This window comes from Tursiops truncatus, chromosome 15 (assembly GCF_011762595.2).
Source record: "Tursiops truncatus isolate mTurTru1 chromosome 15, mTurTru1.mat.Y, whole genome shotgun sequence".
NCBI classification, from domain to species: domain Eukaryota; kingdom Metazoa; phylum Chordata; class Mammalia; order Artiodactyla; family Delphinidae; genus Tursiops; species Tursiops truncatus.
The window spans coordinates 22,619,545-23,133,611 of record NC_047048.1 but is presented as its reverse complement, the minus strand read 5'-3'; the positions used below and the strand labels follow the sequence as shown (position 1 = coordinate 23,133,611).

At 44.0% G+C, this 514,067-nt stretch overlaps 7 protein-coding genes, 1 non-coding gene and 2 pseudogenes across 32 annotated transcripts; 5 read left to right on the top strand and 5 right to left on the bottom strand.

Annotated features, from left to right (window-relative positions):
• Positions 1-12,743: 12,743 nt before the first annotated feature.
• On the top strand, positions 12,744-53,734 carry TMC5 (transmembrane channel like 5). 2 transcript variants are annotated; one of them, XM_033840646.2, is made up of 20 exons: positions 12,744-13,549; positions 15,940-16,112; positions 19,207-19,296; positions 23,619-23,718; positions 25,855-25,942; positions 26,389-26,637; positions 28,805-28,956; positions 30,638-30,782; positions 31,674-31,829; positions 34,342-34,493; positions 38,598-38,676; positions 39,449-39,546; positions 40,953-41,048; positions 46,482-46,557; positions 46,735-46,868; positions 49,399-49,572; positions 50,003-50,081; positions 51,377-51,481; positions 52,859-52,901; positions 53,630-53,734. In XM_033840646.2, the coding sequence occupies exons 1-20, from the start codon at positions 12,765-12,767 to the stop codon at positions 53,674-53,676; spliced, it is 3,021 nt and encodes a 1,006-aa protein (XP_033696537.1). In that variant the 5' UTR covers positions 12,744-12,764; the 3' UTR covers positions 53,677-53,734. The 2 variants fall into 2 exon arrangements, with proteins under 2 accessions (XP_033696537.1, XP_033696540.1); XM_033840649.2 differs by lacking the exons at positions 12,744-13,549; positions 15,940-16,112; positions 19,207-19,296 and adding an exon at positions 21,755-22,064.
• Positions 53,735-54,318: 584 nt separating this feature from the next.
• Positions 54,319-79,143, bottom strand: GDE1 (glycerophosphodiester phosphodiesterase 1). Of its 3 annotated transcripts, XM_019921804.3 has the most exons (7): positions 78,738-79,143; positions 71,871-72,046; positions 69,929-70,034; positions 67,602-67,694; positions 62,050-62,261; positions 60,599-60,772; positions 54,319-55,483 (listed from the first exon to the last, which is right to left on the bottom strand). In XM_019921804.3, the coding sequence occupies exons 1-6, from the start codon at positions 78,996-78,998 to the stop codon at positions 60,625-60,627; spliced, it is 996 nt and encodes a 331-aa protein (XP_019777363.1). In that variant the 5' UTR covers positions 78,999-79,143; the 3' UTR covers positions 54,319-55,483; positions 60,599-60,624. The 3 variants fall into 3 exon arrangements, with proteins under 3 accessions (XP_019777363.1, XP_019777362.1, XP_019777365.1); XM_019921803.3 differs by lacking the exon at positions 54,319-55,483 and having other exon boundaries at positions 60,141-60,772; XM_019921806.3 differs by lacking the exon at positions 54,319-55,483 and having other exon boundaries at positions 60,141-60,772; positions 71,871-72,042; positions 78,738-78,876.
• Positions 79,144-81,049: 1,906 nt separating this feature from the next.
• Positions 81,050-107,969, top strand: CCP110 (centriolar coiled-coil protein 110). Of its 7 annotated transcripts, XM_073792250.1 has the most exons (17): positions 81,052-81,231; positions 82,225-82,281; positions 82,818-82,976; positions 85,340-85,495; positions 88,493-88,621; positions 91,772-93,422; positions 95,465-95,595; positions 96,604-96,781; positions 97,340-97,479; positions 97,728-97,844; positions 98,181-98,282; positions 98,467-98,583; positions 101,633-101,706; positions 102,265-102,327; positions 103,003-103,062; positions 103,549-103,634; positions 105,987-106,099. In XM_073792250.1, the coding sequence occupies exons 4-17, from the start codon at positions 85,355-85,357 to the stop codon at positions 106,037-106,039; spliced, it is 3,042 nt and encodes a 1,013-aa protein (XP_073648351.1). In that variant the 5' UTR covers positions 81,052-81,231; positions 82,225-82,281; positions 82,818-82,976; positions 85,340-85,354; the 3' UTR covers positions 106,040-106,099. The 7 variants fall into 7 exon arrangements, with proteins under 7 accessions (XP_033696534.1, XP_033696531.1, XP_073648351.1 ...); XM_033840640.2 differs by lacking the exon at positions 82,225-82,281 and having other exon boundaries at positions 81,051-81,231; positions 95,468-95,595; XM_019921793.3 differs by lacking the exon at positions 82,225-82,281.
• Positions 107,970-110,003: 2,034 nt separating this feature from the next.
• On the top strand, positions 110,004-244,008 carry VPS35L (VPS35 endosomal protein sorting factor like). 7 transcript variants are annotated; one of them, XM_073792255.1, is made up of 32 exons: positions 110,004-110,038; positions 118,458-118,557; positions 121,048-121,215; positions 123,340-123,462; positions 126,008-126,032; positions 128,671-128,747; positions 132,401-132,529; positions 138,466-138,550; positions 145,299-145,358; positions 145,953-146,075; positions 151,834-151,930; positions 152,635-152,682; positions 154,005-154,098; positions 157,853-157,930; positions 158,419-158,541; positions 167,342-167,388; positions 168,199-168,310; positions 168,841-168,957; positions 171,368-171,421; positions 174,627-174,707; positions 185,218-185,280; positions 189,579-189,664; positions 191,166-191,246; positions 193,204-193,267; positions 195,718-195,816; positions 197,341-197,418; positions 198,271-198,385; positions 214,988-215,127; positions 223,590-223,755; positions 231,690-231,808; positions 237,949-238,095; positions 238,807-239,364. In XM_073792255.1, the coding sequence occupies exons 3-32, from the start codon at positions 121,171-121,173 to the stop codon at positions 238,903-238,905; spliced, it is 2,775 nt and encodes a 924-aa protein (XP_073648356.1). In that variant the 5' UTR covers positions 110,004-110,038; positions 118,458-118,557; positions 121,048-121,170; the 3' UTR covers positions 238,906-239,364. The 7 variants fall into 7 exon arrangements, 6 of the variants coding, with proteins under 6 accessions (XP_073648356.1, XP_073648353.1, XP_073648355.1 ...); XM_073792254.1 differs by lacking the exon at positions 110,004-110,038 and adding an exon at positions 110,431-110,519; XM_073792252.1 differs by lacking the exons at positions 110,004-110,038; positions 237,949-238,095; positions 238,807-239,364 and adding exons at positions 110,427-110,519; positions 243,872-244,008.
• Positions 110,550-113,672, top strand: LOC117308257 (charged multivesicular body protein 4b pseudogene; annotated as a pseudogene).
• Positions 150,929-151,455, bottom strand: LOC117308258 (ubiquitin-ribosomal protein eS31 fusion protein-like; annotated as a pseudogene).
• TRNAG-ACC (transfer RNA glycine (anticodon ACC)) lies at positions 173,699-173,771 on the bottom strand. Its single transcript has one exon. It is a non-coding gene; the product is annotated as a tRNA-Gly (tRNA).
• On the bottom strand, positions 240,171-257,618 carry KNOP1 (lysine rich nucleolar protein 1). 3 transcript variants are annotated; one of them, XM_033840839.2, is made up of 5 exons: positions 257,468-257,618; positions 253,746-254,653; positions 251,584-251,652; positions 246,566-246,643; positions 240,171-244,258 (listed from the first exon to the last, which is right to left on the bottom strand). In XM_033840839.2, exons 1-5 carry the CDS (start codon positions 257,616-257,618, stop codon positions 243,947-243,949), a joined length of 1,518 nt encoding a protein of 505 aa, XP_033696730.2. In that variant the 3' UTR covers positions 240,171-243,946. The 3 variants fall into 3 exon arrangements, with proteins under 3 accessions (XP_033696730.2, XP_073648360.1, XP_073648359.1); XM_073792259.1 differs by lacking the exon at positions 257,468-257,618 and adding an exon at positions 255,138-255,394; XM_073792258.1 differs by lacking the exon at positions 251,584-251,652.
• Positions 257,617-383,854, top strand: IQCK (IQ motif containing K). 6 transcript variants are annotated; one of them, XM_073792256.1, is made up of 10 exons: positions 257,617-257,800; positions 267,033-267,097; positions 269,132-269,261; positions 270,178-270,275; positions 296,567-296,619; positions 296,757-296,834; positions 316,361-316,445; positions 318,440-318,637; positions 351,748-351,859; positions 383,012-383,854. In XM_073792256.1, exons 1-10 carry the CDS (start codon positions 257,617-257,619, stop codon positions 383,065-383,067), a joined length of 1,059 nt encoding a protein of 352 aa, XP_073648357.1. In that variant the 3' UTR covers positions 383,068-383,854. The 6 variants fall into 6 exon arrangements, with proteins under 6 accessions (XP_073648357.1, XP_073648358.1, XP_019777357.2 ...); XM_073792257.1 differs by lacking the exon at positions 383,012-383,854 and adding an exon at positions 382,736-383,004; XM_019921798.3 differs by lacking the exon at positions 318,440-318,637.
• GPRC5B (G protein-coupled receptor class C group 5 member B) lies at positions 369,585-405,726 on the bottom strand. Of its 3 annotated transcripts, none has more exons than XM_033840841.2 (4): positions 405,569-405,726; positions 395,545-396,558; positions 388,420-388,529; positions 369,585-369,794 (listed from the first exon to the last, which is right to left on the bottom strand). In XM_033840841.2, the coding sequence occupies exons 2-4, from the start codon at positions 396,548-396,550 to the stop codon at positions 369,771-369,773; spliced, it is 1,140 nt and encodes a 379-aa protein (XP_033696732.1). In that variant the 5' UTR covers positions 396,551-396,558; positions 405,569-405,726; the 3' UTR covers positions 369,585-369,770. The 3 variants fall into 3 exon arrangements, with proteins under 3 accessions (XP_033696732.1, XP_033696731.1, XP_073648361.1); XM_033840840.2 differs by lacking the exon at positions 369,585-369,794 and adding an exon at positions 385,461-387,056; XM_073792260.1 differs by lacking the exon at positions 369,585-369,794 and adding an exon at positions 385,461-386,128.
• Positions 405,727-514,067: the final 108,341 nt, after the last annotated feature.

Here is a 514,067-nt window from a genome sequence, read left to right as displayed (position 1 = left end):
TCCAGGAAGATGGTTTTCTTTGCCCCCAAAACTGTCACTCCTGGGGTGAGATGATGGTACCTGGCAGTATGTGACTCAAGGAACACCTAGATTTCGGGGTCCTGCCTGCCAGGCAGTATGGAGCTGAGCCAGACTGGAGCTAGAGGACAAGTTAGTAATCCCGACCTGTCTTTATTGAAAATGTTGATATTTGGTTCATCATGGATTTTTGCATTTTTACTTTAAAAAATATTGCATTAGGGCTTCCCTGGTGGCGCAGTGGTTGAGAGTCCGCCTGCCGATGCAGGGGACACGGGTTCGTGCCCCGGTCCGGGAAGGTCCCACATGCCGCGGAGCGGCTGGGCCCGTGAGCCATGGCCGCTGAGCCTGCGCGTCCGGAGCCTGTGCTCCGCAACGGGAGAGGCCACAACAGTTAGAGGCCCGCGTACCACCAAAAAAATAAATAATAAATAAAAAATATTGCATTAAAATATTATTGATCTAGGGACTTCCCTGGTGGCACAGTGGTTAAGAATCCGCCTGCCAATGCATTGGACATGGGTTGGAGCCCTGGCCCGGGAAGATCCCACATGCCGCAGAACAACTAAGCCCGTGTGCCACAACTACTGAGCCTGCGCTCTAGAGCCCGCGAGCCAAAACGACTGAGCCCGTGTGCCACAACCACTGAAACCCGCTTACCTAGAGCCCATGTTCCACAACAAAAGAAGCCACCGCAATGAGAACCCCAGGCACCACTATGAAGAGTAGCCCCCGCTCGCCGCAACTAGAGAAGGCCCGTGCGCAGCAACGAAGACCCAACTCAGCCAAAAAAAAAAAAAAAAAAAGTATATAAAAAAACTATTGATCTTGATTACTAGGATTTTTGGCACCCCTTAAGTTTGCATCCCGGGCCAGGACCCTACTGTTGGCCCTGCTGCAAATAGCACTGAATCTAGAAACTTCCCACACTTAAGTTCGTACTTACCCAGCATGGGCAAAAAGATGACTGTATTCAAGATGTGAATGTTGGACAAGCAAGCTGAAAAAGAGAGAATTCTCTTCCCTGAGAGGAAGGGGCATTTATGATACTGTACTCCACTCCTTATTGGCTGTGTATCCTGGCCAAGTTACTCAGCCTCTCTGTGCTTTCATGTCCTTCTCTGTAGAATAAGGGTAATAATAACACCTATTACTAAGGCTATGATAGGGATTTAATGGGTTAACACCTGTCAGGTTCTCATAACAGCGTCTGGAATATATATATTTGTTGTTTTGTTATCACTGGTTTCATTTCTCTTTTCCTGTCTGCAAATCTGGAATAATAATACTTAGATTGTGTTATATAATGTTTGTTTATATAGGCATTATAATAGGACTGTTATATTACAGGGATCTGAATTAGTCTGATGAAGAACTAAGCTTCTAGTCCCAAAGGTCGATCCAGAAAGGGGATTGTTTTTCTTCTAAACAAGGGAGGCTTGACACAGACCCAGAATCACAGAATGTGGATGAAGCTCAACCTGGCTTTCCTGGTCCCTCCTGCCTTTCTGAGACCCAGTGGTAAAGAAAGGGGAGGATCCCCAGCCCCGGGGGGTGGGGGGGGCACTAAGGTTTATCATTTTTCCCTGCTCTGGGCAGGATTCTGAGCACATTGACAGTGGGAAGGGAATGAGGAGGGATCTCCAGGAAGTGGGGTCCTTCCTTGGGTAGCAGAGTCACCCACTCCTCCCAGCAGGTCTCAGCAGGTACAGGAGCTGTGATGTGCACTTCGTGTTGGGTCCGGTTCTCCCAGAAAGGGGTCCTTGTTCTTCTGGGATGGGCTGGGGTGCTCCAGCTGGGCAGGAAGGCACAGAGCCACCAAGGCACAAGCAACCCTCACCGCTCCTCTTCTCCTCCCACCTCTCTGCCTGCCCCTTGCTGATCAGTTCCCTGGCTGATCCACAGTGATTCTCAAACCTTGGTGCACAGAAGAATCACCTGGGAAACCCGATAAAAAGGCAGATTCCCAGGTCCCACCCCAGACGCACTGAATCAAAACTTCTGGGGATGGGACCTGAGTTAGGGTGGTTTTCCTGGGACAGGCAGGTTCCCAGGACACGGAACTTCCAGTGTTAAAACTGAGAACATTCTGGGCAAACTGGGACAAGTTGGTCACCTGACAACCCACGGGTCCCCCATCTCCCTTAAGCTCCTGGGTGACTCTCCTGGACACCCAGCTTGATGCTCCCCGATACACACAGATCAGCGATGCTTTAAATGTTGGAGTTCCTTTACGCTCTATGCTTCACTCTCTTTTCCTTCCCTAGACTTGCACTTGGTAGCCCTATAGCCACTTATGGTTATTTACATTAAAGTTAATGAAAACTAAATAAAATTAAAAATTCAACTCTTCAGTTGCACTAGCCACATTTTAAGTGCTCAATAGATACATGTGGCTAGTGGTGGCTATATTTGACAGTATAGTGTAGAACAATTCCATCATCATAAAAAGTTCTACCTCATTTAATTGTGCTTCGCACATACTGCGTTTCTTACGAATTGAAGGTTTGTGGCAACCCTGTGTCGAGCAAGTCTATTGGCGCCATTTTTCCAACAGCGTTTGCTCACTTTGTGTCTCTGTGTCACATTTTGGTAATTCTTGCTGTATTTAAGGCTTTTTCATTGTTATTTTGTTATGGTGATCTGTGATCACTGATTTTTTCCAACAGCGTTTGCTCACTTTGTGTCTCTGTGTCACATTTTGGTAATTCTTGCTATATTTAAGGCTTTTTCATTGTTATTTGTTATGGTGGCCTGTGATCACTGATCTTTGATGTTACGATTTGCAAAAAGATTGAGACTTGCTGGAGGCTCAGATAACGGTTAGCATTTTTTTTTTTTTTTTTTTTTTTTTTTTTTTGCGATACGCGGGCCTCTCACTGCTGTGGCCTCTCCCGCTGCGGAGCACAGGCTCCGGACGCGCAGGCTCAGCGGCCATGGCTCACGGGCCCAGCCGCTCCGCGGCCTGTGGGATCCTCCCGGACCGGGGCACGAACCCGCGTCCCCTGCATCGGCAGGCAGACCCTCCACCACTGCACCACCAGGGAAGCCCACGGTTAGCATTTTTAGCAAAAAAGTATTTTTAAATTAAGGTACGTACATTTTTTTTTTAGACATAATACGATTGCACACTTAATAGACTACAGTATATGTAAACATAGCATTTGTATGCACTGGGAAACCAAAAAATTCACATGACTTACTTTATTGTGATATTCACTTGGTTGCAGTGGTCTGGAACCAAACTCACAGTATCTCCAATGTCTGCCTGTTTTGGACGACATTGCCCTAGATGATCTCCTCAAGGTCAGGGTTTCTCAACCCGGAAACTCCTGACATTTTGCGTCAGAAAGTTCTCTGCTGTGAGGGGCTATTCTGTACACTGTAGGATTTTTTTTTTTATTGGAGTATAATTGCTTTACAAAGTTGTGTTAGTTTCTGCTGTACAGTGAAGTGAATCAGCTATATGTATACATCTATCCCCTCCCTACTAGACCTCCCTCCCCCCATCCCACCCATCTAGGTCGTCACAGAACACCGAGCTGAGCTCCCTGTGCCATACAGCAGGTTCCCACTAGCTATCTGTTTTACACATGGTAGTGTATTTATGTCAAACCTATTCTCCCAGTTCATCCCACACTCCTCTCCCCCCACTGTGTCCACATATCCGTTCTCTACATCTGCCTTTCTATTCCTGTCCTGCAAATAGGTTCATCTGTACCATTTTTCTAGATCCCACATATATGTGTTAATATACGATAGTTGTTCTTCTCTTTCTGACTTACTTCACTCTGTATGACAGTCTCTAGGTCCATACAAGTCTCTACAAATACCCAATTTCATTCCTTTTTATGGCTGAGTAGTATTCCATTGTATATATGTAGCACATCTTCTTTATCCATTTGTCTGTCGATGGACAGTTAGGCTGTTTCCATGTCCTGGCTATTGTAAATAGTACTGCAGTGAACATTGGGGTGCATGACTCTTTTTGAATTATGGTTTTCTCAGGGTATATGCCCCGTAGTGGGATTGCTGGGTCATATGGTAGTTCTATTTCTAGGTTTTTTTTTTTTTTTTTTTTTTTTGCTGTACGCGGGCCTCTCACTGCTGTGGCCTCTCCCGCTGCGGAGCACAGGCTCCGGACGCGCCGGCTCAGCGGCCACGGCCCACGGGCCCAGCCGCTCCGCGGCATGTGGGATCTTCCCAGACCGGGGCACGAACGCGTATCCCCTGCATCGGCAGGCGGACTCTCAACCACTGCGCCACCAGGGAAGCCCTATTTCTAGGTTTTTAAGGAACCTCCATACTGTTCTCCACAGTGTCTGTATCAATTTACATTCCCACCAACAGTGCAAGTGGGTTCCCTTTTCTCCACACCCTCTCCAGCATTTATTGTTTGTAGATTTTTTTGATGATGGCCATTCTGACAGGTGTGAGGTGATACCTCATGGTAGTTTTGATTTGCATTTCGCTAATGATTAGTGATGTTGAGCATCTTTTCATGGGCCTCTTGGCCACCTGTATGCACTGTAGGATGTTTAGCAGCATCTCTGGCCTTTACCTAATAGATGCCAATATCGCACCCCTCGCCCCAAATTTGACAACCGAAAATGCCTCCAGACTTCGTGAAATGTGCTATGGGAGGGCAAAATTGCTGTGATTGACGATTTCTGCCCTAGACTGTGGCTTCCACTAACCTCTTTCTAAAGTAGAATAAAAGGCACTCACACCCTGCACTTCAAACAGAACATTGTCACCTGAATGCAGGCGCTATCTGTCAATTCAGTTGCATCAGCCAGCTTCACATCTAAGGCCTGTGGGTTTCATCTATTTTGGGGGCAATCTTATATACAAGAAAGAAAGTCTTGATATAAAGTGTCATTTGTGTGAGGAGGGGTTAGGGTTATAGTAAAGACGACTGTTGGGAAGGATTTTGTCCAGAGAATTCCCATCAAGAAAGGAGGGAAGTAAAAGAGGAGGTATCAGCTTAGTGTAATGAAATTTGAAGGGCTTCAAAACATCCATATAGGGGCTTCCTTGGTGGCGCAGTGGTTAAGAATCTGCCTGCCGATGCAGGGGACACGGGTTGGAGCCCTAGTATGCGAATATCCCACATGCCGCGGAACAACTAAGCCCGTGTGCCGCAACTACCGAGCCTGCGCTCTAGAGCCTACGTGCCGCAATTACTGAAGCCCGCGCGCCTAGAGCCCGTGCTCCGCAACAAGAGAAGCCACTGCAGTGAGAAGCCCACGCACTGCACGAAGAGTAGCCCCCGCTCACCGCAACTAGAGAAAGCCCGCGTGCAGCAACAAAAAACCAACGCAGCCAAAAATACATAAATAACTTTATTTTTAAAAGTATGTAAAATCATCCCACTCTTTTTCTTGAAATTTCCTCATGGAGATGAATTGGTGACATTTGCCAAATCTATCACCCCAAGTTTCCCAAGTCTTACTTTAAAAATATATTAGAACTCATCTTCACTTTGTGTTCTAAGAGGCATCGGCTGCCTCACTGCTAAATGCAGCCCATTAGACCGTTCTCTGGATAGATTTTCGCCACGTCAAGGTGATGCCCTTCGTAAGATTAAAATTCACGTTTATTTTCTAGCCTTTGACACTTTCTCATGTGCTTAACAAGCTAAAAATCTTATATTCTTTTGTCATTCATAAAATATGATGATGGTTCCTTGGACATTGTGTCTTGAAAATTTAGTAAATTCCTTGTTGAAGGGAAAACATGAAAAAAGACAAAATGTACCCATTTTGTTATATTTATATTTCCCCTTCTATTCATAGCAAACCAGACCTTATTTTCTGAGGGATCCAATGTGTGGCATTGAATGTGCCTGAGTCAAAGGCAGAAACGGCCTCTGAGAAGCCTCATGGGACGCGTGCTAACAAATGTTTTGTTCTGGGAAGATGTTGTTAAAGTGATTGAATGATTGAAGGTTTTGCCCTCACATGCTTTAAAGAGACTGATTTCCTTGTCTTTATTTCCTTGTTCTGAGCTTTCCCCGCAGAAAAAAGGATTCTAAAGCATTTGTTTACAGTGGCTTCCATGATGACAGCCAAAGTAATCGTTAAGCTAACATGACCAGCCCAGAAAGAACAGCAAAGCAATTGTGAGCAAATGAAATCTACGTCTCTGCTGAAACATGGATGTGTGTGAGCGCATGGCCTGATGCCTGGGCAACGGCTCCCAGACGTGTGGTGGCTTTGGTTGTTCGTGTGGGAATTGCCTTTCCAAGATCAGGTGCCTGAAAGGAATCAAAGCTTCTAGAACTGCAATTATGAGGGCTTGGCTCAAATGAGATGCCTGGGAATGAGTGCTGTCTTCTTTCTAAATTCCTTTTCCTTCCCTTTCAGGAATTCTTAGAATTACAACTGGTATTTCGTGCGTGTGTTGGGGGGACGGAGAGAGTATGTAATTATATTATTGTATAATGTCCATTGTTTCCCCAAATTTAGTCATTTGCATTCCACCTTCATAATTGTTGCCCTTTTTCTTACCGTGAATACTATTATTTATCTGTTCTTTTTAACCTAAAAGATTTATTTTAAAAGGAAACATTATTGTAAATGGAAAACTTCTATCACTTACTTATAGATATAGATAAACATTATTATAAGTGGAAAACTTCTATCACTTGCTTATAGTGACTATATATTTATAGACGTATATACATACAGGGAAAACCAAACCATGTTGTTAAATTCTAACTAGATTATGAAAGAAGCCAGTCTCAAAGGGCTACATTCTGTGTGATTCCATATATATGACATTTGGAAAAAGGCAAAACTAAAGAGATGGAGAACAGATCCTTGTTAGACTAAGGATGGGAGGAGGGGTGATTACAGGGAGGGGCACAGGGGAGTTTTGGGGGTGATGGAACTGTCTGTATCCTGATTGTGGTGGTGGTTATGCAAGTGTTCAAATTCATAGAGCTATATGCCCCAAATATTTTACTGTAAGTTAATTTTAAAATGAAATTGTTAAATTCTAGTCATAAGCTGTGGCCTCATGAAGGTTCTGAGCCTGGAGTGTTGCTCTCTCCTGGTTGAAAAAGAGACTGGCCAATTCAAAGAGGTGTTGAAGAACGATTAGCACTAATTGAGACGACATGGTTGTTAACTTGAATTACTGAACAGGAAATAAAAAGGAAGGAACTATCGCTGGGAGATTTCTTGTTATTTTCTACGAGGGAATTTATCTTTTCAAGAATCCCCGCGCTGGGACTTCCTTGGCGGTCCAGTGGTTAAGACTTCTCGCTTCCACCGCAGGGGGTGCTGGTTCCATCCCTGATCGGGGAACTAAGATCCCATGTGCTGTGCAGCACGGGCACCGCACCGCCCACCCCCCCCCACACACAAAAAGAATGCCTGCGCAGATCTGAAACCGTCAATTTCTAAATGGGATGTGTTTGGGCCCAAAATGATGGAGCTAGGCATCAGAAGTGCTGATCCGAGTGAAAGCTTCCCCACTCCCCACTCCCCCAGGGTGGCCCAGCGGATCACAGTTAGATTTGTTTCCTCTCCCACTGGCTGAGGGTAGCTACCACCAAGATAGGCTCCAGGCACTGTGTGAGATGAATGAGAACTTTGTGAGACAACATTCACTCATTCATTCAACAAATATTGAGTATCTCCTGTGTGCCAGGCATGGTACTAGATCCTGGGGATATAGTGAGAAAAACAGAACAACTCCTGCCCTCACAGAACTCTCAGTCTAGTGGAAGACACATTTTGAACAATAAGTGCATAAAATTAATATATAATTACAAATTGGTAAGTCCTGTGGGAAAAGGGGCAGGATGCTATGAGAGAGACTCAAGGAGAACTATATGGATGGGGTGAAATAAAGGGAGCCTCTCTGTGAAAGCAGCATTTAAGCTGACACCTTAAGAATGAGGAGTTAGCCAGGCCAAGAGTGGAGGGAAAAGCATTCTAGGCAGAGGGAACAGCATGTACAAAGGTCATGACCCAGGACAGGCCAGTGTGTTTAGTACAGGGCTTGGCAAAATTCGCTCCGCAGTTCAAATGCAACCCCTCCAACTGAGAATGGTTTTTATAGTTTTAAATTATAGAAAAAAATCAAAAGAAGAATAATAGTTCATGGCACATGAAACAATTCAGATTTTGGTGTCCATAAATTGGAACAATAATTTTGTGTTGTCTTGGGCTACTTTTGTGCCACAATGGCAGAGTTGAGTAGTTGCTACAGAGACCATATGGCCTGCAAAACTTAAAAAATTTACCATCTGGTTCTTCACAGAAGCAGGGTCAACAGGCTTCAGAGAATGATGGACAAGGGGAGAGGCAGGCAGGGACCAGTTCATGGAATACTTTTCAGACGGTTGGGATGGAGGTGGGGGAATTATTGAGTCTTTTTTTTAAACTGTGCCCTGTGGTCTAGTTTTTCTGGAGCCCCTGGGAGGTGCATTCCTCTGGATAAACGAGGGAATCATCTTCGATTTCTTTTACCCCGCTAGGTTTTGCTTCTCCTTTGCTCCTTGGCACCTGGTAGAGGAGGTAGATTGAAAGTATCACATTTGTCATTGTTCTTTGTCAAGTGCAGGTATGGTTGGAAGTGCATTTAGGGCTGTTGGTTTTCAATTTCCTTTTATTGCTTTGATGAATTTTATGTTGAACGTTTAATGATTTTATTGTGCTAGTTTTGAGGCTTTAAGTAAGTGGCACAGTTCAAAAATTCAATACACTTTTACTGTAGCTAATTTTGATTTGTTTTACAGCTGCTGTAGCTTACTTGGGGATTAGGAAGAAAAACATTCACACAGTCAGCTTATGCCAGCTTTTACTCTTCCCCTTGTCCCCAGACACAGTGCTTTAGTGTTTCACTCCTTTTAAAATCTGGTTTTCGTTTTGAAATGACTGTGATTTGGAAAAATTCTGTCTCCTTTCTTTGTTTGTTTTATTTACAATTCTTTTAAAAAATTGTGGTAAAATACGTGACATTAAATTTACCATCTTAACCACTTTTAAGTGTACAGTTCAGTAGCGTAAGTACATTCACGTTGTTATACAACCAGTCCTAGAACTTTTTCATCTTGCAAAACTGAAACTCTATACCCGTTAAGCAACAACTAACAAATCCCCGTTTCCGTCTCCCCTCGGCCCCTGGCAACCACCACTCCGCTTTCTGTTTGGCTGCTCTAGATGCCTCATATAACTGGAATAAATCATACAATATTTGTCTTTTTGTGACTCACCTATTTCACTTGGCATAATATTCTTAAGCTTCATCCGTGTTGTAGCAGGTGTCAGAATTTCTCTCCTTTTTAAGGCCGAATAATATTCCATTGTGTGGCTGTACCCCAGTTTATCCATTCATCTATTGATGGACACGGCTCGCTCCCACTTTCGGATCTTGTGCATAATGCTGCTATGAGTACGGGTGTACATATATCTCTTTGAGACCCTGCTTTAATTCTTTTGGGGATATACTCAGAAGTGGGACTGCTGAATCACATGGTAGTTCTATTTTTAATTTTTTGAGGAGCTGCCATACTGTTTTCCATGGCAGCTGCTCCATTTTACGTTCCTACCAACAGTGTGCAGGGTTGCAGTTTCTCCACGTCTTCACCAACACATGCTATTTTCTGCTTTTTCTGGATAGTGGCCGTCCTAATGGATATGAGGTGATATCTCATTGTGGTTTTGTATGATTAATGATGTTGAGCATCTTTTCATCTACTTGTTGGGTACCTGTATATCTCCTGGAGAAATGACTGTGCAAGTCCTTTACCTATTTTTAAATCTGGTTATTTGTATTTGTGTGCTGTTGAGTTGTAGTTCTTCATGTATTCTGGATATTAATTCCTAATCAGATATATGATTTGCAATGATTTACTCCCATTCCACAGGTTGTCTCCTCACTCTTCTGATTCTCCTTTGATGCACAGAAGTTTTAAATTTTGATGTAGTCAAAAAAAAATTTTTTTTGGATGTAGTCCAATTTGTCTATTTTAACTTTGGTTGCCTGTGCTTTTGGTGTTGAATCAAGAAATCATTGCCAATCCAAGGTCATGAATCTTTCCCCCTGTTTTCTTCTAAGAGTTTTATAGTTTTAGGTCTTAGCTTTGGGTCTTTTTGATCCATTTTGAGTTACTTTTTGTATATGGTACAAGGTAGGAGTCCAACTTCATTCTCTGGCATGTAGATACCCAGTTTTCCCAACACCATTTGTTGAAAAGGCTGTCCTTTCGTTGTAGAATGGTTTTGGCTTCCTTGTTGAAAATCATTTGACCCTATATGCAAGGGTTAATTTCTGGACTCTCTACTCTGTTCCGTTGGCCTGTTTGTCTGTCTTTATACCAAGTCTTGCCTCCTTTTATTCATCTTGTTTATTGTTTTTCTTTCTGCAAAGAAGGCTTCTTTTTACATGAATCAGAATTGTGTTGTTTTTATTTTCTATCTTAAGTAGGGGAAAAACCTCTGCCCCTATTTCCCTTTCTGCTTGAGCAATCTTCATTGATTGTTCAAGATATGTCAGTAGTTAAATAAGTAAATTAAAAGGTGAGGGAGGGCTTCCCTGGTGGCGCAGTGGTTGAGAGTCCACCTGCCGATGCAGGGGACACGGGTTCGTGCCCCGGTCCGGGAAGATCCCACGTGCCGCGGAGTGGCTGGGCCCGTGAGCCATGGCCTCTGAGCCTGTGCGTCCGGAGACTGTGCTCCGCAATGGAAGAGGCCACAACAGTGAGAGGCCCACGTACCGCAAAAAAAAAAAAAAAAAAAAAACCCTCAGCATATTAGTTGAAATTCTCTTTCATTTGTGTATGACAGAAAACCAACTCAAACCAATTTAAGTCAAAAAGGGAATGTAATGACTCAAGTATCCAGTGGCTGGCTGCCTTCAGGCATGGCTGGATTCAGGTGCTTAAACAGTGTCATAACATTTGATCCTTCTTTCTGTTTATCTCTTGGTTCTGTTCTGTTCCCTGTTGGTACCACTCTCAGGCAGGCCTTCTCCCCTGGTGACCTCTGGCTGCTTCAGGCTTATAACTTCCTAACTCCAAGTCCAGCCAAAAGAGAACTTCTCTCTTTCAACATTTCTGACAAAACTCCCAGAATTGAGTCTCACTGGCTCCGACCCAATCACTGTGGCCAAGAAGCAAATAATTCTGATTGGGTCACACGTCTACACCTGGCTGACATGGATTGAGAGGAAAATGTTGCCACAAAAGAGAGAAGTGGATGTTGGGTAGGGACAAAATAATGAAAAACTGACTTCTGCTATACTGAGAAGTATGGAAATGAGTTGGCAAATAAACATTCTAAGGCTATAAGGCACGGCAGAAGGTTAATTCTTTAGCTCCTCCGATTACTCAACAGAAAGTCTAACCCTTTTTGTTCACATAGAGATAAACCTGTAAACATTGGCTGAACTTTAAAAATGGTCTACTTCCTTCTTTCAAAAGCATCGCCATTTATCTAATCATGCTGGCTGAAACTGTGGAGCTATTTTTTATCTTTTCTTTTCCTTAGCTCTCACCCTTCCCATATCGGGTCAGTCCACTAATCCTATTAATTCTTTCTTTAAATTTCCTCCCCTACTTATTTTCTTTGCTGTTCTGACTGACACTGCACCGGAAGTTCCAGGCTTATATTCTATCTCCAGAGCAACTTAGTGAAATAAGAGCATATCTTTCCCAGTTAGTCCGTCAAGGTCCTGGAAGACTGACTTGGGTTATGTGCCCATTCCTGAACCAAACCCTGTGGCCAGGGGTATGGTGGACACTGATTGGCCAGACCTGGTCATGTGACCATCCTTGGAGTCAGGAATGCAATCAGTCTTTCCTGAATCTCCTGGACTGTGAGCAGATGCCCAGAGGAAAATCAGGGCATTGATGCCAAAAGAAGGCAAAATGGGTAAAAGGCAAGTAAAAACAACAGATAGTTCACTTAGAAATTAAAACCCTATCACTTCTGATTTGAAAGTATGCTGTGTCTATAGATTACAGCTCATAGAACTCATAAAACCATATTTTCAAACTGGAGGGGATGGTAGTGCTTGTCTCCTTACCCAAGCCCTCTAGTTACCATTAACCATTCTTCCTTTGTGCGCTCATAGTAATTTATGCTTTGAACCCAAGAACAAGTGCAATCAAAGTGCTCAATAAGTCCTTGTTTCTTCCAATCTTTTGGTTCATTGCTCCCCTCCCCAGCAGAAGGAATTGGTCAGGATATAAGTCTGGCCAGAAGTATCAGATCCAAAAAACTGTGGTTTACACAAGATAATGGTTTATTTCTTTCTTTACATAAAAGCCCAAGCTGATATTGGGCACTGATCTGTGAAATCATCAACAGCCCAGGCTGTTCTGCTGCTCTCCCTAGGGTGGGTGCTGCCCGTGTGCATGGCCAGGAAGCGCCCCATCATTTCCGCGGTCCAGTTCACGGGAAGTGAGAAGACTGAGAAAGGGAGGAATACCCCTTCCCTTTAACAGCACAACCTGGAAGTTGTGTATATCGCTTCTGCTCACATCTCGTTGACCACTCTCATGGCTGTACCTAGATGCACAGGAGGCTGGGAAACATAGTCTTTATTTTGGGCAGCTGTGTACCCAACTCTGAGAGAAAAAAGAACAGGTACTGGAAAATAACCATCAATCTTTACAGGGAAGAAAGGGAAAAAAATTCTGACCTTTCCTTCCTTTTTGTTTTTCAGATAAAGAAAGAGATCCCTGAATACCTGCAGAGGCAGGAACCTTTTAATACTCCAGGGTAAACATGTCTGCCTACAGGAATAATGCTTACGAGGAAGATCCAGCTTACCCTGACTATTACGGGTCTCGGAACCATACTCGGGGGTATTTGAAAACTCAGGATTATCCAGATTCGCCAGGTCCTCCGAACAACTCAGATGACCCCAGCACCAGGAGCAACCCATACTCTGCAGACTCCAGAACAAGTCCAGACTATCCTGGGTCTCTAGCAGAACCAGATTATCCTAGATCTCGGAGGAATCCTTACTACCCTGGCACCAGGAGCAATCCATACTCCACAGGTTCCGGAAGTCCAGACAATCCCAAATCTTTGGCAGAGCCAGAATATCCCGGATCTTGGAGCAATCCATATCGCCCAGGCTCCTCCAGGGAGCCAGACTCCTCTGAATCTCGACGGAATCCTGATTTGGCAGGTTCCAGAGGCAGTGGAAACTACACGGGCTCCAGAACAAATCCAGCTTATCTTGATTCCTTGGGAGAGCCAGACTACGCTGGAGCTCAGGGCAGCTCTAACTATGCTGGCCCCGGAGCCAATTCCAACCATCCAGACTCCAGAAGGAATCCAGAACATGCTGGTTCCAGGATCAGTCCGTACATAGACGCTCCGGGAGCGCCTGATTATCCAGATGCTGAGAATCAATCTAGCTATCCAGACTTTTTGGGGGAACCAGACTATCCCGGCGCTCAGGACTATCGGAGCTCTACAGAGTTCTGGGGGGAGCCCGATTACCCAGGTGCTGAGAATGCTCATGATTACAGCTCTTCCGAGAACCCGGAAATGACCAGGGAGTAAGTGCCGGTATCTCCCTCCCCTGGGGATGGAGGATGAAGGCTAGATCATTCAGTCAATTGAACTTGGTTGGCGATGTTTGGGATAAGGACACGTATGATTATTTCCATGACATGAATTTATGGTGAAACTTTCATGCCTAACTGTATACCGCACCTGGTCCTTGGACTCTCAGCCTGAGGCTTCAAGCCCTTATCTGAACATAATCTTTCATCACTTATTGCTCAAATAACATCCTTCCCAGTCTCCTGTTTCTTCCCGTCTAATCCCTGCAAGACATTTAGATCCCCACTGTTTTGACACTGCTACTTTGCCAATGAGGTTAGGATTAAGATGATGTTTATGAACCCAAACATTTTAACCAGAATTATATCAACAGGAAGGCTTTTTTTTTTTTTTTTTTTTTCGGTACGCGGGCCTCTCACTGTTGTGACCTCTCCCGTTGCGGAGCATAGGCTCCGGATGCGCAGGCTCAGCGGCCATGGCTCACGGGCCCAGCCGCTCCGCGGCATGTGGGATCTTCCCGGACCGGGGCACGAACCCGTGTCCCCTGCATCGGCAGGCGGACTCTCAACCACTGCGCCACCAGGGAAGCCCAGGAAGGCATTTTAATCAAGAAAGTCTTTTGAAGGTCTAACTCCATGAAATCCATTCAACTCCTCAGTTTTTTTATACAAGATGATTGAGCCACTCCTGATTTTTTTCCACTTTCATCTTTATTTTACTGAAATTATTGTCAGAATTGATCACTTTTCATGTTTAGAGTAGATTTGGCTCATTGATCTTCTGCATTGTTGTTTTCATCAAGTTTCATTAATTCATTTTCGCCTCTAAGGAGGTTTTTTTTTTTTTATTTTAAGTCCAATTTTTCCTGGTTCAGATTTGATAGATCTAAATTTTGTCAAAAAGATTTTAATCTTCCATCAATTTTGGTCATTGACAAATTTTACCAGGTACAGTTTGGGTCGCTGAGTGTCAGTCTTGGGTGACAGTTTTGCCAAACTGCGTTTTTCCTGGGTTAAATTCCTTAATGTTCACGTTGCCAACAAGATGTGATTCTTTATTTATTTTTCAGGTTATTCTTAACCTATAACAAATTTACCATGTGAAATTTCAACCAGTACAAGTTTTATTTTGTAGGTACTATTTCTACTAGTAATATTTATGAATTCAGCAAAGGCGAATGGCTTTTATTTACCTCTAGGAACAAGGATATGGGATTTGGCTGCACAGTGAGGTCAAATGCCTACAGGAGTAATGCTAAATACAACCTAAATAGGCGGATTACTAGGACCATGTCAAAGCGTCCTCCTTGGTCTTCTCCCCCACTGCCTGGCTCATCATTACAAACATACCTTTGACCTTGTCACTCCCTTGTTTCTCATCTTCCATTGTTCTTCATAACCTTTGGGAGAAAGACTACACCACTTCACTTGTGAGAACATCGAAGAATGAGGATGCACTGAGCTAATGTAAGACGCCAGCCAAAGCCCAGCCTGACTGACCTCCTCCCACCTCTGCTATCCTCTCCCTACCTGAACCCTGTACTCTAGGTCAGTGGTTCTTGACCTTGGCTGCTGATTAGAATTATCTGATTACCTGGGGAGACTTAAAAATCATACAAATGCCTGGGCCCAACTTTCAGAGATTCTATTTAGTTGTCTGGGGTGAGGCCTGGGAATAGGTACATATATAAAATTGAGAATCATTGCTCCAGGTTAATTGATTTTCATAGCATTCCTTTTATATATTCAACCCTTTCTGGTCTCACATGCTTATTTGTGCTGTTCTTCATCCTTGGAATGCCCTCCTCCTAACTATGTATTAATTTATCCTTCCAATCCCAGCTCAGATGTCTCTTTTCCATGTAGATTTCCCTTCAGACTCCCAGGCCAAATTCTCTTCTCTTTCCTCTGAACTCTAGGCCTGTCTTCTTATATTCATCCGTTGCTACTTGTATTATAATTGCTTATGGCTGTGGTTAATAAGCTCAGCCAGACTGTATTGAGAGTTCCTTGAGGGTAGACAACCCATGTCTTTAACTTTATCTTCTCACCCCATTGCCCATGCCTAATACATGGTTGGCATTCAGTCTTCTTATATTCATCCGTTGGGCCTGTCTTCTTATATTCATCCGTTGCTACTTGTATTATAATTGCTTATGGCTGTGGTTAATAAGCTCAGCCAGACTGTATTGAGAGTTCCTTGAGGGTAGACAACCCATGTCTTTAACTTTATCTTCTCACCCCATTGCCCATGCCTAATACATGGTTGGCATTCAGTCAGCGTTTGTGGGATGAATGAATGGATGGATGGATGGATGGATGGATGGATGACTATCTTTACTATGCTATTGGATGACTATTGATCCATCATTTTGGGATTTCAGAATGCTCAGCAGAGCATCTTCAGTCCAGCCCTCATTTCACCGTGAGGGTGACAGACCCTTCGGCATCCTGGGGAGAAAGGATGGAGATTATCCTGAAAGCATTGAAATGAAATCCAGGGAGACGGCAAATCCGTACAGCCCCTCTGTGCCAGGTGCTCCTGGCAATGGCTATGGTAAGCATTTGTTAAGAAGAGAATCATATCCTGGGAAGAAAGTAAAATTCAGTGGGCTTGGGACCAATCATTAAAGATCAGCAGGAGAAGAATTGGTTTATTCCTCCTCCTTCAAACACCCACCTTACAAGAGTTGAACATTCAGGGTCTAGAGGAGACAAGCAGTGTCATCAATTATCAAAGCAGGTTGGGCAGGGGTTGTGCCTGTGTGAGGCAATTGATGGTCAGGTTCAGCCCATCGCCATGATGTGGGAAGATGGACTTAGTGTGGCCAGATCCTCAGATTTTTCTAAAGAAGCCAGAAATCTGGGTTTTTACATGCTCCAAAATAATTTTTTGAATAAATAAATAAAATCCCTGAGCTGGACAAACAAAACCACTGGTGGACTAGATTCAGTATGTGTGGCTGCCAGTGTCCAGCTTTAGTTCAGCACATCCTGCAGGTGTTCAGATGGTCAGCACTTGTATCTTTGGAACCTACTGGGGGCACAGGGAGTTAGAAGTAGCTCTGTTCTCAGGGTTCGTAAAGCCTAAGTGAGTAGGTGACACCAACACATCAAGACTAAAGAAAATTAGCAAACAGACTGACAATATGTGAAAAATCACGTCGTTCTCAGAATCTGCTGTGTGTGAAGGTTTAGCTCTAGGAGGTAAAGGAGATTCTACCATTTCTCATCTTCCGGAAGAAAAAAGGGACTTGTTGTCTGATAGAAGAAGCCAGCTCATGGCACAAGTCAATGTTATAGGAATTCAGAGCCCGTGAGAGCTGGAAAAAGGAGTGTTCAGTCATGAACAGAGTGAGGGACCCAAGTGTTGGTTGGTGCACATGGAAGACTGCTCAGCCCTGAGGGAGTGGGTGGGGAAGGGATTGAAGAAGGCAGGGAGGAGGGGTGGGATGCATCGCCGTGCACTAAGGAAAAACGCAGACTCTTACACATTTGCATAGACAGCATTAACTTGGGCTATTCCGAACCTTTATGCCAGGCATTCTCAGTGGGGCATATCAATCCCAAAGGGTGAAAATTTATTGAAAGGCCACAAAAAACCTTCCTTTTTTATGTATAAAGCAGATATGCATACAGTATATGTATATAGTTATACGTATATCTGTGGCATTAAAATATCATGGGGAAGGGCAATAAGGAAGAAATGTCTAAAAAGGCTATTTAGGTGGCCAGTAATGAAAAAAAAAGATTGAGAAACACTGCCCCACCCCAATGCAAGCAGAGCTAATAACGCCTAGCGAGTTTTGAGTGTTTCCCATGTCCTGGAAACCCTGCCAAGCACTTTACTTTTACAGTCTTCTTTCATCTGCGGCCACCTTTCAGACAGACACTACAGCTATCCATGTTACAGAGGGGAAAACTGAGGCTCAGAGAGAAACGTGCCCAAGGTCACCCAGCTACTAAATCAAAAGAGCCAGTGTCAGAATCTAGTCTCTCTGACCCTGCACTACTTCTGGGTAGGATCAGGGCAAATGCGGATTCCTGACCACCGAGCCCCATAGAACACTGGAATTAGAAAGCTATTTTAAAAAGTGGTCACATAAAGTGTGGCTTCCTTCTCTGGGCTCCTTGTAGGACCAAGGTTGTTGTGCCGGCATTCACTTGTCCAGTGCTATGCCATCCTGTTAGACTATGCACTCCTTAAGGAGAACCCATTTCATCCATGTATCCTCCAAGGCTCTATGTGATTTTCCTAGTGCCTAGCATACAGCTGGTGCTTGAGCAATGCTAACTGAATTAATAGCAGCAACTGTAAGGGATGTATCAGTTGGCTATTGCCACAGGAATGCTTCATAACAAACAACTCCAAAACCCAATGTTGTAGATAAGCATCATTTATTTCTCACCCACACATCTGTGGGTTTGCTTGGAGTTTGACTGAACCAGGCTGGGTTTGGCTGTGCCTGATTTGAGGTCACAGATTCTATTTAGGTCTAGGGTCCTTCTTGACCCAGTGAGCTAACCTGGGCCATATTCTTCCCATGGCATAAGCTGGAAGCAGAAACAAACGATGCCTCTGAGTCCTTGACTTGGAACTAGCAAACTGTCACTTCCACCATGTTCCACTGGTTAAAGCAAGTCACATGAGCAAGCCCAACTTCAATGGAGGTTTCCAAGGTGGAGGAAGTGTAATATTTGCTGAAAAACAATTAATTTACCACAATAGTTAATATATATTAAGAATTTGCTATGTTCCAGGATTACTTTAAGCACTTTACGTGTATTAACTGATTCAATTTCCCCAACAATCCTATGCAAAGGTCTTATTATTATCCCTGATTTACAGACTCTGAAGCTCAGAGACGTTAAGTAACATGCCAGAGAGCACACAGCTAGTAAGCAGCAAAGCCAGGAACTGATCCTTGGCAAGAAGTTCCAGAACCTCCTGCAGTATAATTTTGTACATCTCCATCAACATGTGCTCCATTTTCTCTGTTGAGGAGTTTAGACTTCATTGTTTACCATGAGTTGAATAAAAATATACTGAAATGTGACACTGTCGTGTAGATGCTGAAAGTGGACTCTGTCCCTAAGAAAATCAGGCCAAATTTCAAATTTATTCACGTGTCATCATAAAATGCTAGAACTAGAAGGAAGCTTTGTAATCACCTAGAAAAGCTTTTTTTTTTTTACTCAATTTTTAGAAAACTTATTTTTTTACAGAAGTTTTAGGTTCACTGTAAAATTGAGGGAAAGGTAACAGAGATTTCCCACATATCCCTTGTCCCACATGTGCATGGCCTCCCCCGTTATCAGAGTCCCCCACCAGAGTGGGACATTTGTTACAATTGAACCTACATTAATAAATCATTATCACCCAAAATCCATAGTTTACAATGGGTTCACCTTGGGTTGTGCATTCCATGGGTTTGGACCAATATATAATGACATGTAGCTATCATTATGGTATCACACAGAGTATTTTCACCGTCCTAAAACCCTCTGAGCTCCGTCTATTCATCCCTCCCCCTCCAGACAAGTATTTTTCGAACTCTGATTTGTGACCCATTAGCAAGTCTTACTGACCACTGTGTGCTCAGTAACATCTAGTGTGGTAGGATTAATTGTCTCTTGTCTCTTCATTCCAGTGGACCCTGCTTATGTGGGTGACAATGGCCTCAGCCAAGCTTATGGAGACCCCCCCTTGTCTGGACATGATTGGCACAAGTCACCCCAAGGTAAGGCTTAAATGGACAGTGACCAAAAATGTCAACCCTAAAGAAGGAATGTGTTCAAGGCAATGCGGACATTGCCATTTCCTCTTGGCCTCTGGTGTGCTAACTGATGCAGTACTTCCTTAATTTATCATAACAGGGTTTTCTTTTATCTATTTATTTTTGGCTGCGTTGGGTCTTCGCTGCTGTGCGTGGGCCTTCTCTAGTTGCGGAGAGCGGGGGCTACTCCTCGTTGCAGTGTGCGGGCTTCTCATTGCAGTGGCCTCTCCTGCTGCTCTAGGCACGCAGGCTTCAGTAGCTGTGGCACGTGGGCTTCAGAGTTGTGGCACGTGGGCTTCAGAGTTGTGGCTCGCAGGCTCTAGAGCACAGGTTCAGTAGTTGTGGCGCACGGGCTTAGTTGCTCCGCGACACGTGGGATCTTCCCGGACCAGGGCTCGAACCCATGTCCCCTGCATTGGCAGGCAGATTCTTAACCACTGCGCCACCAGGGAAGCCCGGGTTTTCTTTTACACATGCAGTTTTTTCTCTTTTGGATATCAGGGTGTCTTCACTAGGACTCTTCTAGTTGCAAGTGACAGAAACCCAACCCACCCAGGCCCAAGGCTTGTGTGGTGGGAAGGATATGGAGAAACAAAGAATTGAAGGTAGAATTACCTTCCAGCACCTAGGACAGTGCCTGGCACATAGTAGGTGCTCAGAGATATTTGTTGTATGAGTCACAGGAACCAGGGCCTGAGTCTGAAGCCAGGGGCTCGGGGCCACCTGGACTCTTTTTCTCCGTCTATTTCGCATCTTTGCTTGATGCAGCTTCTCTTTAAGCTTCACCTCATACACCTCAACCAGTCAGGCTTTCCCTGCAGGCCAGGGAGCGTGACAGCAGCAGCCCTAGACACACACACAGCTCAGCAATGTCATGGAAAGTCTTCCTTTCTCTCTAGGCCTGTGAGTCAGTGCTGAGGAGACTCTCTCCAGCCCCATTTGGGACACATACCTACACATGAACCAATCATTTTTACATAGGAAAGAAGGCTGGGTCACATGTCCATCCCATGCCTAATACATGTGCTGGTGTGGTGGCAGTGCCTTGAGCCAAATTTTTCTGAATAATCATAGAATTATTACAACAGTGGAGGGTAGGAGTAATCAGATTGGAGAAGGCTTTTTTTTTTTTTTTTTTGGAGAAGGCTTTGAGATCAGTTAGGAAGCGCTATAAGGATCACTGTGTGCTGTGGTGAAGGTCTGAGCAGAGGCAGAGGCTGAGAAATAAAAAAGCATTAGAGGAGAGAGGCCAGGGAATACTGGAAGTTAAAGGCAAACCTGTGAAAAACGAGGAATAAACCGAAGACGTCCTCTAAGTAACAATGCAAGTTGCGGGGCCCCATGACTTAAAATCATCCCTCACCTTCTGACCCCCTAGGGTGGGTGATATCCTGTAGCCTCATTCTCTAAGAGCCTTCTCAAGGAGGCCTGTACCTTTCAAGGGGTAGGTGTTGCTACTTGGGAGAGAAAACCATGGGGATATAAACAGTCATGCTCTCCATTTGGTTCCCACGAGAACAGGGAATGGCTTTAACTACTGGGGAAAAAGAAATGCTTTTAAACCTCCTAAGATGCTCTCTCTGGCCAGCATGAAGTTTAGGGCCTCTGGGTGGAGTGCCCAGGAGGCAGAGAGAAGTAAAGAAATAGAGGACCCAGAGATGAACCTGGCTTTCTGCACCATTTTGCTTTGCACCAGTTCTGATTCTCAAATCATTTATAATTAATCGGTGGACAGTCTCCTGATAGAGTGTCACTCTGATGTATCATGCCCACATCTAGGAAGTGCCTGGCACCTAGCAGGTACTCATACACATTCATTCATTTATGAATGAATGAATGAGTGATACCTCAGCATCTTGTTACAGGAGAGGACCAGGGTGAAGTGATTAAAAGGCCCTGCTTTGGGACCAGACAGACCTGGGTTTGATCCCTAGCTCTGCTACTTGCTGGTTTTGTGACCTTAGGCAAATTACCTTTTGGGGCCTCAGTTTTCTTATAAAATGGGGTTTATTATAGTATTTATTTTGTAGGGTGAATGTGGAAATTAAATAATATACTCTAGGGCTTCCCTGGTGGCGCGGTGGTTGAGAGTCCACCTGCCAATGCAGGGGACACGGGTTCGTGCCCTGGTCCAGGAAGATCCCACATGCCATGGAGCGGCTGGGCCCGTGAGCCATGGCCGCTGAGCCTGCGCGTCCGGAGCCTGTGCTCCGCAACGGGAGAGGCCACAACAGTGAGAGGCCCGCGTACCACAAAAACAAACAAACAAACAAACAAACAAACAAAACCTGTGAATGGGGGGGGAGGCTCTCTGTGGTTGTCATCACTTTTCCTGGAGGTTCCTCACAATGCCAGTGTGACTGCTGTAGGAGGTCTTGGGAAGCCCACCCTGGTGGAGAGTAAGGCTTGGACGAAGCCAGAGATGCTGTCTGGTGACCAAGTGAATGAAATCATCGTTGAGGTTGAGAATGTCCCATCTGGGGTCCAAAGCCATCCATCTTCAAGTCAGATTGTTCCAGAACAGACACTGGCAAACTCAAGCTTTAGTTTGGTCTCCTCCATTTCTGACATTGATGTGACAGACTCTCAGATTTTCAGCAACTGGAATGACAAAAAGGGCAAGCAGTTCTTACGGTTTTCAGCACCTGTGAATGAATCGTTTTCCCAGACCCTTCATAGCTCAGACAGCATGGGCTTAGACACCCCTTGTACTTCACATGAGAACATCCAAGGTAGTGAGACCCTGGGGCAGAGGAGTTAGAACGGGAACGGCACCTTCCAAGTTGCCCACAGGGTTTTGGTTTTAAGACTTCGAGGAGGGTGAAGGTTTGGTGGGTGACCTGAGGATGCTCGAGACCGCGGAAGGGGTCACTTTGAGAACGTCTGATACCCGAGAAGGAGTTTACCTTGATCAAGCTCGTTTCATGTGCCCAGTGTTCTGTCTTTTTGTTACCCATCGAGTTTAGTTTTATTTACTTGCCACGTTCCACACCCGTGAGGCAGGCATGCCTGTCATTTCCATTTGCTTGATGAGGACCCTGAGGTTCAGGGATGTGGCAGATCTGGGATCACATGCAGGTCTGCCTGACTCCCAAGCCTGACACCTTAACCACCGTCCTGTCCTGCTTTGGTCCCATCGCTCTCCACTCTGGATTTGGCAACGAGGGGTGCCTCTTTTGTCAAGTCCGCCGTGAAACCGGGTTTTTTCCTCTTCCCTCCTTCGCCTTTCTTCCTTTCTGTCTACTCCCACTTCCCTCTCAGGAAACACTCAAATTCCTCGTCTTCAGCCGAGTGATTTGGTGACCCTCTTCTGGGCACTCTCCCTCCACCTCAGCTATGTCACTGAAATGAGGAGTTCCGAGCAGCTCCCTAATAGGGCCAGGAGCCAGCCTGCTCCCGGCCACCGTCCCAGCGGGCCCCCAGCTGCCCCTCCACTGCTACTGGAGTGGGGGCAGCAGTGCCAGGCATCACACGTGGACACAACACCACCCAGAGCGAGAAGGGTCTGCCTTTTCCATGTTTTCTGAGCCTTGCTTTTTTGAGAGGGAAGAAACCTTTTCCAAGAAACTCCTCAGCAGACCACCCCTCACAGAACATTGGCCAACGTGTCACATGCCTGGGCCTGAACAGGTCACCTGCAAGGGGGCTGGGACCATCAAGATAGGCTTGGATTCACTGGGATCTGTCTCCCGTGCCTGGAGATGGGTTCCACCCTGCAGAAGCCCAGGGCCGTGGGAGAGAGGGCTGTAGATTTCTGAACCAGATCGGGATTCTGTCAAAAAGGAGAGCTGACTGCAGGATAGATGACCAACAATATTTGCCACGCTGACGCAAAGTGGGAATTTGAGTTCTTGGGAGAGGAGGGGGGAGTCCTCATCTTCCAGTGGATGGAGGAACACAAGACAACGGTCCAGAAAAGTCAAGAAGATGCTTGGGCCTGGAGTGCAGGGGGCAAGAGGAAGCCATGCGGGAAATTACAGAGGGAGGAGAGCCAGGCCGACCGAACATGCTGGGTCTCATCAGCTTTGCTGACTGTTCCTTGTCATGCGAAAAAGGAAAGCACTGAATTAGAATTGCGTGCAAACCATCATATGCTTTGGCTTCGAGATTTCACACGTGTACGTGCTGTCTTCTTGTTTTTATTTGTGACTTTGGGGATCACTGAGTACATATATTCTTCTTTCTTTGTGATCTTATAAAAACATGCTCTATCTTCAGCACCATATTTCAAATGCTATTATTCTGTTAAAGGAGAAAAAAATTAAACTCCATTTTTTTTTCTGCAGGACAAAAGTTAATCGCATCTCTGATACCCATGACATTTAGAGACAGAATTAAAACCATCAGGAATCAACCAAGGACCATGGAAGAGAAAAGGAACCTTAGGTATGGACAAAACGCTTTTCTTCTTGCCCGGATTTCATGGAAACCTCAATCTTCTACTTTTGTCCCATGTTGGAAAGATAAGAAATAAATAAATGCAAGAGAAGAGACAATCTCCCTACCGAAGAATTCCACACAGTCTGTGTTGGTTGCCTGGAGTGTGGGCTGTGCTTAGTGACCTTCTTCCTGGGAGCAGAGCATGCAAAGGGGGAAGTAGCTTCCCAGGGGTGAAGTCAGGCTAATACTGCCAGGTGGTCAAGGTTAACATTCCCAGGGAAAGTCATGTGACCAGAAGGAGTTCCCCTCTGTGGTACCCTCTCCTAAAACCAGCAACCCTAGTCTAACCAGACAAAATAATCAGGCAAACCCCAATCGAGGGACATTCTTCAAAGTACCTGAGGAGTATTCCTCAAAACTGTCAAGGTCATCAAAAAGAAGGGAAGTCTGAGAGACGGTCACAGTCTGAAGTGTTCTGAAGAGACATGACAATTAATGCAATGTGGTTTCCTGCATGGGTCCTGGAAATGGCACCTGTGGAAAAACTAGTAAAATCGGAATAGTCTGGAGTTTAGGTAAAAGTTAGACACCAGTGTTGGTTTCTTAGTTGTGACAGACCTACCATGGAAATGTAAGATGTTAAAGGAGGGAAATGGTGAGTAGTAGATGGGAATTTTCTGTTCTCTTTTTGTAACTTCTCTGTAAATCTCAAACTACTGTTTAAAAAAAAAAAGGTGGGGGGTGGTGAGGGGAGGGAGTTCCCTGGTGGTCCAATGGTTAGGACTCGGGTGGTTTCACTGTTTCGACCCAGGTTCAGTCCCTGGTCAGGGAGCTAAGATCCTGCAAGCCACAAGGTGCTGGGGTCGGGGAGCACAAAACCCAAACAAACAAAACCTCAGAAGCTTTCCAAGCCCAGGAATTCAAAAACAAGAGCGAGGGCTGTTTAAGCCTTCAGCCCTTCTTACATTTTCCATTCCTCAGCCTTTTTCTTTTTCTTTTTGCCATTTGTAGCGTTTAGCAGAGACTAGTAGAGTGGATGCAACTGCTAATAAATGATTCAATGACGCAATTGTTCTGAGGTTCCGGGTCTGGCAGGGGTCATAGATTGGTCAACAAATAACTTATAAATGACAGAAAGAAAATCAGACCAAATCAAGGTGGAAGGAGTTTGCAGGGGGAGGATTAGAAGGAGAGAGATAGTTCCCTTGGGCAAAGCAGGGGGCATCTGTGAGCTGAGCCTTGGAAGATGGTGATGTGGTGATGGACCTCTGGGGTGGACAAAAGAGAGCCAGGAAGGGGGCAGAGCAAAGGAGATGACATGAGTTCATGGAGAAGTAAAGAGAAAACTGAGGCTGGATCTTTTTGAAAACACTCTTCCGTTTCAAACTCTGCATGGCCTCCTCCGTCACAGAGCATGGGCCTTGTATGGCCCGAGAGACTTTACAGCAGGATTTTCAACTTGACATTTGGGTCTGGATCATTCTCTGCTGTGGGAGGCTGTCCTGTTCACTGTAGGGTGTATAGCAGCATCCCAAGTCTCTACCCACTAGATGTCAGTGCCCCCTCCCTATCCCCAATTTGACAACCCCAAAAGTCTCCAGACTTACCCAAATGTCCCTTGGGGGCAAAATCTCCTAGGTTGAGAACCACTGACTTATAGGACCTCACCCACCTACCTACGGTTATCACTCACACCCTTCCCCCTTCCCCCACTCATTCCATTCCAGCTGTCCTGGACTCCTTGGGGCTTTGCACTGGCTGTTTCCTATATTCAGACACTCCCTTATCCATAGACTAACCCCTCTTCTCCTTCAAGACTTGGCGCAAACACTTTGTACTATTCAAATTGTACCACGGTCTTCACCCCAGCATTTCCCACCTCCTTACTCTGTTTTTCGATTTTCTTTCCCATAGTACAACTCACCTTCTATTATCCTATATCATTTACCCACTCTATTTCTATATTTATTGTTTATTTTCTTTCTCTTCCAACCAAGATGTCTGCTCCATGAGCTGGGGAAATCCGTCTCTACCTCACCCCCTGGGACCATGCCTGGCACATCTCAGGCGCTCAGGAAATATTTGGGGAATGAATGCAAAACAACGTTGATGTCTCTCACTTTCTTCTGCTCTTTCCCACAGGAAAATGGTTGACAAAGAGAAAAGTAAGCAGCCCCGTCGTATCCTGGAGTTCAACGGCTGTGCTCAGTGTCTGAATTCCATTTCATTGGTAAATCGGTCTTTACCGCGGTCTGTAAATGGGCACAGAGTAGGGTGAAACCAGGGAGGTGGGAGAGTAAGGATGAGAAGGGACCCACAGGGAGGAGGAGCCAAAGTTCACGGTTGTTTCCTTGAAAGACGTAGAAACTGGGTCAGTCTGGGTGTGGGGAAAACAGGCAGGCATGGGAAGGCCTAAGAGGTTGCTGAGTTATCTGGGCAACTTAGCCACTGTGAGTGTCACCCTCACTAGCAAACCTGGGAAGGTAATAAATAATAGCACTCACCTTAGGGGGTGGTCCTGCGGATTAAATGAGATACCGTTTGCAAACGCGTCGAGCGTGGCGCCTGGCACACCCTGCCGCTCTAGAAACAGTGGCCATTGTCGCTATTATGCAGCCTGCTCAGTAGATATTTGTTGAGGGACGGTCCAGCCGCCCACGTTGTGTCTACCCGCAGGCATACCGGAGATCCAAGAACAGTCTGTCGGAACTGTTCAATTCCATCAGCCTGTGGCAGAAGACGTTCAAGGTCATCGGAGGCAAGTTCGGCACCAGCGTCCTCTCCTATTTCAACTTTCTGCGGTGGCTTTTGAAATTCAACATTTTCTTGTTCATTGTGACCTTCAGCTTCATCATAATCCCTCAGTTAACCATGGCCAAGAAGAACCACCTCCAATTCACTGGACTGGAATTTTTAACTGGGGCTGTAAGTGCACCATCCCCTGCCCAGAGTTCACACCTTGGAGACACAGGCACAGGTCTGCCCGTCACCCTTCCAGGCCTCTCATTTTACCTGGGAGTCAACTGATGGGGAAAGAGGGTGTTTAAAATGATTTCTTTTTTTCCCCCAAAGTAACATATACACAGCCTAGTAGAATTTCTGTCTCCTGAGGTGAACATGTTAACAGTTTTTGTTGTCCAGAATCCTCTTCTCTGCACACAAATGGACACATTGTGCATGGACATACGCATCTTTTTTTTTTTAACAAAAGATGAATTATTCCTATAGACTGCCTACGACTTGCTTTCTTCCACCTAATATGTGGTGGACATCTCATACTGATGTTCACAGATCTACCTTTTCTTTCTTTTTTTTCTTTCTACAAAATACAGTCCTCCTTAAAAAAAAAATTCCTAGTACAGAAGAGAGCAAACTAAGAGAAAGTCTATCTTATCCTCCTTCTTTTGTCTAACTCTCCAGTTTGGAGTGTACCTCTGTCCACCATTTTTCTTTCTATACAGTCATAGATACATAGGTAGATAGATAGTTAAACTTTTTTTTTAAATAAAAGAAGATGAGATACTACAAATCTTGCTTTGCAACTTTTTTTTTTTTTTGCGTTACTATGAATCTTGAGCATGGATATACATCCGTATTATTCTTTTTATTAACAACCACGGTATATCTACCTAGCTGCCTACTGAAGCACATAGCCCCTGCCTTGTGAGTTTACCTTCTAGAAGCGATTTCTGCCACTGAGATTCTGTGGATAGACAAACTACAGCCCAAGAACCAAATCTGTATAGCCTGCAAAATAAGATTGGTTTCCATGTTTTTAAATGGTTGGAAAAAAATGAAAAGAAAGATAACATTTTGTGAAACATAAAATTTATATGAAATTCAAATTTCGGTGTCTTTTCGGTCAAGTTCTTTTGGAACACAGCCACAACCATTTGTTTCCGTGTCTGTGCTGCTTTCCTGCTACAATAGCAGAGGTGAGCAGTTATGGGCTGGCCAAGCCCAAGATATTTACTATCTAGCTCTTTACAGAAAGAGTTTGCCTACTCTTGTAGTAGAGCATTCACAGTAAGGTTCCTCCATTCATCTTTCTTTTTTCTTTTTCTATTAAAATTTTTTTTCCTAGGGATAGACACATTCAAATGGAATTATTGTGTCAATTTATCCTTCACTTTTTCCTCATTATTGTGTATATTTGTATATATGAAGCATTTTATTATGAAAAATTTCAAACATACAGGAAAATAAAGAGTAGTAAAATAAACACCCAAAGACCCACTACGTAGATTTTAAATTGCTACCATTCTCCCAAATTTGTTTTTTGAAGTATTTTACAGTAAATCACAGACATCAGCTGAATTTCTTCAACGTGCATCTCTGGACAATAAGGACATTTTCCTGCAGGCATATACATTATCACACCTAGCAATATTAAAAGTTAATATCATCTAAAATCCAGACCATATTCATATTTTCCCAGTTGTCCCCCAAATGTTTTTCATAGCTTTTTGTTCAGGCCAGGATCCAAGCAAAGACCACACTCTTTGCGTTCAGTTGTTTTTCTCTTAAGTCTTTATTAATCTAGAATGATATCCTCAGTCCCTTCCTCCTTTTTTCTTGACATGGGCTTATTGCAGAAACCAGGCCAGTTGTCATGCAGATTCCAATGTTCTACCTTCTGCAATTGTCAAATTGTTTCCTCCGGGTCTCTCTAATTTGTTCCTCTAATTAATACAGACTCCTTATTTCTTGTAAATTGAAATTTAGACCTAAAGGCTTGATTTGTTTCGTTTTAAACCTGTTTGACCATAATACTAGTTAGAGGACAGAGGCACATAATGGCTGGCTGGCCTGCTTTTAATCATGCTTGGCTTGGTCACTGGGTCTGGGTGGTGATCGCTGGGTCCCTCCATTGTAAAGTTATGTTGGTTTGAGATTCCTTTCCACCTCTGAGAGCCTAGTGATAAGACGTCTAGGTTCTCAGTGGCCTTGGGTGCCTCTTTCCTGGCAAACAAAATGTCTACACTGACCAGTGCAGGCTTCTTGCCTATGGAAGAGGTCAACTGTGCAGACCATAGTCATTCATTGTTTTCTTAAGAGATCCACCTGACCTGTGGTTTATTGTCCCTTTCAGGGTTATTTTAGTGACACAGTGATGTACTACGGTTTTTACACCAATACTGAAAACCAACATGGGAGTAGTGGGACCTCCTACAACATGCAGTTGGCCTACATCTTCACAGTCGGAGCATGCTTGGTTGTCTGCTTTTTCAGTTTGCTCTTCAGGTATAGAATGTCTGCATTTTCTGATTCTAAGCTGTTTTTAGATTTAGGCAAAATTCAAGAGACTCAAAAGTTACTGGAGAAACAGTTTCTCTGAAATTTCAACTTTCTATTGCTGTCTTATCATTCCTTGTCCTAGAACATAAAGTATAAGTTGGGATAGAGGAAGAGAAGTTTTCATGTGCTTTTAAAGAAATTGGTCAGTCTGAAAATAAGGATGCAATGACTCAAGTAGTTTTGACTGACTGTTGTCAACTGATAATTGTCAAAGAGGAGGTACAGATGTTCAATCTGTTAAACCTATTGTTTACTAGGTCTTTGAAACAAAGTACCACAGACCAGGGGGCTTAAACAACAAAAATTTTTCTTCTCAAATTCTGGAGGCTAGAAGTCCAAGTTCAAGGTGTCAGCAGGGTTGGTTTCTCCTGGGCCTCTCTCCTTGGCTTGCAGACAACTGCCTTCTCACTGTGTCCTCATGTGATCCGCCCTTGGTGCATATCTGAGTCCTAATATGCCCTTCTTATAAGGGCACTAGCCATACTGGATTAGGGCTCACCTAAATGATCTCACTTTAACTTAATTACCTCTGTAAAGACCCTATCTCCAAATACAGTCAATTTCTCAGGTACTAGGGGTTAGTACGTCAACATATTAATTTTTAGAGGATACAATTCATCCCATAACAACCTCACTGCCAGCACGATAATCCAAAATAAAATAAGATTGTTTTTGTCCTATCAAACTAGGAAATGTTTCTGTTTCTTAAGCTGTTAGTACTCAGTGGTGGCAAATTTTGGAAAGGTAATGTCCATTTTACTCAGCATTTTTTACATGCCAGGCTTAGTGCTAAGTGCTTCCTGGGCCGGATTTCACTGAATCCTACTGACATCTCCATGATAATAACAGCTGCCTTTATCGTGTGCGTACTGCCCTGAGGGTTACATTGACTTGTGGTGGGCTGAATAATGCTCCCCCTTTCAAAGATGTCCATGTCCTAATCCCCAGAACCTGTGAATATGTTACCTTATCTGGCAAAAGGCATTTTGATTGATGAAATTAAGGATCTTAAAATGGGCTAATGTAATCCCAAAGTCCTTGAAAGTGGGAGGCAGGAGGCTCAAAGTCAGAGAGAAAGTGGAATATGCTACTCTTCTGGCTTTGAAGATGAAGGCGCCACAAGCCAGGGAACGTAGGCAGCCTCTAGATGCTGGGAAAAGGCAGGGAAACATATTCTCCCTTAAAGTGTCCAGAAGGAATACAACTCTGCCAATACCTTGATTTTAGACCCATTTTCTGATTTCTGACCTCCAGTAAGAATAAATAAGTGCTGTTTTAAGCCAGTAAGTTTGGGGCAATTTGTTATAGCAGAAACTAATACAAACCCCATAATAACTCTGTGAGGTGTGAACTATTATTCTCCCCATTATATGGAGGTGGAAGCTGAGGGTCAGAACAGTTAATATGACAAAATCCCCCAGTTGGCAATCTAGGATTACAAAGTCAGATCCCAAAGCCAGCGCTCCTGACTACTCTGTTTGCTGTTGCCCTGTTCCAGAAGAACCTGGGGCGAACTCTTCCATGTTGCCTTTCACCATTAATGATGGGACTCTTCTTTGCTATACTCTCTGCACCCCCAATGCCTGTCCTAATAACCTCTGGGTATTTTGGTTCCTGCCTTCCCTAGCATGGCCAGGTATTTCCGGAACAACTTCATTAACCCACACATTTACTCCAGAGGGATTGCTAAACTCATCTTTTGCTGGGATTTCACTGTCACTCTTAAGAGCGCTGTGAAGCTGAAACAGAAGAATCTAAGCACTGAGATAAGGGTAAGGCAAGCTAGCTTTACACCCCTTCCCATGGCCAGTCATCTTTCCTCCTTCAATATGTCTGTAACTTTTCTTAAAGTACTAATGAATTATTTTTTATTCTCCATGATATTGGCAAAAAACCCCTAAAACTATTTAAAATGCCCAGGGCTGGTGACGGTGTAGGGAAATGGACATTTTCACACAACGTGGTGTCTTTGTTATTGATACAAGCTTGCGGGAGGGCAGTTTAACAATTTATAACAAAGGTCTAAATGTAAATACTTCTGGACCTCACAGTTCCGGGTTTAAAGTTTTATCCAGTGGTTTTCAACTCGGAGTGGTTTTGCCCTGGGGACACATGGCAATGTCTGGAGGCTCTTTTGGTTGTCGCAGCCAGGGAGTGTGTACTCCCGGCACCTCGTGAGTAGAGGCCAGGGACGCTGCTCAACATTCTGCAGTGCACAGGACAGGCTCCCTGTCACAGAATTATCAAACTCTGAATGACAGTAGTGCTAAGGTGGACAAACCCCGGTCCATAGAAAAAAATATCAAAAAAAAAAAAGAGCAAGCAGAATTCATAAACGAAGGGGCTTTGGCAAGAGGGTTCCCTGGTGCAGACACACAGCCTTATTCTTCAAGGAGGTTCTGTGGCCTCAATGTATTTTCCCAAGATCGTGGTCCCAATCTCTGTTTCTCTGAGATGGAAAATGTATTTAATGAAGTGATGGGGGTCTTGCCCATTCGAGATTTTCCCACAGGTCTCCTAATCCAAGTTCCTTGTGCACTTACCCCCTCTTTCCTGTGGATCTGGGGTGGATTTGTGTCACTAGGGGCAGCAAGACCTGGGGGGGAATCTTTGCTGACAGTGGAGGGGGTCTGCGGGTGAACTTGACGTCCTTGTGTTTACAGGAGAACCTGTCAGAAATCCGTCAGGAGAATGTCAAGTTAACACTCAATCAGCAGTTGATTCGCTTCTCTGCCCACCTGGCAGCCTGGGTTGTCTCTACTGGAGTGACCATTGCCTGCTGTGTAGCCGTTTATTACCTGGCTAAGAAGAACACAGAGGTAACCAGAGAGGCAGGAACTCCAGGGTCCAGAGCACAGAGAAGCGGGTGAAGGGATGGGATGCAGGAGGGGGAGGGGAGGGGAGAGCCCACCACTCAAACTGGGGTCGTGGCCAGCAGCATCCGCACCAGCGGGAAGTTTGCTAAAAAATGCAGAATCCTGGGTCCCTCCCTTGACCCATGATCTGCATCACAAGAACATCCCCAGGTGACGTGTGTGCACACCTCAGAGTGGGAAGCTGGGCTAGTGGAGAGATGGGAACTTTGGCCGCAGGCCTGGGGTCAGGTTCTGGTTTCCTCCTTTATTATTATATCCCTAATGTCTCTCATAGCCCCTGGCACCGAGTAGACACTCAATAAGTATTGTGAACCGACGGAATCTGGCAAGTGATTTACTCTTTCTAAGCCCCGGATTCCTTACCTGTAAACTGGGAATCCCTGCTGTGCAGGTGTGTGGTCAGAACCAGAGAAAAGTTACGGGGAGAGTCTCCTTAGTGCCTGGTACCCTGGGTGATTGAAGGAATGTTAGCTTTTTCTTTTTCTTTTTTTTTTTAATGATATGAACTCTGAGACTAATTGGCTGGGTGGACAAAGTACTGTTTTTCTGTAGATTTCAGTCTTCTGGGAAATGGGGCTAATTTTAGCCCATTTTGCCCACCCCTAGAATTGTGGTGCAGGTTGGTCTGATTGTGTCACTTTCTTTAATGGCTTCCCATTACTCTAAATATAAAATCTATCCTCCGTGGCATGATTGATAGATCTTTTGTGATGTGACCCCTGCCCACATCTCTAGCCTCAACACCTCACAGCCACCCATATCTCACACCAGCAACACTAAATGGTGTGTCCAGAGTTCCCTGAACACACCATGTTTTTCCTCATCTCTGGATGGGAAACATTCATCCTGCACTGCCCTCCCCCACTTCCCTTCATCTGGCAAACTCCTCCTTTTCTTCCTCTCGACCTCAGCGTGAGTGACACTTCCTCCAGGAAGTCTTTTCTCAGCATCACTACCTTTACTAGATTGAGTTAGGTGTGCCTGACTCTGCAGTCTTTCCCTGTGCGCTGGTCACATGCAGCATCGAAAATGCTTGTTTATGCAACTGTCTCTTCAAAAGAATAGCCAGGCACCTGGCCCAATACCTGGTACATAGTAGGTGCTCAACCCAATGGATGAAAAACCGAAGGAGGCAGCAGGAAAATGGGTGTGAGATTATATAAACCTAAGGCTTTGTCATCAACCATATTAAGGATTGCTCTGAAAGAGACAAAAGTGAATCACAGTCCTGTGGGTCTGGCACTGCCTACCTAGGGTGGAAGCTGTGACAGGGCAGTTGTAGGTATAAAGGAGACTTCTGAGTTTCTCCTTGACCTGGAAGGTTTGCTTCACACTCACCTGAAGTGAAGGAGGGCATCTAAGGAGGAGAGGAGGTAGAAGTGGAATCATTCCCATTGTTTGAACATCTTCCTGTGCCCGGCAGGATCAACCCTCTGCACAACTCCAGGAGTCGCATTCACTGGCAGCTACAGTTTCTCACAAATGGTGCCCCCAGCTGTGTCGTTTAGCAGCCCTGCGGCTAGACGTTCCCTTATTTGGTCTCACTTAATTCTTACAGTGTCTCTGTGGGTTACGTGATAATCTCCCTATCATGCAGACTGGCACAGAGGCTCAGAGAAGCTATGCATCTGGTTCGAAACCTTGCAGCTTATAAGCATGGGGAGCGGGCAGCATTTGACCCTAGGTTACTCTGGCTCCAAAGATACTGCCAGAATTACGTGTGGTGCTTTCAAAACCATCCAGAGGTAGATAGAGGCAGAGTCAGGCCTGGGGGTGGGGAATGGGAAACTGTCAGACATCAAATAAATCCACTGGAATCCCTTACCCCAAGGGCGTCTGGCAGAGGGGCAGCCCAGGCTTCCCTCCAGCCAAACACCTGAAGGCAGGGGCGCCCCTCTGACCCTCGTACAAATGTGCAGCAGGTGCTAGCAGAGGCTCCCCTTGCCCCTAATTCAGCATCTGAGGTGAAATGAACAAGGGCATGCAGGAGAGGGGAGGAGAAATTCCCTTGTGTGGTAGCTTCAGTGACTCAAGCTTTTGCTCCAAAGGCCAGGAGCACATTCTCATTCTTCCAAACCTCTTGGTAAGGAAAGTAAAGTCACAGAATGGCTGTTGGAGCTCAGGTCCCTGAGTCTGATAGACCAGGGTTCGAATCTGCCACTTCCTAGCTGGGTGACCCTGGGCAAGTATCTTCACCTCTCTGAGCCTCAGGTTGTCCATCAGTTAAGTCTATTAACACCCACCTGCTGGGCTGTAGTGGGAATTAAAGCATCATGTGGGTAATTCTCAGCCCAGGGTAAGTGCTGGATAAATGGTACCATAATAGCTAACCTCAGAGGATCTACTTCTGCGGTTTTCCCATCGTGACGATGGGAGTGGGAGGGTCTTCTGAGTCAGGCAGAGAGGGGTCCAGTGTACAGTTGGCATCTTGATTCTCTCCCTCCATCCCCTGTAGTTCCTGGCGAACCACAGTAACCCCGGGGAGGTACTGTTACTGCCTTTCGTTGTGTCCTGCATCAACCTGGTCATGCCTCGCTTCTACTCCATGTTCAGGCTGGTGGAGCGCTATGAGATGCCAAGGCACGAAGTCTACAGCCTCCTGATCCGGTAAGTGTGGCTATCACTCCCCACACCAGCTTCCATTTTTATGGAGGGAAATGGATGGAAGCTAGAAAGGGTTACACTCAAGTATCAAAGTTCTGTTTTCCAGAAAGAATTTCAAGAGTAAAGTGTGTTTTTATGGTATGGGTTAATAGCCATGAAGTCCAAAGGGCCCTGAGGAAATACAGTTATTGAGTACATCTGCCTTTTGCTCAGAGTAATAGCTTATCTTTCCTAATTGCTCCCAGCCTGAGGATTAACATAGTTCTCAGTTATGAGATGTACAGATGGGCAGGTTGTGCACTGCACAAATGTTCTTGGCTAAGGCGTTGTGCGGGGACTGATATCATCCAGTGTTCCGATGAGTCAAACGGTGAGGCTGAGTACCCACCCACTGAATCATCCGGGAGGAACAGGTGCATTTTTGTAGTTCATCCACCCAAATGGAAGTGGAGGGGTTGCTTTTTGGCAGTTCATTGGCTGGGAAGGGGTGGCTTGTTGTGATTCCCACAAAGGCACTGTATGTGCTAGAGGTGACCCCAGAGTTTTGATAAACAGAGTATAAAACTACCCAAATTGTGTCCTTATTGCTTCTTCCTGGCTAGTGCCCTGACCAGTTCCTGGTTACGGTGGTGTTTATAATGATAAGGCTGTACATGCAGACTGACTTTCCTTATTGATCAATTCCAGAGCCATTACCTTACCATGGCCTCTGAGATCTGGCTCCTGGCCAGCTCTCCAACTTCATTTTCTGCTTCCCCCCCTCCTTCCTCAGTGCCCCCAGCCTTACTCACCTTCTGATTGTTCACAAACATGCCAAACTGCCTACCCACCTCAGGACCTTTGTACTGGCCATTCCTTGCTCCTGGAATAGCATATCTATGCTTATGTCTACGTTTATAGTTTCTTCATACAGATCTTAAACATTTCTGTTACCCTTAAATTTGTAACAAGCATATTTTAACACACGCATACACATATATACACATATATGTTTTAGATCAACAGTTAGCAAACTACAGCCTGCAGGCCCAGCCTGCCTCCCATTTTCATAAATAAAGTCTTATTGGAGTGCAACCATGTCCACTATGGTTGCTTTCCTGCTACAACTGCAGAGTTGGGACACAGACTGTATGGCCTGCAAGGTCAAAAATATTTACTGTCTGGCCTTTCACAGAAAAAGTTGGCTGACTTCTAAGATTAATGTTTAGAGTTAATCTATATATGTATTATTCTCCTGAAGAAAAAAATCTGAGAAAGCCTTCACTTCTACCCACCCTACACGTCTGGGTGCCTCCTTTCAATGGTTAGAAACAATTGGGATTTTGCGTGTGTGGTTAAAGAAACCATTTTAAATGTTCAATTCAGGGGCATAAAACAATTTTTTTGGACATACACATTGTTTGACTGGCTTCTTTGCTCACCAGTGTTTGTTAAATGTATCCTACTTACAACTTCCTCGTTTTACAACAGACGATAAGACATCATTTTAGAGTAGATATCAGGATGGTCCGCCTTCGAAGTACTTCCACGTTCCCACATGTCTTTCATTTTGCCTTTCTACTTGAATGTGGGTTTGAGTGGACCAAAGACTCTGTATTCTAACTACCTCTTCTGAGGTCTGCAGGTGTTGCTTTGAGGTTTTCTGACATCTGGCATGGTCAAACAATCACCCAGTTGCCCTTTCCAGACACTTCGTATCTGCTGTCTCTAAGCTCCGGGCATCCTCAGAACTACCACAAGCTCTGAGGAAGTCCTCTGCCAAATTTGCTCATATTTTTATTTCTGCTTTCTATTTTCCATAAATTCCTCTGTGTTTCTGGTCTGTCCTTGGTGACGTGTTTTCCTCTCCTTTATGGGTCTTTTAGCTTTTAACTTTTCTAGCATTTCAATGGAATTTGGATAGAGAGGTGGTAGGCATGTATGCTCAGTGTGTCATTTTGATCTAATCCCTTTATCTAATTTGCATTTTTCTGATCCCAACAGAGATTCATTCTCTTTTAATATATATTAGCCCTACGTATTGCTTCATAAAATATTTAAGATCTTCTCTACACGCAGAGAAAATGAGAAAGCTCAGAAATAGACAATCATTCTGACCTATGATAAGCTTCTCCTGGCTTAGAAGAGTGTGTTTTCTAGTTTAACCTGGAGTTATACTGCAGTAAATGTATATAAAGTTCTGACACCCATTCTGATGTGTGGGGTTTTCCCACATCACTAAGCCATTCTCCACTATCAGTTGGTGTCCTATAATTTAATTCAACTCTGATACTATCTACCTGGAGATAGCGTCAGATCCCACAAGGTAAGGGCTCAGTTCCACAAGACTGCCCCCACCCCTACTTCAGATGCCAGTCGCAAATCCATGTGGTCACCCGGGCTTCTGACCGACTAGCTAGAGATCGTAGGTTCCAACGAACTTCTCCTCAGGTTTGATTAGTTTGCTAGAGCGGTCCACATAATTCAGAGAAACACTTTACCTACTAGATTACTGCTTTATTGTAAAAAGATATAACTCAGGGACAGCCAGGTAGAAGAGATATGTAGGGCAAGGTTTGGGGAAGGGGTGTGGAGATTCCTTGCCCTCTCAGAGATTTCCACTGTCTCCAAATATTGTCCTGTCACCAATCCGGAAGCTCTCTGAACCCCCTCCTTTTGGGTTTTTATGGAGGCTTCATTACATAGACGTGATTGATTAAATGATTGGCCACTGGTGGTTGAACTCAATCTCCAGCCCCTCTCCCCTCCCTGGAGTCTGAGATAGGCAAGCTGAGTTCAGAACTTCTAATCACAAGATTGGTTGTCATGGCAACCAGCCCCTAACCTTAATAGACCTCGGGGCTTCCCAACAGTCACTTCATTAATATAACAAAAGGCACCTTGATAGCTCTCCTCATTTAGAAAGTTCCAACGGCTTTAGGAGCTCAGTGCCAGAAAAGGGAAAGAAGACCAAACACATATTTCTTATTGTAAATCACAGTATCACTGTATACTAAGGTGTTAATCCAGTTGCTATTGAGGGTCTACTATAGGCTAAGCACTGGGTAAGAGGTTTGGGATCTGGAGTTGAAAAGACAGATCCTGTCCCTTTCTTCACAATGTTGTCTAGCGCAATGGTTCTCTACTTTTCGCATGCACCAGAATTACCTGGAGGGATTGCTGGGCCCCAACCCCAGAGTTTCTGATTCAGCAGATCCGGGTTGGGGCCAGAAAGTGTGCCTTTCTAACAAGTTTACAGATGCTACTGCTGGTCTGGGGACCACACTTTGAGAATCACTGGTCTAGTGGTGCATGATTCTTGACACACCAAGGCTGAAGACTTCTTAAAACCAGAAGGTATTGATTTAGGCAAAGTGACTGGGTTTAAGACCTCAGGCTGTTCAATCAGAGGGTCCTCGGTTTGAACCTTTGCCATCCCCCTAAACAGTGTGATCTCATACAAGTTATTTCATCTCTCTGCGTTTCAGTTTCCTCATCGGTAAGATAGGCATAAAATACCACCTACCTGATGATAGAGTTGTAAAGATGAAGAGGGATGGTTTGATAAAGTGCTTAGCACGTTTACTGTCCATGGTAGCACCTGATGAATAGTATGTGTATGTACTACTGTTACAGTGAGAAATGAAATCAGGCAGTTTGGAGATACCTAAAAGAAGGTGTATCAGTCAGAATAAATGAGGTGAAACTGTGGTAACAAATATCCCCCACCTCGAGCTCTCAGTGGTCTAGAATACAAATGTTTATTTCTTGTCCATGCTACATGCCCATCGTGGGTTGGCAGGGGATTTCTGCTCGTGTTAGTCACTCAGGGGTCCAGGCTGAGATTGCAGCAACCATCTCAAATACTTCTGATTGTCATTCCAGAGGGAAGACAGTGAGTCTTGAAGAGTCTCACTGGCATTTAAATGCTCTAGTCTAGAAGTGACACAAAATGACATACATCATTTCTGCTCACAACTCATTTGCCAGATCTAGCCATATAGCCCCACTCAACCACAGGGGGGCAGGAATTTCCATCCTACTGTACGCCCCAAAGGAAATATTGGCAAACAGCACTGATGACGGCTGTGGAGGGTAATGGTAGTTGTTTTCGTTTCTGTTTTTTAGAAACATCCTTCTGAAATTATCAATCGTTGGAATTCTTTGTTACTATTGGATCAACATTGTGGCCCTGGATGGTAAAGAGGTGAGATTTCCATGCTGTTTTGCCTTAAGCTTGCCTTTGACCGCCAGGGAGGAAGTGAGTTTCTCAAGAGCTTCTGCTTATGATATTAGAGCAGATATCATGTTATTTTTCCATCCATCTGTCCATCTACTTATCCATCTATTCATCTAATCATCCATCAATTCTTCCATCCATCCTTCCATCCATCCTTGGGCTGTACACCTGAAACTTTCCTCATTCAGCCAAATCTAAAAGCTCTCAATCCATCAGCTCATAGCACTGACTTCCTACAGAGGTATCTAACCACCAGTTTCATAAGCTGATTAATTCAACCTTCCCGTTTGTGCTGGTCTGCTAAACCTCTAGGCCACTTTCTTAATCAAGAAGATATTAATTGATTTTTCATAAGGTTAATAAGCAAAAGGAGTGGAGGCATTATTCGCCATTGACACCTCCTGCTCTCCTTGGTTAAGAAATGGGATCCAGAAGGCATAGAACAAAGAAGAAAAATGTTAAAGGGGAGAGCTAGTGAGAAGGGAAAGTTTGGGTACCTGAGGAGGGCAAGCCTTAATGGGGGAAGAAGGAGCACAGGAAGAGAATAAACATTCTTGAAAACAAATTCACCCTAAAGGTGCATTTCTGTTGAGAGTGGGTCTGCTTTTCTGGGCACACAAAAACTCGGTCAAACTAAGCCACCAGCCACATTCTTAGGAGCACAGGGGGCCAGGAACAGATGGGAACTAAGTGGAGACAGCAGCCTCCTCCCACATCCCAAATCTTGTTTGCCTTCCAGTGTTGGGAAACCCTCATTGGCCAAGAAATCTACCGGCTCCTTCTCATGGATTTTGTGTTCTCTTTAACTGATTCCCTCCTGGGGGAGTTCCTGAGGAGGTAAATATTTGTTTGTCTCCGAGTAATTATATCTGACGTTGTAACCAGAGCCATAGTCCTGGCTGAGCATGAAGTGTGGGTCCCTTCTGTACTCTAAGTGTATGTTGTTCTAAGTCTGCCTATTGTCCTTTGAAATATTGTTTTCTTCTGAATTAACTGAAATTTCATCTTGACCTGACAGTCCTGTTGTCAAAGTTCATTTAGTTCAATTGGCCCTATGCAATCTCCTGAGAAAGTTCTAGAAATTAAACACAGAAACAGAGAGTCATTTGAAATCTTATCCACAATAGACCATTTTAATATTCTAGTCTATGTATATTCCTCCAGATTTGTCTATGCACTGCTTTGTGTGTGTGTATACTATATAATTTTCAAAGACAAAAATGGGGTCACACTGCAAAATCGCCATGGAGTTTGCTCTTACTAATTCTGTCAGTATGCCTTGTCATCTTTCCATGCCTGTACCTATAGATTTATCTCATTGCTTTCGTTGAATTTAATTAATGCACGAATTTTTATTTTAGACTCCAGGTGTGCAGGATTAGGGCAATGTCATCATTGGCCCATGTGTGGTCCTCTTTTATTTATTCATTTATTTTATAATAATATTATGAGCATCTCATTCCTAACAGACATTTACTTATTTTTGCAAATTGCCCTAGTGATAAGATGGCATGGCATAATACTGATTCCTTCCTCAGTGGGTAGGTTGGAAGCCAAATTTCTTACTCAGTTTGCCCAAACTCGCTTTTAGTTCAGCCTCTGTCCAGGGTCTGGACATAAAGGGGAGAAGTTTTTTGTTGTTGTTGTTGTTTTGTTTATTTTTTACAACAGTTTTTTACTGGCAATTCCTCCGTAAGAAAAAAAATCAGAGTGGTCTCAAGTTTCTTCAGAATAAATGGGGACGTAGGGCTCCTCCTTGTGGACTTAGAAAACAGGGAAACACCATTAACTCAATAGCAGTAACTGAAAGCTGAAAAATTTCGTTTATTTGGGTTGAGAGTGCTGAGTTTGGTCCCTGAAAAATAAGGTTTAACAAGCAAAAGGTGGTATAAACAAGATAATAGTTGGGATAATTTAAATAATTATCTTATTTAAATAATACCTATTTTAAATTCATAATTAATTATCTGTTTAAATAGTAGTTGGGATAATTTAAATAATGTTCTCTAGAATTTTTTTGAACCACTTTAGCAGTACCTCCATTGGAATGCATTGTGTTAATTCCATTTTCCCTCAATTATTTCTTCAAAAACATGCTCATACTTGGAATTTTCAGAAATTTGCAAGGGAACTTATGACTTTATTCCAAACTGGTGAGGATTTGTCCTCCTTTTTCGATTGTGAGGAATCTTTTAAAAGAGGGAGTTGATGGTTTGGGCACTAAACTCATGACATTTTCACAGAATCATTGGACTACGGCTTATCACGAGTCTTGGCCGACAGGAGTTTGACATTGCCAGGAATGTCCTAGAACTGATCTACTCACAGACTCTGGTGTGGTAAGTTTTGACAATCTTTGGCTGGCCCCGTGGTTCCAGCCCGACTGTGGACTAGGCATTTTGGTGGCAATGCCCAGAATCTGTGGTTTTCCAAAGCTGCATAGGTGATACCAAATCCAGCCAGTCTGAGAACCATGAATTCATGTCCCAGACTGTTCTTTTCCTTTATGAGGACTTCAGCCAAGAATCAACATAGAGCAGGGATTCCTAACCTGGAGGGCCCCGGGCCATATCCAGCCTGCAAGTATGTTTTTCTTGTCCGATGCAGTGCTTTTTCTAAAAATTTGAATTAACCACCAGTATTTAAGAATCAGGGGATTTCACATAAAATTTAAAATTTCTGACTTCTCGCCAAAAAAGGAAAGATCTAGATCATCTCCCATTATGGTAACAATTGGCTGGGCCTTGAGCTGAGGTGAGTGGTTCCAGTTTGCTGCAGACCCACCTTGAGCTATTGTCTCCCCAGTATTGATTTGCCCTTGATTGTTGCCCTTATGCTGTCAGTTTTTTTATGGTAGAAAACTTTACTTTGTATTGATATCGCAACAGAACTGGGAAAATAAAGGCAGAGAAAGTTGCCTTACACTTGATCTGCTTCACTCCCTGGTCGTGGGGCCCTGGTAGACCTCTGGAGCCTTTGGGGTTTGCCACCTCAATTTTGGCAATTGTGTATGCGTGCATGTGAATGTGTGTGTGCACGTGTGTGTGTGAGCATGCATGTGTGTTTTGAGGATAGCCAGCTAGTTGCATCAAATTTTTGACAAGCTCACCTAGAAACTCAAACCAATAGCCAGTGACTATTTTTATTTATTTAATTTAACATGATGTAGCTAATGCCAGAATTCTGCATGGCATATTACATTGCCAGGTTCCATCTTTTGGGGGGTTGCTAATCTGAAAGTAGGGGATTTGGAGTTGAATAAACTTGGATTCTGGGGCTGGCTCTTCTACTCACTGAGGTCACTGAGCTTCTCTGAGCCTCAGTCTCATCTGTCAAACGCACATAATAACAGCTGCCTTTGAATTGTGTTGAGGATTAAATCAGATGATACAAGAAAACTGCTTTGCAATCTCCAACGTGCCATACAACTGTAAAGTGCTTTATTTTCCAGCTCTTTAAAGTTGCCCCGGGTGATTTGGCTATCTGCAAATAACTCACTAATGTCAGTGAATTTATTTTTGGAGGTGGTGAGGACTTTTTCTTTGTGTAGTTTAGCTGATGCATTTGCACACTGCCAGGTCACCCACTGGCAACTGGGCAGTTTACAAAGGCCTTTTACTCACATTATCTCAATGAACAGGATGCCGTTGGGCAAATAACATAAACTCTCTCTAAACCTTGGTTTTCTAATCTGTAAATGGGGGCGATGCTCGCACCTACTTCGCGGGGTTTTGGTAACGATTAAATGAGAAAATGTATGCATTAAGTGCTTAGCGAGTAACTGATTCAGAAATGTTTATAAGTAGGGATATTACATGGCTGTTGTTATCCTTAAGGGCTCTTTTTAAAAAATTGTTGTAAAAAACACATAACATAAAATTTACCATCTTAACCACTGGTAAGTGTACAATTCAGTAGTGTTGAGTACATTCACAGTGCTGCGTAACCAATCTCCAGAACTTTTTCACCTTGCAAAATTGAAACTCTGTACCCATTAATCAACAACTCCCCATTCCCTCTCCCCTCCAGCCCCTGGCAACCAGCATTCTACTTTCTGTTTCTTTGAGTTTGACTAGTCCAGATACTTCATATAAGTGGACTCACATAGAATTTATCTTTTTGTACTCGTTTATTTCACTTAGCATGATGTCCTCCAGATTCATCCATACAGCATGTGTTAGTTAGAATTTCCTTCCTTTTTAAGGTTGAATAATATTCCATTGCGTGTATGTACCACATTTTGTTAATCCATTCATCTGCCAGTGGACACCAGGGTTACTTATGCTTTTTAGCTATTGTGAATAATTCTACTATGAATATGGGTGTACAGATATATCTTTGAGACTCTGTTTTCAATCCTTTTTGATATATACACAGAAGTGGAATCGCTGGATTGTATGGTACTTATGAGCACTCAAATTTTTTGTTGTTTAGTAAGTAATGCGGGTAAGTCATCTGATTCAGTATCCAGGTTTTTGAATCCTAGAGGCTGAGCCCTCATACTATTGACCATTCGACAGAGATTCCCAGGGGAAGTGTTAGCTTCGAGGCGGGAAAGCTTACAATGAGATGCTCATTATTCTGGGCCTTTAAGGTTTTTGTTAATAAATCATAAATAAGCACAATCAGAAACACACATATCTTTTCCTTTCTCTGTGGCAATTATAGATTTAATCTCTGTGGGTTTTAGGAGAATATTGCCTTTGATGATGAGCTTTAAAAGAAGATAATAGAGTGACACAAATTGAGTGTATGTTAGGGATGATGGTAGAAAATGAGGTGAGGAAAATGTTTCCCAAACTTTAGTCTTTTGTACACCAGCCTGCCTATTTTTGGGGCATATCTATCTATCACCTGTACTGTTTTTGACTTAATATTATCTTTTAAATTGTTTGCCTTTTTAAAATTTAAATATATTTTTAATGAGTCTTTATCATCATCAATGGAAAATCATATCATTTGACAGAAATTGCAAGTAATTTGAAAAATAAAATCAATTCCATCACAAAAAGTCATTAAATTCTAGCTAGGGCTTCCCTGGTGGTGCAGTGGTTGAGAGTCCGCCTGCCGATGCAGGGGACACGGGTTTGTGCTCCGGTCCGGGAAGATCCCACATGCCATGGAGCAGCTGGGCCCGTGAGCCATGGCCGCTGAGCCTGCGCGTCTGGAGCCTGTGCTCCACAACGGGAGAGGCCACAACAGTGAGAGGCCCGCGTACCGCAAAAAAAAAAAAAAAAAAAAAAAAAATCTAGCTAGATGCTGCTGTCTGTCAAGGCTCTCAGTCTAAAGGCTGCTTCTTTTTTTAAAGAAATGGAGGTTGGAAAGCGTTAGAACTTAAGGACCTTCTAGCACCAAACTGAGATTTTTTTTTCTTTTGGCCTCAGAAGCACTGGGGAGAGCTGAGTAACTCGATGCAGTTTAATGCCTGTCCCTGCAGGATTTCAGGCCTTCTTGAATGCCAAAGGGGGAGGAGGAATTCATGTCCCACCTGTGGGACACCTGGATTAGGGCTGGCTGAAGGCCTCTGGTGGTTTAATTGATGGCTGTGTGGGTAGCGTTCTCTGCAAAATCTCTTTTTTTTTTTTTTTAAACATCTTTATTGGAGTATAATTGCTTTACAATGGTATGTTAGTTTCAGCTTCACAACAAAATGAATCAGTTATATATATACATATGTTCCCATATCTCTTCCCTCTTGCGTCTCCCTCCCTCCCACCCTCCCTATCCCACCCCTCCAGGCAGTCACAAAGCACCGAGCTGATCTCCCTGTGCTATGCGGCTGCTTCCCACTAGCTATCTACCTTACGTTTGGTAGTGTATATATGTCCATGCCTCTTTATCGCTTTGTCACCGTTTACCCTTCCCCCTCCCCATAGTCTCAAGTCCATTCTCTAGTAAGTCTGTGTCTTTATTCTTGTTTCACCCCTACGTTTTTCATGACATTTTTTTTTTTAAATTCCATATATATGTGTTAGCATACGGTATTTGTCTCTCTCTTTCTGACTTACTTCACTCTGTATGACAGACTCTAGGTCTATCCACCTCATTACAAATAGCTCAATTTCGTCTCTTTTTATGGCTGAGTAATATTCCATTGTATATATGTGCCACATCTTCTTTATCCATTCATCCGATGATGGACACTTAGGTTGTTTCCATCTCTGGGCTATTGTAAATAGAGCTGCAATGAACATTTTGGTACATGACTCTTTTTGAATTATGGTTTTCTCAGGGTATATGCCCAGTAGTGGGATTGCTGGGTCATATGGTAGTTCTATTTGTAGCTTTTTAAGGAACCTCCATACTGTTCTCCACAGTGGCTGTATCAATTTACATTCCCACCAACAGTGTAAGAGGGTTCCCTTTTCTCCACACCCTCTCCAGCATTTATTGTTTCTAGATTTTTTGATGATGGCCATTCTGACCGGTGTGAGATGATATCTCATTGTAGTTTTGATTTGCATTTCTCTAATGATTAATGATGTTGAGCATTGTTTCATGTGTTTGTTGGCAATCTGTATATCTTCTTTGGAGAAATGTCTATTTAGGTCTTCTGCCCATTTTTGGATTGGGTTGTTTGTTTTTCTGTTATTAAGCTGCATGAGCTGCTTATAAATTTTGGAGATTAATCCTTTGTCAGTTGCTTCATTTGCAAATATTTTCTCCCATTCTGAGGGTTGTCTTTTGGTCTTCTTTATGGTTTCCTTTGCTGCGCAAAAGCTTTTAAGTTTCATTAGGTCCCATTTGTTTACTTTTGTTTTTATTTCCATTTCTCTAGGAGGTGGGTCAAAAAGGACCTTGCTGTGATTTATGTCATAGAGTGTTCTGCCTATGTTTTCCTCTAAGAGTTTGATAGTTTCTGGCCTTACATTTAGGTCTTTAATCCATTTTGAGCTTATTTTTGTGTATGGTGTTAGGGAGTGATCTAATCTCATACTTTTACATGTAGCTGTCCAGTTTTCCCAGCACCACTTATTGAAGAGGCTGTCCTTTCTCCACTGTACATTTCTGCCTCCTTTGTCAAAGATAAGGTGACCATATGTGCGTGGGTTTATCTCTGGGCTTTCTATCCTGTTCCATTGATCTATCTTTCTGTTTTTGTGCCAGTACCATACCGTCTTGATAACTGTAGCTTTGTAGTATAGTCTGAAGTCAGGGAGCCTGATTCCTCCAGTTCCTTCTTTCGTTCTCAAGATTGCTTTGGCTATTCGGGGTCTTTTGTGTTTCCATACAAATTGTGAAATTTTTTGTTCTAGTTCTGTGAAAAATGCCAGTGTGCAAAATCTCTTTTCCAGAGCTGTGGATACTGTGTATGGTGGGACTTGCCTGCTTTGCTGTGTTGGAATCAGGCTCCCTCTGTATGAGTTTTCTAGGGTGGCTACAACAAAGTGCCACAGACCGGGTGGCTTAAACCACACACATTTATTTTCTCACAATTCTGTAGGCTCAAAATGCAAGATCAAGGTGTTGGCAGGGTTGGTTTCATCTGAGGCCTCTGTCCTTGGCCTGTAGATGGTGCCTTCTCCCTGTGTCCTCACCTGGTCTTCTTCCCTCTGTATGAGTCTGTTAGGTCAGTGGCCTCATTTTACCTTAATTATCTCCTTAAAGGCCTGATCTCCAAATACAGTAGCATTCTGAGGTACTGGGTTAGGACTTCAACATATGAGTTTCGGAGGGACAGAACTCAGCCCATAACACCCTCTTTCCCTGCCCTCCGCACAGATTCCCTGTGTCTCCCCTGATCTCTGACACTCATCCCCTTTCTCTCATAGGATTGGAATCTTCTTCTGCCCTCTGCTGCCCTTTATCCAAATGATGACTCTTTTCATCATGTTTTACGTCAAAAATGTGAGTCAGTCTGAAGGTGGAACCATTCGGCTTTTCTCAGTCCCATGTGACCCAGTGGTGGCTGGAATTGGGTGTGGGGGCTGCTGGGAAAGGTGTCAGGGAGCTGGTGTCTGGCTGGGGTCCCTCTGGCCTGCTTCTCCGGCTACAGAAGGGAAGTGACTGCTTCTCTTTCTTCAGATCAGCCTGATGATGAATTTCCAGCCTCTGAGCAAAGCCTGGCGGGCCTCACAGATGATGACTGTCTTCATCTTTTTGCTGTTTTTCCCATCCTTCACCGGGGCCCTGTGCACCCTGGCCATCACCATCTGGAGGTAGGAGATGGCAGACTTGGGGTGGGTGCGTGTTTTAACATATAGGTTTTATCATTCTTCAGGTATGGTGAGGCCAGCAGATCAGGAGACGACTACCACTGAAAAAATAATTTGTTATACTCACAGACCCCAAAGGGAGGGGGCACATCACACCATGGGTGGGTCACATGGGGAGGCACCAGGGTCCGTCAGAGGCAGAGGCAGAGAGCAGTCAACGTGGTCAAAAGTCTTTATTGTGGTTTCGGTGGGGAGGAAAGGGAAAGGCAGGGTTAGCGTGCTTAGGAGTGGTGAGTTTGAATAATCTCAGCAGGCTCTGGGGTATAGGGACCCTCTGGAGTTGGCTGGTATGTGACTCTGGGGTGATGGGGGCAGAGGAACAGGGCCCAGAGTGTGAGCGCTTGAGAGAGGAGCTGGAGGTGGGATGGGGGCTCAGGTTTGCATATGAAAGGCATGCTTTGTAGGCTAGCCCTGGGAAAGGCAGTCTCTGCAGGATCAGTAAGGCCCCAGATGCCACAGGTCAGAATAAAAAGACACGCTTCATTCAGTGTTTAACCCAAGTTGCCTTGGTAACCAACAGATGCTGCTACAACCAAGGGAGGCAATATATCCAAGTTGGGTCACCACCCGCCAGGTGCCCAGTCTTGACGGCACGCTTCCTTACTTCCTCCAAGTTCTGCAGCTTCCCAGCTGGGGAGAAGGCAGCTCTCCACATGCAGAACAGAACTTCCTCTAATGAACTGACAGGCCCTGTCTGGTCAGGCTCCCTCTTACCTCTCCAACCTCACCCCCATGGCTCCATCCTACTCCAGCCTCAAGGCTCTCAGTCTGTTCCTGGGACCCTGGGAGCCTCTCCTCACATGGGATGGGGTTACATCTTTGAAGTGCTCTCCCCAGTCCCTTTGCTTGGCGGCCTTCCTTCCACCCTCATCTCAAAAGTCCTCTTGAAGACCTGACTTTCACCACCATCCTCGTCTTCTGTCAGCAACCCCCTCCTCTCTCTCTCTCTCAGGGTGGTTTCCTTTGTTCGTTCCCTAGTTCGTGTCAGAAATGCCTTTGAATCTTTGTTTAATTACATACTCACTGCTTGACCATCTTTCCCACTAGAACCTGGGAGGGCAGGTATCATGTCTGTCTTGTTTACCGTGGACTCTCCAGGGTATGTAGCACAGAGCCTGGTACTGATCTCAAGGAGACAGCAGTGAGCGTTGGTTTGAAGCAGGATCTTAGTTCCCTGCCCAGGACTTGAACCTGGGTAGCCTGGCTGAAAACCAGGAATCCTAGCTGCTAGACCAGAGAGGGCTAGAGGCTAGAAGCAAAGTTCCCCTGGCTCTTGCCCCGTTTGAAAGCAAGAATATTTCAAGGAGGCAAAAACTGTAAAAACAGGTACAAAGCTGCTTATTAGAGACACAGCACAGCAAGTGGGAGAGCACACAGGGAAACAGTTTTTTTAATTTAAGACAGAAGCAAGGCAGAGATACACACCTGGAGAGAAAAGGGTGTGGGTGTCCTCCCTAATGAGGAGGAATGCAGTAAAGAGGCGGTTAGGTCATTTATATAGAGCAGTTCTTGCACAACTTTTAGCCAAGATGGATTCCAGCGCAGAGGCCTGTGGGAGGCTTGGCATCACCTATTATGGGGTGGAGCCCCCTCCTTTTTAACCCCAAGGAGTCTTTCTGTGCATATGTAGTCAGGGAAGTCTCCGTGACCTCAAGAATCAGAAATATGTGTTCTCTTTATCTGGGCAGGACTCAGCTCCTCTCTGCCCCTGCCATTACTGTTAAAGTGTCCACTGGAGACAAAGTCCAGCTATTCACCCTGCTCCTGTTGTTATTTCTATCTGGAAGTATAGAAAGGAAACTGGCTTGTAAATGTCTAACCTGGAGCCCATCTATCTCCTGCCTCAGTACAAGGGCGGTAAACTTTTGTAGAATGAATGAGCAACCGAACACACAACAAGGGAGTTGATTTTTAGGATACTCGTGGAACTGGAACCATGAGGGTCTCAGCGGCTTCAGGGCAGGCTCTTCTGTTCTGTGATGTCCTTGACTCTCTCGCCGTGTTTACTCTCTTTTCTCTCTTCCTGACCAGTTCCTTGTTGCCTTCTAGTTTCTGCTTGTTCACAACAACTGATTTCATGTGGCCATTATTACCACAACTCCAGCTTCCCTAGATTACAGCCTCCCATCTTTGTATTTCTTAGTTCAAGTTCCTAAGGAAGAGAGTCTGATCGTCCCAGTTCATTTCTTTGTGCCAGGATACCACTGAGACCCTTCTGCCTGGTCTTTGGATTGGTTACGGTTGGATCAGGTGATACCCCTGTCCAAGAGCTGGTCCTTGGAGTGCAGGTCATGAAAACAAAACACACCAGCTGGGGCTATGAGCGAGAGGGTTTCCTTTGCAGGGGGATGTGGGTGGAGCAGGTAAGAATTGCTGGTTCCATGTTCAGAGCCCAGAAACGACTGGGCTATTCTAGAATAAACTATACCTGAGTCTGGCACTAGACATGCTTCTCTGTCCCTTGTTTTATCAGATTGACACCTTCAGCTGACTGTGGCCCGTTTCGAGGTCTGCCCTTCTTCATTGAGTCCATCTACAGGTGGATTGACACCCTGAGTCAAAGTCGCAGATACCTGTGGGTCGTTTGGATCTACCAGAACCTTGTCAGCAGCGTGCACTTCTTCTTCATCCTCACCCTCATTGTATTGTAAGTGGGGGCCCTTGGAAAACTAGTGGGGGAAATACCTCATCTACACGTCATGTGGGCAGCCGAGGGCTGTTTGGTGGGAAGGCAAAGACTACAGTGGGGCTCAGTGTTCTGGGTCATCCCGACTCTGCCCTTGAATTTTTCTAGAAGTTATTTAATATCTTCTTATCATTTTGGGGGGGGGGGTCTGTTTTTGTTTTTTTTTTTTTTGCGGTACGCGGGCCTCTCACTGTTGTGGCCTCTCCCGTTGCAGAGCACAGGCTCCGGACGCGCAAGCTCAGTGGCCATGGCTTACGGGCCCAGCCACTCCGCGGCATGCGGGATCCCCCTGGATCGGGGCACGAACCCATGTCCCCCGCATCGGCAGGCGCACTCCCAACCACTGCGCCACCAGGGAAGCCCTGCCATTCTTTCTTTTCTTCTCTTCCAGAATCATCACTTACCTTTACTGGCAGATCACAGAGGGAAGGAAGATTATGATCAGACTGCTCCATGAACAGATCATTAACGTAAGTCCCATTGGATCCCTTTGTTATTCTCCCCTCCTTTTTAACATTTTGTAATGGAAATTTTCAAACACAGTCCAAAATAGAGAATAGTACAATGAACCTTCCCACCACCTAGCCCTGACAACCATTAACCTTTGCATACTCTTATGTCCTCTACACTACCTCTTTGCTGTAAATCTCGATTATTTTCAAGCAAAATCCTAGCCTTTATATCATTTTATCTGTAGACTCTTCTATATGCCTGAGAGATACACCCTTTTAAAAAACATAACCACGGTACCAATCATCACACGTAAAAGAAAATTTAGTAATTCCTTACTATCATCTTATAGTCAGTCAATGGTCAAATTTCCCCAACTGTCCCATTAAGTGTCTTTTTTTTTTTTTTTGCGGTACGCGGGCCTCTCACCGCTGTGGCCTCTCCCATTGCGGAGCACAGGTTCCGGACGCGCAGGCTCAGCGGCCATGGCTCACTGGCCCAGCCGCTCCGCGGCATGTGGGATCTTCCCGGACCGGGGCATGAACCCGTGTCCCCTGCATCGGCAGGCGGACTCAACCACTGCGCCACCAAGGGAAGCCCGCATTGCCTTTTTACAGCAGGATTACTCAAGTCAAAATCTGAAAAAGTGTCACACGTTGCATTTGGTTGATGTGTTGTTTACATTTCTTTCAATCTGTAGCTGTTCACACTTCCTGCTTCTCTTGCCATTTATTGTTGGAGAAACCAGGTCTTTTGTCTTGTAGTCGTTCCCACATTCTGGATATATCTGATTTGTAACCCTGCGGTGGTGTTTAGCACATTTATTTCTTTTTTCTTCTTTTTTAGCAAGTTTTAATTTATTTAATTTATTTATTTTTGGCTGCGTTGGGTCCTCATTGCTGCGAGTGGGTTTTTCTCTAATTGCGGCGAGCGGGGGCCACTCTTCATTGCGCACGGGCTTCTCATTGTGGTGGCTTCTCTTGCTGGGGAGCAAGGGCTGTAGGCGCGCAGGCTTCAGTAGTTGTGGCGCACGGGCTTAGTGGCTCCGCGGCATGTGGAATCTTCCCGGACCAGGGCTTGAACCCGTGTCCCTACATTGGCAGGCAGATTCTTAACCACTGCGCCACCAGGGAAGTCCTGAGCACATTTATTTCTTTAACCTCTATTTTAAAATTAAGGAAACTGGGCTTCCCTGGTGGCGAAGCCAATGTCCAGGACCCTACCTGCCTAAAAATCAACCTTTCCATCATTTACTTCCCAGCCCCACACCATCATTCATCCTCCATGTTTTTGTTTTTGTTTTCCTTCTTGGCAGGAGGGCAAAGACAAAATGTTCCTGATAGAAAAGCTGATCAAGCTGCAGGATATGGAGAAGAGAGCAAGCCCCACCTTGTTTACGCCAGACACGAGAGACGTGGAGGTGAGGCTGGAAGCCGCCTTGGGATCCCTGTGACACAGATTTGCCCTCCTGGGAAAAGTGCATTAGGAAACTAGAATCACATCAGGGCACTTCACTTTCTGTGTTTTAACATTTCTGTATTTTTTATTAAAAAAAATAATACGCGGGCTTCCCTGGTGGTGCGGTGGTTGAGAGTCCGCCTGCCGATGCAGGGGACAAGGGTTCGTGCCCCGGTCCAGGAAGATCCCACGTGCCGCGGAGCGGCTGGGCCCATGAGCCATGGCCGTTGAGCCTGCACGTCCGGAGCCTGTGCTCCGCAGTGGGAGAGGCCACAACAGTGAGAGGCCCGCGTACCACAAAATAAATAAATAAATAAATAATATGCATTCACCATGTTCTATGCCTGGCCCCATTCTAGGTTCTGGGGTTATCATGGTACCACAGTAGGGCTCTACCCTCGTGGGGCTTGCCTGCATCTTTTCCATAACCCAACCAAACAGAAATATATCCCACTGAGATGAAAAATGGCTTGAAATCTCACCCCACTAGGTTAATGCTTCAGTGTGTATTCTTCCAGATCTTTCCCCCAGGCTGCAAACAAGCATGCATCTACTAACATTCCTGTTTATTTATTACAAAAAAGGGGTTACATTTTACACAACGCTCCCCCTCTCCCCGCCTAATACTGTATCTCAGACACTGTTTCAGTCTGTACCTACTTGGACATTTGGGTTGTTTACAGTTTGTTTTTTTTTTAATACTAAAAGCGATGTGTAATGAAACATTTTTTATTGTAATTGTTTTATGTGAGTGTTTTATCTGCCACAGGCATGCACATGATAATGTTAACAGATATTGCCATGTCACGCTCTTAAAAAGATTTTTACCCATTTCATTCTTAACAAGAGATGCCTGGAATCCTGCTCTAATACCAAAGCCTGTGCTGGCTTCCTTGGTGTCCTAGAAAATGTGGATAAACAGTAAACCCACGTTAATTCAAATGCTACTAGTTTTAGAAGTTATGATCTTGTCAGAAGAGACTGCCATGTCGTTTACGGCCTGTTCAAATGAATACCATCAGCACAACATAGGTAAGGGATCTAGAGGCCCACCTTTGAAGGCAAGGATTATGAGTGTACCTTTGCAGGTCCTAATATATTACCTGGTGTACATTGTAAATGCTCAGTAAATATCTGTGAAATGAATGATTAAATGAATGGAATCACTGCCCATAAAAATTGAAACATGTTTGATATTTCTATGGCTGAATCTTGGTCTTAATCTGTCACCTGTTAATATTAAAATGGTGAGGTCTCACAAGTCTCACCACTGATGCAGCAGGATCTGAGGTGTACACTCTCTTCCAGTGATGAGATTTCTTGTTTTCTTCTTTTTTAGCAATCTGGTCCTCTGCGTGTCAGAGAGCATGATGCTGCTCGAGGTGAGTACCTGACTGGCACTGAGTAAGGCCTAATTCATCCAGATGATAGGTCCCAAGACAGAGGGTCAGAACTGCTCCTGTATCAGTCACTCATTCAATTGCAAGAACTGGCCCAAATTGGCTTTAGCCAAAACTCAACAATAATTCTTGCTTTAGGTGTGGCCAGAAGCAGGGTCTCACAGTATGTTGGCAGAACCTGGTTTCTTTCTGTTCAGTTCTTTTCCACGTTATCTCCTGATAATTACAAGACAGCTTTCTTAGCTTCTTGTATCTTCTCAGATTCAAGTCTAGTGTGAAAGAGATCCAGATTCTCATTGTGTTTCATTGGATCTGAAACAATTGCTGTGGCCAAGAGACTGTGATGATTTCATTGGCCAGATCTGAGTCGCAGACCTCATCTCTAGATACAGGTGGTACAAACATACAGACCACAGGGACTGAGAGAGTGGAGAAGGGTGGCTTTCCAAAGAAAACATGTGGCTGATGCCAGGAGGGGAATGAATGTTGGGGAGGAAACAAACAAATAAACCCATTCATCTTTTTGGAATAGCATTCACTGACAGCATCCAATGATGGGAGTTCAAGGGAGAGAATTGAAGAAACTTAAAAGGAGGAGGCAAGGAAGGCCTGAGAAGCTGCGGGATCTTGAAAGCTAATTTGGTTTTTCCCTTGGAGATATGGGGCAGTGTGCCTCTGTGCTAACTTCTCTTCTCCTGTATCAAACCCAGACCTGCGATTTAGGCGATCAGTTCAAGAAGATAATCCAAAGGCCTGATAATTACTGTGGTACCCAGACACCAACCAAATAAGGAGAGAAGATGAAGATGGAGCAGCTTCCTCCATGACGCCTGGGCCTTTAGGAGATTCCCAGATGGGAAATTCAAGCCTGTAGCCAGGAGTGGAAACTGACTACAATGTAAATACAGAAGTAAAATTGGGCACTCCCTGCTGTTGTCTTTACACCTGAATTGCTGATTTTTCCAGACAAAATATTTGAGATTTTCCAGTAAAGATTGTTGTAATATTTGAACTAGTTCACAAAAACCTGGGAAGAGTTGTAGTTTAAGAGAGACGCATATGAATGATTGATCCTTAGAAATCGCCGCTCCCAGAACTCCCAGACCTGGCAAAGGTTTGGAGACTGGTGCTCAGACAAATGGTCCAGTCTGAATAAAAATGTGACCCTCGATCAGGGATGTGAAGCCTCTGAATTTTGGAACGTGCATTTGTTCATGACTTTGCACTGAAAACATCCCCATTTTTCCCAAAGGTGAGAAACAACCAGAGGGCTCGTCTATGAATTTTACTGCACGTTGCGTACATGAGTCTTTTGGATTGGACTGGGGTGGGCATGTGTGGACTGGGACTCTACCCCTGTGAGGTTTTATACGTGATCATCAGAGTCTTACGTTGAACCAAACATGAAATCGGTGGTGATGTGTGGAATATATATATTGAATATGTATGTGTATGTGTATGTGTGTGTGTGTACATATGCACACATACATGTATAAAGCATTTTTTTGCAGATTTCCTAAATGATTCACAAGACACCTGACTCTACTTAAAACGGAAGAGTCCAGCAGAAAACTGCCATTACCAAATTACTCGGGAGGAGAAATCTCCTCTTGGGTAATCACTGTCATGAAATCTAATGGGAACTGAATTTAGAAAACATTTAAGACGAATTTAAAACACAAACATCCAGTCAGTGCTCAGTCATTGGTTCACTTCTTCATTGACTTATTTGCTCACTAAATCATTCATCAGCTGAATTCAGTTCTTTTGGTACCATCTTTGCTAGTGGTTGCTAGAAGTGCTTCTTCGTTCATCCCTTCGTTCAACAAATATGTACCACGTGGTGGGGAACAAGATGGTGCACAAGTCAAGACACAGCCTCCACTCTCATATACTGTCTAGCACATCACTTTTGGCAGGAACTTAATAATTAAACAGTAATTACTTATAGCAGGTGCCATGAAGGAGAAGCCCAAGGGACGACGGGAGACTTAACTTGCCTGTGGGGTCAGTGAAGGCAGTCTGTGGAATTGATGTTTGATGGGATTTTTTTCCCCTCTGTGTTATCCTAATGCTATCTGTGCTTCTGCACTGAAATGTGAACTCCCTCTGGAAGCATCGTTTTTGCTCACTTCCCATATGCTCAGGGCTTATATCCGGACTGCTTCTCCATTCACCTCTTATCTTTACTTCAGTGTAGCCCCTGCTTCTCCTGGAGGAGCAGACACAGTAGAAAGATCTAGTCTGTAGGTCTCACACACACATTTGGATGTGTGTAACATCCTCACATCCTTAGTCTTGAGATATAGGGGATATATTAGTTTGCTAGAGCTGCCATAACCCATAGCACAGACTGGAGGCTTAAACAACACAAATTCATTTTTTTCACAGTTCCAGAGGTGGGAAGTCTAAGATCAAGGTGTCCACAGTCGGTGTCCACAGTTTTGGTTTCATTCTGAGGCCTCTCTCCTTGGCCTGTAGATGGCCACCTTCTCGCTGTGTCCTCACATGGTCTCTCCTCAGTGCACACATCCTGGTGTACCTTTGTGTCCAAATTTCCTCATCTTATAGGGACACAAGACAGATTGGATTAGGACCCAACCTAATGGCTTCATTCTAACTAAGTCACATCTTTAAAGGACTTATCTCCAAATATGGTTACATTCTGAGGTACTGGAGGTCAGGACTTCACCATATGAATTTTGGGTCAATACAGTTCAGCCCGTAATAGGGGAAACTCACCCCCAGTCCCATCAGGACCTCTCATCAGGCAGCAGGGCTCTCATTGCTCGCTGCACCCAGGATCACACATGCAGCTGTTTGAACAGCCAGACCCAGGCCCTGCCCACTCTAGACCAACTAAATCAGGAATCCATAGTTTTCCCTGAAAGCTCTCAGATGGTTTCAGTGGGAAGCCAGGGCCGAGAACTGAGCTAGAATCTAGAGTAGTGCTTTCTGAACTTGCTTGACCATAGAAGTCACCTGAGGCACTTACTGAACATGCAAATAGTGAGCTAAGAATATTGCATCAAAAATTTCTAGGGGGGCTTCCCTGGTGGCACAGTGGTTGAGAGTCCGCCTGCCGATGCAGGGGACACGGGTTCGTGCCCCGGTCCGGGAAGATCCCACATGCCGCGGAGTGGCTGGGCCCGTGAACCATGGTCGCTGAGCCTGCGCGTCCGGAGCCTGTGCTCCGCAGCGGGAGAGGCCACGGCAGTGAGAGACCCGCGTACCGCAAAAAAAAACCCCCAAAGAACAAAAAACAAAAGGACAGCTTTTTACCCTTCTTTTTGGAGAGATTCCATGTGGGGGAAACAGAACACTTCTGACACTTCCGTGTGCCCCCATGCCTGGCCCCAAGCTCCGGGAGGACAGAAGCTCCTCTGCGTAGGACTTGCCCTCCGGAAGGACAGAAGCTCCTCTGCGTAGGACCTTGCCCTCCGGGAGGACAGAAGCTCCTCTGCGTAGGACCTTGCCCTCCGGGAGGACAGACGCTCCTCTGCATAGGACCTTGTCCTCCGGGAGGACAGACGCTCCTCTGCGTAGGACCTGCCCAATGCATGTCTTCATCTGGCTGTGGGTATGTAGCCTTTTAATAGCCTCCCATAATAAACCGGTGATCTAGTGAGTGAATGGGTTTTCCTGAGTTCTGTGAGCTGTTCTGGCAAATAATCAAACCTGAGGAGGGGACTGTGGGAATATCTGATTTATAGCCATTCAGTCACAATTGCGGGTAACACCCTGTGCTTGCAGCTGGCATCTGGAGGACGGTCGTCTGGGACTGAGCCCTTTACCCATGGAATCTGATTCTATCTCTGGGTAGATAGTGTCAGAACTGAACTGGATTCTGAAGGACCCTGCCTGCGACTGAGAATTGCTTGTTGTTGATGTGAGGAAGCCTCCACACACAGAACACACTAGAATTGGGCCCAGGAACCCCTTTCAGCCTCAAAGGACAACATTCTTTGAGAACCCTCTGCCCAGCTGATCTCCATCCTCTTCTTAACACTTGGTGTCCTGCTGTCAGATTTTGAGCGTAATTTAAAGTTTGACAAAGGAACACACAGGTCATTAATCTTCAGTATTTTTTTTTTTTTCCGCGGTACACGGGCCTCTCGCCGCTGTGGCCCCGTCCCGCTGCGGAGCACAGGCTCCAGACGCGCAGGCTCAGCGGCCATGGCTCACGGGCGCAGCCGCTCCACGGAATGTGGGATCCTCCCGGACCGGAGCACGAACCCGTGTCCCCCGCATCAGCAGGCAGACTCTCAACACCGTGCCACCAGGGAAGCCCTTCAGTATTTTTGATCAAAGAAATCAAGTAACTTTGCCCTACAGTAACCGTCACTCCATGCTAAGGTTTGAGTGGATGTCTGGAACACTTCATTAACTTCCACCTTGCCTTGTCCTCAAAGCTGTGGTTGACTGTCCTGTTGAAGCATTATTCCCACTTCAGGAAATGGTGTCATTTAGAGATTCTTGTCTAATAAAGAGTATTCATGTCTTAGTGAAATTCTTGTCAGGACAAGATTGCACGCTCATCTCCAAATAAGAAAATGAGTATCGTTTAATGAAGTAAGCAGTGGGTTTCTCAAGCCTTTTCAGGTAGCCCTTCCAGGTTATCTGTCTCCACCATTCTGAGAACACAGGGGCAGTCCAATGAACAGCAGAGGATGTGATTTTTATCCCTATTGACTTTCTTGGAAAGAATGCTATCTTTGGACGGCTCATTTGTTGATGCTACTGAATCATTACACTCCCAAATCTTTACCTCACTCTAGGTCTATATTCAGGTTCCTCAAGGAAATTTCCACTTGGCTATCCCACAACTCATTCTTACAACTTTTTTTTTTTGCGGTACGCGGGCCTCTCACTGCCGCGGAGCACAGGCTCCGGACACGCAGGCTCAGCAGCCATGGCTCACGGGCCCAGCCGCTCCGCGGCATGTGGGATCTTCCCGGACCGGGGCACAAACCCGTGTCCCCTGCATCAGCAGGCGGACTCTCAACCACTGCGCCACCAGGGAAGCCCTCTTACAACTTTTATTGTCTACTGTGACAGGCACTGCAAGGAGTGCTGGGAACGTTTCTCATGACTGAGCCCTTGCTAAGCGACAGAAAAAAGGATAAGCCTGGGTTTAGAGTGTGGGCTCTGGAATTACATAATCTGGGCCTGAATCCTTATCCTATTACTGTCTGTGACTTTAGGTAAGTTACTTAACTTCCTTGGGCTTTGGTTTTCTTCACTGTAAAATGGAATTATAATGGTACCTTGACCTCATGGTGTTGTAGCAGAGTAAACACATAGAAAGCATTTGAAACAGTGTCCAGTACATGGTAGGCAGTCCATAAATCTTAGTTATAAACAAGCATTTTACATGTACTCTTTCCTTTAATCACAACTACCCCTGCCGTGGTACTAATACTGCCCCTATTTTAGAGATGAATTCAAGACACTAGCTATATGACTTGCCCAAGGTCATAGAGCTAGAGATTAGGAATTCAGATTTAACTTTTTCTGATGTCAAATCCTGTTGTTGGGACTTCCCTGGTGGCACAGTGGTTAAGAATCCTCCTGCCAATGCAGGGGACATGGGTTCAAGCCCTGGTCCGGGAAGATCCCACATGCCGCGGAACAACTAAGCCCGTGCGCCACAACTACTGAGCCTGCACTCTAGAGCCCGTGAGCCACAACTACTGAGCCTGTGTGCTGCAACTACTGAAATCCATGCTCCACAACGAGAAGCTGCCACAATGAGAAGCCTGCGCACTGCAACGAAGAGTAGCCGAGTAGCCCCAGCTCACCACAACTAGAGAAAGCCCGCGCGCAGCAAAGAAGGCCCAATGCAGCCAAAAAAATAAAATCCTGTTTTTAACCCCTTTACTAAACCTTCCAAGTAAGTAATTAACACCTTCTTTCTTCATCTGAATTCTCCATTCTTCAAGGCCCACGACCACCTTAGCATAGGATCTCAATCCTTAATTGGGCCTGGCTGAGTCAAGTGCAATAGGGATTTGGGACAAAGGTCAAGAGACAGAGAACTTCTGGCTCTCAAAAGGTCTTCACACCACAGAAGGGATGTTGTGAACTCTGTGCTGCCCCCAAGAGAATTTCTTCCCTGTCAGTTGCTGTATAGCCTCTGCAGGTAAACCAAAGGGGGAATTCAGTCCTCAGATGTTTTCTTTGGTCCCTTTCTCTTCCTCTTGTCACTCTAGTCATAACGTGGCATGGAAGTCATGCAGTTTAGATATCTGTTCCATTCACTGAATCTCTGTTCTGCTGTTAATTTTAAAATTCAAGAAAATTCATTTGTAAACATCCCAAGCCTCATTTATTGTCCTCCTGCCAACACCAACTATAGCAAAAATCAGTCTGCTTCTCACCACCATCCAGCTGTGTAGGCTGGTGGCCGAGCTCAGTGACCCATGAGGATTCAGGAGGGAAGTCATGAATAAGCTGTGGGCCTGTGATCAAGGCCAGACAGGGCTGAATGGTGGGGGTGTGGGGCAGCTAGAGGAGAGAGCGAGCTTTGCAATTTTCTGAAGACTCAACTTCATTTTAAATGATGCCACTTAAGTTCACAATAAGACCCCTGGAAGCTCACATGGGAAAGAGCAGAGCTGGGAATCAAGGGCTCTACGTTATAAAGGCAGACAAAGTGAGTGGTTCTCTGAACCGACTGACCTGGACTTGAATACCAGTTACACCAAGGAATTTGAGACCTTGGGTAAGTGACTTTAACCTTGCAGTACCTCGGTTTCCTTATCAGTAAAAAGAGATTAATATCTCTGTAAGATTTTTGTGAGGGTTAATTAAAATAACACATGTTAAATCACTGAAGTTCCTGGTAAATAGTAAACAAGAAATTTTATCATGAGATCAGGCTCTATGTCACAGCTGTCATTTCTGGGAAGACCCTTCCCTTCCAGATTTTAGTTTTCTCATTTGTAAAATGAGGCTAAGCCTAGATGTTCCCAGAAGTTTCTTCTAGTTCTGTCTGTGATCATCTGCTGTAGAGCAGCTTGAAAGGGTACAACTCTGCCCCCTAGTGGTTTGTAGCTCTTATTTCTAGATACCATAAACAATCCCTCAGACTGATATTAAGACCTCCTTACCATTTTCTTTGCTTCACACCAATGTCTCACCAGGGGCCCTGGCCACTGGATTGGAAACAGCAGCTCCCTTAAATTCTTTACGTCTTAGGATATGACGCTTGGTACATGGTTTTCCCTTAGTGCTCCTTTTAATGATTTTATTAGTATGGTCACAAGTTTGATGTCTACAGTACATTGATAACATAGCTGGATACAAATATTTTAAATAAGTAAAGTTATGTAAGTGTGTCAAGTTTTAAAACGTCAACTCTGAGTGATCATGCATTTCCCATGCATTTGCATCTGCACCCCCAAATTGCACAATTCAATCTGTGCTTATCTTCATTGGGCTTCAGTGCGTGCCTCAGCTAGGTTGGGGCAAGAGTGTTGTGCCTTTTTGCAGACCCAGACTTTCAAGAGCATCGGTTTTGAACTCAGGCATTTCATGGAGCATGGTAGCAACACTGGGTTTTGCTTTGGTTCAGGTAAATACCCAGTTACCGACTACTGCTTGTGGGAGCCACCTGATCCCGCAAGGGCTTGGGTATATTGATATTCCTCCATGAGGCCAGCAGGCAGTTTCTGTACCTGTGTTTCCTCCCTGGGGGAAAAGTCTAGAAGTGAGGTGTGCAGTCTTCCAACATGCTGTCGGTGATATAGCTGGAACCAAGATGGGATTCATAGTAACTTTTTTCATCAAAAGTATTAACAGTCCAAGCAACAACCTGAATGCCTTTAGCTGACCACTTCTTCAAGTAGTCCCTGGAGAAAGAGGGAAAACCAACCTTGTTAGAATAATGCCAATTGTCTCAGGAATCTACAATGGTCACTAAATATGGTGTTCGCTGAGTACTAACAGCCCCCAGAAGGAGCCTCTTAACTGGCCTCCGCACTGCAGCCAGAGGGTGTTCCAAACCCAGCATGAGCACCTCCACCACGCCGCTGCGGCTTTCAACACTTCAGCCACTTGCTGAAGACCCCCCCACCCCAAACCCCTACCGGAGGCTGTACCTAGCCTAGTCCCACCTGTTTCTTTGGCCTCATCTTACACCACACTCCCCCGTTCTTTTCTGTGCTGTACTCTGTGTGCATACTGATTTTTCCTGCAGTTCCTTGAAAGAACCAGGCTCCTTCCTGCCACAGCACTTTTGCACGTGTCTTCCCCTCTGACTTGGACCTCCACCCCCAATCCCCTCATTTCCTTCAGAAATGAGGAATCTTCAGATCTTAGCTCAGCTGTTACTTCCTTGGGGATGTTTCCCCTGACTCCCTCGACTAGGACAAATTAATCAGCATATGTGCACTGTTCTCTCTGACACAGCATTTATCTTAGCTCTAATTTTATGTTTATTGGATCTTTATTTGATTAGCATTTATCTCTTCCACTTGACTATAAACTCCATGAGAGCAGACTGTGGCTTTCTTTCTTTACCACAGCATCTTCAGCTTCTTAACACAGTACCTTGCAATACTGCAGGCATACAACAAATATTTATTGAACTGAATGCACACATACCTGAAATAATATGAAACTTACGACTGTAACCACCTGAAATACACAGCTATAAAATTGCCAAAATAAAGATTCAGAGATTGCTAGCAGGTTAGGGAATGGAAAGTTTCCTGGGAGCAATGGAGTAGAGCCTGTAATATATAGGGGAGCAGAAGGAAAGTTGGGATGGATGAGGTAGGTGCCCACAAGACCTCTTCATTGTGGTTCTGCCCTAGATCCTATGTTGGTTTTTAAAGGGAGCCAATCACAAGGAAATACAATCTCTCTGTCTCTGACGTCATAGTTTGGCACGTTTATTTTTTCTTTAAAATGCACTAAAACCTAAGAATATTTGATCAACTTGTTTTGGAAACAGTGAAATATGCCTAAACTCTTCCCACCTGAGAAGCTAGTGGCATTTCAACTTGATAAAGGCATGGTGGGCTTCATGGGTGGGAACCAATCCAGGTGTCCACTGTTAATCCTCCCTTTTCAAGAAGAACATTCAGGAAATGTATCAGAAGATAAAAAAAATCTTCCAACTTACGGAGATACAAAATCCTTTTGTATGAGGAAAGCTGAAATTCCACACAAGTACCACAAGATATTATGCATACTCCAATCGAGCAAAATGTCCAATGCCACAAACATGGACTGTTTCCAGAAAGCAGCAAAGCGTGGTTTCCCATCTCCTGTATGGCTAAGGCTCCAAGGTCTGTGAATTAAAGCTGTTACTACATTCTGATCTGCTTGTCTCATCTGAAAGGAATTTTGGAAAATAAAGCAATTATCATATCTTAAGGCCAATACTTCTCATTTGTTCGTTAGATTTAGCCAATGTACTCAGTCTGTACAAGGGTATGCTGCCCCCCATGTCTACTAAATAAGTACTCCATCATAAACCCTTTGAGAAAATAATGTGTTGAATGTAAAGCATTTAATATATAGTATAAATGAGAACACTGCCTCCACAATCCTAAAAGAACTGCAATACTATCTTTAAAATGAGAACATTATAACCTCAGGGTCAAATTTTAATAATGTCACAAAGAGTAACTTTCAATTGGATATTGATTTAAATTATGGCCAGAGATAATTAGAACACAGTGAAGATGGAACCATGATCATTTCAAGATGCGCTGGTTAGTTTTTGATCCTTTTTAGAGAAGATGGCTGAAAAAAGTTGTGGGGGGCGGGGAAATGGGGTGAGAAGGGAGAGAAGTGGGGGCAGGGACAAGGACAGAGCAATGGACAAATGGGGGATATGGATGGAATTTTCTTAGTCTGTGCTCTATGGTCCTCTGGAAAAGGTATCACTCATTTTAAGGCCTCTGGTCAAGGAAGTTTGGGAAACACTGATCCAAATGTCTAGAAGCCCCAGGACACTATTCATCTCAATGACAGTTTATATCCCAGTAGGCTCCACCCTTACTGCAAAATTTTAAATACATGCTGTGTTGGTCACTGTTGAAGAACCAACTCATTATTTTGGAAACTGGTAAATAAAGGACAGGATTAAGCATTTATTTGCCTATTGGATAGCTAAACAGTAGATGAGATCCTCCTTATAGAAGTATTCCCTCTAGGTAATACATGAACAAGAAATGACAGACTTAAAATATTGACACTTTGAAACCCCTAGTAGGCACTTCCCTGGTGGTCCAGTGGCTAAGATTCCACATTCCCAATGCAGGGGGCCCGGGTTCGATCCCTGGTCAGGGAACTCAATCCCACATGCTGCAACTAAAGATCCCGTGTGCTGCAACTAAGACCCGGCACAGCCAAATAAATAAATGGATAAATAAATAAATAAATATTAAAAATAAAAATAAACCCCCTAGTAAACTGCCAGAGCCGGCCACTGGCATCAATAACAGCTGCTGACAACGTGACGAGACAACCCGGCATTATGCGCCCCCTGATGGAAGAAGACCCTTGCCTAAGAAATTACCTTGCCAAGAATAACTGAACCTAACCTGATCAAGCCTTCAGCTCTACCAATTCATAGGAAATATACAGAGGAGATGAATGTATTAAATTGTACCATGGCATAATTAGCAAAATCCAGACTTTGTTAAATAAACTCTACAAAACAACCTAATTTCTTCAATAAATACATGACAAGGGGGATTTATACACTGGATATTTGATGATCTTAAGGACTTCTTGTTAGTGGTTTTAGATGGGATAATGGTATTGTGGTTATGTTAAAAAAAAAGGAATCACTTTTTAAAGATACTTAATGTAATTTTCATGGATAAAATGATATGATATCTGGAATCTGCTTCAAAATAACCCTGGGGAGGAGGCGGAGTCAAGACAGCATTGTGGGAAGATGCGGAGTTAGCTTCTCCCCACAACGAGGGTGCCTGCCGGCTGCTGGTGGGGAACTCTGACGCCCAAGGAGACGGAAGGGACCCCAAAGTGAACCAGTAGGATGTAGGGGGACTGAGAGGGGAGGAGAAGTGGAGGACAGACAGGATCTGTGCCCCTGAGGCTGGGGAGATCAGGAGAGGTAGGCAGGAGGGGCCCTCCAGGAGGAGGGGAGAGGAGTGGAGGGTGATTGACCAGCCCACTCGGGCCTGAGGAGCCTGCTGGGCTCCCACGCTGATCCCCTGTCCTCCAAAGCCCCCTCCAGGCCGCATGGGTCCTTGGCGGCATAGGAGGGAGGTCAGGGAGATCAGGAGAGGCAGGTGGGAGGGGCCCTCCCAGACCAGAGGAGCAGGAGAGGAGAGGAGGGCCCCACCCACTTGAGCCCAGGAAGCCTGCTGGGTTTCCAGGTGAGATTCCCCCGCCCTCTGAGACCAGGGGTAGGGGACTCGCCTGGGCCCCTTCTGTTCCTTGAGCCTAAGCCCCACCCCCCACAGCCCCCAGGGCCTTTTCCAGCCCTGTGGGTCCTGAGCACAGGCCCTGCCCACCGCCCAAACCTCGCCCTTGCTTAGGCCCCGCCCCCCACAGCCAAGGCCTTCCCCCCAGCCCTTTTTTTTTAAATTTTCCCTCCTCCTCTTTTTTAGTATTGTGGTACTGATGTACCTTCCAGTTGTTGATTCATCTATATTTTAATTTTTATATTCTTTCTAACATATCTGGTAGTTTCCTAGTCTAATTTTATTTTTTACTTTGTTACTGTTCTCTTTTTTTTTTTGCCACCCCACGCGGCTCACGGGATCTTGGTTCACGAGCCCAGGGTTGGGCTGAAGCTCCTGCAGTGGGAGCTCCGAGTCCGAACCACCGGACTAACAGAGAACCTCAGACTCCAGGGAATACTCATCGGAGTGAGGTCTAACAGAGTTCCTCATCTCAGCACCAACACCCAACTCTACCCAATAGCCTACAAACTCCAGTGTTGGAAGCCTCAGGCCAAACAACCAGTAAGACAGGAACACAATCCCACTCATTAAAAAAAAAAAAATGAGATGTCAAAAAAATGTGTCATGAAGGAGCAAGGTAAAAAAAAACCTACGATACCAAATAAATGAAGAGAAAATAGGCAATCTACCAGAAAAAGAATTCAGAGTAATTTCAATGATAGTAAAGATGATCCAGAATCTCAGAATGAAGGCACAGATTGAGAAAATACAAGAAATGTTTCACAAATATCTAGAAGAACTAAAGAACAAACAAACAGAGATGAACAACACAATAACGGAAATGAAAAATACACTAGAAGGAATCAATAACTGAGGCAGAAGAACGAATAAGTGAGCTGGAAGACAGAATGGTGGCAATAACTGCCAAGGAGCAGAATAAAGAAAAAAGAATGAAAAGAATTGAAGACAGTCTCAGAGACCTCTGGGACAACACTAAACTCACCAAATTTGAATTACAGGAGTCCCAGAAGAAGAAGAGAAAAAGAAATGGTCTGAGAAAATATTTGAACAGATTATAGTCGAAAACTTCCCTAATATGGGAAAGGAAATAGTCACCCAAGTCCAGGAAGCACAGAGTCCCATACAGGATAAACCCTAGGAAAAGCACACCAAGACACATATTAATCAAACTAACAAAAATTAAATTCAAAGAAAAAATATAAAAAGCAGCAAGGGAAAAACAAAGAATAACATACAAAGGAATCCCCTTAAGGTTATCAGCTGATTTTTCAACAGAAACTCTGCAGGCCAGAAGGGAGTGGCAGGATATACTTAAAGTGATGAAAGAGAAAAACCTACAACCAAGGTTACTCTACCCAGCAAGGATCTCATTCAGATTCGATGGAGAAGTCAAAAGCTTTTCAGACAAGCAAAAGCTAAGAGAATTCAGCACCACCAAACCAGCTTTACAACAAATGCTAAAGAAACTTCTCTAGGCAGGAAACACAACAGAAGAAGAAGACCACAAAAACAAACCCAAAACAATTAAGAAAATGGTAATAGGAACATACATATCGATAACAACCTTGAATGTAAATGGATTAAATGCCCCAACCAAAAGACAAAGACTGGCTGAATGGATACAAAAACAAGATCCATATATATCCTGTCTACAAGAGATCCACTTCAGACCTAGGGACACATACAGACTGAAAGTGAAGGGATGGAAAAAGATATCCCATGCAGATGGAAATCAAAAGAAAGCTGGAGTAGCAATTCTCGTATCAGATAAAATAGACTTTAAGATAAAGACTGTTACAAGAGATAAGGAGGGACACCACATAATGATCAAGGGATCAATCCAAGAAGAAGATATAACAATTATAAATATTTATGCATAGGAGCACCTCAATATATAAGGCAAATGCTAACAACCATGAAAGGAGAAATCGAAAGTAACACAATAATAGTGGGGGTCTTTAACAGACCTAGAGTCTGTCGTACAGAGTGAATAAATCAGAAAGAGAAAAACAAATACTGTATGCCAATGCACATAAATGGAATTAAAAAAAAAGGTACTGATTAACCTAGTTGCAGGGCAGAAGTAAAGAGGTAGACGTAGAGAATGGACTTGAGGACATGGGGTGGGAGGGCAAAGCTGGGGTGAAGTGAGAGTAGCATTGACATATATACACTATTGAATGTAAAACAGTTGGGTGGTGGGCAGCAGCAGCATAGCACAGGGAGATTGCCTTGGTGTTTTGAGATGACCTAGAGGGGTGGGATAGGGAGGATGGGAGGGAGGCTCAAGAGGGAGGGGATATGGGGACATGTGTGTGCATATGGCTGAGTCGCTTTGTTGTGCAACAGAAACTAACATAGTATTGTGAAGCAATTATACTCCAATAAAGATCTATTAAAAAAAATAACTCTGGGGCTTCCCTGGTGGCGCAGTGGTTGAGAGTCCGCCTGCCAATGCAGGGGACACGGGTTCGTGCCCCGGTCCGGGAAGATCCCACATGCCGCGGAGCGGCTGGGCCCGTGAGCCATGGCCGCTGAGCCTGCGCGACCGGAGACTGTGCTCCGCAACGGGAGAGGCCACGACAGTGAGAGGCCTGCGTACCACAAAAAAAAAAAAAAAAAAAAAGAACGAAAAAAAAAAAAACTCTGGGGATAAATGGGGTTATGGATGAAACAAGCTGGATTATGGTTAAAGGAGGGCTTGCTGTGTAGTATCTATGTATTTGCATATTTCAAATTATGCATATTTTAAATTCTCTATAAGACTTATTTTTTAAAAAGGTATAGTCTGCTGTTACTTAGTGAGACACAGAAATATATAATTCATTCTGTTCTGAGAATGTTTCCAAAGTAATCTGAATGAGCCTATAAACAACATGAAAGAAGGAGCTAAAAAGGAATCATGGTATTTTAAAACGGCGTACGAGTACTTTCCCCTTCCTGCATTTTTGTTAATTTAAAAGAGGAGTCTCTTCACAGATGTAGAGAACAAACGTATGGACACCAAGGGGGGAAAGGGGGTGGGGTGGGGGGGGGTGGTGGTGGGATGAATTGGGAGACTGGGATTGACATCCATACACTAATATGTATAAAATAGATAACTAATAAGAACCAGCTGTATAAAAAATAATAATAAAATTCAAAAAAAAAGAGAAGTTTCTTAATTCAGTTCAGTTTAACGGGCATCTATCTTATGCTTATTTAGCCCACTGCTATTATTACCACCAACTAACATAATATTATATACAACAAAAATCCAGAATTTTACCTTATAGATAACTTCTGGCAAGAAAGAGCAGACAATACTATTATTGTATAGTTGAGGAAACTCCATATATATTTTCTTCAGAGCATCAGTAGCCTGTAAAAGAGATTCATGTATTTAAAGTCTATTAAAATGTAGTCCCAACCAGTAACTACTATATATAAGTACAACTCTATTAAGTAAATCAGAAATTTACTAATATATGGGGATGTGAAAAGGAGTTTTGGTAGGTTGCTTTATCCACTAGGATGCATTTTAAACTCACATCAGCAGATAAGGAAGAAGCTGGGGTACTGCTGCTTTACTATTTTGTTGAGAGGCTCACCTCCTTTTGTCATACTTTGGAAAAGTATGGCAGACTACAGGCCAGTGGAGGTTGGAAGCAAAATTTTAAAATCTTTTCCTTATATTCTAGTTTAGCCACTAGGATAGGTCCTTCTATACCCACAACTCTATCTCCCTCTGCCTTTCCTAGCTGAAGTGGGAGTCAACCAGTCTGCAAACTAGAGAGGGTAGATTTTCTCAGTCTAGGCGACTAAGAGGAAACGTCATCCATCATCAACAGGGAAGGAGAAGCAATGGGACAAGGGAGAAACTGGGAAGAGTCTCCCAACTCTTCCCAAGAAAAGCAGAAGTTTCTTTTTGCAGTAGACCAGCTACCAAATGAAGAAGAAGTGATAGAATTAAAATACTGATAGTTTGTAACCTCTAGTGAATTAACAGATTTGGCCACTGAGCAACAGTAGCAGCTAACAACAGAGATGACCAGACGTTAGGTGGAATGTAATGTTGCTACATCATAATTCTTGAAATACCCCTAATTTTTGGAAAGTCACACATAACCTATAACCAAATATAAGCAACTAAATGCATTCCCCAAAATAAAAAACATAGAAAACATAGAAATTATTCATCTCATGCTTCCCTTCACTAATATCACAGAGTGTGAGCTATAGAGCCGCAGTCGTTTTCTTGTTGTGAACTAACATGCACCATGTGTGATGCTTCACCTACATTCTTTATCTGATTCTCGCAACAACCCTATGTGATCATTTCTTACATTGTTCCCATTTTGCCCATAAGGGAACAGAAGCTTATCAAGGTTAAGGTTACACTGTAGTAGGTGAGAGTTTAATCACAATCTCCAAAGCCCGTGATCTTGGCTCCTGTTATCTACTGTCTCCAATTTAATGCCAACACTTGTTCCTTTATACTCCCATTTTTTAAATTAATTAATTAATTAATTAATTTTGGGGGCTGCGTTGGGTTTTCGTTGCTGTGTGCGGGCTTTCTCTAGTTGCGGCAAGTGGGAGCTACTCTTCATTGCAGTGCACGGGATTCTCATTGCGGTGGCTTCTCTTTGTTGCAGAGCATGGGCTCTAGGCGTGCGGGCTTCAGTAGTTGTGGCTCACAGGCTCTAGAGCGCAGGCTCAGTAGTTGTGGCACATGGGCTTAGCTGTCTCATGGAATGTGGGATCTTCTTAGACTAGAGCTCGAACCCGTGTCCCCTGCATTGATAGGTGGATTCCTAACCACTGTGCCACCAGTGAAGTCCCTATGCTCCCATTTTGGTGAATTAGATCACTATGTTCTGCCCAATGCTGCCCAAACCATCTGTGAGCACCCAACCAGAAAGCTCAAATAGCTGGGGAAAAAAAAAAAATTTCTTCTCCTCCCTCACCCCTCTTTATTCTAAGAAAATAATCATGAAGGTCAGTACACCATGGGTGAAATGTAGGACCTATCAGCGTTCCCAAACATGGGCCGTTATCATCAATAAAACCCGAGGTGCTCATTAAAAATCTTGTTCCTTGGGCTTCCCTGGTGGCGCAGTGGTTGAGAGTCCGCCTGCCGATGCAGGGTACACGGGTTCGTGCCCCGGTCTGGGAAGATCCCATGTGCCGCGGAGCGGCTGGGCCCGTGAGCCATGGCCGCTGAGCCTGCGCTCTGCCACGGGAGAGGTCACAACAGTGAGAGGCCCGCATACTGGAAAAAAAAAAAAAAAAGAAGTGCCTCTTTACTGTTCATTTAATATCTTTTGTAAATGTTTCATGCAAATAAAAGAAACCTGACTGTTCTATTTTGTGCTAGTTGTCGAATATTGGGGATTGTTAAATGGTTCCATCAAAGGTTAAAAGGTTAAAAAGGTTCCATAATTTACTGTTTCCTTGAAGATGTGGATTTTTGCACTGTAAACTTCCATTAAGCAAATATAATTTGTAAAAATAATTTAAGAATATAAAAAATAAAATATATAGTTAATTTTGGAACAAACTAGCACTTAAATAAAGCTGTCTTTTCCAAAGTGCAGTCTATGGTATAAACTGTACCATATTTGCATAGCCTTTGACATCAAAGAAGATTGTGAGGTTACGGTTTAGGCACTCTGCAACAGCTTCTCTCAGGGTAGGAATCTTTTCATCAGGGAAATCACTCCTATAAGAGAGGGAAAAGGAATAGTACATTGTAGGAACAAGGAAAAGATAAAAGTTTAGTGAAACAGACATTTGAAAAATGTCTCCCAACCAAAGGAGAAGAGTGTTTCCCCAACTTCCTTTCTCCAACCATACCAAAGTCCAAGGATAATATGTTTTTTTTTTGATAATATGTTTTTAAACCAAATTAAAGATATTCTTGGCCACAGAACAGCAACAACAAAAATCATTTATTTTTTAGGCAGTCACTGGATTTATAATATAATTAGTAACTCTACTCACTCAAGGGCAGAGTGTATGCCATCTTTGGAGAACTCAGAGACCCAAGACTGTACTTTCCCTAATAGAACCTTATGCAGGAGAAATTCCTAGCTATATATACATCTTTTAACTGTACAGTTGTGCATTTAAGTGAAACTGGTTAAAATAATTTTCTAATACATATGTTTCTGAAAAAGAAAAGGAAAGTTAAGTGCCTGACACATAAGAAATCAGCTTTTCTCAAATAACAAAATTTCACTCTACATGATTTAACTTATGCTAATTCAACGGTATTAATTCAACTGTAAGATATTGGTTTTAAAAAAGATAAAGATAAATAGTACAGCAAACTCTGCCAGCCACTCTATTCAGTGACTATTCCCTGGGAATCAGAGACATGAATTTGCTATTCCTCCGGCTAGTCTTAGTTGCCATGCTTCCCTCTCAGGATGAGCATTTTACCCCACTGACAGAAATTTTCCCTTCTTTTCCAACAACACAGTCTCTAAACACAAGCCAATTATTTGGTATTTAAGCAAAGAAAATGCAACCTTTCAACTATGGAACAAAGACTGCTTGGGTTAAAGACATTAAGATGGCATATTGGCTCCAATACCATGCCTTTTTAGAGTATTTTAAGGGTGACGCTGACCCTAAGCATTTTTTGCATTAAGTGCTGACTTTGAATTTGACATCTTATTAGCTACAGTGTCACTGTAATATTAAAACCAGCCTTCCCCTTGCCTACAGCTGAGCAATGAAATGTCTGTAACAGCAGAGAGCAATTCCAGCAGCTTGGACTCAGAACTTTCAAGTGTTATCAGTATTCTTTCTAAAGTATGACTTCCTTTGGCTGACTTTTAATTTCTTTCAGTTCCTAGGAAAATAAAGTCTGAATCACCTTTTAGGGAGGACTACAGTTTAATCACTGGGTCAAATAAATTGACCAGAGAATTGATATGACATGAATTACAGTAAGAACACATTTTTCGGTATTACAAAGACAAGAGGAGAGGGATTTAAATAACCACATTCCAAAGTATATTACCCAGATACCAATTCTGAGGTGTTTATAGTTGTTAATGGTGGGAAGGGCATGGGTTCTGTGGTCATATACATTTTAGAAACACTAAGTTAAAGGCAAGAATTGATTGACGTGAAATGTTTATCCCCAAGGGGAATATCTAAAGTATAGTGTTGGATCTTATTTGATCATAGAACCCTTTTCTTCTGGAACATCTCATACAATTAGCTCTGATATACATACACACACACACCACATATACATATATAAATTTATATGACAGTACAAAGTAATTGTCACGTTAGAGTACCGTCTTGAGAATAATTTCTGAAGCCAAATTTGGCCTCAGTGGGAAAAGCTGAAAAGCATTCATGCCATATTTCTGTTGTTCGTGGCACCTGCCCATTACTTGGGAAACCTGTATACAGCTGAAAACAAAACACAACAAAACAACTCTTCTGGAGCAGAAGATGTAATTAGAAGGTGCCAGTGTCTTTCTGTGATCTCCAACACAAGTTGAAAGATATGTTTAGCTGACAGTACACCACTTACCTTAATCTGTGATTTGCTGCAGGATTAAGCTTCCTAATTTGTTCAAATGTCAAATCACACAATCGACCGGTGCCGTCAGTTGTCCTATCTACTGTGCTATCGTGCATTAAGACAGGAATCCCATCAGAAGTAAACTCAAGGTCCAACTCCACGCCTGTTGCTCCATTCTTAGCTGCCTTAACAAAAACACCAACGATATCAATGTCAAGTGGCCACAGATGTCATTTTGCAATCTAAACACTAAAGATGACCAACAGGACTGGCTAAGTAGACAGTTTCTCTTACTGATTCTATTCCCTTCCTATACCAAAGAGCAACCCAACCTATTTCTCTTTTTCATGGATGTTAACCTTACTTCAGGGTCCACACTTATGGATTCCTTATAAACTTCAATTTCCCCACTTTTCTCACTCTCAGAGTGGCAGATGGGGAGACTTCTGGAATTTGTTTTCTCTGGTTGCTTTAACTATACAGACCATTAATGGCTTACAATTACAAATATTTCGTCACATTTCACTGTTTACCTACACTCTCTTTGGTGCAGTATCTCTGATGGTTCCCCTGTTTGTTGATTAGTTGGATATTGCACTACCTTGGCATAAACAGGACGAGTCAGGTTTTTGCTGGTTTAATTCCATCCTCTAGAGCAGAAACACCAAGACTGCTTCTAGAGGACGCTAGATTTTGTTTATGTGAGCAGCACTGGCTGTTGGCCAACAAGTTGGTAAGCCCGATAAGGTGCACAAGAATTTATCTAAAAAGAGAACATGAACATAAAGTTTGAGGGGCCATGCTCCTCTAAGACACACTATCCAACATTTGCTTCCTTGGCTTCTTTGTCACAATGAAGACGTGAAACACTCATTATGATCAAGACTTTAAAGACTTTAATTTTTTTTTAAATTATGCAAACATACATAGTAGTATACAGCAAAAAAAAGACTTAACAGATGTTAACATTTTGCCATATTTGCTTCAATCTCTTGCTGCCCTGAAACAATAATAGCTATATTCTTTATTGAGCCTTTATATTTGTCAGGCACTATTCTAACTGCTGTAAATGTATTAACTCATTTGATCCTCACAACCCTTCAGGAAGTACTATTAACATTCTCACTTTCAGATGAGGAAACTGAGAGAGATTAAGAAACTTGCTCTGGGTTACACAAACTAGGACGTGGTAGAGGCTACACTCTTCACCACATGACTTTGCCATCACACTACAGATACAGCTAAACTCCTCCCCACTTCTTCTCCAGAGGCAACTGCCAAGTGGACGTGCATAATTTCTATAATTCCCTTACAGGTCTTTATATATTTACTACACACTTAAGTACCCATAAACAACATACAGCACTGTACTAGTGCACAGTAAGCATTCAATAAACATTAGCCATTGTTATTGTGTTTTGTTAACATGTTTTTAACCGTAAAATAGTCAAATTTATTAATTATGTCCCTTATAGGTGGAGATTTGTCTATCTTATTTAAATCCTTTCTTACCCCCACTTATAAACAACTGTTTTCTTCTAGGCTTCAGTTTGATTTTCACATATATGACCAAGATTTCCCCCTCTAAAAATTCCAATTCCATCACTAACTGGCTATGTCATCTAATTACAAATATTACTCTTGCCTCCGTTTCATCACTTTTATGATGATACTTCTTTAATGATCTTAAGAGTTGTGAGGATTTAGAAATAATGTATGTAAATCACCAAGCTTGGTGCCTGGGTCAGAGGTGGCGCTCAACAGAAGCTATTACGACTAGAAAAACACTTCTGCCTCGGTGAAAAAGTCATTACATAAGATGTAATGCTTACATCTACACTGATTAAAAGGTACATCTTTTTATAAGATTAAAGGTATATCTTTTCTAAGTTTAATAATGCACTGGTAAATCCACATGGGTTATATATTGTATAACATAAAACAAGATCACATTTCCAGTATTCACAGTGCATCTCTCTCACTGTAATACAAATGTTACCCTTACTCCTTGATGCTAGTAATTCAGTTCAATTGTACTTTTATCCATTAGGGCCATTGTTACTTGGCTACAAAACAAAAAAAACAATGGTGAGACACTGTATTTTAGCAAGAATACTAAAGGTAATGAGTTCATTTATTTGTCTTTTCTGTGTAGTTTATTAAGGCCCAAAACAAAAGTTCTATAAAAGAATCACCATACTAGAGCTTCTTAGACCAGATCTTCTAATGACTGCATTCAACTTTCTTTCCCAATACTTTTATGTAGAGGCAAAAAGATAAACCCCTGAATCTGATTCACATATTAGTATATACTTCATACTCTTATTTCAAGCAGTTTCTTATAATAGTATTTTTCTTCTAAACATACACACGTCACATAAACTAGTCTACATAAATACTGTAATTTATTAAAATTTTACTTAAGATGTTAATTTGAAACTATACTAATAGTTTAGTAATAGAATAGTATAGTGTAGTATAGTTAGAGAAATCAGATCAATGATTGCCTTGCAGCAGAGGCAGGAGTAGGGGTTGACTCCAAAGAGAACACAAAGGAACATTCTAGGGTGATGGAAATGGATTGAGGTGGTGGCTACCCAGGTGTAAATATTTATCAAAACTCATCAAACTGTATACTGAAAATGTATCTTTTATTGTATGTAAATTATACTTTGACAAAGTTGATTTAAAAAGTGTCTGCTTTAATAAAGTCATTATACTTATACGGCTTTTGACATACTATTCACATACCATAAAATTCATCCATTTAAAGTGTACAATTCAATGGTTTTCAGCATATTTGCAGTTGTGCAACCATCACTACAATCGCTTTCTGAACATCTTCACCCCAAAAAGAAACCCCATATCCATTAGCAGTCAGTCCCCACTTCTCTCTCCAACCCTCCCAGTCCCTGGCAAATACTAATCTACTTCTTTCTCTATGGCTTTGCCTATTCGAGACATTTTATTTAACAGAATTATATAATATGCAGTCTTCTGTGACTAGCTTCTTTTACTTAGCATACTGTTTTCAAGGTTCATTCATGTTATAACATGTATGGGGACTTCATTCATTTTTCTTGCTAAATAATATTCCATTGTGTGGCTATATCACATTTTATTTATCCTTTCAACAGCTGATGGACATTTCTGTTGTTTCCACTTTTTGGCTATTATGAATAATGCTATGAACAACCCCGTTCAAGTTTCTGCATGATGCATGTTTTCAATTCTTTTGAGTATATACCTAGGAGTGAAATTGCTGCTTCAGATGGTAATTCTATCTTTAACCGCTTTCTAAAAAATTAATTAATTAATTAATTATTGGCTGTGTTGGGTCCTTATTGCTGCATGTGGGCTTTCTCTAGTTGCGGCGCACGGGCTTCTCATTGCGGTGGCTTCTCTTGTTGTGGAACACGAGCTCTAGACGGGTGGGCTTCAGTAGTTGTGGCTCGCGGGCTCTAGAGCACAGGCTCAGTAGTTGTGGCACATGGGCTTAGTTGCTCCGCAATCTTCCTGGACCAGGGCTCGAACCCGTGTCTCCTGCATTGGCAGGTGGATTCTTAACCACTGTGCCACCAGGGAAGTCCTTTAACCTTTTGAGGAACCGACAGACTAGTTTCCCACCATCAGTGCATGAAGGTTCCAACTGCTGCATAATCTTGCCAATACTTCTGTCTGCCTTTTTGATTACAGCTGTCCTAGTGGGTATTAAGTGTTATTTCACTGTGGTTTTGAACTGCATTTTTCTGATGGCTGATAATGTTGAGTATCTTTTCTGATGGGCTTATTGCTTATTTGTACATCACAATTCTTCCAACAAATATTTATTGAGTGTCTACTATGTATCAGGCACTGTTCTAAGCAGTGAGGAGAGAGTGGTGAGCAAGAAAGAAAAGGAACATGGATCTTACACTTTACTGGGGAGAAACAGACTATACACATGTTACATGTATTATGATAGTGATAAATGTTTGAAAAAGAAAATAGAGGGTAATGTGAAAGTTAAGGCAGGTGGGGGGTCACTAGACAAGGCAATCAGGGAAGGCCTCTTTAAGAATATGACATTTGAGCTGAGACCTTAGTGATAAAAGGGAGTCAACAATACAAAGATCCAGGGGAAGAGTTTTCTAAGTAGAAGAAATGGCAAATATAATACAGAGGCCACAAGGCAGGAAGGAGCCACAAAGTACTGATTGCCTACCCAGATCTATTTCCTTTCTTCTTCCCTGCTGTTCTTTCTCCAGTGTTCAGCTTTCTCCTCTGCTGTAAGTGGACTATTCCCAACCCCTCCGTGTGTGTCTGTCAGAGAGAGTAAGAGAGGCTGACTGACTTCTGGGCAAGACTTATGGAAGAGGGAGTAGAGCCTTTTCTTGAGGCTGGATGCTGATATGTAAGAATGTGAGTCCTGGGGCTGCAGTGGCCACCTGGCAACTACAATGAGGGCTAGTAAATATGCTACAGGTGGCAGAGCAGATAGATCAGTAGAAACGGTGTCCTCCACAATCACAAATTGAACAGCGGAATAAACCATCCTGGAAGTCACCTCTCCCACACACACCTCTTGCTATGTGAGATAGTCCCCTTATTGTCTGAAATATTTTAAGTTAGATTCTCTCTTACATGAAGCCAAAAGCATCATTAACAAACACCCAAGGTGGTTTAAACAGAGGGAGTTGGGGCTTTGAGAAAGGTCCAAAATGGAAAGGTGTTCTGATTTTACCTAACTGCAATAGAAAAAACACTGGAGGGTTTTAAATATGGGCATGATATAATCTGAATTATACTTTTAAAGCTGCACTGTGGCCCCTCTGTGGAGTGGACTGTGGGTTTGATTTCATGCTTCTGTCACTGTTTATAATCGTGACTCCGTTTTTGGAATGCATTCATTTCACCGCTCTCAAGTTTTTCCTTCTCTATCTATTCCATAATCTACCAGAAATTCTACCACTGTCAGAATGCCTTCCCTGACTTTTTACATAATAGAATGTTTAAGAATATAAATTATGAGCTGCAAACAAGCAAAGTGAAAAAGAACAGGACAAAAAACAAACTTTGAAGGAAGTAAACTACATATTTCTTTTGAAGTCAAGAGGGAGGACGTGACCTTGTCTTCTGCAGCTAAATTCTGTCACGGCTAAAACGTTCATTGATAATGACCTTGTATTTGAACAAGCTAAATTACATCTCATTTCCTCTTAAAACCAGGAATCAGCTTGGTGCAATGTTATTTATCATAATTACATATATTAAAGACATGTTCAGGGCTTCCCTAGTGGCGCAGTGGTTGAGAGTCCACCTGCCGATGCAGGGGACACGGGTTCGTGCCCCGGTCCGGGAAGATCCCACATGCCGTGGAACGACTGAGCCCGTGAGCCATGGCCGCTGAGCCTGCGCATCCGGAGCCTGTGCTCCGCAACGGGAGAGGCCACAACAGTGAGGCCCGCGTACCGCAAAAAAAAAAAGACATGTTCAACCTAAACATACAAGACATGAATGGAGTTTAGCTATAACTCCCTTGCAACACAACAGGATATGACACACTATGTATATGTGTATTTCGCATACATACTTTCTCATTTAATGTGAGGTATAGCCTATTTCATCGAATCACAACCGATTAGGTGGATATTAACATCATTCCCATTGTCCAGATGAGGAAACTTAAGGTCAGAGCTGGGACTAGAGTGAGGAGCGGTACCCTAGGGTGCCTTGCTTGCTACATCCTACCCCTGACTCTGACTGGGACACAGAGCGCTTAAGTAACTTGTTCATTACACAATACTGTCTGTCCCTAGCTGGACAAAGAAAGGACATTCAGTTCAAATTTTACATCCTGGAACATATTCTAATCTAGGACAAAGGGCACTGGGACTTGGAATCAGAAGGCTGAATTCGAAAAGGAGCTGTGTGTGTTTGAGCCAGTTTTCCTACCCACTTAATGTTAAAATAATGTTTCAGGGAAATGAGAGGATCAGATATATTTCCACATATGCAAAAGTGCCTAGACAACTGCAAAGCTCTCTTACTACGCAAGCTGTTATTATGATGAAGTCCGGAGACTGCCGAGAGCTCCCTGTGGAAAGGGGAGGCAGAAATTATCAGGAGTCCCCCTGCTAGTGTTGTCTTACCACGGGGAAAGGTGATAAGGAGATGATTTGGATAATTTGAAGGACAAGTAAAGACAGCCGCTGTGAAGGTGATCCGTTTAGAGTATGTTAGCTAACGACTGACCAAGGCTCTACTTAACCTGGCCACATTTCCTACTTCATTCACACACCAGCCTTTGTTTTGTCCCTTGAAGTCAGGCCATATACTGTCTATTCTGTTACATGAGGATTCCAACATCATTCCCACCTCAGGACCTTTGCACTTGCTGTTCCCTTTTCCTGGAGCACTTTTCCCCCAGATCCATGGCGGCTCCTCATAATCCCGGTCTCAGTTCAAAGGTCACTTCTTCGGACAGGATTTCTGTCTAAAATGACCCTCCCGACATTCCTTATTCGGTAACCCTATTTCTTCATTGCACTCATCGCTTTCTTAAAGTACCTTATGTACGTGTTTATTTATTTAAGACCTGTCTCCCCTACTCCAATGCAAGCTCTGTGAAAGCAGGTACCCTTTCTGTCTTGTTCATGACCATCCTCAGTACCTGGCACATAGCAAATACGTTAAGTATTTGCAGTGTTCTATAAACACTTGAAGTCTGGAGATTTTCCGTAATTCAGAGGGATCCAGGGCCACTTGAATGTATTCCTTGTGGACAAATGGGGAAGTGGTAAGGCTATCATGAAAAGGCTGGGGAACCTTCGGAAGGACAGGCACAAGTCCAAGCTCCCAGGGGGCGCGCAAGGGCGGGAGGAGTGTAGGACTCACCTGCCGAATGGCCGCCAGCGTGTTCTCGGGCGCGTCGTGGCCGCCGCCGCGGTGGGCGATGACGGAGACGCGGTCCCGGGGCTTGAGCACCTGCATGGCCCTGCGGGAGGGCACCGGCTCAAAGCTGAAGAGCCGCAGCAGAAGGTAGAGGCTGCCGGTGAAGAGGCAAGCATTGAAGGGACTGCGCGTCACCAGCAGCAGCAGCATCATCAGGAAGGAGAAGGGGCCCATGAGGCCCCCCTGTTCCTCCCATAGCCACATGCCGGCGCCCGCACCGGCACGGACGGGAGTCCCAGTCCCGCCGGGCTCCGCGGATAGGAAACCAAGAAACTACGACGACAGCCCAAAGCGCTGACCGCAGCTGACACCCTTCGACTGGACGAGCGCCGCACAATGGCGGCAGCGACTACTTCCGTAGAAGGAGCCCGAGGTCCAGCCAATCAGGGCCGAGGATCTCCAGAGCTCGGGGCGTAGCAGCTGCCAAGGCAACGGAGGCGAGTTCCAAAGTACGTTTTGCGTTATTCTGTGGTCCGGATTTCCTCAGGGGCTTTCAAACTCTAGAAGCAAGGCGAGGGAAATGACAGCAGTCTTAAGGTCGTAAGACTGGAAAGGATCTTAATGACTCCATTTTGCCGTCAAGGAAACTTTGGAGGGGCAGGACGCTTACACTATTGATTAATTCAATTGAAGGTATGCGAACAGCAGTCCGGATGCTCAGGACAACAGCAAGTGAACAGGACCGACAGGATCCCTGCTCTCATGGGGCTTACATTCTCGTGGGGCAAAATAATAGTGTTAGAGAGTACAGTTAACATTTATAGAGCACATAACCACGTTCCAGGTTCCATGACTGCGACTGCTTTGTGTGTTATTCTCACAACAGGCTCGGTTGCGTATTACCTCAGGAAACTGAATTCAGTCGACTTTAGAAGGATTTTTTCAGATTCTGAGGGAATGAAAGAACATAGCAAAGGAGGCATAATCGGATTATAAAGTTGGAAGGGATTTTAATAATGCCCTCATTTTATAGATGAATAAACTGAGGCCAGGAGAAGTCAAAGGACTTGAGCGGAGTCAATGAAATGGCAGATTCAGGGCTGACATCATGACACCCCAGTTTTATGCCATGAATTTTCCACTGCTACTCCTTCTAACCTTCTCCTCCTACTCAGGGCTAATGATGGGGCTTCTGTGCAAGGCACTGCAAGAATTATCTCAGTTGTTCCTCGCAACCGACCTTGTGATAGGCACTTTTGAAAATCTTATTTTACATATGAAAAAATAGGCACGGGAAAGAGGGTCAGTAAGAGAGGCAGAAAGTAAAGCCGATTTAGGAAATGGAAAGTGGCTAGCTGCTAAATCATATTTTGGAAATGCCCACAAAAAGCTGGCAGTTGCCATCTGCCTCTACAAGGATTAAGTTACTAGCCACTGCAGCCGCTGACCTTCCACACACCCCGAAAGGAGTTCAGGGAGATAGTTAGATATTCTCGGAAGATTTTATGAGCCCAATTCTTGCATCTCCTCATATCTAGGAAAGCACTAAAATCATTAACAGTGACATCTGCTCCTGTGACTAGCAGCAAGCCTTTGCCAAAATGTGTGCTTGATTGCACGGATCCCCCTTCACTAAAACCATATATAACACTGGCCTTCCCCCCTTCCTCTTCAGAGCAGTTTCTCAGAGCTATCCGAAATGCTGTCTCCTGGCCTATAGCCCTCATTTTGCCCCAAATAAAACTTAACTCACAACTCTTATGTTGTGCTTTTTTTTTTCCAGTTGACAAAAAGCTGGTAACATGTTTCGATAGAGAACTTTGGCAAAACATTCTGAGCTTTTCCTGCCATCTTGGACCTGTTAACTACCTTTCTTGGAGCTATTTTCCCACTGATTTGCAAGCGGGTATGGATGTGTTGAAGCTTAGAGTTGGCATCTAGGATTCAGTAATTTTTTATTGACAGAGAAAAAAATTTTGGTGACCGTTGTATGTATTAAAACGATTATACATAAAGAAGTTCCTCTATACCGGTAAGTGAAAAATGGCAGTTTCAAGGAATATTTCAGAGGGCTTCAGACCTGAGGAGCGTTCTTAATGAAATAAGATTTGCGAGCCTGCAGTGAAGACTACGCCTCCCAGCTTGCACCGCGCCTCCCTCAAGTACAACGCCCTCCATCGCTGGGCCTGGACGTGTACCCAGGCGCGCAAAGCACCTCGGGGATTGTAGTTTTATGGAGGCCCAACCAGTCCAACGGCCCGGAAGCAACCACCGGAAGTGCCGGCCCTAAGAGGTGGAGTCCGGACGGCGGCGGCAGCGGCGGCGGCGGCGGTTGCCAGGAGCCCGCGTTGCCGCCTGAGCACCGTAATATGGCGGGGAGGAGGAGGAGGAGGCGGCGGTGGATGGAGCTGCTCTCAGTCAGTACCAATTGAGCAGTTTGTTTCCTGCCAAGGCCCGGAGCGAGGGGAGGAAAGCTGCCGTGGCCGTGGGAGAACAGGTGTGTGCGTGAGAGGGGCCTTGACTCAGCGGGTCCGGCTGCGAGGCCGCAGGGCGGGCGGAATTGGCGCGCTATCTGAGGGCGGGCTCTGCACGGAACCCGAGCGAAGGTGCCGGGCTCTTGGGCCTCGAGCCTCTGGGAAGGCTCCGGGTGGGCGGAGGCGGATATCCCGGGGGCCGGCGGCACCGGGCGCGGAGGTGATGCTCAGATGCTGGCACCGTCTGGTGGGTGTTCGGGATGGAGCCTTATCAGAGGAGTTGGGGGAGGTGGGCTTGGGGCGCTAGGGTGAGGGCAGAGGGTCCACAGTAAATAAACTCGGGCCAGACCCGAGGAACCACCTCCTGTTGATAAAAGTGGTTGGGCCTTTTTTTTTTCTGGCTAGGGGAGCATCCCCAGGGTGTGCCCTGGCCATTTCTGAACGGCAGTTAGCACCAAGCAAAGACCCTAGGAGCGCTGTTTACTCTGCCTTTGCGATTCTCTGGGGGCAGAAGCATGAAGAAAAAAAGGAAATTCTCTTTATTACCCATGATGCTACTGGGTGTTTCCCACCCTTTGCTTCTATCTGGTTATAATCCCAGTTCCCTACCCCCCAGTTTAGGCAAATGGCAGGCGCCTAGAGATTGATTTAGTGGGGAGGGGTCTGGACACAGCAAAATGAGGAAGCTGTTGTCCCCCTTTCCACGTTTTTAAGTTAAATTGAATCTTACCAGGAACCAAGAACTGTCGCTACCCTCCAGGAGTTCATAAACTAGTGAAAAAAATCATAGTCATCATCATCCTCTTCGAAATAAAAGTCGCTCCCATTTATTGATGCTTTCTGCATATCCTACAGTATACTAATGAATCCTCACAGAATCTCTTTGAGATAGATACTCTTGATTATCCCTGTTTTACAAATGAGGAAACTGAGACAGAGATGGTAAGTGAATTGCCAAGAACATACAGCTAGTGTGTGTGCCTGAATAAGAACCTTCCCCTTTATTGCCTCTACAGGAAGTTTGTTTTTAGGATGACTGATGGGTAAACAACCAGCTAACAACTGACAACAAGGCAAGATGTGTTCTGTGTTACTTTTACCATTCCCTTCAGTGACATTTCTGATAGAGCACTGGTGAGGAGTAGGTAGCAGAATCATGAGTCTATGGAGTTTGCAAAGAGGCTTATTTGGGGAAGGATCATCGTCTAAATGGAGAAGACAGGGCATGTCTGAACTTGATGCAGCCAACAAATTATTAATTCAAGTGGACCAGTAATGCCTGCTGGTAAAGTATGGGGCAGCAGATTTGTGGTTGGAGTGGCCTTGTAGTCAAGGCTCCCTTAAAATAAAACCCTTCTCACAGGGGTAATTGTGGCATGAGAAGCGAAGTGCCCTCTTGCTTAATCATATAAGATACAGACACTCGCTTTTTAAATGGGTGCCTTTGCAGTTTAGAGGTACCAGTTTCTCTGAGAAAAGGGTCATCTATGAAACAGTCATTCTCAAAATTCCATTCTTCTTTGCTAGCTTCTTTGCTGTGTAGTCCACTGTCTTCTTTTTTCTGGTTTACATTATTGTTTGAGCTAATTATCCTAATTTATTTATTCAGTATTTTTATGAAGTGCCTACTGTGTACAGACACTGTCCTATGTAATGGGGATTCAGTGGTGAGCAAGACTGAGAAGGTACCTGTGCTTATGGAGCTTACATTTTGGTGGAGGAAGAAAGACAAAAACCAAGGAAATAAACAAGATAATTTCAGATAGTGGTAAGTGCTATGAAAATTGGGAAACAGCAGGGTAGTGTGATAGTGAATGACACAGGGTTAATTTAGTTGGGATAATCAGGGACGGCCTCAGAAGAGGAGACCTCCAAGCTGAGACTAAAGGATGAGAATGATCCAGTCATGCTGTAGGGTCACTTGGTAATTTCCATAATCATCATATTAGACTTGTATTTGGATGTTTAATACCTTATTATAGGCTATAAGTTATGCTGTAATAATAATATATTGCTGTATGTCTGCAATATATATGACAAACATATACTGTTTAAGGGATGTGAATTTAACTTTCTGAAGCAATGAGGCATATTTTTTATATGATGTTGTTGAAAGAAATATAAAACTTTTGCCATAAAGATATTTTATTTCCTTAAATTTCCTAGACCTTCCATTCTTTGCTTGTGTGTCCATTGGAAGTATATTACATTAATTGTATGAGTAATCTGTTTTGGTTTCTTGTAATGCTGGATGCATGGGTTGTGTTAAAAAATCTTTTGAAGTATTTTAGTAGAAATGGGGTCATTCGAATTTCTCATATCTTAGCTTATGCCTATTTTGATTGTTAAGATATCATAATGTGGGTTGAAGTCTAGATTAAAAAAGGAGGCCTTGCTATGGTTATCATGCAGTTAAGGTGTTATGTTTTGTTTTTTACTGTTGCTTGTCTTATGAATATAAGTTTGCAAAATAATCTCATTTACACTCTAGAGAACCATTTCTTTGAAATTAAACTCTCAGTTTGCATAAATGAATGTAGAAATAATTAGAATTGATGGGATGGTAGGAGGAAGTCTTGCTATTAATAAGACTACCAGTTGGTCAAAAGTAGCAATATATCTTTTTTCATAATCTAATCATAATTTTGAATATGATTTTTCTTCATTTCTAACTGTGATATTATTTGTCCCTGATACGTTAGCGTACTAAATTTTTAAGTATCTTGAGGCTTAGGGCAGTATCGTATTGTATCTTGTTTCATGTTTGCATATCCCACGTCATGAACTGAATTTCCCTTCCCTCTCTGTTTTTTTATTTGTTAATTAATTGTTTTAAAATGAACACTTAAAGAAGCATTATTGTATTATTTTTTCTGTTTTCACAGATCATATCGTTGTTGGTTATGTGTCCAGTGATATCCCTCTTTCCCTTTCCCTTTCCCTTGTTTATTTAAAGGAAACAATGCCAGACATAATGCTATGGAAACAGGCAATCAAATATTTAACACTTGCTACATGAATGAATTTGGTATCTAACCCTTCCTTTTACCTTGTATTTTCATAGCCACCATCACAGGTTCCCAGAAATTGTGAAATTACTGGACTGATTATTTTAAGTGGTTTGGTGATGGTTCCACTTTTTAACAGTAAAGTGAATTAATATGAGAGCCAGTAGATTCTGTTTTCCACTTCCGACTGATTTGCTCAGTTATCATGGAGTCAAATTATATTCTTTAGATATGCAAGTAATAGACTTTGGACTCCATGATAGAAAAAAGAACTTTTAAAAGTAAATATCAGTTTTTATTTAACTAGCCCTTTTGTCTCTTGTTTTGGCTACAAAAGCATTCCAACCTTTGTATTATTTAGGTTTTTTTTTTTTTTAAATAAACCGTGGTACACATTTTTGTGCTTAGATTTCTTTCTTATTTATTTATTTTGACTGCGTTGGGTCTTTGTCGCCGCATGCGGGCTTTCTCTAGCTGTGGCGAGCGGGGGCTACTCTTCGTTGGGTGCGCAGGCTTTTCATTGTGGTGGCTTCCTCTTGTTGCAGAGCGCAGGCTCTAGGCACGCGGGCTCAGTAGTTGTGGCTTGCGGGCTCTAGAGCACAGACTCAATAGTTGTGGTGTATGGGCTTAGTTGATCTGCGGCATGTGGGATCTTCCCGGACCAGGGCTCGAACCTGTGTCCCCTGCATTGGCAGACGGATTCTTAATCACTTCGCCACCAGGGAAGTCCTATTTAGTTTTCCTTGTGATGTGTAGATAAGTCCTCCTGAAGAAAAGATAATATTATGTTTTACAACTGAAGTTAGGTTGTATAGAACTTTGTTTCCTTTCAGAAGGTTTCATTGCTGAGTTCTTAGTACTTTTCTAAACTAATCACATTTAAAGATTGATTATGTACAAATCTTCAGAAATATTTAATATATGAAGCAAGGCTTGACTGGGCAGGGTCTTGAGGTGCTTTCCTATACCCAAGAATTAGCTCCTGATCAGTGAAACAATTCTGGGAAAGCCAGTTCTAGGAATTGTGAATTCTAGGAATATTTCAGTGCCCTACAAATTTGCCAAATAAATTAAGATCTATTTTTGTCAGCACATTAAAAATGGCTTTTTTTCTCTCTTGTAGTGTGATTGTGGGAAGATGGAAGAGTATGAAAAGTTCTGTGAGAAAATTCTTGCCAGAATCCAAGAAGCATCACTAGCCACAGAGAGCTTTCTACCTGTCCAGTCTGAAAGCATCTCACTTATTCGCTTCCATGGAGTGGCTGTGCTTTCTCCACTGGTAAATGTTTTTGATTTTAAATAATCTTTTTTTCCATAGTGAATCACTAAGATAGTTCACAGAAAAACAAAAGAAAGGCTGGCTTATAAATATCAAAAAGATGCCTGACCCTTTTCATAAGTAAAGAAATGCAAATGAGTTAGCGGTTGGTTTTTTTTGTTTGTTTTTTGCTTTTTTTTTTTTTAACATTTGATTGGCAACGATCTGATAGGACCTAGTATTTCTTAGCTTGTGGGGAGGAGGCACTTAAAATGCACTTTTGCTGAGAGAATCGGTTGATTTTATTTTTTGATGAGCAGTTTGGTAGTGTTTATCAGAATTTAAAAGTGTATATAACCTTTGACTCAGCAATTCCATTTTGGGGAATATCTTACAATTATACTCATCCATGTGCCTGAAGAAGTATGTGTAAGGTTATAGGAGCATTGTTTAAAAGAGCAAAAGATTGATAAACAACCTAAATGTCCATTAGTAATGGGCTAGTTTAACTAACTGGTCCACTTTATAGACTCATTAAAATGAGTACAGTAGATCTTAATGTGTGGGCATGGAAGGATCTTCACAAGCTGCTGTAAATCACTGGACAGCATGCTCTCAGAGGCAGTATAGAGTAGTAGTTAAAGCCTGGCTCTGGATCCTTCTGGCCTGGATTCAGATTATTGCTCTGCCACTTACCTGCTGTGTGAACTTGCAGGTCCATTTTCTTTATCTGTTAAATGAGGCTAAAAAATAGTGCCTATCTCATTGGGCTGTTTTGAGGAAAACGAACTAATACATTTAAAATGCTTAGAACACTACCTAGATCATAGTAGGTACTCAATATATGCTAACTATTTGGGTTTTTAAATAAGACTGTTATCTTCTTTCTCTGGGGAGGAGTGAGGGAATATCAGATGAGAGGGAAGACGCACTTTTCATCGTGTTTCCCTTTGATACTGATTGAATATTTTATAAATGTATGTGACGTTATTTCAAATCAGAAAATATTACTGAAAGAGAGTTTTAAATTTATTTCTTTTTTGTATAGCAGGATTTAAAAGGTCAATATTTTCTGTCAACTTTTTGTAATGAAATTTTCAACCATACAGAAAAGTTGAAAGGATAGTTCAGTGACTACCCACATATCTACCATTTAGATTCAACAATTTTTAACATTTTTGCTGTCTTCACTTTATTGCGTTATTTGCTTTATTTAAAACTTTTTTTGTTTTATTGCTGAGCCATTTGAAAATTACAGATACATGACACTTCTCCCCTAAATATTTTGGTATACAGTTTCTAAAAATAAGGATACTCTCCTACATAAAACTCCAATATCGTATCACACTTTACGAAAATTAATAATAATTTTAATAGCATCTAATATTCTGTTTATATTCAGATTTCTCTATTTGTGCTCAAAATGTCTTTTATAACTTTTTTATTGTCTGGATCCAGTCAGAGTTCACAAATAGCATTCACTTGTTATGTTTTTTTTTTTTTTTCACTTGTTATGTTTTTTAATGTCTTTGACGTAGAACAGTTCCTTAATTTCTTTAAAAAATTGTTCTTTATGATAGTAAATTTTTAAAGAGATCTTACAGAATGCCTTCTATTTCGGATTTGTCTAATTGTTTCCTCATGGTGACATTTAACTTACCCTCTAGTCCCTGTAGTTCCTATAAACTGGAAATTAGCCTAATAGTTTGGTTAGAGTCAGGTTAAACATTTTTAGCAAGAATTCTTTGGCGATGATGCCATGTACTTCATATTAAATTAAATCAGAAGTTACATAATGTGTAGTTGTTTGTCTATTAGTAATGTGTAGTTTGAACACTTGCTTCTACAGTGGTGACTGCCATATGACTCTAAAGGTATACATTTTCTTTTCTCTTTTCGATTAGCAAGTAAACTGGAATGATTCTTTGGTACCATGCAAATAAGAAAAGATTTTAAAACATTTTTATCAGCTACTTGATGACATATTGCTTGATTAGTTTAATATAGGCCAAAATGTCTGGGCCTTGTTGTGTAAGGTCTACGACTTCATCAGTTACTTATTTATAAACAAAATCTAATGCTTATGGACCTTAATCCATGATTTTAGGTTGTATTTGATAGTCAAATACTGCAACTTCGAAATAATTTTTTATGACATGTTTTCTATTTGCATAAATCTAAAATAAGTCTTGACTCCTTAACATAGTGACTGAACTTCCCAGGACTTAATAATAAAGACTTAAATCCACACACAAAAAAATAATGCTTGGACGCCTTCAATTTTTTCAATACATTACATTTTTATTGGAGGTTACAATGAAGTGGAACCAAATATGTGTTCTGATTTTGTAGGCAAATAAAACATTATCTGTTTCTTTTATCATTAAACCTTTGGACATTTTCTTGAGGTAGCAAAGAGGTGAATTGTATACTGATTAGAGGATTAGAAACTAAAGAATCTTAACTGAACCAGTGAAGTAAGACATTACCAAAGGAAAATCTCAACAGTAGCCAATAGGGTTAATTTTATCTTTCATTTCAGAGCATTTGATAAGTGAACAGTTTTTTTTTCTTTCAACTGAGAATAATTACTTACAGTAAAATGCACAGATCTTAAGTGTTAAAGTTCCATGAATGCTGGGGATTTCCCTGGTGGCCTAGTGGTTAAGACTCCGTGCTCCCAATTCACGGGGCATGGGTTCAATCCCTGGTCAGGGAACTAAGATCACATATGCCACACAGTGCGACCAAAAAAAAAAAAAAAGCAAAAAAAGCAGTCCCATGAGTTCTGATACATGGCATCCATTTATAACTCACACCCACACAACATATTCATTACCACAGAAAAATTTCATATGCTCCATTCCAGTCATCACCCCCAACCACTGTTCAGATTTCTTTCACTATAGTTAGTTTTACCTGTTGCACACATTTTTAATCATTCTGGTTCAAAACTACCTGATTTTATGATATTTTTACATTTATGAGAAATAATTACATATTTATGATGTTTTTCAGCTTAATATTGAGAAAAGAAAGGAAATGCAACAAGAAAAGCAGAAAGCACTTGATGTAGAAGGAAGAAAGCAGGTTAACAGGAATAGAGCTTTACTGACACGTGTCCAGGAGATTCTTGAAAATGTTCAGGTGTGTAATTTAAGCTCTTTTAAATTATAATTAAGAAATCATGAATTAAGCATTGATGATAATTTTTCAGAAATAAATTTGCCTTAGTAGTTAATTACCAATATACTGTTAAGCTTGAGAATCTTCATAATTTGTGATATTCCATTTCAGTTACTCCAAAGAAAATTCACTTGCTTGTTAGTGGTGCTCAGTACTTGAATCAGAGGGTACTTAGACAATGGACCCATACACTGAGTATAATTGCTTGTTGTCTATGTCTTATGACTCTAAAAACATTGAATTCTCAGTGACAAAATGATAGAATTGGCCATTGTAGTTTACCTCTGAACTAATCAGACTATTGACTCAATGACCTTATTCTCATTCTCTGCTAAAGTAAATAACTGTCCCCCATTTTTTTTTCTGGTGAAAATTCTGCTCTTAGATACACAAATGCAATTTAGATTAGATAATAGAATTGCCTAGATGCATCTTAGATACAAATTGAAACTTTTTAAACAACACATCTATACCTTTGCAATGATTTTTATTTAATTTAAATTTGTATAAACAATGTGTTTTAAGGTCTGGATCATTTCATACTAAAAACAGTGAATTAGATAAAACAAATAATTTCTGCCTTATATAACCCTGTTTCGCTGGTTACATCTTTTAATTTTTTTTATAATCCTAGGGGTTTGTGGTTTGTGTAATTCATACTAGATGATTTATGTACAATGACCCTTAGGATATTTCCCACTAACTACTACCTTCATTTCTCTGTGGGTAGTAGATTTTAATTTGTAAAGTATAATTACTGCTCATATTGAGTTTATAAAATGTAGTGAGTAGCACAATAAAGGTAGGTTTTTAATTTATTAGATATTTCCTATTATTGGAACAAAAATGGCATATCATTCTTGGTCCACTGAGGGAATATATCAAATATACTACTAATGAGTTTGTTGTTGAGTTTAAAGACTTTCTCTGCTTAATAGAACGTGTACAATGTTGAACTATAGAGTAATGAATTAATTATTCAGATAGAGAAATTTTATATAATACAAATAGATTTCTAAGGTCTGTTTTACCTGATGATTCTGATAGGTTTTGTTGTTGTTGTTATTTAAATTGTCTAACCAAAGGCTTTTTTAGTGATGTACAAAAAGCATGGCTGCTGAATATTACAAATATGAAATGTTTAGCTATTTTGAGGAAATAATTTATTTTACTTAAACCTGCGAACATGTGTCATGAGTATGTATCCCTTTTGTTTTATTTTGATCGTGAGGTTGTGACCAAGTAGATCTTGTTGTACTGTTTATTGTGTAGTACCTGGAAAGGTACTACATTACATGTCTTGGGATTTGTAAGGTAAAATAGGAGTGCCATATTGCCTAAGAAAAAAAACACATACAAAACAACCTAAAAATCTTTTAAAATTCAGGATTCTGGAGTGTATTCATATGATAATATGATAATGATTTCTGCCAGTTTCATATATGCTTGTATAATGTTTAGAAAACATCCTAGTTCACTTTTTGTTCTTTTGCAAAGTCGAATTACTTACATACAAAATGTAATTTTATTGTTTTCTGTTGGATCTTTTGTGTATACAATTGTTTTCATCTTTATTAAATTTTTAACTTATTTTGCTTGTTCAAAAACTCATTAACAGGTTGCTGTTTTATTTTATTTTTTATTTTTTATAAATTTATTTATTTATTTTTGGCTGTGTTGGGTCTTCGTTTCTGTGCGAGGGCTTTCTCTAGGTGCGGCGAGCGGGGGCCACTCTTCATCGCGGTGCGCGGGCCTCTCACTGTTGCGGCCTTTCCTGTTTCGGAGCTCCGCGGCATGTGGGATCCTCCCAGACCAGGGCTCGAACCCATGTCCCCTGCATTGGCAGGCAGATTCTCAACCACTGCGCCACCAGGGAAGCCCCCACGTTGCTGGTTTAAATGATCATCCAGCTAATCAAATTGAAACTTGCCTTAATCAGGTTTTAAGTTGAAGTTTTTCTTATTTTTTAAGTATTAAGCTAGATGGCTGACCTTTCATTTACCACAAATTTGTCTCATCATATAGAAGGATTTTAGTTAAAATTTGGAGTAAGCGTATGGGAGGCAGGATTCTTGGTACTGAATTATTTTTTTGCTTAATCAGTGTCCTGGGCAAGTTAGTCCTTGTTAAAGAGGAATCATCTATGTAAGAAATTTAATTACTTGCTATTTATCTTACACATTATTATCCCTAGATGACAGTTCTCATAGGAGGAGCAGTTGGTGATGTTATAACATATAACCAGAAGAAAGTTGAGGAAAATGCTTCTATTCCAAGATTAAATTGCACATGAGTATATGAATGTATATGTGTGTGTATATGTATGCACATATGTTCATATTTGTATCAGATTAGATAAGTGACTTTTTTCTTTTCTTTCTTTCTTTTTTTTTTTTTTTTGCGGTACGCGGGCCTCTCACTGTTGTGGCCTCTCCCATTGCAGAGCACAGGCTCCGGACGCGCAGGCTCAGCGGCCATGGCTCATGGGCCCAGCCGCTCCACGGCATGCGGGATCCCCCCGGACCGGGGCACAAACCCACGTCCCCTGCATCGGCAGGCTGACTCTTAACCACTGCGCCACCAGGGAATCTCCTCTTTCTTTCTTTCTTTTTGGCCGCACCTGGCGGCGTGTGGGATCTTAGTTCCCCGACCAGGGACTGAACCCGCACTCCCTGCAGTGGAAGTGTGGAGTCTTAACCACTGGACCGTGAGGGAATTCTCTTTTAATCTGTTAATAAATAGGCCAGGATGACCAGTAGATGCTTTTTATAGTAATTTGAGCTCCATGTGATATAGAATACCATTGAAAAGGTCATCTGAGTTTTTATTTGTGTTTTCAAATATTAGAACTCTGAATCTTCAGTTTCAGTTGCACTTTAGAAAACAATGAAATCAAAGGCTTTTTGTGTAGTCAGGAAATATTGCTTTTTATTTCTTAAATTTATTTTTATTTGTTTATTTATTTATTTATTGGCTGAGCCACACAGCATGTGAAATTAGTTCCCCAAGCAGGGATCGAACCTGTGCCCCGTGCAGTGGAAGTACGGAATCCTAACCAATGGACCACCAGGGAATTCCTGGGAATAATAATTTTTAAATTTCCTTTTTCAGGTTAGAAAAGCACCTAATGCCTGTGATTTTGATCAGTGGGAGACTGAAACAGTTTACTCTAATTCAGAAGTCAGAAACTTGAATGTTCCTGCTACACTTCCAAATATCTTGCCAAGCCCTACTGAACACTCTACTTTAGCAAAGTTTGAAAAGATACCTGGAATTTTGCCATTGAATACTGAGGACCAATTTAAATCTAATGGGGTAGACTTAGCTAGGGACTCAGAAGAATTCAATTGTCTGAAGCAATGTGATAGTTCAAATATTAGCCACGCAGAAAACGAAGCTTCTCTGAAGACCTCCTCAGCAGCTGCACAAGAGCTACTTATTTCTGGTGGTCTCTTTCCAACAAATGAAGAACAAGATCCGTCACTTGTGGGGGAAGTTACTCCCGATCCCTACATAATGAGTCTTCAGAAGCTGATGAAAAAGTCAAAGGAATATATAGAAAGAGAGCAATCTAGACACAGTCTGAGAAGTAGTGCAAAGAGGAGTGTTAGTGAGAGTTATTCAGACAAAGAAAATGATGCTGTTAAAGTGACTGACTGTGAAAAGGAGAAGGCCCAGTTGATGGGCAGGCACTGTGGTTCAGTTATTCCTGACAAACCAAGCCTTAATAAATCAAATGTTCTTCTCCAAGGTGCTTCCACTCAAGCAAGCAGCGTGAATACGTCCATTTCAGGTAGCTTTTCTAAAGTGGACATACCTATACCAACTGGCCATTCTACTGTTTTAGAGCCTGATTCTGATTTTAAACGCATTCCCACTTTTGTTACTGAAAATAATGTTATCAAAAGTCTTACTGGTTCATATGCCAAATTACCTAGCCCAGAGCCAAGCCTAAGTCCTAAAATGCATCGAAGGTGTTCTAGGCCATCATCAGCATGTCATATACTTATAAATAACCCAATAAATGCTTGTGAATTAAGTCCTAAAGGAAAAGAACAGGCAGTAGACTTAGTTGTTCAAGAAACTGATGAAAAAACAAATGTACCTGAAACTGTGCCAGAGTTACCAATTGATTTAGCAGGAGTTTGTTCAAGCAAGGTTTATGTCAGTAAAAATACATCTGAAGCCATACAGGAAATGGTTTTAGGTAAATCAAATCAGGTATGTCAGTCTTCAGGAAGTCAATTAGAAAATAAAGTTATTCATGGACTTGCTATCACGGAAGGTCAGTTAACATCTGATGGGAGAGGACCACAGAAAATGGACAGTACATGTACTGCAGTGGAAAGATTGCATGAGCCATATGCCACCAGTCAATGTATAGTGAGTCAAAACTTTGGAACTGTGAGTGGACTCAAGTCAGCCAATGTGTTAGAGAAAAACTCCTGCAATTTCCAAATGGGACTGAATAAGTCTTACGACGTAAAAAACCCATCTCCTTTACTGATGCAAAACCAGAATACCAGACAGCATATGGACACCCCTGCAGTGTCCTGTGGAAATGAACAATTTTTGGATAACAGTTTTGAGAAAGTTAAACGGAGACTTGATTTAGATATTGATAATTTGCAAAAAGAAAACTGGCCTTATGTCATAACAACTGGAATAGCTGAACAGGAAAGGCAACATTTGCCAGAAAAAAGATACTCTAAGGGGTCTGTCTACATCAACAAGAATAAAATGTTAGAAAGTAGTTCAAAAGGTAAGAAAGCTTCGAAGTGTTTAATATCTGCCAAGCAGGTGGCATCTCTATTTAATACCTTTAATTGATAATTAATAATTGTCATAATAATAATAATTGCAGAATAATTATAATTGTCTTCATCTGTTCATTTATCAGAGAGCAGTTTACTGCCATTTTGATAGGCTTTTGATAGCCAGTTTACTAGCTACAGTTTACTGCCATTTGATAGGCTTTCTTAAAGGATTTTCCTATTTAGATTATGAATCTTTCACAATCCACTTGGTATTATAGAGAATATTGTTAATGACTGGAGGAAAAAGTTCTTGCATGAAACATCACTCATAGTTTTAATCCAGTATATTGCTATGATGTCTTCCTTTTGGACTGTGGTTTCTAATATTTTCATCAGTTTGCCCTTTCATTTGTAATGAGATCTTCATGTAGTTGGCCCTTTAGTAAACACTTTAACACTAAATTATTAGAGAAGATATCACAAATAAGGCTCTGTGAGTAGTGTTTCAAGAGTGGTGTCTTTATTAATGAAAATTATTTCAAATTTCTGTTGCGTCTAGTGTTATATTAACAGTAACTTGTTAAAACATGTCTTCTTTATTACTCCTTACTTTGTTGTCATGGCTCACAGTTCTTCATTACTGATGTGGAAGACATATAAATCAAGTAAATTATGTTTTTAGACACAGACATTTCAACTCTAATGTGATATGCATCCTCCTGAAAAAAACTTCGTATTCTGTAAAATTGCACACTAAAAGTAACAAGGTTTATAGGAAAAATAGGGTTGGGTTGGGGCAGACTACGTAACACCTGTGCGACTTTATAAGCACTCTAATAAAAACAGTTGATGTCTGAGGAGCCAGCTTGGCTTCTCCAAGTAGATGACACAGCAGGCTGGAAGCTGTCTCGGTGAATACCTAAAGTACACAGACTGACCAAGTGGCAGTTCTGGCAGTGCTTTCACAAGAGGAAGGCCGGTGCCTGTGAGATGAGGCCAGGCATGGAGGCAGCCGGCTTGCTATCAGAGTGGGCAAGGGCGGCAGTGCATCGTGCCGAGAGCTGCCCGTAGCTTGGCTGCCTGCCTCGGGCACACCTCCCAGAGAGGGATCCCCTGGACAGGCACTCATTTATAAAGTTTTTAAGGTAGAGCTGAATGGACTCCAGTTGTTGGCTGAGTGGTCGAGTGGAGGGCCTTTTTCCTTTCTTGCTGAACGTTACAATTCAACTGCTTTTCCAGTCCCCCCTCCCCCGCCTATAAAAAAATTGCACGTGAACAACTGCATATTGTTGTAGCTGAATAAAATGTATTTAGGAACAAATTATCAGAATACCATGGCAGGTAGGACAACTATAATGCGCTTATCTTCAATGAAAATCATTGACTGTGTATTTGGAAAGAAGGATTCTTTGAATTTAGTTGAATTATAATGGATTCCTAAATATCTATGTGCTACATCTGTGTAATACTTGATATTTCAACATTTCAAAGTGTCACACCACTTTCTATTCAGTAAGTTGCATAGTCATACTGATTTAATAAATTTTTTAGTTAGTAATTAAAATATCTAGAATTTTAATATCCAGTCTTTTTTGGAGCCTCAAGCTGAGTAGCTTTATACTGTCAAAGCAACATTTATTTTAAAAAAGTAAAACAAAGCAAAAGTAGAAGCTACAATACCAGAGACCCTGGAGAAGGACAGGAGTGAAGAAAATAAATGGAGGTGAGATGCACATGAGAACCACATTGTGAAGTTAATTGGAGTAAAGAGAATTGGATGGAACACATAGTCTTGGCTTCATCAGTTCAGATCATGATGGGATCTGTCGAACGAGTGGGTTAGGGTGATGAGATACAGACCTTTAGTAGCATGAAATGAGAGGAGGGCAAAAGAGAATGTGATTCAAAGTGGGGACCTGGCTGTATCTTGATTGTACTGGGTCAGATCCAGGAATACTCTCTGGTCAGAAGTGTAATTTAAATTGATGTTATAAAACATCAGATATTACTAAATTTTCTAAATTTGAGGGGACATGTTTCTTTTCAGAAGGTGAGGAGATATTAAAAAGCAAGATGTTAGCTTTCGAAGAAATGCGGAAGAGACTAGAAGAGCAGCACGCCCAGCAGTTATCGCTACTCATAGCTGAGCAGGAAAGGGAACAGGAGAGACTGCAAAAGGTGAGGAATTAAAATGTAGGGATATAGGGCTGGTGAGTGGAGTTTTGGTCATGTATAGGACACTTATAATTGTTACCCTTGTGTATCTTAATCTAAGGGGGTTATTGATTTTCATACATGGAGAGGTTTTTTTTGTTTGGGTTTAAAAAAAGGTGACTTTGGAATTATCAGGTTTTTTTTAACATCTTTATTGGAGTATAATTGCTTTACAATGGTGTGTTAGTTTCTGCTTTATAACAAAGTGAATCAGCTATACATATACACATATCCCCATATCTCTTCCCTCTTGCATCTCCCTCCCTCCCACCCTCCTATCCCACCCCTCTAGGTGGTCACAAAGCACTGAGCTGATCTCCCTGTGCTATGCGGCTGCTTCCCACTAGCTATTGGTTTTACATTTGGTAGTGTACATATGTCCATGCCTCTCTCTCACTCTGTCCCAGCTTACCCTTCCCCCTCCCCATGTCATGGAGAGTATTTTTATTGCCAAAATGTGAATTAAAATATTTTGATCCTTATCTAAAAATAAATGCATAATTTATCAAAAGGATACTTAATTGAATCCTTGATTCAAAATTTGTAATATTTTTAAAAGGTATTTTGTAAGTAGATGCTGAAATATGCATTCTGTAAGAGTATATCATAAGAGGAAGGACACTTGTTTTAAGATTATCACATTTTAAAATCAATTAAATAAATTGTCAATTTTATTTGAGGGAGGAGAACCTGAAATAAATAATAATTTGCTGATAACCATACATACTTTTTTTTTTTTAAAGAGCATTTATTTATTTATTTATTTATTTTGGCCGCATAGCTCACGTGCCTCCGCGGCATGTGGGATCTTCCCAGACCGGGGCACAAACCCGTGTCCCCTGCATCGGCAGGCGGACTCTCAACCACTGCGCCACCAGGGAAGCCCCATACATACTTTTAGCTGAGCCTAAAATACTATTTGGAGATGTAATTAAAAGAGCTACCATATTATAATAAACTGTTAATCTACAGGAAATAGAAGAACGGGAGAAAATGTTAAAAGAGAAGAAGGTGATTACAGCGGAAGCCTCTGAATTGGACATTAGCAATGCTGTGGACTTAGAATGGAGAAAGATAAGTGACTCTGGTTTACTAGAAACAATGCTGTCTCAAGTGGACTCACTCCATTCTTCAAATTCAAATAGTTCTGGTAAATATTAAAAAAAAATCCATTTCCATTTGAAAAAATTATCCTATAGTAAGATATTTTATTTGGCACACTTTAAAATTGTACCTCCTTTCTATAAGTCATTCCACATCCAACCCATGCTATTTGCCAGCTCCTTAGAAACTGGTGAAAAATGAAGTGATAGCAGCAGATCAAAGACCAATGAGCAGGTTCACGAGAAAAGCCACCTTAGCAAGGAAAATATCAGGAAATTTGACTCAGAGCCTGGTCTTTGTTCATTCAAGTAGCAGGTGATATTCTTCAAGTGATAACACAGTTTGCTATCTCCTTAGTGATCTTGAATTACATCTAATTACCCAGTCCCAATAAGAGCTTATCTTCACATCTTCAATTATCCTGAGATGCTGTTTGTGTTGAAAAGATCCATCTGGTACATATGCTTAAAGTCCATAAATATTTTAAGTCTCCTATGGATCAGTTTCAGAGTTGTTATTCTTAATGAGTGTCATGTTTATTTGGATGTTCTGTGTATTCTAATTATTTGACATGAAGTATAATACTTTATGTATATTTCTCAAGGTTTCACAAGTTCTGCCCTACAACACAGCTTTGGTTCTGCAAGTGAAGTACCATTCTACCTCTGGGGATCATCAACTAGTGGCTTGACCAAACTCTCAGTAACAAGACCTTTTGGAAGGGCCAAAACTAAATGGTCTCAGGTGGGCAAACTTAAAGATATATGCATGCATGTCTGTCTATATCTTTTCTAAAGAGCTATGTTATCTTAGGTTATACAAATGAGGCATAAATATTTTGCAATACATCAAAAGCTTAACTTTTATTAAAGATTAAACTACAAAGAGTAAACACACATAGAAGAATTTAGTCATTGTAATAGATTAAGAAAAACAATCTTGAGTATAATGCTCAGATTATTAAAATGTTGTGTCTATCTTATTTCTTCTAGGTTTTCAGTGCAGAAGTACAAGCAAAATTTAACAAAGTAACTGCAGTAGCAAAAGGATTTCTTACTCGTAGGCTCATGCAGACAGATAAACTGAAACAACTTCGACAAACTGTAAAAGTAAGAGGATTGTGTAAATTGTATTACATTTCTGTCTCAGTTTCTATCAGTGTTGTGACAGCTGAGTTGACAAATTAGTTCAGAACTTAGGCAGATCAAACATTTTTTAGTCACATAGGCTGTTTTTGAAATTGATTAATCTCATTCAGATAATTTTTTAAAATATGTAAACGAAGTAATTTGTGCATTTTTTTGTCTCACTTTAAAGTGAGTGCTGTTTGACTTCTGATGTAATAGTTTTGTGTTCTTCATTTCGTTTTGACTGAGAAAAAGAACAAAAGGAAACTCCAGTGATCATGAAATCTTTCTAGAAAAATGAAGGAGCATTTCTTTCAGGATACTATGGAATTCATAAGAAGTTTTCAGTTGGAAGCACCATTAAAGAGAGGTGTTGTTTCAGCACAAGATGCTTCTCTTCAGGAAAGAGTGTTAGCTCAGGTAATGCATGTATCCTCAAGGCTCTTAGGGAATGGAAATGTTTTATTTCTCTACCTTCACTGAACCACTGAAAGTAGGTTTCAATGAAAACTTTAACCTTTTTCTCTAAATAAGAGCATACGTAATACTACTGACCTCTAACCTCATCTTTTTAAATGGGTATATTTTCTTCTTTTGAACTTAGTTGCGAGCTGCCCTGTATGGTATTCATGACATATTCTTTGTAATGGATGCAGCTGAAAGAATGTCTATTCTACATCATGATCGAGAAGTTCGCAAAGAGAAAATGCTCAGGCAAATGGTATGTTACATGACTTTTAAACTAGTGAGTGAAAAAACCCCTCTATTTCTTTTACACTCACAAATTATTTCTGTTACCAAATGTGTGGGTTTTCCCCCCACACCAGATCTCTGACACCAGCTGGGTGTCCTACAATTCAATTCAGTTCTGATACCATCTACCTGGAGTTAGTATCAGATCCTACATGTCAAGGAGGCAGTCTTATGAGACTGCCCCCACTTCAGATGCCAATCTCATTAAATAAACCTTTAGGAAAAAATAGGAAAGAATTTTTGTACTTGTTTAGATACATATTAATTATACATGTTAATTCAAGGGTTAAGTATATTTTATTAATAATTATGTTGCTTCTGACCAACTAGCTATAAAGTGGGGTTCCCATGACTCCCTCCTCGGGTTTGAAAATTTTTCTAGAATGGTTCACAGAACTCAGGGAAACATTTGCTTACATTTAATGGTTTATTATATAATAAAGGATACAGTAACAGATACAGATGAACAGCCAGATAGAGAGATGCATAGGGCGAGGTGTGGAAGGGTCCTGAGAGCAGGAGCTTCTGTCCTGTGGAGGGTGTGTGCCACCTTCCCAGCATGTGGATGTGTATTTTAGGGTTTTTATGGAGGCTTCATCACGTAGGCATGATTGATTATTGACTCAATCTCCAGCCTCTGTCCTGTCCCCAGAGGATAGGGGGTGAGGCTGAAAGTTTCAAGGTTGTAATCGTGCTTGGTCTTTCTGGTGACTAGCCCTCATTCAGAGCCCACCAAAAGTTGTCTTATTAGAACAAAAGATACTTTAGGGGATTTCCCTGGCTGTCCAGTGGTTAAGGCTCGGTGCTTTCACTGTCGGGGCCTGGGTTCAAAAAAATTGCTTCTATCTCCTGGGAAATTTCAAGGGATTTAGGAGCTCAGTGTCAGGAACCGAAGTCAAAGATCAAGCATTAGAACAAAAGATGCTCCTATCACTCAGGAGATTTGATTAAAAGGGTTTTAGGAGCTTTGTGTCAGGAACTGGGGTCAAAGACCAAATATTAATAGGAACCAGGGGCAGATCAATCGATTGATTGATCTATCTATAATTACTTCACATTGAGGTTCTTCTGGGTTTGGTGTAATTGATACTAAATATCATTCTTTATTGACTTTAGCACCCATCCTACTATTCTTTTTTTTTTTTTAATATTTAGTTATTTCTGGCTGAGTTGGGTCTTCATTGCTGTGCACAGGCTTTCTCTAGTTGCGGCGAGCAGGGGCTACTCTTTGTTGTGGTGCACGGGCTTCTCATTGTGGGGCTTCTCTTGTTGCGGAGCACAGGCTCTAGGTGTGTGGGCTTCAGTAGTTGTGGCTCGCGGACTCCAGAGCGCAGGCTCAACAGTTGCGGCGCACGGGCCTAGTTGCTCCGCACGGGCCTAGTTGCTCCGCGGCACATGGGATCCTCCCGGACTAGGGCCCAAACCTGCGTCCCCCGCATTGGCAGGCGGACTCCCAACCACTGCACCCCCAGGGAAGCCCCCATCCTACAATTCTTAAAACAGGTAGTTCCCAGGATTACCAATAATATTTAAATCTGTAGACAAATTTAAAAGAAATTGGCAAGAATTACATACTGTTTTTGGGATTAGATTTTTGAGTTAAGTGTTGAATATTACTTGGATGACTCATAAAAAACTGTCCGCTGCTCCTGATTGAATTTCCTTGAAACTGTCATGTACATTTTACCTCTTTTGGAAATCAGAGTTAGAAAAGAGGCTCCAAATTAATTTGAAAAACAGTTGATCCTTGAACAACGTGGAGGCTTAGGGGTGGCCCACAGTCAGAAATCTCAGTATAACTTCCGACTCCCCAACAACTTAACTACTAATAGTCTACTGTTGACCAGAAGTCTTACCAATAACATAAACAGTCAATTAACACATATGTTATATGTTATATGTATTATATACTGTATCCTTAAAATAAGTTAGAGAAAAGAAAATATTAAGAAAATCATAAAGAAAATACATTTATAGTACTGTACTGTATTTATCAATACCATAATTTATGTTGTCTGTTTATAAGATGAATCATGTCTGTTAAGTACCTACATCAATATTGTCTTATATGATACAAAACACTGTAGATGTTACATGTATTACTAACATTAGACATCAAAAATGAAAAGATAAAAAAAATGAAAAGATAATGTGAAAAACAAGTTCACATTTATTTACAGTTGTAACAATTCATGCATTGATAATGAGGAAGCAGCAATATGTTTGATTTGTGGGAACCTAGTGTAATCAATATGATTGCTTCACAGTAGCCTAGCCTGTACACTAAGGAATAAATTGTTATAATCATGGCATACAGTGTTGTCATATTCATAATACAGTATTGGAAACAGTGTTACATTAAAAAAAAACCCACATACCTGTGATGATAGGCTGTAGTTGAGAGAGAAGAGAGGGAGAGGGAGGCACAGAGAGAGAGATAGAGCGAGAGGCCTGCATACTGAATGGTAATGTAACTCTTTGAAAGCAGTTATAAAACAGTAAGAAAACTGACACATTAATTTTATATTAAATATCACTCACCTTATGCTTATGTAAGGATAGACTAGTATATACATATATTTTATGCATTCATGACATAAATTTTTTTTTCATATTTCTAGGTTATGTGGTTCATCTGTGAGTTTTTTAAAGTCATAAATCTCCAAAAAATTTTCCAATATATTTGTTGGAAAAAAACCTGCATGTAAGTCACCTGTGCAGTTCAAATCTGTGTTGTTCAAGGGTCAACTGTATATCAGAGTGTTGGAGATCTGTGGTTTGAATCAGTGATCTTAGTGTGGTTGGCAAAAGAAAAGCCAAATTTATACCATTTCATTGGGAAAAATAATTTTAATTATTTAATTTAAAAAATTAGACTGCTTCAATTGTAAAGACTAAATTAAAGTTCAAAATGCCAGTAAGAGAAGCTTTTCCATGCAATTTGAGATCATTCAATACTATACTTTAGTGGTATTACTGGTACCACTAGAGCTTTATGTTACTTTTGTATTTTAAAGGATAAAATGAAAAGTCCACGAGTGGCTCTTTCAGCTGCAACACAGAAGTCTCTTGATAGGAAGAAGTACATGAAGTAAGTTTTTTTCATGTCTTGTCATATTCTAATTTAATTATTATCAAGCCAATTAATTTTAAGCAACTGTTGGTTTGTATATTCAAATTAGAAATAAAGAATTGTTAACACTTCTGCAGCTGAGGTGATAGAAATCCCTTTATATAAATAGTTTTATTAAAATCAGGTGGTAAAATCTGATTTTATCTTTAGATAAATGTATTAACTAATAAATTGGTCAACATTCAACTTGTGTAATTGATAGCTAATCAAGTAATCTTAAAAATACTTAATCCTTATATTCAGTGTTAATTTTATATCTTTTAAATATATTCTTTTTCAAATATCCTAAAGACTTCATAGCAGGAAAAACTTAATGCAAATAATATTCTGAAACTATCCTATTAAAACTCTTCTTTCTTGAAATTTGTCTTTAGTATGCTTATTACAGCTCTTTCAGTAGTGCACCAACTTTGAAATGATGATTTGTTTCTGTCATCCTGTATCACATTTGTAATCATGTGTTTTCCCCCTTTCTAAATACATTATTTGTGTGTCCTTATTTTTATATTGTGTTAGAGCTGCAGAAATGGGAATGCCAAATAAGAAATTTTTGGTTAAGCAAAATCCTTCTGAAACAAGGTGAGAAAAATCACTTAGTCTCAGTAAGAGGCTATTTTTTAACTTTTAAGGAAAAGAAAATCTTATAAATCCCAAGCTTGTTTTTTGTTGGCTTTGTTCTACTTTACATCAGTAAATCTCTCCCTGTTGGGGTGGAGGGTCACAGAGTCAGAATCCGTAGTAACACCTGGTCATATACATGGTCATGTGCCAGACCAGATGTTCCTGGAGCTTTCTGTAGGACATGCTATCTCTGATGGAAATTTGAGCCCCGTATGTCCTGAGTTCAGTCTGCAGTCCAAGGGGTCTTTGATACTTACTTAAAAACCTTAGAAAGCTAGCTTAATGTTTCTGACGTGTTTTCTGCTCTTACAAGAGTGATGTTTTGTTTCTCAGATGTTTGAAAGGAAAAATTCCTTCTGTAAAGTACCTAAATAAATTATCTAAAAGCACAAGGATTAATACTTGTGTTAGACATCTCTTTCCTGATAAAAAAACCGAGGTTTGTTCTCTTGGTGAGCAAATAAGCACTATATTAATACACTTTAATCAATTTGTTTTGCATTGTGATAATGTATAGGCCAAATCGTTGCATCGTTGACTTCTGCCTCACTGTTTCTTTCATCTGTTGAAAGAAAGTGGGGGAAAAACTGAATTTATCCTATTGAATTAATTTTTTATTTACCTTGTCAACAGAGTCCTTCAGCCAAATCAAGGACAGAATGCACCTGTTCATAGGCTACTGAGTAGACAAGGGTAAGAATTCAACACACATGGGTATTTAAAAATATTCAAATCAAGATTAGCTTTGAGAGGGATTAGCTTTTTATATAAAGGATAACTATTTTCAAATGTGATCTTTTTATAGTATTAGGAAGAGCTTTTAACGTTTTGTTCAAAGATAACCCTTTGATGTACTGTTGTGTATTAAATTTTAATTATCATCTTATGTTGGCGTGTTTTTACTTTTCATTTCATACCATTTTGCTCATTAAATAATGTAAACATCCACATAGTAAGTTCAACATCACCAAAGTGTTTCTCCAACAAAGCATAAGTCATGGTTATAGTCTCCTGACGAAGGGAAAGGTATAGTTTCTTTACTGTGCACATGCATGAGACTTAATTCTTTTCAAGCTTATTTGTGCTTTGAACGGTTGATGCAGTATGGTTGCTTTTTTTGAATGTTGAACATTTAGAACTTAACGCAAGTGACTTATTAATTTTTTTATATTCAATTAGAACCCCTAAGACATCAGTGAAGGGGGTTGTGCAAAATAGACAGAAGTCTTCACAGAGCAGAGTGCCTAACAGAGCGCCTGTTTCAGGTGTGTAGCAAACGAATTCCTGAAACCCATTCAATAGAAAGACGTGCACAAGCTGCCCCATGACCCAGGCCATACCAGCGGGATAGACTGTCTTTCCTTGCCACCATAATTTTGGCATATTCACCGTCATTCCTACTAGTGATCATTTGTATTAGTATTTTGCGGCAGTCAGGAGATCTTAGTGAAACTGTGGTTGCAATCTTGATTTCTGTAAATTCCATGGAGACACTATGTATTTTTTAATCTGAAAACTTTGTAGAATTATACATGCTTAACTCAGAAAAGTTTTTATAAATGAGTAAAATATAATGATCTGATGTCTAAATCTGTGCATGTCTATTCAGCTTTGGGAAAGTGTATCACCCAGGAATATTTGTATCTGCACATAAGGGGAAGAATTTCTCTCTGACCACAAGGTCACATGTGAATATGCCAAATGGGAGGGGGTGAAGTCTTAATCTTTTGCTCAATAAGAAGCTTGAGCTAAATTTCTCTTTATGTTCATTATTTGAGAATTATTTAAGGGCTAAGCCAAAAAGTGTATTTTAAAATCCTATTTATGGTGGCAAAAAGACAAATTCAGTGTTGAGCTAATGCAAAACCCTTAAGCTAATGTTTTAATATTTTTTAGGTGTCTTTGTTAAGACACTGTGATAACTCACCAAAAATTATGTGATCCATTAAAAATACTTGCAGAATGCTTTGCTTTAACTAGACTGATTTCTAAACATTTAAAAGAAACCTAATCACCAGGCAATTAAAATTAAATCTTTAATCAATTCTAGTCTTCTCATTAATACACCATTAGTCATATTTTAGAGCTTTTACTACTAAGTAATTTTCTCCAAATTAGGAGGGAATAAGCAACATAAATTTTTTCATGTTATTCACATAAGTTCAAAGAGGGAACAAGATATTGATCACAACTTTGAATTGATTGCTCACCTTTTGCATGTATATATAGTGAGTTTAATTCATAATGTTGAATATATAGAGGATAATTTAAAAGGTCATCTTTTGGAATTCACTGTGAGTGACAGTCAATGGAGTTGTTTTAAAGGGGATTACAGAGCTGAAAATCCTGCTTATTCCAGAGGTAGAATCAGCTGGTTTGAAAGATAACCATTTGGAAGAACTCAGACCAAACATCAGACCTGTTGCTTGTGAAGTTACATGGAATTTTAAGACATTTTCCATTTTTCCTCGTTAGTGTTGTATATTGTAATAAATCCTAGCTAGTTGGCAAATCATTGAGGAATTAGTATTGCTTTGCCTAATGTTGTCTATTGCCCAAGTGACTACTCTCCATATTCTTTTCTCATGCATTTCATCTCCACTATTTGTCACCTGTGAATCTATAAGTAAAATAGCAACTACTGTTTCTATTCAGTAATACGCAACAGTATAAAGGATGAATAGGAAGTCATTGCAGTTAATGTGTACAATGAAGTTTAGTATCTAGAACTATTGTGGTTTAATTGCATTGCAACATAATTATTAATAAAAATGTACTTAACCCTTGAATTAACATGTATAATTAACATGTATCTAAACAAGTACAAAAATTCTTTCCTAATTTTTCCTAAAGATTTACTTATACGTGAGTGCATATTTAGACAATTGAAAAAGACTAAAGAATTTTATCCTTTTACATAAACTGAAAATTTGGCTTATGACTAAAATTCTACTATGAATCTCAACACAGGGATCCATAGTTGCTTTTGAAAAGATTATTCTTTCCTCCTTAAATTTTTTATGGCCTGGATTATGTTTCAAACAAATTTGAAATTATGCTTTGATATGACCTACATGGAGGACAAACCTTTTATTAAGCATTTTATAGAAAACTCATTTTTATGTTGATAGACTATCATATTCTTTAGACTGAAGTACAATTCTAAGGCGTTAAAGTTTGCTGCAAAGCAATTAAAGTTGTTTATAGTTTTTAGAAACTAAATTGCAGTCTCTGATCTCATATATGTTTTAAAACATTCATTTGATGTCTTGTGCTTAAGAGTTTATAGTGAAATTCAGAAATTGCTAATTAAAGCAGAGTAGGAGGTAGTAATGCAAAATGGTTAAGTAAAACAATGAATCAGGTAGAATTGGGTTCTCAGAGTTTCTGCTTCTAGCTCTGTTACTTACACAGGTGACTTACTCTCCTATGTCTCAGTTTTATTATTGTTAAAACAGTAGTAACAATTTTGACCTCGTGATTATTTTACATAAGGATTAAATATAATAATGTGTTTTGCTTAGCTCAGTGCTTGGTGCATAGTGAGCACTCATTAAATGGTATCATTACAGAAAAACTAACATTGAGAAATAATAATAGTTTTGCTCTATTTTTAGGAGTATATGCAGGAAAAATCCAAAGAAAGCAGCCAAATGTTGCGACAACTTAAGAAGACAACATTCATTAGGATAAAAAAGGGGGGAAGGGTTAGGATCCATATTATTTTCCCTGCTCACGACTTTTTATTTAACTCTGGACTCTGTTTACACAGGCAAAGTGATGCCAAAGGGCTGAAAAATCATCTGGATATTTTGGTCAGCCTGGCTAATCCCATCCCCCCCACCGAATTTTCCTCTTAATATCGGTTTCAGGTGAAGACAAATTAGTGTTTAGTAATTGGCTCATTTCTGTCCTTAACCTGCACAAACATAAGTTTGTTTTATTACTCAGGTGTCCGCTGAGAACCTTTTTGTAAACTTAAAGGACATTTGCGTTTATTTCTATAAAATATTGAAAAGGTGTGATAACTTATAAATAAGTTCTGAAATATAAATTTCATTAATCTCTGCACACTGATTGCTGAATTTGATAAACTAGATACTGTTCTGTTTGAGGGGAAATTATTGCAGAAGAATGTTTTTCCCCGGTTTTGTAACTTTGAAAACTCTGATTAATCTCTCATATTCTTGGACTTACAGTGTAACCACATAGGATAGAACACTTGCCTGTTGATTGTGGTCTACCTAAAATTCACCACAGGAGTAGCTGGGCATCACCATTTTGGTCATAGGTACACATTCCTCTCAGCAACTAGTTGTCTCACAGAAATGTTAGGCTTAATGTATGTTAATAATGTATGTTACCCTAGTACTATTAGAAACGTTTCTATTAAATTATAAAATCTTTCTGTGGAGGGTATAACAAATTTGGGGAAGATAGCACAATGTTCTTAAATGTAGTAGCGCTTAGGAATGAATGCATTATTACATCTATTTCTTTAAAATAGAATAACGTGTTGCATGCAGTTACATTTTCTATTTAGTCTGTTTATTTCTTCATAGTCTGCTTTTTTTAGCATGCTGGATTTAGGGGAGAATAAAGGGCTATACAATATGATAAATTCAGATTTTCAAATGGGATAATAATACTGTCTAGCTTAAAGTCTGCATTACATAAGAGGCACTAATGTTTAAGGTTTTTCATCACTTACATAATCATTTAAAATATAAACCAAAAAGTGTTACCAAGGGAACATGATTTTATGAAAAAGAATGTCACTGTTAATTTATCATGCCATCTCCAAAAGGGCTTTGTGCTTCTCACATAAAATTGGGAACATTTATGTGTACATTTAATCTTTCTAACTTAAATTTTAAAAAGATACTGGTATTTTGAAAATGCAGACTATATATATATATTCTTAATATTCTCTTAAGAATGTCGAGATAAAGATTGTTTTCTTCGATTTTCCATTCCATTTAAAATTTAACTTTTACATCTAGCTGTAGACAGAAAATAGTAATCTACTCTGGGTGTAAACTTGATTTTCTTTATTGAGATGTATCATTTATTTAATGAGTGAATCAGAAAATTAGAAATAGAACACAGTCAAAAATGTCTGAGTTACCAATTTATATTTGTGGGCAAAGTGTATCAAAATTATCTTAATATGATAAATTGTGCTTTATCATTCTGAAAACTCAGGATACAGCTTACTCAGATCTTGTGGGTCTTTCCAGTATGAAAGATAGATGCTAAAAGTTTTGTGTACAGTAATGCAAATTGGCTACAACAAATAGTATGTTTCAGAGATAAAACTAGTTTTAGATTAAGGATGCAAAACTTGAGTGTTTTTTTTAAGGATAAAAGCTTGTGTGTTTTATAAATTTTTTTAATGTTCACAGCTTTTTCTCATAAAAGTGCCAGACATTGTTTTGTGCTTTTAATGGATTTTTATTTATATATATTATTTTTGTTATTTTTTCTTTGAGTGGAATGTCCATGAATGTAAATTATATTTATTTTTATACTTTAATTTTAATTTTCACTAGTTTTGCTTCTAGGCAAAAGGCAAAATAAACTTTTCATCTTAAAAGAAATCTCATTTGATTTTTTATTTACCAAAGAAAGGACTTTTGAAAAGTATGTGGCCAAGACATTAATATTGTAATATGATAATTTTTTACAAGACCCATGAAAGGTATATCCCACTATTTAATATGTAACCTGTAACATTAGCCCCCTGGCATTTGATTTTGCATGAGTTGGACTTTTCAGAGGGCAAAAGTTCACTGGAGCTGGAAATGTCTTAGCTGGATCGAATGGGAGAGAATGCTCAGGTTGAAGCTCACACCAAGCTGCTGACTTGCACAGCGTTAAGAATCCAACCACTGCTGCTGCCTGGTCATCTAACGTGAGCATAGTCCAATGGTCCTCATTTTTACCTCTTATCGAGGAGATACTACATTTGATAATCTACAAGGCAGTGTGAGAACAGCCTCTCCCTTTTCCAGTGGCCACCCTTTGCTCTTGTTTATTATGTACATTGACTGGGAACTCTTTATTACTCATACTGAGCTGAAAACAAGGACCCATTCTGGAGATGAAGATCTTTTTTTCTGTCAGGTGTCACTGTCCCATGAACAACCACACACAATCCCCCTCCTACCCCCAAATGAAGAGTAATAGTTATAAAAAAAAAAAATAAGCAAGTGAAGTTGGAATGCTATCTGTAACAGACCATAGTGGGCATACATGTAGGTTATAAAAATTAAAAAAAAAAAAGACTTTCAGTCATGGAATGCAGCAAATCCGACTGGGGTATGGTGCAGTGGAGTCACATCGGTTAGGTTCTAAAGGACAGCTCTGAGAACAAATACCATGTCTAACCAAAATTATACTTGACAGTAAAATATTACCTTTTCACTTATTTATTTAATCTGTTCCCTTTTGGTCAGTTTCTCTATGGCTTTCAACGCAGTTTCCTGAGGTGGTTGACAAAGTTGCCACCAGAAGCGTGGTTTTGCTTCTCAGCCTATGGTGGGAAGACTCCCCTTTCACACTTTACATAACTTACAACAGCCTGTTTCAGGATTACCTCCATTATCTGTGTAACACACCTGACATGATTAAAGAGTTCAGAATCAGTGGGTGTGCCCGAATGTGCTGAGGAGCGCACGCTGTTGCTCTGCCGCTGCTTGTGTTCTATGCCCGTCCCCACCTTCACCACCCACAACGATCACAGCCCCTTCTGCATCCAGAGACCAGCAGCAGTGCCACCCAGGGACTTGTTAGAAATGCAGAAGCCCAGGCCCTGCCCCAGAGCTGAATCAGAACCTGCCTTTAAGATCCCCGGGTGAGTCTGTGCAATTCAAACGGGAGAAGCCCTGCTTTATGATACACTGCATCGTCTGTGGCCCTGGAAAGAAAAGCTCTGAAATCAGAAAGGTCACAGAAGTTACAATATGATATTTCAGCCTGCCAAGTGAGTGATGTACTGCTTCAACTGAGTGCTGACCATTTGCCGGGCATTTGATAATCATCTCCCTTCACCTCGGTCAGAATTATCCTAACTTCACAGCTGAAGAAACTAGGACTCAGCGTGCTAAATAAACTGCGTATTCCGTTAGAGGGTTAGGGTATGTTCTCCTGCCTTTTCCTGAGGAGATTTTTGAGAATGTGGTTTTCTGACCTCCTCCTGTCAGAAAAGACACTTCAAAGAAAAAGGGAAAAAAGTGAGGATCAGATGCCTTGTGATTAACCAACTGTTAACCAACAGTCACCCCCGTTAGATCTCCCCTGTTAAACTAGTAGTCAGGTCTGGAGTCAGGTCAAATCCCGGTTGCCGTAATTTCAGAGGTTTGCAGTGGGGAGTAAATGAAGAGTGAACGCAAAGTGCTCAGCACAGGGCGTGACACATGCTTACTATGGCAACCATTTAGTAAAATATCCTGTGTTTTTTTTTTTAATCAGAGAAAACTAGACTAGAGCACGGAAGTTCTGTAGTGGAAACGGACATCCACCTTCATAGAAACGTACGGCTTCGCCAAGTGGGGTGAAATGCTGACCCCGATTTCTCCAGTTAGTTTAGTTCCAGTCGAAAGCAGTCCCATTTGGATCTACGGCAGCCCTTAGAGACCCAGGTTGTTAGTCCTGGGAGGTGGGTACGGTAAGTGCCTAAATTCCCCGGTGCACGGAGGTGGGCGCAGTGTCTTGCAGAGGGGGCGTGGCTTACCCAGCCAAACTGCTAATTAGCCGCAAAAGCACGCGCAGGCTGGACGCTGTTCCCACCCCAGCCGCGGTTAGCGTCTTCTCTCCGCAGGTGTCTGGATTCTTCACCGCCTCCAGAGGGCGCCGGCTGGCCAGGCGGCCACCTGCCGCAAGTGCCAGCTCATCATGTCTGCGCTGCGGCACCAGCAGCCACAAGGCCTGCGGTGCCCTTCTTAATCATGGCCGCCCGAGCGGCAAGGCCCGTGCCTTGCGGGAGGGCGCCCCGCCCCTCACAAACATGGCGGCCCTGACCCTGCGGGGAGGGGCGTCCGCCCCTTACAAACATGGCCCCCTGGAGGGGCGTGGTCTGGAAGGGCGAATTGGGCTGGCGGTGCCAGAAGTAGCGGTCATGTGACTGGGAAGATGGCGGTCTTTCCTTGGTAAGAAGGAAGCGGCGGCTGGGCTTAAGGGAGGTGGTGTCCTTCGTGGTTTCTGGGATTCTGTCTCTGTCTCGGTGTGTGTCTCTGCGAGGGAGTGTGTGAACTGCTTTCTGTTGGGTTTGGTGGAGTCTCCCACCCCATCTCCTGGTGGTCTTGACCACAGATCCCCGGCCGCTACCCGGGTTCAGAGGACCTCCCTGAAGCCGGACGGGTGGGATCTTGGTCCCCTCCTCCGCTACCTCTCCCCGCGCCTTCCACGCCACCCTCTCCATTCATTCCCTAAAAAAAGCTCAAGTTCCCCGGCCTCCGCTTTCCCAGAAGTTGGCGCGGGTTCTGGGGGAGCTGGCTGCAGAAAATGGTGGGCTCAGCTCTGGTCTGGACGACTCGGAAGACCTGGCAGTTTTCTGAATGACTGGGCTCATCTAGAGGAGACTTGCTTTTCTCATCTGTGAAATGGCTGCCATTCATCCTACTCTGTGCAGGGCCCTGCACTGGGCATTCACGATACACAACCCTCAGACGTACTCCTTGGCATCAAGGAGCTGACAGTTTAGTGGAGCAGATAAGCTTCTGAATAGAAGGATATCCAAAGAAGGCATTGGGATTAGGCACACCTGGCGGCTTGGGGAAGGTTTGAGAGAGGAAGAGCCTTAAATTGGGTTTTGGAGGATGAATAGGAGGTCATCAAGAAGAAGCTAATGGCGCGTTCCAAGGCGGCTGGGCCTGTCGGCCTCTTGTGGCTGGAGTAGCTAGGAGTGATTGGCGCTTCAGGCTCCAGCTGCTTCTACGGGTGTGTGAAGAACCGGAGCAAGATGTGATGGTAGTAGTGGAATTATTTGGGCACGTGAGAAAGGGAGATTATTTTCTGATCTTTCTCTGCAAATGATGCAAAGTGGTTTACATTGAATGAGTGAGTGAGTGAGCAAATGAAAAAATATACAGCCCTGGACCTTAGAAATAATCAGATACATACTTCTGATTTTATGCTTGATAAACAGCGGTCTTTCTCTTGTTCCCTTCACATGTCTAACTCTTTAAGAGTCTTCCTTCAAAAGTCTCGGTATGCTAAATCAGGATTGGATGCCAGTGAGTTCTTATATGACCTGCCTTGAGTTTTCTTTGACCTAGTCATGCAAAACCCCTTTTAGGAAATCACTAAGGCTTATATACCAAAACATATAGCTTCAATGCACTTATCTGGCTGGAATTTTGTAATCAGAAGATCCAGGAAGATGCTGTTTAATCCCAGTGCATTTTTACCTTTGGTATACTTTACAGAGAGAGGTGCTGTTAGCCGTTTAGCATCTAGGGTCTCCACAGTTCCTAGTCTGACTGTGCTCTAAACACTTCTGTCTGTGGTAGCATGTGTTCATCTTTCAGTTTGCCCATAGACTTGATGCTTCTTAAGTTAAAGGGGCTGAGTTTTAACCATCATTGTATCTCCAGAGCCTGGCATGGAGCTTGGCAGATAGTAGGTGCTGAGTAATATTTATGGAATGAATGAGGAGACTGAGGAGGCCCTCAGAGGAGAAACGTGTTTCTGTCATTAAATTTGACATTTATCAAGCCTTTATCTTGTGCCAGTCACTGTGCTAAGTGCTGAACGTGCAACATCTCATCTCCTAAAAAACCCATTCTTCAGATAAGAAAGTGGAGACAGAAAGATGAAGCAGTTCATTTAGCCTTGTAGCCTGCAAGGAGTACTGAGGTTTGGAACTCAAACCTGTGATCTTTTTTTTTTTTGGCTGCGTTGGGTCTTTGCTGCTGCACGCGGGCTTCAGTAGTTGCAGTGCACGGGCTCAGTAGTTGTGGCTCATGGGCTCTAGAGCACAGGCTCAGTAGTTATGGTGCACAAGCTTAGTTATTCTGTGGTATGTGGGATCTTCCCAGACCAGGGATCGAACCCGTGTCCCCTGCATTGGCAAGCGGATTCTTAACCACTGAACCACCAGGGAAGTCCCAAACCTCTGATCTTAATCATTATTGTCATATGGCCCTACAGTCTAGGTCCTGGGCTGAGATTCCTGGGTAGCAGGGTTCCTGAGTCCTGCTGTGTTGTCATGGGTCTCCCCAGCATGCCTCTTCTCACCCACACATTTTGTTATTACTGACCTCACCTGTGAGATGTCCAGTGCACTGTGGATTACATTTCCTGTTCAGTCCTATGGTCATAGCACTGTTAAAAATACCATTCTTTGGAGTCAGAATTTCTACATCATTTTAAGACTCTATTGGGGAGGGGGAGTATATTGTGATTGGGGGATAAAAAACTGTGTGGCCAGATTATGTCATTAGTAATTAAAAAGTCACTTGAGGGCAAGGGCGGCCCGACCCCCCAGGCGGCCATCCAGAGGCTTCGGGACATGGAGGAGATGCTAAGTAAGAAACAGGAATTCCTGGAGAAGAAGATCGAGCAGGAGCTGACAGCCGCCAAGAAGCACGGCACCAAAAACAAGCGCGCTGCCCTCCAGGCACTGAAGCGCAAGAAGAGGTATGAAAAGCAGCTGGCACAGATCGACGGCACACTGTCAACCAGCGAGTTCCAGCGAGAGGCCCTGGAGAATGCTAACACGAACACCGAGGTGCTCAAGAACATGGGCTATGCCACCAAAGCCATGAAGGCTGCCCACGACAACATGGACATCGATAAAGTTGATGAGTTAATGCAGGACATTGCTGACCAGCAGGAACTTGCAGAAGAGATTTCAACAGCTATTTCAAAACCTGTAGGGTTTGGAGAAGAGTTTGACGAGGATGAGCTCATGGCAGAATTAGAAGAACTAGAACAGGAGGAACTAGACAAGAATTTGCTGGAAATCAGTGGACCGGAAACAGTCCCTCTACCAAATGTTCCTTCTATATCCCTACCATCAAAACCCACCAAGAAGAAGGAAGAGGAAGACGACGACATGAAGGAATTAGAGACCTGTGCTGGATCCATTTAACTGGTCCAGCGCGGGCTGGGCCCAGACAGACTCTGGTGGCCTGCAAGGCGGGCAGGCGCGTGCGTGTGTGGGGCAGGCAGGCCGTGGTGCAGGCAGGTTCCATCGCTCTCGAATCTCCCTCCAAAGCAGTAGGGCTGCATCACTGCTCACTCTGCATAGCATGGTCTGCACCCAGTGGTATGGGTTGGGGGGAGGGGGGTGGGGGGCTGGGAGGTGCCTGCTGTTTATAATGTTGAATTTCTGTAAAATAAACTGTATTTGCAAATCCAAAAAATAAAAAAAGTCACTTGAGAATTAAAAAGCAGTTATTGGATTTCGGTATTTCCAGTATAAGGAGATTAATTTGGTAACTGGTAGTAGGATTTCTACACATTCATGTTACCCAATGTAAATAATTTAAAAATAGGGCAGTGTCAACCTTTAATGTGCATATCAGTCACCTGGGGATTTTGGAGAAATGCAGACCCTGATTCTGTAGGGGTATTTCAGTACTCCCCAGGTGATGCTCTTGTTGGTGATCTATGACTCACACTTGGAGTAGCCAGAGGCCAGACCAAGCTAGGAGTGGAGGTATGAAATGTTGGCCTTTTTTCTGTGGCAGCTGCCAAGGAGCCAGACCACCCTTTCGCATTGCTGGGAGTTGGGGGTCTTTTTACCAGCTTATCAGCTATGTTCGCGGGAAGAAGAATAAGGCTTTTTGAGAAAATGCCCACTAGAGGTCACTGTTAGCCTTACCAAAGACCCAGGCATTGAAGAAAATGCTTTTAACATCTCAACCTATAGGAAACACTAGGGAACTGAGAGCAAATTTGAGGAAATAATGGAAGAAATGGTTGAAAAATCGAAATAGCAACTTGACATGGACTTACGGCAAGTGTAAATGTTTCCTTCCCTTTTGTTTTTTAAAGGTTTGTCCAGAACAAGTATTTTTTCCCCAAAGAATTCCCTCCCCTCACACTTAAAAAAAAAAATCATTTCAAAGCTCAGTCCTTAAAAAAAAAAGAAAAGACAATTGCTTTTTCAAATTCTCAAGTTGACCTATAGATGATCTGTAGAACTACTGAATCCTAGAGGCAGGCTGCCTCGGTTTGCATCTGTCTGTATCACTTGCTAACCTCTCACAAGTTACCAACAGCCTCAGCTTCTCCATCTGAGAAATGGGCATAATCATAGTACCTACCTCATAGGAAATAGAGGTAAAGGGCTTGTCCTGTATCCTGGTATATAGTGTCAGGGAGAGGAAATTCCCCCTCCTACTCTCTTGAGTTCTTGTGGCTGGACCAATAATAAAATTGACACAAGGTAAATTAATGGGAGAAAAAGAAACAAATTTTAATTTGTATGTTCTGGAGGTCTCATAGATACAGGACCTAAGAAGTGGCTGAAACAGGCAGCTTTTATACTTTTTAGACAAAATAAATTTGTGAGGAATTGACAGAACAAGGAAAGTTGGGCTTTGGGTGCTTAATTAGTGAAGAATCTAAACAGCAGGCTTGTGGTATTAAAGAAATAACAAGGTTCTTTTATATAGGCTTCTTGGCCCTGAGTCCCCATCTCTGGCGACAAGGGTGTCCTTCTACCTCCAGATGCAAGTGGGCACCTTTCACAGGGGAGACTTATTTCCTGCCTTCAGGGAGACAGAGAGGAGGGTCAGAGTGTCCCTCTACATCAGCTCTTCCTTAAGTTTCTTAAGTAACTTTAATTCAAGATAATCACTATGCCATATTTGGGGGTGGCCCGCTGTGGGCCCCAACAGTAATAAGCACATAACAAATGAGAACTGATACTCGGTTGTTGTGTATCAAGTCATACTGCTCTTTTGATACTATCCTTTTTTTAGCTGTTGATTCGTTAATAATTATTATGGCGACGAACAACACATTTGCAGTTGAATTTCAGGTCAGATTACATTTCTACTCATTCTATTAAATTAACTTTTCAAAATTCTATTGATAAAGTTAAGAGTGATCTGAAAGGAGGAAAAGTATAAGTTGATTTTTTAAACTCCATTATGGCTGTTGATGACTAGATTTCCAATTTATTCTTTGGGGTTTTGTTTGTTTTATAAATCAAGGATTGGCTGGTGGCATATTAAAAGGAGTTGGGAAGAATATTTCATAAATGAATTCAACTGAAATATTTTTGGAAGATGAAGACAGTATATATTTAGTAAATGTAACCCAAAGGGACTAGGCAGTGTATTGTGGTAGGGGTTTTCCTTTAAAAACAAAAAACAAGTAGAGGCCGGTCTATATTGTTCACTAGCTTTTCTCCTTTCCTACACTCGAAGCGAAATTTATTTAGAAAGGGATGGAAGCGAAATTACATGGGCTCTCAGTTCTTTTGTACTGTGTTAGATGTCTGAGTAGGTGGGGTTTATTGAGTAAAGCTGATTAATTGCAAGGCACAGTTAGATTTGGGGTTCATACACATATTAATGAAGTCAAGGAGCTGAGAATGGGGGTGGGAATGGGGGGGCGTGGAAGGGATGAATTCAAGGCATCTGGAGGCCAAGGAAACAAAGGGGCCAGCTTCCTGTGCTCTTTGAAACAGAGTTTTCCAGGTTTTTAGGCCTGTTTGCCGTTTGGTCAGCCATTTTGACTTTAAGTCATTCCTCTCTTCTTGAATTTTACTGTAAGCATTCAAGAGAAGCCAAGCTGCACCTTCAACACTTTGTTTAGAAATTTCTTCAGCCAAATATCCAAATTTCATGGCTCACAAGTTCTGCCTTCCACAAAACACCAGGACACGGACTAATTCAGCCAGGCTCTTCGCTACTTTATAACAAGGATTGCTTGCCTCCACTGTCCAAAAGCGTGTTCCTCCTTCTGTATGAGGCCTCATCAGAATGACCTTTACCTTCTGCGGTTCTACCAACATTCTGTTTACCCCCACTTAGGTGTTCTCTAAGGAGGTTGAGGCTTTCTCTGCAGCTTTCCTCTCTTCTTTCTGAGCCCTCACAATGATCACTGGATCATCAGTCCATCCACGGTAGTGGCTTTTTCTAGCACATCCTTCAGAACTTTTCCAGCCTCTACCCATTATCCAGTTCCAAAGCTGCTTCCATATTTGTTATACTAGCACTCCGCTCCGGGTACCAATTTTCTGTCTGAATTCGTTTGGGCTGCTGTAATGAAATACCACAGACTGGTTTTCCTTTTTTTTTTTTTTTTTTTTTGGTTGTGCTGTGTGGCATGTGGGATCTTAGTTCCCCAACCAGGGATCAAACCCATGCCCCCTGCATTGGGAGCACAGAGTCTTACCCACTGGACCACCAGGGAAGTCCCCCAGACTGGTTTACTTATCAACAACAAAATTTAATTTCTCACAGTTCTGGAGGCTGGAACTCCAGGATCATGGCAGCAGCATGGTCAGGCGAAGGCACTCTTCCTGGCTCTCAGCCAGCACCTTCTCACTGTGTCTTCACATGGTGGAAGGGGCTAGGGAGCTCTCTGGAGCCTCTTTTACAAGGGTACTAATCCCATTCATGAGGGCTGTACCCTCAAGATGTAAGCACCTCTCAAAGGCTCCACCTACTAATACCTTTCGTGGGTTAGGATTTCAACCTGTGAATTTTAGGGAGACACACATTCAGATCGTAGCACCTCTCCTGCCTTTTATGTTCTAGTTCTCATGCCTTTTAATTCTATATATATTTTAAACACCGTAAGAAGTCGATATTTAGTTTTACCTACACCTTTATCTTTGTATGTTCTTTAGTATATATCTAGTATATATGCATATGTACACATATATGCGCATATATATATGTATATATACATGTTAGCATGTATTTTTTGCTTTCCGCTGGGATCATTTTCCTTCTACTTTCAGCATTTAAAAAAAAATTAAGGTGTGGTTCTGCTGCTGCTGTTCTCCTTTTTCTTTGACTGGAAACTTCTTTCTTTTGCCCTAATGTTCACAGAGTGGTTTCACTAGGTCTAGAATTCTTGGTTGGGAATTATTTTCCTACAGTACTTTAAAGGTATCATTCCTTTGTCTTGTGGCTCTCATTTCTGTGCTGAGATAATAATCTTTACTGTTGTCCTTTGAAAATAACATATCTTTATTCCTTTTAAGAAATCCTCTCTTTTTCGTTTTCAGCCATTTTACTATGAAGGCCCTAAGTATGGTTGTTTTTTGTTTTGTTTTTGTACTGGTCTTGCTTGGGGCACAAGCGTTTCTTGAATCTGCGAATCAGTGTCTTTCTTTAGTTGGGGAAAATTTTTAGCTATTATCTCTTCAAATACTGCTCTGCCTGTTCCTCTTCTCTTCTTTGGAATTCAGATCGTATGTGTGTTAGACCTTTCTTCATGTCTCTTATGCACTCTTCTGTGCTTTTCATCTTTTTTCCTCTCCATGCTTCAATGTGGGTGATCTCTCCCCTTTTATGTTCCTTCTCACTAATCCCTTCACTTGTTAAGCCTCCGCAAGACTGATGAAAACTCTCTGCTCTTCATCTACTTGGCTTATTCCTCTTGCTCTTCCACAGCGTAATTGGAGAATACTTTGAGGGGAAACCAGGACCGAATCTCTCACTTCTCTGCACTGCCTTCTCTTCAGAATCTCTTCCTTCAAGCCCTGGCTGTCTCCATAGCCCTGAACCCTAGTTTATCTCTACAGCCCTGTGAGTTTTCCTTAAAGCTTCTTTGGCTACTCTGCACCCTAGCAGCTGCCCTCTGCCTGGCTCTTGTCCCATGCCAAGCATCAAAATGCTCTGTGAGAGATAGCTGGGCAAGAAAGTTGGCTTCACTTCAGTGAGCTTCCCTTTGTCCTGGCGTCTGTCCTCGCAGGTCTTGTTTGCCTCGGCAGCTCCTTATACCTTCAAACTGATTTAAAAAAAAATGTTTTTTTTAATTTACCACTTCTTATTGGTCTTGGTAAAAATACTGTTCCACTGTAAACTGTCTCATCGATGAGGAAGTCTCAGCAAGAAGTTGTTAGTGTGTATGCATCTCCAACTAATTGGTTTCTGGGTTTTGCTGTTTACCAGGCATTCCAGGAACAGGAACTACAAGGCTGAGTTTGCATCATGCCGGTTGGAGGCTGTACCACTGGAATTTGGGGACTATCACCCACTGAAACCCATAACTGTAAGTTTTGTCGAGGGTCCCTCTGTGACATTCTTATTCCATAAAATTATAGACAGTATTCCTGGGTCTTTCTCATTTTGCCAGTGGTAGGTGCTTTTGCATATTTAAATCAACCAGTTTGTTCTCTGCCCCATTTTTTTTGTGCTGTTGGTCTCACCCACCATCATTTTTATTCCCTTTCTCATATTAGTGAGGTGATCGTGCATATGGGATGCCTTTGTTCCTGATTTGGAGGTGTAAACAAAATACTTCTTAATTTGCTGATTTGGAATATTAAGATCACTCTAATTACTAATATAAGGTGCTGTCCTGAATAGCATCTTAGTCTATCTGTGAGCTTATTTAAAAAACAAAACAAAAGGCAAGCAAGAGTCATAGATTGTCTCATCTGAGTTAGCACTTTTTTATCAACAAGTAATAGAAGCTACGTGGTTGTCATCATGGGTGGGATGAGGTTGACAGATGCCACTAGACACTGAGGACGTGACGTTTCTGAATGGCAGAGAACCTGAGAACACACAGGTGATTACATAAAGCAGGAGGTCACAAGACCAAGCTTCAGTCTCCCAGGGCCCCTCAAATCCCCACGGGCTCGAGTGGCTGCGGCTGACCCACCAGTGAGTTGGTTCCAATCTCAGGAACTCAAACCCAACAGCAGGGAGAGTGTCTTCTCTGCATTTTCTGTTTGCTCAGTTGGGTTATGTGTCCTTCCCTGAATCAACCCTGGTGACTGGGGTGTAGAATATGCTGATTGGTTGGGTTGGGGCTCCTGCCCACCCTGGGAGCCAGGAGCAGAGTTCACTCGACCAGGCCTTTAAGAGCTGAAAGTCAGGCAAGGCTGCCTTCCCAAAGAAAATGTGGACTCTTGAGGCTGGGAGATGGAGGAATGGAGGCCAGGCAGACAGGAACAACAGACATGCACCAGTGGGAGGCACTTCAAGTTACCTAGGGTTAGTGTCAGACTCCACAGGTGTAGGGCATGGTCTTCAATAAAACTGCCCTAGCTTCAGACTCCAGCTGTAAACTTGGGGGTCCCCAGGCCACCTGCACTTCTGACCAACTGGCTACAAATCTAAGGGTTTCCGGCGACCTCCCTCAGGTTTGATAATTTACTAGAACAACTCACAAAACTCAGAAAAGTGAAATACTTATGCTGATATTTTTATTATAAAGGATGCACATGAGGACCAGCCAAATTAAGAGACATATAGGGCAAGGGGGAGGGTCCCAAATGCAGAGCTTCCTTGTCCTCTGCCTGTGGAGTCAGGGTGTGCATCACCTCCCAGCGCATCATGTGTTCAACTGGGAACCTCCACTGAGCTTTGGGGTCCAAACTTTTTATTGGGGTTTTATGACACACATGATGGATTGATTCCTTGGCCACATGATTGAATTTGATCTCCAGCTTCCCTCCCCTCTGCTGAAGTGAGATCTCTTTCATCTTTTGATAGGTTTATTGTCCATCTGTGGTGAATTAGCCTGAAAATTTTTTATCATAGTAAACCTTTAGACAGATCTGTTATATTCTACAGTGAGGGTTATCGCCTGGCTGAAAGTCCGAGCCCTCTAATCACATGTTTGGTCTTTCAGCATCCTCGCATCAGCATAAACTCAGGTGTGATCGAGGGGCTCATGAATGACTGATGCTCCAGGGACTTGGAGTGTCCTTTCCAGGAACCGGGGACAGAGGCCAAATTCTCTTTTATCCGACGCCCTCTCTCCTTCATGCTGTTACAGCCTCTCTCTCTCTGAAGAATTGTTCCGGGTTTTTATAGCCTGCTCATTTAAAAAGGAGTGGAGCCTAACTAGCCCTTCTGGATGTTGATCCTAAACCTTCAGCAGACAGACTCTGGGTCTGGTTGGATCCTCTCGGCTCAGGGGTTCACCACGGTCTGGTCCTCTGAAGTTGGGGAGGGTTGGGGGCAGTGGAACAAGAACATGGCTTCACACCCCAACACCCCCGCCTGCTTCTTAACACATACACAGTTCTCCCGAAAGGGAGGAGTTGGGCGCTCACTGTGATGATGAGCTGGCCGCGCAGAGCTACTGAGACCGTCTTCGAGAATGACGACTCTGGGATCTTCCGTATGCTGGTTCGTTACCCCACCTAGACCATTGCTGCAAGATGCAAATTCTGCTGCACTGGGTCCGGGGTGGGGCTCGGGGGTCTACAGATTTATGAGCTGGCAGGTGATGTGCACGCGGCTTGTCCAGAGACCACACTTTGAGTAAGAAGGCCCTGTAAGAATTCACTTATAGCATCACCTTCTAAATCTCAAAGACCCTGTCTCTCCCTTCCTAACCCCAATTTCTCACCTTCCCTTCCTCGACAGCTGGGATTCCGAGTCATGTCAGTTTGTCACAAAAATAAGTGTCCCTGCTGCAAAGGAATGGTCAGTTCGTAACGGAACAAGGGAAAACCCATTTGCGTGTTTCATTGGGAAAAGTCATAGGAGACTACCATTTTACCTCCACAGATTTTCCCCACAGGTCACAGAGTCAAAGACAAAGAAAGTGAGCCGGAAAGGAAGCACTTCTTCCACGTCCTCTTCATCCTCCAGCTCCGTGGTGGACCCACTGAGCAGCGTCCTGGATGGGACCGACCCCCTCTCCATGTTTGCGGCCTCTGCTGACCCTGCAGCCCTGGCGGCTACCACGGTAATGCTCCTAGCTATGGTCAGTCCTGTGGGTGCAGGGTTGGGGATTTTCATCGAACAAGTAATACGCAGTGCGCTCGGGTTGTAACAATTCAAATAATCCAGACTCAGTGACACTGCATAGCATGTAGATCCTGGAAACTGCTTCTTCTTCTTCTTTCGTTTTCAAGCATTTTAAAATTCTTTATTTTCATTTCACTCTTTTCATACCCTTTATTTTGGATTTATTTTTATGTAATCACATAACTAATTTACTAATTTTTCATGTAAAAGATCAAACATTACAGAGGAGTCCAGCTGACCAGCTCTCATTCTGTTCTGCACTCTGGAGGGCATTGGTGTTATCAGTGTAATGTATATTCTTCAGCTTTTTCTTTGTATTTTCATAGATATTTATGACAACAATTTCTGAACATTTACATACATACTCACATATAAGTAACAACAACAGCAGTCATAAGAGTATCAGCTAACTGCGTAGCAGGTATTTTCCAAGTGCATTCCAAGTGTAGTTCTCATACTGCCTAAGCTTCATTTAAAGAGGTCCACACAGAGGAGCAGAGATGTTAAGTGACATGCAAGCTGGAATTCAAGCCTGGGCAGTCTGACTTCAGAATCCACCATCATTCTTTGCTGGCATTGCACACAGCTATTTACTTTTTTTTTTTTTTTAACGTGTATACTTTTTTTTTTTTAACGTGACAATATGTCTTGGAGAACTTTCTATATTAGTACTTAGAGAACAACCTTCTTATTTTGAACAGCTGCATTGTATGGTAAGGAACAGGACATGATTTGGGGTTTTTTTTTTGGCTGCACTGCTCGGCTTGTGGGAATCTTAGTTCCCCGACCAGGGATTGAACTCGGGTCCTTGGCAGTGAAAGCCCAGAGTCCTAACCACTGGACCGCCAGGGAATTCCCAGGGACATGATTTAAATTGCCATGATGGACACATAGACCGTGTGTGGTGTTTGTTGGTATAGGCAGTGGCGCATTTGTCCTTGAACATACATAGATCTTGGTGCCTATGTGCAAGGATTTCTGCAGGGTAACTTCCTAGGAGTTCATTACTGGGTTAAGGTAACATATACATAAAGTTTTTTTTTTTATGTGGACCATTTTCAAAGTCTTTATTGAATTTGTTACAATATTGCTTCTGTTCTATGCTTTGGTGTTTTGGCCCTGAGGCGTGGGATCCTAGCTCCCCGACCAGGGATCAAACCCACACCCCCTGCATTGGAAGGCAAAGTCTCTTATCACTGGACCGCCAGGGAAGTCCCCATATACATAAGGTTTTGATGGTTACTGCCAGATTGTTCTCCAGAAAGGGTTCACCAATTTACACTCCCATCAGCATAGCAGTATTTTGGAGTGCCTGTGCCCTGCATCCTTGCCAACCTGGCTACTATCAGTCATTTTATTTTATTTTATATTATTTTATTTTTATTTATTTATTTTTCTTGCGGTACGCGGGCCTCTCACTGCTGTGGCCTCTCCTGTTGCGGAGCACAGGCTCCGGACGCGCAGGCTCAGCAGCCATGGCTCACGGGCCTAGCCGCTCCGCGGCATGTGGGATCTTCCCGGACCGGGGCACAGGCGGACTCTCAACCACTGCGCCACCAGGGAAGCCCTATCAGTCATTTTAAATCTTGCCATTCTGATTGTTGAAAAGTGATCTCTTTCAGTTTGCCTTTCCTTGATTCTTAATGAGTTTGAGCATCTTTTGATAGGTTTATTGTCCATCTGTGGTGAATTGGCGTGAAATTTTTTTATCATAGTAAACCTTTCGATAGATCTGTTACATTCTACAGCGAGGGATTGTCTGCCTTCTCATACTTTTTTTTTAAGCTTTACTGAGGTATAATTGACAAAATGGTAAGATATTTAAAGTGTGCAATGTGATGCTTTGATACACATATACATTGTGAAAGGATTCCCTCCATTGAGTTAACTCATACATTACCTTACATACTTACCCTTTTTCTGGTGAGAACATTTAAGTTGTACTGTCTTAGCAATTTCACTTATACAATACTGTGTTATCATCTGTCATCACCATGATTGCTTATACTTTTTTAAAAGATTTAAAAATTGCTGCTGAAGAGATTGTCTTGCCTTTTCTTAGGAAAACTCCAGAAAGAAACGTGACAGAGATGATAACTCCATTGTAGGATCAGATTTTGAGCCTTGGGCCAGCAAACGAGGAGAAATCCTTGCCCGGTATACTACCACGGAAAAGCTCTCTATTGTGAGTACCAGTATACTTTTTCCCAGTGTCTACTTCAGATTTCGTAGTTTTTTTTTGTTATTACGATTCTGCACCCGATTCCAGTGTGTAGGTTCGCTCCCCCCACACCAAGCAGTTCTTTGTCACCAGTGGGGTGTCCTATCAATCCACTCAATTCTGACATTGTCTCCCTGGAGAGAGCACCAGCTCCCACAGCTTAAGGGCTCAGGCCCCACATCAGATGCTAATCAGAGGTCCAGGTGGGCCTCCCTGGTGGCACAGTGGTTGAGAGTATGCCTGCCGATGCAGGGGACGCGGGTTCGTGCCCCGGTCCGGGAAGATCCCACATGCCGCGGAGCGGCTAGGCCCGTGAGCCATGGCCGCTGAGCCTGCGCGTCCGGAGCCTGTGCTCCACAGTGGGAGAGGCCACAACAGTGAGAGGCCCGCGTACCACACACACACACACAAAAAGTCCAGGTTGTTACCTGGCTTCTGACCAACTAGCTATAAATCAGCATTTCCCATGACCACCTCTTTGGGTTCAATTAATTTGCTAGAGTGGCTCACAGAACTGACTAGACTACTGGTTTATTGCAAAGGATATTAAAGGTTATAAACCAGTAACTAGATGAAGAGATACCTAGGATGAGGTCCTGAACAAAGGAGCGTCTGTTTCCATGGAGTTTGGGGTCCAGCACGGCAGCATGTGGATGTGTTCTGATTCACCAACCCGGAAGGTCCCTGAACCCCTTCCTTTCGGGTTTTTATGGAGGCTTCGTTACATAGATATGATTGATTAAATCATTGGCCACTGGTGATTGATTCAACCTCCAGCCCCTCTCTCCTCCCCAGAAATCAGGGAGGTGGGACTGAAAGTTCCCACCCTCTAATCATGTGGTTGGTTCCCCTGACAACCAGCCTCCATCCTTAGGTGCTTCCGAAAATCACAGGAGAGTGCTTCCTAAAAGGAACAGAAGACTCCTGGATTGTTCTCTCACCTGGGACATTCCAAGGGTTAGGAGCTTTGTGCCTGGAATTGGGACAAAGACTAAACATATATTTCTTCTTATAAATCACAGTATCACAGTTATGTTGCCCCAACGCCGACGTTCTGTGAGTTTCAGTTATTATGTCAATGTTAGTTGGGAGAAAACGTGCTAATGCGTTCCTCAAAAAATGTGTTAAGAATCGGGGATCAGGCACAGTTCAGACAGTGAACTGGAGCCGCAGAGTCGTGTCTCTGGGGGAGGAGAGAGTTACGAGGGGAAGAGAGTGCCACCCTGAAGAAGGTTAACTTCTTACCGTTGCTCAGGGAGTCCCACTGGTGGGTTTTCTGCCAGGGCTGGGAGTTCACTGCTTCTTTGGGTGGCACTCACTAGGGCAGGTTGTTGGCTAGTGCCCGGGGCTTACCTTGTACTCAGCAAGTTGCTCAGCCGGGGAAAGCAGGTTAATGCTTATGTCGTCAAGGTCTAGCTTGTGAATGAAGCCCTCCCTAAAGAAGAGAGATGTTCGTCTCTCTTCATACTGGAAAGAAGTCTAGAGGCAGATAGTCCAGGACTATGTGGCAGCTCCCAAGTCATCAGGGACCCAGCTCTTTCTGTCTTGCTGCTCTGTCATGTTCAGTGTGACCTCATGTCCAAGTTGTTAGAAGGCGGAAAGGGGAAAGTGGGATGCACCCTCTCTCATTCAAGAACACTTCCTTGGGCCTTCCCTGGTGGTCCAGTGGTTAAGATTCCACGCTTCCACTGCAGGGGGGGGCTCGGGTTTGATCCCTGGTCGGGAAACTAAGATCCCACATGACGAGTGGTGCGGCCAAAAAAAAGAACACTTCCTGGAGTCCCCTCAACATGTCCAGTTACATTTGTCTTGAAGATAGTCATGGGCTGTACACAGTGCACCCATCAAAAATCGGGGCTGTGAGCAGGGAGGAAGGGGTGAACTCAGTAGCGACTAGGAAGGTTCTGCTCCCTTCTCCCAGAGTCTATACTTGTTAAGCAGAATTGCTGGACGATTTAATTCTTTTTCTTACTGTTTTCTGATTGCCCTGATTTAATATAAAGCCGAGATTCTCAACCAGGAGTAATTTTACTCCCCAGGGGACATGTGGCAATGCCTGAAGACGGTTTTGGTTGTCACAACTGTGGGATGCTACTGGCATCTAGTGGGTAGAGGCCAGGGATGGTGCTAAACATCCTACAGTGCACAGGACAGCCGCTCACAACAGAATTTTCCAGCCCATAACGTCAATATTGCTGAGGTTGTGAAACTCTGATTTAGAGTAAGCTAAATGCTTTCACATTGCCACCATTGTCTCAAAATTTTGCTTTTTTTTGGCTCATTTTGAGAGTCCTGAAATGAGCAGAAATTTGAATCTCTAGTAGTTTCTAGTGAGCTGTGTTTTCCTCCTTTGAATAAATATTTCTGTTTTTCATTTAGATAAATAAGTGGCTTTGTTGGAAAATGATGGATCATGTTGTCTTAGTGCTGCTTGAACAATAAGTAAAGTTTTTGTCACAGGGTCCAGTAAGTTTTAAAAAATATTAACATATATTTTTTGCCTCTGCAGAATCTTTTTATGGGATCTGAAAAAGGTGAGTTTTTGCTGTTGTTACTGTTTTGATGGGGAATTCTCCCATTACCTTTAATATAATTTTCCAAAGGAAAAAAACATCCAATCCTGATGTTTAATTCAATTGAAGCTATTATTTCCTAGATTATGTATAGACTTAGTAGAATCAAAATACATATTAGATGACGAATGAAAAAAAAAAAGACCAAAGAGTTTACTAGGAGGAAAACAGAAACTCAGTGCTTGACTTTGGGATTACAGAGCAGTAGTCTCCCATCTATGTGCCTCCTCACTGGCTGGGAAATGGTTGAAATTCTCCTTTTTACAGATCCTTTCTTTTGCCTTAAGTCATTATCCCTTGTGAAAACACAGATGCACTGGTGAGGGGAGGCACACACTCAGTCTTATCAGCCACTGGTCCCTGAATACGGCAGTTCTCAATTTCTCGTGCCAAGACACAGTCTGGACCAAGGTGTCTCAAACTAGCTGTTCAGCAGAGTCACTTGAGGAATATATATATATGTGTGTATATATATATATATATATATATATATATATATATATTTCATAGAAATACAGACCACTGGGCCCCACTCCACTTATTGAATTAATCTTGAGGAAGGGGATGCAGGAATTCCATTTTTAAAGCTCCTGGGTGATTATGAAGCCACTGTCTTAGATGCTGTATCACTGGGGTGCAGAGGAGCACAGCCGTGGTTTATGTGCAAATCGCCGGTGTGGCAGCTGCAACTCTCCTCGTTCTCTGCAGGTTGGGGCAGCACACTAGAAATCAAGAGAGTCGGAGCACCTTTGTTATGGGCATAACTTTGACCCCAAACCGTAAAAAAGTAAATCACAGCATTGCCTATCTACCAGTTTGGAGAGGTCAGAAAGTGACAATACCGCTTGCTGGTGAGAATGTAGAGCAACAGGAACGCTCGTGTGCTGCTGGCGGGAGTGTAAAATGACACAACCGCTGTGTAAAGCACTTCTGCATTATCTGTGCAAATTGAAGATGGGCCAACCCTTTGACCTAGCAGTTCCACTATTAGGATATACCCTACATCAGAAATCGGCAAACTGTATCCTGGAGGCCGAATCTGGCCCACTGTTTGATTTTGTAAATAAATAGTCCTATTGGAACACAGCCGTGCCGTTTGTTTACGTATTGTCTGCGGCTGCTTTTGTGCTATAATGGCAGTTGAGTAGTTGTGACAGAGACTGTAGGACTCACAAAACCTAAAATACTTATATATGGCCTTTTATAGAATGCATTTTTTCAGCTCTGCCCAAATTCATGTTTCTTAAAGTGTGGTCCAAGGACCAGCAGCATTGACGTCACCGGGGGCTCATTAGAAATGCAGAGTCTCAGGCCCTGCCAGACCTAGTAAAAATCAGAATCTGCATGTTAACACATCCTTACGTGATTCCTGTAAAAGTTTGAGAAACTACCCTGAAGAAATGCATGCATATATGAACCAGGAGACATGCACAGAAATGTTTATAGCATATTGTTCATAGTAACCCCAAGCAGGATACAACCCAAGGATCCACTGACGGTAGAATAAGAAATAAACTGTGATGTAGTCACACAGTGGAAAATGCTAAACAGTGGTGAAAATGTGTGAGCTTTATGCAATGACAGGGGTAAACTTCATGAACTAAAGTCAGTGGTGAATGAAAGAAGCAAGACAGTGTACAGTCTGGGTGGTGGCTACAAAGGTTTTATAATTATCTGTTAAAATGTACATATATGCATGTTCTGTACTATATTTCAAAATGAAGGGAAAAGTAGAAGTAAGGTAAAAAAAAATCAGATTATTTGGAAACTCCTTAATTTTAGTAGTTGTTAGTAATTGAATAATTGTACCATGCTCTCAGCTGATCCCAGACAAATCTGTGAGTTAGCACCAGAGCTAAGAAAGCAATGCCTTAAAAGAGTAAACTTCAGCTCCTGAGAGCGAGTTCGGTAGGCAGGAGCAAGGAAACCTCCGGTCTAGAACAGAAACACCCTTAAGATGGAGAAAGAGTTCTGAAACAGGAGGCTCTAGAGGGCAGCAGCCAGCTGGCCAGAGAGCCCTGTCCTGTGACCGGCCTGTGGCCCGGAGTCCTTTCCTTCTCTCCCCGCCAGTCCCTGCTGATGGGAAGAGTTGTGCTGATGGATGATGGAAGGAGGCTCACTAGTCCTGTTTGCTTGAAGAGACAGCTTTGAAGCCCTAGTGTTTCCACCTCTGGACAGACAGTGGGATTGTTGTTTTGTTAGTTGTTAGTACCACAGTTCTGCACTGTGAATATGAGCCTGAGAGGGCCTTTTGTTTGTGGAAAACAATTAAATGACGGATTTTTGGCATCCTTATCTGGACCGCCTTTCTTTAGGAATAAACAAATGATTCAGTGAAAAGTTTGTAAATATCAGATGCCGCAGAACCTTTTTGAGGCAGGCCCACTGCACTCCCACGGGCAGCTCCTAAGCAGAAATGTTTCTGATGAAACTTTGGTTACGTAAGGAAGTTGCTTCCAAAATCTCAGGGAGTTTTCTGTAATGAAGTTGTTCCCCAGCCTCTTTATTCATGATGAAGTGTAGAGTGAAAGATGCCTTCCTTTGGGGGTATTGGTGACAGAGGAAAGCCACCTGTGTGACATGAATCCCTTCTGTTTAGGCAAAGCTGGGACTGCCATATCCGCAATGTCGGAGAAGGTTCGGACCAGGCTGGAGGAGCTGGATGATTTTGAGGAGGTGAGCAAGTCAGTTGTTGAATCCAGGGAGGGGCGGGGCTTCCCGTGTCTCTGCCAGGTGAGGTCGGTCTCGGTGGCTGGTCTCTGATTAATTCTCGAGCTGCTCATTGTGTTCAGTCCTCCTGAGGCACCAACCGATCGAGGGAGAGATGCCAGTGGCGCGGCTGGCCAAGCTCACAGGAGCCTTCCTTGGGCTGGTTTTCTGAAGGCGTTTTTCTCACCGTGATGCTTGAGCAAACCTCGGGTGTCTGGGGACAAGGTCTAACTGTGAAAGCCAACGGTAGCCATCTCCCGGGAAGCCGCCTCTTATAGTATAAAACGGTCATGCCTGCTGCAGAGGCCATGCATGGTCGCTCAGCTGCTGAACTCTTTCAATTAGCCTGCACGTGCTTTTAAAGAACATGAATCTTGCCAACTCATAAAAATTAGTAAATTTAACGTATAAATCCAGATTTCTGACTTCTCTTAAATTCCACCTAACTGTGGGCTCACGTTCTTGCATTTAACCTGGGTGTGTACTGTCCAGGTTGCATGGTCCTCCCTGGCCCAGTTCACCCATAAACATTACTAGCCTGGCCCCTGGAGGCGGTGAATTTGCATCCTCTGGAGTATCATTTAGAGAGGCAGCATACCATGGGGGTTCAGAGGGCAAACTCAGGAGCCAGACTGCCTGGGTTTGAATCCTGGCTCTACTGTTTGGTAATTCTGTAGTTTGGGACAAGGTGCTTAAGAGCTTGAGCTCTGTGCCTCAGTTTACTCATCTGTAAAGTGGGGGTGCTACCTAGTACCTGCCTCTTAGGGTGATTACAGGGGATTACATGAGTTAATGTATGTGAAGTGCTTAGACCAGCACCCAGCACATGGTACGTGCTTTGCAAATGTTAGCTGCTGTCACCATCACCATTATGAGTCTAGAGGCCTTAGCTTGACCGCTTATTAATGGGGTGCCCTTGGGCATTCATCTTCCTGTACCCATTTCCTCATCTGTAAAATGGGGATAAAGAATGCAGTTGTGTAGGCTGAATGGGAATGCTTTGAAATCCACAGAGGTCCCTATAATGGCAGTTGCCATTGCTCTGTCCTGCATCTTGCCCCAGTTTCAGGGTCCTTCCAGCTCTAAGACCAGAGTTGTTAGGTGCTCAGCAGAGTCTAATAGTCCAATATTTTATTTTCCAATTCAGAAATGACATATTTTGAATTGGGGCGCCCGAGAGCCTCAGTCTGCATGTCATCAGTCAACCTTGGCTGGTAGGAAGGGAATTGCTAAGGGTTTTTATCAAAGCTCTTTTGTCTGTTGAGTATCTGAAAGTCACTTGAGCTGGCTTACATGGAAAATAAGGACTGTATTGAAGGATACTGGGGCACTACCCTGAACCCAAAGGCACAGTGGCCTGGAACCAGGAACTGAAAAACCACGCAGAACCCCAGCAGCTGTCCTCTGTGTCTCTTGCTTCTGTGTAGCCTCCAGACTCTTTCTAGTTCTCCTTTTTTTTTTTTTTTTTTTTTCCTGCAGACTGGTTTCCTTGCTTCCCCTGCTCACAGGAGCACATGGCTGCCCCATGGCTTCCAGGTTAACATAGCATATTAGTCAGGATAAGACTAGGTTGTGCTGTGATAACAAATGAACCCCCGTATCTCAGTGGCTTAATATAACAGAGGTTTATTTCTTCCTCACATTACTCGTCCAGTGTAGGTGACAGACATACCACCGTCTTGTGGTGCTGCCATCTCAACATATGGCTCCAGGGTTGTCACAGCAGAGCTGAAGAAAGGGTCACTTTTCACTGCCTCAGCCCAAAGGGGACACATGCCACTCTATTTACCACCCATTTGCCCAAACTAGTCCCGTGGCTCTTCCTACAGCAGAGGGGCAGGGAGGATCCTGTCTCACAGTTCAAGTGACCAGTTGGGATCAGTTCAGATTTCCTGAACTTCCTACTTGTATTCCTTTAATAAAGAGTTCTTCCAGCAATCCCACTCCTGGGCATATATCCAGAGAAAACTCTAACTCGAAAAGATACATTCACCCCAGTGTTCACAGCAGCACTATTTACAAAAGCTAAGGCATGGAAGCAACTTAAATGTCCAACAGATGAATGGATAATGACAATGTGGTGTATTTATACAATGGCATATTACTCAGCCATAAAAAAGAATGAAATAATGCCATTTGCAGCAACATGGATGGACCTAGAGATTATCGTACTAAGTGAAGTAATTCAGAGAAAGACAAATATCATATGATATCACTTATATGTGGAATCTAAAATATGATACAAATGAACTTATTTACAAAATGGAAGCAGGCTCCAGACATAGAAAACAAACTTATGGTTACAAAAGGGGAAGAGGCAGGAGGATAAATTAGGAGTTTGGGGTTAACATATACACACTGCTATATATAAAATAGAAAAACAGCAAGGACCTACCGTATAGCACAGGAAACTATACTCAATATCTTGTAATAAACTATAGTGGAAAAGAATATGAAAAAGAGTATATATATATATATATATATATATGTATAACTGAATTACTTTGTTATACATCAGAAACTAACACAACATTGTAAATTAACTATACTTCAATTAAAAAAAAAAAGAGTTCTTTACTTTGGATTCCAGGCAACATTCATATAAAAAAGATTTGGTTCCTGATCTCCTCACGTGGGTTAGCATGACCCTCACTCCTGTGAGCTGTGCAGTCAGCATCTTAGCAGGAGGCAAGGATTAGTGAGCATGGACTGTGTGCCGGGTGGTGCCAGCTCTTTACATATGTTATAATATTTCATCCATGTGAGGGCCTTGCCCTCTTCTGCCGTGGGTTTTTGCTGGGTCTGCTCTCTGTCCTGCATGCTCTCTCCCTGGACTAGTTAACAACCCTCCATTGCCTAGTTAACGCCTGTACACCACCGAGAGTTTGTCTCAAGCACCACTTGCTCCAGGAAACCATTCTTGACCACCATTCTAGAGTCCATTCTGAGATGAACCTTTCCCCCAACATTTGAATATCCCTGAAATTGGACTGTGTCTCTCAATAGGTGCATGTCCGTGATCGGCACTTTTTCTTCCTTAGTGGTGCATAAAACAGTTGTGCTTCTTAAAACGGGCACCTCAGATTCAGAGAACTATGATATGTGTCTTTGTAGAATTGTTTCCCTGAGCATTTGTCTCAGTTTGTATTAATGTCCATCTTGTCCTCTGTACCTTAAACTCCATTAGTGCTGAAACAATGTCTTTTTGCTCACCTTTGTATCTGGGGCATCTGGTATACCATACTTGCCTGGCACACAATACCCCCCAATAACTATTTGTTGAATAAGGTGAGTCCTGTTATCACTGTTCGCAGAAGAGACTCAGGGAGGAAAGCAGCTCACCAAGAATCATATGGTTAGAATGTGGCTCAGCTGGGAATGGGCTCAGGTCTGACTTGTGTTCAAGGCCAGTTTTTCAATCACTGCCCTCTAGCCATCTTTGCAGAAAACTCAAAGAACCTCTTTGATTACAAGACAGAACTATCAATCCTGGTCAGGATATGAGGGGAACTTAAGAGACCAAAACTCAGCTAATACTCAGTATTGTCCATGGGGGCGAGGGGGGAGTCCAACAATGTTTTTTCTTCTGTGCCTGTATCTTTCTACTTTTCTGCCCACAGGGATCCCAAAAGGAGCTGTTGAATTTGACTCAACAGGATTATGTGAACCGCATAGAAGAGCTCAACCAGTCGCTGAAGGACGCCTGGGCCTCGGACCAGAAAGTGAAGGCTCTAAAAATAGTCATCCAGGTCAGGTCGAGTGATTTTTTTTTTTTTTTTCCCCAGAATTTCCTTTGTAAAACTCCTTTGTGGATAATTAAGGTCTTCAGAGGCCTGCCTTCAGGGTCTTACCCTAATTTTTTCATCTGTTCTATTTTCACGTACTTCCTGTGAAAGGCCATAATTATGAATCAGTGTTTTTATGAGATGGCTAATCCCAGGGCCACCATGTGCAGCTGCATAGGTTGTGCACTGTGCAGTTCCAGGAAATTCACCCTAGGTTACAGAATTACTGATGTCCCCCCTGGGTTGTGCAGTTCATTGGCCCTGTTACATCACCTGACACATTTATGATTTGTGTAGACTAAAGATTGATCAACTGTCTTTTGGGTTTCCTTGACCAAATTGCTTTGTATCTTTGGAACTAATGGTTGTGTGTCCCTGATATATGCATTTTGGGGTCATGTTCTGCATAATGATGTGACAAAGAAAATGTATATACAGTGTTAAGAGAGGTATGTTTGTTGAATCCTCTTTGTTGATGAATTTGTTAATCCATGACAGCTCTTGGATCTCAAGAGCAAGTTCCACAGGGAAAACAGCTTATTCTGTTTCTTGACTCTTAAGATCATCCCGTCTTGTCAAAACACGCTCAGAAGTACACGGTAAAAGGAATAACGTAAGCATTATGCTTTTCAGAGCAGAGTTAATAGAGAATTTCTGAACAGTCATTTTAGTTCAGAAGGACAAGATTTCATCCTTGTTTATTGTCATGGGAATGTGACGTTTGTTTTCTTGCTCTGGGAGTCTTTACACTGGGCACTTGAAGTCTTTTAAGATGACACTTTGTATGGCAGGTGCTATGTTTTTGGTGTTCATGACAGAGGCAAACCCAAGCCCTTTTCCCTTCCATCACTGTTGTTAGTTGACAAAGCAAATACTCTGAAGAAGATTTCTCTCATCCTGCAGGCATGTGATGGAGGCTGCTTGCTGAGTGGCTCAAGTGAGAGAATATCTAAACTAACAAGAGCTTCTTCAAAATATTTTTGTTGGCAACATCTCTCCATAGAGTATTGTGGTATAGAACTGTGACTTCTAAGAGTTTGACATCTGGAGGAGATTTGATTCATGTCTTCCCAAAGAAAATAATCATGAAACTGTTTAATTAACTCCACATCTAGCTAATAGTAACTGTTTGACTTGCAATACTTTAAAGACTGCCTTCTTTATCCAAAAAAGCTAGTCAAGGTACAGAATATGGAGAAATGAGCAGTTTCCCTTATTTGCTCTGCAGTAAGATTTTACTTTGTTTTTTCAGCTTTATTGAGGATATTTTACATATCCTAAAATCCACCATTGTAAATGTACAATTCAGTGATGTTTTTAGTAAGTTTACAGAGTTGCCCAGCGATTACACAATCCAGTTTTAGAACATTTTCATAGCCACTGCCCACCCCCCGCCCCCGCCCCACCCCCTGCCCAAATTTCCTCAAGCCTGTTAGCACTCAAACCCTGCTGCCACTTTCAGCCTTAGAAAAACCACCGATCTGCTTTCTGACTCTATGAATTTGCCGTTCCTGACGTCTCATGTACGTGGGGTCACTCATTATATACTCTTTCGCATCTGGCTTCTTTGACTTACCATGTTTTTGCGGTTCATCCATGTTGTGATATCAGTACTCTGTACCATTTTTCTGCTGCATAGTATACCACTGCATGCATAACCACATTTTACTTATCCATTAACAAGTTGATAGACATTTAAGTTGTTTCCACTCTGGCCATTATGAGTAATGCCGCTGTTCACAATTGCAAACAAGTCTTTGTATGGATGTATATTTTCATTTTTCTTGGATAGATTCCTAGAAGTGGAATTGCTAAGTCATATGGTAAGTTTATGTTTAACTTTTCGAGGAACGGCCAAATTGCTTTCCAAAATGGCTGCACCATTTGCATTCCCACCAGCAATGTATGAGGGTTCCAGTTCCTCTATATCTTTTCGATCACTTGTTTCGTTATTGACCATCTTTTTGATTATAGCCATCTGAGTGGGTGTGAAGTGGTACCTCATCGTGGTTTTAATTTGCATATCCCTACTGACTAATGATGTTGAGCATCTTTTCATATGTTTATTGGCCATTTTTATATCTTCTTTAGTGAACTGTCTATTCAAGACTTGCCCATTTAAAAAATCAGGTTGTTTGTCTTCTTGTTGAGTTGTAGTAATTCTTTATCCTTGATACGAGTTCTTTATCAAATACATGATCTACTTGTATTTTCTCCTAGTCTGTGGCTTGTCTTTTCATTTTCATAATGGTATCTTTGGAAGTGTAGGAGTTTAATTTTTTTTTTTTTTTTTTTTGTGGTACATGGGCCTCTCACTGTTGTGGCCTCTCCCGTTGCAGAGCACAGGCTCCAGACGCGCAGGCTCAGCGGCCATGGCTCACGGGCCCAGCCGCTCTGCGGCATGTGGGATCTTCCTGGACCGGGGCACGAACCCGTGTCCCCTGCATCGGCAGGCAGACTCTCAACCACTGCACCACCAGGGAAGCCCTAGGAGTTTTTAATTTTAATGAAGTCCAGTTTATCAGTTTTCTCCTTTTTGGCTCATGCTTTTGGAGTTGTATCTAGGAACTCTTTGCATAACTCAGGGTTGTGAGAATTTCTTCCTATGTTTTATTCTAGAAGCTTTATAGTTTTAGCTCTTACATCTAGGTTATATGGTCCATTTTGAATTATTTTTTTGTATGTATGGTGTGTCTAAGTTTATTTTTTTCCATATGGATATCCAGTTGTCTCAGCAGCATTTGCTGAAAAGACTTATTTTGACACCTTTGTCAGAAGTCAATTGGCCATAAAAGTAAGGGTTTATTTCTGAACTCTCAATTCTATTCCATAGATCTATAGGTATGTCCTTATGCCAGTACCACACTTGATTACTATAGCTTTATGGTAAGTTTTGAAACTAGGTAGTATAAGTCTTTTAACTTTGTTCTTCTTTTTCAGAATTGTTTTGGCTCTTCTGGGTCCTTTGCATTTCCATATGAATTTTAGGATCAGCTTGTCAATTTCTACCAAAAAAAAAAAAAAAAAACCTTTGGGATTTTGATAGGGATTGTACTGACCCTACAGATCAGTTGGAGAGATTTGCCATCTGAAGCAGAGTTAATCTACTGGTGCATAAATTATGTATCATTCATTCTGTTGATAGGCATTCTTTTCTTTTTCCTTCTTTCATTATTATGAACGATGTTGCTGTGAACGCTGGTCACGTCTGCTGGTGACCATATAAAGTGTTTCGCTAGATGAAGGCCCATACCTAAAAGTGGAATTGCTCGGTGTAGGATGTGTGCCTTGTCTGCTTTTCCAGACAGTGCCAAGTTATTTTCCGCAGTAGTTGTGCCAGCCTGCACTGTAGTAGCAGTGGGAGTGTGAGAGTCTGTGCCTTTCAGTGACCTACCAACATTTGGAATGAGCAGACTTTCTATTTTAATTTTTCCAATTTAGGAGGTAATAACATCATATTTTACTGTGGTTTTAATTTGCAATTCCCCGATTATAATAAGATTGAGCATCTTTTCATATGTTTATTGGCCATTGGGGTTTCCTTTTCTGTAAAATGCCTTTTGTTGATTCCTTTTGCTCATTTTTCCATTATGTTATTTGTACCTTTCTTACTGATTTTTAGGATTTAAAAAATATATATTGTGGGCAGTAATTGTCCTCTGATTAATTAGTCTGCTTCCCTCCTTTCCTGCCTTCCTTCTAGCCATCCATCTAGTCATACTTTCTTATACTGAACCATAGATTATCTTTTAATTTATCCATTTGCTTTGGTTCACATTTTTGGTTTTTAATGCCAACTTAATTTTAGGAACTGCTAGTTTCCTTCTAGAATCTTGCTAATTGGAAACAAATGAAAAGCATTCTTTTAGTATTTTTTCCGCAGTGTTAATAAATTCGATAGCAAGTATTTTAGGCAGAGTAATTCGTCAGTTAGTTGCTCAGGAAGTGTTTATAACAATGGTTCTCAACCTTGGCTCACATTAGAATCACTTGGGAGCTTTAAGAAATCCTGATGTCCAAGCTGCGCCCCAGACCAGCTTAATCAGAATCTCTGAGAGTGGGATCCAGGCACTGTTATTTTACAAAGCTTCCCAGATGATTCCGAAGCTGAGAACCCTTGGTTTGTAGAATGCTCATTTCATCCAGAATGTGGTACAGATTGCGGATCTCAGGAACCCAGTGTGTCCTGGGCTTGTTTCAGTGCAGCAGTCACCTGGGGCCCTTGTTGAAAATACTGATTTTGGAGCAGGGAATCTGTTTTTTTAACACATACCCTGGGGGTGCCTGATTTTTATTGGTTTAGGAAACTGCACCAAAGCTTTACAAAAAACTGTGGAATCTTCAAAATAGTGATTTAAAAGGTAACTTCAATTTATGACATTATTATGATTTTAACTTTGGATTAAAAATTTTTTTCTGCTTCCTATTGTCTTTATAAAATACATGTTCTGTGACACCAGCTTGGGAGACAAATCAATGCACAGGTGTTGGGAAACGCCAGCTGTGTTTAATTTGAAATCTTCTGTTTGAATTCTCTCTCCCTCTCACCTCACCAGTGGGCAGTAACCCATCTCTGAGGGGCTCTGGGTAGGAACTCAGGAGATGTCACATCCCTAGGAACCAAGAGCTGTGTATTGTAAACAGTCTCTAGGATTCAGAACTGTTTGTTTTTTCCAAGCCCTGAAATCTCATGGGGTAATTAATTGTTTAAGTTGGAGCTCTCATAAAGGGCATGTGAAAAACACAAAGCAAGGTGTCAGGAAGTGGAGTTCTGTGTACATCCAAATGCCACATTTGGTGTCATTGCCATTGTTTTAACAGCTTACATTCCCCTCACCTCCAATCCCCAAATAACATTCGGGCCATGAGAGGATGTTTTACAAATTAGACACATTGTTTACTTTTAGTTACATAATGCTAAGGAGAAACTTGATGAATGTAATAATTTAGATATTGTGTAACAAAGCCAAACTGAAAACACATGTCAGCCTACATCTTGATATGATGAACTTTCTAGCCATTCTGTGCACATCGGAAGCGCATACATATGAAAGGACCCTTTCTAAATGTCCAAATAGTTTTTTTTCTTTTAACGTGACATTTTTCCTGTCTGATATAATATGGCAAGGTTTTCTAGTTCCTTATCCAGACTTCTGAATTTACAAGATTTCAGGGCATTACTTCTAGTTCTTCGAAGGAGAGATAGATTTTTGTTTCTGATTATACAAGATGACTTCATCTGGGGTGTTCGGGGCCACGTTGTGTGGCTGCCATCTTCCGTTATGAGTCCTGAACACGTCGATGGCCCTCTGGCGTGAGTGATGGCCGAGGAATTGAGGAATTCCCGGCAAAGCCAAAATGTTCCTGGCTTGCAGAGCACAGTTCCAGAGAAACATGTAACTCTTTGAAGCTTGTCACGTTTCCTTTTAGAAGGAAATTTAAGCGTAAGTATAAATAATAGGTGCTAGTTTAAGACACCCTAGAGATTTGCCTATGGGGTCATTTCATAGAAAAGAACATTTAAGAATCAAGACCATTCTGAAATAGACCAGCGGAGGCAATGCTGAAAGGATGGCGTCACCTGCAGGGACGCTGGTTGACTTCTCTGGTGACCGAGTGCTGACCCTAGTTCAGACCCTCTGGATAAGATTCCTGAGTCGTGGCTTCCTGAGGGAGGTGATGGTGCCTTTCATGAAGAGGCTCTCTTGTGAGCAGAGTTGACTCCCTCTGTCAAAAGCATGGTGGTTTTGCTTGTCATTATACCTCCAGTGACTAGCACTAGGCCTGGCACGTGGTATACACCTCCACTTGTTTGTGGAGATCCTTAATTTTCCAGGCCTGGAGTGTTCCAACCCAGTCAGACATGACAGTGACTTTTCTTTTCTCTTCTCTTTTTCTAGTGTTCAAAGCTTCTTTCGGACACAAGTGTTATTCAGTTCTACCCAAGCAAATTTGTCCTTATCACCGACATACTTGATACATTTGGTAAGTACTAGTTTTATTCATCTCAAATCTAAGAAGTACGTTTGTTTTGCCAGAAGTTGGATGGTAGAGTTGCTTTAAATTGGGTTCTGCTGTGGTTTAAATTACTAGGTAAGTCACGAGGGAGACCCAAACTCCCACCCCTACCCTTGCTCCCCTGCTCTAATGAGGGGAGCAAGGGTGCGGGTGCTGTTTTTAAAAGAATTTTAAATTGTGTGTTTCTAACCTTCTGATAGGCTAGCGAGGCGAGTGAGTCAAGCAAGGCAGGCTGGGGAGCACACGTCTTACACAGACCAGCCTCGGTCCGTCGCCGGCCGGCTCATGGCATCTGGAACTCACTTTGTTCAGAACTGAACCTGGCATCTCCTCCCAGCCCTTCCCCACCCGCGCTGGGTTTCTGTCTCAGGGGATGGCGGCACCATGTACCCCCGTGCCCACGCTGGAAATCTGAGTCTTCTCCCCCGTGCCCCATGTCCAGCCCGTCACCAGGTTCTTCAATTCACCCTCCTCAGTCTCTCCCCCGTATGTCTGTTTTTCTGTCTTCTCTGTTAAAACCTTAGTCCAAGCCCCTGTTCTCTGCCCCATGGATGATGGCTGCAGCTCCTATGAGGTCTTCCTGTGTCACTGTGGCTGCCCCTCGTCCCACACTCCACCCCTCAAGCCGAATGATCTTCGGGAGTGCAGCAGAGAGGTTTAGACTGAAGAGATTAATGACCAGGAGCCCTTTGGAGAAACAGGAGGTCTCCATGCTGCTTGGGGATGGTCAGTGGCCAGAGCATCATGCCGTTAGCAGTTTGCCCAAACCGTGCAGCCTGTAGGCAGAGAGGTGCCCCGCAGGAACTAGGAGACAGTCATCTTCTGAGAACTGAACACACAGGGGGTCGGAACAGACCTTTGCTGTCTTGCCGAGGAAGGACCGACGGGCTCCCAACCTGACAAGTCTTGTCTGTGACCCATTGACAGGTCAAATGTGTCAGAAAATGAAATGTCATTCAGAGAGACCCATTTATTTCTGTGCAGGAGACCGGGGACCTGAGTGTATTAGCTAGAATAAGTGGTAGAAAACCTAACTCATTCATTTCCTCGTGGAAAAGGGGGGAGTATTTATTAGCTTATGGTGAAAAGGCCAGGGATAGTTTCTGGCTTCAGGTATCGCTGGATTCAGGAACTCAAACAGTATCTTCAGGACATTGGCTTTTTCTAGTACTTTTTCTTGTGTTGGCTTCATTCTTAAGCTCCACAAGGTGTCCTCAACTTTTATCAGTTTTGCTGCTACTAGTCCCAGGACAAGGAGGGAACTTTTATCCTCGCTTTCCAACAGAAGTCCCGGAATTCCATCTCATTGGCCTGGCTTGGATCACAGGTCAGACCCTGAGCCAGTTATGGGATCTGGGGGATGAAATGTGCAGGCTATCCAGAGCTGGTTGCCCCAAAGGAGAAAGGGTGATGCTGTTGCCAGAGGAAAGGGGAATGGGAGCCAACTGGGTTAAAGGAAGAGATGTCCCGGCCAAACGACGGGACGTTTGGGTTCAGATGATCCGGGAAGGTGGCATCGGGCACTCTGCTGGGTGCTGAGGTTGTGTCAGCAAATACGAAACAAAAATCCCTGCCTTCGTGGGCTTTGCCAGAAAGAGAGGATTCGCAGAACAAATAAGTAAACCTGATTGTGTGTTAGACAGGGATTGGTGCTGTGGATGAAGAAAACCCAAACCAGGGCAGGGTGAAGCGGGCAGCGCCTTTATGTAAATGGGGGTTCGGGGGAGGCCTCGCTGGGAAGTCGCTGTGTGGGCAAGTACTTGAAGGAGGTGAGAGATGAGCCGTATGCTGGCAACGTGGGGCCGGCTTATGACCAAGGAACAGCCAGTGCAAACACCCTGGGGTGGGAGCAGCCCTGGCAGGTCTGGAGAACTGAGAGGCCAGTGTGGCTGGAGGGGGGCGGGTGGGGTGGGGATGTGGCCAGAGAGCCTGGTGGGCCATGTAGGCCGTTGGAAGGACTTGGGCTTTGAGCCCGAGGGCATGAGGAGCCGCCCAGGGTGTTGAGCACGGGAGGCGCAAGTTCCAGTTTGGGTTTTAATGGGCTCCCTCTGGCTGCTGTGTTGAGACTAGACGGTAGGGCGAGGGTGGAACGGGGGGGCCCGGTTGGGAGGCCGGTGCAGCACTCCAGGTGAAAAATGAGGGTGGCATGGCCCCGGGGTGGCGGTGGGGATGGGGGAAGGTGATCCAGGACAGATGGGTGCATTAGGCTCTCAGAACAGATATCCATCGCACGCCCCTTGGGCCTTGACCTGTCCTCATACCCAGCTTGCCTTCCGGGAGCGAGGATGTTAGTCAGCGAGAGAGGCCAGTGGCTATGTCTGGTTCCCCTGACAGTTCTGTATCTCATGGTGAGTCAACACATTGGCCTTCTGGTTTCCCTCGCCAGCCTCCTGCAAGTTTCTTTTGCATGAGTCAGCATCCCCGGGTGAGACTAGCTCTGAGACCATTGCTTGAGCCTGCGAGCCTGGCCAGATCCAGACGTTAACCTTGTGAGAATATGGGGCGGCCGTTCTGTCAGCCTCTGTGGTGGCGGCCCAGTCCCATGCCTCGGCCGGCCGGGATGCGGTGTAGATGCCCGCCGTCCTTGCTGTGTCCCAGAAATTAGCTGGGCCAGGAGCGGAGAATAACGGTGATAAATCCTCAACAAATCAGGGTTTTCCTTGGGCCTGACTCTCTGTTCTAGGAGCTTTAGTGATCTTAAGTCATGCCGTCCTCATGACAGCTCTGTGAGGTAGGGTCTGTAATTATCCCCACTTCACAGACGAGGAGCCTGAGGCACAGGGAAGTAGCCCCCAGGCTAGTGAGGGGCAGAGCTGGGACCCAAATTGAGTTCTCTCTGCAGTCAGAGCACCTGCTTTATTTCTCTTACTTGGCTCACGGGGGAAATTCTCTCTACAAAACTACAAATGCGTGTACCTTTGACCCAGCAACTTTGCCTCTGGGAATTCATCCAACCCAAGTGACCGTCCATAGGAGACCAGTTAAACAAACGATGGCACGTCTGTATGCAGCAGTACAGGAGGCCTCTGAGAGTGAGGACGTGCTGTGTTCCAATGTGGAAAGATCCCCAGGGTACATTATCAGGTGAAAAACTCAAGATGCAGAACTGCTATGGGGTATGTTCCGTTTTGTTTAAGAAAGGAGGAAAACTTAGAGCGCTTGGTTGTTTTCACTTGCGTGTGCCTAAAGAAACATTGGAAGGATCCCCAAGGAGCTAACAAGAGCGGAGACCCTCAGAGGGTGGCTTGAGCAGTGAGCTGGACAGGACGGGCTGAGGGAGAACCTTCACTGAGTACCTCCTGCAGCCTTTTGAATTTTGAATGGTGGCCATGTTTTACCTCTTCAAAGCATTCCCAGAGGTGCCCTTGTCCAGATCTGTTGCGAATAGCTTTCCTCAGGAGCGCGAGGCAGCCTGCGTGTGCAGGTGCTCGAGACACTTTGTTATGCTTTGGGGCTAACGAGCAGCTTTCCCCTTTTAAAAAGGGGGCGGAACTGGCCTTGCTTGGGTAGCAGCTCCGAGTGCTGAGGTCCGTTGTGCATGTGTTGCTGGTGGTCAGTGGTTGTGAATGAGGCTGACCGAGGGTGGGAGCGTCTTGCTGGGCAAGGATGCGGGACACGGCCCCAGGCGTCTGCAACTGCAGCGCTTTAGCTGGGATTTCCCTGGAGGCAGTGAGCACAGAGCTGGGCTCTGGCGTCTCTGCCTGCATTCGTTGCCTCTCCTCCTACAGGGTTGTGTGAACTTGAGCCTTGGTTTCTTCACTTGTGAAATGGGCATGATAGGCCTTGCCTCTGGGGGTTTCTGGAGAGAATTAAATGAGAGAATGTGTAGGAAGCACGTGATGTCCTTCCTCTTCTAGGAGCTGGCAGGGTCAGTGTGAACAACTTAGAGCCGTGGCTGGCACGAAGTAAGGTGCTCAGAAACCGTTAACTGTCGTCACTGTTGTTAACGATCTATATTAGTGTCCTTGATTTATAAGAAAGTGAATCAAGAAAGAAAATCTAGGGTCAGGTATTATTTCTCAAAATAGTTGTCCACTAACTTAACAAAGGAAAACAAATATTCACCAAACTCTTTTGGCCAAAAATGGTTTTGTGGTTAAAGGCCTTAGGATATGAAGGTGAAATATAAAAGTTGTGCTTTCGTTTTTAAAAGAAAGCTAGTTTTGGAGAGATGGCAAGCTTTTTGTGGAGGAAGTAAAGGCATTGGGTTCTCTTAAGCCCGGTCCACGCACTCTAGGAGGTATGAGAAGTCACATGGTTGCCCAGCGTGGCTTGCTGTGCTGTGTGATGGCCAAGGTAAACTGCATGTAGTTCCAATGCCCGGGGTTCTGTGCTCATCTCAGAGGAGGCCTCTCTTGGCATCAGGTGTGGCTGCCTTGGGGAGCCCGTGACTGCAGGTTACTTCCTGCCAGGAGGACAAAGGCAGGTGGCTTTGAGAACTGGAGCCTGGTCCCTGAGGCTTCCTGGCAACTTCTAAATTGAATCCACGGTTTGGGGCAGTGATTCTCATCCTCGGCTGCATACCTGGGGAGCTTTAAAAACACTTCTTTCTGATGGTCACGCTGTGCCCCAGATCGTTTGCGTTAGCATCTCTGAGAACAGACGCAGGCATCAGCGCATTTTCAAGTGCCCCAGGTGCTCTGAGTGTTCAGCTAAGGTTGAGAACCCCTGGGTTAGAGGGAGGAGGGAGGCACCCACAGTGCCTGCCTGAATCAATGGTTCTCACACTTGAGTGTGTATAAGAATTTCCCGTTAAGGTTATTCAAAATTCATATTCCTAGTCTTCACCCCCCGGAATATTCTTTTTCACTGGCTCTGAGGTGGGCCCCAGGAATGGACATTTTTAACAAGTGTCTTTTGGTGATGGTAATGTAAGTAGTCCACACTGGGAGAGGCATCTAGGGCTCTTCTCAGCTTGGCTGGCTTCCTGCATGTTAACCTAGCATTCTGTCATTTCTTGGTGATGTCATTTGATTTCACGTTCTTTGACCAGAAATGATCCTGTAACTCTCCTGTCTTTTTCCGCGTATGGACAAGGGGTGTGGTTCTTTGTAGCCCTGAATGGTGGGGTTGTGCGGGGGAAAATAGGCATGGGAAAATACTTTCAACATCAAAGGTGATTTGGGAAGGTCCAGAAAATGAATAGAGCTGTAACTTTTATCCTTTGAATATTGATAGCATTTTCCATAATAACATTCGTACAGAATACATAAAACTTTTTGTGCTAGGCTGACCTGTAGACCAAGTCCAGACTGCACACTTGTATTTGTAAGTAAAGTTTTATTGGAAACAGCCACATCCATTTGTTTACCTATTGTCTATGGCTGCTTTTGAGCTACAGTAGCAGAGTTGAGTAGTTGCAATGGTGATCTCTGACCCACACAACCTAAAATATGTTCATCTATCCATCCAACAAAGATGAAGCACCCACTGTATGTCAGGCACTGATCTAGGTACTGGGAATATGTCAGTGAACAAAACAGGCACAAATCTCTGCCCTTGTAGAACTTGTATACCTAGATGAATCTCAAATTCCAGTGCTTCTAGGTACCAGGCAGATTACGTAAGTGCGTGAAGCAGGCTGTTGATGAAAGACAGTAGGGAGCAGTGGAGACTGTGGCAAACTGGGTAGTTTTCAGGGGGCAGCTACTAATCTATTCAAGCTCATTTTTATCCTAGAGGGATGTGGGTCATTTTTGGCGTGTAGTTTGTGAAGGAGCAGGAAATCTGGGGGTTTTTTCTTCCAGTTTAATTGAGATATAATTGATATACAACACTGTATAAGTTTAAGAAGTACAGCGTAATGACTTGACTTACATACAGCATGAACTGATTACCACAGTAAGTTCAGTGAAAATCCATTCTCTCATATAGACACAAAATTAAAGAAATGGAAAAAAATTGTTTTCATTATGATGAGAACTCTTAGGGTTTACTCTCTTTTAACTTTCATATATAGCATACAGCAGTGTTAATTATATGTATCATGTTGTACATTACATCCCTAGCACTTATTTATCTTATAACTGGAAGTTAGTACCTTTTGACTGCCTTCATCCAATTCCCCCTCCCCCAACCTTTGATAACCACAAATCTGATCTCTTTTGCTATGAGTTTGTTTGTTTCTTTTTGAAGTATAACTGACCTTTGTTAGTTCCTGTTACACAACAGTGATTTGATATTTCTGTACATTTCAAAATGATCACCATGATAAGTCTAGTTACTGTTTGTCATTTTACAAAGATCATACATAGTTATTGACTATATTCCCCGCACCATATATTTCACACCCATGACTCATTTATCTCTCTCACCTATTTCTCACCTTCCCCTCCCCACTGGCAACCACCTGTTTGTTCTCTGTATCTATGACTCTCTGTTTTGTTATATTTGTTCGTTTTTGTTTGTTTGTTTTTTAGTTTCCACATACAAGTGAAATTATACAGTATTTGTCTTTTTCTGTCTGACTTATTTTGCTTAGCATAAGTGAAGGATCACTTTTCTGCCTAGAGCAGAAAGTCCCCTCTTTTAATTAAAAATCTAAAATTAAAAAAGAATCATGGCTAAAAATTTGTCCCACTAGGTGGCAGCATACTATCACAAGTAGAAGCTCATATGGGAGACGCCACCGTCTCTGTCCCTAATTAACAAACATTAATTTATTGTTTGCTTCTGAAGGGCACAATGCTGACACCATATGTCCTTTTCTCCCCAGGAAAGCTGGTATACGAGCGCATCTTTTCCATGTGTGTGGATAACCACAGCATCTTACCAGGTAATGTCTTAGCTTTTCCGTGGGTTTCATGCTGCCCTCAAGTCAGGATTAGAAGGTTTATATCAAGTCAGGATTTGTTGAGACATGAAATAAAGGTTTTTGTGTTTGTTTGTTTTGGTGTGTTAAAAGTTAAAGAAACGCCTTTACGGATTTCTGATCATCTCAGTCTTCAAAAAACATTAGATTTTCCAACAGCCCAGCTAGGGATTTGGGCAAGTAATTTGAATCTGCAAGAATGAAGAGGTATTACAATTAGATTCAACTGAACTTTTATACCAACTTCAAGTTCTCTGCTGCTGGACATTTAAATATTTTTCCTATATGTTTTTCCTAAGAAGCAAATTACTTTATAAAATCAACTTTATATTAAGGAACAATGTCAAATAAATCAATAATAACAGATGCTTTGAATCTACATTCTGTGCCCAAGTGATGTTTGCATTAAATTTATTGCCACTCAGTTTTAAACTCTCAGGAGGTTATAATGGGACAGCTAGATCACAAATTTCTTTTGTCACATAAATGATGATGATGGGGCCAGCAGCACGGAACGCCCAGCAACAGCGTCCTTTCCCTCTTATTCCTCCTTTCAAGTTCCTAGCGCTGCTGAGAGGAAGCGCGCTTATCTGTACAAGTTAGAACAAGCTCACTCCACCTTCATCCCACCTCCTTCTGCTTCTAGCAGCGGCACTTCCCTGGAGGATGAAGAGATGGCATGTGAGAGTACCCGTAATTTGACCTCTTTTCTTTTTGTCTGTTTATCTGTCTTGCCTTTCTGTCTCTTTCTTTCCCCCTCCCTCCCTCCCTTCCTTCCTTCCTTCCTTCCTTTCTCTTTCTCTCTTTTGCTCTCTTTCACTGTGTCTCTTTTTTCCCTCCCTTTCTCTCTCTCTTTCCTTTTTTTTCCTTTCTTACTTTCCTTCCATCTATCTATATTGTTAAAAACTATTTAATATGTACATTTCTCAGAGAGAAAGACAGAGCTCTACAGACCTTTCGGGTTAGAAAAGCTCTTAGGAATCACCGTGTCTCATTGTAGGTGGGCAAACCCAGTGGGGAAGAGTCAGGGACTTGCCCACAGGCCTGCCACCAGCTAGCGAGAGCCTGGTTTTTAGCGCTGGGCCTGCGCCATCCAATATGGTGGCCATTGGTCACGTGGGGCTCTTGAACACTAGAGATGTGGCCAGTCCAAACTGAGATGTGCTGTGAGTATAAAAAAAAAAAATACCCTGGATTTCAGAGACTTTTTTTTTTCTTTTGGCTACACTGAGTGGCATGCGGGATCTTAGTTCCCCGACCAGGGATCAAACCCATGGCCCCTACAGTGGAAGTGCAGAGTCTTAACCACTGGACCACCAGGGAAGTCCCTCAGAGACTTATACAAATAAAAGACCATGAAGTATCTCACTAATTTTTAAGTTGATTACATGTTGAACTGATACTTTACATGAATTGGATTAAATGAAGTAAATTGTTAAAATTTCACCTGTTTTGTTTTAGCTTTTTGAATGCTGCTCACATGATATTTCCACTGGACACTGCTGCTCTAGACCCTCCCCTCCACCACATCATACCTGCAATGTTTTTTTTTTTTTTACATCTTTATTAGAGTATAATTGCTTTACAATGGTGTGTTAGTTTCTGCTTTATAACACAGCGAATCAGTTATACATATACATATGTTCCCATAGCTCTTCCCTCTTGCATCTCCCTCCCTCCCACCCTCCCTATCCCACCCCTCTAGGTGTTCACAAAGCACCGAGCTGATCTCCCTGTGCTATGCAGCTGCTTCCCACTAGCTACCTATTTTACATTTGGTAGTGTATATATGTCCAACAGCTCCTCCCACATTCTAGGCTTCTCAAGACTTGGAGGCAGGGACAAGCCTGATGGAAAGGCTTCTCTGTCAACTTAAGGATTTGGGAAACTCATTGGGTGCATTTATTTTACACTTGCCAACTTTTCTTCCATATGCTATACCAGCAGCAGTAAATTCTTAGCCTGCAGGCAGAAATAAACTCAGATAGGTGTTTTCTTTGGCTATAACAGTATTTTTTAAAATGCTTCTTCTTATAGGTTCTACTTCTTCCTATTGTTGTATACCTAACTGCTTAAAAATATTTATATTACCTGACTGGCCCCTAAGGGCATTTGTGTTTGCACCTATTGCAATAGTTTTCCTTCCTCTTAGTTTTCACTAACTATACAAACAACATTTTAGGGCTAGTTAAGGAAGCATTACTAATAACCTTCTCCCTACCTAAACTATAAAAATTCAGAATAAAAGGCTACTTTCATGTTCACTTTTAGTTCTTATCTAAATATACTAATTAGCACGTTTATCACTAAATTCTTCCCTCCCAAAATACCTTTTTTTTTTTTTTTTTACCTTGAATCGGGCTTTTGCTTTCTTGAAAATAATTTCATTTTCCCCCCTTTCAGTTAAAATCTTCATCTGCATGTGTTTTCTGCTTCCCAGAACCTGAAAGGGAGAGGGGCAAACTTTTCTCAAAAACATCAATAATGTTGGGGATGACTCTTAACAGTAATTATGAAGAAAGCTTTGAAACCTACTATGCAGAATTCTGCCCAAAGAAGTTATGTGGAGAGAGAAGTCCGGTGGCGTGTGTACTCATTCTTTCCATTTGAATCAAGTTCAGATTGTGAACTTAGTATTCGAGCCCTTTACCTTCAGGAGTTTTAACTAAGGCATAGCTCTTATGACCTCAGAAAGATACCAGTGTCCTTTGGGTTCACGGAAAGTATATGCTACTCGTTGCGTAGTTTTCCCCCAACATTTCTTAATCCAGCATATGACTGAAGAGGCAATGTACTCTAAGTGATAAAACAGTTCTATTTCCATGTTGGGAGAAATAACTTGGGATTATTGTGTTGTGGCTCTCCTCATCAACTGGGGGCATTCCTATCTTCAGTTTTTCTCCATGGCTGATGTAAGCTGCATCTGGATAAGCAATGTCCTTAACTGACCTGGCCTTTCAGGCACATATTAAGGTGACGTGGCACCCCTATAAGCCTTGTTATGTAAAGAGACCTCTCACTGCCAGGGTAGAAACTTGGCAAATGAAAGAGAACTAGAGTCGCTGGTGTCCTCCCTCCTCCTAAAATATCCACAGAAGTTAGGGTTGAAAAAAGAAACACCATAAAAGAAAAATAAGTGAGAACTAGAGGAAATTATCTTTGGTCTTTGTTACATCAAAGCCTCTTCTTAATTAATTTCCAAATTCTGAATTCATTCTCCACGTAGCAGCTCAAGCACTGAAGTATAAGTCACGTCATGCCATGCCATTCCTCTGCCCAGAACTCTTCAGGGAGTTTCCGTCATACTTAGAAAAACTCTCAGACTCCTCACCAAGGGTGCAACCCCGCATGACCTGGTTTGTGATGCCTGCTTCCCCCCTTCTTGCTCTCACCACTTTGGCTCCCTTTCCTGTTCTTTGACCACACCAGAGGTCATACCTACCACAGGGCCTTTGCACTTGCTGTTTCTTCCTCCTGGAATACATTGCCTCCACATCTAAGCATGGCTAGCTCCTTTTTATAATTCAGGACTCAGCTCAAATGCTCCATCTGCAGGAGACTTCTTTGACTGACACCCTGTCTAATGAATCCCCCCTGCCAGATTAACTCAGGTCACTCTCTAGTCCATACCTCGTTTTATATCTTTCATAGTGTTGACTGCTATTGCATGTTATCTTGTTTGCATGCTTATTCTTTTCTGTGTTTATTATGTTTCTTCCCCCACTGGAATGTAAGCTTCATTAGGGCAGGGTCTCTCTTATGTGCTGTTACCTGCCTGGAGCCTAGAATACCACTTCTAGTTGGTTCCTAAGACGTTTGTATTGAGCAAATGAAGTAATGTAATATTGAGTTTTCTGTAACATTTTTTTTCTTCCAGTTTTGTTTATTTACTTTTTTCTATAATATTTTAAAGTCCTGCATAACATAATCCTTTTCCTGAATTATTCCTTGAGCTGGAAGGAAAGCCTAAAGCCTTTATATTGCATATGAAGATTACTGTATAGCTTTCAGTCAATGTGTACACGCAGGGCAACTTGCCTTTTGTGTGATGTCCAGCTCTCTCTGGCAGACTGAATCCCTGTCATCCCACCCTTTGCTGCTGCATTCCATTCCCTCAACTGAAAAGCAAGAGTTTTTCTTAGATGACCTCAGAGACTTATTTTTGCTTTTGGGTCTCAAGTCACATGATTTGGTCATATGAAGGGAAATTAACCCCACCTCTCCCTTTTCCAAAAGGCAAGATTGACAAACGAATTTAAGAATAACCCTTATCTTTTCCTGTCTGGATCTCTTGGAACTCGAAAAAAAGTTACTTTGAAGTGCACGGGTTCAGGCCAGGAAAGGGAAAATGGTAATTTCCCTTCCCTTTGAAAATGGCAAGTGAAGAATTCTCGAATGAATGAAGCATGCCAGAACGTCCAAAAATAGACGAATCCTTGAGATTGCAATTCCAAAATATCTGCCGTTGTGATGAGTGACTGTTCTCAGCTCCTGAAGTACCTAGAGTTTTATCTTTTTGCTGATTCCCTAGATATTTTGATCACCTTAATGGTGTACCACCAAGTAGCAGAAAGTAGAGTCAGGGATGAACAATGAGCCACTGAACAGCAAGGTGAGACCAGCCCGCAAGCTAATGCTCATCCGTTACGTTCTGTAGTAATTAGTTTCTCTTGTTTTGATTGAATCCTGAAAGGGTAAAGCACACCCAGTGGTGGGATCGGGCTCCAATCTGTGTGGAAATCATTTAGGAGAAATCATTTTCATGTAAGAGTTCAACAATGGCCTTCTTGGAGTGGATGAGTTTTTTGTTGTTTGTTTTTGTTTTCATTTTTCCGTACTCTTCCATTCCTTATTAAGATGTGTGTCATGACTGGGCTTGGTTGTCAGTGCCAGAAAACTCCAAATCGCAGTAAGGAAGATGAGGGCTAGTGGGCAGCCAGCCCGTGGTGCCAACAGTCCTGACTTCGGTCTTGCTCTTGTGGTTCGAGATGGTTATGGAGGTCACAGCCATCGTATCTGCGTTCTAGCCGGCAGGAAGGAAGAAGGAACGAAGATCAAGCCCTTTCCCTTACAGCCAGTTCCCAGACCTTGCGCTTTTGTTTATATCCTGGGGCCAGAACTTGGTCACATGGCCACACTGAGCTGCAAGGATGGCCGTGTGCCCAGCAGAAAATGAGAGTTCTATTAAAGAGGAAGAGAGTAGATAAGCGGGGAAAGTGGCACTTTTGCCACAAAGTGACTCAAGTCTTAGTGCCATATTGAGCTGGCAGCCTAACTCTGGCAGGTTTCTCGCCTCAGAGTCTTGCTTTACCTTTCAAGTCTGGTCCATGTGATATTTAGAGCACAAACACTGATCGATCACATTTAATATTACAGTTGCAGCTTCCTCAAGCATCTGGAATTCTCAGTAGTATCACCATAATTACTGGTGGGTACACCAAGAACCTCTGGATTAAATTAGAGGCAGTGGCTAAGAATATAGGCTGCGGAGCCAGACTGCCTGAGTTGAATTCTAACTCTTACGTCTGTTTTTTTTTTTTCATTAGTTCATGTCTTTTATTAACCGATACACAATTACTTGTCTTCTGGTTTGTTGAAACAATAGGTCAGACAACATTTGCCACGATAATGTCTGTCAAAGTGGCTGACCATAAAAGCTCCAGCACATTTACCTGAAGGGCACTCCCGACGAAGGCGGCTGATTTTGCTGTTCTCCTCCACCTTATAGTGTTTCAGGACAGCCAGCTTAACCTTCTTTCTCTTATGCTTGTTCTGCCTGGGAGTGGTGTAAGACTTCTCCTTCCTTTTCTTAGCACCACCACGGAGTCTCAACACAAGATGAAGAGTGGACTCCTCTTGAGTGTTGTGGTCCAAGTACATCCATCTTCCAGTTGCTTGCCAGCAAAGATCAGTCTTTGCTGGTCAGGAGGAATTCCTTCCTTGTCCTGGATCTTGACCTTTACATTCTCTATCGTATCCGAGGGTTCGACCTCGAGAGTGACGGTCTTCCCCGTCAGGGTCTTCACAAAAATCTGCATGTTGGCGGCGGTACCACCGCAGATGGCAGGTCCAAAAGGAACTCTTACGTCGGTTTCCTGTGTGCCCTGGGCAAGTCCCTAAGCTTCTCTGTGCCTTGCCCTCTGTGTCTATGAAAGAGGACAATAAAAGTATGTAACTTGGAAGGTTCTTGTGGGGATTAGGTGAGCTGATGTCTAGACACTGTGGACGGCGCCTGGCACTTAGAAAGCCTTTGTGTGTCAGCTATCATTGCCACCAGTTGTTTCCTAATAATAATGATATTTGGAAGGAAAAACATGGAAGGACTGGGTGCCCCACCCCTTCTTCTGCTGCATTGTAACTTTTTTTTGTCCTAGGACTCATATCAGCTCTAACAGATCCCAAGAATTAGGGGCTGATAGATATTATTTTTGTTTTACAGATCACTTCTCTCCAGAGAATGTAAATGACACAGCCAAAGAAACATGCTTAAATTGGTTTTTCAAGATTGCTTCCATCAGGGAACTCATTCCGAGATTGTATCCTTTTTTTCTGTCTGATGGTTTTAAAGATAGGCTGCAAGAGTTGCACTGCTAATAGAAGCCATGTAATGGGCTGCCCTGAAATTCCTGTTGAAAATGCAGTTCTCTTACGGTTGCTAGCCTGGAAGTACAGGGCCAGCCACGTTGTCCACGAGGTCCTTGGACTCTGGCTCTCCCCAGTTTTCTGTTTTTTTACTTTGACTATAGTGCCATGTACCAGGCTTTTGTTTCCCTGAGGAACATTCCCACATTAATTTTCTCAATTAAAATGCTTCATCTTTTTGTGTTTTCTCTGGTTTCAAGAACTTGAAAGGAACAGGGTCAAGCTTCTCTGCACAAACACCAGTGTTGAAGGACAGAGAATTCAACTTACACACAAATGGAATCTTAGTTCTCTGTGTTTCATCCTTTTCCCCATAAAGCCTCAACTGGAAATGCTCAAAACCCAGTTTAAATTTCAGCATGCGACCATACATCAGCGTACAACGTTTTCCAGATTTTATTATAAATAAATATAAAACCTTGAAAACCAAGTATAGAAACCACAAGCCACTCACTAATTTAATTCTCTGGATTGCTGAGAGTCACTGTGGCCCCCTTTCCTGAAGACACACCAAGTTCTCTGCATGAATAGTTGAGGCTTTTCCCCATAGGGAACAGACCATCTGGAAAATGTCTTCCTTAACAGAATGTTTTCGTAGCTATGTGGAAGCATCCATCCTGAAGTGTAACAAGTTCCTCTCCAAAACGTAAGGCTCTTGTTAAAAGTCCGGGACCATACATTTCCAAAAACTTTCTCTCTCATGTATGCCTGTGCACACGCATACACACACATGCTAATGACGATGTCATAGCAGCTGTCGTTCTTTGAGTACTTAGTGTGTAGCAGATCTGGGGTTAAGCACCTTCCATCCATTTTCTCGTTCAATCCAAATGAAAACTTAAAGCAGAGATAGTTTTTTAATCTCCATTTTACAGAGAAGAAAACTCAAGCTGGGAGCGGTTGGTTGACTAACTCATGGAAGTTCAGCTCAACTGTATTTGAATCCTAGCTCTGCTATTACTAGCTGTGTGGTCTTGAGAAAGTTACTTAGCATCTCTGACCCCCAGTCTCCTCTGTGGACAAGGCCCTAAGAAGGGGTCTGTGAGGGTCTGGTGAGCTGGACACACCACACTGGGAGCGACACCCGTGGGCCCTCACTCATTGTCTTTGCGGCTGCTGTCCAAGATGATGTCAGAAGGAAAAAAAGCCTTTGCCCCTAAGCCCTTTGCTACTCTGGGTCACCTCGGGCGTTGTACTGAGAGTAGTTTTGCAGAGCCGGGAGAAACCAGATCTGCTTTCTGCAGAGCTGCTGAAAGACTGAGTGGTGTTGGATCCCGTCTAGATAATCAACTCCTCAAAGCCATGGGCTGACTCACAGAGCTCTGAGGAATAGTCGGGTTGGATTTAGAATGTGTACCAAATGTGTTTGATTGGGATCTGGGAATGCCTGGGGGAGTTTGTGGGGATAACGTGGTGCTGAAGAAAGAGTTATTTTGCCTCACCAGTTGGGGGAGAATAATGCCCAAGGCAGATGGAAGTCCCACGTGGCAGGAGGAATAAATAAGTCACAGTTCACACTGAGGGGGATGCGGATGTTAGCCTGAGGTGCTGGGTGTCAGGTGCTAGGAAGGGGCGGGGCACAGGGCGCAAATCAGTACCAAAGGAATATGGATACGACGAAAATATCAAGACGGTCAAGGAGTGAGCTGTCAATGGAAAATAATCGGGGGACAAAAATCGTTAAATTAGTAAAATAAATGTGACCTCAAGCAGGAAAAGAGTGAAGGTTAGACTCCAGCACTGAGCAAATGGTAAAGATAAAAGAAACCATTCAAAGTATGAATCGTGGCAAGAGAGAAAGACTTGTTACGTGGCCTTAGAAGACTCAGACTTTGACCTTGGTTTGGTTCCGAAGCTTGATTTTCCCCCCTGCGTTTAGGAAGTCTAGATTTTTTTATTAAAAAAAAAATGAAAGAACAGAGAGTTCTCCCACGGGGTGTAATGCTGCTGTCTTTTTGTCTCTAACAGGGGGATTTCAGAGTGTCTGCCCCGGCTGACTTGCATGGTCCGAGGGATCGGGGACCCTCTGGTGTCGGTGTACGCCAGGGCCTACCTGTGCAGGGTAAGCTGCGTCCCTGCACTCGCGCCTGTGGCCGTGTCCTGTCTCCTCTAATGTTCACGCTTCTCCCTCCCCGCCACCTCACCAGTCACTGGAAGAAGGACTTTATTAGCTGCTAATTTTAGAGCACAACTTGTTCGCAGAAAGCAGAACTGTAGGATTCCTTTTAAAAATTAATTTCAAAGTAGACCCACTTACCAGTAACTCTAATTAGGGGGTGTTTAAGGTCATCTTCTTAGAAACGAACTAAGTTTCAGAACTAATTGTTTCTCCCTTCTTGCTGGGAAGGAGGCTCCCAGAGCCTTTCGGCTGATAGGTTGCTTTGCATTGACTCGAAACATGCTTTCCCTTTGTCTTTGAATTCGATTGTTTTATTCGATTTTTGGTCTCTGTATTAAAGAGTTGGATTGGAGTGCGAGTTGGTGAGGGCTGTCTGGCAGGGCGAGGCGCCTGGTGACGGCGGGCATCAGGGTCTGTGCCGCCTGGCCTTGGAGGGCTGCTCTGCTGGTGAGGATTGTAAATCACTCAGCCTTTCTCTCCTTTAAAGCACCGTGAAGCTCCTACTTAAAACTAGTACGTTTTTCATTTATGAAAAATGCACCCTGCGGAGAGTTTACACTCATTTTTCTTCAACTCACATGGGGCCTTTGCCTCTGGTAGCTTTCTGTGGAGTCCCCCTTGCTAGTTCCGTTGGCATTGTTCACCTTTAGAGAGGGGTTATTGCCCCTGTTCTTTAGGGTCCTGATGAACCCCAGACTTCCAGTGCCAAGAAATCAGAAGGCGAGGACCGTAGCCTTTGATCCGCTTCTTTTATGTGACGTCTAACAAATGACAGAAGCCCTGTGGTCTCCAGTGTCACAAAGAAATCAAACAGTCATTGCCCTCAGAGTGAGGAGCAGACATCCTTAGGAAGGATACTTTTTATAGGTCCACTCCCTGATAAGGGAGAAAAGAAAAAAAGAAAGAAAGAAAAAGCTTTCCGTTAAAGGGCACTTGCTCCCTCGTAGTAACCGAGGCCGAAGCGTTTACGCGTTGCCATCTGCTTGAAACTTGGCGTGGATTTTTCCTACGGGAACATCAGATATGTTTCCTAGAGCTTCAGCTTTGGAATATCGGGAGCTTGAACGCTCCAGCCGTGTCAGCGTTTGCTGAGGGCCTATTCTGTGCAAAATGCTGCTGGATCCTGCGGTGGGATGAAAGGATACTATCACTTGTGTATTTGTGCTCTGCTGCCTTTCCCCTTGTAGGACACATCACATTCTTTGAACTCACCTTGACGTCAGTAACAGTAGAATAATAAGGATCTAGAATCTCAGTGTGTTTTATGACACACAGTTATTAAGCAGAAATCAGAACGTGGGTGGAAATATTCATTCCTTACAAACCTGTTCCAGTTTTAAAGTTTGAAGTAAGGTACACAGCCTAGTGAAAGATGATATTTGTTGCATATAACGTGCCTTTGCATGACAGATGCAACTTTAAAACTCAGTGGCAATGAGGAGATGCGCTATATCCGAAATCATTTGTGTCAATTTAGGCAGAGCACTGATTTCCCTGGTTGGGTAGTTACTGAAAATCTTCTGATATAAAAAGAAGGAGACAGTGGTGCATTAGTAAGGATTCTTTCAATTGCAAGTGGCAAAACCCCAATTCATAGTACTTTGAAGCAAAAGGGGGGAAATTGTTGGCCGTTGCGTCTGAAGAGCCTGAGGTAGTGCATGCATGGCAGACCCAGGGCCCCCAAACCATGTCAAGAATTGTCTCCTCCCTCATTGCTCAGCTCTACTCTCCTCTGTGTGACTGCACTCTGAGGCTTTCTTTTTCCATATGGTGGAAAGACCTCCATCCTCTTGACTTAGGAACTCCAGTGGCAAGAGTGCCTTTTCCGCAGTAGTTCCAGCCAGAGTTTCAGGGCAGAAACTCACTGCACCACCTTGGGTCCCTTGTCCATAGGTAGACCAGTCACTGTGGCCATGGGATGGGATATGCCTACGGACTGAGCCTGGGTCACGTGCCCACCCCTGCAGCTCAGGGTCGGCCGGGTCCAGCTCTGCCACAGACCTGGTCTGAGAGGGAAGTTTGATTTCCCGAAGACAAATCCACTTTACTGATTCCAGAAACAAAGGGAATGAATGCCAGGCAGGCAGAAACAGCAGATGGAAATCATGAGTAACTACCCTTGCTACTCTAGGTAGAAATCTTTTAGACCCACGCAGATTTCCAAGCTGCTCATTTGGCTTTATGGGAAGACATAAACAAAACACAAAGTCAGGGCTTCCCTGGTGGCGCAGTGGTTGACAGTCCGTCTGTTGATGCAGGGAACACGAGTTCGTGACACGGTCCGGGAAGATCCCACATGCCGCGGAGCGGCTGGGCCCGTGAGCCATGGCCGCTGGGCCTGCGTGTCCGGAGCCTGTGCTCCGCAACGGGAGAGGCCACAGCAGTGAGAGGCCCGCGTACCGCAAAAAAAACCCCACACAGGCACTGAGTAGGCAGGGCATGGGGGGACCTCAAAGCTGCTTATTAAAGGAAAGTATGATTAACTCCTAAGTCATGGCCCCTTCAGTTCCTCTCCACTGCTTGTCCACTGGGCTTTTTTTTTTTTGCTGTCGCCTAACAGGTAATTATTGCCTTTTCTACAAAATGATTAGTGGAAGGAAAGACAATAGAATCAGAACACAGTAGAAGTGGATCTGACATTTGTTGTTAGTATTTTTTTTTAATCTCTGTGCCTGTCCTTGGAAGCGTCCCCAACAGCCATAGAGATGCCCTTGGAATTTACCGCCCCAGTGGATCTTGCATAATTCTTCTCAAAGGAATTCTTTGCAGACATCTAAAAAACCTTGTTATCATGAATTTTCATGACCTCTGGGTAGGGGGGGAGGTGAGTGGCAGGAATCTGTCCCCCTTGGAAGGAACCAGGTCCCAGAAAGCAGCTCCCCTTACAAAGTTGTTTTGGTGCTAAAGCAGCAGTGTGGCATTGAGGTGTATTCTGAGGAGCTCAGTTTAAGGAACATCATGATGCTTTGTTTTGTTTTAAATACTTGCACTCCCTGCCATAGCTGAGACCTTCACTCTTCCATCCAGCCCTAGGGCTCTGGCCACCTTCTCTATGATTAGCAAATTTTTTTCAGCTGAAAGTGTTACCATCTTTTTAAAACAATGAACGAAGGAACCAGTGGATTACAGCATTGTTAGGCTTCATGCTTGTCTAATAAAAACCGGCTTAAAATACATCAAAATTTATGTCTGCTTCCATGACTGCCCAGCAAAGAATGAATCCATGTATTTTAACAATGCAACAGTGAAGTCCCAGCTGACTCTCTTACATACCAGAATCTTTTTGCTTCATTTAATAAGTACAGCCACATGTGTGTTTATCATTTTTTAGAGAGGAAGAGAATATCGTATACATGATCTTGAGAGTACATTTCTCCTTAGTGCTGTATTGATTTGTTCCCTTGGTCATCTGTTCAGTCATACTTTCATTACCTTTGGGAAATTGCTAAGATGATTACTGCAAATGTTGCCCTTTTTTCATTAAAAATAGCTTCTGCGGTTTTTCTTATAAAAGCAAGATATGCTTATTGAATAAGAAAACAGCTAAGCAAAAAGAATAAAAGTTAACTTGCTGGACCTCTCTGCCTATATCTGTCTATATGTATATTTTTAATTTACAAAAATGACATCACACTGTATATGTTATTTACAACCTGTTTCTCCATGGTCAAGGTAATTTCATTTTGATTGGCTACAGGTGGGCATGGAAGTGGCTCCACATCTCAAAGAAAGCCTAGATAAGAACTTCTTTGACTTCCTCCTCACATTCAAACAGGTAAGAGTACGCCATCAGTCAGCGCAGCTAATTGATGTAATAGCTACGTGATCACAAATTCATAAAACCCAGTTGGTTTTCCAAGCCGAGATTGCCTTAAAGTTCTTTGAATGTGTAAACCCTATAAAATTACACTCGAGTCTGTTACACACAGTTAAAACGTGCTGATTGTACTGAACAAGCAGAGAGGGTTAATATGCATGTGTTACCAGGAAGCATCTCCTGTTGATCAGCCTTTCTTCTTAGCATCTGCTGGCTCCAGTTTTATCAGGTTACTTCTCTGCACAGCACACATTCCCAGAACAGCTCAGCCTGGTGACATGGGAAACTTTGTGTGCTTTTTTCTAGTTTAAAAAAACCCTGAGAAACCAGGCTATTTCTCTCGGGGCCATCCAGATGCCTGCAGATATGCGCAGTCTGTGAGTTGCATGCTATTCGTTTATTATGTGACTTCCCCTTCTTTTGAGTGTTTATTTGGTCTCCCGTAGATTCACGGCGATACTGTCCAGAACCAGCTGGTGCTCCAGGGAGTGGAGCTTCCATCCTACCTCCCCTTGTACTCGCCTGCCATGGACTGGATCTTCCAGTGCATTTCCTACCATGCCCCCGAGGTAACTGCCAGGTGGCATCAGTGTGAAGCTCACCACCAAGGAGGGCTCCTCTCTTCTGTGTCGTAACAAGCCCTACACCTGTGTGCCCAGGGACGTAATCAGGGCCCTTTCATAACGGCTCACTGTTGTGACTGGTTCTGCGCTCAGCACTTTTCCTGCCTTGCCTTGTTTACCAACTCTGGGAGGGGGATGTAGGGGCCCAGAGAGGCCAAATAACTACACAAGGTCACACAGCTAGAAAGTGGCAGTGACTGGACACAAACCCATTGAATCCGACTCCAGGGCCAGCAGGCTTCATTGCCTCTTCACTAACCTTCATGCACTCCTTTTGTGTTGATAATAAGTTAATAAAGTCGTAAAGCAGATAATATTTTCTCCATTTTATGGAAGGAAAGTGAAACTCAAGATACGTAATTGCTCTTATAAATTTTTTTTTCTTTTCTTTTTTGTCTAATTGAAGCATTGTCAGGGATTAAAGTGAAGTCAGAATCATGGCAGAAATACTCTTTTTCTTCCCTAAGACGGAGAAGCAATTTCAGTGGAACACCAGTTTCAGATTGTCGCGATAACTGTGATAGATGAGGCTTCTGTTGTCTTCTCGTTGATGGTTGAGAATTTATTCTTTGTGAGGGAAAAAGAGACCTTGCTACAAAACAAGGATATTTGGAGTAAAGCAAAATTCAAATCCACCTGCCTTTTCCCTGTATCTGCAAACACATATTGACAGCTGTTAAGAAAAGAAAGATACGACTGTGACTAAGCAATCCACTTTTTAAAATATCCAGTAGAAATAACTTGATGAGTGCGTAAACACACACACACACACACGTGTAGCTGCGTTCACGCTAGTGAAACAGTGGAGACAGCCATCAGAAGGGGATTGGTTAAATTATGCTCTGTGTACTCAGTGGAATGTTGTGGGGCCATTTAAGATGATGGAGACCCACGATGGAGTACACACTGATGTGCTCAAGTGAAAAAAAGAAGTTACACCTGTTACTGCGTGTGTCCTAAGTGGTAGTGTGGCCTGGTGTTCAAGTGTGGGCCCTGGAGTTGGGGTGCCTAAATCTGAACCTCAGCTCTGTTGTTTACAGCTGTCAGACTAAAGCAGAGGCCAAGTCACTTGTCCCTAATCACTCAGCTTTTTTCTTTATCTGTGAAATGGGAGCAGTAATAATTCCTGTTTTCTAGTCTACTGCATGGATCAAACAAGGCAGTCCGTTTACAGCGCTTAGTGGAGAGTCCCACACACAGCGCTTGAATGCTGTGTCATCGGGATTGCAAACGTGATTTTCATATCTGCACAGGAGAATTGGGAGAGAGATATGACAGAATATCGCTGGAGGGCAAGATTTTGGATCATCTTAACTTATTTTTTTGCCCTGTTTTTAAACTTTTCAGCAAGTATAATGTCTTGCAAATATTAAAAATTTTCCAAATCCTAAGGTATGTGGAGAAAAATAGGGACATCTCATATTTCAGGTGAATTTTTTACCATTGAGTAAATTGATTTTAAATCAAGCCACTTTAACAGAAGGTGCTTTGAAAACTTGCAGGCCATTCTCTGTGATCTTCAGTGTAGTCTCAGCCACCACACGCTGGCCCAGGCTCCTGGGAAGACGTATCATGAACTTGACCAATTCAGCTGAATGACTGAAACCTATGAGCAAGACAGAATCATTTGAAAATGAGAACACTTATTTTTTTCTCCTTACTTTAATGAAAAGCAAAATTGGATTTAAAACAAAAAGTACATGTCATAAGGCATTCTTCCTTTTAAGTGCCAGTAATCTCAAAGGATGGCAGAAGCTGAGAGTAGAGCTTTCCTGGGGAGTAAAACTCTAGGAAATCATTATTGTACTAGAAGAAGTGATTAAAAAAATTAGGTCACCTGAATAATAATAAACTCTGATTCTTGGGGCATTTAAATAAGGAACTTGCAGTGTCTCATAAAAAAAGTCATTTTCAAAATGTGGAAGAATTAATGTCAGTGTGCAGGGTGGTGCTGCAGATGTGTGTGGCAATATGATACCTAAAAGCTCTTTGACAGTGGCTGGGGTGTGTCCACCGGGGAGTTGGAGCTGTGTGTGTCTGTAAGAGGCCATGCCTGCAGAATGTAGGAGTTTGTCTGCAGCAGCTGGCAATGCACATGACAGGTAGGTGTGCGAGAGGAAGGGAGAACTATCTAGATGAGAGAAGGGAGAAATGCCTTCAGCTGCAAATATCTGATGTTCGAAATTTCAGATCGAAATTGCAATATCAAATCCCTTCCCCCCAAAAAATCAAGGAGTGATTATTCAAAAAGGCTTTTTTGTTGTTGTTTAAAGACAGGATTTTTCCCCCTTATACAATTAAAATTAGAGTAAGTGAAAAACATTTATGCCCCCAATTTTAGGCACATTCTGCAGAGAAAAAAGCAACCGTTTCATAAAACCTGCTTTTGGGCAATGAAAACGAATCCCTTGATAAGCTTCTCATCATTTTCAGCAGCTTTTTATCTTGTCTGGTATGGAATCTCATGATCACTTGCTAAGCTGTGTGATGCAGGTTGTCACTGTTGAAGGAGGGAAGAGGAAAGTGGTAGAGGCTGGGCCAGGTAGTCGGGCAGACCTGGGTTCCAACTGTGGCTGTGTTGCCTTGGGCTGCTTTACCTCTTTGTGTTTCAGTATTACCAGCTGTAAAATGGGGCTAATAATAGAACCTTCCTCGAAGGGCTCTCACGAGATGACTGATAGTGCACGTCAAGCGCATGGCCAAGAGCTGGTGCATGGTAGGCAGCAGGCAGATGGGGCTGGTTACCATTGTTGTCTTTGACCTTAACAGCAGATGGGAGCCTGGACTGACTTGAAGGCCAGGAGATGAGCAGAGGGGCAGTAAGGAGGGGTTGAGGGACGGGACCTGTACAGACGGACATAATAAGGAGACAAGCATTACTGGAGAAGAGTGAGGGACTAGGCTGGCTGGGAGTGGCTCAGGCAGAGGTTGTTGAACGTCATGTCGTGGAGACCAGGCAGCGCTTGAATATTTTTGACCAGGGGGATAATATGAAAAAAGTGGTGCTTGAAGATCAAACTGGCAGAAGCATCTGAGATGGATTAGAGGAGAACTATTTGGTAGCCATGGAAAAACCAAGAGGCAGAATGGGTGGGAGAGTACATGTTCATTGGAAAGAACTTGGAAAAGACAGAAAGGCTAAAAGGAGGAAAGGAGCCGCCTAAAATTCGGTCATGAATAACTCGTCACTGTTAACGTCTTGGTGCATTTTCTTTTTAATATTTCTCTCTCCACTTTCATTCTTGCTCTGTAATTGTGGTTTTGTAGATGAGAAATATTTCCTGTATGATTTTATGATGCTTTTCCCTCGCTTAACATTATAACAAATACCTATTGTTAGGAAAATTTTGTGACCTTTCAGGAAGAGTTTAGAAGGCAGTGTTGGTTGGCTGTGAAGAATGGAGCGGGGAGATGGGTCTGAGATGCTGCTAAGCTTTGAGCCCTTAACCACCTCTTTCGAGGCTCCCTCTGCCATGCGCCCCACAGGCACCCCTCGTTTTGTTGTGCTGTGCTTTATGAGCACTTCGCAAATAGTGCATTTTCATAAATTGAAGGTTTGTGGCAACCCTGCGTCGAGCAAGTCTATTGGTGCCATTTTTCTAACAGCATTTTGCTCACTTTGTGTCTCTGTGTCACAGTTTGGTAATTCTTGCAATATTTCAAACTTTTTCATTGTTATTTGTTATGGTGACCTGTGATCAGTGATCTTTGATGTTACTATTGCAAAAAAAGTATGACTCACTGAAGGCTCAGATGACGGTTAGCATTTTTTAGCAATAAAATATTTTTAAATTAAGGTACGTACATTTTTTTAGACATAATGCCATCACACATATAATAGACTACGGTATAGTGTAAACATAACTTTTATTTGCACTGAGAAAGCAAAAAATTCGTGTGACTTGCTTTTTTGAAATATTCACTTTATTGCAGTGGTCTGGAGCAGAACCTGCAATATCTCTGAGGTCTGCCTGTATTAGTTACTTTACTTGGGCTATCTTAATTCACTCTCAGAGCTTCCCCAAGCTAGGTGTTGCTGTTATACCCATTTTACAGATGGGGTACCTGAGGCTTACAAACTTCTTATAGTCACACAGTTAGAAAGAGGTCATGTAGCCATTTTGGCAGTGACTGAAGCCAACAGATTTGTTCCCTTGACTGCTTTAGACTCTTTCTTTCTAGGTGTCTCCTGTTAACTGCTACATTTTAAGGTGGGACTTGAACGGATTGACCCATGGGACTGCTACTCCGATGGTCATACTATAAATTGCCCTTTAAACATTCTAACATACGATTAGGCTAGTAATGCAAATCTAAGACTAGTCTTGGTCGATGATAAATCCCTCTCAAGCATACAGGTGTGTTATTTTCATTCTTTCGAATTAGGCAAAAATCCCCAGAGAAAGATAAATAAAGGAAAAATTAAAAATTTCTCATTTTACTACCTGGGGTATAAAATTTCTTTTTATTCACACTGAAATATTTTATTTCTTTGAGACTTGAGCCATATTAACTCTGGATTGGAGGAAAGATACTAGCTTTTAAGATGAGTTTATGATTTTGCCTGCTGTTTTACATGTTTGTTTCATCTACAAAAATAATGTGTATCATTTAGTTCACATTTTTTATGGAGCAGTAATTGTAAATGCTGATTGGAAGGCTATTTAGTAAAAGCATAAGTACATATCTCCTGAGCACTCTGGGCTGCGTATGAGTTAATCTGTTTAGAAAACAGAAATGTGTTATTGACCCAACTTCTTTTTTCTTTTCCTATACTTTTGAAGTGGGCAGATAACCCTAATCTGGAGATAACCTTAAAAATCCAGTAGTTAAATGTGATGGTGGCTATACAAATCCAAATAAGTTAATGAAGTGTCACAAAGATATACCCTTTACCCCACAAAAAGAAAGGTGTATGAAAAACCTGGTGAAATAGTCTAGTTAATTATATTATACCAATGTCAGTTTCCTGATTTTGACAATGCACTATAGTTATGTAAGGTGTTACCACTGGGGGAAGCTGGGTGATGGTACCCAGCACCTATACTATTTCTGCAATTTCTCATGAGGCTATAATTGGTTAAAAATAAAACATTTAAAAAACTTCATCAATTTGGAGCAGTTTGAAAATAGTTACATACATGATGTGGATTCCTCAGGCATTAAAAAGAATGAGGTAGATTTGAGTGTACTGACACGGGAGGAGGGAGGCCCGCGTAGATTCTTGAGTGAAAAAGGCAAATTGTAGCTCAATGTGTATAAGTCTATCCATTTCTGTAAAACAGAACAAAGGTCTTCTACAACAAAAGCTACGTATTCATAGGGCATAGACAAAGGCCTAGAAGGATAAACACCAAATGTTGACACTGTTGATCCCTAGGAAGTGGGAGTTGGGAGGGAGGGCACTCATAATTTACTTGATACATGACAATATTATTTGAACTTCCGTCCATAAGCATTTCTTATTTTTATAAAAAACAAATATATAAACAAATGAAATGTAGGGGCCTAATGAATCTTCAAGTTCTGATGTGTCTGTGAACATATATTCAGAGTTGCAAGTTTTTCAATTGTTTATCTCAGCCAATAGGCTTTTTTCGATCTCAGTCTGCTTTGAACTGTTGTTCATCTTGTTCTTGCCAAAGGTAATCAATCCTGTCACTTCTCAGAAAAAAAAAATTAATAACCTCTAACAGACCTTCCTGGGATCTATATAGCATTTGGCTCCTGGACACTTAAGGGTAATGACAATGAGCCCTTTTTTTTTTTTTTTTAAGTTATATTCTTGGCTGCATTTTTAATGCGTTCATCTCCTGTGGAAAGAGAACTTTTAAAGCATTTGTCTTGTCTTAATGGCCAGAACACTTTGTCCATATGTTAGCATTTGCCCTATTTCGTCTTTTCAGAGGTGGTGGGCCAAGATAGCTCATTCATTTGTGCATGTGTGTGCACATGTGCACTTGCATGTGTGTGTATGAAAGAGAGAATAAGCATCTAAGATCATGGATTTCTGTCTGATTTCCTCACTGCTATTCCCAGTGCCTAAAATAGTGGCTAGTACATTAGAGTTGCTTCACAGGCAGGTGTTGAGTGAGTGATTATTTGTGCATGTTAAGGAGTATCAATGTGATGATCATTATAAGGATATCTCTTTCCCAGTCTTCCCAGAAACCACTTTGATATTGGTCTTCATGAATGACTTTTCAAATATTAAATCCCCATGAATGGGTTAGGGAAGCCATTTGTGACATTGTCAATTTTATCATCAATTGGGATGCTGGCTGCAAGGAACAAACACCTAACTGGCCCTTCAAAAATAATTCAGTGTGTTCTGTTGAATAACAGTGAAGGCTCTGGGCCAGGCAGGTTCCGTTCTTTTCTCTGCTCTGCCATCCCCAGATAGCAGCAAAGTGGCTGTAGCCATTCCACACATAATGTCCAGACATGGCAGCATCCGAAGGCAGAAAGATGGGGAGTCTTCGGTTCCTCTTTAAGGACAACTTTGGGAATTCCCTGGCGGTCCAGTGGTTGGGACTCGGTGCTTTCACTGCTGAGGGCCTGGGTTCAATCCCTGGTTGAGGAACTAGGATCCCACGGGCCGTGCAGTGTGGCCAAAAAAAAAAAAGGAAACTTTTCCTCTAAGCCCCCATCTAAGTAGCAAGAGATGGGTCATGTGCCCTGTCTAAACTCACCACTGGCAAGGGGAATGGGACCGCCGTGATTGGCTTGGGCCTGTATTACTTTGCTTAGTATGTTTGGGCTGCTCTAAGAAAACACCACAAACTGGGTGGCTTATAAACAAAAGATATCTATTTCTAATGGTTCTGGAGGTTGGGACGTCCAGGATCAAGATGCTGGCAGATACAGTGTCTGGTGAGGGCCTACTTCCTTGTTCATTGACAGCTGTCTTCATGCTGTGTCCTCACATGGCAGAAGGGACAAGGGAGCTTTCTTGGGCCACTTTTATAAGAGTACTAATTCCATTCATAAGGGCTCCACCCTTAAGACCTAATCACCTCCAAAAGACTCCACCTTCTAACACCATCAACTTGGGAATTAGGTGGCTATTCAGACCTTAGCAGGCTTCCATAATACACTGGGTAGCTTAAACAACAGAAGTTTATTTTCTCAAAGTTTTGAAGGCTGGAAAGTTCAAGATCAAGGTGCCTGCAAGGTTGGTTTCTGGTGAGGCCTTTCTCCTTGGCTTGCAGTCCACTGTCTTCTCACTGTGTCCTCTCCTGGTCTTCTCATCTGTGCATTGTGTGTCCCTAGTCTCTCTTCCTCTTCTTATAAGGACACCAGTCCTGTTGGATTAGGGCCGCACTCTTATGACCTCACTTAACATTAATTAACTCCTTAAAAGCGCCATCTCCAAACACAGTCACACTGCGGGTTAGAGCTTCAGCATATGAATTTGGACGGGACATAATTCACTCCATAACAGGACCCAACCTGTATTTTGTTGGCAGAGACAGAAATCTGAATAAAATCAGGGTTCTGGGGTAAGGGGTACTGACAGTATCTCCACAAGCAACTACCACCTTAATTATTCAGGCAGCACCCAGGATACAGAGGGCCACAGCTGGAAAGGGTAGAATTTCACTAAAGAAGACTGATTTTATCTTTTGCCTTCTGGGCCAGACTTAGGTACAAATCTCATTTCTACCACTTAGTAGGAAGTGGCTTAACCTAGCTGAGTTTTGGCTTCCTCGTCTGTAAAGTGCTGATAATTGACACGGGCCTCAAAGGCCATTGTGAAGAGTAAATGGGAAAAGGTATGTAAAGCGCTTAGCCCAGTGCCTAGTGCTGTGCGCCTGGTGAGTTCTCAGTGTCGATGCTGCTGTTACCAGCTCTTTTGTCTTGGGATTGACCTTGCCTGTGCCATTCAAAACCTTGCCCAAACCACTGCCCTATTGGAGACTTCTTCCATTGATTTTTTTTTAAAAATAGGAGCTCTTTTAAAGATACGTAATTGTCTTAAGATAGCTCTAAAGCCATTAATAGTATCCCAATGAGTAAAACATTTACTTCCTTTTGGGGAAAAAAAATGTCCTTCAAAATGCATGGAGAGGAAGTATAGTGAAGAGCATGGCCCTTGATGCCCGACTGCCCGGGTCACATCCAGCCCGCCGTAACTAGCCGTGTCACCTTGGCCCAAGCACATCACTGTTCAGTGGCTTGGTTTCTCATCTGTGAAATGGGAGAATAGAGAGCCTGCCTCATGGTGGTTGTGAGAAGTGACATCATGAGTGCCAAGTGCTGCTCACCGTGACTGGCCAGCACCAGGTACTGGCCCAGTGTTTGTTATTTGTTTTACTGAGAATTTCACAGACACCTCGTGAAATGGGGAGGAACAAGGGGGGTCTAGAGGAGGTGAGGAGTAAAGCAGATTTCATTCTTGGTGCCCTGGAGCATAGGAGGTACCACTCTCATCATCCTGCAGTAATCTGTAGGTGGGATGGTACCACAGGTCGGTATCATCTACCTAAGGATGAGGAAAAGTAGTTGGTGAGACTGGATTTGAACCCAAGTGTGCCTGAGGCCAGGGCCCCAGCTCTTATCCATTATACTAAATGCCACAAGAGTGAGCTTGTTTTCTCCTTCATCTTCCCCATCCCTGCCAGGCACTGAGATAGAAATGGGCATGTGGCTGTATTTATTTTAGAGTATTGCTTTGGAAATCTGTTCATGAGAAGTGTTGCTTTAGATCCTCCAACTTGATAGTTTTTATCATTTTTTTGATTAGGCTCTGCTAACCGAAATGATGGAGAGATGTAAGAAACTAGCAAACAAGTAAGTATTTTGAAATTCATAAGCCTGTGTTTGAAAATGGACTTGGTTGCTTTTTTTTGAGGTTGGCGTGTTTGCATGGACAAGAGGGCCAACAGAGAAGCAGGATAGCATGGAGGTCAGGAATGCTGGAGTCCAGGTGCCTGGCTTCAGAGCTTGGCTCCACTCTTTCTTAGCTTTCTGACCTTGGGTCACTTACTTTGACCCCTCTGTGCCTTGTTCTCCTCCTCTGTAAAATGGGTATAATAATAGTTCTTTCCCTACGGGGCTGTGTTAAGTGATAAGGTCAGGATAAACTCGAATTCCTGTCTACCAGGCATAAGAGGTTTCTCCTCTGCTCTCCTTTTGGTGGCAGATGTGTGAGCAGCCTGGAGTGGGTTTTGTTCACCACTGTGTCCCTAGGTCCTAGAACAGTGCTTTTCATAAGAGATGCGGATATACATTTGCAGCTTGGATCAATATTCTTACTTAATATTTAGTTTTATTTGTGCACTGAAGGCTCAGTTTTCTTCTGTTTAAATGGATTTGATTACTTTCTTATTTACCTGTCCATCCATTGATCCATCTACCCATTCACTCATCCATCCACCCATCCATCCATTCTTCCAGTCAGTTGAATATTAAGTTCTGAATATGCATAAAACACCGAGTTAGTCTCTAGAGGTTGCCTTTTTACTCCAGTCTTCTTATTTTTCCACCCTTACCATTAAAGGGCTGTCAGTCATCTTTCCCAACAACATACATCCTAAAATGAAAGCGACTTTCATTAAGGGGAAGCTCTGCTGACGTGGGGCATGTGTGTGTGTCTTTCAGTGCCTTGCTGTTGAATTCCGTAATGTCAGCTTTCCGGGCCGAGTTCATCGCCACAAGGTCCATGGATTTCATCGGCATGATTAAAGAGTGCGATGAGTCTGGTTTCCCCAAGGTAGGCTCTTGACTTAATGCTTAGCGGAGAACAAATAGGCAATGTTTGCCCAGTAGCTCCCCAGGGAGAGAGAGTTCGGAGTCAGGGGAAGCTCCAGCCAACAGGAAAACAAGCAAGGGCTCTGTTTCTGAAGAGTACGGTGGAGAATGAGTTAGCGACTGGGGTTGTGAGACACGTGTAATTGCCGCGAGTCAGGCCTCCTTGAGTCCTAAATCTGTCAAATTAGCTCACTATGAAATATTTAGGAAGAATTTTGGTCTTACATCCTTAAAACTGTATCTTCACTTATTATTTATGAAAAGCTTTGTCCAGGAGAATATTATGGCCCACAGGTTGGACCAGTACACAGAGCCAGCTCTCTGTTTTGAGCTTCTCAGTCTAACTTGCACAGGTCTGTGGTAGAACTTCAGAAAACGGTCGTTGGAAGATTAACCTCAAGACAGGCCAACTGTTACAGCCTTTTCCTTTATTGCCTCAAGTTACTCTGATTGTACATCTCCAGGATCGTAATGGTTTGCTGTATTTCTTAGCATCTTCTCTTTCGCTCACTGGGCTTAAACTTGGCCTTGGCTAATCCTCCTGAGAGTGATCGACTTCAGATTCTCAATGAAGCTTGGAAAGTTATCACTAAATTGAAGAATCCACAGGTGGGTGACCATTTAGACCTTGTATTGACTGCTTTTTGTCCAAGTTATGCAGTATACTCTTTCTTTTAAAAATTTTCTCTTTCAGTTAATCATCCTTATTTTTTTAAAGAAATCTACTTTTAATTGCATTATTTGTTAATCTGTAATGGAGAACTTATAGCTTTAAAGATGTATTTCTTTGATTTTTGTGTCCCTAGCATGTCTTATTCTTGAGGCCTTAAGATGCACCAAAAGTGTAAAATTATAAATACTTGAAACTTAAAAAGACCTGTAGCTTTGCAAAGAGCATTCGAAGTACAGCAGTCTGTAGCACAGTTGACCTTTGAACAGCATGGGTTTGAGCTGCGCAGATCCACTTATACATGGAATTTTTTTTCAATAGTAAATAGTATACAACCTATGGTTGGTTGAATCCACAGAAGTGGAATCGCAAATACGGAGGAATCGTGGATACAGAGGGCTGACTATAAGTTATATGTGGATTTTTGACTGCCTGGAGGATCAGTGTCCCTAAGCCCTGCGTTTTTTAAGGGTCAAGTTGTATTTGGATTTGAAAAAAACAATTTATTGGGATATTCCTAAATTGAAGATCAGTAGTCAAGCCAGTGATTAGCAAAAGGGAATTCCAGTTTCCTTCCCTTGAATGGACAGCTGAAGGCTCTCTCTCCCCATACTTCTGACACAGGAAGTCTTGGGAAGATGGACCAACTGATGTTAGTTTCTGTAATGCATGTAGTGCTGGTCATCATGTTGTAGGTTTGGGTTTTATGCCTCACTGTCCTTTCAGGCAATGTGCCAGCAATTTATGTGGCTGCCACTAGGGAAATGCTGTTGGCTGTCTTTGTGGCCAAACTTCACCACACCCTGCACTGTTCCTCTCCTACTAGCAGCATGTCCTTGTTCATTTAGTTTGTTGTAACAGAATATGACAGATCATGTGGCTTATGTACAATAGAAATTTATTTCTCACATTTCTGAAGGCTGGAAGTACAAGATCAGGTGACCAGCATGGTTTGGTTGGGTTCTGGTGAGGACCCTCTTCTAGGTTGCAGCCTGCCAGCTTCTCCTCCTCACATCTCAGAAAGAGGGAAAGAGACCTCTCTAGGGTCCCTTTTATAAGGGCACTAATTCCAATCGGGGGCTCCACCCTCATGACCTAACCACTGCCAAAGGCCTCACCTCCTAATACCATCACATCAAGGGCTAGGATTTCAACATATGCGTTTTGTGGGGGATACAAACATTCAGACCATAACACAGAGAATAAGTGAATATGTGGCATTTGATTTGATCATTTATTGAGAAGGAAATATTGAAGTGAGCCCAGTTATAAACCCCTTGCTAATCACCACATTTGTGATAGTGTATTAAGAACAATATAATTTAGAAAAATTGGAAACTTTTTTACAAAATCGTATACCTAGTTTAATTCAGCAAAATTCTCACTAAACTCTAGCCGTTGAAATTCTCTATTTAACTTTGATTGGCTAATGAAAACAGCTTATTTAGGATATTTAAGTCAAAAACCTCTGGGCCTCTGGTGCCTGTACTTCAGTGCTTCAAAGCAACCTTGCATCAAAAGCTCATAATAACAGTTTTCTCCAGTCTTTAACTTCACACTCTCCTCGTTAAGTCCACCTTAGCATTCCTGTTAGACTTTAGAATGTTCCTGGCTTTTCTTATGTGAATGAGATAACTGTTTTCTTCCCTCCCCATTTCTTCTTTCTTTTCCTGGAAGTGTCAGAACAGAAAAGGTATACTTGCAGACTCTGTTTTTCCTTGACAGTTTTTTCCCATGCGCATATTTTCTGGGGCAGACAACCTTACCAAATTGGTCATTGCCATTTCCGTAGCCATCTCATTGTCTCTTCTACTTGAATCTAACACATCCTTTCTTACCTAAAACCTTTGTGCTTTCTTAACCTTTTTACAACTTATATGCATCACCCTCTCTAGGACAAACGGTTTGTTTTTAAAGGCAGGGGCCCTGTTTTTTCTCAGAACATTCAAAAGTCACATCGTAAACACTACTTGAATTTTCAACCAGATCTGTGGTCATTGTGTCCACTGAGGTGTGATGAGGTCTCCCCACTGTTATCTCCGCTGCCCTTTGGTTCTTCCCATTCTCCAGACATAGCAGAGCTTCCCAGATTTCTGTCTTGGCCCAAGTAGCAATTCTGGAATGACAGTCTAATTAATTTCAGGCAACTTATGTTTTCTCACGTCACCTCTCAGGGTAAAATCTATCAGTGGGCCAGAGTGTTCTGTACATGAACCACTCTTGAAATCCCCATCACTTACCAACTCTTAGTTTTCAAAGCCCTTGAAGGGATTTGTACACGATGAGCTTTTGCCATAAGGTCAATCGTGGCATTCTTATTGTAAAGACATTTTTACTTTTTCTTCGTAGGACTACATTAATTGTGCCGAAGTATGGGTAGAGTACACCTGCAAACATTTCACGGTATGTGTGTTGTGGTATTGTTTTTGAAAGAATTACTGTATATTTTTTTCATGTTCGTAATTGTGAATAAGTCTAGCTTAGACATTTAGGTATTTTATGATGGTAATTATTCTTAATTTATGAAAATTGCATCCTTTATGGTATAGTGTGATGGAGCATTAATACGTGACCTATAACAAAAGTGTTCCACACTCACGTGTAAGCTTGGGAAATGCTGCATTATACAAAGTTAAGCAGGTTTTTTCACCATAATACACCTTAGATCCTTATTATTAAAGTATATTGGGACTTTCCATGGGAGTCTAGTCAGCAGCGTTTTCCAGACATATTTGATTTGCATGTAATTTAATTTTTTTCTAAGCAAACAAAGATACTTCTTTTCCTAGGCCCAAACTACAACCTCAGTTTGGGAAATACTGGTCTTGTCAATGAGCAGAGACTTTTTTTTTGAGCAGAGACTTTAGAAGCAGGTAGGAGTGGTTTCAAATCCTGTTGCCAGGTGTTTATTTTAATCAACTTAAAAAAATCCGAAGTTTAGCCTACGTGAAGAAAAGCATATATATCGTAAGTTTGCTGTATAATGAATCTTCACAAAATACACCCATGTAATCATGGTCCAGATCAAGAAACAGGAAATAACTCCCCACCCCACCCTGAAGCCCCCCATACTCTCCTCCCAGTCACAGCCTTGGAAGTTGAAGGTAGGCACCATCTGGTCTCTAACTCCAGAAATGGGTTTTGCCTCGTTTTGAGCATTTTGTAAATGTTGGTCTGTTAATTTTCTTTCTTTTGTCCAATTTTTGTTTTATTATGGAAACTTCAAACATATGATCCCCCTTGTACTTATCACCCAGAAATGATCAACTTATGACAGATCTTGTTTCGTGTCCTTCCCTTTTCTCCCCACCCTTGGATTATTTTGAAGCACAGCTCAGTCACCGTGTTTCACCTGTCAGTATCTCTGCACATATCTCTAAAATAGAATTCACTTTTCTGAAACAAAATCTCAATACATTATCGTAACTAATAAAATCAATAATGTTTTAATACCATTAAAAATCGATAAATTTTCAGATTTCCCCAATTGTCTCATAAGTTTTTTACAGTTTATTTGTTCAATCAGGATTAAAATAGGGTCTATACGTTGTAAAAACTTTAATTAGAGTTATTTTAATCTGTAAGTTCCCTCTCTCTTCCCCTCTCTTTCCCTCCCTCCCTCCCTGTTCCCTTCCCTTTTTTTTTTCTATTATTTATTTGTTGAAGAAATTGGGTCCTTTGTCCTGTAGAGTATCCCGGTCTCGATTGGCCAGATGTATGCCTGTGGTGGTGATTAAACATGCTCTTCTGCCTCCAGTATTTCCTATAAGTCGGCAGTTAGTTCTGGAGACAGGAGACTTCATCAGCTTCAGGTCTGACTTTTTGGCACCCTGGGTGCTGGCATGGTGCTTCTCCTGGGAGGCTCACGGTATCTGGTTGTCTCTCCGTGATGTGAGTGACCACTGAAGCGCATTCATCTTATGGTTTATCACGGGTTGCAAAGTGGTGATATTCGGAGTTATCATTTCTCCTTTATTTGTTAGCTAGAATACTTGAATGAAGAGAACCTTTTCGCTCCATGTATTTGGTTACCCTGAGGTAACAGTTTGTACAGAAAAGGCAAGATGCTCATTTTTGCCCCTGTTACTTACTAGTTTTTAGAGTAAAGAGTCAATTCCCCAGTATCCCCAAAGGTCACCAGTGAGCAGTAGTTGCTGTGGGTATCTGTAGGAGCTCACTAATTGAAACATATTTGATATGTATCAGTCATTGCGATTGTATTATTCTTACTGATGCTCAATTGTCCCATTTTTGTCCAGTGGGTGCTTTTTCAGGTTGGCTTCTGAGTCCTGACACATTCTTTGTAGTCTTTGATGCCTTCCTTGCTTTCTATTATAAGATGCTCCAGCCTCCCTTGTATTTTTCTTATCTTAGATTTGGAATCAGCTCTTTCTCCAAGAAGCTTTGGTTCCTTTTAGTGCCATTGTCAGATTTTTTTAGCTCTGTGACCCTGGCTAAGCCGCTTAGCCACTTAACTTTTCATGGGGATAATGATGTCCATGATGGGGAGGTGTTTTTTTTTTAATATTTATTTATTTATCATGGGGAGGTTTTTTAAAAAAATATTTATTTATTTATTTCTGTATGTATTTATTTATTTGGATGTGCCTGGTCTTAGTTGCGGCATGCGGGATCTTTGTTGTGGCACGTGGGCTCTTAGTTGTGGCATACGGGATCTAGTTCCCTGACCAGGGATTGAACCCAGGCCCTCTGCATTGGTAGCGCAGAGTCTTAACCACTGGACCACCAGGGAAGTCCGCGTGCTGTGGAGTTTAATGAACATTAAATGAGAGAGTACATAATGGCAACTATTTAGATAGCGTGCTATGTGCCAGGCACTTTACCTGTAAGCTGCACAGCTTCATAGTGACCTTGCCAGGAAGTTTCACTGTTCCAGTTATATAGACCAGGGCTCAGCACACTTTTTCTGTAGAAGTCCCCTTTTTTCTGTATTTGAGGCTTTGTGGACCATATGATCTCTGTTACAAGTACCCAACTCTGCCACTGTATCCTGAAAGCAGCCGTAGACCATACAGGAGTGAGCATGGCTGTGTAAATAGTAAACCTTATTTATGCATGCTGAAATTTGAATCTCATATAATTTTCGTTGTCACCAGATATTATTATTCTTTTGGTTTGAATGTAAAAATCATTCTTGGCGCCTGGACTGTATGAAAATAGGTGCTGGGCTGGTTGGCTGACCCCTGATACAGCTGACAAAAGTGAAGTGGTCATTGGGTCACCCAGCTTGTAAGGGTTCAGTCTGTGCTCTTCCCACAATGCTTCGCTGCTCTCTGCAGCACCTGGGGAGGGGCCCGGGACTGGCAGGCAGAAAGTGGCACGTTGGATTTCACCAGCACTCAGAGAAAGCTGGGACAGGAACCTTCGAGAACCGTGTTTTAGTCCTGACTTGGTGCAGACATGGCCATCTTTAGGGCTGTGGTATGGGTGGGATTTCCCCCCTTACATTATTTTCAGCAGAGTAGTTGAAACTGCTTCCTGGAAAGTGTGTGCTATATTCTGAAAACGTTAGTTCTTTCTATCAGAAAAATGGTCAATGACTACCATTCAGTGTCTAAATACAGGTTTGATTTTTTTCCCCACTTAGAAACGAGAGGTGAATACTGTTTTGGCCGATGTCATCAAGCACATGACTCCAGATCGTGCATTTGAAGACTCCTACCCTCAGGTGACAGATTTTCATTTCTCATTTCCACACTGTAAGGAATTTTATTCTGTTGAATTAAATAGGTATGTTTCATGGGTCAGGCTGTAAAGTCAGATAATCCTGGGTTTGAATCCTAGCTTTGCCATGTCTTAGCCTTGTGCCCTTTAATCAGTTACTTAGTCTTGTTGTGCCTCAGTTTTCTCACTGTAAAATGGGGATAATAATAGTCCTCCTCAGAATGGTTGTGAGGGTTCAGTGAGGTGTGATGTGGAAAGCCCTGTACAGTTGCTTGGCACCAGTAAGTAAGATGCCTATGTTTTTCAGTTAAGCTAACTTTTTATTTGGAAATAAATTCAAACTTTATTGGAAAGTTAAAAGAATAGCTCAGAGAACTTCCATTATTTTTTACCCAGATTCACCAGCTGTTGAGAGATTCCATGTTTACTTTATCATTGTGTGTGTACACACACACACACACACACACACACACACACACACACATATATTCATACATACGTATATAAATTTTTAAAAAAGCAGTTGAGGATAAATTGCATACATCATGCCACTTTTGCCCCTAAAGAGTTCAGTGAGTATTTCCTAAGAACAAGGACATTCTCCTTTATAACCACAGTTTAGTTACCAACATCAGGGAATTTAATGTTAATATATTACTTTTACCTTTTCCACAGTCCATATTCCAGTTTTGTCAGTGGACTCAATGTCCTTAGTAGCAGATTTTTTTCCCCTCTAGTACAGAATCCAGCTCAGGATCACTCACTATAAAGTAACTTCAGACCTAATTAAGATTTTATTTTTTATTTAATAACATGATGTTTTGGCACTTACTGCCTATGATCAAGTGATTTCTGGGCTCACTTAGTATAAGAAAATTAGTTACATATTCTTTTTTTAAAAATAAATAAATTTATTTATTTAGTTAGTTAGTTTTGGCTGTGTTGGGTCTTCGTTGCTGCGCGTGGGCTTTCTCTAGTTGTGGCAGGCGGGGGCTACTCTTCGTTGCGGTGCGCGGGCTTCTCATTGCGGTGGCTTCTCTTATTGTGGAACACGGGCTCTAGGTGCGCGGGTTTCAGTAGTTGTGGCACGTGGGTTTCAGTAGTTGTGGCACGTGGGCTCTGCGGCATGTGGGATCTTCCCGGACCAGGGCTCGAACCCGTGTCCCCTGCATTGGCAGGCGGATTCTCAACCACTGCACCACCTGGGAAGCCCTAGTTACATATTCTTGTATAAATTTTAGAATTCTTACATTTTACTCATTTAAGAAATTTTCACCATTTGCTAATTGAAATGGTTCATCATTACAGTTTATTGAGCAGCCACTAACTCTCTGACATTTTTCTAGATGGAATGAAAAGAACACAGTCACGCACAGCAGGCTCTTGGTCAATATTGCAGGGTAAATAAAATGTGTCGAGAAGATGGGTCATACCCTTGTGGGTGGTCCAGGTCTCGGCCTCATATGAAGACTGATGTGCAGAATTTTAGTTGGGGAATTTTCAGTAAGGCCTTGACTGCTAGTGACCCAATTAATTGAAAACTTCAAGTAACATAATAATTTTAATGCAGTCCATTCCTAAGTGACAAGGGAACTATACTATACTGTAATTCTGTCATATCTAAGAGCAACTTATAAAAGATGCCCCGGGGTCAGCCTGCATTCCAGACAGCCACCCATATCGGTTGTGAGCCCTTGGTCTTAAGTGAGGGCCACATCAAGAAAATAAAACTGTGGGGATCTGTGAAGAATTAGCTTTCTCCAGTTCTAGGATAGGGAAGGTATAAGGTGAGCCTGGAACATTTTCTTGTGCCAGGAAGTAAGGAAGTACTGCTGGGGGCACATGGAATGGGCACAGGAACAGCTTGCAAGGGGCTCTCACAGGTCCCCAGTTTGAGCATCAAATGAAATAAATACAGTGATGGATTATAATCCACTGAGTAAGAGTCGGCCCTTACGACGAATAGGTAAATAAATAAATAGATGAGGGGAAAGGTGGGCAGGGGTGCCATTTGAGCAATGTGGAAGAAATGGTAGAGTTGAAAAATCACCATTTGCAGCCGTCACAGTGAAGACAAGAATCATCGGTCTTCAGGCAAGAATCATCAATGGATGCTAAATCTGGGGGGGATGTTTGATGAGGAGCAGGACATTTTCGTATCTCCTCCCATAGAATGAGCATTAATCGCAAGGGGAAAAATAGTGACTCTGGAGTGGAGAATTTGGACAGTCATTGACAGGCTAATCAAAATCCTTATCACCATTGAGGAGCAAGTGGCTATCTTGTGCCTGCAGATATGGAACCCCGAAAAACAGGAAAGACACAGCATCATCTATGTAACATTCCAGTCGAGAATGCATGACTGAATCTAATCATGAGGTAACGTTAGTCATGCCCAAATTGAGGAGCATTCTATAAAGTAATTGGCTTGTAAAAAAAATCTTTGCCATCGTGACAAAGAAGGTTAAGGAACTGTTCCAAATTAACACAGACTGCACAGACGTGAAAACAAAATGCAATGCATGATCCTGAACTGAATCCTGTACTAAAGAGAGGAAAAAATAATGCTGTAAAGAATGTACTGAGGGCTTCCCTGGTGGCGCAGTGGTTGAGAGTCCGCCTGCCGATGCAGGGGACGCGGGTTCGTGCCCCGGTCCGGGAAGATCCCATGTGCCACAACTACTGAAACCCACATGCCACAACTACTGCAGAGCAGCTGGGCCCGTGAGCCATGGCCACTGAGCCTGCGCATCTGGAGCCTGTGATCTGCAACGGGAGAGGCCACGACAGTGAGAGGCCCACGTACCGCAAAAAAAAAAAAAAAAAAAAAAGAATGTACTGAGACAGTTGACAAGATTGGAATACAAATGATAGATTAAAGTATTAAAATTATACCAGTGTTAACTTTCCTGAATTTGATAAACAACAGAGTAGAAATGTCAGAGAATATGACTATTCTTAGGAAATACAAATGAAGTGGTAAGGGGTGAAGGACATGATACATTCAATCTACTTTCACATGGTTCAGAAAAAATATAGTATGTCTTTTTACAGAGAGAGGACAATGAAACAAATTTGGCAAAATACTAAAAATTGATGACTTTGTGTAAAGAGAATATGGGAGTTTTCTGTACTGTTTTTTCAATGTTTCTGCAAGTTTGAAATTATTTCACAGTAAAAAGGTTGGCAGCACACAGTCAACACATTTTTAAAAGTTCTGCCATTGGATCAATGGCTAGGTGAGGAGGTAAAGCAAATATAGCAAAATGTTAGCCCTTGTAGAATCTAAGTGGTGAGTAAATGGGTGTTTGTTATTATTCATTGAATTTTCTTACATTTCAGCATTTCATAATGAAACGTTGAAGGGAAAAAATACATCTTTTAAAACCAGGAAAGGCATTATTTGTAAGTGTACTTTAAATATTAAAAAAAAATTTCCTGTTCTACAGGAATTAGTTACTGTGGATAAGGTTTCAAGAACTATTTTAACCAGACAGTACTGCAGTATCTTTGAATGCTCTGCCTTGGAGCACTGTTTGTCATGACGTTTTGAAGTCCTTTTGCTTGCTGACCTAGTAAACTGCGTAATTATGAGATGGGGTGTGTACCTCTTAATATTCCATATTTTGGACCATGAGCCATTTCCGTTGCAGATGATTTAAACAGTGATGTTTTTAGTATAAACAAAGAACTTGTCAGTAAATTTTCCTTTCTTGACAGCAACCAGGGATAGGGGTTTATTTTTTTTTAACATCTTTATTGGAGTATAATTGATTTACAATGTTGTGGTAGTTTCTGCTGTATAACAAACTGAATCAGCTATACATATACATATATCTCCATATCCCCTCCCTCTTGTGTCTCCCTCCCACCCTCCCTATCCCACCCCTCTAGGTGGTCACAGAGCACAGAGCTGATCTCCCTGTGCTATACGGCTGCTTCCCACTAGCTATCTACTTTACATTTGGTAGTGTATATATGTCAGTGACACTCTCTCACTTCGTCCCAGCTTACCCTTCCCCCTCCCTGTGTCCTCAAGTCCATTCTCTACGTCTGCATCTTTATTTCTGTCCTGCCTCTATGTTCTTCAGAACCTTTTTTTTTTTTCGGTGTTTTTAGATTCCATATATATGTTAGCATACAGTATTTGTTTTTCTCTTTCTGACTTACTTCACTCTGTATGACAGACTCTGGGTCCATCCACCTCACTACAAATAACTCAATTTCATTTCTTTTTATGGCTGAGTAATATTCCATTGTATATATGTGCCACATCTTCTTTATCCATTCATCTGTCGATGGACACTTAGGTTGCTTCCATGTCCTGGCTATTGTAAATAGTGATGCAGTGAACATTGTGGTACATGACTCTTTTCGAATTGCAGTTTTCTTGGTATATGCCCAGTAGTGGGATTGCTGGGTCATATGGTAGTTCTGTTTTTAGTTTTTTAAGGAACCTCCATACTGTTCTCCATAGTGGCTGTATCAATTTACATTCCCACCAGCAGTGCAGGAGGGTTCCCTTTTCTCCACACCCTCTTCAGCATTTATTGTTTGTAGATCTTTTGATGATGGCCATTCTGACTGGTGTGAGGTGATACCTCATAGTAGTTTTGATTTGCATTTCTCTAATGATTAGTGATGTTGACCATCCTTTCATGTGTTTCTTGGCAATTTGTATATCTTCTTTGGAGAAATGTCTGCTTAGGTCTTCTGCCCATTTTTGGATTGGGTTTTTTTTTGATACTGAGCTACATGAGCTGCTTGCATATTTTGGAGATTAATCCTTTGTCAGTTGCTTTGTTTGCAAATATTTCCTCCCATTCTGAGGGTTGTCCTTTCGTCTTGTTTATGGTTTCTTTTGCTATGCAAATCTTTTAAGTTTCATTAGGTCCCATTTGTTTATTTTTGGTTTTATTTCCATTGCTCTAAGAAGTGGGTCAAAAAGGATCTTGCTCTGATTTATGTCATAGAGTGTTCTGCTTATGTTTTCTGCTAAAGGTTTTATAGTGTCTGGCCTTACATTTAGGTCTTTAATCCATTTTGAGTTCGTTTTTGTGTATGATGTTAGGAATTGTTCTAATTTCATTCTTTTACATGTAGCTGTGCAGTTTTCCCAGCACCACTTATTGAAGAGGCTCTCTTTTCTTCTTTGTATATTCTTGCCTCCTTTATCAAAGGTAAGGTGACCATATGTGCGTGGGTTTATCTCTGGGCTTTCTATCCTGTTCCATTGATCTGTCTTTCTGTTTTTGTGCCAGTACCATACTGTCTTGATTACTGTAGCTTTGTAGTATGGTCTAAAGTCAGGGAGCCTGATTCTTCCAGCTCCATTTTTCTTTCTCAAGATTGCTTTGGCTATTCGGGTCTTTTGTGTTTCCATACAAATTGTGAAATTTTTTTGTTCAAGTTCTGTGAAAAATGCCATTTGTCATTTGATAGGGATTGCATTGAATCTGTAGATTGCTTTGGGTAGTAGAGTCATTTTCACAATGTTGATTTTTCCAATCCAAGAACATGGTATATCTCTCCATCTATTTGTATCATCTTTAATTGCTTTCATCAGTGTCTTATAGTTTTCTGCATACAGGTCTTTAGCCTCCTTAGCTAGGTCAATTCCTAGGTATTTTATTCTTTTTGTTGCAGTGGTAAATGGGAGTGTTTCCTTAATTTCTCTTTCACATTTTTCATCATTAGTGTATAAGAATGCCAGAGATTTCTTTGCATTAATTTTGTATCCTGCTACTTTACCAAATTCATTGAATAGCTCTAGTAGATTCCGGTGGCATCTTTAGGATTCTCTGTGTATAGTATCATGTCATCTGTAAACAGTGACAGTTTTACTTCTTCTTTTCCGATTTGTATTCCTATTATTTCTTTTTCTTCTCTGATTGCTGTCGCTACAACTTCCAAAACTATGTTGAATAATAGTGGTAAGAGTGGGGAACCTTGTCTTGTTCCTGATCTTAGTGGAAATGGTTTCAGTTTTTCACCATCGAGAACGTTGTTGGCTGTGGGTTTGTCATATGTGGCCTTTATTATGTTGAGGTAAGTTCCCTTTATGCCTACTTTCTGGAGAGTTTTTATCATAAATGGGTGTTGAGTTTCGTCAAAAGCTTTTTCTGCATCTATTGAGATTATCATATGGTTTTTATCCTTCAATTTGTTAATACAGTGTATCACATTGATTAATTTGCATATATTGGAGAATCCTTGCATTCCTGGGATAAACCCCACTTGATCATGGTGTATGATCCTTTTAATGTGCTGTTGGATTCTGTTTCCTAGTATTCTGTTGAGGATTTCTGCATCTGTGTTCAACAGTGATATCAGTCCGTAGTTTTCTTTCTTTGTGACATCTTTGTCTGGTTTTGGTATCAGGGTGATGGTGGCCTCGTAGAATGAGTTTGGGAGTGTCCCTCCTCTGCTATATTTTGGAAGAGTTTGAGAAGGATAGCTGTTAGCTCTTCTCTAAATCTTTGATAGAATTTGCCTGTGAATCCATCTGGTCCTGGGCTTTTGTTTGGTGGGAGATTTTTAATCACAGTTTCAATTTCAGTGCTTGTGATTGGTCTGTTTGTATTTTCTGTTTCTTCGTGGTCCAGTCCTGGAAGGTTTTGCTTTTCTAAGAATTTGTCCATTTCTTCCAGGTTGTCCATTTTATTGGCATATAGTTGCTTGTAGTAATCTCTCATGATCCTTCGTATTTCTGCAGTGTCAGTTGTTACTTCTCCTTTTTCATTTCTAATTCTGTTGATTTGAGTCTTCTCCCTTTTTTCTTGATGAGTCTGGCTAATGGTTTATCAATTTTGTTTATCTTCTCAAAGAACCAGCTTTTAGTTTTATTGATCTTTGCTATTGTTTCCTTCATTTCTTTTCATTTATTTCTGATCTGATCTTTATGATTTCTTTCCTTCTGCTAACTTTGGGGCTTTTTTGTTCTTCTTTCTCTAATTGCTTTAGGTGTAAGGTTAGGTTGTTTACTTGAGATGTTTCTTGCTTCTTGAGGTAGGTTTGTATTGCCATAAGCTTCCCTCTTAGAACTGCTTTTGCTGCATCCCATAGGTTTTGGGTCATCGTGTTTTCATTTTCATTTGTTTCTAGATATTTTTTGATTTCCTCTTTGATTTCTTCAGTGATCTCTTGGTTATTTAGTAGTGTATTGTTTAGCCTCCATGTGTTTGTATTTTTTACGTTTTTTTTTCCTGTAATTGATATCTAGGCTCATAGCATTGTGGCTGAAAAAGATACTTGATACAATTTCAATTTTCTTAAATTTACCAAGGCTTGATTTGTGACCCAAGATATGATCTATCCTGGAGAATGTTCCATGAGCACTTGAGAAGAAAGTGTATTGTGTTGTTTTTGGATGGAATGTCCTATAAATATCAATTAAGCCCATCTTGTTTTTTTGTTTGTTTGTTTGTTTGTTTTGCGGTACACGGGCCTGTCACTTTGTGGCCTCTCCCATTGCGGAGCACAGGCTCCAGACGCGCAGGCTCAGCGGCCATGGCTCACGGGCCCAGCTGCCCTGTGGCATGTGGGATCTTCCCGGACCGGGGCATGAACTCGGGTCCCCTGCGTTGGCAGGTGGACTCTCAACCACTGCGCCACCAGGGAAGCCCAAGTCCATCTTGTTTAATGTGTCATTTAAAGCTTGTGTTTTCTTATTTATTTTCATTTTGGATGATCTGTCCATTGGTGAAAGTGAGGTGTTAAAGTCCCCTACTATTATTGTGTTACTGTTGATTTCCCCTTTTATGGCTGTTAGCATTTGCCTTATGTATTGAAGTGCTCCTATGCTGGGTGCATAAATATTTACAATTGTTACATCTTCTTCTTGGATTGGTCCCTTGATCATTATGTAGTGTCCTTCTTTGTCTCTTGTAATCATCTTTATTTTAAAGTCTATTTTGTCTGATATGAGAATTGGTACTCCAGTTTTCTTTTGATTTCCCTTTGCATGGAATATCTTTTGCCATCCCCTCACTTTCAGTCTGTATGTGTCCCTAGGTCTGAAGTGGGTCTCTTGTAGACAGCATATATACAGGTCTTGTTTTTGTATGCGTTCAGCCAGTCTATGTCTTTTGCTCAGAGCATTTAATCTATTTACATTTAAGGTAATTATCAATGTGTATGTTCCTTTTACCATTTTCTTAATTGTTTTGGGTTTGTTATTGTAGGTCTTTTCCTTCTCTTTTACTTCTCTCTTCCTGCCTAGAGAAGTTCCTTTAGCATTTGTTGTAAAGCTGGTTTGGTGGTGCTGAATGCTCTTAGCTTTTGCTTGTTTGTAAAGGTTTTAATTTCTGCGTCGAATCTGAATGAGATCCTTGCTGGGTAGAGTAATCTTGGTTGTAGGTTTTTCCCTTTCATCACTTTAAATATGTCCTGCCACTCCCTCTGGCTTGCAGAGTTTCTGCTGAAAGATCAGCTGTTAACCTTATGGGGATTCTGTTTTATATTATTTGTTGCTTTTCCCTTGCTGCTTTTAATATGCTTTCTTTGTATTTAATTTTTGACAGTTTGATTAATATGTGTCTTGGCGTATTTCTCCTTGGATTTATCCTGTATGGGACTCTCTGTGCTTCCTGGACTTGATTAACTATTTCCTTTTCCATATTAGGGAAGTTTTCAACTATAATCTCTTCAAATATTTTCTCAATCCCTTTCTTTTTCTTTTCTTCTTCTGTGACCCCTATAATTCGCATGTTGGTGCGTTTAATATTGTCCCAGAGTCTCTGAGACTGTCCTCAATTCTTTAAATTCTTTTCTCTTTACTCTGCTCTGTGGTAGTTATTTCCACTATTTTGTCTTCCAGGTTAGTTATCCGTTCTTCTGCCTCAGTTATTCTGCTATTGATTCCTTCTAGAGAATTTTTAATTTCATTTATTGTGTTTTCCATCATTGTTTGTTTGCTCTTTAGTTCTTCTAGGTCCTTGTTAAACCTTTCTTGTATTTGTCCATATTATTTCCAAGATTTTGGGTCACCTTTACTATCATTACTCTGAATTCTTTTTCAGGTAGACTGTCTATTTCCTCTTCATTTGTTTGGTCTGGTGGGTTTTTATCTTGCTCCTTCATCTGCTGTGTGTCTCTCTCTTCTCATTTTGCTTAGCTTACTGTGTTTGGGGTCTCCTTTTCACAGGCTGCAAGTTCATAGTTCCTGTTGTTTTTGGTGTCTGATCTCAGTGGATAAGGTTGGTTCAGTGGCTTGTGTAGGCCTCCTTGTGGAGGGGACTGGTGCCTGTGTTCTGGTGGATGAGGCTGGATCTTGTCTTTCTGGTGGGCAGGACCACGTTTGGTGGTGTGTTTTGGGGTGTCTATGAACTTACTGTGATTTTAGGCAGCGTCTCTGCTAATGGTGGGGTGTGTCCCTGTCTTGCTAGTTGTTTGGCACAGGGTGTCCAGCACTGGAACTTACTGGTCGTTGAGTGGAGCTGGGTCTTAGCGTTGAGATGGAGATCTCTGGGAGAGCTTTCGCCTTTTGATGTTACGTGGTGCCGGGAGGTCTCTGGTCGTCTAATGTCCCGAACTCGGCTCTCCCACCTCAGAGGTTCAGGCCGGACACCCAGCCAGAACACCAAGACCCTGTCAGACACATGGCTTTAGTCCTGGGTAGCTTCTCAATGGCAGTAGTTTTGCTGGTGATCCAAATAGGGCTGGTTTTCCTTGCAATGTCTGAAGCAAGGCCTAGAGTGACACCCCATTGTGTGTGGCTGTCGCAGGCAGGACGTGGGGGTAGGCATCGCTCCTGGCCGCGGTTTATATTTTATGTAGAGAAAGTGCCTCCTTGGTTCTCCCGTGCCAAGGCACTGTGAACAGGACTCTGCATGTCAGGGTGAGGGGTGGTGGACATCAGTACGTGGCCACCTAGGACAGACCTCACAGACTGTGCCGCCATCCTCGGGTAATGCATGGCCTTTGACCCCACTGACAAACTCAGTCCAGTGCCTCTCCACTGAAGCAGTCAAAAAACACAGGACCACCATGGGCTAGAATAGGGATCTGTAAACCACGGCCCATGTAGCCCACAACCTGTTGTGAATAAAGTTTTATCGGAACCCAGCCACACCCCTCTGTTTACACATTGTCAATGACTGCTTTCCAGCTGCAACAGCAGAGTTGAGTAGTTGTGGTGGCTGTATGGCCCTGTATAGAAAACGTTTGCCCACCTCTTGAATATTCATACCTGATTTGAATGGAGAGCTTTGAAGGGCAGGCATTGCTCTAAACACTGTAAGCAAACCACCCCGTTTAGTGCTCACAATGAGTGAGATACTGTTTTGCTCTCCAGTTTTACAGAAGAGAAGACTGAGGCCAAGGTGTTTCTTCAAGACTAGAGTAAGATGGGCAAACTCAGATTGAGACTAGGTTTAACATAACCCAGTAATTCCCTGTTCCTTGTGTAATTTAGGTTTCCCTTATTGTAACTGTGATTGCAAACTATGGGCAGGGTTGCCTTTTTAAAAATATCGAAGTTTTATTAAAGATGTGTTTTTCATTTTGCTTTACAGCTTCAGTCAATAATTAAGAAAGTAATTGCACACTTCCATGATTTCTCAGTTCTTTTTTCAGTGGTAAGTAACTTTCCTTAACTATCTTTGGAAATTTGTATCTGACTCAGAGGTTCCTTTAGTGTCTCAATAATTTTTTCATGGTGTCCTAGACCAAGAGAAATACTTAACAGTTCCGTTTTTTATTAAAAAACACTAGTAAGGTTTAAACAATTTAAATATTTATGTCATGACAACTTAAGCAGCACTTGAGAAAATAATACACATAGACTGATAGAAAAATATTGTCTTTATTTCATTCATTACTTACTATGGGATATGTGCACCTACTGGGTATCACACAACTTCTCAAACCTTGGAATCAAATTGGACATCCTCTTCCTCATTGATTTTTGCATGGTACCTGCTTTTTATCACACAATAATCTAATGTTGAAACTATGATATACATCAAGCTAATAGTTGTCTCAGTGTCTGACAGAGTTGAGATTTATTATATTTCCCTCAAAAATTTAAAATAGCCCGTGACACCCTTCTCATTTGCTGCAGTGCCCTGGTCACATACCAATCTAGGTGATTCTCTGTGTAGTAACACTCTCTGCCCTGGCCTCAACTTTCCTTTTCCCTCTTCCTGCTTCCATTTCCAGTACTCTCACAGACTGTAAGCTTTTGTTTATTTAATAATAAAGGCTGTTATTTATTGGACTTTTGCCACGCCCCAAGCACTGTGCTAGAACTTTTTTTTTCTTTAATTTTTATTGAAATATAGTTGATTTACAATGTTGTGTTAGTTTCGGGTATACAGTAAGGTGATTCAGTTATACGTATATATAAATATATATCCTTTTTTTACATTCTCTTCCATTATAGGTTATTACAAGATACTGAGTATAGTTCCCTGTGCTATACAGTAGGTCTTTGTTGGTTATGTATTTTATATATAGTAGTGTGTATATTTTAATCCCAAACTCCTAATTTATCCCTCTCACCTACTCTCCTTTGGTAACCATAAGTTTCTATGTCTGTGAGTCTATTTCTGTTTCGTAAATAAGTTCATTTGTATCCTTTTTTTAGATTTTACATACAAACAATATCCTATGATATTTGTCTTTCTCTGTCTGGCTTACTTCACTTAGTATGATAATCTCTAGGTCCATCCACGTTGTTGCAAATGGCATTATTTCATTCTTTTTTATGGCTGAGTAATATTCCAGTGTGTGTGTGTGTGTGTGTGTGTGTGTGTGTGTGTGTGTGTGTGTACTTATATACATACGCACCACATCTTATTTATCCATTCATCTGTCAATGGAGACTTAGGTTGCTTCCACATCTTGGCTGTTGTAGATAGTGCTGCTATTGGGGTACATGTATCTTTTCGAATTATGTTTTTCTCTGGATATATGCCCAGGAGTGGAATTGATGGATCATATGGTAGCTTTGTTTTTAGTTTTTTAAGGAACCCCCATACTCTTCTCCATAGTGTCTGTACCAATTTACATTCCCACCAGCACTGTAGGAGGGTTCCGTTTTCTCCACACCCTCTTCAGCGTTTATTATTTGTAGACTTTTTGATTATGGCCATTCTTTTGGGTGTGAGGTGATACATCATTGTAGTTTTGATTTCTAATTCTCTAATAATTAACAATGTTGAGCATCTTTTCATGTGCCTTTTGGCCATCTGTACATGTTCTTTGGAGAAATGTCATTTTAGATCTTCTGCTTACTTTTTGATTGGGTTGATTTTTTGATACTGAGCTGTATGAGCTGTTTTGTATATTTTGAAGATTAATTCCTTGTTAGTCACGTCATTTGCAAATATTTTCTCCCATTCTGTAGGTTGTCTTTTTGTTTTGTTTATTGTTTCCTTTGCTATGCAAAAGCTTTTTAAGTTTAATTAGGTTCCATTTGTTTATTTTTGTTTTTATTTCCATTACTCCAGGAGACAGATCCAAAAAGATATTGTTGCAATTTATGTCAAAGAGTGTCTTACCTACGTTTTCCTCTAGAAGTGTTACAGTATCTGGTCTTACGTTTAGGTCTTTAATCTGTTTTGAGTTTATTTTTGTGTATGGTGTTAGAGAATGTTCTAATTTCATTCTTTTGCATGTAGCTGTCCAGTTTTCCCAACACCACTTATTGAAGAGACTGTCTTTTTTCCATTGTATATCCTTGCCTCCTTTTTTGTAGATTAATTGACCATATGTGTGTGGGTTTATCTCTGGGATTTCTATCCTGTTCCATTGATCTGTATTTCGGTTTTTGTGCCAGTACCATACTGACTTGATTACTGTAGCTTTGTAGTGTAGTCTGAAGTCAGGGAGCCTGATTCCTCCACCTCCGTTTTTCTTTCTCAAGATTGCTTTGGATATTCGGGTCTTTTGTATTTCCATACAAATTAAAAATTTTTTTTCTAGTTCTGTGAAAAATGCAGTTGGTAATTTCATAGGGATTGCATTGACTCTGTAGGTTTCCTTGGGTAATATAGTTGTTTTGACAACATTGATTCTTCCAATCCAAGAACATGGTATATATCTTTCCATTTGTTTGTGTCTTTTTTATTTCTTTCATCAGCATCTTGAAGTTTTTGGAGTACAGGTCTTTTGCCTGCTTAGGTAAGTTTATTCCTAGGCATTTTATTCTTTTTGATGCAATGGTAAATGGGATTGTTGCCTTAGTTTCTCTTTCTGACCTTTCATTGTTAGTGTATAGAAATGCAACAGATCCCTATGTATTAATTTAGTATCCTGCAACTTTACCGAATTCATTGATGAGCAATCTCTAGTAGTTTTCCAGTAGTGACTTTGGGGTTTTCTATGTATAGTATCATGTCATCTGCAAACAGTGACAGTTTTACTTCTTCTTTTCCAATTTGGGTTCCTTTTGTTTCTTTTCCTTCTCTGATTGCTGTGGCTAGGACTTCCAAAACTATGTTGAGTAAAAGTGGTGAGAGTGGACATCCTTGTCTTGTTCCTGACCTTAGAGGAAATGCTTTCAGCTTTTCGCCATTGAGTATTGATGTGAGCTGTGGGTTTGTCATATATGGCATTTATTATGTTGAGGTAGGTCCCCTCTATATGCACTTTCTGGAGAGTTTTTATCATAAATGGATGTTGAATTTTATCAAAAGCTTTTTCTGCATCTATCGAGATGATCATAGTGGTTTTTATTCAATTTATTAATGTGGTGTATCACACTGATTGACTTGTGGATATTGAAAAATCCTTGCATCCTTGGGATAATGACCCCATTTGTTCATGGTGTATGATCTTTTTAATGTATTGTTGGATTCAGTTTGCTAGTATTCAGTATTTTGTTGGATTTTTGCATCTATGTTCATCAGTGATATTGGCCTGTAATTTTCTTTTTGATGGTATCTTTGTCTGATTTTGGTATCAGGGTGATGGTGGCCTCAGAGAATGAGTTAATTTTTTGGAATAGTCTATTAACTCCTCTCTAAATGTTTGATAGAATTTGCCTGTGAAGCCATCTGGTCCTGGACTTTTGTTTGTTGGGAGTTTCTTAATCACAGATCAGTTTTAGTACTTGTGATTGGTCTGTTTTATATTTTCTATTTCTTATTGGTTCACTCTTAGGAGAGCGTACCTTTCTAAGAATTTTTCCATTTCTTCTAGAGTGTCTGTTTTGTTGGCATATAGTTGCTTGTAGTAGTCTCTTACGGTTCTTTGTATTTCTGTGGTATCAGTTGTAACTTCTTTTTCATGTCTGCTTTTACTGATTTGGGCCCTCTCCCATTTTTTCTTGATGAGTCTGGCTAAAGGTTTATCAATTTTGTTTATCTTTTCAAAGAACCAGCTTTTAGTTTTGTTGATCTTTTCTATTGACTTTACATGGATTGCCTCAGATCATTTTCAGAACACCACTGGGAAGGCACGAGTAGTAATGAGTCCCACTTTACAGATGAGGAAACTGATGCTGGAAGAGGTGGAGTAACTTGCTTAAGGTCACACAGCCACTGAATGAGGAGTCAGGTTGCAGAAGCTGCTCTGAACAACTCTGACTCTTCTTTCTCTGTTCCTCTATACCTTCATTAAAAGATTGGAGCCTCCTTTGCCTTCTGCTACCAAGAAGAGCTTATTCTCATCTAAAGGTTGTCCAGATGATTTGCCAAAATGTTAACTGGTCCCAGCCCTGGTCCTTGGGCATGTGCAATTTGTTTTAATAGTAATAGTTTTAAAATCCTCAGAGTTCTGTACTTGCTTTCATGTGAGTCCTGATCAGAGCTGCCTCAGAAAGATGAACAACTCTTCCTCTGTTTTGCCCTTCAAAGAAAAAGTAACCCACAAATTCCTTCCAGTAACTTGTGTAAATTGCAGGTAGAGTGCTTTTATTATTTTTTTTTAGGAAAAATTTCTGCCATTTCTGGACATGTTCCAAAAAGAGAGTGTGCGGGTGGAGGTTTGCAAATGCATCATGGAAGTTTTTATCAAGTAAGTGTAACATGATGTAATCAGAAACTTCAATTCCAGCTGCCCTTGTGAAGCCTGTTGCTAAGAAATCAATTTATGCATTTTGAGGGCCTGTGATGTAGTGATGTATTTATACCTAAAATAACATTGAGAGAAAAACCACATTAAAAGGAGAAGTCATGATAAAAGTTTATAATTAGCTTAAGAAGACAAAGTAATAAATGTTAACAGAGCCTGACCATCACCCATATCTCACTCCTGTGATTTGGGAAGGAGCAATCTATTGATGTACTATTTAGGAAGTGTCATTTTAAAAGATAAAGTCATTCTTCTCAAGATACCGGAGCTAGAAAGGTTTCTATCGTTAATGTGTAGATTTGTGATCAGTTTTCAACTTAGTTCCTTTCATTTTATTGATTAAGTCTGTTTCCCCAAAACTGCCAACTGCTGATGGTACATGAAATACTTTCAGGTGGTACATGGAAGAGAGATTTTTATTTTTATTTTAAAACGTGTATTTATTTTAAAGTATGTTAGATAATATATAACTAGTTTAATCAGTGACTTCAAATGTATTATTCTTTAGGACAAGGTTAAGTTAAAAGTTCAAGTCCCTTTAAATATTAAGTATGTAGATGTGATTAAAAAAATATCTCAAGATGGAACTGAAGTAACCAGAGTTTGGAAAATTGAGTTAGAAGTTGCTGGAATGTATGTTTTAAGCTTTCCTTGTATTACCTTTCCAGAAGGTTAATTCCATATGCTTGAAACAAGTATACCTACTTTACTTACATAAAGATTTATTGGGACTTCCCTGATGGTCCAGTGGGTAAGATTCCACGCTTCCAATTTAGGGGACCCAGGTTCAATACCTGGTCAGGGAACTAGATCCTGCATGCTGCAACTAAAGATCCCGAATGCCGCAGTGAAGATCCTGCGTGCCACAACTAAGGCCCGATGCAGCCTAATAGATAGATAGATAGATAGATAGATAGATAAATAAATATTAAAAAGAGAGAGAGAGAGACTCCATGCTTCCACTGTAGGGGGTGTAGTTTCCATCCCTGCTTGGGGAACTAAGATCCCATATGGTGCGTGGTGCGGCCAGAAAAAAAAAAAGATTTGTTATAAGAGCGTGTCCTTTTATGTTATTTGAGAAACCAAATTAAGAATTTTGCCTGGCACTTAACACAGTTATGGACAGGTTGTTGGACAGCTTTAGAAGTTCAAGAAACACGGTAAGAAAACAGATTTGCCCTTTGTCTGACTTAGGAAATGTATCAGTTTTACCATGATTTTGTAGTTAGGAGAAGTTATGATATGTTAGAAGAGGAAACTTGTTATTTAAAGGAGAATTAAGAGAAAACTAGATCATTGCCCATTGCTGGTGATCTGGGTCATGTTAAATGCCAACCAGATAATTTACTGCTTCTCACATATGTATCGTAGATGAGAACTAAATCTGTGCTTTCTGTGGTCTCAGTGGACATGGCTTTTACTGTTATCTCTAAATGTCTTCTAGGCATCAGCAAGAGCCCACTAAGGACCCCGTCATTCTGAACGCCCTTTTGCACATTTGCAAGACCATGCATGACTCTGTGAAGTAAGCTATGTTTAAGGCTGAAACGAGCCTGGATTGGGTCTTAATGCCACATAATAGTACATTAGGGAATTACTGCTTCAAGCTGCCACTGTGAATAACATTATTTTATGGAGTCTATTAAGATACATGTTAACAAGGACATTCCAGTCCAGGGGAGAAGGGAGGCTGAGCTGAGGGTAACCTTCCTGAGAAAATGAGATGGCAAATGTTTTTACAAAGGGATTTCTATTGGGAGGAAAAGGCTGGTTTCATCCAAGTGAACTCATACTCCATGTCTCCTGGAGATTTCTGAGAGCAGCAGATAGTATTATAATGAGTTCACTCATCCAGTAACATAGCCTTTAAGTTTTTTTCTCAATATTAGCCAATTATTTAAAATTCAAATAAAATTGTGTATATTCCTTATATGAAGGACTTTAGTTTGTTGAGTATACTTGAGGGTCAGACCTACCCGTGGGCCTTACCTTTGGGTCAAAAGCCAAATTATCTCCTTTGCTTTCTAGCTTTATTTGTCTTATCTTTTTTTCTTTTTTATTACATGTTTCCATTTGACTGTGCTTGAGGCAGTTCCTGCTTATTTGTGGCAGAAAGTTTGGTCCCCAAAGAATTTTTAAACATAGCAGCTTGATTCACAGGAAAATGTTACAAGAAATGAGAAAATTGTTTTGGAACTTAACCATCAACAAAGATGAATTGTATTTCTTTTTTTTTTTCCCCCTGAATTTTAGAATCTTTATTTCATGACTTTGTGCTTTCAACTTCACAAGTAGTTTTCAAAATCAAAATATCCAGAGTTTTTATAATAAATGGACTGATAGACTTTAGTTGCACAAAAATAGAAATAAAGGCACAAAAAACATTTAGAAAGGTACTTGTATTAGTAGGCCATTGGCTTTTGGCCTAAGCGAAATAGAAGATGTATTTCTCTTATGAGAAGTGTGAAGCCAAAAGGTGGGGGTGGGGTAGCTCTGCTTTAGAACATCATCTAGGAGCCCAGGTTTCTTGTCTTACTGCTCTGCTCTCCCTCCGGGGTGTTGTCCTTGCTTCCTGGTGGAGGTGACTTACCTCAACCTTGTCCATGTTGCAGCTGGCAGGCATTGGAGGACAGCACCCTCCTTTTAGGGACACAACTTGGGAGGCTCGTACATCACTCGCATTCACATCCTATTGGCCAGAACTGTCATGTGACTACTCCTAGCTACAAAGGAGTTGGGGAAATGTAGTCTCAAATAATGAAGGGGACACTGCATATTGGAGGACAGTATGCAGTCTTTGCCAATACAGACTTGTTTTCCCTTAGAACAAACCAATAAACAGGAGCCTTGGTCTTTGGCTCTTAAAATTTTTTAAAATAAATTTGGAGAACTATTTATAAACCTTTACATGTATTATCAAAACTATAAGGACTTGACATTTTTTCATTTATATTCATACTAAATTTGCTATTAAACAGAAGCACCTGAGATCTGTGATTTACTTTAAGCTGTATCTCCAACATAAGGTAGATTGATGGATGGAGAGAGTAATGGAGAGTTGTATGATAAAGCAAATATTGTAAAATGATAGTAGTAGGGTGTATTGGTGTTCACTGTATAATTTCAACTTTGCTACATGTTTAAACTTTTTATAGTAAAACGTTGAATGAAATTTCTCTGAAATACAAAATTTGAAGTTGGACCTTGCTATCCAAATTCCAAAGAAGAGAGTTACCTTCTCTTTTGCTGTTAGTAAATATATCTTGAGAACAGCATCTTTGAGAGAAATTAGAAACACATTTAAATTATGTTAATTTAGATTACATATTTTCATCAAAAGAAACACATACATGGAAGTTTTTTAAATCTAGAAAATGCAAAATGTTCTTGCCTGTTAAGTTGCTTACTTCTAATACTTTTTTTTCCTTTGGAAACTTTAATTTATCACCTCAATGTTAATTACGTACAATTATTGATTTTAGTGCACTCACTCTTGAGGATGAGAAAAGAATGCTGGCATATTTGATTAATGGATTTATAAAAATGGTAAGTATTGGGGAAGAAGTTTCAGTGCACTTGGAAATGTGATGTAATTGTTTATCCTTCCTCTGGTGAAAGCAGTTAACATTATGTTCCCTGGTGCTTTTCATTTTTATTGAGATAAGATGAAATTAGAAAACAACTTAATATTAGCCAGCACTCCCCTGGGGGCAAGGAGAGCCAAGACAAACTGGCTTAAGGAAAAAATTAAAAGGGGAGGGTGGGCAGAGACTTGCTGGCTGATGGGACATAAAGTCCAGGAAGAGACCTCTCAGGAGGAGCAGCTGGACCTGGGGTCTCTGTGGTGTTGCTAGGACCTGCCATGTGTGTGTCCTTGGCTCGTGGCTCCTCTCTCTTGGCGTCCTTCCCAGGCAGGCTCACTCCCCGTAAGAGCTCCGGGTTTTCATTCCTTCCAGCTCTGCAGCCCAGCCGGAAGGGCTCCAGCAGAAGTCCTGGGGCTGAGTCTCCTTGGATTAATTTGGGTCACCAGCTCATCTCTGAGCAAATTGCTGCTGTGAGAAAGAATGAACACGCTGATCGGCCAGGCTAGGGAGACAGGCATACCTGGGCACCCAAATCACGTGGACCAGGAGTGGGAGAAGGGGCTGCCTTTTTTTTTTCTTTTTAATAAAGCCAGTTTAAATTTTTTCTTTTCTTTTTTTTTATTATTTTTTTTGGCCGTGCTGTGCGGCTTGTGGGATCTCAGTTCCCTGACCAGGGATGGAACCTGGGCCACGGCAGTGAAAGCGCAGGATCCTAAGGCCCAGGCCACCAGGGAACTCCCTGGAGAAGGGGCTTCCTGAAGCACCTGATATGCTGCTCATCAGATGCTGGTGAAAACAATTTAGGGGTCAGGTCGGGGGGGAGAAATGCCAAGTGTTCGCTCTCCATTCGTCCTAGTTACCCAGTGCTGTATAACAACTCAGCGCAAACTTAGTGGCTTAAAATAACAGTGTTTTATTAATTCTTACAATTCTGTGGGTTGGCTGGATAACCAGGCCGCTCTGTATGATGTCAGAGGTGTGGCAGAACTGGGGCTGGAGGATCCAGGACAGCCTTGAGCACGTGTCTGGGGTCTTGGTGGTGGCTGTTGGCTGGGGTGGCTTATTTCTCGGCCACGTGACCTCTTTCTGTCCATCATTCTCTCATCATTCACTCATCTCAGTGAGCTCTTGTGTGGTGAGGGCGAAATCAGAAGCTGCAGGGCCTTTGGAGGTTCAGAAATCACACAGTGATCTGTGCTGCTTCCTGCTTCATTCTGTTGGTCAAAGCAAGTCCCAGGGCCAGCCCTCTGGAAGCGGGGGAAAGCAGACTCCACCTTTGGATGGGAAGAGTCTACAGGGACACTGCGAAGGGACAAGCAGAGCAGGAGGCGTTGTTGCAGGCTTCTTTGGGAATAACCCACCAGTCCATCCCCGCCAGAACAACCTTTGCCTTAATTCTCAGGGCACAAATCTAAAACACCCACTGCTGCCAGTATCTGCTGTTGGAATAGAAGAGTCGAGACAAAAGCTGACTGAGATGAAAGTAACTAGATCGCTTTGAAAATCACCTTGAAAATGTGACTCATTCAACAACAGGGGTCAATTTAACTATGGGTAAAATACCGATTTTGATGAAAATTCAGGATTAGCCTTTTTATGTATTGAATACCTATGACTGTTACCAGGTGCCTCTCTTGTTCCCTTGAGTTATATGCTGATCACGTGGTATTTATCCTTTTATGGGTTTATCTGAAAGCCACCAAGTTATAATGGAAAAGAATATGAGGAAATAAGATGTGAAACCTGATAGCTATAATGGAAATTGTGACATTAAACCTCCTCCAGACAAAAATGATTGCTATAGCAGTAAAGTTTGTCCTATCAACCAGCTGTTCATAAATGTGAAGAAATAGGAGTAGAGGGGATTTTTAATGGTGGAAAAACATCCATCTATGGCTCTAGCAGCCACCAGTGAGCTGCCGAGGTTGGAATCCCCTTCAGGAAGCAGAAAGGTTTGGCCCTTATGAGGGAACCCCTCTGACAAATGGCTCCCAATCACCAAATCTGTGTTCTGTGAAAAGGCCACAGCTGACAAACAAAATTCCATCATTTCCTTTCCAGTGGTTTCCTTCTAGCCTGGGAAATCCTCTTTACATTATGAGATTCTGTTTTATACCCTTTGGTCTTTTTATGTCCTACAACAATGCCAATGTCATGAAGATGAGGTGGTAATAGTAACGTTTCCGCTCTCTGCTGGGTGAAGTAATGTGAAGTCTAGTTAGAGTATATTCCAGTGCACGGATGTGTGTGTTTGCTTACATACGACTGAGATAGCCACCATTTATGGCTGTGGGATTTCTGGTGACTTGTCATCACAGCGCCTCCCCTGCCCCCACAAGCTCAGGCAAAAGCTTTCCAATTGTGTGCTCACAATGGAGATAACATCGTTGGTGTCTTTCTCCTTGACTCTAGGTGTCCTTTGGCCGCGATTTTGAACAACAGCTGAGTTTTTACGTTGAGGCCAGGTCGATGTTTTGCAATCTGGAACCTGTTCTTGTGCAATTGATTCATGTAAGGATTTTCATTCATTCATTTGTTCTCTCAATACATAGTTGTTGATCACTGAGCCACGCACCAATTTTAATCTGGGATTCTTCTGGCCCCATATTGCTTCTGTTCCCAAGGCATGAAAGGTGTTTTCTCAAAGGTTAATAAAATCTGCAACTTTGCTTAAGCCTTTGAGTGGTTTTATTGGCCTCTTTTTCTCTGAAACTTGGATATTCTCATTCCTGCGTGCCAACAGCAAAGAGTTAAGTGAGTTGCATTGATTATTTAGTTATAGAAATACTAACCTCATTAGAATTCCTTGTTGCCTAATCAGAGTCCCAGCTTTCTTGGATCATGGTGCCTTTCAGTAACTTTTCATGGTGCCCTTAGGCCAAAAGGAAGAAATAACAGTTCTGTTTATTAAGAAATTAGGTTCAAACAACTGAAGAATTTGTGCCCTAACAACTTGACAGCCCTCTGAACCAACAGTATACATAAATTGAAAGAAAAATAATGTATTTTCATTCCATTCTTAACTCATCATAATTACTTACTAATAAAGTATATGCATCTGTTGAATACTGCACAACTTCTTAAACCTTGGAATCAGATGGGACACCACTACTTTATCTCTCATTCCAGATAGATTTTTTTTTCCCCACATTAATTTTTGCACAGTGCTTTTTATCAGAGCATCTGCTAAAAACCCAATTTTGCAAAGATATGAAATGACTGCAAGGAATGTACCATGGTCTGTGAGCTCCCTCACACTAGTGCTTTGCATAGTGTTCAACCACTGAACCTTGCTGTGGTTGTCCAAAAAATGTGGTGCCCCTGTGATTTTGCTGCAACACCCTGGGGTGTCATTGTACACAGTTTGGGAACCATAGGTCCAAACTTTTTATATTTGTGTAAAGATTCCCTAAGGTCCTTGAATTGCTTCGTGTAAATTCAAGGAAAGCAGCCTTTTTATGTATTTGTCTGCTGGTTATCAGATTTCGTAGCATTACTAAGCTTCAGACCTAAATATGAGGATTTATAAGGATTAAATATAAGACTTATGAGGATGAAATGAGCTAGGAATGTGCAGCTCCTAGAACAGCACCTGCTTTTCTATAAGTGATGATGCAGCTGCGGTTATACTGTTCTTACGGTTATCCTTAGTGTTGCAGAGCTACTTTGTATGGTCTGCGTCCGGTTTTAGAGGTTTCTGTTAAGATCTCTAAGATCTTAAGCTTAGTGTGGGGGATTTCTGGAAATGAAGTAAGCGAACCCTAGCTATTCATTAAGCCAGAAAATGGTCATTTATTACGCCGGTTGATAGGCATGACTTAACTCAGCGAGCGTCCCTTGGAGATGTTTGCTGAAGCCGAGATCGAATCTGGCCTGATGACCCCTTTGCCATTTCGGGGTTTGGTGCTAACTAGTCTTGGTTCTGGTTAGCTTGCTCTCATTGACTCATGCAGTTAATGTCCAGATCTCTCTGGAAGATGTTAATCTGAATCAGCCATCATTTCATTCCCATTTCTGTTTTACTGATTAATCTAGAGTGTGAACCGGTTGGCAATGGAAACAAGAAAAGTAATGAAAGGAAATCATTCCAGAAAGACGGCTGCATTTGTCCGGGTATGTTCTAAAGATAAGACTCACAGACTTTGAACTCCAGTGGGCTGTTTCTTTTGCAAGTTTCTGAATTGCTATTCCCAGAAAAAGATTAAGGCTGGTTTAGTATTGATTTTCCGGATTTTTCCTTGCATATCTCTGACTGACCCCTTTTCTTAATGTTTTCAAAAGAAATGATCAAAGGAGTCTGAATTTGATACATGTTATGGGGAGGGGGTTGAGAAATGGATTTGCAGTTTTGTGTGCCAGCTGAGCTATCTCTGGCTTGTGCCTGTAACTGGAAGGCCTAGTACCTTTTTTCCCTCTTGATAAATTCCCAACTTTGAAAGAAATTTGCTTCTTGAGTATGCTGCTCAAAATATTATCAAAGCGATGCATATCCATGCTTTAAAAATAAAATCATACTAAAAAGATTACAGTGAAAAATAAGCACCCTGGCCCTGCCCTTTCTCACCATGTACCTCTCTCCTCAGCGTCAACCACCTCAAATCTCCTCAGCGTCAACCACCTCAAGCTCTTTGTAGCAACTTCTTCTTCAAATTACCTATGTTTTTTTAACGAATTGGTTTTAACAGCTGCTTCTTTAACTTATCAATATTAGGTGTTATCTGTTTACTTCCTGCGACGATGGATGAGGATTTATTTTTCATACACCATTACTCTCCTTGGTTGCCCCTCCCCCTCCTCCCAAAGAGGCAAATACAGCAGAAGCAAGGGGGAGGAATGGGGGTTCCTAATGGGGAGATTAATTATTTTAGTGTGTTTACTTGAAAATATATGGTGGATGAAAACAGGAGTCTTAACCCATTGTGATGGCATTGCCATGTAACCTGCTGTTTCTCCCCTTCCTTCTAGGCCTGCGTTGCCTACTGCTTCATTACCATTCCCTCCCTGGTGGGAATCTTCACCCGCCTCAACCTCTACCTGCATTCTGGTCAGGTGGCCTTGGCCAACCAGTGCCTCTCCCAAGGTGAGCCCATCCCTCACTCTCTCCTCTCCTCTGCTCTCAGACAATTCCTGGCTCCTTAGGAAAGCGGACTCAGCAGTGCGTGGATATGTGTGTGAGTGTGTAGAGAGAATCCTTTAAGGAGGAAAGAAAGAAAGAAGTGATCAACAAGTGATGAGTTTTAAATCTGTTTCTTTAGTAGGAAGCACCTCGGACACACATTTATAGAGTCAGACAGATTACAGAGCATGGGTAATTTCCTGTAAGGACCTTCCTGAACTTGTATCAGGCAGGCCAGGTCAGGTGGCTCAGACATCCGTAGAGAGTGTTAGAAGTTAGGACTGCTTATTCACAGCAGATTCAAGTTTATTTGTTGTTTTCAATGTTCATTTGTTTAAAACCCCAGAGATACAGGAGTAGAGTCTAATCAGTAGAGAATGAAGACTCTCTACAGCTTGCTATTAGGTATAAAAATTCTGCCCAAGACCCGTTTCTGTACGAGGTACAGAGCTCTCCTGGAACCAGGATCGTGCGAGTGGTTTATTTAGGAGGCGATCCCAGTGAGTGTCCGTAGGGTGACGGGGAGGGGAGACTGGGAAGGGAAGGACGCCAGCAAAGGGTGCAATGGTGGGTGGGTTAGCGCTGTGGGAAGCTGCGGTCCTTCCCACTGAGGCCTCGGTGTCACCAAAGTCTTCAAACATGATTGCTATCCAGGAACCTTTTCAAACTCTGCTTGGTTTTGCTATAGACTCCTGGGCGCTCTAGTAGCCTCCCAGTGCATTTGGAATTAAACCAGACGCCTTGGCTGAAGTCCCTACGTGGTCTGGTGCCTTCCGGCCTTCTGTCCTCATCTTACACCACGCTTTAGCCACACCGGCTTTTTACTGTTCTTTGAAAATACTAAGCTGTCTTCCAGTTCAGAGCCTTTGCACTTGCTGTTCCCTTCTTCTAGAATGATCTCACCCCCAGATATTTGCATCTTTTTAAATTACTAGGCCAGAGATGAGAATCAAGCCTCACCTCCTGCAGGGTCCTTTCCTGTCCCCTCTAGCTAAAGTAGCCGTACCTCCCCAGTCACGCTGTGCCATCCTCCTCTTGTCCTCACTGCATTTACCTTGTTCTGATGCTTCCTTACTGTGTGTGTTTGTTTACTTACTGTCTGGACACCCTCTTTCCCCACGAGGACTGCAAGTCCCACAGGAGCAGATATGTCCTCATTATTTGTCAGTAAACATGGACCTTTCTCCTAGTGCCTGCTTTGGTAAGGATGATGGGTTTGCAGGAAACAAAACAAAAACTAACAGCCACTGCCAAAACCCCAGTGATGTGCAAACTGAAGATTAGATTCGCTTAATTAATTAGATTAAATTAATGTTAGGAAATTTTAAATCTTATAAACCGGTTCCCTCTTAAAAATGTCAGGAGTAGTAGACCCACATGGGGATCCCTGAGTTTGGCGTCACCTGTGACATTAGGAATGGGTTGTGAGCTGCAGATACCAGAGCTGTGAGCCGCACGTGGAGGCCCCGCAAGCCTAGATCTTTCTTCTCCCAACTTGCTTCATGCTATTTTATGTTTTCAAAAAAGAAAAACAAATTCTTAAGCTAAATAAAGATTTGCTGCTCCCAAGAACTGTTGGAGGAGAGCTGGGAATGACAGTTTCCCTGCTGGGATGCCCTCGGTCCACACCCAGAGATAAGTAGCATCAGAGCAGACTGGTACCCGGGTGTGGGCAGTCAGCTCCCCCTGTGTTAGAGCTCTGGACTCCTCCTCTACCTCCCCTGCACTTTAAGCTGCAGCAGGGCGGGCAGGAGTGTGGAGTCCACGTCATGCTTAATAATTTTTTTTTCATGCTTAATAATTTATCTGATGATTTTGCTCAAGTCTCTTAAGCGCTGTGGTGCTACACCGTAAAAGGCTGTTGTTGTTTTTCTGAAAGCCACATGCAGCAATTGCTGGCCAAAATAAATCATACATTCAATTACTGAGAACGGGAAGGCTAAATATAAATTAAATGAAGCTTGTGGAAGTGGGCCACTTTGGTTTGTTTGCCTCCTTAAACACCCCCCCTCAGCTGGTTATAAAACATCCCCTCCCCGCTATTCATCTTTTTTTTTTAGAAGATGTTGGGGGTAGGAGTTTATTAATTAATTAATTTACTTTTGCTGTGTTGGGTCTTCGTTTCTGTGCGAGAACTTTCTCTAGTTGTGGCAAGCGGGGGCCACTCTTCATTGCGGTGTGCGGGCCTCTCACTATCGCGGCCTCTCTTGTTGCAGAGCACAGGCTCCAGACGTGCAGGCTCAGTAGTTGTGGCTCACGGGCCCAGTTGCTCCGCGCCATATGGGATCCTCCCAGACCAGGGCTCGAACCCGTGTCCCCTGCACTAGCAGGCAGATTCTCAACCACTGCGCCACCAGGGAAGCCCTCCCGCTATTCATTTTCTAGCCTCCCTTGATCCAGCCTTGGCTGTATCTTCTTTATCAGGCTGTGGCTTTGCCAGGGCTGACTCAGCCCAACAAGTAAACTCCCATTGAACTCTCAGCCAGGCCACCATGGAATGCTGACGAAGGCTTATTATGGGGAGGCCCAGTTCTGGTCCTTTGGACACACTGGTTCAGCATGTAGACTGGATCATGCGGGGATTTGGTCTAGGGTCACCCATTGCCCCAGATATTTAGGAGAAACGAAGGACTTGCAAATCAGTTGTTTGATCAAGTGCTTCTGACCTAGATGTGGCCCAGAGATGCCTGTTCACTGTCACTGGATAGCTCCTTGCCCTTGTTTGTCAGTGGTTCTTTCTGGAAGGTTACCACCAGGTCACAGCAAGAGCAGATTCTTTCCCCTTTATTTTTATCTTGGTTCCTTTATCTTTACAGTTTCTAACCTCAGAAAGGAGGATGTTTTACAATGGAAGTAATGTTAAAGGTGGGTCTTGAAAGAAGAGCATTTGTTTATCAGGAAAGGGCTATGGGGAATGGGAGAAGGAATAGTTGGCCTTCCAGGTAGAGGAGATGGCCTGAGCAAAGGCATGGACGTGTGAGATTACATGATGTGTTAGGGATAAGGCCCTAATGAATGGTAAGTTTCAAGTCTTCTGAATGCAGTGGTCCCAATTCCGATTCTGCTACTTGTGAGTTGGATGCCCTTGGACAAATTGGCCATATGGTGCCTCAGTTTTTCCATCTCTAAAGTGGAGATGATGGCAATGGTTCCTATCTGTGGTGGATTAAATGAGATAACATACTTGGAGCACTCGGCCCACTGGCGCACAGTAGCGACTCAGTAAATATTAACTTAGTATAACCGTCTCTCAAAAGGTGAAAGTATGCCTTGGAGTTTAGGAGCTAACTGTAGACAGTGCAGCTCTGCAGTCTCAGTTCTGAAAGCCAATTCTCATATGCAGAACCTTGGAAAATCTGCAGGAAAGCTGATCTTCAGTTCAAGATAAACCTGCTGAATTATCCTGAAAATAACAGATCTGCAGTTCCTCCGAAGATGAAACAATAGTGAGAACAATTAAAGCAAAATAGTGGTAAAAAGAACGGTTTTTGTTCTTATCATTAATAATAGTGCTTTTCCCTCCTACAGAATTCTTTCCCCCTCCTTTTATTTGAAAATTTTTTCTTCTTCCAGTTTTATTGAGATATGACATAGTGCTGTATAAGTTTAAGGTGTACAGCATAATGATTTGACTTACATACAGCATGAACTGATTATCACAATAAGTTTAGGGAACGTCCATCATCTCATATAGGTACGAAGTTAAAGAAATTTTAAGAAATACCTTTTCCTTGTGATGAGAACTCTTACGATTTACTCTCAACTTTCATATACAACATACAGCAGTGTTCATTCTATTTATCACGTTGTACATTACATCCCTGGTACTTAGTTATCTTATAAGTGGAAGTTTACTCCTTTTGACTGCCTTCATCCAATTCCTCCTCCCCCTGTCCCTCACCTCTGGTAACCACAAATCTGACCTATTTTTCTAGGAGTTTGTTTGGTTTTTTTGAAGTATAATTGACCTATAACACAATATAGTGATTTGACATTTCTCTACATTTCAAAATGATCACCATCATAAGTCTAGTTATGATATGACACCATATAAAGATGTTACATCGTTATTGACTGTATTCCCTACACTGTGTATTTCATACCCGTGACTCATTTACTTTGCATCTGGGAGGTTGTACCTCTTAATCTCCCTCACCTACTTCCCTCCTTCCCCCTCCCTCTTCCTCTCTGGCAACCACCTGTTTCTCTTTTTTTTTTTTTTTTTACGGTACTCAGGCCTCTCACTATTGTGGCCTCTCCCATTGCGGAGCACATGCTCCAGACGCGCAGGCTCAGCGGCCATGGCTCACGGGCCCAGCCGCTCCGCGGCACGTGGGATCTTCTTGGACCGGGGCATGAACCCGTGTCCCCTGCATCGGCAGGCGGACTCTCAACCACTGCGCCACCAGGGAAGCCCACCTGTTTCTCTTTTATGTTTGATTTGAACTCTTTCTCTTTTATGTTTGCTCATTTGTTTTGTTTTTTAGATTCTACCTATTCCCCCCCCTTTTAAAATTAAATTAAAGTTTTTTATACAGCAGGTTCTTATTAGTCATTCATTTTATACACATCAGTGTATACATGTCAATCCCAGTCTCCCAATTCATCCCACCACCACCCCCAACCGCTTTCCACCCGTGGTTCCCCCCTTTTAAAAATGTACTTTCTTTTACTTATTTTTTGCATCTTCATCTTGGAGAGCTGTGCTCACAAGCCATGTCTTAAGTAAAAGCCCCAAACAAAAGTTAAGTCAGGTTCTCCTGGAAGACATCTTATCCTCACACTATGCACTTTTCCTTCATTGTACATATCACCATTGTTGTCTAACAAGTAAATGTGTAAAGAATTGTCTGCTTCTCTCCCCTGAAGAGTGTCAGCTCCATGAGGTCTCATCTGTCTTAGTCACTGTGCTGTGCCTGTCTCCTGGCACATTGCCTGACGCATGGGTGCTCAGTAAATGTTTAAGGAATGAATGGTACCACATGATAATAATGGTTGATAACTCTTTATAATATTGATGAATGTAAAATGGTACCAAACCTTTCATGGTAGGGACCTAACTCCTAAGCAACCTAAGTGTTCAGAAGAGTCTCATCAAAGTCCTCTTGGTAGGTTTTAAATAATTGATTTTCCTATTTATAGAAAACAGGAAACAAGGTAGGTTCAAATATATGCCGAGGCTCATAGACACGTTAACTGGAGCTGTAGTGCTGGCTTGATTTGTGAGGAACACGGGGACGCCCAGAAGAAAGGCTAAAGCCTGCGATTATGAAGTCCACTGGCTACTGTGAACTGTAACTGCTGATGGAGGAGGCCAGGGCAGTAGAATGGAGGAGAAAAATAATTCTGTATTTCCTCCTTTTGGAGAGTAAGGAGCAGCTTGTGATGGAGAAAAATGGTCTCTCTCCACTTACCAAGTCTTTGGGGTTTATGCTTAAGGTCATATTTACTTGTTCTGTTGACAAACCATCTTCTGAAGAATGTGATTGATGTGACTGTTTTCTCAAACCATGAGGCCTCTCTGGTGATTATGGCAAAGTATTGGGTTGGCCAAAAAGTTCCTTCGCTTTTTAAAGTAAAAATAAAAGACACATTTTTCATTTTTACCAAGAACTTTATTGAACAGTGTATTCACCGTTTTGTTTCACTACCTTCTGCCATCATTCAGGCAACTTCGTAATTCCATCTTCCCAAAACTTTTTATCTTTTTGAGCAAAGAACTCTTCCAGGTGCCTTTTACAGCCTTCCAGGGAATTGAAATTTTTTCCATTAAGAGAATTTTGTAAAGACCGAAGTAAATGGAAATCCAAAGGCGCAATGTCTGGTGAATGTGGCGGATGAATCAGAACTCCCCAGCCAAGCTGTAACAGTTTTTGTCTGGTCATCAAAGAAACATGCAGTCTTACGTTATCCTGATGGAAGATTATGCGTTTTCTGTTGACTAATTCCGGATGCTTTTCGTCGTGTGCTGCTTTCAGTTGGTCTAATTGGGAGCAGTACTTGTTTTAATTAATCATTTGGTTTTCCAGAAGGACCTCATAATAGAGGACTCCCGTCTAATCCCACTGTATAAACAACATCACCTTCTTTGGACGAAGACAGGCCTTTGGTGTGCTTGGTGGTGGTTCATTTCACTTGCCCCATGATGTCTTCTGTTCCACATTGTTGTACAGTATCCACTTTTCATCGCCCATCGCAGTTTGTTTTAAAAACGGAATGTTTTTGTAACATTTAAGTAGAGAATTGCATGTGGAAATATGGTTAAGAAGGTTTTCTTCGCTTAACTTATGTGGAAGCCAAATATCAAAGCGATTCACATAACCAAGCTGGTGCAAATGACTTTCAGTGCTTGATTTGGATATTTTGAGTATGTCGGCTATCTCCCGCGTAGTATAACGTTGATTGTTCTCAATTAATGTCTTGATTTGATCGCTGTCAACTTCAACTGGTCTACCTGACCGTGGAGCATCGTCCAGTGAGAAATCTGCAGTACGAAACTTTGCAAACCACTTTTGACACGTTCGATCAGTCACAGCACCTTCTCCATACACTGCACAAATCTTTTTTTGCGTTGCAGTTGCGTTTTTACCTTTCTTGAAATAATAAAGCATAATATGCCAAAAATATTGCTTTTTTTCTTCCATCTTTAATATTAAAATAGCTACATAAAAATTTACCAGTTTTGATAAGGTTTTTTTAAAATGCAAGCTGATATGAAAGCTGTCACAATACAATCTAAAAAAATTGTTTCAAATGAAGTTAAAGACAAGTAAGCGCTACTAGAGCCATCTTATGGAAAAAACCAAATGAACCTTTTGGCCAACCCAATAGGTTAATTTTGCTGTAACAGTTCACAGGTGGGCAGATGGCATGAAGCTTGTTGCCCATGTTCATGTCTGAACACAATGATCCATCCACCTTAGGGGAGGTAAGGGCAGGGATGGAGAACCCACAGAAAAGGAGCAGGGGTGAGTCTCCCCCTTAAGTTTACTCAACTCCTTATGATTGTAAACGCCTACGATTTGCTTCCTCCTGCCAGCAGTTCTTGGCCAGTTTTTACGTGCAAGCCACTGTGCCGAGCATTGTGCCGAAACAGGAATGCACTTACAGAGACTTCCTGCTAGCAAGGGGGAGTGGGTCTGTTTACAGTGATTCAAAGCAGCACATGATAAATGTCATGCAAGATGTTCATAAAATGTACCAGGGAATTTTAGAGAAGAGAGAAATGACCCTTGGCTTGGAAGAGGAAGAAAAAAAAGCTTCTTAAGAGAGATGGAATTGAAAAGTGTGGAAGGTAAAGGGGATCTATATATGCTGAAGTGAGGCAGAGGGCATTCTAGCCTAAGCAACGGCAAGAGTAAAGGCCTAGAGGCTGGAAAAATGGTGCATCTGGAAGGAATGAGTGGAAGATCAAGTTAGGAAGGTTGTTTGGGACTAATTGTTGAGAGAACTGAATTCCTGGCAAAGGAGTTTAGTTTTATTCAGTACATGTTATTTGCTGGGTGGCTGATCTTCTTGTTACAGAGGAGGAAACTGAAGCTCAGACGTGTGACATGACTTGCCCAGGAGCATCTAGCTAATAAGTGACTTCAAGTGCTCTCTCCACCGCTGTGCTTCTCTGTAGTTAGGTTAGTTCCTCTAAACGATAATCCAGTGTTTTATTTCTAACCCTCGGTGTGTGTGGTTGCTAGAGACCAGTTATTATAGATTGAACATTAGATAAACTTATTTAGGAGGCAATCAGAATTAAGATAAGGAATGCCTAATCCTTTCTGCTTAGGGAAATCTAAGCTTAATATCCACAGAAGAACTTCACAACCTCCTGTGAGCTACTGCAGGGATGGCAGGAAGGTGTGTCATCCCTGCAATATCCCAGAGATTTGAGTCAGGTGACACGTGGGCTGAGCATGCTTGGCTCAGAGAGAGGCCTTGCTGATCAGAGATAAAAGAGGGAGAGCGTACAGGCACCTCTTATGGTGCTGCTAAAACTGAGAAGTCGTCTGTATGTCTGAGTGGACTTTCCACATTAACTGTCGACATTCTGCATAAATCAGGTGGCAGAATCGAGGTTAGAGTAATGCTTAATTGTTATCGATGACAGCTTAATGAATGAGGTATTTAATTGTCCCTAGGCATTCATATTTCTTTAAATCTTGCTCTATACACAAATCACCAAAATAGTGGTCCTTAAATCCTCAAACTTAATTCCTATAATAACAGGCTCTGTTATAAAAACACAGTTTTGGTAGTAAAGAGTATTGAGTCTCTATGAAAACTTGCTTATGGATAATAACTTGGCCATTTAGACTATGAGGCTTTATCTTCATGGCAGACTGCCTCAGTCTCTTTGGGCTGCTATAACAAAAATACCATAGACTGGGTGGCTTAATCAACAGACATTTGTTGCTCACAGTTCTAAAGGCTGGAAGTCCAAGATCAAGCTACTGGCGGATTCAGTGTCTGGTGAGGACTTCTAGTTCACAGACTGTCTTCTTGCTATGTCCTTACATGGCAGAAGGGATAAGGAGCTCTCTGGGGTCCCTTTTATAAGGGCACTAATCTATTCAAGAGGGCTATACCCTCATGACCTAATCACCTGCCAAAGGCCCCACCTCCTAATACCATCACATTGGGGTTTAGGATTTTAACCTATGAATTGGTGGGGGGGGGGTAAACATTTAATCCACAACACAAAGTTTGAGAGAGTAGGCTATGCCCTGATGTTGCATTTTATACAGTAGTTTCCGCTATATAGATATAGAATCCAAACCTAATGGAAAATGTTGAAAACTGGTGAAGATGTTTAGCAATGGGGTTGATAGAACTTGAGAGAATGAATAGTACTCGTAGCCTGAACCCTGCTTTAATAAGGTATATTCAAGGGACGGGAGTCTTTCAACCACTCATGACATTTTGTTTTAAGAAATGTGATGTTTCCTTTCCTGGAGTTCCCTGGATTAGGACAGTTGTCCTTCTGAGTTGTCCAGGAGGACATATGATGACTGAAGTTCTGGGAATGGGGTGGAGTGGGTTACTGTGAGGTCTCGTTTAGCCTGGGAGTTTATGACTGACAAGTAGTAAAGGTTTCCATTAGCACTGACCTAAACGCTACCTCTGAAGGTGGTCTGGGTTATCACTTCTTGACCGTCTCTTATGATTCATGTACTGAATCATCTTCTATATCAACAAATGCCAAGGACACAGAAGGATGAACTTACTCTCAGAGATCACAGTTAAATCTGAGTTTTATCATGTATGGAGCGCATTTAAATCTTAATGATTTTTATTTTAATATTTCATGCTCATTTGAAAAAAATTCTAACAATACAGAAATGTAGATCTTAAATAAAAAGCCTCCAAGTAAAGTCACCAGTAATCCACTCTGTCTCCTCACCTCTAAAAAGTATCCACTGTTCAGTTAGTATATTTCTCTTGATTTTTTTCTTCTATGTATACATTAAAAAATACACTTCCATTCTCATATGCTGTCTGCCTCTTTCCTCTGCTCTTCTGTCCTACCCATCTGTCTATATTCTTATATAAATACGCACTGCCCCCCACCTCAGAAACGGGAATGTGTCTTCCCTAGTGTTTTCCATTTGCTTTTTTTGCTTATCTTGGCCTCTCTCCTCCTACCCCCTTCCTGCCACTCTATTCTTTGTAATGACTATTCAGTACCCTATTTCTTTTTTTTGGCGAGGGGATGGGGTATAAATTATTTCCCCAACCATCCCCCCCCATTTTTTCCCCAAACTCTTATTGAAAAATATTTGGACTCTTTCTAGTTTTTTGCTCCTACAGACAGTGAGCAACCGGCATCTTAATTCTGAGCATTTTGAAACTGACAGTTGTCCAATTGACTGATATTTTTGTCTCTTAGAACATGGAACCCTGTTGTTCAGAGACATATGCAGAGCTTCAGCCCACAACAGACAGCAGTGGGGCTCCTCAGGTGGGGGCATGTGTGTGGGAGGCCGCTGGCCCCTCAGTTTTCTATGGGAGCTGGGAAGAGACCTCAGAGCACAGGGTGAACAAAACCTTTTAAAGCCTTGAGAAGAAGGTTCCATGCAAGTGAAGCTGTCTAGAGAGCTATGTGTGACTCCATTTGTAGAGCAGATAATCAGAGAGGAACCTTCCTGGCACATTGTCTGTGGGTTGCAGTGCAGTCCCTGGGGCCCTGGAAGATGTGTGCCCCCCTCAGCTTAGTGCCTCGCTTTATGTACATGAGGAGGGTGGGCATCCCTGAGGGCAGCAGGAGTGCCACAGTCCACAGTAGCCCTTCCCCAGTCTCATTCCCCCCTTCCCTGCTCTGGTAAAGAAGGAAGGGGCTACTCCTCAGAAACGCCCTTTGACCATCCTGCCTATGTCTCCCACTACCCTTTCTGTTTTGTACATTTCTGTGATTGAAAATTTTAGAATAAACTTGTATTGACTTTGCTAAAGAAAAATTATTTGGGGAAATTTATAAATAAAAATTCCAAAATAGTAACCTAGCAGTACATGAAAGAACCTGGTTTCCTTCACTCTCAGCTACCACTCTGTAACACGCTTAATAGTTTGGCATTATATTGCCTCCCTTTCTTTATGCATCTACCTAAATATATATATTTTTTTTCTTGTAAAAATAGGATCATACTGTATGCAGCTGTATAACATTTTGTACTTAATATATCATAGATAATCTGTATTATACATCAAAACATATCAACGTACCTTATTTTCTTTATTAGCTATATCACTTCTATGGTGTGGCAGTACAATAATTTCTTTAACTGGTCTCTTATGGTCGGGTTGTTTGCCGTTTTTCTCCAATCGAGCTGAGTTGATACAAAATACCTTCATCTAAGGAGAACCGTTGGCCCAGTTGTTTACAGTAGCTAGGCAGCATGGGTAATCCCGATAATCCCAACATACCTAGTTTACTTAGTACCTTCAACTGATCCCTTATTTTCATTCTCTCCCAGGGTTTGCTAGTGACATATATCTTGGTGACCATTCTGTAGTTTTAGTGGCTTTGTGTTTTGGGTGTGTTTGATTTCTTCATGTCCTGAGGTTTCTAGAATATCATCCTCCTTTCATGTTCTGCAGACCCTTTGAAACTGCCCAGATTGGGAAACAGGAAAACCTGAAATCTCTGACAGAAAATTATCTAAAGTGCTGTGATAATTGTCTAACAGGCCTCCCTGGCCCTTACTCACTGTATATGTGAAATGATGGCAGCCTGACCTGGCTGAATTTCATTATTACTGACTACCTCTGTTTGCTTCTTGCTGAATGTCTCCAGATTAAACCTTTCAGAGTGTGCCATTTGCTGTTGGAAAGTCATATTCTGCATTTAGCTGAAGGATTCAGAACAATTTTTCTCAAACCTGTTGAATCATAAAATTCACCGGAGAAGCTTGTTTAAAAAAAAAATGGATCAGTTGATTAAGATGGTAAATTTTATGTTATATGCCTTTTACCTCTTTAAAAAAATTGGAAGAAAAAAGGAAATGGGCCAGATTCCACTTTGTAGCTATAAAAGAGAATGAAGTTGTACTTTATATGCATGATAGATTAATCTCCAAGACATGTTGTTGAGTGGTTGGGGAGGAGTTGCAAAATGGTGTCTACCATATATTAACTCTGCAGAAAGAGAAGCCAAGAAAGGGAAAATGTATTTGTTCCTGTACGCTTAGAAGCATACCCAAGCAGCAGGTAATCCTCTTTGCCTCTGGGAAGGGAAACTGGATGGCCAGGGACCGGAGTGAGAAGGAGTGTTACCTTTGGAATTTAAAATCATGTGACTCTGTTGCCTATTCAAAGGTAAATATAGTCTGGTTTAATACATTTAAGGTGGGGCCTGGGAACCCATATATATTTTTTAAATAACAGCTTTATTGAGACATAATTCATGTATCATAAAATCCCTCCTTTTAAAGAGTACAGTTCAGTGGTTTTTAGTATATTCAGAGTTGTGTGATCATCGTCACTAATTACAGAATATTTCCACCTCCCCAAAAGAAAACCCCGAATCCATTAGGCAGTCACACCCCGTTCCCCCTCCCACAGGCTTCCCCCAGCCACCAATCTCCGTTTGGTTTGATGGATTTGCCCATTCCAGTCATTTCACATAAATGGAATCTTACAATGCAGATCTTTTATGACTGGCTGCACTCACTTAGCATAGTGATTTCAAGGCTCGTCCACATTGTCGCGTGTATGTACGCATACATGCCACACGCATGTAGAGTTGGAGGAACTGCCAAATTAGTTTGCGAAGTGGCTTTACCATGTTCCATTCCCATCAGCAATGTTTGGGGGCCTGGGAATCTGTTTTCACAGGATCTCCATGATTGTTATGCTCAAGCTATTTTGGAAAACACCATCTCCAGTAGTAGCCCAGTCCCTCTTACTGTGGCTGTCTGTCTTCCACCCAGTGCCCAGAAGCACTGAAGGACGTGTTGATCACTGTGCAGAGAACAGCAGCAGAATGCCTCTCTGCAGAGCCGTCAGCACCCCAAGAAAAAGGATCTTAAACAGAACGAACTCTGGGGTGAGGTCAGCCAGGCTTGAGTGGGGTTTTTTGTTTGTTTTATTTTTTTTTAAGATGGAATATGGAAAGTAAATCTAGCCGTTCCTTGAAACCTCAGAAGATTCAGATGGAGGAATGCATAGCATGGGGAAGCCAGTGCATAGATTGATACATGCTTTTTCCTTCCCCCAGTGGAACAAGGATAATAGTCTTTATGAATTGGAATCTGATTTCTCCTTTTTCTAGAAGTCTTTTTTAGGAAAAACAATGTAACCCATTTTATCTGTAATTGTCTTCTGTGGCTTTTAATAGCCACAAATAAAGTGTTATGTGCTGTAGGGTATATAGAAATAGAAATATAATGTTGTACACGTGAAACATACAGTGTTATAAACCAACTTCAATTTTTAAAAAATGTTATATGATATTGGCATGATTATTCTGAACTCTATGAGGAAAAACTGTTTTCATACACAGTAGGATTTGAGTTCTAATTACTAAGACAAAATTGAAAGGTCTCCCAGACAAGATTTTATATATGGGGCAAGTCTTCCGAGGATAGAAATAAAAATCTGCTTTGAAACATTTCCTGCCTCAACGCTTAAATAACTGTTTCTTTTCGCTCCCTCCTTTGGAATGGGAACTGAGCAGGGTGGCTGGGAGGAGTAGGGCACCCGGCACAAAGTGGGTCCCTCTTTAATGAGCCATAATAACAGGCACCTTTCTCAGGGCCACTTGGTAACAAACACATAAATAGAACACATAAATGGTCTTTCAGGTTGTTCTGAGCAGAATTTTAATTTCCGCCGAGAAAGGCTCTTCACTTTGTTTGATGATGGACTTAAGGTCTTCACCGGAAAGCAGTGCCTATAGAGCCAGGAGGAAGACACCCGACCTGGTGGAGTCCAGGCCTGCCTGTGCTCTAGGGGGTGAGGTCAAGGGTAGGCTCAGCTCAGTTTCTTATTTTCGTATTGTGGTTAAGTTCACACAACATAAAATTTACCATGGTAGCCATTTTTGAGTGTACACTTCAGCGGCTTTAAGTACGTTCACAGTGCTGTGCAACCGTCACCACCATCCATTTCCAGACCTTTTTCATCATCCCAAAGAGAATGAAACTCTGTACCCATTAAGTAATGCCTCTGTTCCCGCCTTCCCATTCTACTTTATCTCTCTGAATTTGACCACTCTGACTACCTCATACCAGTGGAGTTAGACAGTGTTTGTCCTTTTGTCTGACCTATTTCATTTAGCATAACGTTTTCAAGGTTCGTTCATATTTATCGCACATGTCAGCATTTCCTTCCTTTTTAAGGCTGAGTAATACTCCTTCGTGTGTATGTACCATGTTTTGCTTATCTGTTCTTTGATGGACACTTGGGTTGTTTCCACCTTTTGGCTCTTGTGAATAATGCTGCTGTGAGCGTTCATGTACAAGCATCTGTTTGAGTCCCTGCTTTCATTGCTTTGCGGTATACACCTAGAAGTGGAATCGCTGGCAGATGGTAATTCTATGTTTAACTGAGGAACCACCAAGCTGTTTTCCACAGCAACTGCACCAGTTTAGATTCCCACCAGCAGGACACAGAGATTCCAGTTTCTTTACATCTTTGCCAATACTTGTTATTTACTCTTTTTTTTCATAGTGGCCATGCTCATGGGTGTGAGATGATATCTCATGGTGGTTTTTCTTTTTTAATAAATTTATTTATTTTATTTATTTTTGGCTGCGTTGGGTCTTCATTGCTGCATGCGGGCTTTCTCTAGTTGTGGCGAGCGGGGGCTACTCTTTGTTGTGGTGCGCGGGCTTCTCATTGCGGTGGCTTCTCTTGTTGCAGAGCACGGGCTCTAGGCGTGTGGGCTTCAGTACTTGTGGCATGAGAGCTCAGTAGTTGTGGTGCATGGGTTTAGTTGCTCCGTGGCCTGTGGGATCTTCCCAGACCAGGGCTGGAACCCGTGTCCCCTGCATTGGCAGGCGGATTCCTAACCACTGCGCCACCAGGGAAGCCCCTCTCCTGGTGATTTTGATTTGCATTTCTCTCATGATGAATGATGTTGAGCATCTTTCCATGTGCTTGATGTCCATTTGTGTATTTTCTGTGAAGAAATGTCTATTCAGGGTAACCTTTAGCCAGGTTACTTGTTTTTTCCACTGTTGTAGAATGTCTTTGTGTATTCTGGTTATAAACCCCTTATCATATCTGTCATTTGTAGACTTGTGTTTCTTTTAACAAACACACATCTGACTGTGTTGCTCAGTGCTGGTGATGGCCTTTAAACTCTGCTCAGCTCCGTCTTTTACCATCCCTGGGCTACTCTCACCTGGCCACTCAGCTTTTGAGCTTTGTTCATCATCTGGGCATGGAAATAATTGTACCTTCGCCACAGGACTGCTTGAGGACTGAGAATGTTAATTACCTTAAGATAGGGCCTAGGAGTTCCTCTGGTTTCCATGAATAGTGCCATTTACTACTGTCTGTAGGCCAAGACAGAAGACCCTGCAGCTTCTGACTCTTTCTGGGAGGTTTATCTACCAGAGCCCCTATATCAAGACAGGATCAGCTGCTTTGTGTCCCCCTTAGAGCAGAGCATACGACAGGCTCCCAGCAGATAGGTGTTAATTAGTGTGATCACGTTGGGCTCATCACCACACTTACGTTGTCAACTCTTGCCGCCTCCGTTTTCCCATGCATCCCACAGTGCCCGGGAGAGCGCCAGTTCACAGCTGGAGCTTAATAACTGTGCTTAGGTGAGTGCGGTATGGGTGAGTTCGGGGTCCTGGGAGGGAAGCTCCTGGGGCAGAGGTAACTTTACGTAGTAAACCCTGATATCAGTGTCTTTCCATACTGTGGTTTTTTCTTTTGAAGAAGGAAGAGAAGTCACTACCTCACTCTCCAGCTTCAGTCGCAGACTCTTCTCGTTAAGGGCCAGCCTCTGTTTCCGGCCGTGGGCGTTTGTTGTTGCATCTGCTCCTCTGCTGTGCTGGAGGGGCTTCTGGTTTTAACTCGGGGTGCTGCAGACCAGAGCACTGTTCTGTGTGCATCACTGCAAGCCGTTGCGGAGTGGAAGTGTATTTGAACCATGTAAACGTTTGATCTTGTCGGGTAGTTTAAAATTTTGTTTGTCAGGTCAGTGTTCTGTCTGTTCTGACCCTGAGGCTCTTTCTCATGGTTAGTACTTAGGCAGTTCTAGAAAGATCTCTCCATCTACGCTCCCACCAACACACTAGTTCCTCCCCCCACCGGCTGTGTCCTCCTGTTACTCCCTCTCTCTCGCCTCCCCCTTCCTCTCCATCCCTCCTCTCTCCCTCTTCCCCTTCTTTCCTCCCTCTCACCCATGGAGGTCTTCTTGTTTTATAGTCTGTTTCATAGTTCTTAAAGTGTCTTCATTTTCCAAATGATTCTCTGGAACTGTCACCTAATCAGAAGTCTTTAAAGCCGTGTGTGTGCGTGTGTGTGTGTGCGCGTGCGTGTGCGCGCACACACATTCCTTCAGGCATTTCCATTGTTATTTCTTTAACAAATACAGTGTGCGTTAGAGTATATTCAGACAAACCAGAGCTTGAGCCTGGGCTCCACCACCACGACTGGACCCTCCCGCATACACAGGCCCTGTGGTAGGACCAGGCACTTCTCATTCCACACCTCATTTCCCACCTGTGAAGTGGGCTGCGGACAGCACTTTCCTCCTGTGGTGAACCGGATGGTTCACTGAACCAGTTCAGGTGAAGCCTTCAGTACAGGCAACTGTGACTTCTATGACCTCTGTAACAATTTGCCACGTGCTTTTTTCACGTATTATCTGAAGTCAGTTTCAGGTTCTCTGAGCCAAATCGCTCAAAGGAGGAAGCGGGGGAAGAGGAGAGCTGGGAGGCGGCAGCACCCTCTCAAGCGAACGTTCCAACGAGTCGATCACGGTGCAGAAATCCTCTTCCAGGACCCGCCAGCTGTCTTGAGCCCTCGGTGTGGCCTGACTTCCAGGCCGTGTGAAGAAGAAAGCAGACCCTGAAGTCTTCAACATTCTCACACACGGACTTCTCTTCTGTCTTGCAGCTGATGCCTTTTTCAAAGCCGCTATAAGCCTCGTTCCAGAAGTTCCAAAGATGATTAATATTGATGGAAAGATGCGGCCCTCAGAATCATTCCTTCTGGAATTCCTCTGCAATTTCTTTTCTACTTTATTAATAGTTCCGGTACGTTTCCCCAGAAGACCTGTAGGTGATGTCTTTCTTTGACCTGTTTTACATACATTCTTAGTCCTAAAAGTGCAGGGATGTTCTGTCTATACCTGTATTGGTTTTCTAGTCAGATGTTTGAATTTTTCAATGTGTTTTCTATTCATTCTGTGTCCAGGGTATATAGTCTAGGCTCTCTGTATGGTCGAGGGGGTATCACTTAGTGGTGAGGGCTCAGGCCTCCAGACCAAGACACCTAAGGTAGAATCCCAGCTCCCCTTCCTTCCAGCTCTGAGTTTCAGGTGATTATGTACCATTACCAGGATGCAGTTTACTCATTTACAAAATGGAAATGATAAGAGTGTCTACATCTCTAGGTTGTTGTGATGATTAGGTGAGCAGATGTACGTATATGGTTAGAGCAGTGCCTTAGCGCATAATAAACACTTAAAAAGGTAATGGTGGTGGTATTTTGATGGCAAGTACCAGAAACCGCAACAAGATAGTAAAAGTCGAAGGGGATATTGTTGGAAGATGCTGGGGTTTCTCGTGGAATACAGGAGATGAGAAGTCAGGCTTGGGCTGGAAGGAATCAAGGCCACTCCCAGGATCCAGCATTAGGACCTTCACCCTAGTTGGGGTTCTTAACCTGGGGTCCACCTACCCCAGGGTTTCTGGCAGGGCAACCACGAATTTAGATGAGAAAAAAAAGGTTTTTGTGTTTTGTTTTGTTTTGTTGTTGTTTTTTTTCACAAACCTCAGTGAAGTTTAGCCTTTTGCTTCATTGTGAATCACAGGCAAAGAGCCACAGTACCAGTTGCAGTAGCTGGGACTTTGTCACGAAAATAATCAACACTATGTTTATATCACGTTGCAGGTGTGAAAGTTATTTCAGAAGATCGTCTACATGTTTCCTTCCTTTAAAAGTGCAGTAGTTATTAGGCCCATCATTACTTCACCAAGAAGTAATAGATTACAATATAACAAATACGTTGAAAAAATATTTTGACAACTATATTTTAGCATAATTGATTGCCTTTGTAGTCTTACATATTTTATTTTCTGCATTAAAAATAGTACTCTGAGTTGTGCATAGGTGTCACCAGGTTGTAACAAGGTCCAGGCACAAAACGGGTCGGCTCCTGATGAAGCCAGATGTACGTAGGAATCGGGGATGCTTTTTAAAATAGAGTCTTGCTTTGTCCCATCCCCGCCTCCCCACTGAGAGTCTCACTCAGTAGGTGGGATTGGCCTCTGAACCAGCATTTTTGAAAGCTCCCTCATCAAGTCAGGTGTAGGTGGTCTTAGGACCACACTTTAAGAAATGTCCCTCTGGACTCAGGCCATGAAAGCAGCCCAGCTCCCGTGGGTACAGGGTTCCTTTTTGGGGTGATGAAAATGTTCTAAAATTGACGGTGGTGACGACCGCACAACTCTGTGAATATACAACCAACCTATGAACTGTGCATTTTAAGTGGGTGCATTGTTGGGTGTATGAATTATATCTTAGTGAAGCTGAGAGAACAAAAAGTGAGTTGCTCCGAGGTTTCCGAGTTCAGATCCCAAGTTCTTTGAAGAGGGGCTGGGATATTCAGAGGCGGGCTTGGTGCTTGATTTCAGTGTTTTCAGATCTCCTTCTTAGTACTTTATAATCAATTTCTCTCTTTTTTGGATATTCTAGTTATTTGTCAGGTGACAAAATCAGGGTTTCTAATGAGGAAGTTGATCAGTGTCATTGTTCATTGATTAACTGGGATGCGTTTTCCTTCTGCATATGGGGTTTTCTCTGTTAAAAATCACTGGAGCCTTGAAGAAAAGCTTGTGTTCGGTCCTGACCCGATGACTCAATAGCCTTGTGGCCTTGAGAAAGTTTTGTAACTTTCAGAGCCTCAGTTGTCACCTTTCTAAAATGTCATCCAAATGCACACCTAGCAGGGCTGCTGTGAGGATTGACTGAACTGATAGCTATGAAAGTGCTTTGTGAACCAGAAGCTTGGTCCCTGGGGTCACAAACTGATGACCAGTGGGTGGAATCCAGCCCGGAGACATACTTGTTGGCCACATCATGATGGAAAATGTTTGGAACTAATTACCCACATTTAAAAATTGGTAGGGGCTTCCCTGGTGGCGCAGTGGTTGAGAGTCCGCCTGCCAACGCAGGGGACACGGGTTCGTGCCCCGGTCCGGGAAGATCCCACATGCCGTGGAGCGGCTGGGCCCATGAGCCGTGGCCGCTGAGCCTGTGCGTCCGGAGCCTCTGCTCCGCAACGGGAGAGGCCACAACAGTGAGAGGCCCGCGTACTGAAAAAATAAATAAATAAAAATAAAAATTGGTAGATCACAGGAAACCCCAGAAATTTAGTTCCTTGTGAAAAATCAGGTCCAGCCATGTGAGGCCCGCATTCCCCGCCTGGCCAGTTGACCTCAGCTGGAGAGCAGCTGCCCTTCCTGCGGGGCATGTGCACTCTCTCCAGGTCCCCGGGTGCCTCTGGGTCCATTAAATCCTTTTCTGTTGCCTACCGTTCCCCTAGGCATTCAGGGGAACCCCCCTGCCAGACTTTATTGGTTCCTGGTATCAGTGCTCAGGCTTTTGCCAGGATTTACTAAAGATGATGAGATGAAGAATAGCCACAGTTCGTGACTTCTTACTAGGTGCCCTGTGCAGTGCTAACTCCCTTCGTCAACATTCAGTCTCTAGGAAAATGCCCCCAAGCCTTGCAAGGTAGGAGTCATTGTACCTTTCCCACTTGAGGAGACCTGGAGCCCAAGAGGCTTGCCTGGGGTCGCGCGGCTGTTGAGCAGCAGAGCTGGGAGGTCTGTGCTGCCCCAGAGCCTGTCCTGCATGGTCTGCCTGAAACGTTTGCAGGGGGCTTTATTTGCTCAAGGTTGTTGAGACTTAACAACCCTATGTCCCTCCTGTGGGATGCAGCATAGTAACTACTGGCCGGCTCTCCGGGGTGCCGTGAGATGTTGAGCCTGAAGGGCTAAGGCCGGGCGCTAACCGAGCTCAGAAGCCAGAGGATGGGCCACACGTGAGCTCCGCCCGCCGTGAGTAGGTTTAGCAGGAGATGACTCCCATATCCCACCTTTACCTGGTTCGCATTTTTTTTTTTTTTTTTTTTTTTTTTTTTGCGGTACGCGGACCTCTCACTGCTGTGGCCTTTCCCGCTGCGGAGCGCAGGCTCCGGACGTGCAGGCCCAGCAGCCATGGCTCACGGGCCCAGCCGCTCCACGGCATGTGGGATCCTCCCGGACCGGGGCACGAACCCGTGTCCCCTGCATCGGCAGGCGGACTCTCAACCACTGCACAACCAGGGAAGCCCTACCTGGTTCGCATTTTTACCTTTCATGTCACAGCTTTATTTTTTAATTCTATTTTTTAAATTTAATTTTATTGTTGTAAGGACATTTAACATATCTATCCTCTTAACATATTTTTAAGTGGACAGTACAGCTTTGTTGACTCAAGGCACAATATTGTACAGCAGATCCCTACAGCTTATTCACCTTGCTTAATTGAAACTTTAAGCTCATTGATTAGTGACTCCCCATTTCCTCCTCCTCCCAGCCCTGGAATTCCACGCTTTGATTCTATGAACATGACTATTCTAGATGCCTTACATAAGTGGAATCATACAGTATTTGTCTTTTTGTGACTGCCATATTTCACTCAGCATAATATCCTCAATGTTCATCCAAGGTTATGATAGCATTTCCTTTCTTTTTTTTTTAAGGCTGAATAGTATTCCATTATATGTGTACCACATTTTATTTATCCATTTATCTGTCAATGAACATTTAGGTTGTTTCCATATCTTGGCTGTTGTGATAGTGCTACAGTGAACGTGAGAGCACTAGTATCTCTGTGAGATCCTGATTTCAATTATTCTGGATAAATACCCAGAGGAGGGATTGCTGGATCATATAGTAGTTCCATTTTTAATTCTTTGAGGTACCTGCATACAGTTTTCTATAGTGGCTGCACCATTTTGCATTCCCACCCCCAGAGCACAAGACTTTTAAAGAATGGGTTTGGACAGCTTTGATTCATTTTATTTGTTTAGAAAAAAATTGAAGCCATTTTAGACCAAATAAAATACGTGGCCACTCTATTCATACTTATAAATGCAGAAGTAAACATTCCCCCAGGACAGCCCTCTCTCCTCGGCAAGCAGTACCACCTTTGGAGCATTTTGAAGCATTCTTCTTTGGCGTTAGTAGCAGTCAGACTCCTGGTAGATTGCAGAACAGTCTTCTCCATGTTACTGAACTAATGCATTTCTTTTGACAACATTCGGTAGGATAAGCAAAGTAGAATTAATTGAACAAGTTCAGTGTTACCACTTCAGACGCCTAATTTTGATTCAGTTGAAATCTGTAGGCAATGGAAATGTTTCCCATCAGTTTTCTGGCACTGATCACCAGGACACAGCAGGGAAATGTCTTTTCTCTGTCTTATCTTTGAGAAAAAGTCCAGCCGTCAGCATAACATGGTATCCAGATGCTAAGATTCATTCATTCCGTCCACCCCGCAAATATTTGTTGATCTGGGAATGGAAGAGTGAACATGAGAAATGTGTGCTCCCACTCAAGGCGACAGATGCTAATAAGCAAATAAATACTTAACTACAGTTGTATAAAGTGTCATAAAGAACTACAGGGACCTCTGAGAGCCTCAGATTTGAAGGGAAGTGGGTCAGGGAAGTTCCCTGAGAATGTGTTACCTGAGCCGAGATCCAGAGGAAGACTAGTAGGTCCCTAAGTGCGGGGGGCGGGGAGGGGAGGGTGTTCCGGGCAGAGGGAGCAGTGTGGGTAAGGCCTTGAGGTGGGAAGCGTCACCCAGCAGCACTGGAGGGACTGGAAGAGAGCCGCAGTGACGAGCGAGGTGGTGAGAGGCTAGAGGGACACCAGGGTCTCGAGCTGGCAAGATGGGCAGGGGCTGGCTGCAGCAAGGCCGGGGAGCTCTGCAGACTCACCAAGGGCCTCGCATCTCCACGGTGATCTGTCTCCTGCCTGCCACGCCCTCCCAGTGCCCCTCTTTCCTTTCCTGCCCTTCCTCCCAGTCCCCTTGTGTTCTGGCTCCTTTTCTAAAGGACTTGAATATTTATTTAACACACTTACATACCTTTTACAGTGAGCCAGCCAGCAGTTCACAAATACTCACTGCAAACAAACCTGTTATTATCCTCATCTCACAGAAGCAGACCCTGGCACAGAGAGGTGAGGTGACTCACCCAGGGTAACCAGCTAGTAAGTGGCCAAGACAGAATTCAAAGCCAGGATGTGTGTACTCGGCGCTGTCTTTGCTGCCTCTCAGGTCTCCTGGGGAGTCAGTCGTTTTCAGGGTATTCCTTCCCTCAATCAGTCACATTTAATAGAAGGATTCCCACAGACCAAGGAGCCAGAGGGATATTCTGAGTGGTTGAACGCAGGCCCCCTTTCCGTGCAGCAGAGAGAGAGAGCGCGAGCGGTTTGAGTCCCTCCCAGGCGCCCCTTGGGAGCCGCCTCCTGAGCATTTGTTTGCTGCCGGGCAGCCTTGGCAGAGACCCCAGGGGAAACCTTTTCCCCTTCGGATTGCCAACTGAATCGGGATCTCTTTTTCTTCTTTAAAAAAAAATCTGTGTTCGCCTTTCTTTAGTTGCTGGCACTGGTACAATTTCTTTTGAAAATGTTACAACCACTGAAGCGTGGCTATCATGTGGAAAATGTTTTCCTTGTAGAGAAGGTTGGAAATAATCTCTTCGTCTCTTCGGTTTAAAGCTAGCAGAAATGGCTGGCTACAAACCTTCACGTCTCCGTGACCCCTTCTTCCACCTTTTTGCAGGTGTGTTGAATGCTCTCTCACAATAGTTACGGCAATTTGTATTGAAATTAAGTTACTGGAACATTCAGAGTGTCGTCTCTTTCCAGGGCAGATCCTGAAATAGAATATATTTTGAACATCCACATAGCAGAACGAAATAGCCTAGTTAGAAACAGCTGTTAGCAAAGCAAGGCAGTAGTGAGCTGCCATCTGAGACTGACGCTGGCAATGGAAGGCGGACCATGGCACGGGCAATTTTGCTGCATATAGTTTGAGGTACTCAGATTTTGGAGTATCGTGTGTCTTCTTTTGTGCCGATACCGTAACAGCAATTCCTGTAGATGTTAGCAGCTGTACAAATCATCTCTCTCTCCTCCGCCCTCGTTCTTGCCCATTGGAAGTATTACTGCTGTGTATCCACACATTGGATTACGTAGCTGTTAACTCCCGCCCCCCTCAGTTATCACACTTCTACTCCATGCCTGAATTCAAGACAGCCGACTACGTGTATGCCTTCCCCCAACCGGCCAGCTCCATAAAGTCTAGTTCGTCCCTAATTCATCTGTAGAGAGGCAGTATAAATAGAGTATTAGCAGCTAGGAATGTCCACTCTGGAGCCAGACTCCCGGGGCTCAAATCCTGGTTCCCCCATGCACCAGCAGTGTCGCTCATTTCCCATCTGTGAAATGGGGGGGAGAGGAAGTCATAAAAGTATCTTCCCGGAACGTAGAAAACCTATGGTAGCTACAATAGCTACCATAAAAGTTAGCTGTTGTTTTTGTAGCCACCTCAGTGCCTGGCACGTAGAAGGTGCTTGAAGAATGTTATCCATTCAACATTATTTACCTACCAAGTGCCTGCTCTGTGCCCAGCACTGTCCCAGGAAGCAGAGACAGGGATGGGGCACCATTTGCAGTCCTGGGCAGTCCTGGCAGTGTATTACTGGCAAACAGCAGATAAAGTACCTGCCGTCCTGGAGGTTATAGGCTAGGATGAAAAAAAAGATGAACCAAGAGGTATGTTTGGGTAGTTAGGAATAAATAAGATCACTTCAGATGCTGAGCACTGCTCTGAAAAAATGAGATGGATGACTTGACATGAAGAGAGATGAAGAGAGACGGGTAGGGGCTCTGGATTGCCGATCAGGGCAGGAGCTAACATGTAAGATGAGATCTGGAGGCTGTCAAGGAGCCAGTGCAGCCAAGTCTCACAGGTGAATATTCCAGTCGGGAACAGCAGGGCTGGGAGGCCAGACCCCCTTGGCATATGAGCTGCCCTGCAGAGCACCCTGTGCCCTTCAGTCCGGTCTGTGTGGGAGACAGGCCTCTGGGGATCGCGTCACCGGGGCTTCCTTCCTTCTGGCTTCCAGCTGGTTCAGCCAGCGCGAGTAGTGACATGGACTGCAGGGCAGGAGGAGAGCGAGGCTGGGGTATTTATCCCCCAACTCTCACTGGGCCGTGTTTGGCGATGGCTTTGTTCTTCCATCCAGGGCTGCAGCTGCTGCTGGGTGGCCTCCTCCCACTGCAAAAACTCGCTCCCCACCGCGTGCTTTCAGCCCGAGGATGGTAACAGTTTCCCTCTGTTGCCAGGCCCTGGGTGCCTTCTCGCTACTTCTCTTCATTCTGATAATCTTTCATTAACCCATCCTCGTTTAACCCTTGTGAGCGTGTCCTCTGTGTCCTGCCAGGACCCTGAGCGGTCCAGCTGGTCCCAGGAGCCGTAAAGGTGGCGGTGGACTGAGTGAGGGGCAAGATGGACCAGCCGGGTCAGCAGGGCGATGGCAGCAGGAGCTGGGGGTGGGGAGGGGTCTTTGGAGAGCATTCAGCAGGGGAGCCACTGCATTGCATAGTCCTTTTTTTTTTTTTTTTTTTTTTTTTTTGCGGTACGTGGGCCTCTCACTGTTGTGGCCTCTCCCGTCGCGGAGCACAGGCTTCGGACGCGCAGGCTCAGCGGCCACGGCTCACGGGCCCAGCCGCTCCGCGGCATGTGGGATCTTCCCGGACCGGGGCACGAACCCGTGTCCCCTGCATCGGCAGGCAGACTCTCAACCACTGCGCCACCAGGGAAGCCCTGCATATCCTTTTTGGAACTGAATTGAAGCTGCTGACTTTTTTGCATCCCAGCACTGGTTCAGTTTAGCATCTGAGAAACACTGTTATAAGCTCTGTGACTGACTGTTGGGTTTTTCCTCTCCCAAAAGAGGATCCTTAATTTAGCTGTTAATGTTGTTGAACGCCCTAAAGAGTGAGAATGTGTTTAAAGTCGGTGCCTTTGGTGGTGACAGTGATCATTTGGGGGTTTACCCGAGGAAGGTGGCTTCTGCTGCACTGTCTGCAACGAGACCTGCAATCTAGCTTTTGTAGTTGGAAGAACAGGGCTTTTTACTGTTATGGACATAAGAGCAAGGCTGTAATTTCGGAAACAGCCCATTAAACTGACAGGTAATTTTGCTTTCTTTCCTCAGACCCAGAGCTCTCAAAGCTTGTCTCCCCAGACTGGAGTGTGTTGTTTAGTGGAGTTAACGACGTTGTGTCACTTTTCTCTCTATTGTTTAACCATAGCTGGCACTTTAATTTCTCTACAGCTGCTAAAGGGAGGGACCTGGGTTTCTGTCTTGATTTTTTTTTCCTCCTGCTTCACATCTAGGTTTATTTTCCTTTTTTTGGTCCTCCACTAGGATCATCCGGAACACGGGGTTCTGTTTCTTGTTCGAGAGCTGCTCAACGTGATCCAGGACTACACCTGGGAGGACAACAGTGATGAGAAAATCCGCATCTATACCTGTGTCCTGCACCTGCTGTCCGCCATGAGCCAGGAGACCTATCTCTACCACGTAGACAAAGGTAGCTGGGTCCCTCCACCAGACTGCGCTGTGTTTGAACTTCTGAGCAGCAAGTGCAGGGTTTTCATTTTCTCTTTTATTTAATCCCCTTGTGTTTTACCTACCATGAACTTCTAGTCCAGGGTCTTGATAAATTTGCCCAGTGTAAGAATTACCTGGGGAGCTCTTAAGAATACAGGTTCCTGGGCCCCATGTGTCTCTTCTAAATTAGAATCCCCAGGAAGAGGCCTGAGAATTTGTATCTTTAACAAGCATCCAAGGTCATTTCGGCAAACAGACGAGTTCAGAGAAGCACTCTCTTGGATCAGTGATGTCTTGGGTGTGCCACAGAATAACCTAGAACGGGGACTACATAGGCACATGCATGACCTTCATCCCAGGCCTGTTCCTTACCAGTTTCATGTGGGTCCTGACCTGGACCCTTAGATCAGGTGCTTGGAAGAAGGAGATGGCCTTGCTCCCCAACATGCAACCAGCCGTCTTGAACTTGCTCCTACAGGTTCGGGAGCAGCCTCCTCATGTCCTTGACACAACATGGGACAGTCCCAATTCCAGACCTCTGTCCAGTGAGCCTAAGCATCTTTCTGCTTGTCAGAGCCTCAGTTCCGATTTTTGGTTTCCAAACAAATGGCCCTATTGTTAAAAGCAGTTTGGCCAATAAATGAATACTTCAGGGTTTAAGCAACTGTCTCTACACTTGGATATTTTAGGGAACAAATTTGCAGTGCTAAGGATGGCCTCCTGTTATGACTCTCAGAGGCTTCCTCTGGCTGGGATTTGGGGGCTGAGGTTACGTAAAGATGTAACTTGGGGAGGTTGGTTAATGTCAATGATGATAACTCCCACGATCTGAGCTCCTACTGTGTGCCAGGTACGGCACCAGACTCCATGGGCCTCTTTCTCCTTTAATCCTGACAGCATTATGAGGAGGACGGGCATATGTGTCCCCATTTTACACACAAGCAAGGGGAGACACCGAAAGACAAATGGTTTTACCAAGCTCAAGGCCAGTTAGTGCTCGGAGTGGAATTCACTGTGGTACACGCGTTATGCTGCCTCCTTAATTACAAAGTAACAGTATTTTGATTAAAGTATATCATAGTACATGCATACAATAAATCATAAGGCTCAGCAGGTCATCACAGGCTGAACACACCCAGTAACTAGCACCGAGACAGAGGAATCAAACATTACTAGCTCCCAGAAGTCCCCTGTATGCCCCCGTCCACTCAGCACCACCACCGTCCTCTGCAAAGGTACACTGCTCTCCTGACTTCTAACGTTACAGATTAGTTTGCCAATTTTTGACTTTTCCGTAAATGGACTCATTTAGCAAGCGTTCTTTGGCGTCTGGCTTCTTTCACTCAGTGTTACGTCTGTGAGATTCTTCCGTGTTGTGTGTAGCTGTTGTTCATCCTTTTGCATTGCTGCATGGTATTCCATCGTATGAATATACCAGAATTTCTTCATTCCCCTGTGGATGCAGTTCTGAGCTGCTGTGAGGAGTGCTGCTGTGAACATTCCTGAATATATAACTCTTGGGGTTCATGTCTGTCGGGTATATGCCCAGGGTGGAAATGCTGCCTGGTGGGATGTGCTTATGTTCAGCTCTGGTAGGTACTGTCTCACAGTTCTCCAAAATGGTTATACCAGTTTACACTCCCACCAGGCACGAATGAGATTTCCATTTGTTCCCTTGTTATGGTCAGTCTTGTTCATTTTGTCTCTTCTGATGAGTGTAATTTGCATTTCTCTGATGGCTAATGAGGGTGAGCTTTTCCCGTATCTGTTGGCATTTTTATTTCCTCTCTTGTGAAGGGCACGCGGAGGGCTCAGAACAACAGAGAAACTTTTGAGGACCAGATGCTGCCGCGGAAGTGGGTCTGGAAACCTGGGCCCTATGAGAGGGGCAAGCCCTCTCCTCGCTCTTCCCTTCCTTAAACAGACTCACTGAATCCCCTGTCTACACAGCACAGCAGGGCGGACTGTAGGAGCCAGAGCGCCAGCACAGGGAGCGTGGCTGTGTTTGACAGGTGGAGTCTAGTTCTCTAGCTTTTAGAGATGAAAACAGAACGGCGGGTTTTCTTTGCTGCCTTCTCGGCCCAGCTGTTTACTCTGGGTGCACAACTGTGACCTGACAGTTGTCTTCGTAGCAGAGAGTCCTGGGGCCCCGGGAGGCTTTGCAGGGGTGGGGGCTCCACTTTCCCACCTCCTTCTTAGTCGAGGCCGCTCTTTAGACAGCGCTGGCAAAGGTTCGAACTTTTGGAAAACTGGGGTCAGCTTTTTTCTTTGCATTTACGAAGGATGCCTTGGCTGTTTTCTTTCCAGATGAATAAGAAGACAATGTTCTGAAATGACCTGGAGCCGTAACTCCAGTGCTGTCATGCGAGCGTGCGAGAGAGTGTGCTTGCTGTGGAAGGGCAGGACACTTCTGACACTGAATGTCTATTTATTTAACACGCAGATGTCTAGTTGGAAGAGTACAGCTCAGGGGCCCGTGGGAAGTCGGCACAGCCCCTTCACTCCTCCGTGTCACCTGCCAGGCCCTTGAAGCATTTGGGGTTGTGACCCCAGGGCCAGACAGATGCAGAGATCCTGGGCTATTTTTAGTAGCCATTTGCCAGGGATCTCATTTCTCCCCGTTGTGAGCGCCAGTCTGGACTCTCAGGCCTGCCTTACACTCTGGCCAGGCCAAATTACTTCTGATTGTCAACTTCGCGCTTCTCTCCCCCGCTGTCACCACCGAGTGTTAGCATGGAAACACTTTTCCCCACTTCTGACCCCGTTTTTTACTTTCTCTGTGAATTTTCCACCTTCAGGGTTCAGCCTGGATCTCACTGATTCTATAATTCCATCCCAAGCCTAGATTTTAGGATCCTGGGACCCCCAGGCCACCCTCTCCTGCCATGCAGCCCATGCGGTTGTGATTGCCCGTTTGCTCGTCTGCACCTCCTGTGGACTGTGTGCTCTGTGAGGGCAGGACCACGTCAGCCCGTTCCCCACCCACCGGGTCTCCGGGTCCTGGAACCTGGCGCAGAGCAGGTCCTCACCTAGTCCGCGCTCTGCGTGTGTGAGTGGGCTGCTCTCAACACGCCTCTGGCCCCTCTGGGCAGGATGCCTGCAGCTTGGGTGGTTGACCACAGGTGGTCCTAGACCTTCTCACTTCTCCCCTGCTGCTGGGCTAATCCGAAGGAGAGCAGGTTACTCCATCTCGGAGTAAGACTGGGAATTTATGCCAGGAACTAGCCGCGTCCTCGGCAGCAGGTGCGAGAAATTCCTTTACTAGCTGCATTTTGCCAGCCTTCAAAATCAGATGGTGGCGAATGGCTGAATCAAATTCTTTCTCTTCTTACAAGAATAACTGCTGTCTTCCACGTCATGGACGGCAGTTGAAACACAGCAGCCAGAGCCAGAGCTGTCTCAGAAATCCTGGGACGGATGCCTGCAGCCCAGGGCAATTCACTACCAACCTGTGTCCTAGGAACAACTACGAAGCCAGCAGCCGACCCAGGAGAGCACTCCCAGAATATTCCCCACAAAGGGACAGTTCAGAACCGGAGTAGAGGTTTCAGGCGGACAGAGAAGCTGGGGAGCAAGGAGACCAGCTGTTCTCCTCGTTCTCAGGCAGTATGTCTGCAACCTGCTTACAAATGGTTTAGACAAAAAAAAATGATGTGTGTACGTGAGTGTGTGGAGAGAGCAAGTGAGAGAGCTTCACGGAAGTGGCAAAACGGCATCAGCTGGTGATGCTGGGTGAGAGAGGGGCAGCGCTTCACTGTAGTTATTCCCACTGTTCTACAGCCTTGACATTTGTTTAAGTAAAAAGCTGGGGATAAAAGAAGAAGGAGTTATTCTTTTTTTTTTTTTCCCACTTAGAAACTCAGTAGTAATTTATTTGGAAAAAAATAAGCAAAGAATGGCTCATTAAAAAATACATTTCATAGTGTCATTCTTCCTCCTTCATACTTTTCCCAAATGCCTAATTGGGAGTTAAATATAAATGTAAGAATTTTAAAAGAATATTATGTACAATTTTATTGAAGTAGAAGAAGGAGTTATTCTATTTTTCTTTTGGTATGTGGGCCTCTCACTGTTGCGGCCTCTCCCGTTGCGGAGCACAGGCTCCGGACGCGCAGGCTCAGCGGCCATGGCTCACGGGCCCAGCCGCTCTGCAGCATGTGGGATCTTCCCGGACCAGGGCACGAACCCGTGTCCCCTGCATCGGCAGGCAGACTCTCAACCACTGTGCCACCAGGGAAGCCCAGGAGTTATTCTTGAAATAGCAGCTAGAAATGTACATGAAGCATCCCTGAAATTATTTTGTCAATCAGTTAATTACTATATGCTTATACCTGTACCATTCCCCAAAAGATTCAAGACAGATTACAGGAAATATATAAAGTAATAAAATATAATTTTTTAATTGAAAAAATTGTTTCTTAGGAAGTTATAAATTAGGAAATATATGGCTATATATGTCTGTGTGTGGTATATAGGTATACTGGTTTGTCACTTTACTAACAGTATATTATAAATATCTTTCAGTAATAGTATATTGTAGCAATAGTATAGTATAGTGTAGTACATGGTAGGTAACAACTATAGATCATATACTTTTATTGTCTTCATAGTATTGTATTTAATGCTAATGCCACAGAGCATTTAATCAAAACTCTTGGTAGATATTTCCATTGCTTCTCCTCTCACCATTATACACAACATTTATAGTGAACACACATTGAACATACAATGAACATTGTCCTCTATGATGAAACAATATCACATATATGCATCTTTGTGCAACTGGGGGGATGATTTTCTTAGGATAAATCCCTTGGAGTGGGTTTTCCCAAGTCAAAGATCTGACCTTTTTCTGTACTAAGACTTTTTTTTTTGGAGTAAAATGTACAAAGTGATAAAATACATATAAAGTTTACCATTTTAACTATTTTTAATTCAGTTTTATCAAGTATAGTTGCAGTGTTGTGCAACCATCACCTTTATCCATTTCCAAAATTTTTTCATCCTCCCCAACAAACTCTGTACCCAATGAACAATAACTTCCCCCTTCCCCGCTCCCCCCAGCCTCTGGTGACCTCTATTTTACTTTCTGTCTTTATGAATTTGCGTCTTCTAGGTACCTCATATAAGTGGAGTCATACAATAGTTGTCCTTTTTTTTATTATTTATTTTTGGCTGTGTTGGGTCTTCGTTGCTGCACGCGGGCTTTCTCTAGTTGCAGCGAGTGGGGGCTACTCTTCGTTGCGGTGCTCGGGCTTCTCATTGCGGTGGCTTCTCTTGTTGTGGAGCGCGGGCTCTAGGCGTGCGGGCTCAGTAGTTGTGGCTCGCGGACTCTAGAGCACAGGCTCAGTATTTGTGGCGCACGGGCTTTGTTGCTCCACGGCATGTGGGATCTTCCTGGACCAGGGATCGAACCCGTGTCCCCTGCATTGGCAGGCGGATTCTTAACCACTGTGCCACCAGGGAAGCCCTAGTTGTCCTTTTGTGTCTGGCACATTTCTCTTATCATAATGCTTTCAAGGTTCATCCATGTTGTAACATGTAATAGAATTTCATTCCTTTTTGTGATTCAATAACGTGCCACTGTTTAGATAAACCACTAAACCACATTCTGCTTATCTATTGATCTGTCAGTGGATACTTGGGTTGTTTCCACCTTTCGGCTCTTGTGAATAATGCTGCTATGAACATTCATGTACGTGTATCTGTTTGAGCCTCTGCTTTCAAGTCCTTTGAGCATTGGAGTTGCTGGATCCTGGAGTCGCTTTCCCACAGCAGCTGCACCATTTTATATCCCCACCAGCGATGCACGAGGCTTCCAGTTTCTCCACATCTTCATCAATACTTCTTATTTTCCTCTTTGTTGTTGTTTTTAAATAACAGCCATCCTAATGGGTGTGAAGTGGTACTGGACATTTCTTAAGGCTTTTCTTACTGATTTCCAAACTATGGTACTCCCACCAGCAGTTTGCCCAGGCCTACATCAAAACCTGGTATTCTTTCTCACCTTTGTTAATCTGATAGGTGATGTTTTACTAAAAGTTCTTCTGTGGCTTTAGTTTTCTGTTCTTTGATCATTAGTGAAATTGAACTTTTTTTCCCCTAAAATTATAGGCCATTTAGATGTATTTCTGGTACATTGATGTATTTGCCAATTTTCCTATAAGTGACCCTAAGAGGGGTCTCTTTCTTAAAAGCTCAGAAGCCATCCCTGCACATTGTAGCTTGGCTTTTCTTGTCTTCATGGCCAATGCCTGTTTAACGTGATCCCCTGGTTCTGTAGCTCGTTGCCAGCAGTCCAGGGAATAGTTCTGTGCAGGCCCTGACAGACGGCTGGTGACTTTGACCATAATGGGGCTATCCATGGTGGCTCTGGCTCTCAGCCTCACCCATCTGCCAGCTAAACGGGTGCCCCGTGTCCCTCGCTTGTGGTGTCACCTTTTGTTTGCATCACACAACTTCATGGGCTTTACTGTGATCCCGTATGTATCATCCCTTTTGATTGTATATACCTAAGAGACAGGATCCTAGGGGTGGTGAGGAGCTGGGCCGAGAAGAGCACAGCAAACCGCATTCCCCCAGATGAGCTAAGCTGAACCGGTTTATTGACGTCTCTAAACCATGAACTGGGTTAGCACTGTGTGTACATGGCTGTATAAGCCCAGCCGTGCCCCCCAAAGGCACCTGCACGGCCTCTGCCTCATCAGATGTCACTGCACCTGGGACAGTGGCCCAAATTTTAGGCCTCCACCAGATCAGAAACATCTAAGAGCTGCCACTGCACTTTTCCTCTCCTTGACCACTTAGCGCTGCTCCAATGGTTTTGCACTGAGCTGAGCGCCGCTCATTCACACCGGAAATAACTGCTCAGCCACGTACCTACAAGTCGGCATTTGGGAGTTGGGGTGAAAGCAGTTAAAAAAGGATCTGGCGAGAAAAGGCATGGGGGGAAAGAATCGACTCTGCAAGGCAGAGGTGGTGGTTCCCTTACAGACTTTGCAGCAGCCTGGCCCTGACCCCTCACCGCTCCCCCCCCAAAAAAAAGAAAAGAAAGAGAACCGCTGAAGTGTCCGCAGGAGGGACCAACCAAAAAAATTCTGGTCCATCACACAATGGACTACTGCTCAGCTAGTACAGGCAAAGCAGCACATCCATATATGCTGATATGGAAATAACTCCAGGAATCATTACGTGAAAAAAAACCAAGCGCAAAACCGCACCCTGTAGAGTCCCTCTGCTTCCTTACCCAGAGGTCATGCTTTGTGCGAAGGTCGATAGGAAGGAGGGAGGGGGGAGGTCAAACCCAGGCTGTTCTTGCAGCTGCTCTTTCTCTAGACAGCGGCTGTCACAGGAGATGCCCAAGGAGAGAGGGGACTTTAGTGAAAGGATTCAGGTTTGCGAGAAGACATAGAGAACCTTCTGTTCGATCTGCAGAAGTTTGGAGGTGGAGTGACAGGGCAGGGGGCTGGGGGCGGTGCTTAACTGCGTAGGCTTTGACGGGAGCCTCCCAGTTTGGGATCCTGGCTGGGACAGGCTCGGAGCCTCCGTGTCCCCATCTGTCATCTCTTGCACATGCAGTTTTGAGGACTCCACAGTAACACCTGTGAAGCGCTGAGCCCAGCGCCTGGCACCCCGGTGCTCAGTATTGACAGCCATTCTGATGGCCACTGTGATGCTTGCTGTCCCCCTCCATGCCTGGGCCGGAGGGGACAGACTTCAGAGTCTGAGCTCTCTGGCTTAGACTGTCTGGAAGGCCAGGTGTTTTCTCCATGATTCCCAAGGGCCCAAGCCCATGGCAAACTCTGGCCATTTCCATTTGCCCTGCCGTGATTTCCTGCCACCCGCTGACACCACGGCTGCCTCTCCCTGGCCTTGGGCTTGGGAATGTCTCACTGCTCTGGTTTCTTCCATCAGTTGACTCCAATGACAGCCTCTACGGGGGAGACTCCAAGTTTCTGGCTGAGAACAACAAGCTGTGCGAGACGGTGATGGCTCAGATCCTGGAGCATCTGAAAACCCTGGCCAAGGACGAGGTAGGTGCCCCTGCCGCCCCCATCCCTGCCGCTTGCCCTGAAAGCACGCGTTCCCAGGGTGCTTGGACATTGGTTCGTCCAGGGAGTAACGCGCCTGTGTGAAGACTGTTCATCGAGGGCCCCGGGGCCTTTGCTCCTACCATTTTCTCTGCCTGCACTGTGCCTCCCCAGGGTTCCCCTGGCCACCCCTCTCATCATTCGGGTCTCAGCTCAAGTACCTCCTCAGAGTGGCCTTCCCTGAACCCTGTGTCAGGTAGCCACTACACTCCTCTACACTTCTGCGTCCCTCTGAACTGTCCCTGTGATGCTCGGGCATTCTCTGAAATGCTCTGTGTTCACTTCTCAGTCGCCTGCCTCCCCACCAGAATGTAAGCTCCATGTGGCCGGGACCTCGAGATGTGGGTCTCGGAGACCTGCCTGTGCCTGAGACAGGGTCTCTGGGATCCATCTGTCACTCACCCCGGCATCCTCACCTCGAACCTGGCATACAGCGGGCACTCGATCAGTGCATGTTGAGTGAGTAACAGCCTGCACTTCCCACACCTTAGCTCTTTGAGGCCCACAACAGCCCTGTGATGTAGGTGCTGCGTTCATTCTCCTTGGACAGAAAAGAAAACCGAGGCTCAGAGGTTTCCAGAGCTCCTGGTTTCCTCTGGTTGTGACAGAACAGGGATCACCCAGATCCTCAAGCGTGACTCCGTAGCCACTGCAGCACCCTCCTCGGTCAAGGCCTCACCACTTACTTTTTTTTTTTTTTTTTTTTTTGCGGTACGCAGGCCTCACTGTTGTGGCCTCTCCCGTTGCGGAGCACAGGCTCCGGACGTGCAGGCTCAGCGGCCATGGCTCACGGGCCCAGCCGCTCCGCGGCATGTGGGATCTTCCCGGACCGGGGCACGAACCCGTGTCCCCTGCATCGGCAGGCAGACTCTCAAACACTGCGCCACCAGGGAAGCCCACCACTTACTTTTTAACAAGTGGCATACGGTTGTTGTCCAACCATGATAGTAGGCTATGCTTGCCCAGCCTTTTTCTTTTCTTTTTTTTTTTGCTGCACCCCACAGCTTGCAGGATCTTAGTTCCCCGACCAGGGATTGAACCCGGGCCTTTGGCAGTGAAAGCTCGGAGTCCTAACCATTGGACAGCCAGGAAATTCCCATCCCAGCCTTTCTCATATGTAAGTGTAGTGTGGAGAACTTTGCGTGTGTGGTTTCATCTCACAACAGTCCCATGAGTGGGAATAGCTGTTATCCCTTTACACTTGCCAGATGAGGAAACTGAATCCTAGAGTGGTAGCTATGGAATGTGGTCAAGGCAATCTTCTAGAACCCATGCTCTGATCCACAGAATATATTCCTTTATCAGATGTTGCGTCGTTGCCTTTTCAGAGCAGTTTTCCCCATATTCTCCATATTATAGATAGATGGTTGACTGATTTCAAAATAATTTCCAAATTATAGTACGATCTGAATAACTACCTGGTACCCTTCCCCAGTTACTCCATTTTTGCAGCGTCAGCTCAAACATGTGGGTGACAGTTGGATCCCAGAAGCTCTGTCTCAGGCTTGGTGGACATTGCGTTAAGGCTGATTCCTGCTGTGTAATCAGGGTGGGGAGGTTGGCAGTGACCCTGGAGTCAAAGCCAGTGCCTGACCTTTCTCCGCGTCCTTCCCCTGGGGCAGCTCCTGTCAGGCTTCTGCCTCCGTGTCTGCCCCACACCCCCAGTCTTGCTCTTCGCTACTCCACATACTGACAGCTCATTCCTGATCTCATGTTGGCAGATTTCTGTCTTCTCTCACTGCCACTCACCCCCCACCCCCTCCAATTCCCTTCCCCAAACCCAGGACAGATTTCGGACTGCAGGGTTCCCAGTGGCTTTCCAGCCCTCCGCTTCCTGCCCACACGCTTCCCCAGCTCCCTCCTTCCCAAACCTCGTCTCACGTTTTTAGGATTTGCTTCTCTACTCCCCACCCCACTAAATCCTTTGAAGACAAAATAAGATCAAACTGGACTTTTAATTCTTACTCACTTCCAGGACTGTACAGAATGCCACCATTGCCCTTCCCCCCTTCCCCACCCCACCACAGAAACCATGAGAATATTCTATAGCTGTGGGTGCGCACGCGCGCGAGCGCGCGCACACACACACACACACACACACACACACGCAACATACATGTATGTCCCGCGTTCCCATTCTCCCCAGGGTATTCAAGCAGGTCCTGGAGAGAGCGGGATTTTTTCCAGACTCCATTCCCCAGTGGCCACTGCGGAGGTCAGGGGCACGGCACACAGGGCCAGCCTTAAGGTTAGCAGGCCAAAAGGCAGATGGAAGACACGGAACCACTGCTGCCCTGGGGGCCCCAAGTGCCTCCCAGCGCCCTCTCTAGGGAGGGAGGATTGTGGGGGGGTCCCACTGACCCTGGGGCCCCCTGGGTGCAGGGCTGTAGAATGCTGGGGAGTTAATGCTTGGAGGGCACTGGCTGTCAGTGGAGGGGGCAGCATCAGAACCCCAATTTCTTCAGGAACTGGTTTATCAAACCCGTTAGTGCTAGAAGAGATCACCCCTCCTCCAACTGAAAGGCCTTTTTCGAAAGCCTGTAAACTTCATCTCTGTGCGGTAGGCAGCCTTCAGGAGAGAGCCCTCATTACGCTGCAGGAGAAATGGAGTCCTTCACCTTCAGCTTGCACTGGTCACTCCCCTGCTGTGAAGGATTCTTAGCACCTTCCCTGATCCCTACAGCCAAGGGCTCTGGCTCTAGCTTCTTGCCAGAGCAGGGCTGTGTGTTTGACACGTCATGCCCAAGAAACATGTGCCCCGGGGCTTGAAAATGCATTTCTTCACTCTGACTGGACAGGCTGGGTCTAATCAGATGTGGCTGCTGACAGCATAAACGACCACAGTCTAGGACCTCCAGGCTCACAACAAAAATAGAGCCCAGAACCATATAATTTGGAACTGTTTTAACATTTGTCTCTTTCTCTTGGGGGAGGAGGCATTGACTGTGATAAGGACTCTGAAATAATTCTGAAAGAACAGCAGGGCTGGAAAGTTTCTGAAGTACATTTCAACTCACATAAATACCAGGGACTCTCACTGAAAATGTCTGCCCATATATGCACATTTATTAGAAAAAATATGGGTGGACTGAGCTAAGATGGAACGTGTCATCCTTCACTTTAACAGCATGCTGTGAGGTTCGGCACAGGCGGCCCTGGGAGGGGAGGCCTCTAGACCTGGAGCACTCAGACCTCTCTCCACCTGCTGTGGACCAAGCTGGGCGCTGTGAAAGCCCAACGCTGGTGCCCGAGCCGAGTGTCTCATCTCTCAGCGCTGGTGTCAGCCCTGCTTCCAAAACTGTCCTCTACATGCACGTGAAGGAGCCAGCCCTGCCCTAGTCACGAGCTTTATGAAGCTGTTTGTTTGGGTGTGGTGAGGCTGGGAACCATGCCAGACGGTTACAACTTCCTGCAAATGACAATTCCCCTAGGAAAAGAAACAAAAGCAGCTCTTCTATTTAAAACCTCTGTAGGGAGAGGAGGGGCTGGAGGCCCTGGTTTGGTCTCTCATGTGTTCGGTTTCCTGGGTCTCTGCACGGCCGCCGCCTGCTCCGGCCTGCTCGCCCCAGACCCGTCTCTAATGATCTCATTTTTAATGGGCTGTGCATTTAAAACACGTGCGAACTGGGCTTTTAGAGTAAAATGCTTGAGAAGATACAGAATAGAGAAGTAACCAGTAAGATACTGTCTTACTTGTTTGACTTTTAAAAATTCTCCCTTGCTTCAAAGAAATGTAGTTAAAGGGCCTCTCTTGGGAGACTCTTATAGTTGGATTTGAGAGTTTTCTGTTAGCTTGGTCCTCTAGGTCTGAGCAGAAACCAGGGCCCAGGCATCAGATGAGAGCCAGTTGAAAAGGCGAGCAGGATGGGCTGGAACCCACTGGATGGTCTCTGCCGCGTTCCCGACTGGGGCAGAGCTCACTGTCTGATTAAACAAAGGAACCCAAAGCAGGAAGTTGCCAGCCAGTTAGAGTCTACCAGCCTTCCCTCCTTGTGCCTGCAGGCTTGGGACCCGACAGCGTGACCCCGCTCCTTGACAGCAGTGCTGTTCGGTCGGCTCAGCTGCTTCTGTGACGGTCACCTGGTCCAGACCGTTGTCCAGGCAGGCTCAGTTTAGGGGGCTTGAGTCTCTTCACTGTCGTCACTCAGCCACTGTCACCCAACTGCATTCTTAGCTGCTCCTTGGCAGTTTTATTGCATTGTTTTTTTCTCCACTAGAAGACTTTAAATCCTCACTTGGGAGAGGGCAGCAGGAGGGGGTAACAAAGTTGGCTCCGCAGTTAGCGTAGTCTGCTGCTCTATGGGCTCCACACATGGAAGGATGCATGGACAGATGGACAGTTAGTAGGTTGTTTGAAAAAAGCAGGAAAAAAATATGTATTGGTCTAAACCACATCAAATCGTTCCTATTTCCCTGGATAAAACTGTGTAGTTGCACTGGGCAAATCTGTTAGCTTCTTCAGAATTTGGATGCCTAATGTGATGTTAACCATGGGTCTATGGGAACATCTTATAAACTGGGGCAGACATGGGAGGGTGTGGGTGCCAGCACAGGCTCCAGAACTGGACGAGCGGAGCTCAAATCCTCACTCTGCACTTGCTGGCTGTGGTCCTTGAGCAAGTTCCTGAAGCTTTCTGACCTCACCAGCAAAATGGGAGCGTACTGGTTTCCTATTACAGCTTTAAGTCACCACAAACTTAAAACAACCCCCATTTATAATCTCACCAGTTTGGTAAGTCAGAAGTTGGTGCTGGGCTGGGCCAGTTTCTCTGCTCCTGGTTTCACAAAGCCAATATCAAGGTGTTGAGTGGCTGGGCTCTTACCAGGAGGCACTGGGAAAAATCCACCTCCCAGCTTACTTGAGTTGGCCACTGCAGTTCCATACGGTGTAGGACTGAGGTCCTGTTTCCTTGCTGGCTGTTGGCTGAGGGCTGTTCTCAGATTCTAGAAGCCGCCTGCATTTCTTAGCTCTTGGCCCCCTTCTACCATCTTGAAAGCCAGCAGTGGTGGGTCGTGTCCTTCTCATGCTTCAAATCTTTCTGGTCTCCCCTTCTGCGTCACCTTTCCTTTGCTTTCCTCTTCTGCTACCTGTCTCTGACTCTAGCCTGAAAAATTTCTCTGCTTTTTAGAGCTCAAGTGATTAGATTGGGCCCACCCAGATAATCCAGGATTATCTCCCTAAGGTCCATAACCTTAATCACACCTGCAAAGTCCCTTCACAGTAGCACCTAGATTAGTGTTTGGATAACCATGAGTTGGGATCCAGCTCTAAAATCCTACCTACAGAGAGTTGTGAAGATTAAACAAGGTGAGCTGTGTAAGGCACAGAGCTCATACCTGTCACAGTGTAAGGACCCCATACCCCCTAGCTGCCAAGGAGCAAAGCAGACACTCAAGGCTCCTGGCAGCACTGACGTCTGCAGCGCCAGCCAAGAGCACCCAGCAAGGGTCCGGGCGTCAGCTCCCCAGGACCCACACAGATGTGCGATCTGACCTGGTCCCCTGCTCAGGCCCACCTGCTGCCTCGGGCCTTCCCAGGTGCCTTGTTTGCCTTGGGGAGCTGGTATCTCCTGGGCCTGTTGCATTTTGGAGATTTAGTTTCCCTTCCGTCTTTACCATTCAGAGCTGGGGTTCAGGTTTGGTCTACTCTGACGTTTTGGCTAGACTTTACTTGTTTGAGAGTACCTTTCACATCAGATCACTGAGCAAAAGAGGAATGATCTGGTGTGAAGAATACCTAATGGTTCCTATAAAAGCTGGGCATGGGCACCAGGCATTGGGGAGCATTATTCACGGGGAGCTGTCTTTGGTCTTTATTACCAGCACCCAGAGGGTGGGAATAGTGACTGAAACTTTGGGTGGCTTGAGGACACGTCTGTAAGAGACATATCTTACCGTTCAGTTTACTCCTGTACTAGCATTAATGCAAGACGGCCTATCAGTGCTGGGGTAACCCGGGGAGGTTAAGCAGCTCGCCCTCCAGAAGATCCGTGGTAGAGCTGGCCTTGGAACCCCTGGCAGCGTCAATACTGGGCCGGGCCTGAGCCCCAGTGCCAGATAGTAACCTCTTTTTTCTGTATCAGGCCCTAAAGCGCCAGAGCTCGTTGGGCCTTTCCTTCTTTAACAGCATCTTGGCCCATGGGGACCTGCGCAGTAACAGGCTCAACCAGCTGTCCGTCAACCTGTGGCACCTGGCACAGAGGCACGGCTGTGCGGACACCAGGACCATGGTGAGGCGAGGCAAGGCGAGGGGAGGGGTGGGGGGAGTGGAGGCCCTCACAACACCCACGAGGCACGGCTGTCCTGGCGAGTGACGCAAGCCCACTGGCCAGGCACAAGTGGCCTCAACACAACATCAGGGCCTGGACATCAAACAGCCCCAGTCTCCCCTTCCAGAAAGGTGCCAGGCCCTACAAAGTACAGATGGCTGTCCGTATCTGCAAGTTTGGCATCCTCAGATTCAACCAACCACAGATCAAAAATATTCGGGGGGGGGGGGGGAAATTCCAGAAACTTCCAAGAAGCAAAACCTGAATTTGCCACCTATCAGCAACTATTTACATAGCATTTACATTGTATTAGGTGTTATAAGTCATCTAGAGATGATTTAAATATACAGGGGGAGGTATGTAGGTGATATGCAAATACTACACCATTTTCTATAAGGGATTCAGTATCCTCAGTTTGGTCCTGGAACCAGGGGACCACAGAGTAGTATTAAGAATTAATTCCCTCTGAATAAAAACCACTTGTATGAAAACACCAGTCATTCCTGGTGATTTTAAGAGCAAGCTATAATCTAAGGAGTCTTATTTAAAAACTGCTGGTTTCTCCCCCTCCCTTCTCTGCTAAGAAAAAAGCCAGAGTGCCCGATATGGCTGACGTGTTGGAGCCCTGAGTTATGGACCAGAAAGGAGATGAGTCTTTCTCTTTCCTCCTAGGTGAAAACTCTGGAATACATCAAGAAGCGAAGCAAACACCCAGACATGGGGCATCTGACTGAGCTGGCCCTCAGGCTCCCTCTGCAGACGAGGACCTGACCCTAGGGGCTCTGGTGCCAAGTCCAGAAAGACCTGTTTTGCGTTTTTGTTTTTATTTTTACACACGTACAGATTGGCTTCTCTACTAGATTATTCTGCCAGTGAAGTGAACAAGCGGGAGCTGTCAGAGCATTCGAATCCACTCCTGCTCACTGAGCACAGCATCTTAGTGTTTCTTTGCACAGGTGGCCTTCAGATGGGCCTTTAGGGAAAAACTGAAGAATGCAAGTAACATCTTTCCTTTCTGGAAGGTGTTTTTTAATTGGAAAAAGAACCTTAAAAAGCAGTCCACTTTGACAGACCCACTGTGCCCTTTCCCTAATTTGCTTTATATCAAAATCAGCTCTTGATTGGATTTAGAATATGCTGGTGGATTAAAGGAGAAAGTGAGGTCAAATCTGAGATTCCCTGTGGCTTCGATGGAAAATATACTGTAACTGAATAAACCTCCGGAAGGAACACTTATGTTCATGACTGTTCATTTAATTACAGTTGACTCTCATCCGGAAGAGAACGTGTCTAAACATACCGCCTGGTTTTCTTGCAGCCATAACCCTAAACAGCATATGATTCTGTCTACTTTTTTATCAGTTTGGCAGAATCTCATTCTTGTATTACCACTAATGAGCTTCCACTGACATTCTGAATCAGTAAGAGCATTAATATTGGTGGTGGTGGTGGTGACTCACAGCCTAGAACCCCTTGTGCAGGAAAATGCATCCAAGCTGTGGATTAAAAGTGCCCCCAGGGGCTTCCCTGGTGGCGCAGTGGTTGAGAGTCCGCCTGCCGATGCAGGGGACACGGGTTCGTGCCCAGGTCCGGGAAGATCCCACATGCCGCGGAGCGGCTGGGCCCGTGAGCCATGGCCGCTGAGCCTGCGCGTCCGGAGCCTGAGCTCCGCGACGGGAGAGGCCACAACAGTGAGAGGCCCACGTACCGCAAAAAAAAATAAATAAAATAAAAGTGCCCCCAAACTAAACTACTGTACTTTTGGAAGGTATACACTGAATGTAGATAGACTACATTTTACCTCTACTCTGTGAAAAGCCTGATTACAGTTCACACAGTAAAAGTAGCTAAAATAATTTTTTTTTAATTTACATAAACTCATGTTTTAATTGAATAGCTTGGGACCAAGAATATGCTATGGATTTTCCGGCTGGCTTAATAGTGAACCCCACGAGAAAACGGCCTCCGTTAAGGAACAGCGTGTACTGAAGAATGGACCGCAACTGAACATAACAGACATTCAGAAAGCACAGTGGTATTGCTCAAATGTTCCCAAGTAGCCTTTATTTCACAAAATTATTTTCATTAAAATTACTTCCTATACCACTTTTACTATATGATACTATTCAAATGAAAATCAATCGGCAAATTTACAAATTATGCACTTTTAAGTCATCTACGTTGAGGCTGTACACATCAGACAGCATCAGCGCCCAAGCCTGAGTCAGTGAATTCCTAATGCTCTTCCATTAACCTGGACCTGGACTTTCACGTTCGGTCAGGTATCCGTTACACCAAAGCAGCCTCTGAACCATGTTACCTGGCCCAGGCGGAAGCTTAGATTTACTATGTTCTTGTGTGGTTTCCTCAGCCTGTTACTAAATCAATTAGCCAGTCTCTGAAGACCATGGCCTACACGAGGTGGAGTCTACTACTGCTACTACATGAAGGATGATGGACCAACAACACAAAAAAAATCAAAAAATTTTAGGATATAAGGTGAAAGTAGAAAAACTTCTGCATGAGGCCTGTATTAATTTTCTGTTGCTGCTTTAAATTACTACAAACTTAGTGGCTTAAAACGTCACAATTTTACTACCTTACAGCTCTACTGGTCTGAAGTCTAGTGGGCTTACCTTCAAAGTGAAGGTGTCAGCTGGGCTGTATTCCTTCTGGAGGCTCTAGGGGAGAATCAGTTTTCTTGCCTTTTCCAGCTTCTAGAGGCCACCTGCATTCCTTGGCTGGTGGTCCCTTCATCTTCAAACTAGTGACAGCTTGTTGAGTGTTTCTTGCAAGTCTCTTGACTCTTCTGTCCCCTCTTCTACTTCTAATCCTGGATTATCTGGGTAGGCCCAGTCTAATCATATTAAGGTCAGCCGATTAGCAAACTTAATTCCATCTGCTACCTTAAACTCCCTTTTGTTTTGTATCACAACATATTAACAGGTTCCAATATTAGGACTTGGATGGGGCGGGGGAGGCATAGGGGCATTATTCCAACCACAAACCTGAACAGTTCTAAGTTTGCAGAGCTGAACACACAATTTTTAAGGGGAGAACTGTGTCTATCTGGCAAATACTTTTGATGGGCCAGTCTAGTTACGGAAAGGTGGCCTCAGGGAGGGGCCTAGTGGGCTAAGGCAAAAGAGCAGGAATCACCCCAAGGAATAAAAAAGTGGTTAAGAATCACGAGGTCTGGGGAACGGCTGGATAAAGGCAGTTATAAGGAGGGAAGGACCTTGCCATAGGAGGAGGGTCAGTCGTTGAGCAACCCCCAAGGGAGAAACAGCCGACAAGTTCAAGAACAGGGTTGTTACATATTCAGCTAAGACCTTGGCTGTGCTTAAATACCAGACCTCCCACCCATCTCTCCCAGATTCTGAGTAAAAATCCAAAAACCGCCTTGTTCCAGTGGAGACAGGCTGTGTGCTACATGGAGTCAACAAATGAGGAACAACATGGGAAATCACACCACAGAAACTTGCAGACAGCTTGAGGAGGGCCCAGGACATGGGGAAAAAGGGAGATAGGTGACTCAAGACAATGTTGTTTAATTTACAAAAGGACGGAGGCCCAGCTAACTGCAGGGCAGGAGCTGTCACTAGAGCAACAGTGGTCTGCACCTATGAGAGCAGCCGAGACAAGGCTAAGTTCAATCTGAGGACACTTGGCATCTCGCCGTCTGGGCTGCCCAACCTTCTCTGCTTAGACCCTGCTTCAGGAACAGACTTCAATAAACCTTCCCAAGCCAAGTGGAACTCATTCAGCCACACTGAGCTAGAAAGTCAAATCCTATCACACACAGACTGAAGACACTGAACAGCAAGAGGGGAAAGGCCTGACCACCACACCCTAGTGAGAGCTACCACTGTGGGGATAGGTCAGGGACAATCGCTCAGCCACTCTCCGGAAGCACCCGGTAGATGGCTGAGCACAGTCCTTCCTGACAGCCGAGCAGGCCCAAACTGTAGTGTGATCTCTCAGCAAAATAAAAACGATTAGAGAAGCAGTGGTTGGTTCCCTTTACACTGGGCAAGTTCCTGTAGTGTGGATCAAGACTGGGAAAGATTTATTCCCCTGTCGGAATGGGATGTGCCCTGAAGAGCTAACTCAAATGTAGAATCTTACCGTGTAGGCCTCTTCCGTTACGCATCTCAAGGTGGAATCCATGAAAGGCCAAGTTCACCTTCCGAGGGAAGTGGCCCATCTGAATCACTGCTAACACAGACTTTGTAGGACTCTAGACCTGGCCGATGCTTGCTGGTCAGGGCCCAGGCAGGCCTGCCTCACCTCTGCCCCATGGGGCAGTAGTGGACCCATGTTCATCTCACCAGCACCCGAACCTCAGTCTTCCTGACTGGCCTGAGAGTCTCCCTCCACATGCCAGGGGCTGGCTCAAGAATGGGTATGTGACCCACTGCTGGGCAATGAGTTATGACAAAAGGGCTTCTGGAAGTTTCCTTGAACCACAAGAAGGTTTTTCTTCTTCCTCTGTAATGGTCTAGTGTCTTGATACGCTGCCTGGAACTGCTACAGCCATCTTTCCACCAGCCTGATGAAGCCAACACTGAGGATGATGGAGCAGAGAGGAAACATTCGTTTCCTTCACGGGAAGCTGAATCAACCCCCTACGACAGGACAGGACTCCCTGCCACGTCAGAGGCTGAACTTCCTGGCTGTCCAGGCCTGCCTGAGACAGGATGTCTGTAGCAGGAGTTCAAGCCAAGTGGTGTGAAAAAGGCCCAATTAGAACTGATATTTTGGGAAGCAAAATGCTAGGTGAATGCGGAGAAGGTGGTCACATGTCACTCGGGTGGCTATACCTGGAGCTTTGTGAGGCTGGCTGTAGCGTCAAGGCTTGGAAACACTGATCCCAGGCTGATGAGGCAACGCCCTGTCATCCCCACGTCTGTGCCTCCCGGCAGTCGACCTCCTCTAGGGAAGTTGCCTGGGATTCTCCTCCTCGTGATTGAAAAGAATCCAATAAACACATCCCTGGGAATTAATGTGCCTTCGGCTCACGTGGAGGACTAACCACCTGCTCTCTAAAGCGCCTGTTCAGAATGCAGTTAAAGCAGAAAGATGAAATGCAAGCTTGGCACTGGGGATGGAAGGAGACGCAAAAGGCAAGATGGGTTTAGAAGCACACTTCCCAGCAGCAGAGGAAGCTCAGCCGCATCTGCCTGGTGGCATCCAGACGCCTCTTTGCCTGTGGCTACTCTGAGAAGAGGGAGGGAAAATGAGCTTGCTTCTCCCTGTTTACATTAATCCTGCTTCCTGTTTGAGCTTCTGTTTCCTCAATGGAGACATTTTAATCCTCAATGAGTATTCTGGGTGAAATTCCCTAGAGGGGACATTCAGTGTGGTGAACAGTGACATCGGTCTTGGGGCACAAAAGTACACTTGGCACTTACTGGTTGGGTGACCCCAAGCAATGTTATTACTTCATTCCTGAACTTGTTTCCTCATCTATAAGATGGGGATAATAATAGCACCTGTTTCAGAATCATGAAGATTAAATACGTTAATGCAAGGGAGACACATATGTGCCTGGCACACAGTAAGCCCTAGACAAGTGTGAGCTACTGCTGTTGATACTCACTGTCTTCAACAGGGACGGAAGCTTCACACAGAAAACAGGTTTCAGCCACTCCCATGTTCTCCTGGTTCCTGAAACGAGCTGCCCTCACCCCAGTTTGTCCAAGCACATCAACATACTTGTCCTTTATCTCTGCAGGAGTTCGATTGGAGACAACTGTCCTATGGCTTTCATCTGCGTAAAAGAACCGTTTTGGGGACAAGACAGGAGAGTTTAATCTTCAAACTTGAATGACTTGGATGCATTCCTGTCAATATAAAAGATTCTGTCCGGAGCCGTGGAGAAGCCGAGGCCCGCCCTCCGGCTGTACTTCCAGCTCATGGCCCGGTCGTAGTCCTGCTGCAGATTCTGCTGCAGGGTGTCGGCCACCTTCTTGCTGAGGGCCATGTTGGGCCTGCCGACCGTGTTAGGGGGGCGACTGAATGAAGGGGACAGATTTTTAAAGCCACCCATGAGTTTGAGAAATTTCAGTTTCTGTTCCTCATTTTCAAAGCCAGCAGTATCCCATTGGCCAAACTGAGTTCCCTGTGGTAAGAGCAAACAGGTGGTTACTTTCCTGGCCTCCGAAGCATCTTCCCTTCCCCAGCCCCCAGCCTTGCCCGGGAGGACCCAGATGATCAAAGGCTTACTGCGCGCCAGGCACAGCACTCGCAGGCACAGCGCTGGATCATCTTAACTCCAACCAGAGCCCTGTGAGGATACTGTTGGTTCCCACTCTCCGGATGAAGAAATGGAGGTTTGCAGCTGGACCGGGGGCACAAGCCTACTCGGTAACCCTGCTGGAACTCCATCTTGGGTCTGGCCCACACCAGAGCCCACCCTTCACACTGAGTTGCCCGTCTGCCTTACTCCTTCTCCCCCAATTCACGGCAGACAGTACGACACACCTCACCAGCTGGCTACTCATCCATCAGCCTAAGGTTTCTGTCCTTTGGAGGGTGGAGAGGGCAAGCGGGAGTCTGAAATGCATTTCTCTTCGCAGAAGCGCTGCACTTCATAGCAGGAAAGGAGTGGAGGCCCCGGGAGGTGAAGGGTCACATGAGTCGGATGCTGAGCTAGCCCAGGAACTCAGGGGTCCCGATTCCTGCCCAGAGCACTCTACAACCCACGCACGAGTCGGCCATGTTTGAGAAAATACACGAGAGCCCCTCAGAGCAGTGGCCCAAGAGAAGACTCCCTTCCCTCCCGTGTCTGTGGCCGAGGCCAGAAACCCAGCTCCCCATGAAGACTGTGACTTCAAAGACTCAGGATCGAGTCCCGCCTGCGTCACCCGGGTAAAGTACCTTAACCCCTGAGCCTCAATGTCCTCATCTATAAAACGGGGGCGTAACAGCCCCCGACGGGGCTTCACTGAGGCTCAAATCAGGTTTTACACCAACAACTCAGAGCCCGACGCCTGGTTCGCTTTAAGTCCTCGAAAACTGCTCCTCTACCCACCCCACCCCACCAGGATTGCTGACCTCTGTGCTGCCTGGGAACTCGCCGCCTGTGAGCCAAATGCCAGCCTAGCACTTATTTCTAGGTCGGCTTTGGGCGAACAGTAAGAACCAGTCATTGCTACAGCTAGCTGCCCTGAGTGAACTGGTGACAAGCTCTCCGAGCTTCACAGTGCCCCCAGTACAGGCACTAACAACTGCTTCCCCAGCCTTCACTTTCTAGAAGGAGAGGGCACCTCTGACAGCCCCGCACTGGGTCTGAGGAGAGAGCTGCCAGAGGCTGCCCAGTCCTGTGAGCTGCCGACCCACTGGGAGGGGACCCGGTCTCAAATCCCCACCATGTGCCTCAGCAGCCAAGTGGCCCCAGGTCCCAGGAGGCAGGGCCACCTAAAGCATCCCCGGAAGATCCCAGCCCCTATGCCCCCGGACCACCCTCCTGCTGTCAGGTCCCTCCAGGTATAGCCTCTGGGCCACTGCTCTGGATGACGCTGCCTTGTTTCTGGCCTTCCTCACTCAATCATGGAATCTTATCAGCTCTGCCCAGTTCAAGAGGAGGGAGAGAAAGGAGACACTAGAGGAATGACATAACAAAGCCCCATTCCATACCCCTCTGGGCCAGAGCATGAGTCCCATTTTACAGGTGTGGAAACTGAAGCTCAAAGAAGGGAAGTTACTTGCTAAAGTCTCATAACTATAGATGGTGGCAGAGCCAGGAACTGATCTCAGGTCTTTTGAGCCAAAGCAACTGTTCTTTTCTGTGCTACACTAGGAAAGCTTAAGACAGCGTTACAAGGAAGCAAGTCCTTCCGTCATCTGGATCCTCTGTCCCCCTCTCCCAAATCCACGTCTATTAACAAGTTCTCTTCTCTCCCCTGTGCCCTCTCCTCTACCCCAGTCCCCGCTGCCCCACATAAATGCGCTCCAGCAGTTCCCACCGCCCTGCCCACCGCACCCTCCCGTCCCTCTCCAGCCTGACCTAGCGGTCCCCATGCCATACACTCTCCCGTGCCACCTCCTGGGGCCTGGTTTGGAAATTTCCCATTCCAACTGGACCAGAGGCCTGCCACCTCTGCCCCCGCCCCTGTCCCAGCAGCTTTCTCAGGGTACCACCCACTGCTGGAAGGAGCTCGCCATCACGTGTCCCCAGCGACTGATGACTGGGACACCCTGCCCGTCCAGAGCCAGAGACAAGGTCCACGCTGCTTAGCTCAAGCGGCCAGCTCTCCAGGAGGGAGGCAAGCACCCGCTTCCCAAGAAAGGAGAGTAGCTCAGGACGAGCTCTGTGGAGCAGGGAGCCGGCTGGCGGGCGGGAGCTGCTTTGGGGCCAGATGGACTTGGTCTCCCGCCCCTGCAAGGTGAGGAGGAGACCCCTCGCGGAGCCCAGCGTGAAACTTACCGTCTGCTTCCTGGTGTCAGAAGCTTCCGTCCTGCCCGACTCACGATCGATCTCTTCTTGCAAGGCCTTTCGCCTCACCTGAGCAAGGGAAAGGAAAGGAAAGAGGGCAATTAGACCGCCGGTTTTGAGCTTCAAACCCAGGACAGAGAGGAGGTGGGGTGGGGGGACTGGAGGGGGATGGGCAGCTTTGTTCTGCTGCAGGCCGGGGGAGGCATCTGTCAAAAATACCCTCTAATCATGTAAGGGGCAATCCCTTGGCCTAAAACATACAGGCCTCATTCACCCTTCTTTTCCATTCCTTAAGAATGAATCTTCCAGCGGACTGCCCTGGCGGTCCAGTGGTTAGGACTCGGCACTCTCACTGCCAGGGCCCGAGTGGGTCAATCCCTGGTCAGGGAACCCCGTGCGCTGAGTGGTGCGGCCAAATAAATAAATAAATTAATGACTCTTCCTAGACACTGAGGCTTTTCCACCTTTAGCATTAGAACCTCTTCTGTTTGTAAGAGCCACCTGGGTGGAAATTTTCTCAAAACACATGCCCAAAGCCCTGCCTGTACAGAAGATATTGTATTTAACTTTCTTGCTGACAGCATCGTCTTCTAGAAAGAACACAGGCTCTGGAGTCAGGCACAGGCTGGTTTGAATCCTACCACTGCCATTAACTAGTTGTGTGGAAGTCAATTAATCTTTCTGTACCGTGGTCTATTTATCTGCAAAGAGATGGAAATATCAGCTACCTTGGAGGATAAATGGGAGACAGAGAACTGCGATACTGTGGTTTATAGTAAGAAATATATGACAAGAAATATATATATATATAAACTCATCCCCATTCCTGGCACAGAGTTCCAAAATCCCTAGGAATTTCCTAAGTGATGGGAACAATCAAAGTGTCCTTTGTTATGTTAATTGGGTGACTTTCGTAAGCACCTGAAGATGGGGGCTGGTTGCCAAGAGAACCAACCACCGATGAGAGGGTTGGAACTTTCAGTCCTGACCTCTGGGGAGGGGACTGGAGGAGGAGATTGAGCTCAGCCACCAAATGGCCAATGATTTAATCAACTGTGCCTCTGTAATGAGGTCTCCACAAAAACCCAAAAGGTCAGGGTTCGGAGAGCTTCTGGGTTGGTGAACACTGGAGATTTGGGGAGTGGAGCTCTCGGAGAGGGCATGGAAGCTCCACGCTCCATCCCACACACCCTGCCCTGTGCCTCTCTTCCACCTGGCTGTCCCTGAGTTATATCCTTTCATAATAAACCAGTAATCTGGTGAGTAAAATGTTTCTGAGTTCTGTGAGCCACTCTAGCAAACTAATTGAAGCTGAGGAGGAGGTCTTTGGAACCTCTGATCTGTAGCTGGTTGGTCAGAAGCACAGGTGACAACCTGGCTTAAGACTGGCGTCTGAACGGGGGACAGGGGTGGGGAGCAGTCTGGCGGGACTGAGTCCTTCACCTGAGCGGTCTGACGGTATCTCCAGATAGACAGCGTCAGACTGAGTTGAACTGCAGGACACCGCGTGGTGTCAGGGAATTGCTGGTTGGTGTAAGAAAGCCCCCAGCCCCACGATGAATTGCGGTGCAGAACGTAAGACAAAGAGTCCCCGGCACACAGCAGGGACACCTCACACACTGTTACCAGAGAGGCTCAAGGCCACAGTCAGCGCACCAATGACCCTGTGGTTTGATACAGAAGCTTCTAGGGCCCAAGGGTTCAGGTGTGACTTTAGCTGCTCCCAGTTTGTGGCCCCTCCTCTTCTCTTCTAATCTACCACAGGCTGAAATGAGGTGACCATTCATATAGTTCAAAACTACATAAAACAGGACTTCCCTGGTGGCGCAGTGGTTAAGAATCTGCCTGCCAATGCAGGGGACATGGGTTCGAGCCCTGGTCCGGGAAGATCCCACATGCTGCGGAGCAACTAAGCCCGTGTGCCACAACTACTGAGCCTGCGCTCTAGAGCCTGCGAGCCACAACTACTGAGCCTGTGCTCTACAGCCTGCGAGCCACAGCTATTGAAGCCCACGTGCCACAACTACTGAAGCCCGCGCGCCTAGAGCCCATGCTCCGCAACAAGAGAAGCCACTGCAATGAGAAGCCCGCGCACCGCAACGCCGCAACTGGAGAAAGTCCGCGCGTAGCAACAAAGACCCAACGCAGCCATTAAAAAAAAAAAGAAACTGCATAAAACAAATCCAAAGGGCAGCTGTAGGGATGAGAGAAAATGATGGTATACTCCTATGTCAGAGTCATGCTGCTGACGGGGAACATGTGGATGTGCACTCACTGAAGCGGAAAGCAGCTCACCAGCTGAATGAAAAAAGTGAACAGAACGGTATACAGAGCATGACTGTACACTGCTTTAAAATCACACACACAGTTACAAAGGAAAGATCTAGAAGGATATAACAACCAAGGGTTAACAGTGATTATTAGGTGGTAGCAGGGGTCCCCAACATCTGGTCTGCGGGAGGTGAGCGGCGGCCAGTGAAGCTTCATCTGCTGCTCCCCGTCGCGAAACTGGTCCCTGGTGCCAAAAAAGTTGGAGACCGCTGGGTGGCAGGATTTCAGGTTGCTTTCCCCAAACTATTTTTTTTTTTTTAACACAATGAACTTTTTACCAGAAAAAGAAAGGGAGAGTTGGGGCAGAAAGCTTCACTTACATTGAGATCATCTGTCACCCAAAACAGAAGTTTTCTTTAAAACCGTGAGGTATTTAATAGGCACAAATTCATAAGAAGCAAAGAGGTGGCTGGTGGGCCTTGCCCCCGTGAGCGGCGGGACACCTGGGAGAGGCGCCCAGGGCAGGGGCTGGGCCTGGACGGGTCAGGGCCCCACCTCCATCCTCCCCACCAGCCACTGCAGCCCAGGCCCCCGTCCCCAAACGACAATGACCTGCAGGAGGCTGGGGAGCCCCTGGTTCTGGGGGGCCTGCACTCTGTGCCAGGCCCTGGACTGGGCCCTGTCAGCATCAACCTACTGAGCCTCTCCACCCCAACTACCTCAGCCCCTCCCCTCCAGGGAGAGAGGCCCCCAACACCCCAAAGGCATTAGGAACTTCCTCGCAGCATCTTGTAGGCCCCCCTCCTTGTAGTCGGCTGCCTTGCAAGCACTCCTCCGTTTCTCTCCTGGAGCGGCAGGCGGCAGGGCCATGACATGGGCCGTCCCCACATCACACCCTGTTGCTTCTGTCCAGCAATTACTGGCTGACACAGCGTGAGGATGCAGGTAGGTGAACGGCTGCCACTTACAAAGCACAGGTCTCGGGCTCGTTTGGTCTTCACGGCCACCTACATGGGGGTCCCGGGGTCAGTGACTGCCAAAGTAACCTCATTAGTAATGGCCCAAGGCTGTACCTATGCGGTTACTATGCTGTTCTGATAGGCCTTGGGGTCCAGGATCATAAAAATATCCCAATTCTAGAATGTCCAGCTCCCACACAGGATCTGGGCATGACAGAAGCAGAAGCTGGTCCACAAGAGAACAACTTCTCCTAATGCTCCTGTACAACAACTGCATTTCTATATACTAGCAATATATACAACAATAAAAACTGAACTGAAATACTATTTACAATAGCATCAAAAATATAAAATACTTAAGGAATATTTGACAAAAGACGTGCATGACCTGTACACTGAAAACTGCAAAACAATACTGAGAGAAACTAAAGACCTAAATAAATGGACAGAGATGCCATGTTTATGGATCAGAAGCCTGCATACTGTTAAGATGTCAATCCTCCCCAAATTTGTCTGTAGATTCAAGGCAATCCTAATCAAAATCCCAGCCGCATTTTTTGGTAGCAACCAACAAGGTAATTTTAAAATTTATACAGAAGTGCAAAGGACCTGAACTAGCCAAAGCAACTTAAAAAAGAACAAATGCTAGAGACTTATACTACCTAATTTAAGACATTATATAGTTACAACAATCTAGACAATGAAGTATTAGTGTAAAGATAGACATACAGATCAATGAAACTCAACAAGAGTCTAAAAATAGACCGACACCCCACACACACACACACACACACACACACACACACACACACACACACGGTCAACTGATTTTTTACAAAGGTGCCTAGGCAATTCAATTGAGAATTTAAAACTTTTTTTTTTTTTTTTTTTTGCGGTACACAGGCCTCTCACTGCTGTGGCCTCTCCCACTGCGGAGCACAGGCTCTGGACGCGCAGGCCCAGCGGCCATGGCTCACGGGCCCAGCCGCTCCGCGGCATGTGGGATCTTCCCGGATCGGGGCATGAACCCGTGTTCCCTGCATTGGCAGGCGGACTCTCAACCACTGCGCCACCAGGGAAGCCCCTAAAACGTTTTTAACATCAAAATAACGCTAGAAACATTGGACAGCCAATAACAAGGAACAAATTATTGACACATGCAACAGTACAGACAAATCTCAGAATGATCACGCTAGGCGAAAGAAGCCAGTTTAAAAAAGAGCACATACTGTATAATCCCAATTATACACAAATCCTAGAAAACGCAAGCTACGACAGAGAGTAGTGGTGGCTACCTGGGGATGGGAAAGGAAGGGATGGAATACAAAAGGGCACAAGGAAACTTTTGGAAATGACGGGTACGTTCATCATCTTAATTGTTTAGCTGGTTTCCTGGATGCATACATGTCAAAACTCATCGAATTGCACACCTTAAATATGTGCAGATTCTTGTATGTCAATTATATTTAAATAAAGTTGCAAAAGACAAAAAAAAAAAAAAAGCTCCTGAATGGAGGCCAGGAGGTGGTGACGCGTGGGCCGGGCAGAGCACGTGCCCACTGCCTGGCTGCAGGTCACAGGGACATGTCCCCTTTTCCCCCTGCAGTGGTTATGAGGAGGGGAGGCCACAGGCTCCCCGCCACTGGAGGGGCAGCAGAGGCTGGCCTCGTTGCCTTTGGAGTCCCTGATGCCTCCGAGATCAGGATTTCGTGGCCTGCCGGGAGGCGAGTGTGTGTCTGGGGAAGGGAAGACGCCTGGGAGGACGAGGACCGGTCGTACCTGGTCTATGTGCGCCTCGTCCATGTTGCCCTTCTTTTCTAACACCACCTCCAAGTCCGTGTCTGGCTCCTGCAAAGAGGGCAGAAGGAGTAAGGCTCAAGCGGACGATGGCCTCTGCCCTGGCAGCCCAGCCGGATGAGATCGCAACAGAGTCCAGAACAGACTCAAGACTGGAGCGCTACGCCCACCCCTATCGCCCACAGAACACCTGCCATCCTTTCTCTTCCACGATTCTCCCCAATTCTGTCCTGAAGACTGTGGCCCTGACCTATCTGACAGATGGACGCACTAAGGCTCAGAGAGATGAAGTGACTATCGTGAGGTTACCCCACAGCTCAGGGACAGGGCTGACACTAACCCAGGTCTCCCGACTCAGGCCTAGAGCACAACCTTTCCCGCCAGGCATCACCTCACTTCCCAGGGTGACACCAAACCAGCAAGAGGAGAAAGGCCAAGGCCCCCATTGACAGTTGGGGAGGAGGGGCTGGCGAGGGCCAGGGAATGCAGAGGTGGGGCTGAGGGCCTGCAGCAAACCCGAATCCCCCCGGTTCTCTCCCCCATACCCCGCCCCAGCCCCCCAGCTCCGGAGTTCTGGTCGGTACCTTCTCTCCTGCCTGGACGACCAGGACAGGCTCTAACTCTGCTTCCCCGCCCCCAGCACTGGTGCATTCCACACAGCAGCTCGGGTACACCCTCAATTTACATCATGTTATATGTCAACGCCATCTCAATTAAAAAATAATAATAATAATAATTAAAAAAAAAAAAAAAAAAAAATAATAAAACCACCTCAACTGGGCCACACCACCCGTTCCCCAGAACCCTCCAGGGGCCCCATCTCATTTACATGGAAATCCAGACCCCTGTGGCGTCCACAGGCTGCCGGGACCCCAGCTGGCCCAGAGCCCGTCACGCCAGCCTCTTTGCTCCTCCCAGGGCCTCTGCACCTGCCGCTCCCTCGGCACAGGCGGCCCCAGCCCCTCACACGTCTCAGCTCCCACACAGAAGCCTTGCTGGGCCTGCATGGGCCACGCTCTCCCGGGCCACCCTCTCTCAGTGGCCTCAGCCCCTGTGGGACCATCTGACAGTAAGATTCAGGTTGGCCACTTTCCCCTAGTCCCTCCGCAGTGACAACTGCCACGTCCTTGCTTCGGGTGTGCTCTGCCTGGTACCCCGCGTCACCTGTGATGAGCCCTGGGTGGCTCTGTTCGCTCACATCACCTGCCAGGTCCCAGTGCTCAGCCCGCCGCCTCCTCCCTCCCCTCCCCAGGCAAGGAAGCCTGTCAGGGTGGAGAGTACATCTCTGCCGTCTTCACCAGGCTGCCATCCCCTCCCTTCCTCCTGGTAACAGGGCCCCGGTATTCCTCTCAGAAACCAGCTCCCCCAGTTTCAGACAGTGGAGTTACAGTGGGACTGACACCCTCAGCCCCTGTCCACTGGCTTCAGATCTGGGCTTCTGGTTTGTGACCCAACTGAGATCTGGGAGAGCAGTGCTGGGACTTTCCCTGTAATCGTTTTGGAGGGGCCACCCCTCTCCTTTTGGGGGTGGCTTAACTACTATGAAGAAAGCCTGGAGTTGCTGGGACCATCTCACCACGGGGTTGGGGTGGGAAGGAACCTGATATTAAAACCAGCATGGAAAAATACAAAGTCCAGAGCTAGGGAAAGCCACACAGGCATAGCCTGCAATCTAAATCTATTTGATCCCTAAATTGTGTATCCTGAGTGCAGACAGCTATGGACATCATATTATCTCAAACTATTTGGTTCCTGAGCTTTAGATAGCAAGTGGCAAGAGTTCAGAAAGAGAGGGATTTATCTGAAAAGCTTATTCTAATTAATCCAGATCCTGAGTGCAGATAGTGAGAACTTGGGTAAAGTTTCGATAGCAAGGGATACCTGTATTATTGAGACTATTACACTAGCACCTGGATCCAGCTACACCTGAAGGTAGTAGCTCTCAAACCTTCTAGTTACATGTGTTGATAAATCCCCTTTTCTGACTAAAGGCAGTTTAATCAGGGCTCTGGCAGCTAAAACGCTGAGTGCCTGTGTGTGTGCACGCGCGCACGCACACGCACACGCACACACACACACACACACACACACTCCCAACTTCCACCCCTATTCTCCAAAACACTGTGCTTCTGAAGGAAGCCTACCTCCTCCCAAGGTTCTCCTGCTGCTCTGCTCTCCTGCCTCTTCTTCTTCCTCTTCAGAGCGGGCTCCTCAGTGTCTGTCTGCTCTGCCTTTTTCTTGGACTTCATTTTCTTCTTCACAGGGGCCTTGGGGTCATCTCCTATCGGGATGTAATCCGGAGCTTCAACTTTGACTGACTTCTTTTTACTTCCTTTCCTACGGCTGCTCTCCACAGACCTGGAGAGCTCAGGGTGCCCCAGGGGGGTATCTCCCTCCTGGTGGGTTTTCTTTTTCTTCTTCATCTTCACGTTGTGCTCCCTGGGGCTCCCCTGCTTCCGTTTCTGTCCCGAGGCTGCCTGCTCAGGGACGCCACCTTTCCCAGCTGAGCAAGTGTACAAAGCGTCCCCGGCCTCACAGAAACAAGGGTCCCTGGCTGAGAAGGCTGTAGCTCCCTGCGCCTTCTTCTCCTTCTTGTGTTTTCTGAGCTTCTTGCCAACTCTGGTCACCTCCTCGCCCTGCCTGGGGTCTGGGGAGGTCTTCACCCTTGAGCCAGGGGACACGGACTTTCTCTTCTTCTTCTTTTCCCTACCAAGGGACTCAGATGGACCAAGTGCCTGCTTCCTGGGGCTGGGAGATGGCTCAATCCGTCTGGCACGTAACATGGTCTCAGGTTCTAGGGGCTCCTCGCAGACGGTGCTGTGACCCTTCTTCTTCTTCTTTTTCTTCATTAGAGGCATTTCGGGTGCCTGCTCTTGGACCACATTCTTCGAGGGTGATGTGGCTCTTGTGGGACAAACCTCCGCAAAATAACTGTCACTGTTTAAAACCGAGTATTGAGTCTCTGGTTCTTTAACTACCTTCTTCTTCTTCTTCTTCTTTTTCTCTGGGAGCCCAAGGCCCAGGTCTCCTTTGTGAGTCTTAGTGATCATTCCTGAAAAAAGAAATGGTACAAGTTATCCCCATACCAAGCCACCCTGAGTACAATTCCACTAGGTATTACCAAAAGTCACGTTTCCTGGAGTGGATGGTCTGAAAGGTTAGGGGCTGGGAAAATGGGCATGATTCCTGTGGAGCAAAGGGAAATATGATCGAAGAAGCAGAATGGAGTTTAAATCCTGACAGCCCCGGGTTGAAACCCAAGCTGCTCCCTCACCTTAAGTCAATCACCTACCCTCGCTGGGCCTTAACTTCCCCAGCTGGAAATGGGTGGAGATAACACTTCCTTCCTCGAAGAGCTGTTGGGAAGAATAAACGATAATCCATGGAAAGTGCTTGGTACATCATTGACTCCCTTTCCTAACCCCCTTCCTCAAACCTCTTAAGCCTACTCTTCTCTCCAGAAACGTACCCTGTGCCAGCCACTGAGGGCACAACTGCACTCAAGCCACAGGCCAGGCACGGCCCCCAGGGCTTACCTTTTACAGGACGAAGGGGACAGAAATCCTGAGGTCAGCTCCTCTTGCTGACTGTCACCAGAGGCAGCAACTGTGACACAATTAATCCATTCCCTTGCTTCATCTAAAGAGCGCTTCAGCTTTGCGTCTGGAAATTAACTGCCCCCGCCTGCACCGAGGGTGACTTACTCTTCTAATTACCTTCCCATGTGGCTAGTAATGAGAGCAGCAGCAAGGTATGGTGAGGAGCCCCAGCTGGGGCTGAGGACGCCTGCATTCAAATGGTGACTCTCATACTCTTGCCACACAGCACTGGCTTCTCCGGGCCTGAGTTTTCCTATCCATAAAAGAGGCACTGAACCAGATCAGATCAGAGGCTAGTGGGGGAGGGGGGAGGGGAGGGAGGAGGGGGAGGGGAGGAGGGAGGAGGGGGAGGGGAGGGGGGAGGAGGGAGGAGGGGGAGGGGAGGGGGAGTGGGGCCACATCCAGCATACAAGCCTGTTTCACTGTTTTTAATTTTTCAAATAAACTGCCAACATTTAATGATTGGAGAAAACATAGAGCAACCTTGAACACTCAGCTTTTTTTTTTTTTTCTCCTTTGGCAGGGCTGAGTGGGGGTCAAGTACATTTCAGCTTCCATGAGAAGGGGTTGGGTCCTCAAGTACATTTCAGCTTCCAGTCGTACTACGTCTCTCACACCAGTCACCAGCCCAGTTCCTGCTCCCTGGACTAGATGATAGATGACATGGTGCCACTCAAGGAATCCAGAAACAAACGGCCTCTCACAGGAGCTTTGGACAGTGGGCAGGAAAGGCCAGGGAGCTTCTCCATCCTGCAGCTTTCTTCAGAGCCCAGAGGGTCCATACTGGACCTGCCTCTTAGCTGCTTCAAAATGCCAGGCTAGGCCAGAGCTGTAGCTCAAGTTCACTCACAATTGAAAGGAACACTCGCTCGCTTACTCCTGCCTGTCTGGTTTTCTGCTGTATTCCCAGGGCCCAGCTCTATACCTGGCACAGAGTGGGTGCTCAATAAATACTCACTGAACGAAGGAAGGAATGCTAGAGACACAGAGGTGAAAAAGAGATGACTCTGCCATCAAGAAGCAGGTAGGTGTGGGTGGGAAAGACGTGTGTTAATGATACAGGTGATAAAAGCAAGCACAGTGGTAAGGTCAGGGTAAGAGAGGTCATCTAATCTGGCCTAGCAGTTGTCAGGAAAGTTTCTGAAGGACAGAGGTTTCCAGCTTGGCAAGTGCAGGATGCCGGTGCTAGTCACTAAGACAAAGAAACTGAGGTGGGGTGGCAGCGGGGGAGGCGAGGGCGGCGAGGGCTGAAGGAGACAGGCTGGTTGGAACAGATGCCTTGAGATAGCCATGTGGAGATGTTGGTGGACAGGTGGATGAGGCTGAGGTGACTGGGCTGACATGGGTGACGTAAATTTAGGAATATATGGATGGTAAGTAAGCCTTGAACAGAACGAGCCTGAGACAGAACGTTAAGGAATACTAACGTTTAAATGGGTGGGCTGAGGAAGAGGGGCCTGCAAAAGAGAGGGACAAGGTGCAGACGTGGAGAGGGTGGAGTCAAGGGCGCCAAGGGTGCCTCAAATGGAGGAGTGGTCTAGAGATCGAACAAGAACAAAGAAGCCAAGGGAAGGCTGTCCCCAACTTAATCCCCTTCTCTCCCCATCTCCGCCGTTCAAATCACTGTAGCATCCTCCTCTTTAGCACTGAAGATCCTTCTCTTCAAACCTGAGACCCTAAATGTATTCATTCCTTCAAGGAAAAGGGAAAATGAACCTTACAGCTTCTCCTGCGAACGCAAATGCTTTCTCCAAAAGCGCTTTTTAAAGTCTCGCGGTAGCCTCGTGAGGCTCGGTGTGTGTAACCCATCTCAGAGACGTGAAAACTGAGACTTGGAAGCTTTTAATTTAATTGCCCTGTGTCCCAAAGCCAGCAAGGGGTAAAACAGGGATTCGAAACCAGCCCGCATAACTTCAGAGCCTGTGCTCTCCGCATAATGGCACCAACACCCCACTCCCACCGCAGGCTCACTAGCAGGAAGCAAGAGAGCCGGGAGGCGAAACTGCCTCCTCAAAGGCTCTACCGCGCCAAGGCTTCCGCACCAACACAGAAGGAGGGATTACGCCGGGTCCCGGGCCCAGCTCCAAAGCGGGAGAACTTGCTGGAGACTGCGGCCTCAGGCCGGGGCGAGCGCACACCGGCGACGGGGGGGAACTTGAATCTGAGGGTGCGGGTCGCCCTCCAGTCCCTCGGTTCTCCGCGCAAGTCCCCAGGCCCAGTCTCCAGCCCCAGCTCCGTCCTGCCTGGTAGGCGCCCTCCTCACTCACCCGAAGGCCAAACTTTCCCGCCTCCACGTGAGAGCCCACTCCGCCGTGACCCGGAAGTCAATCTCGACTCGCTGGCCCGCCCCCGCAAGATGCGTTTACTTCCGGGTCGAGGCCTAGCGGGGAGCGCGGTTGCCGTGGAAACTGCAGCCATGGCGGCTCCGGGACAGGTGAGCGGTGTCTCTCAGCGCTTGGAACGGGCGCTTTCAACTGAGTCGTGCATCACCGCCAGGACGCCAGGGCCCGTCGTGTCTCCCGTGTCCCTGGATCTGCGCGTCTCGCCGGGACAGGTTGCGGAGCTGCCCGGCAAGAACCTGTGGGAGCAGATCTGCGAAGGTAGGCAGCCCGGCCGGCCGAGAGGGGCGGGACTTGGGCGGCCAGGTGGGGCCGGCGCTTCCTGGGCGCCTAAGGTGCGTCCGGCGGCTGACGCGCGAGGCCTCCTGGCAGCCTCGCAGCGGGCCCGCCGGGCTCCCCATGTTACGTAGGGGAAACAGAGGCTCTGAGAGGCTTGCCCGAGGTTAGTCAGCGCAGCCTCCAGGCTGCATCCATAGTCAGGTCGAAGGCAGGGGAAGGCGGAATAAAGGGGACCAGCTGGTGTGGGCCAGTGGTGCTCAAATCTCATTTAGTGAACAGGAAAGAATCGCTGGGACGGAGATGGGGAGCTTGTTTAAAACATAGGTTTCCAGGCCCCGCCCACAGGGCTCCTAATGGGGTGTAGGGGATCTGCACTTTGAACGAGCACCCCAGGTAATTTTGATGTAGATAATCTGTGGCCCACGCGTTGAGCAAGCCTGGTCTAGACAGATTTGGCTTTAATCCTCTTCTTCTTAGCCTTCCTTAAAATTCGTAAGTGGAGTTTGTTTAGTTCACCTTCTTTTGTGGGCCTACAGGTACCCTTGATCATGAGGTCCCGCAGTACTCCTCACATACGTTGGACAGGTTAGGCATACCTCCGAGATGTTGCAGGTTGTGTTTCAGACCACAGCAATAAAGCGACTCACAGGAATTTTTTGGTTTCCTAGTGCATATAAAAGTTATGTTTACACAATACTGCAGTCTGTTAAGTGCACGATAGCATTATGTCTAAAAAACACTGTATATGCCTTAGCTTAAAGATACTTTATTGTTGGGGAATTCCTTGGCTGTCCAATGGTTAGGACTCCGTGCTTTCACTGCCCAGGGCCCTGAGGGCCCGGGTTTAATCCTGATTCCACAAGCCCTGCAGTGTGGTCAAAAATAAATAAATAAATAAATAAAAATACTTAATTGCTAAAAAATGCTAACCATCATCTGAGCATTCAGTGGGTTGTAGTCTTTTTGCAATACTAATGTCAAACAGCACAGTTCACCATGACAAGTGTAATAATAATGGAAAAGTTTGAAATATTTTGGGAATGTCCAAAATGTGACACAGACACAAAATGAGCAAATGCTGTTGGGAAAAGGGCACTAATAGACTTGCTTGATGCGGAGTTGCCACAAACCCTTCAATCTGTAAAAAACTCAATACCTTCTAAGTGCAATACAGTGACGCACAATAAAACAAGGTATACCCATATGTTACTTATCCTCGGTAAAGTGAGCATAATAATGGCACCTATTTCAAGGTGTTAGGAGGATGCAGCTAAAGGGGCACTTCAGAAAGGGCTTAGCAAATGCCCGATTTACACCAAGAGCTCAGTGTATGTTGCTCTTAATAATGCTGGGTGTTTTTTTTCCTCCCTAAGATTGTAAACTCCTTGAGGTCAGGAACTCGGATTTTTCATTCTTGTGCCTACCATCATTACTTCAACTGTCTGAAACAGCGCTGTCCAATAGAACTTTCAAATATGGTAGCCACTAGCCACATACGGGTATTGAGCACTTGAAATGTGATTAATGCAATTTTATAACTGAATTTTTTGTTTTACTTCTAATAAGTTCTAATAAACTTACACAGCTACATGTGACTAGTGACCACTGTATTGGACAGTGCAGGTCAGTAAATGTCTGTTGAATGGAGGAGAGACTGAATGTACCAGTATATGGGACTAGGTAGAGGGAGAGAGAGCCGTGAGTTGAGAGAAGTGGAAAATACAAAGGAAGAAGAGAATAATGGACTCAGAGTTGATAGATGCCCTGGAAGGCCATCTATTTCCACTTCTACCCAGTGCTTGAATTCCTTCTCCTGTATTGCATTATACCTAGAAAAACCTTTTTCATCTTGAATGTTCTCCTTGTAACTTCTACCCTTTGCTCCTTACCCTCCTGGTGCTATGATCCAAGTTGCTAGTCACTCTACCATTATGAAAACACCCAAATAGAAGGTTGTTATTGTGGCTGTCTTTTTCCCAGAGCTTTCACTTCTCCAGGCCAAACAGCTCTTCATAATACAATTGACTAGTAGTGTTTTGTCGAGGAAGCTGCTCAACCTCATCTCTAAGAGGGGATAATCCTTGTACCTACCTCACAGGGCTGTTGTGAGGCTGGAATAAGATAATGTATGCAAAGGTGCTTGCACAGAGCCTGGCATTTAGAAAGTGCTCAATAAATGTTCATTATTGTTGACAAAGAAACATGCTTTGCCTTTGTTTTAGAATCATGGAGTTTATTTTTCTCAAACAGGCCTGTAGGGAGAAAGCAAAGACAAAGGGTTTTGTTGCTCTGAAAAGCAAGTGAATTGATGCCACTTACAAAGTGATAGAGTTACAAAATGAAGTTAATGATGTCAGAGATGGTGAATTTATACACACAGGCGCTGTAATGATTATTATAACCTGGATGATAGACCCAGTTTCTTAAAACAAACATTCTAACAAATGCAGTTTTCTATAACAAACGTAGTAAATTCAGTTTCTCACAGAAACATGAAAAATAGGCTTTGTAATAATCCTGTGTTTGAGGTTAAGTATTATATTCTTTTAGGATATTTCCATTTAAAAAGCAAATTATCACAGCAAACAGACCTATCAGAAACTCAATTTCAGGAAAATGAGATACAGAATAGATATTATTAAGACCTTTATTCTGCCTGGCTAGTGCTCTGTGTGTGTGTGTGTGTGTGTGTGTGTGTGTGTGCGCGCGCGCGCGCACGCGTATGATGACTTACTTGTGAATGTTCTTCAGTTTTCTCATCTTTCCAGTGATAACTAACCTAGGGCTTTTTATTCTCAAAAGCACCTGTATTAGTATCAATAAACGTCTTTCCTGCCAAGGCTTCTAATTAAGTCTTGTAGTTGCTTATGACAATGATTTTTAACTATGGTTTTAACCAGGACTGATTCAAAGTATTTGGAGCTTACAGTCTTTTATTCTGATATTGCTGCTATTACTGCCATCGGCATCCTTATTATTGCCGTTGGTTCATCACTCCAAACACTAGTCTCTGGCATCAGCGCTCAGTGCTGTTGTGAAGTCAGGTCCCTTCTTCCCACCTGCCAGATAACAACATGGTCCAGTTCTGAGTCAATGCTTGTTCCCCCAGCACAGCTGGAGAAAAGTGACACCAGGTGGCTCTCAGCAGTGTTTATCGGTCAACATCCATAAGTGCCTTCTCCCTTTGCCTGCTTCTACTAGTCCCAAGTTTTTACTCCACTCCTCTGACTTGGCGTGATACCACTTGGCAGATGGAGGAGGCATTCACTGAGAATAGTCAGGCGATCAAGAGTGGGGAGGGAATCCTCCAGCTTCCTGATACCAACAAACATATTTGCATCTGCTCGTATGGAAGAAGTATTTATCCCGCTACCCACACAGCTCAGCCCTGCATCTGTGCTTTGGTGCCGTCCTCTCGCTATACCAGGATCCTGCTCTATAACTCACCTCTCCAACATCTTTAACTTCTCTACTGGCTTTTCCGTCTAAGCATCCTCTAGTCAGTCATCTTGGGGAAAACCTCTCCCTTGACCCCTGTCATCTAGCTCTTGTCTATCCCTCGTACCCTCTCTAGCCAAGCTTCTGGAAAGAACTCGTGTTCTCACCACTGTCATTCCCATTCCCTTATCAACCCATGAGCTCCTACTTCATGGCTCCAGTGAAATCATTCTCATGCATGAATCATCATATCTACCAGTGCTGGGAGTTATTTTAACTGCTAGACCAGGCATGACCCCAGGCACTGTTCTAAACACCAACAATTACTCTCCCTACATTCATTCTACAATTCCTATAGATCCTACCGGCTCAACGTCTCCTGTAACCCCCAACTCCTCAGCCCCTAGTTCTCATGGCCCTAACCACTCCCTGTTTGGATTGCTGCTGTAGCTTTTTAGTTGGGGAAGGCTTCCTTCCAGACTGTCTTCTACAGGAACCTCTCTCAAATTCAAATCCGATCACATCATGCCATGACCTACAATGATTTTTACAGCTTTCATGGTAAACATAAACTTCTTAGCTTAACACCTAAGCCCTTTAATGATTTGGTCTCTGTCTCTTTTTTTTAGATTCATCGCCTACCATTTGTCCAAATCATCCTAATGGCTAACATTTATTGAGCTGCCCTTTATGTGCCAGGCACTGTGCTAGGTGCTTGCTTTTCTTCTTGTTTAAACCTCTCAGTAACTTGGTGGTTTAAACAGATAAGGAAATTGAGGCATAGAGAGCTTTGGAAACTTGTCCAAAGTAAGTGGTAGAACCGGACTGCAACTCGTATGTGACACTCAAGTTCAAGCCCTTAAGCGACATAGCAGTGTGCCTAAAGTGTAGACCTGGAGCTCCCACATCACAATATCCCAGATACTTGCTAAAGTGCAGATTCCTGTGGTGTGATGATTCACCCCACTCCTTGGGGGTGAGTCCCTAAGCTCTGCATTTTAAATACACTCTCTAGGCAAGGGACAAGGCATAGTATCACTGTCCTGTGCTGTGTACCTTTAACCATAAGAAACTATTCCTCCAGCACACCACACTGTTCCATTCCTCCGCACCTTTGCACAAGCTTTGCCTCTTACTGGAACATCTCTGCCTTCTCATCTTCATCTTTCAAGACTCAGCCCAAGTGGCCCCTCTTCTGGAAAGCCTTCTGTTATTCTTCACGCTGATTTTGAAGCCCCTCCTTGGTGCTTCCTGAGTGCAGCCCTCTACGGCATCACTTTCACATCTTATAACCACTGGCTCTTCCTGTCCATCCCCTCACCAGGACACAAGCTCTTCTGCCTTCTTCATCTGTCCCCCCAGCACCTTGTACATCCCCTTGCCGTAGTATATGCTGGCTAAGTGTTCGTTAGATTCACTTCCAGCCTCCATCTTCCTGGTTCATCCCTTTCCAATAGGCCACTGTTGGTGAACACTGCATTTTAATTGCTGTTTCATTTAGGAACATGTTCAGCTGCAAATCACAGAAAACCCAACTAACAGTGGCCTGAGCAATAAAGACATTTCATCACCTCACGTGCCTGGAGCATGGTGGCGGGGAGGTTCCAATTTGAGCACAAGGGCTCTGTTCCCCCAACAGGGTTATAGGTTCTTTCTGCTCTGCCTCTTACATAATGTTGCCTTTGTTGTATAAAATGAACAACTATGTTTACTTGTTCTTAGATTAATGTTCGTTTAAAATGCATATAACATTAAATTCCCCTAACCAATTACAGGTTCTCCCTGCTACCCAAAAGTAGAGAGTTCCTGTGAAAACTTTCATAAGCCAAAATGGCATAAAGCAAAGAAACGATTACCTTAGGACACATCTTGCTAAAGGATGCACAGAATAAATCGAGAAAAAGTACAGATGTTCACAGACAGTTCAAAACTGTGGTGGCGTGATGCTGAGGTGCTGAGTGTAGTTCCAGGGGAAGGAGCTTGGCAGTGCCACTCCACTGCTCGGAATACACACTTCCTCTGTAACAGTTTGCTGCAAAAAAAAACGCTGATCGCTCTTTTCACTTTTCACCTTTTCTGTTAAAGCAAAAATGCCCTTTGGATTTCTCTTGGTTAGCGAAAACAGGTACTATTATAGGTCTTTTGTAAAAGTGAAGTGCGTAAAGCAAACTTTCGAAAAGTGGGGGACACCTGGAATCCAGTTTACAAGCTTAGGTAACGAAAAGATTGTAAACCTTTGGAAATTTAATATACCTGATTTTCTTAAGAATTTCTAGTGCCAAACCAGCAAATTTTTCTTCAGTACTCTTTACAAACTTAATAAATTCATGCAAAATTATATGGCTTTCAATGTAAAAAGCATCAGTCTGTAATCAATTATATGTTTTAAATTGAAATCGCAAGGTGACAGTGACAAATTCTCAAATATGCCAGATTCTCTTAAATCTTACAGAGGCTTGAAATAAAAAACACATCAGATTGTCCTGAGGCAAATGTATTTTCCCATACTTCTACATAATCATATAACTGTATATCTTTTGTGGTTGTAGGATGAAAAAGTTTGTATATTTTCCATCAAATTTCCCATTGGGAAAAATATAAATGGCAAATAAATCATAATTAAAGAAATATAAATAAAAGTAAAGTATCATTTTAAATATGTATGAGATCAGTTATACCCTAGAGAAACAGGCAGACTTACTATTAGGAGTGTGAATTATTATAAACCTTTTGGAGGAAAATTTGGCTATTTGGCCCAAATTTTAAATTATTTTTTTCTTTGAAAGAACAATTCCACATCTAAGAGTTAATCCTACAAAAGTACCTCCTTTCTGATCAATGATGTATGTATAAAGATGCTTACAACAGCGTTGTTTGTAATCATGAAAAATTGGAAGCAACCTAAAAGCCCACTAAGAGTACACTGGTTAAATAAATGAAGCACATCATATAGTAGCAGCATTGAACGAGCTCCATGATTCAGCACCTAGAATGGATTCTGGCATATAGTGGACTCTCAATAAATATGGATGAATGAGTTGATAAAGAGTCAAAAGTAACTTGCTGTAGTGTTTGTTTTGTTCATTCATTCATTACTTCATTCATTCAGCTTCTGACTTCCCTAGCGGTCCAAGCGTGATTAAGACTCCACACTTCCAATGCAGGGGACGTGGGTTTGATCCCTGGTCGGGCAACTAAGATCCCACATGCTGTGCAGCCAAAAAATTTAAATTAAAAAAAAGTACATTCATTCAGCTCCATATTCTTTGGGAATGTGATGGTGAGCACAAACAGACCCAGGTACATCCACATCCCACCCCCCAAAAAAAACACAGTCTTTTAGAAGAGATACTCATTAATTTTTACAAATTTCAAATAAGGGTAAGACTTAATATGAGTTATGCAGAATAAGGACACAGTGTTATCAAGTTCTATGCTTGGGTGATTTGAGCTGGTCTTGGAGAACTAAAGTGAAGGAATGTATTTGTGAATTATATACAAATGTTAGTAAATGCACTGAAAAAGTTTTGGTTGAATCTATGCCAGTTCCAGCAATGGTTATGGGTTGTAATGGGATTAGGTATGACTTAGATTCTACATAAGCCATCTCCGTATTATTTGGAATTTTTCTCATAATAAGCATGTATTGCTTTTGTAATCAAAGCTATAAAGGTATATGTATCTTAAATCCAAACGAATAGTTTTCACACCGTGTTGGTGATTCTCAGTGTGTTGGGGGAAGAAGGTGAATTTACATTTTTGCTTGAGAGGAAAGAATAAAGTGGTAGAGCTAGAGTTGCTGTGGTGGGCAGAATTCTCAGATGGCCCCCAAGATTCCTGCCGCTAGTGCACATAGCTCCCAGTTATCCAATCAGAAACTAATTTAGGCACTGCTGTCAAAGGATTTTTCAGATGTAATTAAAGTGTGTAATCAGATGACTTTATTATTTTTTTTCTAATTGAATCTGTAGGTTTTTTGTTTATTTGTTTTGTTTTTTGGCCACACTGCACAGCTTGTGGGATCTTAATTCCCCGACCAGGGACCAAACCCAGGACCCCAACATTGGAAGCTCACAGTCCTAACCACTGGACTACCAGGGAATTCCCTCAATTGACTTTAAATTAAGAAGATTATTGTAGGTGGGCCTGACCTAATCAGGTGAGCCCTTAAACGAAGTCAGACAGGTTCAAGCAGAAGAGACTACTGTTGCTTTGAAGTAGCAAATATCCAAGAGTGAGCTGCCTGGACCTGAGGGCGGCCAGCCTCTTGGTGCTGAGAGCAGTCCCCATAACAACCCAAAAGAAAATGTGGACTTCAGAGCTACCTCCACAAGAAACTGAATCGCACCAACAATCAGTGAACTTGGAAGAGGACCTCAGCCGTCAGATGAGATCACAGCCATGGCCAACACGATTTCAGCCTGATGAGACCCTGACCCATACCCAGACTCCTGACCCTTGGGAATTGTGAGATAATAAATTTGTGTTAAGTTGCTAAGTTTGTGATAATTTGTTACATAGCACTAGAAACCTATTCTAGCTAGTATTGGGAATCAAAATTGCTTAAAACCTGCATCCTGACATACTAGTCCCCAACCTGATACGTAGGAATTGAAAAAAAAGTTGAGAATTGCTCTACCACCTGATAAGGAACGAGGTAATGGAATAAAACTTGCCTCCAGTACAAATGCATCAACCCCATCTCACCCAGAAACTTTGTTTTCCCTCATTACTGCAAAGCAACTATACAATTGCCTTTGAAACATTGACCTTTCCGGAAATATTTTTACCAGTCTTTCTCTTAGGGGTGTAACCAATATAGTCATGGGCATTTTCTTTCTGTCTCTCAGCAATAGTTGTTGTTACGCTGTAGAACTTATGTGGAATATTCTTTGCATTAAGCTCCCCAGCAGGTTGACAGTGATCAGTCTTGAAACCTGGCAATTGTTCTCCAACTCACTGCATGTTAGAATCAGCTGGAGGACTTAAAATATTGATTCCCAGCCTCTTGCCCCAGACCTATTGAATCAAAATTTCTGGGGTCGGGCCAAGACATTAGCATTTTCAAAAATCTCCCGGGTAATTATAATGTACAGCCAAGATGGAAACTTACTGGAGCTTACAGTAGAACCTCTCCAATTTTAATTGCATGCAGGTTACCTGGGGGTCTCGTTAAAATGCAGATTCAGATTCAGCAGATCTGGGGTGGGGCTTGAGATGTTGCATTTCTAACTCCCCAGGGATGCCGATGCTGCTGGTCCGTGGGCAATGCTTCGACTAGCAAGGGTTTACGGGATTGCTTTTCCAGCTGTATACCCCAATGTGGCAGCCTTAACTTCACGCCCATCCCCACGTCTGCCTGAGATGGCTCATCTTGCCTCTGTCTCTTTTATTCTGCCCCCCTATACGTAACATTCTCTTCTTCTTTTTCTCCCCTCTCCTTCCTGTATGCTATTGGTGTCTTCCCTTAGCCACCCTCCTCATTTTCTTCCTCTTTTTATCCCTTGTAGTTATAATTTGGTGGGCAAGATCTAAATCTACCTTCTTGGGAAGAGTCTCAAACTCTTACATAAAGCCTGGAGTCTTTCATGCAAGAGAAGAATCATCTCTTACCCATTTTAAATAAACACCCTGTAATGGCCAATTGTTTTTTCATTTTTGAAAACCACCAACCAAAATAAAATTTAAGGAGATTTTATTCAGAGGAAAGGGAATTATCCACAAGCTGTAATGAAGTATGGAATTGAGGGTTTTTTTCCCCCCCCACTCCCTTCAGAGTATGAAGCTGAGCTGCCTCCCTTTCCAGAAGGATATAAAGCCAAACAAGAAGCTGTTGTCACTGTGAGTATCACCCGGGCCCCAACCTTACTGAAAGGTTCTGACACGAAAACAGCACTGATGACTGGTGAGCATCAGACACTGTCATGAATCAGGGAGGGGGAAAGGAAAGGCACTGGAACCAGAACCAGAACCAGAACCAGGGCCAGTCATACCTCTGCTGCTAATGATGTGACTTAAAGGACATCACACAACCACTTTGAGCCTCAGTTTCTGCATCTGTTAAATGGAGCAGATAATCCTTGACTAACTCACAGGGCCTTTGTAGGGCTCAAATGAGATCCTAGATGAGGAAGGCCTTTGCAGTGGATTCAACATCATGTCCACGTTGGGGACAGTTTTGCAGATGGAGCAGATTTCTTTTTGCATAGCTGGGTGGGCTAAGACTGTACTAAGGAAGGAGAGAGGGCCAAGAACAAGGCAGCCAGGAAGGGAGGCCCTAAGGCAGTATGCTTGGAGTAAAATAGGGACTTAATGGAGTTTAAAATAAAAAGGTAAGGCTCTGAGAAATGAAGGGACTTGAGCAGGGTCACAGGGATGAGACAAAAACCTAAGTCACTAGACTTCAATATGTCACTGCAGCTGCCTCCATTAGAGATTCTGTGTCTAAGAACTTCCTTGGCTTGTGATTGTTCCTTTTTCATAGCATCCTGTTCTTGCTTTATGAATGCAATGCTTTCTCAAATTTCTCTGCAGATACTAATTACAGTTCTCTCCCCTGAATTATTTTTGCTTCTTCAAGGTCAGTTGTTCTTTATAGATCTTGATCTTTGTCTTTTATGCTGTTTATGTTCTTCATCTATGTAGAAAGTTTTGATTATTTATTCAAAATTTAAAATGCAAGCCTGAGTGGATATTTCTACATAGTTGGTATAGTTTTCTTCTACTGTCATACATGTTGGTTTGTTTTCTGGATGGGTCTCTTCCATGAATAGAAACACTGACTGGGAGCTCATGGGGAGTGATTGTCCACTGGAGGACTTTTCTTCAGGGTCAGCAGACAGGGACTCCCTATTTTGGGACTGGGCTGGGAGCCTCCACATCAATGTTGAGGTTTTTTTTTTCTCTTGACTGCCAAAATGGCACCCTGCGTAGTTCTACTCCTTCCCAGGCTGTTTGTTTAATTTGTTTACAGAAGATTCATTGGAAAGGAGGGAGAGCAGGTTATAAAAGGCTGCTGTGAATGCCAAAGGGGGCAGAAGCAGGAGGAGGGAGGATGGGGCAGCAGGCCACGGGGTCTCCAGCCAGATTTTCACTTAACCTCTCCCGTGTATTGTTTCCTTTCTCATTCCCACACTGTGAGGAACTGAACCTCTGAAGCCCTTTGGAATTCTGGTGGGAACGTGGACTCTCGTCTTCTGGGGGCAGTTTCCTCCTGTGGATTCTGACCTGCCACTCCTCCTCTCATCTGACAACAGGCTTTATTCTGTTTCTTTTGTAAATTTATTTTTGGCTGCATTGGGTCTTCGTTGCTGTGCCCAGGCTTTCTCTAGTTGCGGCAAGCGGTGTCTACTCTTTGCTGTGGTGCGCGGGCTTCTCATTGCGGTGGCTTCTCTTGTTGCGGAGGATGGGCTCTAGGCATGCGGGCTTCAGTAGTTGTGGCACATGGGCTCAGTAGTTGTGGCACGTGGGCTCAGTAGTTGTGGCTGGCAGGCTCTAGAGCACAGGCTCAGTAGTTGTGGCGCATGGACTTAGTTGATCCGTGGCATGTGGGATCTTCCTGGACCAGGGCTCGAGCCCATGTGCCCTGCATTGGCAGGTGGATTCTTAACCGCTGTGCCACCAGGGAAGCCCTATTCTGTTTCTTTTGGAAATGTCTGGAGATCTCTCATCCATTGACAGCCCTCCCAGTCTTTGTTATGGGTTTATTTCTTGGTTGTCCTTTATAGGTGTCTTGGGAGAGAAGAGAAAGATTTGTGCTCAGTATGCCCCCTTGAACCTAAAGTCTGACACAGACTTTTATTTTTGTTATATTATAAAAGAAAATACAATGATTTAAACTACATGAATTGATTTCCCTCCCCACCGCCACCCCAGGCGTCACCATCAGATGAGAGGGTTCTCTACGGCTTCAACACGGAACACCTTTACCCAGCTGCTCCTTTAGCCGTGGTCCCACAAGTATCCTGTCCTCAAGTTAAACGGGAAACAATCGACCCAGAAACATGTACGTAAGGAAGTGCAATCTCAGCTCTATAGTTCAGGACTTGTGACATTGCAGAACCATGGGGTGGGGACAGGGTGGACAGATAGACCTCAGGGAGACCACTTAATAAGAAAGAATGTGTTCTTGTTTAATTTTTATTTTTAAGAGAAGTAGCCTTTATTCCACTGATGTATCTTTTTTTTGAATTTTATTTTATTTATTTTTTTATACAGCAGGTTCCTATTAGTTATCTATTTTATACATACTAGTGTATATATGTTAATCCCAATCTCCCACTTCATCCCACCCGCCCTCCCGCTTTCCCCCCTCGGGGTCCACTGATGTATCTTTAAGGTTGAAAAGGAAGAAAGACACTTAAGTTCTTAAGTTCTACATTACATACAAAGGGGGAAAATGTAAAGAGTAAAAGAAAACGTCATGCTGTCTTGCTTTGTGTGTGGAAGCCAGAGATGCAGGCGTCCTCATCTTCCTCCCTGAGTCCCTGTTCCTCGCCCTCCCTGGTGCCAGGCCCTCTCCCGCTGGTTTGTTCTGCTCCCTCCACTAGTGGGCTTTGGGCTTTGGTAACCACTATTACTGTGCCCTTAGGTCCTTGTACCCCCGCCCCGTTCCCCTCTGACCTCAGTTCCTACCACACTCCCCTTGCGTATTTCCCTCCAGCTACACCGGCCTCCTGGCTGTGCCTGTGGCCCTGGCCCCGTGTGGGACCCCGTCTACAGCCCCGCCAGACTACAGAGGCTCAGAGGGATATTTTAAGTTTCGTCGGTAATCAGCCCAACTCAGCAGTCTAGAGTAAAATATAACATTTATGGTCATGTTGATTAATGGAGAATACCTTTTTTTGTTCGGAAGCGAATGTTTCTCCCAAATTAACTTGAGCCATTTTGGATTTTTGGTGGGAATTTTTTGTTTGTTTTAGGTTCCCCTAAAGAATATTTGGAAACATTCATCTTTCCAGTTCTGCTTCCTGGAATGGCTAGCCTGCTTCACCAAGCAAAGAAAGAAAAATGTTTTGAGGTCAGTTGTTTTGTTTCTTTATTTCTAAATGCTCAATAATGCATTTTTATCAGGTGGTAGCTCATTATCTTAGTACCGTCAAGTGGCTGTTTTCAAAATGATCCCTTTGGGAGGGAAAGCCTTGTTTCAGTCGCTTATCCAACTCCGGCCGGGACATCTAGTTGTGCACACACACGCACTGCCATCTGTCTGGCCGCCTGGCTCTGGGGAGGTTTTCTGCCTCGCTTGGCCTCCCTGCCTGCCCTTCTCCTGGGCAATTGGCATCTGCCAGGTGTCTTGGGTCTTCCTGCTCCCGTTATGACATGCACAGATTATAGCTCTCCTGCCCTCTTATCCAGCTCCAGATCGACCATCCCACCTCGGGGCTCCCCCTACTCCACTTCATGCCAAATGCCACGAATGTACTTGCTTTAGGAGAGGCCTGGCCCATGGTGAGTGCTCGGTGACTGCAGCTAGTTATCTGTATCGAGTTCCAGTCCTGGCGCACCGCCGTGTAAATACCCCAGAGGCTCCCTCTTTTCTGCAGTTGGCAGTGTACGTCGGGTGTGTGTCTTCCCTGCACAGTACTAGAATTTTGGATGACCTATACGCAGAGAGTAAAATAGCAACAGCATTTCACGTTGACCAAGTGCTTGCTCTGCTGGGTGCTTTGCTTAGGGCTTTATCATCACTCCCAACAGTTCTGTGAGGTTCCTCTTGATTCATATTGTCTGCATTTTGCAGATGAGAAAACGGACGAAGGGATAGATTCAGAAAGGTGATCAAGGGTGAATGGCAGAGCTAGGATTCAAATCCAAATTAAATGATTCAAAATGATATTTTAAAAAGTTGGCTGTAACTACAGTGCAAACCCCAATTTGTTTGACCCACGTCTTTAAAACATTCACAGATAATGGTGTCACCTGCTTGGTTGCCCTTCAGGACAGGATCTCTCTGTGAGAATAGGATACTGTCCTGATGCTTTTATATACCGAAGAGACAACGTTTTCACGTGCTCTAGCAAACACTCAACTTTCCTTTCGCGCTGGCTTGACGTTATACTGACCCTCCTGTCTCTTAGTCACCCCACTTTATACCTCCCCCTAATTCACTGCCACTGGTCCATTCAGCATAACATTCCTTCTGACAGGCCTCACCGTGACAGTTGTGTCTTTAGTAGAAGCAGAAACGAATTATGAGACGTTGATCTGGAACCAGGCAGCACGCTTGTGGAGGAGGTGTTTAGGGTACGCTGCTGGGCCCCGGTACACTGTTTGAGAACCGTGGATCCACATAAGGAGTCCAAGACCCCTCGGCCTGGCTTTCACGGCCCTCTGCAGTCTTTTCCCTCCTTCCTTAGAAGGACATCTCTCTCTGTTCTCCTTCCTGGGTGATACCCTCCAGCAGATAGAACCACTTGGAGGTCCCTGTACCTGCCCCACACTTCACGGCTTCTGTGCATATGTTCCTTCATTTTTTTTTTTTTTTTGAGAAAAAAATCCTTGAGTTCTTCTTCTCTGCATATTTAAGTTCTATTTGTTTTTTCAAACTCAGCTCTGTGGCTTCTCTTTCAGGCCTACTGTTCCCAAACTGGAAGCAATTGAACCCAGCCCTCAGATTTCAGAGTATCTCATCTATTCCTCTTCTAGTGGAAAATTAAGACATCCTTGACCCACAAATACACTTCATTTTATACATGTCTGTCTCCCCCAGTATTTTCAGTTCCTTGAGGACAGATTCTCTGATTTATTTTTGTATCTCTATTCAGTGCCTAGTATATCCTACCCAGTACCTAGCCCCTGGTGAATACATAGTTGGCCCTCAATAAATGAGTGCACAGTTGGACGTCAGGGGAGCACCTCTACTACTATGTCCTTGACCAAAACCCAGCTTTCTTCTATCTGGGAAGGCTGTTCTCTTGGGCTCATCCCTGGAGGGACGCCATGAAGGGGGGTGAGAGAAGAAGACATCCATATATTTCGTGAGTTAGTCAATGTAAGAGAGCAGTGGGTGGCAAATTCCACTGCCTAACCCTCCTTATATATTAATTATGCAATTAACTGGTAAATTGGGCTTTGGTTTATGGCATATTGATTAAGAACACATCTCTGGATGTGTTCTCAGGGTTACCTGGTTTTGACATCTCCCTCCACCCCAGCTGGCTGTACAGCCTTGGGCAAGTTATCTCGTCTTTCTGAGCCACCATCTTTTCCTTATGTGTAAAATGAAGATGATCATAGCACCTGCTCATGGTGTTACTGAACCAGGGACTGAACCAGGGTCATTTGCCTGATGCACAGCAAACCAAATACTAAGACACTGAGGTTTGCAGCAGAGAAGGGGTTTATTCACCAGGCAGCCAAGTGAGGAGATGGGAGAACAAGTCTCAGGTCCACATTCCCGAAGGCAAGGGGCTTGGGATATTTATGGGTGAAGAGTATACCGTCAGAGGTCCAGGGGAAGGTGATTGGAGGCAGGAAAAGGGTGAGGTGATCACTGCTCTGCACAAGTATATCTGAATTACATGCTTCTTTCTTCATGGGATACATGTTCAGAAAATAGAGGTGCTAGCATGATCTGAGGGTGGAGTTTTTGGCTCTCTGACGTCACAAGGTCATTCATGGGACAACTATGTAGGCCCAGTTTTAGGGTCGGTGGTCCCAACCAGTTTTAGCCTGCTTGAACTGGACAAGAGCTGACTCCAAGTTTCTGAAAAACAGCTTAAGTCACCGTTACTATAGCAACCCATACGTCAGAGGTGTTATCTATAGGAGGCGGTTACAGAGTCTTGTGATGTATTATCTAGGCTACATGAAGCTTGGAGGATATGCAATTTGCAAAAATAATTAAGGCATCCTTGATCAGTGAAAGCAGGTTATAAGCACAGGGGCTTTTAACAAGCAGTTCCCTTATCTGCTCAAGACAAGCTCAAGAATTTCTGTTAGCCACCAGTTTTGGTTAACCCTATGGGGCACAGTTTCAATGGGATTATCATGCTGATGAAATGAGGTGGCCCATACAAAGTACTTAGGGCAGTCCCTGGAATGTAGGAAGAACTCAGTAAATGTTAACTTATTATTATTATTATTATTTTGTTAACTTATTATTGATCATTAGTATTACTGGGCTGCAGGTTCTCCCCAGGTAGGGTGGGTTACACCCATTACCTGAGTGGGCTTGCTCTTGTTCCTTGGCTACCCAGAGGCCTTATTCAGCACTTGGTCCCAGCTCCCCCCCAAGCATCTGATTACACAAGGACTTCATGAAGAAGGTTTATTTTGCTGATACTTTCATAGAGAGGTGGGAAGAGGGCTTTGTTGGCATCTATCAAGCAATACTTCATTAATCCTCTCTAGAACCACGTCTGTCCTCTCCAGGCACCTCCTCCCACACAGCCTCTCCAGACCCCTTTTGGGTCCTGAACAATTCAGCTCTGGCTCTCAGCCTGCATAGCCCACTCAGCAAAGAAAAGTGCAGCATCCGGCTTACCCTTCCTTCCTCAAAATGCATTTCAACCGCTATTCATAGCTTTTGGTGGGTGGGAGTGGTGGTAGGGGGCTTCACACCTCTCACCCCAACAGAGACAGACTTGCAAGGTTTTCTTCATATTGCTCTGGCAGAAATTCTTAGTTTTGAGACACAGGCCTGGTGAATTCAAATCTGGGAAACCTTAATCCTACTATATTCTCCTGACATTCTGGTACAGACCAGTTGTCCAGATTGAACCAGAAAAAAACACAATGATCAGATCCCCATTTTCATTAACATGAGAAGCTGCTCTGCTGAAGGGGCTATAAACAGAAAAAGCTGGTAAAATGAATGCCAGCAATTCAGGTACTGACTGTCCATCCAGGTCATGGTGGTCCCCTCACTTGTGGTTTGACTGCTGCTATCATAATAGTTAGTGATCGTATTAATGGTCAGAGAAGCTATCTCACTGGTTAGTTGTCTACTGTGTGTCATCACTGGTCAAATTGCTTTATACGCATCATCACATTTCACCCTTACAATCAACCTCTAAGCCAGATCCCCTTTTCCATCAACCGCTTTTTACAGAGGAGGTCCCTGGAACTCAGAGAAGTCGAGCATTACCTAAGATCACTCAGCTAGTGAGCAATGGAGCAGGTCATCAGCCAAGGTCCAGATGCTCCGAGAGCCTGTGCTTTCATCCCTCTCAAAAAATGGGGCTTGGAGGCTGTCCTCTGAATAGCTCCAGGAAATACAAATTTTTTAAATTTGTGGTTCTTTCCTGGAGAACAGATTGCTACTTGCCTTAAGTTATAAAATCTAAACTGCTTCTATTCTTGTGTATTTTTCATTTGCTTGTTTGGCTTCCCCTGACGACTTAATTCTTGTCCCCCATTTGTAACTGAGCTTCCCCTCCTCTGTGTGGTGTTAAACAGGGCAAGGCGTGGCCATATGGAATGGTAGTGAGGCTGGGGGCCAGAGAGCAGAGCCCTTGGCCTGACCCTGTATGTATCAGATGGTCTTGCCTCTCTGGCTTCAGGTCCTGCTGCTAAATGAGAGAGACCAGACAATTCTGCAAGTCATATTTCAGGGGTCTTTGTTTTTAATCCTGCTGTTGGCCAAAGTATATTCAGTGTACCCTGCCTTTTATTAGCTTGATCAAAGGATGGAACGCAGTGATTAAACAATGAAATAAATGAGCACAATGGAATAACCTTTGTTTGGATATGTGTGAGAATATCTGCAAACATATTAAGCCACCCAAGTTCAGTTCCTTTCAACAAACATTTATTAAGCCCTACTATGTGCTGATCATGGGGCCAGGCCCTGGGGACCCAGAGAGGACAAGTCTGGCCCTGTCCTCAAGGAAACCACAGATGAGTAGCAAAGCCCTCGGTAGCTGAAGGATAAAGGTAGCTTTTATTTTCTTCCCCTTTGTTCTCTTTTGCTCCTCCAAAAGAAGAATGAATATGGAGAAACAGCGAGCGTGGATGTGGTGCTAGACATTCACTTCTAGACCTTAAGGCAGTTATATTCACTTGTGCAGCCTTTATTCTAATTTATTCAACTGTTATTCTTCTAATTTATACAAAAATCAGCTAAAAGGACAGTAATTAAGATTTTACATTGAGGGTTGCATGTCTAATTTTTGCCCATAAATAATTTTGTAACGAGGGGGGCTAGAAACAGCTTCCAGCCTCCAGGCAATGATAAAACGCTTTTAAAGAATCAGAGAAATTTCTATTTGTATTAGAGAGTAATGAGGCATCCTTGTGCCAACTCATACTTCATCTTTGACATCCCATGGATGAGCTGCCACTGGGACTAAATGAAAACAGATGAAACCTCAAATGCTGCAGGTGCTTGAATGGAGCATTAGACTTCCAATGCTATAATGAATGATCAAAGGATGTAAAAAAAGTGGGTTCCTAAAACTGATAACTTGCAAGAATTGATAAACTTTACAGGCAGCTAGACACCTAGTGTGACCACTTCCTTGCAGTGTGACCCTATGTAATCTGTGAGTAATCCTCAACTACTAAAGGGATGACAGAGGTGCTCTCGTTACCAGGAGGATGACTCACTGAAGGGTGCTCACAAGCACCGTTGAATGTTACCTTCCTGCCCCGCCTTCTCTTCAGTCTTTACCTGGAAGTTCAGTATTTGAATGCTTCAAATAGGCAAGATGGGTGAATTATCATTACTTCTTTCCATGCCAATCCTGATTCAGGATTTTAGGATTTCTTAATTAAATTTGATTCCCTCCCCCCCTCCCCCCCGCCCCCGACATCACGTGGTCTTTTGTGGGTTATTTTTGCTGGCTTAAACATTACATTATTGCCAGACCCAAGTGGAGCTCCTCTTATCCAGATCTGCACAACAGATTTGCATTTTCTTGATTCAGCTCTTCCTCACATCCTGTCATTGGGAATAGATGCTTAAACTGAATGATAACCAGCCTCCAGCCGAAATTGCATAACGGGAGCGTTCTTATCTGTCACCCACAATTGAATGTGCATCCAAATGGCTCTTGAACAGCAGCATAATTCATTGTTAATTAGGGCCATTCAAATTATATCTTGGACCGGCATTTGTATTAGGTCACTTAAGAATAATGGCTGATTTGTATTTTGCCCTTAAAATGCTGACTTCTAGTTATTTTTTCGTGCTTTCCTCATTTTCTGTTTTGTCCTGTGATATTGTTCCAGCAATACCTGGAACATAGTAGGGACCCACTAATAGTTGTGGGATGAATAAATGAATATGATTCTGCAAAAGTCAGAGCCTACTTTTAAGATCATAATTAAGTTACAGGAGCACATAGCTGTTACATGCAAGAGGTCATTTACTAACTGTACCTGCACTGTCTGGATTTATTACTTCCAGAGGTAGGTAGACCATGGGGAGGCTGTCCAGATCTGTCGGGTAGAGCTGAGGAAGGAACAAATCGTCTAAAATTGAAGGAGCCTCACAGCCAGTGGAGAGCCAGAGAGTTGAAAAAGAGGCTGGAATTCAAGAATAGTAGTTTCTAGCACATTTAGAGCCCGTGCTTTGTGCCAGACACTGTTTTAAGCACTTTAGCTGCGGAAACTCATTTAACGCTCCCAACAGTCTTCTGACGTGGGTGCTATTCTTGCCGTCTTACAGATGAGGGCCGTGCGGCACCAGGGTTAATCAACAAGCCAAGTACATAACTAGTGAGTGGCAGAGCCAAGAGTCAAACGAGCAGCCTGTTTCCTGAGTCTAGGAATTTGACCACTGGACCATGCTGACGGCAGGTCTAATGGCTTTCAAAAGCAGAGGCTAGATTTGGATAGGAAAGATGATCTGGGGACTTCCCTGGTGGTCCAGTGGCAAAAACTCCGTACTCCCAATGCAGGGGACCCAGGTTTGATCTCTGGTCAGGGAACAAGATCCTGCATTATGCAACTTAAGATCCTACATGCCACAACTAAGACCTGGCGCAGCCAAATGAATAAATAAATATTAAAAAAGAAAAAAAAGAAATGATCTGGAGGCACTAGAGAAGAGGACTAAGATGCTAGGCAGGCCTGGGGCAGACACCTCGTGGGGCAGAGCCTTTCATTAGATTGTCCTGTGAGCAGCAGGACACCTCAAGGAAAACCAGAGAGAGAGGCGACGCCTAATGACTAGGTCATAAAGCATTTGGTCAGTTACTCATACACCTGGTGTGTGTGTGTGTGTGTGTGTGTGTGTGTGTGTGTGTGTGTGTGTGTGTGTGTGTGTGTGTGTGTGTGTGTGTGTCTATGTGAATGAGGAGGTCTATGACACATGGTCCAGTGGTTCAGAATCTGGCCTATGGAATCAGACAGACTCTGCCTGGGACAGAGCGTGCAAGCTTGATGATTGTGATTTCGATTCATAATAACCCAATTTTGTATATATGCCATTTTAGATATTATGAATTAGACTGATGAATTTCATAACCAAATAGTTTGCTTGTCATTAGATATTTAAATCTTTCAAATGCTCAGAATAAAATTCAGATTATTTAATAACCAGATATTCCTCTATTCCTTAATTTTTAGAGAATACAATTAGAGGACTAAACCATAAATGTATAATTTCCATGAGTTATGTCAGCCTTAGAAGTAAATGAAGACCCTGCTCATTTCATGATATGAATTCAGCAAGTGAAATAGATTTCTTTAATCTTTTCCCAGAAGGTTGTTTTCAACTATGTGTAAAAAGGTCATAGAGAAAATTTAAGTGGCATCTGTAGGGCATTACACTGACTACCTATAAATAAAGTTGATGAGCCTCTTAGTTTTGCTGTGAAATTAGCTGGGTGCTAGCAGTGGTTTATATGTTGTTAAACAGCTATACTCTGTGAAAGGTAATGACTGGAAATGGTTAGTTTGTACAAATAGCTGGTAGAAGCATATCTGTGGGCCGATAATAGATACTGTACAGGCATTTCCTGAATGTAGATCATAGTATCCAAATTGTTAGCCAATAAATGAAAAATCACATGTAAGTTGGGGGAGAGATGACACTTTGGAGCCTTTGCTCTCCTATATTATATTTCAGTATTTCAGTAGTATTTGAAAATTTTAAAATACTAATGACTTATTTTTGTAATCAGAAAAAATAGAAGTTATAAATAAATAACAATTTCCAACCCATCTATTTGACCTTGCTGCCCTGTCTAGGTGATTTTCTTTGTCTCCTTCATGGTCACTGGCACACTGTGTAAACCACCTCATCTCCAACTTTTTACCATTCATTCTCTTTAATGTGTGACCCTCTGGCACCAACAATGCTCTGGTTCAACTCTTTTCAAGTTTCCTTAATGACCCAGTACCGCCAAATTCAGTGGCCTCTTCCAGGGACAAAGCAGAAAGGTGGCCAACAGAGCAGGAGCGGAGTGAGCGAACGAGACGGGAGGTGAGGGCGGCAAGGTCACTCTGCGCAGCCGTATCGTGTAGGCCAGTGAGGAGTGTGGGGTTTATTTTGAGAGCAATGGGAATTCATCAGAGTGATGGCTCTCAAGCCTGGTGGGCCCACTCTCCCTTTATCATCATATATTATAGTGCCCTTCTTACCTATCCTGAAATGAAAGGCTTAGTCCTGCTACCTATTTATCAGTTACCTGATTGATGTATTGTTGACAGTAAACCACCTGAAAACTTCATGGCTGAAAGAAACAATGATTTATTATTTCTTTTTGCCAGTGAGACTTGGCGGTTCTTCTGTCAGTCTCACCTCGACTCACCCATGTGGCTGCTTTCAGCTGGTGTCGAGGCTGCACCGGGAGGTCCAGGCTGCCCTCAGTCACCTGTCTGGGGCCTCAGTGCTGGCTCTTGGCTCTTCAGCTCCTCTCTGCCTGGCTCTCGTCCTCCAGCTGACCAGACCAGCTCCTTCACAGCCTGCTGTTTTCAGGGCAGCTTTCCAAAAGGCCGAAGGCAGAAGTGTAGGGCCGGAGCTCTGGAACTCCAGCATCACTTCCATTGCATTGCATTGCTCAAAACAGCTCACAAGGCCAGCAACTCAACAAAGCAACTCAACAGTGAGCAAGAAATGGACTCCATGTAGAAGAAGTAACAGAGTCACATTGCTAAGGGGCATGGACCCAGGAGGCATGATCAATTAGGGGCCACTATCATCGTAATCTATCCATACAATAATTTCAAATATATGTATATAGTGGCCATTTATATTATAGTGGGCTATAATATAAATGAGAAAGAAAATAAAAATCATTTGTAATATAGGTAACATGTATTTCCTTTTTCAAAGCTCAAATAAAACTACACTAGAAGGTATTATGAGGTGGTCACTTGCTTGCACCTATGCATAGACTCACAATGAACACAACAGCTACAAAAGGCAGAGTCATATGTGTTATGTCAGTCACTCAAATCCTGTAAGTGATATTGTCCTTGGTGATATGATTTTCTGAAATGGTTAGAAACTGAGGTTCTGAATAAAACATGGTACAATTTTCTCTTAATATACATGATAGTTGCTCTTCTGGAAAAATCAATGTATATTAAAACCATGCAGAAAGACTTTGTGTTTATATATTAAATGGAGCTAAGTTTTAGATTCAGATCATTGTAAACAGTTTTTTACCTAATAAACATCCAGTGAGATATTTGAAAATACTTAGGCTTCAGGCAGGTTTTTGTTTTGTTTTGTTTTGCTTTGTTTTGTTTTACACAGGACTCATAATCGCAGGGCATAGAATATCTCTGGTTCAGAAGTCTAAGTTGGGTCTGCAGGACTGTGTTCCTTCTGGAGGACCTAGGGGAGGATCTATCTATTTGCCTTTTTCCATTTCTAGAGGCTGCACATTCCTAGGCTCATAGCCCTCGTCTATCTTCAAAGCCAGCGATAGTATCACTCTGACCTCTGCTCCCATCATCACATCTTGTCTGACTCTTACCCTCCTTCCTCCCTTGTAAGAACTATTGTGATTACATTGGTCCCACCTGGATAAGCTTCCCATCTCATGATCCTTAATTTAATCACATCTGCAAAGTTCTTTTGCTGTGTAAGGTAACATTCACAGCTTTTGGGGATTAGGACCTGGACATCTTTGTGGGGTAATTATTCAACCTACTGCACCCAGGACATCAGCACTGTTTATTTTAAGGGAAAAACATTCAAAGGGCTGCAGGGCCAAGTAGCTAATGAAACAGGCATGGAATAACAATAAAGAGACACCAGGGAGTGGTTGGGCCTTGTGGCCACCACAGAAGCTCACGCACTACAGGGGCAGCTGCTACGTTTCTCATTTCCTACTGATCGTCACCATGCAGAACATGGGCTCAGTGTGGCCATACCTCCTGAGTTTTCAATAGAAGCCCCCAATTCATATTTTACCATGAACTGTCCTGATTAATTTTTAAAATACTTTTGACAGTTAATTTTCTTTCTTTCTTTTTTTTAAAATTTATTTATTTTGGGCTTCCCTGATGGCGCAGTGGTTAAGAATCCGCCTATCAATGCAGGGGACACGTGTTCGATCCCTGATCTGGGAAGATCCCACATGCTGCAGAGCAACTAAGCCCACGTGCCACAACTACTGAGCCTGCGCTCTAGAGCCCGTGAGCCACAACTACTGAGCCCATGTGCCACAACTGCTGAAGCCCGTGTGCCTAGAACCCATGCTTGGCACGCAGGCTCAGTAGTTGTGGCGTGTGGGCTTAGTTGCTCTACAGCATGTGGGATCTTCCCAGACCAGGGCTCGAATCCGTGTCCCCTGCACTGGCAGGCAGATTCTTAACCACTGTGCCACCAGGGAAGCCCAACAGTTAATTTTCAAAAAGATTAAACACAGCGTGCCAAACAGAGCACATTTGTAAGCTAGATCTCACCAACTGGTGATCTCTGGTTTGTACTCTTAAGTTCTCCTATGAGTTCCTGGTCTGCATTTCTTCACTATTTGCTGACTGTCCACCCTGCCCATCAGGACATACTGATCCCCCCTGCCACCAGACCACATCCTTAGGAACATAACTACTACCATTTATGAGGTGTCTCCTTTATGCCAGGTTCTGTGATGCTCAACATTTGTTTACAAGGTCTCACTGATTTTCAAGATCAGCCTTGTGCTATAGGTGGTGTTCTTATCATTCTTTAAATGTGGAAACTGCAGACTAGAAAGAATGAACAACTTTACTTGCACACACAGGTTGCTGAGCTAGTTAGAGGCAGAGCCAGGATGCCAGCCTGTCCTTCTGACTTTAAGGCTCAGCCCTTAACCACTCCAGGAAATCAACTCTTGACCCAAATGATGGAGGCTGCAGCCCACCCCTGCCCCTGCAGGCTGTTTGCAGTGCCCTTGCTGGCCCCTGCTGGCTCCTGCCCTCCCACCCAGACTGAACTGCGTTAGCTCAGTCTGGATCCGGACCCTGAGCCTGCCTCACCTGCCCTTTGGATCTGGAATCTGTTCTTGAGATCTCTTGCTTTTAAACCCCACTCCTTTAAAGGACTCTTGACCTTTGCCCATTTTAAAAAAGAGGTAAGAATGGAATGATTATTATACAAGTAATACTTGCTTTGTATAGAAAAATTAGAAACTACCAATAAGAAAAACAAAGTCAAACAACCAAAAACCCCACATCCATCATAATTCTAGCCCTGTTAATGTTAAATATCTTGGTAGGCTTTTTAAAATTCACATATACTCATACTTCTATATTTAGTACATACTAATGTATTTTTTTTAACATTATACTCACTGTTTGTAACTTGCACTTTCTACTTAGCAATATATCAGGAACATCTTTCCTTAATGCCACATATAACAACTCTGTGGACTTTCATAGTAGGGCTGCACCTTGATGCATTGAACCTATTGCCTGTTGTTGGGCATATAATTTTCTGATTTCTTGGTATTCTAAATGACACTTCATTGAAAATTATTGCTTATATTTCTTTATGCACTTGGGGACTCTAGTTGTGAGTATCCTCCTCTGTCTTCGGTCTGCCTCAGATAAGAAACCTTTCCCCACCATGCTTCCTGGATTCAGCTGCTAAATCTTGTTGATATGTGTCTTCGGTAATGATTTTTGATTCATCCATTCAGCAAATATTTTTGGACTCTGATTATGTAAGGAAGTATAACGTGGTAGTTAACAGCAAGGGTTGGGCTTCCCTGGTGGCGCAGTGGTTAAGAATCCACCTGCCAATGCAGGGGACACGAGTTCGAGCCCTGGTCTGGGAAGATCCCACATGCCATGGAGCAAGTAAGCCCGTGCGCCACGACTAGTGAGCCTGCGTGCCACAACTACTGAAGCCCGTGTACCTAGAGCCCATGCTCTGCAACAAGAGAAGCCACTGCAATGAGAAGCCCGCACACCACAACGAAGAGTAGCCCCTACTCGCTGCAACAAGAGAAAGCCCGCATGCAGCAACGAAGACCCAACGCAGCCAAAAAAAAAAAAAAAGAGCAAGGGCTATTTTAATATTATTTGATCCTTTATGCATAGTTATTATTTGATAAAATTTTTTAAAAATTTTAAGAGAAGGTATTAGAATCGATAAAGCTGGGTTGGAATCTCAGTTGGGCTACTTACTTGAATAACCTCCTATCACCGAGTCTCAGTTTTTCATGTGTGAAAGAGGGACCATAATGTCTACTTCACCAGCTTGTTCTGAGCATCAAGCTAGATCATGGGGGTAATACCTGGCACATAGCAAGTGCTCAATAAATAACTTGATACTGTTATGATTATTCTTAGGCCCTGTGGGAAGCACACAGAGAATAACAACAATGAATATCGCAGTGGTCCTGATCTCAGGCTCTCCATTTTCTATCTCCTATTGATCTCTGCCTTTTATTGACTTGACTCTTATCTATTAATCTGTTCTGCTTACTTGCAACATAGACAACAGGTTAGTATCCAGCCTGTAAGGAATTCCTATAAATCAATAAGAAAAAAGAGAACAACACAATAGAACTATGAAATAGAAAAACAAACAAAGGATAGGATCAGGAAGTTCACAAAAGGGGAGACCCAGAGAGCCAAGAGCAAATCAAAAGATGCTCAGTCTCGCTAATGTTGAAGGAAATAAAAATAAAACCATAGTGGTATCATGTCTCACAGATTAGCAAAAATATAAATGTTTCACAATATAAGAAATGGATGAAGCTGTGGAAAAGAGAACTTTCATGTACCAGTACATAATTGGTACCACCCTTCTGGAGAAAAAGTTAGCAGAACTTTCTAGTAAAATAGAAAATAAACATACTATTTGACTAGACATGTCTCTTCTAAGGTTGTACGCTGCTGCAAAAACTCTCAATAGTTGTACACAAAGAGCTCTGAAGAAGGACATTAAATGCAGTATTGTTTGAAATGGAAATGACCATAAGGTCCTTTGACAGGAGGATGTATAAATAAAACTTTTTTTTGAACAGCTTTATTGAAGTACAATTTACATACCATAAAATCCACTATTTACAGAAGTGTCCATCATAGATGAATAGATAAACAAAATATGGTATATCCATACAATGTAATATTATTCAGCCTTAAATGGGAAGGAAATTCTGTCATATGTTACCACATGGATGAAACTTGAGGACATTATGCTGAGTGAAATAAGCCAGTCACCAAAAAAGACAAATATTGTATGATTCTGCTTATATGAGACACCTGGAGTAGTCAAATTCATAGGGGCAGAAAGTGGAATGCTGGTTTCCAGGGCCTGGGGGAGGGGGGCATGGGAAGTTGTTGTTTAATGGGTGTGGAATTTGTTTTGCAAGATGAAAAGAATTCTGGAGATTGGTTACACAACAATGTGAAGGTACTTAACACTACTGAATTGCACACTAAAAAATGGTTAGGACGGCAAATTTTATGTTGTGTATATTTTGCCACACTTTTAAAAAATGATTTTTAAAAATCCACTCTTTTTAAGTGGAGCAAATTTAGAGTTGTGCACCACAACCTAATTTTAGAACATTCCCATCATCACAAAATATCTCTAGTGATCATTTGATGTTACTTCTCATTCCTACTCCTGCCCCCAGGCAACCACTGATCTATTTTTTTATCTCTATAGATTTACCTTTTCTGGACATTTCATGGGAATAGAATCACACACAATATAGTCTTTTGCATCTGGTTTATTTCACTTAGTACAGTGTTTCTGACGTTCATTTATGTTGTAGCAGGTAGCAGTACTTAATTCATTTTTATTGCTGAATAATGTTTTCATTGCATGGACTTTGTTTTGGGGTTGCTTCCAGTTTTTGGCTATTATGAATAAAGCTGCTGTGAACATTTGATTACAAGTCTTTGTGAGCATGTTTTCATTCCTCTTGGGTAGATACCTAAGAGTGGAGGAAACCAAGTTTTTAACCTGACCTTATTACATTTGATTGAATGTCATGATATTTAAATGGGTTCAGACAGCAGATCTCAGTTTTTCATTTTGGAATCTAGCACCTAAATAGGAAATATGGCCCAAAGTTAAGGGCTGTTTCATAATGACCTATCGTTACCAAGCAGTTACCATCTGTGTGATTAATCAATGGTGATTAATGGCAATCAAGAGTACTTCCTAAATGCCAGGCATTATTTCACATTGTGGTCTCATTTAATCATCACAGTAACACTTTGAATGGGCGATTTTACTGTCTCATTTTGTTGCTGAGGAAACCTGAGACTGAGAAGTTCACATGGCTCCTAAGAGGAAGAGCCTGGGTTTGAAGCAGGAGTCAGGCTTTGGAGCCTGGCACCCAGTTCTACTATGTCAATAAAGCCGCTAGTGCTGAAAAGCCTTCCCTTTGCAACTCTTGGAATTGCTGTCAGATCCAGTTTGTAAACCGTGCAAGAAAGTCTTATTATAGCTGTATAGTCATGCTTCTTTTCTTTCTTCTTTTTAACAAAAGCAACATTGATCACTTCATTCTCCAAACTTGGCTGGGAGTTGCTTTTGTTTCTAAAAATCAAAGTCATCCTCAAAAGACAAGGCTTTAAAAAGAAAGCCAGCAGGCTCTGACTTGAGGATAACCCCATGGTTGTCCTACAAAATAAAGGCAGTGGCTCTGTGATAGGATTTTCCTGCTCTACTCTAAAGCTTTGTTCTCTTGCCTTCAGGGGCATGGTTCTGTGCCGGGTGGCTATGGTAGCAGTCTTGACTGGCCACTTGATAGGGAGAATGTTACCATTTGGCCATAAATTGCGTTTCATTTTTTATACTCTGGCATCAGTTAATTTTTTGCTACATGACAAACTACCTCAAAAGCTAGTGTCTTAAAACAACAATTTATTTAGCTCACTGTTCTGCAAGTCAGCAATTTGGACTGGGCTCAGCTGGGAGGTTCTTCTGGCCTTGGCTGGGTTTGTTCATGTGTTTGTGGTCAGCTACCAGGTAGGCTGGGTGCTGGCTGGTCTAAGATGGCGTCAGTTGGGATGGATCATCTCTGTTCCACTTGGTCTCTCATCCTCCATCAGTTTAACCCTGGATTGCTCACATGACAGATGGACAGGGTTGTAAGAATTTAAGTAGAAGTCCTCAAGGCTCTTGAACCTGAGGCTTGGAACTGGTACAGTGTCACTTTTGCTGTGTCACATTGGCCAAAGCAAGGCATGAGGCCAGCCCAGATTCAAGGAGTGAGAAATAGAGTCCATCTCTTGGTGGGAAGACAGGTATACAGGGAGGGGTGGAGAACGGCCCTTTTTTGCAATTTACCTCTTACACTGCATTAGAAATAAAATGGATTTGGCAGCAGGTGGCAGGTTTGACTTCTGTCTCTAGCCTAGTATCTTCAGGGAAGTTACTTGCCTACAGCTTCCTCCTCTCCTCATTTGTAAACCACAGACAGGATGACTGAGGATTACATTAGGTAATGTGTGAAGGAGCTAGCTCTGGAGTCCAACCGGGTTCAAATTCTGTTTTCATTTACTCTTTTTTTAAATTTTATTTTATTTTTTAATTTTTGGCTGTGTTGGGTCTTCTTTGTTGCACGCGGGCTTTCTCTAGTTGCGGCGAGCGGGAGCTACTCTTCGTTGCGGTGCGTGGGCTTCTCATTGTGGTAGCTTCTCGTTGCGGAGCATGGGCTCTAGGCATGCAGTCTCAGTAGCAGTGGCGCACGGGCTTAGCTGCCACGCGGCATGTGGGATCTTCCCAGACCAGGGCTCAAACCCGTGTCCCCTGCATTGGCAGACGGATTCTTAACCACTGCGCCACCAGGGAAGCCCTCCATTTACTCTTAAATGACTTTGGGGGAAGGTATTTAGCCTTTCTGTGCCCCTATTTCCTAATCTGTAAAGTGGGAATAATCATAAGAACCTAATAATGTGTAGTTGTTGTGAGGATAAATGAGTTAAGTAAAATTTAAAAGAGTGCCTGACACTTGGAAGGCATTCATTACATGTAACTGTTGTTGACACTATTAACATTATCTTGGAAAATAGCCAGTCTGTGAAAGGAATGTCATTCCCCCATGGCCCCTTCTGGGTGACCAACTGTTGCTTGAATGAATGGAAGGTGGTATCCTTGTTACTACTTTCTGGATATTACACATGGCCAAGGATGGACTTTCCTCATCCTTAAAATACTAGTGCCTTAAAGAAATGATATTTATTTGTAAAAATCTAAACATAACTCTCAGAAATTATGGTGAGCTCAGAACCTGACAATGCAATATGAAGAGACCGCCAAGTGTTAAAGAGATGCTAGCATCACAGTTAGTGAGAAGGAAGGATGGAAGGAAAGAAAGTAGGAAGGAAGGAAGGAAGGAAGGAAGGAAGGAAGGAAGGAAGACAGTCAGCAAGTATCCCAGATTTCTCTTGAGAATTTATGTCTAACGGATAGAAGCCATTTTTTAAAACGAAGGAAAATAAGATTCAATTGATTGGTTTTTTTACAAGAACATATCTTAAAATAAGTCATTGAACTTCTTGGTTGTATAGAGAGCTGCATTTCTCCTGCTACTTTTTAGGAAGAGAAAACCCAAGTCATAAACTAGTCTTAGACCTAAAGGATGTTTAAACTGTTAATCCCTTAGAATAAAGGGTTATCCAGAAAATAGAAAGAAGAGGTGAAACAGCTTTCTTGAAGTCAAACCTCTGTGTCAGAAACCAAGAACTATGGATTTTTCCATGCTTCCGCTTGAAAGAGTATCTATCTGTTACTGATAATGTTTTGAAGCACAGGGCTGCACACTCTGGCCCTTGGCGTCCGCCATCTGTTTTTGTAAGTGAAGTTTTACTGGAACACAGTCACACCCATTGCTTTCCATATTGTTTGTGGCCACTTTCGTACTATAGTGGCAAAGCTGAAGAGCTGGGACACAAGCCTAAAATATTTACTATCTGACCCTTTCAGAAAACGTTTGCTGACCCTGGTTCTGAAGTCCTGGAACCATCCAGATTTTTACAGTAGTAGCTGCTGTTGTCATTACATGGGAGGCTGTCTAAGGGAAGCTCAGCATGGAGTTTTGGGCCATGCTCACCTGAATTTAAGGCCCAGCTCTACCTCCTCCTAGATATGTGGCCTTGGACCTTGCTAGCATTGTGACCTTGTAACCTTAACCTTCCTAAGCCTCAGTTTCCTCCCCTGTAAAATGGAAATAATGATAACAATAATTGCTTCACATAGGGAATTTATGAGAATTAAATAAGGTAATGTATTTAAACCATTTAGCTCAGGGACTAGCACAGCTATGGTGAAAAGTAGCAATAAAATAAGAACAAAATTAAATTGGAAAAAAGTTCCTTAGACCTGGAACAGAAGACTGGAAATGAGGGCAGTGTGTAAGGAAGATGTGGGCTGAATCTGGCCACATGGGGTTTGGGTGGTGAAGATTAGGCTGAGAAAGGTGGACGCTCTGGCAGGACAGGGGCCCTGAATCCCCCTCTGGGTCCCTGGGGAGATTCCTTAAACTCTGTGAGCCTCAGTTTTCTTATCTGTTAAATGGGAGGGTGATAATCATAGTATCCACCTCCCCACAGCTGTTGGAGGATTGAATGAGATGATGTGAGTACAGCATTTAGCTCAGTAAGGGGTAGCTCTTGTTATTAAGAATTGTGTTTGAAGAAGGGACTCAGAGAGGCAGATGTCAGCAAGTGAAAAACCAGAGAGAGGAGAGATGGGTCCAGGTTGACAGTGAAAGAAAGAATAAATCCAGTTTCAGGCAGGAATCGTGACATGGATCAGGACAGACATGCCATCAGAGCCTCTGCCAGAAGCTTCCTTTTACACAGGCCCTGACACGTCTTCTCCATCTTCTCTAAGCAGAGGGCATACCTTGAAGGGAATGTTCCAGACCCTTTGGTCTCTTGGAGACATGACTGTGAAGCTAGTTTTGCAAGTATTTCAATACTGACATAGGAGTTTTCGTGGGAGCTGAATTTTCACGAAGACTTGCAGAGTTACAGACTTACAGACTTGCAGACTTACAGAGTCTCTGTTGACCTTGACCTTCCTGATCTTCCATTTATAGTGATAGCTGCCTTCCCTGGTGCCCCTGGGCTGCCAGAGTCTATGTGAGTTGGAAGGGGGAAAAGGTTTTAAGGCAGGAAATCAACTGTGCAATTGTTAAGATAGACATTCAGCAGTCTCTTTAGACGGATGGTTGATTAAAAGGTTATAATACCATTCCTGTTCTCTCATGTACTGGGTTGTATTCCACTGGAGTAAATTAAGTTTGAGACACGTAAATATCATTATAAAGACTAGACATTACAGTTGGCTTGATGTTCTTAACCGATCCCCTGACATTCAGCCATGCCTTTAGATTAGCTTAATTGAAACACAAGAGATCAGAACTTAATTAGAACTTAATTGGACTGCTATATTAAGCATAGCTGGCTTAGTGGCTGTGATAAACTTCACTGGGAAATTCTTTCCAATGCATCTCTGAATATATTTTGGGCACTCAGAGTATAAAGTTAATGATTTTTACTGTAAGCAGTTTTTGATGTGAGGTTTATTGTTAGCAGTAAAAAGTAGTCTGAACTCAAGAGTTCGTTTCAGCTGGATGTATTAAGTATGCAGAGCTAACATCCCCATATTTGCTGGTGTTAACTCCTTGAGGCAGGTCCTGCAAGTGACAGAAAACCCCATTCTAACTGACTTAAGTAGAAGAGGATTTTTTGTTTGTTTATTATGAAGACAAGAGGCCCATGGGGAGATCTTCCTTTACAGCTTGATCTGGGGGCCCAGTGATGTCTTCATGACTTCGTTCCCCCTCTGTCTCTCGATTCTGTTTGCTCTGGCTTGGCTCCACCCTCAAACGGTCCCTCCCCTGTGGCACCATCCCCCATTTCATAAGGCTCAAGGGTAGCAGAGGAAGAGAAAGTCTCTCCCAGAGTTCCTCTCTAATCCAACTGGCTCAGGTCAATGACCTACTCTGGAATCGATCCTTGGAACTAGGGGCATTTAGTGGGCTGTTAGGCAAATGGAAGGAGTCTTACCCAAGGCACACAGCTTTAGAGTTGGGAAGGGTGGACCCCAATAGGAACTCAGGGCACTGTTACCAGAAGAAGGCAGAAGGGATACTGGGCAGCTATCTTGGCTACAGTTCATTATGTTTCAACTAGCAGGAAAGTGGCTGAAATAATAAAGGGGATTTACTGGCTCAGGGAGCTAGAAACTAGAAGTTTCTGAGATAAAGAAGGAAGGCTTCGGGATTGGTTTGATTCAGGTGCTCAGTGATATAATTGAAAACCTGGTTTTTTTCTGTCTCTCTGCTTGGCCTCTTATAGAGTCAGCTTTATCCTTAAGCTGGCTTCCCTCAAAACAGTAACACAGCAGTGGCCACTGTGCTAGGTTTTGCCTCAGCCAGAAGGAGAGAATGCTCAAGCTCTTTCAGAAAAGCAAATGAAATGGTTTCCCAGAAGCCCCAGCACGTCTCCTCCCACATCTTATCACTCTGAAATTAATTACGTGTCCATCCTGAGTCAGTGAATCCCTTTGGTCAGGATGAATGTGGACCAGATTGGTTTCCGTGTAGGTGGCAGGTGAGGTGGGATCATCTCGACTGCCTTATCAGGGTTCACACCCGGAGCTAGAGATGGGGTTTATCCTCTATACTCATCACAGCTACTACCCAGCTTGGGGGTGGTTGCTGGGCATTGAATTAATAACCGCAGTGGGCCATGCCCTACTCATTTCGTCATCTCTAGCATTTAGCATGGGGCCTGGCACATAGCAGGTCCTCAGTAAATGTTTACTGAACAAGGCCAAACTGGAACAGTGCACCTTGCTTAATTTGGAAAGAAATCAGGAGTTTTATACATGAATAAAATGATGGCTGAAAATAAACCTTATCTCAGCTTTACATACAGATTAAATGCAGAGTCTGGATAGGGGTGATAAGACTTTCCACCTCTTTCCCCATCCTATCCCATGCAATGTAAAATTTTCCCTTTCGCCTTTGGTTGCTCATCAAATTCCATTACAGTGAAGAGTTTTGTAAACAACAGTTGGTATCAGGAAACTATTTCTAACTCCTGATAAGTCCTTTGATGATCTCATGGCATTAAAATTTTCTACTATGAATAATTCAGTAAAACAAAACCTTTTTTTCTTTTTATATTCCTTGCCCATGTAATAGTCATTTATTCTAGTATTTAAAAAAAATAAAATACCTGAATATCTTTTTAAAAGTGCAAGGGCTCTGGTCAGTGAGGGAAGAAACTCCATTTCCTGTCCTTGACTAATAAGGGAAATGAGAAGTACCATCAGCTTTTGTTTGAAAAAAATTTCTAAGGAGTGGAAAAAATAGATTCTTGCAGGAAAGGTGTGGTAGAATTACTTTAATGTTACTTTTTTAAACCAAAAACACTTTTAGAAATGGCCACGTGGCTCATGCCGGAAGTCTTGGTCAACATTTTGTGTTACAAGTCCATATTTTTGACTTCTTTTGAGAAGTATTATTTTTCACTAATGAAATTCTAATGCAGTGGTGAAAAAAATGAGCCCGTTTGAAGTTTTCTGTGACAAGCATTTTGGCATCTGGTTATCGTCCTTGTGTGTGCTCATTCCTAGGATTACAGTTATTGTTCACTTTTGTCATGTTTGGGTGGGAGGTGCATGGTCTCGGGTATCTGGAAGTTTCTTATGGGGAACATCTATGTGGGAAAGGAGGCCATGACATTCTAAGTGGGTGCCATGCCCACAGCCATAACTGCAGGCCCTTGTCCCTGCTTTGTCCATGTCCCCATCACTCTGGCCACAAGTGACTGAGCCAGGAATAAGTTTCAGGCCCTGTGGGCAGCCTCTCGGGGATGGCAAGGGGCTGGGAAATGGTCTGGCATTGCTCTGCCCAACAGGGATGGTCCATCCTGGGTAGTGTCTAACCAGCCCAATCAGATTCTCCTGTCTGGGGCGTGAGGATGTCAGACAACAGAGAGAAAGGGCAGATCATAGTGTGGGTAGAAGGGGAGAAACACCAGAAAGCTTGGAAAGCTGTGAGTCGGCAGACCTCAAAGCAGAGAGAGCAGGAGAAAGAACCAGCTAGGAGAGAGCAGCGGAGAAAGCAGCAGCAAGCTGAGAAAGAAGCCACGGCCAGAAAGCTGAGTTCCGTGTGAAGCTAGGAGCAGAGCTGTTGCTGGGCCACCAAGCTACTGGTGGACGACTCTGGCTCACCTGTCCCGTGCCTGGACAGCTGTGGACACTGGTCCGCTTCTTCCTGAGACCTGGCTCTGCCCCTGGTAAGAGGAATTCTCACATTCCTTCTACCTTTACAGTAACCCCTGTGCTAGGTTATATTATTGTTCAAAGATATTTGTGGCCTCTCCCTAAGGGAAGCTTGACCACATCACTGCTTTGGTCAGTGGAATGAATGGGCGTGTCATTTAAAATGTGCTTTAAGAGTCAAAGAATACTTCACCATATCCGTGTCATTTGCCATGACAACCAGCAACATTTCAGAGAGAGGCTGCCCTGTCAGCCTGAGGCCCAGAGCAAAGATCGCATGGAGCAGAGAGCCACGCTGGTGGAAATGTTCGTGTAATACGAGGGAGAAACCATCGATGACACAAGCTTCTCAGATTTGGGGGGTGTTTGTTACAGCAAAGTCTAGCCTAAACGCACTTTTGAAAAAAGCCCAGTAACCAAGGTAACCCGAGCAGCTTTCTCTCCCTTGCAGACCCAGAGAGCCTCAACCAACACCGTGCTCTAGCCAGCCATGCTTCACTAAGCTCACAGCCTGTGCTTTTGACCTTGGTGGGGTGAAATTACATTAGTTACTGGAAGAGCGTCAGTGGCTTTCTAATGTGAGTTGTTCCTCTTTCCCATCTTCAGTCCTCCAGTCTGCCTCCTATACATGTATTCAACATAAAAATTGGTACAAAATACTGTCTGATTTCTGCCCTTTCTCTCTTTGGGGTTTGAGTCTTTTATGATTTGTTCTCCTGCCCTCAGTTTTATTATAAACTTTTTTCCAACATGTAGAAGAGCTGGAAGAATTTCAGAGTAAACACCCACCTAGGTTTCATGGTTACTGTTTCGCTTTATTTGCTTCATCATTATCTGTCCACCAGTCTATCAACTCATCCTGCTGTCCACCCAGCTTGTTTTCTTGGATGCACAACAGAGTTGCAGATTCATGATGACATGATGATGCCTTCTCCCTTGACGCTTAGTCTTTTTCCTTTTAATTCTGGATTTTTTAAAAATTGTTTTTTAACCTCGTATAAGGTTGCCTTAACTGATCACCCTGCTTACCCAAACTTGGACATTTTTACCCGTTAACAATCATGAACTCCGTGTATTTGGCCACATTACATAAACCCCAGTGCCCACACTTTCTTAATCTCACTCTTTAATTTTCTCTCTATTACTTCCTCTCTTATCTCCTCACTCACCACAACTTTTCATTTGCTTTCCCTTCTCTCTTTCAGCTCCCAGCAGATAATTTTTAAACTAAACAACAGCTGAACAATATCGCCACTGTTCTGTGTGTCTGAGTATGCACAGCACGTCCACACTTGCCCAGGACAGAAGGAAAACACAATTTCTTCAATTTTATTTCTTTGCATCAAAATGATTAAATCTGTCTACATGACCTTCATACATCAGACCATTTGGCTATTTTAAAAGTCAATTTAATAGAGTAAGTCAAGCTGCATTCCCTTCATAGAAGGAATCTTTACCACCAAACGGTGCAGTGAACGCTAAGGGAACAATGCATCTTTTGTAAGGAGAGAGAGAGAGAGAGAGAGACACTGCTCTCCTACAGCTGCAGGATTGTTTCAATTATTAGCTGGCGCTTCATGCTAGATACATATTTGCATTGTTGTACAAGTATTTTCTTATTTTGGTTAAAGGTAGCTTTTCAAGGGGAATCTTACTCTTGCAATGCAGACTTAGAAGACCCCATTACATGGTCTAGTACATTTAATTTTATTACCATGGCCAGCAGTGTTTCACTTTTTTAATAAAAGGCTATCAGCAGTGAGGTAAAAGACTGCATCTCCAGCAAATCAGGCACCCGTATTTTATGTACTAACAGCTATAATAAAGCTTTCAGTGAAAAATCTTAAGTGGCACTTTCCTTTTTGGTGAGAATCAATTTTACAACAATCTTTTTAACCTTATTTAAGCTTATAAAGCTGATTTGGCTATTTCAAAGTAAAGGGGGAAAAAGAAAAAAAGAAGAAGAAAATATTTCCCCTAATAAATAAAACATTAGGGGAAGAAAGTGAAGAGAAATTGTCCAGAATTTATTAGCAATGCCTACTTATAAATGTCAGAATTCTTGTGCATGAGTTCCTTCTTGCTTTTTTGCTTGAGAGTTGAATGGTGAGGTCAGTCATTCACTTACTCACCACTCATTGATCACCTACTCTTTGCCAGGCACTCAAGCACTGGGAACATAAAGAAAAAGAAGACACATCCCCTGTCCTCAGAGAATTTATAGTTTGATAGAGGAAATGGGCATGTGGGCTGGCAGTTAGGTTACAGTTACACCTGAGGTGCTGTGACAGAGGGACACACAGAACTGGCGGTGGTGGGAGGTGCTTACTCTAAACCGAAGAGGGTAAGAATGCTCAGAAAGGCTTCCAAGAGGCATCTTTTTTTTTTTAAATAAATTTATTTATTTTATTTTTGGCTGTGTTGTGTCTTGGTTGCTGCGAGTGGGCTTTCTCTAGTTGCAGAGGGTGGGCTTCTCACTGCGGTGGCTTCTCTTGTTGTGGAGCACAGGTCCTAGGCATGCGGGCTTCAGTAGTTGTGGTGCACAGTCTCTAGAGCGCAGGCTCAGTAGTTGTAGTGCACGGGCTTAGTTGCTCCGTGGCATGTGGGATCTTCCTGGGCCAGGGCTCGAACCTGTGTACCCTGCATTGGCAGGCAGATTTTTAACCACTGGGCCACCAGGAAAGCCCCCAAGAGGCATCTTGAAAGGCAAATGGAGTTAGCCAATGGGAGAAGAAAGGAATAGTAACTAAAACTCTTACTGTTGGAAGCAATAAACAGCACAAACTGGCTGAGTAAAAAAAGGAAATATATTGGCTCATGAAAGGTTCAGGGGATTTGGCTTCAGGCATAGCTGGATCCAGGGTCTAGCACTATGTCGTTAGGAATCTGCCATTGGTGGTCTACTCTTCTTCCTTACTAATAGAACCCCAAATTTGTTCACTCTCGTTGGAGTTGTTGTGTACTTCAGGAGTGGCTGGGCTTAACTAATTATGATCCAATTTCCAAATAAGGTCACTTTCTGAAGTGTGGGAGAATCTGAATTTGGGGCAAAGGGGCCAGGAGGAGACACAGCTCAACCCATTATACCCTGCCTTTCTCTCTTCCCTCTCTCGGATCTCCTGCTGGTACCTCCCAGTGGCTGGACCCAACAACAGAGTAAACGAGCCTGGTTGATATGAACCATAAAATCAACCTGCTAAGGCACAGAGTGCGGTGGAAAAGGGTACACCTGGAGGGGCAAGGAGAATTTCCAGCAGAGTCTGTCTTGCCTTCATTCCTGGGAAGGATCTCTTCACATGGTAACTAACCAACGACTGGTTCTTAGCCCCTGCTATTTGGACAATATTTATTTATTTATTTAGCTGCCTTGGGTCTTCGTTGCTGCACACGGGCTTTCTCTAGTTGCGGAAAGCAGGGGCTACTCTTCGCTGCCGTGCACGGGCTTCTCATCGCGGTGACCTCTCTTGTTGTGGAGCACGGGCTCTAGGCGTGTGGGCTTCAGTAGTTGTGGCACACAGACTCAGTAGTTGTGGCTTGCCGGCTCTAGAGCGCAGGCTCAGTAGTCGTGGCACATGGGCTTAGTTGCTCCACGGCATGTGGGATCTTCCCGGACCAGGGCTCGAACCCGTGTCCCCCGCATTGGCAGGTGATTCTTAACCACTGCGTCACCAGGGAAGTCCCATAACAATCTTCTAAAAGGAGTTAACTGGTTCTGTTTGGGTTACAAGACACTTTAAATGGGACTAGGAAGCAGGATACCCAGTGCTCCTCTCCTTTGCTGTTCTGCGAGCCTCGTCCCCCATTACTCTAGGACGTTCTTTCCCTGAGGCTTACTAGCTGTGTATCACCTAGGAACTGCATTCAGCTTCATGTTATGAAAACTCAAGAACAGTGCCAATAATCCAGATGGAGTTTATTTTTCCTTACGTATCAGGATATCCAGAATAGGTCAGCCACAAACTGGTACAGTGGCTTAAAGAAGTCATTAAAGGCCCAGGTTCCTTCTAACCCCCTGCTTTTGGCCTCTTGGCTGGTAGGTGCTGCTCCACTTCCAGCCCCACATCTGTGTTCTAGACTGAAAGAAGTAGAAGGAAACTTCAAAGAAAAGGGCAGCAGAAATCAAGAAAGTAGCACTTTCTCAGAAATCCATGGGACATGTCCATTTCTATCTCAAACAGCAGAACTATGTCATATGGTTGTCCCTTGCTACATGGGAGGCTGGGAAATGTTTTTCCCCTGGACTGATTGTCATCAGGTTTCTGGTAATAAGGATGAAGTGGAGAGGGGCTGATGGGTGGGCAGCTGGCAGAGTCAATGCACTGGCCAACGGCACCCAGACCCGAAGTACTGCTATTCTGAGGATCTGAGTGGACTGGGGGAAAGGAATAAATATACTTACTCTGAATCAAGGTCTAGATTTAAAGAAATCCTTCTGAGATAAATCCAAAATGCATGTAATAAGCCTCCTACTATGTGCATTGTCTTTTATTAGTCCCTGTTAATATAGTCAGAATATATGCTTACCCAAGATGACTAGCGAAATGTTGTCAGAATTCTTTACATTGCCTGAGTTATTGTTTGTTGTTGTGCTTATAAACCTCACCAAGGACTTATGCATATTTCATCTAACACAAGCAATCAATTAACCCCTCCTCCTTTGTCCAACTTAAACATGGGGGCAAAGAATATAATTTAATTCTCTCTTCTCTCTTTAGAGGAAAAGAACCAAATTCATTGCCTGTGATTTTCTGACCGAATGGTTATACAAGTAAGTTTTTCACGTCTTTGAATATTCCATGACCCTAAGGGTCCAATAGTGTTAATTTGCCAGCAGAATAGCAACAACTGACTTGAATTCTTGCTTATTGTTTTCTTGTTGATCAAAACATATGGCATCGTGACCAGTCAAAATCCAAAGAGGATAGGGGAGACATTCACAGAATTCTTCTCCATTCCATTTGTGGAAGAGTGGCTGAAACTGCAGTAAGTAATGACACAAGGCTTTGAATAATTTATTCCTAACTTGAAGATTGTGTTAATGATCGTTTTCCTCCAATCTATGAGAACTAACTCATGTAATCCATCCAGGACCCTGCATCAGTTGTGTATGTGGCTCTTTTCTCTGGTTATTTTTATTCTAGGCTAAGGGCATCCTATCCATGCAGTGATTATTCAAGAAGCACTTCAGAAATAAAATAGAAAACTTAAAAAATTTTCTTATCCTAAGTAATTCATCTCTCCATTCTCTCTTCCTCTCCTCCTAGCCCTAAAGGTCATTATGTCTCAGGAAATACGACTAAACTTTTCTAAATATTACTTTGTAGTTATATGCATCATTTACATTTAAAATATTAGAACATGACAGATGAGGTTAATACTCTCTTTGACCGTCATTCTAATCTGAGTTTTCTCTCCTCACAGAATTAATCAGCTTGGTCTATACTGCATCCTTCCGTTGTCTTAAAATTAGTTACTTAATTATATAAAATTAGATTATATCATACAAAATTAGTAATATTACTTTATGTGACCTGTTTATCATCAGTGATATAGTAATAATAATGACCACTAACATTTATTGAGTGCTTGTATCACGGGTCTCAGCATTTAACGCTCATGAACTAACTTGATCCTCATAACAATGCTATTACCAGCCCTATTTTGCAGATGAGGAAATTTATGCATTATCCTGCAACTTGCTTTTATTTGACTGAAATACATGCTTTTGAGATCTAGCCATGTTGACTCAATTACATCTAATTCATGCCTTTGATAGCTTTATAGCCTATGACATTTCTAGATTTGCATAATTTGTTCATTCGTACAGTAAATGTTTATTGAGTACTACTGTGTGCCAAACATCATTCTAGGTGCTGGAGATAAAGCAGTGAACAAAGTAGCCAAAACTCCTGACTTAGTGGAGCTTATATTCTGGTGGGGGATGGCAGACAATAAGCAAGTAAGTGCTATAGAGAAGAATAAAGCAAAGAGGGGAGAATATAGAGTATTGACGGGACTTAATTTTATATAGGGCGGTCAGGAAAGACCTCACTTGGAGGATGACTTTTTTTTTTTTTTTAGTATTTATTTATTTGGCTGCACCGGTTCTTAGTTGTGGCACGTAGGATCTTTGTTGCTGTGTGCCAGATCTTTAGTTGTGGCGTGCAGGATCTTTGTTGCCATGTTTGGGATCTTTAGTTGCAGCATGCAGGATTTTTGTTGCCATGTGTAGGATCTTTAGTTATGGCATATGGGATTGAGTTCCCTGACCAGGGATCGAACCCAGGCCCCCTGCATTGGGAGTGTGGAGTCTTAGCCACTGGACCACCAGGGAAGTCCCTGGAGGATGACGTTTAAGCAGTGATCCACAATTTTAAGCCATAAGTGGAAGAAAGACAACTCAATTTAGAGAAAATAATATTTAACTTATTTCTTTGAAAATATTTTCACACCAGCCCTTTGCAAGAACAATGTCAGGAAACTGAGACACTAGGAAATTAAGTAAGTTTTGTAAAATCCCATATTAAACAGAGTAGAAAAAAATGAAATTAGACCCTTAGCCCTCAAATGTTACATCTTTTGCTTAAATCTGCCCTTCTGGGGAATGCCAAGTTGAATAGACCCTTGGCTGACTTTCTCAATTTTGAGAGTTTAAAAGAATTCAGGTATTAACCAGTTTTTAAAAATCTGTGACTACCTATACATTGGAAAGAGAACGATATTAGAAAATCTTGCTTCTTATTAAGCTTCTAAGCCTCTGCCTAATTTTGTCCACTGTGAAAATGGAAAGCCGGGCTTCCCTGGTGGCGCAGTGGTTGGGAGTCCGCCTGCTGATGCAGGGGACGCGGGTTCGTGCCCCGGTCCGGGAGGATCCCACGTGCCATGGAGCGGCTGGGCACGTGAGCCGTGGCTGCTGGCCCTGCGCGTCCGGAGCCTGTGCTCCGCAACGGGAGAGGCCACAGCAGTGAGATGCCCGTGTATCGCAAAAAAAAAAAAAAAAAAGAAAAGAACATGGAAAGCCTATAATTTATAGATTATAAATGATTAATAAGTGAAAGATTAGCATATTTCTCCAGGTTGAAAATGAAACATTTTCCCACTTACAATAACCAATGAAGGGACTTCCCTGGTGGTGCAGTGGTTAAGACTGCACTCCCAATGCAGGGGGCCTGGGTTCGATCCCTGTTCTGGGAACTAGATCTCACATGCATGCTGCAACTAAGAGTTCATAAGCCACAATAAAGGAGCTCTGGAACCACAACTAAGGAGCCCACCTGCCGCAACTAAGACCTGATGCAACCAAACAAGTAAATAAATAAATAAATATTAAAAAAAAAACAATGAAGAAGAGTCTTAAAAATAAGAGAGTTTCTCTAAGTAAGAGTTCTCTCAAATCTCTAGTCATTTATCGTAAAAATACCTTAATTTAAAATAGTTGCTAACTTCCACTGGCAGCTCATGTAAGTATACTGCAAAGTAGCAATAGCAAGCATTTCAGTTGGACTCCACAAGAACAGAAACACAAAAGCTCTTGCTTTAACTGGCATTTGTGTTCTCTGCTTCCGTTACCTTTCAAAGAGGTGCCCCGAGCATGATAAAAATGTAAATGATACTAATCTAATTTGATGCAATAAATATTTATTGAATATCTACCAAATGCAATGCAAAGAGCTTGGTGCTGTGGAGAAAACAGAGATGAATAAAATATGGCTCTGACCCTTGGAATGAGAGAGATGTGTTTACAAGTAGCTGTAGTTTCTGTAGTGAGTGTTGTAAAACAAATGTTAATAAAGCATTAAAGGGAAATGGGGATGCACAAGACCATCTATGCCCCACTCCACCACTGGCCTGGAGCCAGTCAGGTTGGGCCAGTGGCCAAGCTGGCTGGTGCCCAGATTTGGTCTTGAAGAGGCAAGAACTCAGGTGCCATATCCTTCTCGAGAATGCTCTTGAACAGGGAGAGCAGAGAGGCAGGTAGGGCAGGAGCCAAGAGACCATTTCTAACCCACGTTTCCCCAAGCCTACTGACATCTATCACCCGGTAATTCTTTGTTGTGAGGGGCTGGCCTATAGGATGTTTCACAGCATCTCCAGCCTTCCCCCACTCCACATGCTAGTAGCACCCCCTGTGGTCCTCACCATCAAGAATGTCTCCAGATACTGGCAAATGTGGGGAGACAGAAAAATTGCCCCTGGTTGAGAACTTCTGATTGAATCCAGAAGGAAAAGTGAGAGGAAATCTGAGGGGGAAGGGAGAAGAGCTGAGAAAGTTCACGGTGGGCACTGTCATTCTGGTCGTTCGTGTGGATGTGAAGGTGTCTGCCGAGAAGGAGGCCCAGGTTCTGGAGGCTTGTGGGGGAGGGGAGGAGGCTGCAACAGCTGCTGTGGTGAAACCGATAGGGAATCAACTAGGGATGATGAGTAGGGATGGCCCAGCTGATGGCCTGAATTTGTGATGCATATAAACAGCCTGCTTATGAGATTATTTCCAGCAACCCTGGAAAAGAGGTGGAGGAAACAGGTGGTTGGGTAAAATCAGTGTTGAAAACTGGCAAAGCTAATATAGTAAAAGGTCTAGACTAGGCCCAGAGGATTGTCTGAGAGCGAGAAATTTCCCTCTACCCTTCTAGGTTCTTCTGGACGGTATAACGATCAAATTGACCTGAGATAGATTAACAGGAGAAAATCAAACAAAAGTTTAATAACCTATATACATGGGAGAGGCCCAGGAGAACTGAGTAACTCACCAAAATGTCTGAAACCCTCACCTTAAATACCATCTGCAGTTAAAGACAACAGAGGATGTTAGGGGTAGGGACCTGAGACTTCAAAGGGGAGGAAGGCAATTGCCATGAAGATGGAAAAGCATATGTTTGGTAAATAAATATTGGAGGGGCCCTGCGGAGACAGTGGGACAGAGAGTGGACTCTGATGTCTAAGTTTCCCCACCACACCCAACCCACATTCTTTGCCGATATCTCTAGTGATAACTCTATTCCAGGCACAGGCCTTCCATCTAAATTCTTTTTAGGCAGTTAGGAGGAAGTTTCTTCCTGAATCTTTTGGGCCTTGATTGTTTTCAGCTTGAGATAATCCACATGGCAAAGAGACATTTTGGGCGGCAAATTTTGTTCCCCTACAGGATCTTAAGTACATGGAAAAGCATTGTTAACTTTTCTAAGAATGATGTCTTACATTTTTCTAATAAATTACTATATTTTCTGAATTGTGTTAATGATTTAACAACCAATTTTCAGAAAGAGACAGAAACACTACATTACGTGTTCACACTGGAAGTAAGAAACATAACCAAACTCGGAAGCACTAAAATGGGGATGGTAGGTCCATACAGTTTTTGAAATTTCAATGGATCTTATTTGGATCCTGATTCAAAGAAACAAACTAAAAAGAAAAATTAGGAGGCAACTGGAAATTTGAACACCTAGTAAATAATTGATGGTAGAAAGCATTATTGTTATTTTATTTGAGGTTTGATAATGATTTCGTATTCACAATAAAAAGTTACTTCTTTTTAGAGAAACATGCTGAAATATTTATGAATGAAATATGAAATCATATGATGTCAATGGATAAGGTTGGGGGAAGTTACATTGAGTGACTGACATGGAGAACAGTATAAATGAAGCTGTATGGTGAACTGGGTTCATTTTTTTTCTGCCTACTTTTTTATATCTTTGAAATTTTCCATAATAAAACATTAAAAGGAAAAGAAACAGTAAGATGTTTCAAAGCTCCTCATGACCAGCTGATTGAATAGCGGATAGGCTGTGAGCAAGGAGGAATCTGTTGACTGGAGGTGAACTGGGGGGGCTGTGGGCTGTTCTCCGTGGGTGATGGCTGGAGTGACAGGCAGTGGAGGAGACTGAGTTTTCACATGATGCTGAGAGGCTCAAATGACATGGAAGGAAAAGGGCCCTGGGGTGTGGCGGGGAGAGCGACAGGTGTGGGCCCAAGTGAGAAGCCTCACGGTGCTGGGGACGTCTGTGTTACCCTGGTTGAGACCCGGCTCTGAACCGGCACAGCTCACCAGCCAGTCCCCTCACATCAGCCTCATTCTCCCTCCCCGCCCCACTCCAGTGCCAAACCCAATTCTCCCCAGTGGCAATGAGGAGGATTAATATGACCAGAGCTGTGGGCTTGCCCTAAGAACATGGCTCCAATAACCTCAGAGCTCCTGGGGAACAAGGAAATGGCTTTCTAGGTCAGGTCAGCGCAGTAAATCTTTTAGGCTTGGCAGGACACGTGCGGTCTCTGTTGCAACTACTCAACTCCATAGTTGTCCATAGACAACACGTGACAAAAGGCCGTGGCTATGTTCCAGTACCACTCTACTTGCAACGGTAGGTGATGGGCCAGATTTGACCGATGGGCTGTAGTTTGCTGAGCCCTGTTCTAGATGGACACCAATAACCCAAGTCATAGTCTCACATAAGGGCAAAATACAATATAAATAGAAGTGAGTGGGTGGGAAAGATGAAAGGACAGAGAAGACTATGATGAGATCAGGACTTTGGGAAGATGAGATGTGACAGTCTTTCAGGGACAACCCGTTCTAAGATGTGACTGTCACGAAGGAAGAAGGGGGTCATGGGATCACATGGACTCGAGGCCATGGTGTTGGAGGTGTCATCAGTATGAATAATGAAGTATCTGAGAGGCTTGTGGGGGTGGGTTGAAGAAGATGACAAGTCAAATCCCGGAGCTGTCAAGGGAGGTGTAAGAATGTCCTGGACGTCAAAGTGAAGGTAGTGCAGTGTAGGGGTTAGGAACCTGGGCTCTGGAATCACAGCTCTGCATGCTAAACCACGCTCTACTCCTTCCAGCTGTGTGGCTCAGCACAGATGACATAAGCTCTCAGAGTCTCAGTTTTTCCATCTGTGAAATGGTCTTTCATCTAAACAAAGCTAGTTCCTTACCTAAGAGGAATTATGGTGCCAGTTTTAAGGGAATACATTTTTTTCCCACTATTGATACATATACAAATGGGTGTGTTTCAGCTATTAAAGGGAGTTATTTTTAATTTATTTGTTCATCTATTCAGCTAATATTTATTACTTGCTTAAATGTGCTCTAAAATCATGGAACAGACATATTCATAAACTGGCTGGCTGCCATTTACTGGATGCCTACTACGTGCCATGGAACCATGACACAAACATGGTCCTTGTCTTCACGAACAGAAAGTTTTGGGTTTTTTAAAATTTATTTTATTTATTTATTTTTGGCTGCGTTGGGTCTTCATTGCTGCACGCGGGCTTTCTCTAGTTGCGGCGAGCGGGGGCTACTCTTCGTTGCGGTGCGTGGGCTTTTCATTGCGGTGGCTTCTCTTGTTGCGGAGCACAGGCTCTAGGGGCGCGGTCTTCAGTAGTTGTAGCACACGGGCTCAGTAGTTGTGGCTCGTGGCTCTAGAGCGCAGGCTCAGTAGTTGTGGCGCACAGGCTTCGTTGCTCCGCGGCACGTGTGATCTTCCTGGACCAGGGCTTGAAGCCATGTCCCCTGCATTGGCAGGCGGATTATTAACTACTGCACCACCAGGGAAGCCCAACAGACAGATTTTGTATATAGTTGGATTGCTGTGTATATGGACTTATTTATGCTAGTTCAATGTTGTGCTCTTGGGGGAAGGAGAAAGAGAAAGAGAGAGAGAGAAATAAAATTTTTTTTAATGCAGGCAATTCCCCCTGAATTGTACACTGGAGGTGAAGCATAAAATGGGTCACATGACTCAGCCCTTTCCTTAATTGTCTTCAGTTTTATGTGACAGTCACAACATGAGCGGCCCATAAGGGAACTGTTTCCTTCTGTCTGTCTGTCTTTGTCTACCTGCATGACCTACCTAACTACCTACCTGCCAACCAAGCATTTATATAGTGTTTACTCAGGTACTGTTCTGAACAATTTATAAATATTACCTAATTTAACTCCCATAACAACCCTACAAAGTAGGAACTATTATTTCCCCATTGTGTTAATCAAGCTAGCCTAGACTAGGCTGCAGTTACAAACAACAGCAAAATACTCAATAACAGCTGATTTCTTATACAAAGACTGATACAGGTTGGACAGCCTTCTTATAAATTATAGCTATTTGGAACATGTCTTTTTTTTTTTTTTTTTTTTTGCGGTATGTGGGCCTCTCACTGCTGTGGCCTCTCCCGTTGCGGAGCACAGGCTCCGGACTCGCAGGCTCAGCAGCCATGGCTCACAGGCCCAGCCGCTCCACGGCATGTGGGATCTTCCCGGACCGGGGCACGAACCCGCGTCCCCTGCATCGGCAGGCGGACTCTCAACCACTGCGCCACCAGGGAAGCCCGGCACCTTAGTTCTTAACCTTAACCTCTTCTCACAGAGCCTGGCCCCAAAACAACAGCAAGGGAGGCTGAGATATGTGAGGGAACACTGAATAGTCTGTGGGTTATAGCTGTGCCGGCCATAGCCGTATCTCAGAGAAAGAGCTGAGGCACAGAGGTGTAAGTTTTTTGCCCAAGGTCACAAGCTAGTAAACAGCAGGCGCAGGATTTGAACCAGGCAGCCTGGCTCCAGGGTCCGAGCTGGTAAGAGCATAATGAATTACTTCACTCTTCTGCCTCGCCTATCACCGGGTACTTAGAGTGATCTGTACTAAGACTGGGAGAAAAACTGGCTACCAGAGACCGTTGAAAGATGCTGTGTCTTTATATGGGTAATTTAAGGTGTGTCAAGGGGAAATTTTGGCTAAATGTGAGTTTCATCTTATGTGCTCATTTTAGAGTCAGCTCCCGTGTCAGATGCCACTCCTTTGTATATTATGCGTACTAGCATTTATTGCCTCAAATAATCTTATCTACCAGCCTGGGGAGTCATCCAAAATAAGAGTTTAGGTTTATTTTAATGTTCTTAGTAAAACAAGTTCTACCAGGTCCAGCTGTCTTTGATGCTCGATGTCATCATATTATCAGATCACAGCTGGTAGGTTGCGATCATTTGCCATGGGCAGCTGCCGATTGCTTATCACATAAATGATGGGTCCTTCTCCCACAGGTCCCCATAATTTCACATACTCTTCACTCTGCCCATCCCTTCTCAGCTACCCATTTCTTTTCCATGACTCTTTTTTTAAGAAATGTATTTTTATGCAGCTATTTTATATAAACATGGATAACCCTTAAAAATTCCATTAGGTTTATAAAAATAATTAAGATTTATCATATAAAAAATATACATATTTGTTAAATAAACTACACAGTGAAAAGGAAAGGTTTTAAATCAAGGATCATCATAGAATTAAATAACTCTAGCTCTAAGGTCTTTCAAAAGGATGTTTCACTCCAAATGGCAGGAACATGGCTTTTATTTTCTCCTCTATATTATTTTGTAGCTTTCATATTGTCTATAGAGTTACTTTAAAAATTAAAAACAATTGCAAAATGAAAGGGTATTTATTCTATTTCCTTTTATTCCATTTTCTTGCTCTCTGTATTAGACATTTATGTTTTTTCCAGCCCTGCACTGATTTCCCCCTTCTTCTGGTTACAGTACACCCTATGTTTTTGGAAGGATCACCCCTCTCCCATTTCCCGTTCAAGCAGAAAGTGAGCTGATTCCACCTCTGGCTCTGGGCTGAGTATGTGACCCAGGCCTGGCCAATCAGAGCAGTGAATCCCCCTACCACCGTGCTTGCGCCCAAATTGGTTAAATCCAAGATAACCCCAAGATTTTTCAAGAAGTAACCAGGAAAACTTTTCTGTCTTTTCCTCTAGGCTTAGAATTTTGAGGTTATAAGCCTTGAGCTGCTGAGGGCAATCCTCTAAAGAGATTGTGCCTGGGATAACAGCAGAACTGAGAGGTGGCCAGAGCCTGAGTCCCTATGGCATTGTTTTGAATCTATCTCACCATGTTAGGCATGTTAGCCAGTTCTACCCCTATTAGTTAAGTGAACCAATAAATACCTTTTTTTCTTTTTCAATAAATACATTTTTTCTTTTTTTGCTTACACCAGTTTGAGTTAGGTGGATGATACCTGCCAATGAAAGAGCCCTGATGTTTTCCTACATGATACTTACCCACTGCCCTCCAGTATCCTGTGTTAGTCAGCTTTCCCTAGGTTTTGCTGCAGTAACAAACAACTCTTAAATCTCAATGCCTTATAACAACAAAGATTTATACTTCACCCTGTTTAATGTTGGCTGTGTGTCACCTCTGGCTCTGCTCCATGTCTCTTCTCATTCTGGGACCCAGGAGGGAGGAGCATCACCATTCCTCAGTCTCACAGCAGAGAGAGACGAGCAATAGCCAACCCATGCAAACAGTACTTCTGCTCACACTTCATTGCTCAATACAAGGCCCATGACCAAGCTCAATATCGGTACTACGGGGGAAGTTGACACCACCCACAGGCAGAAACCACATGCGAACGACAAAGAGCAGGGACGCATGATTCTCTTATAGGTAAAGGAGTGATAGTTTAGAGCAATAATATAATCTGCACGTATTCTAATCAGAGCTTAAGGAGGGGGTCTTCTTCCCCTCCTTTCCGCAGCAGTGGATTACTCATATCTCCTGTTGGCCTTACTCCTGTTTATGAATCCAGCACTGTCCTCTTCTGTTGTGTATAGTCCTGACTTAACCAGCCAATCAGAAACAGTGAAATTATTTGCTATCATATTCAGGACAGGAAACATTTAGCTTTTTATTTTGACCAAGAAGTATTCATCCAATTTGTTTGCAAAAATAAATCACTGAATAAACACAAGGAACAAAAGTGCACTGCTGCCTATCTGGTCCCGTGTCCCAGGGGAGAAGTCTCATGAAAGACATCATTAAAACTGAGACCTTCAATGAAACAAAGATTGTGTTTTAGAAGAGAAAAGAAAAGGTTGTTTTGGGCAAAATGTCTTTTCAGCTAAGTTCTACCATTAGATAAAAGAAGAGAAAAGAAAAATCCACGATACTTTCAGGTCAGTGAAAGGTATCTTATGACCAAAACCTGAGGTGAGAATAGAAGTGTCACTGTGCCGTTTGAGGACAAGTGCCAGCGGTCAGATTTTCTGCACTGAGCTTGACAGTGGGACCCAAAACGCTTGTGCCTTCAAAACGGCACGGGAAATGGCATGCGTCCTGCACTAAAGATCAGAGTTGGATGGTAGCCTGGCAGAAAATTTGCCATCATGCCCTGTTGCAAGGAAAAATATCCTTTCAATCCATTTTGTCTTATAGAAGATTTCTGTCTCAGTAATTCGAAAGGCCGGAGTCTCGTGAGGGTAATAAATCGTCTTTGCTCTTTATGTTAACTTTTGTCTTTAGACAGGAAGGAAAGAGACCTGTTTCCTGAATTCAGGACACGCTGGGGTGCATAAATCCTCTGAGTGCCTCCTTCTGCTGGAGGTTTTTGTGTGGGTGGCCCTTTCTCTGGGGCACACGGTACTGCTTCCTCCCCTTCTTCCTGTTGTTTTCAGTTGGCTCTTTGGGAACGAGCTCAGGGAGCCTGTGTCAGGCAGCATGGCAGACACATCTGGGCTCCAGTCTTAGCTCTGCCATTTATTAGTTGGAGTACTAGTTTCCTGTGCTGTTTAACAAATTACCACAACCATGGTGGCTTAAAACAACACAGATCTATTCTCTTATAGTTCTGGAGGCTAGAAGTCCAAAATCAGTTTCACAGGGCTCAAGTCTGAGTGTTGACAAGGCTGGTTCCTTTTGGAGACTTTAGGGGAATATTTGTTTCTTGCCGTATCTGGTATCTGGAGGCTACCTCCATCCTGGAGGGCTTGTGACCCTCTGCCTCCCTCTCATAAGGACCCTTGTGATTATATCATTGGGCCCACCTGTGATAATGCAGGATAATCTCAAGACCATTCATTTAATCACATCTACAAAGCCTCTTTTGCCGTATAAGGGAATATATATATATACATTCACAGAGTCTGGGGATTGGTCCATTATGCAGCCAACATACTGTATAACGTTGGGTAACCTGGAACTAATCCCTTCACATCCCTGAATCTTGCTCCTCTCTTCTGTACCATGGGGATGGTGATAAAACCTACATCGTAGGCTTGCTGTGACAGTTAAAGATGGTATCAGAGTTTTTTGTTGCAAGCAACAGAAATTTAAAGGCTGCTTAAGAAAAATGGTATATATTGAAAGTAAAAAGATAACTCACAGACATAAAGGAAAAGGTAAGGATCTGGCCTTAGAAGCAGGTATAGGGACCCAGGGAGCACAGACCCCCTCTAGTCTTTGCCAGTCCACTCAAGATTCCTCTTCCAGGGAAGGGGCATCTGCTTGGCTAAGCTTGGGTTTCTGAGGCACACCTTGGCCAGGAGAGGACAAGGCACTGTGACCCACATTCCCCCTGATACAGGGAGGGGGAGCTGTCAAAGCAAAATCTGAGGGTTGATACCACAAAAAGGGGGAGGGTATGATAGGCAGATAAAAATGAAAGATATTCACTGCAGAGGGCTCAAAGTAGGTATTCAAATAATGATGGCTATTATTATTATTTTTTTTTTTTTTTTTTTTTTGCGGTACGCGGGCGCCTCTCTGCTGTGGCCTCTCCCGTTGCGGAGCACAGGCTCCGGACGCGCAGGCTCAGCGGCCATGGCTCACGGGCCTAGCCGCTCCGTGGCATGTGGGATCTTCCCGGACCGGGGCACGAACCCGTGTCCCCTGCATTGGCAGGCGTACTCTCAACCGCTGCGCCACCAGGGAAGCCCGATGGCTATTATTTTATCCTTAATCTTAAGAGGATAGTAACCACTGCTTTGGCAAGATGAAACATGGGTAGCAGAATGACCAAGCAAGAGAAAGACAGAATATCTTCATTTAACCTCAGCTCCGCCACTGATAAATTCTGACATTAAGGAAAGTCCTCTATTTCCTTATCTATAATAATATTTATTCATTCAAAAATATTTATTGAGTGCCTACTTTTTTCCAGGCACGTTTCTAGGTACCATAGAGTAGAGAACAAAAGAGAGAAAGTCTTGGCCCCTGTGGAATTTACATTGTAAAGACAGACAATAACCAAATTAACAAAGAAACATATTGTATGATGTAAAGAAGACTCAAGTGCTTTGAAGAAAAATAAAGCAGAGTAAAGTGGATTGAGAATCCCAGGCCTAGGGTGAGAGGTGCTAGCGTTTTAGACAGAGAAGCCGGGGAAGGCTCACATTTGCACAGAGGGTTGAATGACACGCAGAGGGAGCCAACCCTATGAAGATCGGAAACAAGAGTGTTCCAGGCAGAGGGAACAGCTACTCCGAAGGCCCTGAGACAGCAACAGACTTGGCCAGTGAGGCAAGAAGAGATGAGGGAGGGTGAGAGGGTGGCAGGAAAGGAAGCCAGAGAGGCCGGTGAGGCTGCTCCCACCTTGGCTGGGGCCTTGGATGCCATGATAAAGAGTTTGGATTTTTCTTTTTCCTTTTGAGTGTGATAGGAAACTATTGGAGGGTTTTGAGCAGAAGAGCGAGGTAATCCAATTTATCTTTTAGAAAGATCACTCTGGCAGCTGGAGGGGAGTTGGCGGAAGTCAGCGCTAATAGTGCAAGCAGAGAGGCCAGTGAGCAGGCGACTGCAGGCAGGAGATGATGGGGGCTTGCAGTGGAGAAGGTGAGAAGAGGTTGGATTTGGGATCTGTCTTGATGCTGGATGTGGGGTGACAGAGAGCTAAGGCAAGGCTGACTTGGAGATTTCAGGCCCGAGCAAGTGGCTGAATGGGATTGGGGAAAATTAGAATTAGGTTTTAAAATTTAATGGGTATACTGAAGAATCACAACTTACTGGGAATAAACATATGAAAACCTTTTTCCTTTATCTTCTCCAGTAACTGCATCACTATATTACACTGAATCTCTCTTCCATCTGAGAAGTAGCCCTTTAATAACTTTTGACCAAATTCCATAACTTCCTGGTCACTGTTTTTAGATAGTCTGATTTCACTGTTTGGATTCATCTTGTTAATTTAAATCCTTAGTCTTCAGTCTCATCCTGGATGCAAAATTCATCTTCCCCCATTCCCCAGCTCTAGCCACAACTGTCTATGATTCAGGGGTCCCTGACCTTGGAAGGCAGGGAAATTACTTCTTTATTTTCACTAGTCTGTAACTGAAATTTGGCCTCTCTTTTAATTATGAATGTGGGAAACAAACCTCAGTAGTACCCGCAGTAACTGTACCTTTGTTACTGATAGCAACCATCAGATGTTTTTACATCCCATTATAGTTGTTGCAGTGATCTTGAAATATCATTTATACTTGTCTCTTCTTTCAAATTATAGTAGTTAATTGAACTGCCATTAGCTCTTCTTATTTACTGTATGATTTAGAAGCACGTATATTACTTTATCACCAACAGTTTTAAAAAATATTTTGATAACTGTATTTCAGTTGGTTTACTTTGAAATCTTATGTACTTACTTTTTTTTTTAAATATATTTATTTATTTATTTATGGCTGCGTTGGGTCTTCGTTGCTGTGCGTGGGCTTTCTCTGGTTGGGGCGAGCGGGGGCCACTCTTCATTGCGGTGCGTGGGCTTCTCATTGCCGTGGCTTCTCTTGTTGTGGAGCACAGGCTCCAGTGCACGGGCTCCGTAGTTGTGGTGCACAAGCTCAGTAGTTGTGGCTCGTGGGCTCTAGAGCACAGTCACAGTAGTTGTGGCGCATGGGCTTAGTTGCTCCGCGGCATGTGGGATCTTCCCGGACCAGGGCTCGAACCCGTGTCCCCTGCATTGGCAGGTGGATTCTTAACCACTGCACCACCAGGGAAGTCCCTATGTACTTACTTTTATATTAAAAAAAATATTATTCAGAGAAGGAATCCAAATTGCCAAAGTGAAAAGGGATTATGGCACAAAAGAAGTTAAGATCCCCTGTGAGAGGTTTGCAAGGGGTTAGGAAGGTGGCATGCTCTTCCCATACACCCCTAGAGAGGGAAGAAAGACAGTGGGGAAGAGGCAGGTCTCCTTAAGCCACATTAGAGAAAACATGTACTCAGTCACAAAGGGACTAAATAACAGAGCAATCTGGGCATATCTATCAAACAGCAGCAGGTAGCAGAGCCCTGGTTTTTAAGGTGGTTATACCAGCAGTCCAAGGGTGAGCACGAGGTCTTGCAGCTTGTTGTTTAGGCAACACTGTTAACCGGACGCATATGCAGCTTCCAGTGATGGGGCTGATAAAACAGGACTTGTTTATATAGGAGAGTGATTCAGCCTGATGTCAGGGTAATAACTAACTGCTTGTTGGTCTCCCAGAGTGGAGTTGCTGAGGGGGTGAAGCGAGATCACATTCTGGTAACTATGATTTTTTAAAATGTGCTTTAGGCTGTTAGAGATTAATGCAGCTGGCTCTTCCTTACTGGTTTTCGGAGCTATTCCTTGCGTAATGGAAGGCTGGAATTGAAAGAATTCTAGGAGATTCCATCCTAATGGCTAGTCTGGAAGTCCCATTCCAGATAACCTCTATCGTACTGCTTCCAAATATTTGAAGTTCATTACTCAAGACTGCGATGCCTCCAACACAGAATGTTTGGGAAACCAGTTAAGGCTGAGGGCAGGGACCGCGTAATCTCTTTTGCTGAATACGCTGAGTAGAGGTTATCAAGTACTGGCCTCATGAATTGGTGAAAGGCTTTATGAATGATGGTTGATTGAGTGCCTGTGTCATTTTGTAAATGGCTTTGCATCTGGGTTGTGCTTTCATGGTACAAGAAAACAACGTAATCTTTTACCTAATGAAAATTGGAAAACAATTGGATTTCAAGATTCAGTTTTCAATATTAAGCAAGCCTTTCCCTTTTCTGCTTTATTCTTCGTAAATGTCATTTCAGATGGTAACTTTTGTCTTAGAGCTGGATGGAGAAGTTAATAAAGACTAACTTCTCAGCTTCTCTTATGTATTTTGCAAGTATGCTGTAGCTTCTTTAGGTCTTGAAATCTTTTACTGAGCATCCAAAAATGGGGGAAGAATTGCCTGTGTGTGTGTGCACATTTATACATACACGCGTATACAGTCAGAAGAATAGACTGTTCCTTCTCAGAATTACGGCAGCAATTGTTGTGATTCAAATAGATTTAATTCATGTTTGAGAAGAAGAAGGAGGACATGACAAACGAGCACTACCAACAGGACAATTCTTCTTGGAAACACTCAGCAGTACTGTTTTGTCCGTTGGAATGCTCAAACCTATTTGCTCTGGGGACCTCCAATTTAAGCCCCAAGGAGCCTCAGCTGCCTTCTCCTGTGATTGGCGCTTTTGTTTCCCCTTCCCTCCCCAGTTCCCCCATGATGAGCAGTCACCTCTACTCAATCTCAATTTTTATTTGACCTGAAGCCAGTTGCACGGATTCCAAAAGAGAGAAAAGGGCCTAGGGCTTCCCTGGTGGTGCAGTGGTTGAGAGTCCGCCTGCCGATGCGGGGTACACGGGTTTGTGCCCCGGTCTGGGAGGATCCCACGTGCCGCGGAGCGGCTGGGCCTGTGACCCATGGCCGCTGGGCCTGCACGTCCGGAGCCTGTGCTCTGCAATGGGATAGGCCACAACAGTGAGAGGCCCGCGTACCGCAAAAAAATAAAAAGGGCCTGGCATAGCTTCTATCCTTTCAAGTTGACCTGCTGAAATGATTGATAATTCCTAGGAACTGCTCTCCGAAGATCAAGTCCTTTTTATTTGGCCTGATTTACACTGGCTTTCTCATACTTATTCTTGCTTTGGGAACTAGACAGCGCCCCATTATTTAGCCGTGAAAGCAAGGATGTCACTAAAGGTGGCCTCATATTACTGCTTAAAGGCCTATTAGAAATCTCATTTCGCTTTTTGGAGATGTCATTGTGATGCAAAGCGGTTCAGGGTTTCATTACTGCTGGAAGCCCTTTGTTGGGCTCGCCTAGCCTGTTGTGTCCCCAGATTTGCCATTCTCCTTTCCTACTGCTATTCCAAAATGGGAGTACTGATACTTTGAGGATTTCATGACATCGGTACAGAAAAACGTACTTAAAACAGGAAAATTGTAGCTGAACAGAAAGGCGCCATCAAATCTCCCCTCAGATACAAGTGACAAACTGCACTTCGTTCTGCTGTCCTGACATCGGATTTCCCTGTGGAACTTCAGGCAAATGAATACCTGCCAAGTTATTACTGTAAGGATTAATCAAGACGGCGTTTTCTATGACTACGGCTTTTCCCCCCTCAGTTTTATCTTCTAGGCAAATGGCTGTGTTTTCCTCTATTGAACACTTGCAGCTGCTAGACCCTGAATTCCATATGAGTGACCTTGTGAGTTGCCCTCCTCTTCTCCGTGGTCCACTCCCTGTGTTTCCTGGGCAGTTTGCATTCTTAGCAGGAAATAGTCAGTGACCTTGAACGACCCGCTTCACCCCTCTATGCCTCAGTTTCTTCACTCTAAAAGAAGGACAACAACAGCTCATTATTAATGTCATGAGGATTTAATGAAACACTGTGTGGAAAGAGCTTAGCATACTGAGCTGGGCAGAGGCTCATCCCACAAAGATTTACTGAGTGTCTGCTATGTGCCAGACGTTGTCCCAAGTGCTGGAAATGCCAAGAGGAGCAAACACAGGCCCAGTCTCTGCCCTCATGGAGCTTTCAGTCTAGTTGAGGATTTGGGTGTTCTTTAGATAATCACACAGATTTATATCTCCAAATTGGGCCAAGGACTAGGAGGGAAAATTTCACAGAGTGCCAATGGCCCTGATCTAATCAAAGGACATCATTCCATAACATTTGAGTGGAGATCAGAAGAAATAATAAGAGTGAACTGTTGGTGGGAATGTAAATTGATACAGCTACTATGGAGAACAGTATGGAGGTTCCTTAAAAAACTAAAAATAGAATTACTGTATGACCCAGCAATCCCACTCCTGGGCATATACCCAGAGAAAACCATAATTCAAAAAGATACATGCACCCCAATGTTCATTGCAACACTGTTTACAATAGCCAGGTCATGGAAGCAACCTAAATGCCCATCGACAGACGAATGGATAAAGAAGATGTGGTACATATATACAATGGAATATTACCATAAAAAGGAATGAAGTTGGGTCATTTGTAGAGACGTAGATGGACATAGAGACTGTCATACAGAGTGAAGTAAGTCAGAAAGAGAAAAACAAATATCGTATATTAACGCGTATATGTGGAACCTAGAAAAATGGTACAGATGAACTGATTTGCAGGGCAGAAATAGAGACACAGATGCAGAGAACAAACGTATGGACACCAAGGGGGGAAAGTGACGGGGGGTGAGGGGGTGGGATGAATTGGGAGATTGGGATTGACACATATACACTAGTATGTATAAAATGGATAACTAATAAGAACCAGCTGTATAAAAAAAATAAATAAAATTCTAAAATTCAAAAAAAATATAGTGAACTGGGAGAAGGAGGTCTCAGCCCCAAGGTGCCCTTGAGCAAATTAGTCAAAGGTGCCCCTGCCCTAGGGCAGAGGTGGCAGAGTATGTGCTGGGGTTTCAGTGCCCTCTGGCCCATTTGCTGGGAGCCCTTGAGGAGAGAACAGCTTGCACACTGTATGCAGTGACCTGGCTGGGAGTAAGAGGATACTGGAGGTGGAGGAAAGCACCTCTGCAAAGGCCCTGAGGTGGGAGGCCACATTGGTGGAGATGAAAAGGGCGCCTCTGGCTACAGCACAAGGAGCAAGGCTGGTGGGAGGGGAGCCGGGGAAGCTCTTAGTACATATCAGCTGGTATTGTTGCACGATAGCATTATTCTCATGAATTCACTGCCAGCACACTAAGGTCTCCTTAGAAACACCAAGGTCTCTCTAGAAGCCGTTGCTTTTTAACTAGTGAAGGAGAATTACTTCAGGGATGTGATTTGTTGGTGTCACGCAACCAAGATTTACAGAATAAGGACAGTGTATGAGGAGAGACATTTAATGTGGAAAGCAGGGAGGCAGTGTACCTCCAGAAAAATACAAATGCTCTATTGCAGCCCAGAAAACTAGACGTTAGGCAAAAAGAAGTGAAAACAAAAACAGAACAAACAAAAAAAGCAAATAAAAATGAAAGCAGAACATTAGGGAAAGGTTTCTAACAATGCTATCATTTGGAGGTTGTAATTATCTCTCCAAAGAAGTAGAATCTCCGTTTCTTGTTCTCTTAGAAAGGACCCGCCCAGCTGGAGACCCAGAACCCGGCAACACTGCACTCGCTAGAAATTGTCTTGATAACCCCTTAGGTTCTTCCCGGCTTTGATTTCTTTGATTTTGGAATAATCCAAAAGAGCATTCATTCATTCACACAAATATACTGTATCAAGAGTGGGTTTTTTTGTTGTTCTTGTTGTTGTTTTTAAGTCTGGGTTTAGAAGGAAATAAAACCCCAGATGCTGGAGAATTGTGCATTGTTGCCAGTTAGCTCCGGAGTCTGTCAGGCTGGGCATCTGCAAGTGGTGGCCCAGCCGAGGTCTGGTGTCAGCACGGCAATGTGAGGGAAGCCGGGCTTGGGGATCTGGGCCCAGATCCTGACTAGGCCATTTATAAGCTGTGTGACCCTGGACAGGTTAGTCAACCTCTCTCTGTAAAATAAGAGTTACTGTAAACTCAAATGATGGCTGTCATTAGGGAGAGTCTGGAGGCCAAGACTCTTGGGGATCCCTCACTTGCAAAGTCGTTTCTGGGGATCCTGCCCTGAGAGCAGTGTCTATGTGACCCACATTCGTTCAGAGGTTTATTTCTTTGCACTATATCTGAAAAGTCTTGACTTTTGGTTTTTCAGAGGTAGCTGTGCTTTGGGGAAACATAAGGAACCAGAATTAAGTCAGACTTGTAAAATCTGGTCAGCAGTTAGTATCTCTAAACAGCTTTTAGGAAATAAACAACAAAAAAGGAGCATTTAGCCATGATTTTTGAATGTGGTATCGATGATCAGACAACCCACCATAATCGAAGAATCCCTCAAGAGCAGACACTGCTCTTGAGATATTTTATTGCTTAGTAAGATGTAGTAGAAGAACTTAACTTTAAAATGTTCTTGAATTTAAACCACATTAAACTGGAATGTACACTGATCAGAGATAAATTGTAGTATTTCAGGAAAGAAATGGACTACTTAATTCCCCTTCAATAGAAAGTTGGAAAAAGAGTCCTTTATTATATCTCAGTCATAATGCAGTATATAAATGTGCCTTCTGCTTTGTCTCTTGCTTTATGTCCACATAGGCTTATATCAGTAACATGTATGTTGCACCTTCAGAACTAACACGCAGCTTTCTAACCTGAGCCCTTCAAAGCAGGGCAGGCTAACAGTGATTTAAGATTATGCTGGTTAAAAACAAAAAATCCATCCCAGATTTTAAAACAAAGAAATGCTAACTCAAGCCTAAACTTTTCTATAAAAAATGACATTGTTGCTTTCTAAGAATGGGAATAGATGAGGCACTTAATCAGAGAGGCCATTACATTGTCAAAGGCTCTGCTGATGCTGAAGGATGGATTCTCATGGACTTATGACCATTTTATTGCTTTTCAGCCCACGGCCGGCGATCCCACTCTCCCTCCTGCTGACAGAATCGGCAGCAGCGCTCTGCATTCAGTCCTTCTGGAGAGCCTATCTGGTAAGAGTCATGTGCAATTACGGCATTTGGTCTGATGGGGAATTTTTGTGCTGTGGAAGACCCAGGGGACAACCTTTAGATGAATTTGGAACATAGGATAGTATAGCTAACATCCAGACCTCAGAAATAAGATTCTCTGTAAAACAGGTCTTAAAGAATGATTTAGAATTTCCACCAAAACTTATGCAGTTATTATTAAAAGTACCCTCCAACCTTTTTTAAAGTTTACTTTTTATTGAGATAAATTTTGTTTATACCATTTTATGGGTTTCATTATATTTCAGTCTATACACTACAGCATGCTCACCAATAGAAATTTAGTTTCCACCCATCACCCTACAGTCAATCCCCTTTACCCATTTTACCCTCGCTCCAGCCCCTTCCCCTCTGGTAACCACTTTTCAGTTCTCTGTATCTACATGTTTGTTTCTGTTTGGTTTGGTTTGTTCATTTATTTTGTCTTTTTGTTTGTTTGTTTTTTATATTCCACATATGAGTGAAATCATACAGTATTTGTCTTTCTCCATCTGACTTATTTTACTTAGCATAATACCCTAAAGGTCCAACCATGCTGTTGCAAATGGCAAGATTTCTTTTTTTGTGTGCCTGAGTAATATTCCATTTTGCGTGTGTGTGTGTGTGTGTGTGTGTGTGTGTGTGTGTGTGTGTGTGTTACATCTTCTTTATCCATTCATCCGTTGATGGGCACGTATGTTGTTTCACTATCTTGGCTATTGTGAATAATGCTGTGGTGAACATAGGGGTGTATATATCTTTTCAAATTAGTGTTTTCATATTCTTTGGATAAATACCCAGAAGTGGAATAGCTGGATCATATGATAGTTCTATTCTTATTTTTTTGAGGGATCTCCACGATATTTTCCGTAGTGGCTGCACCAGTTTACATTCCCACCAACAGTACATGAGGGTTCCCTTTTCTCCACACCCTCACCAACACTCATTATTTCTTGACTTTTTGATAATAGCCATTATAATGAGGATGTTGAACATCTTTTCCTGTGCCTGTTGGCCATATATATGTCTTCTTTGGAAAAATGTCTATTCAGCTCTTCTGTCCATTTTTGATAGGGTTTTTTTTGTTGTTGTTGTTGAGTTGTATAAGTTCTTTATATATTTTCCATATTAATCCCTTATCAGATATATGATTTGCCAATACCATCTCTCATTCAGTAGGTTGTCTTTTTGTTTTGTTGATGGTTTCCTTTGCTGTGCAAAACCTTTTTAGTTTGATGTAATCTCATTTGTTTATTTTTTCTTTGTCTCCCTTGCCTGAGGAGACATATCCAGAAATATATTGCTAAAACCAATGTCAAAGGGCATACTTCCTATGTTTTTTCCTAGGAGTTTTATGGTTTCAGGTCCTAGATTCATTGAAGTCTTTAGTCCATTTTGAATTGATTTTTGTATATGGTGGATACCGAACTACTTTCATTTTTTTGCATGTGGCTGTTCAGTTTTCCCAACAACATTTATTGAAGAGACTATCCTTTCTCCATTGTATGTTCTTTGCTCTTTTGTCGTAAATTAATTGTTCATATATGTGTGGCTTTATTTGTGGGCTCTCAGTTGTGTTCCATTGATCTGTGTATCTGTTTTTCTGCCAACACCATGCTGTTTTGATTACTATAGCTTTGTAATATATAATAGCTTGAAATCAGGAAGGGTGATACTTCCAGCTTTGTTCTTTTTTTTCTCAGAACTGCTTTGGCTATTTGGGGTATTTTGTGGTTCCATACAAATTTTAGAACTTTTAATTCTATTTCTGTGAAAAATGTCCTTGGGATTTTGATAGGGATCGCACTGAATCTGTAGATTGCATTAGGTAATATGGACATTTTAACAGTGTTAATCCTTCCAATCCATGAGCATGAAATATCTGTCAATTTATTTGTGTATTCTTCAGTTTCTTTCAACAACATCTTAGAGTTTTTATTGTACAGGTTTTTGTTTTGTTTTGTTTTGTTTTTTTGCAGTACGCGGGCCTCTCACTGTTGTGGCCTCTCCCATTGTGGAGCACAGGCTCCGGACGCGCAGGCCCAGCGGCCATGGCTCACAGGCCCAGCCGCTCCGCGGCACGTGGAATCCTCCCAGACTGGGGCACGAACCCGTGTCCCCTGCATCAGCAGGCGGACTCTCAATCACTGTGCCACCAGGGAAGCCCTACTGTACAGGTTTTTTACCCCTTGGTTAAATTTATTCCTAGGTATTTTATTCTTTTTGTAGCAATTGTAAATGGGATTGCCTTCTTAATTTCTCCTCCTGCTTGTTCATTTTTAGCATACAGAAATGAAGTAGATTTTTGTATTTTGATTTTGTATCCTGTAACTTTACTGTATTCATTTATTATTTTTAATAGTTTTTTGGTGGAGTCTTTAGGATTTTCTATATTTAAAATTATGTCATCCACATATAGTGACAGTTTTACTTCTTCCTTTCCAATTTGGATGTCTTTTATTTCTTTTTCTTGCCTAGTTGCTTAGGCTAGGACTTCTAATACTAAGTTGAATAAAAGCGGTGAGAGTGGGCATCTTTGTCTTGTTCCTGATTTTAGAGGGACAGTGTTACTGAACCAAACTCAGGTCTGCTCACCAGATGCACAGCAGAGCTAATCTACTGGCACTGGGTTGTAGTGAAGGAAAATACAGTGTTTATTGCAGGGTGCCAGCAAGGGGAATGGGCAGCTAATCCTCAAAAGACCCAAACTCTCTGATGGCTTTCAGGGAAAGCCTTTTTTTTTTTTTTTTAAGTTGAGATAGTAAGTGGCAGAGCTAGGGCTAGAACCCAGGTGCTTTAATTTTTTATTTATTTATTTATTTTTTAGAAGATGTTGGGGGTAGGAGTTTATTAATTAATTTATTTTTGCTGTGTTGGGTCTTCGTTTCTGTGCGAGGGCTTTCTCTAGTTGTGGCAAGCGGGGGCCACTCTTCATCGCGGTACGCAGGCCTCTCACTATTGCGGCCTCTCTTGTTGCAGAGCACAGGCTCCAGACACACAGGCTCAGTAGTTGTGGCTCACGGGCCCAGTTGCTCCGTGACATGTGGGATCCTCCCAGACCAGGGCTCGAACCCATGTCCCCTGCACTAGCGGGCAGATTCTCAACCACTGCACCACCAGGGAAGCCCCAGGGAAAGGTTTTTAAAGACAGTGTTGTGGTGAGAGTTGCAGGGTGCCTAATCAGCTCATGGGCAATTTTTGATTGGTAGATGGTGAGGTGATAGGGTGGTGTTTCAGGAATCTCGATCATCAGTTTTCCAGCTCCAACCAGTCTAGGGTCTATGGGTGTAGGGCCAGCAGTTTCTACCTGCTAGGGGTCTAGTTTTTACTACACTTAACATGTTTTTTGAAGTTAACAAAAACCTTTACTTGTACTTTCTTAAACACTATGAAGGAAAAATACAGTCTCCCATAAAAATTTGTGTGTGTAGTAAAATATATATAACATAAAATTTACTATTTTAACTAATTTTTAGTGCACAGTTCAGTGACATTAAGTATATTTGCATTGTTTTGCAACCATCACTCCCATCCATCTTTCTAAACTGAAACTCTGTATCCATTAACTTCCCACTCCCCCCCTGTCCCAGCCTCTGGCAATCACCCTCCTACTTTCTGTCTCTATGAATTTGACTACTTCTAAGTACCTCATGTAAATGGCATCATGCAGACTTTAACCTTTTGGCTTATTTCACTTAGCAAAATATCCTCAAGTTTCACCTATATTGTAGCATGTGTCAGAACTTTCTTCCTTTTTTAAGTCTGAATAATATTCTTGCCAGGAAGTTTTAAAATCCAGAAATCTGACAACCTCAGATGTCATAAAACCATCCAGACATTTCATAAAATATTTTTAAACTGACCACATGAACAGAAATATCACCTGGTATGAAAAACTATTTGTAGTAAACCATTCTTGAGAGTTGTGATGTTATAATTAGCATTGTAAATAGGTTCCTGAGAGTTAGTTATTTCTCGACATTAAGCACTTCTGTAGAAGTAGACGTGTTCTTCTTTCTTCTTTCAAAATACTACGTTAACGGTTAGAAAGCCAGATTGTTTCAACATGCAAAACTGAGTGGGGTATTTAAAAATCCATTTGGATATTGTGAATGAAATCTGGTCCTCTCACAGTCTCCTTTCTGAAGTGTGTTTGGTGATAAGCCAGACTACCACATTAGTGGTGCTCTTCTGCTTATGAAATACTAGATGTAGTAGGTATCAACTGATGGAGAAGACTGTTCTTTCATGATGTTCATAAGAGGTTCTCATGGGCCATAATGATTGAAATTTCTTTAATGATTTAGGAGGCAGAGACCAGATAAATCCACTGAATATTTATTCTGCCTAAATAGGCTCCTGGTGTTTTAAGCCTTCTGCCCATTTGTTTTATTTTATTCTGTCTAACTCAGTCTAGACACCAGTGTGGCATGCAATTTTCCCCTCCTCCCAACATCAACTCCCCCTCCAGGCATTGTGACAACTGAGAATCACAATGGCCATCAATCATTAATGTTCTTTGATGAACAATACAGTGCAAGGTTGCTCCAGCAGCCCCCTTTGTGGCTTTGCAAAGTTAAAAAAAAAAAAAAAAAATGGAGATCCTGCAGAGAACGATGAGAATCTGTGCAGTTATCCCTTTGTCAATAGTGAACTGACCTGGGGTAAATGAGGCACCCTCAAGGAGAAATAGCTTGGTATAAACAAAGCATGCAAGGTTTCGAGTTGTGCAGTGTCCCACTTCCCTCCGGCCTGAGACAGCTTGGATGTGATTCATTTGGTAACATGGACACTCAAATATCACATTCTTCTGGCTACAGGGGTTAGTTCATGATGGGCAGGGGAAGGCCAGTCACACCTAGTGAAACTCCATTCTGGGATTCTCCTAAGGGTTGCTGGGACAGAGCAGCTTGATAGCCTGCTGAGAGGCTAGACTATCAACAACCACCTTGCCATTGTGTGAAGAGCCTGCGGGAGAAGTGACTGCAGAGGCTAGCGGAGCTGAGACCAAGGAAGGGGGCTGAGTCAATAATAATAGTTCCTACTTATGAAGATTGAATCAGATGATTTGTCCACATGAGGGGGCTTAGCACAGTGCCAGGTGCATAATAAATCCAAAATAAATATTAGCTGTTGGTGGGGGTGGTGGTAGTGGTGGTTCTGTTTTCCTTAACAGGGAATCTTTGAGAAAAGCCAGCTAGTGGCCTCCTTGTAGTTCCTCAGGCACATCAGGCACGCTCCTGGCTCAGGGCCTTTGCACTTGCTGTTTGTTCTTTGTGCTGGCAGCTGTCAATCATGGTACCCTTCCTGCCTCATTCAGGGTTCTTCTTGGATGTCTCTCCTGGTCACCATTTCCAAAAATAGCACCGCCCCATCACTCCACAGCCTCTTACTATGCTTTATGCCCTGTTTATCACTTACCAACTACCTGTAATTGTGTTGGATATTCACTTGTCTACTGCCTGTCACCCTGACTAGAATGTGAGCTCCAGGAGGGTAGAAGTTGCTTGACTTGTTCATCCTGTATCCCCAGCCCCTAGAACACTGTCTGGTACATATTAGGCACTTCATAAATATTTTAGTGAATAATCAAATCCCTTAAATGATCTCTCTAATGAGGGCATTTGAAAACAAAGAAGAGCAAACTGTATTGTTCTATTTTATAAGCTCTTCTCAGGGGTTTAAGCAGGCACTTAAACATGGACTTTTAAAAAATTTTTTAAATTCCCTCATGCTGCCCGTTTGTAGTTAAGCCCGGCTCCTTTTGGGGAGTTGCTTATGCACCAAGATCCCTGAACTCAACAGTTGTGCTTATTAATTTCCCAGAGGTTACACTTGAGAAAAGTGTATTCATTTTATCATTGGCCTTCATGAACCACCTCTTCACCAAGCCTTGTAATGTGAGGAAATGAAGTTTGCTATGAAAAATTATGATCCCCAAGCAGACTTTTTAATTTTTTTAATTTTAATTTTTTTTAATTATTTTTAATTTTTTAATTTTTTAAATTTTATTTTGTATATGTGTATATATTTTTTGGCTGCGCTGGGTCTTTGTTGCTGCGTGCGGGCTTTCTATAGTTGTGGCGAGCGGGGGCTACTCTTCGTTGCCGTATGTGGGCTCCTCATTACAGTGGCGTCTCTTGTTGCGGAGCATGGGCTCTAGGTGCATGGGCTTCAGTAGTTGCAGCGCGTGGGCTCAGTAGTTGTGGCATGCAGACTCTAGAGCTCAGGCTCAGTAGTTGCAGTGCACGGGCTTAGTTGCCCCACAACATGTGGGATCTTCCCGGGCCAGGGATTGAACCCATGTCCCCTGCATTGGCAGATGGATTCTTAACCACTGGACCAACAGGGAAGTCCCCCAAGAAGGGTTTTTAAAGGAGAGCATCAGCTGAAGGCATACTGGGCACGTTTAGTTCATCTGAGAACTGGACAGAAAAGATTTTCTTCATTTGGAATTTCTCTTCCAATTGCTGATATCTGCTGGCAGGTGAGCAGACTTTGCCAGGAAAAGTCAGACATTGTATTGTGCAAAAGGAATGCTAGAAATGGGGCATTGCATCAGATTACCGCCAGTTCCCCTCTTGATGGTGCACAGCCATTTCTCGCAAGCCTCAGAGAGGCTGGCCATGCCCTTTGTGATTTGATGAGCAGTCTCGGCCTAAGGGCTCCCCTACCAGGAACTCCGTGTGGAAAGATTTGTCTTCTCTATGGGATCTTCTTGTTGTTTGTTGCCTCATGAATCCAGTTTCAGTCCATTTCCACTACCACATTACCTTCCCAAGCAGAAGATTCAATCTAAAGAGATCTCTTTGTTAGGCTATTCCAGAGGTATTTGTGAAACCCACGTATTTGGAATTGATTTTGAGCATTTTCTAACATGTGGGAAATATTTATAAGCCATTAGGGAGGCGAAGGCCACCTATACAAGTCCCACTGAACAAGTAGAATAAAACTCCTAAACTTCTCAATGATGTAGAGGTCCTGGTTTTGGCTGGGAATTCAGAAATTTGACCTGTAATGCTTGAAGTGGAATGCTCCCAAGAATGACCAGTGCCAACCCTTCTGCCATTATACTCAAATAGAGGCCTTACGCCTTCCATTGCGTGCGACTTCATTTGTTCATTCTTTCATTTGATAAACATGTGTTGAGGGCCTTCTACTTGCCAAGAACTGTAGACACAGAGCTCACCCATTCCTGGAGGAGCCCAGAGACAGCTGTACCAAGAAGAATGATAATAATGTTAAGAATAGCCAAATCTAATATTATCGGTCATTGCTATGTGTCAGGCACTGCATCAAGCATTTCACAAGCAACATCTCCTTTGTGCCTTATGCTGATGCTATAAAGTAGGCAAGTATATACTTCTATTATCCCATGTGTAGATGAACCAACCAAGGCCTAAAAACCCATAGTTACTTGGCCAACATCACACAATGATAAGTGGTAGAGCCAGAATTCAAGCCCAGGTCTGACTGTCCTCAAAACCCCATCTCTCCCCTTTTTTTGAAAAAGCCATTCCTACCAGCAACGTATGAGAGTTCCCGTTGTTCCAAGTCCTGATCTGTTGATCTTGGTGTGGTCAGTCTTTTTAATTTTAGCCATTTTAGTGGGTGTGTAGTAGTGTAGCATTGTGTGTGTGTATGTGTGTTTTAATCAGGCTTATTAAGATGCATGTTACATACAGTAAAATTTACCCTTTTAGGGTACAGTCTCTCAATTTTGACAAATCCATATAGTCTAACCACTCCCCTAATCAAGATATAGAACGTTTATCATCTCCCCAAATTCCCTCACGTTGCCCCTTTGTAGTTAACCCCTGCTCCCACCACCAGGGCCTGGCACCCATGATCTGTTTTCTTCCACTATGGTTCTGCCTTTCCAGAATGGCATACAAATGGAATCATAAAGTGTGTAGCCTTTGAGTCTGACTTCTCTCACTTGGCCTGATACATATGAAGGTCTTCCACGTGGCTGCGTGCATCAGCAGCCCCTTCCTTTTCATTGCTGTGCAGTATTCTACTGTAGAACTCCAGCACAAGGGAGGCCTTCACCTGGTGATGAATAAGCACATGAGAGTAACGTAAGGATGGCTTATTTATACCTACAGATTGCAATGGTCTCAAGCTCGCTATGTATCAAAGTCATCTGTGGAAAGATTTTATTTTAAAATTCTAATGCCCAGGGCCTCATTCTCTGAGATTCTTGTTCAACTGACTATGGTGAGAACAGGAGATGGGCATTTGTTTAAAGCACCCAGGTGACTCTAACGTGCACCAGGGTTTAGGCCCACTGATGAACTGGAATCAACTTTGCTACCTACTAGTTGAATGGTCCAGGACAAATCACTAAACTCAGAGTCTCAATTTATTTCTCTTTAAGTTGAGCACAGTAATAGCTGCCCACTCTATCTCACTAGGTTATCAGAAGGATCAAAATGATTTTCAGTGGCAACGCATGAGAAAGTGTCCTGTGAACTGTAGATGCAGAAATGGATGGTATTAATGTTGATGTAATTGAAAGACATATCAGTGTCTTTTCCTCTTGGAAAAGTTCCTAAACAAATGAGAGGTTTTAAAGACCAACTGGAAAGATCAATGTTTCTCTGTCAATTTTGTGTGTGTCTTAAAAGATTGCTTGGTGTATGAGAGTAACTGTAACGCCAACACACAGACGGAGACAAGAAGTGGTATAAATACACTCCTCAAGACTGTGGTGATATTGGCAGAACTGGGTAACACTGTAGACCTCGGATCCTTCCAGGATGGGTCATGTCAGCATGTTTGCAGAAAGCAAACACTGATGTAACTAGAAGGACGGGCAAGCAGAGGCGTAGTGCCAAGGATAGAAGTACAGAATATCTCATGATCCAACCCTTACCTCAGAGCCAGTGAGAGGAGGTCTGCTTCTCAGAGAAGGGCCCCTTGTCACTGGCAATCATTGTGTGAAACAAGATGTCCTTTTACAACCACATCTGACCACCTCTGAAAATATTGCAAGGAGCAGCATGTCAGCTCCGGTACAGAAAAAAATTGGCCATCTTTGTATGAAAAAGTCTTTTATTGATATTTTTATTGTAAAAAGGCCAATATTCATTGTAAGCAAAAATGAAACCATATAGAAATAATGTCTTAGTTTGGGCTGCTCTAACAGAATATCACAGACTGGGTGGCTTAAACAGCAAACATTTATTTCTCACAGTTCTGGAGGCTGAGAGATCCAAGCTCAAGGTGCTGGCAGATGTGGAGTCTGGTGAGAGCCCTCTTCTAGGCTTGCAGTTGGCTGCCTTCTCACTGTGTCCACCCGTGGCAGAGAGAAAAACAAGCACTGTGATCTTTTCTTATAAGGGCACTAATCCTACCATGAGGACCCTACCTTTGTGACCTCATCTAACCCTAGTCACCTCCCAAAGGCTCCACCCCCTAATACCATCACATTGGGGGTTAGGACTTCAATATACGAATTTTGGAGGGACACGAACATTCAGAACATAACAAGTATTGTTAAAATAGTTTAAAGTAAAATGTGAAATCTCTAGTCCTGTCCTACTCTAAACCTGTTTCCCAGATGCAACCACTGTTGACAGTTTGGTGTGTGTCTTTTCAGTGTTTTTCCATTGCATATACGAACATTTATGTATATGTATTGCACTTTTTATGAATACGGGATATTTTTATAAATATGGGCTCACACTCCACAGCCTGCATCTTGACCTTTCATTTAGCCTTCAGGACAGCTTTCCACATCAGCACGCATAGATCTATGCTGAGCATTTGTGTTTTAAGGGAAACACCCTTCTAATGTAGTTGGCAGGTAGGAATTTGGCCAAATATTTTCTCATTCAAAATACTCCCAATCCAAAGTGCGCCGAGATGGCAGGACTGAAAAAACCTTTAGAATTAGTGTCAGTTTTTATTTCCTCAGCAAGTCCAGACAACGAGTGTTCTAAGGACCAGCTTCTTTTTTCCTTCTGCTTTCTCGTGAGTGTCGGCTTCCCCAGATTGCTGGTCAGCTTTGCAGCTTTGCTGACTTCCTCTTCCTCCTCTCCAGAGAGGGGTGTCTCCTGGTGCAGCTGTTCCACGTGGTGGTGGGGGGCATTTCCTCCCTTTGTGTGTGTCGTTAGCCATCTCCCTGGCCTTCCTCTGGGGACAGCCGCCCGACCAGGTGAACCAGCGTCATTTAAAGCAGCACTTCCGTTCTCAGGCAGGAGCTGGCTGTCGTTTCTGGATGGCTTCAGATGTGGCCCAGGTGAAGAGGGATGGCATCTGGCACAGAGACAATGCAGACACCTCTGTGTGCGTCACATTCTCCTCATGGAGGGCATGCTGCCTAGAACTCCTTTTCAAGACAATTTTTAAAAATACTTTGCAAATTCTTGGACTACTTTGAAAACAGTCAGGCATAAAAGTTAAGCTGCTAAGCAGGATCTACAGTCAGAATCAATTCACTCACTGATATTCGTTTACTAGTATTTATTGAGTACCTACTATGCAGAAGGTGGGCATTGGTCTAGATGCTGGACATACTGCAGGGAATAAGACCAAGTCCCTGCCCTCCTGGAGGTTGCATTCTTGCCATCGACTATAAACAGATATACATCAATCTGTAATATAATGTCAAGAAGTGTATCAGTTAGCTATTGTCACAGTAATGCTGTTTAACAAACTACCCCCAAACCCAGTGGCTTACAACATACATTTACATCTTACTCCCATGTCTGCAGATCAGCCAGGGCTGCTCTAGGCTGGGTTTGGCTACGCTTGGCTCCAGGCATTTGGATTCTAGTTAGTTTTGCTCTAGGGTCTGTCATTCTTCTGAGATCAGCAGGCTAAGAGGGGCTTGTTCTTTTTACAACAGAGGTCAAAAGCTCTCAAAGGGGTGAACAAAGCACACACACAATGAGTCTTAAGGCGGGGGCTGGGAACTGGCACACGCCACTTCCTCACACATTCTGTCGGCCAAAGCAGGTCACATGGCCAAGCCCAGCGTCAATGGAGCTGAGAAGTATACTCCGAGCTGAACATTATCTACTACAAGTAAGTACCGTGAAGCAAAATAAAGCAAACCAAAGGGCTAGAGAATAACACAGGCTACCATTTCAGATGGTGGGTCTGGTCGAGAAAGGCCTCTCTGAAAAGGTGTTATTTGAGAAGAGATGTGAATGAAGTTCATTCTAGGCAGAAGGAAAAGCACATGCAGAGGCCTGCAGGAGCAAGAAGATGCTGGAGGTATATGAGGACCAACAAGAGGGTCAGTGCGGTTGATTAAAGTGAGCTGAGGATGAGGGAAGGGACGTGAGAAAGTAGTCAGGGACCAGGTCCCATGCAGTCAAGTGTGAGCTCTCGTCAGTTTGATGGAACTTTGGATTTTCATGCTGACTCTGATGAGAAGTGGTGATGGGGTTTGAAGCAGAGGAGTGACATGATCTGACTCACTTTTCATCAGGAAACTGTGGTAGTAGTGACCCCTGTCTCCTGGTACTCACATTCCTGGGGGTCCCTTCCCACAACTGTACCAGAGTAGCTGTGTGTGACCAATAGCATATGACAGTATAAAGGTTTGTCACTTCCAAGATTAGGTTATAAAAGACACTGCAGTCTGAGTGTCTCTCTCTTGGATCATTCACTCTGGGAGAAGCCTGCTGCCATGTCATGAGCTGCCCCACAGAGGTGCCTACATGACAAGAACCCGAGGCCTCCAGCCAACAGCCACATGAGTGAGCCATCTTAGCTGTAGCTCTTCCCGCCCAGTCCAGCCTTCAGGGGAATACAGGCCCAAGCTGCCATGCTGATTGTAACCCCATGAGAGAACCTGAGCTACAACCTCCCAGCTCAGCTACACCCGGCTTCCTGACCCTCAGGAACTGTGTGAGGGAATAAGAGCTTGTTGTTGTTTTAAACCACCCAATTTCGGGGTTCACTTATTATGCAGCATTGGAAACTACCCCAATAACTCAGGCTGCTGTTGAGGGAGCAGATTGCAGGAGGTTGAAAATAGAAGAAGGAAGACTTGTTCCTCAAATTATGATCTGTGGACCAGTGGTATTATTTTCACGTGGCAACTTGTTGGAAATGCAGAATTTAGGCCCCACCCCAGACCTCCTGAATCAGAATCTGCATCTTCACAAGACTCCCAGGTGAGTCTTGCATGCCAAAGTTAGAGAAGCAGTGCTGTAGGTGACAGCCTGGGCAGATGGAGCGCTGTGATGTGGGTTTGGATCCTGGCTTACCAACCCTGTGACCTTCCTTAAATTACCTAGTTTTCCCAAGCCTCAGTTTCCTTTCCTGTAAAATGGGGATAATAATAGTGCTACCCTCTCAGGGTTGTATGTGAGGATATAAATGAGATGGTACATGTCAAGCACTTAGCACAGTGCCTGGCTAATTGTTAGCTCTTTATTGACTTGATGTGATCCATGCATTTTCTTCCCTAAGAATATATTCCTGGTCACGGCCTGATGGTTTTCCTTAATTTTTAAAAAATTCTCTGTCAAAGAAAATCCTGTTTTTCAAAATGTCCTTGAGCTCATCAGAAAGACCTCTGTCTGTGCCCAGCATGATTCCAGCCACATCCCAGAATGAAAGTGCCTGGTTTCCATCATCAGTTCCAGGCCCAGATCTCAGGCAATTTTCAGGGCCTCCCAGCAGGCCAAAATAGGCCACAGCACTATAAATAGTGAGTTTGGACTTCTCGGGGCTTAGCTTCCCAGGCCAGGCCCTTTTCCTTCCCGCTGCCTGGTCCTGTAGTTGTTTAAATATACTCTGGGTTTTGTCAGCAAGGGGATTCTTCTTAACATGGCCCCCAAAATGCTTTGCCAACTTGCCAGACTGTCTGCAAAGCCCCCCTTTTTATTTGCTCACAACGTATCCCAAATATGTGATGAGAGCTGATAAACCCAATTCTTAAGATTGTCGTGAGGAATAAATGAAGAAGCTGCATTTAGCAGGACTGGCTACATAATCTGCAGGGCCCTTTGTTCAGAGTTATTACGAATTTCCAGATGGCGACAGCAGAGCCTTAGAACAAGCGTGAAGCTCTTTGAAGCACGGGGCCTGTGTGACAACAGCACAGGGCAGTGCCCACGGAGCCAGGCACCCTGCCTGGCAGTTAGGACCAGCCACATTCCCAGCCTTCCTAGACTTTTGCTTTAAAGGGCTAACCGATTGCCCTTCAAGGCAAAGTTTAGGGGCAAATTGCACAGCCGCAACTTAGTCCCTTCTGCTGCTGAATCTTAATGACTTAAAGTCATAGCAGTTGATTATCTTTCACCATTCTGTGGGTCAGCCGGCTGGTTCCCCTGCTGCCTTCTCCTCAGCTCATTCATGTGGCTGCGTTCAGTCGGTACGTTTGATGGTGAACCCTGCATTCAGCAGCCTCAGCTGCGGGATGTCCATGCCGGGCTCCCTGCTGGGCTCTGCGTCCAGCCTCCTCTGCACCCCCTTCAGCAGGTGTTCCTTGGCCAGGATGGCGTTCTCCCCGAGAAGGTCTCCCGGCTGCACTAGAAGGTCCAGGGTGGCTCATGCAGGTGTATGGGATGTCGGTGCCGCTCTTGGCTGGGGCACTTTAGTTCTCCTCCATGTGGCCTGTCGTCCTCCAGTCAGCCAGACCAGCTTCCTAGCATCATGGAAGAAACATTCCAGGAGGGCAAAAATGGAAGCTTCAATTCAAGCCTTCTTGAGACCTAACTCTGGAACTGGCACAGCAGCATTTCAGTTCCCTTCTCTTGGTCAGAGTAATTCACCAGGCTCGCCTAGATTCAGGAGAAGGGGGAATACACTCCCCTCTTAATGAGGAGAGTGGCAAAGTTTTCCAAGGGGCAGGGATCCACTGGGGGCACAGTGCAACAATTCTCAAATGGTAGCCTGCGTCAGAATTATCTGGAAGGCCTGTTAACACACGGATTGCTGGGCCCCAACCCCAGAGTACCTGAGTCAGCAGGACCGGAGTGGGGCATTTCAAACTCACCCTCCAATGATGCTGATGCTGCTGGTTGGGGAATGGCACTTTGAGAGCCACTCGTGGTGGGGAACAGTAGCCTTCAGCCTTGACTGCACGTTAGAAGCATCTGGGCAGCATGAATGTCAGCCCTGGGTATTGATGGTAAGAAAGAGATCAAAGCTTTATGCAATAACACAGTCTGTGGCATAGCAAACTTTGCTGTGATTTAACCCTGTACATCATTGGAAGGTTCATCAAATACCTAAAATGCTTTTGCAACTTACTCATTCCCTGATTATTTGGGTAAACAAGTACCAAGAAAAGTTGCATGAACTTTATCTCAACTGTCATCACTGAGCCGTTGGGGGAAATTCCATTTTTTCCAAGTATGTACTGCGGTATGGCTTTATTATTAAGGGGACTTCAGTAAAAGAAAAAAAAAATAGGTGTGGTTTCCTGGGGGAAGGACTTTGTAGAATTGCACTGAAAAGATTAGCTCACAAAAAGCAGCTGCTGTTCATGAGTCACACAGACCCTGGCTCCTGACCGCACACTAGGAGGCTGAGTGGTCCTTCTTGACTCTGAATTTAGGGATTTGCAATAATCAACGTGGCAACACGTGAGTAAGGACTGAGACTAAGTGGTACAGCCTCAACATTAAGTTCATTCTTTGCATCCTCTTCCATGAGAGTGGGTTTCGCAAACTTTCTGGATCACTAGATCACCTGGGGTTCTTACTAAATACACTCACGTCTTTTTCCACCTCACATGGACTGAATCAGAACCTACAGGGCAACAGCCTGGGATGCTGTTTTTAACAAGTGCCCTAAGTGATCTCAGTATCGTCAGGTAGTTGAAGAAATGGTCTTAAAACAATAATATTTATGAAATACCCAGAGATGGAAGAGGCAATTAAGGAAGGTGGGGGCTACATTAGAAAATGTCCACTCAAGGTTAAGAGCAGGGGTGGGCAAACTATAGCCTGTGGACCAAATCTAGCCCACTGTCTATTTTTATAAAGTTTTATTGGAACAGTCATGCCCATGTTTTTAAAACAAGTTGGCTATGGCTGCTTTTGTGTATAATGGCAGAGTTGAGTCACTGGGACAGAGATAATACGGCCCATAAAGCCAAAAAATATTTACTATCTGACTTTTTACCAAAAAAAGCTTACTGACCCCTGGATAAAAGACATGACCTCAGACCTGGGCAAACTTGGACCTGGAATTAGGGCCCTCAGTGATTATGAGTTCATAATAAAAATAAACCAACAAGGAAGCGGGGAGTCAGTAAATACAACCAACTGGAGAATCCAAGCCCCCAAGAATGGCAGTTTGAAACTATGAAATAAGTTTGTTTAAGATGATTATAGAGATTTACTAAAAATTTTTTAAAAGACTATAAACCTTGCTGAAAGGGCTATAAGGAAAAAAAGAGATGAAGTTTGAAAAAGAACTAAGTAGAAATGAAAACAATTTAGTGAATGGGCTAACGCAGTACCTCTCAAACTTCAGTGAGTATCAGAATCACCTGGAGAGTTTGTGAAAACACTGATTCCTGGGCGCCACTCTCTAACTCAATCCTGACTTCATAGGTCTCAGGTGAAGCCCATGAATTTGCATTGCTAACAAATCCCAGGTGATGCTGATGTTGCTGATCCATGGACCATGTTTTGGGTATGAGTTAAGTAGCAGATAGACACAGCCCGAGGAGTAATTAGTAAGCTGGGCAATAGAATGCAGCAGAGAGAGAGAAATGGGAAACGTGGAAAAGCATTGAGACAGAGACGGGATGAGAAGGTCCAATAAAAATCTAATAGGAGTTTCAGTGGGTGACGATAGAATGAATGGGCAGAGGCAACATTCACAGAGATATTGAGTGAGAATATTACAAAGTTGAAGAAACGTGAATCAGATAGATAAGGACAAAACCACATCAAAACGCATGGTGAAACTTTGGAATGACAAAAGCGAAGAAGCCTTAAAGCTATCTTGAAGGAAGAATTACCTACAAAGGAAAAACAATGACACTAAGACGTCCAATCAGCAGTAGTATGTGCCAGAAAACAGTGTAGTATCATGTAATCCTAAGGGAAAGTAATGTTCAACCTAGAATTATATGCCCCACGAAATTATCATTCAAGAGCGAGAGTAAATACATTTTCAAACACATCGCTTACTGAGAGAACTACTAAATGAGGTTCTTTGGTTAGAAGGAAATTGAACCCATAAGGAAGGAGTGGGAGTGGGATGCAAGAAAAATGGTGAATGAGGAAACTGATAAATCTAAATAGGCATTGACTATTATATATATATGCATTGACTATTATATACAAATATATATAATACAATGCAACATATATATACAATGTAATATGTAAAACACACACACACACACACACACACACACACAGACCCCAATGGGGGATAACTGAGGGGAAATGGAAATTCTAGACAACAATCATGAAAGTTGAGAGTAGGAAGATTGGAGTTAAAGTGTTCTAAAGAGGGTCCTTAATGATAAAGGAAAATTCTATCAGATTAGACTGATATGTAAAAATGCTATTCACAACCCACTAAATTGAATTTACTACCCACTAATGTGCTACAACCCACCATTTAAAAAATGCTTCTTTAATGGAACCAATCTAAGTGCCCATCAAAAGATGAACGGATGAGGAAGATGTGTATATACATGTATACACTGGAATATTACTCAGCCATAAAAAAGAATGAAATCTTGCCATTTGCAACAACATGGATGGACCTAGAGGGTATTATGTTAAGTGAAATAAGTCAGAGAAAGACAAATACTGTATGATTTCACTTATATGTGGAGTCTAAAAAACAAAACACATGAATAAACATAAAACAGAAACAGAGTCATAGATACAGAAAAAAGACAGGTGGCTGCCAGAGGGGAGGAGGGTGGCTGGAGGAGAGAAATAAGTGAGGGAGCTTAAGAGGTACAAACTTCCAGTTTCAAAGTCAATAAGTTAGGGGTATGAAATGTACAGTGTGGGGAATATAGTCAATAATTATGTAATATCCTTGTGTGATGACAGATGGTAACTATAGACTTATTGTGATCATTTTGAAATGTATAGAAATATCGAATCACTATGTTGTGTAACAGGAACTAACATAGTGTTGTAGGTCAATTATACTTCAAAAACAAACTCATAGGAAAAGAGATCAGATTTGTGGTTACCAGAGGTGGGAGTGGGGGAGGGGGAATTGGATGAAGACTGTCAAAAGTTTCAAACTTGCAGTTATGAGGTAAATAAGCACTAGGGGTGTAACGTACAACATGATAAATATAATTAACACTGCTGTGTGTTATGTATGAAAGTTAAGAGAGTAAATCCTGAGTTCTCATCCCAAGGAAAACATTTTTTTCTACTTCTTTAATTTTTTGTCTATATGAGATGGATGTTCACTAAACTTACTGTGATTATCAGTTCATGCTGTATGTAAGTCACATCATACACCTTAAACTTATACAGTGCTGTATGTCAATTATATCTCAACAAAACAGGAAGAAAAAAATTTAAAAATAAAAACGCTACTCTAGAACACACTTCTAATTCTCCCCGAAAGCCCAAGTAACTCCTAAGAAGCATACTGTCATACCGCAGATGAGTATCTGTATTTCTACAACACCAGGAAATATGTGATTTCTGCAGGTTTTTATAATTAGTTCCTAAAGACAGTAAGGAACACTCGTAACCACCAGAATGAAACCAACTTCGTTTTGTTTTGCCAAATATCTGAGAAGAAATCACAAAGCATATTCACGGAGAGAAAATTGAATTTGTGAGGGAGTTGGGAACTGGGAATATTTCAGTAGGTAATTGAAAGAGATTTCACAAACCTATGTTTCCTTTATGTTGAAATCTGCCTTTCTAGAGTGTAAAATGCTTCAGTATAATCACTAGTATGTCAAGTCATGGCAAACATGTAGTAATAACCTTCTGAGGCATCTCACACCAAGCTGGAGGTTTCCTCTTGTGAGCACTGCTGAAGGGTTGTCCACTGTGTTACTTTCCAGCATCTTAGTAGCAAATGTAATACGTTAAGTATCTTCCTCTAAAGCAATTAGAAAAGCTCCAGGGAATCATCCAGAGAGGATAGCTACTGCCATGTTTTTGTCTGATTTTTTAAAATAAATTTATTTATTTTACTTATTCATTTTATTTTTAAAAATTTTTGACTGCATGGGCTCTAGACGCATGGGCTTCAGTAGTTGTGGTGTGCAGGCTCAGTAGTTGTGGCGCACAGGCTCAGCAGCTCCACGGCATGTGGGATCTTCCCGGACCAGGGCTCAGACCCGTGTCCCCTGCACTGGGAGGTGGACTCCCAACCACTGCACCACCAGGGAAGCTCTGTTTTTGTCTGATTTGCCAAGAAGCAAGGAAAACTGAGCTAATAGGAATTCAGAAGTGTAGCTCTACGAAGGGTAATATCACTCCCAGGCAGCCTCTCACTCCTTCCCTGCCTGCAGTCGCCACCTCACAGCCACGTTACTTGTCTACCAGCTAACCAATGCCTAAAGTTATACAATTATGAAATCCTTTATGTACTCAATACTTCGCAAACCCTTGGAGAAGACCTCACTTTCAATCTGATGAATCACTGATTCTTCAGCCTCTTGGCTCCATATCCTAACAGCAATTGTAGGATGCAACTTCAGAGCTGAATTCAGATTATTCTCATTACTTTATTAATTGATTTAAGAAATTGCTAACACATTGAGAGTTTACTTTGTGCCAGACAATATCTCATCTCTTTTTTACACTGACCCAGTGAAGGAAATATTTGCATTATCCCTATCCCATTTTGCAGATGAGGAAATGGAGTCTCAGAGAGTTTAAGCAACTTACTCAAGGTTTCTCAGCTTGTAATTTGCAGAGCTGAGATTCAGCTTCAGGCTTTCTGATCCAGAATTGGCTTTCTTCACCAGCATAATACCCTGTACTGGCTTTCATTGGAGTAATATATCATTAGGAGAATTTGACTGGTTCATGGGCATTGGGGGGGGGTATTATATTTCTGTTTCTTTTCTTTCTTCCAGTTTTATTGAGATATCATTGACATACAGCATTGAATAAGTTTAAGGTGTACAGTATAATGATTTGACTTGCGTACATTGTGAAATAATTACCACAATAAGTTTAGTGAACATCCATCATCTCATATAGACTAAAAATTAAAGAAATAGAAAAAACATTTTTTTCCATGTGATGAGAACTCTTAAGGTTTGCTCTCTTAATGGGCATTTTAAAAAATTCACATCCACATAATGGTGTCTTCTTCCTGGTCTTACCCCAAAGTCAAGTACGCAATAACGTGTAAAACTCAGTGTGCCTCTCCTGGAAGAGCAGAAGGACTACAAGTGGTAATTTAAAGAAGTAAAAGTAGAAAGCCACTCAAAAGGGAGCTTTTGTTTTGCAAAGAAATTGTTTATGTGTTAAACCTCACGCTGCACTCTGCGGTATTTGCTGATGGACACAACCACTGCTATTTAACTTGATTCCCTAATCATAAAAATAATGACCGGGATTAGCCCAGTTCAATGGGGACATGCTTTCCCCAGGGCTCACAAAAGCCTTCTCTAGGGTTCCAGGCTTTCCTGGTAATGAGACGTTAACTAACAAGGTTGCTATATTTCGCATTGGTAAACAGCAGTCCTCAATTTGAAATGAAAGAAATCAAGGAAAAGAGGAAGGGTCTCTGGCTAAAAGGAGGAAAGTCACCCTAACTTGATGAGCAGAACCCTGAGAACAACGGCAGGCCTCCAGAATGATGGGGAAACAGGTGTCTCTGTTTGTTGAATACTTAGGTAATGGGATTCAAGGGATTGTAGCAAAAATCCATCCATTATTTTTAAGTAAAAGAACTCTTGTTTGCCTCTCAGCAGCCTGTTACTTAAAATTTAAACACGGGTATTCCTGAAACAATATATGCTCATTGTAAACATCCCAAACAATTCAATCCAGAAAAATATGTAGTAAAAAGTGAAAGCCCCCCTCCCGACCAATTTCACTTCCTCCCTAGAGGAACCCACACTCCTCGTGTATCCTTCCAAACTTTAAGAATAAACCAATGGTAAAGAAAGAATTTGACTATAATAAAACATAGTCAACTTGCTGATTATAATTAGTGCTAGCCTTTCTTTAGTGATTCAGAAGATCCTTTGAGTTTATTCTCATTAAGGGTATCAGCTGTCACAGTACAGAAATGTGGGGATTTCTGTGTGCTTATATCCCAATAAACAGAAGCTTGTGGGAAAGTTGTGGACAAACCCCCCTTTTGGCCTCCCAGGAGGATTTGGGCTTGCTCAGACCACAGCTGATAACCTTCCTACCCATAACAGAAATGTTGAAGGTACCTAACCCTATGAACATGAGACTTTAGGAAACATTATAAAAACATTGGTTTGTAATTTAAATGATTTGGGGGATTACCTTATGTTCTATGACATAAATATAGGGTCATTTTTATTCTCTGAAGTTTGCATAACTTTATAATTTATAGGTAGATACATATACAGTACTTTATATGTGTATATAATTTTTTAAATTATACATTTATAGACAAATTTTATTTTTTTAAGCAAGAGTAGCTTTCATTTATAATTTCAGCTGGAAACAGTCAAGTCTTCTTTACTTTGGAAAAAGAAAATCACTTGAGTAGTTTTCTTAAAACAAGGAAGACACCCCATACCCCATGCACTGGAAGAAGAAGCTATAAGAAGAACTTTATTTTTCTTGAGTGTGATAAGCCCAGTTCTCCAAATTCCTCTTGGTGAGTAGAGCTCTCGGGTGCATTGGATCAATCTGCATAAAGAAGCTAGGAACTTTCTGGACGGAAAGGGATTGAGTCATCCCAATCCCAAAATTTCTCAAGATGCCTAGTTATAAAAACCCATGGGAGAACCCTTCTGGAAGAAACAAGACTCTTGGGAAACTAATCCAGGAAAGTAAAAGGTTAAAGGATGTTGATGATTGCAAGTTTGTCATGACTGGGCTCCCTATCACTTTTAAGTGGTCGTTCTTGCTTTGAAACTGAAAAAAAAAATAGTCATCCCTCAGTATCTATGGGGAATTGGTTCCAGGACCTGTGCAGATACCAAAATGGGAGGAAGCTCAAGTCCCACAGTTGGTCCTTGGTATCTGAAGTTCCACATCCATGGATTCAACCCACCATGGATTGTGTAGTACTGAACCATACAAGGGGACACACACAATTGAAACCCATGTTACTCATGGGTCAACTATGTTTCCATATTTTAGTGATGGATCTGGATCTGAAGACATTTTGCTGCTTGTTCTTTTGTTTCAACTTCCTCAAAGGCAAATCCCTTTGGATTTCCAGTAGACTTATAATGTGGTATACTCATCTAAACCACATTGCCACATTTAAAAAATACTTTTTCAATCCAGATGAACATTTTGGGAAGTAATTCCTATGCTAAATTGGAAGCAGTATTAAATATGTTAGGATTTAATAAGTATATACTAAGCTTTAATCACAATCCCTATACCTTATTTAGAAGGTCAATAAATTTTAACTTAAAAAAAACACAACATTGTGGGAATAGAATTGAGAGTTCAGAAATGAACCCATACAGCTGTGGTCAATTGATTTCTGACAAGGGTACCATGACTATTCAATGGGGGAAATAATTGTCTCTTTAACAAATGGTGCTGGGAAGACTGCAGTCTACATGCAGAAGAAATAAGTTGGATGCTAACCTTATACCGTGTAAAATATTAGCTCAAAATGGATCAGAGAGCTAAATATAAGAGCTAAAACTATACAACTCGTGTAAGAAAACATAGAATTAAATCTTTATGACCTTGAATTCAGCAATGGTTTCTTAGACATGACACCCAAAGCACAAGCAACGAAGAAAAAATAGATAAATTGGACTTCACCGAAATTAAAGACTTTGTGCATCAAAGGACATGATGAAGAGACAGTTTACAGAATGGGAGAAAAGTTTTGCAGGTTGTATATCTGATAAGGGTCTAGTACCCAGAATATATATTGAATTCTTACAATTCGACAATAAAAAGACAAACAACTCAATTTTATCAAGAGCAAAGGACTTCAATAGACATTTCTCCAAAGAAGATATACCAATGGCCAACAAGCAAATGAAAAGATGCTCGATGTCATTAGGGAAATGCAAGTCAAAACCACAATGAGATACCATTTTATACCCACTAGGATGGCTATGAGAATAATAATTTTAAAAATGGAAAATATGTGTTGGTAAGGATGTGACGAACCCTCATACATTGCTGGTGAGAATATAAAATGATGCAGCTACTGTGAGAAACAATTAGTGATTTCTCAATAAATTAATCATAAAATTACCATATGACCTAGCAATTCCACTCCTAGGTATATACTCAAAAAAAAAAATTGAAAATATGTGCTCAAACAAAAACTCACACACAAATGTTCATAGCAGCTCTATTAAGTATAGCCAAGGGGCTTCCCTGGTGGTGCAGTGGTTGAGAGTCCGCCTGCCGATGCAGGGGACAGGGGTTCGTGCCCCGGTCCGGGAGGATCCCACATGCCGCGGAGCGGCTGGGCCCGTGAGCCATGGCCGCTGAGCCTGCGCGTCCGGAGCCTGTGCTCCGCAACGGGAGAGGCCACAACAGTGAGAGGCCCACGTACCGCAAAAAAACCCAAACCAAACAAACAAACAAAAAAAGTATAGCCAAAAAGTAGAAACAACTCCAATGTTCATCAGCTGATGAATAGATAAACAAAATGTGGCATGACTATGCCATGGAATATCATTCAGGAAGGACTGAAACATGCTACAAAGTAGATAAACCTCAAAAATATTAAATGGTGAGTGCAAGACTCCAGACACAAAAGGCTACATATTATATGAGTTAATTTATATGAAATATCCAAAATAGGCAGATCCATAGAGACAGTGGATCTACGCACTAAGAAGACACCATGGAGACTAAAGCAGATAGTGGATGCCAGAGGCTGGGGAGAGGGGAGAATGAAGTGACTGCTTAATGCATGTGTGGTTCCTTCTCGGGTGATGAAAAGCTTCTGGAACTAGATAGTGGTGATGATTGCACAACATTGTAAATATACTGATGCCACTGAATTGTACACTTTAAATTGGTTAAAATGATAGATTTTATGTTATGTGCATTTTACCATAATTTTTAAAAATTGGGGTTACTTGTGACTCTATTGAAAATCCAGTGGGAGGGAAGAGAAACAGGCTCCCCAAAGTCAAATTACTATGAGAGAAGGAAGAGGTAGACTCTGTTGACGGGGGGAGAACCAAAATGTAATAGCAGTGGTTCTGGTGCTGTGAGGCGGTGGATGTTGAAACCCAATTCAGTCTAGCTCTTTCAGGGACTGTGTTTGTGTCCTGGGGAGGTGGATGTGTGGGTGACTCTAAAAAGTTGAAATCAAAGAACTGCACCGATCACAGTAGGAAGCCTGGGTCCCAGTGATCAGAGTAGGAAGTCACAAAACCCAGCGGCGTCCCAGAAGATCAGGAGGTCGGGCCCTGGCTTGGAGCCATCACCTGGATCAGCAGAGCTGGGGGCAGTTGGCCCCTTTAGACAAGCCTGTGCTCTCCTACTTGCCCTCTCCCCAGGCTCCCTTTACTCATTTTCCTTAAATGCTAAATCCTGCAGGTATGCAAGAGTTCCATTTCTGCTGCAGTTTGTCCTGCATCTCTCCCCAGCACCCGAGATGCCAGATCCTGACTGTTAGCCCAGCCCGTCTGAGTTGTGGCCTCAAGAAGAGAGGGGCAAGCAGGTCACCATTTTGGGCACCTAGGATAGACAGTGAGGGCCACTGCCTAGAAACGGGTACACTGATCTGGGCATGCAATGGGTGACCCCCTCCCCTGCCCCAGTGCCATGTACTAATTCCTGTATAGGTAACTCTTCCCCCAGAATATAAACCTGCTACCTCATTTTTTTTGTTTTGTTTTTAAAAATATTTATTTATTTATTTGGCTGCGTCAGGTCTTAGTTGTGGCACGCGGGATCTTTTTTGCAGCATGTGGGATCTTTTTAGCTGCAGCATATGGAATCTTTAGTTGCGGCATACGAACTCTTAGTTGTGGCATGCATGTGGGACCTACTTCCCTGACCAGGGATCGAACCCGGGGCCCCTGCATTGGGAGCACAGAGTCATAGCCACTGGACCAGCAGGGAAGTCCTCGCTACTACCTCATTTTAAACCAATAGAGCCCATTAAACAAGGAAACCATTTTCATGAGGACATGTTTCTCATAACATCTTGTTACCCAGTGCACAGAGCCAAACAAACTGAAATGTCGGAGTTTGGAGCAGAGAAAGGTTTATTGCAGGGCCATGCGAGGAGACGGGTGGCTTGTGCCCTCCAAACCCCGAATTCCTTAAAGGGTGTCAGCAAAGCACTTTTAAAGGCAAGGTGAGGGAGGGCTGTGGTTAGTTGTTGCAAACTTCTTGGTGTAGAAATCCTTCGTTCTTACATACGTCCATGTAGGTCAGGTCACAATGTTCCTGTAAACCTCCAATAAGACAAATGTTATTCTCTGTTCTCCCACTTTTTATCTCTATATATGATTGGACTCTTAAAGGGCAAAGCCTTGAGAATGAGTTATCCTGTATATTTCAGCCTATAGGCAACATCCTTTTTTTAAATTTTATTTATTTTATTTATTTTATGTTTGGCTGTGTTGGGTCTTTGTTGCTGCGTGCGGGCTTTCTCTAGTTGCGGTGAGCGGGGGCTTCTCTTGTTGTGGAACAGGGGCTCTAGGCGCGCGGGCTTCAGTAGCTGTGCCACGTGGGCTCAGTAGTTGTGGCGCACGGGCTTAGTTGCTCCGCGGCATGTGGGATCTCCCCAGACCAGGGCTCAAACCCGTGTCCCCTGCATTGGCAAGTGGATTCTTAACCACTGCACCACCAGGGAATTCTGATAGGCAACATCCTTTTACAAAAGATGCAGAACCAGCACAGCTAAGCACAGGAAACAGAGCACAAAGATTAAAGTAAAAGGAACAGATCTAATATGGAGTCAGATTTGTTCTTCCCTATTACAGCATTCTCACAGCATTCTTTGGGACTTTAACATATCTTTCAAAATACATATATCAATAAAATATATAAAGTCACTCAGTTCCAGTCTTGGAATCCATGCTGTGAGGAGTGCCTCTGCCAGCATGTGGGGAGTAGCAAGATGAAGTGGGAAGGGGAGAATGGGAGCAGCTGTGAGCCTTCTGTGCCTCCTCTGCTTTCTCACCCCTCTGCACCTTTCTGCAGGCTGGTGTCTCTCCCCAGGACACCATGACACTCCATTCACCTCCTCTCCACGGCCAACTCCACTTCATCCTTCCACACTCAGCCCAGAGGCCATCTCCTCCGTGAAGGCTTTCCTGACCTCTCCAGGCTGAGTCCGCTGCCCCCTCTGTGTTCTCTTGTACTTGCCGATATCCTTACTCTTATCACACCTTGTTGATCTTGCTCCTGTGTCTCCTACTAGACTTTTTTTAAATTTTATTTTATTAAAAAAATTTTGTTAACATCTTTATTGGAGTATAATTCCTTTACAATGGTGTGTTGGTCTCTGCTTTATAACAAAGTGAATCAGCTATACATATACATATATCCCCATATCTCCTCCCTATTGCGTCTCCCTCCCACCCTCCCTATCCCACCCCTCTAGGTGGTCACAAAGCACCGTGCTGATCTCCCCGTGCTATGCAACTGCTTCCCACTAGCTATCTGTTTTACATTTGGTAGTGTATTTTTATCCATGCCACTCTCTAACTTCATCCCAGCTTACCCTTCCCCCTCCCCATGTCCTCAAGTCCATTCTCTACATCTGTGTCTTTATTCCTGTCCTGCCTCTAGGTTCATCAGAACCTTTATTTTTTCTTTTTTCAGATTCCATATATATGTGTTAGCATACGGTATTTGTTTTTCTCTTTCTGACTTACTTCACTCTGTATGACAAACTCTATGTCCATCCACCTCACTACAAATAACTCAGTTTCGTTTCTTTTTATGGCTGAGTAATATTCCATTGTATATATGTGCCACATCTTCTTTATCCATTCATCTGTCGTGGGACACTTAGGTTGCTTCCATGTCCTGGCTATTGTAAATAGTGATGCAATGAACATTGTGGTACATGACTCTTTTAAAATTATGGTTTTCTCAGGGTATATAAGAAATCTCTCAGTAGTGAGATTCCTGGGTCATGTGGTAGTTCTATTTTTAGTTTTTTAAGGAACGTCCATACTGTTCTCCACAGTGGCTGTATCAATTTACATTCCCACCAACAGTGCAAGAGGGTTCCCTTTTCTCCACACCCTCTCCAGCATTTATTGTTTGTACATTTTTTTTTTTTTTTTTTTTTTTTTTTTGCGGTACGCAGGCCTCTCACTGTCGTGGCCTCTCCCGTTGCGGAGCACAGGCTCCGGACGCGCAGGCTCAGCAGCCATGGCTCACGGGCCCAGCTGCTCTGTGGCACGTGAGATCTTCCCGGACCGGGGCACGAACCCATGTCCCTTGCATCGGCAGGTGGACTCTCAACCACTGCGCCACCAGGGAAGCCCTGTAGATTTTTTTGATGATGGCCATTCTGACTGGTGTGAGGTGATATCTCACTGTAGTTTTGATTTGCATTTCTCTAATGATTAGTGATGTTGAGCATCCTTTCATGTGTTTGTTAGCAATCTGTATAACTTCTTTGGAGAAATGTTTATTTAGGTCTACTGCCCTTTTTTTTTTTTTTTTTTTTTGTGGTACGCAGTCCTCTCACTGTTGCAGCTTCTCCCGTTGCGGAGCACAGGCTCCGGACGCGCAGGCTCAGCGGCCATGGCTCATGGGCCCAGCCGCTCCGCGGCATGTGGGATCTTCCCAGACCAGGGCACGAACCCATGTCCCCTGCATCGGCAGGTGGACTCTCAACCACTGCACCACCAGGAAAGCCCTACTGCCCATTTTTGGATTGGGTTGTTTGTTGTTTTGATATTGAGATGCATGAGCTGCTTGTATATTTTGGAGATTAATCCTTTGTTAGTTGCTTCGTTTGCAAATATTTTCTCCCATTCTGAGGGTTGTCTTTTCGTTTTGTTTATGGTTTCCTTTGCTGTGCAAAAGCTTTTAGGTTTCATTAGGTCCCATTTGTTTATTTTTGTTTTTATTTCCATTTCTCTAGGAGGTGGATCAAAAGGATCTTGCTGTGATTTATGTCATAGAGTGTTCTGCCTATATTTTCCCCTAAGAGTTTTACAGTGTCTGGCCTTACATTTAGGTCTTTAATCCGTTTTGAGTTTACTTTCATGTGTGGTGTTAGGAAGTGTTCTAATTTCATTCTTTTACATGAGCTGTCCTTTTTTCCCAGCACCACTTATTGAAGAGGCTGTCTTTTCTCCATTGTATATTCTTGCCTCCTTTATCAAAGATAAGGTGACCATATGTGCGTGGGTTTATCACTGGGCTTCTATACTGTTCCATTCATCTATATTTCTGTTTTTGTGCCAGTACCATAGTCTCTTGATTACTGTAGCTTTGTAGTATAGTCTGAAGTCAGGGAGCCTGATTCCTCCACCTCCGTTTTTCTTTCTCAAGATTGCTTTGGCTATTCGGGGTGTTTTGTGTTTCCATACAAATTGTGAAATTTTTTGTTCTAGTTCTGTGAAAAATGCCATTGATAGTTTGATAGGGATTGCATTGAATCTGTAGATTGCTTTGGGTAGTATAGTCATTTCACAATGTTGATTCTTCCAATCATGGTATATCTCTCCATCTGTTTGTATCATCTTTAATTTCTTTCATCACTGTCTTACAGTTTTCTGCATATGGGTCTTTCGTCTCCTTAGGTAGGTTTATTCCTAGGTATTTTATTCTTTTTGTTGCAGTGGTAAATGGAAGTGTTTCCTTAATTTCTCTTTCAGATTTTTTGTCATTAGTGTATAGGAATGCAAGAGATTTCTGTGCATTGATTTTGTATCCTGCTACTTTACCAAATTCATTGATTAGCTCTAGTAGTTTTCTGGTAGCATCTTTAGGATTCTGTATGTATAGTGTCATGTCATCTGCAAACAGTGACAGTTTTACTTCTTCTTTTCTGATTTGGATTCCTTTTATTTTTTTTTCTTCTCTGATCACCTTAGCTAAAACTTCCAAAACTATGTTGAATAATAATTGTGAGAGTGGGCAACCTGCTCTTGATCTTAGTGGAAATGGTTTCAGTTTTTCACCATTGTGAATGATGTTGGTTGTGGGTTTGTCATATGTGGGCTTTATTATGTTGAGGTAAATTCCCTCTATGCCTACTTTCTGGAGAGTTTTTATTATAAATGGGTGTTGAATTTTGTCAGAAGTTTTTTCTGCATCTATTGAGATTATCATATGGTTTTTATCCTTCATTTTGTTAATATGATGTATCACATTGATTGATTTGTGTATATTGGAGAATCCTTGCATTCCTGGGATAAACCCCACTTGATCATGGTGTATGATCCTTTTACTGTGCTATCGGATTCTGTTTGCTAGTATTTTGTTGAGCATTTTTGCATTTAAGTTCATCAGTGGTATTGTCCTGCAGTTTTCTTTTTTTGTGACATCTTTGTCTGGTTTTGGTATCAGGGTGGTGGTGGCCTCATAGAATGAGTTTGGGAGTGTTCCTCCCTCTGCTATATTTTGGAAGAGTTTGAGAAGGATGGGTGTTAGCTCTTCTCTATATCTTTGATAGAATTCGCCTGTGAAGCCATCTGGTCCTGGGCTTTTGTTTGTTGGGAGATTTTTAATCACAGTTTCAATTTCAGTGCTTGTGATTGGTCTGTTTATATTTTGTATTTCCTCCTGGTTCAGTCTTGGAAGGTTGTGCTTTTCTAAGAATTTGTCCATTTCTTCCAGGTTGTCCATTTTATTGGCATATATTTGCTTGTTGTAATCTCTCATGATCCTTCGTATTTCTGCGGTGTCGGTTGTTACTTCTCCTTTTTCATTTCTAATTCTGTTGATTTGAGTCTTCTCCCTTTTTTTCTTGATGAGTATAACTAGTGGTTTATCAATTTTGTTTATCTTGTCAAAGAACCAGCTTTTAGTTTTACTGATCTTTGCTATTCTTTCCTTCCTTTCTTTTTCATTTGTTTCTGATCTGATCTTTATGATTTCTTTCCTTCTGCTCACTTTGGGGTTTTTTTGTTCTTCTTTCTCTAATTGCTTTAAGTGTAAGGTTAAGTTGTTTACTTGAGATTTTTCTTGTTTCTTGAGGTAGGATTGTATTGCTATAAGCTTCCCTCTTAGAACTGCTTTTGCTGAATCCCATAGGTTTTGGGTCATCGTGTTTTCATTGTCATTTGTTTCTAGGTATGTTTTGATTTCCTCTTTGATTTCTTCAGTGATCTCTTAGTTATTTAGTAGTGTACTGTTTAGCCTCCATGTGTTTGTATTTTTTACAGTTTTTTTTCCTGTAATTGATATCTAGTCTCATAAGCGTTGTGGTTGGAAAAGTTACTTGATATGATTTCAATTTTCTTAATTTTACCAAGGCTTGATTTGTGACCCAAGATATGATCTATCCTGGAGAATGTTCCATGAGCACTCGAGAAGAAAGTGTATTGTGTTGTTTTTGGATGGAATGTCCTATAAATATCAATTAAGTTCATCTGGCTTACTGTGTCATTTAAAGCTTGTGTTTTCTTATTTACTTTCATTTTGGATGATCTGTCCATTGGTGAAAGTGAGGTGTTAAAGTCCCCTACTATTATTGTGTTACTGTCGATTTCCCCTTTTGTGGCTGTTAGCATTTACCTTATGTATTGAGGTGCTCCTATGTTGGGTGCATATATATTTATAATTGTTATATCTTCTTCTTGGATTGATCCCTTGATCGTTATGTAGTGTGCTTCCTTGTCTCTTGTAACATTCTTTAAAGTCTATTTTATCTGATATGAGTATTGCTACTCCAGCTTTCTTTTGATTTCCATTTGCATGGAATATCTTTTTCCATCCCCTCACTTTCAGTCTGTATGTGTCCCTAGGTCTGAAGTGGGTCTCTTGTAGACAGTATATATACGGGTCTTGTTTTTGTATCCATTCAGCCAGTCTGTGTCTTTTGGTTGGAGCATTTAATCCATTTACATTTAAGGTAATTATCGATATGTATGTTCCTATTACCATTTTCTTAATTGTTTTGGGTTTGTTTTTGTAGGTCTTTTTCTTCTCTTGTTTCCTGCCTAGAGACATTCCTTTAGTATTTGTTGTAAAGCTGGTTTGGTGGTGCTGAATTCTCTTAACTTTTGCTTGTCTGTAAAGGTTCTAATTTCTCCATTGAATCTGAATGAAATCCTCGTTGGGTAGAGCAATCTTGGTTGTAGGTTTTTCCCTTTCATCACTTTAAATATGCCTGCCACTCCCTTCTGGCTTGCAGAGTTTCTGCTGAAAGATCAGCTGTTAACCTTATGGGTTATTTATGGGTATGTTATTTGTTACTTTTGCCTTGCAGCTTTTAACATGTTTTCTTTGTGTGTAATTTTTGATAGTTTGATTAATATGTGTCTTCACATGTTTCTCCTTGGATTTGTCCTGTATGGGACTCTCTGCGCTTCCTGGACTTGATTGACTATTTCCTTTTCCATATTAGGGAAGTTTTCAACTATAGTCCCTTCAAATATTTTCTCAGTCCCTTTCTTTTTCTCTTCTTCTTCTGGGACCCCTATAATTCGAATGTTGGTGCGTTTAATGTTGTCCCCGAGGTCTCTAAGACTGTCCTCAGTTCTTTTCATTCTTTTCTCTTTATTCTACTGTGTGGCAGTTATTTCCACTATTTTGTCTTCCAGGTCACTTATCCGTTCTTCTGCCTCAGTTATTCTGCTATTGATTCCTTCTAGAGAATTTTTAATTTCATTTATTGTGTTTTTCATCATTGTTTGTTTGCTCTTTAGTTCTTCTAGGTCCTTGTTAAACCTTTCTTGTATTTGTCCATTCTATTTCCAAGATTTTGGGTTACCTTTACTATCATTACTCTGAATTCTTTTTCAGGTAGACTGTCTATTTCCTCTTCATTTGTTTGGTCTGGTGGGTTTTTACCTTGCTCCTTCATCTGCTGTGTGTGTCTCTGTTTTCTCATTTTGTTTAACTTGCTGTGTTTGGGGTCTCTTTTTCACAGGCTGCAGGTTCGTAGTTCCCATTGGTGTCTGCCCTCAGTGGGTAAGGTTGGTTCAGTGGCTTGTGTACGCTTCCTTGTGGAGGGGACTGGTGCCTGTGTTCTGGTGGATGAGTCTGGATCTTGTCTTTCTGGTGGGCAGGACCGCATCTGGTAGTGTGTTTTGGGGTGTCTGTGAACTTAGTATGATTTTAGGCAGCCTCTCTGCTAATGGGTGGTGGTGTGTTTCTGTCTTGCTAGTTGTTTGGGCATCCAGCACTGGAGCTTGCTGGCCGTTGGGTGGAGCTGGGTCTTAGCATTGAGATAGAGATCTCTGGGAAGCTCTTGCCGATTGATATTACATGGGGCCAGGAGGTCTCTGGTGGTCCAGTGTCCTGAATTCAGCTCTCCCACCTTAGAGGCTCAGGCCTGACACCAGGCTGGAGCACCAAGACCCTGTCATCCAGAGAGCTCAGAAGAAAAGGGAGAAAAAAAAAGAAAGAAAGAAAAAAGATAAATAAATTAAAAGAAATTATTAAAATACAAAAATAATTTTAAAAAAGAGGAGAGCAACCAAACCAATAAACAAATCCACCAGTGATAACAAGTGCTAAAAACTAAACTAAGATAAACATAAAAATCAGAAACAAATCAGTCACAGACAGCAAACCCAAGTCTACAGTTTCTCCCAAAGTCCACCGCCTCAGTTTTGGGATGATTCGTTGTCTATTCAGGTATTCCATAGATGCAGGGTACATCAAGTTGATTGTTGGGATTTAATCTGCTCCCGAGGCTGCATGGAGAGATTTCCCTTTCTCGTCTTTGTTTGCACAGCTCCTGGGGTTCAGCTTTGGTTTTGGCCCTGTGTCTGTGTGTAGGTCGCCCTCAGGCATCTGTTCCCTGCCCGGACAAGACGGGGTTAAAGCAGCAGCTGATTAGGGCACTCTTGCTCTCTCAGGCCAGGGGGAGGGAGGGGTAGGGTAGTAATAATTGGAATGCGGGTTGAGCCTGTGGTGGCAGAGGCTAGCATTACGTTGCAACAGCCTGAGGCACGCCGTGTGTTCTCCCAGGGAAGTTGATCACGGGACCCTGGCAGTGGCGGGCTGCACAGGCTCCCACGTGGTGGCGGGGGGGAGGTGTGGATAGTGACCTGTGCTTGCACACGGGCTTCTTGGTGGCAGCAGCAGCAGCGTTAGCATTTCATGCCCATCTCTGGGGTCTGAGCTGATCAGCAGCAGCGTTAGCATTTCATGCCCATCTATGGGGTCTGAGCTGATAGACGCGGCTTGTGCCCGTCTCTGGAGCTCGTTTAGGCAGTGCTCTGCCTTCTGTGGGCACATGGGGAAGGAATCCCCGCTCATCACGCACCCTTGCCTCTTGCCTCTTAGGCAGTTCCAGACTTCTTCCTGGACTCCCTCCCGGCTAGCTGTGGTGCACTAGCCCCCTTCAGGCTGTGTTCACCAACCCCAGTCCTTTCCCTGGGATCCGACTGAAGCCCTAGCCTCAGCTCCCAGCCCCCGCCCATCCCCTCCGGGGAGCAGACAAGCCTCTCAGGCTGGTGAGTGCCGGTCGGCACCGATCCTCTGTGTGGGAATCTCTCTGCTTTGCCCTCTGCACGCCTGTTGCTGCGCTCTCCTCCGTGGCTCCGATGCTTTCCCCCAACCCCCTGTCTCCACCAGTGAAGGGGCTTCCTAGTGTGTGGAAACTTTTCCTCCTTCACAGCTCCCTCCCAGAGGTGCAGGTCCCGTCTCTATTCTTTTGTCTGTTTTTTCTTTTTTCTTTTGCCCTACCCAGGTATGTGGGGATTTTCTTGCCTTTTGGGAAGTCTGAGGTCTTCTGCCAGCGTTCAGTTGGTGTTCTGTAGGAGTTGTTCCACATGTAGATGTATTTTTGATGTATTTGTGGGGAGGAAGGTGATCTCCACGTCTTATTCCTCCGCCATCTTGAAGGTCCCCTCCTACCAGACTCTTAAGTCCCTCAAGGGAAATTGGAACAGTCTGCCTACATTTGAATCCACCATTTCCTAGCTCCAAGATTCGGCAAGCCACTTAAACTCGGTTTCCTTATCTGTAAAATGGAGATAATCATTTCTGCCTGGTTTTGATAGTTAAAATTTGTAAAACATTTAAACAATGCCCGGAACATAAGTGTTCAATAAATACGTTATATTAGTAATTTAAAAATAATAACAATCATCATTATTACAATTACCATTAATTATCTCTTTATTCTCAATGTCTAGCACAAAGCGCAGTATGCAGTAGGCATTCAGTCAATCAAATGGAACTGTGGTTAGTGCATTACCTGTGATTAATCCAGAACTCTGCTGTCCAGTACAATAGCCACCAGCTCTGTGTGGCTTCTGAGCACTTAAAATGTGTTTAGTACAGATTAAGATGCTCTGTAAGTATAAAATACATACCAGAGGTTGAAGCCTTGGTATAGAAAACAGAAAGTAAAATATCTCATAAATTATATTTTATATTGATTACATGTAGAAATTATATTATTTTGTATCTTTTAGGTTAAGTAAGATATACTCTTAAAAATAATCCTGCCACTTTATTTTCACTTTTTAAAACAGGATTGCAATAGAACTACCATATAATCCAACAATTCCACTTCTGGGTATTTATGCTAAGAAAACAAAAACATTAATTCAGAAAGATATGGGAGGGACTTCCCTGGTGGTAGAGTGGTTAAGAATCCACCTTCCAATGCAGGGGATGCGGTTTCGATCCCTGGTCGGGAAGCTAAGAACCCACGTGCTGTGGGGCAACTAAGCCCGCACACCACAACTACAGAGCCCATGTGCCCTGGAGCCTGCGCACCACAGCTAGAGAGCCCGCGCACCACAATGAAAGATCCCACGGGCCGCAACTAAGCCCTGACACAGCCAAAAATAAAATAAATAAATATTAAAAAAAAAAAAGATATGGGAATTCCCTGGAAGTCCAGTGGTTAGGGCTCCACGCTTTCACTGCCAAGGGCTAGGGGTTCCATCCCTGGTTGGGGAACTATGTTCACTGCAGTATTATTTACAATGGCCAAGATATGGAAGCAGCTGAAGTGTCCATTAATAGATTAATGAATAAAGATGTGGAATATATATCTCTTCTGTCTCTGTGTCACATTTTGGTAATTCTTGCAATATTTCAAACTTTTTCATTATTATTTGTTATGGTGATCTGTGATCAGTGATCTTTTGACATTATTATTGTAATTGTTTTTTTGTTTTGTATTTTTTAATTAAGGAATGTACATTGGTTTTTTTAGACATAATGTTGTTGCACACTTAATAGACTACAATATAGTGTAAACATAGCTTTTATATGCACTGGGAAACCAAAAAATTTGTGCCACTCACTTTATTTCAATATCTCCTTTATTTCAGTAGTTTAGAACTGAACCTGAAATATCTCCAAGGTATGCCAATATTACTCAGCCATAAAAAAAGAATGAAATCTTGCCATTTGTGACAACATGGAAGGATCTAGAGGGTATTAGGCTAAGTGAAATAAGTCAGACAAAAAAGACAAATACGGTATGATTTCACTTATATGTGGAATCTAAATAAACAAACAAAACAGAAACAGACTCACAGATACAGAGAACAAACTGGCATTTGCAGAGGGGAGGTGAGGGGGGGGATGGGCAAAATATGTGATGGGGATTAAGAAGTACAAACTTCCGGTTATAAAATAAATTAGTCCCGGGGATGTACTATACAGCATAAAGAGTATAGTCAATAATACTGTAATAATTTTGTATGGCGACAGATGGTTTCTAGGCATATTATGGTGATCATTTCATAATGTATTTAAATGTCAAATCACTATGTTGTACACCTGAAACTAACATAATATTGCATGTCAATTATACTTCAATAAATGAATATTTAAAAAAATAATAAGATGAGACTGCAAGGAAATTTAAAATTTCACATGTGATTTCATTATATTTCTATTGGGCAGCACAGATCTAGAAAGCTCTCAGCCTACCATTAGTGTAGCAAACCTTCATCCAACCTCATTTACTTTCAAATATTATATAAGCTTTAGGAGTATAGATAATTCATTTAGAACAATGATTCCTTTAGAATCAAAAGTACATCCAGGTGGTTTGTAAAGGATTTTCCTTGCAGGGTTACAAGCTAATGTGTAAAAGTATGTAGAAAGAGAACTAAAGCTTTGGGGGAATTTTCCAGGTTCGCTGTGATCCTGAGATTCAAGAATTGCGTCAGTGGCAGAAGAAACTGCGTGAGGACAAGCACATCCGCCAGCGAGTCGAAATTTTCTGGGCCAAGCAAGAGCAGAAAGGTGAGTTGTTTGATTCACAGCCCTTGGTTTATTCAGAAAAAGCCTGAGTCTTACCCCAGGCTCAAGAAGGAAGCCCTCTGAGGTTTTATAAGGTCCCTATATCTGCGCGGGACTCCATTGGGGGTAGGGGAGGTGGCAGCATGTTAAGATTCAGCTTTGGAATGACAATATAATTGACATGGCCATTCCCCTCACTCAGGGACACATTCAGTGTCATCCCATGTCTGCAGGTCTCTTTTTTTAGCTGCAAGACAACAAGAATAACTCATCATTTTGGAGTCACAGTGCCCATCAATGTGATGGGTAGTTTTTCTTCTAAGCTGTTGATTGTGTGTCTGAACTCAAGCGGTGTTTTATGCCATCCTCTCCCCTTTTCTGAGAAATTAAACACATACACACATTGAAGTATTAAGAATAAGAGAACAAGCACCCATCACCTGTCATGTGCAAGTGTCACAATTTTGTCCTATTTGCTTCCCTTCTTAATTTTTAAACTTTAAGTTACTACATATTCGTGGTAGGAAAATTAGACAAACAAAAAACAAAAGGGGGGTGAAAATCAGAAATCTCACCACTGTTAAAATTTTGGTGCACATCCTGCTATACTTTTTCAGTACAAAAAGATGCAAAAAAATATATATTCATATATTATTAAAAATGGGTTTTTACATTCTGTTACAAGTACATCTGTATATTCTGTTATATCATCTACCCTGTCACTAAACATACTCAGAACATCATTCGGTCAGCACTAGAGAGTGGCATCATGACTTTTTTTTTTTTGGCTGCATTGGGTCTTCGTTGCTGTGCGCGGGCTTTCTCTGATTGTGGCGAGCGGGGGCTGCTCTTCATTGCGGTGCATGGGCTCTAGACGCGCGGGCTTCAGTAATTGTGGCACATGGGCGTAGTAGTTGTGGCTTGCAGGCTCTAGAGCACAGGCTCAGTAGTTGTGGTGCACGGACTTAGTTGCTCTGCGGCATGTGGGATCTTCCCGGACCGGGGCTCGAACCTGCGTCCCCTGCATTGGCAGGTGGGTTCTTAACCACTGCGCCACCAGGGAAGCCCCATCATGATGTTTAATGGCTGTGTGGTATGAATTTAGCATCACTTATTTAACCAACAACATGGAATGAGATTCATGGTATATTAACAAGTGGAAAAAAGTTACAGAACCATAAATTTTCATTCATATTAAAAATATATACAGGGAAACAGAGAGATGTCTAAACAGCCTGGAAGAATACTTTAATGGTAGTTTCCTTTAGGAATTAGGACTAGGGGGAATCTTGCACTGTTGGAGTCTTTTAAATAAGTGCAGTACTTTACAATTATGAAAACCAATGGAGAAAAAATGATCATAGCTACCTCGGCAGCCTACAGGCCATCACACTCCCACCATCCGTGCTCTGACCTCCCCGCCCTCCCCGTCCCTGTCCGCCTTCACTAGGCTGCAGCTCCTCCAGTCTCTCTTGCTCTGCCATATGCCAACGCCTTCCTCACCTCTGGGACTCTGCACTTTCTATTCCTTTCCTGCCAGATCATCCTTTCCCAGCTCCTGTATGGCCATTTCTTCTCACCCTCCAGGCCTGGGGACATTACCGCCTCAGAGGGGCCTTCCCAAATTGCCCTGCCTAAAGGGAAAAGGAAAAATATTGAGCAATCTCAGCGTGGTGGAGTCTAAACAAAAGTTTTCTTTTTTGCCCAGAAACTGTCTTCAACCCTGTTCTCTCGAATCTCTTTCCAGTTCCTGCTTGGCATATTGGTTAGATTTCATGTCTTTTAAGTATGTTCTGATTTCATAAAGTCCAGTCTACTTAAAAATCTCAATCTCAGATCCAATTTAATGCTTACTCACCCGCCTCTGCTCTGCCTCAGTGGGGTTGGGAGTGGGGGAAAGAATTGTCTGCTCTTTCACACGTCCACCCTTTCCTCTTCAAAGCCACTTGCTCCTTCGGTGGGTTTGGGTGGGAGGCAGGCAGATCCAAGGGGCATCTTCTCTGCACTCCCTGTTGTGACCCTCTCTCGGCTGCTGCCGCTTCTCTGGCTGAGACCGCGTGGCCACCCATGTCTTGTGGGCAGGCATCCCCTTGCTGGCTCACTGACTCCTGTGTTTCATATGAGCTCTTCCTCAGGGGAGACAACACGTGGCAGAACCCCCCGTACGGATCTGGCTCTGTCTCTCCCTTTTCTGCCACCACCCGGACCCCACCTCTGCCAGTCCACTCCCAGCCTTTTGCTCCTGGGGTCTCCTTACCCAGTGGCCAGCCCTCTCGGGTGGGGCAATGGAAAGATAGTTCAGGTTACCTCCCAGCGTCCACCTGACGCAGAAGAAACCAGCGGTGGACACGCAGACTTCTCCACTGCCCCACCCCAGCGTGTCTCCCCAGTTCACACTGAATCTGCTCTAACAGGCACAGTAGAATGAAGTGTAATGTAAATCTGCCCTTAAAGGAGATGACAGATAATGAAGCACCCCCATTCTTTTTGAGTTGTTCTCTTGGCTCTTCCCTCCCTTGTCTTAGGGCTTGGGTGGTGGAAGCACCCACTCTTGTCTAAGAGAAGAGAGAAAAGCAAGCACTCTCCTTTAGGACAGATTCTCAATCTTTTTGGACTGTGAACCAGTAAGAAATAGTTTTATGTCACAATTTAGTACATATGAATGTACAGATGGTTTCATATATACCTAGCTAAAACAAAAGTTTTATAAAAAAATTACCTTATATGTAATACCCTTTGGTATTTTCTAGTCTTTTGAGTTTTTAATTTTGTTAATGCTGGACATGACTCAGTAAATTTATTTCATGGCCCACTAATGTGTCTTGGCCCATGGTTTGAAGCACACTGCATTGATTCACTACTCCACAGCTCCTACAGTTTCTTCTCCCCCTTTCCTACCCGTAGTCATCGGCTTAAGTAATGGTTAGGCCCCTTCTTCATAAACAGTTGTTCTCAATATTGGCTGCATATTTGAATCACCTCAGGAGCTTTCTAAAAATACTAATGCTATTGACTGAAAACCCTAGAAGCAATGAGCATTCCTAGTGCCCAGATCTTGGTTTCTAAGTACCCCTCATTCTAAATGGAATTAGGTTGGGTTTTTGTTTTGTTTTGTTTTGTTTGAGAAATGGTCGATTCCAGGGCTGGGGCAGGGAAAGTAGAAGAGCTTAGAATGTCTTTTGCCAGAAAATAAAGAAGGCTCAAAAAATTGATGGGAACATGGGAAAAGAATACAGGCTCCAGCTTGAAGGGAGTCTCACTGGGCAAATCTGGGACAATTTAAGCATCAAAATTAACATCAGAATTTAAGCATGAAAATCAACAGTGACTGTAATGAACTCATTGACTAAAAAAAAAAAAAAATCCAAATGTCCATATGGATACCAAATAAAGAAACAAATAAACAAATAAATGTGAGAGAAGAGGAGGCTTTTCTCCCACATTAGAATGCCAACTAATACATTTAGCAGTATAATGAAATTTAAGTCACCATTTTATAACCATGTTAGTGAATTAATTGGCTCAGGCAACAATCATCAATAGATGCTAAACCACTGAGTGAACGTTTGATGAGGAACATGATATTCATAGTCTGAAAATATCTCTTCACAAGGCAGGGTCTTTAACACAGAGGGGAAAATAGTAACTTTGCATGAGAGAAGCCTGGCAGAGCCGCCTTAACCAAGTGTTGGAGATTAATGTCACCAATAACGGGACAAACTGACATCACATGCCTTCTGGTATGATGTACTGAGGAAGACACACATCACAGACGCTTATGCACAACTCCTGTAAAAAATGCACAACTTGAATCTAATCATGAGGAAACATCAGATCTACCCAAATTGAGGAAACACTCCAAAATAACTGATTTGGACTCTTCAAAAATGCCAGTGTCAAGGAAGCCAAAAAGATTAAAGGAGACCAAAGAGATGTGACAGCTGAATGCTGTGCATGACCTTAGATTGAATCTCGGATGGGGAAAAATGCTATAAAAGACATTATTGAGACAGTTAACAAACTTTGAGTATGGGCTTTATATTAGACAGTGGTATGTAGCACTATTAAGTTTCCTGATTTTGATCAGTGTTCTTGGGCTATATCAGAAACCTCTTCATTCTTAAGATGCATGATGAAGGTTTTAGGGATCAAGGGATATGATATGCAGCTTAATCCCCAATGATTCAGAAAAATATAATTTATAAAACATGCACACATATATATATATACACACACAGAGAAAATGATCAAGTATAAACAATGGCGAATCTGAGAGTTCTTTGGATGACTATTGCAACTTTTCTGTAAATTCAAAATTACAAGATAAAAAAATACCAGTGCCTCATCTCCAGAAATTCCAACTTGATGGGGATGGGCCCTGGGCGTCCATGTTACTGTTAAGTTTCCCCAGTTCTAATGGTCAGCCAGAGTTGCGACCCTAAGGACGTGCTAGATCCCCAGGGGTTTGTGTTCTCTTTAAAATGTAGAGTCCTCTAGGCCCGAGTGTCCTACTGATGCATGATTGTACTTCCGTTATTTGCTGACTTTGCAGTTACATGCCTTCCTCACTAAAGTGTAAGCTCCATGCGGATGAAGGCCTCGTCCTCATGCAGTGCTGGCACAAAGTAAGCACCAAATAAATTTTGGTTGAATGAATGAACGAGGGAATAAATGAATGGATGGAGTTCTGAGGCTTGTATGAGTCCACATACAGACAGAGCCTGGTACAGAGCAGGAGCTCATCAAATTGGCGGTCTTGGTGTCCCTTGTTAAGAAGCAATTTGAGCTGTAACTGTTTGGCAGGCTTGTCTGCGTACAGCTGCCGGTTCATTTCACTTAAAATTGGAAGACAATCAGGGCTGTAATCAGTTTAAAGGTCAGGAAAAGTGCAGCATGCCTATTTATTTCTGTTGTTACTTATTTTTTTGAGTTGATTTGCCGTTGGTTCGCTGATTGGTTTGGCTTGCTGTGTAGAAGGGAGCGCAGACTGGATTTAACTCTGTGATCCAGCTAGCAGTGGAGGGCAAAGTGAAAGAGGTCCCACCTCGGCCACCTGCTGCCCATGTCCCTTGCTGCCTTTCCACCTTCTGAGGGTTCCAGAAGGAACAGTGCTTTCCAAAAAAGATGAGGTTTTCAGTAAATGCCCCAATGTGAACTCAGGGGTAAATTTCCCATTTATGATGAGACTGTGAAATGGTCTTCAGGAAAAACGTCAGTTCTAAACACCATCCCCAGATCTGTGGTCAGTTTGGAAAGAAGTCAATACAGCACAGCTGGTAAAGGACTGGGCTTTGGAGTTGACCAGAGTTGCCCTTGGAGTCCTTTTACTTTTATCTGTGTGACCGTGATCTAGTTAACTTCATTGAGCCTCAGTATTCCCATGTGCAAAATGGGAATAATAATAGTCCTGTCTCATACAGTTGTTAAAGGATTGCAAGAGACGATCTTTGGAATAAGTCCTGGCACATAGTTCCCATACATGTTGGTTATTGTCGTTATTAAAATATCTCTGTGCTTCAAACAATTTTGTATTGATTTCCTCCACTAGACTCTTAAGTTCCATGGGGTTCCATGTGGGGACTGTGTGTCTTATTCATCTTGATGTCCCCACACCTAGCACAGAGCCTGGTATAGAGCAGGCAGTCTGTACATATTTGGTGGATGCAGCTCTGGGTTTCATTTTGTAGATGAATAAGTTAGGCCCTGGAAGGTCGAGGGCTTGCCAAGGTCACACAGCCGAGGAGGGCCTAGGGCTGGGGCACAGGCATGCCCTTTCTCTGTCCCGTGTTCTGACACATATGGGAGGAGAGTTGCAGAGAGACAAGACACTCTTTTGGATTCTACCATCAGACCCAAACCTCTCAGGAATCCTCCTGAACATGACATACGGCTTGTCCAATTTCTTATGACCTATGGTTTCGTGCTGTTGGTGTTTGCATTGGCTGAAGCCCTCGGGTAAGGGCTGAATTGCCAGGAGCAGGGTACAACGTGCTGCCCATCAAGTGAAGTAGAACTTTTTGTCCCCTTCAGGGGTCACCAAGCTGAATCATTTTGTTAAGTTCATGTATGGAGTTACTTCCTGTTTTAAACCTTATGAATCTGGGTACTGTAGCGGTTTCAAAAATCAATCCCCCCCAGCCAAGGTGACACTGTAATTAGACCCCAAAGAGCTCTGATGAAGCAATTTGAAAATTAATAGTAAACACATGTAGTTCTCCTTTAGATTTGCGGTAAAGAAAAAAAGTGGAGTGATTGCAAATAAAAATGGGTTTCACCTTCATGTAAGAAAACTGCAAACTCATCCATGTACAAATCCAGCAAACAAACATAATATAATTGTTTAGTCAATGCCATTTTATCCATATCGTGCTCTGGTATTTATAGTATGAATGAGTTTTGCCAAGTTCATTCCTTGGAGCAACCTTGGTGCAGACAGGAGGTCTGAGGGAGAGAAGCATCAGCTGTCAGGGTAGAACCATGGTCATTTATAGCCTGTCTCATGTTACACTGAGCCAGAGGCCGTCCTGAACAGAATTTTCCTCTAGGACAGAAACAGTGTGAAGTTATCCTGAAGTCTCTATCCATTGGGACAGTTGCAGGAATTATTTTTAAAAACATGTGTGACAAGAATTACAGCTAATATAATCCAAAAGAAGATGCCAGAGTCATTTTTGAGATGTGGTCAAAAATCCCTTCTTGATTAATAGCATATTTTTAGCTTCATATAACTGGTAATTGTTTTCAAATGTGCTTTGTAACTGACTATTCATATTTTATTTGGAAATCTAGTGTGAGTAAGGAGAAAGAAAACATAGAAACTGTTCCCATAACATCAGATTACATTTATTATATATACTACATCAGATTACATATATATATATATACACACAACATCAGATTGCAATTTTTAAATGTGTGTGTATATTGTATATTTGTGTAAATACTCTTTTTTTTTAATATATTTATTTATTTTTGGCTGCGTTGGGTCTTTGTTGCTGTGCGCGGGCTTTCTCTAGTTGCAGGGAGTGGGGGCTACTCTTCATTGCGGTGCGCGGGCTTCTCATTGCGGTGGCGTCTCTCGTTGTGGAGCACGGGTTCTAGGCGCGCGGGCTTCAGTAGTTGTGGCAGGTGGGCTTAGTAGTTGTGGCTCGCGGGCTCTAGAGCTCGGGCTCAGTAGTTGTGGCGCACGGGCTTAGTTGCTCCGCGGCATGTGGGATCTTCCCGGGCCAGGGCTCAAACCCGTGTCCCCTGCATTGGCAGGAGGATTCTTAACCGCTGCGCCACCAGGGAAGTCCCTGTAAATACTCTTTGAATGACTTTATCACTTCTTGATATTTTAAAGAAAAGGGTGGGGGAGGCTGACCTGTCAAAGGAGATAGATTGTTTACTTTTGTTTGCTCACCTGTTTGTTCCCTACCTCAGTCCAAGAGTAGTTTGTAGTTGCTTACAGAAACACATATAATATAACATTTTTAGGTAAATGTGGTAATTGGATTAAGGAAAAATTAAGAGTAGAGAAAATAGAAAGCCATTGAATGCAGTAAGCAAAATACTTACTCCAAGGCCTATACTTGCTAGAGATTTCTTAGGGACAAAGTAAAGAGGGAAATAAGGCCTGTTGCATAATTCATAGTGTCCATAAGGAAAAAGACAGTCCGGCTGTTCAGGAAATACTGGGCCCTTCCCTAATACATTATGCAATGTGAATAATAACCTCAAAAATGTTCCTACAATAAATAGAAATGTGGCTCTGAGCTTCCTAGAAGCCATAGCAATGAAGGAAATAGGATCATTACATTGTTTGTTGCCTTCAAATTTCAAAAAGTTTCTTGGAAGCACTAATTACTGGAGCTGATTTTTCTCTCGTAAAGAAGACACTGTAACGTAGTGAACATCAATCTTCCTTTCCCTTAATGAGTTTCTTAGAAGGGCATTTGCTTCTGGAGGGAAAAGATAAAAGCCTGGGGTAGAGGTGGGATAGAAACCAGAGAAATTTCTTTACTTGATTTTTTTTTTCCTTGATTTTAAATCTAGTATTTTAAGTTTAGATTGTAATGACAAATCTTAACTATTAGGATTGGGTTTTAAGGATATTCTTAAAATAAGCACCTTATCTTGGCCATACCACCTGATTGTGACCTTAGGATGCTGCTGGAACTTAGCTCTTAGAGCAGAGAAGCCTGTCCGGAGCTCAGGAGTAGCCGTGAGTTAGCGAGCATGTACCGCGTGCCAGGCCCTGTGTTTCCATGTAGCCTTCATACCTGCTCTCCCAGAGAGAAGATATTCTCTCCATTGTACAGATGAGGAAACTGGAGCTGGGAGGTTACTTGACTCACACAGGTCACACAGCCAGGAAGGCCAGAGACCAGGGATTTGAACCCAGGTCTGCCTGATGCCAGGGAACCTCTGGTCATCTCCTGCCATGGTGTCCAGTTACCTTAAGCTGTGGGTCCAGTAAGGCTCGTTGACCCCTTGCAAAGCTTCCCATCCGGGTACCAGGAGCCCCAGGCTGGACAGTGGGCAGCGTCTGGCCATGCCTCCTGCCCTGCACACTAGCCGAAATGACCACAGGCCACTGGAATAAGGGAGGTTTGAGGGTAGGAGAGTCTGGGTCCTCAATCCGAAGGCTGCAGGATCTATAACCATGTTTCTGGGAGACATTTCCATCAGAGCAGGAAGCCAGGGGTGAGTGGATAAGGATGAGGACGTTTTTCTCTCCCTCCTTCCAAACTCCCTGCCCATCTACAGATGAGGAGCAGTGAAGGGCTTGGCCCCAAAAGAGGGCACCCAGGTGCAGAGAACACTGTAGCCGACGGCTCAGGAGGTGGGTTCTGGCATTAAGTGTGACCCTTTGTGACTAACAAACATAATCTATCATATAAGGGCAAATTTTCAGTAACATTTTCCAGAGACAACCACTGTTTAGTATGTCAGCTCATAGAGTTTCTTCATCTGCCTATTAATACATAAGTATATATACACACACATATTTATAAACATGAACCGTATTATATATAGTATACTGTAACTTGCTTTTCTCTTCACTTGGCAATGTATCATTGACATCTCTTCATGCCACATATACAGAGATCTATCTCATTATTTTTTGTGGTTCCATAAAAATGATAGATCTGTATCATACTTTTTAAAAACAAATCCCAATGAATGGATATTTGGCTTGTATTACGAATAATGCATCCACAGACATTCTGTAGGTATATTCTTGCTTACTTACAGAAAGTATTCCTATAGGATAAATTCCTAGAAGTGGAATTGCTGGGTCAAAGGATATAAATATATTAAGTTTAGAAAGTGATCACCATACTGTCATCCAAAAACATTGCACCAGTTTATACTTAATGCCACCAAGTCACTTCGGAACGTTTGATGGGTGATGTAATCTTTGTGCTTCATTTTCCCTACTTTTAAAATGAGAATGATTATGCCTCAGGGATAATTCTAAATGAGGTCATTGCTTTGATATTACCATGCCTCTTTAAGAAGAAATATGCTATCTGGAAATCTAAGGTGTCATTTTCATTTTAACTTTTTCTCTCATATCTCCCCAAACTTTACTTCCTTCTCCATTTTAACCTGCAGAAGAAATAAAAATTTGATTAAAAGAAATCTAGTGACTTCATGCCTTGATATTACTTTCATCAGTTCTATTTTTAAGACTCACCAGTGGGTGGGGATGTTAGGATGACATCAACTTTCATACATATCTTTATTTTATTTTATTTTATTTATTTATTTAGGCTGAACTGGGTCTTTGTTGCTGTGCACGGGCTTTCTCTAGTTGCAGCGAGCTGGAGCTACTCTTCGTTGCGGTGTGTGGGCTTCTCATTGCGGTGGCTTCTCCTTGCAGAGCACGGGCTCTAGGCGCGTGGGCTTCAGTAGTTGTGGCATGCAGGCTCAGTAGTTGTGGCTCACGGGCTCTAGAGCTCAGACTCAGTAGTTGTGGCACATGGGCTTAGGTGCTATGCGGCATGTGGGATCTTCCCGGACCAGGGCTCAAACCCGTGTTCCCTGGCAGACAGATTCTTAACCACTGCGCCACCGGGGAAGTCCCATACATATCTTTTCATTTAAAAGTTGCAAAAGTGCACAACTAGGATGTGCCTTCTGTTGAAATGCTCGAAGATCCCCTACTATTCTACCGAAATGCAAAGTAAAATAAAAAACGATTTCCTTTATGAACTGGTCTGCCCCCAAAGTTCAAATCCCCAATTTAAGATTATGTAAATGGATGCTTCCAACCATTAGTTTCATTCCATCATCTGACTGTTTAGCATCCTTCTTTGCCATTATAGAAAGCAGAATGCTTTTGTAGGATTTAGGTAAATCCACAAATGTCTGGAAGGCTCACGGCACCGAATTGCATTAAGTTTCCCATTTATCAGCTGTATAACCTTGTGGTGGTTGCTTAATCTCTCTGTGACTCAGTTTGCATGGCAATAAAATGGAAACACTCATGTTAGTAACCACCCCATAGGGTTTTTGTAAGGATTAAATGAACCGGAATAGTGTCTGGCTGAAAAAACAAAGTGATCACTAAATAACTATTATTAGTAATGTAAATGCTCAACGTATGGCTAATATACATTGTTATTAAGAATATGGGGGGCTTCCCTGGTGGTGCAGTGGTTAAGAATCTGCCTGCCAATGCAGGGAACACGGGTTCGAGCCCTGGTCCGGGAAGCTCCCACATGCTGCGGAGCAATTAAGCCCGTGTGCCACAACTACTGAGTCTGAGCTCTAGAGCCCGCGAGCCACAACTACTGAGCCTGCATGCCACAACTACTGAAGCCCGCGTGCCTAGAGCCCGTGCTCTGCAAGGAGAAGCTACCGCAATGAGAAGCCCACACACCACAACGAAGAGTAGCCCCAGCTCGCTGCAACTAGAGAAAGCCCGCGCGCAGCGGCAAAGACCCAGTTCAGCCTAAAATAAATAAAATAAATAAATAATAAAATTAAAAAAAAAAAAAAAGAATATGGGCTCTGGGATCTGAATGAACCGAGTCCTGCCTCCTACCATCAGTGGTCAGGGCAAGGCACTCATCCTCTTGAAGCCGTTTTCTCCTCTGTTATATGGGGACAGTTAGGGCCCATCCCAGAGAGCTCCTGTGAGGATTAAATAATATTAAATACCATGTATCCTATTAAATAGATCCTTGGCACAAAGTGAGTGATCAATAACTGGTGACTGATTTTAGTAATATTTTTTAAACTGTCAAGAAAAACAAAATGTACGCCAGGTAATTTACCTGCAGCAGTGGTTCTCACTCCTGGATGCAGGTTAGAATCCCCTGGGGGAAATTTACAAGGATGTGTCAGGCCAGAGGCCAGAGAAAGGGATTACATGTGTTTATTCTTAGTAGTGGATTTGTTGTAACCACATCAGCAAAATCCTGATACTATGGATTAGCTGCAAGATTCCAGTAATAGCTTTGGATTCAAAATCTTCCTTTGCAAGGGTTCTTCTCACTAATGCAATATCATCTGGATTAAATTCAGGGGATCTGAGTTCCTGGCCCAACTCTGCAATTTACCAGCTAGATGGGCCTTGCTCTCTTCTTTGAAAAGTGGAAGAAGTGAGCCAGGAAATCTATAAAACAGGAAATCTGAGAGGTGTTTGCTGTAGAATCTCCTGCCTCCTGGGCAAAGAGGCCTATTGTTGGGCAAATCCAAACCTTGGAAAACTATTGCTCTTGTCTTGGTGGTGGTTGTTGGATTTGGGAGTTTGGTCTCAAGATCGAAGGCAAAAGCAATAGATGGGGAACATTCTGTGCTTTGCTGGAGAGAGTGGGGTGAGATAGTGAGAGCCAGAGAGTAACTGGGGAGGGGAGAAGAGAGAAGGGTAGCCTGGGTATTTGGCACTTTAGGAGAATTTTGGGGGGAAGAGTAGGGATGTTTAAAGGCAGTTCCTCTTTGGTCCTATATTTGAGGAGTGGGAAGCATATTTCCTAGATTGAGGGCTTTCCTATCACCACACCTGGGTCTGTCACACCCAGGGGTGACTTTCTGAATGAAAATGGAGCTTACAGAGGAAGGGTGATGGGAAATCTCTCCTGCCATGGTGTGCAGCCTGCAGGACAGCGTTACCTCTATCCTTAGCTGCCACCCCTGGGTGTCTGCAGAGATCCACGGTCCTTATGAAAGCCTCATGAGTGCCTACCACGTACCTTAAATATATTATTATATCTTTAATCTTCACAACAAATGGAATGAGCATAAACTATTATCACCCCTATCTTTCAGGAGAGGAAACTGTCTCAGAGGTTAAGTCACTTGGTTTTGGTCAACAGCTGCTAAAGAGCAGAGCTGAGGACATTTACAACTTTCCACAACATCATACTGCCTTGCTGTTCTCACACCCTTCCTTTCCACCAGTCCATGAATGGGTAGGCTGTGGGAGAGGTCTGGAATCCATGCTCTCAAAAGTGCAACAGAAGTTCAATGCAGAAACGAAGGTCACACCATAAAAAGCAATGAAGGACTGATACATGCTCGAACGTGGACGAACCTTGAAAACTGAAAAACTTGGAAGCTTGCTAAGTGCAAGAAGACAGACACAAAAGACCACATATTATATGATTCCATTTATGTGAAATGTCCCCTATAGGAAAGTCTATAGAGATAGAAAGTAGATTAGTGCTTGCCTAGGGCCAGGAGGCTGAGGGAATGGTCGTGATAGCTAAAAGGTATGGGGATTCTTTGGGCGATAATGAAGATGTTGTAAAATTGATCGTGGTGTCGGTTGCACCTGTCTGTGAATATACTAAAAACCATTGAATTGCGTACTTTAAATGAGTGAATTGTATGTTATGTGAGTTATATTTTCATAAATCTGTTACATAAAATAAAAATGAAGGCACAGACTACCTCACATCCATAAAGATGGATACTATCAAAAAATAGAAAATAACAAGTATTGGTGAGGATGTGGAAGAATTGGACCCATTATGCATTGTTAGTGGGAATGTAAAATGATGCAGATAAAGGGTTCCTTAATAAATTTTTAATTGGAATTACCATATGATCCAGCAATTCCAGTTTGGGGTAAATACAAGAAAGAGAGCAGAGACTCAATGAGATGTTTGTATACATATGTTAATGGTAGCATTATTCACGGTAGCCAAAAGGTAGAAGTAACCCAAGTGTCCATCAGTGGATGAATAGATAAGAGATATGTGGTATGTCCATACAATAGAATATTATTCAGCCTTAAGAAGGAAGTTCTGACACATGCCATAATGTGGATGAACCTTGAGGACATTATGCTGAGTGAAATAAGCCAGTCACAAAAAGGCAAATACTGTATGATTCCACTTAAATGAGATACTTAGAATATGGTGGTTGCCACGAGCTGGGAGGAGGGGAGAATGGGGAGTTCTTGTTTAATGGGTACAGAGTTTCTGTTTTGCGAGATTAAAAGAGTTCTAGAGATGGATGGTAGTGGTGGTTGCACAATATGAATGTACTTAATACCGCTGAATTGTGCACTTTAAAATGGTTAAGATGGTAAATTTTATGTTATGTGTATTTTACCACAATAAAAAAAATTAGGAGGAAAAACAATGAAGGCACAGACCCCAAATTACCTCATGGATCGCTCCCTTACCTCCATCAGGCTCTGCTTAATGTCATCTTCTCAGTGTGCCCTCCCTGACCCCCCCCACCCCCATCCCTCTGCCCTGCTTGTCCCCAACTAGCATGTTATCTACAGGGTGATTCAAAAAGAACTGACTGGGCTTCCCTGGTGGCGCAGTGGTTAAGAATCTGCCTGCCAATGCAGGGAACACGGGTTCGAGCCCTGGTCTGGGAAGATCCCACATGCTGTGGAGCAACTAAGCCCGTGAGCCACAGCTACTGAGCCTGCGCGTCTGGAGCCTGTGCTCCGCAGCAAGAGAGGCCACGACAGTGAGAGGCCCGCGCACCGCAATGAAGAGTGGCCCCCGCTTGCCACAACTAGAGAAAGCCCTCACACAGAAACGAAGACCCAACACAGCCAAAAATAAATTAATTAATTAATTAAAAAAAAAAGTGGAAGTGTAGCAGTTACATAATAAGAATATAATATCTTTAAAAAAAAAAAAAAGAACTGACTGCTTCCAAACTTTTGTTACAACATGCATGGGCACAGATTAAGAACTTGGTGTCGGTGCCAATTCTTCTTTGCAGCTTTGGAGAAATAAAGAAATGTGTGATTGCCCTTCAACCCTGGCTGCAATAGAGAATCTGGGACAATGCCAGCTCCAGGATGGCTGGGTGCCCCGTGTCCTCTGTTTGTTCCGGTGGCTACATGTAGAAGATCTGTTATGTTGTAATTGCTATGTTAGTTCCTTAACAAATTGTCTTTGACTATGTGATGTATTTAATTGTATTTAGTCACCGATTAATAATTATTTAAGTTTTTAATTCTTTTGAATTGCCCAGGATTTTAATGATTTATTTTGTTTATTGTTTGTGTGACTGCACTGGAATATGGAAGCTTCCTGTGGCGCTTGGATGATTTTTCCTTTCTGTGTCATTCACCGCTCTATCCCAACTCCTAGCACAGTGCCCGGCATGTATGTGGTAGATGTTCAAGAAACATTTGTTGATTAAATGACTGAATCTGTGTTACACAATACCCTTCCCAAATCATCCAGCTTGGTAAACACCCTATGGACAAAGTCAATCTAAGGTAAACAGAACTGTTTCCAAGCAACCAACCAGATAAATAAAAGGAAATATATTATCCATCTTTTCTAAAATAATAAAAAGGACTGTTCACATTCCTGTGTGCTTACTATGAAGCAAGCAATGTTCCAAGCACATCTTTAGTAGGAACTCAGTCTTCTCAGCAGCCCTTTGAAGTAGGTACTGTATGGTCTCCATTTTATAGATGAAGAAACTGAGGCACAGAGAGGTTGAACAATGTACCCAGGGCCACCCAGCAAGGAAGTAGCAGACTGGGCAGCTTGGGAGTCCTTCCTCTTCCCCACTTCCGATGCCGCAATGCACAGATGTTATTTATGGAGTTAAGCTCCAGAGAAATCTGTTGGTGTTTTGTTTCATGCGAAATCCATCAGGACCCAACCTCTGATTAAGTTGCTGAGAGCGTGAAGCACATGTTCCTTTACGCCTGTTAACCTGGTTTAAAGGGCAATGGTCCTACCCATCTAATTGTCCCGCCTTCTCTCTATAAGTGCCAGTCCAACCCTGTTGATGCATGGTATTCACCGTGAGGATCTAAATTTAGGATCTGAGCAGCTAAAGTCTCTTGCCAATTTTCAGATTTGTCTCTCATTAGTCCAGGACATGGAAAATTTTAGAGGTATAGAGCTATGGAGGCTAGATGTTAAGAAGGACAGACTGATTCCTTTTAGAATAACTTAAAAACCGTCCCTTTATCAAAGTAATACATTCTCATTTTGCAAAATACAGAAAAGTATCAAGAGATCAAAAAAGGGTATCCACCATGCTGTCACTGATAATACTTTGGTGTATAGAAAGACTTTTTAAAAAGTGCTTTATTTTATCCCATGAGCAGGAGGGAGGTAGAGGAGACTGAGTCTGTTGTATGTGTTCTACTTTCACCATGTGTCTTGGAGTTGCCCTCATTTGCTTTTCGTGGCATCTGAAGACTTGTCATTTAAGAGGTTTTAGAGTGACCTTTGAAGCTGTCCAAGTGAGCCGCTAATAGCGGCAGCAAGAGTACTGGGCCTGGAGTCCCAAGATTTATATTCAAACCCTAATTGGAAGCTTCCTAGCTGTGTATCTTTGAGCAAAGCACTTAACCTTCCTGATCTTCCATCTTCTAACTTTAAAATGAAATTAACACCCTCCTAAAAGCCCAACTGAGAGGCAAGGTTATTTGAGTTAAATAGACTTGAGCTAATGCTCACCTATAAATTCTCACTGGCTGTGTGACCTTGAGACAGTTACTTAACCTCTCTGACCTTCCATTTCTTCATCTGTACAATAGAAATTATAAAAGTATTCCCCTCACTGGATCCTAGAGAAACCCATATGAGACAGTGCATGTAACACGTTTAGTCCAATACTCACAGACAGTAGGGGTTCAATAATGATCAATTACTATTGTAAATCATACAATTTATGAATCATGTTAGAGCAGTGTTTTTCCCACTGTGGATGGTGAAAACAGTTAGTGGGTTGCCACATGCATTTTTAAAAATGAAATAATCTCAGTTCTTACATTTAAGTCTTTAATCCATTTTGAATTTACTTTTCTATATGGTGTGAGAAAGTAGTCCAGTTTTATTCTTTTAAATGTAAGACCTGGAACCATAAAACTCCTAGAAGAAAACATAGGCAGTACGTTCTTTGACATCAGTCTTAGCGATTTTTTTTGGATATGTCTCTTCAGGCAAGGGAAATAAAAGCAAAAATAAACAAATGGGACCACATCAAACTAAAAAGCTTTTGCACAGAGAAGAAAACTATCAACAAAACGAAAAGGCCGCCTACTGAATTGGAGAAGATATTTGCAAATGATATATCTGATAAGGGGTTAATATCCAAAGTATACAAAGAACTCATACAACTCAACATCAAAAAAAGCCCCAAACATTTAAAAATGGACAGAGGATCTGAATAGACATCTTCCCCATGTACCAACCAGCTTTAGGTCAAGATAGGTCAAGATTCCATCATTCCTGAAGGCTCCGCCATGCCCCATCCCAATCAATCCACCCTGCCTACCTCATCTTCCTGACCTCTCACCCCCTGCCCCCCAGGTAATCACTGTTTTGGTTTCTATCATCCTCGACTAGTTTTACCTGTTTTTTGATCATCATTTAAATAAAAGTCTTTTATATCTGGCTTGCTCACTCCACATGTTATGTGATTCAGCCATCTTGGTTGTATCAGTAATTTGTTCTTTTCCACTGGTGGTATAGTATTCCTTTGCATGAATATACTACAGTTGTTTATCACTCTACTCTTGATGGATATTTGAGTTGTTTACAGTTTTTAGTTATTATGAATAAAACTGCTATGAGCATTCCTGGTGAATATCTAAGAGTATCTCTTGAGTGTACACCTAGGAGTAGAATTCCTGGATCATGGTCCATTCGATCTTTTTACAAAAATAAATCCCCATATGAGAAATGTTTCCAGCAAACGGTGCCAGGAAAAAATGTAGCTCCCCTTGGGGAAATGGTTTGCTTCTTCCCTAACTTCTCCTTTTTGCCTAGTCTGCCAGGAAGCTCAGAGTTCAATTTAAACCTCATTTATAGCAACTTACTGACTCTTCTTGGTTAGCATATCTAAATTCTTCATTTCTCTTCAGACTTGGTTTTCTTTTTTCTATTTTTATTAACTATATATTTTTTGTAAATTATCTGAAATCCTTTTAGGGAGGAAGCAGGATATAAATACATTCAGGAAGAAAATAGGTATTTGCCTTGTTTACAGCACAAAGAGGTTGTGAATCTCACATGAGATAATGTACATGAGAGAACATTAAACACTGAGAAGCCCGGCCCGGAGGAGTTGTCATTAGTGTGTATTCGACTCTTGAGGAGATGTGAGCTTCAGCAGCTTTGTAGAAAAGGAGAATACTGCTGGCACTTGTTTTAACAGAATTTTTAAAAATAACTTTCTTCTTAACTGATTAGAAAAGTAATACTTGCCCTTTGTGGAAACTTGAACAAAAAAGTAGATAATTCTAAGTCTCACCATCCCGAGATAACTGCTATAAAAATGTCATCTTTCTTTTTTAAAAATAACTTTATTTTGGGCTTCCCTGGTGGCGCGGTGGTTGAGAGTCCCCCTGCCAATGCAGGGGACACGGGTTCATGCCCCGGTCCGGGAGGATCCCACATGCTGCGGAGCGGCTGGGCCCGTGGGCCATGGCCGCTGGGTCTGCGTGTCCGGAGCCTGTGCTCCGCAACGGGAGAGACTACAACAGTGAGAGGCCCGCGTACTGCAAAAAAAAAAAACAAAAAAATCTTTATTTAGATATAATTCATATATCATACAATTCAGTGACTTTTAGTATAGTCCAAGAATTCACCACCATTACTACAATCAATTTTAGCACATCTTCATCACCCCCAGAAGAAACCCTACTCCCGTTAGCTATAAGCCCGCAAGACTCCCATTCTTTCCATTCCCAGACAACCACTAATGGACTTTCAATCTCTATAGATTTGCCTTTGTGACTGGCATCTTCACTTTGCACAGTGTTTTCAAGCTTCATCCATGTTGCAGCACATATTAATACATCATTTCTTTTTATGACTTGTATTACTCAGCTGCCATAACAAAATACCGTAGACTGGGTGACTTAAACAACAGACATTTTTTTCCCCACAGTCTGGAGTCTGGATTTCCAAGATCAAGGTGCCAGCATGGTTGGGTCTGGTGAGAGCTCTCCTCCTGGTTTGCAGAAGCTGCCTTCTAGCTGAGTCCCCACATAGTGGAGGGAGTGTTCTTGTAACTCCTCCTCTTCTTATAAAGGTACCCGTTCTATCAGATCAGGGCTCTACTCTTATGACCTCATTTAACTTTAATCACCTCCTTAAAGGCCCCATCTCCAGTACAGTCACATGTGTGGATTTAAGGCTTCAACATATGGATTTGAGGGGGACACAACTCATGGCCAGATAATATTCCATTGTATGGATGTATCACATCTATGCATCTGTTCATCGGTTGATGGACATCTGAGTTTTCACATTTTGGCTATTATGAACAATGCCACTATGAACATTCATGTGCAATATTTTGTGTGGACACATGTTTTCATTTCTCTTGGGTATATACAGTAAGGAGCGGAATTCAGGGGTTATATGGTAACTGTAGGTTCAGTTGGTTGAGGAACTGCCACACTGTTTTCAGAGTGGTTGTGCCATTTTACATTCCCACCAGCAGTGGATGAGGGTTCCAGTTCTTACACATCCTCACCAGCACTTACTATCTGTCTGTTGGACTATAGCCATCTTTGTGGATGTTAAGTGGTATCTCAGTGTGGTTTGATTTATGTTTCCCTAATGCCTAATGATGTTGAGTATCTTATCAGGTGCTTATTGGTCGTTTGTATAGCTTCTTTGGACAAATGTCTATTCAGATCCTCTGCCTTTTTTTTTTTTTTTTTTGCGGTACGTGGGCCTCTCACTGCTGTGGCCTCTCCCGTTGCGGAGCACAGGCTCTGGACGCGCAGGCTCAGCGGCCATGGCTCACGGGCCCAGCCGCTCCGCGGCATGTGGGATCTTCCCGGACCGGGGCACGAACCCGTGTCCCTTGCATCGGCAGGCGGACTCTCAACCACTGCACCACCAGGGAAGCCCTCCTCTGCCTTTTTAAATTGGATTGTCTGTCTTTTATTGAGTAGTAAGGATTTTTTAAAATGTATTTTAGACACAAGTCTCTAATCAGAGGTATGTTTTGCAGTTGCATGGGTTGTCTGTTAACTTTCTTGAAAGTGGTGTATTTTGAAGCATGAAAGTTTTAAATTTTGTTGATGTCCACTTTATTTTTTCATTTCTTCCTTGTGCTTTTGGTGTCATATCTAAGAAATCACTGTCTAATCTATTGGACCATGGACCATGTCTAAACCACTTTTTTCCACTCACTTTTTTTCAAGAGCTTTATGGTGTTAGGGATTTTATTTAGGTCCCTGACCCATTCTGAGTTACTCTGTGTATGTGGTGTAAGTTAAGGGTCCACCTTTATTCTTTTGCCAGTGGATATCCAGTTGTCCTGCAGCATATGTTGAAGAGACTATTCTTTCCCCCATTGAATGGTCTTGGCACCCTTGGTGAAAATCAGTTGACCATAAATGTAATAAATAAATACATAAATTTAATAAATAAGTGTTCACTTCTGGATTTCCAGGTCTATTCCATTGATTTATATATTTATCCTTATGCCAGTACCACCCAGTCTCAATTACCGTTGCTTTTAGTAAGTTTTTAAATGGGAAAGTGTGAGTCCTCCAACTTTGTTCTCTTTTTTCAAGACTGTTTTGGCTATCCTGGGTCCCTTGAACTTCCAGTTGTCATCTTTCATGTCAATCTTTCTGAAAATGGATCTCTATCTTTAAGTTTACACTGGAGAGATCATACTTCATAGCAGTTATTTTCATGTATCCTTGCTTTTTTCACCTAGCTTTACATGGTAAACATATCCCCGTATATTATAAACTTATTTTACATGATGAGCTACATAATTTTTTTCTTATTGGACACTTCTTTCTAAGTTTCACCATTATAAATATTGCTGCCATGGCTGCCTTCATTCCTAAGAGAATTTAATTTCATTTGTGCAGCTATTGAAGATATTTTTACATATTGAAAACGTCACTCTTTTAATTCAAACTTTGAGATGATTTCCTGAAGAGCAGTAGAATAGGGACAGGCAAATGAGGTGTCAAATCCCACATTTGCATCTTAGAAAAGGCACTTACCTTTCAGAACCTCAGTGTTCTCATCTGAAAATTGGAGATAATAATACCTTCAGAGACTCGTTTTGAAGGTTAAAGACTACGTAGGGATATATGACCTTGTACAACACCTGACATATTGTAAGAACTCAATAAATAGTACTTATAATGATTATTATTATTTTCATCATTGTTGTTGTTATTGTTGCTAGCTATATTAAAGTTGCAACAGGCAGCGGAAATGGAGCGGTCTACCTGTGAGGAAATGGTGAGGTGACGTTCATGTCTTTCCTATCAGCCTGGGAATTGCGGTCAGAATGAGTAGACACTAAATGTTTTCTCACATCAGCCAAAGAGAAGTGTTTCGATATCATGCACCAAATAAATGTCCATATTCCTAAATATTTGTTTGTATCTAAGATCAGTGTCTTAGGATCGTTTCCCAGCAATGGCTGTGAGAGGGTTTAACCCAATTCATGTAACTCTTGAAGATATTGTTTGCATATTGAAAACACTTATCTTTCAATTCAAACATATATTAGCTCCAAGAGAGCATGGCTGTGTCTGGCACGTTCGTCATTTTCGGTCTTTGAGTCAACAAACACAATAGGTGCTGGCAAAGGAAGGCAAGAAGGAAGGCGTCAGACCCCAAGTTATATTTTGTTATATTTTGCCTAGGAAACGAGGCAAACAGCGGTTTGAACCCTGACGAGGACCGCCATTTATTAAGCACCTGTTGCATCTGCTGTGTGCCAGGCGCTCTTCTGGCGGATTTGTGTATGTGATCTCAGTTAATGTATTTAAATATCAAGATTGCCCTGTGCAATAAGATCCGCAAGGAGCCCAGTTTTATAGGTGAGGGAACAAGCTTTGAGAGGGTTAGCGACTAGGCCAAGGGCATGCTGGTAGTAAGTGCTAGAGACTGGATGCAAATACTTGCCTCTCCGATACTAAAGTCTGGGCATCCCCACTGACTTGGAGAATCCTTTATATTGCTGGAAAAGATGTGTGTCCTTTTGACAGTCTGGAGTCTGAGAGAGAAAGGCCTGGGGGCTTCCAAAGGAAGCTAGAGTAGGGTTTCATTCGTTGGTTCAGCCAAGATTGATCGAGCGCCTGCTGTGGGCGCAGGACTGGACCTGCCAGATGCTGGAGGTTCAGTGGAGAACATAAGCCAACATGTTGTTCTACTCGAAACTCAAGCCTAGTGGGGAAGCCAGACACTATTCCAATAATCACGTGAATCCACGATTACAGACTGTGACGAGTGCTCTGAAGAAGTTCAGGCTGCCTCGAGAGACTTCAGCAGGGGGTTTGAATAGGTTCCCCTAGAAATTAACTAGATGTGAATGGCAGGGAGGGCTTTTGGATGAGGGAAGGATGGAGGCAGAGACCCTGAGCCTGGAAGGGGGACTGAAAGAAGGCCTGAGCGATGAGAGCAGGGTGTGAGGCACCGGGGAGCTGGGAGGGAGCAGTGGCCTCGGGGGACTTTGGGCTTGATCCTGAGGGCAGCAGGGAGCCTTTAAAGGGCTTTAGCAGGGCAGTGGCATCATCAGATGGGCTTTATAGAAAGATGAGCATGGCTGCAGGTGGGAGATGGATCGGATGACCTGGTAGCAGTGGAACTGGACAGAAGTGGATGGGTTTAGGAGACATTTAGAGGGTAAAAATGACTAGATGATATGAGTGATCCTTTCTAAAAAGTAGTTTTGTTTGGGGGTCAGTAAGTTTCTCACCAATGTCAGGGCTTGAAAAATTCAAATCTTCTTTTCAGTACACCAGTGGGCTTCCTATTAGAAAGAACTCTGTAGTTGAAACTCTTGGAATGTTACTTCCCATCTCCTTCTTTTAAGGTTTGATAAAGTTGGCTTCGTCATCGGGGTTTCTTGACTGGACCCCTGTCTGCCTCGCGTTCTGGACCAACTACCAAGATAATGAGTGAATACTGCCCCAGTCCCTAGTTACAGATTGAAATAGTTTCTCAATTAATTATTAGCTTGTTACACTCACAGAGGAGCTATATAAAAATAAACTGGAGGATCTGTTTCCATTTCACTTAAAGGCAGCATTCAATATACAGGGCTTCTGCCAGTCTGAACTGGATGAGAACTGTTTATAACCCGAGTTCATTCAAAATGCCTGGGATATTTCTAAAGGTTCAGTCTTGGCAGCAGCAGCTGAGAATGCAGAGATAAATAAAAAAGTCATAAGACACGGCTGACAGGGTTCTTCTGTGTTCATTCACACCCCTGACTCCCTAGGCTTTTGAAGACGCAGAATTTAGAAGGACAGCCTACTAGATGGTGGCTATTTAAGCTGCTGTGCTAGATCTCCAATCTTGATGCTAACGCGAAATGGAGCTACCCTTGTAAATTCAGATGTAAAAAGAAAATACTAATAGATGTATAAACACATGAGTATGACGTAAGCTCACTTAAATAATTTAAAGAAAATTTGTTTTAAAAAAGCATATTTTCCAGCTTTTCTACAGCCACTGCATTGCCTATATAATTAAGAAATAATTTTATTGAGCATCTACCATGTGCCAGGCAATGGGTACCATCTCATTTCACACTCGCAGTCTCCTGAGAGGAAGGTCTTACTGTCCCCATTTTATGGGTGAGGGAGCTGAGGCTTCAAAGAGGTTAAGAGACTTGCTCAGGTCACCCAGTTGGTAAATGATGGTAAAAGCCAAGTCGCCTGGCTCCAGAAGGTGTGCCCTGAGCAACTAAGCTGTGCTCCAATGGCCCCATTTCTTCCCCTGTTGGAGCCTCAGTTTCCCTCATCTGTGAAAAACATGGCTTTTATTAAATGTCTCTCTTTCCAGAAATCAAGATCCTTTCCAGGGTCAAAACTTGATGTTGAGATTCTGTTTTAATATAACTATTGTTGTCACTTCCAGCACCAAATGTTTCCATTTAAAATGCTGCCTTCCAGGAGACTTCGCCCTGAGTTTACATTGTTTAGAAGTCAACAACAGTAATTACTGCACGTTCAAGACTGTCACATCTGCCCCAGTGCCTTGTGGCTTCCAAGTTGGCTCAACTTTCCTCAAAATAGCACAGCCCAACATCTGGCACAGTTAAGAAAGGGGGGTAAACATACCAGACTATTGACATTACCCTCTACACGTCAACATTTCTTTCTTTTTAGAAAGAAAATCTTCCATGACATATTCTTCCAGTGGGGACGTGGAGGGTTTTTTTCATATTTTTTTTCGATATTCTTCAGATTTTCTATAATGACTATGAACAGATTTTATAATTGAAAAATAATCTTATTTTAAAAATTCAGTCCAGTAAAAACAGAAAAAAAAAAAAAAAAACCTTGGTAATATATATTGTACACTCCCCTACCTCCTAATTGGAAAGTATACAACCTGACTTTAAGCTCTGTTGGATTATTCTGGGTGGTGATAAGGGACCCAATTCATACTCTGCATTCGTATGACATGATGGTTAAGACCATGGATTTTGGACTCAGACCAGGCTTAGAGTTCTGGCAGGGCCATTTATTTAGCTCTGTGACCTTGGGCAAGTTGCTTAGTGTCTCTGAGCCTTAATTTTCTCATAGGTAAATGGGAATAATGATAGCATCTACCTCCCAGAGTGGCTGGGGTGATTGAACAAGATGATAAATTTGTGTAAAGCCCTGAACATAATGTCTAACATTCAGTAAATGCAAATTTTCTACTTAACAGTGTGATACGGTTACTAATCTGTTTCAAGTGTGGAGCCCTCAGGGACTGTCAGGCACCTTAGACTCTGCCCTGGATCTGAATGAAAACGTCCTCAGATTTTGATGCCTATTCTCTTCCTCCCCATTTTCCTATTTTATTTTATTTATTTAATTTAATTTAATTTAATTTTTTGTTGAGGTCAAACTCACAGACAGCAGGGTGCCCTAGTCCTAAGTGTGCAGCACAGTGAACTTCTCTGTATGCACACACCACGTAACCAGCACCTGGATCAGGATGAAGAAGGGTCACCGCAGAATAGTTTTGCTTATTCTCAAACTTCACATAAATGGAAAGAGTATGGACTCTGTGCCTGGCTTCTTTTGCTGGCTGTTACATCTGGGAGAGTCAACCAAACTGTTGAGGGCAGCAGTAGTTTCCTCTTTTTCACTGATGTGTAGTGTGCTTTCCTGTGAATAGTATCACAATGTGTATATCTCTTATTGATGGACACTTGGGTTGTATCCAGTTTTTATGAACATTCTTGTATATGTTTTTTGGTGGATGTAAACTCACTTCATTTGAGGATTAGCCAGGAGTGGAACTGATGGGCCTGAGAGTATATACATAATACTTAATTTGGCAAGATCCTGCCAAATCATTTGCTAAAGTGTTGGCACTGTTTCCCATCCCCACTAGCGATGCCTGAGCATTAAGTTGTCCTGCATCCTCACCGACACTTAGTATGATGAGTCTTTTTCATTGTCATCATCCTGGTGGGTGTGTAGTGGCTGTCTCACTGTGGCTTTAATTTCTTTGATGCACACCTTTTTAGGTGCTTATCAGCCATTGGGACATAAATTCATTTCTAAACTCAGTTATGCTCTGAGGAAATCTGGTAGCTCAGCTTGCCCGAATTACACTTTAAGGATGGACACACAAGCTCTGAGAGAGGTCTCAGAGACACTCCTGCAACTAAAACACCAGAGTTTGGGGCACACATTCCAAAACATCTACACTGGCTTCGTCTGCTTACTTGCAAATCCTTGGCCATGTTTGATAGCTGAGCTTGCAAGATAACTAACTTTCAGATGATGAGTGACATGTTATAAGTTTTAAAAGATGCTAAGTGAACTCTTTAGCTGCATTTCAGCCTGTATTTCTACAGGCCACTCAGGGGAAAAGAAGTCACATTTGTTGAATATCTACAACGTATCAGTCCCTGCACTGGGCACATTCGGTACATTATCTCCCTAATCTCATAAGGACTCCGTGAGGTCAAGATTATTTTACTTAGTTCAAACGAGGAAAAGGGGTTGGGGCTGGGGTCACCCGGCTAGCAGATGGCAGAGCCAGGATTTGAACACTGGGTCTGCTTGACACCAAAGTCTACCCTTCTGTGAGCAAGCAAACTGAGGGGGAAACATTACTTTTCTACCAATCAGAAACTATTCCTAGCATACATTTCCTTAATATTTTTTCAGTGGTCACCTCTACTAAGGCAACTTCACCCTTGAGTGGATCTTTCCCTGGGGTCTCCCAACAGTGGGTCTGCTGATACTGGGAGGCCAGCTCCCCTGGGACTCCCCAGCTCCCGACCTCTCCTCCTCCCTGCCTCTCCCCACCTCTGCGGTCTGCCTGACTGCAGTAACACCGTGTACACGTTGATGCCCTGACAGTCTGTTTATCTCCTGTCTGGTATATTTTCTGGTAATTCTTTTAGAAAGTTTTCCCCAATGGTATAGCGATGCACGTGGACGGTAGACATTTGGGAAAACAAAAATACACCCATTTCTTTTTAATCGTTTTATCTACATTTAGTTTTTTTAAGAGTTGAAATGCTGGGCCACCACTTAGTTATGAGTGTAATTTTATTTTTTACAGGGCAGTCACATTTAAAGGATGTATTATGAACATCTCACTCAGGACTAAACAAAGAATGGGAATCACTTGTTTTCAAGAAAAATAAACTTTTTTTTCAGAAAAGCAAGAGGGAAAACAAGGGCAGAGATGACTGAGTGAAAGAACCTGGCTTCCACTTTACCTTTGGAGCCATCGGCTTTGTTGGCTTTCAACACCACCAGACAGAAGCCACAGTGTCCCCCTTGGAGACACTGTTCACTTTTGGAATGGAGCAATTTAAAATTTGCATCATTGAAATTTATAGGAATTTTGTAAATTCCACTGTCATTTGCTCTTGGCAGGTCTCCTTGTTCCTTCAAACTTTGCAAAAGCACATTTTGAATGGTTTCATCCTATTTTATCAAGTTTATAAATTATCAGGGATCTACTCATTCCACAGGTGTTGGGCATTTTGGTCGTTCCTAAACTGTCTCTGTGGGACGAGATGTGGGAGCAGCACCTTTTGTTGCATCTTCATTACAGAAATCTTCATCTCCCTGGGGAGAGAGACCGCGACCCTGTGGAGGTTAAGGGCATGGATGCAGGAGCCGGACAGCCCACAGTGTGACCCCAGGCTCCTTACCTAACCTGCGTGCCTGTCTCCTCATCTGTACGGTCATCGGGGAAAATAACAGCACGCACCTCACTGCCGCTTCATATGCGCGAAGCGCCCAATAAGTACCATAGAAGTGTTGTCTTTTTACCCGGAATCCTAAAAACTGGGTGCTAATTGGATAAAAATATATTTTAAGCAATATCTATCTATCTGTCTGACTTGAGGGTGTGAGCCAGTCTCTCTGTAACCCCAGGACCCATCTGTGTGATGGAGTCACATTTACTGAAGCAGCTTCTCTCTTTGGTGTGTAAGCATCTCTAATTCCCTGTTAATTTTCCTGCCTCCCCCTCTGTGAGCTTCTTGAGGTCAAAGACTGTGCCCTGAAAATAGTAATAGCTAATATGTAGTGTGTGCTTCTCTGGATCAGTCTCAGTGCTGAGCACTTTGCGGGTCTTGCCCCTCCCGGGCCCTCAGGAGGCAGGGCCCCCGCTCAGAAGTGGGCCCTCAGGAAACAGGCACTGAGTGATAGCTGAGTGATAGAGCGCTCTTTCCCAAACTTGTCACATCGGAAGGATCACTCAAAGCGCAGAGGTGGTGGGTGCTGATTCCCACTCACTCATCGAGATTCCGATTATCAAGGTTTGAGGCAGCGCCCAGGAATCTGTATTTTTGCCCCAGCTGGTCCTTTGTGCCAAGGCCACATCTGGGCAACACTGAATGAGTAGCTGGATGACGCTGTGGTCCCTGAATTTCCTCCCTATGTCTTAGGCAGCTTCTCTAGCCATGTCTGGGGTTCTCAGCTCTGTCAACTGAGTGACACAGGAGAGCGCGGGGGGCAGTGGAGAGGAGGAGAGCGTAAGCGGGTCTCACTAGCATGCAAGACCTTTCTTGTCACGCTGCCTTTAACTGAAGCTGGAGGGCTGGTGCATCACTCTGGGATCTTCCTCTCTCTCAAGGTCTTCCGTAACTGGCTCCGCACCAGTCCGCCAAGGGGTACCAGGACAGCGTAGGGCCATGGAGGCAGCCGTGTGTTGGTGCTGGAAGCCAACCACAGTGATGTCTCTAAACTAAGGTGGAAACTGGGGTCTTTCATCTCACTGCCTGCTCCCCTCCACTGCCTCTTCCCTTGCTCCTTCCTTCTACTGAATAACCTGCCTGTGCAAGGTTCCACCGAGACCTGGAGGAGAAAAACCACTAAGGAGAGACGTTATCTCTTCTTCATTTTTAGCAAAGTAATCCTTGTACATGGTTCCCGTGGTTACGGGTATATAGGATAAAACAGGAGGATGAATGAACGTCATCCCTGTCACCCTCTTCTATGGTAGTCACTTTGAGCTCTGAGCTGTTCCTCTGGGTGGTTAGGGTTAGGGTTAGGGAAAACTTTAGACACTATCTCCTGATTTCCTGATGTGACAGATGAGAATTAGCTCACTTAAATCCCATCCCCCCCTCCCAAAAGAGTTAAATTGCTCTTTCCCGTTCCTTAATTAGTTGACTTTGCAGTTTCAAGTTACAGACAACCATCTTTATTTCTTCTTACCTTTTCTTGGGAGGAGATGAAATAAACGTATAATAGCGACCATAAAACACAGATAGCTATAAAGCAAACACTCAGGTAACCACCATACCAGTTAAGGAAGTGTAACACTGTGAACACTTTTAAGGCTCCCCCTCCCACCATGAAGCCACTTACCCTAACTTCTGTGATAATCGTTCTCTTGCTTTTATTTAGATTCTCTTCATCTTTATATGCAACCCTCTACATTTAGATTTGCTAGCCATAGAGTCACACTGTATGTATTATTCTGTGCCTTGCATCTTTTTCTTCAATACCGTAAGCTAAGGTAAGCAGACACGGGTAGCTGTGGTTCGTTCGGGTTCAGTGCTGTGTACTCACTGTTCCAGTAAACCACAATTTATTTATGCAGTCAGCTGGTGATGGATTTTTGGGCTGTTTCCAGTTTTCTGCTATCATGAACATCCTCACTGATGTCTGCCAGTAACGTGTGCAAGGGCTTCTCCAGGGGCTGGATACAGGAATGGAATCGCTGCATTGTGGGGAATGTACATGCTCAGTTTCACTTAATATTGCCAGTTTTCCAGTGTGTTTGCACCGGTGGGCAGTCCCCACCTCCAGAGATTCTGACTTGATTGGCTGGGGTGGGGCTGGGCACCAGGAGTGTTCAGAGTTCCAGGTGATTCCATCATGAGGCTTCACAACACCTTTACTTCCAGTCCATCAACTCTAGTTAGTGTCTTGACTCTCCAACTTGAAGGAGTGTCCCCAGCATCCCTTTCTACTCTCCTCCTTCGAGACTTTTGTATAATGATCTGAAAGAGAGAGGGGCTTTTTCCCAGGCAAGGTCAAAATCTAGGTGTGGGGAGGAGGGTCTCAAGGCATGACAGGATTGGACAAAGGAAAGGCATGCAGGTGAATTCTTCCTTCCAGCAGGGTTGAGGAACTAAAGAAAACCCAAGGCTTGGGAACTCCTCCCATCAGCCAATTCCTCTTTCCTTCCACGCTACCAGTAGCCTTAAGTGTCTGTCTGCCAGTTGTAGGCCAGAGAGAATGTCATTCAAATGGCTTAAGTTTTGAGACCTTGAGACTCCTGTGAACTGCTCTGAGGGTCTTTGCATTCACGTTTCCTTGAGGGACTCCAACCACGGTTTGGGTTTCTTGACCCTTAGCAAGAAAGATTCTTGACCCTGAATCTTAGCAACAACAGCTTTGAATTAAATACTGATGCCCGGGCCCCAGACCAATTACATCAGAATGTCTGGGGCGAGATCCAGGTACCAACAGGTTTCAGAAGCTACCTAGGTAATTCTTAAACGCAGCCAGCATAAAAAACCAGTAGTCAGTGGGTCTCAACTTTATCTAGTGTCCATCAGAATCACCGGGGCGGGGCGGGGGGGGCTTGTTAAGAATACTGATGGCTGGGCTCCACCCCCAGTTTTTGATTCTATAGGTCTGTGGCGGGGGGCCTGGATGTGCATTTCTAATAGGTTCCCAGTGATGCAAACATTGCTGGTCCCCGAACCACACGTGGAAAACCATCATGCGCCTGGGTTTCCCTGCAACCTCCCCGTGGGGAACTAGAACAGCCCTGTGCTGAGCTGCTCCATCTGGTTGTGTGCGCCCCTTCCTACCTCTGTCTTATGTCGTCAGGCTGGTAGCTTGAAATCAGATATGGAAACCGGCAAACACTACAAATCAGAACTCCGCCACCCCAGCCTGTTGCTAAACATTCATATCCTAGATTACATCATGGGCCAGCGGGATACTGGGAGAGCACCTCCTAGGTGTGGACCATCCTCGCTCATGCACTGTCATCATCAATAGGCCTAGAGGCATACAGGGTCTTCACTGTGGTTACCTGTACAGCTTCTATATATATGGAACAAAAATAGTACACATTGAACAAAAATTAATTTTCCTGTGACCACAGGCTCCTGGTATTGAAAATATTTTTCTGGTTTGAGTTATTAATACAATACTAGTTCACAAAGCCAACTAAATACATTCTAAAATTTGATAGTTATTAAGTATAGAAAGTAAAGGAGACTCTGGGGATGCCAACATTTCAAATTGCGTCCTTGTTTGGCACCTGGGGATTTTTTACACCCTGGGTAATGCCAGGATGGGGAGAGGTAGGAAAGGGAAATGAGCAACTGCAAGTCCACGCAAGAAAGCCAAGATTTGGAAACTGTCTTTGAATAAACCATGACCAAGAACCCTTGGGAAGTCTTTGTGTAGCGCCAGCCTGAAGACTGCTGGGCTAGCCTGTTTAGTCCACTGCGCTGCGTGTGATGGGGTCCATGGCCAGCGTGTGCCCTCAGCCACTGGGAGTTCAGGCTCGACCGAAACCTCTGCTCTACACAGTACCAACCCCCAACACCCTTTCTACACGAACACTGCTCTTCAAGCATGACCAGAGCCTGCAGCCTTGCTCTGAATAACCCTTCAGGCATTAACTTGGACACTAGAAGCGAAGATTTATTAAAAAGAGAGGGTCTTTCCAAATGGATCTCCCACCCACCAGGGGACTGGGTTTCCATATATTTGGCGGAAGGGGCTTTTATCTATTGGGACAATTACCCTTACAAATAGTGCAGTGCTCTGCGTTCAGCTAACTTTCCTGTTTGGCCGACTCAGGAAATCACCCGGATTACATTCTTGTCCGGACCATAAAAGACTAGAAAAGATTCTCCTCTGGCCTCGAACTGACCCCAGTGCTGTCCTGAGCTTTTAATTTTGGGTGTGGGGGGAACAGGGTGAGTGGTGACAGATTCGGTCGAGTCAAGAGCCTCGAATCTGTCATCATCTTTAGTAAAACTTCCTTCCTTCAGGGCCCCCGACCTGCAAAGCATACTTTTGACCTTCTTCTGAACTGAACTCAGAATGGCCGTGAACGTTACATGAAGTGGCTTTGAAACTTCAGGTGCTGCCGGTGGAGGACAAAGGCCCTGTGTTCTTCCCCATAGATCCACGGGACCAGAACCATCGCAGTCGCTCAGTGGGTTTCGAAGCAACTGACTTCTGTGTATCGAAGTCTGCAGTTTCCAGAAGCCAAGTCTGTCTAGGCTTGTAAATGGACCCTGACTTTCTCTTTCATTTCTTTGCAGTAAAATGCAAAATGGAGGATGAAGAAGAGGCTACAGCTAAGACTCCGCAACCTTAACAGCTGTCGATACCTTTCCCCTCTTGGCTCCAATTACTCCACTTGAGGAAAATGTTCAGGTTATGCTTCCTCTATTGTGCTTTCTTGAACAACTAGATTTGGTGCATTCGGATAAGAATCTTTCGTTGCAAACGTGTTTTAGTGCAAATAGTTTATCATAAGAAAGTACTAGTTTTAACTTTCTGCATTATCCCCCAATTTTTTCTTTCATCCATATATTTCCTCAGTGCTTCAGGAGTATTGTTCTATACCAACCACTGCTAAAATGTACAGTGAACTCTGATTCCAAGAGATGTTGAAGTTTTCTCTAGTTACCAGTTTCCCAGTTTTGGCCACCTTTGCAAAGATCCATATTTAAAATAAAGTCCCAAACCTCTGCAGTGGGTTTTAAGTTTATCCAGTGAGTACTCTTTTCATAAAAAAGTCATTATTGCCTGTGATCATTTCCCAAGGAGACTGACCCTTAACTTTGACTGCATCAAGATAAGACACTTCAACGCAGACAACAATAAAGATAAAGAATTTTTGTTGTCTAGGCCCCAAAGCATTATAGAGATTCCTCATTTTATGGGTAAACTGACTTATTACCCTCAATTGTTCTGCAGTTTGCTGCTAACCAGGATTTTCCCATTCAAAATGCCATGGACTTAGCCTCCAGGCAGATCTGAAAGCCAAGCAGTTGTATTGGGTTGTTTTGACAAGCTACCACACGTCTTAAGTAAATAGTAAAGCCTTTATTTTTTGTGTTAAGAACAGCATTTTGAAAATAAAACCTATTTGCCCATGCTTTACAGTCTTTTAAATTTGTAATATTTATATACAGTCGTTTATGGTACACATTGATTGTCCTGAAATTTCTTTAACGATTTTTTTAAAGTATGCAACAGTCAGCCAGGGGAGGATAAAGGTACATTATAAAACACACATTAATACATTTAATAAATATATATTATCTATCAAAAACGAGCCTTAGCTCTTTATCGATGAATAAAAAGCACCTGCTGAGAACTCCTTGTAAGCTGGTATAATCATTGCATCATTGGATTATAAAAGCCACAATGCTCCCTTTCGGTTCGGGATTCAACTCAGCCTTGCCTAACCAGGAAGACCCCTCCCACTTTGCCCACGTTCTGTGGGCCCTGACAGAATCTGTGCTAGAACAGTGACTCCCCAGCTTTCAACAACCAAATCTGCAACCCTTGAGACACACAGAACTTCCCAGTTTGTCAATTCTTGGGGCCGATTGCCTCCCTCCCTCCACTCCATCTCCAGGGGAGGAATCCAGCACAGAATGACCGTTTTCTATTAGAGGGGAAAGAGTGGCTCTTATAGTCCCAAGGTGAGTTTGATAACTGGACCTGGAAAGATTTGTGCTTACAATTAGGTGTTTTGATCACACAGGCTCTCCTTCCAGGTCATCTTCCCCCAATGTCTTGTTTACATAAACAGACCTTAAACAGAGGTGCCACTTAATTTTGTATTTAAACTTCACTCCGTGGGGGCAGCTGGCTGCCACAGTCTCTTGGCAAAGATGTCTCTTCGCACCGTTCAGGTGAAGCCATTGTAAGAACAGTTCTCTGCCCTCTCCCCTCACTCCCTGTCTCCACCCTCACTGGGAGAGCATTCAGCCCACTCTTGACCTCAAAGCCAAAATAAAATAAAACCCAGAAGTGCAAAAACTATCAGAGATTTAAAAAGAAAAGGAAAGAAAAAGGTCTCAATAAGTGAGGTTTCCTGTGGCTCAAAGCCGGTTCCATTTCTACGGTGGTGAAACGTTCCTTTCCGCTTGTAGCCATCTATGCTGCGCCACCTGACACGCCTGGACCACCAAGAACTTAGAGAGGACATGACCGTGTTTGCTCTCCCCTCTGCAAGGGGAGCTCTTGCAGCCTGAGTCACTGATGGGATCAGAGAGCTCTGAAGGACTCCAGGGAGTGTGAGTGAGCGACCGTTTCCCAGCACGAGAACATGTAACGTGGCCGTTTTTCACCAGATGGGACCAAGGTGTTCAGAGATTTCTGTGACGTTCAGAATGCTGGGTCTGCACGCATCTGCCTCCACCCCGGGTCCTAGCTTCTCTCCGTCCACCCCCCGCCCCCATACTCCAAGTTCCAGTCCACCCAGTGACCCTCCTGGCACAGAGGGCTGGGATGGGATTCTCTCCCTAGAAGCAAGCACGTGCTCCGGGGGTGGGGCGGGCGGGCGCTTCCCGAAGGTCAGGTAGGGGGCGGCATTCTGGCGCCATGCTCCCTCTTCCCCATGCTGGCAACCCACGGAAATGCGCTAATCTGAAGGAGGGCTACACAGGGGTGGCCAGATTGGCCTCGCTACCCCGGTGCTCTACAAGGATGCGGGCAGGGGAGGGAGAGGATGGGACACAGCAGACTAGGGCCTCGAGAAAAATCAGAAGGTTTATTAAAACATACTCAGCTCAGACATAACGGCTTATGAAGAGGTCAGTTTCCCCCCAAACACTAACCTTTTTCATTTTCTTTAAAGGTTAAAGGCTTATGGGTTGGTTTTATAGAAAAAAGCAATACAGTGATTAGAGTATATGCAAAAGGACCCGCCCTCATTTATACATTCCATGCCGTCAGGTTAAAACTCTTTGCTTTGAATCATTGCTAGCGATTATACTGGCCAAACAGTGCAGAGAACATGGGGCTTTTAATGGCCGAGATGTTGGAAATGCCAAATAAAGGAATGACTTGCTGAGGACAGACGGAAATCATGACAGAAACAATGGGCTTTGAAGAGAACCATTTTCATGGAACTTGCAGAAAACCAAGACAAAAATGTCCCCCATACCCTCCCAAAGCAGCAAGAAACCCTCACGTGCTTCACCCCACCCTGGACCTTTCACTACATCCGCATAGAAGACCCAAGAACTCACTGCTTGCTAGGCAGCAGGCGTTACCTCTCCACCCTGGGGCACCCCTGCCGGGTGACAGCATCATGGGAAGTCTGCGGTGGCATTGGCCTCTGGCCAAGCGAGTGCACTCTGAGCTGGTGGTCCCATCTGAGCTTCTGAAATGGACGTGGGGATGGAACTGGGGAAGGGCTGGAGGAACACGCACGAGGAGGGAAGAGGGAGAGGTGATCAGGGGAGAGACGGCTGCCCCAGCCAGAAGCTGCCCCGCAGAAGGAGGCATGCTTGCTTCCTGCCATCGACGGCAGAGCAAGAGGCCCAGAGAAGGAACAGTGGCTGGCGGCCGCTTCCTAAGTGATGGTCCCTTCAACTCCCAGACAGCCTTTTCTTCTTTGGCACGTGGCAGGCTCCCTCCACCACTGCTTTGAAAGCTCTCCCCATGACTCGGTTGGGCCTCGCCTCGGAATCACACTCACAATCTCCTTAACTGCTCCTGACCCCCCTGAAATGTGAAAACCAAGAGGCAGGCCTGTGGGAAAGCCACAATTCATCCTCCTCAGTGACATGGTCATCTCCAAGAGGCTGCCTGAGGTCCAGCACTTGCTGGGGAGGGGCGATGGTGTGGGATCTCCATGTTCAACCAACATCAGCCCGGCCCACTGGCTGTGAACTTGGTTCTGTTCTATACCCAGAGGATGAAGCAGTCTTCTCAGCCACATGTTCGAGTGAGCCTAATCCTATTGCAATTAGCTTTGCTTTAGTTTGCAGGGTTTGAGGTTGGTTTGGTATTAGGGGTGTGTGTGTGTGTGTGTGTGGGGTGTGTGTGTGTGTGTGTGTGGGGTGTGTGTGTGTGTGTGTGTGTGTGTGTGGCAGGGGAGGGGAGGGCAGTCGGTGTTAGCTTTTCAGTTCAGCAGTGTTCACATTTACACAAAATCCCCTTGTCTAGGATTTCCAAATCTCCTGGCTGCGAGGCGGCCTTGTTCAGCTACTGTTACTGATTTCTCCCTCAAGAAAGACACAGCCAGGGAATAAAATCGGTAAGAGAGATTCTTATTCTCTGGAACTTAAAAGTCTTTCACCAGAGGTGTCTTCCAGCGTAACTTGGCGGAGCAGTTGGGATCTGGAAACAGGAATAACACACTAAGAACTCCGTGCTTTGCAACGTCAACGTCAGAAACCAGTTTGTTAACAACGTACCATAGATAAGTTACCTTGTCTTTTCTGGGCTGAATAATTCCCAGGAAAGGCAGCAACCACTATGTGTTATGTAGGACGCTCCATTTTGGGGAAGGCCATCTGCCCTTTTCTGTAATCATGAACCTGAACAAATATGTTTCTTTACCCAGAACCCCACCTCACTTTCTAAATCCAGAGTGTTTTTATGCACACTGGCCTTGACCAGACCAGGGGGGCTGAGGAATGACTGATCAGAAGGTTTATCAGAATGATAAGAATGACTGATGGGGCTATTTTCTAACTAAATTTATTAAAACACACAGGCCAAATGCTTGAAACTTAGGCTTTTCTTAGTGCCCAACAATAAACAGGCCAGTGGATGGCTGGGGGTCTTCACAAACGCAATCTGTGAGCCCGCTTGCTTTGAGCCCATTCCACGCCAATGCAAACTGATGCATCACATCCCATCTGAAGGCCAGGAAAACCAAAGTTCCCTCCAGAGATCAGAGACCATCCCTGACTCACATTAAAAACAAAGAAGTCCAGGTGGAGGTATGGAATTGGCACATGATATAAAGAATGGAAATCCAATTTACACGTGTAAACTGGCTCATGTGTTGTTTCTGAAAGAAGCATGTAGCTATGTTTGGAAATTAAATGTGGGAATGAGAGTGAGCTTTTAGATTGCCAGAGAAAGAAAATGATGTAAGTCCACGGAGGCAAAATGTAAATGGTGACAATTCTGCTGAAGGTCTGTTTGGCATCAGATAGTAAACCTGTTTTTGTGTTCGCGGGAGAGAAATGATAATCACTTCAGTTTCTTCAGAAATGTTTTAAGAAGTTGGAACCCAGTACGCAGCTGGGGCACGGTGTGCAGGCGGGGAGCAGGGGACAGAGAGCTCAACTAGGTTGGATGCTAGCAAAATCTGCCAGGGTTTCGTGACTCTGGGCTTTCCCTAAAAGTCACTTCTGAAGGACAGCATGGACGGGGGCACCTTCTGCATAATGAAAACCAGAGAATTAATTCACTGGGTGCAAGAGCCCCAAGAAACAGGGACTCTTTCAAACGAATCTACAAACGGTCAGCTAAGTACAGGTGGATGTTCCGTGCATGGAGAACGGGGGTCGAGAGGAAAGGAGAAAAATGGAAGCACTGCATGCATCCTAGCCACAAGGGGTGTCGACGTGAGCCGCTGTCTTTGCAGCCCTGTAAGCGGCCTCCGCAGAGCGGTGTGTCCCCATCAAAGCTGCCCCCCAACACTGACCACTCCTAGGCTTCCTGCCAAACATCACCTCCTGATACTTACAGTCCCCCCGTTGAGCACAACGGCCATCTCAGTTGGCTGATACACGTTACTTCTGAATGGAGCGCTGGGTCTGTTTCCCAAGCTGCCATTGCGAAATCCTGTTCGGAGAGCTGAGGGAGGGAAGGAAAGGCAACACCAAAAAAAAAAGAAGACACAATTTTGAATTTTGTTTTCTTCCCCTGCATCAACACCACGCTCCAGGCACACCCCCCCCACCCCTCCCCTTTGTCACAAGCCAGATTCAAAACAAAAGTCACAAAGGCGCTTTGTTCTCTGGCTCTCTTGGAGCCTGACCCGTCTCAGTGGGGTTGGGGAGTTTGCAGAATCCAGGGCGCAGGCGGCTCTCAGGGAGGGGACCCCGGGTGGAGCCTCGCCCGGCCCTCCCCTGCCCCCGCGGGCCATGGGTGATGCGGGAGCGCCTGTATCCCTCAGAAGTTGTTTTCTGACAAAAGACCTCCTCACTACTGAGTGCCATCCCTGACAAGTTCAGCACCACACTGTGCAACACGGTTTCTGGATACACACAGAGGTGGGCAACCCTGAGACCCTGGACCACAAGTACATGGTAGAGGTCAGACGTCTTCAGGGAAAAGTGACGGGGAAGAGGACAGAGGGGCCCCAGACACATGAGTGGGGTCATTTGTAGACAGGAAAAAAAGGGAGATCTGAAGCAAAGACAGCAAAATATGTCATCACTTTCTACCTCTGAAAGGAGAGTAAATGGTGTTTCTTATTTGCAGTGTACTTTTAGACATCTAAATTTCCTTTTTTTGGTGAAGAAAAATCAGATGATACAAAAAGACGTGGTGGAACCGTGAAATGTATATTACTAAGTGAAAGCAGCCAGGCTGTAAAAAGTTACTGTATGATTCCAACTATAATATTCTGGAAAAGGCTAAACTATAGAGACAGTGAAAAGATTAGTGATTGCCAAAGGTTTGGGGGGAGCACAGGGAATTTTTAGGGCATTGGAACTATTCTGGGTGATACTATAATGGTGGAGACATGACATCATGCATTTGTCCAAACCCGTAGAACTGTACAAAGAGTGACCTCTAAAATGTTAATTATGGACTTTAGTTAATAATAATGTATCAATATTGATTCATCCACTGCGACAAATGTAACACTAATGAAAGTTGTTAATGATAGGGAAAACCAGGGGAGGGGGCAGGCAGGAATTCCCTGTACTTCCTGTTCAAATTTTCTGTACCTAAAACTGCTCTAAAAAATAGTCCATTAAGAAATAACAGAAACAAGAAGCACTATAAAAAAATCAAAACAAAACAAAAGTCTTTCTCAATTGTGAGATGCCATTTTACACGGGGCACAGAGGGGTTAGGTAACTTGCCTAAGGTCACACAGCTGGTAAGAACCAGCATTTGAACCCAAGCAGAGAGAATCTGTGTTCTTGACCATCACACTATTCTGGCTCCAGATACTTTGTTTTTAACCACATTTAGCTACTTAGCAGCAATCTGAATTGAAGTGACATTAGGGCAGCGGTCCCCAACCTTTTGGCACTAGGGACCGGTTTCATGGAAGACAATTTTTCCAGGGACCGGGGGCAGGGTAGGGGCCGGAGGGGGGCTGGAGGTGGGGGGATGGTTCAGATGGTAATTCGAGCGTTGGGGAGCGATGGGGAGCGATGGGGAGCGATGGGGAGCGGCAGATGAAGCTTCGCTCGCTCGCCTGCTGCTGTTCCTAATAGGCCACAGACTGCTAAGGACCACTACCAGTCTGCGGCCTGGGGGTTGGGGACCCCTGCATTAGGGGCAACTCAGGCCAGACTGAACCAAGGCAGGGTGGGGAATGCATGTTCCAAAACAGACTCTTTGCTTTAGCATCTCCAAGCCTTCAACAGCTCCCATGCACAGGCTGACAAGAAGATGACCTTCCTGGGAAGTAGAGAAGTGGACCAGGGGACAGAGTCCATGGACCCTCACTAGTCCCAATTCCTAGCCGAGACCTCCTTGAAAGAGAGGGAAAACCAAACAGCACAGCTTTCCTCATAATGCAGAGACCCTGCCGGCTATGGTGGGGGGATCTGGCTCTAAACCATTCTCTTCAAAAAACAAAGGCTAGACTCTACAGGCCATCTGTGGGATGCCTTGGCCCAGGGATCCCTCTGTGTAGTGGTTATCTGCTGTTCTCCTCTGGTAAACATCCCTCCCACATTCTAGGTCCTGAGTACTGGCTACAACTGTCTCCTTCCCTGGCCTTGAGGTGGGCATATAATTGGGGCCTGGCCAATCAGGTCCAGTCAGGGCTAATTCTGGGATTGTTCCTCAAGCATCCTGGGAAATGTTCCTCTTTTCTGCTGGGACTCTGTGTAAGCCTAGAGCCGTGTGCTGCCAGGATTCTAACAGAGCCAAGAGCTGGAGAGAGACCAAATCTTGTCATCACTTGAGCTTCCTGGATCTATCCATTTCTGAAGCCTGACCCCCAGTACCTTAGTTCATTGTTGTTTTGTGTTGTTTTGGTTAAATTGCTTCAGAGCAGATTTTTCCAGCTAACACTCCACTCTGACCTGGGTCAGCTCTGAAAGGCAAGTAGGGCTCATCCATAAGGAGGTCCCAACAGGAATGTAAGATCATAGGCTAAATGCCAGTCTTCTCCTGTTTAGACTCTGCAAGTGAGGCGAGATTCGCCCTGCCCCCAAAGCTGACTGGCACAGGGCCTTCCACTGGGAAGCGAAGGGGCAGAGTTTAAATAGCCCTTGGCCTAATGAGATCAGAGAGCCAAATCCCCTAACAGAAGAAAGAACCCCTTTCTTTCTTGCTCCTTTGAAAGGTGAACATTTAATGTACCTTGTTAACGCTTTCCAACATGTGATCTGAAGTGCTATACCCTTCAGGGTATTTTCATCTTCTATCACATACCTCATGCCTTGTTTTCTAATTAATTTATTTTTTATTATTATTATTTTTGGCTGAGTTGGGTCTTTGTTGCTGCACGCGGCCTTTCTCTAGTTGCGGTGCGCGGGTTTCTCATTGCAGTGGCTTCTCTTGTGGAGCACGGGCTCTAGGCGCGTGGGCTTCAGTAGTTGTGGCGCACGGGCTTAGTTGCTCCGCGGCATGTGGGATCTTCCCGGACCAGGGCCCGAACCCGTTGGCAGGCAGATTCTTAACCACTGCGCCACCAGGGAAGCCCCCCTCACACCTTGTTGATACTCATTAAGAAACAGCAGGCTGGCGAGGTCCTACATATCTGAGGTCTCACTGGGGGAAGGAAATAAGGGAGCAGTGGCTGAGCCACAGTCCAGCCTGGGGAATGCCCTTCCCATCTCGACTTCAGAGATGGACTCTCAAGGGTACAGAGCCTGAAAGGCTGGGTAGATAAAATACAGGAGAAACAGGGCCAATTGTAGCTCCCGGGCAAGGCCCCTTGTGGGGCCTAGTTCCCTAAAATACAAGCTGGCTGAGGTCAGACCAAAGATGAGAACAGCTGTTCTCACCATGGCAAGGGAGGGTGCCCAGGCATTCCCCAGCCAGCAAAGTAGTGTTTCCAGAACAAAGACAATCCTAGCCAGGATGACAATTTAGTCTCCCCCTGTGAGCCTTCCAAGGGAATTGGCTTTGCCTCATGCCCATGTGAATTTTGGCAGACACACATTTGGGAGGATGCAAAATTGGGCTGTTAAGTCTGACAACATCCAAGGTTGGTGAAGAGCTGGGGAAATGGGGCTCTCATATAATTATTCAGGGGAGACTAAATTAGTCCACCTTTCTGTGGGGTGGCATCCGGCAGTATATATCAAGATTGAAAGGTGCAGACTCTTTTGACACATGTGTAGGAGTTAATTGATCAAGGGCACAAACATGGATGGATAAGAACGTTCATTGCAGCATTACTTATACGGAAAGCCAGAAACGAGCAGAATATTCACCAGCTAAGATCAGAAAAATAAATGATGGTACCTCCTAGTAATCGCTGCCTCGTGAAAAGAGTACTGCAGCTCTGCTGTCGCTGACCTGGAAAGGCCTCCCTCCATGATTCTAACGTGCAGACAGGTTAAGAACTGCTCTGCGGGATTGGGGTGTGTGTGTGTGTGTGTGTGTGTGTGCGCGCTCATCAAGAGATGTCTGGCAAGATGAGAGCAAACAGTCAGCAGTAGTTGCCTTTGGGCAATGGGATGCTGAGCAATTTTTATTATTTTCACTTGCTGAACTCCTACCTGATTATTGTTGATCTTTTGTCATCAGAAAGGAATAATAAAGCTATTTTTGTTTTGGAAAAGAAAGAGGGGAATGAGGGACAACCTCCTTGGCTTTGGAACATAGCATTTGAAACAGATGGGCCTGTGGGGCACCTCTGGAGACCCCATCATGCCCTGTGCCAGCACTGGTACTCCTGGTACTGACGTGGGTCCCAAACCCCTTAGATCTCTGGATCTTACGTGGATATGACGTACTGGATGAATTTTCACAAGAAAGGATGCACAGGATTCAGAAGACCAACCTTCTCTCTCCCTGCTCTGCTGGGAGCTCTGCTGGGAGCTCTGCTGGGAGCCTGGACAAGTTGCCTGACACTCCTGGACTCAGTTTCCTGCTCTGTAAAATGGGACCTATAATCCCTGTCTTCTCAGAGTCCTGACACATCTGTGAGATGAGGGACACTCAAGTGCTTTAAGAAGAGAAGAGAAATTCTGTGGCAGAGTGGTCAGTGTGTGGGCTCTGGAGTCAGGCCGCCTGGGTTCAAACCCTGGCTCTGCCTCTTGGGCAAGTTGTTCAGCCTCTCCGTGCCTTAGTTTTCTGTCTGCAAAGCGGGCCTCACTGGGTTATTGTAGGGATTAAATGAGATTAGCCGCTAAAATGCTCAGAATGGTACCTGGTCCATGGTAAGCACCCAGTAGAGGTTAGCCATCCTTACTTTTGAAGCCCCTACTGCTTGTGTAGTTCTAGCAGCCCCCCTTCACTGCAAGTAAACTAGATGATCAGGTTCAGCAACACTGGTTCTTAACTTTCCGGGGATTACGAATGGCTTTGAGAATCTGACAAAGCAATAGACTAATTCCCAATTGAATGTATAAAAATTTACATCCATTTCGAGAGTTCCTGTTACCTTTGAGGTCCAAGGGGAGTCCATGGGTCTCAGATACAGAGGATCCTATTCCAGGAGAAGCCAAGGAACAGGTGGCTTCACCAGGACCCCAGGAACTGGCCAGGTGCCTGGCCTCTGCTCATCACATGCCCTGAGGGGCCCTCTGGCCTCCCAGTGAGTGATGACCCCCATCCTGACCCTCATCTTCTCCTGGCGATCCACGGAGCCAGCCCCACCAGAGCTGCGGCTCATCCCTGCCAAATCTATTGACAAACAGAGGCTTGCAGGCTTGGGGCTTCCCAGTAAGAGGGGAGCAGCTCTGATAAAGGCCACACCAGGATGTTTGACTCTACCCACGGTGGGGTTGCAGGCGGGGTGGGGGGGGAAGGTCTGTCATTCTCTCCTGTGGGTCTGGCCAGGAGCAAGGGTTCAGAAGCAGCTGGGCACATCCTGGTGGAGAGGAGGGCTGAGGGTGGCCTTGGAGGACCCGGCGGCTTGATGTGCTTCCCCCCTGCCTGCAGGGGTGGGTGGCTGTGCTCTGGGCCTCGGCACTCAACCCAACAAGGCTGACTTCGTAGTATGACCAGACAGTGGGCACTGCCCAGGCACCTGGGTGAGCATCAGAGAAAAGGGGACCACGACCATCTGGAATGGGCCACCTCCTAGCTGTATGTCATCAGGCAAGACTGAACCTCTTACAGCCTCCATTTATTCATCTGTAAGATGGGGATAATAACAGACCCTACCTCATCAGGTGGAGGGGTGAACTAATGAGATAATGCAGGTTAAGAAGTCAGAATAGTGCCTGGCATGGAGGCAGTGTTCAATAAATGGTTATACTAGGTGATTAATTATTACTACTGCTGCTGCTAATTATTACTGTAGCTCCTGATAAATTTTTAGGTAACTGAGAAAAAGCCATTTTAATTAATCTCTAGTGCTGGGAGCTCAGCCGACTTGCTTTAAGCAACAATTGTAAGAGACACTTCTCCAGTGTCTACAGCAGGGGCGCCTGGGGCCTGGGCCACCTCCTCTCGGCTCTTCCCTCTTGGGAATCCCGCCGCAGCGGTGGCACACAGCCTGGGTGCTCAGACCACCTCCACTCGAAGTACCCACAAAATCTCTTTTCTGCCGTGCGGGCTCATGGAACTTGTTCAGCCCATTTACGGGAGCCCTGGGAGACGCTCATGATGGCGGGAGATAGGAGTTGGTGGACAGATGCCGCAGCCTCCTGTCCTCCGAGGATCGATTCTGAGGCTCGTTCTACACATGTCCCTGGCAGGGATGAGCCCCAGCTGCCCGCGGCGGTAACCAGCTCTTTGATGCTCTCGTTCTGGCGATTCTGCCATCCCAGTCTCATTCTCCCTGGCAGGGACCGCCTCCTAAGTAAACCACCTACAACATCGCAGGCTCTGCCTTCGGGGGAACCCAACCAAGATGCACATCCAACAAGCCAGGTGCCGTGGGAGCCCCTCAGTATGTCACCTCTCTCAACAGGTCTATGGGGTACACAAAGCCTTAACATCTAGGAAGCGGCAGAGGCAGGATCCCAACCCAGACGTCTGACTCCAGGGCCCAAATTCATACACTCCTGGAGACAGAGGTAGGGGAGGGGACTGGAGAGCACTGCCCCTCGTCATCCCCTGCATCCATCCAGCACGTGGGCTGCAATCGTAAACACTTCCAGGGAGCCAGGGACTTAATGTTGATATGTTATAGCGGCCGGGCCAGGGAGTGTGGTGAAGAGAAAGTGGATCCCCACCTAAAGGGCCACCACAACTCGGTGAGGGGTAAGAGACAGAGCCTTTGCAGCCAGCTTCACACGACCGCTGCCAGGTGGGAATGGCAGCCCAGCACTGCCAGATCCATATTTGCAAAAAAGGCCAGAAACCCGGCTTTTTATATTAAATTGGTTGATGCTAAATAAGAATGCAGCTCTGGGCCCGTTTCAGCACAGCGGTCAACGTCTGTAGGCTCTGATCTGCCAGGACCATCCCCAGGACCACCCAGCCCCGGTGGAGAAAAAGGAGAGAGCACTTTTGAGAAGAACAGCCTAACCCAGCGGGGCGGTGCCCACTTTACCTGCACCGTGTTCATCCATCGAGAAGGCCTTGTTCTCCATGTAGGTCCGCGGCAGCGGCACGTCCTCCTCAAACGCCGTCTCCCGCATCCTCGGCTGCGACGTGTCGAAGTAGTTGGGTGCGTTCTCCTGCGGGGAGGGCAGGATGGTGCAGTGGACCTCTGGGATGGCGTGGAAGATGACGAAGACCCAGCCACTGGCCACCAGCGTGATGGCCAAGGTGGGGTCTCCCCAGGCGTCTCCCTGCCGCAGCTCCGCGTTGCCGAAGAGGTACATGGTCATCCAGGCCACCCAGACGAGCACGGAGAGGAAGGCCGTGACCAGGATGCAGACCCCGTTCTGCTTCCACTTCTTGAACTTGCCGCACAGCGTGAAGAGGGCCAGCCCCAGGGTGGCCACGAGCAGTACCATGTCGTAGATGAGGGCCATGGCGAAGTCCATCGGCTCGTAGGCACAGGCCGGCTTCTCGTCGCGCAGCACCGTCAGCACGAGCCACTCGATGGCGATGATGACCTGCACGAGCATCAGGCACAGGGCCACGCCCACCAGCTGCCAGCCCGACGGGCTCTTGCCGCGGCGCACCAGCCTCCGCACGCGCCACGCCTGGCTCAGCAGGCAGGAGAAGCAGAGCGCGAAGAGGACGCCCCAGAGGAACCGGCGGACGGCGCAGATGGTCTCATCCTCCCGGATGATGAAGGCGAACGTCAGGCCGAAGAGGCCCAGGGTCCCCAGGAGGAAGAGGAAGTGGAGGCCCACGGGGTCCTTCTTCTCCTTGTCCTTGATGAACGGCAGGCGCACCAGGAGGATGAGAATGAGAAGCAGGGTGATCAGGGCGCCCGCCCCCGCCACGGCCTCCACCACGATGCCCCAGATGGTGTCCAGGTCGCACAGGGACACGTACTGAGGAAGAAGGTCCAGCCCGCAGCCCCGGGACGTGCTGGTGTTCTCGGAGGCCCCGGAGGCAATCACGAAGAGCAGGAGGAAAGCAAGCACCTGGTGGGTTCTCATCTTTCTCTCTGACACCGTGAACGTTCCAGAAAAGTTGGGGGGAAAAGACCAATTCATTGTAAGACTCCCACTCTCCTGACTTCTTTCAGAAGACCCACCTCACTTCAAACCCGCCAGCCCCCTTCTCCAGGCAGCACAGCCTGGAGGAGGGGCGGGGATTTCGGCCCCCATCTACCCCCTAGTCCGGGCTCAGTGAACCGCCGTGAACCATCAGTGCTAGTGGCTGGAGGAGAGAATGGGAGGGGGACTCACTTTCTCTGGATACTCTTTCATATTCTTTGAATTTGAGGCCATGTCTGAGCTCTTCAAAAATAAGGGAATAAAATGAGACTTGAAGAGACGGTCATGGGCCGAGCGCTCGCTGGGAGAGGGGCACGCACTACCCGTTTCAGTCTCTCAGCCTGGGAGAGGGGCACGCACTACCCGTTTCAGTCTCTCAGCGCTTACAGCTGACATTCACCGATGACTCACCCTCGGCCAGACACCCGGACACATCCAGTCCTCACACAGGTGACGGTGACACAACAGTCTTGAGGAGGTTGGGACACCTGCCCAGGGTCACACCACTCAGCTCCTAGACGCATGCCCTTTTAGAAGCTTCCCAGCGTTTCAAATGTAGTGTGAACAGTCTTCCTGGGTTCCACCCTTTCCCCCCTCTCCCCTCGCACATCCCACCCCTCCCACAAATATCTGCTGAGAGTCCATCCTCTCACTCCAGCCAGCCCACCTCTGCCGGGGATGCCTCCATGCCTCGTGGAGTCCACACAGCCGCCAGGAGATGGGCTTATTAACCCCTGTCTCGTCTTCCCCTCCTCCCTCTGCCTAGACTACCCTCCACACCCTGCTCTTATGGAAAACTGCCCCTCCCCACACTGGTCTCAGCTCTAATGTCATCCCCTCAGACCTTGGCCAAGGTCACATCCCCATCCCCACCCCCAGCGTCTCTCATCTATTTCTTAGCTCTAATGGCATCTGTCATCTTTTTGCCTGTTTACTTTGTTTCTCCTGTCCCTTCCTCCTCTCCTCCCTTCCTGTCTTTCTTCACCGCTAGCTACAGGATGACGGGGCTACTGTCTGTCTCGTTCATCAGCATAAACCAGGGTTTCTCAGCCTCGGGCCTCATTCTTCCTCGTTTGGGGGGTTGTCCTGTGCATTGCAGGATGTGTAGCGGCATCACTGGCCTCTACCCACTAGGTGACTGAAGCTCACCCCCTCCCCCAACTGTGACAACCTCCCAAGTTTTTAGACACTGCCAGTGTCCCCTGGGGGGAAAATCACCAGGATGAGCACCACTGGTCAAGTACTAGCCTAAAAGCACACTAGATGCTTCCTAAATACTGAGTGAACGAGACTTCTCACCAGGACTCTCCTCTACCCACTGCCACCAGCTCCTTGCTTTTGGAGGGAGCCTGGCCTTGGGAAAGCCATGCCTGCACAGCTCTGCAGTGATGTTTCCAGGCGTCTTAAGCCAGACTTACGGCCTTAGCTCCACCCACAGTGAGGCTGTAACCAGCCACCTCCAGGGCAGCTCAGCACATCCCTGGGGCTTTCTTAAGTAAATGCGGTATCGACCACCTCTCTCTCTGCTCCTTGATGGGATACGGTGAGCAGCTCTGATCCTGCCTTGGCCGCAAGGCCATCAACTGGGATAAATTATTGATGCTGCAGAATGAGAAGGAGCCTGGTACTCTATGGACCAGCTTCTTTGCCTATAGATGAAAGAAGGCAGACTGGGAACGGAAGGCATCTGGCAAGAGACGCTCCTGAAACAAGCACCCCAGACCCTGGCGATCAGGCCCATGGTCCTGCCGCTATTCGGGGCTCTGCTACTCCAGTCACTGGAGAGCCACCTCGGCCATTTACACCTTGTCTACAAACCCCCCGTAAGTTATTTACTTAACTGACTCACCAAGTCCTTGATATCGACTCAAAAGAAAACTCAACACATTGAAATACTTGTTGATGGAACTCACGTTGCATACCCACTGGCATATGCCAACGTACCACCTTTAAAAAAATACTGTCCTAGCCAGAGCTGCATCTCACAAGAGCACACTGGGAATCAAAGTTTCAGAACCGGATATGCTGGAACAAAATGCCACCAGGCCCCCGACACAGTGCAGTGGGTTTCCCCTAGGCCTCTCATCAGGAGACTTCTCAGCAAGTGACAGCAAGACACACCCCAGGCGGCCTCTCTAGGCCACACATCAGCCAGTCTCACCTCCAGGGTGGCCGGGAGAGGACGGGTAGGAATGTGCTTCTGGAGTCTTGACCACCAACGCTCTCCCCAACTCTCCCACCCACCTGCAGGCCAGTGGTCCTCAACCAGGGGCAATTTTGATCCCAAGGGACACTGAGGCATGTCTAAGGACATTTTTGGTTGTCACAACTGGGGAAGGCGGGGTGCAACTGGCATCCAGTGGGTAGAGTCCAGGGAAGTGGCTAAGCATCCTACAATGCCTGAGATGGCTCTCAACACAAAGGATGATCCGGCCCCACATGTCAACAGTGCTGAGGTTGAGAAAGCCTGGTTTATATGCCGGAGAACAGAGTTGATGAGGGTGAAGCCAGGAAACCAGCCAGGCCTCTCAGCCACAGGCCTCTCAGCCTCAGGCCTCAGGTCCTTTCCTCGCAAGAACTTGGCCTTCTTTAGCTGCCTCCCCTCATTCTCTTGGGGGAATCTCCTCTCTCCAGGCCTGCCTACAAATTGGGACTGGGTTCCACCAGCTCGTCCCCCTTCCTGATTGTCCTTCCAGCCACAACAGGAAACCAGTGTGGATGAAGAAAATATCAAGATGGTGACCACGCTTCTGAAATTGTGCAGGTTCTTACGGCTGTGGTCCAGGTCTCTAGCTCCGGCTCCTTTCTCAGATGGGAAATAGATACACTCTTGCTTTCTGCTTTCATTCCCAAGGTTGGAACCCTCTCCTTCTGGGACAGCTGTTGTTTTTGTCGTCCTGCCTCCGTTTCTCTCATTTCTGAAGAGAGCTCCTGAATTTCCTTTGGAGAGCCGCCTTGAGCCCCAGCTGCAAGCACCCGACCCAGCCTGGCCAATCGGAGCATTTATCCCACCCTTTGGCCACACTGACTGGTTCATGAACAGGCACCTGGCCCCAACCAGACCCATGAGAATCGGTCTTAGGATTTTTGCTAGAAGTAAATGGAAAGAGGTTTTCTCTTGTTATCGGGGTTAATAAGCTAAAAGGATATACAGCTGGAGCTGGAGAGGACTTATTTAGCATCACAGGGACAGAACCTGTCTGAGAGTAAAGCTGACTCACAGGAAACGGCCACGTGATGGACCAGAGTCCCAATACACAGAAAGGCTGGATTCAGTTATGCCTGAAGCCAGATACCCTGGTCTTTGCAGTTCCAGCAGCCAATTAACTTCCCTGTTTTGGATTAAGCCAGTCTGAGATGGGTTTATGTTACTTGCTAACAAGGAAGTTCTATTCTACGTCCCACATGATGTGGTCCTCTTCTTCCAGGAAGCCCTCTCTACCCAACATCCAGGCAGCCAGAGGCTTCCATAAGGTCCAGTTGTTCCAAGTAGGTCATTTTCATTGCTAAAGATGCCCATGAGGTGACAGCCATCGTTCTACAGAACAATGTCCAGGATGAACAGGAGGGAGGCTACACACCGCCTCACAGAATGACGCTGAGTCCAGCTCATCTAGGATTTCTGGGGGGTTCTGCCCTGCAGAGTTTTCTGTTACTGCCATAGTGACCACGACAATGACTGTGAGCTCGCACAGGTGCTCACTGTGCACCAGGCCCTCTTCTGTGCGCTTCACATATATTAATAGCTTATCATCTGGACAATGACCCCACGAGGCAAGTTCTATTACTGTCTCCATTTTACAGGAAATAAAACAGAGAAGCCAGGTGGCTTGTCCAAGGTCACATAGCTAGAAAGCGGTGGAGCCAGGAGACAAACAATTGTCCTATTGTTACTGGGCTCTTACTACAGACCAGGGCTCTGGAAACGTCACACGGTGAGACCCTTGCTGGCCAGTCTATCTCAATTAGGTTCCCTCTGCCTCTTTATGCTCTACACCGATACTCCCGATCCTTATCTTCATAACATGTGCCACAGTTTTCAAATATTTTATTTTATTACTCTTTTGGTCTGATCCCACACACCCAGGCTCTTGTCTGTCTTGTTCTGCACCGATTCCCCAGTGCCTGGCACATGGGCAGGGCTCACGGCCCAGTTGCTGAATCAATCGACTGATTAAACGTGGTCTCCAGCCCTCATGTCACCTGGCAGGAAGATGCTCTCATTGTCATTTTATAGAGGAGGGGACTGAGGGCCTGAGAGGCTTAATTCAAAGTCTGATCTTCAGACTGGCAACAGCGGCAGCATCGCCGGGAACTGGTTAGAAATGCAGACGCTCAGCAGCAGGCCTGGCCACCTGTGTTTCCACAGCCCTACGATAAGCTCCAGGTGTGCTCAGATGCTTCGGTGCACTGAGGTTTGAGAAGCACGAGCATATGCAGTGGGGGAGCCTGGACGATGGCCCGGCACCTTCCGCCCCACTATCCCTGCCCCAGGCCCAGGGGGCAGTGCTCACTCACGCTCCATCTCACCCACTGTCAGGTAAGCCCCATCCTACCCCCTCAGCCACCTGGGGCCGCCCCGCTGCTGAGAAAGGAGCAGCTCTCCAGGAACCCCAAACTGCACAAAACAAGATTAGAGGTTTGGAGTCAGCCGCAAGGCAGGGCTGACTGGGAAGGGATGAATACATGGCAACAGACCCGTGGGATGTAGGCATGCAGCTCCTCAAAAGGAGTAATGAATAAAGTGATGAATGTGCAAGACTCGGCTCACATACTAATTACTCTGCTGCCAGCCAGGCTCCCAGAAATGTGACTCATTCAGACGCTCTTAAAAACACTGCATCGCACACGCAGGCCCGCGCACACAGGCCTGCATGCGCGCGCACACACACTCTCTCTCTCCCCGCAGAGGGGCCAGAAGCTACCGGCAGGTGGTGGAGCAGCATGTTCCTCGCAAGCTGGGGCCTGCAGAGGCTGGAAAGAATGCAGGCAAGATTCCTTGCACGAGGACAGCGCTGCCTGCCCGAAGGCCACAAGCAGGGCTGCTTCTCCCAGGCTCAATCCTGGCCAAGCAGCAGAAACTTCCAGTTTCAAGTTCTGCCCCTGGCACTTGCGAGAACCCTGTGACCATGGGCGGCTGACTTAACCTTACTAGTCTCGGTTTCTTCATCTGCAAAATGGGGGTGATAATACCCATCTTGCAGGGTTCTTGTGAGGATTAAAATAATTAATAATTAGAGTTTAGGACAACAGATAGCATGGGGTAAGCACTTATATAAAGTTTTAAATAAAAGATTGGCGAATGCTCTGAGGTTATGAACTTTTCTGACTTTGCTTTTCCAGGAGGGGTGGTTGCCATGGAGATGGGGCTGAAACAGGGGCTCACCCAGGTGTTTGTCCACCACTGGTTTCCAGCCTCCCCAGTCACACACCAAGCAAAGAGGTCCCCGAGGTGGTGTGAAGGGGAGAAGCCTTTGGGGGTGGTCTACCTTGGAAACTCCCAAACTCTCCTGATCCCCACAGCAGGTGCTCTAAATGGGAGCCTTACTGTGAAGGTGGTTTTCCAGAGAGGAACCGGTGCTGGAGGACCTGAGGCCAGCCTGCGTGCCCTGAAACTGGGTGTCCCTGTTGAGGAGTCAGAGCCAGACACCCAGAAATGGGACACCAGCCATTCTCCTGGGAACTAGCATCCCCACGTTGCCATCTACCCATATGAAAGGAGACACAAGATATACAAAACTGCTCTGGAACACACCATTCTGACCTGCTTCGCCTCGGGGGCTACCAGCAGAGGAATCTTAAACCCACCTTCTCTAAAGAAGCGGGGAGGCGCTGGAGCATGGAAGGGAAAGAAAAACTAAACAGATCTGGGGGGGCTTTCCTAGCCCTGGGCATGTCTAACAGTTCAGTACCCGATGAATACCTGGCACAGGATTTACACTCCCGTCAGTCTCCTCAAGAGTGGAAGACCTCAGTTGGAGGAAAGTCAGACAGAACTGTGTGACATTGGGCATTACTCACTTAACCTCTCTGACCTTCAGTCTCTTCTTCTGTAAAACAAGGATAATGATAGTGCCACTTTCACAAGGCTGATGTGAAACGTACTTAGAAAGTACTCAGCACCGCAGACAGGGAGCACTGGGTCCTGGCTTATTACAATTACGATTCCCATTGTCCGGTTGGGAATACAAAGAGGTAATGCAATTTGGCCAGAGGCTTCCTGGAATTGATGGGCCGAGCCGGGACTAGAACCCACTTCTCCCAACTGCTGACCTCAAGGCCACTGCACCCCTTGTTGGACTCCCTCTTTTGGACAGAAGCCCAGGATAAGGCTGCAGAGCCAGCCCCCCCACACACCCCAGCATCACACTCTGTCCCTGCCCACTCCCATTATAGCCGCTGGTGCATTTCCTGCTCCAGAGGGATTAAACTGTTACAAGGTTTCCTGACATTAAACTATTTCCCAGACCTGCAATCTAACCCTTTGATGTCTTTTGCAAGTTACACCATCTCATAATCTTCAGTTCCCAAGGCCGCCCAGACCACCAGCCTATCTGGGGGCCCTTGGATTTAATAACCCTCACAGGTTAGTAAACAGGGTTGCCAGAACACAGGCTCCGTGATCCATGAATATGCAAAGCAGCTCCAACCCTGTAAATAAAAGCAACCATTTAAATGCAAATTGCATCCTTGGCTGCCCGTTCCAGGGTGGATGGTTCCTCTGAGGCTGTAATTCTGAGAAGAAAATGTGACTAACTCAGAACCCCCAGGAAGCTCCGCATGGAAGTGCTTATGGGGCGTTGGGCTCTGGGTGGGGGCCACTTAGGGGGGACAAAAACTGCCTAAAAGTGGGAAGTGGGTTTTAAAACCTGACCTACCCCTGGCGTAGGCTTACAGGGCCAGCCAGGCTCAAAGCAGTCCTCACAGGTCCCCTTCGGAGGCTCCCGGCGCCTTGCCACCCTCAGAGGCAGAATGAAAAGGAAGCTGCTTTTCGTCTCCTTGTAAAGGTCAGGGGAGCGTTTAAAAATCAGATCTCGTGGCTTTCCACTCCAAATCCTGCAAGGGTTCACCAATCCAAGGAGAATAAAACCTAAACTCCTTTCCATGGCCCAAAAGATCGTGGTCTGGCTGGTCCCTGCCATCCCCTTTCTAACCCCGCTCTCCACATCTGCCTATGAGCTCCAGCCACAATGGCCTTTGTTCATTTTCTCTGCACTCATTCCCACCTCCAAGCCTTTGCACTTGCGGTGCCCTCTGCCTGGTTCAGTCTTCCCCCTGCGTCTGTCAGTGCCCCCCTCCCCCATAGCGGGGCTCCACTAACGTGTCACTCCCCAGCACGGTCTTCCCTTATGTGTACATACTCTTGTCACTTTATTTTACAGCACTCGGCTTTCTTTTCCTGGCAGCCCTTATCCCCATCAGAAGTTCTAGCTACTTACTATTTATTTACTTATTTAGTGTTCACCCACCTCCCCAGTGCCCTGAGAGCAGGGGCTTATCTGCCACTTCTGTAGCTCGCATATTTATTGAAATAACACATTAACTAATGAAGATTTTGAGCTTCTCTTTCTAACAAAACTGCTTTTCTTGCTGCCTGGGCCCCAAATGGCGACTCCTTCCCACTTCCATCTTTTCCCTCCCCAACTCAGCTGACCCCTTTTCAGAACAGAGCAGGGAACAGATTGGAAACTGTTCACTCCGCAGTCTAGGTACAAAACTGGCCCAGTGAAGGGCTCCCAACCGACTATTTGCATTCTATTTACATCCTATTTGCATGCAGTTTTAACTCAAAGTCTGAAATCCTCCAGAGAGCCCCCGCCCGTGGGGAAACTTCTGAATCAAGGTTCCTCCGCTGAAGTTCTAAAGCTTTTGTGCCAAGTCCCTCCCCCACTTCTCTTGTCTTTGCGAGGATTTCCCGGTTCCTCCGGGGCTCTGCTCAGGTGCCCCCCACCCCATGCTGGCGCAGTTGGGCAGCCAATGTGGCGCGTGGCCCGGGGCCCCAGGCGGGGACGCGGCTGCCCGCCACACTCCAGGGGCCTTTGTCCGCGCTCCAAGGAGCCGCCCCTTAGCGAACTGGGGACATGTTGGGTGGGTGTGTGCGTGTGGTGGGGTGTTGGCTAGGCCTAGGAGTGACAGAGCCCGGTAGGAAACCCGCGGGCTGCGCTGGAGCCGTCCTCGGTGGTAAGCTCGGTACGCCCCCTCCCTGGCTGGTTGGCCAGCTCCCCCAGGCCGAGGCGGGTGCAGGCGGTAGGGATCCCGGGGTGCTTGGCGCTGGAAGCCCGTGTCCCCCAAGTTGGGGGGGGACGCAGCACAGGGCTGATCCTCACCTCTAGCTTGGCCGCAACAGCAGCGCTAACATCCCGCCATTGTATGCATTCGCCCCTCATTTCTTCCCGCAGCCCCAGAGCTCAGCTCTTCTCGCCCGCGGTGTCCCCTCCTTTCCCGCAGTGCGCAGCCACGGCCGGCTGCGAGCTCGGCCCCCTGCCCCTATGGCAGGTGCGGCAGCTCACTCCCCAACTCGGCCCCTGTGCCCCCGGCTCCGTCTGCCCTGTCTGTGCTCAGGCCCCACGGGCTTGCCACGCAGCCCTGCCCGTGGCTGCCCTCACAGGAGTCACTCGGACACGCCTGGACTCCCTTACAGTCCCAGCTGCCCTTTCCTGTGGTCGCCCCCAGATCCTCCCCAGAGACTTGGATCTCCACCTGGTCCGGGTACATCCCCTCCCCCCAAAAAGGTCCCAACCCTCCCCGCCCCCCGCCCCGCCCTCTGCGGCTCGTCTCCCGCCGCACTGTGGTCCCCCCACCCTAATCCCCCAGCTCCCCCAGCAGAATAACCCCTTGGGGGAGGCCTCAGAAAAGCACAAGAAGCAGACCCCACCCCAACCGTCCCAAGTCCACGGCGGGAAAAGTTTCTGGGGTCGCCGCATTGCCCTCCACCCCACCGGCGCGGCTCGCACTCACCGACCCCCGCGGCCCCGCAGCGCCGATGTTCCTGCTGGCCCTCGGTCCGAGTCACATCTCTGCAGCGCAGCCGTGTCCCCAGCCCAGCGCGCCCGCCCGTCCGACCTCACTGCATCTCACTCGCGAGCCGCTGCCGAGCTAGGCGCCCCCTGGCCCGGCCCGCGCTGCTGCAGCCGCCGCGGCCCCGCCCCTCCTGCCGGCCCGCCCCCGGGAGGCCCCGCCCCGCCCCCGGAGCTTCCAAGCCCCGCCCCTCCCCGGCCCAGGCTAGGCTGAGTGTTCCGAAAGCAGCCCCGCGCTATCTCCTTGCTCCTGGCCTGCGGCGCTGAGACTAGCCCTCTCCTGTGTCCCCAGTTAACGAACACCACCCGCACATCCACAGTGCGTCCATAAGCAGTCCGGACGCGCCGGACACATCCCCAGGTTGATCCACTTTCAGAAACACACACGTGGAGGGGCTTTCTAAACCATGGGTTCCTAAACATTAACTTCCCCACAATATACCGGCACCCCATCCAGGGCGCAGAGACGATTCCGCCGCGAGCGTTCCAAAATCACCAACGCCCCAATATCAACTAGGCAGCCCCTTCCCGCTTGGGTACACTCCAATTACCCTCCCCCCCCAAGTGTCCTTGTCCCTTTACGCACCCTGAGCCCAACACCCGCATCCTTGGCCACTCCAAACATACTCAGAGGTCCACACGGTAAACCCTTCACGTAGCTCCACACGCAGTATCCCATCACCGTCCCCCCCGCACATCATCCACATACACACACGTCCACGACCTTCCCGGTCACACATTCGGAGGCCCGGGGCCACCGGCTTGGCGCTCCGCAGACGCCCAGGGCACAGGCGGGATGCGCGCCCACGGGGCAGCCGCGGGACCCGCTTGAAGTCTGGCTCGACGTAGTCCACCCGGCTGTCCGATGTTGGCATTGCCTCGACCGGGCCTGGGGGCTGCGCTCCAGCTTCTGACCGGCTTCTCCAGGTCGCCCCCTCCCCCGAAAAAAGCCCCCAGAACTTTGAGGACCCCCCCACTTGTGGTGTGGGTAAGACCCTCCCACCCCATCCCGGCCCTACAAGACAGGACAGGGAGATGACCCCTGTTTCCCACTTCTCTGCGTGGGGGAAGCGGGGTGGGGAGGCGGGAAGATGGGTTGCGGAGTAGCACTCCCTTCTGGGCATATTTCTAGGCTCTGATCTTTGGGGTCTCCGGACCTTTCAGATATTCTCACCCCTTCCCGCCAACCTCCAGCCTCCCAAGTATCCTCTCCCCGCAGCCAAGACGGTTTTCTCCCGGGCAGGCCACGTATCCTTTGGGCACGCAACTCTCCAAATATTTTATGTTAATTTTAAGGAAAAATGGAGGAGAAGAAGCACGAAAACAGAAAACTAGCCCAGTTTCATCGGCAGACGTATCCTCAGCGCCTAGAACAGTGCCTGGCACTCAGTAGGCAATCTTTAAATGTTTGCGGTACGACCCCTCCTCAGTGTTCCCGCGAGACTGGGGAACTGGAAAATGGATGGGCACTGTCACCTGCTGGTATATAGTGGAACTGACGCCAAGATCCTTTTCTTTCCCTCTGTAAACGTGGGCAAATTCAACTTTCTAAACCTCAATTTCCTCATACGCAAAATGGAGATAATTGTAGTAGTACATGCCTGTTGGGGTTATTGTAAAGATTAAACATATAATGCAGAGAATTCCCTGGTGGTCCAGTGGTTAGGACCCTGCGCTCTCACTGCCAAGGGCCCGGGTTCGATCCCTGGTCAGGGAACTAAAATCCCACAAGCCGCACGGTGTGGCCAAACAAATAAACAAAAAACAGCACAATACCTGTAAAGAGCTTCACACAGAGCCTGGCATGGAAAACTGTTAGTGTGAGTTTTGTTAATATTACAATCATGGTTATATTCCCTTTCCCGGCTTATTTTCAGAGGGACCCTGACTGTGATGATCAGTTTAGCTTTGAGCGATGATACTTTGGGAAGAAAAGGGTGAAAATGAAGGAAGCTATTGAGTAGCAGGTGCATCTCCCCCCGTCTCCCCCCCCCCCAGAGTTCAAGGTCCCAAGGACCCATCACCATCATCATGATAACTTATGTAGTACTCACTGTGGGCCAGGAGATCTTCTAAGGGCTTTATATTCTTCAAAGTATTTATTCCTCCCAGCAACCCTCTATGCCAGATACTGTTGTTCATCCACGTTACAGATGGAGACATTGAGGCCCAGGGGGGTTAATTACCCGCCACAGTCATACAGTTGGCAGAGCTAGGATTCAACCCAGGCACTTCCTCTCAACCAGTGGCTAAACTAGTGTCATTTGCTGCAAGGTCAGATATCATCACAGACAAGCCTCATGTCCCCGGAGTGCTCTCCCGGTTTCCAGCCCTGGAGGGAACAGCTCTAGGAGGTGCCAGGAGCTATGTCAGCTCTCAGATACTCGGTCCACTTCAAGCTAATGGCTTCCCTGGCTCTACTTCTCAACTGAAAAATGATGAGAGCACTGCCTGCGGCTTTTCTACTGACAAATGTCACGATGTGTAATTAGGTGTTTGTGTAGCTCGTTTTTTAGTATCTGTCTCCCTGCTAGACCGTATCTCAGTGCTGTCCCAATAAGAACTTTCCACAATGATGGAAGTCTTCTCTATCTGCACCGTCCAGTATGGTAGTCACCAGCGATCTGTGGCTATTGAACACTTTATATGTGATTAGTATGACTATGGAACTGAACTTTCAGTTTTATTTACTCATGTGACTAGAGGCGCTAAGCTCAATGAAAACAGGAACCGTGTCTGTTGTTCATCCTTGTATCCCGTGCCCAGTTCAACAGATATTTGTTGACTAAGCGAATAATTAAATTCCAGCCTTGCTTTCGCCTTTGAAGTATGTCTATTCTGTATCCAAACCTCTTTTCTCTGCCAAATAGATCATCTTCCAAATGAAGGTGCTGCTCAGGACCCTGGAATTGCCAAGTCCATTTCTGTGGATCATCTCGTCCTACCCATGGAAACTTCTGAGGTAGATATCGGTATCTCACGGTGACAAAATTGAGTCCTGGAAAGGTTGAATGACTTGTCTGAAGTCTCATGGCTGGCAAGTGAGCAGAGGCAGGATGTGAACCTAGCTACTCATGCTCTTCCCATTCACTGCACTACCTCACAGGTGAAATTTCTGGAAACATCAACTTAACTCCATGGAGAAGTGAATTTGAATCATGGGGATTCAAGCATCTGATAGGATAATTTCAGTACCTCTCTAATTGCCTCAGACAGGCGACTGCCTGAATAGAAGACCTTGATGGCAACACTAACATGATCCTTGGGTATGTGCTAAGTGCCAGGCTCTGTGCCTGATCCCGTTGTGGTTCACAGATGGACACGAGGTGGATCCTGCTTCAGGGAGCTCCAGGCCAGCTGAGGAGGCAGACTGTTTCACTAGAGTGTGAGAGGTGGTTAGTCCAGGGCATGTGGGAGTGCCCCCAATTAATGGAGCTCTGGGAGCCCTTGCTTGGAGGCTCAGCTTCCCCAGAGACTCCAGAGCTTGACTCTCCCTCCAGAGTGGGAGTGAGGGACACTTCAGGCTATTGTCATCTCTGGATGCATTTTTGGAGTGAGCAGCCAGAAGTAAGCAAGTGTGGGACATATCATTGCTACCACTCTATGGGTTTGTGCCTGTGACAGACATCACTAATCAATCATCACACTCTTTCTTGCCTCAGTGTAACTTATGCCTCCCATTATGTGTTAGAAGATTCAGTCACTCTTGCAAAGTGTTCCTCAGTTATTTCCAGAGTCCCCATCGGGTTGCCTCACAGGTGTCCACAAACCAGGGTGTCAACTGTCCTCACCATGTAGCAACCACTTGCTATTTCTTTCCTGCATTGGCTCCCACAGGTCCTTGTCTGTGGTCCACAAATTACTTGGAATAGTCTCATCGTGGCCCCTGTGGTTCCCTGTGAGGCCAACATGGGGGCATGCTCCAAATGTCCCCAAAGCTGTAGGTTAGGCAGTATTCAAGTAACAGAACAAAAAATGGCCTAAACAATAGGGGTTCTTGTTATCATACAACGGTAAGTTGGGACGTGAGTGATCTCACAGCTGATTCATGGCTCAACAATGTCAACAAGGGCCCAGACTCTTTCCAGCCTTCTGTTCTGCCATCCTCAGGGTGGCACCTCATGGTCACAAGATGGTTGCCACAGCACCATCAAGTCTTCACCTGATACTCTCAAAATGTAGGAAAGAGGGGTTCAGGGAAGAGAACTCTCCTTATGAGCCGCCTGTTAACCAGGAAGGAAATCATTCCTAGAACTACCCCTTTCCCCATCTCCTCTCAGCTGTGGACTTCCCCTTACATTTCATTGGCCAGAAGCGGCCTAGTTGGGTGGGAGGAAACATTAGAACTCCGAGTTTAAGAGCAGGAGCTCTTGAGTCAGAAATACTGGGCACTGAATATCAAGATCACCGAGCAACCTTGGAAAAGTCACTTAGTGTCTCAGTGTCTAGGCTGGTTTCTGCATCTGTGCAGTGGAGGTTGATCATAACAGGCCCCACCCATCAGAGTTAAATGAGCAGTAACTGAGCTGATACCTGTCAAGGGCTTTGCATCATTGGCTGAATGGAGTTGGTGCCAAGTAGGGCTTCACAAATTGGGTGAAGACATGAAAATATGCCTGTTTTCTCTGCCCTCTTCCTCTCCTCAGTGTACCAGGTTTTTCCCAAAGTGTGTTCCAGGGAACCTCTCAGGGCGTCTGCCAGACCAAAACTGTTTTCATAATAGTACAAAAGTCTTATTTGTCCTTTTCACTATCATTCTGTCATGAGTATACAGTGAAATTTTCTAGCATCTTCAAGACACTTGATATTGCAACAGGTTGAATGCATTGGCAGATGTGGCATACAGCTAGCTGCCTTCTATTAAGTCAGACATAACAGAGATTTTCAAAAATGTAAAATATCACTAGCGCTTTTTGTTTTGGGAAATGGAGGGGTTTTTTTGGTAAAAAGATTTTGCATTAACAGGTGATGAGTTTATTATTATTAATTTTAGATGAATGAATAAATATTTTAAAAAATTGCTTGGCTTTAATTTAAAATATGGTAAATATTGGTAGGTATAACCCACCTAAACAAAAACTCTTTGAAGTCTTCTATCAATTTTAAGAGTGTAAAGGGGTTCCGAGAACATAAAGTTTGAGAACCACTGATCAAGACACACTTTTAGAATCCATCTCACGAAAAGAAAGCAAATAGTTATTTGTTTATTTTTTTAAAGCTGTTTTTTTTTTTTAATTTATTTATTTATTTTTGGGCCACATTGTGTGGCATGTGGGATCTTAGTCTCCCCACCAGGGATCAAACTTGTACCCCTTCCCTTGGAAGCGTGGAATTTTAACCACTGGGCTGCCCGGGAAGTCCTGCAAATAGTTCTTTAGTATTTATGGAGTGCCAGGCACTGTTCTAAATTATATATATATATATATATATATATATATATATATATATATATATATATATATATAAACTTTTCCAATCCTGTGATAATCCCATGGGATAAAATATATCCACATTTACTTTATCAAAATGTTTTTCCAGCTTTTTTGAGGTATAATTGGCAAATAAAAATTGTATTTGAGGCATATGACATGATTTGATATATGTATACATTATGAAATGTTACCACAATTAAGCAAATTAATACTCTATCACCCTACAAAGTTATTTCTTTTTTTAGGGGGGTGTGGTCAAATCACTTAAGATCTATTCTTTTAGCAAATTTCAAGTATGCAATACAGTATTATTAACTATATCTCTATCCCCATTTTACAGAAGTGGAAGTTGGGGCACAGAAAACCAGTTTGTGTCCCCTGACAGCAGGCCATGGGCCAGGGCTTCATGTGCAGAACAGGACCCTCCAGAGCTCCTTCCTCCCAGGGAGCCTCGTCCAGCCCCTGCTGGGAAGAGGAATGGCCTCTCCCTCTCCCCTTCCCCCTCCTCCCTCTCTTGCGTTCCTCTTGAGGGTTTGGCCCAGCCAACTGTGAAGGATTGTACCTGACAGGCAAGGCTGAAGTGGGAGCTGCAAGGAGGGGACGGGAGCCTGGGGTGACTTGGGTTACATAACAGGGGACGGTTATGTAACGGGGGCAGGCAGGGATGAAAGTGAGTCAGGGCAGAGGAAGAAACCAGGAGCTGAGGGAGAAGAAAGAGGACAGAGCAGAGGAAATGTATCCATTGCCAGCTGGGCAGATGCCATGCAAGGGGGAAACCAGAACAGGCTCAGGGCGGGCCTTCCTCTGGCGTGTCCCTTTCCCAGTGCCCCTGCCCTGGGAGACCCAGCTTCCCCTCTCTGGGCCCCATTGGGTCCAGACGATTACAAAACTCCTCCAATAACTTTTGACCAAACACCTTTACTGCTTAATTAACCAGAGCCAGTTTCTATTGCTTGCAAACAAAAACTTGAGTGATACAGAGCCCTTTCCTGTCCAAATACCAGAATCCATGGGAATCTGGAAACTTCTAGGCACTCACTATGCATGTCGAATGAGTAAGTGAACAATGGCTATTTATGCATTTTCTTGTAATCGTTTTACTGTCATATTTTTTCTACCTGAAGGTCACTTTGGGGGACAAGTAGCCCAGTGGATTATTCTCACCCTTCTATTCTCTGCCACCAACAGGAGAATGGTCCTGCTATGACAGTCATTTAGTCAGTTGACAAACATTACCAGGGTGCTGCACTAGGGGCCAGGGATGCAAACAAGAACAGGATGTTAGTGCTGTTGACCCAATATTTCCAGCTTGCTGACTTCCGGACGTGTGGTAGGATTGCACATCAGTCTCTTTGTGGGAGGGTGGGTGACCACTCCCTGCCAGTGAGTTGTAGTGGGAGTGATTGGTGTCATTTCCAGGACAAAGGTTACATGGTTGTCAAGAGACCCTCCCGTGCTTTCTTCCCTGTGGCACTGTGCAAAATGGTGGCGTCCCTGCCAGCCTTGGGACCTTCTGGGTCTCGGAGTGCCTGGGTGACCACGGTGAGCAGAGACCCACGAGGTACATATGCATGAAGAAGAAAGAAACTTCACTCTTTTATGCAACTAAGTGTCGAGGCTTGTGTGTTTCTGCAAACACAGCCCGGCCTCACCTGACTGATTAAATGTGCTGGTCTTCCAGGGTTTACAGTCTGGTAGGGAAGGTGGACACATATGCCGAATCTCTGTCTGTCCCCCCAGATCCACTCTCCACCCCTCTTTTGCCCCAGGAAGCTGGGCTTTGTAGGTTATCTCAATGGGCTCACAGCCATCCGGCTTCTGGTTGGGTTTGGCCGAGAGGGAGCCCTGGCAGGAGACTGGAGAGAGGAAGGCGATGGAGGCCAGGGTATTTATTCCTGTGCCTTGGGCTGGAGACGGCCTTCAACTGAAAGTCACTCTTCTTTGGGAGGCAGCCATTTCCATGCAAATCTCTTTCCTTTGGATTCTGGTAACCACTCCTTCCCTGCGACCACTAACCCCAGGTGACACACTATCCTACGCCTTTGTCACTAGCCCTTTTGTAAACAAACACTTGTAGTGGATTAAAGACCTCGAGGGCGTTATACTCAGTGAGGTAAGTCAGAGGGAGAAAGACAAATACTGCGTGATGTAACTTATATGTGGAATCTAAAAAGACCAAATTCATAAAAGCGGAGTCAAAGGGTGGTTCCCAGGGGATGGTGGTTGGGGAGACAGAACAGATGCTGTTTAAGGTACAAACTTGTAGTGAGTCCTAGGGATCTAATGCACAGGATAATGACTCTGTAGACAACAATATTGTATTATCATCATCAAACTTGCTAAGAGACTAGAACTTATTCTAACCGCTAAAAGGAAATGACAATTATGCGATGCGATAGAGGTGCTAATTGTCCCTACAATGGTAAACATATTACTAAATATAAATGTATCAAACTAATAGCTTGTGCGCTTTAAATGTGCACAATGTTATATGTCAAATGCATTTCAATTAAAAAGAAAGGTAAGCTGTCAATTCCAGCTATTCCTCCTATCAAGAGGTGGAGTCTGTTTCCCTTCCCCCTGAATCAGGGCTGGCCTTGCGAATCTCTTTGCTCAGTGGAATGTGGTAGAAGTGATGCTGCGTATCCGCTAAGGCTGGACCTGTAGAGACCTGCAGCTTCTGCTTTCACTTGCTTGGGACTCTCTCAGTTAGAACCTAGCTGCCAGGCTGTGAGAACACCAAGTGGCATGGAGAGGCCACAGGTTGGAGAGCTTCGGTGCTCTAGTCAACAGCCCCAGCTGAGCTTACAGCCGCCAGCCATGTGAGTGAGCCACCCGGACAGCCAGCCCAGCTGAGCCTTCGGATGACTGCAGTTCCAGGTGACAACATGTAGAGTGGAAGAATTGCCAGCTGAGCCTGGTCAACCCCTAGAATCAAAAGAGATAATAAAACTGTGTTACGTTGAGTCACTAAGTTTTGGGATTCTTTGTTACCTGGCAATATTAACCCAAGCAATATTTTCTACATTGTCCTGTTTGGAGAGGATCATCTCTTCTGGTGGGACTGACCCATACAATCACGAATAGACAGTTATAGATGTAGTACTTGCTCTGAGAGAGCTGGCGCAGGGCCCAGGAGTTCAGAGGAAAGTTCCTACCTCTGACTTGGGGGGTCAGAGGCAATGACACCTAAGTTGAACCCTGGAGGCTGACTCTCAGCTAACTGGGTGAAAGATCAGGAAAATGGGGCTCTCAGTGTGGGAAACCTCATGAGCAAAGGCCTAGGTAGTGTTTGAAGAGCTGAAAGTAGTCCAAGGTAGCTGGAGCACAGGGAACAGGATGGTAGGGGCCCTAGAGGAGGGTGGAAGGGTGGAAAGTAAGGGGTGTAGGTCTGTCCTGAGGGCAGTGGGGCCAGCCAAAAAGTTTAAGCAGGGCTACACGATCAGAGGCAAATTCTGCAATTATTCCTCTGGCTGCTAGGAGGGAGATTGTCTTGGTCCATTCTGGCTGCAGTAACAAAATACAATAGACTGGGCAGCTTATAAACAACAGATATTTATTTCTCACAGTTCTAGAAGCTGGAAGTCCAAGATCAGGGTGCCAGAATCGTCGGGTTCTTGTAAAAACTCTCCTCCTAGATTGTAGTTGGCTGCCTTCTCACTGTGTCCTCACATGGTGGAGAGAGAGCTCTGTTGTCTCTCCTCTTCTTACAAGGACACTAATCCCATCATGGGGGCCCCACCCTCGTGACCTCATCTAAACCTAATTGCCCCCCAAAGGCCCCATCTCCTAATACCATCATATTGTGGGTTAGGGCTTCAATGTATGAATTTAGGAGGATCACAAACATTCAGTCCATGATGGAGACAGATTGGGGAGAGACCCATCTGCTGTTACAGAGAGAATGTGGAGCTGATGTCTGGATTTCAGTAAATCTTACCTGGTGAAATAGTCGAACTTGGCTGACAGAGAAGACCAGTGTGGCCACACAGGGATGAGGAGGTCCTGGGAGGTCCAAGACCCCCCAAACCCCTTCACTTCCTTATTTTACTTTAATACAGCTTATGGTAAAACAGCTTCTCTCACTATAAAACTAACATATGCTTATTGCGGAAAACCCAATAAATACTATAAATCCTAAATATCATGGCACATGGTTGAATGTTATTTGAAAAAACTTAAATGACTGTATCATATTTCATTGTCAGCCCAGATAGATAATTAACCTGACAACATTTTCTCTCTTCTTCCAGTCTTATTGAGATATAATTGACGTTGTGTAAGTTTAAGGTATACAACATGATAATTTGTTACATGTATATATTGTGAAATGATTACCTCTATAAAGTTAGTTAGCACCTCCATTATCTCACATAATTACCATTTTTGTGTGGTGGTGGTGGTGGTGGAGAGATCATTTAAGATCTGCTCTCACAGCAACTTTCAAGTAAACAATAGAGTGTTACTAACTATAGTCACCATGCTGTCCATTACATCCCCAGAACTTATTCATCTTATAACTGGAAAGCTGTACCCTTTGACCAATATTTCCCCATTCCCTCCCATACCCCCACTCCCACCCCAGCCCCTGGCAACCACTATTCTACTTGCTGTTTCTGTTAATTTGGTTTTAAAAAGATTTTACATATAAGTGAAATCATATAGTTTGTCTTTCTGTGTCTGCCTTGTTTCACTTAACATAATCCCCTCCAGTTTCATTTATGTTGTCACAAATGGCATTCTTTCTATGTTCGAATTCTATCTATCTATCATCTATCTATCTATCACATTTTCTTTATCCATTCATCTGTCAGTAGACACAGATTGTTTGCATGTCTTTGGGTATATACCCAGAAGTGGGATTGCTGGATCATATTTAATATTTGAGGAGTCTCCATACATTATTCTGTAAAGACTGTACCAATTTATATTCCCACCAACAGGGCACAAGGATTGTCCTTTCTCCACATTTTCACCAACGCTTGTTACCTCTTGACAACGTTTTCTTAAAACAAGTTTTACACATGGAATTTTATAAAAACTAGTTTATAAGCATGGCTTTTAAGCCTGGATCCATGATTATGTAACTACTTCTTATCATTGTGCAGTTGGATTATTTCTAGATTTCCCCTGTTTATCAACAGTCCTGCAGGAAAGGTACTTATTTGCATTTTTCAAAAAGTTATTTCTTGAAGCTTGATTTTTAAAAGCAGATTCTCTATATTGAAGTGTATGAAGACTTGTAAGACCCAGAAAATTTGTAACAACATACATGCACTCTAAAATAGTTAAGGTTATTTTTAAAATTTACTTCTTGGTGGATAATATGTTCAAGCAGTTAAAAAACAGCAATGTAGGACTTCCCTGGTGGCACAGTGGTTAAGAATCCGCCTGCCAATGCAGGGGACACGGGCTCGATCCCTGGTCTGGGAAGACCCCTCACGTCGCGGAGCAACTAAGCCCGTGCGCCACAACTACTGAGCCTGTGCTCTAGAGCCCGCGAGCCACAACTACTGAGTCCGCGTGCCACAACTACTGAAGCCAGTGCTCCTAGAGCCTGTGCTCCACAACAAGAGAAAGAAGCCACAGCAATGAGAAGCCCACGCACCACAATGAAGAGTAGCCCCCGCTCGCCACAACTAGAGAAAGCCCGTGCAGCAACGAAGACCCAAAGCAGCCAAAACTAAATTAATTAATTTTTAAAAACCCACAAAAAAACAGCAATGTAAAGAGATACCCAGTGTAAAACCCCATCCTTTAGGGGGGCTGCAGAGAGCTTTCCAGGGGCTCAGTGAGAGGAAAACGGCATCTCTTCCTCCTGGGACACTTGGCTCTGTGCTGATGACCGCGGTTGGCAGGTGCCTTACAGCCTCCATCTCAGCCCCTCTCTCCCCTCAGCCTGTCTGCTGCAGCTCTGTCCTCCTTTCTGCAGCCATGCACCCAGGTAACCTCCCTCACGGGTAACCACTGCTCTTCCTTTCTTCTGCGGGATTCCAGAAGTTTTTATTTCTACAAATTCAAGTTCAAGCTGTGATATTGTGATTTATAATAAGAAATATATATCTGGTCTTCATCTCTGTTCCAGGAACAGAGCTCCTAAAACCCTTGGAATTTCCTGTGATGAGAGCAGAAAGGAGTCTTCTGTTATGTTAATGAAGTGACTTTGGAAGCACCTAAGGATGGGGGCTTGTTGTCAGGGGAACCAACCAAGTGATTAGAGGGTGGGAACTTTCAGTCCCACTTCTTCAGGGAGGGGAGAGGGGCTGAATCAGTCACTAGTGGCCAATGATTGAATCGATCATGCCTCTATACTAAAGCCTCCATAAAAACCCAAAAAGCATGGGTTTCAGAGAGCTTCTGGGTTGGTGAACACATGGAGATTTGGAGGGAGTGGTGTGCTTGGAGAGGGCAAGGAATCTCCACGCCCCTTCCCCATACATTGCCTGATGTGTCTCTTCCATCTGGCTGTTCCTGAGTTATATTCTTTTGTAATAAACCCGTGACCTAGTAAGCAAAATGTTTCTCTGAGTTCTGTGAGATGCTCTAGCAAATTAATCGAACATGAAGAAGCTCCAATGTATAACTGATCAGTCAGAAGCACAGGAGACAAACTGGATATATGATTGGTATCTTGGGGTGGGGTGGGGGTGGAAGTGGGGGTCTTGTAGAACTGAGTCCACAACCTGTGGGACCTGGTGCTATCTCCAGGTAGAGAGTGTCAGAATTGAGTTGAACTGTAGGACACACAGCTGGTGTCAAAGAATTGCTTGGTGGTGTGGGAAAAACACATTGTAATTGGGTGCAGAATCATTACAAGCAGATATGAATATGGACCCTCACTCTTTTCACTTAATATATCCCTTCTGCATGATTGCAAGAGATTAGAACTTCTCTCATGTATTAGGATGGTATTCCATGAAACTGGAGTCTGAGTTGTGTCCTGGGCTCCGTGTCAGTGTCTGCCCACCTCCTTCCTGAAGGGAAAAGGCTGGGAGGGAGACTCAGCTTCCAGCAGGCGTTCCTGTCTCTGTTCTCTCTTATTCACTCTCCATCTCCTTGGCCTTGGCCATGTCCCCTGCTGGCCCAGGGGTTTACTTGGGACTGACCGAGATCTTCATCTTCAAGGTCACCATCCCCTACTCAGGCTGTGGCTGCTGCACTTGAGCCTTCTCCATGTGCCATGGACTGTTTGTGTCCCCCTAGATTCATATGTTGACATCCTAACCCCCAATGTGATGGCATTAGGAGGTGGGGCCTTTGGGAGGAGATTAAGTCATGAGGGTGGAGTCCTCAGGGATGGGATTAGTGCCCTTATAAAATGGGTCCCAGAGAGCCTCCTCTTTCTGCATGTGAGGATACAATGAGAAATTGGCTGTCTGTAACCTAGAAGATGCCCTCACTAGAACCCGACCCTGCTGGCAACCTGATCTTGGACTTCCAGGCTCCGGAACTGTGAGAAATAAATTGGTGAAAAGCCAGTCTGTGGTACTTTGTTATGGCAGCTGAACTGACTAAGAGACTATCAGAAGCTGGCACGAGGTGCCCAGGTGAAGTCATGCGGATGCTAAACATCCTTGCCCCGACCCCTTGGTGGGAAGGCAGCCCTGCCTCTCCCGCTAATCCGAGAGGTGATTCCTGCTGCCTGGACGGCGGCTCCTTTCTTTGCCTGCTCATCTCTCACCACAAGGAGCTCAAAGGGACCAGATGGCGGCTGTAGCTTGAAAATTAATGGGACCTTTGCTGCCTCCTGGTGGAGATGTCCTCTCTGGGAGCCGAGACCCCACCATCCTGCAGAGCCCAGAGTTGGAACTGAGCGGCAGTGGCTGCCCTGCCCCCCAGGGTCGTCATGACTGTTGTCCAGCTTCACTTTCAAGTTCTCACTCAAGAGGAACCTGAACAAGGCTCCCTTTTCTCCTTCCTCCCAATGGCATTTCCTGCGACTCCCACTAGGGGGAGACATCTCTTTGTCCTGTTAAAAGTGTCTCCGGGCAGATATCTCATGTTTTGATTCTGCCAGTGTCTCCGGTGTGCCTCATGCTTTGGGCTTTGCTATAAATGAGTAGGTGGGGTTGAGCGAGAGAAGTCAGACTGCATGACAGTAGGGGCCACCAATACCACCAGCCACTATAGTCACCTTCCTCTCTCTTGCGGTGATGTCGTGTCACACAGCCCTGGGTTTGAATCCTGCCTGTGCCACATACTAGTTCTCATGGGCTGAATTGTCCTCCCACACTGCTAAATTCATATGTTGAAGTTCTAAGCCCCAGGACTGCAGAATGTGGGCTCTTAGAAGATCGGGTCTTTACAGAGGTAATCAAGTTGAAGTGAGGTCATTTAGGGTGGGCTCTAATCCAATCTGACAGGTGTCCTAATAAAAGGGGGAAATTGGACACGGACATGCAAGAGGGAAGACAATGTGAAGAGACACAGGGAGAAGATGGCATCCACAAGCCAAGGAGAGAGGCCTGGGACACATCCTTTCCTCACAGCCCTCAGGAGGAACCAAGCCTGCTGACACCTTGACCTTGGACTCGCAGCCTCTAGAACTGTGAGACGATGAACTCCTGTTGTTTAAACCACCCAGTTTATGGTACTTTGTTACAGCAGCCTTAGGAAGCTAGTACATAGCTCTGTGACCTTGGACAAGTTACCGAACTTCTCTGTACCTCAGTATTCTCCTCAGTAAAATAGGGGTAATAATAATACCTGTAAGTATGATTACCTATGAGACTTGTTGATACAACAAACAATTAACAAGCACTTCTTACTTGCCAAGCACAGTGCTCAGCATTGGAGATGCAGCAGCGAAGGCAGGTGAGGTTCCTAGTCTCCTGGAGCTTTACCTTCATTACAGACAGAAGGGAAGCGAGTAAATAAAAGAGTTGAGATGACTTCAGATAGTGATAAGTGCTATGAAGAAAAGAAAAGAATGTGATGGAATAATCACATTGGAATAATGGGCATGGGTGGGGGGGCTCCTTTGGATACGGTGGTCCGAGTGGGCCTCTGTGAGCAGAGACCTGCAGCACGAGAAGGTGCCTGGGTGGAAGGGAAGAGGGAAGAGCAGTTCACACAGTGGAAACAGCACGTGCAAGTGTCTTGAGGTGGGAATGACCTTCTGTGTTTGAGGAACAGAAAGAAGGAGAGAGTGGCTAGAGCACAGTTAGCAAGCTGCAGAGTGTGGGGCCATGAGGTCGGGTGAAGTGGCCAAGGTCAGATCGGGAGATCCCTGTAGTCAGAAGTTTGGGTTTTATTCTGAGTGACAGGAAGATATGGGAGGTTGACAGCAGGCAGAGGCATTATCTGTTCTATGTATTGAGGAAATCTTTCCTCTTCTGGGCAGAGAATGGCCGGGGGGCCATGGGAAATGTCAGAAGGCTTCCAGCTGACCCAAACTGCTGGCTGGTGTTGACCATCTTTCTCCCTTCACTACTGTGGTCAGCAAAACAATGGCCCCCACCTCCACGGATGCCAGCGTCCTAATCTCTAGAACCTGTGAATGTTACCTTACATGGCAAAGGGACTTTGCAGACGGGATTAAGTTGAGGGTCTTGAGATGGGAGATGATCCTGTGTCATGCAGGTGGGCGGCATGGACTCACAAGGGCCCTTATAAGGGAAAGAGGGAGACAGGAGGGTCAGAGTCAGAGAAAGAGATGTAACGATGGAAGCAGAGGATGGAGTGTAGAGGCTGCTGACTGGAAGGGGCCATGAGCCAAGGAATGCGGGTGGCTTCTAGAAGCTGGAGAAGTCAAGGCAATGGATTGTCCCCTACGGCTTCCACAAGGAACCAGCTCGATCAACACGTTTACTTTTAGCCTAATAAAACCTATTTCAGACTCTTGACTTCCAGAAATGTGAAATGATAAATAAATGTGGTTTTAAGTCATAAATTTGTGGTAAGTTGTTACAGCAGCAGTAAGAAACTAACACACCCATTTCCTTGGAGGAGCCTAGAGCTGGTGGAAAGCCTTTACTTCACCACCAGGTCTGGCTTTCTCACCAGTGTACCTCTGATACTCCATGATAGGCCAGAATCGTCCACCAAACCCAAGAGAAGCAGGAGAAAGAGAGGTGGGTGCAGAGTGAGCCGTACCAATTGGGAAACCCGCCACCCTAGGAGCCTCCTCTGCTGGAGACCACCTGCAGCAGGAGCTGTTCACGCTCCATGGCTGAGACTGTGGAGCCCCGGCTGACTCCCGCACGCACTGGCCGTGTGCACATTTGTATTCAGCATGAGGCAAAGGCCTTTATTTTTATTATAAATTTCTTTATTTTATATTTATTTTTGGCTGCGTTGGGTCTTTGTGGCTGCACGCAGGCTTTTCTCTAGTTGCGGCAAGCAGGGGCTACTCTTCTATGCAGTGCGCAGGCTTCTCCCTGCGGTGGCTTCTCTTGTTGTGGAGCACGGGCTCTAGGCGCGCGGGCTTCAGTAGTTGTGGCACGCGGGCTCAGCAGTCGTGGTGCGCGGGCTTAGTTGCTCCGCGGCATGTGGGATCTTCCCGGACCAGGGCTCGAGCCCGTGTCCCCTGCATTGGCAGGTGGATTCTTAGCCACTGCACCACCAGGGAAGTCCCTAGCCTTTAGTTTTAGAAGAAAACGTTCCAGAGAAAAATACGTATAAAGAATCCGTGCTGACCGGGGCTGTGGTGAACAGGATATGCATGTCATTCAACCACAGACATCTGTTTCGCCCCTTCCAGCGTGTTAAACAGGAACCTGTTTTAGTGTCTTGTGGCTGCTGCAACAACAAAGTGTGACAAACTAGGTGGCTTAACACGGCAGGCATTTATTCTCTCACAGTTCCGGAGGTGAGCAATCCAAAATCGAGGTGTCGGTAGCTCCATGCTTCTGCTGAAGGGAAGAGTCTGTCCATGCTTCTTCCAGCTTCTGGTGGCCCCAGGTGTTCCTTGTCGGGAGGCAGCATCACTCCCATCTCTGTCTCCGTCCTTGAATGGGCTTCTTCCCCACGTGCCATTGGATTTAGGGCTCACCCTAATCCAGGATGGCCCTGTGCTAACTAATTACATCTACAAAGACCATATTTCCAAATAAGATCATATTCTGAGCTTCTGAGTGGACGTGAATTTTTGAGGGACGCATTCAACTTACTACAGAACCCACTGAATAGGAGCTCATTTGATCTTCACTGTAATCCTGGGATGCAGATAGAGGGGATTGTTTTTATCCTTATTTTACTATTGAGGACACTGAGGCTCAGAGACCCTTGGCGGCTTGCCTTAGCCACTGAACCCATTCATTCATTGATTCATTGATTCAACTGAAAATAAATGTGCTAGGGGCCAGGGACTATCCTAGGTGCTGGGGACACAGCAGCCAGCAAGACAGACAAAACTTCCTGTCCTGTTAGAACAAACCTTCTAGTTCGGGAGACACAATTGGCAAGACCTGTGGTCGAAGGCACTGAAGCACATAACCCCTTTGATGGGATGAGCGCTACAGGGAAATATAGAGCACAGGGCTGTGGGGCATGCTGACATTGCCATTTTAAATAGGGTGGTGAGAGACGACACCTGTGAGTGGAGGCTTGGAGGGGTGAGAGAGGGAGTGTGTCGTATCTGGGAAAGAGCATGCCCGGCAGGGAACCGCCCTTTGCACTTCCCAGTGTGCCATATCGCCCTCTCTCTCCTCCTGGCCTTGTTGCACTTTGCCACCCCTAAGGGCCAACGGTGCCTTCCTCTTCCCCTTTTGAATCTCAGCCCTTCAGCAGATGGCGGACTTCTTGCAAGCCCCTGGAGGTGGCCTGCAGTGGATCCTAGTGACCACAGGGTGGCAGTGCTTCCCGCAGATATGGCTCCTCACCCAGCTCTGGGGAGGTCGAGGTGTACGTGGTTAATGCAGGTCTGTTTCTCTTTGTCCTTGAAAGGACAGCAACTTTGGGCTCCAAAGAGCAGGCTTCTTTGTGTTTTATGACTCTTTGTGTCTCCACCTTCTGAAGATGAGGGTGAGGAATGTGGGGTCAGGGTGTGAGAGGAGAGTGGGACTCTCCCTGGGGGCTGTTGAGATGACCACAGATGTAGGGTTTGGGGGTGAGATGAGGAATTTGGGGCTTAGAGAAGGGAAGTCAGTGACCCAAGTTCACACAACTTACTGGTGCCAGAACTGCATCTTCTGATCCCTGGACCAGTTGTCCACTGTGTCACTCCCCCTGCTTCCCCAGGCCTGGGGTGCAGAATGGGGTCAGCGCTGAGGGGTAGGGGGTAGACTGGGGAGAGGAGTGCAATGAGCACTGGATGGAGAGTCCAGAGATGTGAGCTTCACACCCAGCTCATGAGATGTGGAAATCAGAAAGGTGGTCCATCTCTGCTGCTGGGATAGACTGTAGGACTCAACTTTCTTATCTGCAGAATGGGTCTAAAAAATTGGGTGGTACCTGTGTGTAGAGACCAAATGTGGGCAAGTCTTTGGGGTGAGACCTTTATTCTGACCCATCAATACCTGTGGTGGGAGAACTTTTAAAACGACTCCAACTTTAGGGAATCAGGTACACCTGGTTTCAGAGCCCACCTGGGAGGTGTAGGCCTTTAACCTCTCTGAGCCTCAGTTCTCTCCTCTGTAAAATGGGTCTAATAATATCATGGATTAAATGAGATAATCCAGGTAAAGAACCCAGCCCAGTGCTTGACATTATAAATGTTCACTCCATATTAATACTGGGATGGAGTGGGGAGGGGAGGGGAGATAAGATCAGAATGGAGGTAGGGGTGCTCAGAAATATAGTCAGGTTAAAAGCTTGAGAACACCTAGTCATTTCCCTGGGTGGCAAGGGAAGGCTGAGAGTCCAGGCTTTAGACTCGAAGTAAATATAAAATAATAGCCACAGCAGCTACTGTTTCTTAAGTACACATGTAGTTTCATTTGTTTCTTACCGTCATGCAAGAGGTGGGCACTGTTGTTAAACCTGTTTTACAGCAGTGGTGACTGAGGCCCAGAGAGGTCAGTAACTTGCCTAAGGTCACACACCCGATAAATAGCAGAGCCTGGACTTCCGGCTGTCAAGCCATTGGGCTCAGCCACGGGGCTATAACATATTCCGTTACCCTAATCTGTACTCTTGAGATGATGAAATCTACAGGGACCCATTTTGTGATGCAGGTTTCAACCCTCAGGACAGTCTCCAGTTCTTCTAAAAAAACAAAGTGAGAATTATAGCCTAGCTTCAGGAGAGAAGTGAGCCAACTTTTAAAAAAACAATTACCCTTTAAAAATATTATATATTTTCACCTCTTTCTTATGATGCTTTTCACAGTCGTATACAGTACGTTATGTGTAGTATATCCATTGCCTGGCTTCGGCGGCCATCAACATTTGCCATGTTGTTTCATCTGTCCCCACAGCCAAAATTCAAATGTTTTTCTCAAGGGGGATTTCTCAAGATTTATCTTAAAAGAAAATCTTGTCAATCCCATCCTGTTCCGCCCCCCCACTTTATTGTGATGTAATTGACATACAACGTTGTGTAAGTATAGGGTGTATAATGTAACGATTTGATATATGTATATATCGAAAAATTATTACCACAATAAGGTTAGTTAACACATCCGTCACTTCACATATTTACAGTTTTTTTTTTTTTTTTTTTTTGTGGCGAGAACTTTAAAAATCTACTTTCTTAGCAACTTTCAAATGTACAGTACAGGATTGTATAGTCACAATGCTATATGTTACAGCCCCAGCACTTATTCATCTTATAACTGGAAGTCTTTTTTTTTTTTTTTTTTTGCGGTACGTGGGCCTCTCACTTGTGGCCTCTCCCATTGCGGAGCACAGGCTCCAGACGCACAGGCTCAGCGGCCATGGCTCATGGGCCCAGCCGCTCTGCGGCATGTGAGATCTTCCCGGACCGGGGCACGAACCCGTGTCCCCTGCATTGGCAGGCAGACTCTCAACCACTGCGCCACCAGGGAAGCCCCGGAAGTCATTTTTGTTTGTTTGTTTTTGCTGGGAGTATTTAAAGTAAAATCTGAGGCATCATATCATTTTATGGCCTGGATCTTTTATATTTGTTTTATTCACCCATGCTGGCCTGTTGGGTCTACCTCTATTAGTAAAGATGTGTTCCATTGCAAGTCAGAGAACGTTCAAGCAATAGAGCTTAAACAATAAAGGCATTTGATTTGTGTGATGGGATGTCTGGAAGCAGGCAGTTAGAGGGTTGGGGAATTGACTCAATGATTGTTAGGCGCTAAGGTGATATCTCTGTGAAGTTTCAGTCTTTACCTCATGGCCCCAAGATGGCTGCCAAAGTTCCAAGCATCATGTCCTCACACAATAGCATTCAAAACCCACAGGGTGGGAGGAAGGGACCAAGGGGGCTGTCTCCTTGTTGGAACCTGTAGCTTTCCGCAGGTATGGTACTGATCCCAGGGGGTATTTTTGAAAATGCATGGGGACATTGATGTTGTCACAACAACCAGAGGGTGCCAAAGGCATTTAGAGTGCGGGGACCAGAGATGTTACATATCTTGCAATGCATGGAGCAGTCCCCCTAGTGAAAAGTGTTCCTTCTAGACATTCATTATAATCATCTGAACTTAGAACCTAACTCCACTTTGCATATAAACACAACATGCTTTGAGGGTTTTAATGTTGACCAACTTTTCCAGGGATGCAGCTACAGACTGTAACAAAGAAAGACTGTACTTTGTTTTGCTGAGAACGTTAACAAGAGTTGCTCCCTCTCTATTTCAGGAGCTCACATCACTGGTGGCAACCAGCTCGGTGGTGTTTGAGGGACTCCCCACAGGCCCGTGCCTGTTGGTGTTTGTGGCCGTTGCTTTTATGGTGACTTTGAGTCGGGCTATAAGCATGTGTCTGCTTCATCCTGATGTCGTCCAGGTGGTGGTGTCTGGGCATTTATATATTGAAATGCCTATTATTTTTTATTATAGGTATCCTTTAATTTCTTCTTTATATTACAACCAGGTCATTATTCTGATTTAACAAAAAAATTATGTGTGTAGGTATCCTTGAATTTCCCTTTGGGGGAGTAATGCGGGGATTACAAATATTTCTATTATAAAAAAGGAGCTATCGGGTCTGAAAGGTTGTGACCCCTTAGCTTGGAAGTTTCTCCTGGAGATGGGCCACCTTCCCTGAGTGCTTGGCCATCCCATCCTGCACAAGACTGGGGAGCTGTTGGCAAGGAAGAAGGGGGCAGATTTTGGGTAGGAGACTGTTGTCTGTCCCCCACTGATTGTGGGGTCCAGGGTCTCAGCAAATATTCTGGGCCCCAGAGTGACTCAGAAAGACCAAAGCTTCTGACAATTGAGTATGAGTGGCACCTGGGAGAGAGGTGTGCGTGTGTGCAGGGCAGGGGCGGGAGCTGGTGTTCAGGAAGTGTTATGGGTGGGCATACGTATAGGTGTACGTGGTGTATATAGGTATGTGTGCCGTGTATCTGTATATGTGGCATGTGTATGCATGTGTGGTAAGTATATGTGGTATATATAGGTATATGTAAGTGCGTATGGAGTACGTATATGTGTATGTGGTATGTGCCTGTATACGTGGTATGCATACGCACGTGTTGTGTGTATATGTGACATGTATAGACATGTGTGGCATGGACATGTATATGTGGTGTGATTATGCATATATGGTATATATGTGTATGTTGTGTGTATATGCACGTGTGGTATGTAAATGTATATATACGTGTGCTGTGTATATATATTTTTTTATTTATTTATTTTAATTTTTTTTATATTGAAGTATAGTTGATTTACAATGTTGTATTACTTTCAGGTGTACAGAAAAATGATTCAGTTATACATATACACATATCTGTTCTTTTTCAGATTTTTTTCCCATGTGGGTTATTACAGAATATTGAGTCAAGTTCCCTGTGCTCTACAGTAGGTCCTTGTTGATTATCTATTTTATATATATATTAGTGTGTATCTGTTAATCCCAAACTCCTAATTTATCCCTCCCCCCCTCCTCTCCCCTTTGGTAACCATGAGCTTCTCTTCTATGTCTGTGAGTCTATTTCTGTTTTGTAAATAAATTCATTTGTATCATTTTTTTAGATTCCACATATAAGTGATATCATATGATATTTGTCTTTCTCTGACTTACTTTATCTAGTAGATAATCTCTAGGTCCATCCATGTTGCTGCAAATGGCATTATTTCATTCTTTTTATGACTGAGTAATATTCCACTGTATATATGTACCACGTCTTCTTTATCCATTCATCTGTTGATGGACATTTAGGTTGTTTCCATGTCTTGGCTGTTGTAAATAGTGCTGCAGTGAACATTGGGGTGTGCGTATCTTTTCGAATTATGTTTTTCTCTGGATACGTGCCCAGGAGTGGGATTGCTGGATCATATGGCAACTCTATTTTTAGTTTTTTAAGGAACATCCATACTGTTCTCCATAGTGGCTGTATCAACTTACATTCCCGCCAACAGTTTAAGAGGGTTCTCTTTTGTCCATACCTTCTCCAGCATTTATTGTTTATAGACTTTTTGATAATGGCCATTCTGACTGGTGGGAGGTGATACCTCAGTGTAGTTTTATTTGCGTTTCTCTAATAATTAGTGATGTTGAGCATCTTTTCATGCATTTTTTGGCCATCTGTATGTCTTCTTTGGAGAAATGTCTATTTAGATCTTCTGCCCATTTTTTTGATTGGGTTGTTTGTTTTTTTGTTATTGAGTTGTATGAGCTGTTTGTATACTTTGGAAATTAAGCCCTTGTCAGTCACATCATTTGCAAATATTTTCTCCCATTCTGTAGGTTGTCTTTTCGTTTTGTTTATGGTTTCCTTTGCTGTTGAAAAGCTCTTAAGTTTAATTAGGTTCCCTTTGTTTATTTTTGTTTTTATTTTCATTACTCTAGGAGGTGGAGCCACATGTATATGTGGCATGCATATTCATGTATGGTATATATGTCTATGTTGTATGCATATGCACGTGTGGTGTGTATATGCATGCCTGGTATGTAAATGTATATATATGTGTGGTGTGTATATGTATATTTTAATATTCTCTGATTTAGGTTATTGTCTAAGTAAACAGGTGGCAGAGGTAATGTTGGTTTGGATGTAAAAATAATTATTTAGTTAGAGAAGCTCTTCAGGGAAACTGTGTGCAGTGCTCTCAACAGCCTCTGTAACAGAACGATAAAGACCATGAGGCGAAAGCCTGGTGGTGGAGGTAGGGGTGGGTAGGGTGTCTGGTTCCCTACCTGGCATTTCTTTAAGCCAGTGTTGCCCTGACTTGCCTGAGGCTCAGAAGGGATGGGCTGAGGAGAGGATTTTGGATTTAATTCCAAGGGCTGTAGGAATCATTGGGAGACTGAGCAGGAGAGTAAAGGGGTGCTTGGTAAAAATGCACATTTCCAGTCCCTACTGCAGCCTCTGAGGATCAGAGGCTGGGTGGGGAGGTGTCTAGGAATGATACCCCCACCCAGTAATTCTTATCCTCATGCAAGTTAGGGGAGACCGTGCCTTGTAGTGGGGTGTCTTATGCTTGAGTGTGCTTCAGAATCTCCCAGATGGCTTATTGAACCACCGTGCGCTGGTCCCACCCCCAGAATTTCTGACTCAGTGGGTTGGGGAAGGACAGAGAGAGAATTTGCATTAAAAAAAATTATTTATTTATTTTTGGCTGCGTTGGGTCTTTGTTGCTGCACGCGGGCTTTCTCTAGTTGCAGTGAGCGGGGGCTACTCTTCGTTGTGGTGCGCGGGCTTCTCATTGCGGGGGCTTCTTTTGTTGCAGAGCATGGGCTCTAGGCATGCGGGCTTCAGTAGTTGTGGCTCTCGGGCTCTAGAGCACAGGCTCAGTAGTTGTGGTGCACGGACTTAGTTGCTCCATGGCATGTGGGATCTTCCTGGACCAGGGCTCGAACCTATGTCCGCTGCATTGGCAGGTGGATTCTTAACCACTGTGCCACGAGGGAAGCCCTACATTTTAAACAAATTCCCAGGGATGCTGGACCACACTGTGAGAAGCCCTGGCTCATGGCAGGGGTTCTCAGCCCTGGCTGCACATTGCAATTACTGGGAGCTTAAAAAAATCCCAATGTCCTGGCCATGCAAAAACCCCAATAATCAGAATCTCTGGGGGTAGGGTCTAGGCATGAAAAAAAAAAAAAAAAAAAAAAAGAAACCTAACCTTTTCCAGGTGATTTCAATGTGCAGCCAGGACTGAAAATCGTTATCCAAAAGTCTTAAACCCTGAGTTGGTTATCATAAAGGCAGCATCTTCGGTCTCCTTCCTGAGTCAGAAAATCTGGGGCTGTGTCTTTGTGTAAACAAGCGTCCAGGTGCACTGAAATTTTGAGACACTTCCTGGGCCCCATGTTTGCTGCCATCCCCACAATTCAGTGTGCTGGGGGAAATGATGTGGGAATAACCCAGCTCATCTAAGAAGACAGTTAATAATAACAGCTGCTACGCTCTGAGCCCCCAGTGCAAGCTGGAACATTCAAATTCAGCATCTCCTGGTTCCCAGGATAACCATGAAAAGGGTGGAAGTTATTAGCTCCACTTGACATGTGGGTAGACTGAGGCTCAGAGAAATGAAGCTCCACCTTGAGGCCACCGTCATAAGTGGCAGAGCCAGGATCCGACCCCAGATTTCTGAAGCTTTAAGGTCTGTGTCCTTTAAGGTCTGTGTCCTTGCCTTTTGCTTTGGGTCTTCTTTGGGCAGATGTTGGGTGGAAATTGAAGAGACTTGCAGGAGAAGAAATATTATTTTGTATCAGTGAAGCAAAATGCACGCGCGCCAGCCATCTTGCCGCCTCCTTCGGGAACCGGCTCGGTGGTATTAAAGGGGGAGCGGCCCTCACTCGGGGCAGTTGTGATTAACTTGCTGACTGCTGAGAATGCCATAAAGCATTGTTTAACGCAGCCTGTCTGTGATGCTGCTGTGGGTCTCAGGCCTGGGAGGAGCCGGCCCCAGGCTCTGGTGGTCAGCAGAAATGAAGGCCTATTGGCATGTCCAAATCATTGGCTCTGTTCAGGCACTTAGCGTTTCCCTGCCTGGCCTGACATCAACTCTAGAAGCTCGATTAGTGGGGACTGAGTGAAGGAAGATATTTAGGAAGTGAAGTGGAGTTTGGGTTTGTAGCCACATGAGATTCTCAGAACGTGGTAATTGAGACTTCAGGTCAGATAGCCTTGAGGTTAAATTCCTGCTCTGCCTCGTTCTCAAAAAAACTGAGATATAGGGCTTCCCTGGTGGCGCAGTGGTTGGAGGTCCGCCTGCCGATGCAGGGGACGTGGGTTTGTGCCCTGGTCCGGGAAGATCCCACATGCCGCGGAGCCACTGGGCCGGTGAGCCATGGCCGGTGAGCCTGTGCGTCCGGAGCCTGTGCTCCGCAACGGGAGAGGCCACAACAGTGAGAGGCCCACGTACCGCAAAAAAACAAAACAAAACAAAACTGAGATATAATTCACTTAGTATAAAATTCACCATATTAAAGTACACAATTCAGTGGGTTTTAGTAAATTCATAGAATTGTACATCCATGATAACTATCTATTCCAGAACATTTTTATCACCCCCAGAGAAACCCCATCACCCCATTGCAGCCCCTCCCCATTTTCTTCTATCCCCAGCCCTTGGCAACCACCAACCTGCTCTCTGTCTCGATGGGTTTACCGGTTCTGGACGTTTCATATCAATGGACTCATACAGTGTGTAGCCTCTGTGTCTGGCTTCTTTCAATGAGCATCATGTTTTCAAGGTTCATCCACGTTGCAGCCTGAATCAGTATCTCGTTCATTTTTATGGCCGAATGAAATTCCATTGTGCGGATATATAACATTTTGTTTATCCCTAGGCCTGTGGATGGACATTTGGATATTTCCTACTTTTTGACTATTGTGACTAGTGCTGCTGTGAACATTTCTGGGCACGTTTTTGTGTAGATATACGTCTTCATTTCTTTTGTGTGTATACCTAGGACTGAAATTGCTGGGTCATATGGCAAACCACGTATTTAACTTTTTTAGGAACTACCAGACTGTTTCCATAGCATCTACTCTGCTCATCTTTCTGCACCTCGGTCTCCTCCTCTGTTAAATGGGGATCATTAGAGTGCTAGCCTTATTCGGTTCTTGTGATGGTGGCGTAACCTAATGGAGGCCAATGCCCCAGCACCATCCCTGGCCCCATACCAATCACTTAATGCATGTTAACTCTAATTAGTATTTACCAACACGTTTACTTATTATGAAAGGAACGCGGCCCCCAAATATATACAACCCTCACCGAGAACGGGGATAATAAAAATAGGCTTAGAAAGTCAAAGAGGATATAAGTGGCGATGGTTCCTCGAGTCTAAGCATGGTTTTATTAAAGTTCAGTGCAGTAAACATTTCTGCAGCAGGGGTGAGCTGATTCATTCTTAGAGCCTGAACAAGAGAGAGACTGTTGGGGCTCTAACCAAGCACACGGGGGTCTGTTAGCTCCCTGGGGTGGCATTTCCCACCCTGGCACCCTCATTTCTGGTTTGCTATTGAGGTGGGTAACCTGACGATTGGATAGATCTGTGGTTGGCTGGCATGGAGGGAAGCAGTCAAGAAAGAGGCAGGAAGAAATTCTGATGAGCTGTCTACTGTCCTAGGCAATAGTCACAATAGAAACAGCTATCTTTTTTTTTTTTTTTTTTTTTTGCAGTACACAGGGCTCTCACTGTTGTGGCCTCTCCCGTTGTGGAGCACAGGCTCCGGACGTGCAGGCTCAGCAACCATGGCTCACGGACCCAGCTGCTCCATGGCATGTGGGACCGGGGCGCGAACCCATGTCCTCTGCATCGGCAGGCGGACTCTCAACACTGCACCACCAGGGAAGCCCTAAAATAGAAGTTTAGTCTTTTATAATAGTTAGATATTTATTTTAAATCTAAAGTATGAGTTGAGAAAACAGTGATTATTAAATGATCATTACTAAAAATAATTTTGTCATTAATCACACACTATTTTACACCATGTAATTTTTTTACATTTAATAAAATGTCTAGGGATTGTTTCATTGATTTGACCTCTTCTTTCGTTTAAATGGTTGTCCAGCAGAGTAATCAACTCTAATTGATTTAACTGGTCTCCTATTGGGAAATTGGTTATTTCTGATCTTCAGACAACACTGAAAATGAATATCCTTGTACTTAAATCTTTTCACACATGTACAATTACATCAGATGGTTAGATTCCTGAGTGGAATTGATGACTCAAAGATTAAAAGCGCTTGTAATTTTCTAGATTCTGCCTGCTGGGGGCCCTACCAATTTGCCTTCTCACCAGCCTGCCGCTCCCAGATGACCTTATCAGTGTATTACCAAACTTTCGGATGGATTGTTTTATTAGATTTTCTTGTTATAAATGAAACAATCATCTTTTCATACATTTAAGAATCATTTGTATTTCCCTTTCTGTCAACTATCGGTTCATCTCCCCTGCCCTTTTTCTGTTGGATTGGATTATCGGTCTCTTCATTATCTATTTGTAGAAGCACTTTATAAACTAGAGGGATTAGCCCTTTGTCCATGAGTATCAAACTTTTGCTCTTTGCCAATCTGATAGGAGAAAAATACGATTGTATGGCGGGGTTCCTGTCTCTGGGTGAGGTTAGCATCTTGTGTCTGAAGTCCTTTGGCGTGTCCTTCTGTAAACTCTGCTCATGGTCTATACAGCAGTGGTTCTTAACTGGGGTTCTGCCTGAAACTCACCTGGTGGGACGTCTTTTAAATACTTGAATGCAGCCCCAGCCTTGGGGATTTTCGTGCCAAGTCAGGGCAATTCTAAAGAGCAGCCGAGCTGACACTAATGTGCTCCCTTATTTACGAATCCAGGCATCGATGATTCAGGGGCTCTTTTCTGCTCAGTATTGATGTGGAGTAAATATGCAGCAGTGGCAGGAAGGAGAGCTAGGCAGGGAGAGAGTCGATAACCCTCCTCCCTGTGGGGTCCAGTGGGGCTTTCAGATGACTCAGCTCAGGGCCTAATGCGGCTCAGTTCTCGTTGCCATGGTAGCTGGTCAATACGTGGGCACTTGGTTGGGAAGCAGCGCCCCTGTGTGCCTGCCCTGGGGTTCATGGTCTGATAGGACGTGTGATTGACAGACAGTGGGTCTTCAGAAAGATCTTGCAGGACAGACCTAGGAGGGGTAACCCCTAGGGTCAAAGGGACCATGGCTGAAAGCTGTGTGAAGGAAAAGTTCCCTCTACACTCTTCATCTCTTTCTCTTTGGGGTAATTTATTGCTTCCATCATTTTATTTTAGAAGAAGCACCCAGAAAAGGGAAGGTTTAGGAAACTTAAATTCCCAGTATTGCTATTCTGTCATAAGAGGAAAGCTTGAAACAAAGAGTCTGCACAGAAAGGTTGAAGGAAATTAAGTTAGGGAGGACAAGATTAGAGAAGGGAAGTTAGAAAGTAGAATTAGACCTATTCTGTATTACTTTGCACTGTTTGATTTAAAATTGCTTTAATATATTGAATAAAGACAGAGCAATATTTATAACAATACAATGAGTACAAATCTAATGTTATCATTACTGAGTGTACTCCCCAGTGGCACTCCTAGTACCTTACACCCAGGGTAGATTATTTTTTAATACCTCCCCCCTTTATACAACAAACTACTTTCAGTAAGGATTTTTTTTTTAAAGGGAACGCTATTTATTTATTTATTTTGGGGGGCTGTGTTGGGTCTTCGTTTCTGTGCGAGGGCTTTCTCTATTTGCAGCGAGCGGGGGCCACTCTTCATCGCGGTGTGCGGGCCTCTCACTGTTATGGCCTCTCTTGTTGTGGCTCCAGACGCGCAGGCTCAGTAGTTGTGGCTCACTGGCCTAGTTGCTCCGCGGCATGTGGGATCTTCCCAGACCAGGGCTTGAACCCGTGTCCCCTGCATTGGCAGGCAGATTCTCAACCACCGCGCCCCCAGGGAAGCCCGAGGATTATTTACTAATCAGTAAAATTATTATTTTCTTGATTCATACTTAGATTTAAAATAAACAATTTAAAAAGACGTATACATTTCTATTTTAAATATATTATTCAAATTCAAAAAAATACTTAATATATGTATTAAAAATTGGAACTACCAAAAATTTACACTTTGTAAATTTTTTTCAAAAAAATTTTTTTTCATTGTTTTAAATTTTAAACAGAAATTGAAAACTCCAGGTGGTCAGATAGAATGACAGAAGTGACAAAACTCAAGTTCTCTCTTTTCCTTTAGATCACTGTGTTATCATTATTTATTTCCAATACACTATTTAAACACAAGAATATGTAATATCACAAAGATTAGAGATATGAAATGCACCCAAGACAAACCCAAACTAATTCAGACTATTACTAATTTACAACTGAAAATTAGTAGATGTTGCCGAATCTGCTGTATGTGTCAGTGGCTGGCTGTGTAACTTGTTCTCCAAATTAAGTTCCATGTAAAAATACATGCACCCCAGTGTACACAGCAGCACTATTTATAATAGCCGAGACATGGAAGCAACTTAAGTGCCCACCGAAAGATGAATGATTAAAGAAGATGTGGTATATCTATATATATATAGATAGATAGATATAGATAGATAGATATATAGAGTGAGCGATACTACTCGGCCATAAAAAAGAACGAAATAATGCCGTTTGCAGCAACATGGATGGACCTAGAGATTATCATACTAAGTAAAGTAAGTCAGAGAAAGACAAATATCATATGATATCACTTATATCTGGAATCTAAGAAATGATACAAATGAGCTTATTTACAAAACGGAAACAGACTCACAGACATAGAAAACAAACTTATGGTTACCAAAGGGGAAAGGGGATAGGGGAAGAATAAATTAGGAGTTTGGGATTAGCAGACACAAACTACTATATATATAAACAACAAAGTCCTACTGTAGAGCACAGGGGATATCTTGTTATATCTTGTAATAAACCATAATGGAAAAGAATATGAAAAAGAATATGTATATGTATAACTGAATCACTTTGCTGTACACCAGAAACTAACACAACATTGTAAATCAATTATACTTCGATAAAAAATAAAGAAATTAATTTCCATGTAGAACACAACATTTATTAAAGATTCTATCCATCAGGGACCACTCAGGTGACACATACCATACCAGTAATTTGAATAGGGAAAATTTTATGAAAAATTATTAACTAGAAGACGAGATTAGCTACAAAGAGAGGTAAAGAAACTCTAAACAATATGGGAGTAGCAGATGTAGGAAGCATTTACTATTTCTAAGGCTGAGACAGAATACTCAAGTGTATTAATTTTCTATTGCTGAGTAACAAATTAGCACAAATTTAGCAGTTTAAAACAATACCTATTTAGCAGCTATGGAAAACAGTATGGTGGTTCTTCAAAAAATTAAACACAGAATTACCATATGATCCAGCAATTCTCCTTTTGGGTATATACCCCAAATAATTGAAAATAGAGACTTGAAGAGATATTTGTACACCTATGTTCATAGCAGCATTATTCACAGTAGCCAAAAGGTGAAAGCAACCCCAGTATCCATCAACAGATAAATGGCTAAACAAGATGTGGTATATCTATGCAATGGAATATTCTTCAGCCTTAAAAAGGAAGGCCATTGTATCTGACACATGATACGATATAAATCAACCTTGAAAATACGTTAAGTGAAATAAGTTAGTCACAGAAGAAAAAATACTCTATTGTCCCACTGATATGAGGTACCTAGTAGTCAGATTCATAGAGGCAGGAAGAATATTGGTTGCCAGAGGCGCATGAGGATTCACTATTTAATGGGTACCGAATTTCAGTTTGGGATGATGAGAAGAGTTTTGGAGGTGGACAGGGGAGATGGTTGTACACAATGTGAATTTACTTACTAACACTGAACTGTACAATTAAAAATGGTTACAATGGGGGGCTTCCCTGGTGGCGCAGTCGTTGAGAGTCCGCCTGCCAATGCAGGGGACACGGGTTCGAGCCCCGGTCCGCGAGGATCCCACATGCCGTGGTGCGACTGGGCCCGTGGGCCATGGCCACTGAGCTTGCGCGTCCAGAGCCTGTGCTCCGCAACGGGAGAGGCCACAGCGGTGGGAGGCCCGCGTACTGCAAAAAAAATAAAAATAAAAAAAATAAAAAATAAAAAAATAAAAATGGTTACAACGGTAAATTTTATCTTATGTATATTTTACACAATAAAGAATATTAAAAAAAACCACACCTATTTGTTAGCTCACAGTTCTGTAGGTTATCAGTTCTTTGCTCAGTGTATGACAAGACTGAATCAAGGTGTCAGCAGGACTGAGTTCTCATATGGAAGCTCATTCTTGTTGTTGGCAGAGTTCAGTTCCTTGTGGTTGTAGGACTGAAGTCTTTATTTCCTATTGGTTGTCAGCTGGGAGCCACCCTCAACTCCTAGCTGCCACTCACATTCCTTGCCAAGTGGCCTCATCTATCCTCAAGCCAGCAATGGAAGGTCAAATCCTTCTGTGCTTTGAATCTTTATTTTTTCCTGTCTCTGAATCTGTAGACCCAGACTTAAAGGGCTCACGTGATTAGGTCAGGCTCACCCAGATAATAGCCCTTTCTTCAAGTAAACTATCCCATAAAACATTATCTAACAACAGGATTAGAATTTATGATATGCTAAATCCTGAGGATTATACAGGGCAGGTACACAAGGGGAAGTCCTTAGAATTCTACCTACCGCACCAGGGAAAGAACAAGTTGGAAGATGCTGCGATTAGACCTTGTGGGAGAGGAGGAGCTGAGGTTCACTGCATAGTTCATTGAAGTACTTGCATGACAGGGCTGGTGGGCAGCAAACAATCAGTTGGGATGTTGGCAAAACTCACTAGGAAGCCTCTTGTTGGGGTGCTTGTGAAACTCCCTTGGAAGCCTCCTGCTGGAACCAGGGAAGAGAAGCCCCTTCCCTTTGCAGTGTCCCTCCAGCACCCTCTGCTAACAGCCAACGTTATGTCAGCTGGCAAAGGAGAAATGTTTGCAGGCCCAGCTCCAAAATCTCAAAGCAGGTGAGAGAAGAATGAATTTGGAGTTGAGAGACAGAAAAGTTGATACCTGGCACAAACTATAAGTAATAAAATATGAAAATTTGAAGTTTACACATATACATATATGTGTATGTATATACAATATCTATTTGTATTTGTATCTATGTCTATCTATCTAGTAATTGCAGCAATTTTTAGAACCTAAATCAACAAAAGCTTTTTTAGGGGAAGAGTATTTTATCACTGACATTGTTTACAATCGCTGGAGCTTGGTGAAATTACAAAACAGACTGACTGAGTTTTAACTTGTTTTATTGTTTTAACGTTCTCGACAGCAGTGATCCCCATGCCACCTGCGCCCAGGGTGGGCTGCACTGTCCCTCCCTTATCTCCTTCTCTTCCCTCAGAAGTCACCTTTATTGTGAATGTTGTGTTTATCGTTCTGTTGCTTATTTTTTGGTTTTGCCTAATAGGTTTGCAGCTGTAAATAATGTATTGTTTAGTCGTGCTGATTTCTGATTTTGTATCAATGGACTCAAACTGTGTGTATCTCTCCACAACTCGCTTTTCCACTTTACCCTGAAGCAAATTCACATTTGAGCACTGCTCTGATTTGAACTCCGCCTTTGGGGTTGTCCCCTCACCATTCCCTATCATTTGCTCTCTGAGTTATCCTTGATTTCCCCCTCAGTGAGGTGACACCTGTTGCTCTTACCTCTCCACCACCTCCTAATCTGGGAATATCTCCCCCTGATTTCCTTTGGGGAAACATTTCTCACTTATGTCCAATCCCAAGCAGAGAGAATTGTTGTTGTAAAGCCCTGAGAGGTAAAGAACTTGGCATGCTTTAAATCCAGGTACTGTGCTGTCCAACATGATAGCTACTAGCCACGTGTGGCTATTTAAGTTTAAATAGTGAAATTTCAATTCATAATAGTTTAAATTTAAATTCATAATTCAAAATAGTGAAATTTTCTTTTTTTTTTCTTTGCGGGACGCGGGCCTCTCACTGTTGTGGTCTCTCCCGTTGCGGAGCACAGGCTCCGGACGTGCAGGCTCAGCGGCCATGGCTCACCGGCCCAGCCGCTCCGCGGCATGCGGGATCTTCCCGGACTGGGGCACGAACCTGTGTCCCCTGCATCGGCAGGCAGACGCTCAACCACTGCGCCACTAGGGAAGCCCAAGAGGTATCTTTAATAGTAATGGGCTAACTATTTTGACATCAGCAGAAGACATCACTGCAGCTAACAGGAGTGGGAGTTAGATAAGCAGTGAGGTCACTGCATTTGACACTGTTTTGTCTGCCAGCATTATTTACTTGGGAGGACCTCTCTCCCTCTCCTTCCTTGCAAGTGGAGTTGTCATCATGGTGCCCCATTTGGGCCACTGGCTGGACCCATCATGGAATAGCTTTCTCCTGGATTCAGTGATTGGTCCAGAGGTGGTTGCACACCTCGGACAGTACCAATCCCAGTCCTTCCAGAAGATTTTATGTCTGGATGCTGCGTGAGATGGCATCATTTAGGTTCTTTCTCTACTAGTTATCCACTGCTGCAAATTACCCCAGAACACAGTGCTTAAATAACAATAATTTTTATTGTCTCTCACGGTTTCTGTATGTCAGGACTTTAGACAGGGCACAGTGGGATACACTGTCCCTGTTCTATGATGTCTGTGCCTTTGGCTGGAAAACTTGAAGGCTGGGGACTGGAACCATCTGAATCATACCCCCGTAGATTTGGTTGTTGATGCTGGCTGTCAGCTGAGCCTAACGGGCCACTATTGTGTGTCTCTAGCCTCAGGAGGTGGCTGAGCCACAGACCAGAGTCTAATCACCCTCATGCCACTGGGAAACCAGGGCCAAATTTGCCAGACCGCTCCTGCAAGGTGACTCTCCCAGGGACTCAAGAGTCGCTGAACACAAAATAGACTGTGTTTTCTGAGCCTGAGAAGGCAGGATGTCATTTAACCAGCTCAAGAAAAAAAGTTCAGCCCAAAGACAAACGGAAACCAAATTTGTCTGCCTTTCATCTAAGTCCCAAGGTTGGGGAGAGATCCGGGGAGTAGAGCTGGTTTATGATATTGAGCAAGTTGTTAATTACTTTGAATGGGTCCCACGTGATGCTCTTAAGCACGCGGATTTTGCCCACGGAGGATGGAGCGGGCAGTTTGGTTTGGGCCAGGGGCAGGACATGAGTGAGGTTTTATAGATCCACATCCCCGGCTGTTCTGAGCTCATCCGTGGTGCTGATGAGGCCAGTGTGGTCAGTGGGGCAGAGTGTGTGCACATGGTCAGACCCAAACAGTGAGTGGGATTTCTTGTTCCTCTCTCTTTCACCGTAACCCGTTAAGCACTGTGATGGGGTGTAGCAGGGGCTGAGATTTCTTCCCCTGGGTACGATCTCCTTAGATGCCACTTTTTTTTTTTTTTTTTTTTTGTGGTACGCGGGCCTCTCACTGTTGTGGCCTCTCCCGTTGCGGAGCACAGGCTCCGGACGCGCAGGCTCAGTGGCCATGGCTCACGGGCCCAGCCACTCTGCGGCATGTGGGATCTTCCCGGACCGGGGCACGAACCTGTGTCCCCTGCATCGACAGGTGGACTCTCAACCACCGCGCCACCAGGGAAGCCCTAGATGCCACTTTTTCAACAGTTTGTTCAAAGTAGTCGGCTATATAATTTATTTGCCAAACTGGGACACGCTATTGATAATTACACTGAGACAACAGGAGCAGATTGAAGATTTTGCTGGGCAGAGTTGTGTAATCATCCTAGGTAATAGTGGCAACATGCTTGTGAAAAGATGTTAGAAGAAGTGGGATGAAAGTCAGACTGACAGGCATGTAGAGAGGAGAGTAAAGGGTGGAGGCCTCATAAGTGAACCTGGCTTCTGCGGGGTCCCTATTGTCTGGTGGTACAGCTTGGCCACTCCTCTTATATAGGCAGCATCCTGCCCCCTTCCAGCCTGCTGACATGTCCGCGGGAAATAGGCGGAACTGTCTGAAAAAGGTATGGTTATGACATTCACTGTGTCTTTTTGACTTTTTAATTGATGCATAATACAAATGTAGTAAAGAGAATTTACATATGTTAACATATGTCTACACCACCAGACAGATCAAGATTTAGAAGGTTTTTCTGGCTGGAACACTTGAAGTTCTTCCATCCTGCTGGGTGCAGGAGTTGCTTGTTGTGTTCATTTCAGCCTCCAAGTCACGCTGCATTAGTTTCCTATGGCTGCTGTAACAAGTCGCCACAAACTTAGTGCCGTAAGACAACACGAAGTTATTAACTTACAGTTCTGGAGGTCAGACGTCTGAAATGGGTCTCACTGAGCTAAAGTCAAGGGGTTGGCAGGGCTGCATTCCTTCTGGAAGCTCTATGGGAGAATCTGTTTTCCTGCTTTTTCCAGCCAGGCTGCCCACGTTTCTTGGCTTGTGGCCCCTTCCCTCTTCAAACCAGTGAGGCCCAGGTGACTCTATCTCACGTAGCAACCACTCCCAGCTGTGAGGGAGGCTGGGAAAGTGAATATTTGGTTTTCATCCCTGTTCAGAGTCAGCAAAGGAGAAAGGAACTGGGTAGCTAAGCAATTGTGTTCACATGGTGATATTGTTCCCAGTTCTTGTCTCCCTTGCCTGAGATCTCTAAGGCTGAAAGTAGAGGAGTCAAGGCTCAAATTCCTAAGCTCACACGCATTCCACCACCTCACACTGCCTCTTGACAGTTTTTTTTAAAAATTAGTGGTTAAATATTTTTCTTTATTGAAGTAAAATTCCCATAGGGAATCTACACAGATCTTAACAGTATAGCTTGATGAGTTCCGAGAAATGTGTATAAATCCACCCATGTAACCATCACCAGGTTGAGGTACAGAATATGAACACCACTCCAGAAAGTTCTGTCATGACCCTGTCCAGTCAACACCCTCCTTCCACTGCAGAAGCAACCACTATTCTGGTTTATTTCACCATATCTTTGTTTTGCAGTTTAAAAGAGTTTCATAGAAATGAAATCCTCCAGCATGTATGCTTTTGTGTTTGGCTTTTTTTCCCTCTACATAAATAAAGTTTTTGAGATTCATCCGTGTTTTGCATGGATCAATAGTTTGTTCCCTTTTATTGCTGAGATGTATTCCATTGAATGGATGTACCATGATTTGCTTATCCTTTCTTCTGCTGATGGTCATTTGGGTTGTTTCCAGCTTGAGCTATTACGAAAAATGCTGTTATGAGTTCTTGTACGAGTCTTTTTGTGGGCATGTGCATTTGCTTCTGTTGGTTGTAAATCTAGGAGTGGAATTGCTGGGGCATGTATTTCATGCACACTTACTTTATTAGAAGCTGCTTGGCTGCATCTTCCTAATGGCCCTCCTAAAAGAAGGAGGGATGGGGAAGGTAGGGAGCGGGTCCCAGGAGGAGAAGAGCTTCAGGAACCTCAAGCATGTAATTAGGTCGGGCATCACAGGCACATGGTACCTGGCAGGTTATGAAAATGCATGTCGAGGCCAGGAGGGGTTGGTGAATGGCCCCTCATCCCCAGCCCCTTTTTACTATGTGGGAATAGAAACCCAATGTTGCTGGATATTCTCATCTTAATCTACTGGTTCTCGAGCTTGGTCACCCATTGGAATCACCTGGGAGCTTTAAAAACTGCCGATACCTGGGTCTCACCCCCAGAGATTTTTTTTTTTTTTTTTGCGGTACGCAGGCCTCTCACTGTTGTGGCCTCTCCCGTTGCGGAGCACAGGCTCCGGACACGCAGGCCCAGCGGCCATGGATCATGGGCCCAGCCGCTCCGCGGCCTGCAGGATCTTCCCGGACCGGGGCACGAACCCGCGTCCCCTGCATCAGCAGGCGGACTCTCAACCACTGCGCCACCAGGGAAGCCCACCCCCAGAGATTCTGAAGGAAAGGGATGGAGTGTGACCTGAGTATCTGGATTTTTAAAAAGCTCTTCAGGTGAGTCTGATGTGCAGCCAGGGGTGAGAACCACTGTTTTAAAGCAAGTTTTTCTCAAACCTTAACATTAACATATTAATTCCAGTAGAGAATGTCTGGGGTGGGACCTGAGATTCTGCATTTCTGACAAGCTCCAACTTGGTGCCAATGCTTCTGGTCCGTGGGCCTCACTTTGAGTAGCAATGTTTAAAGAGAAGCTGCAAATATGAATTTTAAAATGGGAAATCTCCTAATTAAAAAAGTAAACAAACCTTTATGCATAGTGAAAAAGGTCTGTAGGCTGGGGATCTCCCCATGGGCTGCTGGTTTAATCTTTCTCTCTCTGTTTCTTAATATCTCTTCTGTAGGGTCCTATAGCGGCCAGGACACAGGGGTCTTGTGATGTCTGAGACGAGGTCCCTGACTTGCAGGGGCTCAGAATTGGGTTGGTCTGGAGACAGGGGTGGACGGGAAGGTGGGAGAGCTGCCAGCCTGTTTTGGGACATGTAATCTGGTAAATGCCTTGGAACAGTCTTCCCTACACCACCCCAGGGCAATCTCACCCTTAATTGGCATAACTGGTTTTCCTGCAGATGAGGAGAGGCTAGACAAGGTCCAGACAGCTCCCCATCACACCCCGGCCTTAGGAGCACGTATTTCTACTCTCCCTTTATCGGATCAAAGTCTTCCATCAAGCTGTCTGGTTCTGTCTTATTCAATTAAATTTTTAAATTCAATTTGACCCATGCATTCATCTTCTTTGAAATCTGAGAGACGACAGCATCTGCTACAAATTGAGAGTAAATGGCCGAATTAGCTTTCAGAGGAGATTCAACAAGACTGCTTCTTTGCAGAGACCAACAGGCTCTTTGGAGGCAACTGGGTCAGGGAGGAAGCTGGCTGGGGGCGAGAAGTGGGGGAGGGGAGTTATAATCACTTTCCACCTTGGGATCCTTGGAGAGAAGACTTGTCACATGTCCCCTGGAGCCAGAGTGTCTGGGGTCAAATCCAGTTGGATGATGTCGGACAAGTGCTTGAAACCCCGTGCCTCAGTTTCCCCATCTGTAAGATGAGAATGACAATAACAGTACCTACCTCCTGGGGCTGACGGGGGGATTAAGTGCATCCACACAGGCGAAACACACAGAATGAGACATGACACCCGGTAAGAGGCAGGTAAGGGTTAGGCGGTATTGTCATGAGCAGCAAATCCACACACAGAACTGCAACACACACCCCTTCAATTCAGTGGGAATTAAGCTGTGCAGGCTTAGACCAGATATCTCCCAGCCAAACAACCCCCAACCAGGTGTTTCTTAGGTGTTTAACTGAAGGATCAGCATTCTGTTTCAATGCTGGAGGAAAAACTGGCTGGGTGAGGTAGTACGGTCATACTTAGAACCATGTTTTATGGATGATATAAGGGATTTTCAAGGTGAATTTTGGATAAAATATGAATTTTGCTTAAATACTGATTTTTCCATTTTTCAACTGAATGTCCGTGTGATTTTGGATTTTACCATTTGATCCTTGCCCAACCTAATGAGGTAGGCAGGGTGTGTAAAAATAACAGCAGAACACGTGGTTATGACTGAGAGTTTGGGAGTCAGACTGCCTGGGTTCAAACCCCAACTCTGTTGTGTAACTCTCTCAGATACATACAGAAATTAACCTCTTTGTGTTTTCATCTCCATATTTGTAAATGGGGAAGATTATGATAATAACAATAAAAATAAAATAAATCATAATAATACTTATTTCATAGGGTTGTTTGAGGATTAGATGTGTTAATAAAGTACTTAGAACAGTGCTGGGCAACTGTGCTTAATAAATATTAGTTAAAAGTCATAGCAGTAGTAATAAAGTGATGACTAGTGCCAAACCCTGTGTGAGGCATTTGGTACCTATTATTGCATTTGAACCTGGTAGGTGATGCAGTGGTCATGGTCCACAGTCACAGAGCCAGCTGTGCTGCCCACGTGTGCCTTTAGCTTCAGCTGACACCCTATGAGAATGTATTAATGTTGTAAGCCTGTCCCTTCTAAGGATATACACCAGAACTTCAGTTTATTGAACACCTACTATGTGCAAGGCATTGTGCTAAATCTCATTTAATCTTTTTCACCGGGACTTGGTGAAGCAGGCACTGTCATTGGCTCCACTTCCATATAGAGAAACTCAGGCACACAGGCCTGTGTCTCATCCATTTCTGGAGCTCCAGTATCCATCCTGGGTCAGTTGGGTATAACTGCTGAATGAAAGATGACTTCAGCTCCTGGGACTAATATGTGGTCTGTTTCATCTAACATGAGACCCTCGGGGGAAGACCTGAGTGGGGTTTCAAGGGGAACACAGTGAGGAGAGCCCCCGGGGAGGCTGGCTGGGAAGGCTGTGGTGCTCTGTCTCGTTGTGTGTGAGCTCTGGCAGGCAGCTATCTGAGGAAATCCAACCAGACCGCACAGTGGTGATCTGTGAAGCTCCACAGGAGGTGTCTGATCAAGAGCGAACCCAGCTTGAGGACTTCTGGGGTGTCTCCCCATCCAGAGATGTTTGGTTTCTAGGAGGGCTGGGGAGCAGGGTGTGTGTGTGTGTGTCGGTGTGCATGTGCGTGCCGGGGTGTGTATGGTGGGGGCATGAACAGAGAAAAATCTTGGATGGTCCCAAATGAGTTTGCTTATGACCTTCACATGACTTTCACTTTGGCCTTGGGAAGAGATCCCTTGTGAAGCATTTGTAGAATCTGTCTCTCATTCTGTGTGTGAGGATATGGAAAAGGCAGGATCTAAACTGGATTCAAATGTGGCTCAGTAACCTTGGGTGACCTGGAGGTCACTGGTGGTCTTCATGAAGGGCTGCTTTAGAGCCTGCAGCAAGATTGCAAGGGGCTGAGGAGAGGACGAGAGGGGAGAAAATGAAAACTGTGTAGATGGCAAAGGGGCTGTGTGCCTCGCGGTTTTAATTTGCAATTCCTTAGTCACTGAGGAAGCTTAGCCCCTTCTTTACAATTGATAAGACATTTGGATATTCCAGATGTCGCAGTTTAATGTGGAGTGTGGGGAGAGCCTCACCAGGAGGTGACAGCTGGGCACACATGTGAAGGACACGAGGAAGATGTGGGGGGTCAGGGTCTGGGCACACAGGGGCTTTGGTCCTACATGGGAGGAGGGGCTGGGCACAAGATGCGCAGCAACTTCTTCAATCCTCCCGAACACGGGACCTAGAGGAGCGTGGAGCTCAAAGAGGATACGTGACTGGCCTGAGGTCACAGCTAGCAGGTGACGGCTGAATTTGACCCCAGAGCCATCACCACAGAGCCTCGGCTCTATTGCATGGAGTGTTGGGGAGACGGTCCAGTCCTCTTCAGGGCGGCCCACTCCCACCAAGTTAACGCTCACGAATCCACTCCATGCGGAAGTCTGGGGAGCTCTGTGCCAGACTGAATTCTAAGGAGAGTAAGTGCGCGAGCACGAAGGACTGTTTGTGCTAACAAATTGATTTCTTTATGTCCTCATGCTGCTGGATTACAAGAAATGAGCCCAGCCTGCTGCTGCCCTGGGAAGTCCCTGGGGAGGTTTTTGGAAGCCCCTGTTGCCAAGGCAACCCAGGCCACCTCTGGAAGTGCCTGGTCCTGCATGCGCTCCTGTCTGCCTGGGCCCAGCTGGCTGTCTGGACCTCAGCCAGCCTTCCCTGCCACCCTTCCTGACAGGAGTAGGAGGCGGAGTGGAGTGGGAGAATTCAGGGGTTCCCTGTGACGGGGCTTCATCCAATGCCTGCTCCCTCCTTAAAAGCCTGTAGCAGCTCCCATCTCACCTGGAGTCATCACTTGTCACCTTCTCCACGCTTCAGTCCAGCCTCCCTCCTGGTCCTCAACACTCCAATCCTGCTCCCACCTCAGGGCTTTTGCACTTGCTGTTCTCTCTGCTCAGAAGGCTTTGTGCCTAGATTTTAACCAGGCTCATGCCATCACCTCCTTCTACTCTTGCTGAAATGCTGTCTTCTCAGCAAAGACTTGACTGATTATTTACCATTATATCCCCATGTTTCCTATCCCTATCCCTTACTATGTTTTCCCCCATATATACCATACCTCATACCCAATCTAGTTTACTTTTTTTTTTTTTTTTTTGCGGTACGCGGGCCTCTCACTGTTGCGGCCTCTCCCGTTGCGGAGCACAGGCTACAGAAGCGCAGGCTCAGCGGCCATGGCTCACGGGCCCAGCCGCTCCGCGGCATGTGGGATCCTCCCGGACCGGGGCACGAACCCGTGTCCCCTGCATCGGCAGGCGGACTCTCAACCACTGCGCCACCAGGGAAGCCCAATTCAATGATTTTAAACGAATATACAGCACTGATAACCATCATCAAAGTGCAGTTTTAGATCATTTTTGCTCATTTCCAGTTAATCCTCATCTCCAGCCCCAGCCATCACTAGTGTGTGTTCATAGATCTGCCTTTTCTGGTCACTTTAGATAAATGAAATCACACAGTTATGTGTTTCTTTCTTTTTTTTTTTTTTTATCTGGCTTCTTTCATGTAGCATAAGTGTTTTATTCCTTTTCATCGTGAGTAGTTTCCCAGTGTGTGTATGTAGCTCATCTATTTTTTCCCACAATTCACTACATGATAGGCATTTACGTCACCTCCGCTTCTTGGTCATTATGAATAGTACTTCCGTGAACATTCACGGGAAGTCTGTGTTGATGTATATCTTCCTTTCTTTTGAGTTTCTACCTTGGAGACCCTATTCCTTATACCCCCAGTAGTGTGGCTGAGATGAGGCTGGAATATTTAGGAGAGATTTTATGAAAGGCTCAGGAACCACCATAAAGACAGAGAGACATGGAGGGAGCTTGAAAGCTGACCTTGGTTTCGCTCATTTTAGAATGATGTTCTCTAACACTTGGCCAGACACTGCCTCACTCCCCCAGGGCATCACACCCTAGTGTTAAGCGTGGGCTTGGCATCTGGTCTGTCTGGGTTTCAATCCCAGCTGTGTGACCTTGGGCAAGTGACTGAAAACTTTGTGCCTCTGCTTCCTCATCTGTGAAATGAGACGGCTGATTGTACTTCCTTCATGGGCTTGGGAAGATTGGGAGATTCAGCACCCACCTACAATCCTCTCATTCGTGTTTCCTTAGTCTCCTGTCCCAGGACACAGGAGAGGGCGGGGTTCCGACAATGCCCCTGGGCCATGATCCACTAGGTGATGGGCGTGGACCTGAAAGTGCAGAGAAGCAGGAACACAGGTGAGAAGTAGGGACCAAAAGAAGGGTGGGTGAGGGCAGGAACCCCCGTTCCATCTCCTATTATTCCCAGGATGATAACCCGCACCCCACAGGGTTTTTGTGAGGACAGAGACGTGCAGAAAGCGTGCAGCTGGTCAGAAGTTGCCGATGAACCTGGCTGAGTCCTCTGGGCTTTGGAATGAAACAGACCTGGGTTTGAATCAAGCTCTGTTACTCCCTAGCCGCGGGGCCCTTCTGAATCCCCTTTTCCTCCCTGCATTTTAGTTTCCCCATCTATAAAATGGGGAACAGAGTATGCGCTTCGCAAATATGATGTCATGTGAAATGAAATGACAGTTTGTCCCCAGCTTCCTTGGTCAGCTGGTCACTTTGCTGTTTTTCAAAATGCAACTTCTTGGCTTTATCTCTGAGTCAATAAAAGTGCAGTGGGGTCTGAGAATTGGTAATTTTGATAAATAAGTTTTGGGAAACACCAAGAAAGTATGTGAAGTGCTTAGCTTTCAGTGTATTTATGACCATTTAAATTTTAGCACATGACACATAGCGTTATGGTAGTTACTATTTTTTGCGTTGAACAGAACCTGGCCGTGGGGGGAGACCATGCAGCCTCCTATGGACAGCACTCCCTCCTCCGTCCCCCCCTTCCCTCCTCACCCCCCTCCTCTGTCCCTTCCACGGTAGCCAAACGGTGCGGCTTTCCACCGCACACCATCCATCAGCTCAGGTCAAGCACCGCTGAAAGGTTCACTCTCAAAGCAAAGCGCTTTCTCTCTCATTTCTTCCAACAGAGCCAGGAAAGGATAGCATCCTTAAAGCCTGCTCGGGCCCAGCCAGCAATGTTTCTCAGCACTCTTTGCTTTTGGAGAGCAAGGGCATAATCATTGCCTCCTGGATCAGCAAAGGTCCAATCAGAGGGAAAAAAAAAAAAAAAGGAAAAGAAACTACTCCAAGTTTTTTAAACTGAGGGAATTTATATACACAGGGGATTGGTAACACACAAGAAGGAAGAGCTTTGGGAGACAAGTGGAGGCCTGTGACGAAACCCAAAGCAGGAAGGCTGGAAGGAAAAAGGGAGGGAATGGGGTTGGCAGAGCCCAGGGCTGGGTCTTCTAGAAGAAGTTGGAAACCATGGCACATATGTCTTGTAGGGGCTGGAGCCTCGGAAAAGGCAGGGAATCTGTCTGAGAGGCTGACTGAATCTGGGGGACAGGGAGAGGGAAATTTTCTGGCTTTGTTCTTCCTCCCACCGTCCCATGTCCTGCTAACCTGGCCAGCTGCTAACTGATTCAGGAGCCTGGGAAACGCAGCCTGCAGGGGGAGGGGGAGGGGTGTCTCTGTCATAAACGGGCCTAAGACCAGCCCACCCCTTTCCCTCAAATGCCCTGGAGCAAGGGCCAGCAAACTATGGCCTGTGGGCCAAATCCAGCTTGCAGCATGTCTTTGTAAATAAAGTTTTATTGTCACACAGCCAAGCCCATTTGTTTATATATTGTCTATGACTGTGTTTGTGCTACAAGAGCAGAGCTGAACAGTGGCAACAGAGACCATATGGTCTACAAAGCCTAAAATATTTACTATCTGGCCCTTTACAGAAAAAGTTTGCAGGGCTCTGCTCTAGGGGAAGGTATCTATGGTAAAAATGCCTCCTCAAGGAGGGCAGCTGCTTGGGCCTGGGGACTTGTAGGGGAAGGCAGAGAGAGGATGAATGTGGGCCTGGAGAATCTCTCCCTCTGTCACTAGCTTTGGCCACAGAAGCTGTGATTTGATTGGAAGGGATTTGAGTCTTCCAGCTTGACTGAGAGTTCCATCAGGGTAAGGACTCTGGAACCCCAGGATCCATTAGTACTGGCTGAAATTGGTCATTTCTCATCCTTGGGAAGTGGAACAAAATGTTCCCATCATGCACCATCTAGTAATTGCTTATTTCAACTGCACAAGGCCCTAGTTATCCAAAGATAATTTACACTAGGGTCAGCCTACTGAAAGTCCATCTCCTTTAAAAGGGGACCAAAATTTCACTGTAGACAGAAGGGAAAAAGTGAAGGAAAAATATGGAAAGATAGAGTTATAAAATTGGAAAAGCTAAATTTTGTATTAGGTTGGATGTATTTAATATAATTTCAGTTTTGCTAACAACTCTGCATTAAATCTTGGGATAAACAAAAAGTGAGTCACCTTTTTTTGCCCCTATTTCTCAACCAAAATTAAGTGACGGCATGATATGACACCCTTCTCTTCAGGTTTGACTGACAACATGATTGTAAAGATTATTATTATTTTATTTTGCAAAGTTTGAGAACTTCACCCAATTTTTCAAGGCCCTCTTAATCCACTGAAGTTCATATCTAAATTTCAGTGCTCTGGAGCAAATCTCAATCATCTCATCCTAGATATAACTTGGACTGACACATGCTAGGTGCTCACCAGATATTTCAGAAAGGAGTCAAATCTAGAGGGAATAGGAGAAGCCATAATTGGCACTAACTGATTATGTTTTGGAAACTTAGAAGCATGAATGCCTTGCTCTGGTTGAAAGTGACAGAAACCCAACTGGAAGTTGCCTAGGCCCATAGGGGATTTTGGCACATGGAATCCAAGCAAGGGTTGAACAACCATAGGAAGGGCTGCCTCACAGGCCCATCCAATGGGCCTGATGAACCATTGGAAGCAGGACCACTGTTCTGCAGTTTCGGTTCCTCTGCAAGTGTTAGCTTCCCTCTCTCGTGATGGACAAGTTTACTCCGTGTGGCAGGAAAACATGGCGATCACAGGTGTTGACTTTTTCAAATCACAGTTGTACCAACTAGAGAGGGGCCGCCTCTTGGCTTCTGAATGACACAACTTGGGTCAAGTTCCTATCCCACCAATTGATTGTGGCTTGAGGCCAAAGAAGCACTTGGTAGCTCTTGTTGAAATGTTATGGATAGAGCTGGGAAAGGAAGAGTGACCGGAAGAGAGAGTTCTGGGGGAAACAGAATAATAGATCCCCTCTACAATGGGCTTATCTGCCATGCTCAGTCCTGGTCCTCCTACCCAGACATTGCAGCAAAAAGAGTTTCTTGGACGCTTGTGAGGCTCAGACTTTGGCATGTTGGTCCCAAATGTAGTCTGTGCTCTAACTCGCACTCACTTTCTCATCTTTCAGGCATGTCTCCTCCATGAAGCTGTCCCAGTCTCTCCACTCCAGAGTTGTCAGCTTTCTTCTTTGTACCTCATTTAATTTATACGTATGTGCCTACACATGTAATATACTTACGTGCTTGTGTATCTGTGAATGCTGTGAATATTTGAGGGAGGAGGTTATAGGTACCCGGCAATTGGCATGTACACAGCACTTAGTAAACACTCAGTATATCTTTGTTCATGGAAGGAGGGCTTCCAGATATCTATCATCACATGAAGACAGCACCTGGCATCTCCATTTGTGTGACTTTTAGGAAAAGGAGGCAGCATAACACAGGGGTTAAAAACCCAAACTTTGGAATCAGCAAGTATGAATTCCAGTTCTGGCTGCTTACTGGCTGCATGAATTTGGGCACCTCTCTGAGCATCAGAGGTTAAGACAGGGTGATCATGGTAATAATAGTATCTTCAGGCAACACATAGTAGCACATAGTAGGCCCTCAAAAAATGGTAGCTATTATGATTGGGTGGTGAACCTGTCCTCATTTTTTCTTTTCTGTGAAATGGAGATGCTGCTGCACCGTAGAATTGAGGCAATAAACCAGGCAACAAAATTCTTCAGAGGAAACCTTCCCCATAACTCCACAGCTCACTCGTTGGGAATCTTGAAGTTCTTTGGGGCAGCAGCAGCTGATCACTATGTCAGACAGTGGCTTACTTGGATTTCACTTTACCCACTTAAATGATGTTGATCTACACAACAGTGTTTCCGGGGGAGGCTGGATGCATCCAATTAGAATGAACAAGCAGCACACGCTCACCAGTCAGGCTCTGTGAATGGCAGACCCCAGCTCAAACTTCTCAAGTTGAAGCTTCCCTTGTGAATAATTTATTCCATCTTCCTTTCAAGCCCCAGTTTGTGATTTCATTCCATTTAAGATAGGACAGATTCTTTACATAAAACTCATACCATATCCATTCTATTAATCAATGATCATGGAAAGAAAACATTTTCCCCCCTTGGCAAGTGAAGGTAATCATTGAAGTGAGCCTCCACCTACCGATGGCAAATGCCCAGGTTAGATGGTGTTCCTGCCTGTCATCCTTTCCCGCCCTGTAACCTTGAGGTTTGCTAGGTGTGTGCACAGGTCAGAGGATGGTTGTTACCTGCCTGGCTTGATACTTGCCTTCTCTTGAGCACCTGCCCCTTTAGACTCTTCATTCTGAAAGAGGAAGGGGCTCTCCCATAGCTAGAACCCCCTTAAAGCAGCAGTTCTGATCTGAGAATTAGCTGGCTCTTATAAAAAATACATATTCCCAGGCCCTGCACCGAGGGTTCTGGTTCGGGAGGTCTGGAGTGGGACTGAAAGATGTAAATTTGTTCACACATTACTGGTGATTCTTATAATCAGGGAAATTTGAGGAACAATGTTTTAGGTCAGTCCTCGTCAAGACTCGTCTTGGTATCTTACGTGCAGAGTCAGCAGGTGTAGAATAGGGCCTGAGATTCTGCATTTCTCCTGTGCTCCCAGGTGTCCCTGCTGCCGGTTCACAGACCACACCTAGGCGATTGCTGTTGCTAAGAATACATTAGTTTGCATAAGAGATTTAAGAGGCTGCCGATTTGCATAGGCTATTTATTGGGGGTTAGGTAGTTCAGAATCCCCTTGAGGAATATTGTTTTGCATAAATGACAGTGACATATTCAGATTTTCTTTAGGGGGCCTTCATTGTTTAGGGCAATGGACTTCTAAACTGACACATCTCATGGGGTGTGGGGAGAAAAATTAGACTTTTTCTAGTTATTTTTCATTCCATCCTTTGAAAATCTGCCCACTCCCCCCCACCATGGATGTTTTAGAATCATCCCACATTTCCATATAATAGGACATACATATAATCTACATATACATGTATGTATACTGGGGGTGCATGCTTGAAAATATTTTATTAATGGGGTGTGCTGTAAGAAAATTTAGAGTTCCAGGCTTTAGGTTCTCAGGAAGGGAATGAGTTTCAGGGGGAGGCGTGATTTCTTAAATGATGAGGTCATTGTGTCTGAAAGAAGAGAAGGGACTGAGCAGCTAACACTCCTTCCACCCAGCTCACAGATCACAGCAGTAGAGGTCATCCAAAGGGCAGAAGGTCAAAGAGTAGTGTATTCCCCGGACCTCCATTGCAGGAGGGTCTCTCTCTTTCTTGTCCCCTCTGGTCCCTCCACTTCAGTCCTGTTCCTGGAAAGGTGTTTGTGCCCAGGTGGCACAAAGACAGAGCTTGGCAGGATGAGCTGGTAGACCTTTTCTGGAGCAGGAGAAAGAACTCTGGACAGCAACTGTAATTTCATCTGTCCTTGAGTTACTGCTACCCCTCATCCCCATCATCCAATTTCTTGTCTTCTCTCCTTCCTAACTGAGTGATGCTGAAAGGTTTGACACACATCAATGTGATGAATATATTCAGAAGAGTCAGAGAAAGTGGTGGATTCGGGCCACTGACTTATGTCTCATGAAAGCCAAGGGTAGAGATGCAGTGATTAGAATTGCCTAGTAACTCAGACGGAAGGTACCAAGGACTCAGCTTGGTCGTGATCGTTGGTTACCAGATCAGTCCCCATTCCCAAGGACACTGTCTCCCAGTGGGTCCTCCAGGGTCCTCGGGGCAAGGTACTAAGTTAATACGAGGCCAGTGGCCAGCAGAGCCATAGGAAATTTTATCAGGCCAGAAGTATGTCTTATGGGAGTCAAGTAACATCCAGGACCAAGCCTGATTCATGGCCCAATGGTGCCCTGCATAAGGTGACTTTTTCTAGTATCTGCCTGCCGATTATATGTTCACTGGATGAATAGGAGATTTTGATTCTGCTGCTTCCAGATGCTCCTGGTAGCTAAGTCGGTTAGTCCTTTGGACCCTTCAGCCCCCATTCATCCATTCACCATCAACAAATCATTTTTCAGGGCCAAAAATTGCTCTAAGGGCTGTATCCAGGGATATGGCATTGAACAAGACAGAAAAGGGCCTTGTCCTCTTGGAGCTCACTCTCTTGGAGTCAGATGATAAACAAATAATCAAGTAAATAAAGGAGATATTTCCTGATGCTGGTAAGTATTATGAAGAAACCAAAGCATGATAATGGGATAGAGAGTGACTAAAGAAATGACCATAGACAAGATGGTCAGATCACATTTGAGCTCAGGCTGAATGAAGAGAAGCCAGCCATGGATTGATCTGGGCAAGAGCCTTCCAGGCAGAGGGAACTAACTTGGCCTAATCAAAGAACAGAGAGAGGGCAGTGTGGACACAGAGTGAAAAGCAGGTAATAATAATAAAGGGCTGACCTTAAGACTGTTCTTCAGTGTTGGAGACTGTCATGGGCTTCCTGCCTAGGGCCACCACTGGACACAGAATGCATCTAGCCTGAGCCATTCAGTGAGACAAGACGGTATACCAGGCGACACTGGAGATGTGATACACGGGTGGCTGGACGATTTCCAACGCTGACCATAATGTTCCCTTGGCTCCCAACAAAACTCTGGACAGCACCCAAGCTGTATTATCCACAGCACTTACTAGTGGCCACCCTGGGATTGTCTGACACTTTTGTCTTACAAGCTTTTCTTTTCTTCTACAAGGGGATTTTTGTACAATCTTGCCCTCTGCCTTTGAACACAGATCTCAGTTCTATTACAGGAATTTCCTTGGTGCACACACCACACAAGTACTCCTTTGTTAGACTTTCTCTAGTTATTTTCTAGAAAAATAACCACCACACTCTTCTGCTTTAGAAAAATCTCTTCCTTTCTTTCCTTTTACTCTCTTCCTTTCACTTGACAGCCTCAAAAGGTCTTACTTAAACAGACTTGCTAAAATGGTAGAGCTTTTTGGGTGATATGTCTGTATTAGGGTGAAGGAAAAACTTTAGTTAGTTTTTTTTCTTTTTTGATTGTGAGAATGCTTAAGATTTACTCTCTTAGCAAACTTCAAGCACACAACACGGTATTACTCATGACAGTCATTACGCTGCACCTGAGATCCCCAGAGCTTATTCATCTTGTCACTGAAGGCTTTCACCTTTGACCAGCATCTCGCATCTCTCCCACCCTCCATTCCACACTCTGCTTCTCTGAGTTCGATGAAAAATCTAGTGTTTCACTGACAGTAGCAACATCACGGAGAGCCACGTTGTCAACCTCAAAAGCCATTGAAAGGGCCCAGGGTTGAGTTCAGGATCTACACGAATGCCTCCCTTGATTTCTCTGTCATCTTGTGAATTAAACCTGCTTTTCACCCTCCTCAATGATGCACATCCTACTGTTGTCACCAGCAGAATGGCGATCCCACGGTTCTGGTCCTCTCAAAGAGAAAGAATTCAGTCGAGAGACATAGAGCAGTTTTAAGTAGCAAGAGTTTTACTAAGCAGAGTGAAAGTATGCTCACGAGAAAGGATGAGAGTGGGCTGTCTGGAAACCAGAAGCAGCCTGAAATGGGGGTAGGGTTGGGTTATTTATTTATTAAAAAAAATTTTTTTATACCGTTATTGGAGTATAATTGCCTTACAATGTTGTTAGTTTCTGTTGTACAACACAGTGAATCAGCTATAAGTATACATATATCCCCATATCTCCTCCCTCTTGCGTCTCCCTCCCACCCTCCCTATCCCACCCCTCTAGGTGGTCACAAGCACCGAGCTGATCTCCCTGTGCTATGCAGCTGCTTCCCACTGGCTATCTATTTTACATTTGGTAAGGGTTGGTTTTTTTAGAGTAGTAGTGGTCCCTCCCTGTGTCATTTGACTGACAAGTTGATTGACAGCTTTAGGTTATATAACTTTTCTCCTAGTGTGCAGGCACTTTACCCATAAGTACCCAAGTGAAACCCATGGGGGGGGTGGGAGGTGGGGCAAAAACTGCAATGCTAATTTATTAAATTAAATACTGCATAATAAACCCTGGGTTACTTTGAGTTACCTTTTAGGTCTTGGTGAACCTGCGCCAACCTGTGCGGGCAATTTTATCTCACTTGGTCATGATATGGCTGGAAACCTAGCGGTGGTCCTTGACCGCAGGAGAAAAGATCTCTGGGAGTGTTCTGATCACCAGTGTCCAGGTGTGGGAGGGAAGGATGACCGTGTCCAGGGCGGGGTGGGGACCCGCTCATGTCTGACTAGCTACCTAACACTGCGTGCAGGGCATCTGCCTCTAACCTAACACTCTCTTATTTAATATATATATATATATATTTTTTTTTTTTTGTGGTACGCGGGCGCCTCTCACTGTTGTGGCCTCTGCCGTTGTGGAGCACAGGCTCCGTTCACGCAGGCTCAGCAGCCATTGCTCACAGGCCCAGCCGCTCCGCGGCATGTGGGATCCTCCTGGACCGGGGCACAAACCCCTGTCCCCTGCATCGGCAGGCGGACTCTCAACCACTGCGCCACCAGGGAAGCCCTCTTATTTAATGTTTTAATTAACAGCGCTCACCAGAATTGCTTTATACAATTTTAGAGATTGCAAATAGGGAGGACTTCAGCTACTTCACTGTTAAATAAGCTACAGAGAAGGATTCTGGGACTCAACCACCACATATTTCTGCAGGATGTATGAATACTTTATTTAATTCAAAAACTATGTATGGAGCACTTATGATGTGCTGGGGCTGAGCTGAAGGACAGCGTTGAGTGAGATTTGGTCTCTGCCCTCTAGGATCTCATAGTGTGTGTGAAAGTCAAGTAAACAGGTAAGTGTAACACACTATTTGACAATGCATGGTGTGTTAATTTGTGTTCATTGTACCGTTATGTTTTTCTCTTTTGCTGTTTCAAGTGGTTTGCTAGACATGCATTTCTAACCCTTGGAGGTGTGGACAGGATTAAAAGAAGAACCTGTTTAAAGTCAGTGGTTCTTCCTGTCGTTTGTAAAATGCCTAAACTCACTGAAGAGATGAGGGGGGAGGAGGGAGGGCACTGGAGGGCAAAGGTTAGAGAAAGGACTTGCTCCTGGGGTCTGGGAAGGCTGAAGGTTGGCCGGTCACTTGATGAGTTGGTGTGATGTATGTGTGTCAGCTTGACTGGTCTAGTAGGCCCAGAGAGCTGGTCAAACGATATTGCTGGGTGTGTCTGTAAGGGTGTTTCTGAGAAGAGATTAGCCTCTGACTTTGTGGCTTGAGTTCAGAAGGTGGCCTTCACCTCTGTGGAGGTGCATCTCCCAATCAACTGAGGGCCTGTAGGGGACAAAGAGGTGGAGGAAGGGTGAATTTGCTCTCTACTTGGGCTGATACGTCCATCTTCTCCTGCCCTTGGACATCAGCAGTCTTGGGTCTCAGGCCTTTGGCTTTGGACTGGAACTGCACCACCAGCTTTCCTGGGCCTCCAGCTTGCAGACGGCAAATCATGGGCCTTCTCAGCCTCCATAATTGTGTAAGCCAATCTCTCATAATAAATCTCTTTCTGTGTGTCTCTGTATGTCCTACTCGTTCTGTTTCTCTGGACAAAACCATACAGTTGTTACTTCCACCTCGCTCAGAAGCAACACCTCACAGATGTACAATTCACCTGGGATTCTGAACCCTAAGTGTCTGGGATTCCAGCTCTGGCAAAGATTTCTATGCCCCTCTCTCGGCCAGAATCCGAGAAACACAGGAATTCAAGGGACTTACACTGGTTTAGACCCAGAGTCAGCAAACTATGGCTTGCTGCCTGTTTTCTGTAAATAAAGTTTTATTGGGGCACAGCCGTGACCATACATTTATACAGCCTATGGCTCCCTTTGCAGCATAGCGTCAGAGCTGAGTAGTTGCAACAGAGGCTGTGTGGTCTGAAAGGTCAGAAGTCTTTATTATCTAGCCCTTCACAAAAATCCGTGCTGACTAGCTTGGACAATGTATGTGCCGGCAGTGATAACATAGGCCAAAAAACTAGCGCATAATACCTGAAGAGTTTGGGCTGAGTGAGACCTCGGGATTTTTGTATGACCCCCAGGGTTAGTGGGCTGTAGTGCTCAGGAAAGGTGTTCTGAGAATGACTGAGGTCAACTTTCCTACCAGTACAATAGGATGGGGACCCAGGGTTGGATTTAAGTTAATTTAAGGAGAACAAAGGAATGGGATAATGTTGCATGCTGAAGATTTGCCTCTGCTTTGGTAAAAATGGCACGAAAATATGATAAAATGCTATTCTGTGCTTTCCACCCCTCCTGGAAATTCCTTATATCCCTGTCCTTCCCACCTCATTCCATCCTTATCACCCTCAGGGAAAGGCCATAACAGCAGGAATGCACAGAGGAAGAAAAAAAAAGACAATGCTTAGGTTTTGAGTTTCCAAACAGGCTTTCGAAACTCCTGGCATGTGACAATGATTTTGAAGGCCAAGGCTTGGTTTGAAAGAGCTAGGTTTTTTACAGTTTCAAAAGCCTGAATCCTGAAGAGCTTGAGGTGTAAGGTTTACGCCATATTAAAACAATTGGAAAGGGTAAATGAAGAATCAGTTTTATCACTACAGAAGTGATAAAAAATCTCCCTGGGAAGAGAGAGAAACAAAGAGAAAAAAAAATAGGTGCTGATAAGTATGGAATCAGTTATTTATTGTTGCATAGCAAGTCAACCCAAAACATAGTGGCTTAAAGCAATAGTACTCATCTATTTTGTCAGAATTCTGCAAGTCTGGTGTGGAAGCTCCTCAGCTGATATGGCGTGGGTGGGGAAGGTTGAGGGTGGTTAGCAGGATCCATTTGCAAGATGGTTCATGCATATGGCTGGCAGGTTGGTGCCGGCTGTTGGTCGGAAGCTCATCTGGGGCCGGGACCACGTCCATGGATCTGGTTCCTCTCCATGAACCCCTTCTTGGGATGCTTAGACTTTTCACAGAATGGGGTCTGGGTTCCAAGAGCAAAGTGTCCCAAGAGAAGAAAGTGGAAATGCATAGCATTTAGATGATCTGATCTTGGAAGTCACATGAGGTCTCTCTTACCCTTACACTATTGGCTGAGGCCGTCATAAAGTTCTGCTCAGCTTCAAGGGAAAGGGATGCAGATCCACTGCTCAGTGGATGGATTGTCAAGGTCACACTGTAAGTAGAGATGTGGGTTGAGAGACCATTGCTGGCCCACTCTTTGGGAAAGCCAATCAGCCACAAGTATTTTAGAGAAGGGACCTTGTCCCTTGTCTCCTCCCACACTGAGCCTCAACGGGGAGGATGTTGAACAAATTCTACGTAGGTTTAGGGGAGCTGAGCCTCATCTATTCAGTCTCATAGAGAAGCTCCTATGCAGCCTGGCTTGGAATGGTGCCTAAGATGTGGCTGTGAGTGTTGTCTGAGCAGACTGGTTAGGGGCGGGCTCATTGAGTCCTTAACGTCCCCAGCATCTCCCAGGGAGCACAGAACACACTCTGTGTACCCAAGGTCATCCAAGGTCGGCATGGTTAAGGCACTGAGAGCCTTGCAGTGGGAGTGAGGGGGAATGGCCCTCACTGACTGGATACCAGGAACATTAAGAAGCCCCTGTGGTGTCAACAAGGAGTAAGGATGCTGATTAAAGACCAGACAAGACAAGGTACTCCTTAGTGGATACCAGAGGGCCAGAGAGTTACCCCACCAACGCCATGATGCTATGTAAGCCGCTCAGAAATTAGATGCGACTGGAAGGAGAAGGCAGAAGGGAACAGACCATGAAATAACCAATGAAACCTTGAATTTGCTGAGTTCTTCCTGAATTGTCCAAGTTTATCCTCAAGTGAACAGGATTAGGTTTACTGCAGCCAGATAGAGTGGGGACTCTGGAAAATGATAAAATCCAGTTATAAGGAAATAAGAAAGATTATACTTTTGCTCCCCTGGGCTTGTGACTTTTAAATGTTATACCAGCTCTTGGCTATCTCTTGGAGCCAAGAGAGATACATTGGCTACAAAAGGCAGCACAGACACACACAGTTTGAAGGGGGTGGTGGAGTCAGGGCTTCGTGGTGAGTGAGTCGGTATGGGGTCCCGACAAATGACCCTAGGAACACCCAACATTGTGTTCCCCCAACATTGTGTTCCCAAAGTGCATGTCTTTCCTGAGTCTTTGTAGAACTGAGGGGTAGCCTGGGGACAGATATGGTTTGTTTTTTTTTTGTTTTGTTTTGGTTTTTTTTCCGGTGTGCGGGCCTCTCACTGTTGTGGCCTCTCCCGTTGCGGAGCACAGGCTCCGGACGCTCAGGCTCAGCGGCCATGGCGCACGGGCCAAGCCGCTCCGCGGCATGTGGGATCTTCCCGGACCGGGGCACGAACCCTTGTCCCCTGCATCGGCAGGCAGACTCTCAACCACTGCGCCACCAGGGAAGCCCCAGATATGGTTTTAATCCTGCTCTTTCTGAAACGCAAAACGGAGCCACAAAAGGAACAAAAAATGATGGACACTTTTGCATCACTGTCCAATTTGGCCAAGGCTGTATCAGCTCCAGGAGCAAACAAGTATCTGGCATCCCTCAGCAGGTATTTCCTTGAGTCTCATTAGTTCCCCAAATGGAACAGCTGTTGCCAAAATAGTTTGCTCCACCATCCCTGTGACTGCTCCCTGCCCGCCCAGCTCCCCCTGCTCTGGAGGAATTAATTGCATCTGTAGCGGAGCTCTGAGGCACCACAGTGATTCCTACTGGCCACCAAGGGGCTCAAAACAGCCAAGCTAAACATGGTGGGGAGGTGAGCTCTGTTGTCCCGGCTGACAGCCAGCATGCCAGGACCCCACTAGTCACAAGCACCTTCCCTGGTGCTGGGCAGGACTGGGAGGCTGCTGGACAGAAATCACATCCTGAGGGTGGGTGGGGGCCTACGGAGGGGGAAGCAGTGCTCAGAGCTCTTCCCACTTATTTTCTGCATTTAGGTCGACACTGTACTTTACCCTGTTTACAGCCGTCCCTGTAAGTGCTTCTTTGCGTCTGGTGGCTGTGCTTCTCAGACTTTAATGTGCACACGTGTACCTGGGGATCTTGTTAAAAAGGCAGGGCCTGGGATTTCCCTGGTGGCACAGTGGCTAAGAATCTGCCTGCCAATGCAGAGGACACGGGTTCGAGCCCTGGTCTGGGAAGATCCCACATGCCGTGGAGCAACTAAACCCGTGTGCCACAACTACTGAGCCTATGCTCTAGAGCCCGCGAGCCACAACTACTGAGCCCACGTGCCACAACTGCTGAAGCCCGCTTGCCTAGAGCCCGTGCTCTACAACAAGAGAAGCTACCGCAATGAAAAGCCCGCCTGCTGCAACAAAGAGTAGCCCCCGTTCGCCCCAACTAGAGAAAGTCTGTGCACAGCAGTGAAGACCCAAAGTAGCCAAAAATAAATAAATAAAATAAATAAATTTATATTTAAAAAAAAAGGGCAGGGCCTGGGCTAGTCTTGGATGTGGCCCCAAACTGCATTTTTGGAGGGATAATAATAATTATTATTTTTATTGTGGTAAAAGACACACAACATAAAATTTATCCTTTTTTTTTTCTTTTTGTGGTACGCGGGCCTCTCACTGTTGTGGCCTCTCCCGTTGCGAAGCACAGGCTCCAGACGCGCAGGCTCAGCAGCCATGGCTCATGGGCCCAGCCGCTCCGTGGCATGTGGGATCCTCCTGGACTGGGGCACGAACCCGTGTCCCCTGCATCAGCAGGAGGACTCTCAACCACTGCGCCACCAGGGAAGCCCAAATTTACCATTTTTAAGCGTACAGTTCAGGGGCATTAAGTACCTTCATACTGTTGTGCAACTGTCGCCACCAGTCGTCTCCAGAACTTTTTCCTCATCCCAAACTGACACTCTGCACTCATCACACTACTCCCCATCCGCCTCCCCCAGGCCCTGGAAGCCACCATTCTACTCCTGTCTCTATGAATTTGACAACTCTAGGTGCTCATATAAGTGGACTGCAGCATTTGTACTTTTGTGTCCGACTGACATACTTGGCATAATGTTTTCAAGGTTCACTGAGATCGTAGCATGTATCAAAATTTCCTTCCTGTTAAAGGCCGAATAATATTCCCTTGTATACCACATTTGTTCACCCATTCATCTGTTGATAGACTTTTGGGTTCTTCCCATCTTTCGGCTCTTATGGATAATGCTGCTATGAACGCGGGCATGCAAACGAGACTGTGCCTTTTAAACAAATCCCCAGGAGGTACTGCTGTTTCTGGTTCTTGGACTTCACTTTGAGTAGCCAGTGGCTAAGGCCCTTGTTCCTAGATTAAGACCCCCTGGGTTTATGTCTTAGGTCTGCAATGTTTTACCTTGGGTAAATAATTTAACTTCACTGGTCTTAGTTTCCTCCTCTAAAATGGAGATAATAATGGGACCCCCTCAGAGAGCTGGAATGAGTATTAAATGAGATGATACATGCTAACTTCTTAGTACAATGCCTGGCATATATTAGGTTGAACCATATGAGACTGCCATTCTGATAGCTTAGAACTGTTCAGATATCAGATATTTCATATGGTTCAACCTAATAACAAGCTTTTAGAATGGTTTTAATAATTGTTATTGAATAATGTTGATGTTAACCCTCATCTCCAAATCATAGTTACTCATCTCCTTGCTATGGCTGTTTTCAGGGGGCTCCCATGGGGAAAAGTCACCTTCTCACCCATCCCATCTGACCCCGGCCAGCAGTCACAGCTGCCACCCTGGCCTTACCTTTGCAGTGTGCCCCCTTACTCAAGCCCACCAAGGTAAGAAAAAGCCTGCAAGCATCAAGTGGTGTTTTCTGCATTTTTCTGCGTAGAGATGATTTTTTTCATTTGTGTGTATTTTATCCATACCAATGTATAGTTTTCCTAGTGACCTGATTTTACAGGGCTCAGCAGACTTTGGGGACCAATGGAACCTTATTTACTGAGACAGTGGCTTTTGCTGGCTCACGGCTTTACCTGTTTAGCACAGAATTGCCGTGGGCCTTTTCCCGGGTCTTCCCATCATTCCTGCAGTCCCAGGGGTATCTCACATGACCCTGACCTGTCCTCTCGCTTGCCTCCCTGTGTCCTCTGGCTCATCTTGGCTGTCTGACAGGGCACGAGAGGAGGGGACATTCACTGTGGCTGCTGTGCTGGTACCTCTAAGAATGCCAGCCTCCGGTCATGGAGGTGTTGCCCAACCTCCCCCCCCCGAAAAATCCCTGAGGTGCTGCAATAGCATGGCCTCTGAGTCTGTTCTTCCTGTGTCCTGGTCACAATGCAGGGAGAAGGTCTTTCTCAGCGCTCTGGATCATATTTAATTTTGTGGACATAAAATTGTGTTTGGGTCTCTGTATCCGAGACCCCCTTCGAAACTGGATTTTTTGACTGCTTATCTCCAAGGGACCAGGTGGGGATAGACCCCAAGCCATCCTCACCATCCTTCCATATATCTTTGCCCCTAAGAGCCCAACCTCTCCTTGCTGGCCCCTTCTGCCACATTTGGAAAGCTTAACAGCTAACTTTTACTGAGGGCTGTGTTAGATTTTATATGTTTTCCCTATTACTTGCTCCTTCCATTGGAACAATATTCCTGCCCCACTGACACTGGGCTTGGCCACGTGACTTGCTTTGACTGATGGCATGTGGGTGGATGTAATGGGCGTCTGATGCTTTAGGGCTGCTCCCTGTTTCTGCCAACTCTCTTGTTCTTTTCCTTCTGCCACAGGGATGGCCTTCTAAGGGCTTATTCCAGATAGGGCTGCCCTTCCTCATGAGACTGAGAAGTAAACTTTTGTGGTTGTAAGCCACTGAAATTTGGGGGTTATCTGAGATCTCACAAAGCTGATTAATACAAGGGCTTACCATGTTCTAGGTACTGTTCTACATGTATTTATTTGTTAATTAATTTAACTCTTATAATGACTTTATGAAGTACATGCCAGTCAGGATAAGGTAGGTTTTGCTACAGTGACAAAAACCCCCAAATACTCAGTGGCGCCCTAAGAACTTACTATTTTTTTCCAGTTAAGAACTTAGTCCACTCATGCCATGTGTGTGCTCAGGTTCAGCAGGGGAATCTGTTCCTCACAGTTACTGAGGGACCCAGGATGATGGAGGTTCCAATCTGGGCATGTAGTCACAGTATAGGAAAGGGCATATAGCAAATAGGGCATTGGTTCTTACAGTTTCTGCCTCAAGGTGATACACCCCCCTGTGCTCACCTTTCATTGGTCAAAGCAGGTCACATGGTGGATCTTGCATTGAACTCAGGTCTGTCTGACAAAAGCCTGTATTCTTAACTACTAAGTCCTACTGCCTTGCAAAAGGATCTGTGGTTTCCACCAGGAGAAGTTGTCTCATTTCAGACTCTCAGCTTCTCCTTGCTTTGAAATTGCAGACTGGTGGCCTAAGAGTTGGATTTGACCTCTAGATGTAATTTGTTTGGCTTTCTCAGTGTTAAAAACATTATTAAAGATTAATTGCAGGTATTTAAAATTGAGAGATTTCACACACACACACAAATCCCCGTTTCCCAAGTTCCTGGAACACTGCAGATCTGCTCACACTGGGATCCCATTCTGCACGTGGCAACAAGGGATGGGGGCTGAGTTGGGCCATCCCTTTTAGATGGTGCTTCCTCATCCTCTCCTGCCCCCCAGCCCAATACCCGCCGGGTCCTGGCAGGCATATGAATTAAACCCCCGCCTTAACTCTCCCATGCTCAGCTTAGAGTGTGGCTAGGCGGAAACCCCTCCGGTATCCAACCAACAGAGATCGGTGGTGGTGAGGGAGGTGTGACTTCTTGTCCAAAGAAATGAGCAGATAGACTGCCCATCAATAAAACTGTAACACAATAATCCAGAGTTGTCCCCGCCACTAGGACAAGCAGGTTAGACGTGCAGGAGCAGGCTCGGGGGCAATCAAATTAAATAAATATGAATTTTATATCAGCAAGTTTTTGCCGCCAGCTCATTAAACAGGAGTAATAAGTGTGGGGCTGAGTACCTACTTAACACACTGCAGGCAGAAGGAGGGTTGATGAGGAAGCAGACAAGGGCCTCACTGGGGAAATCGATACAGGCAAGGAGAAGACATCCATCATAGCTGCTGAGGAGACCTGAGAACACCCCACCAGGCCCACATTGCAGCCCAATGAAGAGAAGGGGAGACAGAAGATAGAACATGAAGTGTTCAAGCCAGGGCCATGGTCCTCGTGAAATTAAGGGCTCCCAGCCATCACCTTGCTCCCTGTTCCCTCCCACAGGAATCCTTTGTCTCCTTACCCCAGCACAGGTTGCTGCATACAGTTGTACAACCGCACAACAGTAGAGGGTGCCCCTCCCACCCTGTCTATGTGACGGTATCCCTGGGACTTGTGCTATGTACAGTCTACACAGCTGTCCATGGCGGTCTGGCTCCTGCACCACCAAGTCCCACTCATCCTTCCAAGCAGAGTTCAAATGTCACGGCCTTCCAGAAGCCTCTCCTAACCCCTCCTCTGAACTGCCTCTACTGTTTGCTGTCTCAGTTTTGGGGCATTTACCATTTCTCCAGAGAATTCTTCCCTGACCATCCCCCTGCCCTTCAACCTAAATGTATTTTCTCTGGTTATTCTCTCTTATAGCATCATGTTCTTTCCCTTCGTGGCATTTGTCCCAATTTGTAATTAAATATTTATCTGTGTGGTTATTATTTCATGTTCTTTCTGCAGCTGGGCTTTAACCTGCCTAAAAGCAGGGGACCAAGCCTCGATTTGTCCACTGTTATTGTCTCACTCCCGGCACACAGTAGGTGCTCAATATTGAATGACTGGAGGAAAGGGCATACATATCGCTTCATTTACTACTCTGCAGGCTAGGAGAGGCCAGGGATCAGTCTTATTCATGCTTGGGTCCCCTGAGTACTTAGCGAAAGCTTAGCAAGCAGTAGGTGCTCGATAAGGACCTACTTGGGGACTAAATCACATGAGCTTCCATGATCAGATTTGCTCGACCTGCTCAGTTTGCTCTGGCCTTTTCCAAAGCAAACACCTCTTCCTGGACCTTCACCATTTGTACTACTCCTCTTTCTCCAACTTTCTGTCTGAAACGTTTGAGTATGTAATGGACAAACATGGGTTCAGATCTTCCTTGGATCAGTGCCTACCTCAGGGGTTTATCAATCTTGCCTGTTGCCTGCTATGTAAATAAAATTTGATTGGGACACAGTCCCGTTTGTTTACATGTTGTAGTTTTTGTGCTGTCATTGTAGAGTCCAGTAGTTGCCACAGAGACTGTGTGACCCATGAACCTAAAATGACCATGAACTGGGACTTTACAGAAAGACTTTGGTGACCCCTGTTTGGCTTATAGCCTTGAACAAATAGTTTAAACCTTTCTGAAACGCAGATTTTTTACTTGTAAAAGGATTTATAATAACCTCTTCATAAGGTGGTTGTGAAGGTTCACAGGCGGTAGGTCAATAAATGCTTGTTCGTTTCTCTCTTTTTCTTTTGTAAAGAGAATTCTGGTCCCTCTTCTGAATCTCAACAGCATCCCTGTTTTTAGTCACTTATTCAACCAACAGTTATTAAGCACCAACTAGATGCTAAATATTTTGTTAGGTACTGAGGATTCAGTGGTGAACAAGACACAGACTCTGGCCTCAAGGACCTCCTGGTCTATGAGGGGAAACAATAAACAGGTAACCCAACCCCAGTGCAATAACTGCTGGAGAGCAGGAACCCCGGGAAGTGGGAGCAACCTCTGCAGGCGGAGTTGGCATCCCGGAGGAAGCGACAGGCTGGAAACGGAAGGAGAGAGGGTGAGTTAGCCAGGGGAAAAGACCTTAGAAGGACCAGTCCCAGAATTCTCACTCTGCTTGTATTACAATACTTCCCTGCAGCACAGGATGGTGTGATGGCTGGGTACCTGCACCAGTCCCACTGGAGGTGATGCTGCGGATGGAGAGCCGTGAGCCGTGAGGCCGGGCAGGAAGGAGGGGTTTGTCTTGAAGGGCTTGAAGGAGTCTCTTGCTCCAGGTCCATCCCCAGGAATGTGGGTGCTGAGTCCTGGGGTGGCCCCTGGCTGGGTTGGAGCCCCCGACTCCTGGCGGGGAGCAATAATGGACATGTGTTTTCTTTCTTTTTTTTTTTAACATCTTTATTGGGGTATAATTGCTTTACAATGGTGTGTTAGTTTCTGCTTTATAACAAAGTGAATCAGTTATACATATACATATGTTCCCATATCTCTTCCCTCTTGCGTATCCCTCCCTCCCACCCTCCCTATCCCACCCCTCTAGGTGGTCACAAACCACTGAGCTGATGTCCCTGTGCTATGCGGCTGCTTCCCACTAGCTATCTACCTTACGTTTGGTAGTGTATATATGTCCATGCCTCTCTCTCGCTTTGTCACAGCTCACCCTTCCCCCTCCCCATATCCTCAAGTCCGTTCTCCAGTACGTCTGTGTCTTTATTCCTGTCTTACCCCTAGGTTCTTCATGACATTTTTTTTTCTTAAATTCCATATATATGTGTTAGCATATGGTATTTGTCTTTCTCTTTCTGACTTACTTCACTCTGTATGACAGACTCTAGGTCTATCCACCTCATTACAAATAGCTCAATTTCGTTTCTTTTTATGGCTGAGTAATAATATTCCATTGTATATATGTGCCACATCTTCTTTATCCATGCATCCGATGATGGGCACTGGACATGTATTTTCAATTAAGCCCTCAGTGTCACCAACACAAGGGCCCGCAGGGCCAGCTGAAGAATCCTCATGAGGGATGGCCAGGTGACTAAGTGCTGTGTGGGCTGACTGCACCCTCCAGTCCACCACCTGGATGCAGCCGTGGGTAAATCAAGAAAATCTAGAATTCTGCATTTTCATATTGACGGCTAACCTTCACTGAGCATTCACTCTCTGCCAGGCACTCTTCTATAAGCTTTATATTAATGAGTGTGTTTAACACTCTCAGGTGTCTGTGAGGCATAACTATTATTACCCCATTTGGCATTTGAGGAAACTGAGATCCAGAGCGTGTAAGAGGTACAGCTGGAGCCGGGATTTGAACCTAGGGACCTTGACCAGATTCTTTACAAAACCCTAGGTGAGGAGTGTGTGGGGGGGCACACTACACAGCTGGCCAGAGAAAGACTCTAGGTTGCCAAGTTTAGACCTCTGATTAAGGGGACAGAACTGAACTTCATAAATGTGAAACGATGACAGATTAAAAAATTTGGCTCAACTGTATAAAACACTGCTTTTTCAAAAGCTGCCTTGTCCTTTCTTGGATCAATATGTACCAGGCATTAGGGAAGGATGCCTGTGATGTGGTTCTCAAGCTTCAGTGTGCATAAGACCTTTTTTTCTGGGATGTTTATTTAAAATGCAGAGGATACGGGGAGGGGGAGAGGATACGGGGAGGGGGAAGGGTAAGCTGGGACGAAGTGAGAGAGTGGCATGGGCATATATACACTACCAAATGTAAAATAGATAGTTAGTGGGAAGCAGCCGCATAGCACAGGGAGATCAGCTCGGTGCTTTTTGTCCACCTAGAGTGGTGGGGTAGGGAGGGTGGGAGGGAGACACAAGAGGGAGGGGATATGGGGATATATGTATAACTGATTCACTTTGTTATAAAGCAGAAACTGACACACCCTTGTAAAGCAATTATACTCTAATAAAGATGTTTAAATAAATAAATAAATAAAATGCAGATTCCTGATCTTGTGGTGAGAGCATTTGATCCAAAGACCTGGGCAGGGCCCAGAAATATGCATTTTAACATGCACCCCGGTTTGATTCTGTTGTGAGTGAATCCAGGATCACCTTTCAAGAAGCAGTGCTATATAGATGATCAGGAAATTTTTGATCCAGCCTCCAAGTGGGTGATTAAGAGGGTGAGATGCTGCTTCTGTCTCAGAGCCTCAAATCAAGGAAAGAACTCTGCATCTGAGATCAGAAATAATGACCACACCGCTTCCCAGCCACATGCCCCTCCCTGGGAAAGCCACTTAATCTCTCGAGCCTGGACTCCTCAGTTTTCTCATCTGTAAAGTGGATGTAATAATGTGCCAAGGACCAAATTCATTAGCTTCCTAGCTATGTAGTATTCAGGACATCACAGAACCTCTCTGAACCTCAGTTTTCTCATCAATAAAATGGTCAATAACAGTAGTGAAGACATTATGAGGCTATATAATAAAATTATTTTATCATATAATAAATAATATTTTTATAATAATAATACATAGTAATATATTTTTATTATATAATAAAATAAAAAATAATTTACAAAAAGACTATTGGGGAAATTAAATGGGAGGGGAGGGGAAATAGACAAGTGATTAGGAGACTTGATAAATGTTTCTTCTCTGCTCCCTCCTACCTTTATTGATCCAGTTAATTGCTTCCTCTGGGTGAATCTGTTGCTTTGAAAGGAGATGTTCATTCACAGTAGGCATTTAGTTCAGTTGGTTAAGATGTGTAGTTAATGAGATCCCAATTGTGGTTTGATCCCCAAAGTGTTGGGGGATTTAGTTGTTTATATTCAGAAGCCCCCGCAACGAGTTTCCGCACTCCAGTCAGCAGCCACTGCCAACCTGGGGAGCTGGAAGATCAGGGTAGATGAGGGAGGGCAGGCAGAGGGAGGTGGTCACCCATCACCACTACTGTCCAACCCCCTTCACAGGACACAGGTTTCCCTTAGCGGCAATCAGCAGTAGCATCCGTGAATGGGAAGACAGCTCGGTATCATGAGTTTATTAATGGATGGTTCAGTGGGGCTGGAAGAGCTCACTGGGTGTCCTGGAAGGCCAGTCAGATCAGGCTGGCAAATGGCCCAGCCATCCCACTGGGTCCCTGGGGAACTTTGGCAGCAGCCTCTGGGCCCCTTCCCCAGCCTCGCAAGGACCTTCGTCAATCTGGGCGGGGGATGTATGGGAAGGTATCCTGGTCTTCAGAAAAAAACTGCCAGAGGAAAACTTGTATATGGAGAAAATGTCAGAGGAAGGGGTGATCTGGAGTATGTCATGTTTTCCATGCAGCCTGCCTTGACACCATCTCCACCTTCGGAGGGAACAGACTACTTCCTGCTGTGTGCCTGTCCTGCTTCACTGTACCTATTTGACTATCCATGGGGATGGCTTGTTACGTGATACCTGAAATACTGTCCTTGAAAAAAATAGAAAATTACAGATAGGTCTCAAGACCCCTTTGTCCTCCATTCTCATCCCAGTACCCTTCTAAGGCAGTCATTGTTTTTACTCTTGTGTACATCTTTCCAGATGAATAATAGTAATAATAATACCCATTGCATTAGTATTGATAATAACAAACATCCACTGAGCACTGATTATATACCAATCTTATATTAGCTCATTTAATCTTCACAACCCCATTTTACAGATGAGGAAACTGAGGCTCAAAGGATTTCAGAAATGTTCCCAAGGTCGCACGACCAGTAAATGAGATAATTGGAAGGTGAGTCCTGGAAGTATGAGTTGAGTCCTGCCCTTAAGTGTTATGTTGTATTGTTTTCTTTTTCTTTTTTTTCTTTTTTTTTGCGGTACGCGGCCCTCTCACTGTTGTGGCCTCTCCCGTTGCGGAGCACAGGCTCCGGACGCACAGGCTCAGCGGCCATGGCTCACGGGCCCAGCTGCTCCGCGGCATGTGGGATCCTCCCGGACCGGGGCACGAACCCGTGTCCCCTGCATCGGCAGGCGGACTCTCAACCACTGCGCCACCAGGGAAGTCCCCTGTTGTATTGTTTTCTACATACTTGTTTACATATTCTTTGACGATAAATGCTGTGTGTGTCCATGAGAATGTGTGTGCAGAGTGGATTATTTTTTAAACATAAGTGGTATCATTTACCTATCAAATTGTTCTTTCTGCTATTGCATCTTTTTTTTTCAAGTTCAACCAGCAATGTGTCTTAGAATTTTTGCCATGTCAATCGAAGTAGACTTACTTCATTATCTTTAATGACTGTTAAGCACTTCATGGACTTCGTGGATTACAAATATAATCATGGATTTTTTTTTTGGTCATTACCCTGCTTATGAAGACATTTAGGTTTTTCCTTTCTTCTTTATTTTAAACTAATTTTTTACATTTTATTTTATTTAATTAATTAATTTAAAAAATTTGTATTCTTTTATTTTTTTTGTTTAGTTTTGGCTGCGTTGGGTCTTTGTGGCTGCGCGCTGGCTTTCTCTAGTTGCAATGAGTGGGGGCTACTCTTTGTGGCGGCATGTGAGCTTCTCATTGCGGTGGCTTCTCTTGTTGCAAGGCCTGGGCTCTAGGTGCGCAGGTTCCAGTAGTTGTGGCGCGTGGGCTCAGTAGTTGTGGCTCACAGGCTTAGTTGTTCCGCAGCATGTGGGATCTTCCCAGACCAGGGCTCCAACCCGTGTCCCCTGCATTGGCAGGCAGATTCTTAACCACTGCGCAACCAGGGAAGCCCTACCTTTACATTTTAATTAAAAATTTACATTTTTAAAGACAGGATACATTTAGACAAAGGACGCATGTCGGCTGCATCCTTTCTTGTGGGCCGTGTGTCTTGCCTCATGTAGAAGCATGTCTGGTCCTGCACTAGGCTGAGCAGCCTGGGGGTACAGACTGTGACCTAGTTCCTCCTGTACCCCCAGCACCAGAGCTGTGCTTGGTGTGTAGTAGGGGCTCAGCCAATGTTTAAATGAATCAATGATTGAGTGACGTATTGGTTCTACTGCTGCTTAATAAACTACCGTAAAACTTAGTGACTTAGAAGAACACACGTTTATTATTGCACAGTTTTGATGGGTCATGAATTCAGGCAGAGCTCAGATCCTGGGGCTCAGGTCTCTCCTGGGTGGCAGTCATGGTGTCAATGGGGGCTCAAGGGTCTCAAGTCTCAACTGGTGAAGGGTCTGCTTTCAGACTCATGTGGTTGTTGGTAGGATTAAATTCCTCATGGCTGGTGGAATGAGAGCTTCAGTTCCTCTTGTCTATTGACAAATGGGTCTCTCCAAATGGCTGCTTGCCTTATCAAAATGTGCATGCTGAGAAGATAACAGAGTCTTCTAGCAAAACAGGAGTTACAATCTTTTGTAACCTAATCATGGAAGTGACTTTCTGTCACTTTTGTTGTGTTCTATTGATTAGAAGCAAGTCACGGGTCCTATGTACACTCAAAAGCAGGAGTTTACATATGGGGGTGAATACCAGGAAGTGGGCATCACTCAGAGAGGTTATTTGCCTAAAATCACACAGCCAGCAAGAGGAAGAGCCAGGATTAGAATCTAGGAATTATTCTGAGTTTAAGCATTAAAATAGGCCATTCAGTCTGAGGTTTGCTTGACATATTCTCAAATACAAGGGGCCATGATGGGAGTGTTTCAAAGAGGCATACTGGTGTGGTGGAAAGAGAAGAGGATGTTAGCGGCAAGAGACCTAAGTTTGAATACTGGCCCTGCAACTTCTTGCTGTATGACACAGGGCACTGCCTCCAGTGATCCTTCCTGAGTCTCAGTCTTCTCATCTGCAAATGGGGTTGTCGTGAGGATTAAACATGATAACGAATGGATGTAAAGGGCTGCTCAGAGTGCTCAGCAAGCAGTCTGCACCCCATGGATGCAGCTGCTGTTTTCAGGGGAGCTGGCTGGGCAGTGACATTGTTTATAAACATGTATTCCATGCTTTTGAAAGGTTCTTCAAAACCCAGTTATTAATTGTTAAGGGTCTGAGTCTGGGGAGCTCCTTCTGAGGTGTCATTTATGATGATTGTTTTGTTTGTTGATTTTGCACACATAAACCCACTTGATTAAGAATTGATGAAAAATAGTAATTCAAGCAAATAAAGGTTGTTCTATGAGAGGAAATCTTGACCACCATGAAATTAGTGCACGAGTATGGTTGCCATGGTTAATCGTGACTGAATAACTGGTCTCAGTGGGAAACTGCCACGTTAGACAATGGATATCAAGGGAACTTACCCACTGTGCGCTGAGGACAGCACCCAGAAAGTACACACTAGGTGCTGGGGTTTTAGGCGGATGGTCACCCCTTGGTTCTATGGGTTTCAGACCAACTGAGAAACTAATAGACACAGGAGTGAGACAGGGATAAAAATATCAAGCTTGTTGCTGGCTAATCTGGGTTGAAGAATATAGCTTGGACCTGTGGCTCTAATCAACCTTCTTAATACTCCTCCTTTGGTCTAGAATTTGAAACCCTCTTATAGGGAGAGCTGGGAGTGAAGGGGGGGAGGGAGATGAAAGGGGAAGAGGAGAGAGAGGAGGAAGTGGAGGAGGAGGGAGAGGGATACTTGATGTCAAAAGGTAACAATGGATTCACTTTGTTATAAAGCAGAAACTAACACACCATTGTAAAGCAATTATACCCCAATAAAGATGTTAAAAAAAAAAACAGAGAAAAAAAAAAGGTAACAATGGACCAATGGACTGCAGACTCTTGTCAACTAACCAATCAGGTCATTGCTCCGCCTCTCAGGGGGAGGAGTCAGTGAGAGGCAGAAGGGAAAGTAAAGACTTATTCACCCAGTAATGGTACACAGCTCTTTATTTCATGAATCAACCTGGACACTGGGTGAAGGAGACTCTAGTTCTAGCCTTTTATCAGGGAATGATCATCGTAATTATACCAAATATTTACTGAGTTTTTACGGTGTGTCAGGCATTGCGCCAAGCCTTTTAAATGAATTATCTCATTTAGTCATCACAGCAATCCTTTGAAAGGGAGAAAAAAATTAGACCCATTTTACAAATGAGGGTACTGGGGCTGTGACACCTTTTCGACTAGCCAAGGTCCCACAGCTAGTACATGTCAGGCTGAGACTCAAATCCAGGTCTATCTGCCCTGAAACCTGTGTTTTTTAAGTGGCAGCTTTCTAAAAGGGTGATCCAGGTGCTTCCTGATTCAGAATCATCAGGGATGTGTTTTAAAAGTGCAGATTTCCAGCCTGCCTGACTCAGGAGGTCTTGAGGACTGGCACAGAGCTGTGCACATTAAGTAAGAGCCCTTGGTGATTCTAATGCACACCAAAGTTTGCCGATGATTGCATTGGAAGGATAGATTTCCAATTCAGCTTTTGCTGATTTACCTTTGGGACAAGAAAATGGGCACTTGTTTGCAAAGAGGATTTTTCCTTACTGATTTTTACTAATTTATTGAATGTGGCAGCTCACCGGGAGCTGGATAAGCTGGGCCTCCCTCCTCTCAGGTATCTGAACTCCTGCAAAGGTCTGGATGTCACCCCTGGTATATCTTTTCTTTACAGTATTCAATATGGAGGTTTATCCCTTTTGCCCAGTGGTGACCCTTATACCAAGAGAGGACAAGAGCAGGGGCACTGCCTTCCGAAAAGCTGACCCCCACCCACTTTTGCTTTTCAGGACATTGTTCCTTACATAGACTGGCATAGCCAAATACATTCATTTGTATAGATTTGCATTCACTGGGGATGTGCTTGGATTCTTCTTATTCATTTGGATCTATTCTCGAGTGTGTTCTGTATATTGCAACTTCCTATCCTCCCACTGGACCTAATTTAACTCTGATTTCAATGGTTTTACTTTTTTTTTTAATTAAAAAAATTTTTTTCCCTATGGGGTACAGTTAGATTTGGGAATCTAACTTGATGGCTGGGACAGTTTAACTGAGACAGGTGCAATTTCTTTTATTGGCCAATGGGAGGCAGTATAGAGTAGTGGTTAACAGCATGGACTGTGCAGTTAGATCTGGATCCAAATCCCGGTTTATACACTTACTAGGTATTTAACATTGAGTAAGTCACTTAACTGCCCCAAAGCTTTGTTTCCTCAACCATATATGGGAATAATATTAGTACCTACATAATAGTGTTGTTGTGGGGATTAAATGCATGTAAAGCATTTGCCTGGCACATGGTTTATACTATCTGGCACGTGACTTAGAAAATGGGAGCCCCTGCAAGGTATGATTGAATCTGGCTAGATACCCATCTCATTTCCTCTTCCTGGGAGCACAGGAAGAGTGTTTTCCAGACTCCTATACAATGAGATTGGGGCCATATGACTGGTTTCTGTCCAATGAAAGTGGGTTAAAGGGATTTGACCCTCTTCTACGCTTGGCCACAAACCTCCCTATTAAATATTCATGATCTCTTTTTGACTTTGGTAGTGACTGTTCAAGCCACATTTGGAAGATTATGACACTATACTGTGCAATGAGCCAGGACCTGTGAAAAAGAGCTTCCCAACCTTCATCAGACTGTGGTGTGTGTAAGACATGAACCTTTGTTTGTTAAGCTACTGGGATTTCAGAGATGTTTGTTATAGCAGCAATTGTCAACTACCCTGACTGATACTGCCAGCTATTCTCTGTTTTAGAAGGAGGATGAGGGCAGAAGAGAGAGGGACCAAGTAATTATGGTATGTAGGAGAAGATGTGGACTTTGGGTCAGACATGGTTACTGGCTGCATGACTGCAAAACCCAACAGTATATACAAAAAACAGCTCTGCATTTACAAAAGACCGTCTTCTCAAATGCAATAATAATGTCTAAAACTTAACTTTCAGAGTTATTGTGAAAATTAGGGATAATATGTGTAAAAACCTAGCATACAGTAGATGCTCAATAAGTGGTAAGTGTTATTGTAGTTATTATTCAGCAGCCTCAAGCCTTTTGCCCAAGTGTTAGCAATTCCAATGTCCTAGGGTCTGGGTGGTGTCAGGGAGTGGAGGTTTGGTCAAGCTGCTGGCATCTAGCTAGTGCCAGGGTAGAACATTCTACTTTTGATAGACTGGAGCCAGAAGGGTGAGGCCACATTGGAATCCCTTAGGACAAGTCAACAGCACATCCTGAGAATGGGTGTATACCCCGAGTCCTCAGGCAGCATTTCTCGAAGTATAGTCTATGGACCATCCTTTTCTGTAGTTCCTGGGGTACTTTTAAAAAATGACTATTCATGGGTCCAGTCCCAATCGATTAAATCAGACTCTAGAGTTATGGGTCCCATTAGCTGTGTTTTTAGTGAGCTCCTCCAGGTGATTTTGAATACCCTGAAGTTAGAATCACAGATCTAGGACATGGAGCCCTAAGCTCAGAGACTGTCCAGGACAAGACTAGAAGGACAGTTGGTCAACAATAGTCATGGTTACCATTGCTTGAGCACTTACTGGGTGCTGGGTGATAGTAAGTGTACCTTACAGGTGTCCCCCACTATCCAAATCTATTTATTTCCTTAGTTTCCATAGTGAGAGTTCTGCTAGAGAAGGTTATCTATATTAACTCATTCAATCACCACCCAGCAAGGACTGGGTATTAGTTTCCTGGGGCTGCCAGAACAAATGACCACAAACTGGTGGCTTAAAACAACAGAAATTTATGATCTCAAAGTCCTGGAGACGAGAAGTCTGAAATCAAGGTATTGTCAGGGCCCTGTTCTCTCCAAAGACCCCAGGGAAAAATCCTTTCTTGCCTCTCCTAGCTTCTAGTAGTTGCCAGCAATCCTTGGTACTCCTTGACTAGTGGCAGCATAACTTCAATCTCTGCCTCTGTCTTCACATGGCCAGCTTCCTTCTGTTGATGTCTTCGTGTCCAAATTTCCCTCTCCTCATAAGGACACCAGTCATATTAGACTTAGGGCCCACCCCGATTCAGTATGATTTCATCTTAGCTTGATTACATCTGCAAAGACTGTTTCCAATCAATGTCACATTCACAGGTTCTGGGCAGACGTGAATTTTACGGGGGATGCTATTCAACCCAATACAGACTATTATGAACCCACTTTGCATAGGGGGAAACTGAGGCTCGGAGAGATCACTCAGCTTGTAGGTAGGGGTACTGGGATTTGAACTCGGGCAGACTCACTCCAGAGCTCATGTTCTCAGCTGCCTTTCTGGGACACAGAGACCTCAAGGATATTGTTCTGAATATCCTTGAGGTATCCTTGTCTTTATGTGTCAATGGCTATGTGGTAGGCAGGCAGGTTGGATTGGTTTGAAAGTAGGCATTGAGCACATGGATTACAGGACGGGCCAGGCTGTGGCAGGCTGGGACGATCAGACTTATCCAGTGACCTCTTTTCCAGCCCAGCCCTGCTGTTCCACTTTTCTGTTGCTTTTAAGCCCAAATTGAGTGGCTTAAAACAGTAACAGTTTCTTATTTCTCATGATTCTGTGAATTGACTGGGCAGTTCTGTTCTACATAGTGTTGATTGGGTCACTCATGGTGGTGTGTTCAGCTGGGAGCTCTACTGGGCTCTTCTGTACCTGACTTCTCTCAGCACATGTCTCCCCTTTTAGGACCCCTCCACGTGGAGGACAGCCTGGAATTCCTTACGGCATGGCAGCTGGGTTCCAAGAGGAGTGTTCCAAGAAGATAAGCCCAGTGTGCAAATGCATATTAAAGCTCTTTGCATTACGCTTGCTATGGTCCCATTGGTCAATGCAAGCCCCATGACCAATTCCAAAACCAAAGATACAAACCAAAAAGTGTGGTGCATTGGTGGCCGCGATGGAATTGTTTACCATCGCGGCATTTTGGGGTGAAGAGACAGCGGCTACATGCTTCCCTAAGGCCAGATAATCAGTCAGGCTCTTGGTCAAAGTCTTTCTTGTTCACCAGTCAGCTTCTGCAACTCTCTGTGTTTAGAACCCTACCAGTTAATTCACGTGTAGTATTTGAACTAATATTCGCACCCAAGCAATCCCAGAAGGCACGCGTTATTTACTGTCTGACGCGGGCGTGATCCTCCACTTGGGCCTTGTTTACTTCTAAAGCCAGAGCGAAGCTTGCCTCTGGCCTCGATGCGGTTGAGGATTGATGACTTCTTTTCTTCTTGTAGCTTCTTTCCCTTGCTGCACAAGTGATATGGATTAATCATAGCCCATATAGACAAACGAACGGAAGAAAACTAAAATCACTGCACCCCTCAGACTCTCCTAAGGAAGCACAGGTTGTCCAGATGCTGGACGTGCTGCTAGCGGCCAGCCTTCCAGCACTGTCAAATGACTGATGAATGTGGGAGGCGTAAAGGTCTGGCTACCTCAGCCCAACCTGGGACACTCTGAAGGACTGTTCTAGAGCTAGAGCTCCCTGCAGCAAAGCCCACGCTCTCTCTCTGCCCTCTTCCCGCTTCCTGTCTCTTTCTCCCAAAGGTGTTGGTCCTAAGAGTCCTTCTCAATAAACATGCTTCTTTGCTAAATTCCACCTCCGAGGCTGCTTCCTGGGGAACCCACCAGCAACATCGCCCCTCATCAATCTCATTCTCGGGAGATAACCACTGTGAACATCCTGGTACATATCAAGGTGTTGCTTTAAAACTCGACATCTTACTACGTGTATACTTTTTTGTTTTGTTTTTATAAAACCAGGGTCACAAACGCTTTTTGTTTGATACACTGCTGTGTGGTGGTTAAGAATGTAGACACTAAAGACAAATGGCCTGGGTTCAAATCCCAGCTCTGCCACGGGCAGGGCCTGTAATCTTGGACATGTTATGTAAACTCTCTGAGCCTCAGTCTCCACATCTGTAAAATGGTGGATAAGAACGTATCCTCTTCCTGAGGTTGTTCTGAGGATTCATTGAGTTCCTACATGTAAAGTGCTTAGAATTGTAGAACAGAGTGAATCCTCAATAAATGTTAGCTGCTATTATGATTTTCATAACTGGATTTTCTTAATATATTGTAACATTTTCCATGGCACCTAATATTTTTCTCCATCACTGTTGTTAATGGCTTCATGGCATTCTGTTGTAAGAGTGTACCATAGTTTATTGAACCGATCTCCTGTCATGGAAGGGCATTCTTGGCATAAGGATCTGCATGTGCACAGCCCAGGAGGCAAGAGAGGTGTGGATTGGAAACTGATTCAGTGTGGGGGAAACTGACGAGGGGTCAGACCCTGTGAGCCTTTGGCTGAGGTTTGCGCTTTACCCTGTGGTTGGGGGCCACCAGTGCACAATGGCTGTCTATGACAGAGCTGCAGACAGTGGACCCCTGGGTCTAGGACAGATATTTATAAGGAAGAGGAGTCTCCTTAGGGACACATTAGATTCAGGCTGGACCTGGTTCTTGAGGCTTTTATGCTGGAGACAGAAGGCAGGGCGGGAGGACGATGTGCTGTTTGCCCAGTTGCCTCTGGAGAAGCAGCTGTTGTCTGACCCCTCATAAAAGCCTCACATCCTGAACGGTCAGGATGCTGCAAGCTCCCTTAGCCTGAATACACTCCTCAAATTGGACACCCGGAGCAGGCAAACACACCATCGGCTCATTGTTAGCTGTTGTGGGCAGAGTCGATTCACTTGTGGTGAGGGATCATTAGCAAGGACGAGGAGCTCAAGTGCTGGGCCAGGGGGAGGTGAGCTCATGGGGAGGAGACCTCGCGTGCTTTCTCTGCACTTTTTCTTTGTTTTTTTTGCGGTACACGGGCCTCTCACTGTTGTGACCTCTCCCGTTGCGGAGCACAGCCTCCGGACGCGCAGGCTCAGCGGCCATGGCTCACGGGCCCAGCAGCTCCGCGGCATGTGGGATCCTCCCGGACCGGGGCACGAACCCGTGTCCCCTGCATCGGCAGGCAGACTCTCAACCACTGCGCCACCAGGGAAGCCCCAGGCAAGAGTTTTTAAAGACTGTTAGGGGAGAGGGTCATTGGATGGTGATCGGCTGTGGACCTTCTTCTGATTGGCTCGTGGTGAGGTAACAGGGTGATGTTTCAGGAGTCTCAGCCTTCTGGTTCCAACCAGCCTGTGGTCTATGTGCCCGTGGTCGGCATGTAGTCACTGTCCTCCACCTGGGTGGGAGTCTTAGTTTCTATTAGAGCAGCTCATAGATGTGCATCGGATTGTTATCTGTGTCCCTTCAGCAGGAACTAGGAGTCTTGTGACTCTTGTCCTCATCATTAACTGCTTGAGGCTATTCTCTGAAACTCAGGGAAGGCCTTGAGACTAAAGCCTTTTTTTCTATGAACAAGAAATGGGGGACGTGGAGGGGCTTTTGGACCAAGGAGGTCCCCACAGGGTCCTGCTTGGTTTCACTCCCCCCCACCCCCTTCTTTTTTTGGAGAGTCCTCAATCCTGAGGGGAACGGGGCAGGACACGAAAGGGGTTAAAGTTTTGGGTAGAGAGGTTAATTATAAAGGCAGGGAAAGTCAGTTTTAGGGGCTCAGTTTCACAGAAACTCAGCTGCTTTCCTCTGAGGCAGCTGACCATCCCAGCTTGCCTTTCTCTGTGGCCAACTCTTTTTTTTTTTTTAACATCTTTATTGGAGTATAATTGCTTTACAATGGTGTGTTAGTTTCTGCTTTATAACAAAGTGAATCAGCTATACGTATACATATATCCCCATATCTCCTCCCTCTTGCGTCTCCCTCCCTCCCACCCTCCCTATCCCATCCCTCTAGGTGGTCACAAAGCACTGAGCTGATCTTCCTGTGCTATGCGGCTGCTTCCCACTAGCTATCTATTTTACATTTGGTAGTGTATAGATGTCCATGCCACTCTCTCACTTTGTCCCAGCTTACCCTTCCCCCTCCCCGTGTCCTCAAGTCCATTCCCTAGTAGGTCTGCGCCTTTATTCCTGTCCTGTCCATGGCCAACTCTTAATCTGACTTCAAGACTTGGAGAAACTTTCTCAGCCCACCTTCTCCCTGCAGCCAACCATTATTCTTGGTAGAATTTGTCATTCATTCAACAGCCACCCAGGCTCCCTCCCTCCCTCTTTCTTCCCTCCTCTCTCTCTCCTTCCTCTCTGTCTTTGTTCTTTCTGGATCCCAGGGGCCAAGGGTTGAGTTCTTCATCCTTTTTTCCTGGAGATGTCATGGATGTAGGGAAGGTGGTTCACACTGCACTCCATTCTGCAGAAACCCAACCAGATTCCTCATTAAACATCTGTGTTTTGCCCACCAAATTTTCTTCTCAACAGGGGGCTCATCTCTCCCCAACTGTGTTCTCTTCTTTCCCCTTTTCCCCCTTCTCTTCCTCCTCTTCCTCTCCCATTTTGTAACCTCCAAAAGCCCCTCTGGTGTCCTGAGGAATTCTACTCCCACACTCAGCATCCCCTTTTAAGCATGACAAAAGCTGGAGATTAGCTGTAAAGGCCACCCTTGGCAGGGGTGGGGGTGAGGATAGGGGCAGAGGTGAAGATGACTTATCAAGGGGAGGGGTGATGGGGCAGTCTGCCCCAGGAAGAAAGGGGAAGGGGTGTCATTGTCAGCAGAGAATTCAAATCGATATTGAAACGACAAGTGGGCATCCTTTTTTCCTTTTTATTATCAACAAGCATTGGCCAGAAATTTTAAGCAATGTCTGTGATAAAACACTTTCCCCTCCCCACATGCCAGTGCCACTACAAAGTGGATTGAGAACTAGGGAGTCGGAGAAGGGAAAATGTTTAAATCCAGAGTGGGACAGCCAGGCTTGAATCCCAGCTCCTATGTTTACTAGATGTGTGACCTCGGGTGAGTTATTCCACTTCACTGAACCTTCGTTTTCCCACTTGTGAACTGAGTGCCATACAACTTCAGGCGTTGTTGGTAGCTTTATACAAGTGATACTTGCCATTTACTTGGAGCTGTTAGTAAGCACTTAACAAACGTTGCCTATTATTAGTGTCAGGAAAATTGTGCAAGACTTGGGATGAGCAAAAAGATAAGACTGGGTGTCCTAGCTAGTGCACTTTTCTGGATTTTCTCCAGCTTTCATTGTCTTTGATCTATTTTACACCTTTGTAAGTTGCAGAAAACCGATAATGCAAATTATTCTTGTCCATAGAAAGGCAAATGAACTGTGTCTAGTAGAATGCAATTAACTACTGTTCCGTGGATATTGACCAGATTTGAATTCATTAAGCCAACTTTATTTCTGGAATGCTGATTACCTATATGTGTATCTGTTCTTTGGCTTCTCCTTTGAACCACTGCTAACATATTCCTGGTTTTCTCATTAATGAATGAGTTAAATAAAATCTTTGACATGTGTTTATATTTGTATGAGAGTCAACATTTCACTTGTTTTAAAAACATTATCCTTTAATAGTTTGTGCTATTTTTGTTCCATTTCATAAAGAAAGAAACCACAGCTCAGCTCCCCACCTCACATCTTAGCTCCCAAAACAGAAGAAACTTCTTTAAGGGCTGTGGTATCTTTGTAATGTGAAGACTGTCTAGACTGAACTACATTTCCCAGAATCCTCTTTCCTGCATGTTTCTGGATTCTGGTGGGAGACGTGGAGGCCGGTGGGGAGCAGCAGCTATTCGTAGCTTCCCCACATTGTTGCTGACTTCCCGGCTCACCTCCTTGGTGTCAGGCAGTGCCAGGCCTACAGCTGCCCCCCTCCCTCGGCTCCTCCTTAGTTTCTCCCTCTCCTGGCAGGAGTTTGTTCACCTCCACAGTGAAGTTACCAAGGTGAGAGCCATCAGGAACTGACATGGGCTTCGGCTGGTGCCTGTGGCTTCCAGCCTGCTCTTGATCAGCCCCCCATATCTTCTCCTTCTCTCTTTCCTTCCTTCCTTGCTTCCTCCCTCCCTCCCTCCCTTCTTCCCTTCCTTTCTTAATGTAAGAAGAAAAGAAGTAAAGGAAAGAACTCAAAGGCATAAGCATTCAATACACAGGCAGGGAATAGGAAATGGATTGAGAAACACAGCCAGAAGAATAGTAAATTAGGTGACTGTGTCTGCCTCCCAAATCTACCTGCAATTGTGTTCTCATTTCAAACTGTACTCATTTCAGACTCTGTCCTTTCTAGGCTTTTCTAATTGGATATTGTGCTAATATCTCAAATTCACATATTTTCACCAAAAAAGGTTTTACTTTTGACTCCCCTGTTTGTCAATGTGATGAAAAGAATATTTTCTTTGCTGGTAAATCTGAAGCCCTGACTCTTCACCAACAGCATCTATGTTTTGAGTTACTCTGTCCTGGCAGGTTCAGTGTCTCCTTCACAATTATTCATTCTTTAAGGATAAGCTCATCCCCTCTATTCCCCCCAAGAAACCTTCTCTAATCTTATGGTCCAACATATGAGTTAGGGACTCTCTTCACTGCTCTCACTGTACCCTGTGCAAAGTTCTACCACTGCGTTTAAAATAGTTTATAAGTAGTTATATTATTTCATGAGTATCTATTTTTGTTTCTTTGCGTGAAGGAGCACTTTTATCTTTGCATCCCCACTAAAGTGCAAATTAAATGTTTGCTGAACATCGATTCCCCCAAGTCTAACTCTATCTGTATCCTTATCGGTATCTGCACCTACATCCACATCTGCATCATATCTATAGATTGGCTCCTCTCACTGAACTCTGACTGAAATTAGTGCCCAGCTCAAGGATGCAGAGCTGGCCAGTGGTGGAACGAGGTCTGTGTGGTTTCAAATGCCCCGTGCTTCCCTGGTTTCTGCCTCTCTGCTCTCCTTGTGTGTCTGGTCTAGGTGGGTGGGCTGTCAGCCTTTTTCCTGTTGGCTTCTCTGCTCTCTGCCCCAGTCTGCTTTCTTTCCTAGATTCCTTTTCCTTTCTCTACTTTCACTGCTTTTGCTGTAAAAAGAAGAGATGCTTAATTGTAATGATTATGTTGACTGAATGACTTAAATCTGTTGGTGATTTAAAAACAGAGTGACTTAAGAAGAAAAACACAATAAACTAAGTTAAATTGCTTTTAAGTGGGGTGTGGCTCATGACTGTGACTTTTGCCCCCTAATGTCCTCAGTTAGGCAAGTTCTGTGCCCCAGTGGAGATCTTCTGTACCCAAATGCTCAAGCTCTGTTTTAGGTGTGTCTGGGTCTTGGCCTCGTGTAGTCTGGATTTCCACGTGCAACGTGATCGTGCTCTTACCAGGAATCAGTTCTCCCTTCTCTGACTCCCTAGTTCTCAATCCACTTTTTTCCAAAGTATTGGCAAATCTCTTTCACTTGGGCAAGTTGATTCACCACTGTGAGCCTCAGTTTACTCATTAGTAAAATGGGGCTAATGATAGTATCTATCTGATTAGGTGATAATAAAATTTATTCACTCATGCCTTCATTTGTTACTTGACATTTATTGAGCATTTACTATGTGCTAAGAACTCTTCTAGGTGTCAGGGAATAGAGGAGTGGAGCACACATACAATGCAAACCCTACCTGCCCACCTGGAGCTTATATTCTAGTGCAGGAATTGGCACACGTTTTCATTAAAGGACCAGATAGTAAATATTTTAGGCTTTGTGGGCCACAGATGGTTTCTATCACATATTTTTTTTTTCTAAAACCCTTTAACAATGTAAAAACCATTCTTAGTTCGTGAGCCATAAAAAGACAGGTCACAAGCTGGCTTTGGCTGACCCCTGTTGTAGTGGACTCAATGAAGTAATAGCTATAAAGTATTTTAGCAGACATGATGATGCTGTAAAGTGTGCAGCACAGCTCCTGGACCAGAGTCGGGGCTCAGTAAATAGTTAGCTGTTTTATTTGCCACCCTGACGCCACTCCCTCGCGCTTTATGCTCCGGCCCTGATCAGGGTCCTTTGGTGTATGTTGCGTCTCAGAGCCAGACCTGCTGATGGCTCTGCCTGCTTTGTGGAAGTGAGCAAAGCCCTCCCAGTGGCTCTCTTCCTCCCCACAAGGTCAGCGGGTGGCTGTAGGCATCCATCCTCCCCTTAGGCCACGGCCATGCCTGGCAGCCCCTGGCAGGCTGGCCACTGGTCTCCCGCCTGGCCTCGCCAGGACACGCTTCCGCTGGCTCTCTTGCATCCCAGGGAAAATAGCCGGAACCAGCTGGGATGACTCACGATGCGGTGGCCTCGTGGCTTGGCTCTCTGCAGGCCCACAGCCTCATGGTGCCAGCTGAGGGGGTGGTGGAAGTGGACGGGCCACTGCTCAAGATGTCCTCCTCTCACCAGGACTGGGCGACCCGAGGAAGTCTCTCGGCTGCTGGAAGCTGTCTGAACATGGAGTGAAATAGTCCAGGGTTAAGTCAGATTCCCCCACTGGGCAGTCAGCCATCAGCTCTCGTATCCCAGGGAAAAACAGGGACTCAGTCTGCCTTTAACATTGCCAGGAGCTCCTAAGTCTCCCTGGATCGGCGTGTCCTGCCCTCATTACCACCGTGCTGTCTTATACGGGTAAAAGCTGGCCCCGAGAAGACAAACTCTCCATGTACAGCACGGAGGTACAGCCACCTCTTCATCAGTCTCCTTGGCCTCCACTCCTTCCCTCCTCTCTGATCTACCTTCCATGCTGCAGCCAGCAGCAACTTTGATCTTGAATTTCCTGCTTAAAAACCCTTCAATGGCTCCTCATAACTTTTAGGATAAAGTTTAGAGTCTCAGCTAGGATGAGGAGTTGTGATCCTGCCACGCCTCTCTCTAGCCTCATCCGCCTCACTTTGCACCCAAATCATGCTGAATATACCGGTTCCCAGAAATTCCATGGCTTTGTGCATGCTAATCTCTTTGCTTGGGATTCCCAGTCCCTCCTGTCCACTGGAAAGTGCTTGTTCTTTTTGATGCCGCTAAGTTGTCACTTCTTCGTGGGGCCTTCCCTGATCTCCTTAATTGAGTCCTTCATTCCTTCCTCGAAGCTCTCACTTGCACTAGTTTTAATCCTGTCTCCTGAGTGTAGGCTGGGTGCTTAAGAGCCTGGGTTTGAATTCCAGCTCAATCTGTTGCTAGCTGTGTGACCTCAAGTAAGTTACTTAACCTCTCTGAGCCTCAGTCTCATTTGTAAAGTGGGGCTCATAGTTGTACCTGCCTCATAAGCTGCTTTTGTTGTGAAGATTGGGTGAGATAATGCAGGTCAGTATCATTACACGGAATGGCCCATAGTAGATGCTCATTAAATTTATCAACATTATCATTGGAAGACACTGTGAGCTCTCTGAGGACAGGGACCATGGATTATTCACTTCTGGAGCCCAGCACCTAACACAGTGCTTGGCTCATATCAGGTGTTAGATTAGCTGTTGCCTGAATGCTGTTCATTGAAGGCCATGGAGAAAACCAATCCAACTGATGTATCATTTGGAGAGTAAAATACCGAAAGCCACTGCAAGTTTAGCAATAAATTATGGTACCTCCTTACTACGGAATACTTTGGTCACCCCATACGTGCTGACATAGAAAAATATCCAGGACATACTCTGTGAAAAAAGCAAGTTTTTGTCAGCAGGTATAGTATGCGATCATTGTGTGTGTGTGTGTGTGTGTGTGTGTGTGTGTGTGTGTGTGTGTGTGTGTGTGTGTGTATTTAAAGGATATTTATGTGTAGAAAATGATTTGAAGGCCATGTGAGAAACTGTATATATCCCAGAGGGGAGAGAGGAAAAAGAAGGACCTTCCTATTTACTTTATTTATTTTTATTTTTTAATTTAGATATAATTGGTGTGTAATATTGTGTAAGTTTAAGGTGTGCAACATGCTGATTTGATACATTTATATATTGTAATATGATTATCACATAGTGTTACCTAACACCTTGATCATGCCACATAATTATCCTTTCTTTTTTGTGGTGAGATTAAGACCTAGTCTCTTAGCAACTTCGATAATCATTCTGCTGTGCGTTGAAATTGGATCTCCAGAACTTATTTATCTACTAGTTGCAAGTTTGTGCCTTTAAACAACATCTCTCCTAGCTGTGTGCCAATAAAGCTTTGTTTACAAAAACAGGCAGCCTGCTGAATTTGGCTGTTTGCCAGCCCCTGACCCTTGCTGGTAGCAACTATTATAGTATATCCTGCCATTGTCTTCTGAGACAGTGAAATGTCTAATGAGAGCTCTTCTCTGCTTCAGTTTCTTTGTATTTAAGGTAGTCAAAAGGGGTGCCTTCCTGAGCTCTGGAGGGGGTTGGAGGAGGTCATGGAGAGGACGTGGCCGCTGGCTGACTCTTGAGCCGGACCTGGGCAATGGGAGGCTCCTCGCCCCTCCCCTGTCCTTGGAATGTATACTCCGCCCACTGTTCCCACACTGGGGCCATTTTCAAGGATGCAGCCTTGAGAGAGTAATGTGTTGATGAGACCATCTGGACTTGTAAATGTGACTGGACCCTGTTAAGGCCTCTCTATAAACCGTGAAGATTCTGGTGGGCACGTGCGGAGATGTATACTTGTCTTGTGGTGCCAAAGACAAGCCTCGTATTACTGTAATTTCCCTTGCTTGTTAAACCTGCACCCTACCAATCTGGAGTGACTGTCTCTTTCTTTGGTCTCTCCTTGTCCTCTGTGTACAGAGGCCAGTTTGCAAACCAACAGAGGGTGGCGGGGAAGTCTCTTCTGGCTTCTGGTAGTAGCCAGAAATCCTTGGTGTTCCTTGGCTTGTAAATACATCTCTGCCCCTATAATCACATGACATTCTCCCTGTGTCTGTGTCTCTTCTTCGAAGAGACCAGTGACTGGGTTTAGGGCCCACCCTAGTCCAGTATAATTTTGTTTTAATTTACATCTTGATGATATCTGTAAAGATCCAATTTCCAAACAAGGTCACATTCATAGGTACTAGGGTTTAGGACTTGGACATACCTTTTTGGGAGACAAAATTCAACCCATCACAGGAGGGGAGGAAGATCAATGTGTTGGGAAATGGTTTTATTTTCCATGAGAAATCAGGGCCACAGGGGAATGTGAGCCGTGATTAACTCCCATGAGTGGAGAGCCACCTCTCAAGAAAAAGACAACCTAAGTTCCCAGCGTAAGAAACCGGGTGGAGGGTAGTGCCATTTGTTAAGGTCTTCCTCTCAAAGTGATCTTTAAAAATAGGTAGATTCTACCTTCCTCTAAATAACTCTCCACTGTACCCACATGTCTGTGTCTACACTCACCAGCCTGGTTCAACCTGCATCATCTCTTGCCTGGACCCCTGTAGTTCCCTCCTCACCCACATCCCTGCAGCCACGTTTGCTCATCTCCAATCCGTTCTGCATCTAATAGTCAGAAAGATCTTTGTAAAGTGTGAACTAAACCCTCCAGTGGCTTTTTCCTTTGCACTTAGAATGAAATCCAAACTCACTGCCCTTAATGATTTGTCTCCTGCCCCTCTCTCCAGCTCATCTCATGCCTCTCACCAGTTCATTCACTTTGCTCCAGCTACATGTGTCTTCTTGAAGTTCCCAGCCAAGCCTTTTCCTACCTCAGGGTCTTTGCACACACAGCTTCCTCTACCTAGAATTCTCACCTGCCTTACTGTTACCTGGCTAACTGCTGACCATTGTTGGGGTCAGGGAGGGTTTCCCTGATTTCCTAGTTTAAACGGGGACTATTCTCTCCTTTGGTACTTTATGGGTATTGGTTTACTTCATGGTTTCTGACAATTTAGAATTCTTTAGTTAATTATGTTTGGTAGTTTAGTACCTGTGTCCCCATTAGACTAAGAATGACAGGAGGGTGGAACCACATCTGTCTGGTTAGCTGCAAATCCTCAATGCCCATGACTAGTACAGTGCCTAGCAAAGAGTAGGTACTGTTCATTAGATGACTGTGTGAGTGATCAAGTGGGTAAAGTTGGGAACAGTTAGTTTTAGTGAGTGATGCTGTCCTTCAGATACAGAGAAGAGGCATTTGACAGGAGCAAACCGGGTATCAGGCGGGATTGTGGAACCCCAGCTCCTTTCGTATAAGGAGTCTTATACGAAACCTCCCTTCTATCCAGAAGGAGTCTAGGTTCCCTCTCTTTGCTAGTCTGGAGGTGTACGTGCATTTATTGTTCTACTTGGCTCACCACGTTGAAATTTATTTTATTTCATGGCTATATATCTTGTTAGAAAGGCAGTACTGGGTAGAATGATCAGGTGTCCTGGTTTGCCCAGGTCTGAGGGGTTTCCAAGGACATGGGGCTTCCAGCACTAAACCCAGGACTGCTCCAGGCAAATCAGGGTGGTTGGGCGTGCTGCTGTCAGTTAAGAGCATGGGCTGTAGAACCAGACTGTCAAGATTTGAATCGTGGCTCTACCACTTACTAGCTGTGTGATTCTGGGCAAGCTTCTTGATCACTCTGATCTTCACTTTCCCTTTCTGTAAAATGGGGATAATAATAGTATTTAATATTAGAGTTGGGAGGATTAAATGAGCCAATATGTTAATGGTGTAGAAGAGCTGAATAAGAACTTAACAAATGTCATCATTCTTGTTGCTTCTGTCAACAAATATTTGCCGATTACTTTCTATCTTCCAGACCCTGGGTTTTGAGCTTGGGATACAGGGAGGCCACAGGTATAGGAGGCAACAGCCATCCCGATTTACCTTTGTATTCCCCAGTATTCAGCCTACTGTCTGCTTCATGGAGGATGCTCTGTAAATATTTGTAGAGTCTAAGCAGTCTTAGACTACCTTTTATGGAATATTAATCTGCCCCCTCTGCTCTGGGCTTCAGAACCTTGGAACATTTGAAAACCTTCTAGATGGATCCCAGTTCTTGTAAACCTGAATGAGTGCTGGTAGCTGTGGTTTATGAGACATTCTTTGCCACCTCTCCACATGATGACTGAGAGGCTGCCTCAGGGCCTTTGTACTTGCTGTTCCCTCTGCCTGGAACACACTACCCTCCATCTTCTCATAGTTGCCAACATGTTCTCCTTCAGGTGCCCCAGAGAAGACTTCCCTGGAGAGTGTGGCTATAGTAGGGCTCTCTACTCTCAGCTGTCTTCTATCCTGTCATCCTGTGTTATTTCCTTCAGAGAACTTATGTGGGGCTAAATTTATCTAATTGGTTTGCATGATTATTTTCCTCTGCCCTGTAAGCTCTGCACGGGCAGAGACCTGGTCTAAGTGGTTTGCCTTAGCAAACCACTGAGCTGGAACTGTACCTGACACATGGTAAAACTCAATAAATGTTCGTCCAATGAATGAATGAATCGTCCTAATTATAATGGCTACAGTTGATCAGGCACCTACTACATGTCCGGTATTGCCTGACCACGTTAGATACATCGCCCCACACAGACCTGCAAATGTTACCATCTCAGGTCTTGCAGCTGAGGAAACTAGTTCTGGAAGAGTGTGTCACACCTGCTTAAGTTGCACGGCTAGTGATGTCAGAGCTTGATTTGGGGTCTGACTCTTCCCTTTCGAGTCCCTCTGCTCTCTACACCACGTTTGTATTCTGCCTTCCAGGGTGTCGGGGAAAGGTTTGTACTCCCCTTTCTCCACCTGAGGGCCCTTGAAAGGGGGATTAGTTGCAAAATTCCAGACTGCCCCCAGCCTTGCACAGGAAGCTCTGTTTCCGGGGTGGGTGCAGCGGTTGGGAGGGCATCCAGGGGTCAGGCTACATCTCAGGTCCCAGAGGCCCCAAATTTGCACGCTGCCTGTGCCACTGCTGCCTGCACGACAGCCTGGCGGTCACGTAGCGCTGGACCGCAGGTGTTCTGCACCAGACCCTCTTTCAGGAAGAAAATGCAATTAAGTCTGCACAGTTGGCAGACTTCATCTCCATTCCTGCCTTGGGAGAGGAATCATAGGGCAGTGCGTGCGGCTGCATGTACCTGCACATGTGACCGTGTGCGTGCGTGTGTGTGTGTGTGTCTCGGGCTGAGCCCTGCAGGACTCATGGGGCATTGTTGGGAGGGGCAAACATACTCTTCATTCCTGCCAGTAACTCTTGCCTCCTGCTTCAGTCATAATAGTTACATTTCTTGAGGGCTTACCCTGTGCCAGGTACGTTGAGTAATTTATGGGTAAAGTATCACTTAAAATTTGTAACCACTCTATGAGGTTAATGTTACTGTCAATCCCATGTTGCTGATGAGAAAACAGACTCAGAGAGGCTGAGTCTACCCAGCTGGTGAGTGTCCAAGACCGGAATTAATCCCAGGTTGATCAGACACCACTTATCTACCACATTGTACAACCTTTTCAAAGGGGTTGATATTGCTGCTTTATTTTTTAAGCAGACTGAAAACCTCTCTCTTTGATTTGACATCCATGAATAGATTCTTCTATGCGAACATTGTTTCCTACATTTCAGTTTTTACAGGTACCACTGCTTTGTAACTCTTTCATAGTTATCACCGTATTACTCAGGGTAGGCAAAGTGATGCTGCAGTGACAAACGGCCCCAAAAGTGTAGTTGCTTAATACAAATTCATTTCTTACTCATTTAAAATTCACTGTGGCTTTGGGTGCCCGACCTCCATATATTGGCTCGTCCCAGATTCTTTCAACAATGGCTTGGCAGGGAGAGAGTGCAGACAGATCACCGAGTAGCTCTTAAATGCCCGGAAGTGATATATGTAACTCGTGCTCACGTTCCATTGGCCAAAGAAAGTCATACGTCTATGCCTCACCTTAAGAAAGGTCTGCCCAGAAAGAAAGGGGAGCCCCAAATCTTGGTGAATCCTAGTAATGTCTCCCACAGTGTCTCTTCCCTCTCTTTTCCTCTTTCTACTTTGTGTCTAATCGATTCTTTTCAAACACCTGTCAAATCTATCCAGCCTTCTGGGTGTCATATAAGGGACAGATCCCAGATTTTGGGGCCACATAGATCTGGACATGGGTCTTGCCTCCACCAGTCTCTTTATTAGCTGAGTCATTTTGAGCAAGATACTTGGCCTCTCTAGGTTTCAGTTCTCTCATCTGTAAAATGGGGTTGATAAGAGGTCCTGCCTTGAGGAATACTGAGGATTACCTGGGATAATCATGTAAATGCTCCTAGCATTGTGCCTGGTATTCAGTAAGACTAGTTATAGTAGCAACAGTTAACATCATTAATATCCATTGAGTGCTTATAGTAGGTGCTCAATAAATGTTATCTATTAGAATCGTTTTGACTATTCCCACTTCGTAACTATATCATGGTTATTTATGAATGCTTCTTATATTGCTTCCATTCATTCATTCATTTCTTTAAAAGGTATCCATTGAGAGTTACCCCTGCACTGTGTACTGTCTTACCAGTTGCGGAAATGTTGGGAAAGACATTAGACACAGTTCCTGCCTGCACGGAAATTGCAGTCTCCTCTTTCTTGCTTCTCCTCCCCTTTGTGTTTCTTTCTCTCCTGTCTCCCTCCCCCTTTCCTTTCACTCTTACTCAAGGTTTACTTTCATTAGACATTTAGCAGATTTTCACTGAGTGTCTAATACGTGCCAGGACACAGGGATATAGCAGAGAACAAAACAAAGAGCACTCGTGACCAACAGCACAGCAGCGATTTTCATTTAAGATGTGGGCAGTGGGGCTCTGCCCTTGAGTTCTGAGTGGGTCTGGCCCCTTGGCCTCCAGAAACGTCTGCTACCTTGATCAAGATTCACTGTCCCCTCCAGACCCTCAGCATCCTTCCCAATTCTCCCTTACATTTTTTCATCAGCGCCAGTGGCTGCCGGAGCATCTTGATTCCTCACGAGACTGGGATAAAGCAGCGTGCAGCTCCCTGAGCTCCAGTCCCTTCACTAGCTGCTTCCTCACACATATCACGGTGCTGCTCCTCTTTCCTGCATGAAAGCCCAGAGCTGATGGACAAGAACACTTTTGTCCACCGTGTTGACTGGTGACTGCATCCTACCAAGGTGCGCCTCTGAGAAGAGAGCGTGAAAGGGTTACTGATGGGGTCTCAGCTTGGGGCTGTACAATGCAAAACATGAGAACTTTTCAGTGAGAGTGAGGCCTGGTTTACCAGCAAGACTAAGAAACTCAGGATGGAGAGACCTGGTGTTTGATTCCAGCTTAGCTCTAGCATGCTGTGTGACCTGGGAGCAATTCCTTTCCTCTGGGGAGCCCTATCTGTGATGTCTGATTCTAGCAACATCTTCATTATGTTTCCCTATTTGTGTACTACCTTGAGACTGAGTTACTTGAATTTTTTTCTATTAAAATGACTCACCTTAAATTTACTTTAAAAGGAAAAATTATATAATCTTTATATCATGAATGAAAAGCCAATCAATTGCCGTAAGTAGAAGACAACTATGAAAATAAATAGGAGGAAAAAAACCCACTATTAAATTCTATTCAGATGCTATTACCCATTGCAAGCTCTGAATCTGGCACCTGCCATGATTTGTTAAATAGGAAAATAGCACGTTTAGGAGAGGTGTTATAGACATGCTGGAACCAGATGGAGACTGTCTGTGTGAGGTGATTAGGAAGGTAGAAGAAGAACAGAGAAGGAAAGTACTGCCCCAGTATATGAATTGATATTATTTAATGTCATGGCTGGGTACCACTTAAAAACCAATCTCTACCCTCATCAGTGATAATCATGACTCATTTGGGGAAGCCCCCATGATTTCAAAGTCCCTTCTTGGTCAGACGTTCCAGGATTCTTGAATACCTAGATGGCTGTTTTACCACGTCCGCCATCATCTGGTGAGGCAGGTGGCACTGTTTCACTTTAAAAATGAGCTAATTTGAGCCTCACTGTGGTTGGCCCCCATGCCTTCCACGTCCCTGTCCAGCTTTCATGTCCATCGTCCACGATGGCAATTTAACCTTCTCTGTTCTTACTCCTCCCACCATCTACCATCCCTCAGCAGATGCTCATGGAAGCCATCAGTCAAGGGGAGGCCCTCCTTTCCAACTGAGCATCTTCTCCTTCTCTTTCGTATGGTCAAAGTGGTGTCTCACTTGTGCTCTGGAATCTCCCCTCTTGGGTTCTCAGGGTCTATGCTCCATCAATTATTCCCAATTTTTCCAGTAGTTTCAACTTTTCTCCTGTATTGATTCCTTTCCACCAGAAGTTGTTTCCCATAAATGTACAATTTATTGGGCAATAAATAAGGAAACAAGATTATTTGGCAAAATATCTCCTGTGTTATTTGGAGGCCCTGATTACCTATCTTTTGACAATCTGCTAGAACAGGACTTGGGAAACTAGAGCCCATGGCTCAAGTATGGCCTCTGCCTGTATTTTGTAAGTAAAGTTTTATTGGCACACAGCCATGCTTATTCATTCATGTACCATCTATGGCTGCTTCCATGTTGCAATGGCAGAACTGAGTGATTTAATGGAATTGGTATGGTCCTCAAAGTCAAAATGTACTTATCCTCTGGCCCTTTGCAGAAAAAGTTTGCTGACTCCTGTGCTAGAGAAGAACCAATGTGTATTTCAAGATGAATAATTGATGTGGGCTGCTACAAATTTGTCCCATGTTTGGAACCATCGCCTGAATAGAAATGTGGCCACAGGCCAGAACAACCATAGTCTGATGGATCAAGGTCTGGCTCACACACTGGATGTGGAGTGTGGCCAATCCAACTCTTGCACTTTTGCCTGTGTTAGTGAACTGGGGCAGTGTGTCGTTTTGAATGAGCAAAGCTGGGTGAGGTTGATGATATTTCACAACAGCCCACACCCACTCAGCACGATAATCATGGCACAGCCATCTGAATGATGTCCGAGTTAAAACCCAATGCTTTAACACCTTGAGCACACCTTTCCCTTCAGCGTAACACATCCATTCACTTGTGCCTTTACCTGGAAGAAACACACACTCAAATTACAATTGGGTCCTCACACAACCTGGATGTTTCAGACAGCCAACAAAGACGAAATAGATGGTTCATACGGGTCAGTCATCTCGTCTCAGAGTTTCGGATGAGTCCCCAAAGCTGAGATAAATGGGGACCAAGGATCCTTATATTTTAAAGTGAGGTGCTAGACTCCTTTGAGAGAACTTTGGCAGGCCCCCAAATAGAGTTTTCTAGCACTAGCTCATCCCCAGCCTCCAGGGGAAAAGGCTAAAATTTCATTCAGCAGTTGTAGACTGTAGAGCGTGAATAAACCAAAGAGTGAAGGTGTATTTGGAGAGAAGTTTTAGACTGTTGATCTAACAATTTCTCCCTCCTCTTCCAACCATGGGGCAGAAGAGGGTGGTAGTGGAATTAAAGATATCTGCTTGGATAGGTTGAATTAAATCCCCTGAAACCTGAGGAGTACAGTAACTGTTACCTGTTGCATTCCTAGCCATCCAGAGCCAGGATGCCGGCTCGGAGCAGAGCATGAGATGAGGTTGCCTTTGTATTCCCCTGAGTCTCACAGCCAAGGGTGCCCCCACCTTACCCATGGAAGGAAGCTGGCTATGGGTCATCCTCAAAGGCATGTCACACGCGAGGATCATCTGGAGAGAGGATGTTACCCCAATAGAAGGGTGGACCCCCAGGAGCCAGGACCTGGGAACAAATGAGATGAGAAAGTCTCTTTAACGCAACAGTGGTAAGAAAAAAAAAGTTTACAGTTGATAACCACCTTCACCTTCTACCTCAGGTAACCATTAATCTGTTTCGTTCTCTATAGAATTGCCTTTTTGTGTATATGACATTTTATGTAAATGAAATAACACAGTGTCTTGTCTTTGTGTCTGGTTTCCTTCACTTAGCATAATGTTCATGAGGTTCGTCCATGTTGCAGCATGTATTCATATTTTATTCCTTTTTATTGTCGAATAGTACTTTATAGCATGGATATACACCAGATATGGGCAGACCTCAGAGACACTGTGGGTTTGGTTCCAGACCACTGGAACCAAACTACCAAACTACACAGACTACTACCATCGTTGGCAGTAAAGCCAATATCTCAATAAAATGAGTCACATGAAATTGTTTTGTTTCCCAGTGTGTATAAAAGTTATGTTTATGCTATACTGAAGTGTGCAGTAGCATTATGTCTAAAAAATGTACATACCTTAGTTAAAAAATACTTTATTGCTAAAAAATGTTAATCATCAGCTGAGCCCTCAGTGAGTCATAGTAGTAACATCAAAGATCGCTGGTCACAGATCACCATAACAAATATAATAATAATGAAAAAGTTTGAAGTATTTTGAGAATTACCAAAATGTGACCCAGAGACACAAAGTGAGAAAACGCTGCTGGAAAAATAGCACCGATAGACTTGCTCGATGCAGGGCTGCTACATGCCTTCAATTTGCAAAAAACAAAACTGCATAGTGTAATAGAGCAAAGTGCAATAAAACGAGGTATACCTGTACTACACTATCCCATCATAAATAAGAACTTTTGAGACACCAAGTCAACATGTTTAAGTTTCTCCTGGTTTATAAAAATAACTAAACCCAGCAAATCTCCCTCAGCCTCACAACTCCCTGCAGCGAGCAGCTCCGTCCCTCTCAACCTTCCTTCCTGACACTTGTTGTCCAGCTGTCCCCAGTTCCTCATCTCCTACTCACTTCTCAAGCCACTGGCACCCAGCCTCCGACCCATCCACCACTTGGAAACTGCTAATGCCAAGGAGATGTCTTGGACATCCCCTACCTTAGCCTGAGAGCTTTTGTTTAGCTAATTGCTTCCTTCTTGAAACTTGAGCATTACGACATCACCATTTTATGGTTTTCCTCTAAACTTCTGTTTCTTTTCACGAATATTTTATTTGTATTAGCTTTTTACCACTGTGTAACAAGTTACTGCAAATTTAGCAGTTTAGTAATTTAGGTTTAAAACAACACACCTTCATGGTCTCAGTTTCTGTGGGTCGAGAGTGCAGATACGGCTTACCTGGGTCCTCTGCTTGGATCCAAGCATGCTGGAATCAAGAGATTGGCTGGGTTGTATTCTCATCTGGAGTCTTCGCTGGGGAAAAATTCAGACCCGAGGTCAGTCAAGTCGCTGCCAGAATTCATTTCCTTGTGACTATATCACTGAGGGTCCATGCTTCTTGCAGGGTGCCGGCTGGGGGCAGCTCTCAGGTCCTAGAGGGCCACCCACAGTTCCCTGCCATGTTGCTCTCCCACAACATGGCAGCTTCTTTGTCAAAGCCAGCAAGAGTAACTCACTCTAGTTTTCTAAGGCAGAGTCTTATGTAATGTAATGAAATCATGACAGTGACAGCCTACCACCTTTGCCATAAGACATAACCTAATGATGACAATGAGAATCCGTCCCCTTTACTGTATTCTATTGGTTAGAATCAAGTCACAGGTTCTGCCTGCACTCGTAGGGAGTGAATTATGTAAGGACTTGACCCATTGAAGGTTACGTTAGGATATATCTGTCACATTATTATAAAATATGGTAAATGCACAGAAAGCCGTAGGAAATAACAGAAAGGACACTCTTCTATATAATATCTTAAATATTTTGCCTTGTTCGTTTCAGAGTTTTTTAAAGTAATGAAACAGATAGAGTTTCAGCTCCTGCTATATCTGTCCCCTTCTTAACTTCTTTCTCTTGTCCAAGAAGTACTCACTCTCGGAAATTTGGAATTTCGCATCTCTATTCATGTTTTTTATACTGTTTCTACAAAGGTATGTATGTATGCAGAGAAACTTCATGTAAATGGAATCATACTGTACATAGGTGTCAACTTTCAACATTCCCTTTTTGAGGCCTATCCTTGTTGACACATGTAGCCTTAGTTCATCCATTTGCTTTGTGGTACAGTATTCTATTTATTTATCCATTCTCCTCTTGATGGGCATATAGATTGCTTCCAAGTTGTTGCTAACACAACAACGTGCAATAAACATTGCTGTATCTACCTCTCTGAGCACATGTGAGGTTCTTTCCCTCCAGCATACACCTGGAAATAGAATCATTTGGTTGTAAGGTAACGCATCATCAATTTTTCTGTAGGTTGCCCAGTTTCTCTTCAAAGTGACTGTATCCACTTTCACTCTCACCAGAGGTCCTTGTCTTTTCCGTTTCCACCCAACACTTGAGGTTGTCTGTTTCTTCTAATTATTATCAATCTGATAGTTGTGAACATTGTTGATATCTTAATGTTCACATTTCTGATTTTTAGTGAACTAAGGCAAGCTTTTTATTTTTATTAGCCATCCAGGTTTCTCTTTTATGAACTGCCTATTCATAGTCGGAACTTTCATCCATTTTTTCCCCAAATGTGTGCCAAGGTGACTTGACCAGGAAGAGGGACAGTTTCCCACCTCTGCTAGGAAGGGGCCCTACTCTAGCTCCTTGTTGTCCTTTTCATGTGGCCTCTGTCAGCAGTGGCAACAATGAGGTGTCTGAAGTTCTTCATGATTGGGAGACATCAACAAGGAGGACCTGGGACAAGAGAAGAGGAATGGGGGGGGTGGGACCCCACATGGACACAATAGCTGACAGACTGAGAACATGTGAAGTGACTGCAGAGACTCCCAGAAATATTGAAGGAGGGACCTGAGTGAACACAGGGAGGCAAGACATAAACAATTTGATTAATGGAACATCTCGATGTAGTTCTTTGTGTGTCTGTAAGATGATGAGGCAGGGGCATATTTGGATTATTAAACATTTTACCCTTTTCTGGGCTGTGGATAATATGTCGTCAGTTCAATCCTTTTATAACCCTAGCAGCATATGTGTAAACCAAAGGGAAAAGTTAATCTCTCAAAGATACTGCTGCTTCCCCAGGCAGGAGATCTCTTATCATAAGATCTGATCCTGTCTCACTTTCTCTTTGGGAGGGAGGTTCTACAGCTGTGCTGGCCTTGACTGGGGGTACTCTCTTGTTTAACATGTCAGTTCAAGTGAGACAAGATGGAATATTTAAACAGGGCTTTGCTAAAGTCCTGGGATTATAGGAGGACACTAACAAACAGAACCTTAAGGATCTGGTCAAGCTTGAAGTAGAGCTGCTTCTCCAGGTATACCTTTCTCATTAATGGGGCCTCAGGAAAAATGGCCCATCCCAGTCCTTTTTCTTCTGGCTTCAAGCCCTATCTTTAACATCTCTGCCCCGAGAAAACTACTGCTGATATCTAGACTGTCCAAGGTAAGACAGAGAATCTGAGCCCTTTCTCCTACCTTCCCAGGCACATTTTCTTTTTCACCTGTCTGATGACCTGCTTCTCCCCTGGATGACTGATGCTATGATGACCTCATCTGTGGAAAAGGCCCTGTCCTTTCCCCTCATGGTTGTGGCCTTTCCCTTGCAGACCTCACTGGGACAGCAATGTCAGAACACATCACCATGTCCCAGCAATCAGATACACTAAGAGGCACACACATGTAGCAGGAGGGAGTCATTTCCTTACAGCTTCTTAGAAATCAGATATTTACAAGATGAATTTACAATAACAAGAAGGCCTTGTCTCCAGCTGAGGAATATTTGTATCCTCTTTCAGAGCCCTAGAGACATTCTTGACATAGTGGGGACGTACAGGTCACCTGTATCAACCTCCACCCACCAGCAAAAGGACTACTTCCTTTTTTCTCATCATTGCAACCAAGTGATAGCAATTCTAACAAGACAGGCGAGTTGGCCTTTGTGCAGCTGCCATCACATCATCCCAAAGGCTAAAGTTTTGCTCCAGAGATTGACAGTGGATGCAAACTGACTGAGAGAAAGAATTAGGGTAAAACTAGAGGCCACATTTCATTGAAAATTGAAATTGAGTATGGAGTGACTGATGGCCTGCCTCTCGTCTTCCAAATCTTTGATGCTATAGCTTTTTCAGGGACTGTCATTGGATAACTGAAATGAATGACATGCTCTCTCTACACTAGAAAAGAGAAAGAGCTGGAAAATGACGTAGCTAAACCCTTTCTTCCTGGGAGTGTCCTCTTCATTGCAAAGGTGACCAAGTTTCCCAGAGAAGTCCTAGAATATGCCATGTTCTCTGTCCCTATCACAGGGAACTAAATAATAATAATACTGTTTATGAATAATACAAGTATGTTCTATACACTTAATCATATTACAAATAATTCTCAATACCTCCTTTTGAAGTCAGTACTATGGTTATTCTCATTTTACATATCAGGCAACAGTAGCTCAGAGACTGGGAATAACTTGTCCAATGTCACTCAGCTAGAAAGTGGCGGAATCAGAATTTGAACCCAGATCTGCACAACCCACATCCTTGCAAACCAGAAACCTGCCCTTGGGGGTTGCAATGTTATGAATGTGTCTGATTTTAGCACCACCTTTGTTCACTCCTAAAAGTGTTATTTGGCATCCTTATTTTAATCAAAGTCAATTAAAATTATTTTTGATTTCAGAACTTTTAGGTACCTGAGTGCCATCCATGAGAGATGCATATACCAGGGCCTAGAATCTCAGACCCTGAAGATAGAATTATGCCTTTGGAAGTAGCCAATAGCCTTAATTTGAGGACAATGAAGCCCCAGGAGGATCTTCTCTTGCCTTTTCTCTAAGTATTTTAACAGTACAGCACACCTGTCTATCTCCTTGAAGGTTGTGAAACTCCCTGAGTCACATTTGTAAAATTCCCTAGGTCATGAGGAGGTGAGTATAGGGGGAACCGTTTTCTCTAATAGTTCTATTTTAGTCCATTATTTAGGAATTCTTGATCTTACTGTCAGACGTATTTGGAATATAATTTCTCTCAACCCTTCTCCTTCATTCCATCATTGATGGGGAAGGAAAGCCTTGACTGATTTGTAGGATTGGAAGAAGGAACACAGCATATGTGAGAAAGCCTCCTTCACTCTTTATTTCTCAGGTCTCTAGAAGGGAGGAATTCTTTCTATGCACCCATCTTACATACCGGAACCCTAACTGGTTTGTGATCCAGGCTTAGCTTCCAGAGTAGGGTCTAGATGTCCATCTCTAACTGTCCTCACTAATAAGACTCTACTTGGGGGGACAGAAAGTCTGCTTGTAATCATCTGGGTAACTGTCTTTTATGCAGTTCCAGACTCCCTCAGGGGTGTCTGAGCCGAGATCTAAACTGGTTGGGGAGGAAGTCCATTGGCCCTGGATTCAACTGAGATTTTGCAACCTACCCTTCCAATAATAGAGCTGGTAATTGATCGCCACAAGTCTATTTCTTGAATCTATCTCTCAATTTGTTCCGCACTGAGAGTGAGGGGGTAGATGGGCATGATTTGTCAGCCCCCTTAATCTTCAACAGTGGAACTGCACGTGCAATGAAAACCTCAACCAATTGTGGAGAGTTTGAATTAGGGAACTGGCCTGATGACAGATTATTTGGGAAAGTTATGTTGTAATTTCTCAGTTCTTATAGCCAACCAAGTGTTACCAAGGAGACAAGCAGGTTCTCAATCCTGGCTGTATATAAGAATCACCTGGAAATGTTTTAGACTATTCTGATGCCTTGGGCCCATTCCCAGATGTTCTGATTTAATGCATCTGGGGGTAGAGTCTAGACATAGGCTTAAAAACATTAGGTGAGTCTAAAGTACAGCTAAGGCTGGGAATCACTAAAATAAAGAAGCTGCTGAAATCTCCTTATTTAATAGATCAGTGTTTCACAAAGTACAGTGTTTATAACACAAGGGGTGTGTGAGTAGGCTGAGATAGCAGTAACAATGAAGCACATAGTGAAAAAAATTTCTCCCTTTCTATTTTGCTATTAATTCTTCCGATTAGGTTAAAGAAAAGTCTCAATATGGTGGTAGTAGGCCCTTAACACCTATCTTTTGTTTTTTTAACAAAAAGAGAGTAGATGTCAGTTTCCGACAATTATGTAAGGTAAGAATTATTGACAGTCTTTGATCTTTTTCTTTAATGGTGTCTATCTATTTATGGCAGGTGATACTGGTTTTCGCTTATGGTAGTGATATAAAGTTTTCTTTGAAAAGAATCTCTATCAAGAAAAGGAAACCCTCAAACACTGTTGGTGGGAATGTAAATTTGTGCAGCTACTGTTGAAAACACTACAGAGGTTTCTCAAAAAAACTAAAAATATAACTACCAAACAACCCAGCAGTTCCACTCCTGGGTATACATCCAAAAAACCCCAAAACGCCGATTCAAAAAGATACATGCACCCAGAAAGATACGTGCACACCAATGTTCATAGCAGCATTATTTATAATTACCAAGATATGGAAGTGTCCATCAACAGATGAATGGATAAGGAAGATATGTATGAATATATATGTATATATATATATATATATACACACACACACACACACATTGAAACATTACTCAGCCATAAAAAAGAATGAAAATCTGCCACTTGCAACAACATGGATGAACTTGGAGGGTATTATGCTAAGTGAAATATGCCAGACAGAGAAAGACAAATACTTATGGGATCACTCATATGTGGAATCTAAAGTATAAAACAAACTAATGACTATAACAAGAAAGAAGGAGACTCACAGATATAGAGAACAAACTAGTGGCTACCAGTGGGGAGAGGGAAGAGGGGAGGGGTGATATAGGCATAGGGAAATAAGAGGTACAAACTATTATGTATAAAATAAGCTATAAGAATACAACACAATATGACTACAACATAAGGAACATAGCCAATACTTTATAATAGCAATAAATTGAGTATAACCTTTAAAAATTGTGAATCACTATATTTTACACCTGTAACTTAAATAATATTTCACATCAACTGTACTTCACTAAAAAAAAAAGCGTCTCCATCTTGGGTGAACACTAGAATCATCTGAGGAGCTTTAAAAATACTGCTATCTGGATTTCATCTTGGGATTGCGATTTTCAAAAGCTTGCCAAGGGTGTAAAACCACTGTTTTAAAGTGCAGCAGTGCAGTGCTTCCCAAACTTTAATATGTGTATGAATCACCTGGGGATCTTATTAAAATTCAGATGCTGGTTCAGCAGGCTGGATGGGGTCTGTGATTCCACATTTCTTCCAAACTCCCAGGGGATGCCCATGCAATGCTCCTGTTAGGTGGAGAAGCAAGGACAGTGAATTTTGTTTCTGTAAGCAATCGTATTTTAAATGATTTCATAAAGTAAATAATGCTGCCCCAATTCCTTTTTTTAGTGAAAAGGGGGAGCAAAATCTGAATCTTCATACATAAAATTTTAACAGATATTACCTTTCTTGCTCAAGTCAAATTCGTGGCCAAATGGCTTCAGCACCTTGGACAGAAGCACAGGCAATTTTTTTTTTTTTTTTTAATTTTTTTATTTTAACATCTTTATTGGAATACAATTGCTTTACAATGGTATGTTAGTTTCAGCTTCACAACAAAATGAATCAGTTATATATATACACATGTTCCCATATCTCTTCCCGCTTGTGTCTCCCTCCCTCCCACCCTCCCTATCCCACCCCTCCCGGCGGTCACAAAGCACCGAGCTGATCTCCCTGTGCTATACGGCTGCTTCCCACTAGCTATCTACCTTACGTTTGGTAGTATATGTATGTCCATGCCTCTCTCCCGCTTTGCCACAGTTTACCCTTCCCCCTCCCCATATCCTCAAGTCCATTCTCTAGTAAGTCTGTGTCTTTATTCCTGTTTCACCCCTAGGTTCTTCATGACATTTTTTTTTCTTAAATTCCATATATATGTGTTAGCATACGATATTTGTCTCTCTCTTTCTGACTTACTTCACTCTGTATGACAGACTCTAGGTCTATCCACCTCATTACAAATAGCTCAATTTCGTTTCTTTTTATGGCTGAATAATATTCCATTGTATATATGTGCGACATCTTCTTTATCCATTCATCCAATGATGGACACTCAGGTTGTTTCCATCTCCGGGCTACTGTAAGTAGAGCTGCAATGAACATTTTGGTACATGACTCTTCTTGAATTATGGTTTTCTCAGGGTATATGCCCAGTAGTGGGATTGCTGGGTCATATGGTAGTTCTATTTGTAGTTTTTTAAGGAACCTCCATACTGTTCTCCACAGTGGCTGTATCAATTTACATTCCCACCAACAGTGTAAGAGGGTTCCCTTTTCTCCACACCCTCTCCAGCATTTATTGTTTCTAGATTTTTTGATGATGGCCATTCTGACTGGTGTGAGATGATATCTCATTGTAGTTTTGATTTGCATTTCCCTAATGATTAATGATGTTGAGCATTCTTTCATGTGTTTCTTGGCAGTATGTATATCTTCTTTGGAGAAATGTCTATTTAGGTCTTCTGCCCATTTTTGGATTGGGTTGTTTGTTTTTTTGTTATTAAGCTGCATGAGCTGCTTATAAATTTTGGAGATTAATCCTTTGTCAGTTGCTTCATTTGCAAATATTTTCTCCCATTCTGAGGGTTGTCTGTTGGTCTTGTTTATGGTTTCCTTTGCTGCGCAAAAGCTTTTAAGTTTCATTAGGTCCCATTTGTTTATTTTTGTTTTTATTTCCATTTCTCTAGGAGGTGGGTCAAAAAGGACCTTGCTGTGATTTATGTCATAGAGTGTCCTGCCTATGTTTTCCTCTAAGAGTTTGATAGTTTCTGGCCTTACATTTAGGTTTTGAATCCACCTTGAGCTTATCTTTGTGCATGGTGTTAGGGAGTGATCCAATCTCATACTTTTACATGTAGCTGTCCAGTTTTCCCAGCACCACTTATTGAAGAGGCTGTCCTTTCTCCACTGTACATTCCTGCCTCCTTTATCAAAGATAAGGTGACCATATGTGCGTGGGTTTATCTCTGGGCTTTCTATCCTGTTCCATTGATCTATATTTCTGTTTTTGTGCCAGTACCATACCGTCTTGATTACTGTAGCTTTGTAGTATAGTCTGAAGTCAGGAAGCCTGATTCCTCCAGCTCTGTTTTTCGTTCTCAAGATTGCTTTGGCTATTCGAGGTCTTTTGTGTTTCCATACAAATTGTGAAATTTTTTGTTCTAGTTCTGTGAAAAATGCCAGTGGTAGTTTGATAGGGATTGCATTGAATCTGTAGATTGCTTTGGGTAGTAGAGTCATTTTCACAATGTTGATTCTTCCAATCCAAGAACATGGTATATCTCTCCATCTATTTGTATCATCTTTAATTTCTTTCATCAGTGTCTTATAATTTTCTGCATACAGGTCTTTTGTCTCCTTAGGTAGGTTTATTCCTAGATATTTTATTCTTTTTGTTGCTATGGTAAATGGGACTGTTTTCTTGATTTCACTTTCAGATTTTTCATCCTTAGTGTATAGGAATGCCAGAGATTTCTGTGCATTAATTTTGTATCCTGCTACTTTACCAAATTCATTGATTAGCTCTAGTAGTTTTCTGGTAGCATCTTTAGGATTCTCTATGTATAGGATCATGTCATCTGCAACTAGTGACAGCTTTACTTCTTCTTTTCCGATTTGGATTCCTTTTATTTCCTTTTCTTCTCTGATTGCTGTGGCTAAAACTTCCAAAACTATGTTGAATAAGAGTGGTGAGAGTGGGCAAACTTGTCTTGTTCCTGATCTTAGTGGAAATGCTTTCAGTTTTTCATCATTGAGGATGATGTTGGCTGTGGGTTTGTCATATATGGCCTTTATTATGTTGAGGAAAGTTCCCTCTATGCCTACTTTCTGCAGGGTTGTTATCATAAATGGGTGTTGAATTTTGTCAAAAGCTTTCTCTGCATCTATTGAGATGATCATATGGTTTTTCTCCTTCAATTTGTTAATATGGTGTATCACGTTGATTGATTTGCGTATATTGAAGAATCCTTGCATTCCTGGAATAAACCCCACTTGATCATGGTGTATGATCCGTTTAATGTGCTGTTGGATTCTGTTTGCTAGTATTTTGTTGAGGATTTTTGCCTCTGTGTTCATCAGTGATATTGGCCTGTAGTTTTCTTTCTTTGTGACATCCTTGTCTGGTTTTGGTATCAGGGTGATGGTGGCCTCGTAGAATGAGTTTGGGAGTGTTCCTCCCTCTGCTATATTTTGGAAGAGTTTGAGAAGGATAGGTGATAGCTCTTCTCTAAATGTTTGATAGAATTCGCCTGTGAATCCATCTGGTCCTGGGCTTTTGTTTGTTGGAAGATTTTTAATCACAGTTTCAACTTCAGTGCTTGTGATTGGTCTGTTCATATTTTCTATTTCTTCCTGATTCAGTCTTGGCAGGTTGTGCCTTTCTAAGAATTTGTCCATTTCTTCCAGGTTGTCCATTTTATTGGCATAGAGTTGCTTGTAGTAATCTCTCATGATCTTTTGTATTTCTGCAGTGTCAGTTGTTACTTCTCCTTTTTCATTTCTAATTCTATTGATTTGTCTTCTCCCTTTTTTTCTTGATGAGTCTGGCTAATGGTTTATCAATTCTGTTTATCCTTTCAAAGAACCAGCTTTTAGTTTTATTGATCTTTGCTATCGTTTCTTTCATTTCTTTTTCATTTATTTCTGATGTGATTTTTATGATTTCTTTCCTTCTGCTAACTTTGGGGTTTTTTTGTTCTTCTTTCTCTAATTGCTTTAGGTGTAAGGTTAGGTTGTTTATTCGAGATGTTTCCTGTTTCTTAAGGTAGGATTGTATTGCTATAAACTTCCCTCTTAGAACTGCATTTGCTGCATCCCATAGATTTTGAGTCGTCGTGTCTCCATTGTCATTTGTTTCTAGGTACTTTTTGATTTCCTCTTTGATTTCTTCAGTGATCACTTCGTTATTAAGTAGTGTATTGTTTAGCCTCCATGTGTTTGTATGTTTTACAGATCTTTTCCTGTAATTGATATCTAGTCTCATAGCGTTGTGGTCGGAAAAGATACTTGATACAATTTCAATTTTCTTAAATTTACCAAGGCTTGATCTGTGACCCAAGATATGATCTATCCTGGAGAATGTTCCATGAGCACCTGAGAAAAATGTGTATTCTGTTGTTTTTGGATGGAATGTCCTATAAATATCAATTAAGTCCATCTTGTTTAATGTATCATTTAAAGCTTGTGTTTCTTTATTTATTTTCATTTTGGATGATCTGTCCATTGGTGAAAGTAGGGTGTTAAAGTCCCCTACTATGAATGTGTTACTGTCGATTTCCCCTTTTATGGCTGTTAGTATTTGCCTTATGTATTGAGGTGCTCCTATGTTGGGTGCATAAATATTTACAATTGTTATATCTTGTTCTTGGATTGATCCCTTGATCATTATGTAGTGTCCTTCTTTGTCTCTTCTAATAGTCTTTATTTTAAAGTCTATTTTGTCTGATACGAGAATTGCTACTCCAGCTTTCTTTTGGTTTCCATTTGCATGGAATATCTTTTTCCATCCCCTTACTTTCAGTCTCTATGTGTCTCTAGGTCTGTAGTGGGTCTCTTGTAGACAGCAAATATATGGGTCATGTTTTTGTATCCATTCAGCCAATCTGTGTCTTTTGGTGGGAGCATTTAGTCCATTTACATTTAAGGTAATTATCGATATGTATGTTCCCATTCCCATTTTCTTAATTGTTTTGGGTTCGTTATTGTAGGTCTTTTCCTTCTCTTGTGTTTCTTGCCTAGAGCAGTTCCTTTAGCAGTTGTTTTAGAGCTGGTTTTGTGGTGCTGAACTCTCTCAGCTTTTGCTTGTCTGTAAAGGTTTTAATTTCTCCATCAAATCTGAATGAGATCTTTGCTGGGTAGAGTAATCTTGGTTGCAGGTTTTTCTCCTTCATCACTTTCAATATGTCCTGCCACTCCCTTCTGGCTTGCAGAGTTTCTGCTGAAAGATCAGCTGTTAACCTTATGGGGATTCCCTTGTGTGTTATTTGTTGTTTTTCCCTTGCTGCTTTTAATATGTTTTCTTTGTATTTAATTTTTGACAGTTTGATTAATATGTGTCTTGGTGTATTTCTCCTTGGATTTATCCTGTATGGGACTCTCTGTGCTTCCTGGACTTGATTAACTATTTCCTTTCCCATATTAGGGAAGTTTTCAACTATAATCTCTTCAAATATTTTCTCAGTCCCTTTCTTTTTCTCTTCTTCTTCTTGATCCCCTATAATTCGAATGTTGGTGCATTTAATGTTGTCCCAGCGGTCTCTGAGACTGTCCTCAGTTCTTTTCATTCTTTTTTCTTTATTCTGCTCTGCAGTAGTTATTTCCACTATTTTATCTTCCAGGTCACTTATCCATTCTTCTGCCTCAGTTATTCTGCTATTGATCCCATCTAGAGTATTTTTCATTTCATTTATTGTGTTGTTCATCATTGTTTGTTTCATCTTTAGTTCTTCTAGGTCCTTGTTAAATGTTTCTTGCATTTTGTCTATTCTATTTCCAAGATTTTGGATCATCTTTACTATCATTATTCTGAATTCTTTTTCAGGTAGACTGCCTATTTCCTCTTCATTTGTTAGGTCTGGTGGGTTTTTATCTTGCTCCTTCATCTGCTGTGTGTTTTTCTGTCTTTTCATTTTGCTTATCTTACTGTGTTTGGGGTCTCCTTTTTGCAGGCTGAAGGTTCGTAGTTCCTGTTGTTTTTGGTGTCTGTCCCCAGTGGCTAAGGTTGGTTCAGTGGGTTGTGTAGGCTTCCTGGTGGAGGGTACTAGTGCCTGTGTTCTGGTGGATGAGGCTGGATCTTGTCTTTCTGGTGGGCAGGTCCACGTCTGGTGGTGTGTTTTGGGGTGTCTGTAGACTTATTATGATTTTGGGCAGCCTCTCTGCTAATGGGTGGGGTTGTGTTCCTGTCTTGCTAGTTGATTGGCATAGGATGTCCAGCACTGTAGCTTGCTGGTCGTTGAATGAAGCTGGGTGCTGGTGTTGAGATGGAGATCTCTGGGAGATTTTCGCTGTTTTATATTATGTGCAGCTGGGAGGCCTCTTGTGGACCAGTGTCCTGAAGTTGGCTCTCCCACCTCAGAGGCACAGCACTGACTCCTGGCTGCAGCACCAAGAGCCTTTCATCCACAGGGCTCCTTAATTTGGGATGATTCGTTGTCTATTCATGTATTCCACAGATGCAGGGTACATCAAGTTGATTGTGGAGCTTTAATCCGCTGCTTCTGTGGCTGCTGGGAAAGATTTCCCTTTCTCTTCTTTGTTCTCACAGCTCCCAGGGGCTCAGCTTTGGATTCGGACCCGCCTCCGCGTGTAGGTTGCCGGAGGGCGTCTGTTCTCTGCTCAGACAGGACGGGGTTAAAGGAGCCGCTGATTCGGAGGCTCTGGCTCACTCAGGCCGAGGGGAGGGAGGGGCACGGAGTGCAGGGCGGGCCTGTGGCGGCAGAGGCCGGCGTTACGTTGCACCAGCCTGAGGCGCGCCGCGTGACGTTGCACCAGCCTGAGGCGCGCCGTGCGCTCTCCCAGGGGAGTTGTCCCTGGATCCCGGGACCCTGGCAGTGGCGGGCTGCACAGGCTCCCCGGAAGGGGGTGTGGAGAGCGACCTGTGCTCGCACACAGGCTTCTTGGTGGCGGCAGCAGCGGCCTTAGCGTCTCATGCCCGCCTCTGGGGTCCGCGCTTTTAGCCGCGGCTCGCGCCTGTCTCTGGAGCTCCTTCAAGCAGCGCTCTTAATCCCTCTCCTCGCGCACCAGGAAATAAAGAGGGAAGAAAAAGTCTCTTGCCTCTTCGGCAGCTCCAGACTTTTCCCCGGACTCCCTCCCGGCCAGCCGCGGCGCACTAACGGCCTGCAGGCTGTGTTCACGCCGCCAACCCCAGTCCTCTCCTGGCGCTCCGACCGAAGCCCGAGCCTCAGCTTCCAGCCCCGCCCGCCCCGGCGGGTGAGCAGACAAGCTTCTCAGCTGGTGAGTGCCGGTCGGCCCTGATCCTCTGCGCGGGAATCTCTCCGCTTTGCTCTCCGCACCCCTGTTGCTGTGCTCTCCTCCGCGGCTCCGAAGCTCCCCCGCTCCGCCACCCGCAGTCTCCGCCCGCGAAGGGGCTTCCTCTTGTGTGGACACTTTTCCTCCTTCATAGCTCCCTCCCGCTGGTGCAGGTACTGTCCCTATTCTTTTGTCTCTGTTTATTCTTTTGCCCTACCCAGTTACGTGGGGGGTTTCTTGCCTTTTGGGAGGTCTGAGGTCTTCTGCCAGCGGTCAGTAGGTGTTCTGTAGGAGTTGTTCCATGCGTAGATGTATTTCTGGTGTATCTGTGGGGAGGAAGGTGATCTCCGCGTCTCACTCTTCCGCTATCTTCCCGGAAGTCCAATTTTTTTTTTGAAAGACCAGTGCATAAACTAGGGAAGGACCAAGATTTGAAATCTGCATACAAAAGCATCTGCAAAACAATGATATCGAATATATTACTGCGGGTTGTGTGGGAAAGTTTTAAAAAGTATATACATTTTTAATGCCCTTCCTGCTAGTATAGTCTATATTATTTCAAATACAATCTTGTGGGGCTGATTCTCTACTTTGCCTGATCTCATTAGACACATGAATTGGATCATGAAATAGAACCATTTAATATTATGACCTGATGATCTCTGAATCCTCATTACTGGAATTAGAAGATGACTTTAGCCTAAATATCAACCTTGGATACTGAAAAGGTGAATGGGAACAAGCTGCTAATTCAGGAGAGTGTTGGGATGTCAAGGAAAATGTGTCAAAGTGGCCTGATGAAGTGGCTCATGGAACCATACGGGACTGGCCTTAAATAACAATTCATAAGTTACTCACTGTGACCTTGAACAAGCTTAATTTAATTCCCACGAGACAGTTTTCTCATCTGAAAAAAGGAGGTGACAGCATTTTAAGAGTTATGATGATTAAATGAAGTAAGAAGATCACATCAATTTCTTACTTAAAATTCTCCATTGCCTTTTACCACCAAATTCCTCACCAGGGCCCACAGAGCTTTGCACGATTTTGTTCCTGCCCACCCCCCCCCTTGCCTTGTCCAATACCATTCTCTGCTGGGTCACTGTGCTTCAGCAGTCCTAGTCTTCTGTTTTTTCCTTGAGTACTCAAAATTATTCCCATTTCAAGGCCTCTGTCCTTTTTTCCCCTCAGCCTGGAATGTTCTTTATATGACTGTTTCCTTTTAATTTGGATTCCAGTTCTGTTACCTTCTCAAAAAGGCCTTCCCTGACTAACTTGTCTGCTCTTCTTTCCTCCTGACCTTAGTCACTATCATTTATTTCCTAGAAATTATCACTACCTGAAATGATTTTATTGGCTTCCTTGTGTATTGTCTCTCCTACTCGGGCAGGGGCCCTATCTGTCTTGTTCACTGAATCTGTCTTCAATCACTATGCCTAGAATGGATCTTGCCACATAGTGTATTTAAATACATATGAGTCAAATAAATCAATGACCGTGGGAGTGCTGGGACACATGGTTGTTAAATGAGTGCCCACTCTCTTGGCGCTCTTTATTTCCATTCCTAGACATATTCAAGTTGATAGTCTAGTCATTGGAGATGCTGAAGATGAATAAAAGAAATTTCTAATGATGAAGGTTAGAAAGCCAGCTTGTAAAGGTCTATAACATATATTTCCTGTAATGTGCTAGGAAATCATTGGAAATTGGACCTACCAACATCTAGGTTTTATAATCTTGGGCAAAGGGATCTCTTGGGCCTTAGCTTTCTTTCTTTTTGATATTCGGGTGAAATAATCTCTAAGATTCTCTCCAGCATCCTATGATAGTAAAATAAGAATCTACCCTTTGCTGGTTATTCTGTAATCACTTCCTATCTCACTTCGCCCTTGATTTTTCACTGTTTTGTGCCTTGCGATCTGGCCACTATGGACTGCATCACCTGCACTCCCTTCCTCGCTGACTTCTCTTTGAGCTCGGCCAGTGGAGGCATCAGCATGATATCAGAGGGAAGGAAGAAAGAGGTTGGGGTACCCCTTCCTTCCTCTCTGGCATCATGTCTCTGGCAGCGGTGTGGCACCTGCTTGCTGGAAGGCCCCTTCTCCAAAGCACATCCTGCTCTGAGCTGCAGTAACAGCTATTTCCTCCCGTTGCCCATCAGGCATAGGGAGGTAAGGCTTCCTATTGTTTCTAGTTCCCGGGTGCCTCAATAGCTCTTATTCTTGCTCAGATCATTACTGAATAGTCTCTTGGTTAGTCTTTTTATTGAAATCATCTGAGTGAGATTTGCTTCCCTCCAAGACTCTGATTGATATACAATCCATTTGGAAATATATACAGAGAAGCAGATTCTAAGGACACCCATAGAAAACCATTTGTGGATTTAATAGACATCACTGTGAAGATTTCTTCTTTGGTTTGATCTGAATCCCTTATACTGCAGTTTAGGTCTCATTCCTTCTTGTTTTATCTCCAGTGGAGAGAAATATCATGTTACCGCCATTCACTAGGTAACAAAGTTCTGCAGACATGGTAACTCCTCATGCAGAGTTGGTGAGACGGCATCTCTCTTCCCCGTAGCCCTGTTCTGCTCCTTTTTAATCAGAAAAGTTTTCTTTTTCTTTTTCTGGCATGACAGTGACACATTCTTTCAATAAACCCAGGAAATCCACTGTGTCTATTCATCCCATAGACACAAACCTCTCATCCCCCTTGTTGTGTCTGGCAAGTACTCAGACTAATTGCACACCCTCACAGAGGCTGAGCCATCACATTTAGCCAATAAATGTAATAAAAGGATTATTATTTAACAGTTCAACTTCCATCAACTCACTTTTATCCTGCTTCCCTGAGTTGGTGAACAAAATTAATGAGAACAGTGTGGTCATGCTTACCAGCTTCTGTTTGCAACCTTCTTATCAAAATTTTTGCTTTTCTATACTTCCCTCTCAACTTGTAAGTTACTTTCATGCTCCAAGTTGATGCAAAGATAGATTATGGCAATAGTTTGTGGGTGGCTGTCAGAATTGACAGTGGTTTGTGTGGGAAATGCATAGCTAGTTTGAGAGCTGTGGTTAGAATTCCTGATAGAGTCAATTAAAAACAAAAATTACACCTCACAGGGAAAGGTCAAATCAAGTGTTTTAATTATGATGCTGTTATACTATATCTCACGCTTGGATGACTTGGGTTTGAAGAGTTGGAAAACTATGTAATATAACCAACTCTAAAAAGGGCACAAAAATAATGTGAACTTTTGGAGGGATGAATCAGAATCTTGCAGAGACGCAATGAGGTAGAGTGGAAAGATGAAGTGTTAGGTGACTTGGGTTCTACTCTGGGCAAAATCATTTAAGCGTTTGAGCCTAGCATCCCCACCTGTAAGAGGATGTACAATTGGAGGCTCTTTTTAGCTCTACTATTAATAATCACCACCCCGTGAAGTACGTACTGGAACTACTATTAGCCCGATTTTATGGAGAGGAAATTGAGACTCAGAAAGATTGAAAACATTGCCCAAGGCCACACAGCTAGAAAGTGGCAGAGCCTGCAAAGTTATAGCTGACAATAACTCACTCCAAACTTTGGTGTCCTGACCTTGAGAGTGTCTACTTACCTCTCAGGCACCTGGGAAACTTTGACTTTTACACCACTTTCTACATGAGGACAATCTTTCAGAGATCTTCAACGACTTGTTCAAGGTCAAACATCTAGTACATTGTGGAGCTAGGACATGAATTTGTGATTGTCTGACTTCAAAGCCCAAGCTCTCAGCCATTATGCTAGATCTCCACTTATGATAACAGCCTCGAAGATGCATAGACGATGTAGTCAGAAAAGAATTCAGATTTATAACCAGTAAGCTACCTAATTTAGGATTATAGGAAGCAGAGCTCAGTGGCAGGGGCAGGTGGGACTCAGGTCTCATTCTAGCACCAGCACAAAGCATAAGGGAGATGCTTATTTAAAAATTTTAATCAGAGTTCTGCCATTGCTTGAGCATATATGCATGTACCAAACACCAAGTGTGCACCATATTAGAATTTATTATAATACAAACAAGTCCAAACACAATATATCTAATTAAGAAAATATGAACATCTACTATTTTTCTATGGTAACATTTTATTCCATTCTTTCAACTGGAATAGCCAACACTAGAGTCTCTTATTCACTTCAGATAGGCCCCCAGTTTGGACCAGTAGGCACCAACTGTGCAAAGTAACCTTTTCTAATTGCAGAGTGTTTGCAAAATGAAACTTCATGCCTTCTCATGGTCTGTTTTTTACGGTTTGTCTCTCATCCTCCGTATTTCCTTCCTATTAGACAGTTCAGTCCTTGAGTTGTTCAGTAAAAAAGATACAGTGTGTACATGTGTAGCATCACTGCATGCCCAACCAAGGACACAAATCATACAAGAGGAATGCTAGTTAACAGTCTTTGAAGGAGGCATCACAAAATCCTGATATAAGGCAATTGCTTGAGTGCAATCAACAGCAGCTGTTTACGTGACAGGCTTCAAAATTCAAGGCTTTATTTCTAAAACTGGCCTGAAAGAAAAGGCTTAAAAGTTTGTTTTTTTCTTTAAAAAAACTTTTAATTTTTGTCCACAATTATTACTATAAATAAGAATAAATTAAAAGTCCTTAGATTATCTGAAATAAACTTTAGGAGATATGTATCAACCTAAGCCAACAGGCGTTTGTATGCATTTTAACCAGAAGACAACACCTCTGGGCTGCCTTCAAAAATCAGACCTCTTTTAAACATTACTGTATCAAAATAGAAAATACAGTCAGAAGGAAGAGTGATCACAATACTAGTTGGTACAGCCTCTGTTGTTAAGAGAAGTAATAAACGAGTGTATGAGGAAAACATTCCAAATGCACACCCAGTTTTTACTTTTTAAACATCAATAAATAATTGTTACATACAACTAAAAACGTGGAGCAGAGAGCATTGAGATCCACATACATGGTTTTCATCTTACATACATTCTCAAAAAGGAATTGCTTAACCTTTATAGATATTGCACTGTGACTCATCCATGTATAGTTCAAACTAGCATTTTTCAGAGCTATGTGTTTAAAAATAAATAATTAAATAAATACGTGTATATATTAGGTGTAGGTAGCCTTTGGTCAATGTTCATTCACAAGGGGGTGTGGTGGAGTCGCATCATACACACATTTAATGAACAGATGCCTGACTACACATGCTTGGCAAAAAAGAAACAGAGGGAAATGCAACTTAAGGGGAAATCAGGCCACTCTTCCACTAGATGTGCACATGCCCTGGGGAGAGTGTGACCTGGGAGATAACGAATCTGCTTGTCCCTCAGTCAAGCAACTGCCATGAACCTCTTCTAGTGGGAGCATCTTGCTGCACCAGTGTGATCCTAATGTTCTTGGGTACATGAGAGTCATACCATATGGTCCCTAAATGCAAGCCAACTCCGTCTTGTCTTCAACAGAAGAAACAGCAAACTGTTCCAATGCTGGAAGAAAACTTAGCTAAGTTTTTAAGGGGTAGAATATGGTCTCCAACATGGCTCCTTCCTGAGAACTTTGCAGAAATAACTTTGGCTCTGCCAGATTTTTGATGAGACTCTACTGC

Bases quoted from the DNA above. Each gene is read 5' to 3' on its own strand.
- CCP110 (XM_004321485.4), top strand. From the start codon at position 85,355: ATGGAAGAGTATGAAAAGTTCTGTGAGAAAATTCTTGCCAGAATCCAA. The intron at 85,496-88,492 runs GTAAATGTTTTT...GATGTTTTTCAG, and splicing joins TGGCTGTGCTTTCTCCACTG to CTTAATATTGAGAAAAGAAA. The intron at 98,283-98,466 runs GTAATGCATGTA...TTTTGAACTTAG, and splicing joins AGGAAAGAGTGTTAGCTCAG to TTGCGAGCTGCCCTGTATGG.
- IQCK (XM_073792256.1), top strand. From the start codon at position 257,617: ATGGCGGCTCCGGGACAGGTGAGCGGTGTCTCTCAGCGCTTGGAACGG. The intron at 318,638-351,747 runs GTTTTTTACCCC...GGAATTTTCCAG, and splicing joins AGGGAAGCCCTACTGTACAG to GTTCGCTGTGATCCTGAGAT. The intron at 351,860-383,011 runs GTGAGTTGTTTG...ATTTCTTTGCAG, and splicing joins GGCCAAGCAAGAGCAGAAAG to TAAAATGCAAAATGGAGGAT.
- TMC5 (XM_033840646.2), top strand. From the start codon at position 12,765: ATGTCTGCCTACAGGAATAATGCTTACGAGGAAGATCCAGCTTACCCT. The intron at 23,719-25,854 runs GTATGGACAAAA...TCTTTCCCACAG, and splicing joins GAAGAGAAAAGGAACCTTAG to GAAAATGGTTGACAAAGAGA. The intron at 46,558-46,734 runs GTGAGTCAGTCT...CTCTTTCTTCAG, and splicing joins TCATGTTTTACGTCAAAAAT to ATCAGCCTGATGATGAATTT.
- GDE1 (XM_019921804.3), bottom strand. From the start codon at position 78,998: ATGTGGCTATGGGAGGAACAGGGGGGCCTCATGGGCCCCTTCTCCTTC. The intron at 70,035-71,870 runs GTAAGTGGTGTA...CCTCTCTTATAG, and splicing joins GCAGCAAATCACAGATTAAG to GAGTGATTTCCCTGATGAAA. The intron at 67,695-69,928 runs GTACAGTTTATA...TCTCTTTTACAG, and splicing joins TCAAAGGCTATGCAAATATG to GCTACTGATGCTCTGAAGAA.
- GPRC5B (XM_073792260.1), bottom strand. From the start codon at position 396,550: ATGAGAACCCACCAGGTGCTTGCTTTCCTCCTGCTCTTCGTGATTGCC. The intron at 388,530-395,544 runs GTAAAGTGGGCA...TCCCTCCCTCAG, and splicing joins GATGGATGAACACGGTGCAG to CTCTCCGAACAGGATTTCGC. The intron at 386,129-388,419 runs GTAAGTATCAGG...GTGTTCCTCCAG, and splicing joins TTGTGCTCAACGGGGGGACT to CCCTTCCCCAGTTCCATCCC.
- KNOP1 (XM_033840839.2), bottom strand. From the start codon at position 257,618: ATGGCTGCAGTTTCCACGGCAACCGCGCTCCCCGCTAGGCCTCGACCC. The intron at 254,654-257,467 runs GTGAGTGAGGAG...TTCTTTTTTCAG, and splicing joins CGGGAAAGTTTGGCCTTCGG to GAATGATCACTAAGACTCAC. The intron at 244,259-246,565 runs GTAAGTTTCACG...CTCTTACCACAG, and splicing joins CTGACACCAGGAAGCAGACG to GGAACTCAGTTTGGCCAATG.
- VPS35L (XM_073792254.1), top strand. The intron at 118,558-121,047 runs GTAAGTTTTGTC...TTTTCCCCACAG, and splicing joins ACCCACTGAAACCCATAACT to GTCACAGAGTCAAAGACAAA. The intron at 154,099-157,852 runs GTAAGCTGCGTC...GATTGGCTACAG, and splicing joins CCAGGGCCTACCTGTGCAGG to GTGGGCATGGAAGTGGCTCC.